General features: G+C 37.2%; 2 protein-coding genes across 9 annotated transcripts; one reads left to right on the top strand and one right to left on the bottom strand.

Annotated features, from left to right (window-relative positions):
- Positions 1–81,297: 81,297 nt before the first annotated feature.
- Positions 81,298–112,325, top strand: TRMT9B (tRNA methyltransferase 9B (putative)). Of its 2 annotated transcripts, none has more exons than XM_079305354.1 (4): positions 81,298–81,421; positions 100,506–100,660; positions 104,331–104,504; positions 107,300–112,325. In XM_079305354.1, exons 1-4 carry the CDS (start codon positions 81,396–81,398, stop codon positions 108,334–108,336), a joined length of 1,392 nt encoding a protein of 463 aa, XP_079161480.1. In that variant the 5' UTR covers positions 81,298–81,395; the 3' UTR covers positions 108,337–112,325. The 2 variants fall into 2 exon arrangements, with proteins under 2 accessions (XP_079161480.1, XP_079161481.1); XM_079305355.1 differs by lacking the exon at positions 81,298–81,421 and adding an exon at positions 89,455–89,660.
- Positions 112,326–131,358: 19,033 nt separating this feature from the next.
- DLC1 (DLC1 Rho GTPase activating protein) lies at positions 131,359–378,008 on the bottom strand. 7 transcript variants are annotated; one of them, XM_079305348.1, is made up of 18 exons: positions 377,992–378,008; positions 329,007–330,174; positions 294,934–295,083; positions 292,286–292,426; positions 258,951–258,984; positions 156,539–156,610; positions 153,421–153,502; positions 146,627–146,690; positions 142,362–143,788; positions 141,094–141,270; positions 139,025–139,184; positions 138,586–138,784; positions 136,479–136,692; positions 135,957–136,071; positions 134,838–135,059; positions 134,185–134,402; positions 133,835–134,008; positions 131,359–133,304 (listed from the first exon to the last, which is right to left on the bottom strand). In XM_079305348.1, the coding sequence occupies exons 2-18, from the start codon at positions 330,060–330,062 to the stop codon at positions 133,184–133,186; spliced, it is 4,626 nt and encodes a 1,541-aa protein (XP_079161474.1). In that variant the 5' UTR covers positions 330,063–330,174; positions 377,992–378,008; the 3' UTR covers positions 131,359–133,183. The 7 variants fall into 7 exon arrangements, with proteins under 7 accessions (XP_079161474.1, XP_079161472.1, XP_079161473.1 ...); XM_079305346.1 differs by lacking the exon at positions 377,992–378,008 and adding an exon at positions 345,514–345,656; XM_079305347.1 differs by lacking the exon at positions 377,992–378,008 and adding an exon at positions 344,627–344,900.
- Between the last annotated feature and the right edge of the window lie 28,536 nt (positions 378,009–406,544).

The following is a 406,544-nucleotide window of genomic DNA, read 5'->3' on the forward strand; positions in this document are numbered from 1 at the left end:
GCTTGTTGGGATTTCCATTCAGCATGTAATCTGAATTCTGCTTCATAGCATAATAATATGGCAATTGCCAGTGGATGAGGGGAAGACTGTTGATCTGGTCTGCCTAGATTTTAGTAAAGCCTTTGACATTGTTTGCCACAGCCTTGTCCTGGGGAAACGTGGCTTGGACAGGTGCACTGTTCTGGCTGAATATATATGAATAGTTGTCTGCATGGCCAAGCCCAGAGAGCGGTGGTGAACAGAGTGACATCCACTTGGCAACCAGTCCCTAGGGGGGTTCCACAGGGCTCAGTACTGGGATAGGTTTGGTTTCACAGTTTGATGCATGCTCTGTGAGTAGGGGTCAGTCCCTTCTCCAAGAAAAATGCAATAGGATGAGAAAATGGCCTCAAGTTGCCCAAGCGAAGATATAAATTTGCTACAGGGAAAACTTTGCTCAATGAAGGGGTGGTCAAGCCCTGGAACAGGCTGCCCCGAGCAGTGGAGGACTCAGTCTATGGAGGGATCTAAAGACATTTAGATGTGCCAGTTAGGGACGTGGTTTAGTGGTAGCCTTGGCAGCGCTGGGTTAACAGTTGGACTTGATCTCAAAAGTCTTTTCCAACCTTAGTGATTCTCTGGTTCTCTGTCCTCATTTTTGGTTCAATTACTGTATTGGAGGTGTCTGCCCACTTTTTCAAGAGAGCCCTGAGGAGTTGGCTCCTGCTGGGTGATTTTGGACTTCGGTAATGGTGCCTGGAGCCAGGAGATGCTAGTCTCCATTCCTCCTTCCCAGTTACCAGAATGCTAGTTTGCCTCTGGTGCTGGGAAATATCATCTCCAAAAACAACTGTTTTCAGTCTTAATATACCTGAAGGATTTTCTTTTCCTCCAACCAGAGACTACTTGTTTTCATACATCCAATGACACTTTAGAGATTTGTCTGAATGAGGTTCCTCTCACTTTGATGATGATGATGGTAGCAATGCTTGTCTTAAAAATGCAAATGAAAGTTGACCTCTGGGGTTAAAGGTAGAATGTATGAAAGGAATGCAAGTTGGGAAAGAGATAAAATCTCAAGTAGGGGAGCTTACTAAGTTTCCAGATGTGACAGAACTGACAGCCATGACCGTCAGATGTTAAAAAGTCTGGGACACTGGCTGTAGATCAGCAAGCATAGTATTGCTTACAATAAGGAAGAAGAAGGTGATCACCAAGAATAGACAAATAAGCAACCTCAGTAGTACATCAGGGATGTTGAAACACATTTTTGAGTGAAAAACTAGTGAAAGACACAAAGCTAACATGAATACTGTAGCCCATAACCTATTAATTTACCTAACATTGACTAAAGTCAACCTAAGTCTGCTTTTGTTCTTGTAATGGAAATTGCATTCTGCAGACAGGCAGTGTTCAGGCTCTCATCTCTTTGGACTTGAGTAAAGCAGGTGATATAATGAAGCACATGGAGAATTTTGGCTGAAACAGAGTAAGATAGAATTGCTGAAAAGATGTCAGGTCTGAAAGATCCTGTTAAAAGCCTATGGAAATGGGTCAGGAGATAGGAAGAGCTTCCTGTCTGGTAACACACTTCATATGCATTTTTTGAGGATCAGCTTTGGTACTAATTTTACTTGATATTTTCATCAGTGACCCTGGCACTAAAAGGCAGGAAACCGATCTTTTGGTTTGGCAGCAAGTGAGAAAGTGATGTCAATAAACTGAGGAGAAGAATGTCAGACAGAAACTGACCTGTGTGACTACTGGGATAGTAGAAGTGGGAGAATTGTAGTCATGCAAGTGTCAAACCATGTACATCTATTGAGAAAAAATATTGCTAGATTGTGAGAGTTTATTAATGGAAATTATAGAAGATGAGAAAGAACAGGAAGCTATAAAAAACTGATATAAAACTAGACTTTTATTTTTTTTGCTGTTGAGATAAGGAATTACTCATTGTGCTCTACGTGACTGTAGTGAACAGAGTCACACAACAGACAATTCTGGTCAGGTTATGTGTAAAAAAAGAGGAAGCATAACTAACTGAAGAAAAGGATCATATGGAACAGATTTACTATGCAACAGGAATTGTAGAAATGCTTGCTCCCCTACTGTTTTGGCAAAATGAGGATGGAGAGGTGACATGGTTGTCCTATGTAAGTGATTTATGAGAACAGATAGCAAGTGACACATAAGAAAAAAGATGAAGTAAATGACTAAAATTTAGATTAGAGATTAGAAGGATACTGCTGAGAATCTGAATTGAAATTATGGGATGGTTTCTGGGAAACAGGGAAGGATTTACATGCTGTCAAACAGTGCTTGTTAATGCTGGGACAGGGATTACCTGACACATTTAACTGTTGCAGCAAGGGACTGGTTTCAATCTGAAGAACAGAAAACAGTTAATCAGCAGGAAACAAGTTAGTAAATAGAATAATTGATAAACTGCTACCTAAACTTTTCAACTATTGAGTTCACCCCTTAGTCTCAGTTATTGTTACACAGTGAATGTTTCAGCCTGTCTCTTCTCAGCAGGGCAATGAAGGAGTGGTTGCAAAGTTAGGAGGAACACAATTCAAATGTGACCCAGGTCCTTGGAAAAAATACAAACTCACTTTGGGAAGAAGACTTTGGAGAAGTGTGAGGGAAGGAGAGGGAACCTTTTGCTTTGAAAGACAACTAGAATGAGGCATCTACCTAACCCTGTGCCAGGTTAGGATACCCAGCACACTGGCAGGGCTGACAGAGAAGATAGCTGCTTTCAGTGCAGCAAAATACCCATGCCCACCTCGTGTAGCCATGGAGAGGCCCATTAGCCACTACTTCCATGGGTGCCAAAATTGGGTGGGGAAAAAAAGCAGTAAAATCCACATTTAGCCACCCTGAGCTTCCTCTAGTAGCACTCGAGAGGGAAAGTGCTCATGGCTGTTGCCCTGCCTCTGCAAACCATTCATGGCACTGGGGAGTTCCCAAAGACTGTGTCTATTTAAACCATTCCCTTTTGCTTTTCACCCCTGAATGACTGTTCTGCCACTCTCACTGCTTTAGCTGAATTGGGCACGCTCCCCTTCAGGTGGATCCAGTGGAGGCCAGAACAGGCCATGCTTGCACCTTTGGTGATGGATCTAGATGGGAAAAGACCAGTTGAGCTGAAGCTGAATCCTCTCATGGGAAATAAGCTTATTACTACTGCTAAAAGTTTTGTTCAATACCATTTTAGTGTTTTTTGAAAATCCACACACAAAAAACTGGCAAAATCCCAATATAAACAGCCCTGTGAAAATGGCCATGACAAATATTTCTCTGAGACATTTGGCATCACTCTAATAATATTTTTTGTAATTGTTTCAGAAGGAAAGTGCGCAGCATAACAACCTGCAAATGATTCATGCATAGTCATGCCTTCCATGCCTTAACTACTGGGCAATGGCTTCAGATTGCTTCACATTGTAAATTTTTACTTATTTACTATGCCAGTTGGTGACCAAGGTAGCATATGTGAAAGGAATTTGCAGTTTCTATTACTGTTAGTTGAAATTTTCCAGTGAAACATTTTCTCAAATTAAAAGAGGAAAAAAAAGTTGCCCTTATCCATCAATCAGGAAGGCAATGCTTCGTAGAAAAGTATTTGTGAGGTAATATTACAAGACATGGGTGAGTTTTCATGAGAAGAATTTTCCAAATATCCAGGAAGATAGCACTGGTGATTTCTGTATATTTCCGGAATAGCTCTACCATGGGACTAGTCCCCACATGCCTCTATTCTGGTAAAATCCCTGTTGTGGAACAAGAAACTAACTTTGGGAAATCCATTTCTTGTCAAAGGTCAGTTCCTGGCTCCATAGCAGTAGCCTCCTGCCATGTGTCTGTAGCTGCAGTTAAAAAACTTCCAAATTCATATTGAATCAGCAACCAGGACCTTGCAGTTCTGGCTTCCAGCCCTCCTCACATAAAACCATGATATGCAAAATTAATAATGATATATATGTGTTAGAGAAAATAAAGTTTTTCTTGAGAATACACAGCAGTTTCCGACATAAAAGCAAGATCTGTTTAGAAAAATGTTTTTACTTTTTCAGCCATGAATAAAAACATTTTGACTCAGCTTTATGGTATTTATTTTGTCCCAAAGTAGTTAAAAGTCATTAAAATTGATGCTTGTTATTTGAGTCACTTCAGCTCTGGCTAAGAAATAATGCTCAAAACCAACTTGGTTTTGTTTTGTTTCAGTTTGTTCTGTGTTGCTTAGTAGACTTTTGGGGCTTTAGTGAGATAGTTCCAGCAGAGAGGGTTTTAAATGGAAAAATGCTCAGCATCACTAAAGTTAAACAAACACTAACCCTTGTTCCTGCAACACAGTGTTAGGCAGAAATTGGCTTTGAGTAATTTTTAGTTGTGAGTGGCCACAGAGCTGCATTTGCAGCTCAAAAGTTAATTTGAGCTCAACAAAGCTAAACTGCTACCACTGTCTCTAGCATTTCTGTACAGCACTGGAGTGTGAATTTTCCAAGGGACTTTAATTCCCTTTGAGAAAACTTGAGCTATCAGTTCTCAGTACTTTTGAAAGAAACCAGCCCCACAGTACATTATTTACTTTCCCAGTAATTATGTATGCTCTAGTATGAGAGAAAATGACCATGCACAGGATAAATAGTTAACTACATGTTAGAAAGATAAAGATCTCATTAAAAATAAAAAAGGAGGCAAAACATAATAGGATCTAAAATACTTAGGTAAAGACAGAGAGGGAGTTTATTGGCTTGATCCAATAAGGGACTTAAGGCAAGGTTTATGGAGAGTTCAGATGCCTAAGTCAAAAAATGCGATCACGGCTCACGCAGCTGCTGCCTAACCCAGGAATGCCTAAAATCACAAGGCTCTTGCTTGATTGTAATCTCTGTCTTTAGTGTGTCTCAGATTTTACTTCTGTGCACAGTGTGCAGCTGCTAGAGCAGTTTAGGCACTTACTTCACATTCAGCCATTTATAGTCTTCAGCTGAAAAGTTCAAGGACACTATTTTGTCAGTGTACTCAGGCCACACCGGGCACAGATTCACATTCTGAAATTCTTAGTTTGTTGTAGTTGTTTGCTTTTAACATGAAGGATGGAGAGGCAGAATAGCCTTTTATTTAACAGTCTCTCTGTTAGATTATTGATACAAAGATAATTCTTGCACATCATTTCTGTTCTTAGAGACAACAGAATTCTTTGCTTCATTGTGGCATGACTTCTAACAGGAACAGGACAGAATCAACTTTGTTTCAATAGCCCTCTTGCTGGATAGGATCACTTTCCTGCCCTATGTTGATTTGCATCTTTTTTTGTTTATTGGGGAAACGCAGCAACAAGGGGGGTGCTGTATAGGAAGTGCTTGTTTTCTCATTTCCTTCTGTTATCCCAGCTGTGATTTAGCAGAATACTGTAAGCCCTGCTCTTTCTTTCTTTTTTTTTTTTTTTTTTTTTTTTTTTTTTTTTTTTTTTTTTTTTGACAGAATAGTAATTGGATCTTACAGTTGGGATGACTCTAAGTGGTGAATTTTAAGCACACTGTGTTATCCGTGTTGTGGCCTGACTTCATTTTCTAAGGAATTGCAATAATGCTGCTGCATTTCTGGGGTTTGGTAAGTCTGGTAATTTGAAAATTTGAAAAATTTGAAAATTTGAAAAAGTCTGGTAACTTTGAAACTGTGGAACTGACTATCCTGGAAACACTAAGGAGTGAAGTCACTAATTTCCCTGTTTCCATGTTCATTGTACTTTTTCTTTTCCCATATGTGATAATATGTGGCTGTAGAGTCTGAAGTATAGCTGAATGTTGCTACATTTGCAAGGCAACTAACTGAAAAATGTGGTTAAGAAGGTTTTATTAAACATTAATATTTTTAATAATTATAATTATTAAATTATAATTTAATAATTAATAATTCCAGTTTTAAAAAGTAACTGAGCTCCAGATATGACATGAATCATATGTGTTTTTCCTTCAGTAAAGATACTTTGTTCTGATCAGATTGTTTCCTTCAGCCATTGTTGTGTGGTAGGAGAGATGCATATAATTTAAAGATTTATAAAACAGCTAAATATTCACTGGAAAATGTGCTCCTATTAATATAAATGTAATTATTCAAGGAGCAATGTACTTACAGTATGAAGTACTAAAGTTAAAGAGATAAAGTGCAGGAGCTCTTAGTGCAGAACTGTAACTGAATAATGAACAAAAACTGAAATAATAGCAAAGAAGTACTAGAAAGACTTCCATTAAAGAAGGCTTTTTTTAAAAAAAAATTGCTCACTAAGGAAGTGTGCAAAAAGCAAATAAGTCAGCATTTTTAATGTTTATCAATATGTTTTCCTTCAACTAAAAGTTGTTAGCCTAACAGTTATGTTGAATATCTTACAATTTTTTTTCTGAGTTTTTATGTATTCACTTTACATAAGTACAGGGTGATTGTTTTAAAAATAATGCATAGCAAAAGAAAAGGTAATGATTTTGGACATGTTCTATATTCTAACTTGGTATTTAAAGAACAATTTCTGTTGGTATCTGTTTATATATTCTCTAATATTTTCTAATATGATTCCCTGAATTTATATATATATATATACTCTAATATAAATATATATATATTCTCTAATATATGGAATAAATATCTTCTAATACATTACTATCAACCTGGATGTTTTACATCTCTTTATGATCATCCTCTGAGATAAATAATATTGAGGTACATTTGGTGTTGAATGTGGTTTGCTAAATAGGAGCAATCTCTTTGATTTTTTAATAGTGATTGCTCTTCATTCTTATACAAGTAAAAAGAAGGGGAAAATTACAGTTATTGCATCATAATTGCATTAGAAGTATGCCTGTATTGTAAAATCAAATCTTACACCAAAGTAGAAGGAAGGAAAAAAGCTTATTATGTTGATATCTAGCCTCTTGGTAAAAGCCTTTAATTTCTGGGTGGTCAGTGATAAATGCAGAATTAAGTTCAGAATTTCAGTCAATTAAAAGACATTTTAAGAAATGCATGTAGAAATCTAAATACTTGGCAGCCTGCTTGCTGTGGTAACTGGAAGGAAAAACCCCTTATTTGTTATTACTTGATTGGACTGCTGTTAGTATTAGATAAATTGCTGAGTCTAAATAAATCTAGTTAATGATAAAATTGCTAGCAATCTTTTAAAATTCTGAAGGAATTGTTAAAGTTACAAAATTTGTGTTTACTTATTGTTCTTAGGTTAGCTCTTTGGGATCAGAGGAGCTCCTTGTGTTGTAGATATTTCCCATTCACAGAAATCCATAGAGTTTTTGCTTAAATATCCAGTTATTCCTTGTCTAATGAGTGTCCTTTCTTCAGCGGTTTTAGAGCACTGGGCAAATACTTTGTATCAAAGAGAACAGGAAATACATGATATATCTTCAAAACTCTATGACTAGTACTCTTTACTGAATATTATATATTATAATATATATACTGAATATAGTGTTATGTGAAGAACATGAGCTGAACAAAAAGCAGTTGCTGTGGCAGTAGTTTACTTTTTAGCAGCACAACAAATGTTACTGTTTATTCTGACTATTCAATATTCTTTTCCTACTTTGGCTTGTACCTGTGACTGTAACCTGTGTCCTGTTTGCTTCCTGAACATTAGTAGCACCACCCAGCACCACATTGTGTGCTGTAGGCTCAGATATCACAGCCACATCTTTTCAACCTCTCCTGCAAACATGCTACAGGGACTGTTCACCTTTATTTTACTTCTGCCAGGGACACCAGATGACAGGGTTCAATTGGGAGACCATTAGTCTCCATTAGACCAGTGTTTTTCAATGGAGCATGGGATCATACAGGGAGAAGTGAGCACTCCAGTTCTTCCTTTCAGCATGATTGTGTGAAGAACATTGTGTTTCAGTCTTTCTCCCACCTATATTTCTCCTTCACTGTGTTTTCAGAAGAGATAAAGTAGATGAGTATCTGTCTTTGGCTGTTGTCTGCAAATACTCTATGTACAGACAAAATAAGGCATCTGTTTTTTTTTTCCATCCCTGAAAATGCAATGCAATTTTTTTTTTTTTAACTCAAACATATATTGAGCATAATTTGTCCATGGAGTTGCATCAAGTTTCAGTCATACTGAGTCTAGATTGACTGCACTTACTCATAGGAGTCTCTGTGGTAAGTAGCCCATCCAAAAAGGATTCTATATGGTATGTTCTGTCCTGTCATACTATATATAACCATTACATTTTAAGGATCTTTTTTAATGATTTGCATCCCTCCATTTGCCTTGTCCAGGAAGGATTTCACAAGGGTTGAAAGACTGTGATAAGCTCATGCATAGGAGAGTACTTTTAAAATCACGTAATATATTTTTTTTATCTTCATATTTCTACCTCTAGTAAAAAAAAAAAAAAAAAAAAAAAAAAAATTTAAGGTGAACAGTTTATCCTGCTGTTTTTCATAGGTTTGCTGACATGCTGGATCTGTTTTACATTTGTGTTTGGCTGTGCTGGTATTGGTAGATCACTTGAGAGCCCTGCCTTACTCTCAGTTCCTGCTTGCCCTTAACTGGGGAGCTGCAAACCTGACAAGCTGTTGCCATCATTTTTCTTTGTGACATACTGTAGAGCCTTCTTGTTACAAAGTACTTGTTTTGCTTCCTGGGGCTCTCAGCTGTGGAGCTTTGATGTATGGCTCACTCTGTGAAGTTTGGTGGTTCCTGTAATATTTCATCCTCCTGCTGGTACTGATTTAACACCTCAATTCCTGGCCATAAATTTATTTAGCCAAAAGTTAACTATGTAAACTAGATGTGCATATTTATTATTGTTTTTCTTTATTGTTTTCAAACATTGGAATGGACTGCTGAGGGAGGCAGTGAAATCACCATCTATGGAAGTGTTCAGCAAATGATTGGATGTGGCAATTAGAGCCATGATGGAGTTGAGAAGGTGGCAATCAGTCAAAGGTTGGACTTGATAGTCTCAGAGGTCTTTTCCAACTAGAATGCTTCTGTGATTCATTTAAAAAAAATGTTCTCAGAGGTTCTTTTTCTTGGTACTGGATCACCTCAATAAAAGTGGTTAGTGGAAAACTGGTTTGCTGGACTAATTCTTGTGGGTGACAGTCTCCCAGAATTTTTGAGCTCTGCAACACCATTACCAGAATTAATTTGGGCTTAAAATTGATTTTGGGCTTAAAACCAGGTTATAATGATTGTAGGGCTGACTCATATCTTAGACATAGTAGGTAAGTAAACTGTTCTGGTAAAGTAAACAGTAATAGATCAGAATGAAAAGTTTCTGAGTAAGCTATTTGCTGATAAATTACAGCATAGCAAAGCTTGCCTGTCAAGAATGAGAAGCAAAGAAGACATCAACCTATAGTCTTTTTTTATCCAGATGTCTTTCTCATTGTAAAAGATTTGCATTGTAAGAAAAATAGCAGGTATTTGTAGAGGGAAGTTTAGGTAGAATAAGTGATTCGGAAAGAAGAAGAAAAATGGTAGGTATGTTTCTCAAAGACATCCTACATGCATGTTTGTATAATGAATATATTTACACTAATGGAACTGAACTGTCTCTTTTTTCCTTGAAATCACCTCTTTGCCAATGGTGTAAAGTTGGCAAGTCAGGGATGTAGCTGCTTTCCTACTTTCCAGCATCACTTAGAGAAAAATATAGATGGTGTTCAGATTGTACCATAGCTGAGATTTCTGCAGCCTTTTTAGGAGCACAGTATTAACTGTAAGAAACCTTTGACCCTTTCCTGGCCCAAACAGAAGCATATGATTGATAATATGCAAACAGAATAATATGCAAACAGAAGCATATGAGTGATAATATTCAAATTCAGTAAATTTGAAACAAGTCTTCAGCCTTGGTACTGCTTCATTTTGCAACAATGGCCTCCTTTCTGTAGATCTCAATAGAAAGATGTAATGCCTTTATCAATTCTTGCTGCAAATAACAGTTTCTCCATAGAATGACTGTATTAAGAATTCATGCTTTGAAATTATAATTTTGAGGTGATTTACATAAGAAGCAATAATGCCTATAGTTGGATTGATTGTTGTTTTGAAGTAAGGACTTTCACAACGTTGTTGTCTTAGCATATTATAGGTCATAGAAAAGGAAAGGATCTGAACTTTTATAAAGTGCATGAACTTCCCTGCAAAGCAACTGCTAGTATCATTAGCATTACCTGTGCTTGCCTGCATTCCTGCTTTAAATGCTTTGAGAAGACACTTATATTTCTCCTGCATGGAGATACTATCTTGTAATTCTACTGCTTGGCTCCTGGAGTTAGGATCAGGTGTTACCAAAAAAGTCTGTGAAGATACTCATGGGCAATTAAAAATTGTGAAGCAAAGTCATGATGATTATTAAAAATTCGACTGTTACCATGGAAGGTGTTAGTGCTGAATGAGATTAAGAAGCTCTTTTTGTAAGGCAGCATGCAATTTCTGTTTTTCTTTCATTTCATAGAACAAAAGTTATTTTTTTTATTTTTGCCCACTCAGTCAAGATACAGACAGACAAACAAATACACATCTTGGATTATTAAAAATTTGGAATTATTTTTATTTCTTTAGCTAATATGATATACTTTATTTCATATAAATTCAATTATCAGTGTTTTGTATTTTAGAATTTTGGAAGGGTTTGATGTGCCTGTTGTGCTTTATAAGCTCAATTCTCTGGCCAGAATGTGTTTCTCATAATGAAGAAGAAAATTCACTTATCTCCAGGCAGTTGTTTTCCTGCAAGCTTGGCTCTTAGAAGAAAGAAATTTTGAATTCCTGCTTAACTTGGTAAATGTGCTGGGTTTGAAATATATCTATTCAGTGTTTATTAAACTAGTTGGGAACAATGTTTCAGATGAGATGGAGGGGAAAAAAATCGTAGTTTGAATTGATGTTTAGTTTTCCCACTAGAAAATTGGCAATTAAAAACTACATTATTTGTCAAAAAATCTTTCAAGCAAGAAACTAAAGTCAGCTCTATTTGCACAAAACTAATGGTCTAACATTGTGAACAATTTTTAATTACTTCTGTCATGCATAATACATCCCAGAAGCAACATACATTTGAATGCAAAAGAAATGCACTTTTAGGAAAGTGAAGATAAAAGACAAAAATAGAGATTTCTGCTAAGCTTTCAAGTAATGATTTAGTATGAGAAGTTTGACTGTAAAGCTTTAAAAACTGCATTTTGCATTGAGGTTTTCAGTGGAACTGTACAGTTATTGAACACAACAAAAAGGTTAAACAATTTTTCAGTAAGAGGGAGCAACAGATTATTTTTAAACTGTTTTCCTTCTATTATGCGTAACTGTTTCAGTTAGGTAGGAATTTTACTAAATAACTGCAACTTTATATTTACTTTATTTTGGTCTGTCATTAGTATTTCATGAGTCCCACAGGACAGTTCCCATTCTTGATCTACATAATCCCCATGGAAGGCATCTGTGTTCTGGGCCACCAAAGCTTTGATCATATTGGAGATGGTGGATGCTTCAGGTCTTGGGCAAGAATGTGGACTCACTTCTGCTCACACAGAGAAGTATTCCTGCACTTGTACATGCTTTTAGGCAACTGACTCCTAGCCTGAGGTACTCTGGCTCTTGAAGAATGGAATACACTCAGTGCCAGTGTGTGCAGCTGCAGTGCCAGCTCAGGTTCAGCTTTGGTGGTGAGAGCCCCAGACAAGAGGCCATGAACTGGAACCAACCTTTGCACAACAAAAGGCACAGGGACCTGTGGTGCCAGCCAGGGAACTGGACACTCAGAGACAGGGCAGGAGCTGAGGACTCAGCTGGAAGACGCCAGACTTCCCTGCACTTTGACTGTGAGGGTATAAAACTCCAGGTTTTTCTTTGTTTGGAGTCCATTCTTGGCAGCACCAGCTCAAGCTGTTATTCTGTTGTTGCACCATGATTAAAATATTTGAGAGATCCAAATGTGTGAGGCTCTGCTGTGCAAAAACTGGAGTTGAGCCACTAGGGAAACCTGGTCTGACTGTGTGGGAATGGCACGTGTAGCTGCACAGGGACCTCAATGCCAACTTGGGTGTGGCAAGAGAAACTGGCAGAGTGGCTTCTGAATGGTCAGACAGGAAAGTTTCCTTAACACATCCTCTGGTGGCCTCCAGTTGTGTTGTGGCAGAGCAGAATGGATCAAGGTGCAAAAAAGTCTGTGTGCACTGTTTTGTGCCTTTTGCTCTTGTCTTAACCAGTGAATCTGCACCAGTGCTAGGACAGTGAAATGCCTGGTTTAGCCACAAACTACCAGTTCATTTTGCACCAGAAAGATTTCCACAGAGGTCTGTCTGTAGATGTAGACAAAGGAAGCGGATGCCAGTGGCTGCTTGGAGCAGTCACTTTCTGTTCCATCTGTGCCACAGCTGCAGCGCAGTGCCTGTGGTACCTTTTTTTGCTGCTTTGCTGATATTGAGGAGGAAAGTTGGAAACCACAGAATGGCATTTTCTGCACTGCTGTCAGTGGTTCTTCCTAGCCATTGATTACATGCTCTGCTTTTCTTCCTGCTTTGTATATGATGCAGCTATAGAAGTAATACTTGCTTTCTAAGAATTTTCTTTCTAAGCACAACTTATTTCATCACACACCCTCCACCCCTTTTGTATGGCAAGCCCTTTCTGGTTTCTGGAATCTCAGACAGTATAGAAGTGTTATAAGAGATACTTTTTAGGGGAAAAAAACACTTGCAGGAGTAATAGTAGGAAGTGGTTATGTAGGAGTATGGTGGGAATTTAAACTTGCTTTGACAAGCTAGTTGTTGACAGTGAATGATGTTTTGAGTGACCTTTTGTACAGCAGAAGCAGAATTGTGCTGGTGGTTTTGCAATGGTGGACATTTCCAAATATTCCACCAATATATGTACAACTTCAAAGTGGCACCATTGCCAAGAATTAACAGAACAAGAGGCAATGAGCACAAACTGAAATAAAAAATAGGAATAATATTTTTAACCATGGGAGTGGTCAAGCTCTGGAACAGGTTGCCCAGAGAGCTTATGAAGTCTTCATCCTTGGAAATACTAAAAACCTGAGTAGATACAGCCTGTAAAATTTGCTCTAGTTCAATCTCCTTTGATCAGAAGGTGTACCAAAGACCTCCAGCAGTCAAATCTCAACCAGTCTGCTACTTTGTTGAAAGAAAAGCATGCAATAATCCTTTTTAAAATGAAGGTAATTCACTGGAGTATTGTTCTGACTTCCTACAATTTGTGGTTCACACGCTTCTTATTACATTCAGTTGTCACTTTAGAACTTTTAACTATTACAAAGGATGTAAGTGTAAATCACACATGCAAAAAAACCAAACACCAAAATCATTGTTAATGAATAGCTCCAGTTTTGTAGTCACTAGTCAGAAATATTTTAAACAATAAAGAGACAGATTTTGGTGTCTTTGAAGTCTACCTTTAAAACTTCCTTTGGCTTAATGGGACAAGGAACTTTATTTATCACATTTTATATCTAACAGAAAACAGAAAGTAAAGCAAAATGAATAGGTTAGTTGTGTATTTAAACAGTCTGTAAAACCAAAACCTCTGCTAATAGGAAGTTCAGGCTACATCTGCCTCCAGCCATCAAGCAGCTATCTCTGGTCTGCTCTGCACAGTGCTCTAATTGCTGCTCACCCATTGTGGGGATGGTTACTTGCTGGCATCCTGGTCTGGCTGCTGGGCAGAGCTGGGACACTTCATTATTCTGTAGAAAGGCTTTAAAAAGTGTAGAAGCAGCTTGGGAGTGCACAGTTGAGGAATGGGCCCTTGTGTTTGACAGGACACATTTTGTACTTTGCTGTACAAAGAAATCTCTTGGTTTCTCATGTTTGTAAGTGGAAAATATTATTGTCCTATTTGATAAATGAAACTATTTGTCTGCAAAGCAAGTGTATAAGGAATAGAATAAACGTATTTTCTTACTGAAGGGATAGTTTCAGGAAAAGAGGATTAAAATTCTTGGAAAATCAGTGAGGCAGCTACAAGTGTCAGGTGATTATATGGCCTTATGTAAGTACAGTGGTTGGTGTCTAGCCAAGTATTTCTAAAACTTATAGGGTAACTTCTGTTCACATTTAGGCAAGCATAAATCTGAAAGCACTTCAAAACTCAGCAGTGTTTGCTCCTACATTAGAGTTTTTTTAAAGAAGAAAATAAAAACATGTTTTGTTTGGTTTTTTTTTTCAGGGAATTCTTAAAGGGGATGGTGTGTTAAAACAGGAGCTTCCAAGAATTGAATTTTATTCCTGCCTTTATTGTAGATCCCCTGTACTGTAATGGGCAAGCTATTTTTGTAGCTTGATTTCTGGCCTAATCAGAGCAAATGTATTTGTGTATATGACATTGAAAAAATATAGTTGTGTTGGTGGGTGTGGCTGGTAGGTATTTTGATCTAGTTGTTGTAGGGCAGTGTACTAAAATAATTGTGTTACTGTTTTTGTTTCATGAAAAAAACAAGTCCTAATTGGAACTAACTGGGAGAAAGAAGTATTATTTTTAAAGGAAATTTTACTCCCATTTAGTATAGTAGTGCAGGTCATAATAACCTGCTTCTGAAGGCAACCTATCTTAAATGAGTAATTTATTTGTTTGGTTTGTTAGGTTTTTCTAACATGTAACAATCTTTCAAAGTCTTTTTTTTCCCCCAAAGTAGCATTCAGAATGCAATTTTTTTTTCCATAATGTTATTTTTCTTGCACATCCACTCTTTTTTTATATCATGCTTGGGTTTTTTGCAGTTTATATCACATCACTCTTCCACTTCAGGTTTGGTTTATCTTTATACTTGTTGAGAGACATAATGCCACTGAATAATTCTCTGAGACTCAGACAGATCTCCAGGTATTTAAAAAGAGAGAAGAAGACCTTACACTGGCAGAATGTTGCTTGAAAGGCTGAAGATGACTGGCTAAATCTGGTAAGTACTATTTAGGTAGAATTTGTCAGTCTGTCAGTCAGTCTTACAGATTTTCTTGATCACATACTGAAAGTACACAAAGCAAGAGAGTAGATGCAGTGAATTCAAGAAATGTCTTCAGAATGATGCTTCTTTTGAAAAAGATTTATGAACTGATAACAGAAGCATAACATTCTTCCATATGACAACAGGATGAAAGATGTCAGAGAAATCTCAGAAAAGGAAGTTAGAAGAGACAAGAATGCATTTGGAAATGTGTTAGCTTTTACTGGAAGTGTGAATTTGGACATCAGAGAACTCCTGTAATGCCTGCCAGGCTGTGTTCTGTGTCCCCACAGGGCTTTTAACACTAGAGTTGCCCACCAGGCAGCATCAGATGAATCATCATGAAAACCAAACAAGACAACTTTACTTGAGAGAGAGAGAGAATATAGAATATGAACAATCCAACTGCCATCTGTATGTTTTCCTGATGAATGGCATTATCACATCTTTTTGTGCCAAATGAGTAAACTGTTTTCACCACACAAATACTGTCTATTCCAGCACATATTACATGTAAAAGACCAGCACAAATTTCAGGTTGATGTTTGCAATGAGAATTTGTTCTGCCAGTTGGAATCCTATCCAACAAGTTCTGGTTAGAAAAGTAATGCCAAAAGAAGTGTGGGTTTGTGTTGAGTGTTAGGTCATGAAAACTCCACAGCTTTCCAGGGGCTTATAAAATGTAACTGAGTCCATTGCTGTCACACAACCAGCTGACTCAGTTACAGAGAGATGTACAAGCTGAGCATGTATATGAAAGAAAAGAATAATGGCAAATAGGAGACTTGTGTGCAAGAACATTTCAGTGAACTAGAAGAGAATAAAAAGATAAATTAAGATGTGTTATTCTCTAGTGCTTCACAGGAACCTTCCAGCACATGTAACCTGGTTTTAAAAGAAAACTCTTTTTAATCATTACCTAATCCTTATAAAACAAACTTTTTTTTTTTTTTTTTCTCAGAATGAAATAGTTATCATAGTTAAACTATCCCTCAAGTAAAGTTTTCATGTCAAGAAAACCTAGAGGTCTAGATTCTCAAAAAGCATTTGCTGGTTTAAATGTAGCAACTTTTAAGATCTTAAGTCTTGGCTTAATGAGTGGTGTTTCTTTGTGCAGTCTGTCTTGCATACAATAAAGCCTACTCACAGATTTCCCAAAGCCTCTGTGCAAATCCACGATTTCTGGCAGCTCCTGTTTATTCAATGATAATGTACTTTCAGTGGAATAATATCAGTAGTGGACCAATGGCTGCCTGAGTAAAGCTCTGTGGAAAGAGAAAAGTCATAAAAAACTTCAACTTTTCATATTGATTAGAGAAAACTAATTTACAACAACAGAATAAAAATACAGTCAGAATTCACATTGTAAGATGAGTATATAAGGGCAACAGTGTGACATTTATTACAGTTTCCTTCCTGGTCATGGTGCTATTTGGTGTTTCTTATACAGCACTGTTTGGTACTTAATATTTTCAAACCTAGATATCAAATGTGTTAGTACTGGTAAGGGCAACATTGAAAAGTGCTGCTATTACAGAGCAATAAAAGTAAAATTTACCATGAAGAGTATTTCCATTGCACAGCTTTCAGGAGTAGTGCAAAAGAACTTCCTGGAATTATGCTTGTGACAATGACCTCAGTCTTTGAAGATCCAGCTAGGACTGGATTATACATGTAAACAGTACATATTGCAAGCTGTTGACAAAAAATTACACTTCTCTTTATTATCCATTAAGATGTGTATTTATCTTGCATTCTGTATGTACCTTTCACCTTAAGACATATTTACTAAATATTTTATGACGCACTTGAGATTCCCTGCTGCTCTTTGTGATAGAGCAAACTGCTGCATGTCAGTGACATGTCTTGTTACTAAAAGAAGCACAATGCCTAGTTGATAATGCAGTGCAAAGATTTGAGAGATGAGAAATGCACCTTTACATGAGATCCTTGACATTGAAATGGACATCTCTACAAACAAGTCATTAGACTTTCTGAAGTTGCTAGGACAAGAATCTCAGTCTCACCTTAAGAGTTCTGGTTTCTGAAATATTCTTTTAGTAGAAATACCTGACCCTGATAGAGTAGAAGATCAGAGATTACCTATTGAACTACTTACATCACTTCCTGCCACACCTTGCATTTATATGCCAGCTCCTGAAGTTGGGCATGTGATCAACTATATAACTCTGGAAAAAATAAATAAGAAAACAAGAAGATTACAATATATAAATTTAAAATTTAAAATAACTTTTGGGAATTTAAAACTAAATCAAATTTGTAGTAGTTCTTCTTTATAATAAATAAAGCTACCATGAAGAATTTTTTAGTACCTCATACTCAAATTCAGTGATTTGGGTCTTGAAGGGGAGAGACTTTTTTTCAGCATTTCCTGATACTATTTGCCAAACTCTGTTAAATAATTTACTGAGTGGTTTCAGGGCTCAGTTATTGTACAATTTTTCAGTGTTAATATATCACTCATCTGGAATGGAATTACCAAGGAAATTATTTCTCTTGATATTTTCTTGGAAACAGCAATAATTTTGGTGTCTCATGACATTTGAATTCCATGATGTTTATTTAAAAGTGTTTAATTTTTTAAAAACATCTTTAATCGTTTCCATATAATTTCTTTGTTTGTCTTTCACAAGAATCTCTAATATTCCCAGTAGCAGTTCTGTTTCTCTGTCTCATTCTTTGCCATATTAATTACCTCATTAGCTCTCCTTTCCCATAGAGGAATCACATTTTTCTTTCCAGTTGTGCGATTTTAAAAAATAAGTAAAATTAACTGGGATCCATTTTTTCAAAGCTTTATTCATCCTTTCAGATGTGCTCTGCTGTAACTCAGCTTTTGAGCTGAAAACATCCTAGGATGAGAGATGCAGTTGTGTTCCTTGAGAAACTCTTCCTTAGCAGAAGTCCAAACATGAGAAATGTTTTCCTATTCTTTTGGCTAAGAATTTTCTATCTTAATTTTAATTGAATTCTACTGTTTTACTTCCTACAGCTCTGAATACTGTATCTGCAAACATGTATGACCCTGATAGTTGCTGCTTAGCCAGTTGCCTTGTGACGGCATATTCAATGTCCAAAAAAGCCAGAGGAAAAAGCATATCTCATTAGATACTCTGGTTTTGCAAGTCATTTTCTGAAATAGCTTTTGGTGAAAAAAAACCTGAAACAGAACCTTTCCATAAGGTATACAATGCAATAATGAGAATTAATGTTTTTAGTTTGTTGTGACTTCTCCAAAATGTCTCTGGTGTTGTTGAGTCAGAATAGCTTTCAAAGTAGAAGAACCAGATCTCAGCCATGATACTTGCAAAATAAAAATGAAATTAAACAAAAAATAAACTAAATTTGTTGATCCTCTGTGTTCTGACAATGTAGATTATCCTCAGGATAACCTTTGTTAAATAAATCTTTGATTTAAAAGTGCTATACATAAGAAAGTCTACTTGTTAACAAAGCTTAGTTTACTTGTGCTGGAAATTTAGAATGTGTCTGACTGCTTTTCAAACCAGAATGGTGAATTGTGTTAGAGCACTGTGAAGGTTGATAAATAAAAGAAAAGCAAAGCCAAACAAATACATAAAAAAGAAATTTTGAAATAAAGGTTTATTAATTTATGATACATGGTAGTGTTGTTAATTCATCAGGAAAAAATGTTTGGATTTTTTTAACCCATTGAGCACATGAGTCTGTTTATAACATGCCTCTATAAATAAGTGTCTTTGCAGCTGTTTTCTCTTTATTGAAAATACTTTTTCTCTCCTAAGGGCTGTCTGCACTATTAAATTAAACTATGAATTTCCTTGCTTGTTACAGAAGCCACTGAGAACACTATTGGTAGCATAGCACTGGCATAACTTTTTAATACCAATTTTAAGATTTAATACCAATTTTTACAGACTAACCTATATATTTTATTTGACAAAACTTTTTAACATCAATTCTAAAAGCTGTTCGCACATTATTGTAGTATTTCATTGATGCTATGTCTGGTTAATCAAAAATGATCGGCTAATTTCATTGAGAGTGATATCTCTGTGATAAATACCATTAATTTCTCTGACTGCTTAGTGGTCTAGGTCACTTTGAATAATTTTATTATCCTAATTAATTATTAATCTCTTGTCTGGCCTATTCATACTTCCTGTGTTTGCAATGATGTTTCTTTCACAGTGAGGTTCAAACTTATAGTTTATTCTCTAGTGACAAATGTCATATTGTCAGTGTTACCCCAATCAATCCAGCTGTTAATGACTGGACAATTTCTTCAACAGCAGAATAAACACAGCCACAAAAATATTTCTGAAGAGCCTTTATAAAACTCTAGAGAGGAAGGGATGAAAGAAAAATAAAGATTTACTGTTTTAGTTTAGGAATTTTGAATTACAAAATGCTCTGATATACTCCAGTTTATGTTGCATTTCAAACTGAGATAATTCACTATTCATGTCTTTTACAATAAAATCCTGAAGTCATTTAGAAATGGAACAATTAGTAAGGAATAATGATAGCTTTTATTTGCTGATTAAATGTGGTACCTGCTGACTTCTTAGCAGTTAAATTCCTCCCCTGCCCCACCTTTATTTAAAAACTTAAAATGTTCAAATCTGGGTCTACTGACTAAGCTGATACTTAGAGAGATAAATATTACAAACCTAGAATGTCTTTGCCTTCTAGTCAAGGTTGGCCTATACTGATACTTGCAAAGTTAAGCAGTTGTCACATTCTTTAAATACAGCAATCTTGCCTGGGCATAAGAAACATTCAGCACAGTTTGCACACACTGTAAATTACTTCAAGGTCTTCCTAGGAGAATTTTCTTGGCATATTTTTTATTATGTGTGCTTCCCTCATTAGAAGAATAACTTAGAGAAATAGAATATGAAACTACAAGAGATGTCAATGAGCTGAAAAATTACCTTTTTATTTTGTGATAAAGTCTTCGAAATCCTTCCTTGTGTGATACAAAGTGGACATGATGTACAAAACACATTGTGGACAGAACTGCAACACAAGTCCTGACAGGGCACTGTTCTGGCACTCCATTGTCAAGCAGCCAAGGATGTAGACCTCTCTTGCAGAGAAAGAACCCAAGTTAGTGTGCTGTGTCATCATTTAACATTCAGTCCCAGTTGTTTGCCTTAGTTTGAATCAGTCACCAAGAGAGGAAGGGGAAGGAATGTTGGGCATGTGTATAGTTGTGATAAGTTATTAGTGCTCATGCAACACTAACATCCATCAGATTCTGAGGGAATGGAATGCGGTGTGTCTGCAGTGGGGATATGTTTATGTTGGATTAGCCTGTGCTAATGCAGTGTGTGATTTTCACCATTTTACTCATGCCACTGTTGTATCTCTTGTAGACAAGCCACATTGCAGCCTTAATGCAGTGGGCTGTGGCTTGAGTGTGTTTCAGATGTGGAAATGGTTTGCTTTGTGTATCTATAGTAACCAACTGCTGGCATTTTCACTAAGTGCTGTGCATAGGCTGAGGGTGTGTGACTGCTATTATTATCTGCTTTATAACTTATCCCAGAAGGCAATGTAGTATGTGGAAGCTGAATTATCTTGAAATAAAACAGTTCATGATCTGAACTACTTCAGTTCTGGCAGCTAAGATGCTCATGAAGTTTAATTGACCCTGCCAAAAATAACCTTTAGTATGTATAGAGAGACCTTTGGGTGTTATTTATAATTTACCTTTCTTGATCTGAGAACAGGTGAAATATGGTGGCTGCATGGGCTGTAATGCTCCCAGCTCCTATCAGTTCCCTGTATGGTAGACATGCCTTTTAGTTAGTGGTACAACAATCAGCAGGTGAGTTTGTTTTATCCAAAACATTGCTTATAAATAAGTGTCTCATCTTCACAGTGGTCCATAGTACTGCAGAACCGTTTTTACTCAATAAATAATAATATTAAACATCATTACATATCAAATAATAATAAATAATAAACATTCCTTTGCATGTTTCAAATAGCAGTAAGTGGAGTGGCAGTTACATATGGTGAAGGGTTACTCAATGACAGCATCTTATCTTACCTACGTGTGAAAGGCGAGAGGTTTTATGATTGTGAAATTACCCACTGAGCAAACTTTCTTAATAATTCACTAAAGAAATTAGTTTGAAACAAAGCTAAGAATAAAGAAATAATCAGAAACCAAAATAATAACATTATTTTTCCAAATATAAGACTTTAAAACTTGTCAAGGTGCCACTGTTTTACTTGTGCTACTATGCCCCTTCCCTAGCACCCAGCCATGTGTGCTTAGGAGCCGTTGATTTCCTCCTCATATGTTTTTTACTACCATCTTCTTTGGGTTGTGGTGGTAAAACATGAATGGAGTTAGGAATAAAAATCAGGAGGGAATTACAATCACAGAATCATAGAATGGTTTGAGCTGGAAGGGACCTTAGATATTGTCTATTTCTAACCTCCTTGCAGTGAGCAGGGACACTCCACACTAGACCAGGTTGCTCAAAGCCACATCCAATCTGGTCTTGAACACTTCCAGGGATGGGACATCCACAACTTCTCTGGGCAAACTAATAGTGATATTGTGGTGTTACTAAATTGGTGATATTGCAGTCAATATTACTTGGTTGATGTCTTTGCATGCTTCCCAGTGTAAGTAATTATGAAGAAATTCTGTTTCTCCATGTTTCTTGTCGCCATTTTAAAACAGGTATATTGTCACTAAAGCCTGTTTCTCTGCTGGTAACATATTGCAGAACATGAAGTAGCATGTTAAAGAACTTGGAGCATATAAGTTTTATACTGTTTCTAGGATATATTGTGTGTGTAGAAAACTATCATAACCTAAAAATTCTTCATTGCCTTAAAAGAAGACAATATAAGAAGTCTTCCTGTAAATTGTGAATCTGAAGTCAGGTGGAATTCATATTACATCACTCTTTAAATTACATGGTTTTAAAACTGTGGTTAGCAGCTTGTTCTGATAATATTAGCATTCCATAAAAAAGTTAAATGAGTTTTGGGAACAGGGCAGTATGTTCTCTGCCATGTCAAAAGTGAAAAGTGCGGCTTCAGATACTGGAAGTTCCTGCCAGATGACACAGTTTGTATTAAATGATCCAACCCTTATGTTGAAACTTTGCTGTGCTGTTCTTTTCTGCCTTGTGCAGAGATGGTTAAAAAAGATTTGTCCTTGCAAGCGAAGGTAAGTAGGCTAAGCACAATCATCCTGCTTTATTGATGTAACATCAAGGCACTATAAAATCTGCAAATAAAGCAGTTGGGAGAAGAATTTACAGCTTTCCTAATTAATTTATATTATCTTTAGCTTTTCAGCTCAATTTTTATGTACAAAGATAGTATCTCATCATTTGTTTCTATAATCTCTTACCTTTCCCATGCACATAATTTTAGAATTTTTGAAGTGTCAGGATTCCTTCACATTTTAAAATATTTTAATTATGAAATCCCTCTTAATTGGTTGAAATTAACCTCCTCCTAAACATCCTCAAGTAATGATGGTTGCTGGTGAATTTTTATACCATTGCTGATAAAAATGCATATGATGAGTGATCTGACAAGTATTGCAACATTCCGGCAGCAATTATTCATTTAATTAAATTATACATTATAATGTAGGGTATGGGCTGCTCTGCTGTGACGCCTGCCTGTATGGGTAAATCTCAGTTTATATTCCCTTACTGGATGCAAAATTCTTTATATTCAGTGAGCTATTGGGTAAGAGTTGCATAACATGTAACAGCTGGCCTTTTTAAAATTCATGCTCTAGATTATGCAGAGATAACATTTTGGAGTTAAAATATCAAGTGTTTTCCTGGATTTTTTCAATCTTGCTAGAACCCACAGTATCAAACCTATAGTTCTCAAAGGCATGTCAAAGAAGTTGGGTATGAGTTTTGAAACCTGCTGCCTTGCTGACAGGGCATTAAGCATAAAGAAATGTGATAACACCAATCAGCAAGTCATCAGCTTCTGGCTCCTCCCAAGTTTCAGCTGACTTCCTACCAGACCTGTGAAGCAAGCTGTAAGAATTATCTTCCTCTAGGCAGCAGTTTCCAAGTCAGTTTGCTCCACAATGCCTGTAGAAACTTGGTGGAAATAGCAGATTTTATCTTGCCTGGGGATTATAGTCTGCTGCCTGAAAAGATGGTGTTGACAGTATGTTCCCTATTAAAAATGCAGTAGTACAGTATACAACTTACATAATCATCCACTCAGTAATAGAACTCTTCAAAGCACATCCTTACCAATCTCCTTTGAATATAAGCAGGGACAATAGCCCTGGGATTTGTCTGAATACATCTGAGGAACAAATTCTGCTTTTAGGATATCCTGGATTGTTCACTTAGTCATTCACATCTGAATGTCAGATAGGAAGATTGGAATCATCTAGACTAATCCCCATGCTCAAGCTGTGTCAGCTAGAACCAATTGCCCACGACCATGGCTGTCAAATTTTTAATACCTTCACAAGTGGAGATTCCAGACCCTCTCTGGGCAGCCTATGCTGGTGTTTGGCCATACTCACCAGTAAAGAAATGTCTTGTGTTCACATGGGCTTTTCTGGGTTTTCATTGTGCCCATTGCCACCTGACCTATTGGTGGGCACTACTGGAATGTCTCTCTCATTCTTGTTTCCTTGCATCAAGTATTTATTGAATGATAGAATAATTTGGGTTGGAAGGGACCTTTAAAGGTCATCCAGTCCAACTCCCCCTGTGATGAGTATGTATGAAGCTCTGAGCTATACCCTTCCCCAATCCGTTGCACTTGTTGATGTGCCTGAGCTTTCTCTTCTTCAGGCTGAATAGTCTCAGCCTCTCCTCATACAGCTGCCTCAGTCCCTTTATCACTTCTGTGATTGACTCATTTAGTCCATGTCTCTTGCACTGGGCAGTCCAGTCCTGGTTGTACAGTGCTCCAAACTATGGTCACACAAGTGCTGAATGGAGGGGGAGGATGACTTGCTTTGCACTTCACACTACCCAGGATGATGTTGGCCTTCTTTTTTGTGAAAGTGCACTGCTGGTTTGTGATCAGCTTGTTGTCCACCAGGACCCCAATGGCCTTCTCTGCAGCAGGTTGGTCCCCAGTGTATATGGTGCCTGCATTTATTATTCTCCACAGATCCCTTCAGGTCTTTGCATTCTCCCTTATTAAAATTCATGAGGTTTCTCTTGAGCCAATTCTCCAGCTCGTCAAGGTCCCACATGATAGCACAACTGTGGTGTTTCAGCTGCTCCTCCCAGCTTTGCATCATCTGTGAATTTGCTGTCACTCTGTCACATCATTTCAGGTCATGAGTGAAGCTGTTAAACAGTATTAACCCCAGTAATGATCCCTGGATTACACCACTTGTGACTTGCCTCCAACTGAACTTTGTGCTGCTGGTCACCATCCACCAAGCCTGGACATACAGTTGATTTTCAAGCTATGTAGTTACCTAGCCTTTAATTTGTCAGCTTGTCTTTGAGGATGTTAAAGGGTCTACCTTAACTCAAGCTGAGGTAAACAGCTTTAGCTGCTCTCTTGCTCATCCAACAGGCTGCTCACCTTGTAGAAGGTTATCAGATTGTTAAAGCTTGATTTCCCTTCTGAAAACTTACAGTGATTGCTCCAATTTCCTTTATGTCCTTCATATGTTTGGAAATGGTTTCCAGGATGTTTTTCTCCAACATCTTTCCATGGATATAGATTGCTGCTATATTGTTTTCCTGTGCTTGCAGAGCCCAGATAATAGACTTGATAGGAAAGCTGTCCTATTAATTTTATTTTAGAGACACTTAAATGATGAAATCTCTAGATCCTGGATTTCCTAAAAAATCAGAAATTTTTCTCTCGGTTACCTTATAGAGATCAAATTGAAATTTGTCTTGTGGCCAGTGAATGGGAGGAAGCATGAAAAAGGAGCATGTAGAAATCCTGTAGAACATTGCAGGCAATGTGGCTTCAGGGACTAAGAGGAGTGTTTGGGATGCACAAAATGTTGTGTTTGCAATGAATTAAAAAATATGTATTTTTCCTGATTTTGTAGTCTACTCTTACTAGAGCAATGCTACATTGCAATTGACTTGATCAAAAAGAAGTCTAATATTCCCAGTTGATGCCTGTATTTATTTTATAAGTGAAACCCTGAAGAGTGATACAAAATCAGTGGCCTCGCAAAGATTTGAGAATATTGCTTAAAACTTTGTCCATCAAGGTTATTTAGTTCTGTTTTGGCTTTTCAAGACTGTGGATAGAGCAGCAGGAACATGTGAGGCCAATTCCCTTATTCCATTCAACTGAATATCACCAAAGTGATTTATACTAGGTGCATTTGTGTGGTGAAGTGAGATACTACCTACCAAACTAACCATGGCAGAGAGGGAGAGAAATTGGAAATCTGTCAGAAGATGCCTCAAAACAATGCATATTCTGATAGCTAATTTTCATTTCCTTGCTAATGAAGGAGGACAAAGTCATTCCTGCTACTGAAACATTTATTTTTTGGTTTTTTTTAGTCTTTCTCTTGAACATAAATATTTCTTCTCTTTTTAGATATGGGTAAATCAGACAAGTATCTAGGTGGAAAGGCAATCAGACAATGAAATTATGAGGCTTTATAAATAATCCTCTTTGAATATACTAAATATACTCAGAGAAATTGTGTGATTGGATGTGGTGTATGTAAAATCAAGGTCTAAGAGAAGAATTGAAGACAACCATCAGAAGCTTTTTGCTCTTGTGATTGAAGGCTAGAAAAAATGAGTGTCATATCAGCAGCACATTGTCAACAGTGTTGAATGGCCTGATTACTGAGGCAATTAAAAAAATTATTAGGAAAATCAGCTGTGCTGGCCAGATAGAGAAAAGAAAATTTTAATTACTACTATGGTTTGTTTGTGAAAATGATAGTAAGAATTCATTACACTTACTCTTGAGAGAGCAAAGCCACCAAGCCTCCAAATTATTTCTTACCATTTTTAGCTTTTAAGCCCCTCCTTGAAGTTTAGAATTTTGCCAAGGAATTGGCCTGTGTATTTTCAGAACAGGTTCTGAATTTTTTCATCCTATTCTAATCATTATCTTTGTCCTGCTTTCTTTTGCAGTAGTTTACAATTAACTCAGTATTCCATCTGCTTTTCCTATAGTACCAAAATAATATAAATAACACATTTTTCATGTCTTCATGAATAATTCTATTCTATTCCATCTCTTGCAAAGTGAGTGCAAGCACAGAAGTGGAGAGTTTATCACCATGATGAGGTTATTTGGTACAATAAACAGCTGGGAGATGAAAGCTCATCTTAAGAAAATGTTTTATCTCATGTTGTGAAACATTTTGAATATGGAACTGTAGCTGGTAGTTTAAGGTCAATTTCTATATGAAAGTCAGTGCCTGCCAGGAAGGGCATGAAACGTGTGCAAGGCTAGTTCAACTCCTTTTTCTCCTTGTGCTCAGAGCTGCTCTGTTTCAAAGAGTGCTGTTTAGAAATGCTACTGGATGTTCTTACACTAGAAGATTATATTACAAAGTTTGTAGTGTAAAGAATCGGCTGATATTCTGCAATTGCACTGGAGGATTATATTTAAGTAAGTGCTAAACTGACATAATGTGCAGGCATTGCTTTACATTTCTGAAAGCCTATCTACCTTTGATTCAATACCATCCTGGATCTTACAATTTGCTGTTGTGACTGCTACCATGCTTGCAAATCCCTAATTTAAATTACCACTTAAGAAACTTGATTTATCTGTTTTGTGTGGCTAATTTCTATTTTCACTCTAGCAGAAGAAGAAAGAAGAGGAAAGAGGAAGAGAAGTAATTGCTTTGTGATGACAGGAAAAGAGGTGTTTCTTTAATTCTTCCTCTGCAGACCTAAGAGGAATTTTGAAAATATTCTCCTTTTAAGAGTTATCTCCACTGATTCTCTCCTTGTAATACTGCTTAGCATTTTGTATGTTCAGCATTCAAGTAAAGAATAGTACATATGGGATCTCTTGGGATAGCGTGTTCTAGCTGTACAACATCCAGATTTGTAATTTCAAAATTAATGGATAGAGTTGGCAGTTTTATGATTTGCTTTGTGTTGGTGCTTTTTTTCCCATGGAAAGATTCTGATCTCAAAGTTCTACAATCAATTTTACTTTGACATCTTGTTTGTGTTTTCCCCAGAGGCATAGTTAGTTCTTGCTGATCACCTCTCATGGCTGAAGGAAAATGCAATGTCCATTTTAAGACTTTTTCCTAAAAAGTAGCTTCTGTGGGATGCTTACATAAGCAGACTGCAGTGTTTTTTGAAGGCCTTTCTGGTACAGTGGACAAACACATTACCTGTCACTGTAATACTGTTGGGGTTGGGTTTCTTTATTCTTTTACTTCTTTTTTTATTACATACTACAGTGTCCTTTCTGGTTCCTTTTGTACTGGTTTAGGAAGATATTGATTCTAGACATTCTGCAATATTTTTTCTCTTGCATCTGAGCATCTTCTGAAGATTTTTTTTTAGTAGAGGGACTTTGAAAACCATGGTCCTAGTTATCCCTAATTTACTACATTATCTGGGATTTTTCTAGTAATTGCTTATGTTTTAGCCCCATATTCTATTTTGTTTCTCTTAATACCTTTTTCATCTCTCATATTCACAGTGCAGGATTAGACCATTGTCTCAGTTTTAAACAACCATATAACCCTGTTTTAAAATTATTTGCTAATTCATCTCTATTTTGATGCATGAAATTGTCCATTCTCAAAAATCACACTGTGGTGTGGCATAGAACTTATATTTTATTGAATAATTTTATGTAAGCAGGTGTAAGACTTCTGAAGTAGATATCCTGTCATGCAAAGCCCATTAGATACATCAGGGGATTCCTTTGTCTCTTGTTGGTCTGAACTAGATGTAATCCCTACAATCACATGATAATCTTTCAAAAGAGAGATTAGCTAACATGTGGCCATTTCAGTGTTGCTGCCCTTGGCCAAATTGGTGTCACCCTTTAAGGAATTGGACTGATACCTATTGCTGAGTCTGGCCTTGATAACATGTCCATATACATTGCTTGTTTTGTCCTGAACTCACTGCAGTGCTCTTTCTTTGATTTTTCTGTGCTTTTAGACCTGTTGTGCTTCTTTTGCTGTTTAAATTTTAGGGCTCTTCTAGCTACATTAGAGCTCTGGCTTGCCTAATTTTTCTCGCATTTCCTTTTGCTTGGAATCTTGTGTATCTTGCATCCTTACCCAGTCTAATTTCTAACAAATGAAGATCAAAAGTTCAAGGCTAAAGGGTCAGTTAGAATGAATACAAGAACTTTTCCCCCACTTTAATGCTCTGTGATGTTCACCCTGGACAATGCATTCTTACAATTTCTGTATTCAATTTTTCTGTAGAGGTCTGATTGGTAAAAATACTTGGATTATAAACATATATGATAAAAAAGAAGAAAGACAAATGCATATCCCTATTGCTATTCCCACTCCCATCCTGTTTTTTTTTTGTCTCACTTAAAGCATGAGTTGCATAAATTAAAATTTAAACCATAAATTGTACACAATTTATGTACTGCTTCTAAGGAACCAGGACCTTGCAAAGTGAAAGTAAGATGATGGAAAATATATATGTTTCATTGACATCATACCCATGTTCACAGGCTGCTTCTTTTCATCTCTTCACTTTATCTACCTTTGAGTCTGTCAATCTGCCATGTCCATTGCTATTGCTTTTTGTCAAGGAAGCTGTGCCTTTGACAATGACAGATTTAGATTTTATTCCATAAATTTCATAAAAACATGCCCACTGAGTGCATTTTGCATTACTGTTTGATTATTTCTTTGAAAACGCTTCCATTTAAATGGAGAGAGTAATAATTTGTCCAGCTGCTCAACCTTGCCATCAGGGACATGTTCCAGGGATAAGCAGGATTTAGCAGAGGTTAAGGGGGTACATCTGTACAAGAGCTACTTGTTAATATATTAGTCACGTGTCACAGAAGGATTCACTTTGGGCAGGAGCTAAGTGTAGGGTACATCAGCTGATCTCTGACAGTAAGCTCCATTCTAAATTAGATTGCTTGATCTTTTGAGGCTCCTCAATTTCTAGAGCAGTATTTATTGCTTTTTGAAATGTTCAGGTAAATACTTAATCTGATAAACATTTAATGGAGGAAGTCCTGTATTCATAGTAATTTTCTTGATGTCAAGCAAAGCACAGTGGAACTACTATGTTAGCTTTTAGTACTTTGACAGCTTCTTCAGAAACATGCTTTCTTTGGCATAAACTCTTACACACGACCTGTGCCAGTTATGTCTTGTGTATTAATTGCAAACATGGGATGTGATATAATGAAACTCAGAGCGTATCAGAATTAAATTTGGCATTGCTGCAGGAAAGAGCCAGTTAATGTCCTTGTGTAATGCTTATGTAATAGATTAGATTCTCTGCCTGACTGTTCTAGTTGTCTGTGGTGGTATATAAAAAGCTTGCCAGCTTGCTAGCACTCAATTAGCTCATTCATGACAAGTAAACTAGTTTTCTAGCTTATAGGAGCAAAGCGCTTCCAATCCTCTAATTGGTTTATGCATATAATCTTTTCCACACACCAACAAGTGCAAAAGTTGACTTGCTAATTGAATCGGAGAATAATGTGAGAGAGGGGAATAAATACAGAAAGATCTAGTTTCTTTGTCAAGTGTAGACCATTGTTTATTGATAGCACCATTTGTTACTCCTTCAGTTCTTTTTGGTTACTTGAGATGACAGATAAATCTTACTAGAGAAGAAAAGGGATCATAGTCACCTAATGTGTAAAAATGTTTGGTTTTTCAAGATATACAGTTGCTATCAAGCTCTCAAACTTAGTTTGTTTTATATAATTTTAACTTTCTGCATGTTTTCTTTTTAATGTCTTTAGAGGATATAAGTAGGTTTTAGTCATTATGTGTTAAAAGTTTTTAACAGGAAGTTGTCTATTTTATAAAGCTTACAAAACTGGTAAAAGAGGAAGTTTTCTCTTTAGAAAGCATGTTTGGAAATCCATGTCTGCGTTAGTTCAGGTCTTTGAAAAATTATGCCTTATAGCCTATTTTATGGCATAGATGGTGACCTTTTAGGGCTTCTAACTTAAAGGTATAATAATCTCATGATGGTATATTTAGTGGACCTTCAAGGAATTTCTTCAAAACTTGAACTTTGAATATTTGAAGCAAGACAGTGCTGGGCTTTTGTCATTGTCTGGTTCCTCCCAGGGCAGAAGCACTGTGTCTGATGAGAGGTGTCATTCTGACATGGGACATGAACCTTCTGGGCTTCAGCTGCTTCTCCAACCTTTCTTACTTGTCTTTGGGACATCAAGAAATGCAGAAATACCTCTTCTAGAGTTTTTGGTGAGTTATGGTGAGGCACCACTTTAAATTTTGTTATTTCAGCCTCCTGTCTGACTTCTCATCCATGCAGAGTCTTACCATGAATTAAATGTGGGAGATTCTTGCTTCAAAGTATCAAACTTTAAATGCTAAGGAAAGCTTGAATGTTTTGTAAAGCTGTCGGTAACATCTACTTTATGTTCATTTAAGCTCTTTTTAAAGCTGCATAATTTTCTTTTGAGATGCTGTTATTGATATTTTTATCCAAATTTTTATCTTCTAGCTTTCTCATCTCATAGCTAATGCGTGTTAGAAATTTTTATATATGAACATAGCCAATGTATTAGCTCATTTATATATGAACATAGCTACTTTTTGGTTTAAAAATCAGTCAGAGAGTAAATATTAACTGAAAGCTTAATTCTTGTACTAGAGTTTAAGCAGATCCTTACTATATGCAGAAGAGAAAGTAATTTTCCTAGAGATTTTTGAGTCTTTAATAATTCAAATTTGAAAAATCACATAAAGTTGCAATTGAAAAGCTTTATGTAGGAAATCAGGGCCATGGTTTCACTTCACCTGTGGTTTTAGCTTCTTTTAACCTTCAAGAGAATGGCTCAGAAAATAGGTTGTATTATTAAAAAAATGTCCTGAGCAAAGAAAATACGTATGTTCCTGTTGCAGCATGACCACAAACACTTTATTCTGCCAAAAGCTTTTCTCTCTGCCAGTGAGCTCCTCTGCTCATTGGGCAATATCTCCACAGACAATTTATGTAACTGATTTCCAAGATACCTGGTGTAACTCTGTGAAAGAGCTTCTGGACACTCTCAGGATGGATACTAGTTCTGACTGTTACTTGATAAGAATAAAATGTCTTATGGTTTGCCTTCTGCTCTGAGCCTGCTTGAGCCCTTATAGTCCTAGAAGCATTTCTCAAGCTGGATGTGTGGATTCTCCCAAAGCACACAGAGTGTCAGAGAAAACCAATGACACCTTGGAGAGGAGAGGGCTCCTGGGAGACCTCATTGCAGCCTTCTTTACTTAAAGGGGTTTCATGAAAAGGAGGGAGAATGACTTTTTATATAGGCACATAGTGACAGGGCAAGGGAGAACAGTTTTAAACTACAAGATGACAGATTTAGATTAGATGTTAGGAAAAAATTATTTAAGGTGAGGGGGGTGAGGCACCTGAAGCAGGTTGCCCAGAGAAGTTGTGGAGTCCCATCCCTGGAGGTGTTCAGGGCCAGGTTGGATGGGGGTCTAAGCAACCTGATTTCATGGATGGCATCCCTGCCCATGGACAGTGGTTGGGACTAGATCATCTTTAAAATCCCTTCCAACTCAAACCCTTCTATGATTCTTGAAGGGTTTCCTGATACTGGCCTGTTCAGGAAAAAAAAAAAATCTCTGAGAGCTTCCATTCTATCTCAAAATGCAATATACTTTAATTTCCACAAAATGAGGTGGTAACTGAAAATGGTGATAACCTTAACAGCTCTCCTTTGTGCTTTATTGCTCACTCCCTGCCCCATGGGTAGATGTATTTCTTAGATGAGAGCAACCAGGCTGGTGTGTGTGAGCACAGCCCAGCAGAGGGAAGTACCTGGATAATCAGGGAGCAGGACTGTGGTATAGGCATGGTGGTCAGAGCAGGTCTGTCTGGTCAGGCACCCAGGGTGCCACTGCCCAGCAATCTCCAGGCAAGTCCCTAGAGATGGGGCAGGGCTGAGACCAGGCCAGAGAGGCAGCCTGTGTGTCAGGGTCTGTCTGTGGGTCTGGTGGTCAGGCACAATCCATAGCTCATGTGGGAGACAAGCAGTTGTGGCCCAGCTTAAAGACAGCTTGTGTGAGAAAGGGGAATCAGCACCAGTGGAGCATCCCCACAACACCATCAGGAGGGCTCTGCCCAGGGTCACTAGAACCCCACAGAGCGGTATAAATGTGTCTCTAGTATAACACTTCTAGTGATGGATGCCTTTCCATGCAGTGTCCAAACCTCATTGCCATTTAGCAGTTTCCAGCACTGATTCCATGCCCAGTTCCCAAGTCTGCTAAAGGTGCAGGCTGCTTTCTGGATGTGGCAGAGAATGTCTGTTGCTGTGGCTGAGTACTTAGGAGAGAAATAAACTCTTGGTGACTGGGAGTTCAGTTCTGCTGAGACACATGGGAGAAGTTATCTAAGAGACAGATTCAGTTTTCTGTAGATTGTTAGTCCAATGCTGTGTTTAGAATCTGAAGTTTTAACATATTAGCAACACTGCTTGCTAGCAGCGAGCCACCATTATGCAGTCATTTATTCTATCCAATAGTATTGAAAGGTTAAATGTTCTCCTGCAGTGCAAAAGTGAAACATGAGTCTTGCTTTAAGGTCACACATTGCTTTATCTGATATTACTGGACAATATATTGCAAACAAGATGGATCCCCAACCATTCATCTTTTGTGATGCTTGTCATAGGGAAGAGGTCAAATGAATTTTACGAGCTTGTATTATGCCAAGCATTGTGAAGACCACTCAAGAATGGCAGAAAGTTACTGAGATTGCCAAAGCTCTTTGGAAAGTTCCTCATCCTCTCATATCGTAGTTATGATCATCTATTTATCATAGTTTAGCAGATATTCTTTCTAGAATGGGTGGTGTAGTTATAACAAGAAAATTTGTCAAAATAGATTAAATTATATTGAATATTCTATTAAATAATTAAAAATCATAATAAAAAAATCAAAATAAATATGCAAGTTCATTATGCAGACACTTCTGTGATGCTTTCTTGTGGTACAGGAAAGGATAATAAGCTTTCTGATTTTTGATTATCATACCTCTGGCATTTACAGACATTTGTTTGGCTGCAAGTCAAAAGAAAGAGGCTGGGCTCTCCATTGTTTAGTGTCTGTGCCCTGAAAAAAGGGATTGGCATCCATGAAATTTCTCAGAGACTCTGAGAAATCCCTCTATAAAGAGAAAATAGAAGTGCTAATTGTGGGAATATTTCTTGTTTATGGCAGCAGTTTTCCTGAGATTCTTTGTTGACTCTTAGGCAAAGTCCTACACACCACAAATACAAAGCAATAGAAATTTAAGTTATGATAGATCTTATGAAAAGGTGCTCTTCCTCTTAAATAGTGCATATTTTAAAACTATTTTCTTCAAAGAAAAGTTTCTCAGTAGCTATAACAAGCTGTCATTAAACTAGACAAAGAAATACAATAAATCTTTTGATACTCAGTGATTGAAATTGCACCCTGATGAAAAGGAAGCTTACTAATTAATTATTTACATCTGCTCTTGCACTTATTCTGTATCCTCCTGTCCCTGTCTTATGATGTGCAAATACTAGGAAATGTGGCACAAAATGACTGGATGGGTATGGGAAATGAGCAGTGACCCAGTCTCATGTGAGTTTCAAAATCTAGTCTCAACTAGCCCTCAACTGTCATTATTGGACTTGTGGCAAGAGAGGTAGGAATGGTCAAGGTGAGGATTTTCTGAGTATCCTTAAATATCATATATACCTGTGTCCTTTTTCCCCACATTCTTGATAGTTGATTCATGAGAAGATAATGCATCTGCCAGTACCAGCATGTACAGGGATTTGTGGATTAACATTTTTGAAGTCATGTTTTTATCCTTAGAAGCCAGAACTGTAAGAACTAGAAATTAGTATTCAAAAAGACTTTTTAGCACTTCTCTGCTTTTCTCAGAAAAAAAAAAAAAAAAAAAAAAAAGACTGCATTTTACCCAAACTGAAGTAATTTTTATTCCTTTTGATTACAATGGATTTGAGCTTCAGTGATATATTTTGAATATATTGCCACATCTTTCAGGCATTTGTGAGGAATAGTGAAATAATGGTCACCAACATCTCTGGTTTGCTCAAGATCAGAATCTTTGGACCAGCAGTGTCCATTTATTGCATTTGTGTTTTTGTTTCTTCCTGTGTCAAAAACTTGATTTTGAAAGATATGATTGACTTTCTGCCAAATCCTTTTCATCACACCTACATTTAGGGGAGCTCATTACTATCAGTCATGAATAACTAATTCTTTTCACTCTCCTCATTCAGTTGTTAATGTTTTTATCCATTTCCTATCTGTTTAATTAGATATTTGTAGACCTGTAAGTCCCTGTGCAGACTTGGTATACTGCAGCTAAAGGATCAAATCAAGTGGATTACATTTCTAATGTAAATAGTTGAATTGTTTCCAGTTTAACACATATTTATGGTTTATATTAGTTAACAAAAAATCCAGAATTACCAGCAGATTATAACTATGGCAACAGGAACAGAGAAGATGGAACAATTTCCTTTTGGAGTGCAATAGGCAAATGAGTCCTAGGTTTTGTTTCCACTGCTGATACTCTGTTCACAAGTCAGAACCATTAATGTGTGATATCTGAAACAGTTGGCAGTCTCACTTCTATGAAATAAATACAATGTGAAATCATAGCATGAATAACAGTAGCTGTTAAGGCTTCTGATTTGGAGAAATACTCTACAAAAGATTTGGTAAAATTTGTGAAATCACAGAGAATGGCTCCTTGTTGTGTATGTGGCTGAAAAACAATGGAAACAAATAATTTAATCAGTGCCAGATTAAGCTGTTACAACATGAAACTAATTGTACTTTTCATAGCAATTAACAATTAAATATTTACTAATTCAAAGTTATTTTAATGATTATTATAACAATGTGTATACACTTTCCACTGCATACAATACAGAGGTCCATCTTCAAAAATAAAAAGCCTTTTTTTGTAATTAAATTGCTCTAGTGAACCTGATTAAGCTTTCTTCTCAAAGTGAAAAGCTGTGTCAGTGATTATTGTCATTATTAATCATGGCTTCAGTTTCCTCTTTTAGAGAGGTTTTTTCTCTACTGAAATGTTCTTTACAACCTGGGTCTCTCTCTCATTTCATGCCCTCCATCTCCATCTTAATAGGTTCTCTTGGAAGTCTGTGGATGAGTTCACCTGCAATTCCAGGTTCAAAGGTGACTGTTCAGTGAGCTGGCATGGAGGAGAAAGAACGTACAGTTCTGCCTGCTGGTCATGAACACTTGAAATTCTCTGGTGCTTCATCACAGTTTTGGTGTCATTCTCGAACAAAATATTTCCATTCACTTTTCTGTGACTATTTTTCTTTCCTTATCACTGAGAAAATGAAAGTCTCACTCTAGTGCCTGGCAGCTTTTCTGTAGCCACTGCCTGTGGCATTCTATGTTTACCAACTTATTGTGATTATTTAACAAAGTCATAAGAATCAGGCCAGAGTCCAAGTCATGCATCCTCCTGCTGGGGGAGAGAGAGCTCAATGTGTCAAGCAGAGAGATTTCACTGTCTCATAACTGCTACCTCTGATTGTTCTCTGTGCAATCAGCCCTTGCCAGCTCAACAGCCTGAGCTCTACCTGGGGCTCAGGGAAAAGTAGGACAATGGAAGGTTTTTCATTCATAGCTGGTGCTGCGATGGAATGGCTCCTCTAACAGCTTTACTGCAGGCAGCAGAGAAGGGCTAACCACCTCTACAACCAGGAAGCATTTGATTAATCTGCAGAGCAGTACCAAGGGTTAACAGTGTGATTATCGTGATGAGTCATCCTCATTCAGCTGAAGACGATCATGGAAACCCTGTGGGAAACTAACTCTTTTAAAGAGAATAAATCAGCTCTTTTTAACAACTAATCTTTTGTTCAAATTGTTCATGGTGTTGGAGGATAAGCTGATCATCAGTAAGCACCAAGTGGTGGGACAGAAGGACAGTGTAACTTCAACAGTTTGTTGGAGTAGGGGTGGAGGAGGCAAGGGGAGGCCTGCAGACAGATTTGGAGGCTGAAGCTCATTTAACATCTCTACAGAACTGGTAGCTGAGAAGGTGGGGGAAGCAGATCTCCCAAGTCAATCCCACTGTTACAAGCAGTAGCTTTTCTTATGCCATATATCTATCTCTAGATTTTTTGCAACCTCTGTTGATAGGATTTGTGGTGTGAAAGTGCAATCCCAGCATGGCCTGGTGAACAAGACATCATAATGATAATGGTTTTGCCAATTTGAAATTTCCTTGCCGGTGCACCAATTATGCCACAGATTTGGCATTGGCCAAATCACCAGTGCACCCACCAGAATTGTTTACTCATTTCCTGCAGTGAGATAGGAGTAAGGCAAAACAAAGGCTCAAACTTCCAAGGGTACAAAGAAAAACCTTATTATTGGAAACTAAAAAAAAAACAAAAACAAAACTTTCAGAACACGTCTCTTTCCACCACAACTTCTTTTCTTTCACACTGACAATATACAGAAACAAATCAATCAATTTACCATCTCTAAAAATAGTCTTTCACCAGTTTACTTGGGAGAGGAGACTTCTCTTCAGTCTGTGGAGATTTCTTCCACAATGAACCGTTTTCTCGTGCCTCGATGTCACAGTGAATCAGCTGTCTGGGAGGATGGAAATCTGATCACTGTGTAAAAATCCCTTCCTCCACTAAGAGTCTTCCCACAACTGTTATCAAGGACCATGTCAACTTATGGGACACACTTTAAGGACTATAACAGTTCAAACAAAAGATCTCTTTGTCTTTGAAAATAGAGTTCTTTCTTCTCTTTCCTGGCAGACAGCAGGGATCTTCATCTCTCCTCTTTATTCAGATTTCTCATAAGATGACCACCACTTCAACATCTACTTACTTTAGCACAAATGCCTCTGCTCATGTCTACAGTTAGAACATTTCATCCATGCCATAATGCATTTCTATGAGTTATAGGAAAACAAGAGTCTCTTCTCCACAGCTTAAAAAAGAGAAGTTTCAGTTTGAGAGTAAGGTATCTCCATCAATCCCTTCCACGTGGGACCTGACTTCATCCTTTTGTCTGACCTTGGTGTTTTCACGCTCTTGCTGTGCATGCCTTCATCTCGGTCCTTTTCTTTCACTCAGGAGAGAGAACAAAGTGTCTGCAAGTCTCATTCTGGGCAGTGAAAGAGTTAATAACTTTTCCCGGGCAGAGTCTGGGGCAATTGGGGTGGAATATTTGAGGCCATGCTGGGGGCTGGCCAAGACAGCAGGGCCCCAGAGAGGAACAAGGGCTGCTCTGGCCCAGCCCGGGCTGGTGTTACCTTCTGAGAGCCAGAAATGAAAGAGAGATTCCCGGGGTTTTTTGGTCTTTACACGTCTGTTTCACAAAGATGCATGAACTTTCTCATTGGTGTAACAATGTGTCAGCAATGCCAGCAATACTGATTACAGACACTTATTGGTCCTTGTCATGTCCAAAGGGGGATGCCCAGGTCCTGACAGGGAGCTATTTCAGAAAATTGATACAAACCATCCCAAATACACACAGCAGTAGAGTGAGTGGCTGAGTATTTCTTCACTTACCTCTCAACACAAAGTGTCCAAAGGATAGCCAGTCAAGGTGACCCTCTCTTTCAGGCTTTCTTCCAAGTGATGAGTGCCATAAGGAGCATTCTATCCACATTTCATGTTGTGTCTCTGCACTCACCTAGGTCTCAAACTCCTGCCCTGTCTTCCAACAGTGTATCTAGTCTTTATGTTCTTCTGTGTCCCACCATGTTTCACCACTGGAATTAAGGACCTTATCCAGGTTTAAAGTCAAAAGGCTGGATGTGCTGAATAGAAGAGGACTGTAGCTTTTATACTTGTGGGTGAGCCCCATTTCTATTTTGAGGACTCCTTGCTGGGAGCCTTTTTTGACTGGGAAGGTTTGGTTAAGAATTAGGGGAATGAGTCAAAACAGTGTTTGAGAACAGGATCAATAGCTGAGACAAAGGAGGAATAAATGTACCCAAGTGTGGGTGAGGAAGCTTGGTGTTTGGGCTTTTTTTGTTTTGCCAGGCTTGTTAGTAGGGGTAAGGTCTTGGCTGTGACTTCAGCATACATTCAAATAAATTAGAAAAATTCAGTTTTTTAATATAATCACACAATTTTGTAGTTTGTTGCAATGAATCTGAAGTGCATGTATAAGGAAATAGCTTTAATCATATATCAAAAATTAATCAGTTTTAGGTTCAGAAATGTAAGTGTTTATAAGAAGGGCCAAGACAGATTTGCAGTGCAAAAGAAGTTTCTGGCAAAAGATTTTACTCTGACAGTGATTAAAGGATTACAAATGTTTAGAAATGTGTACAGATGACACACATCTCCTGTTTCAAAATTAGTCTAAGTAAATATATATGTATATAGGTACTTCCTGAAATTTTAACAACAAAATGCTTAATTTTGTGAGTTTTATGTATCTGTACTGAAAGGAGATAGGTTATGCATTAAATTAATAGCTTTAAATTAAGAAATAATAGCTTATGAATCTGCTGAATCTCCTGACAAATCTGTATGTGGATTCAGCTCTCAGCTGGAGCTTGCCCTCCCACCACATCTCTTGTGGAGAAGTCCTGGCTTCTGTATTTTGTTTGCAGAATAAGTAGTGACCTAAAAGCTTTTCTGTGGGGTTGTGTCCCCAGAAGATGTTGCCATGTGATTGAAAAGGTGTTCTTTTCAGTGGTACCCCAAGTGCTTCATGGTTGTGCCTGACTATTTCAAGGTTAGTTTTCTCAATCAAAGAAAAAAAAAAAGAAAAGTTTTAATTAATCCAGCGCACACTTATGCATATTATGCATTTCCCATTGGAACCAAAACCGAACGAAAGCGGATGGAAGGAGGGAGACTGGCAGTGAGCTTTGCCGTGGGTTGGCAGCAGGAGCGGCGGGTGCTGCGGTCTGTGTGTCGCTGCTGCCGCCCGCTGGCGCTGGGCTGGAGCTGCCCTGAGGAAAGCCAGGTGATGGAGATACAGGCGATATATCCTGGAATAGGGATAATATCCAGGAAATAAGTGTAATTTGTCTGAAGAACACTCTTAAACATCGACAGTCTTGTCTGACAACTGCCACGTTAATACAGACCTAATTAATTTTTTTATTCCTATTTCCATTTAGGTTTTTAATGTTTTTGTTCCTTTTGTTGTTCTCATGACTGTAATTGTGAGGATAGTACATATTAGGGCTAGTGATATTTCATTCACAAAAAGTTCTTTGCTGGAAACTGCCCCTTTTAGTAATGCCTAAATATAAAATAGCACTTCTGTATAAAAATACTTCCAGTTAACACCTGTTTAGACAGTAACAAGAAATCCACCCCAGAGCAAAACAATACCAGTGAGACCTGAGAGGGTTATCTGAGCTGTAACAGAGATCTCTCCCTTTCAGTTTACCCAGATGGCTCAATCTCTCTAAACTCCAGAGCAAACACATAAGATTGAAAGGAAATTTTGAAGGTCAACATGTTTTGAACCTTTCTGGTGAAAGTATTGCAAAATCACTATTGAGCTTTCTGCCAGTATTCATTATTTGTAGATTAAGTTTGATTTGGCTGGGCACTGGCCTCGTTGCAGCACAATATCACTTATGAACATTTTAGGCCTTTATTGCCATTTAAAATGTTTCTTAGGGTATCTGTGATTTAATACAAAGATGCACATCTATTTAACCTCAGCCTATGTGTGAGCTTTGTGACTCTACTACTTATTTTCTAACCCATTTTAAGATACTACTTTAAAAAGGAAAGGTTTGCTAAGCTAGGACAGATATTACACAAATGAGAGTTATTAGATACCATAATGATTAACTGCCAGGCTTTGATTAGCAACCTTAATCTCTCTTCTCCTTTATTGCATTAAATGTTTTAGCTTTCTCAGTTTTCTTGGTCTCAATGTCTGCCTCAAATCTCACAGTTGTGCCCTCTATCCCAGACATGGCTTGTGTTACAAGCATCCAGGACTCCATTACTCTCTTGCTATACCAGTTGTTATATATAGACAACATATATATATATATATATATATATATATATATATATATATATTCTTGAAGGAGCTTAGTATAAGACTGAGATTATTTCTGTTTGTGGAAGCTAACTAGAGCAGTGGTGAAGGATATTGGAAGGCAGACACTGGTGAGGAGTGTGTTTTGAGTCAATACATTTTGGACAAATGTAACCTTTTTGTTATGGTTTAAAGACCCGTGGAAGAAGCTCTTCACGAGGAAGTAAGAAGATGGAAACGAGTGAAAGAAGTGCAGGTGAACAGTGGCATGCTGTGGGCTGCCGGTGGAAGGTGCACTGTTGCATTTCTCCCACGGTGTGGTGCTGAGTGAAGGAGGCTGCGGGTCTGCAGCAGAAACCAGGACTGCCTGCACTGCCCTGAGTTTCTGAGCCTCCAACAGGCTTCCGAAGAGCAGAGGCATCATCTCCCTCTGACAGAGAGCAGTTCTATGTCCATTTCTGTGATAGTATCTTAATATCTTGTTAATAATGTGCTTCAGTATAGGCAGTAAGTCAGTAATTCTAGACTCATCAGAGTTACTTTTACTCAGGTCTTTCTGATAATTTTGTCACTTTATAGTCCAATTTTTTCTGGTTTTGTTTTATTTTCATTCTTTCAGTGACCTATCTTTGTTGTTTGTTTGCTTGCTTTATGTTTTTCAGTCTGAGACTGTAGCTTTACAAATTATTTTACTAGTGGCTGATCCAGGTACAGACCCTGCCCCCCCTTAGCTGTGCACTGTCACCTTGACTGTTTATTCTGCTGTAACAGTGGTTTACTTGATTGCTCTATCTGCTAAAGTTTTGTAATAAAAAATTCTCTTTTATAATGGGGATTTTACCCTATGTATGTACCTTATGCTACTCTTCTGTTTTTAAATTTATGATGATATCACAGGTCTGTTTAAGAGAGTGGTGAAACAAATATTATTATTGAGCAGAACTGAGATAATATTGACTTCAGCAGCTGGCTGGTTAATTATGTGATAACTGGAGGCAAAAGGACATTTCTGTTTCCTATACACTCTTTACATGGGATTTTTTGTTGTTTGCTTTCAGGAATATAATGTTCTTGTTCAAGGCTAAATTTTGGCAAAGGAACCTTGCAGCTCTTCACAGGAACTTGCTCTGTCAGAAACATTTGCTCATTTTCAGAAGCTGCCATCCACTTGAGACACTCTGTGGTCATGTCTTGTAATCCTTGTGGGGTAAGTTTTTGAATTACTTCTGTGCCTGCAGACAGGAGACAGTCTTTCTAAGCACACTGTATTGCTCATGCACTTATACTGGTTTTCAGGAATGATGAGATGACATTAGGACTTTCACAGGCTGAAACTCTGTGTTAGGAATCAGAAGGTAGAAATATTGTAAATGCTTTGTGAGTTTAATAATGATCTGAAAATAATTCCACTTGGTCTTTTGGCACTTGAATTACTTTGGGACCCAGCCAGTATTTCAGAGCTTCAATGTCTGAAACAATTCAGTGCTGCAGGCCATTTTTTGGATGTAAAAATTACTGTGGCTCATCTTTATATGCATATTCAAACAATATGCCATGTTCTGATAATTTTCCTTCAGAATCATAAAAATAAGAAACATCAACAGCAACTTTTTAACATTGATTAAAATCAATGTGAATATTTATGAGGTCTTTCAGAAAGGAAGGTTTTCATTGCTAGTTTAGGACCACTACAAAAACATTCCCAGGACGGTCTGTTTTACCATATTAAAGATTAGGTTTTATCAGTTATTATGTTGATTTATTTACCCACTATTTGTGTTGTCCTCAAAGAAATTTGGCAGCCTCTCTATCTTGAAGGTTATTTGATATTACATGTTGGATCAGAGCACAGTGAGTTTAACCCAGTCAACAAATTTAATATATCGAATGGGAAATAGAATGTGATAAAGCAAAAACATTTGTTTATTGTGGATTTTATTGGTCTTCCACCAAAAAGAGACTCTTTTGTGACAGCAACACTGATGTTATTGGTACATGATTATTTCCTGTTTCAATTAAAATAAATTTTTGATAATGACAGGAGACATCCCTTTTGTAGCTGAACACATTTCCTGGTACATTTCACTATTGATTTCCATGAAGATTATTCTAAGGTATTTATACAACGGCCTAATAATGCTAGCATTGTTGGGAATAAAAATATTATTATATTTATGTAGTCCTTTCAGAAAGCTGTGTCAAGGGACACTGTAAGAAAAAATAACCCTTTGGGTTTCATTTACCTTCTCCTGGGTAGGCACTTGTCTACTAATAGCCAAGTGAATATTCATTTAGAGTGAATGAATATGCTGTGGCTGTGAATAATGGCTGTGTTGTAGTTGAAACTACATATAATATCTGTCATATAATTTTTCTACTTCTGGTATTGCAAATATAGCTTCAGTTCAAATGTTGGCACTATGCTTCTATATTTTGCATATTTCCATAGAACTGAACCACCTGAGGAGCATATATATACAAAATTTGGACCTAACTAGAAAAAACAGAGATGCTCTGCATATTCTATTTGAAATTAATCATAAAAGAAGTTTTTGTATTTTTTAATGTATAGCTGTACTGTTTATGGCCTGTGTGAAGTTGTTTTACAAAATATGCTGAAAATTATAATCAGCAAATGATTTGTTAAAGATGTTACATAACTGCTTTTGTACTAATGAAATGTTGAAAGTCATCTCTTAGAGCACTCTTACAGTCCACTTGGGTATAGGTTCTAATTCATAAAACTATACTGTGAGACAGAATTCCTGTGTTATATTTTGGTGTGGAAAACAAGAAGATAAAAGGCTTATGAATGAAAGAGTGTCAGCTCTTACAGTATTTTGAAGCAAAGTTCAGGTCCATGCAGGTTATCTCTGTCAGAAGCATGAAATCATGTATCTTAAGGGCAATTCCCCCATTTATTGACAAATAATTAAAAGTACCCCAAAGAACCAAACCACATTTTTTTATTTAATCACAGAAAGGTAGTTAATTTCTTCGGATTTCAAGAATTCCAGTCAAAACTTATAATAAATGAAAGTAATTTCATATGGTACTCCTATGAGATCACAGTATTACAGGATGATTGGTGGGAAAGTCCTTTCAAAACTTCTTGCAGTTGTGTGCAATTTCCCACCCTCTGAAACTGTGTTTTTTATGCCAGGCCATATGACAAAGCCAGTGTATATAATAAAAATGCAGATAGAAATGAGCAGCTGGGGGCAGCAGAAACAAAGCAGGATTACTTACTTATTTAGTTTGAAAGTATTGTCTTAATGTTTTTATAGATGCATTTTGATGTTACCTTTCTTGAGTTTTTTTCATGTTTCTCTACCTCTGTCTCATTGAAACAATTTCCAAAAGAACCCCCTTATTTTAATGATGTTTAACACAACCTACCTGTACTTTTCTATACAAGACTCACTTCTGTCTGTTAATGTTAGAATTGCCATTGCCCTTTGTAAACAATGCCCTATTTTCCAGCAGGGACTGCAGCCCTCTAGTAGCTACTGTTCACTCTTGATATTCCAGAACAGATCATCACTCATTTCAACTGTACCTGTAAAATCAAACTCTTCATGTCAGAGAATAATATGATGACAGCTGAGTGAAGGTTAATGGCTCTGGAGGAAACCCCACGGCCTTCCAAGCTGTAGAGTATGTTGCTAATGGTGATTTCCATGAGACAGGACTGTCTACATCTATGTAGAATATTCACTGAATATTCTATGCCCCCTCTGGGGACATAAATTTTAAGTTGTGCTTTTTCTGCTGAAAATGTCTGCAGTCAGGTAAGGGTTGTCTCAGGGCTGCTAGTGACATTTCTGTAAGATGTTGACAGGATTATATGCTGCATACATGGAGCATGCTCATGTGAGTATATTGAGTTTGTGTGGCAAGATTTTGGTAGTCAGGGGCCCACAGGGGTGGCTTCTGTGGGAAGCTGCCAGAGGCTTCCTACATGTCTGGCAGAGGCAATGACTGCAGGCTCCAAGCTGGACCCACTGCTGGCCAAGGCTGAGCCCATCAGTGACAGTGGTAGCACCTCTGGAATAAAACACTTTAAAGAAAGGATGGAAAACACCTGTGTAACTACCTGGAGAAAAAAGGAGTCAGAATACGTGAAGAAACAGCCCTGCAGGCACCAGGGTCTCTGCCTCAGGCACTGTAGCAGAGATTCCCTGCAGCCTGTGGAAATAACTCGTGTTGGAGAAGTTCACAGAGAACTGTCTGCAGTGGGGGGATCCCACACTGGAGCAGGGGAAGAATGTGGGGAATCCTGCCCCTGGTGGGGAAGGAGTGACAGACACAATGTGTAATGAGCTGGCTCCAGCCCCCATTGCCCATCTCTTTGTGCTCTTGGGAGGTAGAGGTAGAGAATTCAGGAGTGAAATTGAGCCAAGGAAGAAGAGAGGAGTGGGGGAGAGGATATTTTAAGACTTGGTTTTCCCTCTCATAACCCTGCTCTGATTTGATTGGTTATAAATTAAACTAATTTTCCCAAATTCAGTCTATTTTACCTGTTATGAGAGTTGCTGAGTGATCTCTTCCTGTCCTTTTCTTGACACACAAGCTTGTTGTCATAGCAGAGACACAGCAGCTCTGGTGGGCACCTGTCAACTAGACAGGGGTCATTCGCCACAGCCAAGGGCGTTCCAAATGTCAGGAAAATTAATTCACAAACACCAGAGGCTTATGTCCAAAAAGGAGACAGAGAAGTCCTTATTGCTTTATTCAAATAAAGGGAGAGGCCATGGGGCATTCCCCTGGGATATCTCAAATTTTTTGAGGATGCAGCCTCCTTTTATCCTAATTTCCCGGCTGCATTTCCCTCTCTCTTTCCCCATTGGCTGAGGTACTTGAGAGGCACAGACTTCCCGGAATGCCTGACACCTGAGATTCCCCACTAATGTATAACCCTCCCTTTTAATTTTTAATTCTTATAAAATTCATGGTTTTTCCCCATTGCTTCTTTCATCTTCCAATATCCAGTTTCATTTATCAGCAAACCTACAGTTTGTTTGTAAAGGCAAATATCTTTTTCCATTCATCAATCAGTGGAATCCATCCCATCGTTTCTTTTATCTCTCAGTGCTGGCCTTATCTACCAGCAGATCCACAGCTCGTTTGTAAAGACAAATCCAACATTCCTCTCACAAACGTGTGAAAGTACTCTTCTACTGAGAATGGGTCTATTGAAATGGTGTTGGGGGACTGTATCAGGAGGAAGGAGCCAGTCATAGTAATGTTTTGTCCATAGGAAATTTGGGCTGAAGTCTTCGGAAGAAATTACCTCTGGCCTTCACCTAAGCTTTGTGCTGTTGAGGAATACTCTCAGTGCTGGTAGCTCCATGGGCAGCTGCAGTGCCAGCTCCTGGTTCAGCTCTGCTGGTGAGAGCCCCAGACAAGAGGCCATGAACTGGAACCATCCTTTGCACAACAAAAGGCACAGGGACCTGTGGTGCCAGCCAGGGAACTGGACACTCAGAGACAGGGCAGGAGCTGAGGACTCAGCTGGAAGACGCCAGACTTTCCTGAGGGTATGAAATCCCAGGGGTTCCTTTGCTGTTGGGTACCAGCCCAACTCTTATTCTGTTGTTGCACCATGATTAAATTACTGAAAGGGTCCAGAGGTCTGAGACCTGATGGAAAACCTGGTCTGACTTTGTGAGTGTGAGGTGTGTAGCTGTGAAGTGGCCTCTGTCCAAGTGAGACTGCCAGAGTGGTTCATGGATGGTCAGACAGCCCTTAACAGTTTTAGGGGAAGCAGTCATTTTGTTCCAAATGAGCAGAATTCAGATGTATGCAGTATGAATCTTGGGAAGAGATGAGATCTTGCATCATTTGATAACATAAATTAAGTCTGTGTACACCTCTGTCCCTGATTATCATTCTGCATGTATTTCACGTGTGAGAAATATCTCTAGTCTTTATCTGTGAGTGCAAGGACTGATTAAGAAAGAGCATTCGACAAAGTAACAAATATTTTTATGAAGACAAGGATATTCAGAGCAAAATGTGTCTAGAGAAAATTCAGAAAGATCAAAAGCTTGTTTTCTTCATTATGCTACTAGGAAGGAAAGGAAAACAATTCATCAAAGTACCACACTGTCTCATTGTAGCACAAATAAAAAACAAACTAGTTTATAGCGAAGTAAGTGAACAGCTGGTCTGTGAACTGTATGAGCTGAAGGATGAATTTGTCTGAGGTCTGTAAAATTTTATACTGTTACACTGAGCATCTAGTTCCTCAAACTACTGCTGAGTCTGTCCATCTCCAGAAAATGATAAATTTGATTTCTGTGAGGCTCAAAACCCATACCAAACCACAGTTCTTAAAATGCTAGGCAGCCCTGATTAAAAAATAAGTGATTTCATTATAAACAATCTGGCAACTTCTTTTGCTTTTAAAAGAAAAGAATATAAAAATAATATAAAAAACAGACTATATGATATGTTGTGATATAGTATGACGACTTGATAATATAAATAATGCTGTGCATTGACAACATCCAAAAACATATATATAGCATGTACCTGTAATAGAATAAGACAAAAATAATAATTATAAGCATGAAAAGTAAACCAGTTTTAACACAGCATTTTTAATTGTATTTCAAAGGAAATATTGAGAGTACTTGCATTTATTCTGAATTGAAATGAGGTCAGATTTTGAAATGCCTTTGTTTCCTGTGAAGTGGAAATTTGAAGTGCTGATCAGTTCTATTTCTAGAGGAACTTTGTAACTGATTAGATGTCAGACTAATTGCTAGTTCTTGTTTTCAAGAATCCAGAGGAGGAAGCTGTCACTTTGAGTTCCCAAATTATTTTCTGTACGTGTTTTGCATTTTGTAAATCTTTTGTAGTCAATCTAGTCTTCACTCAATCATCTGTATGCATTTGGAAACTTCTCTTTGTTAATTACCTTTTCTCCCCAGTTGTCAATAAAAAATATACCAAACATTGCTTTCATCATTGCTTTTCCATCCATGCAGGAGACACCATGGGAAAACATGATCTTCAAGAGCTCAGAATCCTGCATTAGGCTGTAGTTATTCTGCATGTCCATGTACTGTACAAGAGTAAACATGATTAACTCATGAGTAAACATAATTAACTCCATGAACTTTGAGGTATTTTCCATCCTAAATGATTCAATGATTGTATGAGTAACTGAAGATTATGCTACTAAAATCTTTAGTTCTGACCTATTTACCTGATTAGCCTGCACACAATTTTCAAGCTTGGCCTTTCAGCTTCAGCTTAGATAATTACATTGACAAAGATTGTTAAAGCTGCTTCTGTGCAGTTTCCTTATTATAGATAATGTCACAATGAGTTAGAAGATTCCTGTTTACATGCATTCAAATTCTTGATTAAATGAAATGTAAACCTCAAAACTTGCAACTAGTATTTCAAGATATAATTTATCTTTGCCTGTATTATGAGAAAATAACACATCTCAGTCTAGTAAAGTACAGACATCTTGTGGGCATTTTTACATTATTTTATCAACATGTCTCCACTGATCTTTTTATTGCTGTTACACTGAAAGAGCAACAAGAGCCCCCAAAGAGACTCTGAGTGAAATATAGCCAATGGGATTTTACTTTGAAAATACTTGCACAGTATTTAATGAAAAAATGCCAGTGTACTGAGGATTCATTAACTGTTGTATGTTGCCAACAGAGGAATCATAGCTTTTCCTTTCCTCCAGGCCACAAAGGCCAATCCTATGTCTTTACCTGACAAAACAATGTGTTCAGACTGTGAAATAACCTATGGTAAAGTTTTTTATTCAACAAAGACATCCTAGTGAAAAATCTGCTAGTTTTTTGACCTGAACTTCCACACTCTATCTTTGTCCTTTTAAATCTTTTAGAGAATTGTAAAGAACATCACTTAACAATTTGGAAGTGCATCACATACATCCATTTTGCATACAGAGTAAACTCTTGCCAGGAAAATTTAATAAAGTAATTTGCTGAAGCAGAAGGCTGTTGATAATGTACTCAGCATATCTAGCAAGCATACAGCACTGGCAGCTAGTTCTTCTAGATAAACAGAGGATTTTAGATATAAATGTCTAAGTAAAACCCAACATCTAGGATATCATCACCTGGCAATAAAAAAGAAATGGATTCTCATGATATCTTACATGGCATCTTAGAAGATTTTCTTTATGCATTCTCATTCCAGATTTTCATCTGAAATGGCAAAACAGTGTTATAGAAGCTTCCCATCAAATACAATTCTGTGGCAAATGCTTTATCATGAGGTAATATTCATTCATAAGAACCAAAGGGTTTTTCTGAAAAATGATGGTTTTGCTGAGCTGTTTCCTTGTCTTGTTTAATTTTCAGTTGCTTTACAATATTGCTTTTTGAACAGTGTTTTTGTTTTAATTAGAATTAGAAATGGTAGAGACTCAGAAGATCTGATAAAATTTTCAGTTTAAAATTCTGACTGAACTAATCCAATTACCTATCTAGGACACATGGAAAAAGAGGAAAGAGAGATGGATTTCTAAATTTTTTCCCCCTTTACGTTCAGATTTTTCATCCCATCATAGTTTGAAATTTCATTTTTGTGTCAAAAATACCTTCAGGATTGGCTTGAGGTTTCCAAATGATCTGACAGCTCTATCTATGGAGCTTTCTGGCCACCAAAACTCTGAGGGAAATGTGCTTTTCCTGTGGGTGCTGACAGGGGTGAGCTGATGAGGAATGGCATATGTGAATGTTCTGCATGAAACCTTCTTGTGCTGGCCCAATGGGATTACAGCACTGGCACACATAAGAGCCAGAGCAATGAAGAAGCATAAGTTTAAATCTTCTGGACTTTCATAACTGATGTAAGGTCCAGATCTTCAGATGACATTACAGAACAGCTATGATGACTTACTTGAAATTGTGTCAGCACTGTACTGGCACCTTGTATAAATCTCAGAGGATAATGGTATATTAAAATCCCTGACAAACAGCTTTTTTCTTCTCTAAAGTCATTTTAGTAAGGAAACTGGATCAAAACTGATATCAGATTTTCAAATAATACTGGAGTATGTCATTATACTTCTATGGGTGGAATTGGAAATCAAGATTAGGAAATTATATAGCTATACATGCATTGTGGTTACAAAACACAAATATGAAAACCAACAAGATTATGAGAGTTTTAATGTATTTGTTTTCCTACCATATGGCTGTGGTAAACACCTATGCCACAATAAGCACAAATGTTGTTTTAATATTTTCCCTCTTGTGCAGTGTAAATTAGACTTAGCTGATTGTGCTGTATCCAGATTCACTAACATGTAATAATCTGTGTATTCATGATGAGTATTTTCATAGAGCTATTTGTTTAGAAAATCTGTTTTCTTAATAACTTGACTCTGGTCTTTCAGGTAATTCGATTCATTTTTATGACCTCTCCTTTTTTTTTTTTTTTTTTGGGTAGGTGGATCTCTCTCAAATGAGTTTCTATATTAATAATTGAAATTCTATCCATTGAGGTACATTTAAATTTTATTGTGTAAATTATCTATATGATCATAAGATGCTTTAGGTTGTAATCTTTTACATGCTAGGACAGCTGGCCACCAACTAGAAATGTTTTCTAAGGCAGGAAGATGTGAAATGTACCCAGTCAAGCAAAAGGAGGAGAAATAGCCTTAGAGAAAAATCCCTGAGAAAAGCTGCTAAATCTCTGTTTTGATCTTTGTTCTTTTCTGTTTTGCTGGACTGTAGGTACAGTGGATTTTTATGTATTTGCATAGTGAAATTGTGTCAGATTAATCATCACAAAAGCTTTATCTTAGCCTTTTACAGTTGTAAATAATCCTCTGCTTTATGTTGGATAGTGATTTGGTGAAATGCCTAGTACTTGGGAAGGTTAGTGACTTGGTTATGTCCAGACCAAGACCAAGATGGTTATATCCAGACCATTTTAATATATATTATTAAAATAATTATTTCCAGTGATGAAATAAGCTTGATAGATTTAAATAACCTTGAAAAGAATTTGCCAAATTGGCAACTGTAATTGTTCATCAAGTAGTTGGATTGCTATGGAAGCACACTCTGCAAGGTTTCAGAGTAGGCTGATTTCATTGACATAATTTCTCACTCCTTCAATTGCTGGGATATTGTGAGCACAGTGAGGTGAGTACTTGTTTGAGCAGCTGCTGCCAATAATATGCCTGTCTGAAGGCTGTGCTAGCTGCTGGAAATTCTGTAATCATATTACCACAGTATGTGCTTCTCTTTGGAGGCGAGGAAGCTGTAAAGCCTTAAACATTGGATCAGCTAGTATTCTATTTGCTCTTGTGAATAGACTTTGGCCAGGCTGAATTTGTTGTTTAAAAAGCAAAACCTGGCATGATGTTTTCTCCACATCCTATGTGGCAATACATTGACCACATAGGCTCAGAAATAGGTCTCAGTGGTGTAGCAGTTTTCTGTACAACAGAAATTCAGAGTTGCCTGTTACATCGCTCACACTGTGAGTGACTAATCCATTGTAAGGTGTTTAAATCTGGCTCTTGCCAGATTTCTCTTCACTCTTCTGAAACTATAGCACATTATCTGACCAAGACCTTTTGCCTAACACTCTTCTTGGGAGACAAACAATGCAAAGTCTTTGGAGCAGGTTTTAATCCTTTCCAACCTGAGGAGAACTGGTCTCATTTATACTTTTTCAGAGTTCTTGTTCAGTCCTCTGAAGGTCAGTGTAGAAGTAAATTAAGGTAGTTTGTCAGCTACAGCTGCTTTCCTCTCTTAAGGACAGGAAAATCTCAAAAGAAAAGGAATTTTCCAGTCTGATAACAGTTATTTTGTATCTGTCTGCAGATTTTTCATTATTTTCCTAATGGCAATTATATAAAACTTAAGTGACTTGTTAAGTGGACAAACCACACAGTGGATTCATAGTCTCCCTTTTCTTACAGAAGTAGCATTAGTTTGTGTCACAGCAACCAGTTAGTCCAGGTATAGTGTTATGCTCAAGTGCTGCTTGTAAACTCTTCGGGTGTCTCTGCTCTGCTGTCCTATGCACTCATACCCTGGCAGGAATGCTAGAAAGCAAAGGCCTGTGAGGCTGACTGCAAACTGTGCTGCATTTAGAGTAAAAAAAAAGAATTACTGTTTCAGATTTCTTATTTGCATAGTCCTGTTGTTTCACAGGCTTGTGAGAGGAGAGGAAATGGCTGAACTGCTCGCATTCAGTGCAAGTTAATTTGTAGTTGTGCCAGTAGGCTCCAGCTGAAACTGAGCTGTGCTGTCCTAAGGCTTGTGTTAAATCACCTCTGCCTTCAAACTCTTAGCATTCAGATCAGAAAATCTAACAGGGTTGGAAGGAACTAGCCTTAGTGAGGTGAAATTGCTATGACTTTTCTTAATTTGTGGATCCAGATTCTCCCATTGAATTAAACACTTCTTTCAGGACAGTAACTATGTCTGTTCATTTTTTTTCCCCCAGCCATATGTTCCTTAGGTTATTAAGACTAAACAAAGTCAGGGGATGAAGTTTTTAGGTATCTTTGGGAAAAGTGTCATTACAGAGGCCTGATTATGCAAAGAAGAAAAGATTTTTTTCCACTTGGCAAATACCAATTAGCTTTTTCAGTGGCTTAGTGTAGGAGTTTAGTATGATTTCCATATTTTGAAAATAAAAATTGCTGAGAGATTAGAGCGACATGGATTTCAAAAAAGCATATCATATTCTAAAAATTATTATCCTCACAGTTTTGAGTTAACAGGATATATAAGAAATGGTGTTATATGAGCATTTCATTGAAGAAAATAGAACTGCAAAATCAAGCTTCTTTTTTCTCACTTTTAAAACTTGCTCATTTTTCATTTTTTTGGTGATTTAAATATTTTTCTTCAGGAGCTGTCAGATGGAATTAAAGTAGTCACCAGCATAATGCACTTCACTTAATTTCATGACCACTGCATCTCAAGTGAAATCCACTGAACAATTATTACCATTCACTTGCAAAAACTGCTAGAGTCATAATTTATATTTCCCAAAATGTTGCCAGTGAAAGTGTGAAATGCTTCTGTGCTGAATTGAAAACATGAAATGAACTCAGAATTTTTGTCTTAGGTTGAATTTAAATATAACTCAGGATTGATTGAAAATCTCAGTGTCCCAGATTTGTACTTTTAGGTTTCAATTTATACTAGGCATGAGTAAGTGTTGTTAGCTGCATGAATAATGCATTATTTTCTTCAGCTCAGCTCATTCCCTTCACATATTTATGCATATACACTGTTTAAATGAACCTAAATCTTGTATTGGTAGGTGTTCACTGGTGTTCCTGCAAGCTTCAGGATAGACCAGTTTCCTCAGGCTTGAAACAATTACAGACCTACCTACCCAGAGACCACCTTTTCAAATGATCATTTATACTTAATTGTCATCTGCATTTAATGACAGAAGCCCCCTTTCATACTTCTATATCATTATCTTGAATAAAGTTATTGTAAATTTAGATGTATTTTTATAATATATTTCTGGTGTCAGGAATACTAATTTGTGGAAATGAGAAGTAGCTTTTATGGCAGAACACAAATGCACCCAGGATTTGGTGCCTGAGGATGTGTTTTTACCTTAGACACAGGATACCATAATCAATCCACACCTTTTCAGAGCTCAAGGAGTCTGTGAACAAGGAATTGGATAAACAGGAGGAGGAAGCAGCTCTGAATTTGTCAGGTTTCATTGTTATAGGAGCTGCACAGTCCTGTTCATGTCAGTTCACAGAAATTAATTTTGTCAGAAAAGAAAGACTAATATTATCTAATCTTAGATTAATGGAAACTAATTTTGTCACTTCATTGACAATTTGTGTTTTATCATTCTACAGTTTCAATGTTGCAAACTTATTTTTTATATTATATCAGTTATTCAGACTTGTATGGATCCATAGTTTATTACTGCCTGTATGCAGATAGTATTTCCTTTATGTAGTAAGGTTTAGTAACAATTATTAAGGTAGCACATTATTATTGTACTCAAAGCACAAAAATAAATAAATAATGAATAATAAATTTAATCTACAAAAGAAGCTTTTAAAGATGTTAGTGATAGGTGTATGCCACACAACCATCACCTTCTGTATGGTTTTTTCCTCAGTTTCTTACCATGGATAATAAATTTTTTTCATCCCAGTGTTTGTGGTGTTTGTTATACATAAGGTACTGAGAAATGCAAATAACATGCACTCAGTCACAGTAAAGTTTGCAATAGAAATAGAACCTAATTTGTGCTTCTTGAGTTCATGTTATTGCCTGAATGCTACAGTACTGCCCATCTTTTTTATACTACAGTTGTATCTTTGAAAATTATCTCTAAATAAGGACTTACTTGAGTTATTCAAATTAAAAAGATGAAAAGAATCTTCTTGTTATTAAATCTCATTCTCAATTATTTCTTTCTGTAACTGGTAGTCCATTAAGACTGCTTAAAAAAAGAAAAAAAAAGGAGAAAAATAATTAAGTGAAGTTTATTTGTGGTGCTAGGTAGAATTATATTTTCTGTATTGAGGAAAATGTAAATGCATGTGTTACAGAAACATTGCAAAATTTTGCTATTATGAAATTAGATAAACCTAGAATGTTTCAAAATTTAAATCAGATTGAAAATATGAATAATTCCTTTAATTTCTGAAGCAGAATTTGTTTGAAATGGCACAAGTCTCTTATGCTGGTATGGGACAGTTTTTCCAAAGAAAAATTCCTGGTTATTTTATATTAAATTCCATCTTCCTGAGACCCCTGTAAAAATTTTTAATCAAATCTAGAAACAAGCAGCTATTCCATATTTATGAAATAGCAAGACTCCATGAAGTAGTAAGGCAATGAGAGCTTTGAGATATGAGCTGTTGGCAATTGTTGCTTAATAAGATTTTCTCAGAAATGACCACTCTTTTCCAGTGCAGAATACAGAGTTTCTGTCAGCCCAGTACAAATAGAAGTACCAGTCATTTTCAGAGAAAATTGTATTTCACATGAAAAATGGAATATCAAAGTGGTGATTAAGGCTCATATAAAATCCAGTGAAATGACACAAGGAATGATAGATCCACAAGGTAGAATCCCATAAAAATTTTCATGTTCACGTCTTAGCTCTCTTGTGTCAGTCAACTTAGACCTTAAAACACATTTCTGCTCTTTGTCCTATTTCTTTTCAGAGATGGCCCGAAAGGTCCAGTGTGTAGGGTTTGCATGGCCAGCCTTTGGTGGCAGGGCAGGGCTACAGGGGTGGCTTTTGTGAGAGGCTGCTGGAAGCTTCCCCACGTCTGACAGAGCTAGTGCCAATGAGCTCCAGGGTGAATTCACCACAGGCTGAGTTCACAGTGGCTGATGGCAGTCATGCCTCTGGGATAGCATATTTAAGGGGAAAAAAATTACTGCAGAGAAGAAATTGTGGCCAGAGAAGAGAGGAGTGAGAATATGTGAGATAAGTCCTGCAGACGCCAAGATCAGTGAAGGAGGAGAAGGTTCTGCTCCAGGGAATGCCCCTGCAGCCTGTGGTGAAGGCCATGGTGAAGCAGCTGTGTCTCTGCAGCCCATGGAAGGCCACAGGGGTTCAGAGATTCACCTGCAGCCCGTGGAGGCATCCCACTCCTTCTTGAAATACTGTGAAAAGGGACCCACACTGGAGCAGGTTGTGAAGAACTGAAGCCCATGGGAAGGAGGACTCACACTGGAGAATTTCATGGAGGACTGGCCCAGGAACGAGTGGGAGGTCACCTGAAGGGAAGTTTTTGTTTTACCTTTCATTATGCATCTCTGATTTTGATGGGTAATAAATTCAACTAATTTCCCCAAGTGGAGGATTTCTGATCCCTAGTGGTAACTGATGAGTATTCTCTCCCTGTCCTTATGTCAAGGCAAAAGCCTTTGATTGTATTTTCTCTCTCCTGTCCAGCTGAGGACAGAATAAACAGAGCAGTTCTGGTGGGCACCTGGCATCCATCCAGGGTCAAACCACCACAGTTAGACCAGTGTGGCAGCATTCTGCATGATTGGCATCCCTGCACTTTGGAAATAACTCACTTGAACTCTGCAGTATCTGGATAACAAAAGAGCCATTGGGTGACAATTACTTCTAATCGCTCTTAGAAAAGGTTAGATCCAAAGCAAATGGTTTTAGAGAAGTGTGCTCCACTAAGCTGCCTACATAAACTCTGCTGTTTGTTAGTCTCAGTAGCAGTCCCAGACGTTTAATGATTAGTTTCCTTCTTCCTCCACACATGTGCTTCTTTTTCATCAGCATTGGCACACACTGCACAGACTGTGGGGAAATGCAGATGTTTGAGATAACTGGCAGTATAATAAATGGAATGAACTGACACTAAAATGGGAATGCAGGACAAGGAGATCCATGAAAATGAAGGAAGACTGGCCTTCATGAAATATTAATAATATGAAAATAGAACATCTTTTTAGCAAAATAATTTTCATTACAATTTCCTTTGATGGAAACTTATTGGAATAGAATTTATTTCTGGTAAATAAGATGTGCAACTACCCTCTTCTGTAGGGATATAGGCTTTTGGTGCTTTTAAGGCCCAGTTTCCCAGATCTCCAAAGGCTTTAGTCATGTGAACATCTCTAGTTTTTCCATGTGAAAACTCACCTGGTGTTCCTTCAAGTGTATGTAGTCATTAATGTGCCTTTCAGGTTCCATATATGCATGGTGCTGATAATTCATAATTCACTCCATCTAGAATGACTGAGTCTTTGAGCATTTATCAGTGGTCTGCACAGCAGAGCCAAAAACATCATTACATGCACCAGTGCCCAGATCATCTTACCACTGCTGCTTCTTTGGTACTGGGAAAGGACAGGAACATGTAGCAGTGACATCCAGTAAGGAAAGAGAAAGTGATTTTTAACAGCTTATGTAGACTGTAACATGTCAGCATGACAACTCAAGCATGGCAGTAGAAGATGTGGTTATGTCTTAGCAATATTTAACTATACAGTACATTATGGAGAACAGATGAGAGAACTGCAAGATAACTTTGTGGCGAGATTGAATGATAATGAGTATTTATGGGATAAATGTGAAAATGGCAGTGGATAGCTATAGTAGACATTAGCAAAATTACTCTTTGAACCATGAGCAGCACAGTGTTATGGTTATGGCAGCAAATTCCTGAATCGTTCCAATCCTCAGTAAATCCTCAATACCCCTCTCTTGGCATTCCAGGCCCACACTCCTGGTACCTGATATGTTGAGAGGCCCTAGGTGGCTGTTTAGCAGTGTAACCAACAATTCTTAAATGCTGGGATCTTCAACACTGATCCTCTTCTGCTCATCCTACCTTGGTAGTCTTTAAGTTGTGTTTTTATACCTTCAAGGTGCTGTGACCTAGGACGTTCTGTACTTCTCAGTATGTACTTCTGTAATCTCTCAGAGAGATTATTCATTGCTTCTGTTGAGCCAGTTCAATCTAAAGACAGCTGGTCATTGTTGGTCACCATGCCCTCACCTGCTGAGGTGACCCCTGCAGCTGTTTTCCAGCAGTGACAATTCCATAAAACTTTTTCTCTGTCCTCGTGACACGGTGGTCTTAATGGCACTTTCATTGCAATATTTTCCTATATTTTATTAATGACCTTCAATCAGAAATGTTAAATTAATTTATTTTAGTTCAGCATTTCCTATACCAAGGTCTTGCATTTGTGATCAGCTGTTTGGTTAGTTCTTATGTTGCAACAGTGCTAAATGTATTTTCAGGGTTAGTGAAGTTATGTCCAAGCCAATCTTGACCTTGCAGTTCCCTGTACTTTGCTGTGATGATTTACAGCATTGTACTGAAGCCTTTTTTGGCTCAGAGAGGCCTGGCTCAGCTTGGTTATTCTCAGCTCTCTGACACATACCCAAGGCCCATCTTTGAGATACTCCTCTGCAGGTGAGGAACTTTCCATTTGTCTGTTGAGCTCCATGATGTCCTGCCAGATGCCTTCTCCAGCCTCTCATAGTCCCTCTGAAAAGCAGCCATAATTTCCAGCATACTGACTCCTCTCCTCATTTTCCCATTCAGCTGCTTTGCTTTTTTCTCCTTTGTCCATTTTCTACATTTTTTTAGGGTGTGAGACCTAAGTGAGAGAGGCAGTTGGCCTTTATGGCAGGGAAGAGTCAAAGGTCCCTTTAATATGTTGGCATGGTGATGTCCCCGTGTTGTGTGGTGGGAGAGCAGCACCCTGATAGTGCTCAGAGCTGCAGTGCAGGATGGTAATGTGCACTCTGGAAAAGCTCAGGTGTGGAGTTGGGTACCACCTTCACCACGGGAGCTGAGTTGCTGAGGCAGCACTCCTGTGCTGGGAGCTGGGCTGTGTCCTGGGGAGATTGCTTTGGAAGCACTTGGACAAGGAGCTCCTGTACTCTATGGACTTGCAATGACTGCTGGGGGCAGGGGAAATAGCAGGAGCACCCCCCTCTTGGAAGTCTCCTTGCAGGAATACTGGATTGGGAATGTGTTCTCTTTATGAGCTTGGTACATCTAAGCACATGATTTGGCCAGAAGGTCATGTGTACCCTGATGGTAAATTGGTTACCACAGCTCCACTGTGATGATTCTAGCAGTGAATTTACTGGCACAAAGCTGCTTGGATTAAACTTGGGAGGTTTAATATTTCCTGGCATCAAACTGACCCGTTTCTGGGATATGGATATGTAAAAATGAGTATTTTTACTAATACTCTGCCAGCAGTGAACTGCTGCCGACCCTACTCTTACTGATCTGACATCTGAACCACTGTGCCATGCCTTTGGGAGTGGGTGGCCTTGGCCTGTGCAAGCCTGAGCCAGCACTGACCATGATGGATATGACAGTCCAGCTGCCAGAGCATCCTCCAGAACGCTGCTGGGGCAGCTGCTCTATACCACCAATCAGACCATCACCACACCATGTAAAGGAGCCTCTTTTTTTCACCTAGAGGAAATTAATACACTAGTAAGACCACCACAATTTTTGTTGTTTTATCAATTAGTAGTATATGATTAATAAATATTAATTATAAAACATTATTTTTTCCAGTTATTGTTACAACACACATACATAAATACACAAAATGTTAATTATTTTAATTATGAAAGCTTAAAAATATTAATATTTTAAAGTAAAATAATTGCAGGCTTAGTAATCAAGAAAAAAATGGGAATTTCTGGCTTATTCCAGTGAATAAGGATAGTTTAGAAAGGACTAATTTCTTTGAAGAATTTCTTTTTCATTAAACATTATTAAAAGCTGCATTTCACCTTCTGAGTGTCTAAAAAAGTGAAAGTGATGTTTAGATAATACAGAAACTGGAAATCTACTGTGGATTTAAATTCTTAATCTCATAGCTGTTAGAAGTGATTACTGAGGAAATGTTTATGTACTGCTATCAATATATTGTATATAATACAGATTCATAAATCTGTTAAAGAATGTAATTCATCATAACACTTACTTTACATAATACAGGTGAGCTGACCAAAGTAAAAAAATACCCCTACAGCTAAAAAAACCCTGAACTATTCAAACCTGGAGTAGTTCATTGATCAGATTTGTCACCTGTGCCCACAAAAAAACTGTGAGGTATCATGATCTGGACAATCCAGGGTCACTTTAAGTTTGCACTAATGGAAGGAAAAAAAGTATATGGAACTAGCTGGCATTTGTGGATTAATTAGTTAATTTATTACCATAATACAATTATGATCCTGATTCAGCAAAGGATTTTTTTCAGCAAAACACAAAATACCTTTCACCCTTGTCAGAAAGTAGTCAGTACAGGTTCATTGCACTTTTATATATATAAACATCTTCCCAGAGGACTCTTTATTTTTGGTGAAAATGTCTTAAAGTAATTTTTCTGCTGTCATGCTTTAGACAGAATAGCATTATGCCCAAAGTAAAAATGAGATTAAACAGTTTATATTTTTCAATCAAAATGACAAAAACCAAATGAAAAATTATTACATAGGACAAGAAACAAGTTTGGTTTTCAAACCAGTAATGATTTGTAAACATTGCACTATACCTTTCCTGTTTCAACCCTCACTGAGCATCTCTCATTTTTCAGCTTATACATTCTTCAGAGCAGGGTATGTTTGCTCAGTGTCTAGAACAAAAGGGCTCTTCATCTTAATTGGGGCCTGTGGCTTCTATGGTAATCTAAGCTATTAGGGAAAAATAGCCTACAAGACTTAGCAGTATCAGCAAGGACATTTCAAATGCCATTAATGCCAGTTAATGTTTATGTATCACATGAGAGGCTGCTTTAACTATGAAGTTAAAAATGGCAGTAGCAAGATATTATTAAGCTTATAAAATTCACTTTGCTATTGTGGGCTAGGATTTTAATAACATCAAACTACTAGTTTATGATCTAAATCTTCTGATAACAGATTAGATAGTAATATAAATAAATTGGTAGAAGTGTGTAGGTGTCTAATGTCACTTCTATTTATCCTTTCCATCACCAGTGACCTGCAAACTCCAAGCATAGAATCCTTTAGGGGATTCACATTTCAGAATGAAATAATTCTTGATATATGGAATCAGTCTCTGCTCTTTAAGGCTGTATCTAGTGGTTTAGGAACTGTCATTCAGGCCAAAAAAATATGTTGTCCTTCCTGCAAAAAAGAACAGACAAATGTAGTGTTGTTAGAGTTTCATCCCATGTGCTCTGTTTCTTCTTTAGTTACAGGAAATATCTAAAATCATAGGCACTGTGATGGGAAATTCAATTTAGGATGGATAATACAATGTACATAAAGATTAGAAAAAGGAAGCCAATATAAATTAATTCAAAGGTAATGATAATAAATAAGTAATAATGGTAACATGATTGTCTATAAATAACAGTTAATCAAATGCTGTTGTATATGCATATGCCATTTCATGTCCTTACTGTCACAAGCTGTTGATTCTGTAACTGTGTCCCTTCCATAAGTTCTCTACATGAAAAGTCTCCTGCTATCTAAAAATTTGAAATCTTCCAACAGCCTTCTTCATCATTTCTCCAGGTAGGTAAATAAGTTCTCATGTTGATTTAACTCACCTAATGTCCCCATAGAGAGGACACAGTGAGATTGCAACTGTGCAGGGACTTAAAGAATCTGTTACCAGGCTGGGAAGATCGTGGAACTCAGGATGTGATGCCCACATCATCCCTGCTCTAATCAGGGTAATCACATAGGACTGAATTTCTTCATAGTTAGTAGGCTTTTTATCTACTTCTTTTAGCAATCTTGGGTTTTTTATCTCCTGGCATGCTGTCTTTGATCCTTGGATTATTTTTCCTCCTTTCTTCCTTCCTGAATTTTACTTCCATCTCTTAAGTCCCCTTTGAAGCACCACCTGCCCAGAAATCATGCCTTGTTGGGAGAATTCATTTTGAGCTCTTTTTTGGTAGCTCATATCGTGGTTATTTTTTAAAGCAGTAATTTTTTTTACCCCACCTCTGACTTTTTTTTTTCTGTAAGGAGAGTATGTAATTACTTGAAGAACACAACAAAAATATCTGGCACTACAGACAGGCTGGGATTTATGAGAAAGCTCAGCTTCTAGGTGATGTGACAACATGTGATTTTGCAGCCCTGAATTCATCCCCTCTACTCCCTGTTTTGCCCTCAATAATTTGTCACCATGCCCTCTGTCATCATAACTGCTTTTCTGTGATAATTGTAACCTGTTGAAGTTAGAGCAGCAGTAGCAGATAGGAGGAAACTTCCAGATTTAGACCTCTTCAGAGACAGCAAGCTAATAGGATGAAGGCTGAATTTATGGCTAGGAACCTAATTTCCAGTTTTAAAGGGCACTGTCTTGTGCAGTGTAGCTCATCTGGGTACTTGATATATTCAACTTACTTAATGAGGAATGTCCTGTGAAGAATGATACCATATATCTTGTCCTTGTCTTGTTAAATGTGTCACCCAGAGGCCTATTCAGAAGTCATGTAAATTTGATGAGGAGGAATTGGCTCCTTTTATCTCAGTGGTCCAGATAAAACAGCTGGGAGCATAGGGATGTTATTACTAATAAAGGAATTGAAGAAGAATTTTGTCTTCATGATAAGCTAGCATAAAAGAAATGAAATATTATTTAGCTAGAGGTTTATACAAAACTCATAACTACAGTATCTAAATATCTGTTTAACAGTGAAGGCTGCCTTGAAAATGGAAAGTCCTCTTATAATGATTTACAAAGTTGTAAATGAGTTGTTTCTTGCTAAAATCAGTGCCCAGAAATATAAGCCTGCACATAGCACAGCAGGCTAGCTTGGATGTTGTATTCACAGGCTGAGTTCCTGTCGGAGGAATATTAACCCTGACAGTAAATAACTGAAAGTGTTAACTCAGAGAATAAGTCATTAAAAATGCCATTGCATGAGATAGCCTCTTGTTGGTGTACTCTAAGGTGGTCTACATGGAAGAGTTACCACAGAATGGTGAACTAGGCTATGAAAGTTGGCTTCCCAAGCAGTTTTACCTTTAGGACACCCTAAAATGTTTTCTGTCTTTTCTCTCATAGTCTGAAATTCATCCAGCTTCCTCAATTTATCTTCTTTAAAATCAAATTAAGAGAGTAGATAATTAATTTCAGAAATAGCTATAAGCATTAGAAGTATTGGTGTGATATCCTCAGATACAATTAATAAGAATCTGTCATGATTTTAAAATATACGTCATTATGGCACTAAGGCTTACTCAATATTGTTTTACAAACAAGACGTTTGTATTCTCACAAATAAGTATCATCTTTTCAAGTTCATGTTTCAGGTATCACATTAATGAGATAAATGATAAAAGAGATTAATTTTATGCATATTAGAGACATTGATGGATGTGAAGCTCAAGTAGCAGGAAAGTGAAATGGTTTCTATCCAACTATTAGATGTCATTGAGCAATTAGATTAAAAAAAAAAAATAAAAAAAAGAAAAAAAGAATTTTCCCAGGTTCAGCTTCTGATTTCTTGGGTAAGGAGAGGGAAAACAGAAAAAACTTTGAGAGCACTGATTTGTATATAAAGTATATGAGTAAAAGTCCATCTTTTGTTGTGATTATGTAATTATGAGATATTTTCACAAGTTCAGTGGAAGTTTTTAAACTGGAAGCCTGATATTAGTCATATAATTTTTTACTCTGAAACAGAGAGCCAGTAACTGCCAGGTGAATACAGGATTTCAGCTTCCACAGGATGGTCCAAGTGCAATAACAAACTCCTGAACATTTACTTTTCTCAGCTGGGTGTTGAAAGGAGCAATTATTTTGTGAAACTCACCTAGATGAGGAAAAAAATACCACCTAAGGCTGATATTTCCCATGATTGGAATTTTCTTGTCAAAAGTACTTCTTTAGCATCTTTTGTTCTGGCTTACAGAAATAATGTATTTCTCCTGTCTGTATTCTTAGGAAAAAAAAATAAATGATGGTGTTCTCTTTCTTTGGGACTGATGCTGGATGATATTGTGTATTGAGCAAGTCTGATGAGTTCTTTTGAGGCTGTGTAACAAGAAGCAAGGTCACAAGGCTGCTGGGTTTCATCAGTGAATAGCACTGTCAATTTTTAAGGCACAAAATGACATTGCTGCTCAAGATTAACAGAGGATCCTTACAGGAGAGAAATAAAGAGAAGAAAAATACTGAGCTTTTGGATGTCTATAACAAATGAACTGGAGTTCTTGGAGGCTAGATATTTTTTTGTAAGTGGAGTTCACACCAACTGCCAATATGTCTGAGGAATGATTTTCTATTATGCACACCAAAGTCTGTGAACCAGAGGTGTCCTTTTAATATTTATACAGAAATTATTTCATTGTTAACAAGGCAATTTCCTCTAATGGTCAGTCTTTAGGATTATGTCCTGTAAGATGCTTGGAAAATGATAAGAGCAAGTAAAATTTCTTAGTAAGAGAAATTCTTTCTTGGGAAAATTCTGTCCTGGTTTAAAAGAAGACCTAATGCCCTTCTTTAGGTCTGTACAATATAGGGAAAAAAAGAAAGACATAGATGTTTTGGAAATACAGGAGTAGTTAATTAAAATTTCTCAAGACAAAGATAAGCAATGTATTTTCACAGAATTAAATTAGAGAGGTAATATTACTTGTCTTGGAAGACAAATGAACCATTGTGGATGAGGTAATTGAGAGGTGAGTTGGCAAGAATTATATGCCTGCTGAAAATGAAATAAATAATGTATAAACATGCAATTTCAAAAATCCCTCCTGATTTGGGGCTATTGCTCTTGAAAAGTTAATAGAATAAGTGTCCAGGGAAGAGCACCAATAAAGAAAAGGCTGGTGAGTAGCCAGCTGATGAATACATGCAATGCTTGTAGTCTTTGTGCTGAAAGACAAACTATCTTTTGGGCATTAATCCTAAAGCAGCTGTTACCTTGACAACTGCAGGTAAGGAATGGTTGCAGTGTTCATCTCTCCTGATTCATTTTAAACTACTAATAAAATATTAGACCAGCTTGTCTTTTTAAAGGCTTCATGTGTCTTTCCAAGGATTTGGATTGATCTGTTCCTGAATGGCAGTTTTGCATACAGAATTGAGTTTGGGGAACCTGGCATATAGGAAAGACAGTAATTTATGAGGTCATCTAACTTTGTGGCTGCCTTAGTGGGAAGACTATTATGGAAATAAAGCACATTCTGTTTCTGTGCTGTATTTTCAGTGCAGGTCCCTTAGGCTGTGTTTGAGCTCAGGCTCACCTTGTGTTGTGTCACTGGAATGCAGGCTGAGCTGTGCTGAGCTCCTGGCCTGGGTGGGCTCAGAGGTGTCTGTCTGTGTGTGAACGCATCTGTCCATTGCTGCCTGCTCAGGTATTGCACTGCAGCCCCCATACTGCATGGTGGCAATGTTCCCTGGCATGCTGGCTGGGGCTCCTGGTGGAAGGAAGCAGCCTCAGGTGGCAGTGCAGCAGAAAATACCTCTTGTAGCATAGTCATGTGAAAAATGCATCTAGAAATAAATCATATTTTAAACTTTACTCAGCAGTGACTCTCTCAGTCTTTTATGGAGTATTCTAGGTCAGAATATTGTGGTAGGTGAGTGCTCAGAAGGGATAGGGAAGGGCCATTTTGGCATTTCATGCCACCCTGACAACTGACTGCTTCCTCCTGCTCCTGCTCATAGCCCCACAATTAGAATACAAGCCTGTTTCTAACCCTGGTTCTGTGTAAGTGCAGCCTCATTCAGATCTGAATAATGTCTTTGTGTACTAGTCAGGAGTGTCTTACTTGGAATTTGGGAACCAAGTAACAATGTCTGTACCTTGATTGTTCTTGATAACTCTGTAAAGGGAAATATAATATTAAAGCTTCAGATTTTCTGTGTGCAAATTGATCCTTGAAACTGATCCTCAAAGCTCTCATACTCAAAGAGCTCCAAATTGGATTCCCAAGAAATTAATCAAGGTTAGCAAGACTACAATTTCCTACTTACATTGCAAACTAATATTTTTTGATATGGTAAAGTTTATAGTCAGTATGTAGATCCCCTAAAAAGAATTGTTCTTTCAAAGATCCTCAGGATATGCTTGTGTTTTGTCTGTTCATTTGTTTACTGAAAAAGAAAAGGAAGTTCAGCAATGGAGATTGGATTTTGATAGTGAACCTGTCACAAGTTATACAAATATTTTTCTGTGTCTTTCAGTGGATTTTCCTCTGTGGACAATCCTTGTTAAATCATATACTTAGTTCTATCACACTCTGGTATGTATTTTGATGTTTATCTTCTCTAGAACTGAGGCGTTATGCTTTCAGCTGATGTACATCCAGTTACTTAGCAATAGAATTTAATGTCTTCTATATTAATAGGATTGTTGGAAAGTGTGAACGGTCCTTTGACAGAGCTATTAAGTCAGCCCTGGAAGCTAAAGCTATTTTTGCTACTTGAGAGATAAACAGAGAAGTTTAATATTGATACTGAATTTTTTTTTCTGATCTGTAGCACCTTGTGATCTATGGCATAGCCTTGGGGTATGAGCTCAACAAGCTGATCTCAGAAAATTGGGTAACTGCTTGCTCAGTTCAGGCTTTTGCCCATATATTAACTTCTTACAGTTTTGTGCATTTTGTAATGTGTGTAAGTGTAAAAATGTTTTAAGTTTTTGTTGCAGAAAAGGTTTTTCAATTCCCCTCTTTTTAATAACAGAAGAAAAATATTCAAGGTGCAGGATTGAGTCCTGCAAGTCTTATTCTTGGCAATGAAATGAAATTATAAGTAAAAACTACTGATATATTAATCAGTTTGATTTGTTCTATAAAACTTTATAGAGCAGCAGAAAAGTTTCAACAGCATTTGCCTACTTAATACTGCAGCTGCTTCTGGTTTGGAGAGTTATAAAAAATGACCAACCAAAAATCGAGACACATTCCAAAACATGGTCAGGAGAATCGATGAGGATGACTTCCACTTTCTGCCCTTGTCCCCTGGGATCATCTATCTGCCATAATCATCAGTTTTATTTGGCCTTCCAGGTCTACTAGACATCGAATGTGCTTTGTTACCAATGTATTGGAGATTCTGGTCAGTAGGGTGATGACAACATCTATGGGCACTGAATAGAGAAAACTGGGACATACACTGAATGCCAGTTTGAAGTAAGTGGGATAACAGCATTCTGTGTTGTAGCAGGTGTTGGCAAGATTAATACAATTAGGAATACATACAATTAGACATATTACATTCTGTCATTTGATACAGAGCCAGAGCAAGAGATCTTCCTCTGTGTTACAATACCGAAGAAACTGTGTAACACTTTCAGCAATTCCTTTGCAAGAAAAAAAATTGAAGAAGTAGTTACAGTATTTCCACTGGACTTAATTCAAGATGGAAATAAAGAAAATTAGTATAATTTCCTTTGCTGGGTCACTGCAGAATACTTCTTGGCATTCTAGCAAGAGCAGTTTGGTTGCCAGGAAACAATAAGTTAATTTTGAAAGGTAATGTCCTCCAAGCAAGTAATGCCAGCATTCTAGATCAGAGTAAAATCTAATGCTCTGTAGCCAGAAGATTGCCTTTTAAAAGGATTTACCTCTCTGCCTTACTGATAATAAACAAACTGTGCTACTGCATTGTCTGTTGCTGGCAGAACAAAATGCTAAACAGTAAAATCTTAGGGTGTTCTTAGGTAATCAAAATAAAAATAATGCTGCAGCAGGCTCATCTAGGTTAAGCCATCTGCTAGCTATGCTGGTACATATGTCAAATGACAGACTGCCAAAACTCTTTTCCATTTTTTTAAAATACAAGGGAGACCAATGAAACGTTACAAGGAGAAATTCAAAACAAGTCCACAATCAATGTGTGGCATTAATTTCACCATATGGGACATGGCAACTAAAGACTTTTGGGACTCTGAACAATTAGTGATGCTGTTAAAGTCTATACACAAAACCACACTGACACCTCAGAACAGAAATAGCAGCAGACCAACATAAGAGACACAAGAAGCTCTATCTCTGATGGTGGTGCCAACTATAGCAGTACAGAAGCATTTCTCTTCAGTCTACCTGCAAAACTGAATCTTCATGCATTCAAGATTTGCAGAGTTATGGAGAACTCATGTAAGATGAATATTTGAGACAAGAATCACTCATGAAATCGTTTGAGCTTTTCTGAGTGGAGATGGAATTTTTAATTGTAGCGATTGGTCTGAACTGAAAATCTTTTGATTATTTGGGAGAATGAGTAAATAGGCACATGGATTGGAATGGTCAGCACATAGTGAACTCTGACATTGAACAGTTTTGACATAGTTCAGTGCAATCAGTGACTCATGCAGTACCTGAGAAAGTTCAAGTAAGTTAAGTCAATAAAATCTACCTGACTGCTAAAATGATTGTAAACTGACAGTGGAATTACAGTATTTGCAGAGAAAAAGATAGTAGGGCCTCAGAGAAGAACTGCAACAGTTATTTGAACATTAGAGAAAATGTCTTATAATGGCATAATTAAAGATTAAAAGATAATGGAGAGGTGACTTGATTATGGTACATAAGTTCCAGGAAAATATCATCAGGTAATAATATTCTCTTTCAGTTTAGAATAATTACACCACAAACCCCAGCATCTGGGAATAAAAACCAAGCAAACCTGTAATCAGATGTAGAATCAGATTTTTATCAGTGTGGGTGATAAACTTTTGCAGTGAAGTAGGTGCTTTATGAAGTATGATATTTGTGAAATGTGTAATAGGGTTTGTTAGAGAAGTAATAGGGCTTGTTAGAGATGTAGATGAAATGGATTAGCCTGTGATGTCCAGAGGGGTGTGATCAGATTACTTGTAGTCTCTGAACACTTTGCCATAAAATATTTTTAAAGGTGTTTGAGCTTCACTTGGAAAATTATAATGGTCTACACATCCAGAAAGATTGGCAGAATGCTATCTGACAGAATGCTAAACTAAAGAAAGCCAAATTCATAGTGAGGTAATACCTTTTATTAAAAATAGGAAAGTACACTTGTATCTACGTATCATCATTTTAATGTATAGTCTGAAATACCTATTTTAACTTCAAAAATCTTGAAGTCTGAATCTAGTAATTACGTTTTCATTCTTAAAATTATTGAAGTTTTCATAAATAATGTGGCAATTTTCAACATTAATTACAATGTAGTTTTTAGAATTTCTGTTCTAAGGTACATTAAATTTATATTTGTAATAGATTTGTGAGTTTTCAATTTCTGATTTTTGAACTAGTGTAACATGGTGGTTATTCCTACATGAAAAATGATTGATTTATGGTTCTTGTTATTAAAATACCTTATTCCAGCTAAGGCTTTTACCCTAGAAATTACCAGTTTAAGACACAGATTGCCACAGCAGCCAAATTGACAGCTTTGATAGAAGAGATGGAGTTTGATAGATAGCAATGAGGTTATGCAATAATGTCTTTGGTCTGCTGGATGAAACAGGACACAGGACTGTCCTGAATTACTTCCTGTATGAACTGGGGATGAGAGGATTGTGAGACCAGTTATGAAGGTGAAGTACAGCCTACAGGAAATACAATGTGAGTACTCTCCAGCATTGCTTTATGCTGTGTGCATAACCATTTTTGGGCCCAGAAAGATGAATTATTTTACCTCAGGCACTCAAGCAGAGTGTTGCTGTGTTAGATGTTATGCTCACAAACATTGCTTGGATGCTGTTTTGATCATAAATGTTGTTTGACACACGAGAGTTGGAAGCTCACAAGGCTTTTAGGAGGAATAAAGAATCTAATGCCCTTTACTTTCCCTATCAAACTGAAACCAGTTTCCTTAACTTCAGCTGTGGAGTCTCCCCACTGTGAAACCTAGGGACAAATCATTATTGAATATACAAGCACCTATTGTCTTTATTCTGTTTAGGAGAGCTGACACAAGTGGCTAAGCTTACTTATGAAACCCTTCTATTAGAGCAGCAGTTTAGGGTGGACATCAGGGCAGCTTGCAAGGGATTATGTTGTGAAATTGAGCTTGCCTTTATTTAAATGGGGGGCTTTTAAGTTGAGAAAGGCAATTCACATGGTAAGTGGTGCTACAAATTGTGCTCTTTCTGAAACAGTCTCATCCCAGGTTGCCAGTGCAGTCTCTAGGCTCACTCAGCTGTCATCAACTCTCACACTTGAATGAAAGCCCAGCACTTGTAATACTGTAATAAAATACTCATCATGTTCTGATCTTAGACTGATATTAACTAAGCCTCCTCCACTCCATTTCCCATCTCCTTCCTTTCCACTCTGGATCTTCATTATTTTTCCAAATATTATGATTCTTACAGGCATATGGTTCATGTTTGTAGGTGTAATACCATAGATCATTTTCCCTGGGTTTTTTTAGTACATTTTAAAACATTTTCATAATGTTAAATAAGCCTAATAGGGCACAATTCCATCTTTCCTTTGAAGTCACTTTAGAGAATATCTAAATGTTGGATTTATTTGGTCTTCCCTTCCTTTTGGATGTTATATCCATAGTAATTTTTAGCTTTTTCCCTCTTTTTTTCTCATTCATTTCTTACAGATTACTATAGAAAAAAACCAAAACACCACCACTAACAACAAAGTTTTAACATTCAGAACTGCTATTATTTTGTTTTAATGACAAATTTATATATATATATAAATTATATGTATATATATATATATTAATGATACCAAACTCTCCTCGAGTATAAGTGTTCTCTAGTTATTCTAGGAGATTATTTCTGTTCTCTAGTTATACTGGAGAGGAATGATTTACCAAGTCCTCTATGTTTGGTTCAAATCTATTGCCTTTAAAATGGTAAGAAATTTATATTTTCCTTCAGTGGAGGCAGGGTATCATTCATTAATTTCTGAAAATGAAATATTTAAAGTAAGATTTTCCCATGTAGCACCAACCAAAATCTTGCCATGGAGACTAAAAATTGCCACCTGGCAGAACAAGCTCAGAACATAGAAGAAGTTGTGGGTACTGGGAGCTGCAAGAGGAAAATTCTCTCCTCCACTTTAATATTGAGTAATAATTTACAAAAAATATAAGAAATTGGTCTTTTCTTCTTAATGTGTAAATTGCTTATGAAAAGCTATATAAAATAATTAGAAAATCTATAGAAACTTGAATATCTGAAGCAATTTTATTAGTAATACCTAAGTCATATAATGTGGAGTATGAGAGTAGTTTTGCAATGGGAATGTCAATTTTTAATAAGATGAAGTTGCCAGTGGAAGAATAATAAATCCTTGTAGAAGGGATTATTTAATTATGATCTGCTAAATTTCACTTTCTTGAATATAATATATAATATAATATATTATAATATTATGTTATATTATATTATATTATATTATATTATATTATATTATATTATATTATATTATATTATATTATATTATATTATATTATATTATATTATATTATATTATATTATATTATATTATATTATATTATATTATGTTATGTTATATTATATTATATTATGTTATATTATATTATATTATGTTATATTATATTATATTATGTTATATTATATTATATTATGTTATATTATATTATATTATATTATATTATATTATATTATATTATATTATATTATATTATATTATATTATATTATATTATATTATATTATATTATATTATATTTACATATATATACACACACACACACACATATATATATATATATATAGTGATATATATATATAGTGATATATATAAATAATATCCAAGAGCTACTTGGATCTTGACCTTTCAGAAGAAAATAAATATCACTAGCTACAATGCTTAAAACAGTGAATCAAGGCCTCATCAGCTAGAATAAAATAATAATAATTATCATTGCTTATGTTTTTACATCTGCCTGACATAAAAATTGCATATTGAACAAGAGGATGGTAAATATGTTATAATGATCTGTTAGTATATTAGAATGGCTATTGTTTTAGGTAGCAATAAATGTAATTAATAACTTTTTTGTCATATTAATGTATTTAAAGACATTTCTCCTGCTGATCTTGATTCTTGTACTAATCACAGTTTATTCAAGTAAAAGAATTTATTCTTTTCAAAGTGCAAGTAGAAAATTTAAGAGACAAATCAGCTTGTCTTTGGCTTCCACAGAAAGCTGTTTATTTTGCCTCATGCAGTGCTGTACATGTGCAGTGAAGATGCAGTTTGCTTTTGCCAGATAATGCCAAGCAAAAAAAAAAAAAAAAAAAAAAAAAAAAGTTCTTATTTGAATTTGATGCAATTTCCAGTGTTGTTATTCAAGACACATTTAGAAATATTGCTGACCCCAGTGTAAGACTTGTACAACCTGAGGATACTTTGATCCAAATCTAAACTGATACAGAGAAGTTTTGTAAGCCTGATGAGTGTAGATGGTAAGGAAATTGCTGATCCTCAAATTCCAGACTGATTATGGAACCATTAGTTTTGTGACAGCTGAGGAGCTACAATAGCAATGAATGATTTATACTAGAGTTTTCTGCCAGTGGTTGCAGCATTTGGAAATATTATCTTCATTAAATTTCTCTGATGTCTCTGTGGAAGTCTATTGAAAATGAACTTCAAGCTTTAAACATTTTCTTTAAGCTTTAAGCAAAAATTACACTTTAAATTCTACTTGATTTTTGGATTTAGGGGTATCAAATTTTAATGTATAAAAATAAGAATAGAGAAGCCATGAGGGTTTCAAGGAGTTATGATAATAATTGAAGGTACTAATACACATAAAGAAAAATAAGTGACTAAGTTTAGCAGAAGAACTGAAGACAATGTGCTGCCAACTTCAGTATATCAAAACTGGTGTGCAGTGGATAGCTCATTTGACAATTTTTTTTTTTGTCATGAAACTCTGTGCAGCAGGTCAGAAACAGCAATACTTATTTGTCTACAGCACAAAACGTATTAGTAAATTGTGTTAGGTATTATGACAAAGGCAAAATGCTTTCAATCACACAAACACACACATATATATTTATCCCACTGTTCTCAGAGCAGTTCTCTCAGATTTACAGTGGGACAGGAGGGATACAGGTGCTGTATAAGCAGGATTAACTCACAGGAATATCAGACATTAGGCCTTATTTCTTCCCATTACTTGTAAGCCTAAGGGAGCCATGTTGGTATAATGAGAGCAAAGACACTAGATGATTTTAATGTGCTTAAGTATCTCCATTCCAGAAGAATCTATTTGGTTTTATTGTGGGTATAGTATGCAATTTAGTTGATAATAGCAGCACTGAGCCTTGAAATTAAGCAACACAGCTAAAAAAGGGCTGTGTGGCAAAATGTGTTTCATGTCTGTAATTACAGACTTCGAAAACCCTCTCTTCCCTTGAAATCTCTTAAAGATTGTTATCTAAAGGGAAATTTCTATGACTGAGTTGAATACTGGATATTTTCAGAAACCCATGTGGGAGAATCACAGTAACTCTAAGACTATTGTAGTTATAATTATTTTGCAAGAATCACCTTTTTCCCCAAGAAGGCAACAGTGATCATGATGCATCCTCTAGAAAGATATCCAAGTGTTTCTCAGTGCATATCACCTGCATCTCAAGGTTTAATTACTCATTTTCACTGTCTTCTTGTAATAGCATTACTGTTTTGCTGAAGATGATTAATGGAGGAATTGTCTTCCAATCATGTTAGCATCCATTCACACAGCTGCTTAAAAGGATTTTAACAGGAGATGCTTATTCACTAGGATGCCTCAAAAAATTGAATCCTGCAAATTGTACCCATATGAAAATCATCCTGCACATGAGCAGCTTCACTTGAAGAGTGATTATCATTCAGCAGTTACAGAACTAATTTCATGACTCTGGAACTTTTTAGTCCTATAAAGTTGATAGTTATTTCTCTGGTGTTGGTAGTTATGACTTCAGGGTGGTTGAAGAGGAGCAAAGCATAAATCTAGGCTTTCAAAGCTCAATTCTACAGCTCCTTAATTTTCTCAAATGCAAAAAACAGCAAAATATTTTTGTGTTTTGATGTAGGAATATCGTATTTTCCTCTGGTCAATGCATGTGGCCTTGTGCCCATACTGTAGGACTGCAGTACATTAATCAGGAGTGTAGTGTGACATCTTGGAGAAGCAGTTGGAAGGAATCTGCTGCCTCCTGCCCACTTTTTCAGTGAAGGTGTTCTAAAGCCCAGTACAGTATTTAATTTCTATTTTTGTATTCCCTCACTTTCACTGGGAAGTCTTAGATCCGTGGGAGGAAACAGACATTTGTGACATACACATATTTGAGAAAAGCCATGAGACTCTATTATTTCTCTATAGGGGTAATAAACACAACCAGAAAAGGGATTTAAATCCCATAATGTAGCCTCAGGCCAGTTCTTTTTAGGGATGTATATGTCAGAAATGTGACACTAGGGAGTTGAGATGAATGCTGAGTTACAGTTGTCTCTGTTATTCACTGCTAGTTTGGCTTGCAGAGTGTCTGTGCAGGCACTTTAGTTGAGATGAGAGTCGTGGGAGTACAGCTGTTCTGCTTTGAGGGACAGCTCATCTGGAGTAGATAGATGCTCTGAGATGGAGCAGAGTCTCTACTGTGGGCACAGCTGGATCCTACCTGGCTTCTTGCTGGTCAAACATCTTCTTAAGTCAGACATACTGGGAGGTGCAGCACAGAGACACAGATGTCTGAATAAGCTCAGCCAGGCTCCAACCTGGAGTATTAGCTGGAGTTCAGGGCTGGCCTTGTAGACCTCCCAACAGAGCATTCAGTAGTGGCAAACATAAAGCTAAAAGAACAAAGTTTCTTTGAGGGAAAGGAGATGACAATTTCTTTTTGGGAACTTTGCTTTTTAACTTAACAGTGATGTGTTAATCTTGGAACAGGCTTGAGGCAGCACTGTGGCCCCAGTGAGTGTTCTGGGAAATAAAATGCCATGATGTCCAAGTGACTCTGACATATCTGGGCTTGAATGTTTCTCATGCACATCTGCCCTATGTCCTGAATTCCTGAACTCCCTGGCAACCCCCTATGTAGCTAAAAGGTAAAAGATTCTTAAGGAGACAAGAATTCTACAGAAAATGAGGGAGTTTTCTGATTATATTGGTTGTGGATGAGGATGGAAGGTAGAGTGTTTTTAGCAACTAAAATATTTTATAATAAATGTGCTTGTTCTTTTTAAGCACACTATATTGTCTGAGAAAGTCAAGTTGGCTTCTGTGTAGAGGTTGTGTGGGAGACCTTTTCATTTGCCCACTGATATTTAATGGCATTAGACAGCCTTCAGACACAATTGTCATTGATTTGCTTACGTATTCTGGAGAAAATACCAGATGAGCAGTGAGGCCCTGTGGTATGTAGCTATTATGTATTTGCCTTGCTGCTTAGCTTGAGCACTGCCAAAGTTTCTTTCAGGACTTTCAATAAATCCCTAGGGTATGTTATAAAAAACTTCTATACTAACCTATTAGTAATTCCCAGACAATGTCCAATGAGGGAGAATCCTATGATTTCTTAAAATTGAAATACTGCACAGAGGATTGGATGAAATATTGTAAAAAAAATTTGGAATACTATCAAGAGCTTCATGATACAGACCACTTCATGATACAGATTACTGACATCTTTCTTATTTTTCTATAAAAAAAACATTTCTTATTTTCATGTAATAATTAAATACAATATGTGAATTTGGTCCTTTATGTTAAGTTTAGAAGTGGCTGTGTAGTCTCCATCACTAGCAGGACTCCCGCAGATCCTTACCTCCCAGAAACAAAAACATCTGCTCATACCTGAGGTATGGTTTAGAAATTGAGACATATTTCCTTATAAAGTTCATTTTTTTCCCCTGCAGCTTCCTCATTATCTCCTTTTCTATAACCTTTTTTACCTCTTTACTCTGTGTCTGTTTTTTGAGTATAACCTGTTGAGACCCTTTCCTCAGATTCAGAAACAGCTGCTTCACAAATTAGTAATTTTCACAATTCTTACTGAGAAGTTTTTGACCATCAAGAAAAGGCTGTCCCACTCATTGTTGACATGCAACCCATAGCATCTTGCAATTAATAACTTCCTTACTGCTTCTCTCCTGTGGAAAATGCTGTGTGTGCAGCAGGTAGGCTATCAAGGAAAATTAGGCATACCAGGAATTTTGCCTGCTTTAGTTGAGACTGGGCAAAGAAAATTTTGGCTTGAATAGCAGATGATGTGTAAGATACGATTTCTTCTTTTGTTTAAGGAAAAATAAATTGCAATAGCCCATCAGTTCCAGACTAGTCTCAGAAAAAGGTCTATGGACTTTCATGTCTTCTGCAGTGAATTACATATTTATGTTCAAAGCAATTGGACATTAAGAAATAAAACAACAAACCAAAACCATTTGTCAGAAATGCCAGTTTCTATTTAAGAAAGCTTCATCACAGTTGTTGCAATTCTATTACTCCCCTGCATGCCAAATCAATCAGAAGACCTTGAAAAAAACAAACACGCATTCTTAAAAGATTCTTGTTTGAATTAGTCTCTAAGATCTTTCAAATGGCAAAGCCACATGAGGATTTTTCTAAATTTCTGTTCATAAGGCTCTCTTGTATTAGATTTAAGTAGGCTATATACAATAGCTTTTTATTTTTGTAAAGTACTATGAAGCCAGTCAGAGCCAGACAATATAATTAGTATTTCTTATTCCCTGGACAGTCCCAGTAAGGCTCTTAGTACCTTTGATAACATCATGGACAGTGACTCAGATACACTTCCAGATAATTTTCCATTGAAATTGGATGCATAATTTCTATTTTAAAAAGGGCAGATAATTAATGGCTCTTATTTTATTTAAAACATTTAAGCTTTGTTAACTCTTTCAGATAACTTTACAGAAATAATAAAATGAAACTGAAGCACAGAACTCTAATTGCGGGATATCAATTATAAAATGATTAATTTTTCACTAAATTGATCACTAATTGATGTGAGCTTTAAGAAGCACCTTAGGAGGCAAGATAGAAAATTTGACCAATAGTCTGGCAGAGAACAGTGTGAAGACATAAGGCAATGTCCCTTAGCAAAGGGATTGTGGCTAGGGATGCAGATAGGTTTCTTCTTTGAGACAGATGCAGTGCTCATCATTGAAAGCTCTGCTCTTTAAGACATTTGCCTGTCTCATGGCACTAACAGTTTGGTACCTGCCAAAGCTCATCCATATGGTGAAATTTAACCACATAAAGATGGCATTCATAGAAGATGGCACATGGCTTTTGTCCTCAGCTGGCTTCTGGAAAATGTGAATAATGGTGTTTGTGGTTTTAGGCGAAAAAATTCTGACTTTTTGTATGAGTTAGATTTCCAAATCTGAAGTATTTGGCTCTTTATCTGCAGAGAATTTTCTGGAAAAGTCTAATGCTTTTATTTTAAAAATTTAGCCTTATATTCAGAGATTCAATAAAGTTGCATTTCAATGCTCTTGTCTGACACGGAGAGCTTGTGCCTGGGTCTAGAGTCTCCACTCTCTGGGCCCGCCCATCCCGACAGTTTTTCACACAGTGAAGTGTACATCTCTCCAAGTTCCACTGGAGCAGCCAGTTTCTGCAGGACAATTTGCTGAATTCCAGATAGACAAACATCCTCAGCTCTTCTCTCATCTAGGTCACCCTCTCATCTCAGGTCACCCTCTCATAGAAGGAGATCGGGTTTGCCAAGCAGGACTTTCCTTTCCTAATCCCACGCTGTCTGGGCCTGATTGCCTGGTTGTGCTCTATGTGCAGTGTGATGGCAATCAAGATGATCTTTCATAGCCTTCCCTGGTACCAAGGTCAGGCTGATAGCCCTGTAGCTCCTTGGCTCCTTCTTCTGAACCATCTTGTAGATTGGTGTCCCATTTACTACATTCCAGAAAATCTCAGCCAAGACTGCTGGTTTATTATGGAAAGTGGCCCAATGAGCACTTCCACCAGCTCTCTCAGTACCTTTGGGTGGATCCTATCCCTCCCCATGGGCTGGTGTGGGTCTAAGTGGTGTAAAAGGTTGTTGACCAGTTCCTTTTGGGCTATGGATTATGGGGACTTCATTGTGCTTCCTCTCCCTGTTTCTAGCTCTGGGGGCTGAGTACCCCAAGGACACCTGGTTCTACTGAAGGAAAGAAAACATTATGAACATCAGCCATTTTATCATCCTTTGTCACTGTGTTTCCCTCTGCATCCAATAAAGGCTGGGGAGTCTCCTTAACCCTCCTTGTGTTTCTGATTCATAGAAACATTTTTTGCTGTCTTTTGTGTCAGCAGACAAAGTTCTAGCTGACCTGTGGACCTTCTTTTTTTTTTTCCCTGCATAACATCACAACATCCTTGAAGTCCTTCCAAGTTGCCTGCCCCTTCTTCCAAAAGTGATACAAATGAATATTCCAACAAAAGAATAGACCAAACTTGCCACATCAACTATAATGCAAAGTCACTTCTCTAGGTCAGGTAGAAGTCTCCTTCTTATAGCCAAGGAAAACAACTTCCTCTATCTAGCCTATTTTCTTTTTTGAGACAGTCCTTTCTAATAAGTATGTATGTACCATTTGCCCTTCCTTCTTTGCTGGTAAGCCTATGTAAATGTTTCTTATCCAGTAGAGCCAGCTCTTCAGGATCTATAAAGAGGCATATTTTAAAAAGGCACATATTAGCTTCTCAAAGTTCTGAAAGGATTTTTGCTGATCTGAGGGACAAATTGGTTGGAGATGGCCAAGAATGCCTCCATGTGTTACTGTAAATGATTTATGAACCCTGGGTTTTCATGGCATGTTAAAAATTCATACAAACATTAGATTTAAAATTTAATTATCTAGCGGAAGCATTTCTTTAGGCTTGTAACTGGGCAGATATATAGCATTATACACAGCAGGGGAGACTTGGCACTTGTGTCCAGATCATCAGAGGTATTATGTAACCTACTCTCACTGACAAAGAGTCTAAATTTGGTACTTGAATAGCTTGGTATCTCCATTTAATCATCCAAATATAGAATATGCCAATAATTTATGTTTACCATCAGCGTGATTTTGCTAAATTTCCTTTAGACATATTGGGATTAGTAGACAGTAACAACTTACTTAGCTGGGAAGCACTACTAAATGTGAGTGGTGATAGTGAAATCTGATCCTGCTTATGCTCTTTGCTCTTTCTGGTTTTGTAAAATTTATAAAACAATTACCTTGCACTTAATTGTCTTTTTTATTCAATCACATAACTTTGTTGTGGCTGTTTTCCTCCTACTTGACCATAGTCATCTGAGCACGTTGTTGAAGCACACTAAACAAGTGCTCCAATTTAAATTGTTGAATTGGCTTTTTGGCAGACAGTATGAGGGACCACTGGAAGGCAGATCATCCCACCTTTTTAAGAGTATGACAAACTGCCTTGTGCAGCTGCCTGTCTCTCCCTGCTATCCATGCAAGACTATGGACTGTTTGTTAGGTAGGTAAATACACCTGGTCAGATAGGGAGTTTTAGGTGCCAAGTTACGAGAGATGAATCCAACAGAGATTTTTTTTTTTAAATTGAGAAATCAAACATACCTATAGGGTGTTTTTTTTGTTTTGGTTGGTTTTTTGGGGTTTTTTTTTTTGTACAATACAAAAATATTGGCAAGGAAACTGCTAAGGAAAGTTTCTGATAGTATTCTCTTAAATTGCTAACAAAATAAAATTATTAACATAAAATTAATAAAATGACAGCTTCAGTGTTGCCAAAAGGAGTAGTTCTTTAAGCATTTGGTTTGAAAATCTGTGTGAGCTGGAGGAAAACTCAGAAAGTTATATTGTCTTAATTGTACTTACATATTAAATCCTTGGGATACAGTCTTCTGATTTAGAGGTGTTATAGCTTTGAAAGAGCTGAGATAGAGGAAAATTAAACTATTTTCAAATAAAGCTTGCATAAAAGAGAGAAAGCAATAACTAATATGGGCAATGTAAATGTTTATATTTCAAATGTTCTCTGCCAGACTTTGTACAAAATATCAAATATTCAAAGATATTTTAACTTGCTGTTTATCTTACGCCAGATGGTAAAGAATTGTTCCTTATTGCAGAAGTGAGCACGACAATCACAAGTATGCACCTAAGTAAAAAGGAATGTGCTCAGTTCTGTAATATAAATTTATAGCTCTTGGCTTGATGGTCATTTCAGGCATCTCTTGCTAAGAAGGGGCTGCTGGTATAAGAGGAAGCTGCAGGTAAATGGAGGTATCAGATACTGCACCTTAGTTCTCAGAGAGGATACTTTGGCTGTCACAGCACTGGCAGTTCTCATCCCCTTGGCTGATGATCTTGTGATTTTTGATGTTGTCTCCTTCTCCATGAAGCCTTGTTATCTCTGAAAGGAAATGTAACCAGCTGTGAGCCTGTGCACTTACATCTCCTTTGAGGAAACAGGGGCAATCAGTGGAGCAGCACAGCACTGGCATGCACTGACCAGCCTTTCTGGCAGCAGCAATCAGCCTGCTAGAGGTGCCTTCCTTTGTGAAGACATCATACAGCCTACAGTGTTGATTAGAAGGGGCTCACTGTAGGTGAGAATCTTGTTCTTGTCTCTCCTTATCTTTCAGTGTCCTAGTGGCAGCCTCAGACTGCCTCAGGAATGTACAGTCTGCTCTCTGGAGATCAGGGATCTCCTGTCATAATGTTCACCAAGAGTGGAGAATGTTACTTGAAGAACATGCCTGCCACTGACCAACAAGTAGTTTGTATTTCAGACCAATAATTTTTCAACATAATTTATTTCAAAACTTGCCACCTCTCCTCCTCAGAGTAGACAAACAGATAGCATTGCTGAAATATATATTTTTATTTCTTTAGGTCCCTGAAAATTCTCAACAGTAAAAGAGTAATTATAATAAACTTGTGGGGCTTGAGGTATAACACAGAAATAGGTTTCCTTTTCCCTGTGTACAGTCACTTCAGAAATACCTGCTGCCTGCACTGGGACCAGCCAGGCATTCCTTTTTGAGTTAGGCTTATGCAGAGAAGCCTAAGTTTGCATCAGCCTTGAGTGATCCTTTGATCTTAACAGCTGTATGACCTGAAGGCACACCAGCATGAGCTCTGAAAGGGTTTGTTTATATGATCTTCCTCCATCAGAGGAACCTTACATCCATCTCACAAGACTCCTGAATAAGATACTCAATTCACATGGAAAGGTTTCAGAGTCTTGAGGATATATTTAAAAGGTGTGACACAACCTAGCTTTTTGCCATCACACAGAATTCAGCTCCTGCATCCTGGGATTCTGGGCCTTTTGGGCTGGGGTGTCCACTAAACTTTTCTCCAGACTCAGATAAGTGGTTGAAATGTGAGAGCTGAGGTGAGCTAAACACACAAGGCAGAATCATTGGATTACTGACTGATCTATACCATTCATAGTACTCCTGTGCTTGAAGAGTGATTCAGATGCTTACATGATGAATATGGGTTGAGAATTTGTTTAGAACAGAAAAATATCAATAAATGAGCAAAGAAGACACATATATATACAGCAAAAAAAATTCATTTTTAACAATACCAAACAGAAACTAGGGAAAATGTCATGGCTTTTGGAGAATAGCACTGAAAAATTCTGATAAATTTTTGTTTCTATTAATAAAATATGATCTACATATAGATATAAACCAAACTGTGGAGTAATACAAGTAAGACAAGAACTACTAATGCTGCAAAATAGTATTAAACTCTGACAAATTATATGTTTCCAAAAATATTTTAAGTTCATGTCTATATAGTATCAAGGAAAGCCAGTCCAATTTCTAGCTGGTCTGATTTTAAGTATTTATCAAAGCAGCACAAGAATCTCAAGGGGCACTTCACATTAGTAGCAAGTGCAAATTTGGGAAGAGTGTTGTCTTGTGATTCTTACTCTGAGTCAACCAAAAAGAACACTTTTTTTAAAAAAGTTAGGACTCCTAAATCCTAACATCCTATATTTTGCCATCTGATCTGCTTTCTAAACTCCAGTCTAAATAGGTCTCATATTAGCTTAAGGAATATCTAGATATTCACTCAAATGAAGACAGTAAGGTTCAGTTCAGTGGTCTAAGTCTAGATTTCAGTGCCATTTTTGATGCTCCAAGGAACCCTGCCAGGCTTCCATACTTCTGCAGAAAAACACATTGTATTTTCTAGTCTTGTGGGGGTATTTCAGATGTGCAGTCCCCTCTCTGTAGCCATCTAAGCTGAGATATCTTCATCTGTGAGGAAGTACTTGTAACTTAGGTTATATAACTAAACATACTTTCAAACAGATGGCTCAGCAGCATACATTTGTCTGATTTAGTGGGAATTTTGTATGTTGTCCAAGTGTAGATATGTGGTTTGCAAGCTCTCAAAATCTTTGCTGTGGATGCAGAGCTAGTGCACAGCTATGTGACAAGTGTGATTGTGGTTAAACTGGTAGAAGCCAAACAGCTTACTGTGTAAGCATCTCCAGAGGAGGAAAAGGGGTTCCCTGCTGCCTGTCCCTCTGAATGCAATAACATTCAGCATCCTGGTCCTTATCAGACATTTCCCTTCAGGTCTTTGTTGCAATTCCTGTCAAAATATAGAGATGCCAACCTAAAGTCAACTCATGCTCAAGAACATTTTACACAGCTTTTCTATTTAAAGATTTTGGGAGTACTGCATTTCAACCACATCTTTTTATTCCTTCTCTTGAGGCCTAAATGCTCCAAGTAAGATCAATGGAAGAACATGTTCATTTCTCCCTGCTGGTGACAACACTATGCTTCCAAAGGAGAAATCTGAATGTTCTTGGAAAGTAAGCTCTGTGGGTAAGTCTAAAATTGCTAACCATTTCAAAGTCTGCTAAAGTTCTGTTGTGTATTTTGGGTGACCTCACTTGGTATTAGGGTCCTAAGGCATTAGGATCCTTCAGAGGCACAAGAAAAGTGAACCTACACCTTTAGTGAACTAAAGAAGATAAATTTTAAAGATGAGAAGTGAAATTAAGAAAGACAGTTTGTTATAAAAAGTGGAAAAAAAAAAAAAAAAAGCTTTGCAAGCAATTAAGTGAAAACCTCTATTAAAGACCCGCTGGAAGTTAGAGGCAATTCCCTTAAAAATGGGAATAATTCCATAATGTACAACTAGGGTGGCAACTCAGTACTTACTGTCCCTGTGAGTGCAGTGAGTCCCCCTGCTCAGCCTGGGTCTTCTTGGGAAGTAAAGTTGAGGGAGCTAATGCTGGAACAAGGATGAGAAAGTTCCAAGTGAGGCAGTATCCTTTTGTGACTGCAGTTGCAACAGACTGGACTAGCACTTTGGCAGCCTTGTTAGGATTTTCCCCAAGAATTTTCTCCTTTCTGGAGAAGGAAAAGTTATTTAAAAAGTTTTAGATATGGAAAGAGAGTAAGATTCTCGACCTAATAATAATTAGTTTAATTCCTATCCAGAGCATAGCCTAGGGGTGCTTTCACAACACCTGAAGAGCTGCAATTCTGTGGCTTGGGGAGGGGGCAGAGGGATTTAGGAGAGTAGATTGTGGGTAGTATATGATATACAGTCTTTTTTTCCACCCCACAAAGCCAAATTGTGAGAACTTGCTGATCTTTTAATCAGATATCTATCACAGCACTGGCTGGAGACCCTCTTTTGTGAGCAACTCATTATCTGAAGTTAGAGATGGCCTTTGAGGTGTGGTCTCCAGAATGCCACATCATTGTTCTTCAGTACTCACTTCCACTTGTGTTTCTTAGTCTGTTTTCTCTTGCTCATAGGAGAGTGCAGGAAGATAGATTCTGGAATGAAGTGGTTGAGGTATAAGTTTTTGATGAAACTATGGTGAACGTGCATAGAGATTTGCCCATCCCATCCCCTCTGTATGGAGACCCATAACAATAAAAGGAGTTCTTCCCAGATCTTAAGAAGCTCCTACTTATTATTAAGTTAATTGTTATGGGGTTGAAAAAGATAGATTTTTTACTAAGTCTGTTCTTCTGGACCAAGAGGACTCTGCAACTCTTCACATGTTCTTTGCTTGGATTTATTTTTACTAACGTTTTCTTAGTTTCTTGAAGGGGTTTTTTTTGTGGGGGTTTTTTTTTTTTGGTTTGGTTTTTTTTTTCTGAAATATCTTTTTATAAAACTCCTTTAAACTAAAAAAGAAGGGATAGAAAATCATATGCAATGAAGTATAAGATACTTCACTTTGTTACCATAACGTAAAAATGGGCAAAGGTCCTGGAATATAATAAATCTATGAGCCATGTCTAAGAGCCATGTCTTTGCTTCCAAGAAAATTCCTTTCCATCAATCCATTTCTAAAATACAAAGGAATAGAAGAAACATTTTCAGAATTTCACTGGATTGAGTATGCAAAAGGAATTCCATGGGAATAAGTTTAGAAATACTGAGAACTCAAATTCAGACTCTTTGATGTTAACAGCTTTTCTTGCCAAGACAGAATATTTTCCTCTACTTAGGATAGAAATTCTCACTGTTACACATATGCAGCTAAAGTGAGAATTTTCCTAGTTCTGATGCAGGTTAGACAAGAAGATCTTACTGAGCATATCATGTATTTTTTCTGCTTCTTGGTGATCAGAAGAATTAAATTAGATTAATCTCCCTGCCACCTCTTCTTCTCCTCATGAAATGGGCTGGTTGACAAGAAAAGAGCTCTGTGCTTTGGGTCAAGATGAGCACTTTGGGCTATTTGGTCCTCAGAGTTATAGGATATGAGTATGTATGGGAAGAACAGGAGCCCCAGGCACTATGGAGAAAAGTCAGAGGACTCTACAGCTCCAGATAAATTCTGCTCAGAGCTTAGGGTACCAGGGAATGTGACATATTCACAGTAGTTCAAGTAGCTAGTTCAGCAGAGAAAGACAATATTTAAGGTCCTATTCTAAGCTCATCTTCCAGCTGAAGAAAGGAAAAGATAAGAAAGATGCACGTGTTCTTGCTGTGATGGATCTTGGTCTGCTGTCAATAGGAGGAGACTGCGGACATGCTTCTTCCAAAACTGCCATGTGGCTGCTGCCAGCATGACACATAGGCACTGCTTATTAATGGTGTGTGATCCATTCCATGGAGGGACTGATGGGATACTTGCTTATTATATTTTTTCTATGTGGTACAATAGAGAGTGGCTTCAGCAACATTTGAAAACATCTGTTTATAGTACTGTTTATGCAGTGTTTCTTGTTCAATAGGCAAAGATCACATGAGAACTGAATCACATTCACCCATTTCCAAACTGTGTGTGACAATCTGCACAGTATGAGAAATTTATGGCAGTCATTGTATCTTTCAAGCTCAGTAACTCAGGCATTAGAAGAGCCAACAGTATTTTTTTCAAATTCTAGCTAGATTTGCAATACACCTGGTAAATGCCTGCCCTTTCAGAAGCACAATTTCACTTCTGCTGAAATAAGCATTAAGAATACTAATGCAGGTCAAGTAGTTTGTTGTTGTTATGAGCAACACCATAAGTAACCCATAATGAATCTAAAATGAATAACAAATAGCTGCCATTGTATGATTTAAGATTCTTTAAACAAAAGAGAGGGCAGTAAGAAAATTAAAGAAAAAGGTTCCTGAAAATAATGTTACAGCTGAATTGCTTTTTTTGCTTTTGTGTGACACTGTGGTGGGACAGCAACTGTGGATATAAGTGGAGCCTCAGATAAAGTCTTGGAAAAGCTCTAAAACATGTTGAGAGCAAAGAAGCCCTGAACTTCTGCAAGAATGCTTTTGAGGTTAAGGAGCCAAATCTGAATGAAAAGTACTACCTCCAGTTTCCCACATCTCCTGGGAGTGCTGGTCAACAGCCTGGTAATACCCTGTTAACAGAGTGCACTGAGTCAAATTTGCCACCACACACAAATGTTTTCACTGAACAATGTGCACCACACTGTTCTAGTCTGTTTTCAGCTGTTTCTAAATTGAATAACTGAAGCACTCTGGGACAGGATCAATGCCTAGAAAGCTAAGTTGAACTCTGGCTTATTCATGGACTTAATTTGTGTTTCTGAACAAAAAAATTGATATTCTGTGACATAATGATTGTTATTAATTTAAAAGAGGAAGCAAAGTTTATGATTTTTGAAGAGAAGTAGAAGCATTAGGGGCCTGTAGCTTCCTTGACCCAGGAATGGATAAGAGTCTCTGTTGTGCAAGTACACTATTCCCTTTCTGTTTTCCCTCTTTTACCTTTACTTATCTCTAAAGTTGAATTTCAGGTCATACTGGAGACAGTCAGTGAATTGAATTTTTTCTTATATGCTTCAATTGAGATCAAAAGGTCAAAACACTATAGAAAAGTAATCTTTATTTTTAGCCACAGCATATACTTGAAAAGTCTGTCCTTGTGAAATATCTGCAGCACTTTTGCAGAGGCAAGAAATGCAAGTACTAAGTGCTTTGTCCTGAAAAGACACTTCCATTGAATAATAATTAGTCCTTGTAAGGTAAATAAATCCAACCCTCCTTCTCTGAATGCCAGATAAGTCTTCATCACTTCAGGATGTTTTGGGATGCAGCTCAGTGTCCAAACAATGTGCCACCTTAACCTCTATACTATGTGCCTGTCAGCAGTCCTGAAACACTTGGATTTCTATCTCCAGCATACTTAGGTGCAAAATTATGTCATATTGTCCTGTTTTGCATTTTTATTAACAAATTCTTTGTCCCTTTGCTACCACAAAAAAATCCCAATGACTTCCTGCTGCTGAAAACTGACATTACAAAACAAGAAAGAGGAAGGTTTATATCAAAAGGAAACCCAGCAAAACAATTGTATCAGAACAAGGTGTTCCCAATCTGATTAATAAAGACAACAGTCTGTGTTCATCCTTCTTTCAAAATTTTGACTTAAATAAGCTAAAATATGTATGAAATACAACTTGTCAATGTACAGATTTTACCCATGCCTACTGTCATTTGGCAGCATTTTCTGCTGATAAATTTGGTGCATCTTTAGGTCTGGGATTTAGAGTTCTACTTCATGGAGAATAGTCTGTGGATCAACTTGGGCAAGATAGGACATAGTAAAAATGACAGTACTGGCACATTAAGGAGCCCTGCATTTTTATGTGGATTTCTATCATTGCATTTCATAATAAGTATTTTTTCAACTAATTTTTCTGCAATGTCACAGTTACATCTCACTCTCTGATAGTGAAACAGGAATGAAATTTCTCTCTTTTGTGGTCAGTTCTGCTCGCTTTACCTCTTGCAACAACTCTACTGAAGTCACAAAGAAATCACAAAGATTTTTTCTAGTGAGGTGAACATGAGTTGTCCTGTAAAGCTTGGTTGTACTTAAGTATTAAATAATAGTGCTTAGCACTTGTGCAACTTAATGCCTTATAATCTTCAAAGCACTTTACAAATCTTAACTGGTTAATCCCCACAGGAGCTCTGCATAGTAGGCTATGAAGGTCACACATTAAAAATCTCCCATGATACAAGCTTGACTGCATAGTAAGCCTATGGGAGAAAATATCTGCACACATAATGTTCCTGAAGTCATGAGTGCTTAATTTTACTGGACTGTAACATGGCTTACTTTCAGTAAATTTGTTCTGCTTTCTTATCCCACTGAAAGTAAATCCATTATACCCTGCAGCACACAGTATTACCAACATTTTGAGGATTTTCTTTTATTATTAAAACTTATGGAATTAAATGAGAAGCAGAGGATATGAATTTTATTTAAGAAATCAAGTTTTTATTGCCAGTGATTGCAAAGATCTTGTATGGGAAAGGGTCAGAAAGTCCCTAAAGACTGAAGCACTTAGAGCAGTAACTAACATTTTTAGCAACTTATTTTGAACATGTGACTTTTGATATTGAGATTGCCAGGCAAACAAAATATGCTTATACTCAATTTCACTGTAAAACTTAAGCCTTTAGAGACCCCATTTCATTTGGGAAATAGCATGGTTTTCCTAGCTTGAATTTTCTTTGGATTTTCATGTTCCTGAAAAAAGAGGATCAAATAGTTACTGCTAAAGAATATTATTTCTTTAGACTTTTCAGGTCTGAAATTTCCCACAAAATGGAACCACTGCTTTTAGTTCAGTGTAGTACTCTCACAAACACCACTGCTTCCATTTGTTGTTAGTCTGAGTGGAAAACTTTTTATAACAACATTACAGTTTGACAGTAATGTTATAATTCTGTGTGAAGACCAAATTCATCAACCAGAGATGTAAGTCATTAATTAGCTCATGACTACCTCTCAAGCATCTGCATAGAAAATAAGCCACTCAAAGGTGTTTATTCTTTGTAATACTTATTGTAGAGAGGAAGCAAAGTCTTTGACTGATGAGGCATTCTTCCAATGGAAGCAAACACAAAGTAGAGTTTTTGTCACAAGTTCAAAAAAAAAAAAAATCATCACTTTTCCAGAATATCTACTGAGACACTCCAACCTTATTTATAAATACAGCATGATCTTTCCCCTCCAAGGCACCAGGCAACTTAATGCCTCCTTTTGCTTTCAAGTACAACTGCCTCTTTTAAAGCTTGTAATTTGAGAGCTGATCCTTTGTAATAAGGAAGCTCTATGATATCATGAAGGCTGACCTTGATTCCTTATTTACTTACTGCTTCAACCTGGAAACTTTAATTTCCATGAGTTTTCTTCTCTTTTTTACCCCTTTATTTTGTTTTTATTCCTTTTCTTTTTTTTTTATTTTTATTTTCCCCCACCTTTGGAGAAAAATCACAAATAACCTTTGAAGGAATAATTAGCAATTGCTGTAAGCCTATGATAAAAACCTTTACCTGATTGACTGCAAAAGGTTATCTAAGGGTAAAGGCTTCAGACAGACCAGGAAGAAAATAATCTCCAGATGAGAGATGGTAACAAAATGATGATTTTGATGAGCACAAAAGATGATGCTAGAAAGCAAAGAAATAAATGAATGGGAACACAAGAGGCAACATAATTAGCTGGTCTTACATGCTTGCCACTACATAATTTCAAATGTTCCAAATGGAGCCTGGTATTCTGCAGACAGACACATAATTAAGTACAGGGTTGCAATGCACAGGCACAAGAGGTCTGAATTAAGGTTTCATGGGCAGCCTTCTGGCTTTCCCAACATTTGGTCACTTAATTTAGTGACCTAAATCCTTTTTAATATAGGGAAAAAAAAAGGATTATAATGAGATCTTTTAATTGTTTAGGGAGGAGGGGTTGCTACAGACTGCAGTTTATTATGTAATTGTAGATGCATAGTACTCCAAAGGAAAAGGTATTCTATTTTCCTTCTGCCTAAATGTGTATGATGAGACCATGATGAGACCTTAATAAATGTGGTGTTTGGTTTAACCTTAATAAAAATGAAGCTTTTCCCCCCCCCTAAAGTGTATTAAGCTACATGGCTGAATTATCTGCATCTATTGTAAATGTATCAGAAGCAGGAAGTCTGGAGAGAATCTGTAGGACTGATACATAATTGTAGTTTTAAGGAACATCCAGGAAAGATTAGGTGGTAAGGGAAAAGGCTGTGTGAATTCCCTACAGTAGAGTTTTATGAGTTTACATCTGAATCTTTTTCTAAGAAGCTTGAATTTGAGGCAGTTATTTCCAACTTAAGAGCTTTTAAAATAACTAAATAACAATAAATAACATAAGGTGGTATTAACACTTGAGGAATTTTGCCTGAAGGAAGAATGAGGTATATATGGCATCATCTTCCAGAAAATGTATCTGGAAGAGTCTGGGAATGGCAGACCCTAATTCATCTGTGCCAATTTAGCTGACACTACATTACAGAATTAAATTAGCAGAGTGTACATGGAAGTATGGCATAACAAGGACAAGTAAACACACTGTTTGCAAAGGACATTCATGTCTTACAAATTAGTTGAAGCTCTTTGAAGGTGTTAAGAATGTCAGTTATTATCTAGCTGTTGAATTCCTTTATAAGGGAGACTAAGAGTTTCATCATTGCTTGGTGACTTTGGTACATTTAATAGAATATTACGTTTATGTGTTTTCAGTATGCTTATTCTCATTTTGTTCTTGTAATCTTCCCCTGGATCTTTTCATTCAGATGGGACTGTCAAAATAAAGGGAATGCATGTTCTTGAGTAATTTTGTCAGTCTTGAAAATCCCATCAATACACATCATGTTTCTCATAATCCTGTCTTCAGGTACTTTAAAACTGATTTGAGCAAAAGACTACCTGTTACAGTACAATACATTCAGTTCTCTGTGCAATGTTGTGTTGAGTTCCCTGCCTGTCATACTGGCTGGTATTGTTTCATTGCATTCTTCTTTATCTGTAATCTCTTATACATAATTTATAAGTTCTTGGGACAGGACTGTCTCTTTAGTTCATGTTTATAGTGCAAATTGTATCGGGGTCCTGGTGCATAGCTGGGTTTTTGTGTACTTGTCTAACAAACATCTGTAAATATATGAAAGTATAGAAACAATCTGCCATTTCCAGACTGCTTTAATAGGAATCAGTGCGGGAGTAGGGGGAAAAATTATTCACTCTCAAGAGTCACGGGATGGGGAGACTTGCAGACAGGACCTAGTCACAAAGGTTAGCTTTGCGCTTAACCTTTAAATGAGCAAGGGCTAATCTTCCCTGACCGCTTTTGCCATCAGCAGACAGCGTGGCTCCCATCAACCTCGTTTAGAGGAGCTCGGGGACCTGCTGCTCCCCCCGCAGCATCCCACCGCCACCATCGTCTCCATCAGCACCGCCCTCCTGGCAGAGGACGCCCAAGGGACGAGACAGCACCGCAAGGAGAAGAGTTAACAGGGAATTGATAACCCGGCCCTTTTTTTGTCTTACCCCGCCTCCTGCCGCTTGCGGGGAAGTGAGGGATCAGGACGCGCCGAGCGGGGGTGGCCCCGGCGGAGAGGTGCGGGGAGGGCTCCCCTCCGCGCCGCTCCGCCGGGGGCCCCGCGGCACAGCCCGGCACGGCCCGGTACGACTCGGCACAGCCCGGCCCGGCCCGGCACAGCCCTGCACGGCCCGGCCCGGCCGGCCCAGCGCCGCCCCCGCTGCGGGGATGGAGCCGCCGCCCCGCGGGAGCAGGTGAGCGGGCAGGGGCAGGGGCAGCGGGGCGATGGGCGCGGGGGATGCGGAGGGCAGCCCGCTCCGCCCCGGGCTGGCCTCGGCGGCAGGGGGAACCTAGCGCTGGGAAAGCGCAAAAAACCCCACCCCAACCTCTCACCAGCTAAAATAAAATAAAAAAAAAAAAAAAAAAAAAAAAAAAAAAAAAAGGCGTCGCGGTACATTTTTGCAGATCGAGATGAACGTCTTAAAAACGCTGCCCGCAGAGCCGGGAGTCGCCCCTCTGGCGCTGACCCAGCCCGGGAGGGAAGGATTTGGAGATTTAACTAATTTATTTTAGACACGTGCGGTGTCCCCCCCGCCTCCCGCTCTCCCCATGGCACATTTTAATTGAACGGAGCTGTGGGTTGCAGGGCTGGGAACTAGCGTGGATGCTGGAGCTGAATTTGGTGTAGCAGTAGGGGAGGGGAGTTTTTACAAAACCTGGGGGGAATTTGCCACAGCACTAGTAAGTTTCTCCGTGGTCTCCTGATGAGTTAAAAATTAAGTATGCGCTGTGCATTGGCAGACAGTCCTAAGCAATGACCTGGAGCAATCCTAAGCCATAATAGTTGATAATTATTTTTTCTTTTCTTAGAGGATTCTAAATACGGGTGTATTGCCTCCACATAGAGCTCTCAGCGCTGCAGAGCGTTCGCTGCTTAATGAATGTTTGTAAAGGGATTTTCATTCCCACTGAGCATCAGTGGGAGCAGCCAGAGCTCAGGGAGTCAGCTCACCCGTGCCTTTTCTTTTGCAAAGAATTTCTGGCAGAATTCAGCATCCCTGCTGTGTTGACGTAGTGCACAGGATGACATTCCTTGCTGATACAGTTGCTCAGGTGAAGCGTGCTGCTGGAGTTTGTGATTTTATCATGAAACTCAAGATAGAGATAAGAATAACATTCAGCAGCCTCTCCACGAGCAACAGAATTGGTCCTTTCAGGACTTTTTTGTGCCCTGGAAGGTTGGCTTCATTTTAGTAATTTGTTTTCAACCCAGTACATAAATATATTTATTTCAGTAAAATGTGCTATTTATAGACCATGTCTTTGAACAGAGTTTGAAATTAGCCCTACATCGAGAGATAAACACTTCACATGCAAACTCCCAGATTGGCAGGTATTCTGCCATCCATTCTGGATGGATGAATCAGAATATGGGACAGTAGAAACAGTCTAAGGCTCAGTCTTGAAAAACATGTTTTGCAAATTCTTGCCTTTAGTTATTATTAATAGGTTACCTGAGGTCAGTAAGACGACTTACATCATAAAGTTAAGCAGATGTCCATGTCTTTGCAATACCAGGATCTACATGGGCCAGTTTATAGGTAGTAATAGTGACAGAATACTCCTGTGTGACAGAAAATCATGGCTTGGGGGCCACATGTCTCTTAAATTTATAAAGATTAAAGAGATTGAAAAACTATTTCAGACTTCTATATGCTTATGAAATAATTTTTAAATTAAAAAAAAAAGAGTAAAGACACTGGTACTTTAAAAATTATGTATATGTCCTCATAAATGGATATAGAAATATCAACTGACTGACTGGGAGAAAAAGAGTCTAGCTGTTGAAAAATAAGATAAATACTTGTGTCATAGCCAGGCTTTATGTAACTGAATTACACTCATGTGACACAGAATCTTGGCTGATTCTTCTCCTCAGAAAAGTTTAAGTGGAACACAACTGTGCAGAAGGCACGGAATAGCTTGGTTTGTGTTTTGCTGTTGAAAAATATTCCATTTTGAAGAAAACTTTACATTTATATCAACATGTAATAATTTCAGAGAAGATAATTACTTACAGACCAGATATCTTCTAAGCTAATATTTCTTTTGATTGTCCAGATATTGACGTTTGTAGGTATCAACTTTCTCCCTGTCATACAATAATTTCCCGATTTGAAGAAAAAAAATTATGCCTAAAAAGGCCATGTTATTAAAATATTTTCTAAACAGGGAATTTTAGTAGTGTTTATATGAAATTTCAGCTCTCCCAGGGACCATTTCCTTCCATGCTGATGAGGAAAAATTGTGTTTTTCAAAGGCGTTTCTCGTCTTTAAAATAAAGGGCTTAGAAATAGCAAGTTATGCAAAAAGTTATGGCTCATACTATAATGCATTTAAAATGAAATAATCTTTGAGTGAAGATCTGGAGATTTATGGAAATGAAGGATCTTTTCTAGGGATTTTGACTACAGGACCACTGGACCTTCACAGTCCTCACTCTACTACAGTTGGAAGAAGCCATCAGTGACTTCACAGAGGGTTATACCTCAACCTTTTAGTAATGACATAATACAGTTTTTCTGTGTCTAGGTCTAAATCTGAGCTCTGATAGGATTACTGGTGTATCTTCAGGAGCTTTTGTCAGCTGTATAAGCATTCAGTTACTATTAGAGAGACACTTTAGAGTACTAGCGTCAAAGACATATGAGACACCTTTTCTTTTTTGAGAAAGTAGATATAAATACATGACTTCCTATAATTAAACTTACAAAAAAGAAGTGTGTCAGTTTTTTTTAGTTTTGTAGGATAAGGCAAAAAAGTCACACTGGCTTTAATTTCATTCAAGTGGTCATCTACTGAGGAAACAGTATCTAGTACTGTCTACCACAAGATCTTATATTTTAAAACTGTATTTGGTGAGTATGCTGAACACTGAATACATTTCTATATTAATATTTTAAGATAGCAAATTATATGTTCAGTTGTAATAAACATGATAATCAAGAGTAGTTTATAAAATGTATCAAGAGAAACCATTTAGTAGTTCTGTAATTACTGTAATTGATTTTACAACATTTTATATCTCATCTTGAGATCAAAGGTAACCATTGGCAGCCTCAATTTGAGATCCTACTTCATAATGTGCTACTTATCTTTCTGTCTCTGAGATTTCAGCAGAAGATATGTTTTCAAGTAATTGAATGTCTTAAGTCAGTTTGTAAATAATTTTAAATGGGGAGGTTTTGTATTTGCATTACACTAAGTACAATGTAAGCACCAACAGTGATGACTGAAGAAAAGGAGAATTATACTACATAAATTAAAACTAATCCAACTGAAAATAATACTCTAAATGCAAACCCAGAGTGTGAGGAAACAGAAGAAATTTTTAAAAAAACTTAGTTCCAGAACTGTAGAATTACATTTGGGAATCAAATATTCTTGTAAATATCCCTTGGCCTAAAGAATCCAGACATATGGAGTGGATACTCAGCATGACAACAGTAGTGTTGAAAAGACCACCTTGACTGATTCATCAGGAAAGATGAAAAGTACTAAATATTTAATGCTTGCTTAACTGCTGGAAAATGAGGAGATATGATAATTGTGTACAAATGTTTGAGACATGCAGTGACCAAGGAGGAAAAATTGCTGCATTTAAAGATTATGGGTAGATTGGGATGGCCAGGGGCTTTGAGATACTGATGCAGGGCACAGAGTATTTCCTGACAAGTGCTTAACTGACTTAGATTTTTAAGTCCCCATTGGTGAAGGCTCCATGTCCTACCCAGTCCACAGTCATTTCCAGTGTTTTTCTGATCATCATCTTTTGTTTAAAGTGCCCTATCCATATCTTCCTTGTTGTAGCTTAAGCTACTGTCGTTTGTCTGCCCTTCAGTTTTGGTAAACAGGTATTTCCCTCCACTTTGCAACAGTCCTTGTTATGAGATAGTCCTCTCTCATTCTGGACCAACATTTTGAAACAAATTTCTTTCCTCAGGGATTATGTGATTTCTAATCTCTTAGATATATACAATATTTCATAATTGTTCTATCATTTTTTATTGTTGCTTAAAGTTGAACATAGTGCTCAACCTGATCCAGCAGAGCTGAATGTAGAAGGAAATTTTTATGTAACTCAGTGGTATCTGCCCTATTTCTCTGTGCTGATCCTGATTTATTTTTTCTTTTCCTATTTTTTTGGCAACAGTATGTTGCTAAAACCACCATAATAACATAGGGTGTATGGTGTTAAATCTGTGAAATGTTATACAGCTCAGATTCACTCCTGCAGAGCTGCTGCCAGTCATCTCATCCTGCCTCCTTCAGTCTTTCTTTGTGCAGTTGATTATTCTTATCAAAAAGTAATGCTTTGCTTTTGTCTTTTTAGATCTGTTTAAACATTTGAATTCTGATACCATTGTCCAGTTCATTTGAACGATGTTGATTGGGTCTGTCTACAAGTATCATATAAGGAAATTATTGAGTGTCCAAAGCATATTTCTAGACAGGTTTGCTCAGGGTATCCTTTCCATGTGATAGTGACTTTTGATAGTTACACTCTAAATATCCTCTTCAAAATGGTACCAACTGTACCATTCTACTGTAACTTCTAAAATCTAATACAACTGTCCCTAATTTTTTTTTTACTAGAATATGAGGAGACCAGGGATTGTAAATGTTGCCCACAGTTTCTCAAAAGTAATTTTTTGTGGCTCTGAGACTGTCTAATCTGAGATCAGTGCAATCAGTTCCCTATGCTCTGTTTTTTAGGCTAGTTGTTTAGAAAACCCTGAAATTCAAAGCCCCAGCCTATTCTCTCCCTATTTTCTTAGCCCTTTGTCACTGATGTATTGACATCTGGTGGCAATTATTATGAATAGTGAAGAAGAAAAACCTAAAGACTTTGCCCTTCTCATCACTACTTATTATTAGACTTTCCTTCCTGCTTAGTAGGCCAAATTTTTCCTAGTCTTTGGTTCTCCTCTGATGTCTGTACAGAGTGTTTCTGTGCAGGATCTGAGGACCCACATCAATGCCCATTATCATGGGTTTTTGACTGTGTGAGACTTCAGTAGGAAGGAACTCTCTGCTGGGAGGTGATTTGTGAGTTTTGATGTGATAGTAAGGTGAACAGACACTTAAAGGGACTGTGAAGCTTCTGCATGAGTATGTTCCTCCTCTCAGGGGTTTTTAATGGCCAAGGGTCCATGTTTGTGCATTTTCATTTAGCAGAATGTTACCTATCTACAGAATAGAGTTTATGTACTTAGTGAAAATAAATCTGTTTACAGTGCAACGTTTCAGGTACATAGACTATGACCCTAAATGTGAAACGGCAAGGGGAATATTAAATGATTAACTGATCCAGGAATGTGCAGTGAATAGTACTAGGTTTTGACTGAACGTGAAAATAAAGCTAAGAAAATTAATGTACCAGTGAATGGCTGTCATTCTGACTTACTACAGCTTGAACTATAAGCTTATTTTTTCCAAGGTTTTGTAAGAGCAGTCTCAGTCCTTTTAATGTTTTGCTGGGATAAAGTTCTATGTATTTTAATAAGAAAAAATACAATGATAGTGACTTCATTTCAATCAAGTTGTTAATGTTTCAGGTAACCATGGTTCTTGTCAAATGTGTCCCAGCTCCTTATTTTTGGTTTCAGAATTTCCCAGGTTTCACTGGAGGAAGGGTTTTGAATCAGCATTTCAGCTCAAAAAGGTTTTAGTAATGCTGCATGGAGCTTCCCTTGCTCTGATTTCAGGCTGTGCATTTTTATGGGATTATAATGGTTGAAATTAATTACTGGAGCTGTTAGCCTTATGTAAGCAAATCATCTCCTATTGTATCCTCTTGCTGAACTTTCATTGCAGTTAGTTTAACTGTTCATGACAGCATTCCTATTATTTTGTTTCATTATCATTTGTTTACTAATACAGCTGCTTTGCTTAATGATTCATATCTGGAAACCATTTGGTATGTCAGGATAGACCAGTTTGTTGTCTGCATTATTGAAACAAGAAATCACTGTCAATCAGAATGGAAGTCACTGCCATGATTTACAAATTCAATCCAAGGGTGAACAAAGAAATCTTAGGTTTGTTTTTGGGAAGGGCTGCAATATCATTTTGCTGTTGGAGATGGGTTGGATTTTTGTCTTTGCATGGGAAAAAATGTTGTGGTTTATAATCCACTAGGGCTGTACACTTTGTTTTCCAAGGCTACCGTATTTGAATGAAAAGACTGGAAAGTTCTGGAAGTAAACTGGAAACATTTCTCCCTGAATAGGTGATTTTCCCTATTCTAGAGGTGAAGGGAGAAAGAAATACAGATTGGACTGCCCCACCTTTTACTTAGATGTTAGTAACAGCTACAAGTGCATGTATTATTGCTGGAGAGCAGGGTATTGAAGATGTAAACCTAGCCCTTGTGGTTTATCCAGTTCCATTTACACAAATAATTAGGTTATTGCATCCATAGCTGGAGTTGCATGTGTAATCAAGATTTATGTTGCTGTGGCAACAAAGAGAGACACAACTGTGCTGAATTTCCTAGGTCTTTGAAGCTTTTCTTACCCAAAATGATACTGAGAGTTCCCATCAGCATATGACAAAGAGTGTATCTAAGAGGGGCCCTCATTAATAGACTGAAATCTTGCACTGAATTGAGTGAATTCATGCTGCTCATCAGAGGGCTAGAGATAATAGGCAGTTGCAAGAGAGGAGACAAGGAAGGCCTATGGTGCAAATTAATCAAGAGCAATTGATTTCAACTCAAACAGGAGCAATGTAAGAAAATTACAGGGTGGTTCCAAGAGGCCATTGACGAAAGCTTTGTGACTTATACCAGGTATTGTGTTTGGTCTGGATATAAAGGCAAGGAGGAGCTGGACATGAGCCAGATCAAGACTTCACAATATTATACAGTATTATATCAAGTTAAATAGTAGTGCTGACAGAGCACATGCTAGAGAACATGGAGGAAGGTGTAAGAAATGAAAAGAAGATGGAAGATGAAAATCGCAGGTGACTGGGAAGAATAACTTGAGGTAGGTGAGGAGGTGTGCAAGGACTGCAGGTATGTGTGAAAAGCTTTTGGTAGACTGTGGTAGAATTAGTGTTTTTGGACTGAACACTACCTCCTGTACTGCAGTTTTAGAAAATCCCAGGCATCTGTGAGCCAGCAAGCACTTTGTCTGCTTGAGGATGAGGTATTTGATACCATTAGTCAATATTATAAATTAAATGCTTTCAAAACCAGCAACAAAAATTAAAATGCTCTCCCTCCCAAAGATCCCCCAAAAACACAAACATGATTTTTTTTTAAATGTTGGAAATAGGGGTTGTTCATTTTGGTTGTTTTCATTTGAAGGTCACTCTCTGAAATGTTTTTTCTTACTCCAGCAGCGATAAAAAAATATCCAAGCAACATGGATTTTATTAAAGCAGTATCCTTGAAAAGTTAATTATGTAAAAGGTTGCCAGAATGTTAATGGAAAGGGAAGAAATTAGATTATCTTAAGTCAGAGAACTCCTTAGTGAGATATATAGCTGAGAAAATATACATCATGTTTGTACAATTCGTTTACCTTCTTAGAAGGCATAATATTTTAGGTTTTTGTTGGTTTTTTTTTTAACAAAGAGGGAAAAGAGCAGTGTAGGAAAAAGTCAATGGACTACAATTTATTTACTTTCAAACAGTTTGTTCATGTACTACAGTTATATGTGTTGAACTGGTTATATGTGTTGATCCATTTCCCTGCAAATTCAGCAAGAGTAAAAATTACGGTTTTTTCATCCAGTTTCCCTCGTTTAATATGATCAGCTGCAACTAAGGGCATGTTGTAGTTCATGGACAAATCACCAGGAGGATTGCCCACTGGAAGGGAAGAAGAGATTGCGCCCACTCCTGCTCTTCAGTCTTTATCCAAGCTGCTTGTTTGCAGGAGGTGGATGTTTGTTGAGCTGCATTTGCATTTCGGGGACTTGGCAAGAGTTGCTGCAGAGTGCCTGAACAGCTCAGTGCCAATTTTCTGCACACTCCCATCTCTGCTCCAAGCCTCTGCATGAGCCCTTTAACAGGAGCATAAGCACAAGAGAAGAAGAATTGAGCCTGGGAAAAAACATCCATAATTATCACCTCCTGCTTCCCTTCTCTTTGCTGGTCTTACCAGACAGCTTCTGGGTAGCTTAAATGAGAGCTGGAGCAGATGCTGAAGCAGTGGGATTTCTGGGAAGATTTTCATTACCTGCTTTGCAAAACAGACTTTCCAATTATCCAGGAAGTTAAATCCAGAAGTTGGATGAAATAAACATTTTCTACAATTCATGTCCAACAGACTGTTACTTTCAAAGCAAAGAAGTTGTAATGGTTGTTTTTTGTTTAAAAAGAGAAATAGGGTTTGGCTTGTAAAGCTATACAGGTCTGAGTTTCTATGGTTTTTTTGGTGACAGTATACTTGTGTGAAGGTGGTAGAGCTGCAGGTCTGGGCAGACTCCACGGGTGCCTTGTGTTTTGTAAATACTGCAATGGAGAGGTTAATTGCTGGGACATTTCCTGCTGTGCTGCAAAGCAAAACCTGATAGCATCATGGATCTTGGCTGGAAAGTCAAATTGGCAAATTCGATTTCATCACATGTGTTAATTATTTGCAAAATATAAGCAATCAACAGGAATGGAAATTATTATAAAATGTTGCATGAAATAATTTGTCTTTTAGTATACTACTATTATTCTATGATAACGAAATTATTTTCTTGACAATACTTATTAAGAATATCTAAAAATAATCACCTCTCATGCTGTGTTGTAATACATGGAAGTCTCCAGCATGTCCCATGTAGCTGAAGACTCAATACCAGTTCCTGTGAATGAGAAAGTTAAAGGATGGTCTTGGATTTGATAGGAAACTAAGCCAGATCTCAGTCTGCATTGGAGTTCAATCTAGACATTTTAGAAAAACAGAGTAAAAAAGACAACGTTTGGAATTCAATATGAATGGATGAAAACATTCTGTCTTTTCAGGTTTTTTTAAGAACTGTAAAGAATGAACAAAGAGGTTCAAGTGGAAAGATAAAAGAAAGCACTTGGATACATTGAGCCACATAGTAACTAAACATGAAATATAAATTATAGCAAGGAGGTTATCAGGCAACAAAATAAAAGAAATGGTTGTTAGTCTTTGGAATTACTGCTTATAGAGGACTCCTAGGCAGTTGAACAACCAAACCGAGTATGTTTTGAGGTAAGGAAAAAAGACTGGAGGCATGAAACGTATTTTATTTTATTTTATTTAAGGATCAAATAAAAACAAAGGATTGGTCTTTTGACTCTAAGGAATACTTATTTGAAATTACTGCAACTAACCCATTCTGTGTGACTACATAACTTGAAATGGATTCTGAGAAAAGTTCTGACTGAGTAACTTCTGGTACATGCAGTATAATTTCAAGTCTGTGTTTCTTCTCTTGTTCAATCTGTTACAGCTTTTCACTCTTCAATGAAACTGAAAATGTGCCTATTATCAATGTACCACACTGTTTCTGAATTTCATTTTTATGTATATGTGTATATACACTTTGTAAAAGGTGAGGTAATGCAGGATAAAAGGAAATTGTGGATTGTAGAAAAAAGATAAAGTAAATATTGTGAAAATACTGAACATAAATATTTTGAAGAGATATTCATAGATACTACAGTCAGAATAGACTGTGAAGATTGTTAACAATTTGTCCCTACCTCTCATACAGCACCAGTGAAATGGATCAAGCCTTACATACTATTCTGTAAAGATACGTAATTGTTTTTTTCAGAAGTACAGGGTTTTTTTCAGTCATTGGGATTAACTCCCATTTTCTAAATTAAAAAGATTTTATTTGTAGGACAGGTGTAGGACAGATTGTGTCTGTTGAATAGCTGCAGTGACAGCTCACATTATTTATTACACATACATTAAGAAAATAATTTAAATGTTTTTTTCTCATAGATATCATAATTTCTCATATTCTCATAATTTTTTCTCATACTAATGTATTTCAATACTAGAAGTGACAGGAAAAATAAATTTTTATTATGGTTCCTAAATCAAGGAAATTAATTAAAGTCTTTGCTTCTGACCTTTTCAAATGCAGTCAAAGGAGTCACTTTTATAATTTTATCTTGATAATACATTGCTTAGTCTTTTGGATCTTTGGAAACAGGCTTTAATCTGTGTTGAGCTCTTGGGCAGTTGAATAGGTTTTGTTTTAATAATGAGAAGCACTATTTCCCAAATAAACAGGCAGTTTAAATTAATTTGAAGAATGTCTTAACACATTGAAATGTCATCTCATCAGCCTTCATCAGCTATTCAAACCTGGCCTGGTTGGTCCTTGGATGAGTGGATAAATTAAGGAAGATGTAAGATTCTGTATGAAGGGATTCAGTGTCTGCATCCACTTGGTGTTCTACATGATCTTAGGGGTAATACTTAAAGTTTAAAATACTGTGCTAGGACATGAAGATAGTGAACTAGGGAAATCAAGTTTTTGTTGCTGAAAATTGTAGCAAACTAATCACTTCTAGAGGGCTGATGAACCACAAATCACTTATGCATGGTTTAGGGGCTGAGGTTTCAGGGACCAGGCTACATTTCAAGTAACATATTAGTAGTTTACCTATTTACATTAAATTGGTTCTTAAAATGGTTGGTTCTTGTTCACAATTGGCTGGACTGATGATCATAAAGGTCTTTCCCAGATAAATTATTCTATGATTCTATAAACATTCTGCATTTTCACTGAGTATGAGCTCTCTTTTGAACCAGATAAGCTTTTACTATATTGGTGATCTTGGGAATGTGCCTGTTATTGCATAGGCATGTGCAGTTACATAATGCTTCACAGGGGAGATGATGCATTCACATTTTTTCTTGACTTTCATGAAATAAAATCAGATTCTTTGAGTGAAGATTATTTTATAAATATGCAATTAGGTGGATGTAATAATTTTATGAATATAAACGTACAAGGTCCTTAATTGTGCCTGCCTATAAAATGTAAAGTGTATGCTGCAACAGTTTGTGTTTTGTTATACATAATCTTCATTGTATTTTCAGGATGGAACATGAGGCCACCCAGCTAGAAAAGCAGCACGTGCACAGTGTGTATGAAAATACAGCTGCCTACTTCAGTGATCTGCAGACCAAAGCATGGCCTCGTGTTCGGAACTTTCTGCTGGAACAAAAGCCTGGCAGTCTCGTGGTTGATATAGGTAAGCCATTCTTAGAGGTGAAAGATCATTTATAAGCTTTGTTAGTTTACCTGTTAATCATAATTACCCTTCAGAGCAAATGGTTTTTTAACTTGTTTAAATCTGTTTTTAAAGTGCTTTTAAGCTCCAATGCTAGATGCCATATAGCACTTCTTTTAATTCTTTGGCAATGTATCACATAGACAGTAAATAAATTTTTTCCCTTATTTCTGTTGAGCTGTCTTAATCTGTCCATCTCCCCACTAGCTTAATGGTCTGACATTCCCCTGGAACCCTTTTGAAAAAAGTATGTTAATAGCCCAATTATTTAATATTTCAGTTTCTTTAGATAACTTGCTTTATGTAATATCAATCTGCAATTTATTGGTTTTCATTTGTTCTAAAGCTCCTCCTAGCAAGGCTTTTTATTAAGAGAAATCTTCTGATGTGATTGCCATTAAAAATATTTTAAAATATAAATCTGAGAATCTCCCTATGATCCTAAATATAGACACCAAAACCTCGTTTTCCTGCTGTGGCATTTTCTTCCCTACAGGTAGTGTTTATACCTGGATTTTCTGTTGCTCCTGCAGACTTTTCGGGGGTTTCCATGTACTGATGTCTTTCCTTTGCTTGCATGATGACTTCAGTCCTGTACAGCACATCATTGCAAAACAAATGCTCATTCACACCATTGTATTTTCTGTACTGTTTAAAGTAATAAAATATTTTTACACAGCAATTTTTAACAAATATGCACCTTAAATTATTCATCTGCTTTATCCTGTAAGAGAAGAGCATTATTTGAATGTGCTGTAGGCCGTAATCAGAAGAAAATTTGTAGTTCTCCTGCTGCTGTTGAGCACTACACCAAAAATACTCGATATTATTTCGATCATGTAGCTATTTTTATATATATGCACCATTGTCACTAATAATCTCAGGAAATACCCATGGCATACACTCACTCAGCTGAGAGTTAGATTGCTATTTCTCAGCCAAAATTGTTGCCACCTCAATAGAAGTCTTTTGAATCTTAGCTGAAGTTCTTTGAGGCTTTATCAGCAGTGGTTGCTGAAAGCTTAAGATCACCCTGTTGCAGTCTCATCTGGAGAGAAGATCAATCCTTACAGTTGCCAATAAGAATACTCCAGTTAAGGCACACAAGTATCTTCTTTTATGAGGTTAAATAAGATCTAAAGGAATCTGACTATAGTGTTTATTTTTGGCATGCATTTAAGGAGGAGTCACACTAAAGTGGCACTAATCCCTAGTGGCACTAAAATTTTTGAAACCAGATCTTTAATTGTTAATTTTTGATTTAGTACTACTTTTTCTTAAAATATCATTTTGTGTATTTGCCTTACTATTTTTCATTGATCAAAACACATGAAAATAGATTGGCCATTGTTAGCTTCATGAAGGAATTCACCTTCCTGATGACTCGTTTAAAAGGGAATCTCTGAGAAATGCAGATTTTTATAACACTGGGATTATTGACACTATTCAGCTTCATTCCAGAGAGGATCCTATACTTCCAGAAACTCACAGTAATTAAAAAGCACTTCACCAAAAGCCACCTATTAAGCAACTGAATCTTGCAAATTAATAATGGTTGAATAAATGTGTTCCTCTGCAAATACAATAATAAATAATAATTTATACAAATTTTTAAAATTGTGGTTTTCTAACATTCAGAACTTTATGTACTATGGTATATATTCCTTGAACTGCATCAGCAGTTTTGTTATTTTCCATTTCTCTCAAGTGTTACTTCAAAGAATAGGGCTTGCTTTTAGCTGAGAAATACACTCTTTTTCAGCACTGAAGTGTTGTTCTGTTCTGCAATAGTTCCTGTGCTGTCTCTCTAGATAATGGTGCACATTAACATCACTGAGAGCAGCAGTGCTGCAAGAAGCAGTGATGTTTCTAAAGATAACTCCAGGCCTTTAAATTGAATTACCAGTACTGATATGATTCTCTTTGCCAAGCTGCTACCCCGTTGCTTGGCTGTCAACTTTCAGAAATTATTCCTCACTAGTGACCCAGAGCTGTAGTGAGCAGCTCCCAGTATAATTTTGATAAGTGCTTGTTATGCATAAGGCATTGATGGAGCCTCTGAAAGATTTCAATTTAGTACAGCACAGTCCTTGAGAAGACAGACTTTTAGGTGGAAGATATTCTGGAACAGTTCATTACATTTACATAGGTTATAATGCATTGGCACAAAGACAAAAAGAGGATGTGCCTGCAATATGGAAAGTACTTTTATGATTTATGGCTATTTTTTCATCTGTATCTAAAGTAAAAATTTTCCACTCCGACTTGTGTTAGTGACATTTATGGTTTAGGACTTCTTGGAGAGAAATGGGATGCACTGGAGAAGTACTGCATGGGGTTAAGGAAAGGAAAGAGATCTGTTGCAGATCACTGAAAAGACGTAACACACTGGCTTCAGGAGATGCCCTGAACAGAAAGCAGTTGGAAACTGGAGCAGTACTGGGGAAAGGGGCCTTAATACTTATCCTTTTCTTACTCTCTCCTGGGCACCCATTTATGCTCATTGTTTGTCATGGGTTACCAGGCTATATAAAGGCTCAGTAGGAGGCAGCATGGTTGGGTTTTTATTCACAAAGATGTACACTAGTGGCTACAGAGGACCATCCCTTCCTCCTCCCACCTGCTCTTATCCTTGTTCCTCACAGAAGTACACATAACCTGCTATTACACAGAGTTGTGTAATGAGTATTTTTGTTGGTGATGTTGGTACTGTTTGTCCTGGTTTGAAGGACAGGTGTCTGCCAATAAAGGCAGAAGTTTCTCTTTGAAATGGAGAATGTAAACCCCCTCCCTCCAAATTAGTATAATCTTTAAATTAAGGGGCGCTCAGGCAAAGATATGGGAATTAGGAATAACAGTTCTTTACTAGGAAAATTAAAATAAAAATACAGTCTTACAAAGAACAAACCCAAAAACACTGACAGAGTCAGAATACAACCTGACACCCTGTCAGTCAGGGTGTTGGCAGCAGTCCCATTAAATGGTGGCTGCATCCTCCTGCAGTGGCAGATGTGGTTCAGATGAAGCAGTGCTCCTGTAGAAGGGTGCAGTTTTCCTCTGAAGGTCCAGGAATGATGTGGAAAGGTCTGGCTTTCCTCTGGAACCCAGTGGAAAGAAGGTACCTTGGTATTCCAAATCTCAGTTTTTATCTAGGTAAGAAATGCTTGGCTCCTCCCCCTGGCTGGAGCATCTCCCAGTGGGATGATGTAATTTTATCAGTCATACAGTGGGACTTAATGGCCCAGCAGCAGGGGATATCTCCTGGAGGGAGGATGGGTTGTGGAAAAGATAAAGATGATTGCCCCACCTGGTTTTAAAGATGACCCATTAGCAGATAATATGTGTCACAGAGAAAAGGCTCACTGCCCCACCTGGCTTCAACAGATGGTGATAGAATACACATTTCTGGTCACATTCTGTATTGCAACCCTGTTACAATCCTAACAGTGTGAACATACAATTTCAACAGTCTGAATGAACCCTGCAGCAGTTAGTGTTGTCAGCACAAACCCTCCTTTTGTTTTCCAGGAAGATTTAGGATTAGGAAAGCCCTCATATTGTTTTCACTGCTTTAGAAGGGAGAGCAAATGTTTAGAATATATGGCTTCTGACCTAGTATCCTTTTCTTTAGGTTGTGGAACTGGCAAGTATCTCAGTGTCAACAGTCAGGTGTATAATCTGGGCTGTGACTACTGTGAAGGACTGGTAGAAATTGCAAGGAAGAAAGGTGATGAAGTTCTGGTGTGTGACAACCTTAACCTTCCCTTTAGGGATCAGTGCTTCAATGCAGTCATTTCGATTGGAGGTAAGACAACATATCTGCATCCTGGCCCTAACAAATGAGAATTTCTGAGTGTTCTTTTCTTTCCATCTGGCTTAATTTCAGTTAATTGTTTTGAAACAGTTCCTTAGAACACAGGAGATATAACTGAAATGAATGTAGTCAACATGAAAAAAACAAAATTCCCTTTACTCAAGAGGCAGTGTTGACCAAGGAAATATGCATATCACTTGTTTGTTTATATGTGGTAGAAAAAAGATTTCCTTCCAACATTTTAAACAAGCAAAAACTGATCTAAACATGGCTGCTTAAAGCTTAAACAGATGAGATGCTCAAGACAAACTCTTGATTTCTCTATAGGATGTGTTTTGATCAGAAAATGCATCGAAATGAAAACTTTATAGCATAACTTGGAACTCACAGTAATTATTATGTGTTATGAATTCAGATTTCTCTCAGGCATAAGAGCTCAGGGTCATACAAGCAGTTGTCTAAAATGACCAGAGCATCTTAGCACCTTAACTCTTCTGACCTATCTTTTTGAAAATACTACTAGTAATTTGAAAAGTATAATTTGTGAAGTGTAGAAAAAAAAATAGAGTACCCATTTACAGTTCACATTTTTAGGTCTAGTCTTGATTGATCTTCTTTCAGGGTTTTTAAATGCATCAGCAAAAGTGCAAAACTACAAAGCATGATATTATTCATAGCAATCAACAAAGTACTTGAAATGTGATAGAAATTAGTTTTAAGATGTATCTTTCACATAAACAGGTAGAAGGAAGGGGTGACTAATACACAAGCAGTAATCATATTACTTTGTTTTCATGTTGGCTAGTTAACCAGTGAGCCCTACACACATTTTAGGTTTTGTAGCATAATTTCAGTGCTTATCAGATTAACTGAAGGATATCATATCTATCTAAAGTTTATATCAATTATAAGCCTGACAAGTTTAAAAGTTCACATGCTATTTCAGTACATTTAACAATAATGGATTTTAATCCTTCTTGAATAAAGATGTGGTATGCTTGTGTCCATCTAATTCTAAATAAAGTGGTTTTCATCCTATTACAGAGAAAAACAAGTATTTATGTACTTAGTCAAGTACTCTTCTTGGATTTGCTGGTATAATCATGTTTATAGGATTGATTTTTCTGCAAAACCACCGGAGTGATTCTAACCAGAAGGAATACTTAGCCCTTTGAAGAGTATGCACAGATTCTGTTGGTTGATTGATATTTCCTTCTGATAAACTAAGCTTGTATGTGTATGCTGTCTCTGTCAGTTTTGATAAAATTTTACAGCAGGTTGTGTGGTGATACATGGCCTAACTCCAGTATAAGCAAATATCAGTTCCCTTCTCCCTATCCTGTGCAAAAAAAAATTGATTTTAAAAATTTTTATTTATTTTTTTTTTTAATTTGAGAAGAGATTCTTTGGGTCAGGAGAACCTGGAAATAAACACTGACTAGATGGGAAACTCCTCACAGAGTTGTGTATTTTGTATTCTCAGCAGTTTGTGAGAGCCTCATTAACTGCCAAGAATGCTTTTCTTGGGTTGTGATAATAAAGCTACATTTTTTCCCCCTTGGTAATTTAATCATTGTTTTGAATAAAGACAGGGCTAGTTGGATGCACTTTTCATAACTGCAGTGTTGAACTAACACTCTACAGCTAGAATAGGCTACTGTCAAGCAGCATATATAACAAATTTTTCTGAATTTATTAGAAAAATATCTTCAGCTAAGAGCATACTCTATTATCTGCTGTTCCATAGGTAGAATGAATGTTTTTCATGTAGAAGTGCCTGGCTCCAAGTCCATTTGAAGCAAATTATGGAATCAGTCCTCTTTACATAGCTGAATCAAATCTAGCACTAATGACATATGGAACAACATGACCAATGTGTCCAAGCTCAGTACAAGTTAATGCCTCTGAGAGTTTAGAGAGAAAAAGTTCTCTTAGCTATTCTCTGACTGTTATTATTGGCTCATTTGTATTCCAGGTGATTAGAAAGAGAAATAATGTAGAAATCTTGAAATGTAGTGTCCTTTCACATAGGACACATTTCACATTGGAAATTTGAAAATGTAGAAATTTTCCTGGAAAGAAAATATAGTGATCAAGTTTTATTTTAAATTTGACATTAGTTTTGCTAGCATAATACAATGTAGAAAAAAAAAAAAAAAAAAAAGTCAAGACATGCAATGTAGACATTCTTTTTTACAAAAATTAAATTTAATTTGACAAAATTAAAGCAGTGGTGAATATTTGTCTAAATCTTCCCACTAGATGTTTTGCAAGTGTGCTGATGCTGATGTAAAAGTTAAAAGTATCTTTTTACTGATACTACGTTTTGCTGTATTTGTTACGTGTTGAAAAGATTTTTTGTTTTCACTAAGATAAGTCTGAAAATAGAGCCAGAAACTAAAGTCATCTTGATACTACCTAACTCACCTAAAAGCCAGGCATTTAAGTGAAAGCTTGCCACATGTTATGGGTTATGCAGAGAAACAGAAACCTCCAGCTTATATACCTGACTATCCTCGAATCTTGTTTTGGGATGAGATTAATTTCCTTCTTCCAGATTTTCCTATTTTTATCCATTGAACATAATCATAAAAGAAAGCATTCTGAGGTGAATTTCCATTGTGGTACCCATAAATTCAGCACTGTTGCTGACTTGCAGCAAGTGATAATTTGGAATGAGACAACTGAAATGATTGAACATGTAGAACGGATTGAAGATGGAAATGCTTTGTCCTTACTAATATTCAGTGCATAATACCTTTCTTTTTTTTTTTTTTTTTTCACAGTGATACATCATTTCTCAACTAAACAAAGAAGAATCAAAGCAATAAAGGAAATGGCAAGGATATTGACACCTGGAGGCCAAATAATGATTTATGTTTGGGCTATGGAACAAAAGAACCGTCGCTTTGAGAAACAAGATGTATTTGTTCCGTGGAACAAGGCCTTGTGCTCACGCCATTTTTCAGAATCAAATCAATCTGGAGATAAGGGTGAGTTTATCCCTACAGCAAAAGGCCAAGACATACACCCTGCACAGCTTGTCATCTCTGAGTGCAGCTACCAAAACAATCTGCAGCCAGAAACTGATTCAAAACATTCCCGTAATATGGACCATTGCTTACCCAGGGCCTGCTGCATGAAGATTTCTGAGGAAGAGAACAGATTTTACAGTGCTCTAGGAAGATCTTTCCGCTCATGGTTTTTCTCCAGATCCCTGGATGAATCAGCCCTGAGAAAGCAAAGTGACAAAATGAAGCAGCTGAAACACGAAGGAGTGTGGGCAAACACTACTGTGCCCATTCAGCACTCTCGACACTGCAGTTTGGATTTAGGGCACCATGGGGCACTGCTGAATGAACAAAGTTTAGATGATTATGATGATGTGTTTGTGGAAAGCCTGTCTCTCAAAAACCCACAGTGGTCGCCAGCCACAGGTGCACTGAAGGATTTAAGTGTAAATGGGGGACACCAAAGTGCAGTTCAGAGCACGGGGGACAAAGCTGCATTCATGAATGGCCCACTGGAAGACAGGGACTGCATCTGTAGCTGTAGTAAAGATGGTGCTGGTAAGGCTGATGCCAAGATTTTCAAAAGAACTTCAACAACTGACTCCACGGACTCAGCTTTGGATTCAGCAGTGTCTGTTGGGGACCAGACTGATGCCATGTTGGATCCAAAGGCCTTCATGCGTTATTACCACGTTTTTCGGGAAGGGGAGCTGTGTTCTCTGGTAGAAGAGAATGTGCCTGAGCTTCAGATACTTTCTTCCTGCTATGACCATGGGAACTGGTGCATTATTGCAGAGAGAAGAGGAACATAGCTATAAAGAGAACAAAGCAGAATCCAGTGACTGAAGATTTTAAGCTCTTCCTTGCATTGCTGTGATTGTGCAGTGTGACATGGAATTTGAATCTTGTAGTTGTCTGTCATTCATTCTTGAGTTATTATCTCTCAACTATTTAACTAGCTAATGCAAGGTCTGTATATAGGAATGTAAGTGGTAGGCACTATGTTTTGTTAAACTTTTATGAAGTTAAAACTGTAGAGTTTTATATTGCTGTTAGCAAATAAATGTGTTTTAAAATGTACTTTTCTATTGAGAAATAAACCTTTTTATAAAACAAGGATCAGGGCATCTTTTATGAGAAATATCCTATCAGTAGCAAGTCCAGTCTTTGTTCTTCAGATGCAGAAGTTTATCATATTGCTCCCTATTCTTGAAGTCCTATAAATGACACATAAACACTATGTCTAAAATTGTGCTTGACTGTACAATGGTAGAGTGCATGCTGCAGAACTGGGAGCAAGCATGGTCCCAGTGCTCCTTAGCTGGGAGTAGATTTATTAATGGACAAAAAACTGTGTACCAAATAAGCTCTGCATATTCTGTCATTTGATGTTTGTATTTGGGAGCAAATGACAGCACAAATTTTGGACAGTACTTTTTATTTTTGTTTAAAAAATAATTTAATTTGTTTCTCAGGTGCAGTTGAAGTTTTATGTGTTAGCTCTCACAAATACTTTATCTTAATTTCCTTTGCTGTAGTTTTTCATTGGTTATGTGTATATAAAAGTCAGAGGGATTTGTGAGAGTGTGAGTATTATTTAAAGTTCAAAAATATCAAATCCTTGAAATACATATATCTTTTTGACAAGCCTGGGAAGCTAAGATTAAATTAATAAAAATCCAGTGCATATCTGGTCAGCTGCCATATTTACTTTTCTTATTCACAGACTATATATTAATGGTGTGTTAAATAATATAGACAGGAAGAGAATAAGCCCAGTTTGCACATAAAATACAAATTCTTGTCTTGTGAAGTTGAATGAATCTTTTGAGACCTAAGTGAAAATAGATTGTTTACACAACTTTCCTTTTCCCTCCAAGGTATACCCTCACTATCCATCTGCAGCAGGTTGTAGCAGTTTATAGTGCTGGGGATAAAAAGCACCTGCTTCAGAAGATCAGTAGTGGAACTGCCAACAGGAGCAGGGCTAGAAGAGGCTAATTGCCTCATTAGCACAGAGTTCCTCCATTCCCAGGCTTAGTTCATAGTCAGTGGTTGCAGTGCAGGGCACATCTTCAGCTGCTGTGATTTCGTGACCTTTAATGGAGCTGCACAGATTCCCCCCCCTCAAGAAAAAGGAACAAAAGGGGTTTTCTTTTGTTACAGCAGTTTTAAAGAGCTATATAATTAGGATGTCTGCCCTACTGTTGAGTGAGTAGCTTTGAATACCAGGCAATAGGAGTGAAATGCCAAACTTTCCCAGTCTGTGCTGCATGAGTTGGTGAATTTGGGGTTGTTCAGTAGAAAACCTTGAATGTGCAGAGTATTTTTGATGTGGCTTCCCAGCTGTTAATTGTCACATGGTAATGTATTGTAGATTTATTTACTGGAGCAATGTCCTCAAGCAATCATTTTTGTCTTCCTCATAAATTGGGATCCCTATACTTTATCTTTCCTGGGTGTGTACCACTGGCTCTCCCCACAGGCCTTTGAAAATAAAGTGTGGCCAAAGAACCATTCATTTGAGACTTCTGAAATACCATCCCACTCTTATCTGAATGTTGCTTTTAATACAGCCTGGGCCTGTGCCTGTGCCTTTCAGTTGCTGTGTATGAGCCATACTTCAGAAAATGGGCAATATTCCCTGCCTCACTGGGTCCAGCTGCTCCTGGCTGAGGGGGCTGCACCTGCTGCATCCTCAGGCCCCAAATTTAGACAATTAGTGCCAAAGTACCCATATTGCAAAGCCAGCATGGATTTTGCTGAGCTCCCCATCTCTTTGCAATGTGGTTGTGTCAGACAGGGGAGGCTTGCCTCTTTTATTGAGAATTTCTGGATGAGCTTGAGAATTTTAGAAGAGAAGTCAATTCCTTTCAGATAAAGTATGCCAGTGGATATTCAGCAATCCTGGAATTTGGGCTGCATTCAAGAAAAAGATAGATTATTATCCTCCTATATACAATTCCAAAGCTTCATCCCTAAATGCCAGCATGCAGAAACTTTATTTCACACATATAAAAATATTTATTAAGTATTATTAATCTTAGCTGGATTTAGCTGGATTTAGTTATTTGGGAGAAAGAACATCACAATTTTTTTATATGAACTTCTACAGTCTGGCTGTGGCATGCTGGGTGTGTAGTTAAATGGACTGATGAAATTTGGGGTAAACTGAGAAAGGAAAGGTGTCCATTCTTTTTAGAATATAGGCTTCTTATCCCTGCAAGAGACTGAGTCTGTGTCAGGCTCCAGTTAAAACTTTTTTTCTCTATCTGTTTGAATAACAGTTGTCCCCTCAAAGCTGCTGAAGTACTTTGAACCACTTTTGTGTTTGTAGACTTTCCATGCATTATTTGATTGAGGTTCTTGCCTGGGGATGCTTTTCACAAATACTTCTTTCTGTATTGAATTTTCTCATGTTTTCAGTTGGTGCTGAGTTTGGATTGTATTCTTATAAATTCCTGGGAGGAGGAGAGGAAAGGTTTGGTAAGCAGCTTTTTTTTTTTCCTTCCCCAAATATTCAGTAGTCCTCTGATGATGTATCATCACCATGTAATATAATTTTTATGGAATGTGGTCAGTCAGCTGAGGTTGTGACTGTGAAATCTTCACAGCAAACCTTTATTCTTTATCCTTATTCCCATCTATTAATGGAGGCTGGCTGGATCTGTAACAGCTTTATCATCTCACAAGCCAGATTACCTCACTCAGAGCATGGTGAAGGTCTCTCTTGAGTGTTTTTTCTTTTGAGAAGGTCCACCTTAACCATTTTCAGCAGAATCCATGTGATCCCAGACTTCAATAGCTTACAGACAAAGTGAATGTGCTTAGAGAAGTGGATATGCCACTAGAAATGAATGAATAAGTAAATAAAACCCAGCTGTCCTTGAATGCTTAAACTTCTGACTATGTCAAGACTGAAAGGTCTGACTTTTACAAGGCAAAAAGGCAAATGTGTTTTTATATTGCTTGTCTGGCAATTGGGCAATAATCTCATCTCAATTCTGCTGATACAAAACTTGCTCCTGGCTTTAGTGGGCTTGGATTGCTCTTGAGGTGCTTATATAGCATTAAGTGGCACGTGGAGAAGTTTTGATGAGTAAGATGCCCTGGTTTCTTACAAAATTATTTCAGGTGGAACTTCTGTGTATCAGATTCTGCCCATTGCCTCTTGTCCTATTGCTTGGCACCACAACTGCAATAAAAAATACATTGAACAGACTTTTTTTTTTTTTTTTGCAGGACTAATAGAGTTGATAAATTTTTCTATTAGAAGTGAACATGTATCATTTTTATGATACTAACAGTGGCTAATTTACTTTCTTCCAAGCTCGTCGAGTAGGAATTTTAAAAGCACAGATGGGAAATGAAAACTAAAAACATTCTAGCAGACTTTTCTGGTACTTATTTTTATACAGGTCACTTATGAGCACAGTTCAAATACTGAGGGAAAAGTTGTGTGTGTTCCACCAGCAAAATATTGCTGGTGAACTGCTTGGGTAGGTTCTGAGTGGAAATAATAGCTCTGATGCTGCATCCTCTCTGCTGTGTCATGTGTCCATCAGAATGCATTCCTATCCCTGTTGGGCTGTATTAGTGTTGACAGTGCTTAAATCTGCTGCACTACCTGCTTTCTTGCTCAGCACTTTTACAGGATCTAGGACTATTTCAGTACTCCAGCAAAATGAAGTGTGTCACTGCTAAATATATAAGGACTTGTATAAGCACTTACATAAATATATAAGTGCTTCTCTCTTTTGTGAGTTCAGCATTTCTTACTCTTACAGCATATGAATCCTAGCAGTTAGCCATGATTTTATCTTCCCGTCTGCTGGTGAAAACCATGCTTAGGTATTGTAGTCAATTCCGTGTCCATACATGGAATCTATTCTTTAGTATTCAACTGAAATAAATCCTCCTTGGTTAAAATATAATTTTCTCCAAAATTTGTGTGTTTTCACATTAGCTAATAAATATTAGCCCCTGAAAATCTGTGTCTTGGAAAGTTCTTAATCAATGTTAAATTTGAGAAGACTGTGTTGGTGCTGTTTTCTCAGTAAGTCAGATCACATGGACAAAATGCAGAACAGGAAAGCAGAGTGGTTTGCTGTGGAGTGGGGAATCTCTGCCTTTGTACTTTTCAAGCTATCCTCACCTCTTCCAAGACCTTGGGGTGCTTGAGGACAGCAGATGCCTCTGCTGATTTTGTGGCAATTCAGTATCTGCATCTGCTTCTTCTCCCAGTGCTCAACAGAGATAAGTTGTCTTAAAAAACAAATGAATTGTCCTATTTTTTAAAAAAGCACACAACCAACTCCCCACCCAGCTCCCACTACCACTACTAAAAAAAAAACCTAGTAGGGGTATTTCAGAAATTATGCTCATATCTAAGAAATAAAACTGTATAAGGGGGGGAAAAAAAGGAAGATATTATGTGTGGCACTCCTAGCTTTGAAAAGATTCCTGGATATAAATTCTCCATCCCCTTTAGCCTTGTTGACACGGTGCTATGCTCTGCTTTGATGAGGGGTTTATGGATAGGACACTGGATGGAGGAACAGTAGATGGTATTAGGTTGCCCTCTTCAGTTGTGACAAAGTAAGTTGGCTTCTGCAAAACATTCAGTTTGTTGTTGCTTTTTGTACAGCATCTCAAATTCTTTTTTCTGAATGAAGTATTTCTTGTCATTTTAAAACTGTCACAAGTAAAACAGACAAAATATATAGCTGAAGATATTTCCTCTTACATGTGATAACAAAGAAGTCTCTGTGTGTGCACAATCATTGAAAGCTGATGCTCCTCTTGCACAGGATAAAAATAAGTCATTTGTGAGAGGCATTTTGGTGAGGCAGTATCATGTTCTTCTCTATGTCTCTCTTCTGCATCTTTGCAGAAGACACTATGCTACCTGTCAGAATTACTGGGAATAAACTGACCCTTCACATCTCTGCTTCCTTACCACAGAACTGACAGGATAGTCAGGTTTAATTCTGAGCAAAGTGCTTCTTGTGAAAGAAGCCATTTGGGCAGAACAAATGCTGTGGTGCAGAGAAAGAACACGTACTCCAGACAAGGTGAAACCTCTCTACTTAAAAAGGGAAAAGTAGAATGTTTTGTGTTTTACTGGCCAAAGCTGTATTCCAGTGTGTCTAAGAGAATGCAAAAGATGAGACAGATTAAAAAATTAATAGAGAGAAAGTTGCACACAGCATTTCCAGGCTGGTTTGAATTCATATTTTATTCCATGAAGGTCATTGCCTGTACTGAGCACTAGCAGCAACTATCAACATCAATAACCATCAAAATGCTCACTGCTTCTTGGGATCTGACTCTCTCCACTTTACAAGGACTGGAGTTCTAGCATTGACCACTGGAGCATTAAAAATGCTTGTCTAACTCCTGAATAATAGGTTTAAAAAATGAGCAGATACAAATATATCTTGGTATGCATATATTATATATGTAATTATTTTTTTAATGCAGCCTGTTATTTTTTTCCCCCTGCATATGTTAAATGCTTTAGTTACATTACAATGCAATGGTAAGTAGCCCTTGGTGCAATTTCAGAAAGGGAAGCAAACAATTTGACAGTAAGGAAGAAAGGACTAAGCCATGATTACAACTGAGATGCCAGCCAGAGCATGTTTGTTTGGATGGAGGTAGTAGGAAAGAAAAGGAAGCTGCTAGGAGAATCATATTAAAGAGAATGACAGAAAGTTGCTCAAGCTTGTGAAATCTGACCTAATTCAGGGAAAAAATACCTCAAAATCTGATTTAAAATATTCCATTGACTTTCCTGGTCTTTGTATTGGTTGTTCTCAGAAATGCCTGTTTACCCTGGGATTTTCCTGTCTGTGGTTCAGAGGAGAAACAAAGATCCCTGTGAGGTTTTATTTATGTTTAAATATAAGGTAGAGCAGTCAGTTTAATAATGGAACAAATGTTTGGCCACAGTTTCACAGGAGTGTTTCCATAGTCCCTAAAAGAGTGAGCCACAGGCATACCCACTTCTTTTTCTCTCTACCTGATATTCACAAGGAAATAAAAGTAAAAAAAAAAAAAAACCAAAATCCAAAAAACTCTGCATGAAGGGCAGACTGAGGCTGTGACATGGTCTCACCTGCTCCTTGAGCTTCATATTCAAAGCACCAAAACTTTCCATGTTTATTTTTATTTGCCATGAAAAATACCTAAAACTTGTCCAGGGAGACCAAATTCTGATGTGAAAGGAAACTTTAAAACTTACCTGTGAAAAACCAGTGATTCTATACCTGAATTTTCTATGAGTTACACTAATTTTGCTAGTGTTTGGGTCAACCTTCTAAATGGGAATTTTGCCACACAGAGAGCAAGCCTGCTGTGTGCACCCCAATGTGTCCTCAGGTGCAGCTTTGCCTTTCAGTTCTCCTAAAGACCTTACAGGAGAGGTCATGTAGTGCTGTGCAAAGCAGCCTTTCAACTATGATCTGAATTTGTAATTGACATATCTATGAAATATTAAACAAACCAGTAGTGTCTCTGAGCAGGTTAACCACCAGCAGGTATCAAAAGGCTCATGCTTAAGTGGATAAATAGAAAAAACAGATTCAATACAGCAACTACATAAGCAGTTTCAATATTCTTACATTGAACTTTGAAATAAACAAAAAGTCAACTGCAGTGATATCCATTTGGTGATAATAAATATGGAGATTTCAGGAATGGTGACATGGAAATGGACTGCTGCCAGTGAAACTGAAGTGAGGAAAAACTATATTTTCATGTACATGGGTCAAAAGAGTTGATCCCTATATGTAACAGGCTAGAAGATGCCTATGTGGAACCACGGAATGGGATGGGAGGAGGATCAAAAAAGGGAGAGATAAGCACACAGTCCCAAAATTCTACACTTAACTCCCTGGACATCACTGGAAATGTCACTCTTGGCACTTAGAGTCCCTTCCTCACATCCTGAGGAGGACTTTGCATGACAGTGATGTTCATACACCACTGTGGTCCCTACCTGAGCTGCATCTTTGTCAGGGGATTTTTGGCAGGGTGGCTTCTCTGAGGTGTTAGTTCACTGAAAGCCATGTTGGTTACATTGAGCTGACAGTATGAAAATCATCACTGCAGCTGTAATAGAACAGACTCGTGCTCTTTCTTAAATACAAGGGGAGTAACATATTCAAGGAAACACCAGGGCATGATCTAGGGCTACTTTTCAGCTGGTTTGATCACTACAGTTAGTGTGTGCCAAAGCTGGATTGTTCCTGGAGTGGTTGGTTGTGTGCAGAGATTAATGTAAAATGAGGTTTTTTTCTGCCAAGGCTGAGATCATTACTAACAGTGCCATAGTGGTCTCCTGAATTTCTGTGCTCCTTACCCTCAGAACAAGTGCAAATGTTTGAATAGATAAGTCAGAAGGATTCAGAAATGTAAGAAGGATAGAGACAACAGTAAGAATATTCATAACAGAGCTGGAGAATACCACATTTAGGAAAGAAATTATAAATGAAGAAGTTAAAAAAGGCAAGGCAAGGCGTGAACACGAAATATAAGATATTGTTTTTCTTATGTAAACCAGCCAAGGGTATATGAAATGATCACAGGAAATTTCTAAATGTATTTTTTAATTGAGAAATAGAAAAATTTAAAGTAAGACCTGATCACCATATGGTTGGACTGCAGAAGCTGTTATGGGATCATTAGTCTGGGATTTTTGTAGGAAAATTATCTTTTGGGTAACAGTGCCTTAAACAGACTTGGCTTATAAATAACTTTTCAGGACCTAGATGTATATTAAGGTCACATCAGATCAAGTTGTGTAATCATTATCAAACCTAAAATTCAGATCTTTGGGATTTGGGTGTGAATTGTGCTGATTGTAATACCAAATTTTATTCTAAGCTACTTATTATATAATTTTTCATTAAAAACCCCCCAACAAATATCAGATTGTCTTTCAGGACCCACATGCCACTCATTTGAGATAGAGGAACAAGGCAGAAGAATATGGAATATGGATCTGACTGTTTAGATAACATACTTTGGGAAAGCACAGAGAGAGGCACTGCAGTGCTGTCCTAAGGGAGTGAATGCAAAAGCCTATTGCTACCAGGGAACTGCATTTGCATATTTTTGCCTTCAAGAGAACCCCTCTGCTTAATTCTTCCCAGCTGGGCCTTGTGAAGTGATTTCTCATCAAGGCTGGCAAAGCAGAGCATTGCACCAGTCACATCATCAGTCACAGCACGGATGGGACTGTGCCTGCCCCGCTCTGGGGGAGCTCTGCAGGCAGCTCAGGTGGGTTTGGCATTTGTCTGGCACTGCAAAATCCCTTCACAGGCTGAACATTATGTCACCACTGAGGCAAGAGTCTAAAACATCTATGAATCCTAATGAGAAAGCAGAAGTGTCTTCATATTTTTGTTGTTAGTCAGATTAATGATACCATATGATGAACTTCTCTAAGGTCATTATAAATATAAAATTAGGAAAAAATGTACTTTTCATTCTCTAAATATTTACACAAAAGTTATTAATAAGGGAATCAATGATTCTGTTGTGGTAGAAACAACAACTCCATAAGACTGTTAGTTTTGAGGATAAATTTATGTTTATGAGCTTCCAGACCTATGTGTTACTGATATTCTCAGTGTTAGGAAGGGATATATTTGGGCTGGTTTAATACCAGGCTCCTTCGTTAACCAATGAACATGTATATATTCAAAATAAATTCCTGTTGATTGTCCTGTCTGTGCTTCTGTTGATATTTGAATATACTAATGAAATAGAGATAAAACAAAAGAGATCCAATAATAATATTGTTTTATACAGCAATAGTAATATATACAAAGTCAATTTGAATACTGTCTGGAGTGTTTCACTCTACTAAATAAGATTAAGAAAATCTTCAATTTTCCACTAGGTGTCAGTCAATCTATTTCTTTGTTTAAATAGGCTCTGCAGAAGAAATTTGAGAGGCAAAAGCTGATGCCAAGCTGCTATAAAAATAGTTACATTTTTTGTGAATACCAAATGGAGGTATTTTTAAAGAATGAGACCACATGGATGACTTTTTAATTTTAATTGTGCCTCTATTTTTTTTTTCATTGGCTTTACATTTTCCATTTAACAGCAGTCAAGAAAACTCCCACAAACTCCAATCCTGATGCTGCTCCAGGGAAGCAGAGGAGAAGGGAGGAAGAAAAGGAGCAGTGTGGCCTTGGCAATGGAGACTCTGCTGTGATATTTCATGTCAGTCCTGAGCCGGCAGCAGCAGGATTTGAACCTTAGAAGGGGAGGGTGCCCAAGACAGCAAAATACAACAACTTTTGAGAAAGCTCCAAAGCATCAAGCCTTTGAACTGCCATTGCGCCAAAAGGAAATGGCATTTCTTCCAGTGCAAGGCATGATAAGGCCCTTGGGAAAGATCTTGAGAGTGCAGGAATTGTGCAGAAAGGACTGTGCAGAAACAACTGTGCAGGAAGAGAGAAGGCAAGATAGACACAGGGAGAGGAGTGTGCCAGTATAGATTTGAAGAGGGAAACCAGACATAAATTTGGTAGTGGTAGCCTTGAATAGCAATTGAAGCTTGCCAACCTCTTCTGCTAGTCCTGGCTGGACCAGAGCTGCTGTGGGAAGGCAGCACCCAAAGAACATGCAGGAAAGGAAAGGTCAGAAAAGTGATGGTGCAGAGCAAGACATTTGCCAGCTGGACAAAGTGAGCCAGATGATGCTACTTAAAGAGGAAAGAAGGCAAGCATCTTCAGTCTGGCTTCATATAAACAAAGAGCCCATGTCTTGTGTTCCTGTGTCCCAGCTACAGCTTTCAGTGTAGTGCTTCACATACACACCTGCTCTGGACAGGCTGCACTCACATGGGCTTTGGCTTCTTAGGCTCTCCACTGGGTGCTGGGTAGGTGTGTAAAGCAGGACTGATAATCCCTGAGGCTCTGTAAAACCATTCCTCTGGGAGCTGCAAGAGTCCTTCTCTCCCCCAGCCAGGTAAGGACTGGCAGGATACCTTTGGGAACAGTGATCTGAGATCAGACCAAGGGGCTGTGGTACAGATGTCTGAGGCATCTGTTAAAAGAGAGCAGCACCTTTCTGACACCAATTCAATTTATATCCCTTGTCCACCAGAGAAAGAGTTAAAGACCAATTGTGCTTGTGTAAGATGAAGCTGTCACTGGAGGGATTGGTGAGCAATGTCCATAGGGATGACAGGGGAGCAGGGCTCTCTCTCCAGTCTGCTCAGAAAGCTGGTTGGTTTTGCTTTGGGTCTGTGGCTGCGGTGATCTGGGAATTCAGAAACTCCCAGTGTGGAATTTTATTTCCCAGCCTGTATTTTCTGCACTAACACCAGAGTGTCCTGTCATCCTTGTGGTATTCTGTAAATTACTGCTCTTGTGTGCTGGACTGCCTCATTTCACTGCAGTGCAGTTTTCCCACTCACCCAGCCATTAGCCCATTAATGTCATGGAAATGTTACTGAAATAATCTGGTAGACGAATTATGATGTATTTTAACACAGTTACACCCCAAAACCTAAAAACTAGTTTACTGTGTTTATTATTGCATGGCTCTTCTTTGTGGCTTAAGTATTGGTTATGGTACAACAGAGAGGGAGAAATTTTTTCATGGGTCTGTTTGTGAAATTTTACAAGACATACAGAGTGGGCAGACTCAATGGCAGCAACAAAAATCCTTCAGGCTTCCTGGTTTGCTCTTCTTCCCTCTGAAATACCAAGGGCTATATCCTACTTTGCATAACAAAAGATGAAGTGAATCTGCTGTGCCTGAGGTGGTTAGAGGAAAACCAGCACCATTCCATGTTCCTCCTGTCAGTGTGGGAGCTGGCAGAGCAGCCAGAAGCAGCATGGCCTGGGAGCCCAGGAGGCACTTGGGGCACCACCTGGAAAAAGCAGAAGAAGGCTTTGCAGGATGAACTGGGAGCCAGCTGTCCAATGTCTCTGTGCTGTCCTGCAGCAACCCTTTTCAGCCATCCTCCTTCAGCTCAGCTTCCCTGCTTGGAGGATGAAAATAAAATCAGCTTATATCTTCACAACGTGCTTTCAAGCTCCAACACAGCAGCCTCATGGTGTAACCTCAGGGACTTGAAAAAAATGTTAAAATTTTCTCATATTGCCTATAGTATTGAAGTAAAGGGTAAGTTTCTGTATTGGATCAGACATGGAAAGCATTCCAAAGTGATTTGGAAGGTGTATACCAGTGCTTGCCAAGAAATATATTCAGGTACTCTTACTAATAGCAGACCTACACTAACAATTCTTAAAGTCATGTGTCTAGTATAGGCTGTGCTTTGGAGGTCATTGGAATTGCCCTCTGCCATCCTTCCACTAAGCTGCAAGCCAAAAGGGGGCACTTTTTCCTGGCATGGTAAATTTGGGAGGTTTAGGACCTGAATGTTACTTGTGTCTTAGGGAAGGCACTTCCAGATGAGCTGGAGGCTGCAGCTTAGTGCTACCTTTCCCTCCATCCCCCAGATACTTGACTAAGTTGTTTAGCTCTTGCACACTTCTAATTTAAGTCTAATACTTTTCTTTCTTTAGTCTAGTTTCAAATCAAGCTCTTCCAGCCAAAAGGTTCTTAGAACTTATGTGTGCAGGGGTGCTGGTTTGTGCAGGGCTGAGGGAAGGAGCCAAGTCTCAGGATGAGGCAGGAGTGCCCATGGGACACTTCACCATTGCCTTGCCATGCGTGCCTTGGCTAGAACAAACCTACAAGAACCAAAACCCAAAAGATGAGCTGATCCTGTTAAAATTGCATGTCTGCTCCAGACTGATGTCTTTGGTGCTGGAATTGGTGCTGCTATTACACTGTGTTCTCTCCCTGCTATTCACAAACATTTCTAGCTCAGCTGTGTTTTCCTCCCAGTTGGCAGAAGCCTTGGCTGTGAAGTGTGGGAATAAAACTTGGGATCTGCTGCAGCCAATTTTTATTTCGCTGTTGAAATTCTCACCTCTGTGAAATCACTACAGAAAAATGTTTTTATTTATGATGCTGTATTTATTTTCTATTTCTATGACACGTAGTTCAGAAATGCAAGAACCCTCCTTTGTTTTGCTGTGTGTATCCAGCTGGTTCCCAAGGAACAGTGTGGCTGTGTGCTGGTTTGAGGTGGAGGCATGGGGGAAGTGCTGGCTCCCAGTGCCTGCCCCCAGTTAAACACGTGGGAGCTCTACCTTTCCATGCGTGCCTCTGCAGATACCTGTGTCAAATGGTTTCCTGCAGAGGTCTCCAGGACAGTGCTTTTTCCTGCTGAGGTGCTGGAATGGAAATACCTGCTGGCTGTTTTCCTTTGAGGCTGATGCTCTGTCCTTGCACAGCACAGCTTTCTAATAGCTGATTTTCAGTGAAACTCTGAAATGTTGAGCAGCTGAAAGCCCATCATGGGCCTCTCACTCTAGGGACTATTGGCCACTGGACAGAATTACTGATCCTTAATTGCAGTGTCTGTACAGATAATGATTGGCCTGGAGCCATAATCAGATATTAAAAGGCTCTGAAACAAATCTATAGGACAAGTTGTATATTTATGTAAAGCCCTGACAATTGGGAAGGCATGCCAATGCAAGTTATTAATGCCATCATATTTTTATCATGCAAACATGGCTGTGTAGTTAGTGATGATCAGGGTTTCTGGATCTGGCATTGCAGCCACACACAGAAGTTATTTCAGCATTTGAGGGTGAATTTCATACTGACAGTTCTGTAGTGAAAGGAACTTACTATACTTGAGGAGACCAAGAAAGAAGCAGCTTTTCTCAGATTTTTTTTGGAACAACTGCACTGACTTGGAGACTGTAATTCCCTGAGGAAGCTATGTTCAGCTATAAATATCCCCTGAGCTAGCTCAGTGGGTTTATCTGGACTGGGGCTAATTTATAGGCATTGCATTGGACTCATAGAGGTGGCATATTTCTTATACTCTGTAGAGTATGGTAGGTAATAATGGCCAAGGGAAAGCCTCAGATATCTCTTAATAAGAAGTTTCCTCCATCACTATTCTGAATGTGAACCTCCCAGCCATTCCAAAAAGAACACCTAGGGGACAACTGGCATTTGAGGCAGAGTTTGTCTGCAGGGAAAGCAGAAGATGAAACAAGAGCTATGCTTCTTTGTCACAGTATCTGTCTGGTGCCAAATAGTACATTTTCTCAGAAGTTAAATCTAAGTAAAGCTTCCCACAATAGCCACCCCCACTCTGTGCTGGTGGGTAGCAGGAGGAGAGACCTGGTTGTGGTTGATGTGCTTTCAGCTGGAGCCAGGCATCTGCCCCACCTGCAGGCAAGCTTGCTACACCAGAAGGGAGCAGGGCAGTGAAGCAAATTGTGGAACTGGGCAGTGTAGATATCAGTCTGAATAAAAAAAGTTAAAAATATTGCAGTGAGTGAGATTTTGGAAGGAAACAATTTAAATGTACTTGTTGTTGGCTCTTGGAGAGTGTTTGCCCAGAGGAAAGCTGTTGGCATGGAATGTTATCTCCTGTGTTTTTTCCTTCATTTTAAAAGCAATAGGAGAAGAATGTTAAATGTACCTGCTTAAAAGCCTGAAGAGGAGATCAGTATTGTCACCATTCTTCTGAGGTCACTGCAGGACCCAAAGCACAGGATGAGGCAATTTGGAAAGAGTTGCCACAATGGAGAGTGCCATCCATGGAGCAGTAGGCTTGGCTTATTCATGTTTGCCAAGAAAGAAAATAGGTTTTCCACCCATCACAGCTGCATCACAGGAAATATGGCAGCCAAAGAGATGAATGAAAGCCAAATTAATTTTTACTAGGCCTAGAAATACCATGTTGAATAGTGGCTGGTTCCTCCTTGGGAAGCATCCGTGTCTGAATCTCGAACACTTGGATAAATGCTATTTATGCTGCAGGCAGCAGCTCCAGGGAGAGGCTGTGCTATCCCAGTTTGGTGTCTCTCCTGATGAAAAGTGACTGGGTGTAATACTTGCCACCAGAAGCAATGCACATTGAGGCAGCTGATGTCCCTGAAGACACCAGCTTTAGCCACAATTTACAATGGCTGCTTTTCCAGGCTGGCAGAAGAATATGTTCAGCCAGTTCAATGCCAGCGTGGGTCTCAGCTCACCAGGAGCAGGTGGGTTGTGGTATAGGACATGTGAGAAGCTAAAGATTTCCTGTTCTTGGACAAAAATAATCAAATATCTTAAAACAGATCAAAGTCTGATCAAGTTCTCCTGTTATCCCAGCCACAGAATCTTTTAGACAGCCCCTCCTCTTATGTAAACACATGCAGTTCAGGGGAAAGGCTGGGTGTTCAGAACTTGAGCTCCCCAAGAGAGTGGTGACAGGCCCCTTACCTTGGAGCGTTGCTAAACAAGATGCAATCTATAAGCACCTAGTCTGAGCTGTGCATACGCCTGTGAGAGGTTTTGGATCAGATCAGGGCAGGCAAAGGGAGAAGGAAATGAGATACCAGGATCTGAGCCTGACCTGGCTGCAGTGCTGGATCTGGCAGGATGGAGAAAATGTCACAGGCAGGCAAAACACATGAGCAGTGTAGAACTGATTGTAAAAGAGAGCTTGCAGGGTTTGAGAGGATGTTTGCAGAGTATAAAATGTCCATAGAGAAAAGAGAAGGATTGCAGCAGCAGTGAGTGATCTCAGAAGCTCCTGTTGCTCAGCCTCGACTTCTCTTGCAGTGTTCAACAGAGAGAAACCAGAATATTTTATCTGATTGGGAAACCCTTGGGGGCTGTTGGTGCTTTTGTGAAGTGTGCATCTTTAAATCACATAGGGTATGCTGGTTTAATAATCAAGGTAGAGAAAGAAATCAGTATTTTTCAGCTGCTCCCTAGGAAATGTATCCTTACAAAGGGCATCTCCTAGGCTATTCTCTGTTTCATGGTTTGAAATAACTGCAAAATACATATATATATATATATATATTCTTATCCCAGTTTATGATCCCCTGGAGCTTGATAATGGGTACACAACATTAATCTGATTTGTTTAGAAATATTAATCCTGTTTTTTGTTTAATGGTACAAATCCGGGCACAACTGATAGCAAAAACTTACAGCATCTTATCTCTTTCAGGAGATAGCTGAATGCAGTGCCATTCATCACAGTGATAAGTAGTTCCTGAGGCACAAATAAGCACATATTGCAGTCTGTGTGTGATGTCCACCAGATCCAGCTCTGTTTTCTGTCTGCTCTGCATGGAGCTATCCACAAAGAGCTTCAAGCAAGGGCAAAGCAGCACTCCTGGCAAATCCTTCATAAATGGTGGGGTTTGCTGTCCTATGAACTTCTCTGGCAAATTTTAAACAGAATCTAAGAGTCTGTTTTAGCAGGACAGTAGGCCTTCAGTCTTGCAATCAGCCCAGCATTTTGTTTGCAATTGGATTTCTTGTCTTTCAGTCAGGCTAGAGCTGATGCCCGGGCAGAAGCAGCCCCAAGGTTTGCTGTATTGAGAAGAGCCCTGCAGAGCAGAGATCACCTGTGGGGGTGATGCAGGGTCTGTGCTGTGTCATCATCCTGCAGCAGGACTTGTCTTTGTTACCCAGTGCTGGCTTCAGATTCTGAAACCACCTTAGGGTTACTGCCACGAAGGTATGTTACCAGGGAGATGTGGAAATACTCAAAAAATCATACTAGTAATCTTTTAATGGCAGTGTTTTCTGTTTTTCTTTTACTCTTGAGTTTATCTAAGCATTCTTTTAATGAAGTCTGTCAGCTCTGATATGTCAAAACTTGTTCCTGTGATTAGCATGCAACATCAAGGTTCAAATATTCTGTTTGCATCTCTAGTTCAAAATCCTTTATACTTTAGCTCCCTATCACAAAATGTAGTTAATAGCACATTGGTTTCACCTCTTGTCTACCAAAAGTAATTTGGTTTAGAAATCCTCTGGAGTTGTGTATAGACAAAAAGCAGCTCAAAGGAAAGTTTGTGCTCAGCTTGGCCTACAGAAATGTTTGTTTCAGTTTCTTGCAAAACTTGCACATTCAATTTATGATTACTGAAGCAAAATAATCATATATTTTTTTCCTCTTGGTGCTCTGTGGAAGTCTGTCTAGGGAAGGCAAGGCACAGAGGGCATGAAGTTCATGTAGGAAAGCTGACTGAGGGACAGACTTAAATAATTCAAAGAGCCTGGGCTGAGTTCCTATTTATACCAAAGGTTTTTGGATTATTCATTCGTCTCTGAGGCTGGGGAAAACCTGGCAGGGCAGTGGAACGTGGTGGGTGGGAAACCAAGTTCCTACACAACATGGAAAATGCCCATGCCCCAAATACTACTATTGGGCCCAGTTTCTGGAAGCATTAGGCAGAAGAGAAGGGCAGAGCAGAGTGAGCTTGTTTGTTTAGACACACAATGTTTGCCTTTATTTCTATCTTTTCTAAGGGCAGTGACAGCACTTCCTTCCTCCTTCATTTGTGTGGCTGCCTGAAAGGGATATGCCTAAATAGGGGTCAGAGCGACTGCAGGGCAGTTTGCTTGTTTGTTAAACAATATGGGAAGAAAACAGAGGCCATGAAGAATACCTCCCTCCCCTCTGTGCCCCAGGGAACATTCTTTATAAAATTTGGCAGCAGCTCTGTCATCACAAACCAGCAAAACCATTACATGGAATGGCTGGCTCTGGAAACTGTTTTAGTCATTTAACAGGATAGGAAGAGGAGGCAAAGGAAAGAAGCTTTAAAAAAAATCTCTGCATCAGTAAGACAGAATGTTCAAACAGTAAAAAGTTTGTTGTGGTTTTCAAGGAATTAAAGACAAAGAGTGGTAAGTTTGACTTGTTACATGGTGCATTATAAAAGAAGATCACAGTAATTATCATGTCATGTCCCAGATTGTGCTGCTGCTCAATTTAAACCAATGACCGCTGCAAGGCTATTTGCACACCAGCACAAGAAATTTCCTGCAGGCTCGTGTGAAAAATAAGTCCAGGTGCCTATTGCAGAAAGTTAAAATAACAGGAATTTCACTACTTACATTTTTCTCTAAGCTCTGGAAAAAACTAGTAGTGAATTCCAGATCGAGATTTTCAAATTATGAAATTCCCAATTATGAAAATAATTAGTTTTATAATAGAGTGGGTGGGGCCAGAAAACAGCTGTTTTGCCTTCTTTTGTCAGACCACTTGATGAGATTTTGAATCAGTGTCTTGAACCTCTTTTCTAGCAGCAAGCTGGGGAAATGGTTCTCTGCAAGTCTAAAACTTCAGGTACTTAGAGCTTCCCAGGGTCTGCTAGTTGCTTAGATTTTTGTCAAACACATGCCTCAAGTGTGTTAGTGTGCTAGCCATGACTGGCCTGCCTAAACCTCTGTTCTCCTCAGCAGCAGGGCCCCTGAGCTCTGTCTCACTCTTGGTGTGCCATTCATCCCCTCACTGATCTTGCTGGGGATGCCTGGGACAGAACCTCCCCTCCTTCCCCAGTCTCACATGCTGTTGAATTGAACCAGGCTCAGTAGCTACCCTGCCTGATCTTGTTCACAACTAAGGTGACAAGGCCAGGGCTTTACCTAGGAAGTTATGTGATAATTTTATACATAATCATTTATTCTTGTCTTAAGGCAGAGAATTCACAGTGAATGTGGATGTAATTTCTTTTGGACTGTGGTTCAGATGTTAGCTGGAAAATCTTGACTTTCTGCTTGCTCAAGGTCATTCTTAAAAGGCCTCAAATGCAATTTAATGTGTTTTCAGAAATCTCCAAAGCCAAGTAAGGGAGCTTGCAGACCAAGCACTGTGTAGTGTTAGTGCTGCTGTGGGTGCAGTTCTGGAATTACAGTTCTGGAATTCATGAGCAGTTGTGACCCCATCTAAATGTTTCTAATTCATTGAATACTTGCCCAGCATTATGAGGAGTCTGTGCTCTGTGCTACACACCCCTGTACTTGGCACTGGTGAAGCTGCACCTCAAATCCTGTCTTCAGCTTTGGGCCTGTCCCTGCAAGACAGTCACTGGGGTGCTGGAGGGAGCCCAGAGAAGGGAACAGAGCTGGTGAAGGGTCTAGAGCACAGCTCTTATGGGCAGTGGGGAGGGAGCTGTGGTGGGTAACCTGGACAAAAGGAGGCTCAGAAGGGACCTTGTTGCTTTCCTGAAAGGAGGCTGCAGTGAGGTAAGGTCAGTCTTTTCTCCTAGGGAAAAAGACAGGAAATGCCCTCAACTTGCTCCGGGGGAGAGTTGGATTGGATATTAGGAAAAATCTTTTTGTGGGAAGAGTTGTCAAGCATTGTAACATTGGAACAGGCTGGCCAGGGAAATGGTAGAGTCACCATGCCCAGAGTTACTTAAAAAATGTGTAGATGGGGCACTTGGGGTACAGTGTTTAATGGAGGGCTTGGCAGTGCTGAATTAATGGTTGAACTCATCTCAGGGGTCTTTTCTGCCCAGGTGGATCTGTGGTTCTTATATGCTTTGAATTGATGAGGAGTGCAGCACAGAGATGGGATGCCCTTAGGGGAAGAGAATTACCATCAGTTCTCACCATGGAGGACATGAATCACCCTCACCTGCTTTCCCCTCACTGAGAGGTAGCTGCTTCACCAGGAGACACCACCAGAGTTTATTTTCAGTAATTTGTATGTAGTTCTCCCAGTACTAGATAATGGAGTAAAAGCACCTAAGTAGAGGGAGGACAGGTGCCATTCTCCAGACACATTACCTTAATGAATCTCCCTCTCTTTTTAAGAAAGTCTAGAAGGCCTTCAAAGCTGCTTTTCTATTCATCTTAAAGCAGTTTTCATTGTTACCTGCTGAATGAAATTGTTTGTAGGCAGCAAAGTCTTACCATTTTCTTCCTTTTAATTAGATACTGATTTTAATGTTGTTCTAGCTTTGTAGGCTATAGGTGAGGTCAGGTATCAGTGAGGTGTGTTATTCAAATTCAGTTCGGATTACTTCTTGTATTATTGTATGTTATATGCTTTGGAAGCTCTAGTTGATAAATTATGTAGGTGACAAAGGCTTCAATAGGAAGTGAAAAAGCCCATATGTGTTTTTCAGACATTCTGCTGAGAGACGGAAATGAAAAGAGTGGAGACTACTAGAGATTATATGATTGAATTAAAACAAATATTTTACTATCTTTGCATTTCTTTTTATATGCTTAAATGGGCTACTTAGAATATGCTCTATTGTACAACTTTCCCCAGATATTTGGGTAAAAAAGTAGCCTAATATAAACTTCACTAGCCGTACTGCCAGTGTTTCTATGAACTTGAATTACAGCCTAGCTGAAGGTGATGTGTTCAACCAGCTCATTACAGTGCCTTGGCTGAAATTTATTTTCTTTTAGTTGTTTTTGAAAAAAAGGCAAATACTTACCAGATGACCTGCTTGTTTTAAATAGCCCTGTCAGGCTGCTGTCACTAAACATGCTGGAAGTGTTTGGCCAAAACTGTAGAAGAACCATTCTTCTATTACACACACCTTGCACACCATCTGAGTCTGGGCAGCTTTATGGATATAATCCACTTCTGCTGCTAGCTGGCTTATTTTAAAAAATGACAGTTCTCTCAAGTGGTACTCAAGTGTTTTAATTGATGCCACCCTTTCTTAAAATTCCCTTTTCATCTGCTAATGTAGTCTTCCATCTTCCTCTGTCTCTAATAAATGAAGGTATAAGCTCCCTCAAATCAGAGCCATCTTGGCTATTATCACCCTGTCTACCAGATTATAACATGCTTATGTCATCATATCATGGAAAAAGCAGTTTAATTTCCTTCCCTGGAAAGCATACATAACTGTACTTTTAACACTCTACCTTTTAAATATTTGATTTTTTGAATAGTAGTATCCTTTCATTGACTGAGAATTTTGTTCCTAAGGGGCTTTTCCATTTTTAGTGTTATAAAGCCCTAAGAAATGTCTGTGTGGGTTAGGAGCAACTTGATATTGAGACCACCACATAACCCTTCTATTACTTGAGCTAATGAAGTGACTAGTAGAACACTGGTACCTGGAAAAGCATGCACAACACACTTGCTGTAGGTTTTTTTTCTTCCTGTAGCATGGAAAAAAACCCAAGCCTATGGAAGAATGGATTTGATTGTCTCTGTGATGGGGAAATCATGCTAATCAGTTATAGATCTTTCTGGATGTTGAGTCAAACTTAGGAAAGCAAGGAGTTGCCTCCCCATGCTGATCTTCATGCTCTTGGCCCACGGTGGGAAGACACTGCATCTTCTTATTTAAGTGAATGTCCACTTCTATGAAATGTAAGTAAATTGCACTCCACAACCTCCAATGGAATTCTTAGAGAAAGACTTATCAGTAACTTCCAAAATAATTGAGATATTTTATTTTTGATACCAGATTTTTTCTTGCTCAGCAAGGCAGTACTATCTGACAGTGCTTAAAGGTCAAACTTGGAAGCCTGTAAGTCCTGTAATCATGGCAAATAATGAAGAGAGACCTTTTATGTCTTTGTGATGGAAGCTAAGGAGCAATGATTCCAGGGTTTGAGCATATGCAGTTTTAAATTCCTTATGCTCTTGCTGCTTCTCAGGGAGAGATTGTCCCACAGTCTCAAAGACCTCTTGCTGTGTGGAAAATGTTTTTTCCTTTCCTTCTGTCTCAAATTTTCCATTAACGAATTTTTATCCCATCTTGTACACCCACTCAGCTAATGTGAACTCTTCTTCTGGGTTTTTATGACCTTCCAGTGCTGGTAGACATTTACTACACCCCTCTTGTCTAGTGGCCAGACTGTGTCTTGAACCCCTCTCTATAAATGTGCCCCTTCAGTGCCTTAATCTCTTTTGATGGAATTTTTTCTTTGCATTTTTTCCCATACTTCACTGCATTTTACTGTCCCTGGATTCAGCTTGCAAGTTCATTTCTTGGAAGCAATCTCGGCACCTCAGAATATACAGGAAAATACAGTAGGATGGTGCAGAGGAGTAATTTAGCAAGTCTCAAGAACTCAAGCATTGCATATTGGCATCAGATCTTCACCCTAATCTCTGGTGCTATGTAATAATTGTTTTGTGTACCTTTCCTTGTGAGAGAAATAAAACATTCTGGATTGACAGATAAGAAACAGATGAAAGTAACTTTTCAGAGATGCAGTGAAGGGTTGTATTCTGAAGTTATGGTATAACAGAGATGAAGGAATTATTCTTAATGCATTGCTCTGTTAAAACAGTATCATATTTTCATTCCTTGTGATTGTAGGACACTGCTTCCAGCACTTAGCAGATTTGTGTAAAACAGTTAATTATCATATGCTTTAAGTGAAAATGCCCACCTTTTATAATGTAGCCCAAGTAATGGATACTGTTTTCATATTAACTTTTAGCTTCATAAATATCTAATTGTGGAGTGCATTACTTGAGGAATGACAGTAAAACATGACTTTTTCTGTTTGAATTTATCAGAAAGAAGTTCTGAAATTCAGCATTACTAAAGGACAGGGCAGACTGGACCTGTGTTACACCAGGGATGTGATGCACACAAATATTCACACCAGCACCAGGACAGAATGGGACAGGGGCTCAGCCTGCACTTCCTCTGTGGCAGCTACTGCTTAAAGCAGAACATCCCAAGAGGAGCCTGAGTGACAGCTGACAAAAAACCCACACACATGGAAGATTGAATTCTGCTGTTCTGCAACATCATGGGCATCTGCAAATGAATGTGCCAAGAACACAAACATTCAGGAGGCTGAGGCTACTTAGAAGATTCAAAACTAACTCATACTGTAGAAATATTTAAGAAATTGCTAATTTGAAAGTAAACTAAATGCATTTTAAACAAAATGCAGTGTAAATCCTTAAGTTGCCAGAGGAGTGTCATGAGTCAGTGTGCTTCAAGATCCAAACAAAACCATCATTACAGAAAAAAAAATCTCGTTCTAATTCTGCTTGTTCCAAGGGCCCCAAATCTGTGAAAAAATCTGCTTGTTTTATTTATCTTTTTTTTTAAATGTTAAGTGTTGACTTAGGAAGAAAAAAGGTTCTCTAACAGCCAAACAAATGACAGTCCCTTATCAGAAGGGTTCTCTAAAACTCTTTGGTGTGTGAGAACTAATACCATGGCAACAAGAGTTTTGGTTTTTCCAGCCTCCAAAGCAACATCCTTCTGTGCTCCCTGGGGAATGAAGTGGGAAGTGATAGTGATCAGGACTTTGGGATGCTGGGCAGAGAAAGAATAGGATGATGTTAGTAACTGAAAGGCAGCAGGCCTTCTCACAGCTGCTGTGTCAGACAAGCCTCACAAATCAAAAGCCTCCTTCAGATGCCCAAATTATATTTCTGTTGGCTAAGACTTTAAAAACTTTGAAAAGCTGCTTGAATTAACAGCTGTCTTTGGCTTGGTTTTTCACCTTAGTCAGTTGTTTGTATATCTTCCTGGCCTCCTGTTTGGCTTCATTTAATTGCTGTGCGTGCTTTAACTTTCTCCAATTACTTTTACACTTGGTGTTTCTTGAAGCAAACCTCTGACTCCACAACTCATCATGCTTTCCTTCTCTCTTTAGAAAATAGGAAAGCAATGAATTATTTGCCAGCATTGCATACTGCTGCTTTCCACCCTGTTAAATTCAAGCATACCTTTCTACAAGACTGCAGCAAACCAGAAGTTTCTTCTCACTATTATAAAAGTATGATTGACCAGGGAATGTTTCTATCCAGCTGCCATTGACACTTCCTGTCTTCCAAAAACTTTGCAGTGGCTTTGGTACCTGCCTTTAACAATACTATAAATATCAGCCTAGGAGAGGGCAAGGCATGGCTCTGCTGTTGGCTGTGGTATGCAAAGAATCAAAAGTAAGAAAAACACCTCCCCCTCTTAGTATGAGAGTGGAAGGAAGAATGCAGAATAAAATAAAACTCATTATGAATATCCAATTTTAAACATTTAATAGTGCACTTATTGAGTATATTCTGTACAGACATCTATAGCAAGTTAAACATTTTCCTTTCTCTCGCGTAGATCATACTCATGTAAAGCACATTTACAATAGAAAACATACTTGAGGTACAAAAACCCAAAAAGAATATCTGAGGTATAAATACAAGTATATTTTAAATAATCTTTATCATGCTTAATCTATGTTTGACAGTACACTGTGGGCAAGTATACATGTTTACAATAGAATGGTATGTACAACATACAATTTTACAAATTCAAAAGTGTTTGATGTAGAAGAATATACAAGATTTTCCTACTCATGAGGAATATTGTTACAGGAAGTACTACATTATTTGCCATTATAAAAAAAAAATCTTCATCAAAAAGCTTATAATAATACTGACAATGGTAAAAAAGTCTCAGTCAAGATTCCATCTTGCAACTCATTCATACCCTAGCCACAAAATATATTTATCACTTAATACTGCACCTTGAAAGCAAATCTTTACCTTTACAGTAAAACCTACAGAAAGACACCTTTCCAAAGGACCTCAGAACTTCCTGCAGTTCATATAAGTTGATTCTCAAGAAGGGGAAAATATCCCAAAGGGTCTAAAACACAACAAAATTGCATCCTCCTTTCTGCTCCCAAATACAACCCTCCAAACTGCTTACATGCAGGTTCTGTTCATGTTATCATGCAGCTTTTAGGAAAACAGGCAAAGGGGGATGAGTAAGGGACAGTTTGTGTGACTCTCCCTAGCCAAGTCACCCCAGCTGCTACTGCAGGAGTCCTGCCACCTCCTGGCACCACAACTCCAGTGTTGACTTTTTTCCTCTTGAGCCATTAGAATATAATAAAATATATAAGAGCTCATTAAAACACCTATAGATAATGCAGGTAGGAGTAAAAGCAATGGACATTTTTGTTTTTTAACAACTGATGTTATTGGCTCTCCTCACCATTGCAGACATTTCATTTCTAAGCTGCTACATTGCTCGAAAGTGTATTTACTTACATTTGCTATAGAATTGCTCATCACTCCTGAAAGATCATCTGGATAAGGAGTGGACAGTAGCTGAAGCAAGTCTCTTGTAACGTCTGCTTAGGGTTTTCAACAAGTTTAGAGCTGAGCAAAAGGCAGTACTAGCACATTCGAAGGATGGCTACTCCTGGTCCACAGGGAAGTCCCATTCTAGGTTGAACTGTATCCAGCATGCTAAAATCCATTCTGGTTGCCTATCAGTGTACCAGACACATTTCAAATTCAACTTCTTCTACCCTTTCAACCATTAACACACTCATTCACACTTTAATCTCTGTGCAAACCTTTCTCTGCTTATCTCAGTGAGAACACATTGAAGAGTACCAACTAGTCCAGTGGATACACCAGTCCCTCAATGCACTACAAATAAAATGACATGAGTATGTACATAAAGCTAAGTATTTCACATGGGAATGATGAGCCTTCACCATATTTCATAATATATTTTGCATTTAAGGAAATTTGCTTCTCAGAAGCAATTCAAAACATCTAATAGTAATTTTTTTTTAATTTTTATTTTTTGCACAGTTCTCCTATGTATTCCAGTCGAGGCCTACACTATAGACCTTACAGAGACAGGAAGCAGCTTTAAAGTGTATGGTATGGCCACAGTCCTATAATAATGCTCACAGTCAAGTTCTCACACTGTCATCCCTTCATGACACAATTTGCAGGTGGAACAGAGGTCTGGTCCGCAGCGTGCAAGTCTCAGTTTTGGGTAATGTCCATGTTGCTGAGGTGGGGAGCACATGGCTGTTCCTCTTCAGTAGTCACCTGGATTTTACTTCCTTGCCCTCAGGACTGTGCTGACTGAAAGAGTCTCGTATCTTAACAACCTCTGATGCACACAAGTGTCCGAAAGACTTGGTGTACCAGTCTGGCATGTGGCCCCTGTTGTGTGGAGGAAAAAGTAATGATGAAGAAGGTACCAGTAACTTTGTACATATTTTCTTAGTCACAATCAAATTTATATCTAGCTGGTTAAATGCCTGACTAGGAAATCTCCTAAGTACTGCTTACTGCACAGCCCAACCCTACTCATGTATAGGTATGCTCAAAAACAAGCTTGCCACAGTAAGGAAAAGTTATGGAAAGTTTTGTGACAACCTGGTCCTCTTTACTAGCTTGGTATTAAAATTAACATGTCCTTGTATCCAATGTGGCTGTTAGAAGAAAGAGTGGGGCTGTATACCAATAGTGATGGTGGAGCACATACTGGAGGCTTCTAATGCAAGAAACTACACCTGTTGCCAGATGTGCTCTGAAGCCAACTTTCTATGACATCTCAGAGACCTGCGTGCTTGTCTTTGGCAAGGATGTGCTACTGGCCAAAGTCTATTGAACCCTCCAAGTTTTCCACTGACCACACTGAAACTATACAAGAAGTTACTGCCCCCAAAGGACAAAATGGAATTTCCTACCTTAAATCAATTCTGCACATGTAGGTAAGTTTTGATTTTCCTGACCCGCAGGGCTCAATCAGATACCTCGACAGGAGCACATTGACCCTGACACCTGCCACAGGAGCCCGGTCGTGGTCCACTGAGGTTGCCAGAAGCACACAGGCTCCTTTGGGGAAGTTTGTCCTCCATGTTCTAAGAAAAAAAGAAGAAAACCAAAAAACTTTTATTTGACAAACAGTAATTCAAACATCTAATAAGAATTCAAATTAGGCACAAATAGATATTTACCAGTATAGCTGATATTATAAAGAAATAAGCAAGGTTGCCATATGTGTAGGATATAAACATCATTGCACATGAAGTCTTACCTTAAGACCACGAAGTCCCTCGCTGGGTGAGGTGCCATGCTGTTCTGGACATACTGGTATATATCTGTCTGGCTATCCAAAGGCTCAATTACTTTTGACTCTATAAGATCTTCATCCCAAAGATGCTGCTCTTTAAGTAAACGATTTAAAACATCCTCTGGTGCAGCTGAAATTTCAATGGTAGTTTTCCATAATCGGAGTGGGGGACCTTCACACACCTGCAGATAATAAGCAGAGTCCTTAATTTTCCACTTTCTTACACCTTCTTTTTCAAGTTTATTTTTGAAGAATCTTATTGAAACATTTTTGTATCTGCTAGTTCTGAACTGTAAAAGATCAGAGATGAGAAATTTCTTTCCTACTGCCTGCACAGTGACTCAGCTTGTTGAGGCTTTGCATGTGTGAATGAAGGCGTGTAAATTCAATACATTCCCGGGCTGGATAAACAGAAGAACACAAATCAGTGTGTGTTGGCAAAGTACTGCTGAAAGACATGGTGTTTTCATATGGTGTGCAACTGCATCAAAAGATCAAGATTTTTTTTTTCTAGTATCTATCTGCAAAGTTAAGATGTGTACTTGAACCTTCTGTAACATCCTATGTCACAAGTGAGCTAAGACCCAGAGCTGTGATATGAGAGACAGGGTGCATACCTTCTTGTATGCCAGCTCTGCTTGCTCTGATGTGGAGCAGCTGACCCAGCCTTTGAACTTCTCCTTCATCTCCTTGAGCAAGTCATCCACGCAGTCCTGGAGGTAGCAGTGGTAGTCAGAGGGCTCAGTGTTGCTGCTGCTGCCCCGGAGCTCCTCCAGGCTGAGGGGACGCAGGTCCTGCTCCGTGTACGAGTTCCGACCCCTGCTCATTTCTTCTGGTATCTGAGGGGAGACAATGGTGAAATCATCCTCTTGCTGCTCTCTCCCCAGATCACTGCATTAGTCTGGCAGCTCAATACCCACAGGGACATGTGTCTGTTAGTTTTGTAAGTGATGGGATGTGTATGTGTCAGGTTAAGCGCTCAATAGGAAGAAATGCCAGAAGTAAGTTTGATTTAACTCAAATTAGTCTCTCTTTTATGGGGTGTCTTTCATTCTGTGGAGTATCTCCCTTTACTACATAAGTAGATTCATTCCCATAGCACAGTTTACCCTGCAAACTGAAGAAAGGAGGCAACATTGTCAGCTGCAGCAAAAGAGACAGGCACGTCTTCAGCTGAGGGCTCTGACAAGATTTGCTGACAGTGAGGAAAACCAGGACTCGACTTGTCTGGTTCTCCATTGCAGGCCCTAGAGGGAACATGCTTGAGTTCCTACAGATCCTTCAACCTATGGTTTGACAGTGTTATGTTCCAGGATGCTTTTGTGGCCTGTCTTGCTAACTCTCGGGAATTTAAGTATAAAATGAGCACTGAAATTCCTGGAAATAACTTCTTGCTTTGTAATTAGAGCTGAGGTTCAAAGACTCTCATGACTGCACAATAAAAATTTGAAAATATATTCCAAATGCAACTTGTATGCAACAAAAATGTGCCAAATCCCATAACTGCCTCCTGACTTTAGAGCACCAGAGCCAACAGAACAACTCTCTTTCTCTTTTGGCACCACTTCTAATTCATGTATGCACAGAGATCAGGATGCAAAGGTTTTTAAAAAGCTATTTATCATGTGTTAAACTTCATTAAAATAAAAAGGCATTCCTAGCTTTTCATTATACAGCAGATCTAAGACATCTTAATCAATATTCCACCCATCAGGTTTTGTAAACAGGTGTTTTACCTGAAAGAGTTTCTTGCATTCAGCAATCATATGAGCTAGCCCTTGGGTTGCAGCCAGATTTTCATTTAGGTCCTTTTGATCGGGTTTGCCCAGGCTTGGTTTCCTTTGCATCACCCTTCACAGGAGAAAAGAGCACACACAAATCCAGTTACTCGTTGTAGAGCAAGAGACATGTTTGGGAAGAAAACAGTAGGATTTCCAAATCTACTGGTGATTTAGAGTAGTGCTGCCTGGTACCAAATATTGGCATGGTGTTGCCAACTTCTCTTGCCACTCTTTCTAAGTCTTTCTTTGGAAGCCCCTTCCTCCACCCACTTTTTTTTTCCCTTCATATGAGCTTGTTTATATCTTAACAAATCTCCAACAAAAGGTAAGATCCCATAACCCTTCTGCAGCTGGTGCTCTCTGAGGTGTGTGAGGTGATCACAGCTGGCAGCATCAGTCCCAGACTGTGCCTGTTGCACATCACTGCCAGCTGTGCTATGGGACCAGCAGCTGGGAGCCCTGCTCCCAAAAACGTACCTTGGGGAAGAATTCTCTCTTTTGAGAGTGTTCAAGTGGAAGAGGGAAGGTGCTAAGCAGACAGCCAGGTTTGTTGGTGTCATCTGGTTTTCCTTCACTGCAGCTGTGACATCACTCAGGAAATAGAGAAGAATCTGGAGGACCTCCCTGTTCTCATCAGGTAAAAGCATAATGGCAGCCTTGATAGCCTGGAGACGCTGGTCCTTTGGCACATCTGCATAATATTAGTAATTCTCTCATCAGCCCATTGATTTTCCACACACACAGCATGAATACGTCCCAAAGCAAACTCCAGATTCAAATATTTGACTCGAGTTTGAAGTGATTTCCTTCAGGATGCATACCATTCATAGGAAACATGAAGGAATTTTTTTTAACCCACTAGTTTAACTACCCTCAGCTATTTCCTGCCTCACAAGAAATGCAAGTAAGGAGCTGTGCCTAGGCCAGAGTTAATTTTAGATTTAGCTTCAACAGCTACATGCTCCTGCAGATGCACTAAAAGGACAGAAGCCTGGATTCAGGCAGGGAACAAGCAAACATAGTCCAGCCAATTTAGAAGTTCTTTGGCTTGCAAAGAAATTTAAAACATGAATGCATTTTAGAAAAGGTAAATTAATTAAGTAAATCAGCTAGCAAGGATGCCACAAAACATCCAGAAAGTGCTTTACCAAACAGAGAGGGTTACTTTATTGAACAGATCATTCAAAGTCATGCAGTGGAAAAAGAAAGTCAACGCTGTGAAGCCCCATACCATTAAACAGCTCCTTGGTTACCAACAACAAACAGCCATTGGAAAAATTTGATGTGTCTTTATATAAAGCTTTCTCTTCCAAACTTGAAAGGAACAAAAAATGACATAACACAGACCAGATCTGCTTCTTATGAAGGGATTTCCAGTAAGCCATCTCTGAAGACAGCATCAGAGTCTGAGTCCTGCAGCATTTATATCATCATTAGCAGCCTACTACCCTCACTGCATGTCTCCCAATACATATGGTGCTACCCAGATACTTAATTGGTATTTGCTTTGGGCTTCAGAAACTTTGTAAGGCTAGCAGGTGAGTTTAGAAAGCAGTTTTAAGCAAAAATCCACTGTTTTCCATGCTTTCCTCTCAATAAGCTCAAAGCACATTTAAGCCACATGCATTCCAGTGCGCAGCCTGGTGCATAGCACCAAAGCAAAGGGAAATTTTGCCCTTTGCAGGGAAGCAAAATTTACAGCTGTTTAAGGCTCTTTGCTTTGCACAGAGATAATACTTCCCGACCACCTCTGGGAATTCCTCAGACCTACCGCCTGCAAAAGGAAAGGAACAGAAACTCCTGCAATGCTCTGTCAAATTTTTTTGGCTCTAAACCCACAGAGCTGCTGTTTAAAATGCATGGACATGGAGAGTCTGATTAGTTTTCTCCATAAACCTGCTTGGGAATCCAAACACACACAAAAAAATGCTTGCACTGAAAAAATGGTCTGTATGATATTTTTAAACATCATCTCCACATACGGAGCTCTGAAGGAAATTCCCGTAACCTTTTTGTAATTATTTCTTCCCACAAGCATTGATAAACTCAAATTTTTAATGTGATTTACTCTGAACACTTTATGGTACTTATCTGTAAAGCAGTTAGAAGTCAGTAACAGAAAAGCTTACCACTTAGAGGTTGTTTTTAAACAGTTGAGGTGAATGACAGCAGAAAATAAAAAATTTTGGCAGCATTTCCAATCCCCTCAAAAGCCCTAAACTCTGTTCGTATAGTATTTGCTCTGCTCATCTACTCAGCCACATTAGATGTGGCTTATTTTCAAACCATAATATCAAGTACACTCCAAGAAGAGAAGAAAATTTAGAGCAAGTGATGAAGGATTTATATTTGTTCTTGAACTAGAGAGAAAGGTGAAATTAGAAGAACTTATACTATAAATTGATATAAAACTACAATACCCCAGAAGAAGTATTCCTTAGAGGCAGCCTGAACTGTAACAGTGACTGGAGAAAGGCAAGGGAGAACATAAGAAACATGTGTAGGGCCCAGAGCAGCAGTGGTACAGAGTTACTTTGCTACACAAATGGCCATTTGTTATCTGCTGTAGAACCTCACCACTTACACTGGTATATCTGTAAGAAGGTCTCGGAGAGTTTGTTGGTCATGAGAGGCTCGGGGAGATCACGGAAGAATTGCTTCAGCATGTCTGCTACATCATAGGCAGACTGGCCTTCGTAGTTGACGCTATCTGTGGAACTCTCATTCATTTGACGCAAAGCCTGAATTCTTGATTTGACTCCAGATTTCCTAAACAGTCCAACCTAAACATGTATAAAAGGAAATACATTTATAATGAATCTAGAAAACCTCAAATGTAAGCATGTTCTTTAGCTTCTTAAGTACGGGCTCTGATTCTGCGTGGAAAGCTTTCCATGCACTAATTATCTATTTTGTCCTGTTTTGAGCCCATTTTTTTCAGTCTGACCCAGGAACAATACAAACTAATGGAAAGCTGGGCTGTGGGTGGTGCATGCCTGTGGAATAATAATAACAGAACACACCTGATCCAGACAGTGGTTGCGGAGGTACCGCATGGCTTGCTGAATGCTCTGGGGAAGAGGCTGCCCCGTGCGCTGCACGTTCACTTGCAGTGGTACTCCAAAGACATTCCGGTCTTTATAATCTGGCACCTTTATTCTTTTCATAAATTTTGGTACTGCCCTATTTAAGCAAAGAGAATGACACATTATCTTAAACCTCTGTTGATTATTTATCCTCTGTATTTCCAGTAATTTGGGAAGTAAGTGAAAATAAGTGAAGCACTTTTAGTAACATGAACAATAGTGACAGTATAAATTAGTTAATCCACTCAGGGCTGGAAAGGGTGAAAGGAAAGAAAACAAGAATTTCTCTAAGAGAAAGGCTTGACATTTGGGGCAGTATGCTGCCTCTAAGTATTAATGTGGTGCTATTCCATCAATATTAGGAGGACGAAAGCCACAGGGTAAAACTGCAGGGGCCAGATTGAATTGCAAAAGAGTCAAAATAAATCTTGCGGTCAGTGACCCCTTATAACACTGCTGCTTTAAGTTTCAGGAAAGATGGGCATTTGAACAATGAGCTTTTGTATGTCAACTACTTGTTCTGCAAAGTCCTCAGACTGGGTCCACCACCCACCAGTGTGCAGAACAGCAGGAAACTGATGTAATACATTTGAGTTTGTCAGCTAAAAACTTCAGCTCTATAAACAACCCCTTTGAAGGACCCCCCTCCTTGTCAGCCAGTGACTTTGGTTACCCCCACCTCCCACTCCAGCTTCATTGAGAGGCCTTTCCATCTGCCTATGACTCCAAGGAAAAAGTTACTTAACACAAAGGAATGATTTACCCCTGTGTCCCCAAGAGTATTGGTTTCATAAAGGGGGAAAAAAAGGCATTAAAATGTGAAAATATTGAGGTCATTTTCCTAAACAGGGAGGAAAGCTAATGTCCAGTGTTACAACTAATAGGACACAGAAGCACTGAAAACAGGGAGACATTTAACATTTCAACATACAGTACAGCTATCCAAACTGGATTTACAGCTGACTAATCTGTTACATAGTAAACCAGAACCAATTTGTATTGCCATATAGTCAAGTTTAGGGCATTATTGATACATGTATGAATAATACTTGCTTTGTCAAAAAACATGCCAATGGAATGTGAAAAAACACATTGCGATCTCCACTGAGAATCTGAAGCATGCAGGGATAACTGGTCAATACTTATTTCTGTCTTTCAGAACAAACAACTTCTGTATTTAGAAAGACTGACATAATAACAGCCTTTGAACAGGAGGCACTTTGATGCCGAAGCTAAATACTCTCTGTGACTCCTGGGGAAGGGAGGAGGCTGGCCTGTGGTATGGACAAGGAAAATTTTATTTGCGTCCTTTGCATCCTGAAGGTTACAGGCTGTACTGCAGATACAATAATAAAAGAGCTTTCTATTTCATTCTTCTGACAAAAAATATTCAACTGGGTTGCAAACACCTGGTCACAGCAAAAACTGCTGCCTACAAAAAACTCCACGCTCTCCCAACTTTCTTCTTCTCTCCATCTCTTTTGCAAGCTAACTGATTTATAGTGCCCTAAAAGGGAAAACAAAATTTTGGCTAGTGAGATACTAAAATTAAGAGAAATTTATATTATTTAATTACATAATTATGTAAAGGAAATAATGCAAATACTTAAGAATAACTGAAGAAAAGAGAGCCTATTAAGACTGGCTGCAATTTGTGCCACTGCTTGCTAACTGCCTCAATAAACAAGTGGTCCTTCTTTTGCTATAGATACTGAACATTTTCCTCTTCAGAAAGCTGGTCTGTACTTCATTGCTTTGGTTCCCTCACATGTCCCCATAAACACATCTCTGAAGCCTAATAGGATAACACTTACGTAAAGGGTTAGTGATTTTAGCCCTGTCTTAGGAAAACACAAATCACTGTCAGCACAGGCTGGAGGAAGAAGTGCAAATATGGAAAAAGAGGGAATGGACAGATGCATTACATCTTTCCAAATGTTGCCTGGGATAAGCAGAACTGTCATGCTTGCATAGTCAGGCTCTTATACACAGTGCTGTGTCCTTACCAGCTGAAACCATGCTTGTTGGAAGGCGTGTACTTCTCCAGAAGAGCAGTCAGCTTCAGGAGAGAATACTTCTGCAGCAGGTTCATCTGTGCCACAGACTGGCAGTTGATCTGCAGTGATGCTGAGCTGAGGCTGGGCCGGTGGGAACTCTGGAAGCTGTGCCACCTTAGCTTGTGCCTGTGGAGAAGATGGGAGACAGAAAGGGCAGATGACTGAAATGTCTCTGCAAAACACGAGCAGGAATTACTGTAAATGTACTGCTGAGATCCCTGCCCTTGGCGGCTGCATTCCTCTGAGATTTCACAGGTATCAGCCAGCAGCATCTCTGCCTCACCTGGTGTCATGCAGCTTGGGCAGGTGCTTCACATGGGAATGTGCACTCTAAGCTGACCCATAGCTCAGTGCTAGCTACACAAACGTGCCCTATCAGATATCCTCCAAGGGCTCCAACACCCTTCACCCAAAGTCCTTTCAGTATTTGGCAGTGGGAATCAAAAAACTCCATTAAGAAAAAATTGCATGAATTTTTAACACATATCAAATAGGAACTCTGTACTTTTAAAAGTCCCAGTAAGTTTAAACAAGCAGCTGTAGATGACTAAATGATTTGCGCCACTTTTAAAGGAAAACTGGGAGCAAAGCTAAAAAGAATTAAAATCCTTGCTCTATTCACAATACAAATACAGTCATGGTAAAACTCCCAGCAGAATCTGGAGGCCACTGGAACTTGTCTAGTGTCCCACCATGCTACACTGATCAAGAGAAAGTAATCAAGCCTCATTTTCCCTACAGATTCAATGCCCCTAGCATGCTGTTAGAAACAGCCTGCTACTGAAAAATGCAATTTTTTGAAACAGTCTAAAAGTCAAGGCTTTTACTACACACTGACACAAACCAGAACATACTTATTCTTGGCTCTCCTAGCCAACTTAAAAAGTGATTAATCCTACTTGATGGACCTCCCCTCCCGTGCACCATTTTAGTTTGAAGAATTATTGTGCCCCAAAACTGCATTAACATTGCTTTTTCAATGATGACTCAGGCTGAACTTACAAACATACAGCTATGAATTGTAGGAACGGTAAAGTCTTGCCCAAATACTTCTCTTGCCCGTAATGGTTTTGGGAAGCAATGGAACAGCACATGTGTGCTTGGATGGCCACAGCTTCTACTGCACCTTAACTAAGTGTGGTGCAGCTACTTCAGAGCTGCTCGGGCTGCAGGGGACATCTCCAGGCCACCCCAAGTGCTAACACTCGTGATCTCACCTGCTGGAACGTGTCAGCGATGCACCAACTCCAGAGTCTCTCCTGTCCTGGATCCCTGTGGGCTCTTCCGTTTCATTCAGCGAATTTCCTGTACTGTCAAGGTCACTCGGTGTTCTTCGATCATTATCTACATCAAGGTGAATCTGCTTTGGAGAGGAAGGACACGGGGAGATGGAGTCGAGTGCTGAGTCAGAGTCCCCTTCATCTGAGAACTTCTCTGACCACTGGTTTACTATTCTCTGCATCCCTTTGACATGGTATAGGATGTCGTCTAGTTCTGGGAATATGTCTTCATTTTCGAGGTCGGCCAGGTCGCTTGTACTGGAATACAGGATGGAACCTGGCACGTTGTCGTAAATACTCAGGCGGCTGCTCATTGAACTGGAGGAGTTGCGCCTTTTCCCCATGCCCAGCTCTTTGGAGCTGTCGCCACTGTTCTCCCTCTGGAGGGTGAGGTGGCCGTGTCCATGGAAACTCCCTGTCCTCCAGTTCACGGAGGCGTTGCCTTCTGTAGGGGAGAAGTTGCCATTGGAGAGTGCTTTGGGAAAAGTGCCGGGCTTATGATCCTCAGGGATAAAAAACACAGTGTCTTCTGCAAAACTGCCCCGGTTCTTGAAGTTCTGCTCCATGACATCGCTGAATGTTGACTGATTGAAGGGGTCAAAGCCTTCTAGATACATTCCCACCCTTTTATTGTAGGCACTGAGGCTGCGTGTTCGTGTCACAGGACTGGGGGTGCTGACAGCACTGCTCGTCTCAGACTGACTACTGCTGCTGCTGGTCTGGGTGGAATTGGAGACGCTCCTCTTTCGTACCATAGGGAAGTTGATGTGATTGCCGTTCAGGGTGGAAATCTCCACGCAGTTCAGTTGTTTCAGTTTATCTTCATCCATGCCCTCCTGCAGGATTGGCCCACTAATAATCAGGCCAAGCTTTGAAGGAGCCTTGCTCTTGCCATGGTGAGAACTCTTGATTTTAAGACTCTCCATTCTCTTGAGCAGGCTCTTTGTTTTGGACTTGGCGTTCTTCTCATTGGCTTTTGTGTTGAAGCTGAAGCTATTCAGCTCCCTGGGCGAGGGCAGGCTGCTGAATGAGTCATCGTTGGCTACAAAATTGCTCGATGAACAAACGCTCACCACCGAGTTTGTCCTGGTGGTAGACGCCTCGCTCTGCAGGGTTGGTTGGTGGCTGCTGGTGCTGCTGATGCTCAGAATAGAAGCCACCTCCTGGCGTTCGCTGAGGTCTGTGAGCACACTCTCCCGGCTTGCTGCGTTCGTCAGCTGAGGAGCTTCTGGGGACGGGATAGTCAAGTCTGGTTTTGGAGGGAAGACATCAAACTCTTCAAGCCTTGACCACCTCTTACTGTCCCTCTGAAAAGTCCATTTGCCACTTATTGCACAAGGTTCATCTTCATCTGAATCTTCACTCTGCAAAGAAGAGCCCTAAAAGTATTGCAAACTGCTCAAACAGCAAAGGCGGTTGCATTTAAATACAATGTCCACTAAACTGCTTTAAGCACGACCTTGCTCTCACTGAATTTAAAGTGAAAACAGTCTTTTACTTCAGGGAGAGGATGATTAGGCCATAAAGGCTGTCACGGGAAAAGATAACATGGTACAGGCAATATATTTTAACTGTTGTTAAATACAAAATATATGCCGTTCGTAAAAAGAAACAAATAATACAATCTACTTTAAATTGTTCTATTTTAAAAACCCTGGTATCCATAGACTTTTAATTAATTGGTCACAGTGGATAGCCCTCACATCAATGGAAATTCCTGGCATGCATAACATTTTAAACTGGAGTCAGTCAGGGGTTGGGGTCCCTCTGGACTCTCTCCAAAGCTACACTTTGTTGATAGTGGCTATATGTTTATACTCCTCTTTGCAATTACGAGATGTTTCTCATACATTCTGAATTTCAGTGGCTTAATTCCTTACCCATTTGGGAATTCTGAACAGCCTCCTCACTGTGACTAATGAGACAGCAAAAGAAACTCTTGCACTGCTAGAGTGTGATGGCTCCAGGCTCTTACCTGGTCCACTCTTCCTCCCACAGGTTAGCAGCTAACATTTTAAGAATGTTCTGTGAATTCTCTACTTCAGTCTAGCTTCAGGCAAACTTTAACACTTGTAGATAGTGAGCAGCAAGAGCTCACTGACAGTGTAGCACGTAAGTAAATTGTAAATAACATGTTTGATGTATGAGTAATGCTCAGAGTACAATTACACATACATCCATTACGCCTACAATCTTTTCATCTAAATACTGAAAAAGAACGATCCTGACATATTTTCTCTTTCAAATATATGTGGAAAGTTTCACATTGGAGGAATAAAACCAATGAAGGTATTTTAATGTGACACCATGAAACCACAAAATAATCTTTGGTGTTTAGAGTAAGAAACACTAATTGCCATCCAGCTCCATGAGTTCACTTCTTTTGTTTAATTTGCTTTAATTTAAAAACAAACACATATGCATGCCCCAAACTGTAACTATTTGTGCGCCATGAATATGAACACTTATTCTTTAAAAAACAAGTAAATTATTCATATTTCAAGTAGTTTATGTATGCATACTTCAGATCCTGATCATCTAGTTTTTCTTTTTTCTTTTTATAGGACATTTAATCAGCTCAAGAAAATAAGTGAAATACTGTATTTATTTCTTATGACCAAATACACGTGAGTCACAGAGCAAGCATCGTTCTCTTTGTCTCTAAACTACTGCAAAATACTTTTGTCCATAACTCAGATGAAAACCCAAGAATTCTGGCTTGCTTATTAAAGTTTTCAGCAGGAAAAAAAAGTAATCCAAAACTGCCAGTGGATAATAATGATGGTTTGGGGGTGAATGAGATTGATTGAAAGAAAAAAAAGGAGCAGTAAAGTGATTTCAATTTGCAAAGAAGTCAGTGGAAACATAAAGAAATGTGTTTCTGTCAGAAGAATTTTTCTCTAGTGTTAAAAAGCTTTAAAATCTAAGTATTGATTTTATTGACGTCTATAACGAAAGGGAATAGGCTCCAAGTCCATCTGCCAGAACATGGGTGATGAATGAAATTCAGGAAGGACTGAAACAAAAGGTAACATCCAGACTCTGGAAGATCTGAAGTTTGGACCTGAAGTCATGTCTGGTCTGACCTCTAATATCAACACTGATCATTCCACTGTTAACAAGGTTCAGGAAAAAGGATGAGAAATCTTCTGGTGGTCATAAATGGCAATCCAGCTGTCTACCCCTACTTTTAAGGAGTTCCTACATATACTGCCTCAGAGTGTTATCTTCTGGAGCTTGGATGCTCTTTCCAACATACTTCAAATAGATAGGGAAAGAGGGGATTAATTCCTGGTAAACAACCTCAGAGCATTTGTATGCATTCTTGTTAGGGGTAGGGCAGCATTGTATTGCCTTAACTCAGTCATCTTTATCTGCAGTTGTCATATCCCAGGGGACGGTATCAATTACTGATCCCTCCTAGGACACACACATAGTTTTAAGACAGCTATTGAGTGGCACCTTATTAGCAAGTCAGTACTACCTTACTGAAATTACAGTACATGCTCTCTTATTTCTCACCCTGCTCCACAGGAATCCTGAAGATTCAGGAAACACTTTTAATTCCTGCTGAGCTCCCTGGAAACATTCTAACTTTCTGAAAAGGTAGCTGTTGTATCCTGAAAATATACTGGAAAGGAAGCAATGTTCCTAATCCTTTCCTTTGCAGGCCAAGCACAGTCTAACTGATCCTGTCTACATCATAATAAAATAAAATAAAATAAAATAAAATAAAATAAAATAAAATAAAATAAAATAAAATAAAATAAAATAAAATAAAATAAAATAAAATAAAACTCTAATGAGATGGCAGAGAATCAAAACTGAAATGACATCCAAAATGATGGTCTAACTTTCAGGTTAGCTGACTATGGCCATCAAGACTACTCTATAAAAACCTGTCTGAGTGCAGGCAACAGGCTACAACATCAACAACCTCACTGGCAGAGAAGGGCCTTTCACACTGGAAGCAGCATTCCAGGGAAAAGTTTGCTAGACAACCTTTACCCACTGCCAAGCCTTGCACTTTTCACTCAGTGAGAACACAGAAATGTAAGCAGATTTTTTACTTTTTTACTGTGTCCTTGCCAGGTTCTACTCAGGTGTAATCTTAAACTGAAGCTAAACAATCTGCTAGATGTTTTTTTTTTTTCAGTTTTATAAACACATAATGCTGTAACAGGAGAATTAAATGAACTTACCCTTTTCCTGTGGGGACTAATTTCTAGCTTCATCACTGCACATTTGTTTAAAGTATTTAAGCGCCTGCAAAGAGCAAAGGAAACCATGTTAAGAGAATACTCCAGTGTTTTGACATAGGCTATTCCAGTTCAAAGCTTTTGTGAAGGCTGTCCCCAAACTGCTCTGCATACAAATAGCCACAAGCAGAGTTTCAATTAGAGCCCTAATTTACTTAACTATTAACCCATTACATTTGGCTGTACTCTAACTTCAGAGGGAGCGATGGATGACTATTTGTCACAATTACTTGAACCAAAGTAAAGAGAAGTTAATGGAAACTTGGACTAAATTGAGAAGTACATCACATCCTACAAATTGTAATAATTACATTTGTTCTAAATAGCAGACATCCGAACCCTGAAACACTCAACCTTGACAGACTAAAAATAACAGAAAAGCCTTCCAATTTGATACTAGACATGTGACTATATAAAAAAAAAAGCATGCTTTAAGATCGTACTTTATAAGCTGAAACTTCCCAGAGGAAAACTTATTTTCCACTCACTGGATGCCTATCTTGTTTTTGAACAATGATTATTTTCAATAAAGTCCTGGGACAATACCACTCATCAGTTTAAAAAAAAACAACAACCAGAACATAGAACCAATTTCTGCTTCCTAAACTGAAAGTTTCTTCCATATATAAAAACATTTTTCTGAAAGACTAAAATTTAAACAAAAATAAATTGCTGCAGCAGCAATAGCTAACCAGCCTCTTTCTTTGTGAAATGTGACAGCAGTCTGGATACATATCTTGAAGTACATATGCATACAGATGAACATTCCTCTATTCCTCAGTGAGCTAATCTGGTAGGTATCTCTAAACAACCAAAAATTATCTTTCTTCTCTGCTCTTCCCCAGTCACTCAGTGTGCAGGGCTGAGCACAGGCAACTTAAAACTCTGAAAAAGTCAGTGCTATTTGTGACACAGCTGCAAGGAAGGTTAGGCTCAGCTAAGTGCAGGCTGCCATGGTCTCCTGCCCTTCTCCATGTCCTTGGCTTCCCAGGAACTGCTCCAAGGACACATTCAACTAAAATCTGTACTGGCAAAGTGTGGTTAGAGAACTGCCAGTGCTATGGCAAGGCAAAAGGAAGAAACAGGCTGGGCATGATGCAGAAGGCAGAAAAACTGAAGCAGCAGCTTCATGGAAAAGTGATAATTTAGTCCTGTGTAAATACTTCTGGTCATGAAACTGTACTGTGGGCTGGATGAGGAGACTAACTGAGCTGAAAACTAATCTTTCAATGTTTCTTGAAGTTTAATTTCCCCTGGGTCAGTGTCCTGAGCTGTGTGAAGAGTTGTGTGTGCACGGGGGAGGCACAGGAGTAGGGCCACCCCTTTCCTTCAACTGGACCACAGCCCAAATTCAAGTGGCAAAGCTGAGCATTAAAAAGCCTAATTCATTCCAAAGGAAGTTATGTAATTTTCACATAAAAAACCATTTGAGCAAAGTGAAAAGAAGAGCCTGTATCTGCAGTTTTGAAAAACTAAAAAAGAAAAGAAATGCTGACATGCCCTATTGCTTCATATGAATTTTCTCAGCCTCATGAAACTTGTACTTGAATGTAGAAAATGTGTGCACAGGGCGAATTACTAGTTTCTTCTCTTTTCCCTTGCCTTTTATGCACAGGATTGGCTACAGATGGTATTTACACAGGGCTTGATCCTGAAACCATCAAAGAAAATGGGAAAGTTGCTACTGATGCTTTTGCTGCAAGTCATGAAGTAAAAAAGAAAAAGCAGTTTGATCTATAATTAGACCCAGTCACAACACAGCAGAGAAGAGAAACAGGAAGAATTGCCATGGGTCAAATAGCGGGGCAGTGGCAGGTTAGAAAAGTTATCCAGATCTCTCTTTTTTAATCCAGATTTCATCTTTGCTCTGAATTTAGAAGGCAAAAGGCTCAGTCCTGCTGGCTACAGCTGTTGGGTACATGCACAAGTCCAGTGAATTCAGAGGAATTGAATTTATGGTGTGGTGAAGGGTGAATGTCCCATCTACATGGTACACACAAAACTGTTTAGTTTTTTTCAAGAGGCCACACAAGCATCAGAAAGCTCTGCTATAAACACATTCTCCTCTCAAAGTCCTGGACCTCAAGACCAGGAAATATTAAACTGGTTTCAGTTCCATATTGTGTAATAATTTACAAATTTCACAGTGTTGCAACCTTTGACTTATGCAGAGAGAAGTTACCACAATCCCTGGATCAGGCTTTATCTAGCTCCAGCCTGTCTGACCACTAATAAAGACAATCTCTGATTTCACATAGATTACATCCCCAGACTTCTCTCCTACTCAACTAAAACCCCTGAAATAGGTGAAAAAGGGTAGAGCAAAGACCTTTATTTTTACAGAGGGTATTAAAAAAAATCTTCTGGCACACACATCACAAAAATGAATACAATGGTGAGATAAGATAACCCCCAATGAATGATGTTAAATTCAATAGCAGTGAGGCCAATAAAGTCTCTGTTACATATTTGACATGGATGCATCTCAAAACCAGTTTCCTTTTTAAAATTTAAATGCTCTGCAGCCATTGTATCAGCTCTGCAACTTCCATTACATACATCACACATCCTGCTTCAACTTTTGCTCAAATTCAGGAGTGCCAAAGTCCATGAATTGCACATCACTGAAAATACAGTACAATATGCAAAATTGCTTTCCAATCACAATAGTGTGTCTTAAAATCTAAGCTTACAGTTTGGATTGTCAGGATGAGATTTATAGAACTTTAATTTACCTTCACATATGCTTTGCAATACTTTTCAAGCCTATAAGCACATATTCATTTTCTACAGATCTTCTCATCAAATTGATGCTAGTTAATAACCACAATTTTCTCTCCTGGGTCTGGACCTTCTCCTTTGTTAACTCCACTCCCAGGTATAAGTTCACTTATCATTTCCTTACTGAGAGTCAGCAGACCTGCCTCATTCTTCCCAAACCTGTCTCAGTGACACCTTTCTGAAGACAAGATGGGAAGATGGAGGGACAGGGCAGGATTGCTGCAGAGAGCAGCTACAGCCCCTTTGACTGCCTGGCTCTCAGTCTCAGTTTTAAATATGCCTCCCACCTTGGCCACTCTCTGCATGACTGTCTGGATGACAACACAATATTCTTTCGCATCATTTAGAGAAATGTCTTTGAGTCAACCTTCTCTATGTATCTTCACATCCAGAGGTAATCTTACTCCCATGGAGCATTCTATTTCCAAGACATCACTTTTCCTCACTCTCCATGGATTCCTACCTCGGCTCTCATTCTCCTTCACCCCAGCTCTGCAAACCCCTTCCTCCCCAGGGTGACCAAGGCAGCAGGACCTGCCTCTCCATCCTAGACACCAAGTCAGCACATATCAGCCCTGAGTGGCCATTACACAGCCTGAACCTGCTGCACCCAAAACATGAGGCACTGGAGCTCCTCTCAGAAAAGAGCAAGTGATGCATCTTTATTAGTCTTCTCAGAAATGGTCAAACTAGTTTAGCCTAAACTTTGTTTAAGAGAGGCAGCCTGAACAAGACATTCACCACAAAAACCTGCAGTGTGAACAGCTAACTTCTAAATTAAAATGTGGGTTTATGATGTGAAGTCTTTTTTAAACTAGTTACCAACTATGTTTGGTATAACACCAGGTAATTAATTTTGTTCTCATTAACAGTTCTCTGCCCATGCACCCAAATAAAACAGTAACAATGAAGAATACGAGATTTATGCATTTTAAATTATAATTACTGTGTGTTCTAGCTTTAAAGTTTAAAATATTTTCTTGATGGACTTCATAATTCCACTTATAGAGCAAAGTCCAGGTCCATTATACATGTAACTAACTGTTATACAAGGGCCTTCTTATCTCAGTGGACAGCCTCTACTTTGGCTCCTGGGGTTCATCTGCATGTTCTTCTGCAAAGGAGGTCAGCTCTCCACAGACCAAATGATACAAACAGTGAGTACATTACAACCAATTTCTTGGATGAGAAGTTCTGATGATAAAAGATTAAAAACCCTCTTGTATATATAGTGTAACAGATTCCTAGCTATGCATAAGGAGATTTAAAAGGATTTCTATCTAAGGCTTGCTATGTATTTTGTATTTAGCAACAACCTCTAGGAAAAGCACATTTCAGTACTTAGTTTCAGCAGCACATCCAGTTAACCTCTGGAGATAAATTCCCAGTCATTAATCTACATAAAGCTTTATGAAACCAAGGCCAGCACTGGTTTGCACAGTCACTAAAGAAAACGTCCCAGAAAATTAAAATACAGCCATCACTCTTACATTTTTAACCTTACAATTCACAGTAAGATCACTAAATGACATCTCATAACCATTTCTTGCTGACTGCTATATACTATCTCTGTAGTTCAAGTCTCAGCCCACTTTTCATATGAAAATTTTCTTTAAAAAACATAATGGGAGTTAATTTTCCTGGGTACATTAATAAGGTTATTAAATAATAACAATACTGTTCAGATGTAAACTATCATTTAAAATGCTTGAAACTTAAAAAGGAAATCCCTGTCACTGTGATTTGTACAGTCTTTTTTTTTGTACACTTCTTTCACATACAGTTATCAGAACATGGAAATTAGAACTCCTGGGAAACACTGGCTGTTACACAGAAAAGCAGATTCTCAGCACAGACATCTTACTATTTTGTTACCATCCACTGTGTACAATGTTCACTTTGCTCTGTGTTGAAAGTGCAAATAATTCCCAAAGTATTCTGATTTTCAGTCAAGAAACAGTGATAGACTTACAGTTGTGAAACTGTTCAAAGCCTTTACTGAGTAAACTCCCTTACTGTTTACACACTGACTGTGGCATGAGTCAAAATAAACCCAGGCTGCAGGCAGGAAGGCAGCATTCCAAACTATGTGCTTCTCCACAGTTTTTAATGAGCTTTGCAAAATTAAACACAGAGGTGTGGAAAAAAAAATCTAGAGGTGGAAATGTGATAATGTACTGCTTTTGTCTAACACACATGGTAAAAGGCCAGATTCAGACATCTGAGATGGTTAACTGAATGACTTCAATTTCATTTTGAGGTGGGATCTGAATGTTTCTGGAGATACTTCAGTGTCAGTTTTAAACTTATTTTATAAAGGATAATTCTGATGTATAAGCCACAGGCTTCAGAATGATGCAGTTCTACCTTTAAAATCTTTGTCTCACAGAGATACAGAGCACACATTGCTATTTTCATCAGTGAGAATTAATTAAGTCGAGGTTAAAAGGTATTCTTGGAGAGAGCACCAAAACCAAAATATACTGGCCTGATTGTATTTAGTTTTGCTGGTGAGGGAATAAGCATTTATTTGCATTGCTGTACCTTCTGTTCAATAACTTCACAAGTTCCAGAGCACACAAATAAGGAGACCAACACATCATATTTAAATATCAATGGAATAGGTGATCCACACTTGAGTAAGGCACATCTTGCATGAATTTAATGTTAATGAAATTTTTCTCCTCCTAATGACTGGACAACAAATATGTTTTCTTAGTTTGAAAATCTTGAAAATATTTCTGAAGAACTTTAAATTCCAGTCCCTCTCTTTCCCTTCCAAGTATGGCAGTGATGGCATGAGAATACTATAAACTTAAAGCTGTTCTTAAAAGGGTTTTGTAATTCATTAAAATTACTGACATTTAGAGTTGCAGACACCATGTATGCAGTATCCAAAAGCATTCACTTTGCAGGGAGTTTGGAAATCTGCCATACTGAAGGACAGAGCCATAAAACTGCACTTATTTCTAGGTAAGAGGATTTATGAGAAGTTTAAGCTTTTTTTCTTTTGCCATTTCAGATTGTGAACTCGCACTAGAGGAGGTAACTGACACATGGATTAATGTTAGATGATGTCAGATGGGGCCATTGTGATTGCTTTTATAACTAAATTAGCAATGCTGAGGCTGTAGCTCTGTAAAAAACACCCTGCCACACACCAGCAAGACTTGCTCCCTCTTTTTTTCTACCTTTCCCTTCTCCTGCTTCTGCATCTGGCTGTGGGATCCCCATTCTTCATACTTACTGTATAGTTTTCCACCAATTTAATTTATTAACCCAGAAAAGGACTATCAAGACCCTTTTGTGGGAGGTGTCAGCTGAACTGGTTTGTGGAAGGAGCCCATAAACAAGAAAGATGAGCTAATGTGAGCATGTGGTTGAGGGCAGAGCTGTCTTTGCAGCAATGATAAACTCTTAGATTCCCTTACATTATCCCTTCCAGCCATACCCACGTTACACAGGGCAATGCACTGAGGCCAGCATGAGGGTTTGCACAGAGACCACTTTGTTTATACACACAGCATTTTGTTTGTATACACAGCTGTCCACCAAGGTAAGAAAGGAGAGTGATGGAGTGCACCAGCATTGCTTTGCTGATACTGCTTCCAAAACCCAATTCCTGTGTGGGAATTGCTGCTGCAGTTGTACGTGCAGATTGCTATAGCCAGCACAGTTCTGCTTTCACATGCCTAACTAATTTGGGAATTAGGAAAGAAAGTAAACAAAGACAAATAATAAAAAATATGCCTATGAAATCCCTTTCACAAAGATTCCTGCCACTCTCCTCCCAACTTTCTTTTAAATAACATCCCCAAACATTACTTAACCCAATGAAGTATTTTCATGAATACCACATACTTTTGCGTGCTTTTTCTGTTGTGCTTTTCTCAGGTACTTTCTATTACATAGGAAGGGTTTTGTTTCAAAAGGCAGTGTGATTTTTATTCACCTACCTGCATAATGCCTCAATAGCATCCCTGTCCAGAAAGTCATGCTCTCGCTTGACTAGAGCAATGTCAATTGGAAAAAGGAGATCTGCAGGAAAAGAAACATAGAATCAAAGTGACACTTATTCTCAGTGATGCGTTATTTCAACCAACCAGCTGCCCAAAGTTGAGCTCATCAAGATGCCAGTGATTGGTACTCAGGTAAACACATGCTATCACCTCAAATGCCAGAGGTGCTTCCTTTTCATCTACAGATTTTTGACATGCAGCCTTGATAAATGAAAGCTCCTACACAGAATAGAGGAAAAATGATTAAAGCAGAGATGAAACAATGGGAGATGGAAAAAGCCAAATGCAAACTTCCCCATCAGATATCAGAAGTGTAAACTAATTCAGGCTAGCTTTATTTAAAATAAATATGCAATCTCCATCAAAGTACTAATATTTCACATGAAAGACAAAAGCCAATAAATGTCAAAACTCCATGAAAGAACAAAACAAAAAGCCTTGAATCTCCTTAGCTGTTAATTAAGCTATTTAAAAGTTTGACACTTTCATTAATGAGATATGGCTTGAAAAAAAGTAAGCCAAGCTGCATGGAGACCATACTGCCTCCTTTCCTTAGGAGATTATTTAGGTAAACAACTGGGAGAGTGAGGGGGAGGAAACAATGTTGGCAGAGAGCTAAAAATTTACTACAGTTCTGAAGCAGCAAACACATATATATATTATTTACTGTACTCCACAGATTCCTGACTGTCATACAGGTCCTGATCTGGCATTCCTTGCACAGCTAAAACTCTCACCCAAAGCTGCTGGCTCAGGGCACACAGAAATACAAGGTCAATCTGTGAACAGATTGCTGCAGTTGCACACAATTTTCCTGATCCAAGTAATTGTCTCTGATTTTTAAAATTTCTATAGACTGGGAAGAATGAGTTGAAATGAGGAAAATAATTAAGACTGATATTAATTCCTGGAAAGGTATTTTTTATACTAGCAGAAAATGAACTCTATGAATTCAGTGAAATGAATTAATTTTCTATGAATTCTATGAATGAATGAATTCTATGTCTTCATTTTCATAGCATTATAGAATGGTTTGGGTTGGAAGGACGTTAAATTTTATTTAGTTCCAAGCCCCCTGCTACAGATAGGGACACTTTCCAGTAGACAAGATTCCTCTAAGACCTATACACTTCCAGGGATGGGGTATCCACAGCTTCTAAAGTTGCCTCAGGAATTCAGATTATGACACATTCTGCAAAATGCTAGGAATTCTGTATTTTTGAAAGAAAACTGTGGTTTTAACAAAACAGCTGGCAAAGGTTCACTGATTAATCTGCTATATTTAATGTGCACTGCGTGAGAACACTCCATATATGCATCTGCTCAGAACCTTTGTACTATATCCAATTGATTCACAGGTCTCCCCTTCACTATTCCAAGCAGAAAGTACAAGTAAAGAGGGTGAGCACATTCAACAAGTATTTTTCAGCAGTGCTGATGTAATTTTTTTCCACTGGGAAAGTAGTATCTTAGAATGTCTACAAGAGAAGGTGTGAGAACTTAAGTGAGAGAGGTGACTTGAAAGAAGTTGATAGTCTGCATAACACTATTTTTTACATGCTTAATCTATGCTATTGCTAGATTAATTTGTTGTTACAGCTTTGCTGTTGCTGCTGCCAGAGGACTTGCAAAGGACAATGGTATAGTGTTTTTCAGAAAGGATAGCTGTCCTTTCAATAGGTATGGCTGGCCTTGCTCTCACTGCTTCTTCTGATTTTAGGCAGGACATGCTGTTACAATAGAAACTTCATGTAAGTTTAGAACCTCTAGGCAGGGCAATGGTAACACAGGTAGGACATGTTTTCTGAATGCAAGTAATTTATTAGGGGATTGATGACTCAGCATTATAAGAAACCCACAAACCACATTCAGCTGTGAGTTTTGTCTCAGTTCTAACAAAGACTGGAAGTACAGTTCCAGCACCATATCCCAAGAAAATCTTGGCATCTCTGTTAGCATAGGAAAAAAAGAAGGAAAGGAAAAAAGAAAAAATTAAAGGAAATTTGATTTCTGAACAGGCAAAGAAAAGTTTTGCCAAATGCAGCTTTTGAAAGTGCTATTATCATATCATATTGCCAATGCAGCTGCAAATTAAAGCTAAACAAGATCATTTTTCAAGAAGGTCAGCTCAGCATTTGCTATAATTTTCAGCAGTTATTCACTAAAGAATGAACTTTCTATGCTCCTTACAAGCAGCAGCTGGAGTTTTCTTCGTAAAAATGAAGAGGCAGTTAAGAGAGCATAATAATTTCACTACAATGAAAGCAATTTTAAGTGGTGTGGGGGCAAATTATGAACAATAATACAGATATATAAAAAGGATGTCCCACTCTAAACAAACTTCTACCCTGCATCATAGTGTAAGTACTGTATGCCAAACCCACAGGTTTCTAGTAGGTTGAAGAGGCAATGAAGAAAACAGTTCTAATTGAGCAAAACCTTGTAAAAGCAGACACACAAAATGAATTCATCCCAGAGAAGAACAACTGACTGCAGGAGGCAGCTACTCCTCTGAGGAGAATCTCAACAACAGCACTTGTTATGTTCTTTTTCCCTTCATAGTAAGCCTGTGTCTAACTCCAACCCAAACCATACTGAAAAAAGACACAGAACTTGGGAATCATGAGGCATACAGATGTACCCACGCATATGCAGAATTTTCTACTACTGTTACTGCTAAGAGAACATTGGCCAGTGGGGCTGTACACTGCTTTTGTATTTCTTCAAAACTGGACTTGTAGCTAGTGGCTGACTAGGTTCCTTTTATTTTAACCAAAGGGGAAGATACAACAGTAATAACCTTTACCTTTGTTCTATGATGATGTTGGGAAGATTCAGACTAAAACAAAAACCTGAAACAAATTCAAGGCTCCTGCGTGCTTCAGAGTCTCACTGGGTTTGGTACATGTTTATGTGCAGTGTGCAGCAGAGAGCAGCCCAGTCTCTAAAAGTCATCTTATATACTGGAACTTCAGTGGTGCTCCTGGATCTCATTTATAATACTACATCTCATTGCCCAAAAGTTGCTGGGGGAGGATTGAGTCCAGGTGCCTACCTTCGTAAAGCTGCGCATACTGCGGGAACCCAGCAGCCCGCAGCCAGTCACAAGCTTCCTTGGCCTCGATTTCTGAAAGAGGACAGAAACAAACCACCTTCTGATTAGTGATCTGCAGAAAAAAACCCTCCTCTGACCCACTTCTACTATCCCCACTGCAAAATAAGCACAAAGGTTTCCAGAAACTTTGAACTGAGACACGTTTGCTTATCCCAGTTTGCTTTTCTTCTCACTATCAACATCTTAGATTCTGAAAAGTCACTAACACTCAGCTGCTATTTATCAACAGCTCATCATTTTAATAGCGAGAGAAACAGGCACAAACGAAAACAGCAGCAATTATCGATTATTCTGTTCAGTATTTGTTAACACTAGAAAAAACAATCTGCAATCAACATGAGCAGTGTTTGTTCAGCAAATCTTATGGTCCTCTTGGCACAACTACTTTGTCTTGACAGAAATTCCTTGCAGAGCCTGCATTACTGTGCACTTTAACACCTTGTAGATAGTACTGACAGACTCAAGCCCAAGAACAACTGACACACTGTACTGCAGCTCATTCAAGCACATATTTACTACCCAACAAGAACCTAGTTTCATTGGAAGTCTACAAGCTATTTATGAATGACTTGGTGTTTTACAGGAAGGTTTCCCTCATGCTACCCAAAACAGCATGCCACAGAATGAAATTATTCACACACACATATGTTACACTGAAAGAAAGGAATATTAGTCTGTGAATAAATCACATATAAATTCATTTGTTAATACAAGCAGAGATAAAGAATACATTGTCCTATTAGCTCAAACTAGGAAAATATAAAAGGTACTTAGGGTATTCTTCAAGTGTTGAAGAAATGGATTGGGCTAATTATGTTTTTCAGAAAATTCAATAAAGCGCTACTGGGAATTTAATTCCCTGCTTAGAACTGATCAAACAAACAATGATAAATCAGAAACTATTAAAGTTTGTCTGGCTTTGATTATATTCACTGTTCCTGACAGACCAGGAAACAAAAGCTTCATTATGCACAACTCGGTACACAATTTTGCCACCTACTTGGAGAGGATACTGTGGCTACCTGCTGCAGAAGCCACGCACAAAGGAGCCTGCTCAGAATTGCTCCAAATGCAGGTTACTGCACATGGGGCACTGAAAAGCCAAACACAATGCAAGTAAAATACCACAAGATTTTGTCACACTATGAAATATTCCCAGTGAGATATAGGTACACAAAAATTGGATGAAATGGCAGGCACATTCTAGTGTCTCCAAAATGATAGCAACTCCCCCTCTCATTTTCCAAATTTCTGCAATAGCGTTAAAGTATTTGTGCTTTGCCAGACTACTTTGCTAAGACACATATCCAAACCAAGGGGTTAAGGTGAGCCAAAACACAACATTCCAGATAAATAAACACCTAAAAATCCACTCCTGTTGAAGTCAAGACAAGCAAGCATTTATGCAATTAGTGTTTGCTTCACCTTTGGGTTATGGGACCACATGAGAACAAGCACGTAGAGACATATTGACTTAGCTACTGATTAAGAAAAAGCATTCCTCAATTCCAATTGCAAACGATTACAAAGTTTTGCTTAAAGTAGTATTTCAGTTTCAGTATGCTAAGGAAATATGTGGGAAATTTAATAAAGAATATAAAAAAACCTAAGATGTATTTGAAACTTGTATGGCTAAAGCAAGAACAAACAAGACAATAGATTAATACTTCAGAAGCAATCAAAGTAGCAAAGCAAAAAATCTGCAAATAATTTTTAAGAGTACTTAAAATAAAATGCAGTATCTTATAGGCAACATTCTGCAGAAGTGTCTGGATTGAATGAGATTTTTACTTGATTTAAAATCAGGGAGAAAAATTATCCTAGATAACAAGCATTTGTCAAAAAATGCAGGGAGATGCTTGCAGTGCAATCGAAAAAAGTGTCAGATTCCTTACTACTACAGCCACTCTTCCATGTGTATAAATATTTGTTCACATATCCTTTAGTGAGCACCCCAGGTGTATGACCTGCAAATTATTTCAAGAGCTAGAAAATTATGAAAATACATTCACTGGACTTTTTTCACCATTCTCTACAGAGGCTTTGTGTATCTTTTCTGCAAAGGTATATGCTAATTATATGGAAGTTATATTTTACTGGTACCCAGCTATCATGTGCCTTTGGAATTTTCAGAGCATACTTGCTTTCAAAACACCTTTGTGAATCCCCCAAAAAGTTTAGGCAATTAAACATCTGAGTTTTTCCCATCTGTCCACAAGAATTGCAGACAACAGTAAAACAGAAGTACACCTGTCCGTTGATTAGCTATGTGAACGCCTAGGATTGGATACAAAACAGTGCTAAGTGTTTAAAAGCCATATTTGCCCCATTTTCATAGGGCAAGATGCAAGTCCTGTTGCAAGTCCTGGAAGGGAAAGGGTTGCAAATTCTGTTGCAAGCCCTTGAAAGGGTGAAGGGTTTGGAGTACTATCCTGAACAAGGGGGAGGGAGTGCCCTGAGGCCAGGCTCTCTCCATGCCATCTCCACCACATAAAACATGGGTAAGAGAGGGACATGACAGGTACTGGTGACAGAGTGGAGGGGGGACCTAAAAGAGTAGCTCCTTTTGCTCAACTCCACTTGGCCAAACTCAGGATTCCTCCCAGACTGTACTCCTACATGTTGTGACCAAAGGTAAAGATAATTTTTTAACCCATCTTCTCTATCTCAACTTTGTTGGCTACTGATGAGCCAGACTAGGAACAAAACTGTGTATGTGCATGAAATTCAGGCAGATCAAAATATAGTCAGAGGGAGAATCTAGCCCAAGCTAGAATAAGCTGCACAGAAAGGTAAGTACACTGAACAAGTTTCCTCACAATAAGAGATACAAATTTAAACAGCTGAGAGCTTGTCTAGTCAAAAAGTTCATTACCGCAGCTTAACTGGAATCTCTGTTTGACAGTAAAACACACTGGTTAAACCTGAGGTTCTGGCCAGATCATTTAAACTACCCTAGAGGTAGAAGCTCATTCCCACAATTTCCAAATTCCAGCTTCCAGCTCAGCAGCATTAGCCTTGGGACTCTTGGTTTACTAGCTGCCAGTTTCATATCCAAGTGGACATGAGAATATTTATGTGCAAGTCCTTGTCATCCTGATCAATGGCAATCAAGATAATAAGAGACAAAAGAAAGAACAGGTCTTCCAAAATCAGACTTCCAACTACTTCTAAAAACATTAAGAAGGAACAGAGCATTCAACAGCCTTTGTTCAGTATCCCAGGGGACATAGGTTACAGATGATTATCTGAGCTAGGAACTCACTGTCGAGCACAGCATTTGCTTGGTTGGGGCCAGCTGATAGCCACAGGGAGGAGAGGAAACTTGCAGAGGAACTCTACACTGATTTCCAACCTATTTTAGGAAAGTCCTACTTCAGCTACAATTTGCAAAGCAATTTCTGATGAACCCCTGGCAGCTGAACTGATAAGCTGCTGCAGGCAAAGGGATAGTCTCACTCCATCCCTGCAGTGCCACTTCCTTTCTGAATCAAACATCCTCGCCAGTTAAAACCTTTACAATAAACTACCATTCAGCATACATTCCAAGCAAGAAATGTATGTGCAGCTTTTCAGACATGCATCCTGTGCCCTCCCCCAGCAGCAGGAGGTTCTTGTACGAAAAACCGCTGGCAAGAAAGAAATTCTGCTATTATTTCTAAATGTCCCAATACAAGAAAAAAGAACAAAACCAAAAAACCGAAAAGCCTCTTAGAAAGTAAAACAAACCAAATTAAAAAAAACCCCACCCAAATCCCAAAAAACCCAAAAAGAAGTACAATGAAGTCTTTATTCTTGGTGTCGTGTAAGCAAACAAGAGGCAAATGTGTTAAAAAGGAAACAGGAAATTTTTATTGGAAACAGCTTTATTTGTTAGTCTGTTTTAAAAAGCAGTCCTCCATGCTCAAATCAAGGGTAGGAGTTCCTTTTGTGTGTGGTTGGGAACCATTAGTCCTTATTTACCCTCTTTCAGAGGGATTAGGAGAACTCAGTTCTTCCCCAGAGTAGTAAATGAAAATGGGAAAGGAAATGGGAAATTCATTTTTTGTTAAAAAAACCCCAAAGTTTGTTAACTTTGGTTAATCTTGGTTCTTGGCCTTTTAAGTTTGCAAGTGTAGACCTTCAGAGTAAAAATATCTCAATTAACACCTTGTTTGAAACTGCAGTTGCAGAAGGGAGAACTGTAAGATATCTATATTCTCTTGTTTAATGATACTTTCTCTCCCATTGAAAAGAAATGATGCTGCAATAATGTTATTTCAGAAAAAAAATCATTTTGTAGCAGTCCAGTTAAGACAGTAGCAACATTTACCTTCATTCTTCTTTGCTTCCATGAAATAACATGCAATATAAACACTAGCTCTTTCAGGGTCTTCAGGACAAGGTGCAAAGCAGATGTATCTTTGTACAGTCATGCATTGACTCAATTTTCACCTAAGTGCTAAACATCTTATGAACAGTTTTTCCAAGCAGATGGTTTCCTTTTGCCTCAGCTCAGACACCTTTACAATCATATTAGCACCTCCACACCTCAGTTCTACTCATCTCACCTTTTGGCTCTGTTAAGAGAGGAGCTTGTCAAAGTCTGTAGTGAGACTGGTAAAATCAGCACTATCAAAATCAAATTTCAGATTTCATAGAAAAAAAATGGGCTTCACTTCTAAAGGTTCACTTCAGTGTCATACATAACTGTTCTTTTTTGAGCTTCTTAATTTCATCTTGGTCTTAATTTTTAAGTAAGTTATTCTAGTTGAAATTCATTATTTGACTTTTCTTTCAGTACAGAAACAAAAACTTCTAGAAATTGAATAAAAATCACCTTCTTGAATAAGCTGGCAGGAGAGGCTCTCCCATACAGTGCAGAGAATGATTCCAGATTTTCATGAAATCTGGAGATGAGCACACTGTCTCCTTACTTTAATGTCTAAAACTCTACAGACTATCTGCATGTTTTGTTAAGGCACAGAGGAGCACATGGAGCACACAGAGCACAAAGGACTCTTCCCTATCCAGGACTGATGCTCCATTTTAATGGCTGCAAACAGCTGGCACTCTCTTTTTCTCTCATTACCTCTCCCTACGTCATGTCTCTCTGAAACTTCTGGTGCTTTGCAAAATTTTTGTTCCACTCAAAAACATTGTTCTGAGCTATTAAGAAACTTGAGATCATTCAGGATCTTTTTTTTTTTTTTTTAACACCAGCTGTGGTATATGTGAGAAATTTTCTTCTTTGGATAGAATTCCACTGCCCAAGTACAAGCCATCATTTTTCCTAGTGCTTGAATTGCATCCCTGACATGTGAATTGTTCTCCCAACACTAGACTTGATCACACTATCCAACCACTCAGTCTATAGACACATGAACACAGATGTGAAATCTGAGACAAACCGGGGAAATAACTGCACTGTGGCAGCTGTCTACAAATGTGCAGCCCAGGCATTAAAAATGATAAATCAGTTCTGTGCAATGTCATATGACTGCAGCCCTTTAAAGTTGGGACAGTATGACTGACTTCCTAAGAGTAAGCCTGTTATGTGTCCATGGCCTCAGATAGTTTTCACTTTGAAGATATGCGACGGTTGGTTGAAAATAATTAAATTCCTTCTCATAAGTCTGTTTTTCATCAAACTCATATTGTTAAATATTCCTTAGGAAGTATCATTAACTTAGTGCTCCACACCTTTCAAGAAAGCAGCACATAGCAAGGATTAAAGAAAGCAAAAATAGAATTAGTGAAGAACAGCATTTTATAAGGATAATGCTCTCAAAGACAAACTTGGGAAGTTTGTCAATAAATGTTTGACCTCTAAAAACTATAGAATTCTGAAAAGCCCATTAAAAGCTCTTGCCAAATTTCTAACATATTTGGAATTTCTTCTACTTCTAGGAGAATAATCTAATGTTGTCCAACTGTTCTAGAATAACAGTCTGACACATTCAGTCTATGAAGGATGCATTTCTAGAAGAACCAGTGAGATCGAGAGAACATAAAGCACAGCTTCTGAACTGCTTATGAGCTTGCAGGCATTCAAGTGAAAGCTAACAATCTTCCCAAGAGAGTAACTTTTCTCCTTTCACCTTCAAAGTGCAAGTTAGATTTTGCAATTGCAGCTGCCTTTTTTGATGTGCTCCTGTATTTCACTGTGCTTCAATTTACCTTCTACAGTCAAATGATGCATGCTCTGACCTCCACTTTCTGCTGCCTGCCCCAGCAATCAATTTAAGCCAGTCAACTTAATTAAGGCGTGTGCAATTTTAGGAAAATACCTCCTATTAAAAACTTTCAGAGGGATGGGGAGAAGGGAACTCACAGATTCCTGAGGGAAACCATGTATGACACCAACCACATATAGTGCTTTCTGGTCATAAAACCACTAGAAATAGTGATGAGTGTTACTTAGATATTCCACAACTATATGATGCTGACTAAAAAAAATACTCTCTTTGTGTTGTCTCCTGCTGGCTTTGGGTTAAACATGGGACTGGCTGCCTTTTTCAAGTTACAGAGACTTGAAGCAAGACAGTAACTATGCAGTTGATGTTATGTATAAACCACAGGACACTGGGAGAAGAAACAGAGTATGTTTGGAATTTGTGTGGGAACAGATGAAGAAGTAAGGAAACAGATGTTTAAGATCATATATTGATGTTTTCTCTGAAAAAAAAAAAAAAAAAGCAGGAAGCTTGAACACCATTTTTTTTTCAGTCAGCAGAACTTTTGAAAAAAAGCAAATGGCTTACTTCCACTGACAGGATTTAGGCTTGTTTATTTCTTTATTGATGAAAGCTAAATAAAAATGAAAATGAAAATAAAAATAAAAACAAAAAATAAAAAATTAAAAATAAAAATTTTAAAAAATATAAATGTGACTGGTTTCCAAAATATCTACAGAGTTGTATGCTGGCTGTATCAACTTTCCCTCCTTCCCAACTATACCAAATTACAGATTAGAGTACTTTTAATTCCTCACTAATACTCTTGCTAGCACAGCAAGCACAATACTGCTTTTGTGGAGCAAAATTTAATTATTAGACTTGAACTTTTTTACAGTCTTCAGCATATCAAAATCACTTCAGAACTTTTTCAGCTCAAAACATAAAAAGAGAAACAACATTTGTTGAAAATATTTCAAATGTTTAGAGATTGAGCCAACACTTGTTAAAATCAATGGGAGCCTCCCTAAACTTCAGAAGACTTGACTAGGACTTTCCCAGTGTGGATCCATGGGTCTCTAAAACCCAAGAAAACTTTTGCAGGAATAAATGGGGTCAGTTTCACTATTTTTATCATAGGGAGAAGCCCAGGTTTTCATCAGAGCACAAGGAAGGACACTGCCTGATGGCAGGAGGTCAGAGAGGGCACAACCACCACCCCTTGAGCATGCCCTGACTGGCAAGATGTCCTTCCCTCTGCCAAGAGGACCAAGCACAACTGATAAGCTCCAAAAAACACCAAATCAACATAATTTTGGGATCTAATACAGGGCTACTACTAAAATGAAGGATATTCCCCATGCATCTGTCAAGCCCTTTCCCTACACACTCTGTGATAGATTGCAAGTATTACTTATTTTCACACCATTAAATATGCTTCTAGCTGCCCAAAGTTAGCTACATTATTTCCTAACTTGTTGAAGACTTTGGGAAAGCATGGTCCAGGACACAAAAGAATCACCCCAACTCCTGGTTTACACTGCAAGTTAATAATAATAAATAGGTTTTTGGTTTGTTTTGTTGATGTTTTGGGTTGTTTTGTTTTTGGTTTTTTTTTTGGTTTTTTTTTTTCTTTTTTTGCATTTTGAACATATACAGCAGAATTAGGAAGGAAATTTAAAAACTAATGTGACCTGAGGATAAAAACTAACTTTGTTTGATCAGAAAACTATGACGATGTGTCAGTTTTCCTGTCAAATAACAACTCTTTCTAGATTAAAGATGGTCTTCTCCCATCTTGTTTTTAAGAAGTTTCACAGATAAAGAGGAACAAGATGCCAAGAAACTTAAAAAACTCTCAAGAAATAATTGGGCACGTGGGTTATTTATCTGGCCTGCTTAACACAGGGTGGTCTTGGAGGAGGATTATTTGGGGCAGAGAAAGCAGTTAGTCAAATCCTCTGATGGAGGTCATGTTGACAGATTCCAGAGTGAGAAACAAACCCTCCTCCAGAGTGGGAAATAGAAGATGACTTTAACCTTCTCTTCTCCCACAAATTACTTGGTTAGCACAACCTTTGAGAAGATATTGAAGGGCAATCATTAACCATTGCTACTCCCAAGCCCAGCATGAGCATCCTCCGATTGTCCCCTGTGTGTTGTGGTGTACAAGCTCACACACAGAGTGCAAAGCTCAGCTCAAAGGCTCATTAAGCTCCAGAGGGAGGCAAAAGTGAGCAGGCCCAGCACAATAGATACTTCATTGAAAAAAGGCCCAAAATGTGGGGACACCTGTTCAGATGCAGGAAATAACAATGCTGTATAAACTGATCTGAAACTGGCCCAATGGTTCATACAAAAGAAAACAGATTTTCTAGAGAGTTACTTCTTTGAGCTTGTTAAGTCTCAACCTCAAAAGTATCCATGCATGTTGGGAGAACTGTATGGCAGAATGACTACCTTTACATTACAACCATTTATAGCCAACCTCATTGATGGTCCAGTCCCAAACTACATCCTTGTGGATGACACAACACTAGATACAAAACTCCAGCAGCACTGAACAGCCCAACATAAAGCTAACTGCATCACAGACAAATGCCTTCTTCCACGATGCAGAATTAAAGATGTAAACATGGATTTTTCCAAAGCAAATATTACTATGAACATCCTCTTTTCAGATATTAGAGACAGTTACAGTATTGTCTGAGACACTGCACACTTGAAAATGCTTCTCTCAGTACAAGGTCTAATGACCACATTTTGTATGGATGGAAGAAGAAGGAAAGTTAAAACAGATCATGAAGTTCTACACTGGAAAGTTTCTTGTATCTTACGTGCACAGGAAATCTGTTCTTAGAACTCATGGAGAACAGAGGGAAGGGTGGTCAGCAGAGCATCCAATTCTATAGGTCCACACAGTCACAGAGAGAACATCCCCAAAATGCAACAATGCAATGGGGGGGGGGGGGGGGGGGGGGGGGGGGGGCTATTTTTGTTAATTCTGAAACATTATAAGAACAGGTGTGGGGAGGTCAAACTGTGTCCACCACTGGCTTCAGCAAATGTCTTTCATGCATCTTCTTAGGAATCATTCCTAGTACAAACTACTGCACTTGAATAGAAAGTTTTAGACAACTGTAAAATAAATATATTTAAACTAAAGTCTACAGAACTCTGCACCCTTTTAGACTTCAAAAAAATTCCCCACAAGAACTAAGTAAGCCATCCTATTGTGTCTTCATTAGGAGAGAGGCCAGATAAAAATTTTTTCCTTATTCTGTCTCACCTTTCACTGTCCTTCCCAATGGAAACAAATATTAGCCACTGTTTGAAAGAATATTCATCCTAAGAAATAAAAATGCTTGTCGTGTTCTTCAAAAAGCACCAGAGTAGTTCCAAATGGTCTGTGGTATTACCTGTAACTTTCAGATAATGCAACTTAGTGAATTACAGCTAGCTGGCTAAGTAATTCTCAACTCTCTTTTGGTTCTGCCAGTTCTACCAATGGTATACTGTACTGGTAGATAAACAGATTTCAAAGATATGCTGAGTGGGATAGGGTAGCACTGTCAGTAAGAATGGAAGAGTAAGTGCAAAAAGAACCAAGAAGTTCCAATCACAGCCCAATCTGGTGCCTCTTTCATGAGAACTGCTCATCATTGAAGACAGAATTTGTGTTTTCCTTCAGACAGAAGGAGGGAAAGTAGATGAGAAAAAAAAAAAAAAGGAAAAACTTGACAAGAAACTTCAACAATTAAAAAACATGCAAGACAATCAAGATACCCTGCACCACGCAGAATTACTGATTGCTTAGGTACAAGCAAGAAATATGCCTGGAATTGCTGAAATTATCAAAATTACTGTATATCTACACTCACTGCGTTACTGTAGAGAATACAGAATTTTGTAATTAATTCACCTTGAAACACTGAGATTCAAACTGTAAGCAGAATAATATGATACCCAAAGAATATCTACAAATTATATAAGGCATAATTTTTTATTTAGTGGAGATCAAACAAGCAAAATTTCTGTGAACTGCATATCATTTGACTGCTGTATTTCTATAACATGCACAAGAAGGAAGGGGAAACATCTGAAGTTATTTTTATTTCCCCAAGTCTTCTGGCCATACTGTATGAATGCTAGGGTGGGTCTGGCATTGTCTGAAATGTGTCAGGGTCCTTTTGCATAGCCTCATTTCCTTCTTCCTGTCGCTAGGAAGGATAGTTAAGCATGAAAAGTGCTTGTTTACAGTACAGGATCATCCTGTTAAGCACATGAGCTCTCTTCCTCTGTCTCCTTTTAACCAGCCGAGGCTGCATTGTGTTTCTGCTCAAGCCAGTAGCACAACTCCCATCAGAGGAGAATTGGGAGAGAAGTCTGAATCTCTCAAGAAGCACAAACATAACATAGTGTGCTATCCTGCCTAGGAAAAAACCCAACTTTATAGCGCAAACTGCATCTCCAAATATTTGTGCAACTCATAAATTCACATGCCTCAAACAAACCACTGCCTAGAATGTAATGGATCAGAAGGACCAGAAAAGTAAAACCAAGCCACCTCATCTCCTTTTTCTAGGAATCTTAATATAAACATTCCAGAGTGCATGAGTACAACTACAGTACCTTTTCCCACCCCCTACCAGAGGCAAAATACACTGGGAGCTTGTGAATTTCCATGAGTGCCATCAGTCTTCCTCTCTGGCCCAGCTGCAGAAGTAGCTGGGAAGACACTGACCCAAGAGTTAAAAATCATAGACTGAATCTACACTATTGAGAAATAAAACCAAATAAAACCACCGGATATGTTCTTCCTGTTAACTACCAACCACTCAGAAATTGCATTTTATGACAGGTAGGACGTTTAGGCCTTATCGTGTTTAAAACAATGTATCAGCACCTCCTTTTGATTAAAACAAAGTATCAATTATCAGCCCAAGTCATTTTAAAAGAAGATGGGATCAAGAAGTCCTAGAGGCCACAAAAGATAGCTCCAAATGCTTTGATTTCTATGAACTTGTAGGTGAAAGGAATCTTGTCAAAACAATATTTACATCTTCTCTTGCATATACTGTATTCTATAATCAAAGAATCTCAGTCCTAATTATGACCCCATCAGCAAACTGAAGTAGTAACCCAAACCCATTAATCTGAGACATCCCTCGCACTTCCTGGCCATCCCAGCCTTTTTGTTTTTGTTGCTTCTACTGGAGATGCAGAGCAGGATGCCTAGAGGACAGGAGTAATAATACCTGATAGATACACGATAGCAGCCTACAGCTGTGGAATCAACAGACACACCTAATACCAACTCCATGTGCTGTCAGCCAGCAATGGCCTGCTTGCCAGACAGATGCTGAATCAGTCTGGCACTGAGCTGTTGACAGATTCATACTCAGAAGCTCATAAGAAATCTGCCTATTATCTTCCTTAAACTCACTACAAAACAGCCTTAAAGCATAACCTGACTCAGAGAATTGTTACTAAACTGTTGTTAGGAATTTCTTGATCAGGGCAGGGCAATTCAAACAGATCACACTTACTCCTGTAAAAAAAATTAAAAACATCTACAATTGATGGCTAAGATAAAATTGCATTCTTCAGTCTTTCAAATCAGGTGTGTTAAGTACTATGACACATCAGGCAAAACCTTCTGACTTACTTAAATACATTGTTTAAACGTAGTTATTTCTTCAAATTTTCCCAAAGAGAATATGAGGGGGCAAAAACCCGAAAGAAATCTGTTGTAGCAAAAGTAAGTGACTTGACTGGCAACAGAGCTCATTAGGTTCGTGGCAACACATCGCTCAACAACTTCACAGTTTTGGTGGAACGAAGTCATTGCAGTAGTTTGCAAAGAAAAGGAGGGTGACAGGGGACGTAAAACTGACCGACTGGAAAACGGCATCGGCTTTCTGTTTTCCTGGAGAAGGGAAAAAGGAAGAGGGGGGTAGGGGTGAGCCCGTCTGGCAGGAGGTGCAGCTCCTCCACCGGGATCAAAGCAGCCGGGGGTGACATCAGGGCTGGCCACCGCCGCACGGGGGGAGCCACCGGGCTCCTGGAGGCCACCGGGCTAATTACGGAAAACTTCAAAAGGAACTCGACGGTTCCCGTCTCGCAAGGGCTCCCAGAAAAGAAAAGAAGAAAAAAACCCAAAAACCAAAAAACTACCAAAAAAACAACAAAACACCCAAAACAGTGAGAGACGAAAATTACGGTGGGAAAAAAGGAAACGGGAAAAAAAAAACAAAAAAAACCCCAAACCAAACAAAACCACCAAACACACAAACAAAGCAAAACAAACAACAACAACAACAACAAAAAAACAGCAAAAAAAGAGAGAAAGATGACGCCACGGTGATCTTCAGGGAGCGGCCGCATCCCGAGCGGCGCTCCGCGCCCGCGGCAGCCCCGCGTGTTAACCCTCTCGGCCGCGCTTCCCGGACACAGCGGCAATCCCGGGTTGATACAGCGGCAATCCCGGGTTGATACAGCGGCAATTCCAGCCTGACACAGCGCTAATCCCGGGCTCTCCAGCGCTCCCGTCTCACCTGGGGCTGCCGCCCCGATGGCGCTTCCCACCGCGCACACGGAGCCGGGACGCGCGGCTGGGGACGCACCGCACGGCGGGACGGGGCAGCCGCCCCTGCCAGCGCCCTTCCCGGGAGCTGCGGGATAACACGAGTGGATCCCGACCCCCTCTGCCCCACGCTGCCCCCACGGCGCTTCCCGGCAACGCTGGCCGCGATGCGCGGAGCCCGCGCTCCCCGGCGCGCAGCCGCCACCCCCAGAACGGGCCGGGAAGGGATCCCCGAGCTTACGTGTGAGGATCATGGTCTCCGTCGGCCGCGGAGGCTCCGCGGGGCTGCCTGCGGGGCCGGCTGGCTGCGTCCCTGCCCGCCTGCCCGCCTGCCTGCGCGGCGGCGGCGGCTCGCAAGTGACACCGGCCGCGGAGCAGCGCAGCGCCCGCCCGGCCCCTCACGGCCCCCGCCCCCGGGGCCGCCCCGCCCCCGGCCCGCTGCGCGCCCCCGCCGCGCCCGCAGAGACCCCCGGGAGCGGCACCCGGCCTGGGCACGGGCCCTGCCGCGGCTGAGGGAGCGGGGACACGCCGGGCGCTGGGCACGCACCCGGGCACACACTGGGCACACACTGGGCACACACTGGGCACACGCACCCACGCACACGCACAGACACACACTCGTGCACACTCTCACTCACACTCGTGCACGCGCACCCGTGCACACGCGCACACACACACGCACCCCTCTCCTCTGCCCCTCCACCGCGCGGCTGGGCAGTCCAGGGCAATTGCACAAACCTAAGGTAATGCGGTCAAAGACGACAAAAAGGCTTCTGTGCCTTTTGTTCCTTCGGTTTTTAGTGGCTGTCAGCTCTTGCGGTGGCCGGGTTTATCAGAAGCAAAGCTCTCAATATACTTTATCCGGGAAACACAGAGAAGAGAGTTGACTGAAAAGTCATCGTGGCTCCTTGGTGTTATAATTGGAGAGGTTTGGAATGGACTGAGCAGCCCAAGGCATGGGGGATGCTGAGCCTTCAGCCAGAAGCAAGCCATGCAGGGTGACCAGGGCATGACATCCCTCCTTCTCCACACAGCGTGCTGAAGAGTGCTGTGGAATTTTAGAATTCTATAGCACCGTCAAAGTCTCGGTCTGAAACAGGATGGAAAACAAGCGTTTTTCCTGTGGGGACCACAGCACAGTGGTAGGCAACTCTTGGAGATATTGTCTTCATAGCTCTATGCCTGGAATTTGCTACCTACAGCACTTATTCACTTCACATTTCGCAAATTTTTTTAAAATGCTTGTTGCTTTGTTGAACGCATTCGGGATTGTAAAATGGCACAAAAAAGGTACTTTTGAGCAGCTGCCAAACTATAAGCATGGAAAAAGTATTGTGAAAATCTGAAAATATCTGGACCCTGTCAAAGATTATGATTGGTTCATTTTCTTCCAAGCCAAGATCATATTTTATACTCACTGATGTTATTCTAACGTTCAGTTGTCATTTCTGCATTATGAATACAGATATAAAGTATACATAATGAGATGCTTGAGCTGGCAATTTCCTGAAGAATAAACATCTCCCCCTTCTAGAGGCTGCAAACTGTGGCCAGTTGGCCATTGTAGTGTTGTTTCTGGAAACCCCTACACAGCTCTAGGTCATTAATTTACTTTAATAGCCTAAAAGAGGATGGAAATGCACTATATCTTTCAGCTTAACTTTATATATGTTACCTGCTTAATCAATTATTTATTCGTATCTAACCTGGCTCATGCACTTTTTGGCATAGCCACATTTACCTTAATTTTTGAATGTTTCTTGTAAGGTCAGGATATATGTTTATTAGATAGGTTAGGCACATAAAATTTTAATGCCTAACTCTAGCATGGGGAAGACAGACATATGCTATGCCCCAGCTCTTGTATAGCCAAAGTAATCCCAATCTAATTGGCTTTCTGCATGTATTGTCTTTTGTTTTATGCAGTTGGTAGACTACTGTCAGAGTAGTCCTGATGAGATGAAGTGTACTGGTTGCATATTGTGTGTGATTCTCAGTCTGAATTCCAGGAAAAAAAAAAAAGAAAAAGAAAAATAAATTTATCCAATGAATATCCTCAAAAGGAAGGGGTGGGGGAAAAGGAAAAAAAAAAAAAAGTACCAAGAACTTGTAGGGAAACATGCTGGCCCAAAGGCATTTCTATCACAATAATAATGCTGGAACCTGGAGACCACCAAGTGTCAAGTTAATACCCTCTGTAAAAATCAGGGTTTGTTCCTGTAAACACAGACTGCCTAAGCTGCTTCCTGGACCAAGCCTTCATTTTAAATAGGAAGCTTTTGTATAGGACCCACAGGAAGCTTTTGAAGGAGAAGAGAATGGACTTCACAGAAGAAATGGGAAAGGTTGGGAGAACTTGGCACTGTGAAAGGGAACTCAAAAATATTAAAATTAGAAGAGACGTGCAATAGGGAAGTAAAAATCCAAATTGAGAGGGTTGTGTGATAGTTGCAAATCACGAATTTGAAGTCAGTTTCATTTGAGGATTCTGAGAGGGGTGAGTGATAAAATTGGTGAATACTTGACAAATGTGTCCCAGACACAGAAGATGGGAAACTCTCAGTAATTAAATTAAGGGTTATCATTCTCCCCTCTACCACTTTGTTAAATAGCAAATGAGTGCTATTTAACAAGAATGTTCAACAATGAAACACTATGCTTGTGTTTTAGTTGAGCACTCTTGTTCTACTTGCAAATCTAATTAGCTTCCAGAGTAAAGGAGGAATCTCCATCCTCATTCAGTCTCTGCAGAGATGTCAGAAACAGTGACTTCTGCGATGGAGCAGTCTGTCTGTTGGGATCATTGCTAAATAGATGCTGGAGGATTATCACTGACCAGGATTAGATGATTGCTGGTAATCTAAAAGAGAAAGGCTTTGATTGTAGTTTGTTATCAACTGCTGAAGACACACAGTCACTCGGCTTGCATTTTAACTTGGAATTCTATAGAGCTGCTTAAGCAGGCGTGCTTTTGGAGCTGAAGCAAGGCACCAGTCTCACATTTGCTGTAAAACGTGCACAGAGGAGCATTCCACCTGAGGCATGGGTGTTTAACAGGCTACAACCACCCTAATCACTCATCCGGCTTTAAAGAGTGTTGTGAAATCAGGAGAGCTTTGGCCTTTAATACTTTTATTTCTTTATCTCTCTGGCTACTCAAAGAGCAGGCAGCTGCCTGACAGAGACACAGGATTTTGGAAGTAGCCTGCCTAAGAGGATTGTTTCTGTGGAGTACTGTTATCCTTAATGCAATCAATGAGCTCTTGCTGGATGGTAAAGTAATTGTAAAGGGTTGCCCGACAGGCACAATTACTCACTTTAAAAGGTGAATTCTCCTTCTGTTGTAACTGCATAAGGGAGTGATTTGCAGGAAGGCATCTAATAATAAGGACTTGATTGTCTTCTGCTTTCCCTCCCAGGCCCAAATGCCATAATGGTTAACTGTACCCCTGTCATCCTTTTTCTTCTACATTGTGCAGTACACAGAGAAGTTCCAATTCACAATTAGTCAACTGACCTGCTGGTACAAACACAGGATTGTCAGGCGCATGACTGCAATTCTAAATGCTGTATTAATATCCTCTTAGCAACAGCATGATAGATTATGGAGCAGTTTAAAACTGAGTTTCCAGGCCTCTGGTTCTGGGCTTGGATTCCTTCTCCACCGAGGTATATTTGTATGTAGTATTTCCATAGCCCAAAGGACTTTCATGTTCCAACCATAGTCAGTGAAATAATTAAGTCTGAATTTTCTAGCACTTGTCTTTACTGAAAGTAATTACTTAAAGAAGTCTGTAATTGTTCAGACCTCTTGACCAAGAGTGTTTACACTATCACTTCGCAGAGATAAGTGATACTAACAGTGCCTTGCTTCCAGAGAAGGACATACATGTTTTCACCTACTCGAGAATCACAAAATGAAAGCATCTACCCAAAATACTTTTTAACAAAATATATAGTAAATTCACTGTATTGCACAAACAAAGGTGCTGCTCTGCAGAGTGTAATTTATGGGCTCTCTGCCCTAGAAATCTTTCTATAAAAATGAACACTATTATAAATATTATCAGCTTGTCATGTATATTAGCCTCTTGTAGCTGATCCCAAGCAACATTCAGTTGGGTATCTTTCCCCCTTTTTTAAGCAGTAAAAACAATAAAGAAAATTAACCTTGCCTTATTCTTTGTGGTCAATAAAAGCAGCTATTTTAAAACAAGAGGTAAGGGCTATGTTTTTGCCTACTTTTGAATGCCATCAAACATCAAACTGTGAGTTGAACAGTTCTCGCTGGAAATGAAATAACCAAGTTTGCACTGTATTTAAGAAAGACTCTGTTCTATAAAGGTAAAACAGAGTAAGAAACAAAAATGAAAATTAAATTGACAAAGATACAATTTGGTAAAATATAAATATGGAAAAAATAAAATAGGAGAGAAAATCAGTATTTTTATTCCATTTTAAACAGAGAGGATAAGCACTTTAGCCTACATGAAGTACCATTGGTTTATAGAAATTGGTGGAGATCTAGGTTATCTTTCCCATATTGTGGTTAAAATGCTGTCAGGTGATGGTTTATTTTTAAAGACTGCAGATTTTTTTGCTGTTAATGGGTCAGCCTTCCCTTCAATTAAAAGCTGTATTTTTACCTTATAAAGGTGATTCACCTTTGCAAAAGTAACCAGATGAATTTAATGTTCAAGAAAGCAGGGTAAGTAGGTAAGCTAAACCTTATCTAGAAGTGCTTAGAGAAGCATAGTTATAATTTCCAACCTGTGATGAGAGCTCAGAGATGATCCAGAGTAAGTGTATGCCTTGTGACACATAGAAGTCCTTCTTCCTTATATTTAGAAAAAATCAGAATAACTGTACTATTACTGATAAAGACAGCATCCATACTTGATCACTACTTCGCAAAAAGGAATCTGAACCTGAAAATATCAGGATGAAAACCTCTGCATGTGTGTGGTAAAAATGGTGGTGTAAGGGAGATCTAGTGGATACGCAAGTTAAGGGGGACTGAGTGTTGCACTGCATTAGAGAAAGCTGTAATGAAGGTTGTCTTGGCCAAAGCACCATCCCTAGGTGTAGTGGTGGCAATTGCCTTGGTGGCTGTGTAGCAGCAGAGATCCATGGCACCAGGAGTCATTTCCTAGCCCTCTCCTTTATTTTTGGGTCATTTAAAAGGCGACATCGGTGCCAGAGTCTCATCCAAGTTCTCTTCCTCTGTGCTTACAAATCACAGTGTGCAATCCAATATGAGAGGAAGACAGCACAAAGAATGCTTTTACTCAGAATATGTATTACAAAATAATCAAAAGATGAGCAACTTGATCATGGTGTAAAATGGTGGCAGGAAATAAAGCTTAAGTTTTTGTTGCCTGGGAAATTAATTTTTTTTTCAGAACAGTGCTTTTGTTTTCACTCTGTGTTCTTGTGATAGCAGCTATATCATTACTGAATCAACCTGCTCTTCACATTTCATTTTTAAAGCAAGTAGATTTTAGTTTTCACATTTAAAACCACCAGTTTCCAAGGCATTCCAATGTTAGGATGCTTTTCTTTAAACCTCATTCTCTTTTCATCCATGACCTCCAGTCAGATGAAGAAAAAAGGTCAGCATATACAGAGAGACAACAGTAACCTTTCATTAAACAAGATGTACGATGCAAATTGGTCACTGGAGTAGATGAAAACTGAAAGACTGATGCCTTAAACATGTCAAAGCAGTGGTTAAAAATTGGTTTATGAAGCAGCTGTGTTGTTATATTACACGAGATGCTAGACTTTCCAGCATGAAGCACTAGGAGTATAGTGTCCAGGTGAAGTTAAAAGGAGTAAAGGGAAAGGAAATAAAGGTTTTGGTGTGGGCTTTTTTTTGTTGTTAGTTTTTTTTTTGTTTTTTTTTTTTTTTTTTGTTGTTGTTGATGTTGATTGGGGTTTTTTTTTAATTATAGTGAGTAAAAAAAATAATGAACAATGATAAAATTAGTTTCAAAAGCAAATTTTTTCTTAATTCTATCTTCCATCTTGTGAGATCCAAGGCTTTTTACCTAAATGAACTCTATATTCATTAAACTTATTTCCTCTAGAGGAAATAAGCACATGCACCCACCTAGACCAGTTGACCATTGTGTGAGAGACTGTTTCTGTTTTAGCCTTGGGGAAATTTCCAGGACTCAGGAAATAATTTTGAACCCAAGACTCAGTAAAGCATGATAACTATGGCAACTGGAACACATACATGGTGATGGCTAATTTCACATCAGCATTCATCAGAGGTGGTACTAACTTGGTACTACAGCATGGAGAGTAGCTGTTGTTAATGTCACGTGAAGCTACAGAGACAGGGAAGAAGGCAAACACATGTTAATAACCCAGTGAGCAAAGTGAGGTCTGGTGTAAGTCATAATAGATTCATAATCCTTGATCCTGTTCTTGACAGTGTAGTAGACTGAGACCCAAAACATCTATCTGCAGTCTAGTTTTAACTTATCAGGCAGCCTTGGTCTATCTATTCCCCCTTTCATATTTAATTTTTCCTTAGACAAATTAGGGAGAATAGTACATGGTTGGTTTTTTGGTTTTGGTTTTTTTTTTGTATTTTGTTTTGTTTTTTTTTTGTTTGTTTGTTTGTTTTGGTTTTTTTTTGTTTTTTTGGTTTTTTGTTTTGTTTTGTTTTGTTTTTTTTTTTTGGCATAATGTTTGAGAAGTACTGTAGAAAGTACTGTATGAAATTATTTTTATTTATATCTAATAAAAATCCTCTTGCATATTGCTAGTTTGGCTGCTTCTTTCATTGTCCATGCCCTTGCTCTTGCTTATTGTAACTGAAACCCAGCTTATAGCAGCAATTACCTTACCTTATACTGGGAGATGTGTACATGCAGACAGTTATTTAAGAGCACCTTAAATAACTTGCTAGAGTGTCAACACCCATAATGATGTCTGAGGAAAGACAAGAGAAGTGGAGGGGGAAGCTTGCTGTCGTGCCAGCAAGAACAAACTGAGGTGGGGAAGATTTATTAGGTGTATATTGCCCAGATAAATGTGATCCTGACTTGAATGAGAGCCAGCAAAAGCAAGGGGAGGGGATCAGGCAGAAAGAAGTGGCTGTTTGGTCTTTGTCAACAGAGTCAAGACCTGATGAGGATTAGGAGGAGTAATAGAATTATTGGGGTGCTCATTCATCACCTTAAAATTTAGGATTATGAATTCTAAATGGATGGTCAGTTTAGCTTAAAAATGCATCCTCCTCCTTCCTGCTACGTTTCTTTTTTTTATGCCAGTAGGTTAGAGAGTGAAAGTATTGCATGATGTTATTTGTGAACATGATACAATGCACAAAGTGACTGACATGTTAATAGGTGCTTTCGTGTTTTAAAAACAAAGTCTCATATTCTGTTACATGACCACAAGAAAAGGAAACATGGAAAGTGGTTAGTGTGCTTTCATACTTCAACACTGTCACATTATGAAGGGCTACCTTTTTTACTCTCCTTGTTTCTGAGTATTCACTTTTTTCTTTCATATCATTTTACAAAGACGTATGGTAAATTAGTTAATTCTTGAGAGAGGTAAATCTCTTAAATCTAATCTTAGCCCAGAGCAGTTTTTGGGTACCTAGATTCTGAATTAAAAAAACCCCAAACTCCTATTTGTTATGATTGGGTATATATGAAAAAGCTTTATTTTTGTTAAAGAAAAAAATATCAGGATTCTGTCATATTCTGAAATGTCTTTTTTTTTTTTTTAATTTTTTTTTTATTTAGCTTCAAAATATAAATACAGATAGTAGTGATTGTAGAATGCTTTAACCTAAACTTCTTTGCTCAGTACACCTGATAAACTGAGGTTACCATGCTGTTGTATAAAATTTTACAACAGATCTGTCTCTAGACCAACAAAGTAAACCCTACACTTGCTTTCTATCATTTTAAGTCAAACATGCTATGAAACAGATTCTTTCCTGTTGTAGCTGGTCTTTTTAAAAGCCTGTGGTTGCACAGTAATTTGCAAGAGCCATGCATTTTGTTACTGTTAGACACAATAAATGGATAACAGGCAAAGTTTATCTTATTTCGTTCTATAGCAAATGTTTCACATTTCTGTGTGACACCTTTAGTATAGCAGCAAATGTATTCCGAAGAAGCCCTTTCATTTTCCATGACCACCAAGTGGCCAGCTGCACCAGTAATATGATGCCCTCTGTGGGTGTCTGGAAAGTTACATATGTGGAACAAATATGCTGATGTTTTTAAAATGTTTTTGCCATTGGATTTTCTGGGTCTTTTGTTTCTGTTGATTTTACTGAAGATTCAGTAATACATAGGATGGGTGGTAGAAAATAATAAGCCTTAAGAAGATATAGAACCTGATTATTTCTTCATAGAAAAGGAAGTTAAAATTATGGACAACATTATTTATTGGATGCAGTACTAACAAGGGTTTGGATCATTTCTGGTCTTGTATTTTAACCATTTTGAGAAAAGCAATATGGGGAAAAAAATTTGTTGAGCTAACTGCTTTTTTGTTTCATCACTTCAGAGTGATCAGAGGCTTCAGAGAGTTCAAGGCAGCCAGGGACAGACCTGTGCTAGGATCAATGGGGCAAGTGATTAACAGTAATAGGACGTACTGAACCTTTCATGCTCAAACCAGAACTTTCCCTCCTTTGAAGCAAGAGCCTTTACATCACTCAGTAGAATTGTATTTCTCATGAGCAGCACTACAGTACAGAAATATTCTCAATTTTCTTTGCTGAGGAATCTTTATAATTCCAACTACAGATCTCAAGGTTAACACTGCTCTTGGCCTCTGATTTCTAGTTGGGAAGTATAAACAATGACTTGAAAAGTGGATAGCCAGAACTTTTCATCTGATTTACCAGTAGATTTTTATAATCTGTCGTGAATGTCATATTGACCTTACAAACTTAATAAACTAAGAAAATAAGGTTGCCTCTTAGCTCCTTAATGTAAATCAGTGTTAGCATTAAGAAAAATCTCTAAAAACATCCTGAAAATTTAGATGCTAACAAGTTAGAATATGGAATTTCTGAGCTGATGAAGTGAACTGAATTATTAGGGAAATATTTGGAAATAAAAGCCACATATCACCTGGACTAGGTGATATGAATCCCACTTGTCAAAAAATTATGAGCCAAATATCCCAAAATCCTATACTGTTTTGAATGTGATTTTATAGCAAAGACGAGAAGATTATGTGACTGCAAATATGTAAAAAATGAACCAAATCACCAAACTGGTGTTCACCTTTATGTTAGACAGGTATCTGAAACGCTCAGTAGCTTATCTCCTTTGCTATTTCTATTGCACTTCACAAAGCTAGCTGACTTCAAGATGAGATTTGAGCCATGAGGGAAACTTTCTGGCTAGCATACAGAGTGAGAACAGCAGCAGGCCATCTTTAGGTTTCCTTCTGAGGTGAGGAATTACTGCCCACCAAGGTAACCTCTGAGCTAAGCTAGGATTCTTAGGTGCTCCATCTCTCTATAAAGGGCAAAGTAACTTCCTGCACTGCCTTGTGATAAGACTGTTCCTCCCCTAAGCCATATAAAAAGCTTTGTACCTCAAATAAGAATTTCTTATCTTCATATCTGTAGCACCTGTGCTTGATATTCCATACATCTGCCAGCCACACTGCCAGCTTCTCCACCTCTTTTTTTTTCCATTTCCTTTCCTCCCATTTCTGTCTTTGCCTTCTTTACCCTTTTATAGATAGCTTCTACTAATAGCAGTTGCAAGGGGCAGAAGTGCCTTCCTTAGGTCTTTTCCTTATCTTCTCTTCTTTTGCCAACCCAGGTAATGGGCAGGCAGAACATTAGGTCCAGAGTAGTTGGATAGCGACCCCCAATGAGGGAAAAGCATACAGACCTAAAGGAGGAACTGAGAGGTGAGTTTCTAGATTCTCTAGAAGGAACTGAGAATCTAGAATGCAAAATGTAAATATTGGGAGACTGAGAGATGAGGATGCTGCCAGACTGAGTGAATTGTGACCAAGTAGACTGTATCTGCAATTGTAGTAGTACAAATCTGGCAATTAATTTAATGCTTCCATGGAGCCAGTTGATATCCAGTGCTCAGAACCCTTGGATATGAACAAACATATTAAATGAAGGAGGAGAGAGAGTGGTCTTCAAGTATCCTGATGAATTTCTGCTAGAATTGTTTTATATAGCAATATATTATGTTAGGACAAACATTATCAGAATATACTGAGTACAATCTAAACCAATAAAATGCTGCCTAACACTTTGTAGCAACTCTATAATGTATTGCTGAGCATTGTGGTAAGCCCAGACAATTGTGATGGGTTGATCTATTTGGCATTAAAAAGTATTTGTCAGCTTACTAGTTCTCCTTCCTCGGTTAGGAAAGACTTTGTTTATTTCAGAATGGAAAGGAATTTAAACCTCATTTGTACAAATTCCTATATGCAATTCTCTTTGGTTTGAAGGGTATATTGAAATGCTTGCAGGATCATGTGCTTAGGTTTTTTTGGTGATGGATATCCAGGATCTTTAACACACCATTTCTATTTTTTCAGCCACACTTCATCTGAAACTCTTAAACTCATTCCATTAAGCATATCTCCTCAAGAATGAAAAGCTGATGCTTTATCCTCTGGCCACTTGTACCCACTATTTCTGATCTGACTGATAATGCCAGAAATCGAAGTACAGATTATCAGAACAGCAAGGCTTTTCATAATGGTCTCTCTGCATGAAAAGTCCATGTGTCAGCTAAGAAAATGAATTTTTAATAATACTTGGCACTGAATGAGTGGTTTGTCTCAACAGAGTGCATCAAACACTGCTTATCTGATCTTTGTAACTCTGAAATAGGTTTCATCTATTTGAATGATCTTTTTCTTAGCCATCTTTATATCAAGAAGCTTATTCAGGATATGATATCCTAAATTTCAACACAGGGATTTATTTTTTTAATAAAGAAATAAAAATACAGTACACATTGGTGCGCTCAATAGCATTTCTCTATTGGACAGGGAACAAAAGTTTCTGTGCCTGTTTAAATTTTTGGAGAAATTTATGCAATCTTTTTAAGCAAGGCAAATATTATGAAGTTTATGCATGAATTTAATATATCTTTCAAAGATGCTATCAACAAGCGTGATGTGCTTTTCATTCTGTACTTAATTACTAAGTATAATTTTGAGTACATGGTACTATTGCAAACTCAATGTAATGTCACAGAATGCAGCTCTGCAATTTGCAGTGTTGGCAAATAAAAGCTCTTAGTCAGTTTTCTTTGTAGCAGTTTGACATAGACTGTTGTCCTGGGTTTGCCTTAATTGAATTTTTGATGAGGAGGAAAAAGGGCAGCAGTCAACACGCTACAACTGTGTATGCATATACTGTGAAGAAATAAATATGCTCTCTAAAACTAATTTAGAGACAAATGCCTTTTCTTTGCTTTAGATTTGAAATAGTAATCTGAAAAAAAATATATATACATAGAAAAGCAAACTAGTTATTCTTGGTTCATACAGCAGCAGCTTTAAAAAACAAGCATTCCTTCATAGACTAAAGATGAATCAAAGTTCTCCAATTCCTGTAAAAGTGTGTGTATCTACAGTCATAGTTTGTTCTGGATCAATTCCAGTGCATTGTGACTATAGGAACTAGAAAGGAAAACTCAAAAGGGTATTTTTAATCACTTTTACCTCTATTAACAATGTGATGCTATTTCCATTGTTCCTGTTATAAAAATAAGTAGCTGACATGTTCCCCAGAATTGATTATTGTGTTTTAGTCAACAGAACAGCCATCAAGATATTTCAACCTATCAGGAAAGGGAGTGGAAAGGAGCTGACAGAGAAACCTCAAAGGAAGGACAAGACACTGTGTCTTTTGTCCTTTGTTCCAAGATGGAAATAAACTGTCTCCACTTTTGATAAGCTTTTCTTTTGATCTTTGTTTGCAATAATTAGGGTTAGACACTAAGTTATTTTATGAACCCTTTCAGGTTTAGACCCCTCTTAGTTAATATGAATATGAGTTATTTGACCTCAGCAAACAACCACATTTATTAAGTTTTTATTATTTGCTTTAATTTATGGAGATTTTGCGTAATATGCAAGGAAACTAGATAGCGATAGATTTGGGGGAGATGAGAAGTATTGTTTTCTGCAGATTTAATTTTACTCCATATTTTATAATAGTTAATGAGAATATAAAATACACAAAAAATAGATCTATTTTCTGTCTGTGTCTATTAAATAAATACATACATATATATATATATATATATATATATATATATATATATAATTTCTAACAATTTAGGAATGCTTATTACACTATGCTTGCCTCTAGTTTAGATGTTTTGGAAAATCTGCACTCTGCATAAAGCTAGTGCTTAGATTAGTGCTCTCATTTATGAGTGTTGGTAAATATGTCAGGCTGTGGAGAGAAGCAGCCTTTTACTCTAATTCATGCTGAAAGACAAATTGGATCCAGGCACCAAGGGAAATACTGGGAAATAAGAATTTGGGATTCAGCTAGACGAAATTAGAAGCATAACTGGAGTGTTACCTGCTTGTGGTGCAAACATAACAAGAAATTCAAGTGTTAGTTTAAGAATAAATGTGTTTTTCTTTGTTTGCAAAGCTAGACTTTGTCCTAGGCAAGAAACCCCCAACAATCCAAACCCAAAACAGCAAACAAACCCAAACAAACAAACAAAACCAATGAACTACAAAACCACTGAACTGAAAACCATCTCCACAAAACAGTAAAACAAATTAATCTGAGTACTTAAATACATTGCAAATCTAGGCAGTTTTCACATATGTACCAGAATTCAGGATAGATACTACAGAGGAAAACCAAACATAATAGTCAAAGAATGTAAGCATCATGATTTCAGAAAACAGTCCAGAATTAAAGTGTGCATATATTTTTACATCACTGATCATAGATTTTAAAGGTCATTGTAACAATCTGACCCACAAATCTTGCTTAGGTTTCCTGCTTCAAGTTGAATCTCTGGCATTTTAAAATGCCTCCTTTAGGAATGCACCTTGATTCTAAGATTTCAAATGACAACTTCAAAATTTAAAACATGACAAATTACTTCTGAATTTAAAATATGTGTCTTAGTATAAATTTTTATCCTCTTAGCATCAGTACATAGAATTTCACCAGTGTTCTTTTGTATTGTCCTGGAGATCCCAATCAAGCTGTGGGCTTGCATTGAGAACTAAATGATGCAAAGCTGTAACATCCCTCCTAATGTCAAGGACAAAAAATATTATGTGCGTTTTGCTGAGACACATCATTGCATTAGTATACTGTTTCATGTCTGCAGATTTAAAAAATGCTATAATTTTCAGTAGCTTCCTGAAACATGTAATATAGTCATTTACTGGAAAATATAGAATGCTCTTTAAGGGATCTAAATTGCTGAATCTCTGTCTCTCCAGCGGAATAGTCTGCTCTTATCAGCTAAATAAGTGATACAGTCTAAACAAAGGGTAATAATGTTCAACTGGAATTCCAGGAAAGGAAGCTTAATACGAACTTCCTGATTTAATCTTACAAAAATAGAAAGGTTGATAGGATAAATGAATCACTCAGAAGAGCAGATTTTGCTTCATTTAATTAAAACAGACCATAAAAGTGTCAAAGTACTCCTTTGTAATGTTCACTGCAGAACTCACATGTAAAACTATTTAGAGTATCATTTTCGTGCTTGAGACTGAGAAAATTCTCCTCAAAGAAGCAACTCAATTTTCTCAAAATTTCTTGTCATTTTCCAGCCTGGAAAACATGGTGACAGCTACATGGACATTTCTTATACAATTTCCTGTATCTTCTGCTTTTGGTGGATCAGGAAAATCTTCTCAGAGGTAAATTTGGAACTTCTGCTTCTGGGATATAATTAGCAAGACAGAGATGCATGAATATTGAAGAAAAACAAAAGAACTATTTTGAGCCTCAAGAAGAGGTTTTGTTAGGTCCAGTTTGTGTTCACTTTGACTTCCTGGCACTGGTAGTCACTCGAGTGTGGAATAAACTCACAAAAAAAGTGGGATGAACAATTTTTTGAACAAGATACCAGGTAAGTTGCTGGGAAATGAGCAAGTGAAGTGGTGCTTTATTTCTGGTGGAATGGAAATGACAATGTAGTAGGCCCTCTCAATCTCTTAATTGTGCAAATTTGTATCCTGTCAACACCTTTATATATATTTATATATATATATATATATATATATACCTTTATATATAGCCAATATGAAAATGTAAGTCAGGCAAGTGACAAAGTGTGATTACAACTGTCTTCTTGCCCTCTACAAAACCAGCAGGAAAAAGTGCAAAAAATATGTGTGTACTGCTATAACCCTCTCAACAAAAAACAAGCAGGATATCCCCAGGACTGCCAGAGGCCATCCATATCAGAGGAACGTGCATCCCATTTCCTGAGTCTTGCATGTGTTCAACCCACCGTCAATGCTTGCCTCAGGTGGAAAGTTTTACTTAACATTTGAGCCTGAAAATGTCATCTTCTTAGAAATGGCTTTTTTGCCCAATAATTTTCAGTTTCTAAACTCTTCCAGGATCATGTTCTGCTTAATGGCAAGCTGATGGATGAGAATCTTTTTGTGCTCTTGGCAGAGCCTTGCCACTGCTGGCTTTTTTTTTTCTGATCAGGGTTTCATCCCAGATTGTTTTTTTGTTTGTTTGTTTGTTGTTACCAGTTTTTATTGCCTTCCAGTTTGTTACTTTCTTTTATTTTGTTTTTGTGGTTGTATGGGTTTTTTTTTATTAACAAATAAAATTGCCCAGAATGGGATGTCAGAGAGACACTTCATGTGAGAGGGCTGCTGTGTGCATTTATGGCTGAGTGCTGCCAGAAGAAAACAAGAAGAGCCAGACCTGGTGTAACTGGTGTATCTGTGCATGTGAAAAATCTTCAGAAACATGCTGAGGGTACATATGTATGATTGATAGCATTTGCAATTGGAAGAGGTGCAGCTCCAAGTTAATACTGAATTCTGTTTTATTACTGACAGCTATTTTACTCATTCCTGATCCCTCAGACAATTCAAGGACAGGATTAACCAAGCCTGATATAACTTTGATTTTTGTTTTTTAAGCCAAGATGTGAAGAAAGTGAGGAATGACTTCTATGGAAAATCACATGGGAAGGGGAAGAAGGAAGAGGGAAAAGAGTGACATAAATATCCTAAGCTATGTGGACTCCCTTGCCTAGTGATTGACTCCGCAGTGAAAGTTAGGGATTATCTCCTACTAGAGATTTAAAAATGGGAAAATCCTGCACAATGCTAGAAATCAGGTCAATATTATATGAAGGTAGAAAACAGATATCAAAAAAAGCAAGTCCATACTGACCAGAAAGCAGTGCAATCTCCTCACTCCCCGTTGGGCCTGAGATATCTGGGTGTTTCAGACAGCTGTGACTGATGAGGCACCCATCTGTGATGAGCTAAGGATGGGATATGAGCCTTGGAGTCCAAATGGAATTGCCTGCTTTTGACCAAAATGTACTTTATAGGCAGCTGTGCTTTGACTGCCAACTATCTGTTTTCTTTTGACACTAGAAATAACAATCTTGGATAACCTCCCTTTGGAGGTTTAATTCCAGTTACAGAAATTACAGAAGATTCTTCCATTTCATAGAAAAAAGTGATGAAAATTAGAAGGAACATGCTCATCTTTTGCCAGACTTGCAAGATACATTTTTCCTCTACATATTTAGTGGTTTGGGTAATTATTTTCTTAATTAGGAGACTTGTCAAAACACATTATGGTGACTGATTTCACATCACCACTGTTTTTCCTAGCAGTTTCTGATTACTGATTATATGTTACAGAAAAAACATTCATTTATAATTACTGGCAGTAATTTCTTGGAGATCATTAACAGCCTAAGTGCTATTGCCTACCTAAGTATTTTACAGCTTCCCCAGAGAAAATTAAATTTTAAAAAAGCAATTTATTTTTTTGTTTGCAGTTAAAACTTGAGTTCAGAGAATTGAGCTTTTCTGTGTTTGATTGTACATTAGGAACCTAAAGGCAAAAGATGATGAAAACATGCATATCTGTGCTATTCCTGGGTGATGGTGCCTACAGTACTAGCTAAAAAACACACATTTACACGACTGTGACACTTTCAACTGAGGTTTACAAAGCATGCTGCAAACAATGTTTTAGTCTCAAAGGAATTTTAATGCATAAGTTCTCACTCTACAGTTACAGAGACTGAAGCACACAAGAAGATATGGGCATTTTCCACAGCTACATTCTAAACTGGCTGAGAAAATGGTGAACAAAGTCTGCCAGTCTTTTCCTCTTTTCTGGACCTTACCCTTAGGGGCCACTCACAGTATCCCATACCTCCAGGACATGACTGGCTTGTGCCTTACTTTTGCACCACTTGTAGCAAGAAGGAAAAGGCTACTGGCTTTTTAGGCCCAAAATTGCTTGAAGTTTTTGTGTTCACTCTGCTTCTGATGGTTCCAGGGCTACCAGAGTTCAGGAAAAGGAGCATCTTCTTTACCTCAGAGAGGAGAGCTCATGTGGGTGACTGCACATTGTTTCTAATGCAAGCCAGTGTCATGAGGGTGAAATTAAATATAATATATAGGATGTCATGAAAAATTCAAGGTCTGTGTTGTTTTAGAGAACATACAGAATGAATGTGATGTATGGACTAGTCTCCGATGCAAGGTATGCATTAAAGTATTAATTTCACCAGTTTTCTTTTACCTTATCAATAACATTTATAGCTTTCTTGTCTAGGAATAACCTCAGTGTTTATGCCATGTTATTTGGAATCCTTGATGCAAGACAGAATCTTGCCAGTGTAGCTATTCTGTACCAGTTTACCAAAGTAACTTTAACTATCCAAGGATATCTATTTCTTGGTCATTTTAATACCACAATTATTTGCAGCTCCCATTTTCTACTAACAGATGTTTGGTTCCTAGTGTTCAACATTATGCAATAAGACAGTGAGTCCCCAGAACTCCCTGTCAGGAACACAAAGTACTCTAAGATCACTTTCACATTTTCTGGCATTCAGAGATGGCTAAATCTCCAAAGGGCTTGTGCGTCCATTTAGTTTAAACTTAATATCCAAAACTTGGATTCCTAGAGCTAAGTTTTCTCAAACTCAAAACCAGACTAGTTATATAATGAGGTGCATTAATGAGCTGCATCTCTTTAGAATGTCTATATGCAGACTTTGGTGTCAAGGACTGGTTTTGAAATAAAATAAGGACTGTCTGACACATTCAAATTTACCTTGATTGTAATATTTCTCAGGAAGACAACTGACCAGAAAGAACTTCATTTGAGGCATGGATGAAGAAGTCTTTAAACTGTTGAAAATCTTTCTGTTGTACACTAGTCACCCATGTCAATTGGGAATAGCAGACTGTAAAAGTAGATTTTTTAGTAACAACTTCAGTGATATCAAGTATTAGAAAAATGTGAATTGCTCCATTTTGCAAGAGTAGGACAGAAAAACAATTTTATATGTTTTGACTGATTTTATCTCCTTTGCACACACTGTATAGTATATTATCTTGAATGATTAAGCGTAGATAAATCAGTTCTTCATCATAGGCCTACAAATATATAATTGACATTTTGACACTTCCACAAAATAAAAAAAAGCCTTACTGAGGCAATTACATTTGAAATGCTGTGTAGCACATATTTTATTTCTTCTAATGGAAGATAATTAAACATAATTAAATTAGAATTTCTTCATGGTTTTGCAATAATAACATTTAAAGTCTGTGTCATTCCTTTTTTGCAGCTGTTATTTTGTTCAAGGAGTTAGTGTATTACTTGACTTTTCTGTAAGATTTCCAAGTAGAACCATTTTTACTTCTTTTAATATTACAGTATTTGGTTGGGTTGTTCTTATGTGAATAAGTGAGTGAAGACTTGCAAAAAATTTTGCAAAAATTTTAATGAAAGTGCAAATAATTTTCTTTTCTCAGAGCTGGACTTGTGAAAAAAACATCAAGTAGCCTGTGGTAACAGACAAAATTACCATTTCATGTAGTACCAAAACAGAGTAAAAATAATACTGCAGAAACTCTGTAGGGTGCAAGAAGGGGTAACAAAATGATGGAAACAAAAGGGAGAATTCTAGATGACAGCTTAAAGGACACGAGGAAGCACACTGAAAGCATTTCCTGTAGCACAAACAGAGGAAAAGGCTTTCACAATTCATTTCACAGTTCATTGCCTGTAGAGACTCTTCATGAGGGTCACCCATGGCAGGAGGCACACACACTGCACGCACAACACTTTCTGGGGATGGACACATGCACTGAGTAGGCAAAAGAATTAATAATTTGAATTATGCAGGGAGCCACAGGCTCTGTGCCTTTTGCCCTCATGGTCTACCATGGACTGAAGATCTTGGCTTTTGATTTGCTCCAAACTCAAGTGCCCTCCTCCAGGCACTGCATCCCAGCCACGTTTGCTGTTATGCTTGCATAGAGTCTTCTCACACCCTAATTGCTGGAAAAATCTTCTCTGTTTCTGGACCTTTCTGTTGTCAGAAGGGAAGTGGCTTATTTGTACTCTGCTTTGTTTTCCAAGCAAACTTTGTTGACAGCCTGCAATTCCCCTGGAGCCCTTGCAGGAGCCTGAAATTTTGCCCAGGGTCCTCTCACCCCCAGAACTGGCTGAGAGCTCTGGGCTCTTCTTCAGCCAGAAGGTTTGCGTAGAAAGGAGGGAGGGATATTGCACAGCAGACTGATTTACTGATCTTGGACCGTGGATTTGGACCTCCAGCCTTCACTCTCCACCCTCCCAAAACTTGGATTGCAAGAGGAATGCCTTTCTCCCTTACTGTGGATGTGCTCAGGGTTACAGTGTTACGCCATTTCCATGAAGTCATCTCATGGCACCTAGCTAAATCTTTTTAAAATATTGCCTTCTGCATGATGAGAGGAGAAAATTAAGTCTCTGTTGGGGCTGATGCACAGCTGATGCATGAAAATTGATGAAAATATGTCTGTTCTCCAACTGGATGCAACAGGAGGGGATATATACATAAAAGAGTGGGAAGAAGCAGAGTAAATAAAATAGATGCAGGTATTATTCTGCTGTTCAGAGCAACATGCTGGGTTTCAACCTCTGAATTGTCTATTGCACGCCCAAACCAATTTAGATTAAAAGTGAGATTTTTAGGTAAGGACACATTCATTAAACCCTTGCCAAGAGATGGCCATAGTTTAAAAACAGAATGGTAATAGGTCAGGGAAAGAGAAGAAATCACTTTTTTTTTCCAGAATCACAGGGATATGAGCTTCTGAGGGCTACAGCAAAGTGAACATGGGCTTACCAATAACTGTAATAATCCTAATAATGTCCACAAGTAAGGAATAATTTAAACTCCTTATTATGTCCCAGTGGCTTTGGAGAAGATTTAGGTTATGCTATTTGTCACATCTCAAAAATAATGAACAGAATACAATTGCTAATAGGAAAGCTTGATCTTAACATTATTATGTAGCTTGTGCTCAGCTTCTGTGTTTTTGTAAGGGCAAACAGAAATGCTTAAAAAGAACAGATGAATGAACAAAAAATTATTTCTCTGGAATAATGATCCAGGAAAAGCAACAAGGAAACAGTTTAAATGTAAATGTTAGATGAGAAATGCTTCAACATGTATCCTTTTTCCTCTGCTCTCTTATCTTATGAAAGAGACAACTGGAAAAGCAAACAGAAAATGACTTACTGAAGAGTTGTGCCAGTCCATTCCTTGCTGATATATCAGTTAAGTGCTTTAGAGGAAGCTGAATCTGATTCTCCTACATTTCCAGAAAACCCAGGAACTCAATGCTTTTAAATGTTATCAAAAATAAGTAGACTATGAGTATTTTCTCTGAGAACCTTTAGTCATGAATGCATGTAATTTAGAGAAGCTAGAAAAAGTATATTTGCAACCACGTATGCAAGATATCAATACACCCTCTGGAAAATCTGCTGCAGCTGGCTGATAGTCTTAAAATATTATTAGATGTAGGGTTATTATTTCACCATGTTTAGGTCACTTTTGGATACAACATAAGGAGAGGGAAATGTTGGCCCTGTTGTACTAGACAATGAGCTTTCCATATGTTGGAAATAGCATCAATAAAAAAAACCAAAAAACTGCCCAGTGGAAAAAAACCTTGGTATCAATGAGAGGGAGTGCTCAGTACATCACCAATGATCCCATCCACCAGATATTCTCAGACTCTGCCTGTAACCATGCTGTCTGATCTCAAAAAAGGAGAGAGATGTTATTTGTCTTTTAAAAAAAAGTAAAAATAGTTAAGCCATCCATCAACTAAAACCAAGACAAGTGTTCTGTTCTCACTGTTGAAATGGGATATTATTATTCTCATGGGGATTAATAAGTCTAGATGGAGGAGTCTGGCCCTTCAGGAGGTCAATAGTGGAATGCTTATGATTAATGTTTTGGTCCATGGTCTATCTCTATTCTAAGTTATTAAAGCTATGTTGTCTTTTACCATCCCCTACTAACACAACATTAACTTTCTGCTAGAGTTGATGTTGCAGACTGCCCTCAGCTGCATGGAGTAAAATAATACTTTGTGGAAAAGATTTCACTGTACAAATAAGCAGATTTAACATCCCAGTTTTTCCCAGCTCTCAGATGTCAGCATTGCCTGTACTTAGCTGTGAGCTGGAATGTGGGTTGCCATGCAGAAACCACACCAAGCATCTTTTCTCACGTCTTGATTTCCCATTTCAAATATCTCTATTGTGTTTGGAAAATGAATTGTAGAAGCAAAAGAGAGCAAAAGAGAAGAGACTCTAGAATCAGCCTACTAAATTTTTTTGTTTGTTTTTGAAATTTGCTAGTCTTCACAAAAAATGCAAAACATTGTTGGAAAGCATTGCTTGAGAAAGTAGATGCCTTGAATGAAATAATCACATATATTCAGCAGTTAAGCATATAATTCAAAGGGCAGTTTCCACTACAAAATTCAAAACTCTCAGTATGAATGTCTGGGGATAACAGTTATGTATTCCCAGATGCTTTTATTTTTATAATCGGACTAAGGGTGGAAGGTCTATGCTTGCAAATTCTGCACAAGTCTTGTTTCTTCACCTGACAGATCTGTGAATGCTTTGTGAACCTCCCCAGAAAACCTAGTCCTAATCAGTTTCTATCATGAGGCTGCTAGAACAGCTTCTCCTATTTGAAATAAATTTAGTTTTCTGACTGCCATCATTCTCCTGACTTTCATATTTGCACTGAAACTCTGGAGCAGAATCAGCCTCCCTTGGATGTTGTGATGCTGGCAATAAAAATGTCAGCTATGGCTGTCAGTGAAGGTGAGAGAGCTGTTGATTGATGTCTCAATTTTATTCTGCCACGTGCCAACAGACTTGGCAAATACATACTTTTGTTGCCTATAGACAAATGTAAACAACGTAATATAGAGATTTGTTACTTCATTACCTGGTTGTTTTTTTTTTTTTTCCCCAAAGGGGAGAAAGATATATCATGAATTTTAGCTAGTCCAGAGAATGCCTCTCCTGGATATACTTGCTGAACTTGAGGCTTTAATTGTAAGGGCACTGGATATCCCAAACATTAGCAGTTCAGATAGATACAACTGCTACTTTTAGAAATAATTAAGGCAGTGACACTAATAGCAATTGTATTTAACCACTTGGGAGCTAGCAGTAGGGAAAGCTTTCAATGAAGGCATCTTTTTCTTGGTTACTCTTTGCTTTGAGGTATTTCTATGAGGTCTATGGGTTCTTCTAAACATTGCAAAGAAAGAGGGAAGGGGACAGGAGGCAGAAATTGTCTCTGAACGTTTTTCTTCAGCGTACAAATATACTCCTCAGATTACTAAAAGGCATCTTTTTATTAAACAAAAATAACTTGTAGAGTAAAATCATTACTATCTCTGTGTCCTGTAACACACATCATTTGAGTAAGAAAAGGTAAACAGGGAACTGCCAGCAAGATGACAAATATGTTTTTTTTGACAATACACTGGGTAACAGAGGCCATGTTAAATACCAAAGTGAGCGTGGACAACCTCCAATGGAAATGGCAACAATGTCCAAAATGTGTTGGAAAAGGCATGTGTTTTTCAAAACCAGTTAAGAGTCACAGGCCAAGCATTCAGCAACTTTCTCAGGAAGAATGGCCATCTGAGGGGCTGCTGCTTTTGCAATCACAATAAACCTCCCAATACACAAGAGCTGTTAGCGGTGGAGTGACTAAACTCGGGATGTAAATCATTCTCCAGCTTTCATACAGAGCACTGCTAATCTCTCTGGAATATCATGTTAAAGCCATGTTCTGCATTTCCATGAAGATTGTGCTGTCTGACAGCAATGGCTTGTCCCAAAGCAGCGATGGATCTGGGTTAGCCCTGTGTTAAGGGGTTGGAGTGAGGCCAGCATTTCTCCTCAGCTTCTCAGAGAATGAGTCAACACACCTGCTCTAAAAATCTGGATGCAGTCAGCAGCCAACGATGTAATCTTTGGCACAGTCACCAGAACTCCATCTGAATTATGTTCTCTAATTCAGGTTTTAACGCTTTTAATACAAGACACTATTGGAATTTTTCAGGACCTCAAGATTTTTTTTCCCAAAAGATGTCCAATTAGAAAATAAAGCTGCTGCTTGCTTTAGCTAAAATTTTAATGTTTCTTGTGAAAGCTATAATAAATGTTACTTTTAAAAATGCAAATACATTCTTCGTTTTTTTGGCAAAAAGCAGTCTTTTAATCTTTTTAAAATTATCTATATTTTCTCAGCCATAGTAGGACTGCATACTGTACAAGAAGTGTTCCTATGAGTAATTCCATAAAGTTAAGGAATTAACTCATGTGAATAATGGCTTGCAGTGCTAGACCCACGTTTTTGTGTAATGCTTGAATATACATAAACCAAAAAGAGAATTTTAACTGAGGAATTAATTTTAACCCTACAACAAAGAAGAATGAAATAATTTTGGTTATCTGACCTTAAAATATTGTCTGCCAGTCTCTACAGTAGGAAAATGGTGCAAACTGTGGTACAATAACACAAGCCAAGTTAGCATAGAGGTAATATAAATACCACTGGAAACCCTGTTGTTAGGGTGTGTAGCAGTGGGTAGCATTATGTGTGTGGTACAAATAAGCACAGCACATTCCACAGCTCAGATTTAGCCATTACCAGCAGATAGCTTCATTTTCAGGGTGATTTAAAAATGCTGAACTACCTGTCCCTCTGCAGCCAGCCATGAATAGAAGCAGCCACTAAAATTTTCTTTGTTTATTGGCATGCGGTTGACTATAAACTTTTGCAACTTTCTCCTGGTGCAAAAGGTGTTGCAAATGAACTCTGACCAACACATGGAGGAAACCACTCAAGTGACCTCTATCTTTTCCCATTGTTGTATCCTCCCGTTTAATTGGTCACAATGTGAACAACACCAATATGCTGATGAAGCTCTCTATGTTTCAAAACCAGTGGAGGATCTTGAGCTTTTGAATGTTACCTATAATCTAATGTTGCAAAACAGAATTAATTAAAAAGCAGAGTAATTAATATCACGAGCACAGAGAGGAATCCCTTACTTATTCAAAATAATTCAATGTTACTTCTTTGAAGATAAAAATGCAGCTTTAGTTTATATTTTTTAGAAAAACAAACAAAAGCTTCTGCAGAGTTTCCTTAGATGCAATATTGTCCGTGTTACTTCCTAAGAAATATTGCAACCAAAGTGGTAGAGATACCTAATTCTCTAGGACTAATACCCATCTGATGTTAATGTACAAAATGCAGAAATTACCACTGTGAAAGACCTGAAATATGCCATCAGTTAGAATCATGGTTTGGTTTGGGTTGGAAGGGACCTTAAAGATCATCCAGTTCCAAATCCTCTGCCATGAGCAGGGATGTCATCCACTAAGCCAGGCTGCTCAAAGCCCAGTCTCGCTTGGCCTTAAACTCTTCTCTGGCAACCTGTTCCAGAGCCTCACCACCCTCACAGTGAGTAAGACTTGAGTTCAATACACCATGAGGACTATGGAGTCCCTGGTACTGTAGGAGTGATTCTAGCTAGAATAATATTTAAATATATAACATGTCAGCATAGATGGCTGCAAATGCTGTAGTAACTGTGACTCATGCAGACAGTCTTCAGAGAGCTTTAATCCAGCAAGCTCAGGCATGAGCAGCTTAGGAGCTGTGTAATATTGCAGCACCCAGAGAGAGCTGTACCATTTCTGAAGAAAAGTCCTGTTCAGAAGGAGGCCAAATGCATTTTCCTTCTTTGCTTGGTGGACACCACATAAGGGGAAGGGAAAATGAAGAAGAGAGAAAAATCTAGATGGAAGACTGAAACAAGGTCTTGTCAGATTAAAAAAAGGGAGGAGAGAGGGAAAAAGAGAGGAGAGGTGAGAGAGAGAGAGAGAGAGAGAGAGATGTGTCCAGAGATCCAGGAGGCTCAGTTATCTTTGAAACATGAATAATTTCTTAATGTTTCTGAATAACCTACCAAGATGAGCTATCATTTTTACTGGGGGACGCAACAAGGAGTTGGAGAATTAAGTAAAGAAAGGAGCTGAGAGTATGACTCAAATATTGTATTCTTAAGTACAGAAAATAATGGATATACAAATTGCATGAAAGCTCAGAGATTAATATCCAGTTGGAGAAATGGGTACCAATGGATGGTTAGATGAAGGACCAATAAGCTACATCTCTTCAGAAAATTGTGTTGAAAAATTATACCCTTAATATTTTTGTTGACAACCAAGGCCTTCTGCCCAAATGATGTTGATTAAAGCTTACTGCTACTGTTACTGCTATGACCTATTGGACAATTCATATTCATTTCTGTATCTGTTCAGACTAACTAGTTACATTTAAGTATATTTTGTAAAGGTAGAATTTAAAAAAAGCTTGAAAATACTTCATGATTGCTATTATTCGTGGAAAGGGATGTTATTTGGTATTTAAATCCATGTAATTGAGACAAAACCTTCAAAAATTTCTTCTCAGATTTTTAAGCCATATAATAAACTAGCAAATAAATTGAACATAAAACTCAACCACCTGTCTTTATTTAATATGTATATTACATATAAGCCCAAGCAGCTGGCTTGGGCTTTTGTCACAACTGTGGGAATGAGTTAACATGTTTAAGTCAAGTATTTCTGTGGCTGACTTGCAGTTCAAGTTGTCTTCCACATAGCTCAGCCACATCAACAAAACTAATGCTAGGGAACAGCACTAGAAAATGCATTCCTCTCAAGTTGCTGGAGCAGGGAGTCCTCAGGTCAAGGGTTCTGTGAGAAATGTGGGCCAACTTAATGGTGCTTCCAAGTGAATCGTTCCACAAGCCACCTGTGTGTTCAACACTGAACAGAAAATGAAGTTTTCCTGTGAGAAAGAAAGCCTCAAATGTAGTAATTTCCTTGGTTCACAAAGAACTGTATCATCACTGTTCAATAGGAGTTTCTCAGTCAGTCATTTTAGTATTTATTGTTTTGGCTGGGACACAAGATGAATTTTGCATCTAGGAATAGCATAGAGATGTCAGGCATTGTGCACTGTCATCAGCTCCTCATGCTAGCTAGGAGATTGATGTAATGAGTGAAGGTTATGGGAAATTATGGATGATTAGAAACATGAAAATGCACTCTTCAAATGGGGTGAACTGGAATGCAGAAAAATTGACTATGCTGCCAAGAGGCTTATGAAAATGTCAATGGGGCTATGGAAAAGAACTGAAATAACTAGAAATATTCAATGTGTCTTTAATTTGTGGCATGGTTATTGCCTATGAAGATGCACTGAGTCTGGTGCCAAATTTCTGTTTTATTTGGCTGTCAATAGATATTTCTTGTTTAAGGAAAAAAGATATTTTCCTTCTTTTCTCAGCCTGCATTTTCTTTTTTAGTTCTGGCCCTTTTAGATTTTACTAATGATTGATCATACTGAATTGAAACTGACCTTTTGCTAGAAGAATGCTCACAACAAAGAATCAGTAAGCTGTAGATATTTCTTGTGTAAAGAAGCAGTCCTACAGTCCTTACTAAGTTGTGCCCCAGTGCTGGAACTCTTACTCCTTTGCCCAGTTGCACAATGTCTGCATACTCCCTCCAGTTTATTCTTTACCAAGGTAACTGCCCTTTTCAGTCCTGAGGGTTTCATTCTTCCTGTCCTTACTTGACTTTGGCAGCAAATCTAGACTGAGTATCTTGAACAGCAGCACTGGGATCAAGGAGAGTTTTGTATGGTTAATTTTTGTATGCTGGGTTGGGTGCTGGCTCTTTCTCCCAGTACATGAACCCAAATATTCAACATCAATAGCTCGTGGGATCAGTCAATAGATCAGCAAGAGAAGCAGATGCACAGTGTAGCTAGCATTCAGATTTTAAGCAGTACATGATTCTAGGATGTCAAAATTCTGCAGTTTTCACTCATTTTGTACACTTCCGTTTTATAATGCATAATTGTAATGACGAAGTTCCTGCAGAAATTAACTTGATGCAGGGCTCATTGCTGAATGACTGGTCTATTAATTAGACATCTTTAGATAAAAGGCTCTTCTGTGCTCAATGGATTAAACTGAGCCCTTGAGATATTTGAAGTTTGTTTGGTGACTATCAGATAAATACAACAGAACATGCCAGCCTGCAGAGGTTCATGACTAAACTGTTTGCAAGGTTAAAAAGAAAGGGAGAGGAAAAGCCTTGTTAATCTTCTCTGTTCCTAATTTTTGAAAAAAAGTAAATATTTTTGTAAAAACATTTCAAAGGCTTCCACTTCCAGCTATGTGGCAGGTTGAGATTAGGGAAAACCCAAGCACCCCCTAAGGTTAAGCACACTATTTGTCTCTGTCTTTCAAACTACATCTGAGTATATTTTGTAGATAAGTTTAGATAGGTTAGAGCTCAAACTCCTTTCCTTTGACTTTTTACCTAGAAATATATAGCCAGAGATGGAGTAAGTTCAGAGCAATATTTTTCTCTCATTACTGATACCCTACCAGTTCCTAGAACTAATAAAATAATGCATTACATGAAAAGTATCATGATTTGAAGCTCCTATTACATTAGAGATAGAATACTTTATGAGTAAAATAAAATTTCAGGCAAATGGCATTTTAGACAATTGGAAAGCTTTTAAAGGGCTATTAGATATGCTTTGTTTACCACATTCAGTCATTCAGATTATTAAATTATTTATGAGTCTCACAGAAGACTGGAATAGTTTCTGGTAGATAATTTGCCCACTGTACTTTTTTTTTCTGAGGTAGGAAAATTACTATGATGATTTACATAAATTAATTAATTTGCATTATATTGTAGAAATTAAGCTTTGATTTTGCACATGAAATTGGTTTGGATGGGGGCAAATGCACTTCTAAAAAAACCAAAGAAACTGTTTTCACTTCACTGTGTCTCATGTGGGTGGGGTGGCAATGGAATTAAATTTCATTTTCATTGATTGCATTTCAGTTATCTATTGTGCAGGAAAATCCCCTAACTCCACATAACAAAAATAGTATTTGCAACTGTTACAGAGAAATCTCTCCAAAACAAGACAAATACCCTGCAGTTACTTTCTCAGGCTCAGGCTTGATAATATATTAATATATTCAGAATAATTTTATATTTTACTTATATTTATTTATATTTTAAAATTTAAGCTTGGGAATAGACTGTATAAACATTTATATCTGTCTTGAATAGTAGGCACAGATCTTAGCTGCTGTAAAGTGGCAAAGTGCCAGCATCACAAAAGAAAACACATTTATTTATAATGACTGAACTTTCTGAGCCAGGAAATCTCTTTGATTTCCTTCAGAGGCAAGAGACCCTTAAGTCCAGGTGAGGGTAGACAGACAGGCAGATAGAAAAATATTCCTTACAGCAGTAATGAGAGGTTTGCTGAGGGTGAGAGGACCCCAGCAAGGGATTCTTCTGCATAGAGTCACAGGGCTGATGCCCAGATGCCTCCTTTTGCTGTGGGCCCCCGAGAGCCACCCAACCAGGGACACTGCCTGTGTGGTTACCCCTAAAACCACACCAAAGTAGGGTCTACACCACAAAACGGAAAACAACAAAAGCTACAGAGGCCATATTTCCCTGTGGTGGGAAGGGTGGAGTTATTTCATCCAGCCTCCCAGCTAGAGGAAGCCCAGCAGCAGCAGCAGAGCAGCAGCAGCAGCAGCCCTCCCTTCCTTTTGCAAGGCACATCCCGTTCATGGAGCTCAGGAGATGATCTGCCCATATAACCTTGGAATGTGGGTAGCAGATGCTGGGGAGCCCAGTGCCCTACAGATGGCTCACACACGGATTTCTCTTCCACACCCCAGAGCTGTATTGTGGCTGTCTTGCCACTGCATTGTCTCAGCAAATTAGATGGGTGGGGGTTTAAAAGAAGAAACAAAGAAGGAAATCTGGCACTCTACAGGTGCAAACCCTCCAGCAAGGGTAAGATTTTAGGGGATTACTACGGAAATCGTGTCAGTTAATTCAGACAGAATATACATTGTCACTGAGACCATTTTCTGCAAGGCTTGTTGACTGGCCCTGCATTCAATCCAAGGTTTGAGAAGGCAGTTCCTTCCCTTGAACATTTATCCTGTGAAATGTTCCCACTGACAGTATCTTAGCCTGGAGTTTTCTTGTGAAGAAAACATTTGCTTTTACTAACTTCTGACTAAGACAGCCATGCCTTACTCCTAATCTTTGTGTAAATCTTCATTTTTATTCCTTTTGGCTTTCTACTCAGAGATGGAAATGACAGAAATGTTTGGAAGAGCAGTTGATCCTCACTGCAGGAGGAAGCAGTGTCCATGGCCTGGTTTTAGGAAAGCTGACCTTAAGAATATCTCTTGTCTGAAGGTTTTGGTAAAATGTATTCAGTTACCTACAGATACCGTACGTGGTTTGTAACTCATAGGATGCAGTGAGTTTTATCCTGCCACAGTGTGGTCAGGAAAGATGCCTGTTCCTTTCATCCAGAAGTTTAAAATTAAAAGCTATTTGTCACCAACATGACAGCTGTGTTTCTTTCTGAATGGAAAATAAAAGTTGAGTCTGCATTATTTTCAGGTTTCATATAAATCTATATGAACCCCTGGGAGGGAAAATAATCCTGTGTGTGTGTCAGCATTCCACAGCAGGGTTTTAACAAAGATCACATGTTACACATTCAAAAAGCAAAGCACAGAAACACTGCAGCTGAAAACAAAACCCCTGCATATCTAAATAACCCAGCCTCAAAACCATTAATCTGAACAGCTGCCCTGTGCATGATAGGCAATAAAGGACTAATTCACTCAAACAAAGCACATAAAACCCCAAACAGACCCCAACCAAAAAACAAACCAAACCACACTTCTACAAAAATATGCTTAACAACTAAAAATTTCATCAATTTTTTTGCACAAAATATTCTTTCATTACATTAACCGGATTCTCCATAACTTTTACCATTTTGCTTTCCTAAGTTCTGACTGTAGAAAGATTTTTATACAGTGCACTCTTAATGTTAATCAGAATTAATTGTTAAGGAAAATGGGAAATAAGAAGCAAAATTAACTATTGTAATTGAGGTATGGAAAGTTTTAGCCTAGTCATTATTTGATTCAGATGCATACTTTCCAGAGCACATAGTTGTGTGATATGCTCTCATATTACATGAGTAAGAAATTATATTATTGATTCATGGTCCTAAGAAAATGTCCTTTTTCAAAGATGGGAGTATGTGTCATTGCGGTGCATGGACAGAAGCATAATTAAACCATGGTTATTAGATTTTTATATCAGTTGGGAAATTTATTGAGCTTTGGTATTTGAATTTTTGCTTTTGTTGACAGGAGAGGAAAAACAGAGGCTGTACAAGTTTGTTCAAAATACCCTCCAAATAGTCTTTTACCCTGTTTTGATGTGCTTTGGCAGTAATTTAATCTAGTGATCCATACTCTTCAGCCAATTAGTGCCTTTCTAGCAGTAAGCTTGATGTTGCAACGTGCATACTGAAGTGTTAGGATGGGAAATGACAGCACAGATATTAAGAAAGACAAAATTGACTGTTATGATCTAAATATAATTAATTCCATATTCCAGTTTTTGATTACCACACATTTACTTGTAAAACACAGTAAGTTGAAAAATGGTGAAAATACTTATTCTCTGCCCTCTTCAGGATAAGAAATACAAATTTGTTCATACACTGAATGGTCTGGCAAAACAAGTGACCCACATACTAGGATCTGGCATGTTTATCCCTTGCAGCAGCAAATTTCAAAAGCTCTTGGCTTCAGTTTCATGGCTTTTAGGAGACAGTTTATAGTTTGTGAGTTTGCTGGTGCAATGCTGTATGAAGGTATCAGATTAAAAAGCCTAATTAAAAAAAAAATACAATTATGTAAGGACATGGTTAAATTCCGAAAGCTTTACTCATTGCTTAGCCTCAATTAATTAAGAGCAAGTTCTGACTGAATAAAATCTGTGTAAGGACTTTTGGATTTAGGTTCTGAGTTCTTTCCCACAAATTTCTCTGAATATTTTATTCATGTTTGGATACTTAGTGAACATCTGTGTTTGGAGGTTTGTTTTGATTTGGTGAAAAGAAGAAGATTTTTTAAAGTGGGCTTAAACATAAGTAATTTGGAGATAAATAGCTTCCTGCTCAGTTAAAATACTCTTCTATTGCTTCTGTACGTGACTTGGCCCAGGGCAGCTTATTATTCTCCCTGCATCACAGAAGTGTGTAACACATATTTTATGGTTGCTTAGAACTGGGAAAAAAAGGCAGAGGGTGAGGAAGGAAAGACAAAAACATCTTCTGGTGACTTGGCCCTTGAGGGTTCATCCAGAGGATGAAGACAATTTGGAAGGTCTTTGAAGGGATCCACACACTTATGTTCATATGGTTAAACCCTGTGGTGGCTAATAATTTAGTAGAATTAGAGCTACACTTAAGCCATGAATAGAAGTATGCCATTCAAAGGAGCAGGGGCTTTGTTGAGAGCTAAATTTGGGATGAGACTTTTATTAAACAGATTTTGAAAAGGGTGAGTTGATGATAAAGTTTAACTTAGAGCTAGATATTACATTTGTCTGGTTTTGAGCTGTAAATTTAACCTAAAGTTTGTTACTTGCCCCTTGCCTGATACCCATTTTCAAAGGAAAAATTGTCACCCTCAACATAAAATAGGAAAGTCAAGTAAGTGCCACATGGAATTTTATTGGTTAATGAATAGTATTATTATCATCATGCCAGGTGTTATGTCCATACTACAGCACACTGTTCTGGGCACTGGAGGCCAAAGGAAGTATATGCTCCTTACACATAGTCCCAACCCCCAAATTAAATATAATGTCTGCAGCTGATAAGATTCCCTGTGAACCCAAGACATAAGTCTAGGCCCTCTGATGTTGCTGATTTAAGAAAAAAGTAAAAATATCTGTGTTTCAGTCCTTCACATCTCAGGAGAGATATTTGATCAGTTTTTATGGAGTTGCATAGCAGGAGCTCAGCCCAGCAGTGCTCACCTACACTACTGTGCATTAAAAAGAATGACACCTGACTGTGTGTCAGTTTTCTCTCTCAGTCTCTGTCACCTGAAGGGACTGGGACCCACAGCTTTTAGAGAACACCAGTGAGCTTGGCTTTTCCCACTGGGAAACCTTGGGTTTTCCCACTGGGGGCTGCATAGCTCATGTGAGGATGAAAGGGGCACAAAACACCTGAGAGCTTGCTGGCTCTGCAAACTTGGCACCCACCTGTGCTGTCCCTGGAGGGTTAGGAGCTCAGTGAAGCACAGCTGGGAAGTGGTGCAGAGCTGTGAGCTGTGCTGTCCTGAGCTGCTGTAACCACACAAGAAGCTATACATGTCTCCTAATTATCTTAGATGAATACCATAACTGCTGGGCTGCTGATTAAAAGCATTGGGATGAATGTCACCACTGCCTTATTTTCTATTTCGTTCTTGTGATTAATGCCTCGTATGAAACTTTTACAAGCATGGTTAGAAATGTCTATGGTAGAAACAAACCATTTTCTGATTCAAAGAGAAGGAAGTCTCTCTGTTTTAGCATAAACCAGACATTTCTCCCCAAACTGCTATTTTGTTTTATTCAAAATCCATCCTCCTGCTGCTTTGCTTTGATGGTTAAGAAACATCAAAACCTGCAAGATGGTGGGAAAGCCTGAAAATCAGGGTGGGGGATAAATTAGGCAAGGCATGGGAAGAGTGGTGTGGGGGAAAAGGCTTCACAATGGCCTATGTCACTGTTTAGAAAGAGTTAGCAGTTATTTGGGGATAGAACAAAATACTTCAATGGATACAGGATGAATTCCCCCTTGGTGTCATTCCCCTACTTGGAAGAAATTAAGTTGAGAAATTTGGACTGCAGTATCTTTTCTACCCCTCTGAGTCAGAGCTTCATTTCTAGCCAGAGCATGCAGCTGACATTCTCATCTGAAATCAATTTATACTCCTGAATGTTAGCTAGTAACTAGAGTACAAAACCAAATGCTGACATTTTATTTTAGCTCGTCTTTTCAGGTGCTCAGACCTCAGTGCAGCAGCACTTACTAAAACAGTATATTTGTTTAATTTAATTTCTCCTATTAAAGAAAAAGGAAAAGGAGCTTAAACATTTGTTATTGACTTCTCTTAGAAATACATTGAAATAAATGGGTAAAAGCTGAAGTTAGTTTTCTAATAAAAAATCTTGGTTCTGTTTTTAGGCAGCTAAAAGAGTCTTAAAGAATAAAGGGACACTGCAAGCTAAATGCAACCAATTCACCTTTTCCTGAAAAATGGAGTGCAGCTCTGTGGCTTGGTAGCAACTTTTAGCTAAAAATATGTTGATACAGTAGCTATCCATAGGGCAACAGGGTTGTGAATACATATTTGACAGGCAAATGTACCAGAACTAGAGATTGTCATTAATGAGTCTTTTATACTTCAACTTCTGCAATGAATCCTGTTTCTTAGTTTCATTATTTGCTTCACTGAGCTTTAAAGGATATATTCACTTTGAGTCATCCTCATTACAGTAATTTTCTTATTTCATGCTTGACTATTTCTTCCTAGCCACACAGTGAAGAGTGGCTATGAAGGAATTTCTTCACAGACAGCAGAAGACATGAGGAAAAATTCTGTCCTAACTTCAAAGTATTCAACCAGGGTTTTGAAGGCTACAAACCTGGCCAGATTTATTTGCCCTACCAAACTTGGAGTTTGACTACATTTGCCTAAGATCTCTTCAGAGCAGGGAAACAAAGCAGCCATTCATGCCCAGAAAGCCTTTTGTCCAAGTCCCAGGAAAAGACAGACAACCCATACAGACAAATGATGGAGGCACAGTTTGAGCTTGCATGACAGCAGTAAAACAGCCAAAGTTTAGCAGAAAAACAGAAGCCTGCAGAAGGAAAATGGTTTGCAGCAGTCTTAACAGTAATGAGTGGAAGTCCCTTGCTACTCTCTTTGTGACAGGTGAGATGATTTCTCCTGGTACTTCTGTGCCCACTTAACACATCCAAGGAGTCAGCAGCTGCACAGAAATTGCATTTGACCACAAAAATTCAAATCAGTGTTTCCAGGAATGGGAACACAAACACAAACACAAACACACAATATTGTCCCTGGGCCCTTTTTATTCTCTGGGGTGGAATGTGGGTTACAGCTTTCTCCTGATAGGACTTACTGCCACTTCCAGTGACCCAATCATTTATTAGCTGAATCTGTCCCAGAGAAAATGCCTGTAAGCACATTCAGCTGCAGGAGATGGGGAGAATAAATTGCTTCAGAGGGAGCCTCTGTGGTCTCAGTGGAGGGGCTGATAAACAAACCCTGTTCCATTCAGCAGCCTGGTGTACAGACATACTTTGTGCACGCCTCGGGCTATGGGATGCATTGTTAATAATCACTTCAAAGTACTCCATCGGCATTTAAAGTTGCTCTCTGTTTGCAACAGTTTCTTTGGTCTTTTGGATACTTTTGAAGTTCTGGCCAGTGGTATGCCAGTGCTGCCAGCAATACAAACTGCACTATTGTTGCCTGATGCTGCTGCCCTGTCTCAAATACCCCAAGCCTCCTGTCTTGGCATATCAAGCCTGTTCATGTGTGCATGCTCATTAAAATTGAAGAGCCTTGTACTTCACTGCACACTGGAGGACCTTTGGCAATATTTTCTCTAATGCAAGGACAACGTGTTTGTGTAACATAGAAATGATTAAGGACCACTTTTGGGGGTGGGGATTGCAATGATGAATATCCCATTTTCTATCTACTTATATTACCCTTTTTACCTGGCAAAGTATCTTAAAAATGACTTATGAATAATGTCAAAAGAAAAGGAATTATTTGGGTTTTTGTTTGATTTCAAGCCTTATAAAAAGAAGTCATACAAAATACCCCTAGGCTCATATGGCAGGAGTTCATGGCAGGTCACATACATTGCATTACATCACAGAATACATTTAAAAGATATTTGCAACAGGACTACCAACATCTACTTTAAACACTGTAGCTGCAAGGCAGGATAACTGTCGATCCTCTTGTAGCAAAGATTTTATGTGTAATGGTTGTTTTGAGTAATGCATATATATGGATAACATGAAGAATGAAGAGGATGACATGATGTACAGAGATCCTGATTCCTAGTAACAAATGCTGATACTGATCTTTAGCTAGTGGTGAGGCCAGGGATAGGAAGGATTATTTAGTTCACACTTCTGACAAATGTTGTAACATTTCATCAGTGGTTCTCATGTCCTGGACTTTTTTTTTGCATCTGTAGAGGTGGTTGTAGTTTTAAAGTGATTTAAAGCTGATATAAATGAAAGCTAGAATTAAAATGTTGCTTCCTTCCTTTGCTTTCCATCCCCACTTGTGCACCCCAGTTCTTGCCTTTGTTCTACCACAAAAGCTCACAAAACCAAACAATGAGATGGATCAGGAATTACCATGGCTAAAAACTAACCTGACAGCAAAGAAAAAACCAAAGAAAACAAATCAACCCCACATCTAATAACCCTCTACTGGTTTTGAGCTAACTCAGTTTCCTACTTCATCTCAGCACCTGACAACACTAACAGTTACAGCAGTGCAGTGCATGATCAACCTTTGATTGATTGTATCACTGAATTTCATGCACAGCACTGCCTGCCAGTGCATCACAAGCAGATCACCAGGGCTGGGATGTGTGAGAAGGCAGCTGCTGACTGACATGCAAGTGACTGCAAGGAAGGTGTGTCAGGAGTGTCAGCAAGACCAGAGGGAAACTGAGTGATGAAACACAGAAACAAGGCAAGGTGATAGCTGATTGTTATGTAAGCCTAACAGAGAGCTTTATGTTGGGGTGGAAACATCACAGAGGAAAGTGTAGAGAGCATCTTTTGGGTTTTCTTCTGTCCTGCTTGTGCAGCACTCTAAGAGTAGAAAATATTTCGAAACAGGTTAAACTTTCAGTAGCCTTACCATGGGGGACATAAAGAAGGGTCCTTAAAAAAAGATGTCTAGAAAGCCATTTGTTCTTAGTATAAGGGTTTGTGAAAAAAATTAAAAATTAATATGTTGTAAATGCAATGATGATGCAGGATTAGATGTGCTCAAGAGTGCAGTGGGGACCTGCTTCATGCAGTTACACCCAAAGAGTGTACTGTCACTTATTTCAGATACAAACCCCAATACAATGACAGCTAAACAGATGACCGGAATGACTAGATCAGGCTCAGCTTCCATTCCAAAAAAGTGCATGAAAATTGCTGGAAAATCGATTTTTCTAAACAGTAATTTCAGAAAAATCATACACTAATCATATCTTATATCTGCCATAGGACAGTGCAGTTGTCTGTGAGAAAGAAAGCCAAAACCCATTTATTGGTTAGGGATTTTAAATGAGCCCACCTGACTGTATAGCTAAACCTTCTTGAAAATGCAGACCAAAATCATGCCCAAAATCATGCCCTCAGGCCAAGGTTCCACTGACTTGTTTAGAGAGAAGTTAAGCACTCTTCTTAAGACATGGTTTGTAGCCACAGAAAGCTCACTCACACCTGAAACTGGTTATTCTGCAGACCTAAGATGAAAATCTCTATTGCATCCACAAGGAGCTCTTCAGACCTGTTGTTTGTTTAACAACTGGGACAACTGTGAGACAGGTTTAAATTTAGTTCTTATTCACCTAATCAAAACTGGAAAACATTACACAGCTGCAGTGTTTGACTCTTAGCTGAGATATTAAGAGGACAATGAAATAGGCTGTTTGCTTTTGTGCTGTCCTTTATCACTGCATCACTCTTGCTGTCCTCTGAATCATGTTCTTGTTCGTATCTTGAATTTCTTTTGCATTTCTCTAATATTCTTCTATGTGAGAGAAGAATAAGAAGCTCAGATTATAAATTCTGCACACCTGCTTTTCAATAAAGGAGTATTCTCATTCATCTTATTGGTAATATTTTATCCTTATCCTTCTGTACTTAATTTCAGGATGAATATCTAATATAATTTCTCTTTGTTTACCTTTTGCATGCTGTACACTCTAAGTTTCAGACTTTATCTAAGCTGTTTTGTTTGTATAATATACTTTTAATTTCAGAGATGAGCATCACTAGGATCATAAACAGTTCTGTAAGAACTTCTTGTTCTGTTTCAGCCAAAGTTGCATATATGTGCAAACTTAGAACATAATTTTGCCACTCTCTTATACTGTAGGTCAGTGGAAATATGATCAGTGATTTCAGTGACTTTTTGAGCCAGATGTTACATGATATGAAAGCTGGGATGCCATTATGTAACTCTTGATGGAGGGTTTCTGAAGATATTGCAGCTTTTTTTACCACTAAAGACCTTCTTTACCATTAAAACCACTAAAAACTGCAACCATTTGAAGACATAAGTTACAAAATTTTGCTGATGTAAAGAACTTGAAGAACTAATGAAACATTTACTTTCAGTAATGCACTAAGCATAATAAAACAAAACATACTGAATTAAAGTTTAGTTTATGTGACTCAGAACTCCAGTTCTAGATACCTACATAGACTGATACCTTGAGTCTCCATTCTGTTCTTTTAGAGCTATTAGTAAGTCACCATGTAGAAATGATTTTATTCTTTCCATAAAAACGTAAAATACTGAAAATTATGTAATAAACTTGATGGTTTCAATATCAAATTATGATATTGAATATTTAATAAATCTTTGATTCTCATTATGTAGGCTAGGAAATTGTTTAAGATTTCTAATAATTTCTTGCTGTTTCAGACTACATCTGTTCGTTGTTATGTAGTGAAACAGACAGAAAATGAAAAGATTTCCTATTAAATGTTGAGACTGTCTAGAGAAACCATCCCTGCTAAGTAGATACTCCATGTGGTGTGATCAAGACACAGTTTTTGATTGTCTTTTATTTATTTTAAATTTTTATGATCTGATTAGGCACTGCTTTTGGAGAGGCTTCAGCTGGTGAGACCTCTGAATTATCTGAAACATGAAAACTACTTTATGATTGTGAAATCATACCATCAAAAGAGATCAAAGAAAAGAATACTATCCAGAAATAAAGTAAACTTAATTCTTACACAAATACATTTTTTTATAGAAGAAAGATAAAGAAGCTAGAAGAGTTATTGACTTAGAAGATATGAAGCTATGTGAATCAGTTTTGCTCACTGTGGTTTGGCTTTTATGCCTTGATATCCTCCTCATGTTCAGAAAAAAAAATCCATGAATGAGTCATTACAACTCTAAGTGTATAAAATATTTTTATCTTGCTAAAGAGTGTAACATTCCTTGCAAAGCAGGAACAAATGGTGCAGATTCATCTGCTTAATAAGGGCTGGCAATCTGAAGAGTGTCTGAGAATGCCTTGGGTGCCAGTGCATTTTGGAAATATCTTTTTGGTGCAGTCTGAGGCATGGTCCCTGTGTTTTGATGTGGAATGCTGGCAGTATGATGGCATTTGGTCTAGGTTAGCACTGTACTTGGATTTTTTTGGGTTTGCTTTCCGCATTCCCTTGCTTCCTTCCTCAGTGAAGTTATTTCCTTCCAAACTGTTTAAATTGGTATAGAGCAGCCAGAGCACAGTCTGGGCTGGTTATCAGCAGGCCTCACAACTGGAACGAGTGTCTCTAGATTTCCTTATCCACCTCCCCAGCAGTTACTGTCATCAAAGCAATTGGATGGGACACAGATGAATAGCTGCTCCTAGAATAGAAATCTGCAGCAAGGTCAATGCTGTTCAAAACAATCTGACCAGCAGCAGGAAATTCCCTCCAAGATTTCTAAATCTTGTTTACAAAAGATGTCGTTCTGCAGGATACAGCCTACCCAATGCTGTGCTGGTAATGTCATGTGATATAGCACATTTTCTTGGGTAGTCTCAGTAAGCAGATAGGATGAAACCCTGGCAAAATTCCCACTTCCTTCAATGCAACAGAGTTTTAAATGAAATGTTTTATTTGAGAAAGAGTGGAAATTTTTAGCATCTAAAATCAATGCTGTCAGGCAATATCTAGACTGGCACATTTGTGGAAGTAGAATATGACATATGGAGATTCCCTTGCTGAGAATGGGTTGCAGCTAAACCACACTGATAGATACAAAATAAATCCTGAACTAGACTACTTTGGAATAATATTTCCCAGAAAAGACTGAAGACTGGGAGTCTGTTCTCTTAAGATCCTAAGAAAAAAGGAAATCTCTAAGGAAAAATTACTTAAGTTGTGTCCTAAGTACCACTACTGGAACACAAGCTACTTTCTAGCAATACCCCAACGCGACACCAAAAATCTTTGTGTTTTCTTTCTTACATGTTGCTACATTGATATCCAGGACAGATTACTAATCTATTATAGTGATTAGCCTAAACTGGGTAAAAAAAGTAAAAAGCCTCATGAAAATAAAGTCATGCTATTTGTTAGTCTGCTATAAGGACACCTACCCATTAGCACCATCATGTAGGTATAAATAAGAATGGTCAGTTCTGAAATGAAAAAGCAGATTATAGAAATTTTATGGATTTAAACTAAAACTCATGATATAGCTGAAAAGAAATGTTCTTTACTGGATAATTCAGATTGTTAAATGTATGCTTTCAACACATCAATAATCAGTTTACTGACTTTTGGGTTCTGGCCTAATTCATCTGATAAATTAAACACACTGTTTGAGAGCAGTTTGGTATGTGTAGGGCATGCTCAAATTTTTTGTAGAGTAAGCTTTGTGCTTTCAGTGATTTTTACTTTTTCAACACCTCCTAAGGCACAGGAGCAAGCAATTTCCAAATGTCCAAATCAAGCAGACAAGGCAGAAGGTCGGCTAGGCTGAGTAGGGACATTCTGTTTTCTGAAATAAGAAAAAGGAAGGTGTACACCCGGTGGAAGCAAGGTCAGGTGACATGGGAAAAATAAGAGATACTGCTTGCCACTGTAGGGAGAAAATTCATGTGGCCAAAACTCAACTGGATTTGAAGCTAGCCAGAAGTGTGGGGGACAATAATAAGAGTTTTTTTCAAATATATTAATGGCAAAAGCCAGTTAGAAATAACATCAGTTTGTTAGAGGATGTGGACGGTCACCTCACAAACAGGGACAAGGAAAGGCAGAGGTGTTTAATGCATTTTTCGTCTCTGTCTTCAACACAGATGATGGACCAAGGGGGTCTCAGTGCCCTGAGCTGGAAGACCATGGCTGCAAGAAATGGTCAAATCCCAGACTCTGAACTTTTGTGGGATCTGCTTCTCCAGCTGGATCTCTAAAAATCTATGGGGTCTTATGGGGTTCATCTGAGAATCCTCAATGAGCTAACTGATGTTGTCACAGTACCTCTCTTGATGATTTTTGAGTGGTCCTGGGAGATCAAAGAGGTCCCAGCTAACTGGAAACTGGCAAACATCATCCCAGTTTTTAAGAAGGGCATGCAGAAGGATACTAAATACTACAGACCTATCATCTCACTTCAGTGCCTGGTAAAGTGATGGAAAATGTTATTCTGGGAAGTATTGAAAAACACCTGGAGGACAGCACAGTCATTGATCACAGACAGTACAGCTTCATGAGATGAAAGTCCTGCTTGTTGAACTCTCCTTCTACAACACAGTATCCCACCTAGATGATGTAGGAAGAAAAAGATATAAGGTTTTACGGCTTCAGTAAGGCTTTAAAAAGTGTCTTTCACAGTATCCTTCTGGATGAAATGTCCAGCATTTTACAGAATAAACACATCTGCAACTTCCTCGTGAAGGGAAGTGGAGGGGCAGGTACTGATCTCCTTATTTTTGATCAGTGACTCAAGGAAACAGCATGAAACAGAGTTTGGGGACATTTAGGGTAGATATCAGAAAAAGATTCTTCACCCAGAGGGTGGTTGAGCACTAGAACAGGCTCCCCAGAGAAGTGGTCACAGGCTGGCAGAGTTCAAGACTCTTTGAGTTCAAGAGTGTTTGGACAGTGCTCTCAGGCACACAGTGTGATTCTTGGGATGTCCTGTGCAGGGCCAGGAGTTGGACTCAATGATCCTGAAAAGTCCCTTCCAACTCAATATATTCTATGATTCTGCTCTAAATTCTATATACAGATTCACACAGCCCAGACCCTGCTGGACTCACTGTGAGACAAGCACACAAACTGAAATGCTGTTAGAATGATTACTAGAATTCGGGAGAATTTAGGATTGCATGCTTGTTATCTTTCATACTTGGTTCATAATGTGAAGAATTAATCTTGTAGGAGCTCCGCTTTTTGTTAGGATAATTTTTGGCTCTAATTTCCATCTTTGAGGAGGATAATTCAACTTTATATAAACATATTTGCTCTGCTATCTAAAGTTGGTAAGAATCAAACCACTGCATAATTTCAAAAAATAGGAAGTGATCTGTGAACAAAGGACACCTAAATAAGCAAACAAATAAGCATTCTTCATACATCCATTTTCTTTGAATCATTTTATAAATGTTTATGCTATTTCTAGTTTGTACTTAGGGCATATGAAATGCAATATTTGCTCTTGGTCTAAAAGCCTGGTTAACCTGCCTTGAATAAGTGCATTGGATAACCTAACCTTCATAAATAAGAATGAATAAGGATATCACTCAAAAAAGGATAGGGTGGAGAACAATTTGGAGAGTGATATGAACAAGAGGAAGCAAGTAGACCTATTTAAAGTCACTGCTTGTCTCCTTTTGCTGAAGAAATATGTTACTTTGCAAATAGAAACACTAGAATTAAAATTGTCTGTTTTCCTTCCTGAGTAGAGAGAAGGGTTTCTTGACATATTATACACGAGATTTGCTTTTTCCAGATTGTTCAGATTATTCCTGCCTTCTAACAAATAAACAGGATGGAGGGGTTTTTTTGGTGTTTTTGTTGTTTATTTTTTTTTTAAATGTAGCTCTGGGGTTTGTAGTATTCATCATCTCATAAGAACTGTTTCACCTGTCTGCCAAAGCAGGAGGAAGGAGTGAACTGCACTGCAATGGGCATTGGGTCACACCAGCATCAGGCACTGAGCACTGCCTTTAATCACATATCTGTGGTACCACACAAAAATATGTGGCATTTTTTATTTTCTTTGATCAACTTCCTCAGCTCTGCATGCCAGATGGAAGGAAAGGGAACAATTTAAAGGACTCCTATTACTGTCTCTCAGAGAAAATTTTGTAAAGGACATTACTAGATTAGCCTTTCCCTCACTTTTTTTGTCCCTGTTCATTATACAGTTCATCACAATCAGATTAGTGTTTCATAATTTCAATGGGATGCTAGCTACATACATATACATATATATATATATACACATGACCACTTTCAGTACTAAAACATTTGCTCACAAAGTAGCTTCTAGTACACTTTCCAAGTACCGGTCTAATACCATGGGATAATCTGTGCTTATGGGATATAGGTGCTTTCCAATAAGAATGGCCTACTGAAAATTTTTTGTAGAAAAAATACCAAAAAGAGTAAGGATGGTGTTGTGTAGGCAGTGTTATAATTTGATAGTTAGGTTTTTTCTATTTGATAAAAAGTAGAAAAAAAAAGTCTTTCTTAGAGTTTAGTATTAAAAACATTGTATTTTGAAATTTAGTTTTCAGTATTTAAACAAGTTCTCTCTTATTAAAAAAAAAAAGAAAACAAGTTTGATTTTTGTCTACTAATATTCAGCTCTTAAATTTGATCCCAGTTAACTATGTTCTTACAAAACAAGGATTTTATTTTGGTTTTTCTTAAACTATGCAGAGGTGATATTATTTCTATTTCTTTTTCAAAAGCAAGAGCACAGCTACTGATAGAAGAGCAGACCCAGTCCTGGCCTTGTTTGTAGCTGGATATAGATGCAAAAAGTACCAGCATTTGGTGTTATTTTGAAGGAAACTTAACTCCAGCAAAGAGCCATCTAATCCTTTTATTTGCATGAGGCATATGAGGGACATCACATCTCTTCTAACATTGTAGCTAAACTTAGACACAGCTTATATCAATCAGACCCATAATTTCATGTTAAAACGCTTGAGTATTTATAGAAAAAGATAGGCTGAAAACTGAAGTCAGCATATATTAGAAAAACAGTAATAGCAAAAAGCTTTGTTGTTGTCAACCAGAAAGCCTAACCACATAGTTGATCTAACAAAAACAGATGTGCAGGCACTGCTGAAGGAAGTGGGGCAGCTTTGATCTGCTGGCTTCTGCTGCTCACTTACAAAGGACAGTTGATTCCATTAATGAGGCTTTTCTAGTTTATTGGGTTCACTGATTTTATGCACCCAGAGCAGAAGGGAAATTGCACTACTCTCTAAGAAACCACTTTGATATCTTGTAAATACAGAGCTATAAAGCACTCTTGTCATGGCCTGAAGTGTGATACCTTTGTAAACAGCTGCTATGATTTCTTGATGATATTTGAGGAGTGTGAATGGTGAGGACAGAGGTAATGCCCTGCTAGATGAGCTGATCTTTGCTTATCTGTAAGGAATGAACTCAGGTGGGAAAAGAAAGAAATAATTCTTCAGAATGAGTCAGAATAATTGATAATCATTTTTGCAGAAAACTAAAGTGAATGCTATTTCTGGCATACTGGGAAATGCCTCAAATCAGAACAGATGGCTGAATAAAATAATGGTGCCTTATTTGCATAAGTCGAGGGGGTCCCATTTACTCCTGTTAATTACACTTATCAGTATAGTATATTGCATGTAGTTAGCTCACCTAGTCACAGGATTTAATGAGACCTATAAGACCACACACAGTGTCTCAAATTCATGACAGACCTGACATACATACAAAATACTTTTTGAAGACAGTCTGCCAATTTTAAAGTTCAGAATTTTAAAGACACTTGCAGAGCCTCAAAGGTCATTCTCTCAGGAGGGCTCTTTAATGTAGCAGCTGCTAAGAAACTGTGAACAGCCATGCCAAATACAGATAAAATAAGATTCACCCACGTTGCTGTTTGTTTAGTTTACTAGCTGTTGCTGAAATAGATGGGTTATTTAGGTTCTTGGTTTATTGCTGTTTCACAAGGTTTTACAGAAAGTAATAAGTTAAATAGTGTGCTCCTTTCATTTTCCTCCAGTGAATGCCAATGCTGGATTATTTTTGTTTGTGCCTTGTGTTGTGCATGTCAATTTGAGCTTTGCTCTTGAATTTTTCCTTTCACCCTTAATTAACAAAACTGACTAATAGGTATGTCTCAGCAGAGTTTTGTTTGGGTTTTTTTTTTTTAATTTTACCTATTGTGACATTCCAATTTACTACAAGTTATTGAACACTAATGTAATATTTAAAATGTGCTTTGGATTGAAATTAAGGTACAACTGGCAAACATACAGAAAATTACAACTCAGAAAACAGACTGATTCACCTGGAAGCCTATTTTGTTGCCACATAGTGGAATTATATTTTGACTATCAAATTTGATTTTGAACCCTGCTGTATTTTTTTATGCAAGGCTATTCCCATCTTTAAGTTGTCATACCAGTGAAGCATGGATGGATTCATTTGCGTACAAGAAATTCAGTGGCAAACCCATCAGCTCACCCTGAGTTTGTGGGGAAAAAAGCAGAAACCCACCTTCATGCTTGTCTGCTTGTAGGCCAAGAGATCAGAATTTCATTAGTCTGTCCCCACAGGTGGAAGAATAAGGTAAGACTGAGGCAGAGCTGTTACCAGCTGAGCATGTCTGTGACTGGCTGCAAAGACTCAGCAGTTTTACTTTCTTCTTAAAAGGAGTTACTCTGCCTAAAAAGCTGAAAAGTTTGAATCCTTCTACCACCATGCACACAAAAATGCTTCTGAATTAGTTAGTGTAACAGACAGTAACTAAAGACAGAACTGTACATACGCATTACAAAATTTCCTCTACTCTCATGTGAGGAGATGAGCTCTCTGGAGCTGTGGCTGTTCTCATATCCTGCACACCTACACTGGAGCAGACTGAGCCAGGGGAATTTTTATGGGGTGATGTCACTGCATATGCACATTGCAGGGAAAGCTTTAAGAAAGGAGGTCCTGCTGAACAGCATGGAATTTGCAAGGAGAACTCTTGTGGAGAGGGTGGGCTTATGATAGCTTTAAAAGGTAGAAATTGCTGAATGTGCAGATTTTTCTTCCTTGTCTTTTCTTGGACAATTTCATTTCAAGTGTTATTCCTGTGTACATATGTGGAGCACTGGAAAGGCAGCAGAACTACACATGGGGCTCCCAACATGAAGGGACTTTATTGATTCTGGACAAGAGAAAAGGAAGACTTGCTCATGTATTTTGGGTGTCATCTAGTATTACTATCACTTTGCTATTGAGTATTTGTTGCAACTCCATTAATATTAACAATGCCCTCTTTGACAAGAAAACCAGTTCAACCACAGAGATTGAGTCTGTGGGAAAAGAAAAAATATGTTGAGTAGGACTTCCTTATTCAACACAACATACTGGATCATATGATGTTCCAACCTCATTTAAACTGTGAATTATATTAAAAATCCCTTAATGGTGAAGAAAATTAAAATATTATTGAAACTGGTGTCTTGCCAATGAAAAGGCAAAATTTATTTCTGTTTGTCCCAGTTCACCAGTTCAGAGTACTAATTATTCTGTACCTATAAAGTAAGTAGTGTTACGTAATGTACTGAACTTTTTAGTAGAATGATTTCACCTAGAAAACAAATTAAACATCAGAGGAGGGGAGAAGTGGGATTTTTTTTTCTCTCATTACATATTAGTTCTGGTATACTGATTTGTTTGTTTTAGTCATAAGTACAAGAAGTGTTTTCAGGATGATGGCACAAATTCCCCTTAGACTAGTTTTTTGGACAGGCTGCAGATGTTTCATGAGAATTTTTCTGAAAAGTGTTAGGCAAATGGGAGAGCAAGTCTCAGTCAGGCAGATAAGATTCAGTGTCAGTACAGGAATTTAATTTCCATTTCCTCTTTTTTAAATGAGTTATCAGTCTTCTGTTGTTCTAGCTTTCTTCCAAAGGCTGTTCTGGGGCACCTTTCTGCTAAAAGCACCATGTTTTTGCCATGTTCCAGGAGGAGTCTGATGGCAGTTAGGAACCTGAACTCAAATCGAGTTTTATGGGATTACCCATAAGAGTGATGCTGACCCTGCTTGCTTTTCTACTTCAAGACCAAGTGCCTGTTTTCACACAATGAAATTTAATTTCATTATATGTCAACATTCACACAAATAGAAAGAAACAGAGAACAAATCCATGTGAAGACTTAAGTTATGTTGCTAAATATACAGAAGAAGGGGTTTCTACTGCTCTCATGATGATTTAGAAACATGCGAATAATTGAAAGAAAGGATAAAAAAGCAAACACTTGCTGGGTATAAAATGCAGTCTGCTTTCAAGAACAACTATAAATTAAACTTTGTCCTGTGGAATTACTCCTGGTTTTTTATAAATTCCTCTTATACTTCTGAATAGTATTTTATAATTTCTCATGCTTTTTATTAAGCATTAATGGTAAAACATTTGGGTGTGTAATCTGATCTTATCTATTTTGAGAATAAAGGAGGATATCAATGGAAGTTCTGGTATATTACTATGTGTAGCTAAACATCTGTACTGTTCCTCATTTCCGCTCATGTCCCTTTAATTTATTGTTTTCTGACCAGCAAAATAAATAAAAACAACACCAACAAAAATAGATGTACAGAACAGTAGACTTTAGTAATATTTTGCATTTGATGCCATTTTTGTAATAAAGGTCATTGCATGTATTTCTAGCACTAAGAAACTGTACTGTAGTCATCTGTGGGGGGTTTTATTGCTATGCCTTTTGTGGTACTGGACTTAACATTTTAATGGAACTGTCTTTGAAATATTAAAGAAAATCATAGTTTGTAATATTTTTAATGAAATAATTTCTTCAAATACTCTTAATTATTTAAGATAAATTTTCCTGGTGGTCCAATTCTGATCTCTTCCTTGTAACACATTATACAGTATGCAAGCTTTCTGCCATTCAGAAAAAATAGTCAGATTTGCTCATTGCTATGAACCCTCTGTCCTAAATCAAAATTTCATCTACAGCACTGTCACTCTATGGAGAGATGTATAAGTTAGAGTGTGCCCAGCACCTGTTCCAGGCATTGCATGAACATATGGTGTTGTTATATCCTTGTCACAAACAATCTTCTACTTCATATTGTGAACTGGCCCGTGGCAGAAAACTGAAATGGTGGGAATTAAATGGTTGGATGCACTGAAGACAAAGGAAGAACCAGAGTAAAGGATCTTAAAGTGGACAGAGAAGAGTTAAATCCCTGTGAGGATTTCCCCAGGTGGTAAATACTGAAACCTCATGTTTGAAATTACATCTTGCTGTGGTAGCTCCAAAGAAATGGAACCAGATGTGCTCATCATTATCCATCAGGCCACCATGGCAAGCTAATTTTGCCAAATAGCCCAAATATACACAAAAGTGTAATGACCTTTAATTCCTAACAGCTTCAGCAGATCTTATTAAAAGCAGTGGTGGGCTCTCAGGGATCAGAAACTACTGGTTTCAGCTTTCAAATGGGCTGTGTGAGGATGCTAACCCCAATGACATTACAATATAAGATGTCTTATGAGGAAAAAAAGTATTATAAATAGCACTAATTAAAACATGGAAGAAGAAGATGAACTCGTGAAAGAAGTAAGGAAAGTTTCTTAGCAATCATTTTTGCTTTCTGCAGTCTGAGAAAAAAATAAAGAAAGGAGATTATTTCTGTTCTTAAACACATAGATCTGATGGATGATAGAACAATATAGGAATTCAGATAGTGGGATAATGGGAAAGGAATTAGGTTTTATGGTCACCCATAAAAGTTGCAGTGGCAGTAAAGTGTAAGTGTACATGTTACGAGCATTTTTACTTAGGTTTGCTAAATCATTTCTACTTCTCATGGTAGTTGGAAAGATTGAGAAATGTGGACTATCTTTTTATTGGTCTTTGAAATCTCATCAAAATATCAATCTTCAATACAAAGAACTGTTGAACTACATTCTTTCCTCAGTGAAGTTATTGCTGCTTTCACATCAGCAAAATTCATTACTCCTAGTAAGTCAGAAACTATCTAAATTTTCTGCAAGGAGAAAGAATTTCAATTTGGGATCATCTAATTTTATTGCATCACAACCAATGACCTATTATAAGACACTTATGAAATTTCCCAAGTTAAATGTCATTAGCAATATCTATGGTTTGACCAACAAATTGAGCTGTTTCATTTCTAACCTAATATCTTATTTTTTCCACTTTCACTGAGTGGCCATTGTTTTAACTGTTCTGCATATTCAGCTGAAGAAATAACACAGATGTACACCAGTCAGCTACAGTGAGGTTAACATACCATGGAACATAACCATGCATATACTTCACTGCACTATGACATTTCTAAGGGTACAGAAGGAGGTTGTTTTTGAAATTATATGAAGTGAACATATGTAATGTTTTACTATGTCAGGTTGCAGGCCAAATCCTCAAAGCCTATAGATGACAGCATACACCCATAAGAAATGGAACAGATTTTATCAAATACTTTCAAAGGACAGACTCAAACTGAAAAGTGGCTTCTTGAAAAAAAGTTATCTTAAAAGCTGCCATGGCTGGGAAATAAGCCAAGGAATCTCTGTTTCTACAATACTTGTGCTGATGCCAGTGATAAATATTTGTGCAGTCATTTTCCCTCCTGCTTGAAGTATCTGAGTGCTTGCTTGAGAGTCTGAAAAGACTACAGATAATTTCATCTTCCAGTGAACAAACTCAAAATCAAATTATAGAGGTTACTACTAGAGTATGAAAATTCAGAAAATAGATATCTGAACTCATAAATTAAAATAGATACCTTAGACACAGATAATGGAGAAAACAGAGAATTCTCATATGAAGAGATATGAGAAAACATAGAGAATTCTCAAATGTGCAAGTTACTGTGTGAGATTTTATGGGATTTATAATATAGAAGGTTAGAGCTGCTGGTCATAGTGGTTTTTTGGCCTCAGAAAAGGAACTGTGGTTATTCCATATGATCTGAGACACAAAAAGATGAACTCAGAGTCAACTAGTAAAGAGCTCTCAGGGAATTCTGGATTGACCCCAACATTAGATTTAAAGCCAAGGAGCAGTCTCATTAGAGAACCTTAAAAATTCTGACTATGAGATTATTTTTGCTTAAGGATTCTTCCTATCTCATTCACTTTATTGCAGAAGTCCAGGAGATTAATCAACACAGCAAGAAACATATATATATATATATGTTTGTGTGTGTGTGTGTATGTATGCACTGTAAATATGAATATCTAACAAACTAAAAAATCATATGGAAGCATCATCTTCATTTTCTTTATTGATACATCTGTGAAAAAAACTACACTCTAATTCTGGCTAAAAGATTGAATGTCAGGATTTTATCAATGCTGTTAAGCCTCATTAGGTTCTCAGGCTTCTAAAATGTGTGGTGCATGGTGCACAGGAGAATATGGTCAGCACTTCTGTATTAGAAGTTGGAGTTGTGGATATGTCCATTCAGCAAATACTTGCAGCAGAAAAACAAACAAATTCATCAACATAAAGGTCTGATTGCAATCCTGTTTGTCTTGATTCTGCACAAGGAGAGATTTTTAGGCAGCACCTTCTTGTATTAGGAAAAGACTAGAGTTTTTCTTCTTCAGGTCCATTACATGAAATGCTTTCACTGTGTCATCAATTAAAAGCAGAAGGAAACAAAATCAGAGTTCTTGATTTCAGCAACTGTCTGCAAAATTACTAACCAAAGTTTCTTAGCTTCTTGAAACCACCAGACTTTCAGTTTAGTCTGAACTGTCTTGTAGCAGGATCACTCAAATTTGTATCTCCCCCTAATTATTAAGTATTCTTAACAAAATAACTGATAGTAAAGTAAACCCTCTTTTAATAAGGTTGCTAGTGAAGTTGCTTTCATCTGCATTGAAAAACATTATGCTTTTTGCCTCTCTGTAGGGTTCAACAAAAAACAGGAATATTTGGTGAACTACTGATCAGAGGAAACACCATGGCAAATGAATCTCATGTGCTTGAAGTTTTAATTTACCATCCTTAAATGTGTTTGGGATGAAGAAAAGAGCATCAGAAGAGCTAATCATAAAACTTAATGCATCAAGGTAAGCACACCACACAAGCTGTGTACCTCACTGAGGGAAAAATAGAGATGTCTGCACAAGTAGAAGATATGGAGAGAAAATGTAAGATTGAGGTCAGGTTTCTTTTGCACCAGCTTTCAAGGAACACTTCACAGTCTTGTCTTTGTCCCTCAGCTCTAATACTGACTGCAAGGATGGACAAATGATATTGCAAAGCACAAGATGCTATACAAGAATCTTGGATGGAAGTGAACTGCTTACTTAGCCTTTCAAAGTCATGCTTTCTTTTATATATTTCACAGATAGCTACCTGGAAAGCTATCAGATTAATGAACAAAGCAAAAAAACCCAAGAAACTACCATCTTGTACATTCAATGATAAATAAACTATACATGAGACAATAAAGACTTCTGTTTTCCTCCATCTTATGGACCAGCATTGGTTTAAAACCTTGAGATTTTTTGCTGACAGTGACTGGCAGTGACAGGCAGTTTCCCACCAATCCCTTCTTGCCCTTCATCTGGGCAGGCCAGTTGTTCCCTCAAGCTCACATGGCAGATATTTTGCTACTGTAGGATGGCTGCCAAAACAGAACTTCATCATCGAGTAGCTCTTGCAGAAACTCTGAAAGAATGCTGTGAAATTTGAGCAGAATACTGATAAGGACTAAGAGCTTTTGGAGCATCAGCAAAAAGCTCATCTAAAGCTGAAAAGCCTTGTATTGGTTCTGTCTTATCTCTCTGCCAAATGAAATGTATTGGTACACAAGAAAGACTTCAAAATGTGAAGAAGAGAAAAGCAGAATGCAGATTTCCTTTTTCCTTATGCCTTTTCAGCAATCACTTTCTATAAGTTCAGATCTCTCAGAAAAATGTGCCAAACTCTTGTCCCTATTTGCAAGGAACTGCACAACATAAGCCACTCTAATTTCTAATACAGTGTATGAATGGGCTCTATTCTATTTTCACATAAGAGAACACAAGAAATTAAAGATGCATCTGAAGTCAAATCACAAGAGACATGGGTGTGAAGTAGGATGAAGTTAAAAAAAAAATCTAATCTTGTAACATCTTTGCACATCTGGTCAAAAAATTTTAATAGATTGTTTTGAAAATAGCTTCTCAGATCTTATTACCTACTTGTGCTACTGTATTTTTTTCTGCCACCCAACATACTGACTGACTGGCTAGCTGTTATCAATTTCTGTTGTTCTTTTCTTTTTTTCATCTGTTTAATTTACCACTTGGAAGTAAAATCTGCCTAAACATTTCTCTCCTATTATTTTTATTAGCTGCCTCTGTATAAGATTAACACAGATATGTGCACCATCAGACAAACACATCCATAACTCCAAAAATAAACTATACTGCTAATTGACCTTCTAACAATCTGAAAATCCTGATATCAATTAGCAAACTCCAGTACAGGGAGATACTTCCTGCACTGGAATAATTTGGCCCATTTTTTGTTTTCCCATATTCCTGCAAGCTGGCTGTGCTGGTCTAAGTAGCCACTGCATTTTTTGAGTACATAATAAATACTTATATGGATTCTGATTTTACCTCCTCCTACTGAGCACTGACAGTGATTGTTTAATTGATTAGAATTTCTTCAAAACAGGATTTTCTTGATCTCAAGATCAAGATCTTGATCTCACAGTGCTGCAGCATTTAGTGAATAAGGGTATTGATCAGTCAGGCAATCAGAGTACTGTGATCTTTCTCTCTCTTTCACCCCCCTCAAAAATTTTAAGTGCATGACCACATAAAATGCAAATGCAAGTTTAGTCAGTTTTTGCATATTCACTTCAACCTCTTAATAGGATGTACATTGGAAGGAAAGCTGTTCTGCCAGCACTAGTTCTATTTTCATTAAAAGCTGAAGGAACTAGTCTTCAGAAATGGTTGAAATTCTTAAAAAAGCAATCCTATAATATGTAGAGAATAATAATTTCTATAATTATCAAATATAAGGCACCTGTTGCCACAGAGATACTATACAGCTTCTTGGATATGTTGGGGTTTTTCCTTTTTTTTTAAACTCTGTTTGTTGCCAAAGAATTATTCAGTGAGTTCCTAATATGCAGCACAGTATAAGTAGGCTCCCTCCTGTGTCTGCTCCAATAGTGGCATTTCCTCAGAGTAATAAATATTCTCTATATGGCAATTAGGTTTAGGCATGATTTTAAATGCAAAGTTCACAAGGTTGTCATTAATATTATCTTACATCCTCATTTCCTGTTGTCTTCATAGCTTAACATGTTTACTTTTAAATTAGAACATAATTAGCAAATCATATAGCTCGTTTTTACTGAAAATAGCAGCTTGGTGAAATGCTTCTTATCATCTGGGGCTGACCTTCCCACAGACTGCATATCCTGGAACAGAGTATTGTAATAAGAGAAATCAGTTCTTTTGGATCTGAGCCAAAGACTAATTTAATTTCTCTGGCTGCCCCCCTCCTTTCCAGCTCTTCTCCCCCCTCTCCCCACTAACACTCACATATGTGAGTTGGAGTTAAGAAGTTGCAGTTGGTAAACAAAACAAAGACAAAACTGCTAAGAACTTAATGAAAACATCAGTAAGTCATAGCATCTGGATCTCATCATCCACCTCTGACGTAAGGAAGATGTCCAGATGTTAGCAGAACTGCAGCAGTCGAAATATTTTGTGAGCGAGACTCCTTCCAAGCAATCAGATGCAAAGCAGTTCAGCACTTTCAGCAGTTTTTAGGAATGTTTCAAATATATAGTGGTCTTTTAGATGTGCAGGATGTGCTCAGTGCCGGAAGAATACACAGGAGCTGGGTCTGGGAATTGTGAGCCTCTGCTTTTGCTAAGTGCACATGAATGTTCAAAGAGCTGGAGAAGATGAGGCTCCTCATTGTATGCCATTAGCACTGACTTCTAGCAGAGACACACAGTACTGCTTATCTGGTGGTATCCAGTTTAAGACTAGAGTTTAACAGCATCCACCAATGATGAATTACAAAACTGGGCCTGGAGAGAGCAGACCATAATTTTCATCTTTCTCACTCATTTTTAATCCCCATTTGACAACATGTACAGTATGCAAGCCTTGCATGCTGAAAAGTATAAATGATGAGACTGGTTTCCTAACAGGTGGTTGCCAGGTGTATTGCATTTTTCCTTCCGAGATGCCTGACAGAACAGTGATATTTTTCTCCTTTGGATGCTCATTCTCCACGTGCAGAGTGACACTGTTGCTCAGTTCCTCTTGGACATGATTTTTGGATGGCTCTGGGTGTGCCTTCTTCCTTCTTGACCCATTCTAATAAAGAATCAGTTTGGAGTCCCCAAGAAAATAGTGAAATTATTTCTAAGGATTCCTAATTGCTGAAGTGTCCAGAAACTGCATCCTTCTGCATATCCCTAAAATCTCAAGTAGGACAGGACATGGGATTGCTGGTTGACTGCTGCAGTCCTAGAATAGGCTAAATTGACTGCAGAAAAAAACAGAGCACTGAAAAAAGAGTGTATTTCAATAATCCTCTCCAGCTGTTGTAATTTGAATGCAGGAGGATTTTGTAGCAACCCCTTTTACAATATGCTTAGTATACTGTATTCTTCTTACTGCAAACTTGGACTAAACAGTGCCATTGTTGTTGTCTGACTGCAGAAATGATGGAGGAGCTCCATGAGATAAATGTTTAAAATTTCACTAATGGAGGAAAATGGGAAAGTCATATATATAACTTTCCAATTGTCAGTCTCCCAACAGTGCAATTTAGCTCTATTGTATGAAAATATCTATTACAAATAAACAAGGTGACAGAGTATGCATGTGTTCTCTTCCCTTTGAGAGCTCCAACCTCTTTTGGTATTAGACTTCAAATTAGGAGCAGGAGAGGGCTGGAAACAAGACATTCCAGTAGTTGAAAATAAAATCCAGTTTCACACTACAAGCCATTACAATCTTGCTGGCACTTCTCTACATTTTCATACGGACAATAAGAAATTAAGAAACAGAATATGGAATAAGAACCTAATGATGAATTTAATTCCCAATGCCATTTCGAGTGAGTTTTTTGACTGAAGGACTTTGCATTGAATGAATTACAGTCATTCCATGATAAAAACTCCAGTGCTAAAAAAGGCATACAATACTTTAGATATCTTATTGGAATTTAGTGTGGCAATATTTACAAAAATTAGACAAGCATATGCTATTTATGAAATGTATTATTTCTCGTTGCATTTGATATCTGAATTTGAAAGATGTGAAGAGTAATAAACTACAGGAATGAAACCAATGTTTGCTCAAAAAACATGCTCAGGCTATAAGCTTGCTTAGTAAATATACAGATAACAGCAAAGCACTTTCAAAGGGAGGAAAATGTACGTGCTAATGATATTTAACCATTCAACCAAAAATAATTATTCATATGTTTTGCACTGGATGTGATACACTTGCTTTATTATAAATACAGCTTCTTTAGTTATCAGATCAATGTTATTTACTGTTTTCCTGTTTCATTTTCATAAATTATGGTCTGTTTATAAATATGTATCAAATCAATAGCTGATCATGCTCTACATAATGGTAGGTGGCTATGCTTAGTATTTATAATACTAAGTAGCTGAGTAAAGCACCAAACCAGTAAGAGGTTGTCTCCAGATTGGGGACCAGTAATTTCCTAAAAATTCTGATAGAGAAAAACAGTGATATATCTGAAGCTATATATCAAGTGGTCTTGGGTTCTGCAACATGTCCATTTTCTAAGATCTTATTTCACCTACACACACTGTAAATCTTTCTCCAATCTCAGAACAAAGCAAACACTTCAAGAAGTAATTTCTCTTCTGCATGAACATAAATTTTGGGGACAGTTGAAATGTGGTGCAAAATTCTTCAGTTTAACTTGGGGCTTAAATAAATTTGAGAGGATAAAAGTTCATTTCTTTCCTTCCTTTACTTGCTATAGACAGCTACAGACATGCTTTGAAGTGTAAGCATTATCTTGGAAATGTTTAAGAATTATTAGATATATATTTATACTCACAGACTTCACAATCTGTACATGGATATGTTTTAAGGCATTGGCAATGAGAGGAGGATATAAGAGAAAACAGCAATTATAAACCCATTGGAAATACAGGGATGTTGATAATGAGAACAAATTAAGCATCAACAAGAACAGAGAGTATGTAGCAGATGCACATAGTGTTCCCTGACATGTCCTGCAAATTGATAATGGCCAGTAGAAAGAAAAACTTAAATAATGATATAATTCATCATAAATTAAAGAATAAAAGGTCTACCCAAAGGGTCCTGCAAAAAAACCCATTTCATTAGAAGACTCAAAAATAACCCAGCCTGTACTAAAACCGTGAAAACAAGATGAAAGTTGACTGATCGTCCTTAAAAGTAATCTAAATGGAAATTAATTGTTTGATGGGATTACTTTTTTACCAACCTCAGAGTTCTCTCTCTGGCTATATCTTTAGCAATAACTTACAAGGACATATATAATTTTTCTGGATGATCCAAGTAGTAGCAAAATAGGCATAATGAGAATTGGTCTGAAACAGATCCTAGAAATTGAGTAATTTCACTTTTTTGGCAATGAGCAGAAAACAAAACCAAGAAAAACCATGATGGCAAAAGCCCACTTAAGTAGGGTAAAAGGGACAAATTAAATTTATTCCTCGGGTAAATACAATATTGATAAATTTTAATGAACTTTAAATTAAAAAAAAAAGACAATTGAATATGAGAAATGGCAAGTAGATAAATAAACAATATAATTTCAACTAGAATAGCTGAAAGTTTATTTTTAAAATACCAAATAAGAAATTTTTTACTTCGGACTTTCAATGCCTAAGCTACTGCAGCAAAACTGTCAGTAATTCATCAACCTTGGACTACCTACACTTTTTTTTCTTTGTCTATAGCACCAGAATTTCAGAAGACAACATAACTTTTGCACCATGAAAAAGCAACCTAAATTTAAAAGAGAGGCACATTAGTAGTCAGTTGTACTCAGTGTCTGATCACCCCTTCCAAAAAGTGCTGGTGAAAATGAAAAAGGCAGGATCTTCAGGCATGTTGAATGGGGCACATAATGGCTGTACATTATGTGTAAAATCTGTGCAATGCAGATAAATGCTACTTTGGGTGATGTAAAATTCAGACAACAGTGAAAGCACTAGGAGAAATCTGTCTAAAATATTTTGAGGGTGTGTGCATTTGAGATCTGAGAATGATGCTTCCTGTTCTGTGAAAGTTCATTCTGTGCTGCTGTCCTTCTTGTGCTTGAATCCTGATCTCTTTGGGAGGTCTGTCCACTGAAGAAGCCAGAATACTCTTCTCTTCCCAGCTGAGGATTTGGTCTGGCATTAGTAAAGGGGATTAACTGGGAACTCCAAAGAAATACATCTATTTCTTGTGAATGCAGTAACAGGAAAAGTTACAATTTTCATATTGGCTATTTAGAGGCTGTGTCAACTCAAGTCTTCTTCTCTCCTTAGTCCTTATTTTTTTCTGATCTCTCCATTACCTGTTTCCCCATTTTTTTTCTCACTTTTAGTGGCATTTTAGATGTCCCAGAAACTGAAAATATTTAATGGTTTACCTAGTGAATGATTTTCCACATTTTAAGATCACCAGAAATCACTATATACACTTCTAGATGTTCTTTTTCTACATAAATCAAGAAGGACACAAAAAGACAGTGGAAAACCATGACTTGTGCTATGATGTGACTATGACGAGCTGCAGCTCACAGCTCCTCAGGATAGATATTTTATAAATATATACCATATTTATATGCTTTACCAAATTTATGCAACAGTAACAACAGACCATACTATGGTATCATAACATACCATATTTATATGAGTGTGCTCCACCCCAGCTGGCTGAGTCACAAGGACAGGCAGGAACTCAGGCCTGGTGTAGGGTTTGAAAGGAACATGAGAATGCTGCTCTGCAGTGCCCAACACAGGAGAGCACACAGAGGTGACCTGAGAGGGCAGTTCACATTCTTTTACATTCTTTTACTGCATTCACTCAAAATCAAAGTGTTTTTAGCCACAGTCATTTAATCCCATACAATTTTAACAGCTTCTCAAATATTTTTGGTACCTTTTGTACAGGACTATTCTCCCTTTCTATTGTGTCATAAGACTACATGATCATAGAATCCTAAAATGATAAAGTGGTTCAGGCTGGAAGGGACCTTAAAGATGACCTAGTTCCAACCCCCTGCCATGGGCAGGGACCCCTTCCTTAGACCACGCTGCTCAAAGCCCCCTCCAGCCCTGTCTCAAGCACCTCCAGGGACAGGGAGTACACAGCCTCTCTGGGTGACCTGTGCAATACCTCACTACCCTTATAGTACAGAATTTCTTGCTAACATCTAGTGTAAACCTACTGTCTTTCAGCTTGAGCCCATTACCCCTTGTCCTTTCCCTACATGCCCTTGTGAAAAGTTCCTCTCCAGCTTTCTTGTAAGCCCCTTTTAGATACCAGAAAGCCTTCCCAAAGTCTTCTCTTCTCCAGCCATTCTTATTTAATGTAAAAAACGTTTTCCATGATACATTTCCTACTTTGGAAATAGATAGTTTGATGATTATATCAAATTGCACTTCATGAGGTGCTATTTCTTTGTGCAGGCTAGAAGGATTTTTTGAAGGCAAAACATTTACTTTGTCTTTAATATGCCATGAAGGATGCATATTTCAGATTTTCTTCTTTCTTTTGCAGATAATGTTTTTTTAAAGGCGTGCCCTGATAACACAAATTGCTGATCTAAGAGGATTTCTTCTTTCAGTGTCATGACCCTTCTTGACCATTTTCAGGTAGTCAGCAATTTAAACTGCTGATATCCCAGAGAACAAACAGAACAGCAACATAACTTGCTGTTTTGTTTGTCTTCCTGAATCTCTGTTAATCATGAAGTATTTTCTGGAATACACCCTGATACCTACTCCAACTACATGTTGTACTTCTTATTGGGGGTTTACCCTGACAATTTTTAGATTTTCTGACTGACAGCAGTCCAAATACACTACTGGACTGACAAGACTACATCACCAGCACAGCCTGGAGAATGGAACTGTCACTGTTTTTAAGGGTCCTCTAACATCTAAGCCTTGTATTGATAAAAACTGAGATGGCTCATAACCAGCTGCCAAGTAGAACGAAAACATGCCGACCCTTATCAGTGCAGCTAAAGGGTCTAAAGGGTTCACGTTCACTCCCTGTTTCTAGGAATGTGACACAGTCTCCAGAAATATAATTAGCAGTTGTTTAGCCTCCAAATATTTGATAGTCGTATGCAAGGTTAAATATATACATTTATCAAGTTCTCTTTGTATCCTGATAAAATCTGCATACTTTCATATGTAGGTCACATTCTGAAGGTATAAATTACATATCATTATGTGCTTTCCTATGTCAGCTGATGAGAGGGAAACAATTTTATAGAAGACAGTTGGTAGCAGTTGTTGTACGTGGACACAGGCCAGAGGTACTCGGAATCTGTTGATGCAAATGCCATTCTGAACTCAATGATAAATTAAAAAGCTTACTTCAAAGCATTCATATAAACATTTCCAGCAGGTAGAATGGCAACGAATGTCAGGGTAAACAAATGTCCAGCTGACCAGGCAACACGCAGATTAAACAAAGGCTGACTTGGCCCCACTGGCTTCCCTTTTATAGATTTGTGTAACATCCATGCCTTTTCACTCAGAATTTCTTTCTTCTCAGTGCTTCTTCCAGTGGAGTTTCAGCAATGTCCTGAGCATCAAGACCTGTGTTGTGACTGCTGCTCCATGTCCTGAAGTGGTTAAGGCTACCAAAGAATCCCAGTTTTGTAACACACGTTTGAGAGATGAAGTGGACTGTCTGCCCAGTTCTGTTTGCTGTGAAGAGGGGTTAGTGTCCTATGCTCTTATGACACTGCCATATTTGTGACCACCTACGGAACACTAAAGTAAATATGGTGCCCCCATCTCTTGTGACCATGAGTTTTTACTGTAAAACAGTGTAAAGCTGAGTTCCTCTGCCTAGGAAACCCACTTTCCTTTGCCACCTATGGGAATAGGCACAAAATTAATCCAGTCACTTATACAAGTGGGCAGAACAAGGTTTTTATGAATAGGTCAATTCAGAGCAGCTTTTTGCCCCTGTGTTTCTTTATAAATAATGGCCCCTCACTGCCTGATTATCCAATGTAGTCAGTTTTGGAACCAATACTCAACCAAATGTCTGCCATGCACTTAGCTACCCTTAATTCTCCAAAACGTAAATGCAGGAGAGTGATGTAAAAGTTCAGTTTACATTAGCAAGTCATAAAGTCTGCCTCTTGGTCATCTCATCCTTGATGTTATCATTATTCACATTTCTCCTCCCTCCTTCCCCCACTCTGGAATAAACCACCCCCACTGTAAGTATACAAACAAACCAAAATGATCCCTCTGGCAGTCACACCCATTGTGCATTTCTGCTGTCTTTTTTAAAAACCTTTAAATGCTGCAAAATAGAAGTAGCAACCCCAGCAGGGTGAATGAGAAGCATTCATCTAACAGACAATAATAGGAGAGAGAAATAAAGTGAGTTAAATTATCTTCTTCTCCAGCCCCCTATTATGGTCTGCCCGGAGTTTTTGAATATTTGCAAGTCAAAATAGAAATTTGGACTGAAGCTATATAGATGGCTGGTAATTTATATCTCAGAAGCCTAGCTCTGGCACACCTGACACTCACTTGGAGCTCACAGCCCTGAAAGCCTTGCCAGAGGAAATACCAGTAATTGCTCAGTGCACAGCCCAGATATTCCGACTGACACACTGCTTGGCCACAAACCGCTTCGTAACGCTGCTCACTGAAGCACATCACAGCGGCGAAGCACACGGTCTGACTGACAGCAAAATAAAATGCTTCAGCACACTTTAGTCTGAGGAGTTTGTGCCATTATGCCAGACCAAAATTCACTGCTGTTTCTCTTTTAAGGAAAATTTGTCTCATCGAGTTAGAGGAGCACACCCAGTTCCACCCCAGGCAAGCACAGATGTAACATGACACACACACAAAAGGCTAGAGAAACACTACATCGATACATATGCAAATGATACCACTAATTGCTGTTACAGACTTTGATCCCTTACGAATTTAAAAAATATCTTTATGCAATGTGCTTCTCACCTGCCAGCCGTCTGTCCCTCGTGTTTTTCCAGATAACATCCAAGGCTCTAGCAGTGGAGTCCCTGATATGGTCACTGAAGGATCTCCTCAGAGGGGCTTTCAGCGGGCGATGCATAATGCAGATCGATCACACATCCAGCTCAGACGGCTGCAGCTTAGCCCCGGGAAAAAGGGCATTCTCTGCCCCGGGGTCTGTTTGGATTTCTCTTTGCCAGGCAGGCAGGTTGTTACTTTATATAATTTGTCATCAGCCTTGTGGAGCTTTTCCTTGAAGAGTCAGGCATTGCAGTTCTCACTGCGGATGCAGGAAAGCTCAGACTGCAGCCAGCCTACTGGAAAGCTGCCAAAATCTTACATCTGGAACAGTTTACAAATGAGCTAACGATACAGTCATTTAGATTTGGGGCTTTATTTGTGGATATCTATAGGATTCTAGCTTCCTGTTTAATCAAATAACTTACCAGGCACATACTTGCATGCTCATTTATTAGGATAATATTTCCTTGCTTAGCTGATATTTCAGGTAATCTTTCATGTTTGGACATGAAAAAGGTAAGAAATAGAAGAGAGATAAAGTAATTTTAAATATCTAGAGGTCAGGGATTTTATTTTGTTACCTTTTTTTTTTTTTTTTTTTTTTTCATTTTACTCTAGTTAAGGCAGAGGATAGGGCCCAATTCAGAGTTCCCTATATTTAGTACTTCATGACAATGCACTAATGAAAGGATGGAAATAAAAAAAATGAGTGAAAAGGGGAGATAATAAAAAAGGAGAGGGAACTAAGCCTCCACAACTTTTCTGAGTGGAAAGACAAGTTCCCATATGAAAAATACTTACAAATGTAACTGAGATTAATAGTCATAGTAAATGAAGCCATTTGACCTTGCTTATTTTGATCTTTTAAATACATTACTGTGTCCTGTGGCTTCCCTGAGGGAGAAAGGAAGAAATAAAAGAGTGCCTGAGACTCTCTTTTCCTTTTTAATATTATGTGGTAAAATGTGAAGAGATGAGAGATGCCAGTTTAAAAACCTAATAAGGAAGGAAAAACTGTCAAATAAAGTTGTCTTCATGCTCATTCTACAGGTAGTCCTTATTTTTTTTACAGCAACTATAGCTATTAATATTAGATGCCATTATTTTCTTTAGAAGTATTATCATTAAAATTGATTTATTAACTTCTCACGAGATTGGAATACAGAGACCAAATTACAGAATTGTGAGTTTTAACCCTTAACAAAGGGATTTTCACTCCCTTTGAATTTCTTCCTAGAACAAGAGAGTTTTTATTTTCATAACATTAGGTGATTGATTTCACATTTTCTTACTGATTGTAATTTTTTTTCTAGTGTCTTCTCAGTTCCCTTAATTTTCACTAGTCCTCATTTCCTTTAAGACAAATCATTATCTCATTCTGACAATGAAAAGAAATTTATGGGATTTGCAATAGTGTAACTGAGGGAATAACTGGCTCACCATCTATTTAATGCAGATCATAATTTCTTCCCATCTAGGCCTTAATTTTTATCTTTATAGGGCATCTGCAAACAGTAATGTCCTGTGTGTGTCTTTGAACAAAACAACAGTGAGTGATCTCTAAAGCTTGCAGTTGCTTTCCTCATTACACCCCTCCTTCTTTCTGAGGCCGGATGGAGAAAGAAAGAGCCAACTCTCTAGAGAAATTCAATATGATAACACACTCTTGCGTGGTTGTGGGGTTTTTTTTTTTTTTTTTTTTTTTTTTTTTTTTGTGTATTTGGGTTTTTTTTGTGTTTTGTTTTTTTTCTTAATCATTACTCTTGCAAAAATTACTGGTAGAGCAAGTGCAATGCTTACACAGGCATAGGCTTACCCAGGCAAATTCTGGCATGATGACCAGAGCACAATATATCTGTTTTGAAACACGTACACTCTGTTCAGATGAGATCTGCTGCTGTTGCTGTATTAGTGAACAGCTCAGAAGAGCATTATTCACTTTTAAATGAAGATGCAGTAAGCAATAACTTAATCAAGACCTGAATTTCTCTATTTTAGAAGGCAACAAGGGCAAAGACAGTCTCAAAAGGGTTTTAACTACCACTGGCTTTGTCTATGTTACCAACAACATAGCCCAGAAAGAATGGATTTGTACAGCAAAATAAATGGTCCCAAAATTTTTACACATCTCAAGGTAGAGTTACTTTGAACTATGTCTACCCACATCTTGTGAACTGAATGAATCCTTGGGATTTCCTGAATGGGTTGGAGATCACTGGCACACTACCAGGGTGCATCTTCTGGCTTAGTTTCATTTGAAAACCATCCAATTTATATGCTCCAAGACTGCTTGGAGATATAAACCAAAGAGTATTACTGGGGGAACCTTTTCAAAATCCTAGTCCAGGCTACAGTGTCAATAAAAACATGCAGACCATTATTCATTTTAGAAGCTAAAACAAGTTTTAAGAATTCAAATATAAAATCAGCAATATACATATATGTCTAATTAGGGTTTGATTCTTTGAGAGTTACTGTGGGTTATATTACACGTGTTGACATAAATATATTTTAAATATTTAAAACAGTTCTTACAACCAGTTCAACAAAATGGTCTGGAAAATGACAAAGGTAAAGGAGGAATAAACTGTAATGAAGCAGAGAAATACAGCTAAAAGTGTTTGTGTGATGCTACAATAAAAATAAATAGGTAATCTAAGTAAGATTGTGTAAAGAATTAAATGCCAGAAAATCTTTAATGGGCCATGGGGAGATAAATAACTAGATATAGATAGGCAAGAAATATGGATAGAAAAAAAAGGACATTAATTTTAGAAAAGTGTAGGCAGAGATATAATGGGGAATGCAGTTAAAAGCAAATGCATATGATCAGCAGAGGAAATCTGAGATGCATGACATCCAATACAGCCACAAAATGAGATAAGAATTTGCCGTGCAATAAGAAATCACATGATTTTTAACAATTTAAAAAATAATGTTAGGAGGTGCTATCAGGGCATTACTGTGCTGCCATCTCCATTCCTGCAATATTTAAAAAATGCCTCTTGTGGTACAATACACTCAGTTTTGGTCTGCACCTCTCAATACCCACAGGGTTCTGAAAAGACATCCACGAGCCCAGTGTACAGCTGGAAGCAGGGCCAGGGTGACAGTGACCAGGTGCTCTGTGCTGGAAAACACCCATGTGTTCAGGGGAAAGCTGCTGAGCTGCCACCACCACTGTGCCATTATTCCTTTGCTGAGAGCCCTACTCTGCATGTCAGGCAAGCTCCTCCCAAATTCCCAGTTGCTACTGCCCAAATGATGTCTACTTATGTGGAGATATTTTCCATTTCAGCTTAGGTTTGCTCCTGCTCCCCTTGCAGGTGTAGCTGTTTTCAGAGACATTACAGCAATCTGAAGTTACTTGCAGATTGTTTGTGTGGAAGAACTTCCTCAATTTCTCTGGTAAACTCATGCTTACAGTGTGAACTGGGAGAGGGGGCCCCTGGTACCAAGTACACACAGTACAGACCTCACCAAGTGAATCTTTGATGTTGATCAACATGAGATTAATTACTAGATTAATTTATTCTTAAAACAAACAGCTAAACTGGAGCACTGTGAATGACATTAAGGGAAAAGGGCTTTAATGCTGAGATTTATGGGTTGGCAAAGAATATACTTTTAAAGAAATTGGCAAAATGTTTTGCTGCTCTATTTGACAATACTAGAAAATCTCCTGGAAACAAGTACCCTTTCTGTAACTGGGAAAATGCACCCTTCCATGTCTTACATTTACAATTCCATTAATATACAGATATTACAGAAAGTGCATGCAAAAATAAGCAAAGTCCTAAACTACCAACCAGTCTCTAGGTAAAATTTATGGTTCAGCTCTATCTTTTGGCTTCACTCTGTCTGGAAACTGAAGAATGACCACTATCAGACACAGGTTTTTGTATTTGAATAATTTTGTATGTGAATAATTTTGGTTCATACAGTCCTAGTGCAGTCAATACTCCAGCTATCTTCCAGAATAATCTCATTTTATTCAGAGTTTTCTGTTTCATGGCTGAGATGAAAAAAAAAAAACAAACCCAAAAAGTAAATTATTAAAAATGGGATGGGTAAATAAAGATGTATGCTGAATCAAAAATAATATGAGGGGACTCTGAAGGAGAGGGCTCTGTTGCTGCCAAGAGGGGATTGCAGCACCTGGTGTTAGGGTGTTAGGTGATAGTACACCCTCAGGAGAGAGACAGCTGCCTGCTCCATGCATGAGGAGCACCATGCATGCCCAGGAAGAGTCTTTGTGTAATTCCAGAAACAAATTTAGAGGGACTAGACCCTGCCTTCCCTGCCCTTACAGTCCTCCCATCAGTTCAGACCAGCTCCACCCCTGGCTCGTCTTTCCTACCCCCAGACCTGGCCTGCCTTGGGACTGCAACCACTGACTTCTCCCACTTCTTCTTTTGGAAATATTTTTAGAAACCTCTTGTTAGCATAAGCAAAGCTGTGCTTCTCCAATCTTCCTTTCAGGGCTGAATCTTCTTCTAAAGTGCTGTTCAACATTCTTAAACACATATTTCTCAAACCAGCCAAGGGCAGGAGACAGAGGCTAATTCCCTATAAACTTACCCTTGCTCATCACTTCCAGCTGGGGGACCAACACTTGCCAAACCTGTTTTCTGTCCTTTAGTGTTCCATCCATACCCTGATCTGCAAATATAATACCAAAGATCCTTTTTGCTCTTTAAGACAAAAACCAGACATAATGCATTGGGTACCAATGGGCAGTTTTTAATTCTGGCAACTAAGTGCAGCTCTCAGGAAATAAACTAACAGTTGTACAAGCCTCACACTCTTCAGCTTGCTCTAAAACACCTCCACTTCCCCTCTGACTCTTCATGAATGTGCAAATCCTTATGTAAATCTCCAGCCCTTCTGTGTGATTCTGGCCCGTTGGGTCAGGAAGGATGTATCTATCCAAAATATGCACAGGCAGTCAGAAATACATAATTTTTTAAACATGATGCCAGTCTGAGCTTTGCTGTGACTTCTCTGCAGACTGCAACAAATGGTGTGGCAAATCCAGAAAATTTTTGCTGAGTGGTTTATGTAGTCTGCCTGACACAAAAGAATAATTCAGAATCAGAATTTTATTTCTGATTTTAAAAGCCTGCTGGGCACATGGCACGTGTCATTGTTTCATATCTCAGGAGATGTCTCCAAGTGCGATCTAGAAGACCAGGCTGGGAAAGAAACACTTTGAATTTTGAATTTTACATGTGCTGCTTTCCAAAAGAAAATCTGGCTCTGCAATATCTGCAGTATCTGAGTAATCTGATATGTATCAGGTTAAAAAGCGGCCACCAATCAGAGCAGACTGGAAAAATTTAGAGAAATTCCTATGGAAAGACAGGGAAATAAAATGTATTCTGTTAAAACATAAAAGTTTCAATAGAAGCTTGACAAATCTGAACAAAATTCTTGGTATGATGAAGCCAATTTTGATTCATTTGGATTTGTTTTTTAAAAAAGGTGTGTGTTTTTCAATTGGGTAAAGTAAAAATATCCAGAAGTTTCACTTAGCATGTAGTATCCTTTTGTGACTGTGCAAATATCTGGGCAATTTATCAGTCCATGGACTCAACCCTATGTGTCCCACCATATTTTGCATACAGAAAAGTGACCATTTGACTCTGTCAACACCCTGGTGTTAACTTTGAACAGCCTAGGGGCTAAATGGGTGCAGTCTGGAGAAGAGCTAGTGGACCATGAGGGAGTAGACCAACAGAGAAAGTCTCCTGAGTCTCCTCCATGATGTCAAGAGTGCACTGCCAGGCACCTCTGCATTCCCCATGGAAGGAGAAGTGTGAAGCCCCAAGGACAATCACTTTCTCTCCAGGTGACCATAATTGCACTGTACACACTGCTTTTGTGAGATGTACATGCTTTTTGCCCTCATGCTGTGGTCCAGAGCTGTATTTTTGAACAAGTGTGTATAATTTAAAGGAAGAAAATGCTCAAAATCCACCCACTCCTGCAGCAGTACATAATGCAAGCTGCATCTGCTGCTTTCATGAACTTTTCCATGTCTAAACCTTGATGCCTTCTTCTGGTGGAACACTGAGAAGCTCTTGCCAAAATATCTACCTTAATTAGCTTTTGTTGTGAGTTAAATACATAATAATGGGTTTATATAAATTGAGTAGTGTAGACTTCTAATATACATCCATGAGTCTCAAATTAAACATGATCTCAAATGAATATTAACAATCTTCATGGTGTGATTATGGCCCTGCTTTGTAAACAGCCCCACAGCTTAATTAGATTTCTGTGCACTTCAAAGTGTAAGCTTATCTGGCTGTTTCTGAACTGCTGTCTCACTATCACTGTGTGCTCCAAGAATAATAAATAAACCAACACTGGAACGCAGAAAGCATTCCTAATCACAGCCATAAATACAAAATAATAATTAACTGAATAACATGAAAGAAGATGTGCTTCCAGTTTCATTTCCACATTTTTAACCTGTTTTTAATGTAACTGACTACAAAATATTTCTATTTAAAAAAGAAACCAAAAACAACCCACAACTTCTGCTCCTGCAGCCATTTTTTTTTCTGAAAAACTGCATATTGAAGAAAAAAAAAGAGACATTAGTGCTTATGACATAGTTTAAAATTCAAATGAGAAAGGAAGTGTTGAAGCTTCATTCTGTTTAGCCATATGTGAGGTACCTGCTTAGAGAAGTTTATGAGAGTATTAATCTACGAGAGTGTCCAAACACTTGCAAATATCTAAACTTGAGCAACAGAACTTTCTTGGTTACAAAATAGTTGATGGCAACAAGCTGTGAATTGAGATTAGCTTTTAGCATTAGCCATGTGTTTCATGTGCTTCACCACAGAAAATAGTATTAAACAGCATTGTTTCTCCTTCCTTCAGTGGCCTGGCAGGCAAATTGTCCATACATAGCTGTTTGTTCACTGAGTAATACATTGCAACTTCACTGCTCCCATCACTGGAATTAGGGCAGGATAAATAAAATTTCATAGAATAAAAGGTATGGAAGAAGGTACTTCTTTCTTTTCAGTGGAAACACGAATTAGGCTGCATGTGAAATTGCAGTAATAGTAAAGTGCAGAATACACCAAAAAATCCCCAAACCCCAAAAACAAACAGCCCAACACTTCCAAAAAATTCCACCAACTCACTATTGCTACTCCCTATTCAAAATCTTCTCTACAATCTTCTTTCATAATTGGAAAGTTTCCTTCCCTCTCCTGTTTGTTTTTTTTTTTTTTTCTTTTTCACTCTCTCTGCCCCTCCTGGTCATACTAAGATGCTGTTTATCCAGTCATACTAAGATGGTAAGTTCCTTCAATTACAGGTCTTCCTCTTCAGACATCTCTCATACAAGATGGCACACTAAGATATCAAAGAAATAAAGCCTTTGAGCTTGTCTGCAGTGACGAACATGACTGTGAATAGAGCAGATTGGATTCAATGAGTTCTGTATAATCTGATGGTGGCAGGCTGGTGTCTGTGTACAGAGCAGGGAGCAGGATGGGAGAGTGAGGAATGTTATGTGAGCTGGACTCATTGAAGTCAGAGGGTGAGCAGGGAGATAATTCAGAGTACAGAGATCATTCTCAACAGAGAGATCAAAGAGCAGCAAGAAATTTTAAATCAAAGAGAAAGTCCAAGTGCTTGCAGGGAAAATGGAAAATGCTTATTCCTGAGAAGATTTAGTGAGATTTAAGAGTCTCATGTAAGTCATCTTCAATTATCATTGCTGTGTGTAATGTGTGTTTTATTAAGTGATGCAGAGGCAGAGTTGTCTTCCTGCCTTCTCATCCCTGCTGCTGCCACTGCAGCACTGTGAAACACAATCTCTGCAGAAGGCTTTTTGCTATGAAGAGAAGCAGGATGTAATAACCTGCAATCCCTGGATTGCTGCTTTGTGGCCCCATTGGTAGAGAGAACAGCAGAAAGAACAGAATTTTCATAGGGAGCAATGACATAGAAAGTAAGATCCAAACTTTTGGATCAAACCTTTAGTAGATTTCAAGATTTCATAATTTAGGCACTGATGGAAAGTTTGTTAATGGTAACTTCTCCTTGTGGCATTTTTGTGCAAATGTTCTTTTACATAGCTAAACTGGAGTTTTATTTTTAAAGCTGTTTAACTTCCTCAGACTCTGGATTTCTGTTTGAGGTACGTGCCATGCTTTAACTCTTTGTCCTGGAGTTGTCTGGGATGTGATTTTGAGGTGCTTTATTTGTGTATTCATATTAAAACCAGTTTTCTTGGGAAATAAATGAGAGGATGAGTTGTTTTCCTGATATTGAGAAATTCTAGCAAATTATCCCTAAATACTTGATAGCGATTTGGTAAGGCAATTTGCTTTTTTGTAGACATACTTAATTTTCATCTTTTTGGAAGCTCATTTGTTGTAGCCATTGGCAAGCCTCTGAGAAATTGTATTTCACAGCAGTTCTGCAGCCTTGGATGTTAGTGACCAACAGCTCAGAAGATGTTTTCTCTCCTGGGTTATGTACAGCCTGGGAAGTATTTGCAATCCCAGCTCCAGGCTGCTGCCAGCCCTGCAAGATGAATGAGAGAACCTGTGTCCCCCAGGCTTTTACTCACCCCACCTTCATTTCACAGAAGGGTGGAAAGGGTTGGTCCCTCATGAAATATTAATGCACAATGAGAAAGTTGTGCTAGGGTCAAGAGGGAGATGGGTACACACTGCTTTGTGGGAGACAAGAACACAGGGAAAGAGGCAAGGGGAGGAGAATGCAAGTGTGTCTGTCATCTACTGTAGTTTTAATTGCATGCTTCCATTTGGGAATGAAAATTCAGCTACTTCATAGCTGAGAACTTTCCTTGAATTCTGCTCTGATGGAACTAAACAAACATAATTTCAATCAACTGGCTTGTCCGCATTGAACAGAGTTTGCTTTTTTTAAGAATTTTTTTAAAGAACATTGCCTAGAATTAGATTACTTTTTGTAAAAAAAAAAAAAAAAAAAAAAGCAAACCCATGATTTTTCCAAGTGTTGCATGAAAATTTGTAGGATAGCTTTCTTCTGGAGTTTTTTATTTGAACTGAAATCTTGCTGACTACAAGTTCTAATGCCTAAACTTTGAAAGATAAAGAATCTAATATTATGCTTCACCATTTGTAAATTTAATGTACCACAGATGCAAGCTGAAGCTTTATGGGGACTTTGTAAAATATAATTATCTAGAAGATTAAGTAATCATCATCTCAACTGAAACAAACATTCTGTTTTCCATAATAAAGTCTTTGTGAATACTGAATGTACATAGCATACCACAGAAACCTAGAAAAGAAATCTAAAACTCTAGCTAAAGTCATTTACTCCATGTAGTCAGCAATACCATTAAATGGGGTTTTAATAAGACATTCTGGTTTGCTGTTCTAGGAACTGGATTTCTCCATATCTTTACTTAATTTATTTCCCAGCTAATCATCCAAAATTGCTTCTGCATGAAATTTGCTGTTCCTGCTGGCCTCTGTTTTCAAGCCATGCCATATCTGCCCTCTGGAGTCCCACTGCAGTGCGTGGAAAATCTTCACCTAGAGTTCAGGCTATGACACTTGTATTTGAAGGCTGGCTATTTTAGTAGTAAATTTTATATTTATTAGTGTATGTTTAGCAAACTGCACACTTCACAGTCTCAAAAGCAAGGTGAAAATGTGAACCTCGTGTTTGTAGGCCTGGCAGCCCCATCTGTGTTTTGCTATATCTGACCTAATATTATTCTATTGTCAAATAATTTTGAAAATAGACATATATGGTGGCGTCCCCATATGAAAATTATCTGCTCTGTTCTTCAGTCTGAACATACTTTTGTCATTTCTTCCTAAAAAGATATCTAGATGTTGGAAAGGGTTGCATAGGAGAACCTAGAATTCTATTTTCCTTCTATAAAATGAAAGTTTTTAAAGACATCATTACAGTAGTGAATTTATGCAGCTCTTAAATAAATAAGAAATATGAGTCTTGTACTCAGTTTCAATGAAAGATATTAATGGCTCTGAAAGAATCCAAATTAGGCCTTGAAAAGATGTATTTAAAATAGCAACTGCAACACATACATGGAAAAACTACTTACAAATCTTGATGTGCACTACAATCAAGTAAGTACAAGTGTTTCTTGAAGTGCTTCATAGCAGAAGGGGGGAGGGAAGCCTGAAAGACCTAGTGAAATATAGAAGTTACTTCATATTTATAAGTAGGTGATGTAGAAATTGGAAAAATGTGATATTTGGAAGAAGGGAATAAAACACTCCCAAAGAAGTTGAGAAAGAAAACAGACAAGAAAACAAGGCTTATACCTGAGATTGATAGGTTAAACTAATATTTTGAAGGCATATTTATTAAAAATAAGGTATTGCAGTAATGGTGAAAGGATAATGTCAAATGTTTGACTGAGAAGTGTGGCAGAACATATGCAATTTTTTCTTTATCATTTCTGAAGTTTTAATAATAATTTTTTATGCATCTATATTATTAAAAATAATTAATATTTACTTTCTTGCTATTTCCATGAAGAACAACCAGACATACTCTGGCACAAATGAATTGCTTCTCAAATGTAGTTTTAGTCTCTCCATACCTCAAAGTCATCAACAAGTTTTGAAGGAATTCAGATAACAGCAAAAAAAATTATTAAGGGGCTAGACAGTTTGATTTATAAGTAAAAGATGAAAACCTCTTCTGCTCAGCCAAATGACAGCTAATAATGCAAGGGAAGAGTAATGATAAAAGCCAAAAAGTATTTAAAGCATGAGCACATCAAGGGAGGTGTGGACATGTTTTAAGGTGGTACAAGGTTTCAAAACACTGACTTGGTGTTGGAGAAAGTATTGTGTTTGTGTATGTTTTTCATCCAAACTAAAGCTAATTAATCTGTGGAGCTTATGTACAGACAAAAAAAATATGTGTCTACAAGGGAAAAATCCCTGTGCAAATGCAAGACAGAATGATGCATCTATCAGCTATAATGCAAGTCCTCAATGCAGTATATATTTCAACACTGGAGTTAGAAAGATCAAAATTGAAAAAAAAAAGATTAAATATGAAAAATGAGCGGAATATAATATTAGAGGAAGCCTATATCAGTACCATAGTGCATAATTTCTTTAGAAAGAACCTCTCCTGAAAGTAGGTTTGCTTTGTTCAGAAAGTTTTGTAGTTCCTTGATAACCTGCTACCCCTTCCCTGTGAAAAAGAACCTGCTATTCAGACATATAAAAGTTATCATATCAAAACTTCACTTATAACTGAAAGTTTAATTAAAACATCATTGGATTTTCTTTTTCATGGTTTAAATCATCTCAGCCCTGTTTGCTGATACTGGCAACTTTCTGAAGGCATATAGAATAAACGTGTCTTTAGGAGATGTTTGAAAAATATCCAGGAGATTTTTTTGAATGTCATTGGTAACACTTTATGCATGAGGACAAAATAAGGAGAAATATGAAGTGATGGCATGTTTAGATGTCAAAACTTAGATGTTACAAAATTTTTTCAATTCAAACTTACTACCTTTTAGTCCAGTACTAGAAAAATTGCATATGGAAGTATCAAATATTTCTTTACATTCAATGAAAACTTCCACAATAAGTTATAGCAGAATATGTACAACATTGTACAACAAGCAAGTACACCCTTCTACTCTTGATATACTTTTCCTAAAAGACTGATTATAGGCTGTTTAAAATTTGAAGTGAGCAGCTGTCAGTGAACTGATAAATATATATTGAGCATTGATAACTCCCTATAAAAGTCAGGAATAAAACAAATATATTTCAAAGACTTATATCTACATTGTGCATCAAAACGCATAAAAAAAAAACAAAGGGGCAACTAAAATCAAGGTTTTAATATTAGTCCTTCAAAATTAGACTTTGAAAAGCTCTGTCCTTATCAAGTCATGACAGCTCTGAATTTTAATTAATAGGATTAGATTCAGTTACTAATTAACCTCATTTCAACCTAATTAACCTAGTTATTTGATGCTAAAAACCTCATCCTCTATGTAAGAACTGTAAGATTTCACTATCTGAACAAACAAATTACTAAAAAATAAATTATAGCACCTAAGATTACTAATAATTTATAATTTAAAATACACTTCATGAAAGTTCTTAAGTACATCCTTGAAAGATACTGAAAATTCTTTCAGGTCAAAGATAAATTAGATTTCAGATTTTAGCCTTCAAAATTTAAACACCTTTTATAGTCTTCATCTAGAGGAATGATGCCATTTTTAAAGCTTACCATGCCTTGGAGATGAGAAGCCTGCAGAAAAAGTGTTTTCACTCTTATTACAACTGAAGACCTTCATATGTACATTGCCCATCTGTGCCCATGCACTTTGTACAATGCTTTCAGTGAAGTACTATGACCATCAACCAGAACATGGCTAGTATATGGGTATCATAGCTACCTGTGATGTATTAAACATGTATAGCACACCAAAATCCACTGCATATTTCCATCCTCAGTAAAGTTTTTCTAAGAGGCAATAGGAAGTAAATAATAATATATCCAAATGATGTCTTTTCCATTTGACCCAGGAAGCCTAGATTGTATCAATGTTTTAAAACATTGTAATTTCTTCTATAAATGCCTTGCTCACTTGTCAGATCCAGCTTTGTGCTAGTTGCAAAACTTCGTAATCTGTCAAAGGTTAATGTTTCCATACCCTTTTATGGAAAAATGGATTTAACCACATTGTTGTGCATAGTTTGTAAAGACATGAATGAATCTGTGGAACTCAGAAAATGTCATGCAAACCTTTGCAGTTACTGTATTTATTTTATCAATGACAACCCCATGAAAGGGGCTCTCAGAAAAATAAGGGGAGACTAGCTGTTAACTCCTAAACATCAACCAAGCAATGAAGCTCAAAAAAGGGCAGGTAACTGTGGGCTTGAAGCTTGAAACAAAGAACTGAACTGTGCATTAACAGCACAGAACACGCTGACCTTAGGTCCACTCTGCTCCTCCTTGCCTGAGAACCAATGTGCTGGATTCCTGTTGGGCAAAAATGCTGACTTATTCTGAAACAGTGTCTAGTGTTACTGTAAACACACACTGCTTTCACAGTTCCAGCAGAGCACTCTCTGCACCAAGGTTACATGATCTTTATATGCCTGAGAGGAAATAAAAGATGTTGATGGTGGGGACCTCTGTTAGGAATGGCAGCCCTTAGCAAGAAGAGAAAGGACTGAAGCATGGTAACCTATCAACAGTAAAGGCATGGTTTGATTGTGAATGGGTGACATAACTTTGGAAATGCTAAAGGATTGACAGAAAAATCAGTTCAGCTGGAACAGATTAGGGGGCCAATGCAATGGGCACTGTAAAGGCTGGAGAGTCACAAAAGGCAGTGAACAGGGGCAAGGCACATGTACCAGGAATCCAGATGAGGCTGTCTGTGCAGCTCATATACACCAGCACAGCAAACACAAGTGGAGAGTTTAGTCTGAAAAACACTGTCTGTAGCAGTCTCAAATTTCTGAAGGAGCTCCATAGCTTCTATTAAATAACAGAGGCTGTTGTAATATCATCTGAATGGCTGTGTAGACACATAGTCCTAATTCTTGGTCAGTTAGAATTGCATATCTTAGTATTTAAATGCATCTTCTATACCTAATTCTGTATGTCTCTCTAAGTTTTGTGCAGCCTCTTTAAGGCACTTATTTCCCAATACACTTGCAGCAAAAGGCTGCTGGAAGAAATATTTCATTCTTCAAAGTCTTTTTACCTGTGTCCTTTATTGCACCAAACTGTCCTCTCATATGGTACTGGGGCAACTGTCTGCACAGTTTGCTGAAAACCAGCTAATTCAAACAGCATAGGGTAAAAAATAGATGTAATATGAACCATTGCAATGATCCAGTTTCCTGCAAATGGTTGAATTCCTGAACTTAGAAGGCAGTGAAATAATTTTGGGGATGCAACACAGTGACTCACTTTCAAAACAAAGCTCTCTTTTAGGCAGGTACAACTTTCCATCTATTTGTGCTAAGGTGAATCACAGTCTGGCCCACTGAATACATGAAGAAGGATATATGTATTTTGCAAACATAGCAGATTCATGCATAATGAAACCCAGGAATTACTGCTTGAACTGTAAACCAGACTATAAATTCCCTTTAAAAACTGGCAACATGCATTTGAACACAAATCCACATTAGATGTAGCTAAACAATTAGTACAACTTTTGGGATTCACAGGCCTATCTCAACATTTCAGGTAGATAGACTTCCATATACAGCTGATTGCTGTAACACCAAGAGGTGAAAAATGAACTACAGACACTGCAAGAATGTGGAGAAAAGTATTCAACCTCCCCTGAAGAACTTCATGTTCTCCAGTTGATAAGTTGTTCCATATGAAATATGAGATAATTAAGCATGCTCACCTGGTTGCATGTTGAATGAACACTCTAAAAGAGCCATGAAAAAATGCATACAGGAAGGGTAGATAAAGGATATAAGAAGACATACATTTTATGTGAATCAGTAGACTCTCTTGGCTGCTCTATTGCTGACAGAGGAATGTGCTTGTGAGCCTTTGTAGGTGCTACTGAATGAGGAAGTTTAATTCCAGGCTCTGGTTCAGACTCAAGTATGCTTTCTGGTTGGTTCTTGCTGGATAGAGAGTTTATGACAAATAGCCCCAGGGGAACTAGATTGCTTTCCTAGCTATGAGGAAAAGGCTTGAAGGAGTGGAAACTTATCAAAGAGAAGTATGAATGAAATGAATTGTTGAATAGGTGTCAAGAAAACTTTAGCAGTAGATAGTAGAGACAAGCTCAGTTTGACAGTTTATCATAGACTGAGTCATTGCTTTCTGATGATTGCACTAGTGAATTTGAAAATGCTCTGAAAAATGAGCTGGAATTGCTCCCCCATTCAAGTGACACAACATGACATACAGTAAGATCCTAAGCTATTCAAGATCACTGGAGTTAAGCCAGAAGTATATATCACAAAAGTAAGGAAAGTGATTCAAGGAAAAAATGCTGGGTTTGTTATTTTTGTTTCTGTGTAAGCTAACTAAAAAGAATCTTATTTAAAAATACCTGACACCCTATGCAAAACTGGTTTGTTCATTTAAAAATTTTAGCTATCCTAGAAGGATTAACTGTCCCTTAGAATGAAGATGTGAGTTCACAGTCAGAGGTCTGGAAAGCTAGTTTGGAACCAGAGGCTGGAAGCAGCACAGCACCTCCTTGGGAAAATCCATCAGGAGATGTTTGGGGCAAGGCAATGAAGACAGAAGGGCTTGGACAGGAGCATAAAATTGAAGGGCCTGTGGGCTGGAGTCCATCTCAGTCCTGATTGTTGAAAGTGGGAACAAAGTCCCTATTCTTTATTGACTTAATTTGGGTGTTAAATCCAAAAAGTCCCAAAATATCTAGAATAAATTAGAAAGGTGCATGGGAAATGTAATCGAGTCTCAATTAAAATCAATCAGTGACCTACAAGGCCTAAGCTACAGAGTAGTGTGTGTCCTTTCAGGGTTAGATGTGTAAGGATTTACTGATTTTGGACTGCAAGTTAGACACTGTGTTTCTCTCAGATCCAGAGCAGACTAAGTAGGAAAGAAAAATTGCTGCATTGCCCTTTCAAAATCAATTAAGGATAACCAGATATTACAGAAATGTTTAATCATAATGGTATTTTCTAACATCACTGAAGAGCAGAAATATTCTTCTTTGATTTTCTTACCATAATCTATTTGGATACTCTTCAGGAGTAAGCCTTAATTTAAATTTTGGCAGCTCTTAAATTTCAGTTTGGTGATTAGAGATCCTCTGAAATTATTTTATCCCTCAGTTACAGTTATATAGGGTCAGCTCATGGTCTCTGTTAACATAGGGGTATTTCTAATGTCTGGGAATATGAATTAGCTTTTTCTTTCTTTCTATTGCTCCAAAATATTTACTGTTTACAGTATGAACCAGAGAACACAGAACATTTTTCTTGTTTCTTTGAGGACTTTTCTATGAATGGGTGAGTGTCTAATTGCTGCAGGCTCAGGAAAGTAAAATGCTTTTGAGCTACTTGACAGTCACTTGACTGAATCAGTGAAATCTTCTGCTTCTTATCAGTGAGATCTGCTGCTCAAAGATCTATTAGGAATAAAAGCAAATTCCATCCTGACTCCTGCTGTGGGAGGATATTGGTGAGGCAATGCTTACTCAGTGTTGATGGGGTTGGGATGTTAAAAGTGGGATGATTTTCTACTGAATTAACGTGGGGCCCTGTACCTAAGCTTCTTTATCCTCTGTCACACACGTGTAAGGCTTTCTCAAGTTTCATCAATTTGTTGTTAGATTGCTGGTAGAGTGCATTCATGCAGATAACAATTTGCATGCAGGCTATAATTATGGCTACAGTGACTTCCACTTACCCCTTCTAATAACTCAGCTTGGTTTGGGAGTGATAGATGAGTAACAAATGCTAAAAAGGGCTCAACATGACTCTGCCCATTGCACAGATTTGTCTCAGAGGAGGAGGAGTGTGGAGCAGCAATCTTTGATACAAAATCTGCTCTACAGAGGGCATAGTCTGGGATAGCTGCTAATGCCTGCCAGCATTATATATTAGAAGACTATTATATATATATATATATATATATATATATATATATATATATATATATATTCAAATAATTAAAAGGGAAAACTGCAATTATCAGATAAAAAAAATAATTTCCTAAATCTCGTTTGCAGTAAAAGTTCAAAAATAAAAACCTTGAAGACAGTTTGTCAGAAGGAGGAAAAGTGGAGAGAAGAGGTAGGTGAAAGCAGTTGTTCAAATTCTTATGTTGGAATCTCACTGAGGAGTATTTTCCATGCATTACAAGAGACTAAAGATCTTTCCACTGAGAAGAGGATTTGCTCACAAATTCCTATTTGAATCCTCTAAGCAAGGACAAAACATGGAGAATTCTAAGGTAGACAAAGGATGTCAGAATGAATTAATCTCTTTGACCTTTTTGATCAAGATCACTCAATGACAGTAAGTGTGAATCTCCTACCACTGCTGGTTTCAAACACTTCCTGGATCTTCTTATCTTCCAAGCATTTGTGGGTCTTTTCTAAAAAACTACCAGATGACATGGGCCAAAACTAGAGCAGGAAGCATAATAACTAAAGAACTGGGATAACTAAATGTCAGTTCTTGAGTCCTTGTCTTGCTTAATTTACTTTTCAGATTGTGACTGTGTGACTGTAGTCTTGAATCAGGCCCCCTTTAAATCTTAGTGACTGATTACTGGATGTGTGCACTCCAAATTATTTTGTTATTTAGCCTATACCTTCTTCTGAGCAAACCTTTGGGACTCAGCCCACAGCTCCTTTAAGAGAGAAAAAAATCCCAGTTCTGGAAGTACTTTGTTTGTGCTACTTTGTTTCTGTCATAATTATATTCTAAATCTATATCCTGGATTTCTAAATAGAGAGGCAAAGAGTACTTTTAAGCAATTGTGCAGCACTATGCAGGAAACAACCAGAAGTGAATATAGGAGGCAATTATTTTCTAGTTGTCTGCACTGTGTGCATTTGGCCAATGCTTAATTCAGAATTTAAGCAGTGCTGCTTGTGAATGGTTCATGGCAAAGAGGGGATTTTGGTGCTGGAGTGTGTCTAAAATTACTTCTATTTGCTAAAAACAGCTAGAAGTCTACAGTAACAAAAAATTTAATTCTCTGCTGTTTTTGACAATTACAATTCTTGATCTCACTTCAATCTATTAAAATAATTGCCCATACTGCAACATGCTGCAAAGATATATTGTCCTTTTTTTTTTTTTTTCTAAAGTTCTTTATCTTTGAAGATTTATTTTGATTTGTTTAGGGAAACAGTTAAGGAAGCTTAAATAACATATCTCAGGAAATGAAATGATCACTATATCTTTAGGTGAATTGGAATTCTCTTGAAAAAAAAAGGGAGAGGTTTAAGTTAGAGTCATGCGAACTGGTGAACATAGCACCAAAAAGCATGAAACCCCAACACAGATGCCACAAAGATTTTCCAGATGTGGAATTTTTTCTATGGGTCAGTATAGTTAGTTTAACTTACTTGAACTATAATGATTATTTTGAGAAAGAAAAAAAAAAAACATGGCTCATTTCTTATCGCTCAGTCTTTTAATAGAAATAAATGCAATTTACTTTGCTGAAGATTTTTATGTAGATTTGCTTTATGAAAAGACGTCTGTTTCTTATTAATCTTAGCTTGTCTAAGGTGGCATACATTGCCTCTCTGGAAATGCCTTTGAAATGTATTGGAAAAGTTAAAACATGTAGCAATTTCTTACATTGGAAATTTTCTTAGTTAGTTTTCCAATGTCTGTGTCCTCATTAAAGACAAAATGATGCCAAGTTTTGATCACGACTGCAATCTATCTATCTATCTATCTATCTATCTATCTATCTATCTATGTTTAAAGTTTTTAGTATGTTCTTTTTGTTATAGTATGTTCTTTTGTGTTTTTATATTCTTATGAGATATGCTCATATTTTTTCTCCTTGCTATTTATTATGCTGAGGAATTGAACTGACTTACTTTATTCTGATTATTGATTGGTTTTCTACAAATTTTAAGATCCCTTTAGCTTTTGATAGAAAGTTTCCTAACATGTCCTAACATTTCCCAACACATCTTTTGCTGTTGCAGTATAAATTATATAGGATTCTTAATTTGATGATGGATAATTGGTAATATTTCTTGGAGGGGAAACCATGCCTCTTACAAAAGAAAGGAAACACCCATGCAATAAAAGTACATTCAGTGTACATATTAGGACTGAATATTTAGTATACTTTTACTACAAAATACTGGTTTTGACCCATTAAAATTGAACTCACTATTTAGAGGATGCATTGCATTACTAATTTGGCATTCTAGGCAAGTTTTGATTTGTTATATAAAGGATTGTGATTTGGGTAAGTCCTGCAAAACTCATTGGTAAGAACTTTTATTAATTTTATTGAAGAAAGGGTTACACAAATTAATTTGCCTGTTACTAGTTTTTCTAGTCTTTTTTAAAAGCTGTGTACAACTTTAGAATCTCCAGTCCAGTGAGGTGAGCTCATTTCTAGATTGCCTCCCCCTGTTTGCTTTGACTCTGCCATGTCTATTTGATATCCTCTCATTCTTTAACAGGAAGAGACAAGCAATTGCACATAAATGTCTATCAACATGGAGTGATCAAACATGGACAGCTATTGTACTGGGAGACAAAAAAAAGATGAGGTGCAAAAATTAACTGTTGAAAGGAATGGCAGGTATTAAATCTGTGACTGAAAAAGCCTGTACCACTTCCAAGTTAGGAGAAGAAAATCCTACTCTAACTAGTTTGCCAGGAACAGTGTCTTCTACATCACCCATTGCTATTGTGTGATCCTGCAACAGCTCATTGAATGGCTGATAAAAGACATTTTCCCTACAAATGCTGGGCTGGATCCATGGTTCAAAACACAGGGCCAGACTTAAGTCCTAAGGTCTGTATAAATAGCACTAAAGGGGGAAAGACATTTTAGGAAAAGTATATAGCTTTCATTTTCCTGTCACAAATTCACTGACAATAATGAATTTATAACTGATAAACTGAATAACCTAATAACATGCTAAAATTATACCAAACCAGGTATATGAGTTACAAATGTGGAGCAGAGGCTTTTTGAAGGCACACTTGTGCTGACACAAAAAAAGTTATCCTACTCAAAGACTTAGTGTGAGCTAACCACCAAAACAAGGGCTTGGCATTCTCTGAGCATTCTGTAGTTTCATCCCTGTTTTGAGAGCCTCCCATGGTAACTACATGACAAAAATCTTTCTAGTGTATGGATGGGTCATTCTGTAAACAGTATTCCGTGTTAACCAATTGATAGATGAATTCTTGGCTGAATTCTCAGTCTTTCTTCTTCTTCCTTACAATATAAAAACACATTCCAGGATAACACTGTAAATTAGACACCAGCCAGGAGGATGGTGTTGTTTATTCAATTCTTTTCCTTCCCTTTTAACAGATATTTCAACTGTTCTTCTCTTATTTCAAGCCTTTATTTTGATATGTATTAAAATCCATACTTTACTCTTTGCCTTTCAATTCTGCTCATAGGCAGCTACTGAGATATGATATATCTATCTAACACTTTGAAATTGGTTACCAACTATTTCCTCTTCTTTTAGGGCAGTGTACAGCAGCAGGTGAAACTCAATCCAGAATAGACTGGGATTCAAAATAATGACCTACCAAATGAATTAAAGGGAATATTCCCATATTTCACATATTTCACTTTCAGAGAAATCATTTTAGACTGGGATTTAGCATATTTCTACTTCTAAGATTAGTCCACACTCATGTGACTTGAACGATTATCTGCAGCAATAACTCCTTGCAGATGTGTAGCTTAGAGACCATTTGGCAGTTTTTTCTATCAATAAACCTTTTTTCAGTTACTTCTTTATTTGTAATGCTTATAAATTAAGCAACCATTTCAAGTAGTTATCTATTTCTTTCTTCAAATATCATGAATGGGAAATTCACTAACTGAAAATTAACACAGAGGTAGATTGACAGAGGTAATACAGATTGAGGCAAGGGACTGACTTTGCAAATAAGAACTGTATACTGGTACATTTTAAAGACTATGGGCATCTACCACGTTACAAAATCAGCTTTTCATTCAAATGCCATTTCCTGATATGTGCAAAAGCAATCTAATTTTGCAAGACTATTTGGAGAGAAAATTTGAGAAAATGATTAAACTGGATGACTAGATACCACAAGCTATTTAAAATCTTCAGGATGATGAAAAACACTTTTTGTAGTTGATATCTTTCAGTTTTTAGACATTAAAAGGTCTAGTTACTCAGGCTGAACACACTATGGGCAGAAGCCATAATTCTCTCAAACATGACTTGCTATAACAGAAGACATTGAGAGCACAGGTTGACATTGCCATCAAAGAAAAAAACACCCTCAGTCTGAGCCATCTGTGTCACTGCATCCAGCCCTATCGTGCTGCCAAGGATGGTTCTCCATCAGGAAGACACTTTGCCTCCAGGTGTGCCTAATGCAAAGCATGGTTTTGGGTGCTTCTCACCTGAGTTTTCAGCATGTCCTTAGAGAAATGTAAATAATCATGTCACAGAATTACAGAATCACAGGTAAAGAATCATGTCTTTTCATCAAACATCAAAGACCTCTCTTTTCCCTAAAAATTTTTGTATAGCAACTTTTTATTCTAGTAAAGTGAGCATATAAGTACCTCAAATGTACAAGCAACAAAAAACAAGCTCGTGTTCCTGTGATTTGAAACCGAAACCATTTCTTACCCTTCTGTTTTAACAGATGCAAAAAGAGGTTATCTTGTCACACTTAATTTTAAGTACTCTAAACTCTTCATATCAAACATGGTTTAAAATTGTTAAAGTTTTGTTTTTGGTTCATCTTCAACAACTCTGAAACAATTCAGCAGTTCAAGTCTCATTTTCAAATATGAAAATAGGAGCAGAATATATTCCAGATGTTTTTTTTGAATGTTGTCTAGGAACCCAAAGAAGCAAAGAAGAGCATCTTAAGTTTTTCAGAAATGACTAGGTATCATCATAATTTTGTGCCATGTGCAGACTTTACTGACCAAAATAACCTTGAGAAGAAATTGGTGCAAAATTAGCAGGTGTCTCAGAGAGTTTATTTTTCGTCTTCAGGTACCTAAATAATTATTAAAATTTAGTCAAAAGTTAATTTTAAAATTTGGCTGTAGGCACCTCAGCTTTTCAGAAGCTGCCTCTATTTCTGGACACTGAAAAAAAAAAAGATCATCACCTGATTTCCAAATCAACAGTCACATCATTATTTTCAAAACCATGACCTAATGACTGCACGTCAGTATCAATTAGGGCCAAGTGAACTAGCTTATATTTCATTTGAATCAACACATGTCTTTGCCATGAACTCAGTCTGAAGAAAATGAGCCTAGAAATAGCTTGATTAATTGGTTATCACCATTCTCTGTTTTTCTTGTTACAGCCAAAAAAGGAAAGAAAGAACAACTTGATCATGTTTGATTTGATTTAAAAGCTATTTTTGGTCAGGGAACACCTCTTTTAGAATGTTTCTGGTGTCCAGTTCAAAAAGAGATGACAATGAGGCCTGGGTAGTATAAATGCTACCAAGTCACTGTGTAACTTTTACCTATTTTTATACTGAGAAACCACTTGATTAAAATTAATTATATGAAACTAGCCAGAATATACTGAGTTTACAGTTTACAGTCTGTTTGGTGGTATTCTAAGATCTAAATATATTATAATTACTTATAATGTTATAAAAACTGAATTGGCTGAAAGTAACAAATTCGTGGGTCTCCTGCTCTATTTTCTGTTTTGACAACAAAGAGTACGATTTCCACAATATTTTTGTTGGTAAGTTGGGATTTTACAGTGCTTAAGGGTGGATAAATAAATGATAAAAGCTGGCTGGAGAGCAGCTCTGTGGAAAAGGCCCTGGGGTGCTGGCAGCCAGAGAGCAGCGTGAGCCAGCAGCGTGCCCTGGCAGTAAAATGAGCTGGCAGCAGCCTGGGATGGATCAATAAAAACATGGCCTGTGGATGCAGGGAAGGGATTATCCCTCTCTATGCAGTGCTTGCACATCTGCAACAGTGAGCCCAGTTTCAGGATCCTTCCAAAACAAGAAAGACATGGATAAAAGGGGCGTGCAGGGGATGGCCACCGAGCAGGTCAGGGTCTGGTCACTTGGGCTGTGAGCTGAGCCTGCAGGATTGTTCAGCCTGCAGAGATGGCTTTGGGAGTCCTGCAGCAGCTCCCCAGGACCTCACAGCAGGGGAACAAGCAGATGGAGCTGTGCTCTCCTTATTGTGCATGTGAGGAAGACAACAGAAGAGGCATAAATTCTGGACATCAGGAAAATCATCATTTCCTCTGTGGAGACAAGGCAGCAGTGGAGCACGAAGCCTGCAGAGGTTGCACAGGCTCTGTTCAGTTCAAAACTGGACTTGACAAAGACTTGAGCAATCTTGTCTGAACTCAGGGCTGGCCTGCTTGAACAAAAAATTGGAGAAAGAACCTCCAAAGGTCTCCTTGAAGAGAGTTATTCTTTGTTTAACTGTATTTCAGTTGAAGGTGATGAAGTCTGTTGTGAAACATGTTCTTACAATTTATGAATCTATGATGAAATATTATTAATATCAAATATCTTTAAAATAATTCAATGCTAATGCTTGGGGATTTTTAATAATGGCATAATTTCTGTGATAAAAACAACTTGTCTTAAATAGGAAAGCCCATATTGCCTTAGAAGCACAATGGATTGAAAGATTTAGTATGATGGCTGGGAGCAGTAATCACTCAGCTGGTGTTATATAAAGTTTTATTCCTATCAGGGAAATATCTTGATTTGAATAAGGCAATTTTATTACTTAAGAAAAGACATTAAACTGGCAGAGAAATCAAAGTTTGATTTTTCACCACTGGAATATAAGGCACTTGGGCACAGCTTGTCTGCTCTAAAATGAAAAATGACATTTGAATATTATCAAAGAAATATTTATATTAATTAATTTTTTAAATAGCTAAATTATTGAATTTTAAAATTTAACAATTTTGTTAATTGTTTACACAATTATTTCCACAATTAACAAAACCATTGAGAAGTCTAGAAAGATAATATAACTAAAAAAAACCTTAAGTGTATGATAAAGTATATGTGTGTATAGTACAATGTAAAAATAATGGCCTATCCTTATTACTAGCCTGAAATAATTCAGATAAGCTTCTAAGCATTTAGAGATGTGAATAAATGAGATGATACTAACAATACAAACAAAATTTAAACTCTTTTGAAGCTAACGACAGCATATTTTGATTTAAGAAGCTCTTCCAAAAAATGTAACCATGAAGCAGGTGGAGAAAGGAAATAGAAGCTGACTAAGGAATTTTATACACAACAGGTTCTGCTAGTTCCCAGACACTGCAGATGTACCTAATCATTATAGAACTTTTTATTGGAAATTGTTTTAGCCTTCTAAAACACCTCTTTTCCTGCCCAGGCTGGTTCCTTTTGTATCCTTCTCCAATGGTTCACAGCCTTCTTGTCACTGGCTCCCCTCAGAGCACATTCACACTACCTGGCCCTACCCTTCACTCTTTAAGACTAGCAAAAGTAATATACTAGAGGCAACTATGAGGAGTTTTAGGTGTAATCCTGCCTCTAGTGCATTTACCATGGTTTAAAGGGGACTTTTATATGAAAGCTGCAGTCTTAGGACCACCTGTTTCCTCCAAAACATAAAGAAAATTGCAACAGCACCTTTGGCTTCACACAGTGCTATGCGGATTTTAAAGTTTGCATGTTTATGTCCACATGCCTACAGTGAGTATGGTGTGACTTTTAAAAGTGGAGCAATTTATTCAGAACAACTGCCCTAGTGTGTGCTTAATAAGCCACTAAAAATCAAATACCGAAAATCCTGACATCAGCTATTTTACTGCACTTAGAAAAAAATAAAGAAAACTCAAAAAACAAAAATGATTAGGAGTCTTAGCATGAAAGGTCAGCTTTCAGTATCTATTGGCATCATCATTTTTTCTAGTAATGAAATGAATATCAGTGGAATAAATATATATCCATTAAAATCTATTAGTGTTTGGCAGCCATCCATGCATTTTCTGGCTGAACTTCAATAACTGTTTTTCAGTATGACAGATTGAAGTATGAGTGCTCACCTGACATTGTTATTTAGAAAACAAGCACTAAATTCTATAACAGTTGCAACACTAACAGTAAAGAAGGATTACCTAACTAGAAGTTAGTACTTCATGCTAAGGCCTCCCAAAAACTTTAATAAGTCTGTTTTAGTAAAACCAGATAAAGTATTTGCTAAATGGAACAATTAATAATTCATTTTGCCCAGTTTATTCTACAATACTGGCTAGAGTTATTGTAAGGCAGCCAGAAAACTAGTAATTTTGCCAATTATTCTGTATTTCTCCCTAGTTTATGTGGAAATTGATATCTTGTAGCCAAATTGAATTTTTTAATGTTTGCTCTAGATTCAAAACAATTTGACTTGATGAAAACAGAGCATGTAGTGAATATTGCTCATAGAAAGAATTGCTTTCTCTGGATCTAGAATATGTTTGTAAAATCTAGTGAAGATTGCAATTTTTTCCCCTTTGGATTAGAGCTGCAGTTAAATTAAATGGAATGAAAGATCCTCTGCCTAATGAGCCAAGCAGTTGGTCTTTTCTGTGCCTTGTGTGATAGTGAACCTGTGGTACTGGATTTTCCAGGTCCTCCTGCTGTGAGTTCTCACAGACAGCCTGAGCCATCCTGTCATCACTCTGTCACCTCCTGCTCTGCAGCTCATCTCACCCTGGGGCTGAGCACCAAGTGTCCTCTGCTGCCTGACACTGACAACCAGAGCCTGTGAGAGGAAGATCCCTGCCATTAAGGTCTCTTTAATCAGCTCTGTATTTGTCTTCCTTCTGAATCAGAAAGACAACCAGGAAAATTAACACGAAAGGAGAATAGTACCTGTACTTTATTAAATAGGGTCTTTGCCAGAAATCTAGATTAGATGTAGGAAAACAACAAAAAAAAAACCAACAACAACCAACCAACCAAACAAAAAAAGGTGTTGTTCACTGCTAGGCCCATCTTGTAATACTGACCCTGGGGAACTTTCAGGCACTATATGCTGGCCAGAGATCCACTGATGCTGCTATTTTCCTATTGTTCTTCATGTTTTATTTTTCCTCTTGTTGGCTTGCTGATCATCAAAATACAGATGAGAAATGGGCTATCAAATCTCTTCTCCTACATATAATGGTCTTTCATTTCACCTTTAGTTGTGCTGAATAGATCTTTTTAACTTACTAGTTAGAGAGAATACTGAAATTTATCTGAAGAGGCTGTGCACTTTTTCCACAGTGTATTTTTAAAGCACAAGGGAATATTTTGACAGAATAATGAAAACTCCAAATGAAAACTCCAAAGCACATTCAATTGCCATTCTCAGTTAAAAGTACTTCCTTTCCTTTTAGAGCAGCAACTATTCTACATGTATGCTCAACAAAAAATTACCACAGGGCAGTTGTTTTATGCACAGGAAAAATTTATTTATTATAATGGTGAACATTATGAACCAATGATGTTAATATTTATTTAAAATTTGTTTATGTCTAGACTAAACTTTCTGCCCTGTTTATTGATAGCACATAGTTCCATCACCTCAACAGAAATAAGCTGTGCTTGTCTGTGACCAGATGTGGATATTTGCTCTACCTCTCCCACTGGCTCTGTTGTAGCAATGTTTCTAAGTCACAAACAGAGTTCACCATTCCCTGCAAATATTTGAGGATAAATTGGGAAAGCATGAAGCAGATACACAAAGAGAATTAGGCAATAATTCTAATATTGGCTTAAAGTAATTTTACCTTTGTTTTACTTTGAATAGTGCTCCAGAAAGAGAAGATAGCCCTGAATTAGGAACTCACAGTGGATTATTGTATTGTATATTGGTATATGTGTCAGGAGCCATCTCAAGTCTACAGTTAGGGGAGAGTTAAGCAATGCCATTCATGAAGTCTCATATCTGATTCACATCAGTTGCTGATATACAGCCATGTGAACCAAAGGTTCAGATGCTGATTATTTTTAGATTATAAATGCAGTCAACACTACAAACCCTGACACAGACACCTCCATTATTAACTAAATATGCTCAATTCTCCATCATTCAAATTTCTTCATTTTTTTGACAGAATTTGAGAATATAAATCACAACAGTCAGCAAGGTAAGTAAAGGCATGCAAATATGTAATTTACTCAAAAGAAAAGCAGATGAATCTGAAAAAATAGTGTTTTGAATCTGGTTTCTGGCTTGCATTCTTAATGTAGGTGCCAACATTACTAGTCCTGAGTCATCTTTTGGCTTGAGCCACCATTTTATCTGACAGTGCATACTGCTTGATCTTAACTTCTACCTCTAAATATTATTTTGAAAGATTTATTTTTTCAACCTTGCCAGAAATTCTGACAATTTTGAGACCTTTTAAAAATGCACTACTCAGAAATAGCTGATGCCTCAGCACATCATTTGCAATGCCCTAATTCACACAAGTGGAAGCAATCGTGTAAGTGTTTAGGCATGACCAACGTTCTGCTCAATATACATTATATACAAAATATACATTTATAGATTTTCACCAAAGGCACTTTGCAATTGCATATTTTACTGCTCTTTCCACTAATAAAAAAAAAAAAAATATGTTATGCAACCTTGAGTTATTAATTGACAAAGACAACAATGTTTTCAGATGTTTGGCTTTGCTCCAAATCTAAAAATGGTATGTGAGGTGTGTGATTTTTTTAAACAAGTAGTCCATCTTGTGTTTGTTGTCAAAATTTACTGCAGGTTGGAAAATATATAAAATAGAAAAAAATATTTAATTTCAAGGATTAAAAAATGCTATAAACATAATCAGCAATGTGTGAACTTCTAAGCTGCTTAGGCAGTTTAGTCCATTTAAGGATCTAAATGTTTGGTTGCCTATAGAAAAAACATCTGAAAATATCAAGTATCTTGAGTCTACAGAATAGTAAGTCTTGTTAAAACAAGGTTTTATTTCTGTATATATAAAATTTGTAAACCAGAAACATTGAAATAACAGCCTTTCTACAGTCTTGCATTTCTTATTCCAGTCCCAGATGGAATTAAATAGTAGTAAGCAGAAAAGAGGGACTTATGAGAGAATATTAGTTCCAATTCTCAAAATGAGAAAAGATGTTTCACTAGAAATTTTGATTGCATTTCAATCCAATTGTAACACAATGCCATCTCTTTACCTATAATATTATTAGCTTTGCGAGTAATAATATAAACAACTTATTTTTGTTCTGTAATATTTTCTGATACATTTTAGCTTGCTTGTGATAATATAAACTAGAAAATTTCAGATTGTTAGTATTTCCAAGTAAATACCAAAATTAGTTCCTTTGTAACAGACAAGCAAGTATGTTATATTATTTTGAAGGCTTTCACACCTTAGGTATGTCTTTGACTATAGGTAATATCATTTTGGTGTAGTGAAGGCAGCATTGATCAAATACTGGCAAGTTACCTTGCAAAGCATGGGATCTGACTGTCTGAATCAAGATCCAATTGCACTTAATTAAAATAATACTTACTACCTCTAGAACCAAGTGATTAGGCCTGATCTCAATAATCATCTCCCTCATGCATTCTTAATATTGCAAAATAACCCATCATAACCTCAGGACCTTCTGAGCTGTAGACTTGAATGAAAGCCAAAACTGATTAAAAAGTAACCACATATTCATTCTCAGTCTAGCTTGAGCTCATGTTCATGGAAATGTCAGCAAACTGACTTCATGTGGCATGAAGTTACACTTAATATTTGTAATATTAAAAATAATACTGCCCACAGGAAAACTTAGTACAGAAGTCTGATCAGAAAGAAGGAAACATATGAATGTGTAGAGGTTATAAAGTGTATGCCAAAGATACATTCATCTTACATCATTACCAACACTGACATGATAGGTAGCTTTGACACTGAAGAAGTAAGCATAGATCTTCAAGTTTTATTTGAAATTAGCTGCAAATGGTACAACCAGTTATAATCAGTTTTCATGTTTTTACATAATTTAGAAGATGTGGCCAAATATGAACAACCTCAGAAAAAGAAACACCAGATTATGCTGCCTGTGAAATCTATAAAGAAAAATCTTATTAAATATGTGTCAGAATTTGGGAATTATTTCTGTACTTCAACAGCTAAAGTAGCAACATCCTGAACAGACAGCTCCATAGTTTTCACAGTACTGAGCGTTCCTGTGGATTATCTCTGAAATATTTTTAACCTATTCCTCTCCTTTAATAAGCAAAAGAAAAGAAATAATCTGAGCCAGGGTAATGGAAGAAAACATCAATAAACATTAGATATAAATCTGAATGCCAGGTGGTATTTGGATATTTGAGGTATTTTTCAAGCTATATTCAAAATTCAGTAGCAAATTATCAATTAAAATAAAAGACTACAGAGATTCTCGAGAGCAATAGTCCTGGGTGGAGTGTTCCATAGAGTTTATCACAAGAATAAACCAACCTGACAGTGTCTAGCAGGCAATCAGTAATAGATTTCACATACCAACACCAAAGCACATATAGCATTCAGAGGACACATACAACAGAAAAGAACAGAAAAACAATTTTTCAATATTCTAGAAGTACTTAGCCAAAACAAACGTTATTATCTCCAGTGAAATACTCCAGGTAACTGAAATTTCTTACCATATTTAAAGATAGACAGTAAAGTTTACACCAAGTCAAAATTCAAATTCCACTGACTTGAGAAAACCCATTTGCATCCATGTTTGTTAATTGAGACATCTAATAAATACGTTACCACCAAATAACAAGTTAGTGACTACAGGAATGCTGACGTGTAAGGAGCAGCTGCAATTCAACTTTGTAGGACAATTTCAAACATCCTTATTAATATGACACAGAAGACTGGACTGTTTTTTAGAAAGAGAAATTATTCAGGAAACAACATGAACACTGGTCAGATCTGTAATCCTATATGTTTGAAAGCCCACAGTTGAAGCCTGTCTTTTATCACTTAGTTAAGTAACAGGGTGTTCCAAAAACAAATACAACAAGGAAATGAGAAAATGAGTAAATATTTACTCACCAGCCTTCTCCTTCTCTGAAATAACTGGCATAGCCTAAAAGAAAGCAAAATACCACTATTAAAAAATATTAGGGACTATTTAGGGGATACCAGTAATATTTGGGAAACATGAAATCTTGAGGTGAGTGTCTAGAAGATCTGAAAAAATCTGAAATCTCACCATGTTAAGCACTCTGGAGAGAAATATACAGTTCCCATTTGAGTGTTTTATAATCTATTGTGAAACTAATTACCATCAGAAAGAACTAGGAGAGAAGCAAGGAGATGGAGTTAATAAGGTATTCCTATGATTACATTTTGAAATAATCATCCTAGAACACATGATCACAAAATTCCACTGGGAAATTACCTAATAATTTTGAGGGAGGAAAACAAAATCCGTGTGACTGAAGATTAGACTGAAATGCCAAATCTTTCTATGGTAGGCTCAAATGTGTGCTGTTCTATAATATACCAGTTTCTTACTTTTGATATAAATTTTCAGAGAAAAGTGATAGAATTGTTTTCATATTGGCTGTAATTGTTTCTGGACTTGGAAAATTGTTTGAGACTTTTTTTTTGCAATGGATGCAATTTTTTTTTTTTTAATTATGCTTTCCTTTCAGACTAATATAGAACAATCTGAGTATATTTTTCCTAAGAAATGGGGTTATAGATTGAATGAACTGTAAAGTGAAACTTATATGTCAAGCAATAAAAGGAGTTTTAAAATGTATATGTAGGACAGGGTGAAGACAGGCTGGATGAGAAATTGGATTGGGTATGCAATATATGCAGAACTGCCCCATGAGTTAAGGTATCAATTTTACCTCCATTTCACTTATGCCAGTCTAGTCTTTATTTAGTTGATTTTACTGCTGCAGATCCAAAGAAAAAGGAAAAGGGGATTGTTAGACAGAAACAAATCAACCAGCTTCAAACTTGCTATAGAATTTCTCAAAACAGACTTTGAAAATTTAATTTAATTTGATTTGTCCTGTTATGAATACAATAGTGCTTCATAGAATTTATTGGATAAAATTCCAACAAAATTTCAACTAGAACATATCTTAGAAGTTACACATTAATATATGCCTTTTGTGATTCTTTGTGTTTCACCTGTACTCTGTCTGGATAAATGTGTGTTTTTGATTTTGACATTCAAAAATATTACACAGTCAGACTAATATTATTCAAACCAATAGTAGTCTCTTGCTGGAAAAACATTTTCCTTGCATTTTACAAATATATTTGTTCAGAGGAAGGACCAGTAATGTAGTAAAGTCTGAGGAAATATAGACTGAGGAAAATTAACATGCCAAAGAAACAATAAAATCACAGAGTGAATCAAGGTCTTAGTTTCAAAGAAAGAAAAAGTGTATCATGTATGAATTTTTTTAAAAAGTTGATATAATTTTGAAAATTAGTATGTATTTTCCTTCTCTTTCCCAGACTTTAGGGGTTGCATTGGCTAAGATAAGTAAGAAAATAAGAAAGAAAATCTCAGATTCACTATTCACATTAGTCCAAGAAAGGAATTTGTAAACACAGAACTTTGTATGGAGGAGAAGGTGAGAAACAAGTAAACAAACAGATAAAAAACCCCTTAATGGCACAAAAAAAGAAAGACAGAATGAAATGTGAATCAAATGGGAGGGCCAGGACAAAAGAAGGAAAGATGGGAACAAGTTAACATCACACTTTAACGCTGCGTTTTGTTGGCTAGAAAAGGTATGATTGCTTCCTCTAAGAAAATATTAGAGGACACAGAGGTGGTTGAAGATGTGGCAACCGAGAGTGTCTGCACTGAAATCATAAGCTGTGTCATGGAAAAGAGGGAACAGTTTGATGGGGGCAGCCTCTGGATGGTCTAAATTGAAAAAAGCAAGACAAACAGCTCAGGGGAAGGAGCTACAGGACTCCATGGGGATATGATAATGACAAATAGAGAAGATCATTTTCTGCTGGCTTTATGACAGACTTGAATGGACTTTGGTCATGTTTATAATTGCACTGCAAGTCACTGGCAGTGCCTTTAGCCTGAATGAACTCTTTCTGAAATGTTGTTATCATCATTCACATTAACATGTAGATTTTTGTTCATATTGGCATATCAGATTTAAATATTGTTAATAATGCCATTGTTCACATTGCTCACAAATTATTTCCTGGAAATATACAGTATTTATAGTTGATGGTCACTAAAATATCTTGATGTACAATATGCATTTTATTGAATTTGTTAAATGGCAGTCTTAAAGGTTGCTAGGGTTTAGTGGATGTAACACAGGCAAAAAGATGTTGTAGGAAATACTTAAAATCATCAAGCCTCAAGGCAGATGTGGAAGTCACAAAATTTCTACTTCTGTTTAATAGGATGAAGAAGAACTTTAAGTTCCAGAAAATGGAAAGGTAGAGTGAGGTTGAGTGCTTTCAAATATCTATTTTCTAAAGAGTGCAGTACTTCTGAATTAAGATGCAAAATGAGCTAAAAGTTGCATCAGAACATTCTTTTCCTGCTCAAATGCTGAAAGAAAGAAGCCTAAATGGACACAACGTCCCTTGAAAATTTAAAATAAAGTAAACCACGAATAAATCTTGCTGAAAAAGATCTCAGACAGTCCTCCTATTGTTTAGTTTTTTGTTAATACAGCTACACACGCTGCTTACATGCTGCCCAGTGGGAAACATGATTGTTACTTATGAGAAATGCTCTCATCTTCACTACAGTTTTGAATTCACTGGAGACCTTCCAATGAGTTCCATATGTTCCAAATGAATTGCATTCCCAGGAAGTGATTTAACATTTCTGGCAGTAGAGCAATTAAACCGGATTTTCCTGCTTGACCAGATGGGTTCACTGTAACTTCACATTATTTCTCACTCTCCTCAAAGCACTGAAGAACTGGACTAACAATTTCTGTATGATCAGATCACATGTGTTTTAGAAAAAAGCAGACACATACCCTTCAAAGATTTCAACAAACATCTCCCCAAGACAGCTCCTTTCTATGTTTCTAATAGCATGTGCTCTTAGCAGCACCAAGAAACAAAAGGAAACAAAAAAAGAGCTGAAATATATTCAGATTTTTCTTCCAAATTAGAGGGCAGGATTTTTAAATTATGAAAATCTTATTTGAAATGTTATGTGAAATTTTTGTGTTGGTCCTTGTTGTATTGCAGCTGTGTCACTGAAACTATATTGTGTCTGCAATTATTGCTGTAAAATGTATGTAAAATGCTATAGAATTATAGAATAGTTTGGGTTAACAGGGACATTTATAGGTCACTCCTCTGCAATGAGCAGGAACATTTTGAAATGGATCAGATTGCTCAAAGTACAACCCAACCTGACCTTGAATGTTTCCAGGGATGGGGCTTCTGCCTCCTCTCTGGGCAACCTGCTCCAGTATTTCACCATTCTCATTGTGAAACAATCCTTCCTTACATCTAATTTAAATCAACCCTCTTTTCAATGCCATTACCCTGACAAAAATGCCCTTCTTTACCCACCAAACAGTACAACCATCAAATCCATATATCTGTTAAAGGCTTTACAGAAACCCAGATAAATGGCATCTGTAGCCCTCTCCTTGTCCACTGATGAAGTCACTGTAGGAGCTACCTAGATTGGTCAGGCAGAATTTGCCCTTGGAGGAGCTGTGCTGGACATTTTGAACACATATTGGACATTTTTCATTAAAACTGCTGTTACCTTGAACATATAGATATTATTGTCTAGTAATACTGGGTTAATAGACACTTTCTGTGAGTTTTATTAGATGTTTTGTGGAAAAGATGTCTTCCAGGAAGAAAAAAAATGGTGAAAATTCTGGTAAATCAACACAAAAAATAAAAACTTTGGACAAATTAAAAGTTTTATTTGACCAAAGTAAATTTTTTTCCCGAGCTTCGAAGAATATTTTAGCAGGAAAGGGTATTAAATATGAAAAAAAACGCTTGCAATTTGATAGAGAAACCATTCATTTTTGCCATGAGCAGTTCTTTGCTATGAAATCAGACAAGAATCCTTCCCCACACCCCAAATTAGATTGCTTCCATTATAGTGTTGTCCACATTCACATATTTAATCTCTGATTTTGGGTTAAAAACTAGAGCCATAGCTTTCCAGATGAGAAGTGGTGTAGTCATTAAATGTGTGCAGTGTCTTGGTGGTGAAAGCACCATCTGCAAAGAAGACATCATTTTTGGGGCAATGGTGAGGGTATGATGGGCTGCAAGACTGCCACTGTAAAAAGCTGAGGCATACCCAGGCTGACCTGAACACACCTTGGCTCTCCTTCAAATGCAGGCAAAGCTAGATTATATGTATACTGACTCCAAACCTGCAGAGAAAGCCACTACAAATAAAATTAAACTAGCTTTTGTTTTGGTTCCTTGCACTCACATAACATAAACAGCTCTATCATAGTTGCAAAGGGCTGCACTAATTGGCAAATATATGTACAAACTGGCAAGTTATTGCAGAGGAGCATGTATTATATTATTTCTGAAATAACTTTTCAGTTATATCTATTTATTGTTATATTAACTCATTAACACATTGGAATGTCACTATATTTCAATATTACAAAAAAGATATAGCAGTTCTATTAAAAAGTTAATAAATCCACATTTGTTTTTTTTTTTTTAATTACAGGAGGTAAAGTGCATTTGGCATTATGTAAATCGAATTTATTTACTGCCTTCCAACTGAAAATGGATATTCTACAAAGTTCTTCCATTGTAAAGGCACACAATTGCTGACCTCAAGATGTTATAAGTATCTCACCCTGTTTTTGAAATCACTTTTATGTTGTTCACTTCTTGTTCCTGCAATTAAAATCATGGTCTAAAGTCTCACCTTAGTGAATGCTTGTATTATAACAAATAGAGATAGCAAAAACTGTAGTTTTCACTGAAATAATTTGCTTCAAGACCAAAGCTATTTCCTAATCTATAAAAATAGAATATTTACATTGCAATAGAAGCAGAAAAGAGATCTACTTCCACAGACTGAAACATAGAAAATTTTCTATTTATGTTTAAGAGAAGATCCTTAATTTTGAGACTTGAAACAACTATGTAGATTGAAATATATCTCTGTTGTCTTCTTTCTACTTAACTGAACAAAACAAAAATTTAAAATCCTCTAAATATGGATGCTGCACTGAGCTTCTAACATGAAGGAAAGGATGTAATATCTACACAATGTATACAATTACCAAATGACAGAGAGTTGTATTCCAGTAAACAAGAAGTTTGTACCTGAAAACTAAGGTCAAAAATGCTCAGACAGTGAACAAATTTTAAGTACTATTCATTCCATCATTAAACAGAGTATGTTATATATAATCTGGAGTCCTTAAAAAGACTTTTAATTTTATTTTTTATAGAAGGTATGCACCAATTTTCTTAATTTGGATAAGCAGTAATTAACAACTTACTGGGCTGTTTTACCAAATAAAAACATCCATGATCATTCAGATGATTTGGAGTTGGGAAATACTGCAGTCCATATGCAGAATTTTCCTCAGTAATATACCCCCATTACATCAAAATGCTGAATAAGTATCTCTACTGATAAATTCTCATAAATTCTTTTGAAACCATTAATGCTAATCAATTAGATTAAGTGAGTACACACAGAAGACCCTTTCAAAAATTCTAATTAATTTGGAGTGCCATGATATTTTAGTATTTGCATTGAACAGAAATCAGAGCAATAATAAAGAAAAAATACCAAGAATAATTAGTTTATAATTCACTCTTATTTACAAGACATTTTATTAAACTTGCAGTTTTTAAAACTAAGTTTTCAGTTCCCCATAATTTTATTTCTTTTTCAATCTGGATAAGGAAAGAGAAAAAATAAAATCATCAACTGTGAGGACAGACCAGCTTTAGAAGGGGAATTTAGCAAGTTCTTTCTTTGTGGTCTTTAATTTTACTGAAGAGTAGAGCGGAAGGCAATTAAAATCCACCCAACAATAAAGCTGCATCAATTATCTCATTTTTAAAAAGAAATTAATGTCACATTCAGATGTGTCTGGCTGAGGTTATGACAACACTGTGAATTTAATTCTAGTGGAAGCACAAAGCTATATGCTTGCCTGCATGTGTTCTCCTCCAGTCTGTTCCATGCCTCTCTACACTTTGTTTTCTGACTAGATATTCTGTTTGCTCGAGCCTCTTTATGCCACTCAGGTCATACACAGAGACCTCTTCTAGTTAGTGCTGGATGGTTGGCAGCTCTCCTTCCATGAGGCAATTGCCAAGAGCCTTCATTTGGGGTGGTCTGATCATTTCCTCTGTCATTCAGCTGGCAGAGTGTGACTCTTGTTGGGATGGAAGCACAGAACAAGATGCAGGATAACTGCCTTGTGCTCTGTCTGGTGTTATCACAGACTTCCCATAGATCAGGGTAAGCTCCCAAAGCTCTGAAATCTGTCAGGACCACATGAAGCTGGTTCATATGACAGATAAGACAAAAGACTGTCTGCAGCTTGTCCAGACCATTAAGTAGAGTTTGGCCATAATAAAGAATTAATTTCCTTCTTTATAGGGATACTTAAGACTTCACAGCAGCATCTGAGGGCTCCTAAATATCCCAAGAGTTACTGTCACACATTTTGTGAGACACAATTTTTTTTTTCCAAATTAGTGTTTGCTATACCTCAGCTTCTTTATATATAAGGACTCAACTTGAAGTAAAAGCAAGAGTATAATTTATGCTTGTATTTCCCAGGAGTTCATGAAATAAGGAATTTGATTCCACTTAAACTGCCCTCTACTTTCTGGAGTGGACATATAATACCTGAAAATGGGGTCAGTTAAATTTTAATTCAACATTAAGGAATGTTTATACAGCTTTTGGTAATAACAAAAACCTGCTCTTCCTTCCATTCTCCCAAACATATGTGTCTCTTCCCTACAAAACCCATGAATGTTAACACCAAAGCTGAGATGTGACACACTATATCTAGAACTGGAGCAGCCCCAAGAGTGCTCATGCTTTTCATCAATCACCAGTTGTTCTATTAAGATTCATTTACACAGAGAGCTTTTTCCCAAGCTCACGAGTAACTTTTTGGCTAAAATTTATCATATAAAACCTTTTACAATAACAAACATATCAATAAACCCTGCAACACTGGCAAAACTGAACTATTTGGGAACCAGAAGGCACGCAGCTCTATAAGGCAACAGTAAAAGATAATTAGAGTCTTATGTTTCCCATTAATTTCAACATCATGTAATGTCTACAAATGTGATTTTGTCTTAAAGTCCTGGAGTCTGAGGATTGCTTCTATGTGGCTGACAGGAATCCCAGGTTATTTCAGTTTTTACTCATCCCCTCATATATAGTGCTTACAACCTTAGAACAGGTTTTATGTAAACCAAAATTTCCTAGTATCATGTCACGATGAATCCAAGTTACAAATCAACTGTGAGCACCCATTTGCAGAAGAAAATGGCATTTAAACCCAGAAAAATTCTACCATTCCTGCCTTTCCTTAGCCACCTCAAAGAAAACAAAGGAGTCCTTCATCCTGAGAAAAGCAGGCCACTCTTACTAATTTTGAAGGGTGCAGATAGGAAAATGAGGAAGCTCTTCTCGTGGCCGCAAGTGCCAGAATCTATCTAAACACCCATACTGTGTCTTCATGAGCTAACTGAATAAAGCTTAGCTGTAGAAATCATCAGCTATGTAAGCAAGCAATCTGATTCTAATGATCTTTCTGATACTCAGCCCAAATCCAGTGATTGATTACTGTCTACATTTTTGTATTCCATTATTTTTTTTATCCTGAATTCAGATATCACTGAGGTTAGCGGCAATAACTCTGCAATAATTTCTGGAACATTATGTTTGAAAGGTTGGTATTTATGCTGGTCAAAGAGACCTCACTGTGTTTTAGCCTTATGTTCTGCAAAAGAAAAATCAGTTGTAGAGCATTGCAGCAGCTGACACCTACTGGGAGGGCAGTAGGTGAGATTTATGAGGATTGATCCTGTGTGAGTTTGCTCTCTTGAATCTCTGCAGACAATCCCAGCTGCAGAGCCTCTTCCCATTTTTAGCTACAGCAGGCTATTACAACTGTTTGGAGTTCTCTAACTAAATAAATAAAAAAGCAAACCCCACAAAGCTGGGTTTTAAAACATGGTATGTATGTTTTGGAATGAATATTGATGCTTACAGTCTCATGGGTATTCAGTCACCGTGATATTACTTTTGTTAGACCAGCTGGGAAAGGATCTAAATCAGATCCTCCAGGAGGCTCTTGATCTTGAGCTTTATTTAAGGCATAACAGAATAAATTACTACAAAAGTTACATTTCCTCTGTGATGATGAAACACTTACTTTCTGCAGAGCCTCATCATTCTTTGCTCAGAAAGCTGCACAGTCACAAAAAAAGTGATGCTAATCATGGGATGATAGAGACAGGAGAGGAGAAGCATGCCTGACAGAAACAGCAGTGGGTTTGGGAGCATCCAGGGGGTGTTTCATTAAGGAAAAAAAGGACATCTAACTTTGCAAGGTAGCAGGGCTGAGCATAGGAGAGTAAGTGTCAAACAAATGCATTTCAGTAAGTTATCACCAACCCTGAAAAATGTGATAATTATAATTTTTTTTTAGTTTACTAAAAGATAGAAAAAACATAGATTAACATTAACCACCCTATTTTCCTTTACAGTGAGGAGAAAAATGACAAGCACTAGAAACACACAATATGACAGTGGTTTTATCTTGGGCAGGGGGTGAAAGTAAAAAGGAGGGGAATAAAAATTAAAATATGCTACCTGGACCTCGTTTGTTTATTTGTCCATATTCTTGGAATCTCAGCTTGTTCATGCTTCCACATACACATGCAACAAGCAGGAGCTTAAAAAATAACAGCAGTACTGCAACCCTACTCAGTCAGTATATTTCTAGGTCATTCAAGAGAAAAATAGATGAAATTAAATGAGTTCTTCTGCTCTTTGTCATACAAAACCTTGGCAAATGTTTAAAGGTTAACAGACAAGGTATGCAGAGTCAGTACATCAAACCATAGTTTTTTGGGTGAAAAGTAGAAATTGGCATTTTGTTCAGTCAAGAATTTCTGTTTATTTCAATATAGTTAAGTTCCAAAAAATTGAAAAGATATTGCATATATGAAAACAACCCAAAGACAGAAAAAAAGAAATAAAATCATGTAACAAATAAACATGAGAACTTTCTTTTTCTGAAAAGAAATGGGAGCTTTGACTCCAAAAAGGGCCTGTGGAAAGGATGCAAAGTAGTTTTTTAATCCATACATAAAAATGGAAGCCCTAAAAGATACCCTAAGCCCTTGAAAAACCTCTTTGGAAAAAAAAAAAAAAAAGATTCATCAGCACAGCTGTTTGTGCCAAAACCCTAATTCCCTTTCCTTTCTTTGAGAAAAATATCAAATTATAGCCATTTTGATTGTAATATCTAAACTCTGGTCAAACTGAGTATTAGAATTCCTCTGCTCAAAGCTGCCAATCCTCTTCTGGTAGAGTTAATAAATCAGAGAAATATATGTTTTGTCTGCCATATAATTTCCTCAGCTGGAAGCACTACTGTCAGATCACTGCTCCAGGTCTGTGATATGATCAACTCCTATTACCTGTCTGCAGGGTCTTTTAACACCTTGTTTAACTGAGAAATGCCTGAACTAACATTTCCTAGTACACACCTACATGGAAAGACACCAGCACAGGCAACAGATGCCTTCCATCTCTGCAGTAATTCCATTTTATTCTCAGGTACTATCTGCCAAGCTGGGATCTCTGATGCTATAAAAACACAGAAACCAGAAGAAATACACCTGTGAAGTTTTGCTCATGCTGCTGACATATTTTAAAAGTCAGGGAGGGAGGAGGAGTTTTGCAACTGACTGTAGGGGATTCTGGGTTCCATTCAACACCTGAATAATCAGCTGTGTGTGCTGCAGGTTAAAGTTAGGACGAGCTTACTGCCTGGGTAAGATTCCTTTTTTTAGAGCAAGACTACTGGGGATAGTCATGATCTGCTACTAACATGTTAATAGTAGTCTGACTAATCTTTTTTTGTCACTTACAATCTTACAAATATCTAATTTTTCTCATCTTCAGAATGTAAATAGTAATGCTTTGCTATTAAAATAAATGCTTAGAAGCTTTCAAGTGCCTAAAAAATTTCTGCAAATATTCTAATTGTCATTATAGACTTTTCTGTGCCTCATGCATAAAACTGCAGCATTTTGCAAGATAACCATATTTAAAAAGTTAATTAATCTTCTTTTTGAACACATACACCTTTTTCTTCAAAGTACTAAACTTTTCTATTCTAAATGATCTAGCACACTTTGTATTTCTGTAGCTTGCATTCTGATATCAAAATTATTTCCATTAAGAAGTTCCATATTTTAGTTCAGTTGTGTAGGAGATTTTAATTGTTAGAATCAGTGAGAGTTAGATACAGCTCCATATGTCACTGTGATGTATAAAAGTGATACTGCAATTTTTATCTTATTTAACAGGTATAATAATATTGCATTCAAAGAATGGCCAACTAGAGCTGGTGAAGGATATGCTTTGTCTGAAAAATCTTTATTTTACAAACTGTTTTTATGAAGTGCTTAAAAGTTGGAGATAATCCAATACTGCCATTAATTTATCTAACATAAATTCCAAACATTTTTGTTTTCTATACGTGATACATTTCCAATTCATGGGAAAAAATAAATTGTTCCTGATACAGAGCACAATACTGAGCTGTAGTAAGTGAAGCCTCAAGCTGAGGCAGCCTAGCTCATAATCTTCCTGTCTGTGTTGTGTCTATTTCCTTCTTAAAGACACAGTTCTGTGTAGACATATATGGATAGACATAAAAGGTAATAAAAATCTATTCTTAAAACAGGATTTCTAGCAAAACTTTTACTAGTTGCTACATTTACTATGAAGAGAGCCTTCAAACTCCTTCCTTTTCCAGATGTCTAAAATTGTTCTTCTTTCAGGATTGCTGTATTTATTTTGTTCTGATTTTATTTTTGGTTTCAGAGCAAAGAAGTATCTCATCAATGTCTGTGTTCCCACGCTATTCCCATGAAAATCTCAGGCTTGCAGACAGATGCACTGCAGATCCTGAGAGTACTAAGAGGGTCCAATTCTGTGAAGTGCTGAGCATTTCCTGTATTTACACAGGATCATGCCTTACTAGTACAGTTTCTTCCTGAAACTGTTCCAACTTTCCCAAACTTTGTGTGGCATATTACAAAAATGTAGTTCGCAGTTTCTAAGCTTTCAAAACTTTCCAGAGAGAAACAGCACACAAGAGTCCAAGTACACTTTTGGCTTTCATATCAATACCAGTTCCCTGAGGAGAGTTTGAATTATTCTGTATTTTAGTTAAGAGGGACTGTTACAAGTAGGAAGCATTTTCTGCCAATACACTTTTGATTGAATCTTATGTTCACACTCAACTCTTCTAGAACCAAATTTTCACATGCATTTAAAAATCCTGACCACTTCAATAATGCAAAAAAAGAAAAAAAACAAACCAAAAAACCTCTAAAAGGCTGCAAATCCCATTTCATGACACAAAAAGAAGAGGTGCTTTTTAAAAAGCAGTTAGTCCACTGACTGGTGGAGTAGACTTATTAAAAATAGCTGTATTTCATATTAAAAAGATTTTGCAGAAAGATTTAAATGAGTAGGATGAATATAAAATTTTGTATCCACCCATCCTAATCCCTAGTTTTGCATGTAAATGTAAATTACAGGCTGGTTGCAGGAAAGGTAGGTATCTCTTTCAAAAAAATTTCTCTTTCTTGTGTCTTGGCAGCAAAGTAAGCAGAAATATGGCTTAGTGAAAATAAACTGTCCAACCAACAAACAAAACAACAACACTGTACCAGTTCTTGTGTGAGTGCCTGTTTTTCATTGGAAAGAATGGGAGAATGCAGTACCCTTGACCACCCATGTACTTTAGACCTTCAAACTCAGTTTTTGTGACCTGAACAAAGTTCAGGAAGGAATGGGCTGTGTGTGCAGCAAGTTGCAAAACTTGCTGTGTCTCTCAAAACAGTAGCATAAAATCAAAGTTTTATTTATATTTACCTGTTTTTTAAGGAATGTGGTGATAGCTGTGATAAGCTAACCCACAGATAAATTAGATCGAGTTTTTAAGTCTGCTTTTTTAATGCCTATTTCTCCATTGTTTTGCACTTCTAGTCTAGTCAAAATTTGCACCACTCTGATCACTTTTCATAGTCAAATCCTACTCCCTGACCTCTGGGTTTAACATGATTTAGAAAAGAGAGGAATATCCAGATGTGAGTACCCAACAGCCTATGGAATATTTAGAGAAAGTGAATATATTCTAACCTGTGGGAGTAAAGGAAATCTACCCAGGTGTGCTGAAAGAGATGATTACATCAGTGGAAAATCATGACAGCTGTGGGGTGCTCCTGGTAGCTGGGAAAGACACCTGTATTCAAAGCAGGCAAAGAAGCAATGACTCTAAGCTTGTAAGTCCATCTTAGACCAGGGAAAGATGTGGAGCAGACCTTGGAATCCATGGCCAAAGACATGAATCAAAGGAAGGGAACTGAGAGCAAACAACAATTTACTAAGAACAAAATCATCCTTGATCAACCTGATTTGTCTATCAAGATGTAATCACTGGCTATGTGGACAAGAAGAGAGCAGATAATGTACCTTAACTTTCCTAAGATTTTCTACAGTATCTCCCAAAGCAGTCTCATTTGAGAGCTGGAAGTATGAGCTGGAAGAGTAGATGGTGAAACGGGTTGAAAACTGTCTGGAGTAACATAATTCAAAATTGCCAAGCCATTAAAACTGCCATCTTAACTAAGGTATCTAGTTCAAAACCAGCTTATTTATCTCTTAGATGTTTAAGAATGTGGGGGAACTAATTTGTTCTGAATTCCTAGTGGAATCTGGATGCCCTTTTTAGATGCAGGACAAAATGGCTGAGAAGATAACGCCAAACATTGCTGAACACAGAAGACCAGTTCTGCACTTGGCCTGAGGAAAAGATAAAATTCTGTGAAAACTGGAATCAGTGGTATTTCAGGGAGTTCCCCAAAATGCAACGGAGTGGGAACCTTTGGAAGCTGATATATCTCCTGCTATGTGCACTGAGTCCTAAAAAGTGTAAGAATTTCTTGTGAAGACATCAAAGAAATGCATACATTCAAGTCAGAAATCCAAGCAGGAAAAAGATGGTGGCTCACAGTATACACTTACAGTTGCTGCAGTTGTGACAGATTGTCTTGAAGTATTTTCCACAGACATCAAGAAAACAAATAATGGCAGCAGAAGGAGATGGTGGTGCCATAATTAGTAATAAGAAATTTTCCTGTGTTTCCAAGCAGTCTGAGGAAACTTAATTTATATTTGTGAGAATGTGACAGTGTTTACAAGTGTACATAGCCTCAATGCTACATTTCAACAGGACTAAACAATCCAAACTTTCAGCTCAGTAAACACCACACAAAATACCATATATTTTAACACTGGCTCTCCTGACTGGTATGAGTGTTATGAAATTCCATTCATATTCCTGAATATTTCTAACAGACCAGTCCTGAAATCCTGGCACTAGAAGCATCTGGTTCTGGAGAAACCATAAGTTGTTTGTATATACATAGAAACAGCCCTGGTGTACAAACAAATACATTGCAGCAAGTTTCCTGACTTTATTTATTTTTTTTTTTTTTCCCATGCTGAAAATTCCATAGTTAAGTTATTAGGAAGTTGAGTCTGAGGAAAATATGTCACAAATTTTAGTACTTTATTACTAGAGGGGCAGTTCAGGATACCCTCTATCTTCAACAACTCTATTCTCTCATATAAGCTACAGAAAAGCTGCTGCAGCTACAGATTTCTGGCTTCCATTAAAAACCAAAATGTTCTGAAAGCAGTTAGATACTCTTTAGACCATCACTGATTAAAAAGTACTGAAAGTGTAGGAAATTATTACTTTCTGTTATTCCTATTTCTTTTGCAAGTTAACATACTCATGTATTGTAAAATTTAAAGAATTTCAACAATGTAGTTAGCTTTTCTCCTAGTTTCTTTCCTTCCTTCCTTCCTTCCTTCCTTCCTTCCTTCCTTTCCTCCTTTCCTTCCTTCCTTCCTTCTTCCTTCCTTCCTTCCTTCCTTCTTCCTTCCTTCCTTCCTTCCTCCTTCCTTCCTTCCTTTCCTTCCTTCCTTCCTTCCTTCCTTCCTTCCTTCCTTCCTTCCTTCCTTCCTTCCTTCCTTCCTTCCTTCCTTCCTTCCTTCCTTCCTTCCTTCCTTCCTTCCTTCCCTTCCTCTTCCTTCCTTCCTTCCTTCCCTTCCTCTTCCTTCCTTCCTTCCTTCCTCCTTCTTCCTTCCTTCCTTCCTTCCTTCCTTCCTTCCTTCCTTCCTTCCTTTCCTTCCTTCCTCCTTCCTTCCTTCCTCCTCCTTCCTTCCTTCCTTCCTTCCGTCCCCTTCCTTCCTTCCTTCCTTCCTTCCTTTCCTCCTCTTCCTTCCTTCCTTCCTTCCTTCCTTCCTTCCTTCCTTCCTTCATTCCCTTCCTCCTTCTTCCTCCTTCATTCCTCCTTCTTCCTTCCTCCTTCCTTCCTTCTTCCTTCCTTCCTTTCCTTCCTCCTTCCTTCCTCCTTCCTTCTTCCTTCCTCCTTCCTTCCTTCCTTCCTTCCTTCCTTCCTCCTTCCTTCCTCTTCCTTCCTTCCTTCCTTCCTTCCTTCCTTCCTTCCTCTTCCTTCCTTCCTTCTTCCTTCCTTCCTTCTTCTTCCTTCCCTTCCTTCCTTCCTTCCTTTCCTTCCTTCCCCTTCCTTCTTCCTTCCTTCCTTCCTTCCTCTCCTCCTTCCTTCCTTCCCTTCCTTCCTGCCTCCTTCCTTCCGTCCTTCCTTCCTTCTTCCTTCCTTCCCTCCCTCCCTCCCTCCTCCTCCCTCCCTCCCTCCCTCCCTCCCTCCCTCCCTCCCTCCCAAAAAAATTGCATGAAACAAAGTAGAAGAGAGAGCAACTAGTCTGACCTCTATGTCTTATAGGCAATTATCTACCATGGATTTCAAAGAAGTAGTCTTTAGGAGACTAAAATATTCAGGAAAGATTCAGATTGCAGGTCAAAGTTATGTAAGTAAATTAATTTATTAAATTAAATAAGCCATATTGCAAAAAGAGAAAAAAATTTGTGTAGCACATTATGATGAAGGAGAAAAAAAAATAAATCACTATTTCAGCTTGTTGTGTGTAGTAAGTCCCTTGTAGATTTGTTTAATAATGTGATTGGATGCTAAACAGAAGACAAGAGTTTTCATACCATTCCTGGGCTTCTCTGGTCTCTTTCTTATTTCTATTTGTGATGAATGCTTCAAACAAGAGTACAGTCAGCCCTTTTTCCTTTGAAAATCCCTGACTAACCAGGGATAATAATTCTGTTCCAATGCCTAGAGGTGATGAAATAAAGTGTGAGCTTTTCTTTTAATTTTTATTTTCCTGAAAAACTAAAGCAAAGAAATTGCTGACATACTGATTCCTGAACAAATCTCAGTCTTTTCAGAACCTAAGAAAGAAATTACTGTGGGTGGGAGCTGCTGGAACAAGAGAGACTTCTGAAATCACATCTTTCCAACGACGTGGAAAGATGGATCCATTCTTGTTTCCTAATTTGTTTTAAAGACTTGAGATGACTCCAATCTGCAACTGTCTCTTGTAAATGGTGCAACAATTAACTGTTCTTTTGCCATTAATGTAATACAAGGTTGAATTTTTAATTGCATTCTGTAGCAAATGACTCAATCTTCTTATGCCTTTGCTGGCAAGACTTAAAAGCCAGTCACTCTTAGATATCTTTTCCACATTCCTATATACAGTTATCAAACCACTTGCTATACTTTGGGCTGATTCCCAAGTGCTTGCCAGGAATGAAAGATATGATATACTATAAAAGCATTTACTTCTGAAGTGACAAAATTGACTTCTATTCCATCTGTATTTATTTAATTTGAATTACCAGTGGATAAATGAACTTTTCCAGGAGTTATGACTGATCATGATCCCATGTAAAACCCTGAACACAGATCTACCATGGTAATTTTGTTAATTAAACTTAAGAGAAATAAGTGGGAAGCCTTCCTTGACTTCGGCAAGCACTGAACCCTTTTCTAGACCACTGAAGACTATCTTCTCATATCTTTTCTGACTTCAAACACTAAAGAAATTGATGTTTCTTTGGTCAATTCAATCTCACTTTCATCAGATACTTTATTTGCCCTGTCAGTTTTACAAGCTGCTACTGAAATAAAGTTTGAGAAACAATTTTGCTGCCTGGGAACCAATTTAATGTGCTCCATCAAAGAAGAGTCATGACATTCCTGTGTTATGTTGTACCCCATGTGAGAAGGAAGCAAACTGTTCAGCCACCATGCTCAGAAAAACTTCTGTCACCTAAGTCACAAATCCAACAAGATAAAGTCCATTTCCTACTGCCAGATATTGAAAGGAGTAATAAAAAAACCCAAAACAATTAGTCTTTATAGTGTTTAGTTAGAGGACTCAGGTTAAAAGCAATTTTGAACCTCTTTTTAAAATGCCTAGTAAAATAATACAGCTTCTGGTACCAAAACTACCTAAAAGGAGGCTGTAGTGAGGTGGGGATTCAGCCTCTTCTCCCAAATAACAAACAATGGGATGGAAGGAAACGGCCTCAGGATGCACCAAGGGAGGTTTAGATTGAATATAAGCAAAAAATTTCCACTCTGAAAGTGTGATCAAGCATTGGAACAGGATGCTCAGGGAAGTGGTGGAGTTACTGTAGGTGTTTAAAAATATATATAGAAATAGTGTTTGGGGACATGGTTTAGTGGGGGAACTTGCAGTGTTAGATTCATGGTTGAATCTTAGATGATCATCCTTAATGATTCTCTTATTCTACTTGAAAGTAATTTAAGATTTTAAAGATTTTATCACATGGAATTATTTTCTATGTGTTATACAAACTTTGGTGTGAACAACTTACCTATGACCTATAAATGAAATTACCAAAATCTTTTAAAATTATTTTATTTGATCCAAAATAAAATAGACAGTGGAGCAGGAATCCTACAATGAAATGTCTCCCTCATCTAGCACAGTGGGATCAGAATGGTTTTAATGAACAGCTGATGGGGCCACGACCTGGGAGAGTCACAGCCAGAACTGGTAAAATTCTCCTCAGGTGCTGCCTTTTAGTGGAAGGACAGCTGCACTATTTGGGAAAATATTATTTAGCTGAGAGAGAGTCAATCCCAGAGTATCTAGAAAATGACAGAGCAGATGTGTTTGCTGAAGAGGTGGAAATGAAATGCTTGGTTCATAGTTCTGGACATTATAACTGGCTTGCACCAAAGCTTGCCAGAGTGGGAACTTTGTCCATGCACATAAACAACCCCTGGGACAAAAACACAGTAACAGTGTAATTACTACTTTGATTCTAGCTATTAGAATTCAGTGAAAACAGTAAGCAGAGATTTAATAGCTCATACAGAGTCTGTGGGAACTTCAGACAGACCTCAACAGGCATTAAGAAAGAGTTTCCCATGCATTTTATGGAAGCTGCATATTCTGTGTGGATTCATACCGGAAGGTGATTTACCATGGGGAATAACTGAGTTAATTTCTCTTTTTGGAAGGTGATATTGATACTGTTCTTGGAGTAAAATTTGCTAATAGTACTTCAAGGTCATCTGGGAGCAAGAAATGCAAATTTATGCCTTTTTTTTTTTTTTCCAAGTAAATCTTAAAGTCTATCTGCTAAAAGATGACAGTGAAGTGTGGAAAAAGATAAAGGTATAATTTATTCACATAGATTAATGAAAAAATCCACTCTTTAATAGCTAGGAGAGAGAATCCTTGAAAAAGCCCTTCAAACTAGGAAAAATTATGTGCAGACACGTTTTTTTTTCCTTTTTATAAATTCCTCAATCCATCCTGTATCAATAAAAATAGTCTTGTATTTAAAATTTCTACTTAATTCTTCATATACACTTTCCTGTCATAGGATACATCACATGTGTTTATCAAATGATGCCTTTCCACATATATATATATATGCCATTTTCATAATATTAAATATAAATTATTCATTATATTTGTTGTCTAAAACTGTTTTGATTTTCATTTGTAGAGATAGTCAACACACACCAATTTCAGATAAAATTTATCAATCATCATCTTCATATTTCACCTAATGTAGTCCAAATCTGTACCATCATTACTATTGTTTTGCTCCCTGTTTCTGGGCTGGGCTCTTACAAAGACCATGCTTATTTGTTTCTTTCTCACAGTATGCCTTCTTTCCTGGATCAAAAACATGCTCTCAGATGCCTTGTTCACTGGCTTATTTTGTCAAATTAAGTCAGTCATTACATCCAGCAATTATTTCCCCAAAGGCTTATAAGTGTCCCTTCCCATGTCAAATTCTGCCCCTAGCCCCATTGTTATTAGAAGACAAGATAATGAGAGAGAATTTTAAAAAGTGTTTTATTCATTAACAATTCTATGATTTATTTTTTGTCTGTCTCCTAGTGTGAACTGCCTTACCTTGGTCTTTAGACTGAAATTTTCTTGAAATAGGACTGTTATTGAAATTAAACACCATACTTGCAACAATTGAAAAAAATATGCATAATGGTGATATTGGTAGCCTGCAAGTATTTTTACTTTAGTTCTCATCAAGATCAGACATGATTACACTCCACAAACCTATTTTAAGGAGTGACAACATTATTTGTATTACTGAAGCACTCAAAAGCCACAGACTTGGACCACAACCTCATTGTGCAAGATCCTGTACAAACAGGGCAGAATTACCCATACACCAGGAGGAATGTAACCAGCATAAAGCAACAATCCCCATGCAGACCAATGTGGGAGTACAGGGAAAATGATGGTTTGTGTCATATAAATAACATTCTAATTATGCTGGGAACACTGGGATCTTGACTGATCTCAAAGGCTTTCAGACACTCCTGCAGAAGAGTGCAGTACTGAAAGCCCTTGGAACAGTCAATGAGCTTTGCTGATGTATGAGGGCATGACCCTCATGAGGAAAAGAGAGATGGATTTCAGCCTCCTGTGTTTTGGCTTTTCTCACAGTTGTGAATTTTACCCTGTAAGCATCTAGGCTCTCATAATCCTGAACATTATAAAATATAGAATATTTTTGATCTAGAATATTTTGTGGTTTTTCTTCATTAACTGTTTCATCTTTTAATTTTTAGTGAAACATGAACTATTTTATCCTTCATTTTCCCCCATTTCCATTTTCCTTTTAAAGAGGATCATCCATTTCCAAAATATTCAGCTGCTTTAGCCCACTGATGCTCCAGGGGTCAATATGTCTTTATTCCTCTTTTCTCTTTTTCTGCTTTCATACGTAAAAGAATTATGAGAAACACTGACAATTCTCGAGCTTTTGAAGAACTTTTTAATGCAATTTATGTTCTTCATGTACTATACTGAAAGGCCTTTATCTTGCAAAAATGAGACCTTTTTTATCACTGTCACAAAGATTATATTTGTAAAAATTTGTGAACTGTCCAAATATATAGTACAGCTCATAAAAATATGCATTAAAGATTTTACCATATCATGAGTGGCACCATTGCTACATTAACTAATACTCACTAGTAGCTACTACAGGGTATCTAGTTACAGCCCACAAGACTGAGGCATGTTTTTTTTCAGGCATGCTTGCATGCTGAATTTGTTGCAAGATTAGAGCGTGAAAAGCCGGTTGTTTCTCTACAGTCTTTCACAGGATTCTGCGGCAATGTAACATAGTCATTGTAATGCAGTTATTGAAGGTAACAGTAAAAGTCAAAGGAGATTTAACAGGAAAAGGGAATTTCTCAACAATGTTATCATTGTGACTTAACAAAAAATGATTTAAAAGTTAAACTGTGCAAGAATGTGCTTATATTAATATCAATCAGTGACAAAACACAGTACCAAAAGCACACAAGGTATGTTAACTGGAAGGAATCTGTTGCCAGTGTTGTGATTTACCCCACCTACACCATTAGCAAGAGATTAAGGAAGTTTAGAATTAGAAGATACACGTGTTACGGAAGGATGGTAGCCCAAAAAAGCATTCTTGCAGGCAGACATGGATGAAATGCTGCCTTGGAATTCGTGTATCCTGTCTTTCAGTCCACCCTAGGGTAGCCTGGGCAGCAGCAGGAGATCTGACCAGGCTCACGTTCTGCAGGGCCCTGCAGCAGAACCACTGATGACCCCAAGTGATTAAGGGTCAACAAACTTTAGCCTGAAGCAACTGTTCTATGAACTTTGGCACATTCTGGGTTGGCTCCTGCTGGTTTGTTGCCTTTGGCCCTTATCTTGCAGTTTAGCAAGGATTGTGAAATTCTGAATAAAGTTAGAAGACATATCGGTTCTGTCTCAGTGACTCAAGGTCTTGCTCTTCAAATGTTCTTGGTCTTCAAAATTCCTTCAGCAAATAATCTCATCTATCAGCTAAGCATTTTCCAATAGGTGTGTCAAAAGGCTCACCAGAAAAAAAAAAAAGGATAAAAAGAAAATATAAAGGGAAAATTTGTATAAATATATAAAAATAGAGGTATAAATATCATATGGGCCTGTGGAGCATTATCAGAGATTCTCTGTGGTAGCACTTTGGAAAACCTTCCTGCATTCTATGTATGCACGAACTTCAGCCCATGACTGAAAAAACTTTTCTGAATTTAATACTGTGTGTTGTGTTCAGATGGATGAAGAGAACAACTACTCCAGAAAAGTGCAAAAATCTTCGAGACATGAAAAATAAAAGAGGAAAGAAGCAACATTCTTTTGGAAGTACTTATAAACCTAATCCCATCAACTCCCAAACATTTATGTAGCAGAAGAGAAAATTTAACATAAAGTTAACTAGACTTCTGAAATTTTTGTTGTGCTTTCAAAGCAGAACTTAGGCTCTTGGAAGATATTATAAATCCTTTCTTATTAAGGAAGAGAACATATAAATCCCTAAACTCCTTTATTTCTTGGCAATATTTCACAATATTTGACAACCACATGTCTTCCTGAAGTGCAGAAGGGCTTCTAGGTAAATAGGTACTCTGAATTAGAAAAAAATTAAATATTTTCCCTATATAGAATCCATATGCTTTGATTTTCCCCTGCAATTTCTGTGTTTTCAACACATTATCCACAGGATGTGTTAAACTACATGAGAAACCTGTTAAAGATTTTTTCCCTTTCCTGAGAATACAGGGGTTTTAAAATACCCTGAAATCCCTAAGCATGTTGAACTATCACTCAGTGCTGGCAAAAGCAAAATTAGATCTTTCTTGAATTGCTTTTGTATTGGCAAAGCAGCAAAAGAAGAATTAGACAAATTGCATGTGACTGTGTGACAAACCTCCACAATGAGCCAACACACAGTTCTGTTTTAATGGTTTGAAAACTGCATATGAAATTGGCTGTATCACTTTCTGTCATGCTTTTTGCTCTCTGCCTTAAAACTATTACAAATCAGGTATTGAATTGTTGAATTTAATAGCAGAAAATTCAAAATTTTAAATCTTAAACATTTAAAATATTAAATATTTTAAATTTAAAATATTGCTGTCTGAAAGTTCCATCAGGCTTCCAAGGACACCTATCTCAGTCAATCTCTTGAGGTGATTTGAAATTCATCACTTTCCAAAGGAATAGTATATTTAATCCCACATAAAATTGCATTTACTCATCCATACTTGTAAACTGTGCTCACACTCCTAGGGCTAGAGCACTGCTGTTAAAGTGTGCTGGACTAAGAGAGATGGTTTTGTAAAGAAAGTGCTTTCTGAAGGACCACACATTACTGAGTAATTAATTCCATCATCTACTCCTCTCCCTTCTATGAAATTAAACCCTACTTCGGTTTCACATTGCAGTCTTCAGACTCAGTGGCCTACAATTCCTCACTAGATGTCTCCCATGTGCAGTTTTTTTGTCACCTATCAAACTACTGTGAAAGAATAAGCTTCCCAGTCCAGTGTCATTCACACTCAGACAATAATGTCTTCTCAGAATGGGAATCCAAAATTTCAGAATAACTTTTGGAGGTCAAAGGATCTCTTATCTTTCCATGTGAAGCCCTGCTTGCCTTTCTGTATTCTTCATGGCAATACTTCCCTATTATTTTCTATGTAATATGTACAGTATTTAAAATGCAGTAATCATATTTCACCATTTATTGGCTGGCAGGATACAGGGATTATCAAGTACCATTACAGGTTGTTTGGATTTTACTTCTCTTTTAAAATAGGAATAGTACAAAAATGTCATAAAGACAGTTTGGTAAGAGAAGGTAAATAGAACAAACTTTCAGAGCACAAACTATGTGTTAGGGAATGAAAACAGGCAAGCTAAAAACTTTACTAATCTCTGTGTTACATAGAAAGGTTCTTCAGTTAGTTTGAAGAAAATAAAATAGTGGCAACACACTGGAATGTGAAACTTCTATTTATAGAAAGCCCCACTAACTAGAAGCCATGCCATTCAATTAACAATTTACAACACCTTCATTGTATAGTGCAGTGGAGAAAGTGGAAGGTTGTTTCATTTCTGTATTTCCAGACGCGTGTCATTTCCAACCCCATATTTAATAGTGTGTAACTGCCTGAAGGGGAGAGATCAGAATGTGTGGCATGTCTCACTGAGAGGAATTTTGTGCATTAGAAAACCCCAAACCACGCTCTTTCAACTATTAAACAGAGAACTAACCGAATTCTTTGCTTCCACCCTGGCTTTGAAGTCCAAAAAAAAAAAAAAAAAAAAAGAAAAAAGAAAAAAGAAAAAAGAAAAAAAAAAAAAAAAAGAAAAAGGAAAAAAGAAAAAAGAAAAAAAAAAAAAAAAAAGGCAAGAAAAAGGAAAGGCAAGAAAAAGGGAAAGCAAGCAAGCAAGAATTGAGACATGGAAGAGAGTGAGGGAGAGCTGAGAAGAAGGAGAGCTCAGGAGGAAGAAAATTTCTTACAAGAGAGGTACATGTAAAGGACAAAAAAAAAAAAAAGTTTTCCATGATGTCAGTCAGAGCATGTCTGTGTCTGGAAAAGTACTTGAAAAGGCAGACATGGATTTGTTCAATTTCAGTAATGCAAACTATTCACGCCACGTTTTCAAACCATGTTCCAGAAGTAAAGAATACTGTGTACAAGGCAAAAAAGAAGATAATTATTTATTTGCTGCCAACAAACTGATTTGATCAAGCTGATACTTTAAGAATTGTCATTTCCTCTTTGCTTTTCAGAATCCATTGTTTTTTCCCAATTTCCTCCTGGTTTACAATCTGTTCTGTCCCTGCACCCTGCTTCTTGCTTTTTTGCTTCTTTCATCTCTCGCTCCCTTCAAGAGGTTGATGCAAAGTTTTGTCCTTCTTTCTTTATGTGTCTGCTTCTACTTTCCTGTGCTCTCCATCTACTGGCAGAAAGATTAAACTGTTGTCGCTGTTTTTCTAACTCAAATCCTGTCTTCATTCCCTCATTCTGTGTGCCTTTATTTGTCTTGGACTCAAGCCTGAAATTCTTTCTTAGATAAAACACAGGAAATTCTCACCAAAAGACATATTTACATATTACATTGTTTCTTTCCCCTTTAATACAGCTTTTCTTTCTTGAGGTTTTGCATATTCTCTCCAGCTAAATGCACATTATTCCCCTCCTCCTCTCCTCCCCCCCAAATCACACTTAAAATAACCACAGCTACAAGCAGAGACGTGAATTTATGGAGTCTGAATTCAATACTAGCAAGACTGACAGCATAAACAACTATTAGTGATGTACTTGTCCCCCAGGGGCACTGGTCTTCAGTCCTTGGCTGGGAAAACATCAAACACCTATCTTTGCACTAAGTGGCAACGTTCTACCTTGTTCAATTCACAGATAAACTTGTTATCCAGCTGTATATCAGAAGAGAAGAGATTCAGATGCTTATAGAAATGAGCAAGACTGTGGCTGCACAACCATTATTGGGAATGATCTGGTGAAAGACAGCCCTGGAATATACAGGAAGGGAACTATTCTTTGGAGCAGGGTGGATGCAATTTGGTGTAAGCAACTATAGTGACTTTAGGCAAGATGCAGATCCAGAGTAAAAGTCAGAAATGTGGAAAATGCAAAGAAAAATAGAAGGAATACATGAGAAAATAAAGGGTAAAAAAACAGAAAAAAGAGAATAAAGGAGGAAGAAAAAAGAATCAAAAAAAGGAAAAAGAAAAAAACCCAAAAAACTAAGAAGAGATGGGAAAAAAGACATTAATGATTCAAGAGCATAGCTAAGTTAAAGTAAATAATAATTTTAAAATCATTCTGATCTTTCCTGTTTTTATATATACAATTATGCCAAACGGGATTTAAATTTCATAACATCTCAAAATGGGCCAAAATCCCATTAAGCACCAAACTTTTGGATATGAATAATGGAGGATTACTTAGAAACAGTTTTACAGTAACATTATAATAAATAGAAAAAAAACTCTATCATGTCAAGACAACATTTTAAAATATTCGTTTAAATGGTCACTAAACATTGCTACCAGCTTGTAGATTAGCAGATACTCAAAGCAGTAGGTTTCTCAGTAATTTTTTGGCAGCTCAGATATGTATGTCACCTCTGTTACATGGCAGTACTTCATGGAACACCTGGGTGGTTTTAACCCCCTCCTTGAATCACACAGAGGAGGAGACAGAGAGCAACTGCACCCCTAAACCTAACCATGAGCTTACAAATGAACTCCTGAAATGACACAATTTTTTCCCTCTTCAAAACACACTGATCTTTCCCATCTCCTGAATTGCTGAGGGATAAGGGAAAGGCTCTCAGTCACAAGATGGTCTTCAACCCTTGCTTTTTAATTTGACTGCTTCTCTCCCAGTGATCTAAGTCCTTGGAGATGTAATAAATACTCATAGAGTCTGAGAGAGTTACAAAGGATTTCTTTATAGAGCTATCCAAAACTAAAGGTGTCCTTGGCAAATTAGGAGTTAATGAATAAATTCAGCTGCTAATAAGAGTTAGTCCCAGCTAAAAGTCTTGTGCAACACTGTTGGGCCATATGAAGTTGCAACCTTTTGTCACCTGTTGGTCTGCTGGCAAAAAGTTCAAGTTTTTTCACATCTTTAAAGCCCCTTATCCCCAGTTTCCACTCAATCTAGTGGAACCCAGCTCTCTGCAGCAAGTCTCCAAGTTCTCTTGCTTTCCATCCCTTCATATTGACAAGCAAGGGGACCTAGCAATCCTTTCTGAAAGTCTGCTCTGGGTGATTTTGAAGGTATCTTGAGTTATTACTGAGCAGGATAAAAACAGTCACATATGTATAAATACTTCATTTTGTATGGTGCTTATTAAAGGCTTTCACACAGAACATTTTTTATCATTTTGGCACAGATCTTCAACCTTGTTTTAAGGAATTGCACAATTAAAATCCTTATGCTAGTCTGCATGTGGTGTAATTAATCCCTCATCATATTCTCCAATTATTTCCTTTCAAAGAGGTAAAATTCTATAAATGGTGAGATGTACAGATGTAATAACTGATGCAACATATCTCAGTACAATTTTAACAGGAAATTTCAGATTCCTTCTTTTCAACAGTTTCCCAGAAATGTTTGGCATTTATTACTTGCTGTGAAAGGCTCTATCAGGCTTGAAGCAGAGAAGACATTTGTCACTAGGAGAACTTATGTTGAGATAAAACTCAGTGCAAGAGAAACAGCTTCCATGTAAGACAAATAGCCCAGCAAGGGCTTCCATGTACAGCTGTCAGTGGTTCAGAGCATGTCTGTGGCTGTGTTGGATCCATCTAGACTACTTTCCTCTCCCCAGACCTGCAGTAGACTAGAGGATGTGCATAAAAACATGGAAATCCCAAAGACAAACTGTGACTCTTAAGTAAAATGCAAATCCTGCATCAGGACTTCATTGCATGACTGACAGTAAGCCTGTGATAATGTGCACCATCTGTTGCTTTGATGGGTTATAAACTTTTTCCCATAAAATGCCTAAGCATGTTTTGAGATAAATTTACTTTTAAATTCCAAAATATCAGTAATTTTCACAGATTTATTCATTAAAAAAAGATTGTCCCTTGTTTTTAAGAAGTAGTGATAACGTGTACCTCAACTTTCTAATCACTATATCCTGAGGTGATCATTTTTGCAAGTGTTGGCTGATACCAAATGCAATGCAATTCCATACAGATCCATACACCTCTGCATTGTAGCAATTTAAACAACAGCAACAAATTATTAATAAAACTTTTCAGTGCTTAGTGGATTTTGTTTTTCTTAAGAGAAATAAATTCTTAATGCCACTGAAATTAAGAAGCAATTTATGTATGTTGCAGCAATTTTGCACTCACAGGCTTCTAATTGAAAATTATTAAAGAATTTTGCCCATCTTTCCACATGCATACAACATGAATGCTATACTCCATCACAGAATTGAAATTCTTCAATGCAGAAATGCACTATATAGATTACATACCGACAGGGAAAATTTGCAAAGTATTAAAAAAAAAACCCAAACCCTAGTGATATAAATGTCATGTAAGCTTTTCTTGGCAGGTGCTGAAAAGAGTTAAAGTTTCCTTCTGACATACAGTTAAACATATTTAAGCAACTTCAGGAAAGAAAGGGAAACTTGGTAGGGATTCAACTCAGTCCATATGGAAGAGCACAGAAGACAGATTTGAACTAAACTTATCAGGCATTAAAATTGGACAACAAATGGGAACATTTCATGTAGCCTCTGGCATTTGGAACATGTTGTCATGGAAAGCAAAGCCCAGCAAACTCTCAAAAATTTAGACTTGACCAGCTTCATATCAGAGCTGTTGAAATAAAAAACATGCTTGACTTTATATCAAGCCTACCATGTCAAGAGAAACTGAACCTTCTACTCTTGGCTTCACAAGAGGAGAAGGTTTACTGATGAAGAATAATCTTTAATATTTCTTTTAAGTGCAAATACATCTACGTTTCTACACAGCATAGTTTTGCGTTCTTCCTTCCCAGATTTATATCTAATGTAGTAGGCTGAATCCTGGTCCTCAACATTGTTAATCTGCAAAATCAGACTGTGTGTGATAAATCAGAGTATTCAACATAGAGTTAATGCAGGCCCATATAAAATTTGCCATTTGCTGGGCTTTGAAAGTTCTTTAGGCTCTTTGTCTTAAACCAAAGGAACATTAATGTCCACTCACTGTTAGCATCACCCTAATATATAAGGTAACCTTTTAACCCAATGGTTGGAAATAGCTTTTAGAAGAAGGCATTTGCTCATAATTTTCACCTGGAAAATTCCATAAATGAGACAGTTTAGGCATATCCACAAACCATTGGAAAGAGACAAGGTTGCCAAAAGACTTATCTGTCAATATGTGTGTCATCACGAGAACCATCTATTTGCTTGAAAGGAGTGCAAATAACTAAACAGATTACTTAATCCATCCATAGAAGATGAAAAACCTTTTTGCCCACTTGAAAATTGATGTCTGCATATTTCTTTACTTTTCAAATAGAGACATTGGGAACAACTTTTAATTCTATAAGAAACTTAGAAATTTTCGCTTAGAGATTTTTCTTCAATCAAAGCATTTTGTTATCAAAGTAATGATATGTCATTTCTAAATAGAAACTGAAAATAGACGATGGTATTTAATTTTGAACATTTAACCCTTTTACTGCTGCATAGTGCCTTAATTCTGCAAAAACATATCTGCCTATGTCCAAGTGTTTGATGGTCCCTGTGCAGTACCCCTCATTTAAAAGAGCAAGACACCAGGTGGCAGCATACAGTGAAAAAATGCACTTGGCGTTTCTAACAGCACAATCAGTGATGTTACAGCTGAAGAAGTCATAAACTTTTTCTTCAGTTTATAAAAAATGATTATCAAACATAACCAGATGGAGACAGTGTTGAAGATAGTGTCAGCAACTCTACAAAAGGCGGAAAACATGAGAAAAAAACCCCAAAACAACAGTATATAAGCATGTAATAAGCAAGTTGCAAGAAGAGACAGAAATGTAAATGCACAACTTGATATTTTGGCAAGTCTCAGAAGTCTTCATGCTTAGCACTTCAGAAGCTGTTTATTTATTTAGATTACCAATATTTTGTTGGGATTGAATTCGGAACTGAGAGCAGAGAGCCCAATACATGTATTTCTTGGGTCATGCTTTACCTGTATAAAATTATAAACCTTTCTCTGCATTGTGAATTTATATTGGTCACTCAGGATTCAATACTGAGGGAGAGAAAATGTGAGAGAGACAAAGACTGTCCCTGACCACATCAAAGGTGACACCTGTCAAAGATATAACTGGATGCAGTGATTTTGCTTCATATTGTAGGAGTAGCTTGCTCATTGCCAAAAAAACCCAAAAAACAACCCCCCCCCCAAAAAAAAAAAAACCCAAACAAACAAAACAAGGGAATAAAAGAGAGAGAAAGGATCACCTTTAAGATTTACAGTGCTTAAAAGACTCCACAGAACTCTCTCATTTCATTTGAGATTAAGAACACTTTGGATTAACACAGGAAGAAATACTTAGACTAGAGATTCCTTTGGGCAATAAGAAAGAGTCCAAGAAAATTTTTGAGAAGTTCATATAACAAATACAGCACAATCCTGCTGTTTTCTTATACATTATTGGCAAATGTAACTTCATGGTATTTTACTTTCTGTAGGGTAAAGCAACAGGATGTTAGAATTCAAATGAAATTATGATTGCATAAAAATTAATTTCATAATTCATTCCCTTACCTTGTTTTCTAAAATATTTTCTTTTAAACATAGATATGAAAGGCAATACTAAATAAATCAACTTGATCAGGTTCTAAAAAGACTTTCCCCATCTTGTTTTCATAAAAAAAAATCTAGTTTTAAAGAAACATTTGAATTAATGTTGCACAGTAAGGGTTTTTCTTCCTGATGCTTACCAGATTAACTTTCAGTTTTGCCTGAATGAGTAAAATGAGAATTCAAGGAATACTAAAATGGCAACCAAATTTAGAGAAGTTATATGAGAACTTTGATAAATAAGCAATTATAGCATAAAAATATAATTCAGAGACCAAAATCTATCACCTTTCAAACTGCATGACCCACTGCTAGATATTTGTCAGCACAAAGGCACTGAAATATTTTGTATGTGTTTGCATATCTCATAGTTTGCTGAATTTACTATACAGTCTGATGCTGTACGACGTGCAAACAATTCAAACCCTTGAAATAATTTGACAATTCTCCACCATTCATATTTGATTTGAAAGAAAGGTTTCCTTGTACTTACAATACATTTTATCTTCTTTCATAATTAAAAAACAGTACAGTTAAGAAGCAATAAACTTGAACTCTTTCTTAATCTACAAATCTCAAAATTATTTCTCACAAAATGATTTGGCTTTCTTTAAAAAGCCCAAATTTTAAATTATATGATTATGAACCAAAAGTACATTCGGTTAAATAATTTTAGTGTATATAAATTAAAAATTTACAAATCTGTAATCTAGATAATACAAGTTTTTGTCCCAATCCAGTAACAAGATTTGTGAAAGTGGATTCCTGAGCTCATCCAAGGCTTCAGTGTTACCAGCAGCTATGCCTGAAGCCCATTCCAGTGCTCAGCCAGACTAGGTAATTTTATACTTGCAGGCACAACTGATGTCTTAAATCACTTTGAGAATTGAATGCATCTTAAATGAGTCATTATAGCTAATCTGAAAAGCAATCTGCTGCTACATACCAGCTATTCTGGTGATAATAGTGCTTGATTACCTTTGTACAGTGTGATTAAGGTTAACTTGGACACTGCTGAAGCAGGAGGGATAAGACTGCCAAGACAAGGAGTAGAAAATAATCATGGCTGGGGTTTTTTTCACCTGAACAGAAAATAAACAGGCTTTGCAGAGCAGATGTTCAAGGACAAAATTTTGGCCACAACTTTAAGGCCTTAGTTGCTGCTGTCCTTTAGCCAATTTTTTGTAGGGAGGAAGTAAAAGAAAAAAAGGACAATGATATTTGATTCAAGTTCTAAACTGGTTGACTTTTAACTGAGCATTGGAAAAGGATAACTTGTTTTTAATTATTAATAAGTACTGTAGTCCCATATTGTTTTTATAATAATAAAACCACATTTAAAGAGAAATAATTTTTGGTCTTTATTGTTAAGAATATTTTAACTGTCCAGATGTGTAGCATTGGTTTGTAGAAGGAAATGACATGTAGAATATTTACATTCCTTTCTCTCCAAATCCAGACTAGACACTCCGTTTTTCCAGTGTTTCTCATGGATGTTGGGGCAAAAGACTGTTGATTTCTTATTTTTTTAACCCAATTTCAACTCTTATGAGATTAGTGCTAGCCAAATGTTAATCTACAAAAATCTTGGTCTGTTTTGGAGACTCATTAATAAAGCCCCAGAACATAAAGATGTGCTAATTATAGAAGCATGAAGTTTTGGTTTTTTTTACTCCTTATACATAGGCAACATCTATCCCATCCTAAATTATATAGGAAATCTGTTCAGTCACATGAATCCTTATTTTTGTGAGAGTTGTCCAAATAAGCACCTTTCCAAACATATACAATTTGTGGCTCAAACACCTTATTGGTCACATGATGCTATTTTAGCCTGACCATGGGATGTAACAGTGGCATCCTAAATTTAGGATGGAGGTTATTCAGCCGGATGCTTCTCACAAGCCCAAAATATCAAGTACATCTGCATATCAAAGACCTTTAAGCAGAATCATAGAGAAGCCTTTCCATAATGCTCTGTGGAGAATTCTGTTCTTCCTTGTCATGCCTGTATTCAGTAAGGAGTTCTCTGTGTGAGTAAGTGTGTGCTTATCCATATGGATATATACTGCACACAGGCATTCACACTGACAAGAATGGGTTTGACTATCCAGAAGTGAAGCTTCATGAAATGGTAAATAACTTGTGCATGAAAATATACACACATAACCTTAATTTTATTTAAAATAATATCTATTATTAATTTTCAGAGAAAATTACAATTGACACTGAATTTTAAATACAATCCTTGTTTAACATGTTATAAAATATTCTCATGAATATTTAAAATGTCCTGCTTCCATAAACCAAGGAGTGAATGATTTTCACCAGGACTATCAGACCCAATTATGCTTATGCATACCCGAATACACTGTTTGAAATTGTTTGGTTTGAGTCCATATAAACCTGAATGAACATGGATGGGAATGGTTTGTCTGTACACAAATTTTTTACCTATGAGCTATGTCCTGTGTAGTTACTATCTTTTACATTTTTTTTATCAGGAACTAGATCCAAACTCAATTCTCCCTGCCCTGCCTTGGTATTCCCACTACCCAGGTCTGCATATGATGTGGTGTTTAACTTTACAGTCTGACTTTGATGCAGCCAAGTGTTTGCTATAGTTTGTTTAAAAATACCACAAATCATTCCATAGTATAACTAATCACCCTTGCACTCCTGTTTGCATACTATTAATAAACACAACAAAAGAAGTTGTCCTTGGAGACTAAGCATCTGGAATCCTTGGAGATCTGCAGTTACAAACTCCAGAAAGGGAGTAAAATGTTTGAAACAGTCCACTACCATTAAAAAGTAGCTCACTGAGTTTCAAGTGTAGAATAAATTTATTCATATAGATAGTCTGACAAAAAAATTCCCAAACAAAATCCAAATCAAAGTTAGAAAAAACAAAGCAAAAAATTCCCCAAACCTCCAAAACTATAGTCTCCTTTATAGAAAAATACCACATTGTGGATTTTCAGAGGAGATAACTACATGGATTGCTAGAGGGAATGAGGACTTGCAGACTGTAAAACTTTTGAAAGCTTTGTGTTTGGAGAAATTTTAACTTCACTTATTAAAAAAAATATACAATTATATAATAAAATAACATTTGCATATATATTCAGCATTATATATTCATCAAAAGTAAAAAATGTCAAACTTGCTGAAGCTGAATTAAGACATAATATCTAACTACCAGGAAGTGACCCACACTTCTGAAAAGCCAGGTCTTAAGAGTTCCCCAAATACAAGCAGAGAAACCAAAATTGGAAAGGAACGTTTAATACCTTAAAAAATGAAAAAATGTCTGTGTGCTTCTCAGGATCTGGTGAAATAGGATATTACCTTCCAGCATAACATATATACTTATTTGAGAATTTGTGCTGCTACGTATGCAGTGACAGAGTCCAGAGCTCTCTATTTGCTATAGTTATGCACTGATGATAAATTACAAGTGAATTTATTTTTGTACAAGTGAACAATCCCAAATGTAAATGTTTATTAGAACTTCTGTTAGCCACAATCAAAGGCATTACTTAACTTGCTATTATTGCAGTGCAGTAAATGACAGGTGGCCTCTATTTTACTTTTTATAGACTTGTTCTAAACATATATTTATGCTAGCTACACTTTTTATTTTAATATTTTGTCCCAGATTTTCTGCTAGTCTGGTAACCAGAAGCATTTCAATAAGTGAACAAATGGAGTAGGAGTTATGTTAAGACTTTTCAGCATAGGTAAAACTTAGAAGTCTTGCATTCTGTGCTTCTTGAGGCAGTGGAAAGCAAGTTCAAGAGGGAACAGATAGTCAGGAGTTTCTAGGACATCCAAGCATTTCTGCACATGTTGATGGCTGAAGCATTATGAAGAAGAATTCTTCAAAAGGTGGAAAACAGCAGAAAAAGAACCATGCTTCTCATAGTTCTGTGTATCTATGTATGAATACAGAAGGATGTTCCTTGCCATATCTGAGCTCTCAAGTCAGCCCTTCCTCACCACCTAGTATGCACTGGGACTTGCAGAAAAGTGTCTGCTTGCTCAGAGGTTCCCCTCTGATCCTAAGCATCTGGAAACACTTGCCAAATTTTGCAAATTTCAGATCAGTAGGGTAGTACGAACCTTCAACAGGACTAGGATGACTGAGTTTGGACATCATAAATCAGCCACAGTTTGGCAGCATCTTTAATGAGATTTAGGAAATGTTCTGAGTGATACCACTTCAGAAAAACTTACCTTTCAAAAGACCATAGCTCCTTTAAATTCTTTTCTCATATAAAAACTCATCTTATTGCAATCATCAGATGTTAATAGTGTGTTTTTACATGTGAAACTTCTAGTATTATGTGCCATTAAAATGGCTCTTAGAGACCACTTGCACTTTTTTCCTCAGTGTCACATACATTCTATGGTACAATCCAAGCAATGAATAGTATAGTTTTTTAAATTTCTCTTCCAATCTTGAATCATGGAAGAAGTTTAAAAAAATATATCCTTTATACTCACCCCAGCCTTTGGTTTAGCTCCAGAGCTGGCTACTGAAGAGGGAGATGCTGGGTCAGGAGCATGGATATTAGAAGATAAGTTTGTTTGAGAGTGATTTACTGAAGCAACATCTACTCCACTTTCAGAACCAGATTCAACATCCTGTAGAAAAATATTGTGAGTAAATGTGAATATGAAATAAAATCATAGTTCTGCTAAATAATGAAAATATTTAGGCAGACTTGCTTAAATACATATGCTTGCTGTTTTTTTCAATGTGATGATTTGCATTAGCTGCTGTTCTGAAATTATAAATCACTACTAACATCAAAGCTGTAATTCCCCTAAAGGGTAGAATGCAAGGCAAGAAAAATCAGTTAAAGGCTGCAGAAGTTTGACATTTTTCTCCGATATTCAGTATTTCCTGTGTGCTCCCACCTTCTGTCTCTGCAGAACTGCAAGCTAGTGAACATCTGTAAGCCATTACACAGATGAAATGACTTCACCATCCAGCAGTTTATACAATTCAGAGGTACAGCTCCTTAGTTTTTTTGACTCACCAGACACTTATCAGCCAAATACCATTTCTGGTTAAAATACCCTTACTTTTAATGACACTGATTACATTCCTCTTTCTGAGAATAAAAAGAAGATATACAGTATGTTTTATTGTTGAGGAAGTAAAAATTTAGCATATGCCTGATTTACTGCATAGGGTGAGGGCAAGGGATTATTCTGCTTGCTAATAAATTGTGACACGTCTGACAAAGACCTGGCTATGTGTAGAACCAGAACAATATATATACATATACTGTCAGGGTTATTAGCTGAGGTGCAGCCTGCATGAGTCAAGATACACAGTATGCAAAAAAATCTCCCGAACTCTTAATCCCAGAAAACTCTGTGCAGACAAAGCCTCAGTTTCCTAGTGCCAGGTTCTGGAATGGATGAAATACAGGGCAGAGTCATCTCAGGGGTTCTGCTCCTAAACTGAAAAGATACAGCACCCTTTGATTCATTAATTCCACTTAAGTCTCTGGTCTGCCAAGCCAAAGCTGCCATTTAGACAGGTGCCTCTGTGTCATGTACACAAGTGGTGTCCTGGAAAGGGTCAGAAATTAGGGACAAAGCTGGACTCTAGGTAGGACCTTTTACTGGAGTCAGATATTTCCTGCCAGTGAGTTGCCTGCAATGTGAAGCACTGGGAAATGCAGCAGAGCCATGGAGCAGCCTCTGTACAGTTTTTTTGGCTACAGCTGCTCTCAGAAGTTTCTGGTTAGCAGAGCTGTGCTGCCACGGCGCAGAACCATGATCCCTGCTGCATTACACAAGTTTTTACATATTCATATTATTTCTTACTATGAAATAAATATGAGCCTGAACTCAATACCTATATATCCTGAAAACCAGATATTTTGATCTTCTGGTCCACAACAATCAAAGGTTCAAAAATTCCTAGGAAATCCTTGTCCATAGATAACATATATTCCATGTTTGATGCAAACTGTCTTTTTGCAGGGCTGCTTTGCAGCATGGGAACAGGTACCACCTCTGATTATCAGGCAGGGTTACTTATAAACATTGCCTCCCCTCCCTTTACTGCTGTGAGAAATTAGCTGAAGTGCTGGCATGGATTGGTGAGATATAGAGAATAACTGTTAACATATTTCAGGTTTCCCATGTCATCAGTTTTTAAGGAGATATGTGAGAACATTGACATTCTGTAGGAAAATGTTTAATGATAAAAAGTGAAATCATGTGATTTCCTCTAAAAATGACACATTACGTAATTTTCAGCTGACCAATTTCCAGTGAAATACAGCTTTTCTCACCTACAGAGGACTCAACAACAATAAAGCCTGGTTTTCTAAGGAAAAATCCCTTGTTATTTAAAAGAAAATATCACTAACCAAAACAAGTGATATGAATGCTACTCAAGAGATCTTGGGGCAGTGTTTCTCAGGTTTCTTGAATTGAAAAACAGCTGGAACACGTGGGTGAAATTAACAGGATGCCTCACAAGAATACCTTGGATCAGCCATTTCATGCTCTTCAGAGTTACATGTAAACACTTTACAGAAAAAAAAGAATGCATCAGTCATGTATGTGAGCTGTCCCATCTTCTTTTGGATTACTCTCAGCAAAGAATGATCCTTTTAAATGTGTAAAAAAACCCCTACATAAATAATTCAAGTTCTGCCCAGAATCTTACTTTGAATGAATAAGGACTTTTTGTCTTTCCCTAGCAGAATAAAAAAGATCTGTAGCTTCAGTCCAGTTCTTCATAATGTCAAAAGACACGTATTCATGTTCTGAGACTGGTGTGACCCTGAGACTATGCTGACTGCATTTGCAGTAGGTGATAATTAGAGATCCAGACATTTTCTGAATCTTGTTTTTCTGAATCTCCCTTTGTTTTATCAGGAGTTCTGAAGCTCTCATTTATGAAAGGGTGCCAAAAGGAGATAATGGATGTCAATATTATTGCCTTCAAAATATGTATATAGACATAAAAAAGCAACCAAGTGAAATTATTTACAAAAAAAGCCTTAGTTCTAAACCAAGAAGCTGAAAAACATGAGGACTGAAAGAAGGTGAAAAAGGTGAAGCAAAAAAAAGATTCTGTTTAATATAATATTGATAATGGAAAATTGACCAAGCTGGCTTACAGGTATGTGCCTCCGTTTGTATGTTGGGGTGCTGGATGGGGAAGAGCCTGCACTGAGAGCATTTTCAATATCCTGGTCAAGCTGGTCCAGTTTCATAATTAACAGCACCATTGAGTCCAGTCGTGAACGATCCCGATCTTCTGTTACTTCCTATGGAACAGAAAACACAACTGATAAATCTGAAATTGTATTAGTTGGAAAGAATAACCTAAATTATGAAAGCTTTTTTGCTTAATTGGCTAGGAAAGCACACTATATAATATGCATAAATATAAAAAAAATATATATATTGCTTTGTGTAGCCAGCTTACTGAGTACTGATGTACTGCTGGGAAAATATTTGATATTAATATATATCCATTATAGAAATTAAAATTTTTAAAAGCACAATTGTTTGGAATAACTGCAACATTACTTGGATACACATACTTTTAAAACAGCTATGGATTCTAAACACTTCTCAAAATATTCATCCCAAATTAATTAACTTGATTGTTACAAGTACAAATGATGAAGGTTAGTCTGAGATGGAAAGAGGAGACAAGTCCAAAGAGGCCATTTTCCAGCAGAGGATAACCCCAGCTTCTTCTCTTGGAACTCATTAGTGTAACTCTTTTTTGTCAATTTGTAGCAGAGATTTCCGTCTTGGTTGGAAATTCTCGATACACATGAGTAATAATAAAATAAATAATAAATAAAAAAATAATAAAATAATAAATAAAAAGGGGTAATAGTGAATGCAGCATCACAGATCATCTGACTGAAAGAGAGCAGGATGAGGGGATATTCATATCACAGACTCAAACACCTAGTTTTTTGCAACTAATTTCTCTGTACTCCATAGTAAAAGGAGGCAGAGCAGATCCTCAAAAGTGCAATTCAAAGCAAGATCTTCAATTAGGTGGACTAAATAATGCTCTCAAGGAGTTCTTCCTTTCTATTTTATATAGAGACTTAACACAAATATTAGACAACTAGCTTGCCTCAAAATTCAGGGCTATGAAAACCCCTACTAGTTCCTGTATGGATTTTCATAATTTGAATTTAGAAAGTACGAAGTTCCATTAACTCACTTGAAATAATATTTTTATAAATCCTTCTCAAGAAATGGATGTGAAGATGTTGCAATTGCATCATTTTTGCCAAGAAGTAGGATATATAAATGTTAAAATTAACTTTTTATTTTGTAGCCACTAAACTGTTTTTCAGGCTATGCAGAGACTACTCTTGTTAGGATTCCATTAGCCAGATTTTTGTAGACTGGTTCAAAGGCATTGCAAAGTATGAATTAGATGACTGTTCCTAGAATTAAAGGATATATATATATATAAAACAATCATGATCTCTGGGTAAAGACAGATGTGATGGTTACTTAACCAAATCTTAGAAAAGGAGAAATACAGATCTGTCAGTGCATACCAAAATTATCAACAATGTACCATGCAAATGTCAAACTCAAGGAAAGTGTGCATTTCATTTTGTATCACAAGGTGATATTTTGCATTGGATTTCTAAAAAAGTTGTTGAATTTGCAGAATCCCTTGATGAATTTCAACAGAGTTTAGAGGGATTGTGAGAGAATATCACCTCAAAATACCTTAGAAATCACCAAAATGGGTCAAGGTTCACTTTCTTTCAAATTGAAAACACGTCACAAATAATTCATCACCACTGCATTGATCTTCATTTTAACTGATGTTAAATTGATACCTGGGGTTTACAAGTGTCAGAATAGTTATTCCATCTAATCTGCATGGGTACAGAAATCCCAGTGGGGCAGCTAAGTGTCTGCTAGCAGAGTGGACATGAGCTCCTTTGTGGCACAGGCCATGTTTGCCATGGTGAGCACGACTGTCACCAGTGTGCACATCCAGAGGATTCCAGTGCTGGTACTAAACTAGTTTCCTACACAGTCCAATCACTGTGTTTTTATTTCTATTGGTTTTGCTTGGAAATACACCACTGTAGAGGCTAATCAACTCAAAATTTACACTTGACTTAAAATTCACTGTCATACCACAACAAAGGAAGTGGTGATGGCTGGGTGGGGTTTTTGTGTTTGCTTGTTTTTTGGTTGCTTCCCCTCCCCACCCCAGGCTAGAAAGATATGAGGCATTTCAGTCAAAGACAAAAAAAAAAAAAAAAAGAATTCCAGAATTTTCCCCTAGCAAATTGTTTGATTCATTCTGCCAAAATGATATAAACTTGCTTTGTATGCAGCAGATTGAGATGCTGGAGAAGAATCTGCTGAAATGAAGTGGTGGCAAAATATTGCTCAAAGTGGTACTCAGGCTTGACACAATGTGCTGGCTTTGCATGGAAACACTGCTTTCAGAAAACAATAATATTATCATTTTGGAATTTAGCTATTCTGTTTAGAAGTCCTAACTTTGTGGTTCTGGCTGCTGTTCACATCAACATGAGAAATTTAACTACAGTTTCTGCTTTTACAACTTACTAATACACCTGCTTTGCTGGGGCATTATCAATTTGAATACATGCAAATCTAAGTATTATACAAAAAATAATTAAGACCAAACAAAAAAATTTTGAGTTGGAAATTCATCACAACATATAAAGCAAATATTATTCTAAGATTAATTTATGTTTAGACAGTTTCAGCCTTGATAGTCTCCAATGATTTTCCAAGAACTTTAGAATCTTTTTATCTTTTTTGTATCTTCTTTTGTATATATTCTGAGATTTTATTACTGAAGTATGATACAATCCATAGTCAGTAATGAATTAACAGTTAACTTGTTTTCTTTTGAAAACACAGTATTTCCTTTGCTTCCAGTTTTTCACATTATTTCCCAATGATAGCTATTTACCTTCCAAATTAGAATGCAAAAATATAAGTTACACTTCTAGAATGATACAGAAATCCCACCTTTACCATTATGAAGTCAAAACTTGGGCATTAGAATGTGTCTGGTCAAAGAAAACCTTCACAACTTAAATTTCTGCCTTAAGGCATTTGCATAGGGCAATTCAGGCATGCATCACAAATATAAACAGTAGGTCAAACTCGAGATGTTATTTTTCTGGAGATTTTATTTTTAACATGTCTCAACACAAGGAGGAAATAGTTTAGGTCATGAACTGGAAAAAGCAATATTTCTTTTAATTTGTGTCCTCACTGGTGTGATAAAGAAGCTAGTTAAATTTGAATATATCCATATGTTTAGAACAGAAAACATTGTAACTCTTCTAGAATGAAAGATGCTTGAATTTCGCCTAAATTATAAAACCCCAAATGTTTTTACAAGGAAAACAGTCTACAAGTCCTGTTGCTATCATCAGTAAACAATGTTAATAGAATGAAAACATTTTTGAGAACATGCCTGCAAATGGGATTTAGTCAGGTTTTTTTTAGTCACTTTTGTGAATTTGGAACTCATATTTTTATTGACAAGAATAACACTACATTTTCCCCCAATGTACTTCCATGTCTTCAAGTGCTTGTTGCCTTTTTGCTACCAAATTGCCATATGCAATGTGTGAGAAGACCTGAGAATTTTTGACTATGTTCTCTGCACATAATGCTATAATTTTTATTTTGAACACTTGATGAATAAAAATCCCTGTATGAAGGCAGCATTAATCAGAGTATCTCTAGAAAGAACTTACCCCCTCCTTTTTATTTATGGCTTCAAGAATTTCCTACCCATATTAGCAATACATTATAAGAACTTTAACCAACTCAGACAGAAGAAACTAATTAAAGGGTATGACCCTAAATTTGGATTCAATACATTAATTCTGTTTTATCCAGGATAAAAAAAATGGAACTGGGTGCATTTCACTTCCTCACTCTCTTAAACCCTCTATTTCTCCAATATGCCTTTGACCTCTAGCCACTGTTTTACATCATACATACAGTCCCTACTGCAGTCCCTTTTCCACATACCTCTTCTGGCTGAGTAGAGCTGAAGCAAAGGGTACCTTTTGAAAAGGGTTTAGACTGTCTAGTGCAAAACCTATCTAATTTTCATAGCAAAAATTTTGTACAGAAAAAAATTGGTCCTCAAAACTGAATTTGTGTTCTCTCCTAATCCCCTCAGGGGGATTGAGTCACTTCCCCCTCCCCTGTAGGTTCTCCCTCTGAAAGCATCTGTTGATTCTCAGACTGAGCAGCCCCTCTCAGTGTCAGTGTGGTCCCCTGCAGTTAAGGGGGGCAGAGAATATCCCACCCTAAACATTTCCCTGCTGGGGCCACCAGGGTAGCACCTCCTTCCTAACACTCTTGTGTCAAGATGCTCACAGTTGCTTTGGAAATGAAAACTTGGATTTTAGAGGCAAGGTTTTTACACAATTGTCAAGGTGAGCTGGAGTACCCACTAAAGAAAGGGATCATTTATGGAAAGAGCTGGCTGAGCTTTGCCTGGTATTCTTGATCTGCAGCCAGCTGGACTGATTTAAAATCTTATATTAATGCTATATATTTCAGATGGCATTAAATTACTCATTCTTGCCTTTCCTTGCTAAAAATAACCTTTTTGGAAAAAAAGACAATTTTATTATATATTACTGATTTAATACTATAAAGTTTTTCATGAGAAGGAACAAATGAAGAATGCAAAATATGCAGTTTTGAAATTAGTCTGATGATTTTTTTACTAGCAGATATGCAAATAAGTTGTAATTTTCATCCTTCTACATTGGACTGTAGAGTTCACAAACTTTGAAAATTACCTAAGAATTTTATCTTTAAATTTTATGCTATACTGTACCATATACCTGCCCATGACAATTTTGCAACTAGAGGATCTTAAAAGTCCCTTCCAACACAAACCACTCTATGATTCTATTATTAGAGTCCTATTCATTATGGGAGGAATTGCAGACAGAGAACATTAAAACACAAGGTAAAGCATTCTGCCCTTTTTGATATAAGGCACAAGGCCTAGACACCAGAAAAATCACAGTAAGATTACTATCATAAATCATATTCGAACTAATATGCAGAACAGACTGAAAATGGAACAAATAATGTAAGCAGATCTGGGGTACACACCAGAGGTGAGGAGACATGCTCATATGTTCATGCAGCTATTCATCTACACATTCACACTTGCTGTTGAGAGAATATCTTTTCTTCTTGTTCTCCTTACAAGAACCTTAGATCACTGATCAGTTTTTCAAATACAAAGAATTGAATAGCACAAGTATACATGTGCTTTTAAACTTCTGTTAAAAACACACAAATAAGTTATGTTTGTAAAAGTGAAGCCTTGATTTCTATGTAATGTCCTAATTGTGACTTTTGATACTGTATCCTGAGAGAAATGTAAAACCTCCAACCATATTGGAAAACCAGTCTCTGAATACCATGTTGTCTGAACAAAATCAATGCCTTTCTACTTCTAGGCAAAAAAATGTCTTGTTCTGTAAAGCAGAGTGCTTGCAGGGATAGTGCTGCACTCCTGGGAAAAGAACAAAATGTTCTGAAAATGATGGAGGACACAAAATCCAAATATATCCAGCAGGTGAATTACAGCAACAAGGAGATTTCAGTACTACAAGTGAAGTGCAGCATCTCAGTTTATCTAACTTTTCCTAAGGTCTTTCAAACTCATTCTCTTTACAGATACAGTCTTCTGAACTTAACCTAATTTCCAGTGTGAAAATTTGACATCTTTCACATTCAAATCTAATTTAATCCAAACAAAAGCTTTCCTTTATGGTATTTTCCTTTCTAGAGGTGTTTTTTTTTTTTTTCCTAAACACATACTCAACCCATAGATTATTTCATATTTTTAGGGGCTTTTTTTAGCATTCTAGTTTTCCATGTTCCATGTCAGCTGAGTAAACTCTCTAGCAGAGATGCTGTTTTAATAATGAAATTTAGCAATTCACTATTGATGAAATGGAAAATCACTCAAAAACCTTGGTGCAAAACAATCAGAGGAATCATTGTTGCACAGTTGATAACTGAGCAGGGATGGCAGGGTCTATTCACTCCTGTTCTTGAAACAGAACAGCTCTGTATTAAACAAAGTCAATCAGGCTCAATTTCTAGCCAATGCTATATTACCACAGGTAGCTATTAATTGAGAACATAGATTTCTCAGACTGCCATTACTACACCAAAAAACATAGTTTGGCAGTTCTCAGACTGCTATTACTACACTAAAATGATACCAATTTTCCTGCAGTATTAATGTAAATAAGTGGTGGCACTAGTTCCAGGAACTAAGAGAAGCCAAAACAAATGTAAAATTAACCAACCCAAAATGGTACATCTTGTCCAATGTAGAAGATAATTATCTCATAGTTTCTCTGCAGTTTCATAAAGTATAAATGATGTATGAAATCCTGCTCTCTGTCTTTGGAGTTACACTTGATTACAGTAGGCATTCTGATGACATCCAGCTCCCAGTAGGCATTCCTGACTTGGCATCTTATCAGGATTATGAATACAGAAATTTGCCAAAATCAAATTCCATAGAGACATAGATCACAATATAAATGTAATTTCTGTTCACTGGGTGGTAAAAAGCATCATTAAACATAATGTAATTAATCATGGTCTTTCCAGCATAAACAAATTCAGTTGCTTTCTAGCTTTGTTCTTCTTGACATTTTCTAAATTAACATTGCAATTATTCTAAATTCACCTTTTATGACTATAATTTAATGATTATGACTTAGAAAGTAAGCAAAAAAGTATGTCTTTATCTTTCTGATTTTATGAGTGGAAAGACTTCTGCTTTGTGGAGAATATTATGACAGTAATCTGAACACTAATTATCAGGCTGGACAAATACTGTAATTAAATAGAAATGTGATGTGAATGTGAGTGATAGATAACTGATGGTACATTTTTTATATTATTGAAAAAGTACCTGAGATCTAAAAATTTTGTGCAAAAATCAACAAGAAATTACTTCTGTGATGTTGTTTCTTTTCTATTGTACTATAAATCAAAGACTGAAATGAGGAAAAATAGAGACCATTGTATTAATCAGCAATTAAATCAGCATCAGTGACACAAAACTTAGCTTTGATATGTGTTTGTTGGCATGTGTTTTACAAATACACCAGTAAATGAATGGCTTTGTGTACTTACTCTTTATATGTCTTTATCATTTAGTGCATTTCAAACATGGAAGTGAGGAATTGCTTACAAATGGAAAGCAAACCACATAGTTTCTGTTTTGCACTACACTGAATACAGTGCAAAGGGAATGGAGCAAGAAGAATGAATATAAAACTTAGTTTGTCCTCCAGTTTACCAGTGAAAACATAGAATCTAGGAAATGCCTTTTTTAAAGTCTCTTACTGACACTCAACCCTGCAAATCCTGACGACAGATAAATACCAGTACTGAGCAGCCTCCTGGAATTATTTAAACTCTTCCCACAATTGCAATGGACTTTGAATCAGGACTAGCACAGACATGAGAATTAAAACAAACAAACCTCTGTACATTCTAAATAGGTGAGAAATAGGAGTTGTCCTAAATAATTTTATTCTACCCTAATAATTGAAGAGTTTTGAGGATACAGGTTGCACTGTCAACTCAGACTTTCTAGGAAAGCTGAGATATGGTGCATTCAACAAGGAATCTTTTCTTCCCTGTACCCCAAAGCATGACTAGATTATGAACATCTTGGTAAAGAGGCAAGAAATAAAAAATGGAACTTCAGAGTTAGTGGTAAAAAGAACAAGGAAGGGGTAAGTTCTTGTATGGAAAGATAGAGAATACAGACAGGTATTTACCAACCATATTGAATCTCATGGAGCTGAAGCAATCTCGTGTCTAAAAGGACACACAGGATCAAGGCACAAAAAGTATCAGAGCACCACATAAAAATCAAAACCCTTAAATCACTCTCCCCCTTCTTCCAGATGAGAAGCAGAAATTATTGTCTTAGATGGTTAAAATGCCTAAATGTATTAAATTAAGAGTTAGATTAAGAATGGAGGCTAAAAGAGGTGAGTCTACATATGACATGACAAGATGTGATTATGATCCCATTGTCAAGATGTAATTTGAGGTGGTTGGTTTGTTTAGTTCTTTGTTGTGCTGAAAAACTTTCCTGCACTCCTGCATGCACAAACAGTCATTTCCATGCAGAAATGTTTGGAAATCTTGAATATTTTGATGCTACATCCGGTAAGTTTAATCAGAAAACAGTGCACTAACTGAAAATTTTTATAAAGTCATTAAAGAGACCTGGAAGAACTGTTTAAAGAATTTCTTAGTGTGGCAAATGCAGCAATTGATCATAAAGGCTGCTACAAACGTACAAAAGATGTGGCACAGTCATATTTTTCTTGTGCGGACATTAAATGACAAATAGAGAAGATGAGAATTTAAATTTTTCTCTAATAAGACTGAATTTGTTTAGAAACAGTAAACTTCAAAATAGCACTCTTTCTTTCAGAGTCAGAATGTTTTCTGCAGCAAAACCACTGTAACAGATTCTCAGAATGCTATCTACCCTTGCATATGACTTGCATAACAATTGGTTTAGTTAGAACCAGAGAACCATTATGGTTAGAACCATTTTGTCTGGAAAAGACCTTTAAGGCCTCTTATTAGGTCCAGCTATAAACCTTCAAGTCCACCACTAAACTATGTTCCTTAGTGCCACATTTACACGTCCTTTAAATTTCTCCACGGATGGTGACTCAAATACTTACCTGAGTAAGCATACAGCATATTGAGGGGAAAGACAAGAATCTGAATAAAAATACATCCTTTCTCCATAAAGTTCATCTGTCACTAGAACTAGGATGGATGAGAAAAGAGAAGGGAAAATAAACCCCAAACATAAAGAAGTAAGTGAGGTCCTTTGAATCCCCCAGTCTATTTCAGGCCACTCAGGTGATTCTCTGAGATGCCAAATATTAGGCAAAATATTCAAGTAAGTGAGATATTATTCTACATTCTTATCAGAATATTCAGTTTCATACTCATAGGTTATAAACACTTTGGGTGTATGAGATTACAGAGCTATAAATCATTACTTTGAAGGCACTGCAAATCAATCTGCTCTCTTGTTGCCAGACAAACTCTAATGGATATTTGCTACAGTAGTGTAAATGCTCTATAAAACCTTACAGTTGACAATGACTAAAAAGATACTTTCACCTTACATGATATTAACAGTTAATTATTTCAAAAATCAGAGGTGATCAGAAGACAATCACTTATTAACTTTGTACTTTGTTCTGTTTATAGCTGTATTCCAAATTTAATTTTAAAAAAAAGATATTTAAATCATTATCAGATACAGATCATGGTTACACGGTTACTCATATTTTCCCCAAATTCTGATTCTAACAAGTTCCTGTTCACTTATCTATTTGCCCAGGCTACCCCTCAGTTCTTCTTGTACCAGCACTGGTTTCCAGAAAGTTCCAGAAAAACATTGGGAGTCCAGCTGAGCACAGTCCCTGAGAAAAGTGTAATGCCTTCTGTGCAACCCTACAAATGTCAGTGCTGGCCAAGGAAGACTGAAAAAGGCAGGACAAAGAGCTGTATTGAATTTCACTTTTTCTTGCAGAAGCTTGGAATTTAATTGCAAAGTGCAAAGTGATCACTTAACTGTAACCTTGTTTTTTTGCCAGTGAGGTTAAGCTGATTTTACAGATATTGTATGGTCTTCTCAAATGTTTTTCTTCAGTGTACCAATACAAAGAATTTAGGGAGTGTGTACATTAGTAACTTGCTGAGGATCTGAAAGAGAGGTGTATTGTCAAAAAGCAATCTCTGTCTCTTAATTCACCCATTATTCTTTAGCTTTGCCAACCTATGCAGCTGAAGAAATGCCAGGAATATTTTTTTAATGTCAGAAGTTTGTACGAGAACATGATAGCATGAGAAAAACCCTTGCTAATTTTTTTATATTCAGGGGAAGAAGTTTAAGTGCTTTGTTTTCTTGGGAAAAAGCTCACTCTTTCCCATGTGAAAATTGGATTGTCCCAGTGACAATTACCTTCTTACTAAATTACTTCTGCACGGTGAGATTTAAACTAAGGTTACTTTTGTATCACAATTCACAGCACACTGATATTTATGAGAGCTGTAATTGGCTGCTGAGGAAGTGGTAGTAAAACTCTTAATCTTAAATAGGGATAAAATTTTTGTTTGTGAATAAGACACTCAGGTTTAGGTTAATGCCCAATAAATGTGAAAGTTCAGAACTTACTTCAATGAAAGGGTTTAGACAAAAGGGTTACAAAATTAGGTGCTCATATCAGACTTCTCAGTTTAACTACATGGAAACTTAGACATGAGCAAAACAAGCCCCCCAAACTGGGACTGGGATCAAACATGTTGGGAGTGGAAATGTTGATCGAGGAAATTGTTGTTCCTTTTCAACCAAATTTAAAATGATTCTAGATAGCTCAAAAAAAAAAAATCCTCAAAAAGCTTTGACATTTGCTCTTTCTTTTTGAATTCTTAGCAAATAGTAATGAAGGGTGATTAGAGGTTTTGAGAAAATACAGAATCAAAGGAAGCTGGATCATCCTTTATATGTAACACACCATATTTTACAACTATTTCCTGAAATAAATAGCCAAAATGTTGCAGTCACGCAAGCTTTTCTAAAACTCTCCAACAATTACTGCACCATCTATTCAGAGATGATTCTGAAGAGCTGATAATGGTCCAAATTTGGTAAAAAAATACCAAATCCCCCTTGTTTACCTCAGACATCCCTTAATAGCATCTGTCTTCTGTATATTGTTGTTCTGAAATTCATCAAAGCTAAGTGTCTGACCATGTGGTAAGTGGTTGACTGGAATTTTGGAGAAGTCTGTGGTTCAGACAAGCAATTCCGCTTTTCTTTATAATATATTCAGCTATTTCATGTATGCCTTTGAAATATGTTTATGCACTCTGGAATTATTCTAGCTATTAAATGTTACTTAAGGGGGCTGCTCTGTGCACAGTGCCCAGCATTATACTGTCCAGTATAATAGCCTTTAGGGTTCACTCTCCATTCACATCAAAGGACAGAATCCCTGGAACACAGAACCAAAAGACAAAGCAAGTCTGAAAAGCCTCAATTTTCTTTAACTACCTTTTAAAATCCTTGAATTCATTCTCCCTTAAAAGTGTGTGGCTTATATGGTTTTTACTTTTACTTTAAATACTCATTTTCCTTTTAAATTTTCATCCTAAATCGTTAGGAGGCCCAAAATTGCAGGACATAATTGTAAAAAAAATTATTGTAAAAAAGCAATTTTTCCATAGACATTTAAATGAATACATTTTGTGTGATCATTTTTAATATTCATATTTTTTTTCAGCAGTAAATTCAGCTTCTCAAGACTAGTGACTATTTTAATTTGAAATTATCAACACTAACTGCATGAAATATTACACATTAATAAATATACATTTAGATGTTCTGTTCATGAGCTAACAACAGAAAGTCATAGAATCATGAAATATATAATTGGAAGTGATTTTGAAATGTCATGTCATCTGTTTCTCAATGACAAGGCTGTCATACTTGATGTAGAGTTCTCCAGCTCTACTTACAAACCACCAAAACTATCCCCAAGCAAAAAACGTTTTATTCCAGTGTTACCTTTCTTAGTACTAAAACCTTAATTCTAACATGGAACCACAATCTTTCTCTAGATTGAATTTATTAGTTCTTATTTCTATTAATTGTTGCTCCGCATGGCAGACTTTTCTTCTCCTTGAAAATGATATTGTGTTCCCTCCATCTCCATATTCAGGTGCATTCCTTTCCCTCCACAATGCAAGTGCAGGGATGTTCTTCCATCTCTGGCCATTCTCACATCAATTCTTTAGTCTCTCTTGGACTCTCCTCCTGAAGAGCAACTTGCAAAACCCTCTGCCTTCACTGCATGTGAAGCTGATGTAAAAAGCACATGTCTAAGAATGGAAAAACACATCATTCTCAGGGCATTTTCTGTTATGACAGCAAATAAATGTCAGCCAAAGCCATTCCACCCCTCAGCACTTGTGGGGTCAAAGCTGCTGGCAGCTGACTGAGACATGCAGGTAGCAGCAAACAGGTGAGATGAATGATGGACTGCCAGGAAAGACTCTGGTATAGCCAAACTTTTCTTGGAGAGAAGTTCCACAGACTCCATCCTTGGAGGCTTTCAAGACACAACTGGATAAACTTCTGAGAAACCTGGTCTGATCTCAAATCTATTCCTGCTTCAGGTCCCTTCCAACAAGTTACTACAGACGCCTTTAATTTTTCCATTATTGAATGGAAATTAATTGTTATCTACAAAAATTACTGTGAAATCAGGTTGGGTAGAAAGTATTATAATTGAATGCAGTTAAGCATTTTGCTCAGTGATTTACCTCTTTACTGTACTTTACTTAGTGTTTTTATTGCTCTTGGATAGATATTGCTGCTTTTGCATATGGTCTGCACACACAGGGTACTCTTGCCCTGGAGCCATACCTTACAGCAAATGAATTATACTACATTATATGATAAATAATCTTCTTTGGAAGATGAGCAAAATACCTTTTAAACCAAATAGTATGGTATAATCTTTTTAAAACATACACATAATATATTGCAACTCAAGTGAAAATTCAGCATTTATAGCATTCCACGGGGTAATCACCTTGTTATTTTCTTCCACAACATAGCTCAGACATGATCAGTATTTTGTGATATATACAGGGACTGTTTGATGATTTTCTTTCTCTTTTCAGCAGTAACCAAACTATGACTCCAAATTGTATGCATCAGTATTAGAAGGAAAACTCAGATTTTCTTACTATAAAATCTGAAAATATCTCACATGGATGTACTGAGGTGAGGAAAAAATATCAAAGGAAGAAACCCAACACATAAGTAATAGATTATTGTGTATCATACCTTAGTACTTAGCATTTATCTAGAAAATGTAGGCTGTGTTTACACAGTCAATCAAGAGAATAATGAGTAACTGCAGTAAATGACATCTGAGCCCCTACCCCTGGGGAGAAGCTAACCTAGATGGACTTGAATCCAGCAGAGGCTTGGTTGTGGCCACATCATTTTCCTTTTTCTTGTCCTTGAAAGGCTCAGCCAGGCTGCAGCAGGTGATGGCATTAGTGCTCAGCTCTGACAGACTGCACCAGGAGGAAGGAAAAACATTGTGCCCTGCTCTGGACCCAGCTGGGACCCAGCTCAGCCTGCAGCACCTCTGCACACCTGCACATCTCATTTTTGGTGAGCTGGTGCTGACAGCTTCCTTTCACAGCTGCTGTCTCCCAGGAACAGACAGCAGAAGTGCCTGCAGCTCAGGAAGGACATGCTGCTCAAACTGGGTGCAGTCTGTCAGTCTGTGTCAGTGTGTCTGTCCACAAAGGACACAGCAGACTGTGAGTGGGAGCTGGGCAGTCTGAATGGGAGGGAGGATGATGCAAGTTCTAGTTTTGACTAACACCCAAAATATTTATATTGCAAATATGCCCACAGTGCTGCAGGAGATACACCACATACACACAAACATTACTTATACAGGCCTATAAAAAATGGGAAAATAGATTCAGAAGTCAATGTTATTTCCAAGTGTGACTTTTACCAAGTCAAATAAGAGGTTTGAGTTCAAGAGTTATAACAAAGAGGTGATAGAATAAAAAAGACAAACATATCTGGGCCAGGATTAAATCACATATTTTGACTAAAGTTCAACAAACTTGGATTCAATTCCAAACTCTTCTCCAAAATAGTAATTGGGATAAATACAATTTTATAAAGCCTAATAGAAAGTAGCATTCAAGACAGGAAGATTAAAAAGAATATAAAGTTCATTTTTTTGGGCTTTTTATTATTATTCGCAAGTTGCCTGATGTTTCCTGTGATCAATGAAATGTTAAAATGTTCACATATGAACATCCAATAGCAAGGGATATTTTAAAAACAATGAGGAATACCATTCTGAGTAGGTAAAATGTTACTGGGCCTATATGGTGTTACCATTAAATAAAAATTATGGCACTATAGAAATTCAGTGCAAGTAGACACAAGTGCTAAGTGAAAGTGGTGAAACTATTGTAATTTTGGGCTTAGCAGTAATATTTAGAACAAAGTCGCCTGGCCCTTAATTATTTAAGTCAGGAGTATGATGCCCTAATGAAACGTATAAGTTTAAAGTGTAAGATTCTGCAGAAGATAAGAATGATCAATTTTTTTGCTATAACTGTGAAATGAGATTTAAAAGTCCAGAAGTTAACCTAATGGGATTTTTACAAATCCTCAGTTTTTGTTTGTACTGCATTTCCAGTAGTTCAACCCTTCATGCTAACAAAATAAAATAAAATAATTTGCATGCCATTTCCTCCCAGTTAATGCCACTGATACCAGTGAAACTAGTCTCTGAATATGAGATGGTGAATTCAGGTTGGTGGAATCTAAGTGCTGCAGTGGAGACATTATCATGATCAGATGCATACAATAGCTTTTTGTAGAACTGATTCAGTGAGTTTGGTAAACTGAATTACTAAAGGATAATGAAGAATTACCATGGGATAAGAAGCAGCCTGTATGCATTAGTTTTCTATCTGCATATCTGCATTTTCCAGCTTAGGTGAATTGTGGTAAAGTACATTTCAAATATTAAATATTTTAAGCAAAGTTTTCTGCTCATATATCTATAAATATCAAAGTCTGGATAATATTTTGTATTTATAATTATATTTGCATGGAAATGTCTGATCATTCTGTTTTTCAGTATCTTAATATGCACAAGCACATGTCACTTTAATAATTAAGTTTTTTTTACAGCAAAACAAAAGTGAGGTTTGCACACTTTTATTGCAGCTGGATTTTCCAGGTGACTCATTCCCTTTTGAATCTATGCAATAGACAGACTAGGGTATATCACTATCTGCTTCCATGTACAGAAAAGAAGACATGATGTAGTAACAATAGCATGTCCTCACTGAAAGTTATAAAGCCACCACAGAATGGAGTATACACATTTGTTTAAAAATATTCCCTAAATGGAAGCAGTTATATAATTTTAAACTTTATTGTCCTTTATCATAAAATAAGGTTTTTTTGATAGTAAGCTGAAATGCCCCTCTTAATTTTAGATTCAATCCCTTACTTTTCTGGGTTAAAATCTGTCTGATCTTACTATGATTTGCACTTCAGAAAAATGAATATTAGAAGACTCTCAGTGCAACATTGTGATCCTTGTTAATGGGATATTTCTCAAACAGATTTTTTTTTTTTCAAACATATATGTACATATATTTCATACTTGGTACTTAAAAGTGAAAAGTAACACTGTACATTTTTGTGAAAAGAATATCTACTGGTTGGATCTTTGAAAATTGCTTAAGTCAGCAGAGCAATATTGTTTCTATACCTATTATTTCTAAGTGTATCCATGAGGTAAACAATAGCCATCGTCTCCAATAAATAGGGTGAGGAATTCAAGAAATGGATGCATTCTTGATTGAAACTTCACTAACTTCTTTAAAAATAATGCTTCTTTCCTGTATGATGAAACACTGACATTACTATCTTAATACTTCCCTTATACTCCCCTATATAAAATAACCATAGAGCTGTTATGGTTACTTACCCTTCACAAAGCTAGAATAACTTAACATTTTGCTACATTTTAGGAAAAATCCTTTTAGATGTGAGGTTTCTTAATATTAAAAGAAATAAGCACTGTCACCATATTTTGTGACAAAAACATAAAACATCCTTAAAGGTCAGCATAGCTTTTGCATGAAATATGTCTGTAGAGGGAAAAAAATTTGCTTGAGGAGGGAGAATGAGACTTTCAGAACAGTTAACTACAGAACAGCTGGCACAGATTAGCCTATGTCCTCATACAATCAAAATGTTTCTATTAGAGAACTTGAGATAACCAACTTGAGAGTGTTTAAGTGTACTCCAGTATTTTTTTTTCTCCAAATTTAATCAAGTATTATCTCAGGAGGTATGACTGCATTAGCCCAGTGGAATTAAAGAATTACCAACCCTACACTGTTATATATATATATTTAATATCAGGTTATTTGGCTTGATATTTATCTGTGGTATATGCCAACTTTTACTGCCTTAACACACCATGACAAAATCAGCTCATGGGAAGAAGGAGATGCATGAAAACTGTGACTACTGATCCACTAGAGAGGCAGAAAGGAGTGAAACTACAGTCTCAGAAACACATAGCAGAAATACATGTTTGGAGAAAGGACCTGACTCAGGCCACAGCAGTGCTGAGACCAGCTGTAGTGAATTTCTGGTCAGCACCAGCTGGACTCCCCAAGGAAGAGCACTCTGGACTTAAGTGCATTCAAAACATCTGATGGTAAGTGGTGCTGGACTGGTGATTGCACAATTTGAAGAATAGGACATTTATAATTTAAAAGTATTTCTTCCTGTATAGAAACTTAATGTTGAAATGAATGTCACTATTGTTAAACACATCCTTCTGCATAGGGGAGAAAGAAAAAAGCATAACTTTTGAATTTCCAATAAAATATAAACTGGAGTTCCATCACTGCTTTGGTTAAATCCCACTTCCTCTGACTCATAGCAATATGAGGCATAAATGACAATATGGCTGCTTCACTAAGTCACTGAGTTTATTAACAGGAGCAAAATACCATTTGGCTCTTCTTTGTTTAAAATATGACATAATAGATTTTATTACCAGGCTTAGGCAACTTGATGATTCTTGGTAAAATCTGAGGCCCTATGAAATAACCCAGGTTTTGCTAGCAACAAAATTAGCATTTCACCAATCTAATTTGCATCCTTCTGCTGTGTTTGTCACCCAGGGCAAACAGGAGAAGCCTTTTCATTCTATGACTTTATTTTTTTCTCATGTTCAGGGCACAGTTGCTCTACAGATGTTTTTGCTTAAGAAGATAAATGTCTAAATATGCAATTAAGTTGAATTGTTGTATTGATACCCCCTCAGAAGAGGCTAAGTATTTATATTGCTAAAAAGAAGAGAGACAAATAGAGAGCTGAAACAAACTGCTCATTAAGAGAATGAGAGAAAATGGCATTGGAAAATGCAGTTTCCTCAAGTTACTGTATGAAGACCTCAGAGAGACAGAAAGCATATGCAAATGAGTAAGGGTAGAGCTATAAGATATTTTACATGGAACTGATTAATTTAATCTAAATCTGATTTTAAAGCACAGGCACTGTAAAAACAGAGGATTTGTCCTTACTGGAATAAACCATGAGGTTTAATACAGAATAGAAGGAAGTTCAACAAGCAGAAATTATTTTAAGATTTTAAAGCTCTTGGGGAACTTTCACCGATGCGAAAGTCACCACCTCAGGTAACTGTAAAATTCTTATTAAAACATTTCTGTGCTTCTTAAATATAGCTAAACTCACATTACACATGATAAGTGAAAATATTAACTCTGCTTTAAGGATGTGAAAATATCAGGCAGACTAAGTATTTTCCCAAGGCAAAGAAGAACTTGACCTAAATAACAATTCTGACTATCGTTCTGTTTTGAGCCCTATTTCTCTGATCCACCCATGGAGTGGTAACATTTGAAAGTACATTTAATGCTCTGTTCAGTGGGGTAATGACTGTTTGCTATGATTTTGACTGCTGGGGATGTTTCATTACTGCTTTTCATGTTTCAGACTCAGTTCTGACAGGGTAATCAAATTGGAAAAAATATAAAGCAGAAGTGGATTTTTTTTTTGTTTTGTTTTGTTTTGTTTGTTTGTTTGTTTGTTTTGTATTTTTTTTCTTAATTTATTTTTATTTAGTGAATGCATGTCTTGCTACATTTAACAAGGGTTTGGGGTTTTTTTTTTGTTTTTCCCTGCTTCCTTTATCTCTAGAATTTTCCAAACCAACTCTGTTTAGCTTTATGTTTATCAGATTTTTTTTTTCTCCTTTTCCTCTCTGAGACAGGAAGTGGTGGGTTTTGACCTCATCTGCATCTTTCCCAGTGTCAGGAGGTGGTCTGTTCAAAAAGATTATATGACACTGATCTCTTTCTGATTTATCAGATAGCTAGGTCAATAAATAGGTCTCTACTGTTTTTTCCACAGCTGTAAAATAACCAGTGGAGTCCTCTGAGAGCTAATTATCAAATCTTTTGGGTTTTTCTTTCAAGGAACAAGCGTTATTTTTCTGGTTAGTAAATTCCATTGCAGTGTACTTTACCAAAGGCTACCTAATTGCAAGAACTCTCAGGGACTTCATTTAAATAAAAGGCTAAGATCATTCTTAATAAATTTTTCTCTGTCCTTGTATCAGTATGTATTGTCATAGTCATGAAACCCTTTTACTGTTTATAAACAGATGTAGAGTAACTGTCATATCCATAGAATCCAGCAAGTGACAAAGAATGGGATTCTTTTGTTGATGTGAATGGTCAAGGTATGGTCGTAGATAATAAATGGGCACCATTGCAGATTTGTAATTTTTCATCCATATCCTCCTCACCAATACACCCTGTTTTTGTGCTGCTATGGCAAATAGCAGTATTCTGTCCTGGGTGAGGTGGTTCATTTGACATTAGATAAAACCTATCTAAAATATGCCCATCACTGCTTAGAAAGCATATTTTCTGACTCTGTGACAGGAAATGTGGAAGGTTCCAGCAAGCTGCCAAGACAACTCTCTTTAAATATCTGGCAAGAGTGGAAATAATCAAAACACTCCTAAAAGATCATATTATAGAATCACAGAATGGTTTGGGTTGGAAGGGACCATAAGGATCATCTAGTTCCAACTCTCTTGCCATGGGCAGGGGCACCTCCCACTAGAACAGGCTGCTCAAAGCCACATCCAACCTGACCTCAAACACCTCCAGGGATGGGGAGTCCACAGTCTCTCCTGGCAACCTATTCCAGTACCTCATGACCCTTATATAAAAGAATTTCTTCCTAATTTCCAATCTAAACCTACACTCTTCCAATTTAAATCCACTCCCCTTGTACTATCACTACACGTTCTTGTAAAATATCTCCCTCCATCTGCCCTGTGCATCCCCTTCAAGTACTGGAAGGGTGCTACAGGGTCTCCATGCTGAACAGCCCCAGCTCTCTCAGCCTGTCTCCACAGCAGGTGTTTCAGCCCTCTGACAGTTTTCTTTGCTTCCTTTGGACATGCTCCAGTGGGTCCATGTTCTCATGTTGGGCAGTACTTCTGTTGCACCCAGAACTGGATGCAGCACTCCAGGTGGGTATCTCATGGGAGTGGAGTGGAGGAGAATCTCCTCCCTTGACCTGCTGGTCACACTTCTTTTGATGCAGCCCAGGATACCACTGGCTTTCCGGTCTACAGGTTCTCATTGCTGGCTCATGTTGAGCTTCTTATCCACCAGCACTCCTGAATCCTTCTCCTCAGGGTTGGTCTTCATCCATTCTCTGCCCAGCCTCTATTTGTGCTTGTGATTGCCCTGACTCAGGTTCAGCACCTAAGTTTCTGGCTACAAAAGGCCAGTCAACAGGCTGAAGCTTGCAAAAAAAACCCTCCAAAACACATCATATCTTTATAATGTCTTTCTGATAGTTTCTGTACATTATATTACTTCATCTGAGATATTCCTTTTATAAGTTATATATTGAATATTATTCTACTGGCTATTTAAAATATGCATAACAGTAAAATAATTATTTTGCCTGAATCCAATGTTCTCGAAGTCTATTGCATATTGAAATTCAAGTACTGCCAACTCCTAACATCAGCCCTGCCTTTGACTGAGAATATGTAATTCCTCTAGTTTTATTTGTTTATGCTTGCACTGATATTGTTATCAGGAATTCTTCTCCCAGACTGCTAAATTTTGATTATATTCCCTAAACAACTAATCAAAAAATTCATGGTGTTTACTGGAGATTATGTGATAAATATTATATACTGTTTTTTTTAAAAAAGCTTATAATAAAATATTATTTCTTTCAATTCTTGTGCTCCCTTTTAAAACACAGATAATGCACAGATGGACATCATTTATACAGGACAGAAAAAACTAGAACAAAGGAGTACTTATCTTATTTCCCTAAAGAACATGTGAAGTGATAAAATCACAAAACAACTGTTCCACATACTGCCAAGAATAATCAAAAAACCACTGCCACATAATACGTGTGCATACGATATGGGGACTCACAGAGAAAGGCCAAATTTTATGCTTTGGTCATGGCAGCAAAGACAAATCTTCCTATTTGTCATGGAGAAATGGGAATCACTCAGGCAGAGAATGATCAACAATGTTATCAAGTAGATGCCATAGATTCCTCTTGACACAGAGGCTCCTCATGCATTACTGAGTTAAGTCACACTCCACGTTTTCTCTGCCTGCTGAAACTGTGCCTGGGTGTTGTGTTAACACCACAGTGATCTGGGTGTTAACATTAATCCCAGTTGATGTTAAACAGAAAGAGAAATTCAAATTAGACAAATGGCCCAAACTCAAAACACCCACTATAAACTGCACTACACTATTTCAGAGTCCTACGCACAACAGTTTTTTCCCTGTCTGCACAGAATTAAATTTCAAATTGACTCCAAGAGCTGTGTACAAATGAATGAAATGCTAGGCTTCACCACAATAAACAAATAAAGATTCCTAAAATACATTGCACATGAACATTTCCTTTACATTTTTGCTTAACACAGCCCCATACCACCCACCCCAACTGCCTTGGGATGACCAGAGGGTGCAACAATTTCTAGCTGCTAAATTTCTCTTTTGTCTTGAAGAATCAGGGACACTACCAGGGAGAAAACCATCCCTATTTTCAGCTCTCTTAACACTTGATCTTTAATAATCCCACAATCCATTTTTGGTGAAGAACATGTTCCAAGAGGGAAGAAATCAGTTCATTCTGTTTTACTCTGCTTGTACACGTTCTATTTCCCATGTACAGACAAGCTTTATCTTTGATGCTCACAACTCTGTCCTTATTAGACTGAAGTTAATATTAAAGGCAATGGTGGGGGATATTATTTGCTTTACTATTGGGTCCTACTACCAACAACCTAGAGAAAGGTGCCAAAGAGTTCTTCTCTACAATAGGCAGTAAGAGCAAAATAAAGGTAATTGTGTCAGAGACAAAAGAACCCCACCATAAATAGAAAACAAGTACAAAACCTCCTAAAAATCCCAACAAAAACCAAACAACCCAAAACACTAGTACAGACAGTTTTCTCACTACTTCAAATACACATTAAAAGTGTTTTAGTGCTTATACTTATCAATATCTATTTTTTCACTCCTCACTGAGTTTGATTATGTTTCCATTAGATTCCCTGTCTAGATTCCCAATGGTACACAGCTTTGCTTTCAAAAAAGTTGCATATTGAAGTGGGAAAGGACAATGACTTGTAAAATGCTGGGAAATGCACATCAGGAGGATACATTCATGGAGAGCTGAATAGCTGGCCAACAGAATGAATATATTACCACAAGACTATTGGGAATTGGCAAGAGAACTAGAAAGCACAAGTACAGGAGGAAAATATTCATGACTAGTTTTACATTGCATCTGATATATTTCAGACAGATAAAGCAAAACCTATAAAAATCTCAAGAGACTCCCTAGTTTGTTTAGGGGCTAAATCTATATTATATATAGAGAAATCCATATTCTTCTAGATAGGAATATTTATCAAATGCACCTAAAAGGAAACTGTGATATACTGATCTATTTTAAAAATCTGTCCTCATAAGATTAGTTTTTGGTAGTCATTCTCAGCCACAGCAATTGTGTATCTTGCAACCAGTTTGTTTGGGGTGGAGGACAGAGGTTGACAATTTCACATTGCAAGTCATAGGAATGTAAAATCCTATGACTATGTCTTTCAGTTCATACTTCCTGCCCTGTGCAGACATGAATCTGCTACCCTCTGAGGTACATTTTTTCCCTAATATCTGAAATTTTTTCCCTGACTACTGATAATTCTAAAATACATTTCTGCTTGGTGAATCAATGCATTAGATCTATCAAATCTGCCCTGCAGCCATCAAGTCAGAGAATGCAAAATTAATCTCACCATCTCATATCATTCACCTCTCATGCTTTATATCATGTCACTGAGCAAAGTCCCTTCAAAAGAATGCTCCTGGCCCAAATTAAACACCACAGTGCATACATACCTTAACCCACTACCACAAACCTAACTAAAACCTTCTGCTTCCCTGCGAACCGCAACTCACATTTTAAAGTTCAGGTTGTTGAATAACATTCAGTTGAATGCTGATAATATAAATTGTAATTTCCTCATTTTGGGATTGTAGGTGATTTAGCAGCAGCAAGAAAGAAAGTAGGACTGCTTGAAACTTAGACCTGTTCGTTTTTACAATTACATGACTTTGCTGAGACAAGAGTATCTTACTTACCACATGCAGTCAAATAGAAAAGTTATATCCAAAAGTTAGCCAAAATGGATAGAATAAGTTTAAAATACAGATTTGAATAGCCAGATTAAAGGATTCAGTAAGAATTTTAGTTAAAAAACCCCAAACAAGTCACATATCTTACAATTTTGCTAGTGCAGAGACTCAGACTTAAGTAAGCAAAATCATCTTTGATAGGATGCCTGTTTAGGATAAACACCTTCAGTCAAACACCCTGAACAGAGTGGCAGGTAAAAATAGATTTGGCAGGAAAGCCCTTCAGTTATAATAAGAATAGTAGAGAGTGTTTTCTAATTTTTTCAGCAAATCAGACCTCTGAATTGAGAAGAAACTTTTGAGATCTGCCTTGAACACCAAGCTTGCTAACCACACAAAAAATATTTTGGTAGATGGGATCAAAAAATCCATCTAAGCATCAAGTAGGAATCAGCCCCCCTAGTTCTTGAGGATTCTTGATGTGAAAAAATATTTTGGTAGATGGGATCAAAAAATCCATCTAAGCATCAAGTAGGAATCAGCCCCCCTAGTTCTTAAGGATTCTTGATGTGCATTAAAAACAAAAGTAAAATGTATCCATTGAATACATGAGATAAAGTAATCAATGCAGAAGCAACAAACAAAAGTTAAGCTTGTATACTCTGACATCTGTTCCTGAACTCTTTTCTCTTTTTCTGTCTCCCAGGAATTGTTTGCATTGGTTTCCGGCCTGTGTATTCATATGAATACTCAGAAGTGATATTCAGATTTATAGACAAGTTGCTTTGTATTTTAAAAAACTAGAGTTATTTCAAGAATCAGTGGGGATTTTTTTGGTGGTGGTACCTTTCACTTTTTTTCTAACTTTTTTTTCCTTCCCCTGCAGTTGCAGAAGTAAGGAAGTACATCTGTACTCAAAATAAATAAATTTCTCAAGTGACTACTTTTTTTTGAAGTCAGCACTGTAATAGTAATTAAAAATGGAACTGTAATTTAAAATCCTAATAAATTTTCAGCTGCTAGGTCTGTGAGTTCCTCCTTACCCTCCCCCAAGGGACATGCTTTAGCAACAGTGAGGTGACATTATTAGAGGTCACAATCAGAACTCAGAGTTTGACAGATGGTCTATTAACTGAGGTACCCCTCTTTAGAGAGCATGAAAATTTCATAAGTTTTTACAACACTCCCTTAAAACGGAGGTCGGTGGAAACCATTGGGATGGAAAATCTGTTGCTATTTCAGTTGTGTATCTGGTAAGATGGAAAATTTTTCAAGTCTACACAGATGGTAAATAAATTTCTGCTACATGAGGCAGTTCCTGGAATAAAGAAATTTTCTCAAATAACAAGTGCCAATTTTTTTTCAGCAAGACTTATTTTTAACTTTCCCAAGGACTTGTTGAGAGAACTGGAGAAGTGTCCTTTCACCTTCAGAGTCCTGGTCTAATTCCAGAAATAGCTTCTGATGTTGTTCTCAGCATAGATGCGTTTTCTTTACACTCAAAAAGACATTTCAAAGCAAAGATCAAAGCTCCACAATTATATGTTGCTGCTGGTAAACATTCCCTCTGAACAGTGGCTAAAAAGTGAGAAATTTCTATTTAAGCCCTAAGACAATCACCAGTGACTAACAGGGCTGACATTTAAACTGCCATTATTGTGCCTCATGAGGCAATGCTGTTGACACAGGAAAGTTTGTCCTCCACGAATTAAGTGTAATGGAAAGGACTGAGAGAGAGACAGAGAGACACCAGAATCTGGGACAAAGTCACTGCAAAGTCTGCCCACTAAGGAAGCTGTGAAAAAACCAAAAACACATACTAATTAGGCTTGAGGACACATTTTAGGCAACTGAACGAATGCTGGACAAGAGGTCTAGGAACCACAACCACTACTACAGAACTAGCATTTGAGAGTATTTGGGACCACTCTTCCCTCATACTGAAGGAGAGCAGAGTCGTGGAAGTCACTCACCCATTCTGCCAACAACTTCATATTCCCTTCTCTGCATGTGACTACAGAGCTCTGCTTGGCTGCGGCCTTGAAATCAAACCCTGAGAAATGATGACACTTGCAAGGAATAAAGTACACATTATTTTCATGTCACCAAGTAATCTTTCCCTTATATGCACATAAGCTCCAAATGGCCAGAATTCTCAATATTGCACTCAGCTTGGTACATGAAGTGGGGGGAAAAAAACCCCAAACAAAAAACGCATTTGTGAAAAGGCAAGAGTAGAGGGAAGAATCAATGTTCTTAACATCCTGACTGTAAGACTCTTGAATGAAAAAGGATTTTTTTGTGTCTGACAGAGAATATGACCTGCAAAAAATATGGACATTCTAAACTAAGGCTACTTTTACTATACCATAGAGAGCAAAATTCGGGAATATATGTATTTCTTCTGAATCTGATTAAAGCTGTTTTCCCCACTGTCACAATTATTCATGGGCTTCAGTCTGCAAAAGCACAATCCATCGATTTAAAACACATCTTGTAAAAGAAGCACATCTTGTAAGATTGAAACACATTTCTAAAAGCTTATTAAAATGATTGTGAAATGTGATAAATTATGAGTCTTGCAGAAGATTCATACACAAGAATATTAATCAAGATAGTAATATAGGAGTGCTTCTCCCCAAATTTTCTTTGATACTAGTAAGATAGAAAAAGACCTGGAAACAAAGTGGTCCAGTGGGAGTTGTTTTCAGGACCTGAGAAAGCTTTGTGCAGTTAAGAGTTGAATTATCACTTTACATAGAAAATCAATTGTTTTCCACATCTTTATTTTCTAGTCTTATCCCACCTCTAAGATAGTGGAAAAAAAGACAGGTCTAGAGAGACTATCTCTTATTTACTCTCTGGCAATTTTGCTTCCTTTAAAAAGCCTAAACAGTACACTGTTCATCTATTACTTGATTATCTTGTCATCATCTACCAAGCAGTAGAGTACTTGTAAAGAGGTGAGTTTAACATGCTGGAACAAATTCAGTAGATGTATTGAGGTGTAATATGCACATAGCATCACTATTAAATCTGTGTGAGATAAATAAAATTAGGCATTTATCAGAAGGAAAGTGTTTCCAGGGAATCTGGATGTAGGAAAGTAGTTTGATTTAGATTACCAAAGTTTGGCTTCTGGCTGAACTTTTTCACTTTTAGTGTAATGAAGGTGTTAGCTTTTAAAATATTTTGAAGCTAAAATTACATGCAACACAAGCATGAGCTTTAGAACTGCTGAATTTTTTAATGCCTTCATATAAAACAGCCATGAATCACATATCAGTGATTAGTAGTGTGTGCAAACCATCTTTTTTAAGAAGGTTAAGATTATCATTCAAGAGATTAAAACGCAGAGTGCAAGAATAAAATTAGCACCTTAAAGATCTTTTTTTTTTAGTAGATGAGATAGTAATACATTATCAAAATATTCAGTATATTCAAACAGAAACCTTTGTTTAATTGCATGTGCTGGGTGAAAAAAAGGTTTAGGAAGGAGACAAGTTACAGAAAAGGATAAATAGACTTCTATTTAACATAAATACATATTGCATTTGCTATTCTAATTCTCATGTAAGGTGAGGTTGCAAAGGGAGTGCGAAACTTCAGATATGACAATCCTTGCTGTAATACTGAAGGACATCTTCGTGTTACAGTGAGCCAATTTCTCATTAGTGTTGTGTGCATAAGCCAAATTATTCTGTTCCATTGTTGTAAAAGATTTAGGCATCAGCTGTGGCAGGGTTATGAAAAGCACAGAGGATCTGGTATACATTTGCCATACATTTACCTCAGTGCACACAGATGCTCACACATGTATTGCTGCCTAGATTTTTTTCAAAGGAGGAAGAATATCCCATTAAATTTGAATTCATAACCATTTTTGGCCATATCCTCTGGAGCTTGGAATAGCTTTTGGCAGCAGAAGCAGTATTGTTTCATTTTGTAAAGACATATTCAATGCACCATGTGTATTTTCTGCGCCATAATGCTCCTTGCCTTTATAAACCTCTTATGTCACCTTTAAGAGAGAGCAGTAAAAGGGGATTAAGCATGAACAACACATTTGAGGTGTTTCAATCAATGTACCATTATGATGGGAAGAAAATAAAAAAAACCAAAAAAACCCAAAGAAACAAAAAAAACCCCAAAAAACAAAAACAAAAACAAAAAAATAAAACAAACAAAAAAAAGACAATAAAAAAAAACCCAACCAAAATAAAACACCAAGAAAAAAATACCACAATAAATTTTACAGGTGGCTCCCACCTTGCTGCAGTTCAGCTCACAAGAGTGGTTCTCTTTGTTTGTTTGCTTTTAACTATCACATGAGAATTGGTCAGATACCTGTGGACTAACTCACCACCAAACTTCTGTGGTCAAGTACTCCTTGATACTCAGTTGGGCTTAAAAAAGCTGTTCTGCCATAGCTATGGCATCAAAGGCTCTTTAATATAGGCAGCAGTGCTCTAATACTGTATTTTCTGATTATTGCTGTAAATACTGTTTTAGGATGGAAAGTGTGCCTCTTGGATCTCTGTTTTCACTTGAAGGTTAATTCAAAGTGAACATTCTGCTTGTGAAAGTGCCAGAGGAACAGCTCTAGGAAGCAAATTCCTTTTTAATTTTTTTTTTTTTTATTTTACCAGCAGAAAGTGTGGACAGTGATGTCATGTAATCCAGGGTGTTTTGTCCAAGTGTCTCAACTCCACTTCCTGTTTGTTAAAGGTTTTACGTACTATTCATTCCTTCCAAAACCGCTTCCCTCAAAAATTTGATGTTAATTAAAAATCTGGTGTCATTTTAGCAAGTGGTCATTGGCCCACTTAACATGACCTACCACTGACAATTTATAGAGTGCAGAGAGTAAATTATTGGCCAGTAAGGAGTTTTTAAAGATTCATTTTAAAAACAAAACAAAAAAATGTTTTAGAAGTTTTCTTCCTATCAGTATTGCAGAACTGGGCAAAATTAGAAATCTCTGAGTGCACTCTGCATGAAACTAAAGCTCTCTAGACTAGCCCCTAGAAGCATGTAGATGATTTTGGTAGATGATTTTTGAAGCAGTAGTGTGTAACTACAAACTGCTCATAAATACAAATACATTCATGACCATTTTAGGTAGCTAAGCTCCAAGCATTATTTGATGTGCAACAGTCCCTTGGTTTGCAGTCTAGACAACACTGTCAACCTGGAAAATTTATTGCTGAACACTGTCACAAAAATGTGCCAAAGTAAAATTTGCATAAAAGTTATACTGTAATGGCCTGGCAATCATCCCATCCTGTTCTGAACTTGTTTTAAATACTTTTCACATTGTTTGAAATACATCATACTTCAGTCCAAACATAAAGGAAGTCTGTGGGAAAGCATTCTTTAGCTTCCCAGATGGAGATAATATTTATGATACATATTTTTGTGAAATAATAGAGAAAATTCATGGTCATGTAACCACAATAATAGGAGTGCTGTATGATCACCACTTTCTACTAATTACCATGGAAAATACACATAATTTAAAAAAATGTAAATCCAACTGTTTCAGTACATTTATATTTTTGAACCACATTTTCATTATTAAATGGTAAATTTAGAAAGCAGGTTTTCAGTGTAGAAAAGATAAACAAATATTCATGACAGCCAAGAAGATTTCTTTTTTTTCAAAGAAATCATACTATTTTTTTTGCTTTACTTGCATCTCTTGCCAGATTCTTCTCAATGCCTTCAAAACCATGACTGTTTAATAGCAATGTGCAAATGCAGCAAATTCCTTGTGGTGAAGTAACTGGATTTCAGTAATAATTGCCCACTGTACTAATACTACAGACTGTAGCTCTGAGTTGTGGGTAGGAGTTAACCTTTCAAAAAGCTGCTGTGGCTTAAGATCTCCCACTAATTTTTGATGGTGCTCATATTCACATTATTAATTTGGATAAACAGATCCATGGTCTTCTCTAAAACCTTTAGAAAGTTTGAGAATCTTTAAAAAAAACAATATAAAGTTTGAAAATTAAGAGATGCAGAAATGAAACAAAAGCAAATTAAAATTTCACACCTGATAAAATAGATTTCCACTGTTTCAAAGTTCATTTTTAAAAAGAGATAATCATATTTCCAATATTTGCATTTGCCACTATCTTTTACAAAACTAAGAAAATAATATCATAGATGCCAAGATTATATAATTTATCTCTGTTTATGAAAATGGAGCTACTCTGGCATAAGTGCAGGTTTGAATTTTACAGGAAATATAGTTAGAGAATGATATGAGTTGAAAGCAATTTTGCTATGATAACACCTCTATAGTAACTAGCTTCTGGTGTCTCTAGAGTTACAAATTACCATAACACCCAAGGTTCAGCAAGGCACATTCTAAAAACACAGTAGTTCCACTGACATCTATTAGTTCTTTTTCAATGTAGATATCTCAGCAGCTGGGAGTTGATCTCCCATGACCATAATGAAGGACAGAACCCTTGGTCTTTTAACAGCCATCAAAACAACATTAATGACTGACCACTTTTTCAGAATTTCTAGTGATCATTATGGTTCTAGAGGACAGATTTCTTCCCTGGTTATTGGATTACTCCACTAAAATATTTGCAAGATGACTATTTTTCGAAATACTTAATGGGAAAACAAACTTTGAGAAATTACTGCATTTATCATGTTTTGCCAAGGAATAATTAATGATAATTGACTCAGAAAATCACTAACTTTTAAAGCTGTAATCTTCCTCTGACTGACACACCTTTGCAGACTGTGTCCCAGAAAAAGGTAAATTTAATTCCCTGTTGCAAAATCAGAATACAACAAAATGCATATTTCCATTTTTAATTGAGATTTCCTGCATATTCCTATAGGATTTATCCTTGCTTTTATCCTCTATGGTTTTTTTTTTTCTATGTTGATCTGTCCAAGTTATTGTTGCTGTGCAACCCTAACAAGCCTACATCCTACTACTTATGTAGCAATAGTTCAGGCTGGATCCCTATGAAACCAGCTTCTATAAAATAGAAATAACAAAACCACTATAAGAACTTTTAAACTAATTTTTTAAAAAAGCAATAAAAAATGAATATTTAAATTAACATAATTTAAAAGGGACAGAATAGAGATAAAGGGAGAGCAAGACTTCAGAAAGACATATTGGTGGTAGGGATGAAAACTCTGGTATACAAACATCAATAAAATAAGTTACCTACAATGTTTGATATTGTTCACAACAACATCATATTAATTTTAAGTGCTCAGTTGAAAAGGATGATACAACAAGAATAGAAGAGATGGCACAGAAAGAGTTGAGAAGAAACAATTTCAGTCAAACAGGCACCTCTTTATGGGTTTTATGGGTGTGAATCTTCCCTACTATTTCTCCCACATACCTTAGTATGAGCCAGCAAGAAAAACTCTGTAAGTTTCCTGTGAAATTTATGGTGATACAAATGGAAGCTCTTGCAAGAGCCTATGTCCCAAAAAAACCAGTCTTGGTGTTGTGAAACAAAATGTCATTCTGATTGTAATGAGAGAGATTTAGCCTTCACATCTCATGGACATGCATAATACTCAAAAACAAATGGAAAAATCTGAATTCAGGTAAGTAACTTTTTTGCTTTCTTGTATTAGTATAATTATAATTGTTGTAATAAATTAATAAAATTTATTGCAACAGTACAGGAAATGTAAACCCATGTTTTAAAAACTCATGTTTTAAAAGCTTTCCTGTGGGCAAAAGGAGTTGTTCCAAAGACATGAGTCATTCCAAGTAACCTTCTACCCAGGTTTCTTTAGACATATACTGCCAGTCTTCTGTTAATGTTATTCTTAATTAATTTTCATCTTATCGACCCTGGCAATTGCCATTATGGTGACATTAGCTGTGTCCTTAAGCATCCTTTGCAAATCACACAGTATTTGATCTAGAAATCTGGATTAAAGTAGTGGCAATAATAATGACCATTAGGAATAACCCTGACTCTTATATTCTTTGGCCTTGCAGGAATGACTTTGAGATGACATCATCTATTTGAAACTGGAAAGCTTGTAAGCAGACCACCATGAGGAACTACATTGTCCTACTGGAGAGATGAACAGTCACAGTTGTTTCTGTGGCTGTTTTCTTCCCATTGAATGATCTCTAGGAATAAAATCTAAGAGGAGGGGATGGTGGAAGAACAATGAAATATATGGAATAAGCCAAAATTTGTTTTGTATGAGGAGTCTGTTAATGTTTCACTTTTTTTTAAACTTCATGGATTTTTATTCAAATTATTTAGAGCCACATTTTACAATGCTGGTTTTCTACTCCTTTAGCTATTCACCATTTAAAAGAGCTGTCAGCCTTGTTTTAAAAACTACATTTACAAAATGCTGATTATCACTGGCTGCTGCAGCACAGCTGTAATTGTGTTTGGGAAGTGAGTGGGGAGAAATTACTGAGAAACTATATGCTTCAACCCGTCTTTTCATGCTGGTGTTGAATAAAGTACCTCTTTTTGGTGTTGAAAAAGAACTGAAATTAATTTGTTAGAGTTCTGCTGCATGTGTGAACTTTCTCTAGAAGGGATTTTCCTGTCTTTTGCTAAACTTGATGAGATGAGCAGCTTGGAGAAAACATAAAATGGACCTCATGAAAAAAACTTAACAGATTCTCTATGGCACAATGACCATTTTCTTCCATTTACAAACTGGTGCATAAAAATTAAATAGTCTCCTTTTGCTGGTGTTCCCTCAATAGTTGGCATCTGTTTGCTAAAAACTCTGTTACTTTTTACAAATGAACATACATGTGAGCGGTTTTGATCCCCCCAAGCACTAAAATTTGCTCTTTAATTCCAAAGATTATTCCATGTACAATTCTATGAAGTGACTATTTTAAAAGCTAAATTTATTTAGCCCAGGAAAGCATACAGAAGGGTCAAGCTGGTTTATCCACATATATTTAATCAATTTATGTTTCTGCTACTCTGAGTCATTAATAACTATAAACTTCATGTTGTGGATGAACAGAATTGATTATCAAAGCAGGAGAAACAGGAAAGCTTGATTATTTTTTATCTTTCAATTAGATCTAATATCATTAACTCCTCACAATTTAATTCAGGTCTCTCTATTTCCGAGTGTTAGGAAGTCTTTCTGAGGAAGCAAAGCAAAACAGGGTGCTGTGCTTGGAACATTTGAACTCTGGTGACTTGAGGGAGCAAAGAATGCTGCAACAGCTGGACTTGCTTGCAAAAAGCATCCTCAGTGTCAGTACATCCATCATGACTAAAGCAATTTACTGCAATGGAGTTAGTGCTGGTCAAAGATGCTAAACTTTAAGCCCTTAAGCCCTGGAACCTGCATCTGTCTGCAGAGCAAGCATATCAGATCCACACTGTCTCTCACCTCAGCTCTGGTTTGAAGACAGCTGATCTAAAGATAAGAGGGAAGGTCATGCTCTATTGCCACAATTAAAAACAGTTTAAAATATGTTAACGAGGAACAGATTTGCAAAAGAATTTAGTACCAGCAAGAGCAGAAGTCTACTCAAACATCCTAAGCTTTAACTGTAATGAAAATGCCTGAGGATCAGCACCTTTCTGTCATCACTCAAGGTGCTACTGCAAGATTTGGGTGCCCAAATACCTGTAGCAATTCATTTCCATGTCCCTTTTCCCATATTCTGACCTTTATGGATACATGATTATGTGCAACTATAAATGACACTGAGCATTAATCAGACAGTGGTGTGCTTTAGGCCTTAGCTGCACTGTTTGAACTGCTGACCTTGAGAGAAAAGGTTTTATATACCATTCCCAATCCCTTAAGTCTTCCTGTCACTGCAAAGCAAATACTTGGCTTTTATGGATGGATTCAGTTGCAAATCTGCATTTTTTTCTAATGTTTTCTTAAAATTACAGAAGTGGCTTTCAGGGGAAGTTTGTAAACATAGGCACATTTTTCATTGCACACTATTACCAACACAGACAGGCTTTTGGAAAATAGTATATGGTTAGATATGAGTGAGAAAATCCCTTATGCAGGAATGTTGTTTGTAGAAGTGTCCTGTGAACTGAGAAATAAATAATACCACAAACAATAGCAGATCATATCTTTTCTCTTTTGCCATTCATGTTACAGTGATTAACAAAGATTTCTTTAACAAAAGTAGAATGAGGTCTCCTTGAGATTTACAGATTCATCCTCTTCTATATTACACACAATTTTCCAGTTGTTGCAGCCGTGTAATGCTCAAACTTCCTTGAAGAAACTCTTTGTTTTCCTCCTTTTTATGCTCATCTCTTTCCTTAGTTTTTATCACTATTGGTCTCAGTGGAATTTTTATAATATTTAAAATAGTTAATGGCACAAACTCAAATTATACATGCATTCTCAAATATTGTTCTCATGAGTGTACATTGAGATGATGAGTATGTGACCTCAAAACAAGATCCAAGGAGTAACATGGAAACTAGCATCAAATCAAAGCTATTAACAACTATAGCATGCTGCATCTCACTAATGATATGAAATGTGCACCCCAATATCAATAACTCTACTTTAAAAGAAAATTTTATGCCAAAGTAAAGCAGATGAGAAATTGTTATAATAGTCAATTCTCAACTGCAATGTCAATTTGGTTGATTTTGGTTTTTTAAACTTGAACCATTTTCATTAGCATTTCTGGTACTGGCCATCATATTTTTGTTTCTTATCTGTAATTCTGAGATATTCTTACTGTGAGATGTTTAAATGGTTATTGCATTAACTGTGATTTCATGAACTACCAAAAGAAGATTGGCTTTGAGGGCTTCTGAAGTCTTTGGCAAAGTTTTCTTACATCTTCATGTTAATCAAGTGTTACTAATACCAAAGTGTCTACACAAGGAAGCAATGGCCAGAAGCTCAGGATGCTGTGTGGGCATAGAGTTATTCAGAAACATGAATTTATGCTTTAGTGAAACAGCTACTGAGGCACTGTAGCTGAGAGACAAATCCCATACAATTAAAAGAAACCAGATGTCCAAAAAAACACAGACAAAAGAAGCTGGATGATGTAAAATAAAAAAGGCAGAGAGAAGTAAACAATTACAAATTGGTTATTAGCTAGAATAAGCAGCATAACTGGGAAAGCCAGACTTTTAAGATGAATTCCATAATGCCACAATCAGCACAGCTCCTTCCATTAAAGCCAATGGGAGTTTTATTGCCAAGGAATCTCTCCATTAAAATTTGTAATGATACCCTTCCGTACTCGGTGAAGACAGCAAAACTCTCTGGTTGCTTTAAAATTACAAAATATTGTTTCAGACTCAGCAACACTCATTTTTTGCAAGAACATATGCTCATGGGGTTGAGCTGAAGACCAAAGAACTACTGCAAAATATTTCCAATCCTTTTCTTTTTCTCTTAAAATCTTGTAGCACTTTTTCTCTTTTTCAATAAGGCTTCCAAACCCCTGGACACAATCTGTTTTCCTAAGAGGAATCAGATAATGATAGCAGCAGAAAACCAAAAATAAAAGCAATGAAGATGTACTCATTTATCCTTGACCAGCATATATGATATATATATAAAATAACATATATAAAGCAAATATAAGGTACCATCCATATTCAGCCATTTTCAGACCTTTAAAAAAGCTCCAAAAATTTAGTTGTTGTATAGACATATTAGTCTTAAAACAGCTTCAACCTGATAAAGTAATGAAACAATCACTTTTTCTCTCCAGTGAATTAGGCACAGTATCACCATCATCAGAAATTGGGGCAAAATACACTCATCCTACCTTTCTTTTGCGCATTTTCACTTGATTGTCTGGATATTCGTGTGTGGCCAAGTGATTCCTTACATGTAAACACTGAATGTCTTCTGCTGAACTGACATTTGAAAGGCATTTGTTTTCAGGGGCCTCTTGAGGTTCTGTGAAACCACTTTCATCCAGACCATTTTCCACTGCTGGAATACAAGAGCAAGGAGGAGATTGCATAAGGCCGTTGCTGGGTTGCACTGCTGAACAGAGCTGTCCATCACTGCTGGTGTATGATTCAGAAGAAATCCCACTCTCTACCACATTGCACTCAGACTTTCCAAGCCCATCTTTGAAAGCATCAGATTTCCGGCGCTGTTGTGCAATTACAGCAGTATGAAGCAGCTGCTTCCCAGACATAATAGCTTCTTTCACATTTGGAGAATTGATACAATTTTCCTTCTCTACATCTAGTACTTCATTTAAGACTTTGTAATTGCAAAGCTCCAGGCTTTGGCCAATAGTGCCACAAACATCCTCTTCTTTCCTCTCCTCTTTAGGAGCTGTGTCACAGCCAGGTTCCTCTCTTGTGTCTCCACTGATTCCAGATGATTCAGCTGCCTTGTTACCCTCTGTTACTGGTGCCATTTGTGTTAAGGAGCCTGCTCCATTTAAGCTGTGGTTTTCATCTTTGGGTTCACTTCCTACAGCAGTGATGTGGTAATTAACACCATCCAGGTTGAGTGCAGAATAGTCATCATCGTCATCAGACACATGGACTAGAGTTTCTGTGCTGGCCTCCAGAAAATGGTCCTCGTCCTCATGGTTATCATTTTCATCCACCTCCTTTGAAATATTTCCCAGCTGCTTTTCAGGGAAGCCAGTCACCTCTCCACTATAGCAGCACTCTGGAAATGAAGCACATTTTTCTTTCCGGTCCACGCTGGAAACCTCATCTTTTTCCATACTTGTCTGCAAGTTATCAGCTACAAGTCCGTGACGACATGCTGTATTATACTCCACAGGCTCCAAAGCCAATCCCATCCACTGGGTCACATGCTCTTCCCAGCTTTTCTTTCTGATTGCTAGAGACATGTCATAACAGTTCAGCAGCAGGCTGCAATGTACCTTCCACAGAGGACCAGAGGAGATGTCATGGCTGCTGTGCACTGCCAAAGGGGGAGAGAAGGTTTCATCATTTTAACATCTGCAAGAAATAAAAAAAGACCGCGTTATTGAATCAACTCCAAATAATAATAAAAAAAGAACGGGAAGGAACAGTTTAAACAAAAGTGTAAAACAAGATAAGACTGTGGGACCAGAAGGACAGGAATTTAAAAGACTGTTTTGTTTAAAGTTTTAATACTTTTCATACAAAACTTGATGGCACTCATAATTCAGTATAACATTTTTTTCTGATTACTTTCCAATATCAAGTAAACAAAAATGGTATAAACAGGCACATACACAAGCAAAAAGCTCCAGAGCCAAGATTTTACAAGATCCTCTTTACTGTGTGTCTCATAAGATAATAATTTCAATGGGTATAAGTGACATTATATCTTGTAGTTGCTTTTCACACAGAGTAAATTTATTTCTTCCTCATCCACAGATACCTGTGGAGTGCAGAATTCTGGCTGTTCCCCAAAGAGGTAGAGAATAACTGAGGGTTTTTCAAAATTTATCAAATGTATAAACTACTTATCATCTAAGTATCTTCGGCCTATTCGGTGGCTCTTATTTTTATTGATGCTATTCATTCTCTTCAGGCCAAGCTGCAATTAAAAGTGTTACATGAAACTGCAGAGTAAATCAGTTGTGTAGATATAAAAAACAAATAAAATCATAGAATCATAGATAAGCTTGGGTTTGAAGGAACCTTTAAAGGGCATGTAGTCCTACCCTCTAAATTGCTACTAAAACACTTGGAAAACTACTATAAGTTTTTGATGTATTTCCTCATTTAAATACATTATAAAACCTGAAGCCCGTCACACACTCCCTTGCTGAATATATTCATGATCTTCTAGTGTAAGGTATGGAGAAATCTGTTATTTAGGACAGGGCCCTCCAGAAGGGCAGATTGTGAGCCAGCATGGTTGGTGTAGCTTTGCTGCTCACCTGGGCTGCCTGGCTCTGCCAAAAGCCACTGTTCCTGCTTGGGTTTCTATGGGGGAATTTTCACTGACTGCTGCATTAAATGTTCTGTATGATGGCATTTGATATACATTAATCTTGTGTCATTGCACGTGTATATTTTCATGAAGAAAATGTATTAATTAATGAATTATAAAATAAAATTAACAAATTCATTGTCAAAGAAGAAAACAAGACTTCTGGCTCATAAAATGTTAGAAGTTCAAGGAGCAGACACTTCTACTTTTCACTCCCTACACAAGAACTGTCAGCACTTAACACGGATCTGGTTATTGATTTCAGCAATAAAGAAGATTAAGTAGTGAGTTTGTTCTGGGTCATTTCAGACCACTAAGACAAATTCTGATTGTCCACCAGGCCACAAAGCTGCCTTGACAAATCACATGCCTGTAAGTATAAAAGTATTTATCTTGAAAGAAATGCAGAATTATGCCTGGGCAACTAAACCTCCATAAATTATGTCTTGACAAACTGACTTTCAGGAAGGACTTGTGCACAGTCCTAGATCTTTAACCTTCTTTTAGGAACGGCAAGCTTCATTTCACATTCACATTTTCCACCTCTATGGAGACTCTGCTTAAAAAGAACATATATTCATGGAGTATACAAGATTCCATGCACAAGTCATTAGCATGTGGGAGGCTGAGCAAAATGGAAAATAACACACAGAACCAGGCCAAAAACATTATCTGCTTTCAGAGGCAAATTTTAGTAGTAAAATGTTAATGCAATTTTATAATTATCTCTTCTTTTCTGGTCAAATATGAGATGAATCCTAAATATTAAAATCTAAAGTTAAATTATTGTATAAATTTACAAGACATTCTTATTTTGATTTCATCTTTATTTATAAGTGTGCATGGTCCAAAATTACCAGAATGAAAAATCAATAGTGATAATACTTTTGACTCCCGCTGCAGCTTTTTGTGATGGACACTAAATCTCTTCAATTAAGTTGATTTTATAGCCACCACTCTGTTTTGTTTTGATGTTTGAAAAGAGGTATGTTTACTAGAAAGGGCTCAATGGTTTCTACTGTCGTCCATGAGCAATGTTTGGAGTTCCATATGGGTGCCACTCATTTGCAGCTTCCCTTTCTTCCTCTACTAGAACACTACCCTCATCTACTTCAGAGAAAACTAAATAGGGGTGCTCCAGCCATATAGGGACATTTCTGACAACAGTCAATAAAGATACTAGAAATGTTGAGGGTAAAAATCTAAAAAATGACATACATGGATCCATCAACCTAATATTAGGCTGCTCCTAATGTGCAAAAGGCAGGCTCTCAGAGATTTGAGGGGTGTGTGCTAATCTTGCTGCTGCTATATGGAGCCACAGAAATGGGAGAACAGAACTGTCACTGTTTTTTATTTTTTTGGATGTGTTGAGTTATATTTCATGGGGGGTGAAAAATTTTACTTCAGGAACCTTTCTGTTTTACTTGCATTATCACTAGTTTTGGCTGCCTGATAGACTGCAGGAAAATTATGAAACAGAGAAACATAAAATACTTTGCTTCAAATGAAAGACATAAATACGTGACATGGGCACTGCTATCGTTCTCTAACAAATGAGTGTATGTTAGCAATTAATATGAAAAACTACAGCACATTTGCCACCTCCCCAGGCAGCTGCACCAGCAGTCCCTGAAATCCCCTCATTCCCATGGTGCATGAAGGAGATCAGAGTTTGGTGACAGCTTGCCTTCTTCTGCTCCCTCTCCCCTCTTCAAAGACTGTGTTAAACAATTCAGCTTAGAAATTATTTTCCTGCTCTAATTGCTTGACACTTAAGGGCTGACAAGAAACTTTTTTTTCTACCTATTTATTCAGGACAACTTACTTCCTTTCACTCATATGCAAGCACTTGGAGATGCCTTGGAGGGTTCATGGCTCCAGACCTCTGAAAGAGATTCTCTGCCAGAGAACAAAGTGCACTGCCACTTTGCAGAAGAAAGCATTCCTGCCTTGATCACTGCTTTGCTGCTATTGCTGCTCATTTTTTTTCTTGACATGCAGCATCTTTTACCCTCTGAGAAATGCCCCTCTCATGTCCATTTGTACTTTTGCCAAAGGGAAGAAGCATCCCCCTTCCTCATTTTCTATTCTTGCCAGGCCACAACTAGAAACCTTTATATCTGATTTCCACAGAATTTTAAGATGGTCAGATGAACATTATCAATCTGTTGAAATGTTTTGCAGAGTGAGCAGTGTTTCCTTTGAAGAAAACATATATCAATATGATACTGTCCATGCAGCTGTTGCTATAATTCAGACGTATATTTTGCTTTACTTTTCAATAACTGTTTGTTATTGCTTAGTTATTGCTATTAACTTTCTGAAGAATAAAAGTTTGAAACAAAAATGCAAAAGGTTAAACATCTTCTGGGCAAAATTTCTTGATCCTGGGTTTGAATTAAGGAATATTGGCAACAGTGACCCAATAGGTAATTCTTGGCCTAAAGAAAGGGAAACTGAGCAGTGGATCATCACACTGAAGCAGAAACCCTCTATACTGCTTCACATTGTTTACAAAACTAGATGTTAATTTAGATGCATTTTGCAACAATTTATTGCCTATCTCCTTTCACTGTAAAATATAATGTTAATGAAAAGTAGGGCAAATCTTTAGGTTAGATTATATTTGGAAGCTTTGTGTCTCGTTTCACAGAACCGAGTGAATTTTCAGATGATAAAGCACAAAATGGTGATGAACTAACTGGTAGGCTCTCATAGTTAGACTGTTTAACATTTTCCTCCAATTAGAATGCCTGTGATTCTTTTTTCAGAAAAACTTATATTAAACTGCTTGCAGTAGGCTTTCAAAATTCAGACAGAGAATTGTCTTTTTTCGCATGAAATTCCATCCAGATTTGTCTGTGCTACACATTTTTCAAGATGTGTTTTACCTTCTCTTGCTTCCCTACTCAAGGAAAAATGACACTTTACAAGAACTATCCTTACACAAGCCCAGTACTAGGACTGACATCTGCGAAAACTGCAGCAGGAAGAACTAAGTCTCGGAGCTAGAGGGAGAATGGAAAGGAAAGGAAGGACATTTATTCAAATATCTGGAACTGTGGCTATCCAGATGAGTCAGAGCAGCTTCCCTTCTGGGGTTTAGGATAGGACACATAAACACCCCAGTTACAAGAATGCAAGGGCAGAAGCACACAGCCACATCCTACACCTTGCTCCTCAGACTTCCAGGACATGGGAGTGGATCCCTGGTTTTCCCAGAGAGGAAGAAAGAGATAAGGAGAGAAAATGGGCCATGCAGCAATGGCAGCCACCACACAAGCTGAGGCTGATGCCCAAGCTATTAGGAGGGAAGGACTATGGCAAAAGCAGACACTGTTGTCGAGGACACTTGGTGGCATCCCTGTATGGCCAAAGCAAGCACTGCCACTGACCCAGGTGTGACATTCCTGCTTCCTCCACCAATTCCTCCGTCCTGACAATTCATCACACCATACGAGACCTCCACCTAGCAATAAATAGAAAAGCTTTGGAAGCAAGAAAGTTGCAGAGAACGCATGACAGCTTGCAAGGTCTGTGGCAGAAAAGTTTGAGAGGGCAACCCAGGCAGTACAGCCCCACCATCATGCCAGTGGGATTACATTTTTGCTAATGCTTTACATGGGATGCAAATATTTTCTCAAAAAAAAGGCAAAGCATTAGCTTATGAACGTAAACAAAGATGAAAGAGTGTTTTATTACATTTTTTACATAGCAGGAGTATGTAAGCAACGGAGATCAAGCAGAAATATTTATTTTGTTACCATTATTTTATCTTCACTGGTGTGTGACCCCAGTCAGCAAACTTTGTTTAAGGAAGTCTAAGTGAGCAGGGTCTGTTTCCTATAAACTCATCTCACATCTCCTGGTCTGGCTTGCATACAGCTCTTTCAGTAACTCCATACCAATCTCTGACACAGAATGTTGTTTACAAATAATTTGAGATAAAACATAAGCCTCTAAGTCTTCACTCAGCTATTTATTTTAAAATATCTCCTGCTTTTAAAATGCAATCCTTCATTTTCCTGGACATAGACCACCTTTTGAATTTTACTGAAGTGGAGGCTTACCTTGCCTGTAGTTTCTATATAAGCAGCATTTGTAGTGCAGGGTTTTAGGCCATGTTAAACCTTGCTGTCTTATAGTAGAAATATAAGGATTGTTTGTTTTGGGGGGTATTAATCTAGTGAATACTAGATGAATTTTTTTAACTCTAATTTTCTTAATATATAAAATCAAATGCTAAAACTGGTTTGAACTTATAATTAGTTAAAAATATTTACAACTTTATTCTAAAATCAGAAAAAGCATAGTACTATAAAGATGAGTATGTCTTCAGAATGAAGTAATAAAACAATTTAAATATTTTATATAACTTTTAATGGTAAAGTTTGTATGTGTATGCATGTGATGTACTTATAAATTTGAACTATTAAATATAGGTGTTGCTTATTTTTTTACAGATGAATATGTCCCAATAGGATACCTGTCCTTTTCTTTGATGAGATCTTACTGTTGGTGTCCAGCTATGAATCAATGGACAGAAATAGAGTCAAATAATACTTAGTCCAACCTACAAACATTCCTTCCAGCATACCCTACCCTAGAGGATTTTAAAATTGCTGCCCAGCTACAGATCTAACAGCACACAACTGCTGACACCTCCCTGATAAGTCTGAGGAACCGACTCCTATGGAAATTTCTATTAGGAGAGATTATAAAGTGATCAGGAACCAAACATTAGAATTGCATAATGATACTCAAAGGAAATATTATTGAACTTGCAACTCTGAAAGGTATCTAAGTAACCCTCTTTTCACCAAGGAATTAAAGGTGAGATATATGTAAAGAGGGAAAATCTGGGGAACTGCAAGAGGGACATTCTTCCAAGCTAATGGCAAATGCCTGTGGGGTCACAGATGGGGTTTGCTTGAGAGAGAGCCACAGAGGCAGGAGGGATCCTGAGCAGGGGCTGGAGTAGGTGTGGAAAGTACAGCCTTTCTAGGATAAGAGACTATTTCCAATCTTTCTCTGATCATTAAAACGAAGACAAAGCAGAGGGATTTCTGGCCCTCAAATCCCCTTCTCCCTACTAGACATCATGAATGGTGTCTCCACAGAGTGAGAAGGAGGGAAAAATGGGGAATTTCTCTGCACACTTAGCCTTGGGGTGCTGTGAGCAATGATTGGATGCTACATAAGCTGGTTTAAAATAAAATTTAAAAAAGACCACTTGGCTGTGAACTTGCAAATCTGATTTTCATATGCAGTTAATTGGCTAAAAGAATCTAATTAATAACAAAGATAAAAATTAACAAAAAACTAGAAACTAAACGGAAAATCAGAAGTGAGAATATGTGATTGATTTATTTATTTTTATATAAAGAGGGAGATTATTACTAGTTTTGTGAAGGCACGTGTTAAAACTTGTGTTTTTTAGATTATTTGGAACAAGAAAAGAAGTAAAATTATGAAATTTGATAATTTCTCCAACTTGAAATGGAGAACTGCATATGTAACACTCTCTACTAAATAAAATGCCATGCAGTGACCAGAAAAAATGCTTCTAATTATAAATGAATATTAAAAGTCTCTATTATATTCTCTATTAATCAGGGAAGCAAACTTAAAATGAAGTCACTGTGGCTGTTAATCTGCAACTGAATTTCAAGCTCAGTGAAGATTAGAAAATATATAACACAGTAGGCAACAGAGAGGCTGAGTATACAGTGGCATAATAAAAAATATATTCTAAATTCTTATTATGCAATGAACTGAAAACTACATGTAATGATGGTAATTCCATCACAGAATGAGAAACAGGGTAGGAAAACATACAGCAAAAATTAACAAAAAGGATTAAAAGCATGGTATAGCATCTGTCTGAAGACTCACAAAACACATGAATGTTTCCTGTCTGGGAGAGAGAATTTAGAGCCATATAAAAATCAATAGTATCATGAAGAACATCATTTATTCCTTGTGCCTCATAGAGCAGGAATGTGCAGAAATCCAAAGTAGAAATAGAAAGCAGAAATATTAAAACAAAACAAAGAATTTTTTTTTTGCCATGTAAGTAAATAGAAGCTATAACATATAATAAGCATAAATCATACTGCAAAAAGTTTGTCATTTCTGATATAAGAAACACCACACAAGAAATTAATCAAGCCATGTACCTGAAATCATTCCTCTGACTTGATAAGGATTTCCTCTTCTCTTCAGGGATTAGTTTCATTATCCCTTTAGCAAACTAATTTATTTTCTTCTTTACAGATCCTGACATATGTCATATGTGCTTATTACAGTTTACTGTCACTGGAAATGCCTACCACACTTAAGGTTGTAAACATCCTTCCTTTAGAAGATATTTAAAATATTATAGAAACTAATATTGTCCAGCAGTGTTATAAGATCTCAATACTTTAGACACCACAAATCTAAAGTCAACTTGGCATGTTATTAATTCAGAGACTTCAAAAGTCTTACTGGTTTTTTGAAAATATTATTGGCTCCTAAGGTATGAGCCCAAACTTTGTCAATGTCCCTTAATGTGTAGCTAGAAAACATAAACCATCATGGAGTTCTTTTATTTTCTCCTCCACAAAAAGCAGTTACATTACCAGTGCTCATCATCATACAATGAACTTTTACTTGTAGCCAACATGTGATTACAGTGGGTTTTAGCTTGGTTGTATTTGTTCTTGGTTCATTTCCAGTTCTGAGCCTCAGATTAACTGAGGCTCTTCCTCAAGGACGAGAAAAGGGAAATGATTGGATCCAAACTGATCTACAGTTATCCAGGCTTACTAAAGATCTATGTAATTTACACCCAAATTTTAATTATCAAGTCAAAACCAATTAATCACAACATTTAAAATACTCAACTTTATGTTTCTGTGCTGTTTTGAATAGTCAATAAAACAGTGAAATATTATTTTCTAAAGTCTTGATAGCACAATGATATCACTCTACTGTAATATTGTTAATGATAGCTTAATACATTAATCAGCATTAAAGTCTTTTTAGCAGTTATGAACATCTATCCCCTTCAGCACAGTATCATTCCAAAATGACAACAGTCATTAAATTTATATCTATCCACTAAAAAGTAAAAAGGTTTTAAGCCAAAAGATAGTTTATAGCATAGACATTTTAAGAAGAAAATTGGATCCATCTAGCAATTCAGATCTGAGAGTCTGCTGGTCTTCAAAATTTAGTAGTGAGAAAATTATAGATACTGTCTTGATTCCATAATGTAAATTTCTTGCTTCTTCATAATACAAATAATCTAAGGTGTAAAGGTTTAAAGTCTCCTTTGTCCATAGGAGGTTTATGTGGAAAATTCATAACTCTGCCAATCTTCCCCCCAAATAATTTTGGCTATCTACTCCCAGAAAATTGAAAGATAACATAATTTATAGATTGCTCCTTTCATTCCCTGGTTGAACTGGAAGCATCTTGAAAAGACACAAGATGAGAAAAGGTCATCCCATGGGACATGGCAACCCAGAAACCTGTGACTGTTATTTTTGGTCCTGAATAGGGAATTTTCTTTCCACAAATATTCCTCCCCCTTCTCTCAAATCGAAGACATTTCATTTTTCTAGCTAACTCTAGTGAAAACGAATCTTTTAGCTATAAGAACTACAGGAGGTCTTTTTGAAAACAGTATAAATTAACCAGATTGTATTCCTGTTGCCTTTTAGAATTAAGGTTCTGATATGGCATTTCTAGATTAAAAAAAGTTTCTGGTGCTGGTTATAGCCAGCAATGAAACATCTGTAGTATGAGGCACTACAGACAATTAATTTTGGCAACCAGCATCCTTACCCAATAGTATGGCTCCTGTTTTCATTCCTGATGGAGACATGACTGGAAAATATTTTTGACATTATTTTGCCTGTATGTTGTACATAAAGAGCTGAAAATTATTTTCTCCCATTCAGAAAGACAAATATGTTATCATTGAGAGTCTACAGAGAGTGACTACTGAGGTGATTGTGCTTTTTGCTGGGAATTAACTTTTAGCAGAATAATTTGGAGCACCATTTTTTGCATCTGTAAAAAAGTACTGAGAGCAAACTGAGCAAATATTTCTGGAGTATAGCTGAAGATGTAAAAGGCAAAAATTATTCAAAATGGCACCTGTTCCACTATTTCATTGAAACTAGAGAGAGAAATAATGCATAACTGAATGCTTTATAAATGCACTGGAGGACCTAATTAAATCCACTTCCTCCAAGGAAGGGAATGTAAAATTTTAATTTATCCTCCAGGTTGAGGAAATTTGGAGGAAAAAAGTCTGCATTTGAACCTAATCCTGAAACTGATTATTTTTCATTACATTATTCTTATTTTGGAATTCAGGAAACCTATCTGTCAAAGGACTTTTCCAGTGTATGTATATCTCACACCTAGATCCCCTTTTCCTCTGCCTCTCATAGGCATCATGTGGAGATATCTGCTACAATCCACAGCCATTCTCCACAGTATTTTCCAGTATGCCTCAATTCCAAACTCGTCAGCTGGTCTCCTGATTTTATAATGATATTCTTCTACTCAGCATCTGTGGCCTGCCTGGAAAGATATGCTCAGCCCTGGAAATTGCTGTTTCTGAGTACATAACTACAGGAAAAATAAAACAGATGACTTGTGAGCTCACATGGAGATTTTCCCTTGATTTTAAAATTAATTCAGATCTATTTCCTTTACTGGCTACCAATTCTCTCACACAATGTGAAAAAGCCTTGAAAAAAATCTTTATATCCAGTATGGTATACCCAATTAAACTGACAGTGACTCAATGTTTGGAAGTTGCCAGTGACATCTGCACATAGGTATTTGATGGTACTAGAATATAAAATTGTTTCTGTATATGGAATCCTCAAAGCCCAGCTTTTGCTGTGGAGGGTACAAGTCTTAGAGATTTTCATAAAAAACTTCTCATTTTAGTTGTTATTATTGAAAGCTATCAACTGTCTCTTATAAAACAGGGTTAACTGAAGAGAAACAATTCAAGCAAAATGAAAAGGGCTATCTCCATTTAGCTGCAGATAACAAAATGTGTAATGAGTTTAACAGTACAACTTCTAGTGTGTTGAGCCTCTAGGACTGCTAAGAAGTGGATTGTTAAGTGCTCCAGACTGAAAAAGTGAATCCAAAGTAAGTTCTCCTTGCCCTTTACATGTCTGTGTCATGTATGAGAAAATTCATGAAGAAGTCAAAAAAGGTTCAAATTTTGTGATAGTCTACACAAAGATGCTAGTAATACAATATTAAGGTTATGAATGCTCCTTAATAAGGTGCAGTTATACAACTTTGATAATGTAACCCAAAATGCTTTGGGCTGGTGAATTTGTCACAGGTTCCTCTTGCCCCTTCCATCTTCTCTCAGCTCCTTTAGCAGAACAACACATTGCAGCAGTGCTCCATTCCACTTTGGATTCTCCTCACTTCTTGATCTAATGATGTTTATTTCAAACTCACCACGGAGTCTTCTCCCAAAATTTTTTTATCATAAGGCGAATTTTCCTCAAGTACCATGATTTTCAACATGGAACATTTATTTTTTCATGCATTAAAGAGTATTTTTAGTGGTTTAATCCTATTGTGACACTCTCACCAGTAAGACCTATCTACCTGGAAACTCTACAACTGATAAAGAGTGAGCAAGAGGGAGGAAAAGCCAGTAGAGATTCAGAGGAAACAAAATTGATTATAAAATTTTCAAGTTCAAGGGCATTTCATCTAAAGCTGATAGATTTTGACACAGGGTACAATGTAATAACCAACAGGAAGTATCACAAGGCACTGTAACAAAAAGAAGAGCCTACATGAAAGTGAAGGCTAGAAGTAAAAAGTCATAGTATGAGTGAAGTTGGTTTTAATGACACACACAGCCTAAGGCAAACTTTGAATTTGGGATGTGACTGATGTGAAATACACCAGAGATAAAATCTGAGCATCACTAATCTCAATATAAGTGATTTTTCTCATTAAAGGGAAGCAAGAAACTATGGTAATATTGGATTTGAAATTATCTACCACCAGATTGTTCTTAAAGAAGTAGTACCTGAAAGCATCGACAAATATCAATGGCAAAATATAATATAAACACATTGAACTTCAATATCAGTAGTTATTGCAATAAAATAATGTTCACATATGATATACATAGGATTTACAAGTAAAAATTCTAGATAATTTTGGTTTGAGGTATGATTTGTGCATTTATACACAGATGCATATGTGCACTTATATATATAAAAAAATAATAAAAACAAAATATATATATATGCATACACATACATTAAAAATACACCTGTGTATCGAGCCAGTCTTAAAGTCCTTACTAAGAATTCACAGTGATCATGATCTTTGGATATTTAAAGCCCTAGTGGACAAGGACCTGAGCAACTGGCTCTAGTTGGCCCCACTTTGAATGACAGACATGATGGATCAGAGACCACCAGAGGCTCTCTCATAATAGGAAGAAAATTAAGATCTAAAACTTCTGTATATGCTATTTCAATTGCTCTAGGCCTTATGTTACTTTTTTTTTTTTTTCCTTTTTTTCCTTTTTCTTTTGTAAAAAGAACAGAACACCAGGAACCCCCATACTTCTTTTATTTTTTTTTTTTCTCCAGACAAACAAATAATAGAAAATGGAACCAGATGAATAAAAGAATAAAGGAGGATACTCTAAAATATAGCTTCTTTTAGAGAAAAGAGAAAAACATTTGTAGATTCTCATCTTCCTCCTGCTACTGCTGTCCTCAGGGAAGCTTTATAACAAAGACGATACATTCCAGCAACAAAATTCTTGTTATGAACAACAGAAAACTATTATATAAAATGTGGCTTAACACTTCTGACAATCAAGAAAAACAGAAGTTAAGTAACTTTCTAGACTTAATAAAAAATCAAAAGGGGACTTTTGATTGTTGCATCACCTAAAGAACATTTTAAAACAGATTTTAAGCCCAGCACTTAAAAAAATTATTATAAGCCTTGCCTATTTAAGAACTGCAGACCCAAGCTGTTGTCTTTACTTTTAATCTTCTTTTAGAAGGGATAGCTTTGTGCTACAGAAGTCTGTAAATTAGGCCTAAACATACAAACCTTTTTTTTTTTCCCAGTGCTCTGAGTATGGAATTTGACATGAAGGTCAACAGGTACAAGTTCAAAATAAAATTTCAGGCACAAACATTTATGGTGAAGGAAAGCTATTTGTATGACTCCTATTACATGGATGCAACCATTTGCATTAATTTTTCTCAATGCTAAAGACATAAATTCATTACTTCATTCAGGGGAGTCCTTTGATCCAACTACTTGTGCTATTTTCTTGTTTCAAATAAAGAACTTTAACATTTCTGAAAGAACTTCATTTTCCATGTTCATTATTGCTATTTATCAATAAAATAATTCTCAGAGATTTTTAAAACTGTAACTTTTCTGTGAATCCTTTTTCTTGAACAATCATATCTTCAAAAAACCAAAACAAGGTAAACATAACAGAGAAATTAGACTAAGTAGAACCAGAAGTTGCATAGTGATTTGTCTCCAGGACTTTCATTTAAACCTTCTAAATCAAAAACCCAGGCATATATCAGTGTTAGATTTTCTTATAACCTACGAGAAACTTCAGAATTTAATGGGAAAATACTTTCTGGGTTCTCTTCTGTTGTCCACCTTGTAGCTCAGGTGTCAAGTATTTTCATCAGCAAGTGAGGTCAGATGAGGTCATTATATGCTTTAAACCCCAGAAGTGGTGCTGCAGAAGATAGCTGCTTAGTAGGGAAAATTTTCTTCTGTTTAACAGGAGTACTCAGTAATACTAAATACGTGCACATATACTTGCAGCAGCAAGCATGGGAACACAGAGCAGTAAAAGCCACTAAAGCTAAATCCTTTGGGACATCAGCATTCCAGCACAAATTTCATGAGAATGACAAAAAAGATTTAGTCAGTCAAATTCCTCTCAGCTTCTCAGTCCCACCACTTATGTATTACAGCTCTCCTAGACCAGAACATCTCACTGGAGAAGATTTATCCATAAGAAAATAAGTGATTGTTATGTTAAATTTCACCCCAGAATGTACTCAGGAACAATTTACTTCCTTTTGGTTGTTCCCTGTTCAGTTCACATGCGTTCCCTTCACAACCCAGAACCAATTCTGACCACCCTGAATGTTTCCCCCAAATGGCAGTGAAGTGTACAATTCTCAGTCTATTGCAGAGGAGATATTTGATCCCATTCTGGAATATCCTTCACATCCTTTTACACCACAAAGTCATTTCCTCACACAACAACCATTTTGAAAAATAGCAAAAGCAAAGTTAAAAGATTCTTGAATACATGAACAGATGACTTCTCTTTAGTTGCTAATCTGGCCAATAACTATATGGAGCCTTAACAGTGCATGTAAAAAAGAAAGAAGGAAAGAAAAAAATTTCAAATTACAGAAAGACAAAGAATACTATATAAATTGACATAAAAAAATGCTTGTTATATCCAGAACGAATTAATAATTAAATCATAATTTTACATAAAATATAAATGCATTCATATATCAGTGAAAGATACTATCTTGATTTTCTCCCTAAATGCCTTAACAGCAGATTCTTATTTTTATTAGTTACATGTTTACTAGGTTAAGAAGAAAAATTAGTAAATCCATACATTCTCCCAAAAATTTTAGCCAGCTGACATTTACTGAATCTTCCTTTACCTCTTCTAATTGCCAGCACAGCACACAGCAATCTCTGTATCTAATAATACGTTACTAAAAATAATCTAATTTATCTAAAACCAACAAATAAACCATGGAATTTCAGATTTAGAGTGTACACCTTTAAGACTGTATTCTCACGTCTACTGCAAATTTCATCTAAGACTGAGAAAAGGCTAAAACCTAGCTGAGCAGAGGTATAACTGATAGATCTACCTAAAACACTCCTCATCATCATTACCGCTGGACTGGAGGGAAGGGAAGGTGGGGAGAGAGAAAAAAATATAGCCCTAAATGCCCTCCCTGCTGTTAAATGAGGTGGAAAACCCAAATCACTCACACATCTAACTTTCCTATTTAATGTGCATTAAAAAATATGCAAGCAAGACCATGCAACTCTATTTATATAAGAATGCAAATAAAGTTCAGCATTTCAAGCATATTTTTAAAAGACGAAGAAAAATGCACATGAATTTTTTTTATAGGTCTGGCATATTTTGATAAACAGAGTTGTCACAGTTTACAACTAAATAAATATATTTTAAAGATTATAAATTTTTTTACCTCTATTTCTAGTTCTGAGATCCTGAACACAGAACACTCCAGTGCTGGATACTGCTCTTTTCTTTTCTGAGGTTTTTCTTACCTTCTTTTATTTTTTTCCTCTTTTTTCCTTTTTTTCTTTTTTTAAAAAAAAAATTTCTTTGATAGCTCAAAGTACAGAAAGATTCCAAGACAGCCTTACCTAGATGAAGAGAATGAGGAATTCAGACATGACCTCCCTAAAATCTTTGGTCAATAGCAGAAGAAAAAAAGCCCAAACAACAAAATGAAGAAGCAAACAAACAAACAAAAGAGCCCAGTTGCAGCTAGCTCCTGCTAGCATAAAAGTTCAGATTTCGCTACTGAGATCATTGCTCTATTCTAAGCAGTTTTGCTCAATGTGTGATTCTAACAAAAACACCCTCTGCAGCTGGAGGGAGCCTTAGCTAAGCACGAGCCTGTCAAGCCTTTCCCAGTGACTTCTGTCTACTAAATTCAGACTGATGTTTTGTGAAAGGGGGCCTCAACAACCAGGCCCAGATTGCCTGAAAAGTATTTCCTGCCTTTGAGAGAGAGAGAGGGAGAGAGAGACAGCGAGCCTGCCTGCCTGCGCCAGGGAGGGAGCGCAGAAATGGAGGGAAAAGAAAACGTCAAGACCGACTGTTTCAAGGCACTCAGCTTTATACACTGCTGGCTATTTCTGCCAAAGAAAAAAAAATCTGTACTGCTGGCTACATAACGTAAAAAAGTTTTTGAACCTCTCCCTTCTGGATTTTTCCTCTAAAAAAATGCTTTATGCATCTCTAATGCTCATGCAAAGGTAACAGTAATCCAGAGCAACACAAGAACATTTCTGAAACACCTGGTCTTTGATATCAGGTAGTGAGAAACTTGGTCTAAACTTAACACATCACAGTGACAAAAGGTCGAGTACTATTCTGTTGAGCAAATATACACAGTTAGATAGATTCCCTTTAAAGACAAATGCTAAAAATGCTTTCCTACTCAAGAGAATAAGCTGGATCTGAGAAAGCGAATGCTACAGTTTAAACACAGTCATGTTGCAGGCAGTGGAATATGTTGCTTTACCTCTTTTGAGAATCCTCCAGAGTCACACAAATCCAGCTCTGCAAAAGCAAAAGGACAGACTCCATCTTGATCATATTAGTATTTTGCTGACATAAAACACTTGTAACTACTTCGTTCCAGTTTGACAGGGTGCCTGAATCATGTCTCCAGAGTAACCCACAGCATCTACATCCTTTGCTCTATACAAATTTAGTGAATATCGTCTGTTTATCTTTTCTGCTTTCTTCTGCCTTCTCTGAACGACTTCCTCTTAGCTGTTCCAGCCTGAGAACTTGGATTACCATTTGGTTTTGATTAAAACCAGACGGACAGCTCCGTGGAAGTTGGAGTGTAAGCTAATGGAAATTACTAGTATGGCTTTAATTAGTGTATTTATTAGTAACAAATATTAGCTATTCACGTAACAAATTCTACTAATAAACACATGCAAACCCCCATCTTTGGCCACTAGTTTCATATTTATTCACTGGTGAAATAACTTACTTTATATTTATTTCATTTAAGTCAGTGTGACTCATAATAGTAATCAACATGTACTTTTTTTTTTTACACTTTCTTTCAAGACAGAAAGTAGCGCTGTTGCTAAGTTTATTCGTCTTTACCAGGTGGGTCAATCATACATCACTTACTCTCTCTGGCCCCTTTGGCTGGTGTAAACCCTCTTTATTAATTATTGATCTGAGTAAACGTTTTTACAGCTATTGATCAGGTTATTCATTGGAAACTTTGGCCTTTGTCTGGCTTTCAGTGCGAGCTACAGAGGTAAGACACTGCAGATATTTTCATACAGAAAATGATGTCTGCACATTTACTGACCAGAAAGTCTGCATTCAGCAGGCCTGCCACAACTGGGACAGGATATTTACTCTGAAAGGAGATAGAGGATCTTCTTAATTACTATCTGCTGAGACATGAGTTTCTACCAGCCTCCAACAACTGTTTTTGACTGTTTATATAATGCCTTCATTAGCTCAATTGAATCTTTCCAAGGACATTTCTCAAGTCAAAGAAAAGCCAGCCCTGTAGGGCTGTCTCCACCTCCCACTAATATGGCCATATCTGGAGCTAATTTGTAAAGCTTTAGTTCCTGAGAATGTGGAACTTTGTGCTAAAATTGCTAAATTTGCCGAATGTGGTCTTCATTGTCACACATGTAATTTTATACATGCAGTTTTCAGCCTTCAAATTACAGTATTAGCTTTAAAAGTTAGTTGCAAAATTATGCAGGCCCAAATGGAAGTGGGTTTGAAATTTTTCCCAGTAGTTTCATGTACATGGATAGTGGAGGTAGACAGCCTTAAGTGGAATGACTTCCCAGCCTAACCTCTGCATCTTCAAAGACAGAGACCTTTGAAGCCCATAAAAGGAAGCAGCACATGTGCTAGTAAACTCAGCCAGAAGCACAGCCCCAGAGGTAAATAACTTTTCAGGATTATTTTTAACTACATTTGGCTACACTCAGTTCTGAATCTATAACTTTTACTCCACTGTGAAGTGTGATTTATACTATTTCCCTGCAAGATTTCAGTTTGGAATTTAGTGAATAAGTTACAAGCTGTGAAGGGGCACATTTTATTTGCAATTATGCAATTGCGCAAATTGCACAATTTTAAAATTTATGTTTATGGGAATAAAAATAAAACAAAAAGCCTTCAGTTTCCTTGCAGTTAAAATTTACTAAAACTTTTTTGCTTTATACTACCAAAAATAAGTGATGAAAATTTGAAACATACTGTTCCAAAAAAGTAAACAAATGTTTAATAATATAATTTCAATTATTTTTTTAAAGAATTATTTTCCTTTACCTAAGCTTCACTTAATATTCCATCATAAACCCTTGGCTTCAATTAAATATGGTGTTTTTGGTTTTTGTGTTGTTTTGTTTTTGTTATTTTTCCCCAGAAGCCAGTCACAAGGAATAAGCGAGATTGAAAAATTTATAAGTGGGGATATATTTAAAAGGTATGAGATTATTAGAAGTTGATCTCCTATGCAAAACTGTTTCAAAAAGAAAACATCAAATATTCTAGTGATTGATGAATAGCTGAAAAAGTAAAAAGACCATCATAGAAATGTCTGTGTTTTCCTGTCTAAAAAAACTGAGGACAGACTGTCTCCTAAATATCTTTTCCTGCTATCACATAGGCAGAAAGGAGGGGAATAATCAGAGTTTGAATACTTACTCAAAAGTGCTTCATTGAAACTTTAGAATGGTAGAATAGAGAGAACATGTGAAATCAGAACATTTGTCTGAAATCTGGATAATGCTGTTTGATCTCAAACAATAAATAAAACAGAAAAATTAAGTAGAAGAATGGAATACTAATGAGAAAGAAGGTATTCACTAATAAGGCCAGCACTTTCATTGTGGTCAGACTGACTATACTAAAATGATAGAATTTATTTTCTAGTTATTTCTAAGCTTAAATCAAACACAAAGGTGGTCTTTTTTCTTGGCACATCTGTAACTCAGAAAACTATAGGCTATATAAATCAGGTATTCAAACAACTCCAATTTTCATTTAGGTAATGTTAGGTGAAGAGTTATAAGATTCTATTCTTATTATGACTATATTTTATTTCTAAAATAATTATAAAATAAGAACAATGTAGAAAAAAAATCACACATAGATAATATTATTTATTCACAAACAACATATTTTTGTCATACTGGTATAAGCTGAGTACACTCCATGATATATTGCGGAAAGAGAAGCTAATAATATGCTATTTCCATGATCCTATATAAAATGAGCTACCAAAACAATTAAAAACTAAGAAGAATTCAGTGTAGTCAAACAATTTCTCTTGTAGCAGTACACAGACATTAATATAATGCAGATGTGCATATTTTCAGACACTCTTTATTTGTCTGAAGATCTGATGGTCTTTTCTAGACCTCAAACTATACATGGTGGTAGGCTCTTCCATAATTTAGTTCTTGCTCAGTCAAATCCCTACATAAAGAGAAAAGAATTTATCCAAATCTCGCAGTTGGTTTATTGGAAATTATTGACATAATATAGCTATGGTTTACTGAATCCAAAATTCAAGTAACTTCTGTGAAACAGTATCATCAGGGTTTGTGGACAGACCTAATCTGATCCTGTTCTCATGCTTAAAAATTAATCCTGTTGAGAAAGTAAAGGGCTGAAAAAAAAAAAGAACACTGGAGGTCTTACTCTTATTTGTCTTAAGAAGAAGTTGCCATATGTGTTACAGAAAAACATGAAAGCATTCACTATATCTTCCTTTTTGCCTAGAGACCATATTTAAATCTGATATATTTCCCCTTGAACCTGAAGAATAGGGAAAAAAAAACCCCACCCTATTTTGTTTAAGCACACCTGGTACTGCTAAAGGTACTGCAACACAGAGACAAACAGCTCCATTTTAAAAAATATTTTCAAACTTGCAATGTTTGCTTTTGCTTCACAGTGGAATTAGCTGATTTCATGAGGTATTGCATACTTTCACATTTCATAGGTATCAAGTACATGACTTTGTTCTTGCCAAGACATTTTGTGAAGATGTTTTGGATTTGATGACATCATCATGAAACACAAGAGGGAGCAAGTGCAGGGAAAGAGAAGCATCCATCAGGCACACACACAGTGGCATAACAGAATGGCTGGGGATCAGGCATGGGAGAAACACAGATTTCATGTACTAGCCCCATTCAGGGGCACGACCATGTGTCCTGTATCCTTGATAGGTCCCAGTGCACTGAATTGATGTATAAATGTGTTACACTAGGAAGTCTGAAAAAGGCTCTTTATTATTTACCAGTTGAAATACATTTACAAGTGACCATTTCAGAAAAATGAAATTAATCTTAATATATTTAAACTATGTTTATATGCACAATTCTTCACTGCCAAGACTTTATGAACAGGATACAATTGGAACTGATTGAAAAAATCCTCATCAAAATCACTAGGAGAAGCAATAATATTTATGTGTATTACTACGAGAAATAATGTTGGGATTTTTTAATAAAAAACACACCAAATAAAATAAACACCCCTTCTAAATATACAATTCATTTGGAATTTGCTAATTATATTTCTGCAATTTGGAATTGAGTTCGAATTGCCAAGGACTTTACTCAATAGTTTAGACAGAAATATTAAAATAATTTTTTAAATAAGCCCTTAGTCTTGTGTGTATTTATATACCTTCTTGTTCTCAATGAAATATTAATCAAGATTAAATCATTAAAAGATAAAAAGAAAGTTAAAGCTGTTTTTTAAAGGTTTTTATTCAAAGATTCTAACTTTTCCACAGAAGATAAACTCTCAAATCTGAGGTTGCTTTTGAGGAGGGTCCAAGCACCAAAATAATATGCCAAATAAAGATTAACATGGATAAAAAGAATGCAGTAGCTTCCCAAATAAATAGAGAAAACACTCAGGCAGATCACCTATTTTTAGAACTGTTTGTTCTATTTCCTGTTCTGGGATTTTTGATCATTAACATTCATGTTTGAATGATCAAAAGAAGGATTTTATTTATAACACAGTAGGGTATTTTAAGTGTGCCTGTCAGGGTTGACTACATTTTCCCTAACATGTATTGTTAGCCATTGTTCCAAACAAATGTCCCTTGTTTTCAAGTTTCAAATATTTGTAGAAATTTCTGTGTCAGTATTTAAAATACCTTTTCTTCACTAATATCCTTATGAAATCCTTTCAGGCTACTCTGTTTTGAAAGAGTAAAACATTTTAGAAATACCAGATATAGAAGCAATTAAATGTTCAAACTTTCCTCAGACTAGGTCTCAAGTATACCTGTTAGTGGACATGTTGGTTGATGCACACACCTTTTCTTGTGCTGGCAAATTGATGACAAAACCTGTAAAATTACAATTACTGCAGGCCCTATGGAAATAAGACCTGTCAAAGTCTAAAACTTCATGTTTTGAGACAACTAACACTAAAGTTCAGCAAGACATTGTAAAGCTATTTGGTTGACAGTGTTACACAATGATATAAACTGAAGCTAAAGTACATTTTCAAGAGCTCATCAAAGAATAAGTAGTTCTAGTCTCTCTAGAATATGCTGTCCAGATTTTGGCCTTGCTTCTACCCTTGAGTAATAGGTCAGTATATCTGTCATAACTTGGCAAGAAACTCAGAAAGCTGTTTATCTATATTTTAAATTTCCTGTTGTGAAGACTGTATCTTCAATTTTGGGGATATCTTTCAAGCAATTATTAGTTTTCAAATCAAGCCCCTGTGAAGACAATTTTTCTTTTAAAGAGCATAAATTTCAAACATGAAAATACATTAACTGCCCTCTGTTTTCAAGTACTGTACAAAAGTATTGTGGTTACAAGATGAATCAAAAAGGATATCACAGGTGCAGGGGGTATGTTTTAATTTCATAGAATTGAAAAGTACTGATAAAGTAGAATACATCTTGCATATGGTAAATATTAAGGATGGTGTCCTTAAACATTGAGTATGAGTAGACAATATGCAGCCAGGTTCTTCAATATTCTTCATCTCTCAGTGAAGAAAACTCTTTCCTTAAATCTCATATATACAAATATTGGAAGGATGTTGAAGTACACTTACTTGAAAAGTCACATTTTATTGCAGTTATTGTTCTTGTGATAGGATCAAAATAATTGCATTAAACTCAGAGAAGATACTTGCATTTAAAGTAGTTGAGGGTCCATTCCTATTGTTCCAGACTTGTGTGAGCTGTTTGGATTCATCATTCCTAATTGCTTTCAGACCTGTGGAATGCTGCTCTCTCAATGTGAGACAACGTCTGCTCAGGATAACTTACATGAGAATTTTCATACTTAGAACATTAGAATGGTTAAGGCTGGAAAAGTCCTTTAACATCATCAATTTCTACCATTAGCCCAGCACAACTGTGCTTCCTCACTAAACCATATCCCCAAGTGCCACCTCCATGTACCTTTTGAGATGTTCCAGGAATGGTGACTCCAGCACTTCCCTGAGCAGCCAGTTCCAATGATTGACAAACCTTTCAGACAAGAAAATTTCTCTAATAGTCAATCTAAACCTCCCCTGGAGGAACTCAAGGTTGTTTCCTCTCTCCCTCTACTGATATTGGTTTTGTGTTATCTCTGCATTTGTATTTACTATCAATTATTTTATATTTGTCCATCTATCTAAAATAAAAGAATATAAAAGAATATAAAGAATATATAAGAATATACAAGCTATTGATCCACCTCCTAACCTTCTTAGCGTGGCTGGATGCATAAGAGCATACAATAACCCCCAGGAGCTTATCATTCTTTCTCACTGTAATAACATGTAAATTTGTCATTGGTGAAACACAGTGGTGGAGAAACACAGGGCTCTGTTTTTTCTATTAGGATATGCACACTCTGTTTAACATTACTACAGAATCCATAAAGTTTATGCAAGCTCTGTCTTTATTTTTTCTTTTGCAAAATACCCTAAAAATGTACTCTTTTTGTATCACTTTTCATTCCATTACTAACCTGTTTCATCCTCAGAATCAATAAGAAAATACTAATAATGCTAATATGCTTGTTCTTAAAACAGACCAAGCAAGGCTGTTTGTGTTTCCTGAGAAAATACTTGGGAGACAAACATAATTATTACTGTTTTCTTTTAGAAACCACCAGTTACTCAAAATAAACTTAGACTTGCCAAACAATAGGGAATATTGGCTTACTTCAGACAGATTCCTTCCTTGCATCATTTTATTTAATATCATTAACCTTTGCTATGCTGACTTAAAGAAGTTTGCATGATCACTAGAAGGAAGACATTTGTCTTTAGACATTCTAACTGTGCAGATAGTAACCATAAAGATAAATGAGACTTTGTGGGAGAACACTCCACAGCATAACACCTTACTAATATTACAGATGCAAAATTAGTAAAAAATTAATAATCTTAACATGCTAAGCACTTACTAACTAACTTGTTACTAGTATATTTTACCAATGTACTAAAATATTATCAATACTTTAATAATATCACAGAAGTAAAAAGCGTCTAGGGTGAAAAGATATGCACTAAGCATAATTTAAATATTTGTACCAAAAGTATTTATGAAATTGCATGTTGATCTTTAATCTTATTATATTTTATTCAGAATTCTGATGAGTTAAGGAAGGTCCCAATTTGTCACTCATATTAGTTAGGGTGGCATAGTGAGAATGACCTTTCTTCCATCTATACATAGACATATCAAGGGCTATTAAACAAAGATACAAACACTGGGTTGAGTTTCTCATCTAAACTTTTGATGAAACTGGGGGACTGAAGTCAAGAACTAGCAGAGAAATTCTACAAGTGAGATGGTCTTGTTCTTATAATCTTTCATGACTGGTCACTCCTGGAATCTGCCTCTGGCCACTGTATGACACAGAATATTGGGTCTTACCTTGCTGTACATCATTCTTATGTACTATCATTCTTACGTCATCTTTTCTTATGACTGTCCTTGTACAGAATATCCTATTCAAATTGAAGAAAACTCAACATTTCTCACAACCTTATGCCTGTTTCTATTTTCCCCTTGGAGAGACATAAGTAAAAGCTGAAATGTAATGTATTTATTAGCATTTAAGTTGATTATTTTGTCTTCTTCCTAACATACTTAAAATAGAGAACACAACTTTTTTATGACAAAAAAACCTTTTTACAATTTTTTTTCCTGGTTGATCTTTCTGGAAATAGAATACAGTAAAGCTTGGGTCTGCTAGAACTCAGAGAAGAGATATAAGCTTCCATATTTTATTAGACAGATGATCACACTGTAATGAGCTGTGGATGAGGTTGCAGTGGCAGGAATGTGTTTGATCACTCCAACATCTGGGCTGGTGCTGTCAAGTCTGCCTGTTTCTCTCTCCCAAGTGAGATGGGTTGACTCTGTGCAGATGCAAGGTGAAGGTAACTCCTCATGCCTCTTCCTGCAGGGGATGTAAATTTGTTCATCTCTCCCAGGGAACTAATTACGTTTTCCAGTGGAAGACTTCCTCCAGCCAGATAATGCTGGGAGAAAACAACCTGGCTTTTCTTCCTTCTCCCTCTCTTTTCCCTATTTCCAGCAAGTATTAAATTGCAATGATAATTAGAAGGATGCAGTGATGAGAATAAGGAGGGCATCAATAACAGCAGCAAGTTTTTCAAACGTGGTTTCCATCCAGGAATGGGACAGGACTGTACTGGGAGAGTGCAGTATCTTAATTTTATTAAGGGATAAGAGTGTGTGCACATTTCTTTTATAAATATGAACAAAGCATATCTGCAACACAAGCACCAATTGGTTTGGGAGGGTACAACCATAAGTTATGTACCAGTGCAACCACATTGTATACATCTCAGCTTATGCTGAACTAGATATTTCTTTTCCTTTTTTAACTCAACAAAACTCAAAATCCTTCAACATTTAAATTAAAACCAGAGGATTTGGTGGTTTCTACATTAATCTGACCATAGAACATATAAAGAAAATAAAATGCAAGCAATGTCTCCTTGAGATGAAATAAAATATGTCATGTGCACTGCTGATGACTACGAGTTAAGTTTAACATTTCTGCACACCATTTAGTTAGTTCAGTATTTCACTCTCTAGGAACAGCAGTCATAATTAGGGGAGATTTCTTATGGTATTGTCTCTTAGTTTCTCAGTGTCTAAAAAGCTTTGAGCTCTCACAGAATACTCTCAGTAGCTTTCACTCCCCTACTCTCCAAGGCAAGTTTTCCTAAACTGGCAGCAACAAGCCAAAATTTAAAGACAAGACAGATGTATGCAACTCTGAATACATCTCACTAATCTGAGAAACTGACCACAAAGAGAAAGGAGTTTGAAGAAAGATCTGGGTCTAAACAACTTGGTTTTAGCAAACGAAGAAGACTAAGCAACCAACATGAATTGGGATTATTAGGAAAAAAAAAAAAAAAAAGGAAAAAAGGACTCACAGACCACAATTTTCATGCACATTTTTCTAGAATAGAAATTAGTTTCACCCTAATTTTATTTTTAAAAACTTCCTTATTAGTTGTTTTTAACATCTAATACCATGGAAAAAACTAGAGAGAGACATGCTTTGATTCTATTCCTATAAAATTTTATGTGCTGGCAAGAGTTCCATTTTTTTCAAAAATGCCTGTAAGCCAAGACTATCAGTTATTCAGTCTTTCATGCAGCACTTGATGTATTAGTGTCTACATGATCTTGTGGTCTATTTAGTCTGGTCTTAGGCCATAGTTCTTAGGTATGCATTGGTGAGTAGTGTCCAATGAAAAAAACCCTGTAGAGGTCAGGAGCTGAGGAAGTGAGATCTACATTATATGCATTTCAGAGGCTGTGTTTGTTTAGCTAGTGGGGTGCCCTGGGCTGGATGTATTAGGTGTGCTCCATGTGATGCAGTTTACTTTCATCCACGTGCTCCTAGAGGCTGCTATTAAAAATAGTAAATAGGAATGACTAGGAGATTTGCCTCAAAAAAACGCTTTGGATTTGTACTAATCTACTAATATATATTAGGAATCTGGAAAAAGAGGAAACCTCAGTAAGGGAGTTCTGCAACAATCCTTCTCAAGGGATGCTTTAGTTAGTTTTACTGGTTTTGTCAAGGGTAGGTGGGAACTTAACCTTTATTGATCTTGATTAGACACTAGAGTAGTTTGCTAATCTTTCTTTAAAGATTAGCATTAAAGATTTTATTGAATTCATTATAAATACCACTATGATATTTTCCCACTAAAACTGCATTGCTGATTCTGAGCAGAAAACAAGATCACATACAGCTTTCATCTTGAAGGGTTTCCACTTCCCTTTTTGCAGAATAAATATTCTATTCATCCCTTGCTGATGCTTTCTTCCTCTTTCCATTCTTGATATTTTCATTGGCAGTATTTAGTTCTTGAATGGTATTCTAAAATAGAGAACATTTCTCCAAATTTAGCTAAGTAAGACATTTTTTCCCTCTCTCTCACATTCCCTACTTTTCTTAGTCTGACTACCATGATTGTTCAGAGTTTCCCAGCTGCTAGTTCTTCTAGAAGTGGCAAAACTGACAATTATAAAGACTGTTTTCACATGTTTTTTCAAGACTACATGTTTAACTTGAGCAAAACCATGCTAAGCACAACAGTAAGCTATAAGTGTTTGTAATATTTGAGAAACAATCATTTTTTTCCTCAGAGAAGCAAACTCAAATTACAAGGGACAAAAGAAACAAAACCTACCAGGATAAATAATAGCATTATGTGTAGTTTTTTCTCATCATAAGAGTAAAGGAAACTTAAGATAAATATCCCATCATTTATAAAACAACTCCAATTAGGTTTTCTGTATAAACAAATTTTAAAGTTGCAAGGGACCTCCCCACTGAACTAATTAGATAACTGTGGAATTTTTTCTTTGAAACAAAAGTTTGTGCTGATAAAACAATCCAAAGTGAACATCAACATACGGTACAAGTCAGCATTGCTTGTAAAACTATTTTAAAAAATCATTGCTTGATTTACTAATTAGATTTTTATAAATGTCAAAGGAACAGGGAAACTGCATCCTGTTACAAAAGTGGGCAAAAAAGGAAAAAGTGTATTTTTTAAGTCACTTGAGAGAAGATGGTAATGAAAAGATACCTGACAAACTATACATAGCAAATATTTGTGGGGAAGATCAAAGAGTAGTAACATATAAGGGAAAAAAAAATACCAGCTATGTCTCTTCAAAAAGAAATGAGGTAAAAATAAAAGGAAGCTAAAAAAAGGAGTATATGCTCTGTTAAGATCTGAGGACTCCAGCAGTTTTGTTCACCTAAAACTGATTGGTATCAGACCTGAAGATTCAGCAGATGACATATTTAGGGTAAAAAAACAGGAACTGTTTTATTCTGCCTCCCATGACAAACTGATATTCAAAGGTAACATAAGGTAAAAGAGATATACATAATCAAGTGAAGAATTTTGGATAGCCTTATTTTGTCATTTGATTGATAAAAGAAGAAAAATACAAAATTATCAATACTTGATATGAGTCCAACTTTCATGTCCTTTACTCCATACTAGATTTGTAAGATTAGTTTACATACTGGAGAAAGGAGAGAATAAAACCAGCTTTTCTGAGAGAGAGGCAGGCATCTGGAATGCTTCCAAGGTATCAGAGAAATTTTTCAAACAAAACTTCCAGGTGTTCAAAGTGATAAATACATCAAGGACATGTACTCTTTTACATGGAGTTTCCATTTCCAATTGTTTCCTCTTTCCATTTGTTCCTCTTTCCATACTATGTTAAGTAATGTAGACATACAAATATATATCAAGATAAGGTATACCAAACACTGTTATATCCACTGATTTCTACAATGCTTTTTTTGTAGTTTCTCTTGTCTTTAATATATCAAATTTTGCATTGGAAAGGGACAGTATTTTTACAGTAGACATGAACTCTTGTGTGTCTAACCAGGATCAATGTTTTAATTGTCTTGGCTAGGCTCCCAGGCATCCTATTTTCAGTGAACTCACCCTTTCAATTATGTGCCAGCTTAGTTTTAAAGATGATATTATGGTAAATTATCAGTTACTTGGTTTTATCTGTGTGTTAAGGAGACATGGTATTTATTTTCCTTCCTTACAACTCAAGATAGTAGGTATTGATCCCATGCTGACTGTCGTAATTACCTAGAAGACACCTAAAAGCAAAAGTTAAGAACTTAACAGGGATAGCACAAAGTTATTATGCCAGCCTAAGGGGGATTCAAAGCAGAGCACAAATAGAAACACTGAAATATGCAGTTCTGCATATCTGGGTAACCCACAAAGCACATTAGTTATAATTTCTAAAGATCAAAGTGGTTTTTAAAATCTTTTCTCCATCCTGCAGCTAAAAAGGATGAGCCTTCTCACAAAACTTCTCCTTTTGGAGAGAAGGTGTTCCTGCTTCCATAGTGGCCCTTGTGATTAAAACAGTTTGAATAAACTGTGTATTTTATCAACCTGATAGGATGAAGACTGATCATTTTAATCAGTACTACCCTCTTAGATATACTGCCCACATTCACCTGCTTCCTAGATGAACTTGAAGGAACAAGGGAAGAAAATCTTTGTACCAAAGGACTGAAAGGAAAATCTGTAAATTATTATGACCAAGTCTGACACAGAGTTCTGTTACTGCAGCAGGGTTCCTAATGGAGAACAACTAGAAAAAAAATACTTAAGAATGCATGGGAAGACAAGTTCCTTCTGAAAAGGAACTGCAGTGATGCAAAACAAGTTCTTCTTCAAAGTGCAACTGTACCACTTGAAACATTTCAGCACCTCATTAACAGCTTTATAGCTAAATACCTATCTATAATGGTTTACATTTATTTTTGTCACTGACTAAAATTTTATAATCAACTCCTTCTATATTAGTAATAAACTGGGGGGAGGAGGGCTGGAGGTTATATTTTTAGGTTAGGTCATTCAGAGAAAATTGTCATATAGGTTATAGTAATATTTTTGAGAAGTAAGCAACCCAAGTAACACAAATCTTAAGACTTGTGAATCTCAGCACTTTAAGCTACATTCCTCAGTAAGAGAGAAACCCTCATGAGTCAGAGCAGCTGTAATAAAGGACTGTGATGCCTAGATAACTCTGCTGAGAAAGATGTAATTCCATTGGCATTTCTGAGGACATGACAGATATTAGTAAAACATAGAATGATAGATCTAGATTTATACTGCAATTTATTTATGTCACAGTTAGAAATTAATACAGTAAGTGATTTACAGTAAATACAACTCAAGAAACTAAAAGTTTTACCAAAACACATTTCTCTTTTAAGCAGAGCTATTCAGCTAGAAGAATGCATAACTGAATTTCTCCTTCCACACTTGCAGTGCAGAAATTTAACCTCATAAGCAGATGGAAGCAATCATATATCACATGGGATTTGAGAAAACTAGAAAAATGAGCTGGTCTGCAAGATGAAAAATCCTGAGACCAACTGAGTTATAAACTCAGTGTTCAGGTCTAGTTTCTTAGTTCATGAGATTTTGCTCACATTGCAATAAAGTTCTCCCATTCCAGCATAGTTCAAATTGGAATCAGCACATTTAAAGCCTATTGGAAGATTTGGAGATTAATCCTGATGTACATAACTAAATGATCTCCCAATATCACCCTTTGAAAGATGATAATTTTGGGGGGCAGACCTTCAATCCTAAAAGTTTTCTTTCCCACCTTGAGCTCTCCCCCCACCCCTCCCCCGCCACTCCCTGCTGTTTTGGGGTTTTAAAATATTTTTTCCTTTTAATTTTTTTATTTTTTCTTTTTCCCAGGTACCAGTATTTATAATTCAGGTTTAGTCTCTACTTTGTAATGGAATGAGTTTGTTAATTTAATACTTCACAACTTGCTTCATTTGTCCAGTCCAAAGAAACCCTAAAGGCTCCTGCCCATCTGAAAGATTGTCAGAGGATCCTGTGTGGGTTTTCTGCTTGCTGTCCAATGTTCATACCCAGGCCATGTGAATCCAGAATCCACGGAGGTCTTCATTCTCCATCAGTGACTTGACTTTGCTGCCTGACTAACAGCCAGAAGTTGAGTCAGTGCAAAGGTTAAACAGAACAAGGGAACACTATGGGAACAGCAAGGAAGCTTCTCAAATCCTCAGGATTAATTAATGATGAGAGAATCGGGAGAAAACATTTGCTTTTTGTAGGCTCTCCAAAAATTCATGAAGTACATTGTAGAGCATAGGGTACAGGGTCAGTCCTCTATCAGATGAATTTGAGATTATAGTTTCTTTTAATCACTATTTTCAACCAGTTACTTTTTTCTTCAAACTTAGATGGGAGAAAGAGAGGACAAGCAAAGTCTAAACATGTCAGATCATAATCAGCAGCAACAGATACCAGACATACTTCACCTCACCATAACTTTTCATCAGTCCAGTCCAGCCATGCTTTTCAATTATGGATTTATTTTAAGCTCCAAAATTCATATGGGTACACAGTGTGCAACACTCACACATCCTGAAAGACCAGGTTCTGTAAGTACCCATCAAACTCCACAGATGCCAAAGAGCATGTTGAGCTGTGTTGGATTATACCCAATAACACATTTAGATTCCCATGCTATGAATCATGCTGTGAATCAAGGCCTAGTTTGGTGTAGCACAGCTAGCTTTGTTTTCCTGAAGAAATTACTGTTTAATGCAGAAGAAAGTACATAAATAGGGACTGTACAGAGGAACAGGAGGTTTCCAAACAGAAGCATAAACACCACACATTGGCACAGAACCTACTACCTGCTATTACTGGAAGAAAAAGTAATTCCTTTGCATTCTTAATTCATAAATAACTTTCTTAGAAGATCTCTTGTGCATGGCAAAATAAGGTCTAATGTAGAACGATTTTGTGACATGAATCATAGATTGGCAATGAGGTTATGAACTGCCAATGGTAATGATGGTAATCATATGTTAGTTTGTCACATGATGCAGTTGATGTGGCTGAGTAAAATTCAGTAGAATAAAGCTATAGATTTTATAAAAAGTGTTTAGTAAAAAAAAAAACAAATTAACAATTTAAGTGTATTACATATTATGCATTTTAACACATAGCTTGCCTGTGTCATCTCTTAGAAGATACTTTCAAGACATTTGCACAAAGCCTTCAGTGTTGTTCAAAATGCAAGGACAGGAATGCAATTCATTTTAGGGAGTAAGGTTCTATTAGCAGTTTGGAAGATAGGATGTAGAGAGCTCTGTGATACACAGTATTCAGTGTTATGTCTAGCTTCATAGTTTGTTGTATTACTGGAACTTTTAGAGAGGTAAGAACAGAAAGCCTTTAGCCTCCTATGCTATTCAGTTCTTCTAAAGTAATTTCAAAGGAAAAGTTTCACTATCAAGTTTTACAATACTGAAGATATTTTAGACAAGTTTTACATATTTTAATGTTTTAACTGAATTTTTCAGCAGGCACCATATTCCTGAAACACTCTGGGTTTTAGAATAGCTATCTGTGGAAATATAAAAGCACTGCACTGTCAAATTAATTCCAGATTTAAGGTAAGTCCAGAAATTTATGCAGAAATTTACCTCCATGACCTAGTTTATTTATTACATAAAAACAATATATGTAGCAAATAAACATAATGTACAGAATAAATTTCCCTAACTCGTCTCCTGAATTTGAGTTCATTGATTGATGAATTTCCTGGCAAAGAAAATAAGTTTGATGAGATTATCAGGAGTCTGTGACTCTGATTCTAAGAGAAGATTTGGTTGGTATAAATTGACACTGCTGTATTTTAAGGGTCATGAGAGTCTGACAATGAAATTATTTGATGAGAGTGAGGGTGCTGGAAGACAGCAGCAGAAATGACATAAGAAGAAAGTAAAACTAAGTGAGCTGTTGCTGGCAGTGTTTGTTCCTAAGGTGAATGCAAGAGTTTTACAGAAGACATTGCAGCCTAAAAAGGTCTCTTTTACTAAATATAAGCATTTCCTCTCTCTTGGATTTCCCTGTTAGGCAATGGCACTTAACTCAAGAAACAGGAGCCAAAGACACAAATTTTAAGGCAACAACAACCTAATGAGGAAATACTTTGTTACATGTTTTTCTTCAATGGAGCAGCCTCTGAGCCAACTACAAATACATTTTAAGATTGGTACCAATTAGTATTAACTGTTTAGTAGTAGCTGCAATGTAGGTTATTGGTATTGAATTAGATAATTTTCCAAAGTGTTCATAAAAATTCAATATTAATAATATTCACATCAAATCTTTTTGCAAATAAACACAGAATGGCATATTTTAATATTTTTTTGCATTAAGTTCCTATGTTGAATGAGAAAATGTCTTGATGCATTTCCATCTTCAGAGCCACCATAAAATTAGAATGGCATTTTGTAATTTTATCCAGTGTAATTGAACCCCTGAGTTGCAGTGTCACCAATGATAAGATTTTAATGTTGAAATGAAGTTTCTATGAGGCATGCACAGTTGCAGAGAAATAACCCAAAATATACAAGCTAAAAAAGCACACACAAAACCATTCCCCCATCCCTCCTCAAACACATCTATTCCAAGAAGAGCATAATGTTAAATATCCATCCTTTAACTATGCCAGTGTGGTTTTGTGGTTTAATATACTATAGTATGTGAAAGGTGAAATAGAGCTATAGCAAATATTTGTCTGCATGCCCACAAAAAGTTAAATATACCCAAATATAACTACCTCACTAAATCATTCCAAAGCCCATCACCAAAAAATACTGGAGGATGAGCTCACTCACAAGTGAGCTTTTATATATATACATGTGTGTTGGTTTGTCTTCTCCCCCTCCTCCTTTGGACTATGGAAGTCCAAAAAATCTCATGTACACACAACATCTGGGCAATGCCCACACTCAATATGAAGTAGCACAGACATCTGTGACTAATATCCAGATCATTCCATTTGTTGGACTCAAGACAATAAAAACGGTGGATAAGGTTTAAAGAATTTTTTTGAGGATTTGTGGGTGGCCAGCCAGTATGACTAAGATGCAGGCACTTTCTAACTGCTTCAAACAGACTTCAGACTGACTGGTCAGTGTCCCACATGGTCAGTATGGAAAAAACCTCCCATCCCACTGGATTTTAAGCATGTCCCTGCATAGCTTATTCTTGATAACCCTTCCCCTCAAGTCATACAGCCAAAATAGTGGAGTAAGGAATGACTTTGGTACATCGTGGTCACAAGTTTGCTAGCAAATTGAAGGGAATTCAGAGAAAAAAAGTCAATAGTTTCAAAGGAGTCTGGAAATGTCATGAGAAGGATTGAGATAGGCATGAATTTTTGCCATCTGAGAAATATATGAATTATCTGGAGTTCTAAAAAGATTATCTACAAAAACTAAGAAAGCATAACATGAGGGAACAGTTGCAGAATTATTTAATTATAATACAGCCTCAATAAAAGGGCATTTAGGGAAAAACAATAAATCTCTATTTCCATCAAACTGTAGGGTAAAATAACCTTCTTTTCCAATATCTTGCAAAGTGATTTGTATAACTGTGCTGCATGTGTGAATCTGTTCCTTCTGCTGACTGCAAAAAACCCAGAGATGTAGTTAAGTCAAACAGCAAAATGAGGGAAAGTGTTACCTACAAGGGTGATGAGGCAATGGAACATGTTGTCCAGATGTGTTGTGGATGCCCCATCCCTGACAGAGTCAAAGCCAGGTTGGATGGGGCATTGAGTAACCTGGTCTGGTGGAAGGTGTCCCTACCTGTGGCAAGAACTTTGGAACATCTTTAAGGTCACTTCCAACCCAAACCATTCCATGATTAATAAGCCATTACTAATTTATTAAGGAGGATGAGGATCTCAAGAAAGATAGAATCCAGGAATAGACATCTAAAATATATAATAAAAACCCCACAACAACAAAATACTAAAGAATCATGCTGGACCTGGTACTGCCCACCTGTATGATGTGTCTCACTCAATAGTGTTGTAATGATGCAGTTGGCATTTGAAGTTATCTTGAGATCAGTGGTAAGTTTAAACTGATTCTCCATGTGTACTGTGATTCCCTGCCACTACATCTCACAGGAAAACCAGTGTGAATATATTTCAGTTATTTGAAATCTACCTGAGGGCAAGAATAGTCAGGTATGTATATTACTCTCAGATATCACACAAGCTATTATCAATTTACAGGTTCATTCTGTCTTTGAAAGTGCAGGAAGACCACAACATATGAAATTGGTAGGTTCTTATGCTTGTGTATTGTCCAGCTGTCATTCAATAGTTCTTCAGTCCCTGTAGAGTGGATTGATCTATGTACAAGAGCAGCCTCTCATCTTCGAAAGTCATAATTGGATTCCACCTGCCTTTTTACGTGATAACTTACAGCCAAGATGAGACTATGAGGGCTACTTGCTCTAAAAGCAAATATTAGACTTTAGATTATACTGACACTGGAATTTGTAACTTTAACTGCAGATAAACTTCAACAGAGACTAAGAACATTCAGATTCAGTAAGCTTCTGAAATGAAGCAGAACTAAAGTAGACTTGAGAGAGCTGCTAAAAGGATGGGGTCATAACCAGGATATAATTTATTGCCAAAAGAATTCAAAAGAATTGATTTCAACCAGAATGAGAATCCAGACACAAAATATTCCCACAACCCACCTACATTAAGAAGATTTTGCTGTGAGGCACAGTGCAGGTTGAGGTTTGGGCAGATATGACCAATTTAGGCAAAGGAAGAAAAGATGAAGACTGCTTCTGCTGACTCTGAAAAAAAATATTGTCTAAGAGCCAAGACTTCCCTGCTATTCAAGAAGCTGTACCATAGAGCTCAAAGTGGACATGACTACCCTCTTCCCCAGATGTGTCAGCTGGTAGCTATTTATCTTTTGATATAATAGATTTTATTGTAAGTAAGTGGTCTTATGCTAAGTTAATAGCTTTATTTTTCTGCATTATACTCTGAAAAGTACCACAGCAGATTCCATACAGTATAAGTGGTAAAAAGACTAGCTAGACTGTAGGATTTATACAGAATCACAATCTCCTTCTGTGCTCTAAGAGGTTCTCTGCCTGAACCTAAGCAACAGTATTAAATATTCTTATCTATCCTTACCTGCATTCCTGTTTTTCCTTCTATGGCAACTCTTTGCTGCTCTTCTAGTTTCTCAAACTGACCAGCTTCATAGCAATAATTTCCTACCACATGGTACATCCCAACCAGCCTTTTGTCCTTATCACCAAGCAGATCACTTCCCTGGCACTATCATTTTGTTTCACCTACCCAAACTTGAAACAATATCCTCTCTGGGTAGAATGCAAATCAATTGTATGAAGTGGGGTTGTGGATTAATTCTTAAAATACACGAAAGTATGTAATAGAATTTCTCTTATCAGTATTTTCTCTGCATGTTTTAATTGCAACATTTCAGTGGCAAGATATCCACAAGCACAGAACTACAACTCAGTCAGTCTCATGTCTATGCCTGGCATGATCATGGATCAGACACTCCTGGAAACTGTTGTAAAGCACAAAGAAAATAAAGATGTGATGGGTGATAGCAAACATGGCTTCTCTGAAGAGAAGGTGGCCTTCTATGACCAATACAGTGATGATGGATGGGGGAAGAGTGACTGACATCTACCTGTACTTGTGCAAAGGATTTTACACTGTTCCACGACATCCTTGTCTCTAAACTGGAAAGTTATGGATTTGATGGACAGACCACACTATGGGCAAAGAACTTTGTGGATGGCTGCACTCAGAGCTGTGGTTGGCAGCAGGATGCCCACTGGAGAGCAGTGATGAGTGCTGTTCCTCAGGGGCAGGTGTTGGAACCAGCACTGTTAATGTCTTTGTTGGACACATGGAAAGAATTGAGTGCACCCTCAGCAAGCCTGAGCATGACACCAAGCTGTATCAACATCATCACTTCATGTTGCCACAATTTCTTGTATTCCTGACATGGGAAAGAAACCCCACAACCATGTGGATAACACACCAATACACCAAAGTTTTGGCAGTGGCTGGGCAGTGCTTACACAGCACTGAGGTTTTCTCCCCCCTGACTCTGCCTTCCTCAGGGAGCAGAGCTGAGGTTTACAAAAGTTGTGAGGAGGCAGCTGACTCATACTGGCCAAAGGGATATTCCACACCATATGACATCACGCTCAAAAGTAAAACTCAGGGAAAGGAGGAAGGGGAACATGGTTATGGTATATGTCTTCCAAAGTAGCTGTTATATTTTCTGAAGCCTTGCTTCACAGGAAATGGCTAAACCTCTTCTTGTGGATGGGAAATAATGAATAAATTCCTTATTTTTCTTTAGTGTGTTGTCCTGGAAGACTGCCTGCTGCTATCCTAAACAAGGAGCACTCACAGCACTATTTATGCTGCAGAAGTTTTAATGACTTTTTTCCTGTGTTAAAAGCAACCCAGGTTGCTAAAACTGGACTGGGGATTGCTAAGTAGTGTGATGGCACTCCTGTCTTGAAATTAAACCACACATCTACTGCACTGTCTGCACCAAATGTTTTGGCATTTTGCCATTAGATTGAGTGATCTTTCATACACTGAGAGATGTGTGCTTCTGAACTGCTTGGGAAGATTTCATGTTGCTTTGCAGTTCAGAGGTGAGCTCTGTGCACACCTTCACCAGAGAACATTTTGTTATCCTGAATTTTTGCTGCTGGTCACCTCAGTAATGTGGCACAGCAGCTGTCTGCCCATCTGTTTATCTCATGGGCTCAGAAAAAAAGACTCTAAAGCATGAAAAAAAAAGGTCCCCAAAGCAAATGGTCTATATCACCAGTCTTCTCCAATGGTAGATCAATTACCCAAAATACTGACAAAACTGATGTGAAATTCCCCAGCAGGCCTTTAGTTCAGAGGGCTGATGCCAGAGTGTGGAAGGCTGTCAAATACATCTTCTCAAGCAGTATATTTACAGCCACTAAATTAAAATTGTTTCTTTACCCCATTGAAAATGATGTGAGGATTTTCATGGAAAAAATGACTAATGGGATGGTGAGAGAGAAACCTTGGAATTTTCAGAGTGCAGCCTCTGCAGTCATGTGCTCTTATGATGTATGCCAAAGTGTAGCAACACCAGAGACCTCTTGCAATAGCAAAAAGAAACACCAGATTGATCAGAGGATGCTGAACACTTCATATGGAGGACATGTCATGAGGACACAATTGTAAAATCATAGCAAAAAGACATAACTGTGTAGACAATGTCCAATAAAATGCCTTTAGCTCATTGCTAATGAAATCATCCCCACTGTCCTGTTGCATCTGTCCAGTCCTGTTGGGTGGTTTTTAGCACAGCAGAAGCAAATGGCAGGGATACCTTTCAGCACACCTGAAGCAGAAAGAGGTCCTCAAAACCAAGGGCAGAGGGCAGTAGGCTTGTAAGCTTTGGGAAACATATAAAATCACTCTGGTATAATTTGTTTCATGCTTTTTAAAGGGAACTTAGAAGGAGATAAATTAAAAAAACAAGATGCAAAACATCTTTAAAAAATATTTCCTCAGATTTTCAAGTTGGCCTCCAAGTTCCATCCAAATAGAAATGCACTAATAGGGTAAAATATGTATTCCTTATTTCAGTATGCATCATCTGCTGATGATTAAGTGTCTCAGCTCAGCCACAGCTTCTCTCCCAGGATGGGTGCAGGTACATTCAGAACTGCAGCATGTCAAATTTCCACAGAATGATGAAGCCCACGCAAAAAAACCCCAAAAACCACAGAGAAATTATGCACAGAACATTGTTTAAAATGCTCTGCTGTCTCTTGCATTATTTCCTGAAGCTTATTATACCAATCACCTGGGGCATAAATCTGTCTTCAGCATCTGTTCTTCTCTCCTAAAGCAGCTCCCCATTGCCCTTGACTGTTGCTTTGTATACAATTCTTTATCAAACCTAATTGGAAACAGCATGGAAACCAACACTTACCACCTCCTTATGCTGCTTAACCCCTCTGCATCCAGAACTTTGCTGAACATTGCACATGAGGATGCAGTTTTTTGAGAAACAAAGGATTCTCTCCAGTGCTGAGCCAGATAAACCCTCCTCATCACTGGCACTGCAGGGTGATCTAGATGCCCCATGGAAAAAAACTTAGAATTTCAGAGTTTCAAGGCTGCCACTTATGAACAGAGGCAAAAGCATCCTGCTGTATGAGTCTTATGGAGCTGACAAGAAAAAGCAGTTTGGTCCTTATAATCCCACACATGCATCACAGTCACCTACTAGTACAGTTATAGATACACCTCAAAAGTAAAATATATTCAGTCCCAGCACAGATAATCTCCTCCCATTTTAGTACCAGTATTAGCACTAGTTATGGCTGTGTTGCAGAGAAAACAAAGTGGGTTTTTGCTGTTTCAGTCTAAAACAAATAAAAAGAAACTAAGAGGATATATTTTATAAAAATATAATTTTAGGTTAATACTTGGAAAATGAATGATTCACAGGGTGCACTGCAGGTCACAGGGAAAGCATAAAGCCTTTCATTCCCAGGCATCACTGATTTGCTCTCATTTGTACTCCATCATTATATACCTAAATCTTTAAAAGCTTTGGATTTTAATCAACTGAAGCATAATTTTATGACATTAAAGCAGATGTTTCACAGGAGAAGTAGGATAAAGAATAAGGAATGTTTCTGCACAAAATACATTTGAATCTTCATAAATGAAGCAACACAAACCTTTTAATCCATTAACTGGTTTAATGGTGTGGCTGTATAAAAACTTTATGTTTTACTTCATTTGAGTACCACATATATAGAGATTCAATGTTTCTAATTTTATAATATTAAACTGATGTTTGGGGTAACATTATATAATCTGTCATAAATAACTTATTTGCTGAAGAAAAGAGAGGAATCAGTAAAAATCAAATTCACTGTCATATGAATACAAAGTCTTAAAAGTGACTCATAGAAACCAACTGGCGTTAAAAAGTCAACATTAGATGTATTCCTAAACCACAAATGTGGATAAGTCTATGACAATATCCTCCAGCAATTTATAATTTCCCTCAACTCATGCATTACATCAGCTCCAAGACATTCCTATATGAGTTTAAAGTTTAATTAATGACCAGAAATCTTTATTCACTTTCTCCAAATCACATATTTTTCCTCAAATGTCAGATATTCTGAATAAGATTTTTTTTTCCAGTCAAAGCAAATACAGTAAAAGAAGTGCTACTCTGGGTCCAGCTTCCCACAGTACCATCACCTCAGACTCCTTAAATTATGATGGAAATGTGAATTTTTAGATTATGTGTGTTGAGGTTAAACCTTCAGTAGTGTCTCTGATCAACAGAACCACCAGCCATGCAATTTATGAAAAAATATAGACAGTGACAGGTATGACAGCTATAACTGCTGTAAATATTTAATATTCTTCTGCCTGAAATAAGACAAAGAACAGAAAAAATATCCAATTTCTTACTTTACTGCTCTAATGATTAGATTATTCTTTGAGAAAGAAAACTACAATATTCCTTCTTCTCTCTCTCTCTGTGTAATATATGTATATAATATATGGTTACATATTTTTTCTCTACTTATTCATATGTAGAACTATATCACTTATTTAAATATGAAGAAATATTTAGTCAAATTATTCTTTTACATAACTGTTTTGACATGTTTACAAAGCTAGCTTGCTCTTCACTTCATATATAATGGATGCCTGATGCAACAGATCCAGTGGAAATTGTGCTTACTTTTAATTTAATACTCAAATAGGTAAGTTTTAAAATTTAAAAATTCATTAAAGAACTTATTAAATTTTTTAAATTCTTGAAAAAAGCAATGTATTTATTACTGGCACAGATTTCTGCCCTGTTCTCAGAAGGCAGCTGTCCCCCTCTACACAGGAGAGTTGCATTATAATTATAGAAGTGTAAGTCCCATGCTTGTTTCCTTGTTTTTTCATGATGATTATTATCTGAGGTCTCAGATTAAAAGTGCAACAAAACATTCTCAACACATTTTTCAGGGATTGTCTCCCCAATCCAATCCCTTGTAAAAGCTCATAATCCCCCTTGGCACTTGGCATACTCTGTTCTTTTACCCAATCCAAATGTCCTTCTTATAAATCAAACTTTTAAAATGTCTTTTTCTTCTGAAAATAATTTCATTTATCAAAACTACACATGCTATTTAGCAAATAGCATATAGAGACTAATAGATTTATAGAAGTTCCTTAAGATCATCAAGTTCAACCATAAACCCTGCCAAGTCTACCACCAAATCATGTCTACATGACTTTTAAAAATATTCTGTGCTGCTGACTCCACCACTTCCTTGGGCAGCCTGTTTCAATGCTTGGTATCCCTTTCTGTGAAGAATTATTTTTTCTATTGATCAATCTAAACCTCCCCTTGTACAACATGAGGCCATTTCCTCATGTCCTATTGCTTATTAACTGGGAGAAGAGACTGACCCACACCTTGCTACAACTTCCATTCAAGTAATTTTAGAGAGAGATAAAATCACCACCGAGCCTCCTTTTCTCCAGTGTAAATTACTTCCTCAGCCACTCCTCTCAGGACTTCTGTTCCAGATCCTTCACCAGCTTCTCTGGACATGTTCCAGCACCTCAATGCATTTCTTGAACTGAGGGGTCCAGAACTGGACACAGAATTTAAGGTGATGCTTCACCATTGCAGAGAACAGAGGGACAATCCCTGTTCTGGTCCTGCTGGCCACACCATTGCTGATACAGGCCAGGTGCCATTGGCCTTCTTGGCCACCTGGGCACACTCTGGCTCATGCTCAGCTGCTGCTGACCAGCACCCCCAGGTCCTTTCCTGCTGGGCAGCTTTCAGCCACTCTTCCCCCAGCCTGAAATGCTGCAGGGGGTTGGTGTGACCCAAGAGCAGGACCTGACACTTGGCCTTGTTGAACCTTGGCCCATCAATCCAGCCTGACCAGATCCCTCTGCAGAGCCTCCCTGCCCTCTAGGAGATCAACATTCTCACCCAGCTTGGTGCAATTTGCAAACCCACTGAGCATGCTCTTGCCCATCCCATCTAGAATGCTGTCAAAGGAATTAAACAGGGCTGGGCTCCACCTTGAGCCTTCTGGAGCTCCATGGATGCCCAGCTGGACACAGCACCCTTCACCATCCCCCTCTGGCCATGGCCATCCAACCAGCTTTCTACTCTGAAAACCGTAGTTCTTAAAGCACCTACAAGAGCCCAACAGTCTATGGAAGTAACTGTAGGAGCCCCTTTTATAGTTTGTAACTTGAGTCATCTTCCGGTAGGAAAGATTCCTTTTGGTATAATTGCAGGATTTTTTTCAAATTTCCAATTGTTAAATTTTTTAAAAATTAAATTGCATAGAAATTTATTTTCATTCCTAGCATTTAAAGAAACAGATGGTTATACAGAGAAAAACAAAAACAAAAACATATTCCCAGTATCTGTAAAGTTGTCTCATTTTAAACAAAAATTTTCACATCTTCTTCAGTGTGTGAACTTTTCAGGTTAAAACCACTTTCTGGAAAACAGTTTTTGCCTGTTACCTAGTTAAACTTGCTATAACACTTTTAAAACTTGATAAATAATGCATAGCTAAGCAAGATTATGGTGGGTGAATATTAATGGCAGGAATTAGAGCACAGAAACTAATCTATAGTCAGAGAACACTAAAGCAGAGAGTACTAAGTGACATAAGTAGGCTAATTGGATGCTTCTAACAGGAACTGCTTTTCTGTAAACATTAGATTCACCTGACAGAGTTTTATTTGACAGCTCTTGGATAAGAAAGTAAGAAAATGCTTCTCTTTTGTGTCAAAGTAACAGATCTGTGCCTTGACATCAAGGAAAAAAGCAACCAAACAAACAAAAAAGGAAGAGATGCACCTTGTATCTTAATGGTTTATTATTTTCTTCCTCATTCATTTCAAGAATCAAATAATTTTTCTTAGTCTTCTCACAACCCTTCTCCCACCCTTGACAAACACTCAGAGTGCTAGAATGCGATAGTATTTAAAAGAAACCAGATATTTAGCAGTACAGTGTCTTGGTCAATGTTTGCACATGATCTAGGTGACCTAGTTTAAAATAATATAGTTGCCCTTCTACTCACAAAGCCTGGAATCAACTTATAACTCGTGAATTTTTTTGTTTTACGACTTCATTTTTAATAAAAATTGATAGCCACATGCCTTCCTCAGCCCAATGAACTGCAGAGATATAGATCAGTGCTAATCAGTAGCCCAGTGAGCTCACTAGCAAGTGAGAGATTGAGGGGGAAATAGGAGCAGCAAGAGCTGACAGTCTACTCAGAGCATTTCCTAGGTAAAGGTGGAAAATGCCTTCATTACTTTTGACAGACACCTGTCCAAAGGCTCACCTGCTTAGCTTGATCAAAGTCCAGAACCAAGGTGAGCTAGAAGAATAAATCTGAGGGAAAACTTGAGAAATGATATGTCAATGCAAGGAGCTGTCAGGATAAATCCATTCTCTGCTCTAGCTCTATCAAACTGAACACATTAACTGACTGTTTGATAGAACCCAACATGACTGACAACTCTTTGAAACCCAACCTGAAATCCAGAAAATTACAGCATCAAACAAACAAATCTTAATCCTATATGCAGCTACATTCTCTATAACATTCAAGGCTGTTCTCTTGTGAACAGCAATTACAGAGAGAATGGAGAGTGTGTATGCCACGTTTGCATTAGTTGCATTTGGGAAGTCTTCCGTTTTAACAACTCAAACTAAAATAGGAAAGTGAGGTCCAGGCACAGACACCTCAACTGAAATTTATGAACAAAGAAGATGTACTGGCAGGTGTGTTAATTTATGGGGAAACTCTGGATAAAGAAATTCTAGATTCCTATCTAGCCTATAGCGAGGCTTCTATTAATCTATTAGGTCCCAAATATCTCTCAAATTCTCCAGAAAATTACTTTTGTACCTTCTGATCAGACATGATACCCTTGGTACTTTACTGATATAAAGCCAAGGCACAAACTCTGAGTATCAGAACGCTGGCTGAAAAAATATTACCCTACATTACATCAGTTTTGAGAAAGATATATGTAATTACACTTACATGATTTTTGCTGTGTCAATAGCATTTTCAATTAAGTGAATGTAAGGTCAAATAAAGCTGGATAGATTTTAGTAGCATTAGTGGAATCTAAATAGATTAACACTGTAGTTGAATTATCCAGACCACTTGTAAAACTGATTGCTAAAGCAGTCAGAAGTCTTTTGACAAGACTTTACTACAGTGAAATCAAGTAAATAAAATCATGGCAAAACTACAAATACACTAAAGAATTATTACCTAGAATATTAATAGTTACCTCGTTGTTTCTTATGAATCAATATAGACTGTTATACTGTAGCCATCTTTTCAGAAGTGCATCTTTCTTAAGTGGTTCATGAACAGCATTGCATTTCAAAGATATTTTTACATTTCAAAAGATTCAAGAATGAATGAGTCTCACCTTTGTGTAAATGCACATCAGAATTGTCATATGTGTTTATATAACAGAAGTTTATTCCAGAACCTTCAGGGCAGATTTATGCATAACTACTTATATTTATACATACATCTATGTGTGATATATATATATATATATATATATATATATATATATATGCATCCATATCTGAATTTACAGCCTCATACCTTTTTATGCTCATATTTATATTGTACAAACAAAGTAGAAAGCTAAAGATGAAAGTAGAATCTAAAGAAATCTGTATAGATGCTTTAAACAGCACACTTTTCTTTCCACATTTGACACCTGATTTATGCATATACATAATATACAACCATATGCAAAATTTGGGTTGCAAGTACCTCATTACCTTACAGATTTTTGTTAAGAAAACAAGATTGAAATCTTGTAAGCTTGCCAATTCATTTGCTTTTTTGGTGATATAAATCCATACACAATAAAAAATAAAATATTTCCATATCAAGCCAAGAACAACTCTTTTCTTGTTGTAATTACAAAACCTCAAGTAGCTCATACAGACTCTTAATTAATATTTCTGTATTTGTACTGCATCAATGGTTTTATCACAGAGATATTTGCTTAAAAGATAAATACTTCCTTGTGGTGAGTTTTAAATAGTCACTATGAAATTAGCTTATGTCAGAACAGAGATTAATAGAGGGGTGAGACGTGCCTGCTGTGTAGGCAGTAGTTACTGAAGGAGGAAATTTGGTCAAGTGCCAATTGTTTTCTTTCTATTGCTGCCTCCTTCCTTGTTATGACTCTGTGCTCAATCACAGGAACATCTCACTTCTATTTTATTGTGAATTTCTTATTCAAAAGAGGATTCCCCAAAATATTTTTTAGCTGTGCTACTCTTCCATGCTCTTCTGTACAGCTACTAGCCTTTTGGGGTTATAGGGTGGTTTCCATTGTGAGAACAGCCATTGCCTTTCAAAGACTGCCTCTCAAATGTTGCTTAGGAAGCAACTAGGCATAGGAAAAAACATCCCAGACTGAGACAAATAACACTAGGTGTTATTTGTGCACATCCACTCACCATAAACTGCTGAATGGCTAGAGATTTCCAGACTAATTGCTACATTAACATGTAATTTTATCTCTGGCATTTACAATTGCATTATTTTCTCCCTAAAGGTAAATGGAGAGAAGAGAAAAAATATGGCAAAAACAAGGTGGAGCAAAGAGATGTTATAAAAAGGTTTCTTTCTACTGTGTATCTTAATTTTTGTATGATTTACTCCTAGGAAAGTGAAAGGATGATATTAAAATTTTGTAAATATATATTAAAATCAGAATATTCAGCATAACAAATGGATTTTTTTTCCAGTGGTCTGCAATAAGCATTTATACAGCCAACTATTAGCATGAGAAGTCCCCCTGTCATTCAGAGATGCATTTATCAGACCCAGCAGCCTTATAGCTGCCAGCTACTGGCCAGGTTGGTATGAGCAGATGTAGGGGAGTTATCAGGAAGATACTGTCAATATATTCTATGATGACTCTTTGTCCTCAAGGCTCTGCACCACATTATCAGTAAAATCTCTATTCCTGTAAATATTTTTTCCCTCTTTTCACGAGTTCTTAGTAGAGAAGTAGAGAAAAAAAAATATCACTCCATCATGCTCCAAGCCTTCCCTCTGTGGCAATGTTATCACAGTCAGCATGGACTTATTTCAGAAACCTAAAAAGAAGGAATTTGAAGAGCTCAAACCTGCTTCTCTAATGAAAAAATGGTTGAGGTTCTTAAGATCATAATATTAGCAACAGTGTGTTAAAATTTATGCTATTAATTTTCCTCTTAACCTTCTAACAACATAACTGAAGCAGTTTTTTCCTGGACATTGCATTTAAACAAAAAACAAAATGCAAAAACCCCCAAAATCCTACGCATTAAAACAAACCAAACAAGCAACAAAAAAAAAAAAAAAAAACCAAAACAAAAACAAAAACAAAAGCAAAACAAAAAAAAAAAACCCACAAAACCCCCCAAAAAACCCCCAAAAATCACCAAAGCCCAAAAAAGCAATTGAAAAAAAAAAAAAAAAACCAAAAAAAAACCCCAAACCCTGTCCCCAAAATCTCTCTCTGTTCTACCTTCCACACCACACTTCAGAGTGCACTCTGTTTTTTAATTGTTATGACACAGTGTTATCAATGCAATAAAAGGGATTGCAGAAGGTGATTTCATCATGAAGCCACTTTTGGCCAAGCTACTTTATCCTACTGTAAGAATTGTGTAGTAGGGACAGGATAGCAGTTCATTTTCCAGTAAACAAAAGTAGTAACTCACACTCTTTCTTTGCCAGGCAATGAAGGATTTCTCCTTCCCCATCTCCCCACACAATTTGTTTGTTTTTTGCCTCTCTCCTAAGTTTCTAAGATACGGAATTTTTATTCTCACCATACAGTCAGATTGCACTTTGGTCAGAGTGAGTTACTTTTCTTTCTACTTTTCTAGCTACAAAAAAGTGAATTATATGTAATAACTATTTGTGGATACAAGTTTAAGACACTTTCTTCCCCTCTTCCATTTTCTTTCTCTTTTTTTGTCTTTTCTGAAAACCCACCCCAGGTCCAAATCATGCACCTGGATGTTATATGCTTTGTTTCAGAGAGGGACAGAGGGAAACAAACCCAGAAAAGATAAAGCAAGCAGTGTAGAAACTTTTCACATATTAAATATGGATGACATTCAAGTGTGAGAAGAAAAGAATGGATTACTGTTCATGGTCAAGTTTCAAAGGATGCAGAGCTTATTTCACTGCCCAGTTCTGAGATATTCTCAAAGCTGTTTTGCTCCCAAGTTAAAGAATGGAGGGAATCTGCTTAGTTCATGTGTGTTAAGCACTGGAGGACAAGTGAGATTAGTGAGGGAAAACAGAGGTCCAGAGGCTGTAGTCAAAATAAAATAATTTCAGCAATAGCCAAAGTATGGTTATAGATTAAGGCCCACTAAGGATAGCAGGCAGTCCTAACAGTGTTGAATATGTCAAAATTTTATATACATCAAGAAAGAAAAGAACTACTTGCTCAGGACAGCTTTGTTAGTAGTATCAGGTTAGTAGCAGTGGAGATCATGTTCATATTGCTGCATTGCACAGTACCTCCCTGAAACCAAATAGTTGAAAGTTAATAAGACCATGCTCGAGAGCCCTGGAGGTAAGAGGCGCAATAGGAGAATCAAGTTCTCTAAAATTCATACACTCCTAAAGCATGCTAAAAGTCCATGTGCCACACAGAACTTGGTGTTTGAAAAACAGTTTCTAATTCTTTATCAATACTTTATTCCCTGTTTAAAGCTTCAAGTGATGAAGAAAATTATTTGTCACATATCTATAGTATAACAAACTTACATGTTGAATTAACTACTGTTTTCTGGACTAAGCATAACTAGCTCCCCAAAACCACAGGCAGCAAAACCAATCTGCCTGGCAGGCTCCTTGACACGTGTCCAGTGCCCCTGCACACAGTGAATCACAGCATGTTTGGGTCAGTGCAGAGGTCCTAGGTCTGAAAGGTGAAACTAAGGCTGTCAGGCTCCTCAGTGGCAGTAATTTTTTGTGGTATATGGTTATCACTGAGACATCCTCTCCTTCTACAGCTTGGGTATCTTCAGATATCTCCATATTAAAATTCTATCCCAGGTTTTGGGCATACCTTCACTCCTATAACTGATCGTGACATCACCTGTGTTGTCAGTTCATCAGCCACCCCTGTGTTAAAGCATGTGGTGATGCTGTTACCTCATACCAAACTCTTATCCAGCTTGTTTTTATCTTCTATTACACTGTGTCTTTATTCAAACATGAGTTAATGACTCCACTTGTGTTTCTACAGCTGAACTGCATTTTTTCTGAATCTTTGTGTCCTTCCTTTTCCCAGCACTAGGTGGTGTTAAAATCGAGACATTCAGGATAGCTGCTGCTGTATGAGAAAAGAAAGGACAAAAATCATAGAATAGTTTGGTTTGGAATAGATGTACAAAAGCCATCCAGTCCACCCCCCTGCAAAGACCATTCTTCAAACACATTAAATTGCCAGAACCAATTGGTAGATAGAGGCTTTCACTAAGTACAAGCAAGTGTGCAGAGTTTGCGGTCAGAAAAAAGAAGTTAATTCTGATCACTGGGTTCCCTGAAGGTGGAGCAGTTGCAGGAAGTGCAGGAAAAGCAGCTGGCTTTCCTATTTAAATTTTTTAAGGCTGGACAATCATTTAAACATTACTTACTGTGACATTTCTGATGTCAGAATCCTAGTAAGAGAACTTACTAGTATTTGAACTTGGACTCTAGTAAGGATCTAGATGTCATTAAATAGCATTCTTAATCTACCTGTCAATGAAATAATTGATGTTGTATGTAGCTGGCTATGAAAACTAATGAAAACTTACTTCGACAAAATGAAAATGTATTATATGTCTTCATACAGTAATGTGGAGAGCAAACAGTGTCTAAAACATGAAATATATTACATAAATTGTGGTATTTCCCAGCACTCACATAAGCTTTTAGAATCTGAGAGTAGAGGAAAATTTTCAGTGCAGATTAAAATGATTTTTAGCCACTTATAGTTACAAGTAGGTGCTCTATATATCACATTGACAACTTAAATCTCCAAAGTATAAATGTCAAATTGCTTTGCCTAAAAGCAATTTGCTAGATAAAACCCGGGAATTTCAATTAAGGATGAATGTGCAACTACTTTAAGGAATAATAAAACCAAGCTTTCCATTAGGAATATATGAGCAGCTGTTAAAAAAATTAAAATACTGTCAATACTGTCGCTTCATTCAATTAACTCCTAACCTTGCAGACCACAGATCATTTCATTTGTCACTGTATTGATTAGGCAGCTCTACATTCTGAGAGCACTTCTATGCCATTAGGTTATTAGATTCAGCTAATTCCTTCCCTGAGAATTACATGAATACATTTGACACATTCATTAGCTAATGAAATTAGAAGATTCATATTAAATCCATTCTGTAAGTATTGAGAACTCCCATTATCAAAACTCCAATTTACAAACAAAATATATATCTTTTTCAAGATATAATATACAACAGCGAATATTTTGAAACTAAAACTTTCATTTTTTTCATGCTATGAAACTACAAGAAACAAGAAAATTATTTTAAGCAACAAACCTCCTCCCCCCAGGTGTTAGCTGTCAAAATCATTAATGATCTATTAAATATAGAAGGTCTCCCTTTAAAATATATTTTAAAATATACTTGAACTATATATCCTCTCAAAACACTAAAGCAATCCTTACATCCACTGCTTGACTGACTATGAATGCACTAACCTTAACAAGTTATTTTTATAGAGTCAGGTTCAGACAAGTTAAAAAATCACTTTTTTCCATATAAAGCAAGCTGATAATGTAATATGTAAAGTAATTTTACACGCAGAAAATAAATAGAAATGCTTCCTTATGTTTTCATTAGGTGTGTAAAAGAAAGCATTCTCCTACCTTAGACAAAGATGCTTGCTGCTGACTGACTGGAACAATTTTACTTGCATCCTACTAAACTCTTGAACAGTAATCCTGTTATGTGTCTACAGCAGTTTCATGGGGGTGGGACTTCTGTGCAATAATGAATTCACCAGGGAATCTTCCCTTTGAAAAAATGCTGCTGCAAACAAGGAAACCACCCTACACTTACTGTCACAAGCTTTTGGATGATTAGGTTAAGGCACAGGGAGTAAGTACATATACACACATGGAGTGATGCAGATTCAAATATTTCCTATGAGCTAAAGCTTTGACAGGACAAAAACTGCAGTATGCTTTACAAGGAAAATGTGTATATATATGTGTATGTATGTGTGTGTGTGAATGCACTTTATATATGCAAAAAGGAGAGTCATAAAAGGTCATTATGAAGATATTATTTATTTAGTCTGTATGGGTGTGGCAAAATAGCATGTGTGGATTTATTAGCAATTCTAACCCTTTAATATGAGAAAGAGAAATTCCAAGTCAAGCATGTCAATCCTTACCTAAAAAAAAAAAAAATTTAAGGTTATAATAATCCTAAATGATAAGCTGCATAAAAAGCAGATACAAACCCACCCTTCTGACTAACACTAATTTCCCATGTAGAGTGACAGCTCAGAGATAATGAAGAAGCTCTGTAACATGTTAACTCAATAACATAAAAAATAGCTTCCTGCAAGCTCTCCAACAAAGAACAGTGATGTTTAGAGTGATTATTATTAAGATGTATGAGCAAAAAGAGACCCACATTTGGAGAGTGTGTCTGGTCACTTGAAATAGTAAAAAAAAAAAATATAAGCATAAATTGATACTTTGGATGAAAGAGAGATATATCTGGCAAGGTTATGGCAGGGAACATGACAAAGAGTGAAGGGTCCCAGTGTTCAGCCAACCACCTCAGTGGTGCTGTAAGAATAATGGTCATACTACCCGATTACAGGACTAAGTGAGCCTATCAGCCTTTATTAAATCATCCAGCACTTCCCTTATCTCATTTACAGATAAAAAACAAAACAAAGCTCACTCATGGGCTTCCAGCTCTGCAGAGCTGCTTCCCAGCAGGTCAGTCCCAGCCTATGCTGGTGTCTGGGGTTACACCCCAGATGCAGAACCCTGCATTTGCCTTTATTGAGTTTCAGAAGGTTCCTCCCTGTCCATCTCTCCAACCTGTCAAAGTCTTTCTGAAGGGCAAGCACAGCACCTGGGGGTATCAGCCATTCCTCCCAGTTGTGATGCACCAGCAAACTTGGATGAAGGAGTGGAGTACCTTTTGAGCAAGTCACTGATGAGTAAGTTAAACAATACTTGGCCCAGTACTGAACCTTTGGGGACACTCCTCATGACAGGCTTCCAACTAGATCCCACGTCACTCATGATGGCTCTCTGGGATCTGCTATTCAGCCAGTTCTCAATCCACTTCACTGTCCACTCATCCAGCCCACCCTTCCTGAGTTTGCCTATGAGGGTGTTGTGAGAGATGGTGTTGAGGTAGGCAATACTCACTGCTCTCCACTCATCCATCCAGGTAGCTGCTTCATTGTAGAAGTCATTCAGGTTGGGCCAATCCTTCCAGGCACTCCACCTGCCAATCACTTTTACAGCTTTCTTGTTAGCTAATTCACAAGAGGTACAAATAATCATACCTTTCTTCTACATAAATTCCAGCATTCATTTAGGGAATGACAAATTCAACTCCCTTCCCTTCAAAAGCAACCTGCATTTTTAAACTTCATGCAACAGTCCTTACCAATAAATCATGAAGTGTTCTTGCCACACAGTTTTTGAAACTGTCCCAACAGGGATGCCACACTCAAGAATAGGGGTTACTTAAAAGACAAACCAAAAGAATAAACATCATCCTAGAATGTTCAAATGTGAGCATTACCTGAATAGCAGATAACAACCTTATCTAAAGAAGAATTCTGAGGATTTTGCTTCCAGAGAACTGAAAAGAATTTAAAGTTGCTCAACTCAAAGGGCAGAAGGTGAAGGAAGAACAGCGAGGGAAAAGAATGATAATATTTAGCTATGTCAAAAGCAAGAGCAAAGGTTTCCCATCTTTATAGAAGATAGAATAACAAGGAAGAATTTTAAACTGCAGAGAAAAAAACTTTCCAATGCCTAATCCTTGGATTTACCAGTAAGAAGAGAGACTCCACAGCCTGCCTATTTGCCTGGAAGCCTTTGAGAACAGGTTAAAGAAAGTATCATAAATAGTCTGGAAAGACTTAATTTTACTTTGGCTGAGTGAGGTGATCTGAACATGTCTACACAAGCTTTTCTGTACAAGTTCTGAATATTCAGGACTCAGAAATGAGGCATGTTTCTGTCAGAAATAGTTTTATCCAAGAACAAGTGTACTTCTTTTAATTTGTAAAAATATTTAAAATAATTATTTTTATAGGAATTATTCATAACAATAGAAGTGTGAATGCCACCCTGCTAATAAGACACTTGAAAGTAATATAACACTAATTTATCACTTCAATTAAATTTTAAATATATGCTTGATGCATTAATTGGAAAGCTTTTACCTTCACCCAACCCCCCCTTAAAGAATACAGGCTATTTATCTAAAATAAAGATTTCCATTTTCAACTTGATGCAAAAATTAGGAGCATGTAAGACTGAATTTCATACTGGCAGAACAAAACCCATGTTGCATGTACTAGACTTCTCCAAATGCTGTGATTCATCTCTTTATATGAAACAATTACACCCTGGTAGGCCTTAGAACTCAATTTTCTGACCTAACAAACTGATTTTATCTAAGACTTTCTTTTATTGATCTAATATGCAGTTGAAAGGCTGCTTCAATTTCTGACCTGTGCATTGCTTGTATTAAATTACTTGTTTTCACCTACTTTACAGATTACTCCATGGAAAAATGATGCTAGACAGCCAAGATATTGTCTTTTAAGTAAATAAATTATATGCAGTCCCTTTTGCTACTATTAGGTCCCCAGATTTGCAGTTCTTCTATTTCATAGTTATAGTCAGAATTCAATAAAAATCTTCAATAGTTGTTCTTTAATCATTTAAACTGCAATTTTTTTGTAAGTAGAAAGTGTCCTTTGATAAAGGAAAATAAATTTGATAAAATACCTTCTTTTTACAAACAGTGATTTGATTCAGTGATGCTGTGCTGTAGAACTGTAACCAGTGTTTAACAATACCTGCACATTATCAAACCAATTCATTTTCTGGGGAAAGACACAAAGCACTTTAGATATTGGAAACTGCATTTCATCTGCAATCTGTAAACAGAGACTCCAATTGTCAGAAAAAATCAGAGCAGAATAATGGCTCAGTGGAATTTAACACAAATAAGACATCTTCTCACACAAGTGTTTTGTATCCTTTACCCCTTCCTGTCAGAGGAGCTCAATCTGCATCTCTAGTGCACAAAATCTCAGACAATTTTATTTACTTTTCCATGTTAAAGTACAGATAATGTGGACAGCTGGCATTGAGCACACATGGGTTCTGTATTTCAGTGAGATAATGTGTAGTGTCTATCACTTTTAGTCTTTATCCCTATCTGGTGATATAAAGGCTTCTGTGTGGAGTCAGTTCTTCTGATCATTAGGAAAACAGCAGAGCTATTGTTGCCTCTCCAGATAAAAAGTACTACTGCTATTATTCATACTTCTTATTCACATACTTCACATTTCCTTGCAACAAGAGCTGTCAAAAGACAACCTGGGGCAGCCCTCTGTAGAGTCACCTGGTGTATCTAACTTTAGAGCTATCTAACTCTTTAGAGATTGCACAAGTGTACCTGAGACAGTCTATTAAAAAATGCCATCTTCATAACATAAATACCTTTAAAAATATTTTTGTTGCAGAGGTTTGGCAATACAGCCTTAGTAATAACATTTGGGGAGACCAGGCCAACATTTTTACCATAAACATATTTTCCATAGAAGCAATAGTTTTAGAAAGTCATATAACTGTAGTGAAGAAGATAATAAAAAAAATACAATATGGAACAAAGTGTTATAAATAGACTGGGATACATCAAATAGTATTGCACTGAGAAACAGTTAATAAATATCTCTTTGCATATTTGCTCCATTAAGGGGTTGCAGTCTTTTGAATTATTTTTTAACCATACTTCTTTGTTGTTGTATATGAACTAAAAACAGCAATGAGGAGAAGTCTCATAAAGTGCTGCAGAGAGGACTAGCTTCTGCATTTTTCAGTTGACTTCATGACTGACTTGAATGTGGTGTTTAGTTAAAGCCACCATATGTTTCTTAGAAAGTTCAAGGAAAAGACACATTTTTCCTTCAACAGTTTTTCTGGAGGTGCATCAGTGCACTAATGTACTGCTCACCACATTGAACAAACTGCTTCCCAAACTTTTACTAAGAACACAGCTCTTGAGCCCAAGTATTATGGCATTTATGTCAATGCAATTCTTAATGCATTCCTGTTGCTAGGATAAGTTTGTTTACAGCTTGTGGATGAAGTACTTTTCAAACACTTTTTGTGAGGATTTTGTGGTTTTTTCATTGACTGAATAGTTATATCTGACCTCTCCTGCCCTCCATGCGTGGGCAGTGCTTCCTCTCTTTGGATCATATCTGATATTTCAATGGCAGCATCAGTTCTTAGCAGCACCAAGGACATTGTGCTAGCTAGTTATACTGTAAACAAAAATAATTATATCTCAGCTCCTCTGAAAATCAGACACCAAATTGGGAGCAACCCAATACACTTTAATGAGATTCCTTTTAACAAGAGTTTAACCTCCTTAAGACAGGACATTAAAATCACCTTTTCTTACATTTAATTAAAAGTTATAATATAGTTCAACAGTTATTAAAATGAATAGGATAGATTTTGTTCTTTTAAGAATAATTTGTCTTGGAAATTTTCTTTTTTTACCAAGGCATAAGATGGTTGTTAGGTTTCAGACTGGTAGAGAAACCATGAAAACACTGCTATTAAGTTTCTTATTTTTTCCTCATCAGTGTTGACCAGTATAGGAGTTAAAAATTTTTTACAGGCAGGAGAAATTGAGAGCAAGTAAGAATGATATGCCATAGACAAAAATTGATGTCTGGGAGGTTAGGGATGAAATGTGCAAATATCTTGTCCGTTCAGGAAACACTGGAGCAACTTACCCAAGGACACTGCATCTCCATCCTTGAAGCTTTAAGACTCTGTTGGACAAAAAGCTCAAATTCAAGCATCCAACCACAGTGTTGAGTGCTGACCTTCACTAGACAGCTGTGGAGAGTGGCAAAGCTTTCAACCATGCATCATGCTGCAGAATACAAACTGCATTATCTGCTGAGGTGAAAAGTCAGACAGAAAGAAGAATAGGGTTTTGAAATTTTATGGAAAGATGACATACATTGAAATTAGACTCAAGAGAGGCCATTTTCCTGAAATCAAGCTCCAGCTTTCTTATACTTATAGGCAGTTTAATTAAGGATGAAGAGCTCTAATTATTGGATAAAATCATGGCTCCGTGATATTGAGGTCTCTATCATTGATTTGAACAGGTACAGGTTTTCAGCCATCATGCCCTGTTTCAGAGTACTTGTTTTTAAAGAAACTCAAAAAACAGCCACCAAACCCCATGAGCAATATCCTTACACCTGCAGTCAAAAAAGCACTCCCCAAAAAACAGCCAACCAAACAATTCTAACAAACCAAAAAACCTTGAGACACAAGTAAATTTAATAATTATCTCATGGAAGAAATCTAAACCCATGGCCTTGTGGCAGAAATAATGGACTACAGTTTTGTAATCTTGCTTCAAAACACTGGAAAGTATTCATAACTCTTGATAATGCAAAGTGTCTGCATTTCTCATGAATAGCTAAACAGATAAATACTTTCACTTTGATATTCATAGACTGATATCAAAATATTGAAACATTCCTTTGAGTTTCCTGCTTCCCATGAATTCCATCTCAAATCTTTCTTAGTGACCTTTGAAAGGGGGAATTTTTTTGCTCTCCTGGTTTCTCTGAAAATTAATGTAGCCCAAACCAGAACTAAGACCAATATTTAGAGATTTTCCCTCTTTCTTTTTCTTTTTTTCTTTTTCTTTTTCTTTTTCTTTTTTTCTTTTTTCTTTTTCTCTCCTCTGCCCTGCCCAAGCAATTTGGATTTTCCATATCTGAAGACTAAAGTGAAAGATCCTGATCTACCTTTAAAATGAGCCTTTCTTTAAAACAGAGATTTAGCTGATAGCTCCAGAAGTCACTTCCACCCTAACTTTTCCTAAAATTCCAAGACCATACTTCAGGAGTGCTTCATAATCATACCACATAAGACACTTAGGGCTTCATTGAAGTGGGTATGTTCCACACAGTGCCCTTCCCACCACCATCAGGTTGCTAATATGACTGTAGAAGATTTAAAAACAAAGTCAGATTCACTTGATTTATTTTTTGTTAGCTACAAAATGCAACCTAAAAACAGTTCTGTACTACTAAACATGACTCCTAGGTACATACCGTAAATGAAGGAGGCTGTATCCATAAATTCCACCATATTTTCAAAAGCTGTCTTTGTATTTTGTGCCAAACTGTTTTTTAAGCTAGCCTTAAAGAAAGAAAAAGAAACACAGAAAAAAGTGTCTTGGGGTGACTTTATGTCTAAACCAGAACAGAAAGAAAACCAAAAGAAAGCTTAGATTGCTTTCATGTTCTAAGAAACCGGGCTGGGGGCTAGAAGTAGCAGGTCTGACACTTCCTCCATCTCCCCCTTCCCTCTCTCTCCCCTCCTTTATTATTTATTGACCTCAGAATTCAATAAGTCACATGAGTCAACAGTGCTATATTACTATTTGTCTATTTGGACTAAAAGACTATTTGTCCTTTAAAAGCTACAACTCTAGGTGCTCTGTGGTGGACTCCATGGCAACATGACATCTTGCAACTTCATAACTTGCAAAACCAAGAAAATAGATGAAACAGGCAAGATAAAGTACATAAGTTGATCTTTAGAAAGCAAATATTTTTTATTTAGCGACAAGGACTGTTATAAGTTTTATCCATCATGTATTTGGCCTTCATATTCTAATTATAACTTACTCAGAGAGTTGTGTTCCAAATGAGCATCTGGACTTTATCCATTCGGCCGTATTGTTACTTGCTCTGCTTTTTATTCCAAATTTATTTTCACATAACTCTGCACAGTGCTTCACATTCCCAAGGGAGTTGTTCCTACCAGATAGTATTTACATGTCCACCTCCTGCCTAGATTTTCAGTAGTTTTTCCACAACTGTTTTCAAGGGTCAGAAACAAAGTGGAAACATATCATCACACACAATTAGGTTCATGTGACAGGATTCTGGAGTAGAGGAGAAATATGAAGTTACTCCACAGTTTTCAAATACAAAAAAACCCACTTTGATTACATGCTTTATCCCAGGACACTCTGTTCTATCTGCTCTTGCTCAAGAAGAACTTGCAGTTTAATCAGGATATAACCTCTGGGATCCCACAGACATCATCAAACATAAGACATTTCCTTTGTGATTTAATACCTTGCCACCTATCCTGAAAGACCCTATATTTTCAAATATTTTAAAAAATCAGCATGGATTAGAAGAATGGTAATTAATGATGGTAGAGTTCAGTTTCCTTACCAACAAGATTTAAAGCAAATAGATTTTAAGATAACTATTCTGAGTTCTTACAGCTACAGCAAAAATAAAACCCTTGAGTAAGAAAGAAGCTTCTTTAGAAGAGAATTGCAAAAAGCCTGCTCAGCAATAATTATTGAGAAGATTCAGCTGTTGGTATTTGCTTGTTTTTTTTATTAGTTTTAAACCTTATTACACACATCTTGCTAAATATCTATCATACATCTCTTTCATTAGATAATCAAGGATATCAATTAATAGTTATATTGGATATGCCACACATACATATCAGAGTGAAATTTAATAGGGGTCAGATCTTCAGGTCTTAGCACAACAGAATATTCCAGCACAAAATATTTTTATACTTCATCTTTATATTAATATGTCTTTCATTCAATTATTTTCTTTCTCAAATGTCAATCATGCAAGATATAAGAAATAGATGTTTGTTTTACTCGCAACTATTAAATTCCAGTTGGGTAGCACTTTTTTCCAACTTTAGATACATATCTGCCAGTAAGTTATGAGACAGCAGTAAGAATATGAACTACTTTAATTGGAAGTTATTAAACATCTTGGAAAATTAATCTTAAGAAAATTGGATTAAAAAAAACCATTGATACAAGCACTAAAAAAAAAGCATAAAACCTACTGGGAAAGACTATAGATGTGCTGAAGTACTGAAATGCCCTCTTAAAAAGTTACAGCATGGTTAAAGAATTAACCCAAGACGACTTTATCCTGATGCCCAGAGCTACTGTGGCTCCTTATCTGTATTTCCACAGAACAGCTTGAATCCTCCAGCCCTGTGTGTAATGGAAAGCAAAAATGCCACCCAGAACTCTGCAATCACTGCTTGTGGTGTCAGGACACAGGGACCATTTCTAAGACACCTACTGACACCTGGCAGATAACAATAACTGCAGCAAGTATTAGACAGTACCTGACACTCCCAGAAACAGCTCCTGGCTGCTCTAAGTATTTTATGAATAGTATTGCTTTTAGTCACTCAGTGGTAATTTTTACAACTTCCCTTTTTAAAGCATTTACCTAAAGCTATTGCAAAAAAATCAACAGTGAAAAAGGTATGACAGCTAAGCATCTCTCATATGCTAACATTGGCAACACTGATACTGTTCTCCTTTAGATATTGAGTAGGCAGATTTGCTGTTTGAACAGCAACCTAGCCATATTTTAGCAGTCAATTACAACCATTTGCATTTAACCAAAATCAGCATTTTTGCAAGTGATAAATAACAAGCAATTGATACTGTTCTTGCAAATTCTTTAGAAAAAATACATCTTTCAAAAATTTCACCTCAGCTTCTGCCTCACCTCTGCAGTCTTCTTGATTATGGCCAAAACTGTAGAGCACTTAGTAGAAAGCAAAGCAGTAAGGTGATTCTTCCTTTCCAGTGCCACAACTACTAGGCAAGAATCTCCTCTTTCATATAATCAATTGATTATTTCATCACATTAGCAGTGCTTTCAAACTGCCAGTCATTCAGATGTAATCATAGTCCACTTCCCTTCCCTTATGAACTGCTTTACTTGCAGAAATCACTAACTGAAAACAAGTTAAATTAGGAATAGCTGTAACTAAAGTCAAAAATGTAGTGTTTATTTACTGTCTTCATGAGAAAGAAGTATCTCTTACCATGAACAGTTTCATAGTCTTTAGAGAGAGATGATAAAAGACAGAAGCATGAATTATTTATAAATTTATTTTTTCCTTCTAACAACGCAATAGTTGTTTCTTGCTTTTCAGTTGACATCCCTTCATACTGTTGTGCTCTGCAGAACAATAGAGGCAGTTGTAGAAATGAAATGAGTCACAAACAACATGTGACTTGGGGCAAGCAAGGCAGAACTGACGATATCACTTTGTCTCAGCTGCCAAAGAGTGAAACAGAATCATGTTTGTTTACTGCTTGAATCCATAATTTTGCTGTTAATCTGAACACATTTTTACTTTTAGAAAGCATGACATTATGTAACATGCAGTGTAGCTCATAGCTTACCAGTACTAACTTACATTTTGGTTAGCCCCATTGTTGTCATGATACAAGACTCTAATGACGTATTGAATCATCTCATAATAGAGAGGTGACAAATATCTCTGCTGGATCAGCAGGTAAAGATTAGTTCCTCCATGTAAAAGGAAGTTGGCTTTTATGGCAATACACTTTCATAATTCAAGATATATTAATTTTGAATTGAAGTTGCATTTCTCCTCTCCTAGAGCTTTAATCAGTATGTACTAACTTAAGCGGGCAAGATGGAAACAGATTTTATTGTTTTCTTTTCCCCTAGTCTTTCAGTAGGACATGCTGGAAATAAAATTTATAACTAAACTGAAGTATTTTTTTCTCATCTGTTGTATTTAAATGGCTAAGTATTATCTCCCAAATCTTTACAGCCTTACTCCCTTTAAGTGTCAGAGCACATGCCTATTATAAACCATATACACGGTGACAGACTGAGGCATTCCCACTCATGTTAGGTACTGGATTATGAAAAAAAAAAAAAAAGAACCCAACAAAAAACCCAACCACACTTAAAACAAATTAATTTTTGTCTAACCAATAAACTATAAATCGAGTGCCCTAGATCAAGAAAAATAAAGAAAGAAAGTGGTTTGAACAGACATTAAATGTCCAAAGTGAAATTAGTGCTTTCATGCCTAGATGAAACTTCCATTCCTCTCAGTGCAATAATTAATTTCCCGGGTTTAATAATCCGAGAGCAACAGTACTCATGACTGTTTTTCCCAGTATTATCTGATTACTAAAATCCTAAATTCTAAAATCCTTCTGAGATTGGCTCTAAAAAGTTAAAGGTGGCTGCTGTTAAATGATCTACCAAATGCAGATATTGTTTCTTCCCAAAAGAATTCTAGAACTACATTTGTCCGGCAAAGCATGGATGGTGCCACACCAAAGTTTTTCCAGAACAGCTCTGTCATTCAAGGTTCAGCTGAATTTTAAGTGATGTTTAAACACATATTCCCTCAGCTGTAGTTAAAAAGGGATAGTATTGAAAAGGTATTCTTGTGAAGTTGTACCAGAAGATGTCTGGAAATCATCTGTCATCACTGTCATCTTAGCATGCTGACAAGATGAGAAATGGCCATTCTTCCTGCCCTCTTGCCCTCAAGTTAAACTTCAGACTTAATAATAATCTTTCGTTGGTCCAAATAAACCATTTTGTGTAGTTATCATGAGTCTCCAGGCTTGGATTTAACCACTGAATGAAACATAATTCCCTGTGATTCAGACCTGAGTGCACAACTGCCTTTCAGTTCAAGTTACACAGACAGGGGTAGTGACGGGGTAACTTTCTAAGCTCCAGTAACTACTGCACACATGCTCTTTGCCACCTCCTGCTGTTAAATACAGCAGCAGGACACTGAGCAAATGTGTCACATTTTGCAGGCTGGGTGGTCTTAGGAGAATCCAGAGTGAATTACCACAACTCAGTAGTATTACAGTCCTGGTAGCCACTTAGTAAGCTGTGTTAGTGCACTTCTGTAAGATCAAATGACCATGTCCAAGCTGTCATAAGGAACAGAGCTCTTTATGAAAGTGATTATTTAAATTTATAATTTATATATTTTTTATAATATCTACTAGGCATGTAGGCATGCTTTTACATGTGTTACTACAAACCCTTCTCTTAGGAAATTTCAAATGTAAATAAATGCCTAGAACAATGCAACTAGTAAATTAGATACATAAATATGTATAGTCCAAAAGATCAATAAAAAGGCATATTTATAACAACTTGGTTTCAGCATCACTTTCAGCAGTTATTAACACATAACTCAACTGTATTAGGAGGAAACAAATACTTCAAGATGGCCCTATATTAGAATTCATGGAACCACATTTAGTTTGGCAAGTAACACCAACTTATATATATGTTATTCTGACCTGATGGTTATTATTTTATTCAACTAAGACCTAGGAAAATGAAAAGTATCAGAAGAGCCAATATTTCTTAATCTGACAAGGTTATAGTAATTCTTAAAAAACAGGGGTAACCAGAAGAAAAAATTAGTATCAGTTCTAAAGAAAATAGTTATAAAGCTGTAGGTTATGATTCCTTAATAAAGGCTCAAGGCTTTTATGGAATAACTGGATATGGGATAGTAGAATGAAAGCTGAAAATAATAAAAAATTTAAAAAAATATATAGTAAAAACATTACCTCAAAGCTATTAGTCCTGTCCTGTGCTGCTGTGCCCTGTCCTCCCCCCTCCCACTCCCCCCTCCTGTTTTCCTGCACAACTCCCCTCTCTAAAAGAGACTGGGTTAATGAAGTAGGCCAAAATCCAAGGGCATATTTGTTTACAGGGACTGTTATTTAATAATTAGATGCTCAAATTCCTTCAGAAGTAGAAATGCTTGAGATCTGTCTTCATGTTTGTTTTAGCACTTAAGCATTTGCTCTAGCAGTACTCTGATGGAAAGTCACTTAAAGTAGTCTGTAAAACCTATGACACAGCAGAACATGCTCAAGTCTCACCTTCTCTGGCTGGCAGCAGTCAATCAGTCATAAGCAAAAACAAAAGAAAAGTTTTGATTCTCAAGAAGGGAGAGCTATACTTTTGCTTTGGCTCAGAGCAGGGGCAGAATAGCTCCATACCACAGGATGAATCAGTGACAACTCCTGACTTCACATGGGGGCGGGGGAAAGGGCAAAAAAGAGAAAAGGAAACCCTTTCCTACCCTCCCAAGCACATCTCCTCTCCCCACGGTCCTTACATTTTGCAGACCACCTCAAAGTGACCTGTGCTGCTGGCTTGGAGGAGTTCCAGGAGCTGAGTGGACGGCAGTGTAGAGGCTCGAGCAAACAGGAGAGCACAGAGTGCCATCGAGTGGCAAAATTCCAGCAATACACTCCTGAAAGTCCCTGCTAGTGCTTGCACAGCAGCCCGTTTCTTAAGCTCTTTGAATCTTTTAATTCTGAACACTTTTTAGTATTTAAAGCAGGTAGCATAGAGTGCAGACACTTATTTCTGTTGTATTTGGGCTTGAACTTTCAACATTTCATTGGAAAGTGTTCTTATGTGAAAGAGGAAAGAAAGACAAAAAAACCCACAAAACCAAAAAACACATAACCACAATCACACTAGAACAGAATTAACCAATAACTTTAATTCAACTAACACTAGAACCTATCCAGGTTTTCAAGCAATTATAAAGCCTTGTACTCTGAACATACTGTAATACTTCTGAAGTTGCAGAAAAGCCCTGAGCAGAGTTAAAATAGTTAAAATGTGGGGCCCTCTGTTAAATCCTCCTTCTTTCTTAGAAAATTAACAATAAGCTTAAATCAAGGAATTTAAATTATTCTAATTAAATGTCTCTCCCTTTCAGTCCTGGAAGAGTGACCTTTGAGTGACACATATCAGTTTTAACAGAACTCATAATTTTCTGAATGATGTTTACTGTAAGCTTGTTCTTAAAACACATGTGCACACTAATCTATTTTGCAAAGATTGTACTGTTCTTTCAACAGCTTTGTCTATAAAATGAGACACAAGTTTAGTACTTTTAGTTTGTTTGGTTGTTTTTTTCCCTAAGAAAATTTAAATGCTGCTAGGCTTCTGATAGATATATAGCCAGTATGGCAAGAGCCATTTTTATAACTTGGAATCTCCTAGGTCATCATAATATTCAGATAATACCCAGGTGGGTAGTTAGTGACAGAAGAAAAATGGCTTATATTATTCTAGGGCTGCAGCATCATACTGTGCCCAAAGACTAATAATGCATAGGGGACTTTTTTATTTGACAACACAGGAGATGAAAGAGGATTATTCATTAAATTCACAGGTCCTGGCCATGATGTTTTCTGGGTAGTTCACAGCATGTGCACAGCTGGATTTTGAGTACTGAGAAAACCATATTTGCTAGTGAGGAATATATTCTCTCCCCACTATCACCACACATTGCAACATCAAACCCTAAAATGTAATTTGAAGGCTATGTACACAGGCCATGTTAAGGTAAGAGGAAAAACCAGGCTTTAACAAAAGAGAAAAAAAAAAAAAAAAGAAGCACTTCACTGATACCCATCTAATCAGCAAATGGGATAGAGGAGAAAAAGTGAAAGTTGAAATATATTAACAAGAATGCAACATTAGGAGACATATGGCATGTCTTTGACTTCATGGTAGAAAGTTATTTCATTAATTGCATTATGGGATGCTATACATGTTCAGAATAATTCAAGACAAACAATTTCCCTTAGAGACATTAAAACATGAAGCAAAATATTAATGTGTCCCAACCAGTGATACTCTGTCTGTGTATATATATGCATATATGTGTGTGTATGAAATACAAAATTATTTATCTTTTACAGTGTTATTTTCTCCTAAGAATCATAAAATCTTTTATAGCATAGTCCCTGATTTATCACATCCTTACAAATTTCTATGGAAGTGCTAGTTAGTACTTTTTTTCCTTAGGAAGCTGTTGAGCTAGAAGGACTCCTAAATATTAGGCAAGCACAAGTTTCATTTAATTTCCTAATTTTTCTGCCCAATTAATCAGAGGATAGACAGCAAAAATAATCTGACTTCATCCTACTTCTACAAAGTTTTAGTAGCTCAATAAACTTTCAGAAGAAAAACAAAACCAATTTGTGAAAATTTTGTACTCCATTTTTTCTTGTTATGTTACCATGTCATGCTAGGAAGCTGCCTAGCCAGATACCACACACAGAAAGAAAAAAACTCTTGTTAGAAATTAGTACAGTCTCTAAGAATAAAGTGTGTTTTAACAACTTGATGCTAAAATGAACTTGGTAAAGGAATATTTATTGTTTCTCAACTCCAGAGTTATTTGTCTTCTACAAAATAATACACTTAGCACACAAACCTTTCGGGTTTCAAATTAACGTCTGCTTGAAAGTGGACACTAGATGCTTGTATAAACAATAGCATTTTCAAAACAATGGTTAAATTTTGTTTTGCACAGTATATCTGAGAAAATACTAAAGCTAGCAATTCTATCAAGTTACAATATAAAATGAGCCAGACATGCTCCAATACAAGAAGTTTGAGCAGTCTTTTCTATATTTAGCAAATTATATCTTCAAGAAAAAGATGAAAATAACAACTTTTTAAACCTTTTTTTGTAGAAGCCTTTTCAAATAGCAAGGATAACACTTCAGAGATAACAGTTCACCAAACTAAACCATTGTGGCTTTTTATACTTCTTCTCAGGGGCTTTGGGATGTAAAGAAGTGTACTAGGGTGAGCAAACACAGGACAAGGTACAATTTATTAATTTCTCAAATACATACTGTAAAAATACTGAGCATGTTGGTATTAAGAAATCAGCATCACAATGTTTGTGCACAGGACAGGACAATGACTTTACACTGACATTTTTGGTCCATTAGTTTTCAAGTCAGATACCAAATGTTGGTTGCTCCACATGGCCAGCTGTTTCCTATCTGAGTTCCAGTCTGAAGCATTGAATATGCATAGCAACACTTGTGTGTACTACACATACAGTGCTCTGTTTTGTCCCAAACTCCATCCTTCTTGGAACTTTTCTCACAGCAGCCTACACAGTGGGAAGCCAGCTGGAAGCAGGCAGAATTACATTTGACCTTCTAGCCCCTTACAGATTTCCCATGACTTTTCTGATATTCTCAAATGTGTGTTTTGCTTTACACAAGCCAGCATCACTTTTGGACAACTTTCAAAAATATATCACCAGAACATATATCATGGGTAGTCATCAATAAAAAGCTGATAGAAACACCAGTATCTCACCCTCAGGAAGGGATAACCTTTTACAGTCAGGTAACAGCTGAAATACTTAAAAGGCACTGATATCTCTATTTATAACTGCATGTATTGAGTTATTTCTCTTATTTCTTATAACATTCAAAAGTAGCATAGAGAGGTGCAAAGGAACTAGATATAGCTCATAACTATCTTAGTGTGACAAAATTTAAAGTTCAAGCAAAATTCAGCCCCAAAATACAGGCAGTGAGATTCTATTTTGAGGAACACAATTAATTTTTAGTAAAGTGGTGTGCAAAAAGAAGTGTATTTCACATATGGAATAGCTTAATTTACCTCTGTTTAAGTAAACCAATATTTTAAAAAAATCTTATTCTTTTACATAAAAGCAATATGATGTGCTCAAAACCTAGCAAGAGTGATCTTGAAAGTAAAATAAAATAAAAACAAACCAACAAAAACCTCCAGTAAGGTTTTTTTTTTTTTTTTTTGTCTTATTAATCTTTTTACCAGGTTAAAAAAATACTAACAGACTATGGAACACAGGAATTGTACAACATAAGCCTATTTCTAGTCTTTCAGACACTTGTCACACATTTTTGGTGAATTGCTTCCTTCTTTTTGGGATTAGAGCTTTCCAACAAGAGTTGATTCTGTCTACTCAGGTTACTCATATCCAAATATCATGGCAGTAATTTATGTTATCAGCTGCTGCTTCTCACTTCAGAAGCAGCCCTTCTCCTCTGGCTTCATCATCTTCACAGCTGCCAAAAATTAGGTTCTGCCTTGGCCAAGTACTTACTGCTGATTATTTAGTTGAGTGGCAGTTTTAGAGTGAAAGCAATGGAAATTTAAATTCTTATTTCTCCTCCCAATCTCCCCATGCTAAAAGATATTTGCAGTCACTCAAATTCTTTACTGGGTGATAATTTCACTAGTTTTCAGGAATAAAAGTGTACATTCCATAATTTTTGGCAGGTGGTGGAATCAGGTGGTTGCTGCTTTACCTATAAAGAATCCAGCTGTAACTTGACCTTGTCTTAGCATTGCTTAGAAATACAGAAACCAAGGGGTGCCATGAAAGTAAGCAACTACAGAGCAGAACTTCTAGTCTTATTGCTTCAAATATGGAAAATGTACTGAAATAAGCAAACTTATCTGAAGGCCCAAGATCACAGTTTGAGTTTGTGATTTCACCCTCTGCATATTTACAGAGTGTCACAGCAGAATTCAGTATAATTCTCATAATATTGAGGAAACCAACACATGAGTTATAATTTCAACACCTAGTGCACCTAGATTTGCAGGAAGAAGCTCCCCCTGAGGTGCTTCTCACTAAAGCTGTGCACCCACCAGGAAGCCAAGCACATCCCACAGCAGGTAGCTCTCCTCACTTGAAGCCAGTTGAGCCACAGCTGACTTTTCACATGTAGAAACTCTAGAGTTTCACACCAGCTACTCAGCCTTAGATTCATAGTTTGATAACTCCATTTCATTCTCCTCAGAGCCCTCAAAAAGAATTTTATATAATTTTATAGAATTTTAATTCATAATATTAAAAGTATTTAAAACAGGAAAAATCCATATTTGTGTTCGAACTCAGAGGTGTTCTTTCAGTCAAAATGCATGTCCCATGGGCCTTAAAGTTTCTCTGAGCTACATCCAGGCAATACCTCTGCTCAGAAATTTCTCTCTATAAAACCTTATTGTTAGCACAAACACTGCTGCCATTCCTATAACCTACTGTAAGATTACTCTCAGTAACAACAATAGACATAAATAAAAAACACTCTCAACTTTCCTCTAAGGTGACCCAGAGCTTTGGTTATTCCCAAATCATTTTATTAGTGACTACTCATGGCTGGGACCCATCTTAATTGGACCTGGCAGCTCTCCATGTCCAAGGATATCCTGAGTTATTTGTTTTGTGGTCTGGCTAACTCTTCCAAGGTCAGGGTTGCATCCTCCTTTCCCAAAGCATTATGACAAATTCTCTTGTGCTGCTTTCAACCTGCATAGAGGAAAAGTTTGTGCTAAGAATATATTTGCAACATTTTCACAGAATAATTACAGAATCTTAAACCAGAAAGTTTTAAGGACCTAATATTTTTCAGAATCTAAGGTGGGAGGGGGAATCTCCAGTGTTGTAGTAACTGTGTTGGGGAAAAAAAAAAAGAGACTGGTTTGAAGTCTATAGATTTTTGCTCCAAAAATTCAAGCATAAATTAAAATCCCAAACAAATAATAAGAACAACTTTAGGAAGTAATATATAAATAATACATTTGAAAAAAATTCAAATTATGAATTTTTTCCCAAAAATAAAATCATATTTTTAGACATATTTTAAAATTACTAATTGCAGGTTATTTACATAAAACATGTTATTGTATTGATATTTTTTCCCTTTGCTTTGTTTAAAGGGTAACAACTTCTTTACAACCCATTTTATACCACAGAATTTTATATACAAACATAAATATAAATATGTAGTTATTTTGTTTTGTCCTATTCTAAAGGATTGTATTATTTTCTTTCATTATGTTTTGTTTGTGTTTTTTGCTATTTTTTAGTTCTCAGCCCATTAGATCAGATATCTATTCTCACTTTCAAAAAAACCCATCTGTTCAGGGTTGGTTTTCTCATTGGCAATTTAATAAATGGTGCATCTCCATCTTTCTTGATATGAGCGAGAATGGTCTTATTTTTTTCCTCATTTTTATATAGTTTTATCTATTAATTGCTGAATTTACGTATTAAATTATTTATACAATCCTTATATGAAATTTTGGTACCAAGCCAAGCTAAGTAGTTATTCATATTTTTTAGCCTTGGTTAAAAATTTAATTAATTGCTAATTGTCTCAGTATCAGCTTTAGTATAATGGTTTATGAAAAACCCAAGGATTCCAGTAGAACAAATAAAATAAAAGACCTAGACACCTGCCTGTGGGTACACTGAAATAATGGAAAACATTTAATCTACTCCATCACTCATCAACATCCATTAGCCCACATGAAATCCCACAAATAAAACTGCTACATTTTGCATTGACTCTTGTTTTTTTTCTAACTGCAGCATCTTTTCTCCTGTTGTGTGTAGCAAAACCAGATAAATCTCCTGCAGTGCCCCATCTGACTTACATGAGTGCAAAACCTCAATTCTTTTCAAAGGTATATTCAGAGCTCTAACACTTCACATAGGTCAATGTACCTCATCTACAGCATCACTATTATTCTGAGCTCCACCATCAGCTGTGTTAGCTGTTCAGCTTCATGTGAAAGTGAATTTCTGCACTAGGGAGACCTTCCTTGTTCTTGCCAAGCACATTTATTAACTTCTGACATTCTGCTTCAGCTAATGTAGCCTGCAATCACAGGGGCCATTAGGTCTATATTTAAACTTTAATGACATAAAAAAATGAAAACTCTGATGTATTCATCTTTTCATTTTACTGGAAAGATTACAGGACACAAAAAAAAAATAGAGCTGATTTATTCATAGAATTATTATTAAGGTCTAGACTGTACATTCAGGATCTCGGTTTTCTGCATTGTTTTAAGGAAAAATGAAGTAATCCACTCAACCTGGAACTACGTAATTTGGACCAGGTGACAGGATTAATCTTGGGACTGTTCTTGGCTTTTCAGGAGGCTGTGGAGATAATGCCTGTGAGTTTTTTGCAGTAACAGTTCTGACTCTTGAATAAAAATTTTCTCTTTATCCTTGGAGAATCCTGAGAGCTTTCTGGGCATTTACAACATATTTATAAACATTAAAAATTCCTATATCAACAGAAAGAGAAAGAAGATTTCAAATACACAAATATCCACAGCAACGCAAACTAAAATCACTGAAGCATCCTTCTTCTTACCAAAAAAATATAAGAAAATATCCTGCAATTCACTTTTGCTGAAATTCTTACATATGGAAAGAAAAAAACCCAACAGTTAAAAAGTTGGAATGTCTTCTTATCTCTTCTTGTTTAGCCTGGAGAAAAGAAGGCTCAGGGGTGACCTTATCACTCTCTACAAAGACATGAAATAGGTTGCAGCCAGGTGGGGGTTGGCCTTTTCTCCCAGGTAACAAGTGACAGAACAAGAGGAAATGGCCTCAAGCTATATCAGAGGAGTTTCAGGTTGGATATCAGGAAGAATTTTTTTACTGAAAAAGTGGTCAGGCATTGGAATGGGCTGCCCAGGGAAGTGGTGGAGTAACCATGTTCAAAAAATGACTGGGCATGGCACTTAGTGCTGAGGTTTGTTTGTGGTGTTTGGTCAAAACTTGGTTTGATTGATGTTAGAGGTCTTTTGCAACCTTAAGATTCTATGATTTTAGATTTAATTTTTGAAAAAAAACTGAAGAATCCTGGGATTCTCTTCTAAATGAACTTGAATGCTATTGTCTCTCTCAGAAATGCAACTTCATACAACCATAAAAGATAAAAATGGCCACATCACATATGAGATTGACTTCTAAGTTATGGTCTCTAATACCTTGGCTTTATATCACTACATTTCTGATGATGTCAGGAAATATGGTGGAGTTATCTGACTAATGCCTTAGATATTACCTGTCACACTAGACTAAATGTGAACATCAAGGAGTTTGGTGGTATTGAGGAGCTAGAGGAAGCATAAAACGAGGTAGTAAAACACTAATATTGTGTTTCTAAGCTGATTTCCATTGTCTTTTTGTTGTCTGTAATTCTTGTCATGGGATACTGCTGGGAAACAGGGAAAAAGCAGCCTTGAAGCTTTGGATTTCTTAGGCTCCACAAGGTCAAGAAATTATAACCATGATTATGCAACTGCAGGGTGTGTGAGAGCCTCGTGTGTGTGAGTGTCTCGTGATGTTTTGCAGAAGGCATGTTTTCAAAGAAATGTTGCCTTCTTGGGCCAATGAGTCTTTTCTACTTTGTGTTTCATGTACTACCCTATATAAAGTGTAGTGTTTCTTTAAATAAAGTTCTCTCTCTCTTTTACTTTTCCATTGCACGAGGAACTATATTGCATTGCCCTTTTCACCACTCTCCTATAGCCTAAAATGCAACAAATTCTCTCTTCTTCCTGTGAGGAAAAAGGTGTGCAGTAAACCCTGATGAAATGGAGTTGTTTGTGAGAGAGTATCTTTATCACTGAGCTGTTGATTAAAAATCACTAAGGAAAGACCTTTTAGATGGGCAGAAATCTGTTCCTACTCAAGATAGTCCTTTCTGTTTCCTGTCTATGCAGAAGGGTCTTTCCAAGAGCTCTGCCTCCTCAATACCTCATTTTTGTACCACATCCACTCATAAAACATAACCCTTTTTGCTGAGAATGTATTCTCTATGTGATATTTCTAGTTGGGGTCACCTGATGATAATCTGTAACCTGATCACTATCCCTGTTTCCTAAGAATAGTCTATTTTAACTTTGCCTTCCTTCAGCATTCAGGCTGTCGTCTTTGGGAAGAGTAAACCTTTCAAGCTTGGAGAGAACAAAGGCTTGTCTACCCTGCCCAGCTAATGGCACAGCCATTTTTACATTGATTCTTCTGAAGCTGTTTATCTGTCTTTCTGCTCATCTGTCTTGACTGCCTTTCTCTGGATGTTTGTTTTTCATTAGCAGCTGCCTTTGACTCACATTCTGACAGCAATTGTTGTTTGTAGTGAACAGATAAACTGATGGGGAACATGATGTTTATGAAAATGGGATCCATAGTTACTGAATTCTTCAAACTCTCCTACAATTTTTTTTCTGCAATTACATCTCAAGGCTTCTCTCATTTTTATTTCTTTTACATGTCAATATGTACTTAATTTTTGTCGCTCTATCAGCTGATATTTCTTCTGCAGCCTTTATTTCTCAAATTCTTCATAATTTTGCTCTGCACAGAGTTGAAAATTTCTTTTTTTTTTTTTTTTTTCCTGCAAGAGCCTGAGGTTTCTGCAGTACTGTTTGTTATTCCACTGGCTTCCCTTGTTCTTTCAGGCTGTTATATTTAAGACTGATGAGGCATTTGTTCTCAGTCAAGAAGCTTTTTAAAAGTACACTGAGTTGTATAGATAAATTAATTACTACAATTAAATGCTTGTATATGTTTAGGAATGATTGTTGACTTTCCCCCTAAGCACATTGTCTTTAATCAAAGACTGCAGAGGTGAAAATAATCAATTACCTTCTGCCTACTTCTACTAAAAATATCCTCATTTCTCAGTTGGTTTTGCTGACTGACTACAAGAGAATTTGCTGTGCACACAAAAGGTAATCAGAAAAGAGCCACAAAATCACACTGGAAGAGGAGATCTATGATAATTTCAGATAATGTTTCCTAAAATTTAAAAGGAAAAGCTCATAAAGTAAGAAATTAATTGAATTAAATCTTGTTTACGCTCCTAGATTGCTGTTCTAATTTTTAGCAAGCACTGTTCTTTCCTGGATGTGACTACATCACAACTCAGAAGGCATGTCTGTCTGTAGCAGGCTTTTAAATATAATTAGAGTGTAATGTTATTTTAATAATAGCCTGAAAGGTAAGCTGTTTTAGGGGTTACTCCTGTGATACTGCTGCTAGGCTGTCAGAAACTAGAGTGGGAATTTCTGTTCTAGACTGCAATGTGGATATGCCTTTAGTATGGAAAATACTATCTGCAAAAAATGATGAATAAAAAAGGAGTCTTTCTAATATATATTTAACATACAAATCACCTACAGAGTACAAAGAACATAAATAATTAATGTTAGTTCTAATGATACTGTTGGTGCTATTTTACATATGAGTATTTTCCCTGCAACAATTTGTTTTTAAAAGGTCAGAAAGTCTTTTAGATTAAGCATAAATTTTAACACAGACATATTTAACAAAAAAAAAAAAAAACCACACACACACAAAAAAACCCCAAAACAAAAAGGGTTAAAGAGAGGGCACTTGCTTAAATAGTATTGCAATTGTGAATCCAATGTTAAGATTAAATGTGATGATACACAATCTCCCTTTGGATTAAAGCTACATCTGTACCTTCTGAGTGCAAAACTAAGCTATAACAACTACTAAGCTGACAACTCTTACTTCTACCTTTTTCCTTTTTTTCTTCTTCTCTCTCTTTTTCTTCTTTTTTGTTTCTTTTTTTGATAAGAGTTGCTTAGCAGCACAATAAAACTGTTATGTGACATTGCACTAGGGTAGAGATGTAGTTAATGCATGCCATATTTGTATGACAGATAAAAATGTATCTCAGGGCACATGATAATGACTGCCATGGAAGGATGCTGAAGGGAGCTGATTCAGTGTCACGGCACCCTTGGAAGGGCAGTCTCAGTAACACGCTGCAAAGACTGATGACTGAAGTCAAGAATATTCACCTTGGTCCCAGGACTACTGTTTCTGAAGTGAACTTTGGGATAGAAGACAGATGGAGGAAGAGGATAAAGGTGAAAAGAAGGGCATGAAGAACTGAAACTACAAAGCAGAGAAAGCATACTTATCATGGCCTAATTCCCTTAGCAAGACATGGGCTCTCACTAACCTGGCATATCTGCGTTATGAAGTGCAGTAATAGGTGTCTTGTTTTGGTTCTGTTTTCTTTTCCTTCAGAACAACTTTGTTTCATGGCCCACACCCTGACAAGACAGCTATCCTGCTTTCTGTCCAGACCACAGCAGTGTAGTGCAATGAGGAGATTCCTGCCTGGTCACTGCCTGCAGTGTCAGCTGCAAGCCATGCCAGGGGCACTCACAGCACTCCTCCTCTGCTCTACATGATAATACACTCATGGCTCGTGGGGGAGACACAGACTGATGTGTTCATCTGTTCACAAAGTATGTACTAACAGCTTGAGGTTTGTTAGATTTGAACTGAGCAGTAGGAGGGGAAATTAGTGTGTTCTACTCTAGGTTTTGCTTCAACATAAGCTAACACTCACTTTTCTTAATTCTGAACTAAATGTTTAACAGTATAACAGTAATTTTAGGTTTTATTTTTGTATTTTTTTTAAAATTAATATCTCTAAGACCAATTAGACTAACCTACTTCAACAGAGTCACTGCATTGGTTTTCATATAATCAGAAAACATTATATAGTCGTGGACTGTACAGTAGATATGAAGTTTAAACACAAAATCAATTAGGCAAAATCATTGCCTAAATTTCACTGGCACAAATACAGAATATATCTTCATGGTTCTAATAAATTGTGTAATTCTTCCTGGTCATTTAAGATATCAGAATTTTATGGAACCTTGTCACACATAAGCAAAAATAATCCTTGAGAACATCAAGTGTTATCTATCTTTTAAGTCAATCACAATCAGATAACTTATGCTTCTAAAAACAGAGAAATACATTTTCACTGTTTGTGTAAATCTAGTAAAGGAGGTATATAATAGCTGCACACTAATTACTAGTTATATTTTAACTATCAGCTTTACTTTTGAAACTTCTGTGTATACTAAATCTCATGCAAAACGATTCTAAATTGAAAAGTTCCTCTAGGTAGCCAAATACACCTTTTGGACATATTGCCATACCCAGGCCGACTGTATTTATTTGGTTAGGAAGGACCTTGACACGCTTGAGCACATACAGAGGAGGAAATAAGGCTGGTAGTGGCTTGGAACACAAAAATCAAGTACTGGAATGGTCTGCTTGGGGAGGTGGTGGACTCACTGTCCCTGGATGTGTTTAAAAAAAGGATTGGGTGTGGTACTCAGTGCCATGGTTTAGTTGAGGTGTTAGAGCATGGGCTGGGCTCAATGATCTTGAAGGTCTCTTCCAGCCTAGTGATTCTGTGTGATTTTGTGTGATTCTGTAGGTTTGCATGGCAAGGTTTTGGTAGCAGGGAGGCTACAGGGTTGATCTCCAGGAAAAGCTGCCAGAAGCATTCCCATGTCTGACAGAGCCAAAGCCAGCTCCAACGTGGACCCACCACTGGCCAAGGCTGAGCCCAACAGCAACAGCAGTATTGCCTCTGGGAAATGTGTTTGAGAGGGCTGGGAAAAAATTATCAGGAGGAGAGGGAGGAGATACTTCAGGTGCAGAGCAGAGATAGCTCTGGAAAGGATTCACATCAGAGATGTTAATGGATGACTGAGGGATCCCATCCTGGAGCAGCATGAGAGTACAAGGAGTACTGAGGAGGAAGAATCTGTGGAGACAACCTTTGAAGTGACCACAGCCCCCATTCCAAATTCCCCTGTGCTGATGAGCATGGATAGAGGGGCAGGAGTCAGTGAAAAGAGGGGCAGTAAGTAGAGAAAATAAGGAGTGAAGTTAATTCTGGGAAGAGGAGAGGAAGGGGGAAAGGTGTTTCAGGATCTAGCTTGATTTTCTTATTAAACTACTCTGATTCGTCAGGTAAGAAATCAAGTTCTCCAACCAGGGACTGTTTTGCCTGTGATAATATTTGCTGAATCATCTCCCTGTCCTTATCTTCATCCATAAGCTTCTCATCACTTTTTTTTTGCCTCCACTGAGGAGTGGAGTGGCTTAATGAGTACCTGATATCCAGCCAAAGCCAACCACTACACTATAGAAAAGTAGAATTAGATGAGGCTTCTATAGAGATAGATCTCCTACAGTGTCTCCAGGCTGCTGCTGGAGTGAATCTGTACACTTGGAATTGTAGTTTAGATTATCTAGGCCCTTGGAAACCAGATTTTTAATTCTCTTTAGGAGTATAAAGAACTTTCAGACTTTGTGATCTGGATGAGTTTTGATTATTCAACAGAAAATTCTAAAGTTCTGCCTTTCTCTTCACTGAGCAGATGGCTAATTACTTCAACTGAGATTTATTTTAGTTTTGAGGGCTATCTTCACATATTTAGATCTTTCCCTATGCCCTGGGGTTAACACAAGATTACAGTTCAAGATTTTCACCTTTCTGTTGAGGATGGTGCTACGTAATCCTGTGAAGGGTTGCTTAAACATGCTGAGTAAAACATTTGACTGCAACTAATATAGAAAGTGAACCTCTCGTGGCAGAGATAGTGGCAGTGAAGACTGGAAGCAGCCAGTGGTGGGACAGAGTTGGCTGTTTGGGGTAACTGGGTTTAACATTACATAGATTGGAAATAGTTTAAGATTTGTGCTCCTCTTACTGTACAGAAGAGTGGAAAAGAGATCCCACAGTAGCTGGGCATTTTGGATGTCACATCACTGCAGGAATATTTGGCAATTGGTTTCAAACATTTAGAAAAACAAATAAAAAAATTTCTTCAGTGATTATGGCCATGACTTTGCAAAGGGCCAAGCATGTGACAGTTCCCCTGGTGGTTTGGATATCACTGTCCAAGAAGCTGTGGGTCTTTATAGCCTGTCTTGGTTAGCTGCTGGCAAACTCTCATGGGTGAGGTTCTTGCAGCGTCATTATACTGCAGAGCTGGTAAATGTTACATTGTATTTAATAATGGATTATTTTATGTATAGTTTATTTATTCTGGCAAAAGGAAAGGAGACTTGGGCTGTTTTACAATGCCTTAGGCAATTGTCATTCAGTAGATTCGACATTTTTTATTTTTTTTTTTTCTGACGTAGGGAATAATATCCCCATGAATGGCAGCAGCTGAAAGGATGCCTTTTCCTTTTATTTAAATGTATTTCACCAGGTAGGGACATGTACTGTCTGTTTTTAAATAAGTTGTGCCTAAATCCTTACATTTAGACACTCAGAATTTACATTATCCATATTAACAGAGTTTCAGCACAAGCCCAGCTTGTAGCTCCTCCAACCTTCCTTAAAGATGAAACAAGGCCAGACTCCCAGCAGGTGGCAGCCAACTCTAAAATATGTGGAAATTAGCTCACTTCAGTGTACAGATAAAAAGATCTAGAGCACAGATAATGCAGAAATAAGCAAGCAGTGAGTTAAGAGAAAATTTCACATGATTATTGTTGTTAATTTATGTTCTGAATCTTACAACATTTTCAATTTCTTCATACAAGAAATGCCAGCTTCCCTTGGTTTTAGGTGACAAAATTGACACTTCTTTAACCTATGGCAGTTTAATATTTTTGTATTATCAGATGAACTGTAATCTCTGATAACTTAAAAATGCTTATAATTTCAAAATAATATTTCCCAACTTGCAATTGACCATATAGATCAGATACAAATGTATGCACTGCTTGCTTTTCTAAATCCCTAAAATAATTAAAAATACTAAAATAATTAAAAAACCATTATCTTACAAATATGTCTGAAAGCAATATGTATATAAGTAGTTTTGAAAAAATTGTTCTAAGACATTTGCAAATATTCTTATACAGATATAGAATGAGCACTAATGGCAGTTCCAGTCTAAGAGATGTTTTTCACAGTACAACCTAAAGTACAATGACTATTATCTGTTTGGTTGATACTATTAAAAAAAAAAAGAAAAGAAAAAATATTGGTCAGAGGCATTATCTGGCACTGATGACTCAGTAAGTTATTCAGTATTTCATAAATATAATGGTTATTCAATTCTGTAGTTAGACAGTCAACACCAAAATATGTACTTTTGGCGAATCCATTACTAGCCAAAAGTTCTTATTTTGGTGGCCAAGATACAGCCACTCTGTCATCAAAGGGGTGAAATTTGCCCTCACACATGATACTCATTGCACAGTTTAGTACACCACTTAAAGAGCTGCTGTCAAGGGCAAGAGAAGATACTCCCTGCAATTGTGCAGGAGCATAATTTCCAGCCTACTCTGGAAATAATACTTCCTGGTCAGGTCAAAAATGGCTTTCAGTCTTCAGTACCTCTTATCCTGGTCCATGCCCCATCTTCAGCCTGCTAGGCAGGGGGCTCGCACTCAGGGATAGACTGAGTCAAAAGATAACTGATAATATCAACCAGTTGTGCAAGACTATGACTTAGATATACATGATGAGTCAAAAACTCATATGCTTGAGCAGGGTCTGATTGCAAAATTCTAGTTGATTTCTTTAGGAGACTCACTGTTTACCCTCCAGATAGATTGCTGTTGGTATACCAGGGGGTAAATACCATTACTTAGTTGGCAGAGTGCATTGCATTTAGTGCTTTTTGTCACTCCCTACAGTTGTAAATTCCATGGAGTCTCCCCAGTGCATATTCATACTCAAATCTCCGATTTTACTTCTCAAAAACATTATTATTTAAACTAAATTTGAATTATTTTTCTTTCTTAACAACAGTTTCAAGAGTGGAACATGCTAGTTGCTAGCATTGCAGGCAGACTAAAATATAATAGCTAGATTTAATATAATTAATCTAATTTAACCCAGAATTAAATATTACTGAAGGAAGCTGATAAAAAGACTTATTGTGGTCCTTCAGTTTGCTTAGTGGGAATGACTTCCAGCTGCGGGCATTACAGTCTATGGATCTTTTAAAGAAGGGCAGCTCAGGTTGGGCATGCAAGCAACCAGAATTTTGTATTTTGAAAGAAAAGTTTGTTTAGCCATTGATCTTTTAAAATTAAATGATTTTACTAAGCCTGAAAGACTTTTGGTCACTGCAGTTTTGCTGAATCTTTGTGCTTACACTATAAGCAACATACAAGTCTTACTTATTCAGAAGATACTTTTGTAGATGGGAGAGTTTTACCTGATCCCAGACAGGAATGTATGCCACAAAAATTGCAATCTGCTTCACTGAATTTTGCATACCACTCCCTCATTTTGCATCCTCTTATTTAAAATGTCAGAAGGTCTTAAGACAACACAGTAAGAAAAACACATAAGGGTGAAGGAAAAAGAATGTGAGCTCTGTCCTCTCCTGATAAGACACCAGGTTTTCTTGCATTAAAACTTTAGGATGGCTCCAATGACTTTGCTCTAAAACACATACAAAAAGAGGATGAGGCTTGTGTTAGCAAGTAAAGATGATTTAAATATTCAAATTTTAATATTACTCTTTTACTTTTCTGCTAAGAATAATTTAATAATCCCCTTCTAAATATTCTTACTAACTTTTAAAATTTGATGTTTAATAACCCTAGAGTATAAGAAAAAAGTTCCTGAGCAGACTACTCCACTTGTGTAGTTATAAAAACAGAATAATCCAACTACACCTTTGAAGCAAGCATTTTTAGAAAATTTTCTCCAGATCTTCAAGTGATTTGGGTTCCTACTATTTATCAGCATTACATCTCACCTTTAAAATTGAGAAGTATCAAAATATTTTGATGCTCTTCAACTAATT

The sequence above is a fragment of the Erithacus rubecula genome (genome assembly GCF_903797595.1).
Source record: "Erithacus rubecula genome assembly, chromosome: 5".
Lineage (NCBI taxonomy): Eukaryota > Metazoa > Chordata > Aves > Passeriformes > Muscicapidae > Erithacus > Erithacus rubecula.

What these genes read in the sequence shown, in the direction of transcription:
- TRMT9B (XM_079305354.1), top strand. Translation starts at nt 81,396, where the DNA reads ATGTTCTTGGAAAGTAAGCTCTGTGG. An exon ending in CAGTCTCGTGGTTGATATAG is followed by an intron (nt 100,661 to 104,330) that starts GTAAGCCATTCT and finishes CCTTTTCTTTAG; the next exon opens with GTTGTGGAACTGGCAAGTAT. An exon ending in TGCAGTCATTTCGATTGGAG is followed by an intron (nt 104,505 to 107,299) that starts GTAAGACAACAT and finishes TTTTTTTCACAG; the next exon opens with TGATACATCATTTCTCAACT.
- DLC1 (XM_079305348.1), bottom strand. Translation starts at nt 330,062, where the DNA reads ATGTCTCTAGCAATCAGAAAGAAAAGCTGGGAAGAGCATGTGACCCAG. An exon ending in GTATGCGCAGCTTTACGAAG is followed by an intron (nt 153,503 to 156,538) that starts GTAGGCACCTGG and finishes CTTTTCCTGCAG; the next exon opens with ATCTCCTTTTTCCAATTGAC. An exon ending in GCTATTGAGGCATTATGCAG is followed by an intron (nt 146,691 to 153,420) that starts GTAGGTGAATAA and finishes TGCTCTTTGCAG; the next exon opens with GCGCTTAAATACTTTAAACA.